We start from the raw sequence: 431,294 nt of genomic DNA on the forward strand, positions 1-431,294 counted from the left end.
GCCCATCGAGTGAGCCAAGATGGCGCCCGCATCCTGCCTCCGCGTATGACGTACGCGCCCGCCAACCCTGTCTACCAATCACCCTTGTATACGTGGCGTTAGCCCATTGGGTTTGGATTTTGTATATAAAGGCGTTACCCGGACGGGGAGAGGAGACAACCCGCAGAGAGCCGTGCCTGACGGCCGCAAGGAGGTTGTCCCCCACGGGGTTTCCCCCTGTGTGGAAACCGTATTCGTGTGATGAAAGCTTAACCCCAGTAAAGATTGGTACTCGATCCAGCTGTGAGTATCGTGTCCGTGTCTGTTTCTCGTTTCCATTCCCTCCAAGGGCGGTGGGGAAAAATCAGAAGCCTGACGAGACAGCGCCGGACAAGTGGTGGCCCGTACGGGGAACTCTCTCTCAGCCCCGCGCACAGACTCCAGCTGCCCTTCGCGCCTGATCACCGTGAAGGGGTGAGTACTTCTTTATTACATGAGGGTTAGGGCCCGTGGGTTCTCAGGCCGCCCCGGGGAAAGGGCTCGATAGACGTCATCGAGCACGCTTGAAGCTAGCGCCGACTGCAAGAATGGGGCAGTCTGAAAGTTCACCCCTATTATCTCCCTTGAAGACACTGTTGAAGCAGAGAGGCATTTTAGTGCGAAAAAGCTCCCTCCTGCGATTTCTTGAGGATGTAGCCACCTTTGCTCCCTGGTTTAAGCACACCGGAGGTCTTACCTTGTCTTGTTGGATAAAGCTCGGTCACGATATCGATCGGGCGCGTAGGACGGGCTTATGCATGGACCCAATCTTAGTCCCCATATGGGAAACCGTCCGCGCGTGTCTTGAGGCAGAGGCCGCGACGGGCCTCGGTCCGACCCTTGTCTTAGAACAAGCCCGAGAAGCATTACGAGAGTCCCGGTCAGCATCCTCCACGAGCGGCTCGTGTAAGGGCAAGCCACTGGAGCCGGATGCTAGCTCAGATACTTCTGACTCAGAGTCAGAGCATTGTGAGAGCGAAGGACCAGATGAGCCCCCACTGATTGATCTAGAGAAGCCCTCACAGCCCTCTGCCCCACCAGCGCCCACAACCGCGCGAAAGCTTCCGGGGAGGAGTTTTAATGCCTCCGCCTTTGATCCCCGCAGCGGACTCCCCCTAGTGGCCGGCTCGGGTAACCTCCATGACCCTCGGTTACAAAACCCGGAAGGGAACCCGGAATTCCCCGAGTGCTGGTCGGAGGAGGGGCCGCTCTGCCTACCTCCGCCGCCCGCGTACGCAGGCCCCCAAGATCATCCACCGTTGGTTAGCAGAAGGAGGCATTTCTGGAAATGGAATCCCTTTAGCGCACTGAGCGCTAGTCAGCCAGCCGCCATGTACCCAGTCATTATCAATCCCTCCGGTAATAATCAATATGAGGGTTATGATTATAAGGTTCTGAAAGAATTAAGACAGGCTGTTCACCAATACGGCCCAAATGCCCCTTTTACCCTAAACATGGTCGAGAACCTCTCTGCCCTACACCATACGCTTGCAGACATATATCAGCTTGCTCGCGCCTGCTTGCCCCCAGGTCGATATATCGACTGGAAGGCGTGGTTTGAGGAATTAGCAGAAGAGCAGGCAGCAAGAAACGCGGCAGTAAGGCGTGGTGGATGGAATGCCGACATGTTACTGGGCAAGGGCGCCCACGCCCAGAATCAGACAGGGTTCCCCCATGTCCCCCCGATTCTATACACGCACCTATACGCCCGGTCTTACTCATATGGGTTTTAGTCGAAACGTGTCAATTTTCACCTTTAATGAGACCTTTCCGCTTACCGATGATACACTCATTTTCTCTTTTGCCAACCTCTCCATTGCTAACTGTTCCACTCGGTCTAACCAGACTTGTCCTACAGGTTGTGGTCGTGTGCCTTCAGGTGTGCTGCTTGAGTTCCTCAATGCGACCGATCTTTCCCTTTCTTGTCAAGGCTTACTGGAAAAAAACGAGACAAAGCAATGCCTCAATCTTACAGGGTTCCGACCCGTCGTGTGTTCGTGTGCTGAAGACTGGGACGCTCCCGACCCCCTCTTCCCCCCATGTGAGCATGACCTTTTTCAGGTAACCACGATGCAGGAGTTTCAGTGGCACCGGTGCATGTCCTCGCCTCGCCCGCGCCGCCTAGGTGATGACTGGTGGATTTGGTCCACCGACCCTCACGCCTACTCCATCAAGCCCTTGCTGAACTACTCAGAGGGAACTCAGTGAGCTGACCTCGTCCAATGTCGTCACGCCTTTACTAACCCCTTCACCTCCAAGGTCCAGATTTATGTTAGCTATGTCATCCCATTCGAATACCTGTGTGCATCCCTCCCAGATGGATGGCTCATCTGAATCACCTGGGGCAAAGCTCTTGTCGGCAAGGTTTGTTGCGGACTCCCTGGCCACTACCCGTATATAGCAGACGCCAGAGGCTGTTAATTTTGCGCGCCTAGCCGCCTCGACGGTGGAGCCGCGGTCACAGTCCTGGCCAGACTGGACTTGGCTCTAGCCATTGCACCGAGGCCTCCGCAGCGCTTTCGTTGCCCTGGCTGTCGCTCTCAGGATCCCCGCTTGACCCAGTTGCAAGGCAGAGCACTGCAGGGAGGAGTCACGTGGTATCCAGTTCCCGGACTCTCCGGTCTCTATATGAGGTGAGCATTCTGGTCAGTGCCAGAGGCTCCGTCGTGTGATGACGTGAGCCTAGTCCAGACTCCCCAAAGCACCAAACTATGTTGTGAGCCACTCAGGCCCACGGGAGCACCATCATCAATAGAGACACTGGGTACAAGAATACGGTCTACGGACCATGCCTCTTATAAAACAAAAAGGGGGAGATGTAGAGAGCCGCTTTCCAGGTTTGGCCTAGTGGACACGCCGCAGCCTGCCCTAGAGTTCCCCCCGCCCATCGAGTGAGCCAAGATGGCGCCCGCATCCTGCCTCCGCGTATGACGTACGCGCCCGCCAACCCTGTCTACCAATCACCCTTGTATACGTGGCGTTAGCCCATTGGGTTTGGATTTTGTATATAAAGGCGTTACCCGGACGGGGAGAGGAGACAACCCGCAGAGAGCCGTGCCTGACGGCCGCAAGGAGGTTGTCCCCCACGGGGTTTCCCCCTGTGTGGAAACCGTATTCGTGTGATGAAAGCTTAACCCCAGTAAAGATTGGTACTCGATCCAGCTGTGAGTATCGTGTCCGTGTCTGTTTCTCGTTTCCATTCCCTCCAAGGGCGGTGGGGAAAAATCAGAAGCCTGACGAGACAGCGCCGGACACCTTACATTTAAGTTCAACCTAATTAGCTAATTGTTCGCCTATCTCTAGCTTCTGTTTATCTCTAGGTCCCTTATATTCTACATTATAAGTTTCTGAGTTTACCTTTACCAAGGTCATAATAGTGAAATCATACAGGATCAATCCTTTTGTGTCTGGCTTATTTCACTCAGCATTATGTCCTCAAGTTTCATCCATGTTGTCATATGCTTCAGGACCTCATTTTGTCTTACTGGTGCATAGTATTCCACTGTCTGTATATACCACATTTTATTTATCCAGTCTTCTGTTCATGGGCACTTGGATTGTTTCTATCTTTTGGCAATTGTGAATAATGCTGCTGTGAATATCGGTATACAAATGTCTGTTTATGTCGCTGCTTTCTGCTCTTCTGGGTATATATGAGTAGTTCTATTGCTGGCTCATGGGGCATCTCAATTTTTAGTTTTCTAAGGAAACACCAAAGTGTCTCCCACAGCATCTGCACCATTATACATTCCCACCAGCAATGAACAAGTGTTCCAATTTCTCCATGTCCTCTCCAACATTTGTAGTTTCCTGTTTGTTTAACAGCAGCCATTCTTATAGGTGTGAGGTAATATCTCATTGTAGTTTTAATTTACATTTCCCTTGTAGCTAATGAAGATGAGCATCTTTTCACGTGCTTTTAGCCATCTGTATTTGCTCTTCGGAAAAATGTCTATTCATACCTTTAGCCCATTTTGTAATTGGGTTATTTGTTCTTCTGTTGAGCTGTATGATTACTTTATGTATACAGGATGTCAAACTTTTATCCGATATGTGGTTTCCAAATATTTTCTCCCATAGTGTTGGTTGCCTCTTCATCTTTTTCACAAAGTCCATTGAGGCAAAGAAGCATTTGATTTTGAGGAGTTCCCATCTATCTATTTATCCTTTCGTTGCTTGTGCTTTGGGTGTAACGGTTAAGCAGCCACCTCTATTCTTGAAGACATTTCCCTATATTTTCTTCTAGAAATGTTATGGTATCGGCTCTTATGTTCAGGTCTTTCCATCCACTTGGAGTTAATTTTTGACTAAGATGTAAGGTAAGGTCCCTCTTTCATTTTTTTGGCTATAGCTATCCAGTTCTCCCATGCCCATTTATTGAAAAGACGAATTTGTCCCAGTTCATTGGTTTTGGGGGCCTCATCAAAGATCAGTTTACCAATTTGGTGGTCTGTCTCCATACTCTCGATTCAGTTTCATTGGTCTGTACTTCTGTCTTTATGCCAGTACCATGCTGTTCTGACCACTGTGACTTTATAATAAGCTTTAAAATCAGGAAGTGTTAGTCCTCCCATTTCATTCTTCTTTTTTTGAAAGCTATTTTTAGCTATTTGAGGTCTCTTTCCCTTCCAAATAAGTTTGATAACTAGATTTTCCAAGTATTCAAGCTAGATTGTTGGAATTTTTATTGGTATTACATTGAATCTGTGGATCCGTTTGGGTAGAATTGATATCTTAACTACATTTAACCTTCATATCCATAAGCATGGAATGTCTTTCCACTTGTTTAGATCTTTGATTTCTTTTAACAATGTTTTATAATTTTCAGGTACAGGTCCTTTACATCCTTGATTAAGTTTATTTCTAGATGCCTGATTCTTTTAGCTGATATTTTGAATGGAATTTTTTCCTTAATTATCTTCTCAGGTCACTTCTTGTGTATAGAAACATTATTGATTTTTGCACAGCAATCTTGTATCCCGCCACTTTGCAAATTTATTAGCTCAAGAAGCTTTGTCATAGATTTCTCAGCATTTTCCAAGTACAGTATCATGTCATCTGCAAACAATGAAAGTTTTACTTCTTCCTTTCTGTTTAGAATGCCTTTCATTTCTTTTTCCTGTTTGATTTCTGTAGCTAGAACTTCTAGTATACTGTTGAATAATATTGGTGACAGAGGCCATCCTTGTCTTATTCCTGATCACAGGGGAAAGCCTTTCCATTTCTCACCATTGAGTATGATGCCAGCTATGGGTTTTTCACATAGGCCCTTTATCATATTGAGGAAGCTTCCTTTGATTCTACCTTTTGCAGTGTTTCTATCAGAAAAGGATGCTGAATTTTGTCAGATGCTTTTTCAGCATCAAGAGAGATGATTGTGTGTTTTTTCCCTTTCAACTTGTTAATGTGCTGTATTACTTTGATTGATTTTCTTGAGTTGATCCACCCTTGCATTCCTCATTAAACCCCACTTGGTCAGGGTGAATAATTCTTTTAATGTGTCATTGGATTCTATTTGCTAGTATTTTGTTAAGAATTTTTGTGTCTGTATTTATTAGGGGGATTGGCTTCTGCTTTTCCCTTTCTTGTAGCATCTTTATCTGGTTTCTGTATTAGAATGTTAGCTTCATAAAATGCAGCATTCTTTTTCCCTCAATTATGTGAAAGAGCTTGAGCAGGATTGGTGTCAGCTGTTTTTGAGATGTTTGATAAAACTCTCCTGTGAAGCCAGCTGGCCCTGGGCTTCTATTTGTAGGAAGATTTTTGATGACTGATTGAATTTCTTTAATTGTGATTGGTTTATTGAAATCTTCTATTTCTTCTTGAATCAGTGTAGGTTGTTTGTGTGTTTCTAGGAATTTGACCATTTCATCTAAGTTGTCTAATTTGTTGGGATATAGTTGTTCATAGTATCCTCTTACGATGTTTTGTATTTCTTCATGGTCCATGGTAACGACCCCCCCTCTCATTTCAGATTTTATTTGAGTCCTCTCTGTTTTTTCACTTTGTCAGCCCAGGCGGGGGTCCATCAATTTTAGTGATTTTCTCAAAGAACCAACTTTTGGTTATATTCATTCTATTTTTGTTGTTGTTGTTCTCCAGTTCATTTATTTCTGCTTTAATCTTTGTTATTTCTCTTCTTCTGTTTGCTTTGGGGTTAGTTTGCTGTGCTTTCTCTGGTTCCTCCAGGTAAGCTGTTAAGTCCTCGATTTTTTTCTTTCTTCTTTTTTAATATAGGCATTTAGGTCAATAAATTTCCCTCTCAGCATTACATTTGCTGCATCCCATAAGTTCTGATATGTTGTATTCTCATTTTCATTCTTCTCCAGATATTTACCAATTTCTCTAGCAATTTCTTCTTTGATCCATTGATTGTTTAAGAGTGTGTTATTTAATCTCCATATATTTGTGAAAGTTCTGGTTCTTTGGTGGTTATTGATTTTTAGCTTCATTTTGTTGTGATCAGGGAAAGTTCTTTGAATAATTTCAATCTTCTAAAATTTATAAAGACCTGTTTTATGCCCCAGCAAATGATCTATACTGGAGAACATTCCATGAGCACTAGAGAAGAATGCATATCCTGGTGTTTTGGGATGTGATGATCTATACATGTCTGTTAGGTCTAATTCATTTATCAAAATTTTTAAGTTCTCTGTTTCCTTGTTGATCATCCTTCTGATTGTTCTATCTATAGAGGAGAGTGGTGCATTGAAGTCTCCTACTATTATTGTTGAAATGTCTGTTACTCCTGTCAGTTTTGCCAGTGTTTGCCTCATGTTCTTCGGAGCTCCTCAATTGGGAGCATAAACATTTATGATTGCTATTTCTTCTTGGTGAATTGTCCTTTTAATTAATATGTAGTGTTCTTCCTTGTCTCTTATGATGTCTTTACATATTTCTCTTTTTGTCTTTACATTTTAAGTCTATTTTGTCTAATATTAGTATAGCTACTCTTTGCTTTCTTTTGGTTACAACTTGCATGGAACATCTTCTCCCATCCTTTCACTTTCAATCTATTTGTATCCTTGTCTTTTGTAAGCAGTATATAGATGGTTCATATTTCTTAATCCATTCTGCAGATCTGTATCTTTTAATTGGTAAGTTAAGTCCATTAACATTCAAAATTATTATTGTAAAAGCATTTCTTGAATCAACCACTTTATCCTTTCTGCTATTGTTCAGTTGAGTGTTATATAAATGTCAATTAAGACAAGTTGTTTGATAGTATTGCTCAAGTCTACTATATAGTTGTGACTTACTCTATACTTACTCAATTAATTATTGAGAAATGATTATTCAAATTTCCAACTATAATTGTGGATTTGTTGATTTCTCCTTGTAGTTTCAACAAGTCTTGCTTCATGTATTTTTGAAGTTCTGTTGTTAGGTATGAAAACATTTAGAATTGTCACATCATTGTTGTTTTTTTTCTCATGGGCAAGCTCCAGGAATCGAATCCGGGTCTTAGCGTGGCAGGCAAGAATTCTGTCACTGAGCCTTTAATTGACCTTTTTATAAATATGAAATGACCTTCCTTTTCCTGGTAGTATTTTTTACTCTGGTTAGATACTTTTATGATAATAATATACTTTTTATATTTATAATAATAGACTACATTTATGATAATAATATAGCTACTCTACTTTCTTTTGACTAGTGTTAGCATGCTATATCTTTTTCTATACTTTTACTTTTAGCCTGTTGGTGTCATTTAAATATGTTTCTTAGAGATGGCATAATGTTGGGCCTTGCTTTTTAATCCAGTCTGACAATCTGTCTTAATTTGTTCCATCTGCTATTGTTCCCGATTTCCTTTCTTTTTGCTTTATTTTGGATTAGTTTAGTATTTATTATGATTCTGTGTTATCTCCTTTGTAGACTCATTAGCTTTAATCCTTTGTTTCATTATTTTAATGGATACTTTAAGATATATAATATATTCATCTTTAACTTATCACAATACACTTTCAAGTGATACTATACCACTTTACATATGGTGTAAGAATCTTACGTGAGTATACTTCCATTTCTATTCCCTGTAGACTTCATACTATTTTTCTCATGCTTTTTACTTATACATATGTGAAAAAACCCACAATCCATTATTATTTATACTTAAACAGTCAATTATCTTTTTAAAAGATTTAAATATTAAGAGAGATTTTTATATTTACCCATGGAGTTGTCATTTTCTTTGTGGAGATCCATATTTTCATCTGGTATCAATTTCTTCTATCTGAAGGACTTCTTCACATTTCTTGCAGTGCAGGTCTGCAGGTGATTAATTCTTTCAGCTTTTGTACGTCTGTAAACATCTTTATTTAACCTTTGTTTTTTAAAATGTTTTTATTGATAAAACAACATACAGACATTCTTAACATACAAACATTCCATACATGGTGTACAGTCACTGGTTAACAATATCATCACATAGTTGTGTATTCATCACCGTGATCATGTTTTTGAACATTTGCATCATGCCAGATAAAGAAATAAAAAAGAAAAAACGCATACGTACCATAACCCTTACCCCTCGCTCTCACTGACCACTAGTATTTCCATCTACCCAGTTTATTTTAGCCTTTGTTCCACCTATTATTTGTTTATTTTTATCCATATTTTTTACTCATCTATCCATACCCTAGATAAAAGGAACAGCAGACATAAGGTTTTCACAATCACACAGTCACATTGTAAAAGCTGTATCATTATACAATCATCTTCAAGAAACAATGCTACTGGAACACAGCTCTACAGTTTCAGGTACTTCCCTCTAGCTATTCCAATATACCATAAACTAAAAAGGGGATATCTATATAATGCATACAAATAACCTCCAGGATAACCTTTAAACTCTGTTTGAAATCTCTCAGCTCCTGGCACTTTATTTTTTCTCATTTCCATCTTCCCCCTTTTGGTCAAGAAGGTTTTCTAAATCCCTTGATGCTGGGTTTTATCTCATCCTGGGATGTCTGTCACATGTTGCCAGGGAGATTTACACCCCAGGAATCATGTCCCACGTAGAGGGGAAGGCAGTGAGTTCACTTGCTGTGTCAGCTTAGAGAGGCCACATCTGAACAACAAAAGAGGTTCTCTGAGGGTGACTCTTAGGTCTAATTTTAAGTAGGCTTAGCATATCCTTTGCAGAAATAAGTTTCATAGGGGCAAACCCCAAGATTGAGGGCTCAGCCTATTGATTTCGTTGTCCCTACTGCTTGCTACAATATCAGAAATTCTCCAAATGAGTAAGTTGAATATTTCCTCCTTTCTTCACAGTCGCCTAAGGGGACTTGGCAAATTCTTCTTTATCCACTGTCTAAATCACTTTGGGATTTATCAGGGCATCACACTAACCAGGACAAACCAACAAAACCTCATGTCTTATTCAAGATTCCATGTACTTATGATGTTTACTAAACTGACCATACAAGTTAAATTTAGAAATGCACTACTCAAAATATAAATTTTGCTAACCTTTGGTTCTGAAAGATACTTTCACTGGGTATAAATTTCATTATTTTAAAGATACTGCTCTATTGTCTTCTTGCTTGTATTATTTCCAATTAGAAGTCTGCTATCATTTTTCCTCTATATATAATGTCTTTTCTTCTTGGTCTGCTTTTTTTTTCTTTATTTCTATTTTATTTTTTTATTTTTAGGGAAGGAAGGGGGGAAGAAAGAGAGAAAGACAGACAGATAAAGGAAAAGAGAGGAGAGAGGAAGGGAGAAAGAAGGGAGAGAAGAAAGCAGAAGGAGGGGGTAATGTGGGCAGGAGAGCACCACATTGCCCATCTGTCCCCATATTCTTCATCCAGATCATACTAGAGAAAAAATATCAGAGGAAGCTGCATTGACTTTCCATCTGCTTGGGGGAAAAAAAAGTAGACTTGGTCTCCTTTTAAAATTTTTCTCTTTATCACTATTTTTAAGCCATTTGATTGTGATGTGCCATGATGTAGTGTTCTTCATGCTTCCTGTGCTTGAGGTCCTTTGGACACTTTGAATATGCTGTCTCAGTGATTTCTGACCTCTATTGTTTCTGCTGAAAAGTCCGCTGTTTATCTTATTGTGGTTCATTTGTAAGTGATGAATTATTTTTCTCTTGCCACTTTAAAGACTTCTCTTTGTTTCTGCCTTTCAACATTTTTAATATAATGAGTTTGTTTACCTTACTTTGAATTTGCTGAGATTCCTGTATGTATAGGTCATTGTTTTTCAATAAATTCAGGAAGTTTCCTGCCACTATTTCCTCAAATATTTTTCTGCTACTTTCTCCCTCTCTCTCTCTTCTTGGTACTCCCATTACATGCATATTGGTGTACTTGATAGTGTCTCACATTTCTCTGAAGCTCTGTTAATGTTTCCTTATTCTATTTTTCTCATTCATGTCACTCTAATGAAGTTATTACACTTTTTAATTCTGGAATTTCCATTTGTTTCTTTTATATCATTTTTATCTCTTCTATTTGATGTGAGTTTGTCATTATACCTTCCTTTACTTCTTTAATCATGCTTAAAAAGGAGGGAGAACGTATTTTTTCAGTTAAATATTATGCATGTTTTTCAGTTAAATATGATATCTGCTCACTCTCATAGGCAATTTGCTGTTTGCTTCCCTCCCCTGCCCCTAATGTATAGGTCATACTGTTGTTTCTTTGCATGCCTTGTAAATTTTTTTGGAAACCTGGGCATTTTAGATAATATATTGTAGGAACCCTGTGTAATGTTTCCACCCCATACCCCGGGGCTTGTTTATATTTTGTGATTGGATGGATTATTTTAGTGAAGTGTTATTTCCCTGATTTTGCTCCTCAGGGAAGTGCGGCTTTGAGTATTTGAAGGACGCACTTTTTCTCTTTTCATGACCACACTTAGCTTCTAAACTACACTAATTTCTGGCTGGTTGCTCTATTGTTTTCAAAAATGCCCAGTTACATAAAGTACTTTGCAAACAAATCCAATCAAATTGTGGCTCCTTTGAAAGAAATTTCTGGAATCCATGTTGGATATTTATTGTGACCCCAGAAGGACTCCTTCCAGCTGTCTTATTCCACAGTTCTCTACCATAAACTAGCCAGCCTACAGTATAAGCTATATCATCATTAAATCTACAAATCGCCCCTCAATTACCTTTCACCACAATCTCTACTGATTTTGTGAGTACCATTAGGTTTGAACTTCTCCACCCTCAGTTGCAAATGAAGCTAGTTCCTTTGGGAAGAGATTTTCTGAACCAGGGCTCTATAGCTGGGGTTGGGGTGTAATGACATGCTTTTCTCTGAGACATGCTCACTCTAGGAACTAAGTGCTCAGGGGCAGGGGAAACAGCAGCCTGAGGTCCTCTCAGCTTGCCTCTACTGGCATCGAACCACCACCACATGAACCAGGTCAAGGGCTATGGGGCCCTGTATTCTCAGCATGCCATGTCCCAGGTAAAGCCTCAATTCCACAAGTCAGGGCTGGGCAGAAGAAAGGAGCCCCCATCTCTTGGTAGCACTTGCCTGGAACTTAGCCTCAGCAATAGATAGCTAGGGGCAGAATGAAAAATGCTGAAGTGCTATTCTTTCCAGGAAGAACGCCCTCCAGCAGGGAGCTGAGGGCAATGGGTGATGGGGAAGGAGCTTTGTTCTTGAGAAGAAAGCTGTCTCACGGCTGGGAGCTGGGGGGAGAGGGAGCCCTTTGTTCCTGGCTGCAGCTGTCTGGAGGGTAGTCTTGACCTTACTGAAGTAGGCCGGGGGAAGGCAGGAAGCAGTCTTGATTCAGATACCTGTATCTGTTCAGACAGATGATCACCTTTCTTACTGAATTTTTATAGATTATCTTGAGTAGATGTATCTTCATTTGCTCTTTGTCCTTAGACTATTTCATGAGGTTTTAAATGTTTTTTTCTTTATATTTTTTCACCAGTTTCACTGGGGGAGCAGGTCAGCAGAGGTTGACCTGTGACAGTTGATGTGTGACAGTGTTTGTTTCTCTATTTAATTTTTTGGACATACAGAATATAGTTATAATAACTATTTTAATGTCCTCATCTGTTAATTCTAATATCTGTGTTAGTTCTGAATTGGTTTCAATTCATTTATTACTCTCCTCATTATGGGTCATATTTTCTTGCCTCCTTGTATGCCTGGAAATCTTTGATCAGGCACCAGACATTGTACATGGATAACGGTTACTTTTTTATTCCTATACCTATTCTTGAGTTTTATTCTGGGATGCAATTAAGTTACTTAGAAACAGTTTGATCTTTTAGGGTCATGCTTTTTCAAGTTTTTACGCCTATGTGGAGTAGTGTACAGTCCAGAGTTCATTATTCTCCAACTACCAAGGCAAGGCCTTCTGAATATTCTATCCAAAACCCTATGAGTGTGAACTTTTCCACCTGGCTGGTGGGAACAGGCACTCTTCCTAGCCTTGGCCACCATTCTTTAACCCCTTTCAGACAGGATCTTTCTCCAAGTAGTTTCCTCAAATGCATATACTGATCAATACTCTACTGAAAACTTGAGTGGGTCCCTTTACAGATCTTTGGAGTTCTCTCTCTGGCTTTGCTGGTACTCTGTCTTGAGAACTTTAGCTGCCTTGATCTTCCCAGACTCAAATCCATCTCTTTAACTCAGGGAGTTCTCTGTGCTCCACCTCTGTTCCCCTCCTTGTGCTACCGTCTGAAAAGTCTTTCAAGGAAATAAACTGGGACATTTGTAGGCTTGCCTTATTCACTAGCCATTTCATGGAATCACTGTCCTTCACTGCCTGATATCTAGGCTCTTGAAAACCACTGTTCTCTTTTTTTTTTTGGCATGGGCAGGTTTCAGGAATTGAACCTGGGTCTCCAGCATGGCAGGTAAGGATTCTGCCAATGAGCCACCATTGCACCGCCCTATTTTTTGTTTTTATTTTCACTGTTTCAAGTAGGAGGGTAAGTAAAGTTGCTGTTCCTATGTCTTGAGTGGAAGTAGAAGATCACCCTTTCTTTTCTCAAAGGAAAAAGGTGCTTGTTTCAGCATATATAACAACAGGCCACATATAGTTATAGTTGGTTGCACAGGTCGTGCACTGTAGAAGTCTAGAGGGGCATTTCTATATGTGGAGTCAAATGTAGATTTCTTCATTTATTATGGCGGTTTCCCACCAGGTACCAGTAAAGTGTCCTGAGGAAATGTGGCTTTTTCACACAAAGGTGCTATTTGGGAAACTGGACTCTAAATAAGGGACCCAGCTTCTAGCAACTCTAATTTAAAAAGTCTGGGGTAGGACCCTAGAATCTGCATTAATTTTTTTTTAATTTTTGAAACAATTACAAACTTACAGATAATGTGGAAGTACAGTACACTTTTATTTTTCTGGTCCATTTAAGAATAAATTGTTGAACTGATGCCACATCATCCCCAAATACTTTTGTATGCATTCCTACAAACAAGGAATTCTCCTATGGAGTCCAATACAGTCATTATACTCAGGGAATTAATACCGACTCAATCCCACAGTCTAATCCTCAGATCTCATTCAAATTTCTCCAGTTGTTCCAATAATGTTCTTTATAGCAGAAGTATCCAGTTCAAAATCACACATTTCATTTAGTTGTCACGTCTTTTTCATCTTCAATCTGGATGACTTTCTCAGTCTTTCCTCGAATTCCATGATTTTGACACTTTGGAAGATTACAAGCCAATTATTCTATAAAATGTCATTTTTGTAAAATGATTTAGATTTGTCTGGTATTTCCTTCTGATTAGATTCAAGTTGTGTATCTTTGTCAGAAATGCCGCCGAACTGATGCTGGTTCTTCTGGGTGCATCCTATCAGGTGGCTCAGGAAGATGTTAACTTCCTGAGCTTTGTTTCACTACTGAAGATGTTAACTTAAACCACTTGATAAAGGGGTGTCTGCCAGGTTTCTCCACTGAAAAGTACTCCTCTTTGTAATTAATAAGTATTTTGTGGGGCTTGTCTCTGAAGCAATGTAAATATCTCTTCCAAATGAAACTTTCAATTTATTCATTCATTTACTTTTATCTATAAGGAGCCAAATTTTCACCTTTTATTCAATGGGTTATAATACATTACCATAATTATTTAAGTTCTCCCAATCTCCTGTCTATGTCACCATCCTCTCCCTTGCACAGACATCCTCCTTACACACTTTGGCTCTGACATCCTGTGCCAGGATGCCACCCTGTGGGGATGCCTTCATCACTCTGCTTGGGCCCGGACTTCACACTCTGGGCTGCATCCCTCGTCATGGGGCCCTCCTCACCCCACTTGGACTTTAAACCTCGTTCCATGCTGCTTCTCCTTCTTTACCTCTTAATTCTGCTTAGGCCCTGATATCCTGCTGCAGACCCAACCGCCACTCATGGGCATCCTCTCTTCCTGCTCAGGGCCTGACTCCCCACTGGGCTGGCTCCCTTTCAGGCCTCCTGCCTCCCCCTGCTCGGGTTTTGACATCCTGTACCAGGCAGCCCTCCCATGTGGACGCCCTCCTTGCCCGTGGGCTCTAACACCCTGCTCTGGGCTGCTGTGCCACCTTGATTCCCTACTCCCTGCCCCCCCCCCCCAACCTCCCCAGCTGCTGGTGTGGATCCTGCTTTGCTCTGTCCCAGCTAGTGGTTCTAGTGAAATGTTGGGCAAAGGAACAGAAGAAGATGAAACTATATTTACTTTTCAGCAAGTTCCCCAAGTGATTTTTCTGTTTTTGCTACAGTTGACCAGCAGGATTTACCTTAAATAACTCTGAATAAGAGGAATGGGACCAAAATCCTTAAATATGAATTGTTTAGGAATTGGAATTTAATGTGATTTAGAATGTGCATTGACACTTGGCAGGAAATTATCATTTTCAGGATTTTTAATTGATTTTTCCTTCAAACAGTTTACAGGAATAGAATAATAGATAACAGGGATTTTAATAAATTGAGGGCTTTAGATATCAGTAAAGCAAATGGTTGTACAAAACAGGTATAGAAACTGTCAGTTTTCCTGAAAACTCCAAAGATCAGTTAACTTCAAGGAGTGTATAGGTTCCTGAATTCATAAAGTATTTCTGAATTGGAATGTAACAGGGCTACCTCCTGTCCAGTGTCTACATGGTGATACCATCAAAAAAACAGTAGTTCACAATTCAAAAAAGGATTTAAAAGTAATTCAAGTCTCTATTGAAGTCTTATAAAGGGAGGGACCATTTGAGAAATTACACTGCATGGCACACAGTAAAAGCTCTGTATCAGTCAGCTATTGCTGTGTAACAAACCTGCCCACAACTCAATGGGGGTAAAACAATCATTTATTATTGTTCACATGTCTATGAGTCAGCTGGGTTTTGACTTACCTTGGCAGGTCTTGGTTGGAGTGGATCTGTTACATACATCTCTCATTCTCCTTCTGGGGCCTGTGGGCTGGCCAGGGTGTATTCTCATGATGATGACCAAGTTAAAAATCTGTAAGGCTATCTCATTCTGTTGGCCAAAACAAGTCAAATGGTCAACCCCCAAATCCAGGGGTGATGAAATATGTTCGACTCTTTTATTAAGTGTATGAAAGCCACATGGCAAAAGTGATCGATATACGAAGAGTTAAATTATACATTCTAGCATAAATCCTAAAGAAATTCATCACCCATCTCCTTCCTTAAAGGAAGGCAATTGCTGTCCTCTAAATCTTTCTCTTTCCAAACACTATTAAATTGTCCACTCACACTAGTAGCACTCCTTTCTCCTCTATTTTCTCTTCCCAGTATCCCAACCTGTTCTCTCAGATTTTTCATTTTTATTTGCATATCCATCCTTCACCTCATTACTCCAGCAGCTCACAAAGGAGCTGGACTAGGCAGGTAAAACTAAGAAAGCGGGTAGGTAGACAGCTTGGGGATGCTCACACATTGCTGATCTCCCTCCCAAAGTCCGTTACTAAGTACTGACATGCTTTAGTTTTGCATTTGTGGAACCAAATCGAGTTGTGGTGGAAATACTGTAAATGTTTCCATGGCTCCGTAATCGTACCATAGCTCACCTTGATACAGCTTAAATGTCACTTCAGCAGTAGGTAAATTCTGCCTGAGGTTTGCTGTCTTTTGTGTCATCAGTACCCAGTATAACTAAATACTTATTTGTGCAATTCCTTGCTTTTTGTCTGTTTTATTTCTTCTACTAGACTGTAAGCTCCTCAAGGAAAGGGAGTAAGTCCGCACTCTTCACCAGCTTTATCTTCATCTTCCCCCCACAGCCAATGCATTAACAAATGCTGTTAGCCCTGCCCCCAAAACATAGCCCAGCACCATGCACGCCTTGCCACTCTACCGCTAGCCTGCCCTGAGCCCACTCCATCTTGTGCCTGGGTGACCATGTGGCCTTCTGGGCTGGTCCCCCCCGCTGCGCCCCTGCAGGGTCACAGTCTGTTCTCCACGTGGTGGATGAGTGACTTTCGGAAAGTGGATAGCAAATTGTGTCTCTCCTCTGCTCAGAGTCTTTCAATGGCTCCTCATCCTTGGGCTGTCTACCCCTTCACCGCAGTGGTGTGATAGTAAGTGTTTAACAGCCTACCGCTGCAGGGATGGGGTGAAGGGGAGGAGGGGGGGACAGGCCTTATTCATAGACTCAGCCAGTTTTCATGGCGTAAATACCCTCATCGTGGTCAATTTCAAGCTGCTTTTTATTTTTTTCCTTTTTTTGTCCTTCTTCATTTCCATTCCTCCTTCCTGTTAGGTCGGGGGAATGGGAAAGGGCACTGCGACTGAAGCTGCAGAGGCTGTATCGCCCCTCCCAACATGGCTCCTGGAACCGCCCCTTCCGGACGTCACCTGACCCTCTTGCTTAAAAACTGCCCACGCCATCACCCAGGCGCAGACTCATCTCCCTCTGTCTTCGCTTCAGTGAGCTAATCCCGGGTACACAGAAATAAACCCGTCCGCTTTAAATTTCCCTGTCTACTGTCCTTCTTTCTCATCCTTTCGCCTCCTAAACCTTTCACTTCCTTCTTGCCTTCCTAATTTCCTACTTTTTCTCATTTTCTGCCTCTTACTCTAGGATTAACATTCCCTGACAGGAAGATCCATGTTTGTCTTAATCATTGTTTAGAAGTTCTTGGTACGTAATAGATGCTTGACAAATATATTTGTTTACTGAATGACTAACTAAATGCATGAATATTTCATTCTTAATGTTGCACTTCTATCATTAAAAAATTGTTCAAATCAAATGGCACAGTTTGAAAACAACCAAGTAATGTCCAGAATTTTCAAATTCACAAAGCACTGCCTCACACATCATCTCCTATATTCTGGGCATCATGGAGGGCTGAGCTACCTCCCCCAGACAGCACAATCTCCAGCTTTTTGCACCCCACCTTCGGTGGAGACCCACAGCTAAGTTCAGTCCCCACTTATGATTTATTTAGCTCCTATATTATTAAACAAATGACTGAGCCAAAATCTACAAAGAAGGAGATCCCACGTGGATAGTTGATTTGTTTTGGCAAACAGGAATATCTGGCCACATTGGCCTATGGGCTGGGCTGGACCATTATGGGCTAGGCTAACAATGGATCCCCGTTGAGAGCAGACAAGTGTCCAGTTCATCACAGCCCCGCATGCCCCACCATTTCTCTTACTTTGAGGATAATTGTCAGCTGCCATTTATTTTTATGTTTGCGCTATTAAATTTCTTATTGTTGAGAAGCACGTCTCTGAATCCAACTCTCTTCCAAAAGGAAACAAACCAATCAAAATAAATAATGTCTTGTGATTTTACTACATCCACCTGACTTCCCTCGTTTGCTTTACCTGCCTGGACTGGTAGTTATCTGAGTTTGAGATCCTTAATTTATATCCTGTTTTTGAATACAGCCCCTCAGTCCTCTCAACAATCATACAAAAAAGGCATCAAGGGCCTCTAAATAGGTGAGAACCCTGAAGTTCAGAGAGATTGAGGAACTTACTCAAGGTTACGTAACTAATCAGAAGTAGGCCCAGAGCTCAAAGATAACATCTCACAAGGCACAGGAATCCGCCTTCATTGCACTTCCGGCCACACGCTGCCTCTGCATCCCGAGTAATGAGCGTCTGCAACTTGATGTCACAGCCCTTGTGTAATCTGCCACATCCCCGTTAGGTGGCGCCTTAAACCAACAAAGCTTCCCAGGACAATGCCTCAGCGGAAATTGGTTTCCTTCCATTATTACAGCATTGTAAGTTAGAATGGGCTTTCCCTTCTTTCTTTTTTAAAAATTGTCTTTCATCACACAACATGGCACGGCTTTCATGCCGGGCGTAAAATGAAATTTGCCTTAATCCATCGCCTAGGGAGAAAGTGTTTATGTGTCACAATCGACATCTGTTAAATTTTAAATGAAGTAAGCAAGCAATAAGAAGGTCTAAAATACATTCTTTGTTCAAGAAATCGGGCAGACACTGATCAGCTGCTCTGTACAATTAAGAATGAAACAGGCACCTTTTTTTCCCACTAAGCACCGCTGAAAGCCCCAGAGAGAGGATGGATGGGGCTTGCGCTCCATGAGGTTAACACTTGTGTTTCAAGTTGGGCAAATTGGCGGGGCACAGCAGGGATGACTGTGCTGACAGCTCCATTGTACCTGCTTCTGCCGGAGGGAAAGGAGTCCAGGCTCCCCCCTCCTTACCTGCTCTCCCTTTTGTAAAGTGTAAGAAAGCATGAGGGGCTTCATACAGAAGGGCCAGATCCGTTTAGCCTTTGGCATATCATTATGGCAAATCTTTTCTTAAATCAAAATACTTCTGTCTTTTCATATCTCATACTAGCAAAGAATTTTGAACCAATCACTCCAAATTAGCCCTTCCTATCTATTATTCAAGCCTCATTATTAAATAAAAAATGAGAACAGATCATTCCAATATGCAGCTTGAATAGCAGTTAACAACTTGCTCCTTATAAAGACATACTAAGTTTTTCAAATGAGAAAGCGATGCGTCGCCCATGAGGCGAAATATTGCAATTGTGGAATGGAATATTGTAGACACTGACATTTTTCAACAAATGTCAGGACAGGCAGAAAGTCCTTTGTTTCGTCCTTCTCCTGCTCCACATCATTAGGGTAGTGCCTATGCCAGTAACAATTAGTGCTTCCCAAACAGCCATGTGCATTTCCTGGCCTCTCTTGAAATTGCATTGGACCCCCCTGATGGATGAGTTCTGGCAAATGGGAATGTGAGCAGAGCTGATGGGTCACAGTGAGAGGTACTTATGAACCATCAGGTCTCTTCCATCCATCTCTTCCCTGCTTTGCAGATCCTGGAGGCTTGGTGCTCCCGAAGGTGCTCCTCCAAGATGATGGAATACCTGTGTGCAGCAAAGCCGCCTCCCACAACCTGCATTGGACTTACAACAAGAGTGAGAAATAACATTTTGTTGCATTTAGTCGCTGAGATTTGGGCTTAGTTTGTTACTGCAGACTCGCTTAGCTGATCCTTGAAGCCGGAACATACATACAGGCACTGTTATCTGGCCCCTGCTAAGGACGCAATTAAATATTTTTTGAACGGTTAGCTCATTTGGACAATCTTTCCTCTGATTTTTTGAGCTAGGCCAATGAGCCCCCCTCCTGGTCATGCTGGGTTGAGTTGGGGCCTATTATTTTCAATTAAGGCTTCGGCTCACATGGAGCAGTCAGGAAATGTTTCTCTCTCTCACCTTCTTTCTCTCTTATTCGGAATACTCCTTCTTTTTCTCATAGATTACCCTTCTTTTCAATTTCCTCTTCACTTCTTTTGTCTTCTGACATACTAACTGACCAGAGGGACAAATGAGGTGCATATAAATATTTCTTTTTTGTTTCTTTGATTCAGGAAAAAAGTTTCCTATTTTTAATAAAATAAGAAAATAAGAACTTAAAATAAGAAAATAAGCAACTTTCTTATTTTAAAGGCATGACATATTTATTAAGGAATAATCAGAAAATACATATGGGCCAAAGGGGAAAAAGAACGTACCCTCAAACCCCTACACCCAGAAAATAACATGATTCATACCTTGCTGTGTGACTTTAAGGATGGCATGATTTTTAAAAAATCGTACCATACTATACATATAATTTTACAACCAGTTTTCTCACTGAATATATCAGGAACATCTTTCCATGTCCACAAACATATTTCCATAACACTATTTCAAAGACTACCTAATAGTCCATTCTTGTGGCTATGTGATCATTTTTTAAAAAAATATTTGATTTGTTCAACATCGTAAACAGCTTCCAGATCTCTGCACCTATCTGTTGTTGTTTTTTCAAGATAAATGACCAAATATAAGATTTCTGAGTCTTAAAGACTTTTGATACATAATGCCAAATTGTCTTCCAGAAAAGTTCTACCAAATTAGAGAATGTCAGTGCCCATTTCCCTGAATTCTTGCTGAGTATTGTCATGTTTTAAATATTTTGAAACTAATAAAGCTGATGTTGTTATCATTTATATGTTTTAATTATTGATAAAGTTATTAGTAAAGTTTTCACATGTTTATTCTAAGATTTTCCAGTTCTTATGCTTGGTCTATTTTTCTGTTGAGATGTTGCTGTTTTGTTATTGATTTATAAGGGGTCTTAATGTGCTCTGCAAATTAATTGTTTATCATTTGTCTTTTAATTTCATATATACAGATGTTTCTTTTTATTTTTATATAACCAAATATATCTGTGAATCTTTTCCTTTGTGATTTCTGCCCTTGGAATCTTGCTTAGCCAGGCCTTTCACACCTTAATATGACAAAAATGTTTACTCATACTTTCTTCTAGTTCTATTGTGATTTCAATTTTCCATTTAAATATTTAATCCACCTGGCATTTTGATATGCTGGTTTTTAGCCAGTTGTTCCCAGACTAATGAGACCTTCTATCTTTGCCCCACCTATTGCAAATGTCAGTCTTAGTACATGATAAATTCTGATTTCTGGATTTCTGTTCAAATGATTTGTTCATTCCTAGGCTGATAACAAACTTCTTAAATTACAGTAGTTTCGAAGTATGTTTTTACTACAAGTTGGGTCTGCTTAATTTTTAAAGATTATCGGAGGTGACCTCACAAGTGGAATTTAAAAATCAATTTATAAAGTTAATAAATTGGAGTTCCATTAAATTCACTGGTTAAGTTGGAAATACTGTTATCCTCGTAGCTCTGAGTCCCCTCAATCAGGTGCAGGATGCTTCTCTGCAGGATTTAAATCTTCTGTCATGTCCTTAGGTCAATTTTGTATTTCTTTGTACTGTAGGTTTTTGTTGTTTTTACGAATGGGATATTTTGTGCATTACATTTTCTGACTTTCCAATGAGGGGGGAAAATGTTAGCTGAAAATTGCAGTTTTAGGTAAGATGCTTTCAAAAAGCCAAAGGGCAGTGCATGGGTGGCTCAGAGGCAGAATTTTCACCTGCTGTGCTAGAGACCTGGGTTCAATTCCCAGAACCTGCACATGCCAAAAATAAATAAATAAATAACACCAAAAAACTAGAAGACTCAATACCATATGACTTAAATGATAAAATTTTGTGTTTAATGTTTGAGTTAAAATGGCAGGCATTATTCTAGCAATTTCTATATATTAATTCACTTAATTCTAACAATTCTACAGGGAAGATGCTAGCAGTATCTCCATTTCACAAATTAGGAATCTAAAGCACAGTGAGTTCCAAATTCACATGGCTGGTAAATGGTATAACTGGAATTTGAACCTGGCAAGTCTGATTCTAGAGCCTCATCTCTGAATGATGTAATAAATAAGAAAAATTAATTTCCTCACATAATTGTAAGTGCATAGGTAACAGTGCCAGCACTGGTTTGATAAAGCAGCTCAAAATAATACAGGACTCAGAATTTTTCCATCTTTTTAGTGTGCCACTCTAAGCATGTTGCCTTTGCCTCACACTTGTCCTGTCACGGGCACAAGATGACAGCAACAGCTTCCAGCTTCACATTCAAGGGCCAGATGCATCTGAAGACCAGGAACAAGAACTCGCTCGGGTCTGTTTGGTTTCTTCCTTTTTAAGAGTGAGGAAAACCTTCCCAGAAGCCCTTGGCCAGAATCGAGTCACATGCCGCATCTTAAACCAATCACCAGGGAAACAGATGTACTATTTTGGATGGAGACTAATCAAGATTTACACCCTAAAACTGCAGTGGAGCCCACCCTCCCCGAACTATTTGCTGCCTACTTCCTGAACAAAATTAGTTTTCTTTTAACAAAGAAGGAGATAATAACTGTTGGGTTGGTGGCCAATAGCATCTGCCACAATTGCCATTCACCTCTGCAAAGTTCAAGGTTGATGACATCCATCCTCTCTGTGGGCCAGTTATTCCCCACCCTCAATTTCTCTGAAGCCCTCTGATTCCTTTTAGGCCACTGGTGTAATAACAAATTTAACTTCTGCTGCAGAACTGTTTGCAAAACCCTGTTTGTCAACTTTTGTCTCCTTCTTACATTTCCCTCTGCACATCCCTGGGGCATGCATCTCCTTAGGCTGACCTTTGCATGTTCATAATAATTTCAGCGATAAACCATGAGCCCTAACACTCATAACACCCCACCTACCTCTGTAAAATCCCCCCAAAGTAGCACTTTGCTTGCCAAATCTTAAATCCAAAAGCAATAGCTGATTTGCCTTCCGGTGAAGCTAAAGCTAGACAAAGTTCTTGGCTTTGGGGCACGGATCATTGCCCTTAGAAGCACCTCATAGTAGAGAGTCAAATTAGGTCTCCCTGGTATTTTAAAATGTCATTTAACTATTCTCACCAAAAAGAAATGGTGGAAACTTTCTTCCCCATTTATGCAAGTCACAGGAGACTTCTCTGAATGGCCAAAGTGAAGTCATCCTGGAACAAACCATTTTACCTTGTCTTGATCTTCTGCAAATTTATTTTCTGAACACTGCCCCTAAGTCCATTTTAATGCGTTTCTGATAGCAAAAAACAAAAACAAGCACACTTAACCTTCAAAAAGAAGAAGAAAACGGCAGTCACTTCCGAATTTCAAATAAATATCTATAACATCTGGCCAACCCACATCTGCATGATGATCCTTCTGCAATTACTGGATAAGTAAAGCTTACCTTCCCTATTTGCTCTGGAGCTTATATGAGGTGTCTGGGATTTAACCAGAGCAAGTTTAAGTCATAAAGCTTTGCAGTAGGGAGGTTCTCTTCTAAGAAAGATGACCTTTGGTTCAGATTTCCTTCAGTAGAGGTTAGAGACATTTCAGATCTCTTCCAAAATGTTCCAAAGGAAAGAATACTTACATCCATATGGTGCTTTATAGTTTATAAAAACAATAGACATATTTTTTTAAATCTCATTTACAACTTCAGAACAGCCCTGTGAGGTAGGTGGGCTTATTATTCTCATTGTGTAGATGAAGAAATTGAGATTTAGGCAGAGGTTAAGTGATTTCTGTTGGGTCATACATTTAGGAAGTGGATGACCTCTGGCCCTGAATATTTCACACCTGGGTCAAGGTGTGGGTGTGAGGCAGGGCCCAGACTCTGGTATGTGACTAAGGCTTTGTCAGACTGGCGGCCACGCCACCGGCTCAGGCTCCCTTAGGCCTTTCCCTCTCTCCTGCGTTATCCAAGTCTGGTCCTCAGCAGAGCTGTCTGGCTTCAGGCCTCCTGTGTGCTCTTTCTCAGTTGCTGTTCCCTCTCTAATTTCCTAAGCGATCACAGTTGTCTTCTCTCCTCGAAGGTGAAGTGTGTGAAGCCTCTGGTTTATGTTTGCTTGTAAATATTTCCTCTTGAAAATCACAGGTAGACACATCCCAGAGAAGGACGGTAAGGTGGGCTCTTGGCATCGATGGGAGAAGGGGAATGTTTCTCCCCAGTCACACCAGGCAGGCTCCCTCTGCCTGGTCCGGATTGTGTGAGAGCACAAAGGACAATGCCACCGCTTGGTGGGGAAGGAATGCTGTGTGGGGGGGGGGGGGGGGGGGGGGCGGACAGGATGTCCCGTTTCAACTCCCCCACAGCCCCTGGCCTCTGGAGTAATCCAGGAGGACAAATCCCCTTGTGTCAGCGCCTGGGAACGGAGTTTTCTTCCACCCGGTCCTTCCTATCAGATTCTGCCCTATTCTGGTAATTCAATGGGAAATGAGTCCACCCCGGAGTCTGGGCTGGTCCCCGAAAGGAAGGTAATTATAACAAAGAGAAAGTCATTGCCAGTTTTAGAGGCCACGTGTTCACAGGAATAAATAGGAATACAGCCGAGTGGGAAAACGGGCATAGAACCACACGTCATATCTCAACAGCCAAAGTCAAGGTGCAAATGTGCTTTTTATCTGTTTTCATTTGGATTGGACCATGGGGACATGTGAGGTGGAAGGAAGTGCACACATATAACTTCAAATATTATTTCTATAGGTTTTTCTTTTTAAAATATTAGGTCCCGCTACTGCCAATACATTCGGTGGTAGAAACATTTTCACTGATCTTGAAGATTTTTTTTCTCTCTGCCTGAATACATTTGGCCACATAGTATGAGCTTTGGGCCTACTGGCAACAAATTTTTGGACTCTCAGGGTCTGGGGTAATTGATGTCCAAAGAGAGGTTAAATGACTTGTCCGGAATTGCACGGCTTGGAAACGGTAAAATCCGGGCTCCCCCTCAGTCTTCCGCCCCTCTGCCCAGCACTCCTTCCACACGTCTGGATCAGACCCAGGCAGGAGTAGGGTCCAGGCGCCCCACCAAACGGGAGGATAGTATTTTGATGCTGATGTGTTTTCCAGTAATTATTTTTACCCCAAGGGCTTTCTCCCATTCAAGTGATACCGTGAGGCATTTTCGGCCTCAGAGGAGGGATGCCAAGGCATAAAAGTAGGAACGAAGGTTTTCTGTTTCCCACACCAAAGCCTTTGAGATGCAGAAGCTTAAAAACTTGAGCCTAAAGGAATTAAGGCAGTAAGGTTATGCCCAAAGGAAAGCATCAATTTAGAATGAGTGAGGATCTAAGAGCTGGTGCGTCTCACTCCGGAGAAGGGGGATGAGAAAAGAGACTTAGGGGACTCGAGAGTTTAGATGTTAAGAATTCTCACTGACAAGGGGACGGTGCCTTGCTCCCAGCACATACACTTCACACCATCCAAGAGGGATGCATAGAGCATAGAGCATCCCTCTCTGCTAAGAGGGATGGAGAGAGGCCTTGGAGATGGAACAGGGACAGAAGGGGATGTTCACGATCGGTGATGGAAAGCAGAGGGCAGCAAGGACCTCAGGGACGTGGCAGAGTGGGCAGTGGGCAGGCCCAGGTGCTCTGCATGCTCCATCACCACGTGAGCCCCACAAAACTTAGACAGAGCCCCTCCCACCCTTGTGGGTGGGAGCTGAATTATAGTTTGAACTATTATGATAGCCATTTGTGTAGCGTAGAAATAACTGTCAGAAATTGCATATGATTCAGTGTAATATTATAGGAAACACTGAACTGCCTATGATTTCATTTACAAACCCCAGCAGAATAGGGTTTACAAAAGAATTGAAACTCAGTCATGGTCAAACAAAGACGGTTAGACTTCTGCTCCACCTGCTTGGAGGCTGAATGTTGTGCTTCCTACCCTGAATTGCCTCGAACATCAAGCAATTCTTAAGATGCCAAATGGCTCAGATGTCTTTTACCAGGGGAAGCCTGGGACAGCTCCAGAACTTTGGCTTTAATTACTATGGGTTCTCCTCCACACCCTGCCATTTAAGGCATCCAGTTTCCATTATTAGGTTGGAACATGCATGGAAGCAAGGAAAAACTTGTTCTTTTTTGCAGTTCAATCCAGTTTAATGTCTTATCTATGTCACATACATGTGAAAACAGGATTAGAAGAATGAGGGTAATCTCAAGGTACAAGTAGGAACCTACAAATCATCTCTTTCCTTTTTAAATGGGTTGCATTTTGTTTCAGGTTTAGGATAGCTCGCTTTGGTGAGGCAAGCAGAGGTGGGGAGCCTTGGTCCCCACTGGCTGAGAAATGGTGACCAAGAAATTGCTGTTAAAATGATTAGCATGCACTCCTGCTGGCATGACAAGAGTCTGGAAAGAGCTGAGGAAGTGATTGGTAGAGAGGTTGGAAGGCATTGTCCTGCATAGGGGCCATATCTGGGCCAAGTATGCGACTTGTACAGCCATAGGGATAAGGGCAAGCTTCTAGGACCATGATTCCCAAACTGTGTGCCAGGGTTCCCTGAGTTGCCTGGGTGAATGCATAGGAGTTCTGCAGGCTGGCTTAAAATGTTGAGGGGAACACATCAACATTTGTCAGATACTGCACAAACTATTAGCTCAACATTAGATCATTAGATCATAACATCTTGTCTTAGGGAAGCTAGGTTTTAGATGGTTGCTGTATATAAAAAGCATGCACTGTGTAAAAATGAATGTGGAATAGGAAATGACAACAGTAGGGTTCAATCTGATTCCAAGGTCTGAAAGTTGTACAGTGCCCAAAAGGCACACACATATTGTTAAGGAGTTGTGGTTCTTTAAAAATAAAATAAAAATTATGGTTCTTATTTCAATCTATTTGTATGACATTTTTTCAAGTAGTGACTAAGTTGTTAAGACACAGGTGATTGTTAAATTATTTGGACCAAACTAATTAATAAAAATAACTGTTAGGTATTTATTTTGGCCCATAGGGACCATGGGAAAAATTACCAAGATACCAAGGGTGCCATGAACTGAGAAAATTTGGGAATCTCTGCCCTAAAAGATGGTATAAAAACAAGCTAACAGGAACCCGGGTCTCTGGATCAACCATCCTGAGGTGCCCACTACTTCTGGACTATTACGTGAGAGAGAAAACAATACATTTCTATTTCGTTTGAGCTACTGTACTTGAAATCTCTTTGTTACAGCAGCTTAGCCTTCTTCCTAACCAATATAATAGGGCTCAGTAAACATTTATTGATAAATAGGCTTTGCGTTATTTCCTCCATTATGATAGACTTTGGATTTGCTTTTGGAGCAGTAATGAAATAACAGGTGGGTTATATAAAAAACACAGCAACAACAACATAGCAACAAGGGACCAGGGGAAGTGTAAGGAATGAAACAGGACACTTACTGGTTGTTTGGCTGTTGGTAAATTCCTTGAGCATCAGATATCATCTGTAAACTGGGAACAATATATTCACTTTGTATGGTGGTGGCAATTGGGAAAAGTGATAATAACCATGAAAATATTTTAAAACATGCTGTAAAAATATAAGGTGTCTTCATTGTGGCAACACTTATGAAAATATTAGCTAATGACTTTAAAAATTTATCTTAAAGTGCACTTGTTGGTGGGAAAGGAAGCCTGGATTAGTGCAGACTAGGAATAATCAAGTTTCTCCTTTTTTTAAAAAATCAAACTTTAAAGGCAATCTTGAATTCAAAAGCAATTTAAAAGTGATCCCAGAAACATTTAAAGCCTACTTGTAGAGGCTAAGTTTTAACAGATATGAAATGGTTTCTGCCTTGAAGGTAAAATTCCACTCCCAGCAGCTTGACTGCTAATGTGATTTGATTGCCAAAAAATTTATCAGGGCCCCAAAATAATTAATTCCCTTACGTAGTTAAACATTCTTCCATTTTGTTGATACATTTCATTTATTAAAAGCCTTTTTGTCTTTGACAGTGCCACTGTTAAGTTCCATTTCAAACCCTAGATAAGTTCTTTTTCCTTTTTTTAACCAGTGTGTGAAGGAGAAATTCATACATTTGAAGAATTGCTTAAATTCTGATATCTAGACTTAAGCATGTGATCAAACATATGATGGCTTTTAAACATATAATTAAAACAATTCATCATAATTTTCTATACTACAATATTAAATTACAGTTACTTTGGAGCATAAGTTAAATGGTTTGAAGTAAACCTGTAACATACCTAAGGAACACTTTCCTGTATCATACATGCAAATTACTTCTCCTCTATGCAAGTCTCTTCACTTTGGCTTTTCTGTCTTACTCAGGGCTTATCATTATCCAAGGAAAAGAAAGCAATTGCCCATCTATCCATCTCTCTCTCTCTCTCTCTCTCTCTCTCTCTCTCTCTCTCTCTATCTATCTATCTATCTATCTATCTATCTATCTATCTACCTATCTATCTATCTATCTATCTATCTATCTATCTATCTATCTATCTATCTATCTATCCATCCATCCATCCATCTATCCATATGTTGCTACAATAGAAGGGAATGCAATTCTAGAAAGGCAAGCCCTCAAGAAGCAGTATAAAAAGGTGTCACTAACAGGTGGTTCAGTGGTAGAATGCTCACCTTGCATGTGGGAGACCCGGGTTCGATTCCCGGACCATGCACCTAAAAATAAAGGTGTCACTGATACCACAGGCGAAATGATATATTGTGCCATGTTCAAATAATGGTTGCAGCAATAGAATAAAGTGAGTTCTTGTAATTATATCAAAGTAGTGAGGTCTGAAATAATAATTGTTTGGAATAAATCAATCAAATTCAGAGAACACAGTAAAAAGCAGGTTAAGGGATTGTCCTGAAGTGGAAAGAATTGGCTGTTGTGGACGTTGGTCACTTGGAGGCTGTCTGGCTTCTACTCTTTTCTGTGACTATCCCCTTTGAGGACATTTTCATCATCTGGGAACTTAAGAGATGGGAAGAAAGCCAGAGAACAGACCTGTGGCTGAGGCTCCGCCATTTAGGCTCAACTCCCCTCAAGACTGTGAATGCTGAAAAGTAGGGAGCAAATGGTGCTGCTGGTGCCTCTTGGTAGTGGAGGCGAGTGAACCACATACTTCCTGTGACATGGTCCTTTTCAGAACCCTCTGGGCTTCTGACTTATTTTCCAAATTGGCCCCCATTTCCATCAATTTAGTGAGCTCAGACATCCTTCCAGCCACTCCCCTTTGTGTTCAAGAGAACCAGAATCAGTTTTTGTCGTTTGTAAGCAAACAATTAGTAGGTTTTCCAAGAGGTTTTCATCCACAATCATTTCTTGTGCTAATCTGTAGTGTTGCTGGTGCTAAGTGTTGAACAAGAAAGGAAATTAAAGTGATTTTACAAACACGACCACTCAATTCCTTTCTCCATCGGGAATTCATGAGTTGAAGATTTAAGATGTATCTTGATAAATTGTGTTCTCTTAAAATGTTGCCACGTTTTAATAATTCATATAGTATGTCTTTTTCATATTCTTCATCTGTGTGACAGCAAAAATTATAAAGAAAAGTTTCTGTTCCCAAAGCGTACTCTTTTATGAAAAAATAGTTATTGGTTTTTATTTTAAACCACAATCATGCTTCTGAGAATGTTTATCTCACTTTACTAAAACATCATACAATCCAACCTCATGGGCATCTTTTATTCTGACACTTATAACTCCAAGTAAGAACACCAAGCATCTTGGGAGAAAAGGACAAAGAGATTGTTTCTTTCATAAATATGCTCAATGTCCAATTTAAAGTATGTCTGAGGTGGAGAGAGGGGAGAAAGGATTTTTTTCTTGAAATCTCTGAGAGGCTAGTTATTCTACACTATTTTAAATAAACTTCATTTATCATCTAAAAACATTCAGAGTTTTGGTCTTTGGATACAGACTGTGTTGACCTTAGAGCTAAATCCAAAGGAAATGGATGCAGCATCAATGCCTACATTTTGTATCATTCACTTTGAATAAGAGACCATAATTATGAATGCAATTCTAACCTTTCTGCATGGAATTATTTAGCTTATAATTTTAATTTTCAGTTTAACTTTACTCATGGAACTTCACTCAAAACTCTCCAATTCTAATATTATCATCTCTGTCCAGGCTCATCTCCTTATTCATATTACTACAACAACCTTTTATCTGTTTTCATTGCCTCCATTCTCTTCTTGAATCTCCGTTCTCCCATCTGCTATCAAAAGCCAGAGAAATTTATGAAGATTTCATTGGGTCATGTTATCCTCTGCAAAATCACTCAATGTCTTCCCATTGTACTTAGGATAAAAACCAAAATCCATATCAGGCTGAGAAGGTACAGTATTATTGCTTTATTTTTACCCTTTAGAAAATAAAAAACAACCCCAAACTCTGAAAAGTGAAATAGCCTTTCATAGTTCATTATTTCAAACAAGTTCACCAGATTTTCAAACTTATAACTTGAAATAGCCTCATCTTTCAATAACTCTTTATCAGTAAATAATCTGTTAAATTTCATTCTTTTGACAGGGAAAAAAAACTAAAATGGTGAAGCAACAGAAATGTCAGGCTTGATGGAAAGAAGATGTGAAACCAAGCAAAAATGTTTAAGTTGGCAAAAATCAGAACCAAGAAAGAATAGAGAAATGGCCAAACCCATTCATCAGTCCATCAGGCAGGGCCTGGTAAACTGCCCACATCCAGATGGAATACATGATTCCAAAAATTGAAAAACATGTAGACAAAATGTCATTTTGACCAAAAGTCACTTTTTTTAAGGGAAAAGAATGTATGTGTGTATCAGTGGGAAATAAAATAAAATTATATGGTTTTAGAATAAAGTTGTTCAGGCTGCAATAGCTTCCTCAGTGGGCAGTTGGCCATGTATCATAAAGAACACTGGATGCCTGAAGGAGATCTTTAATATCTAATAGATCTAAAATAACAGCTCTATTAGCCTCTGACTTCAGAGGCTACTGGCCATTGCATTGACTTCCTCTGGAGTCCCTGCCTGCTTAAAGGAGAGGACCCATGCAAAACACAGTTTATTTTTTATAACCCTGGCAGGAAATGATGTTATCAGTCTTACAGAGATCCATTGCTTGTTCTAGATTGAGGATTAGGAGATCTGTAAAATGGTGTGGTTAGACTTGAAATTTCTTCAATCCAGGGGTACATACTTTGCAAAGAGAAGGACAGAATATTTGGTGTTTGGAAAAAAGTTTAGAAGATGATCCCATGTTAGGCAACTCCTTTGGGCCACACCCTGCTCTGTGCTATCTCATGAAACCTTCACATTAGCCACCGTTATTCCCATTTCACAGATGAGACAAGTCCTAGGGAAATAGTACATACATCTGCTGTTTTTCAATGCTCAGCATCCTTCCTTCTTTTCCTGATGCAAGGGCCCTGGTTTTCTTTGAGGGACATGACTAGTCTTGGTTGGCAGTGGACAGATGGGTATCATTCAAAGTATCCTGCTCTCTTCTGGCCAATAGTATTCTTTTCCTAAAGAATCCAAGTTTGATAAAGTGACACATGGATAGAAAATGGCTGGAGCTGATTCATCTCTCCCTAAAGTACCTGCTGCCATAATTCCTCAAGCCACCCTGGCTTCCATCCTATCTGAGGTCTGGTTCTTCAGCTTTTCTTCTAAAACTTCCTTTGTGCCCTAAATTGGCCAGAGATGATTTTTGCTACTTGCAAAGATAAAGCCCTGACTGAAACAAGTTGGTCTAAAGCTTGCCCAATCACTTGTGCACATTTCCACTTCTACTGCCCCACTCTCTCTACTCCATGTTGCTGCTGATGTGGTTATGATTGCTGGGCACTGGAGCTCAGGGCATGTGAGAACTGACCCTCCTTTCCAGCAAGAAGAGTGGAGGGGGTGGTATATACCATGCTTCCTCAGCACAAGTGGCCCCAACCCAAGGCTCTGGGCTTGTGCTTTTCAACACGGCTGGACTTCACGCAGGCTAATTTACCATCTCAGTGTGATTTGAATGTGGCCAAATGATCTGGTGGCCTCCAAATATCCATTTGCTGAATTGTTTCTGATTCTGAAATTCCACCATAAGCACCACTAGCCATGGGACTATTTGTAGAAAGTCCTTGTTTAGTAGCACTAAACGAAGAGTTTGTATGTGATAGTAGGTGCAATTTTAGTATTAATTGATTGAGTATCTAATGCTAATATAACGCTTTTGAATGAAGTATTTTATTCATCACACCAGCACATAAATACATTTGAAAACCAGTAGTAAATTCTGTGGGAGTCCATGGACAATGCAGATACTTTGAAGATCTCTCCCAAAGCTGTATTGCCTGTAGATGTTGCCGTTTCCCTTAGCACGTCAGAATGGACTTATTTGTCAGAGAGCAGGGCCCTGGGCATATAGTACCCTCAGAAAATTTGTGTTGGGTTCTCCCTTGCTAAAGCAGGCCCATAGATGATGCTCTCAAGAGGACCTGGATGTGGATTCTGCAGGCATTTTTGAGGTACCTTTGACAGAAAGTTCAACTCTAAGGATGGCTTTAAAGGTAAATTTTGTACCTCATACTTTGTTTGGGTTTTTTGAATCAACTCTTCTTTTCAGAATGAATAATGGGGATGCAGACATTACAAGTTTCGATTTTAGGAACCACAAATTTCTTACTAAAATTGTCTTGTGCTTCAAAAACTTGGGCCTATGGCTGTGGCTTGGCAACTGCACACTACGTGTTTTGTTTTCTAAGTAAGTCTAGAAATTGTTGATTGTATGGAGTGAGAGTCTGTATATGAGAGATTTGACACATGAGGGTAAAGACTGTAGATAAGGGAAGATTGTTTAATCTTATTTGGCCAAGTAGGCTAGAGGGGATAGGTCCAAAAATGAAAGAAAGGAAGATATGGAAAAAGGAATATTTAGGAGGTGTGACCAGCCCCAGGAACTAATAACCAGCACTACCATTTATGATCCTTTCCTCAGTACCAGGACCTGTGCATCATTTTACTCTGGACTCCCAGTAACTCTTTGTCACATGTATTATTTCCAACTTGGTCATTTTTTAGAAAAGAAACTGAGGTTAGGGGTGCTAAGAAATTTTATCAGAGACATATATCCACATCTTATGCTCTTCAAAACCTGTTCTCTCTCCCACCGTGATTTGAAGCCTCTGTGGAGCTAACATATAAGGGAGGTACAATGCTCTTCTCATATTAATGAGCATATGGCTCCAAAGAGTGAAAACTGAAGGGGGCATTTTTGACAATTTATCAGCTTTGGAAGTTGAGGAATCAACCTGCCCTAAGGGCTGGGCATTATTCTCCTCAAGGAACCAGATTGTACGCCAGCTGTGTAACTTGAGGCTTAGCCTCTTCATCTGTAAATTGGGAATGACAATTCCTCCTACATCAGAATTAGATTCAACCAGAATGGCAGAAGACACAAACTAAACAGTAGCTTAGATAAGAAAGAGGCTTATTTCTCCTTCACATAAAAGAAGAGGAAAGAAAAAAAAACCCTCTGGAGATGTAAAGTCCGAAACTTATAGGTGTTCCATGGCTATCAAGTACCCAGGCCCTTTCTCTATTTCTTGTTATGCCATTTTCATCACATTTCTTCCACCTCATAGTCTGAAGTAACTGCTCTAGCTCCAACTATCGCATTTGTTTCCATTCATCAAGAAGGAGGAGGGAATGAAGAAAGACACACCCTCTCTTTGACCCCTCCCTTCCTGGAAATTGCATATGGCATTTCTGCTTACATTCCATTGGGCAGAACTCAGTCACACGCCAGAATTCAGTCATATGCACTCCGTCACCCAGCTGCAAAGGAAAGTGAGCTGTGTCTTTATTCTATGAGGCCACATGTCTAGCTAAAAAAATCAGGAGTTTCATTATTAAGGAAGAAGGGGAGAATAGATATTGAGCTTGCTGGGAAAATGAAATGAGTTTAAGGTGTATAAGTATCCAGCAAAGGGTCTTCCTGGCATTTGGTGTACACCAGATAAACACTAGTTGTAAATCTTTCCTTCCTTCTTTCCTCTACAAGTTTTTGGAAGAACTTTCCAATTTGGTCATGTCCGTTTTCATATATGGATGAAAAGCTGATTAAGCACTTGTCTTTGTAGTTCTTATTCTTTTCTAGCACTTTGCAACAGGAAAGGTTTGCTTATTATTATGTTTTTTAAAATGTATCATTAATTCTTATGTTTCTTACTGTCCCTAAAGTTTTCTTTATAGAATGGTTTGTATTTCTATTGCTGTAGTCCTTTGCTCCCCACTTTCCCTTATTGTAATTAAGACGCATCAGAGAAGGCAGATAAAATGACATCAGTATCACAACAAAGTATGATAATCAAAAAACAAGAATGCCATGCTCCTCTTGGCCTTAGGATCTCTATTGATACTCAAGGCACTTTCCAAAAGGCAATATAAAGTCTGCCACATACAAGCTATTAGCAAGCTATCATGCTTTATATACAAAATACAAAATAATTCAAGCCTGTTATATTTAAAAGTTTGTCAAGAATCATGTAATTTCTTAGCTGGAGGCTGAGTGAGAGTAAAAGGATGATTATGTTACTAGCTCATGGAGGAGCAGCTCAACCATGAAACAGAAATACTCATCATGCTCTGGAAGAATTGCTCTTGAATTATGTAAGTCTTGGTATATTTGCGGTCTTCAGGAATGCAAGACTCCTATAACAAGAAATCCAGAAAATGGGACATAGCAGTTGCGGTAAATGAACACCAAGAGAAAAGAAGAGAGATCCTCAGGTTGGCAGAAAGTGAGAGAGAATATACAAGGGTGCAAGGGATGAGAAGATGCAGGGGGTGAGAGGGTGCAGGGGGTGAGAGGGTGCAGGGGGTGAGAGGGTGCATGTAGTCTTAACCATAGGTTACCAGGTCAGTTCTTTTTTTTTAAAAATTGTAGTAATATATATACAACTTAAAATTTCCCATATTCACCATTCTTAATTGTACAATTCAATGGTATTAATCTCATTAATACATTGATGCTACCATCACCACCATCCATTACCAAAACTTTTCCATCATCCCAAATAGAAATTTTTGACACATTAAGCAGTAACTTCCCATTCCTCCTATCCCTACACCTGGCAACTTGTATGCTACTTTCTGTCTTTGTGAATTTGCATGTGCTAGCTAGTTCATATAAGTGAAGTCATGCAATATTTGTCCTTTTCTGTCTGGCTTATTTTTCTCAATATGATGTCTTTAAGGTTCATTCTGTTGTAGCATGCCTCAGAACTTCATTCTTTTTTACAGCTGAATAACATTCCATTGTAGGTATATATCATATTTTGTTTATATACTCATCCGTTCATAGACTTGAGTTCCTTCCATCTTTTGGCTCTTGTAAATAATGCTGCTATGAATATTGGTGTAAAAGTATCTGTTCCTGTCCCTACTTTCAGTGCTTTTGGTATATACCTAGAAGTAAGATTGTCAGAGTACCTCTCTCCCTCTGTGCCCTTTACTTGGTTTCATCTGTCCACTCTCTGAATCAGCTCTGTGCTCTATGCTTTCTATCTTTTATTCTTCATACAGGACTCCAGTAAAAGGATTGAGACCCACCTTGAATTGGGTGGGTCACATCTCCACGGAAACAATTTCATCAAAAGGTCCTATCCACGATAGATCTGCACCCACAAGAATGGATTAGAAGAACGTGGCTTTTTTGGGATATATAACAGTTTCAAACCAACACAAACCCCTATCAGATACGTGGTTTCCAAATATTTTCTCCTATTCTGGAGGTTGTGTCTTCATCTACTTGATAATGTCCTTTGCTGTCCAAAAGTTTTAAATTTTGATGGAGTCCAACTTAACCTATTTTTATATTGTTGTTCATGCTTTAAAGTCAAAGAATCCATTGCCTAATACAAGCTGTTGAAGATATTTCCCTATGTTTTCTTCTAAAGTTTTATAGTTTCAGCTCTTACATTTAGGTAGATTTATCCATATTGAGTTCATTTTTGTGTATGGTGTGAGGTAGGCATTCACTTTCTTTCCTTTGTGTTTGGATATTCTGTTTTTCCAGCACCATTTGTTGAAGGAACTTTTCTTTCCTGGTTGAGTAGACCTGGCACCATGAAAAAATCAATTGGTCATAGAAGCATGGGATTATTTCTAAACTCCCTATTCAATTACTTTGGTCAATTGCTTCTGTGTTTCAGAGCTTATCTGGAATAAGAACAATCTGGAGACCTTACGTTTCTGAAAAAAATAAACTACTAGTAAAACTTTCTTATAGAATTTTAGATTGAGCCCATGGTATTCTTTAAGGTTTTCAGTAATACTGTTGGTTGGGGTTTGGCATACTGTGGAAATTTGCAATACCTGGCTGAGACTTGCATAAGAGTAACCTCCAGAATCACCTCTAAACTCTATTTGAAATCTCTTAGCCACTGAAACTTTATTTTGTTTCATTTCTCTTACCCTTTTGGTCAAGAAGGCATTCTCAATCTTGCCAGGCTCATCCCTAGCAGTCATGTCCCACACTGACAGGGAGACTTATACCTCTGGGAATCCTGTCTCCCAAAAGGGGAAAGGTAGTGCATTGTTTTTTGTTTGTTTGTTTGTTTGTTTTGGTAGAGTTGGTTTAGAGAAAGAGGCCACGTCTGAGCAACAAAAGGGGTTCTCTGGGGATGACTCTTAAGCATAATTATAAGTAGGTTTAGCTTCACTAATGCATAAATAAGTTTCATAAGGGCAAGCTTCAAGATCAAGGGCTTGGCTTATTAAATTGGGAGTCCCTAATGCTTGTGAGAATATCAGGAATTCCACAGGTGGGGAAATTTATTAGGTCCTCAGTTTTCCTCCAGTCTCTCAAGAAGACTTTGCAAATACTTTTTAAATATTTTCTGCCCAAAATACCCTGGGATGTATCAGGGTATTACATTAAGCCATACAGAACAACAGGATCTCAATCTCTATTCTTGGTTCCATGTAATTAGGTTGTTTAAATAAACTGACCAGACAGGTTAAATTAGTTAGTTGCTATAGAAAATTTAAATTTTGGCCAAAATAAACATCTCTTCCTTTGGTCTCACACTGAAGTCGGAGTTTTAAAATACAGACAACACTATCCTTTACCCTGTATTCTGATTTACCTTAGTCTTAACCAGATCTGCTTCATTCATATCTAATTGAAGTCCGATCTGTTTTTCAGCTTCCTTAACAGTTGCTGTATGGAGTAATGCTGGCTTTCAGAGCTGCAGAACTCTAACTTTGAGTATCAGGAATGCACATTGTTTTGATTACTATAGCCTTGTAATAAATTTTGAAATTGGGAAATACAAATTCTCCAACTCTATTCTTCTTTTTCAAGATGGTTTTTGTTATTCAGGGCCCTTAGCCCTTCCATATGAATGTGATATGTGGATGGTTCATTTCTGTAAAGAAGGCTGATGACATTTTTATTTTGATGTGTTGAATCTGTAAATTGCTTTGTGTAGTAGTGATATCTTAAGTGGTAAGTCTTATAGCCCATGAATTTTATGAAAGATAGGATCATGTCATCTGCCAGTAGGGATAATTTCACTTCTTCCTGTCCAAATTGGATGCCTTTTATTTGTCATCCAGTCCTTAAAAAGCTTGGAAGCATTGGGCTGCTGAGAGCTGGAGAAATGGGAGTCATTCTTGACACTAAGTCATCCTTGACACCCCCCACCCCAACCCATATTCAAGTTCTACCCGTGAAGTTTACCAACCTTCCTTCCCTCTTTCCTTCACTTGGACCAGACTTGCATAGCTGACTCTCCCAGCCATTGCTAGCCTCTTCCCCATATTCTCTCACATTGACATTTCCCCTAATAAAATCTTTGCTAGTTTGATCCCATCTTAGCAACTGCTTCTTAGAGTTTCTAGACTGACACAGAAGGGGTGAATGAGTGTGCAGTTGTCACCAGGACTGCCTCGGCCTGCAGTTACACCCTGACTGCCTACCAATAACTTCCAGGTTACTGACTTATGCAGCTCCTGAGTTCCTATGCTGCAATCCATATTTTCATTATTTCAGAGTCTTTCCTCATTATTTCAGATTCTTTCCTGTACTCCTAGCCCTCTGTAGTGTGAAAGAATGTTCAGTGTGCCTTGTGTAGTTTTTTCTTATTTTCCCCTGGACAGGCAAACAGCATCCACAAGACTATATCCACAGAGGAAGCAAAGTCTGGGCACTCAACAAATAGCCATGAAAGGCATGAGAAGTAGTATTTTCTACACAGTAGGCTGGGGTCTATTACTGGGTTCATTTGGTAGATCTCAACTACTACTTTTCAAAAAAAAATTGAAACAGAATCAATCAGGATAGAACAGAAAAGGATGTAAACATCAGGACACATTAAGCCTATAGAGGTGAGTTTTGCATCCTGAATGCTTTGTTTCAGTTTTTTATACATACAGATGTGAGTGTACCAGGTCATAGTGTGAAATGTATTTCTCACTGTGGATCATGGTCAAAATGATCTAGTAGGATCATCTAATTTAGCATTTCTCCAGGATTAATTTGTCAATGACAGCAGTCCATTCAAAATTGGCAGAACGACATTGGCAAATGACTGACTCTTCTGGAAGGAAAAATGTCACTAGATCTCAACCTGATTGGAGATACACAGAGTTAAGGATATTAATGTCTATTCTGGCAGCATCAAAGATATTTAATGAAGAATTTTTCAAACATATTTGAGGATTAAATGCCTGTCCCCACCCCCCATCTTTTATTTTTAATCACCAAAGAGCACCAGTGACTCTTTCCCCAGACATGACTTGGGGAGACACTGACCAGGCTCATTCTCCCACTTCATTGGATTCCTCACTACACTGAGCTTGTTGGTGTGACTATGGGGTTAAGGAAGTGTGGGTCAACCCTTGGTATCTGATCTCCCTCCAGGAAAAGTGATCCTGTATGTACCTTCTTGACACACTCATAGACCCACTACCCTGGGACACGGGGACAGATGGCTTTTTTCCCATTATGCCCCAATAGGCCTTTGTACTCTATTGACTCTTCTGTGCCAAGGACATGCATTTGCAAGACTGTCACTGGAGTAACTCCTGGGCCGCAAAGACAAGGAAGTTAAGTGACCCACATGGGGACTAAACCTGTGACCTTGACCTCATTCTTTATCTTTGGCAAAAAAAGTTAAATGGTTAGAACACTCTGTTACAAAAGAAATTAAGTCCTTAACAATCTATTAGAACTCTTGTGCTTCTCCTGAAATTGTCAAACAAGTCATTTTAATTTAGAGGACAGTCTGGCAGTCAGAAGTTTTCAGATCTAGAGCGTGGTCTGGCTTAGGATCTGGCAAGACCCTGGGCTTTGTGGGTAAAATGAGGCTATTGTTCTAAGGGATCATACTGACAACAAGCAGTAGAGCCAAAAGGGACCTTAGAGGTCTATTAGTTCATGTCTTTGATTGAACAGATGAAGAAACCAAAGCTCAGAAAGTCCCAGCAACTTGTGCGGCTGCAGTAGCGCAGCACTGCTGGGAACTCAGATGTTTGGCTCCTATTCCAAACCACTTGACCAGACTGCCTTCCTCAGGCCTTTTTTACTACGGTATTTTCTAGCACATAAAATAATCACAGCAGAAGTTCGGCAAGCATGTGTGGGTTATCTTAGATGCTGAAACAACCTCTAAGAAGAAGAAACAGAACAATTAAAGAAGTTGTAATTGTTTAGTAGCTGCATTTGCATACTATGATATTTCTAAGGGCTTAAAAAAATCTTGTTAGCTTAATACACGTACATGAAACCTTCCCCCCTTAGCAAACTTTTTCCTTAATACCAAATAAATGACATTTACATTGTTGGATGTTTGTCTAACCTCTTAATTAATCAAGACTCTTGAATGTAATGGATAGAAATCAAATCAAACCATTTTGAGTATAAAGGAGAATTTATGACTCACATAAGTGGAAATCCATGCACAACTGGAGCCAGAGACTTAAACCAGATTGCTGAGACGATAGTTCTCCCTCGTGCTCTCTCACACATGCTCTCAGCTCCAAACATCCCTGTGTGGATCTGGCCTTACTTCTGCCTCCTAAAGATGTGCTTTCTCCATAGGTTGAAGACGTTTGCCAGCAGCCCCGTTTTCAAGCTCTACCACCAAATATAATAAAATCCTTTTCTTTTGCTGTGAGTAAAGAATCTTAGGGAAGAAGTCTGATTGCCCCTGCTAGGGCCCCAATGACCACCTGTGAACTAATCCTTGTAACCAGGTGACTTGATTACTATGAGTGGTTGGGCACAGTTCATGTGCCCACACTTATGACAGAACACCCATATTCCGGGATCAACAGCAGATTGATTATGAGACCAATCAGATTCTCATGATTAAGTTTGAGGAGTAGCCCAGGAGCCAAGTTAGGAACCAAGAAATGTGAATAGATAACCAGGAAAGCTGAGACTGAATACAAAAGACTAGTGGTCTTCAAGAAATCCTGTTCACAATTATGCTTTTGTAAAACTATGACAACACTGGCTGATCCATCCCCCATTCTTAACTGATTCTCCATAGCTACCTTTCAGATGAGGGGCCCAAGTGACATAATTCTTACCAATAAGACATAAGTGTATGTTTGCTCATTGAGAAAGCATATACTTCCCTGATACGGCTGCTGCCTCTTCCCCTTTCCTTCTTTTTTTTGATAAAAGAAGGATTTGGTACCTGGAGTTATAGCAACCATCTTACGACCATGAGTGAAAGGCCAAAAGCATTGAGACGTGCAAATGAGGCCAGCTACTGTTATAGTCAGACTTCTTGCTATGAAAGAAAAATAACTTCCCATCTTAGTTTAACTAGGCTTTTATTACAAATACCAACAAACTGGTTTTGACTTAAACAATAGGAATTCATCAGCTCAGAGTTGCAGAGGCTAGAAGGCTTGCTTCCTCCTGAGGTCGGTTGCTTTCTGGCTGGCCAGCAGTTAAGTTCCTTGGTTTTCCTGTCACATGACAAAGTTTTCTCCTTTCTCTTCCCAGTTCCATTGACTTACAGCTTCTTGCTCCTCCTGTAGCTTTTTCTCTCTGTGTCTGAATTTCTTCTGCTTATAAAATAATCTAGATTAAGATCCAAACTTATTCAGTTGGGCCATACCTTAACTAAAATAACATTTTCAAGAGATCCTATATACTGTGGTTCCACAGGAATGTGGATTAAGAACATCTATTTTGTAGGGTAGATAATTCAACCTACCACGATATTAAGTAATGTGTTTAAACCACTGAAATCATGTTGTCTGGTAACTGACTACAAAATATTCCTGATGCAGTCAATAAATAAGAATCATTTGTTGCCGGAAATAAAATCTTAAGTTTTAGAAGCTCGTAGAGTTCTCTGTCTCTCTCTAAGTGTTTACTCTTAAAGAGTTTTTAGCGACTTATCCTTTCAAACTCTGGGAAAGATTTAGAAGACAGCTTTTTTTTTCCTTTTACCCAGACGAATCTTACAATTAAATAGAGCTTAAAATTTAGGCCAATATTGAACAAGGAATTTCTTCTCATGTTTAATTCCCCAGTGCTGCAATTAAACCCATTTGCTTTTTATTTCATCGTCAGTAGAGCTCAAGAATGGCTAGTTACCATCTCTTTTAATAGAGGAGGTAACTTAATGAAGGTACTGTCCCATCTTAATGTGCGTGTGTTTCAGTGCATTTTTCCTGGTCAATTAATACCAACTTCTCTGATGTTTCCCTACAGATACTATTTTTCAAACCTCTCATTTTTATGTGAGATTCAAGCAAACAAAATTTACAGTTAAGTTTTAAAAAATGTTTGTGGTCACTAACAACCTCTAGTCTAGCAGGAGAATAAAATTGTAATGACTTGGTTTCTTGCTCTCAAATCCCTCCAGCTTCAAGGCTGGAGCCACACAGCTTCTCTGAGATCATCCAGTCTTTGCAAGCATGCCTTCTGCTCCAAATTCTGAAATCAGAATTATTCTGGGCAGGGGAATCATATGAAATCAAGGCTCAGGTATGCCTAGCTTTGAACAGAGTCGGTGTACTCACTGTGATTTTTACCCTGCTGTTTCAGTACACCAGTGACTGGGTTTCTCAGCCTTTAAATCCTTCTGTCAAGGGTACTTTACTCTGGTCTGATCCCTCTTCCTCTTAATTTTCTTGTGGCCTCACCCCTCCTTTACTCCCAACCCTTGGAGTTCTAGTCAAATTGACTCCGTCTTCAGCTCCAAGAGTGGGCATGAGACTCAGGCAGAGCCAATCAGAGCCTTGCATTACATGGCCGCAGTGATTAGGTTGAAGATGAGCACGTGACCAGGTCAGGCTCATCAAAGCCACGGACACTCAGTGATGGGATTTTTCTAAGAACAATTGGGAAAAAAAAACCCTTTGCCCAGAGGGGTTGCTGAGAGGATAGGATGTCAGCCTGGCACTCCTGGTAGCTACCTTGCCACCAAAAAGAGGCACGCTTCCTAAGAATAGAGCCAGCAAAAAGGAGGAAGGGTTAATAGAGAGAAAGAAAGCTAGATCTTGAAGAAACTATTTGAATCCTGGATACAGCCTAGATAAGAACCTTCTACTAACATTCTAGTTTCATGAACCAATACGTTTCCTTCTTTGTTTGAGTCAGTTTAAGTGGGTTTCCTGCCCTGAACCCCAGGTGTCTTTTGACTGAGTGCCCAAATCCAACCTGCCATGTTGACACCTCTTGCTCAGCCCTTCAACACCTCCCATCCTGAGGACTGATCTCCTTATGACTCAGGTCCTTACCTGCTGGTCGCTATAAACTTTTACATACCCTCACACCCCTTTTTAGAACTGTTAGAGCCCCACTCAGATCCCTAGTGAGCCCTTTACTGGCTGCTGCTAAAGGCTCACACCCACAATCCTTGCCTAACAAATGCCCTTGGGTGACTGGAGTTACCCCTTGAAGAGATACCTACGAATCTCATCTGGGTTTTTCTTGAACTAATGGTTGACAGTTGTGGGTGCACAAAAGCCTCAGTCCTTTGCCTCAAGGAGGAACAGGGGCAGCAGCACAATTTATACTCCAGAGCTTCCCACAGGATCAGGCTGAGGCTAAACCTCACTTGAAACCACACCTTTGCTTCACTTCTCCTCCTTTTCCATTCCTTAGAAAATGAGCTGAACAAGAATCCTTATTCAAACTCCTTCTGGGGAACCTGACCTGTGACGAATTGTGATTTACACAGTATCTTCTACCCCACATGCTTTTCTTACAATGTGATTCCTCCCATTGAGAGGTGTGGCCTGGATCTCCTGCCCTTGAATCTGGGTGGACCATGTAATGCTATGTGATTATGAGTCTACGTCATAAAAGTGATGAAGCTTCTGCCTTGCTCACAGGAATTCTCACTCTGGAAACCTTCGATCTACCATGTGAATTACTCTATTTAGCCCATGGAGAGAGACTACCTGGAGAGACCCTAAAACCAGAGAGAGAGAGAGAGAGAGAGAGAGATAGAGAGAGAGATGTGCTTGGTTAGCCCCCAGCTACTCTAGTTTTTAGGCCCCAACTCCAGCCGCCATCTGATTATTACAAAATGAGAGCCCCTGCACCAGAATGACCAGCCGGCCCTTTCCAAATTCCTGATGCACAGAAACCATGAAAGATTAATTTAAAAACCAAAAGGTTGTCGATGTTTTAAGCCAAGAAATCTTGAGGTGATTTTGCTGTTCAGTTATAGAATTGGGAACACCACCTAAGCCACACTATCCAGATAGGTATTTCGGCCTTATCTTCCCTGGTCTTGTTTGGCAACCCAACCAAGTTCTGCCAAGTTCTGTTGAGAACGCTGCTAGCAAAGGCATTTGGAAAATCAGCGGCTTTCCAGGTTTTCCACCTGGAACACCGACATTTGTGGAGTATCATTCCACCAGTATCCAAAAAGGCTTATGTTTCAGGAACAGATGATGCTGTACTCGCTGTGGCCAGGAAGATGAGTCAGGGGCTGCGCGTTCCCCCCACCAACACATTTTGCTTGTAATATTAACAATGCTTTCTGGGGAGATTCCCAGATGTCAGGATTTGAAAATCCTGAAACCGCTGCTTATTGTGCCTTGGTTTTGTTTAAGCAAAAATGCTGATGGAAGTGTCATAATGAGAACTCAAAATAGGAACTTAAAACTGGGTAACCTAGTGGTTCTTAAAAAGCAGCAGGAATACTTTTTGTTACTGTTGCCTTGTGAGCCAAAGGGCTCTTTCTCCAAATGATTGGAGACTGAGAAGCCAAACACAAAAGTCCCCAAAATTGTGTGTGTGCATGAAATTGTGTGTGTGTCTGTGTGTGTCTGTGGGGGTGGGGGGCAGGGGGCTGGGAGGTCAAGAAGAACTGGTGGTTAGGGATAGGGATATTTTAAAAGGTCTCATAGATATTTTTCTTCCATATTTTAACCAACCTATTAAAAAAATATTTTTATTGAGAAATATCCACACATACTGTCCAGCCATATTATACAATCAGTGGCTCACAATATTATCACATAGTTGTGTATTCATTACCATGATCATTTTTAGAACGTTTGCATCACTCCAGAAAAAGAAATAAAAAGAACTCATACATCCCATACCCCTTACCCCTCCCTCTCATTGACCCACAGTATTTCAATCTACCCAGTTTTTGCCCTTTATCCCCGCTATTATTTATTTAGTTTTTATCCTTATTCTTTTTCTCATCTGTCCATACCTTGGATAAAAGGAGCATCAGACACAAAGTTTGCACAATCACACAGTCACATTGTAAAAAACATATTCAACGATCAAGGCTACTGGAACACAATTCAACAGTTTCAGATACTTCCCTCTAGCCACTCCAATATACCATAAACCAAAAGGGGATATCTATATAATTTGTAAGAATAACCTCCAGGATAATCTCTTGACTATCTTTGAAATCTCTCAGCCATTGAGGCTTGATTTTGTCTCATTTCTCTCTTGCCCTCTGTGGTCAAGAAGGCTTTCTCAGTCCCATCTCATCCCTGAGAGTCAGTTCTCATGTTGCCAGGGAGATTTACACTCCTGGATGTCATGTCCCAAGTAGGTAGGAGGGTAGACAGTTCATCTGCCAAATTGGCTTAGTGAGAGAGGCCACAACTGAACAACAAAAGAGGTTCTCTGGAGGTGATTCTTAGGCATAATTATAAATAGCCTTAGCTTCTCCTTTGCAGGTATAAGCTTCACAGGGGCGAGCTCCAAGATTGAGAGCTCACCCTATTGAGTTGGTTGTCTCCACTGCTTGTGAGAATATCAGGAATTCCCCAGCTGGTGAAGTTGATATTTCCTCCTTTCTCCCCAGTCGCCCAAGGGGGACTTTGCAAATATTTTTTTAATTCTGTGCCCACATTACTCTGGGATATATCAAGGCATCACACTAGCCTGTACAAACCAACAAGATTCCAAGTAATCATTTAACAAACATTTTTAAAATGCAAAAATGAGCATCTAAAAAACATATCCCCATTTTTTAAAAGAAGATGTGATCACAAAATAGCTGCCCCCCCACCCCAGTCAAAACACCACCTGATGTCTTTGGCTTAGTTTTGTTTTGCAGCAGCGACAAATAGGAATGGAGGGTGGGCGTTGTGAAGTGACCCTTCCTGGGAATTATTGCTTCAGATTATTAACTTCACACTTGAGAAAACTGTGTGCCATGTGGGATAGAGAAAAGACAAGAGCAGGGTGCTTTTGGAATCAGTTTCCCTCCTTAAAATAGGAAATATAATGATCTTGAGAAGAGAGGCAAAATGAGAGTAGGACTTACCTTGTTATAGCTTTGCCATTAAGGCCCTGTCCTGAGTGACTTAACTAAATGTCTTCTAAGGAGATGACGGCACTTGTAAACTATTGACAATTCCTTAATAAAGACACTTGCAAAGATGCTTGATACTAATGCCTGGAGAAGAAGGAGGTATTTGGCCCTGGCCTAGTGCCAGGATTTCAGGCCCATTAAAAATCCTCTCATGCCCTTTTTCCCTCTTGATCCTCAGAGCTATGAACTCTAGGGCGGAGAGGCACGGCCTCTGTGGCAGTTGACGAGCGCTCCATCCCAAAGTCCCCATTTCAGCTGGGTAGAGAGGTGACTCGCAGTGGGAGGGAGGTATAGTGGGTCTGCATTTAACATTTAAACCTCTAAATGTGTTTCAGGAAGGGATGGGCAGAACAGAAGGAGTCAGGATGAGGGAAAGAGGGGGTTTTGCTAAGAAACATATTAATATAGTATGTATGCATTAGTTCTTCGTATGAATGGTATTCATTTGTTTATTCATTCATTCCTTTGTTCATCCATTTGTTCATTATATTATTTTATAATCCAGGGAACTTTAGGAAAAGGAGAATTGACTAGATTAGAACCCTTGTATGGCTGAGAAAATAGGAGAGGAATAAATGGCTACCATATCAGGTAATGTAGTTAAACCTCAGTCAACAAAACCTCTCAGAAGGAAGCCCTTTTATACAAAATCACATTTGGAAAAAAGAAAGAAAAAGCACAAATCTCAAGAATCTGTGCTCACAGCTTAGATCCCATACCACATGATAACAGTGAAGAGGGAAATAACCCAAATAGAGTTTCCATCTATGCACACAGGAATGGGTGGGAAGAGGTTCTGATTTGTCTGCTAATCTTCAATACCAACCTTTCACTGTCTAATCTTCTTCCTAACAAATGAACACCACACTTATCTCATATTAGCATAGAAGGGTATCAGATGTTCTAGAAATAAAACGTACCTAATGATTCCATAACTCGACCCATTTCAAAGGGTGATAGAGGTGGCAGAAACTTCGTCCCAGTCAATTTCAGGATTGGTGCTGGTTCCTCTAGAGTTCTACATAAGTTCTGGGGGGCTCACAGAGTGCCAAGGCATCAGTGGGTGTGGTAGCTTGGAGCTCTGTACCCCAGAAAACGTGTTCTTGATCTTAATCCATTCCTGTGGGTATGAACCCATTTTAAATAGGATCTTTCGATGAGGCTTCTTCAGCTAAGGTGTAATGGGTATGAGTCTTACTCTCATTACTGGAGTCTTTTATCAGCACAATGAAACTCAGACAGACAGACAGACACACATACACACACACAGAGAGAGAGAGAGAGAGAGAGAGAGAGAGAGACAGAGAGAGAGAGAGAGAGACAGAGAGGGAAAGCCAAAGGAAGAAGCCAGAGCTGGAAATCAAGAGAACCCAGAAAAGAAAAGAGAAGCCAGGATGGGTTGCCATGTGCATTGCCACATGACAGAAGAGCCAAGGCCCAAGGATGGGTGGCAGCCAGTCTCAGAATGCCATGGTCTTCTGGGACAAGCATTGCTTTGACAACATCTTGATTTTGGACTATGCCTAGCCTCAAAACTGTGAGCCAATAAATTCCCATTGTTTAAGCCAAGCTGTTGCATGGTATTAGTTTTGGCAGCTGGGTAACTAGAGCAGTGGGGTTTAATGCCCCTGCTCTGTGCCAACTTCCAGGATGGCACCTTTGCACTGTCTGGTTGCCTATTGTTGTTTTATGCAGTTCTCTGCTGGGCAATCTCAAGTCTGTCACAAGGCTCCTGTTGGTCTCAGCTAACTCTCCTATTCCTTACAAGAACTGGGAGCATCGTGCTGCACCTGTGCTTTCACTGGCTACAGGAATTCTTGTAAGGCTATTTATAGCCATTTACCATTTCTGTACTTCCCTCAGGTGCTCAGGAGTCATCCTACTTTTTTCCCACACTATTATAGGGTTCAGGAAACCTGGAGGCTTCCTCAGGTCTATCTTCCCAGACATACTATGTTAGGTAACTTCTTGGGCTGTAGTTGGGAAAGGATTGGTGAGTCCCTTGGGCCCTTGGGTTCTCCCAAACCTACCTCAAGGTTTCATTTATTCCACCACTCATTAATTTAAAGAAAAAAAATCATTTATTCAGTTGTAGAATTTCCATTTTGCTTCTTTAAAAATAGTTTCTAGATTTCCTATCTGTTTCTTTATTATGAACATGTATTTCTTTATATTTTTAAGCGTACTTTAATATCTCCTTAATATATACCTTAACAACACCTCCTTAACAATACCTCCTTTAACATCTTCATCTCCTTATTCCAATATCAGTGTTATCTTAAGGTTGGTCTCCATTGATTAATTTTTCTCTTGAATATGGTTGACATTTTTCTGTTTCTTTTTACACGTAGTAATTTTGGATTATATTGTGGTCCTCTGTGAACAGACCCTGGGTTTTGTTATGTTATTCTCAAGAATATTGATTAAAAAAAAATTTAGCAGAAAGTTAACTTTGTGAAATGAAAGTTCCAAACTTTGTCTCCCCTTCAGTGGACAGTGGTTGAAATCTCATAGCTGAATTGCTTGGCATCTAGTTCAGGGGACAACCAGAAGTTAGGATAGAGTTTATATACTGTTTGGTGCTCCCCATCTGTCATGGTCAGGTTCATGTGTCAACTTGGCCAAGTGGTGATACCTGTTTGTCTGGTTGGGCAAGTGCTGGCCTGTCTGTTGCAATGAGGACGTTTCAAAGAATTAAATCATGATCATGTTAGCTGCATCCACAGCTGATTCCACTTGTAATCAGCCAAAGGGGAATGTCTTCTGCAATGAATGAAGCTTAATCTAATCACGGGAAGCCTTTTAAGGAGGATTCAGAAGAGACAGATTCTATTCCTGCTTTGGCTGGTGAACCTCTCCTGTGGAGTTCATCCAGACCCTCCATTGGAGTTGTCAGCTTCACAGCCTGCCCTGCGGATTTTGGACTCTGCATTCCCGCAGTCATGTGAGACACTTTTATAAATCTTATATTTGCGAGTGTTCCCTGTTGATTCTGTTTCTCTAGAGAACCCTAACTAATACATCTTGGTACCAAGAGTGGTTCTTAAGAAATAGAATCTTAAAAATGGGTTTTTATGAAGGGTTTTCTACTCTGACTGGACTCAAAGACACTAAGGACTCTGATTCCCATAGTCAGAATGACACTGCATGGATTGGAGTTGGCAAAGAAGATAGTCAAAACACCACCATTCAATTCTCCTAATGCTTCGCTTACACGAAGCCAGGCTCTGGGGGATAATGTTTTTGACACCTTTACAGAGTTTTGTAGAAATAAGAGGTATAGAGATATTGGTTGGTTGTTGTTAGATACACTGGCTATGTTCAGGAGTGAAAGGGATGGGCTTAAGGCTTCAAATGAGAAGCTTAAGTGCTGTCTGACAGATGTAGACGTTTCTATGATTGTCCTGAAGGAAAATTTTATTTCCTGTAGCCATAGACTTGAGATCTCTGAAAATCAGGCTCAGAATCTTATTGTTAGAGTAGCAACTTTACAACGTAAACTGAAATCTCAATCTTGCATGGTTAAAGTGAGGGCATTGATTGGAAAGGAGTGGGACCCTGAAAAATGGAATGGTGACATATGGATTGATAATGATGTCGGGGGTGAGGTTGAAACCCTAGATCATGCTGAATCTTCTCTAGATAACCCTGTAAGTTTGCCCTGAGGACATAACTGCCCCACCTCCAGCCTGCCTTGAGAAGTTGGCCACCCAACCTCCTCCTGAAGGGATTAGCCCTAGAGTGATTAATCCTATTTCACCAGATGAAACTGCAAATGAAGGCCCTGAAGCAAATGGCTTGGAAGATATTTCTAATTCTTTTCATGACCCACCCCCACTACCCCTTATTTCTTCCAGACCTATAACTAGATTAAAGTCCCAACAGGCCCCTAAAGGTGAGGTACAAAGTATGACACATGATGAGGTATGTTATGCTCCAAAAGAATTGTGTGATTTTTCCAATTCATATAGACAGAAATCAGGGGGATATGTGTGGCAATGAATTTTAAGGGTGTGGGATAATGGTGGGAGGAATATAAGGCTGGATCAGGCTGAATTTATTGATATGGACCCACTAAGCAGAGATTCTGCATTCAATGTTATAGCTCGAGGGGTTAGAAAAGGTATTAACAGTTTGTCTGGATGGTTGGTTGAAACATGGATCAAAAGGTGGCCGATATTACCTGAGAAATGCCAGAACTGCCCTGGTATAATGTAGATGAGGGGATCCAGAGGCTTAGAGAGATTGGAATGTTAGAGTGGATTTATCATGCAAAGCCTGCTCTTACACCCCAGGAATGTCCAGAGGATGCACCTTTTACCAGAATGGTGAAAAATATATTTGTGAGACTAGCACCATCATCCCTAAAGAGCTCTGTGGTTGCACTTCTCTGTAGGTCAGATATTACTGTAGGAACTGCTGTCACTGAGCTGGAATCCTTAAACACAATGGGGATGACAGGATCCCGAGTTGGCAGAAGTCAGGTGGAAGCAGTTAATCACCAAAGACAGGGTAGACGTGGCTATTATAATAGACAGCAAACTCAAAAGAGGCGTCAAAATTATATGACTCGCAGAGATTTGTGGCATTGGCTAGTAAATCATGGGGTACCTAGAAATACAATAAAAGGGCAGTCTACTAAATTCTTGTTTGAGCTGTATAAGCAAAAGAGTCAAGTGAACAGAAGTCTAACCTGAATTACAAAAACACAGAGCCACGGCCCCTTGATCAATTTCCAGACTTGAAACAGTTTACAGACCCAGAGCCCTGTGAATGAAGGGAGGGCAAGTCCCTTTGGGGGAAGAACCCTGTTATACTGCCGCAAATTTATACTGTTAATCTTCCTCCAAGCCTTCCCCAAGGAGACCGAAGGGCTTTTACCAGGGTAACTATGCACTGGGGAAAAGGAAATGATCAGATATTTCTGGGATTATTAGATACTGGTTCAGAAGTGACATTAATTCCAGGGGACCTAAAACATCACTCTGGTCCACCAGTCAGAGTGGGGGCTTATGGAGGCCAGGCGATCAATGGAGTTTTAGCTCAAGTCCATCCCACAGTGGGTCCAGTGGGCCCCCAGACCCATTCTGTAGTTATTTCCCCAGTTCCAGAATGTATAATTGGTATAGACATACTGAGCAACTGGCAGAATCCCCACATTGGCTCTCTAACTTGTGCAGTGAGGGCTATTATGGTGGGAAAGGCCAAGTGGAAGCCACTAGAACTGCCCCTACTGATCAAAATAGTAAATCAGAAGCAATACCGGATTCCTGGAGGGACTGCAGAGATTACTGCTACTCTTAAGGACTTGAAGGATGCAGGGGTGGTAATTCCCACCATATCCCCATTCAACTCTCCTATTTGGCCTGTGCAGAAAACAGATGGGTCTTGGAGAATGACGGTGGATTATTGTAAACTCAACCAGGTGGTAACTCCAATTGCAGCTGCTGTTCCAGATGTGGTATCCTTGCTTGAGCAAATCAGTACATCCCCTGGTACCTGGTATGCAGCTATTGATCTGGCAAATGCTTTTTTCTCAATAGCTATTAGTAAGGACCACCAGAAACAGTTTACTTTCAGCTGGCAAAGTCAGCAATATACTTTCACTGTCCTACCTCAGGGGTATATCAACTCTCCAGCCCTATGTCATAATCTTGTCCGCAGAGATCTTGATTGTTTCTCCCTCCCACAAGACATCACACTGGTCCATTATATTGATGATATCATGTTGATTGGACCTAGTGAGCAAGTAGCAACTACTCTAGATTTACTGGTAAGGCATTTGCATGTCAGAGGATGGGAGATAAATCCAACAAAAATACAGGGGCCTTCCACCTCAGTGAAATTTCTAGGTGTCCAGTGGTGTGGGGGCATGTCGAGATATCCCTTCTAAGGTGAAGGATGAGTTGCTGCATCTGGCCCCTTCTACGACCAAAAAAGAGGCACAATGCCTAGTTGGTCTTTCTGGATTTTGACGACAACATATTTCTCATTTGGGTGTGCTACTCCAGCCCATTTATTGAGTAACCAGAAAAGCTGCTAATTTTGAGTGGGGACCTGAACAAGAGGAGGCTCTGCAACAGGTCCAGGCTGCTGTACAAGCTGCTCTGCCACTTGGGCCATAAGATCCAGCAGATTCAATGGTGCTGAAAGTGTCAGTGGCAAATAGAGATGCTGTCTGGAGCCTTTGGCAGGCCCCTATAGGAGAACCACAATGCAGACCCTTAGGATTTTGGAACAAAACCTTACCATCTGCTGCAGATAACTACTCCTTTGGAGAAACAGCTTTTGGCCTGCTCCTGGGCCTTAGTAGAGACTGAACGCTTAACCATGGGCCACCAAATTACCATGAGATCTGAGTTGCCTATCATGAGTTGGGTGTTGTCTAACCCACCAAGCCATAGAGTTTGGTGTGCACAGCAGCACTCTATTGTAAAATGGAAATGGTATATTTGAGACAGAGCAAGAGCAGGTCCTGAAGGCACAAGTAAGTTACATGAAGAAGTGGCCCAAAGGTCCATGGTCTCCACTCCTACCACATTACCTTCCCTTTCCCTGACCAGAGCTATGGCCTCTTGGGGAGTTCCATACAGTGAATTGACTGAGGAAGAGAAAGCTCGGGCCTGGCTTACAGATGGTTCAGCACTATATGCAGGTACCACACGAAAGTGGACAGCTTCAGCATTACAACCCCTTTCTGGGGTGTCCTTGAAGGAGTGGTGAGGGGAAATCCTCCCAGTTGGCAGAACTTCGAGCAGTGCACCTGGTTGTTCATTTTGCTTGGAAGGCAAACTGGCCAGAGGTGCATTTGTATACTGACTCATGGGCTGTTGCTAATGGTTTGGCTGGATGGTCAGGGACTTGGAAAGACCATAATTGGAAAATTGATGACAAAGAGGTCTGGGGCAGAAGTATGTGGATAGACTTTTCTGACTGGGCAAAAACATGAACATATTTGTGTGAATGCACACCAGAGGGTGACTTTTGCAGAGGAAGGCTTTAATAATCAAATGGATAAGATGACCCATTCTGTGGATACCAGTCAGCCTCTTTCCCCAGCAACTCCTGTCATTGCCCAGTGGGCTCATGAACAAAGTGGTCATGGTGGTAGGAATGGAGATTATGCATGGGCTCAGCAACATGGACTTCCACTCACCAAGGCTGACTTGGCTACAGCCACTGCTGACTATCCAGTCTGCCAGCAGCAGAGACCCACACTCAGCCCCCAACATGGCACCATTCCCTGAGGTGACCAACCAGCTACAGGGTGGCAGGTTGATTACATTGGACCACTCTCTTCATGGAAGGGGCAGCGATTTGTTCTAACTGGAATAGACACATACTCTGGATATGGATTTGCTTTCCCTGCATGCAATGCTTCTGCCAAAACTACCATCCGTGGGCTTACAGAATGCTTTATCCATCATCATGGTATTCCACACAGCATTGCTTCTGATCAAGGAACACACTTCACAGCAAATGAAGTGCAGGAATGGGCACATGCTCATGGAATTCTCTGGTCTTACCATGTTCCCCATCATCCAGAAGCAGCTGAATTGATATAATGGTGGAATGGCCTTTTGAAAACTCAATTACAGTGCTAACTAGGTGGCAAAAACTTGAAAGGCTGGGGTAATGTTCTCCAGGAAGCTGTGTATGCTCTAAATCAGCATCCATTGTATGGTGCTGTTTCTCCCATAGCCAGGATCCATGGGTCCAGGAACCAAGGGGTGGAAATGGGAGTGGTACCACTCACTGTTACCTCTAGTGATCCACTAGGAAAATTTTTGCTTCCTGTCCCTGCGACCCTGAGCTCTGCTGGTCTACAGGTTTTAGTTCCAAAATGGGGAGTGCTTCCTCCAGGGGAAACAACAATGATTCCACTGAACTGGAAGTTAAGACTGCCACCTGGTCACTTTGGGCTACTTATGCCACTAGACCAACAAGCCAAGAAGGGGATTACATTGTTGTCTGGAGTGATTGACCCTGACTATCAGGAGGAAGTAGGCCTGTAACTACATAATGGAGGAAAAGAGGAGTTTTCTTGGAATAGAGGAGATCCCTTAGGGCGTCTTTTAGTACTACCATGCCCTTGATTCAAATCAATGGAAAACTGCAACAACCCAATCCAGGCAGGACTATCAATGGTTCTGAAACTCCAGAAATAAAGGTTTGAGTCACCCCACCAGGCAAAGAACCACAGCCAGCTGAAGTGCTTGCTGAAGGTAAAGGGAATTTTGGAATGGGTAATGGAAGAAGGTAGTGATAAATATGAACTTTGACCACATGATCAGTTATAGAAATGAGGACTGTAATGCTGTTTTGTTCATGTTATACTATTTAAGTTGTAAGATATCAAATTTAAGAATGAATGTTGCCCAAGGATTTGTGCCCTATTCTGGAGAGATTTAATGTGTTTCCAGTTATATGCAGGACAGTTGAGTATTGTTAGGTAAAAGAAAAAAAGTGTTTTATTGTTTTTATGTGGAAATTGGGTATGGCTTAAGGTGATATATATAGCTGCCAAGTTGACAAGGGGTGGACTGTCATGGTCAGGTTCATGTGTCAACTGGGCCAAGTTGTGGTACCTGTTTGTCTGGTTGGGCAAGTGCTGGCCTGTCTGCTGCAATGAGGACATTTCATAGAATTAGATCATGATCATGTCAGCTGCATCCACAGCTGATTCCATTTGTAATCAGCCAAAGGGGAATGTCTTCTGCAATGAGTGACGCTTAATCTAATCACGAGAAGCCTTTTAAGGAGGATTCAGAAGAGACAGATTCTATTCCTGCTTTGGCAGGTGAGCCTCTCCTGTGGAGTTCATCCAGACCCTCCATCGGAGTTGTCAGCTTCACAGCCTGCCCTGCGGATTTTGGACTCTGCATTCCCGCGGTCACGTGAGACACTTTTATAAATCTTATATTTGCGAGTGTTCCCTGTTGATTCTGTTTCTCTAGAGAATCCTAACACACCATCTAAGGTTCTGTCATTTCTAGGATCTCCACTCAATTATTTCCAGCCACTATGGTCACTCTGAACTCAGCCCTCTGATACTTCTGTCCTGTGGATCTCTGTTCAAGTTTTTGGCTGCTCTGTGGAGCACCAACTGAGGCCTGCCCTCGAGCGGAAAGTCATAAAAAATGAGAACAGTCTAGTGATATTTCTCGTTTCCTAAGTGTCAATTCCCCACCTACTTCTGTCTAGTCTTAGTTGCTCTCTACTGCCTTCAGAGAGTTGATTTTTAGATTTTGTCCAGAATTTATCTGCAGAAAAGATGGTTCAACAAGAGCCACTGTACTTTGCCAGGAAGGAAACTTGTTCCCTTCCTTTTGAATAAACTATAGAGACAGGATACTGGGCCTCCCTTTCTCAGGGACTTACAATGTCCACTCACTCCTGCTTCCTCTCACACTCTTTTTTTCCCTCTCTGCAGGCTCTACTGTGAGAGATTGGAAAGGCTTTTTTATGCCTCTTTAAGTCTTCTCTAAATTCAAACTCCCCTTTGCAATCTCAAAAGTCCAAAATTTAGAAACCTCAATGGCTTTTTCTTTTGCTTCTCTTGAAACAACCCTTCCCTGAGATAGGGATGCAACATAGTTTAGCTGGTTGTCAAGTAAAAGGAAAGGGAAGAGATAACAGGAAATATTGAGAGAAAAAGAACATTAACATTTCAAAAGATTATCTCTCCCCAAAAGATATAAACAGTGACGTTAAGAAATTATCTGGTTATGTTTTAGAAAGAAATTGAATGCATTTGATATTTCAATCAACGTTTGTAAGTCTTCTCATTTTATTTCTTCATTCAAGCATGTTTTACCCCTTCAACAAACATTTAGAGAGTACCTGTTATTTGCTATGCCCTGTGCTAGGTGCTAATTATCAAATGACAGGTTTTGCTTATTAGAGGAATTTCAGTATCAGCAAATATTAAAGAAGGAGGAATAAGACTGCCTGGAATTAAATTTTGCTTGCTTTTTAGAGAAGATGTGAAGCTGTACTAACTTTGTTATTTTAAGGTGGCTTGGAATAATGTAAAAACATACTGAATTTAGAGTCAGAAACGGTCAGAAAGCTTGAGTTCCAGTTCACCATTAACTGCATCACCTTGGGCAAATCTCTCAATTTCTTTAGGCCATAGTTTTGTTTTCTGTCTATCCACCACGTGTTACTATTCTGAAAGCTTTCTGAGGATAAGAAGAGCATCTATTTGTTCCTTGCTGTGTCCCCAGTTCCTAGCATAGTTCTGGCACATAGTAGGTACTCAATAAATACTTCTTAAATGAGTGTGTAAATGATGGCTCTTAATGATTTTTTGATGATGAACTTCTCTAACTGGACACTTTGGAAATCTTGAGAATTACTAGGATCAGGTTAATGTGTAATTTCTGCTCTAAGAGGACCCCTGCCTTTGGCCTGCCAGCTCCCAGATCTGTTAATGATGCCTTCTAAGAACATTTGATAGATTACAGTAGGTATAACGTTGGGAAAGTCTAGCTTATACTGCATAAACAAACAGCCCCTTGTCTTAGTGGCTTACAAACAGGTAATTTATTGTTCATGTTGTATAATCATTATTGTTCATTTGGAAGGAGCGTGCACCTTCTCATTATCACTCAGGGAGTAGGCTGATGAGCAGCCACCGTATGGAACATGGCCAGTGGCCTTGCTGGAGGAAGGAGAGAGACCTGGAGGTTCTCATCCTAACAATTTGTCCTGGAAATGATCATCATCATTTCTGCTTATAATGCATTGGCCAGAACTATGTGGCCTCGCCCAACCACAAAGAGCTGAGAACAGCAATTCTACCATGGGGCCAGAAGAGGGAAGATTAGAAATATCTGGGGAGCAGCAATGATAATAGTCACAGCCCTGCCTAGTTGGGGAGACCCTAAGCCTGTCCATTAAGGCCCATTTAAGTATAGTTCCAACAAGGAATATGTGGGAACATTTTTTTTCATAGTCTGGGTCTTTTCACTACCCCCCAGTTTCCAGGGCTCTAATCCCCATCTCAGGGGTTCTCTGCATCCTAGACTGGTAAATGAAGGTTGATGTCATGGAACAGATAACAGACAGGTTAGGCTCTGGCTGCTGTGGATGGGAGGTCATTGCCAATTGCCAGTGAGAAGGATGATCAACATTTTTCTTTCCTCAGTACTGAAGACCTATAGTGCTTCTCTTTGACAAATCCCAAGAGCTGACTATCCACAGGGTTCCCAAGTGCTAAGGAGAAATGGTTTTCACTTGAGTGGAAGTTGGTCCACTTTGGTCAGTCCCTATATCCTACCAACTGCTCCCTGTTGACATCTCCTTGCTCCCTTTTCCCCAGTCTGTCAACCTTATGTCTTCTTGAAAGTTATGTGTTCCTGGGATGTACAGGGTAAGAGTTGGAAGAGAGATATGATGAGAAAAATGCTTCTACTTGATTTCATATTTTCCATGTCTTTTTATATTTCCATGTCATTTTATATTTGGATTTTGACTTTTGAAACTTTACACTTGAAACTTGACTTTTTTTTTTTTTGATATTGTGATTACTCACCCTTGTGGCAAACTATGTCTCCTCTAGCCATCTAAATTGATGGGACGAGTACACCGTAACGAGGAAAACAGTGGTGGTGGCAGTGGAAGGGAAATTATATCAATTAATATATCAAAATATTATCTTACCATTTATTTGATCATGGTTTCTTTCCACAATCTCTGTGTTTTTAACATCTGTGAGACATATAGGCTTCATATATATATTATATATTTTATATAAATACAATTTCTATATGGGATAATACAGTTTGTTCATAAATGCAAGTCAGCAGATGTGCCCCACAAATGGAAAAGCCAGTGCAAGGGGGTGGGAATGGATGGCTTTTGTTAGAGCCAGAGGATTCCTCAGAATGTGCGAGGGAAACAAGGCTGCAGGTAGGGAGGGCCTCCTTCACAGACTATTCCTGAAACGCATTCTCTGATGGCTCTTTGCTCCCGGGAGCAAATTCCATCTCAGCCACAGGGGGGCCCCTGCTCCCCGAACTGCCCACCTGATCAGACTTACTCAATTCAGAGGAGAGGATTTGGAAATATAATAATAAGCATAATTTTTTTTTGTATGAGGGTGAATGGGGTATTTGGCAATCACCCATCACTTCCTTCGATTGTTGTTATCTGTGGGTGGCATTTGCAAAGTATTATACTTTGGACAAAAGTCCCTGGCCTTGACTGATAAATGTTAGGTATTAAAATATCCTGAAATGCTCCTTCTCCCACCCTTTTTACATTGCCACTGACAGACGCACAGGGCATGTTTTGACACTGGCACGAGTGTTCCCTGCCGCACTGTCTGCCAGGCAGCGCCTGAGGGCTGTGGCTGTTGACGATGAATCCGGGGTAAGGGGCTCCCCGGAACCACCAGCTCTGGGGCACAGAAGCCAGGCCTTTGTCAGGACGTCACCTTCTGAGAACACTTCTCACCCTGTGTGGGACCAGCTTCCTGCAGACATTTAGCATGGAGCAGTTGGCCAAACTGTGATCTCACTGTGTCTGCAAACCCACTTAAAATATTAACCGAGATGATGAAGATGTATAATTCTTGCACCTCCAGAGCTGATGTGAATTTTCTTATCTCTCTCACCAGTCCTGAAGCATTGCTGTCACCTGGCATATAGAAGATCTGGGTTTCAGGGTCCCGCAAATCAACAATTAGGACAATAGCTCTTCTAGTTTTGATGCTCTTGTTGGGTCCATTTTCTGCCATAAGGTAGTTATTTTTCTCTAAAAAATAATGGGGATTGAGTTATTTTGAGTGAAGATGTGGGGTGGTGGTGGGGGGAAGGTCACTGAGAGAGGCAAAATTGAGGGGGGAGAGGGGGGAAGGTGTAGGCAGCAGAGAGAGTCAGCTAGGATTCTCCCTCCCTCCAAGCCTCAGCAAAGCTGGGAGGCAGCAAAATTGCTCCAGCTGCTGGTACCCCAGCCTTAATCATCTCCAGAGTGGGGCGATGCTGCTAAGGCTCGGAGAAAATTGCTCCAGTGGGGGGGCTCCTTGAACCGAGCTTTTACAGGAGTTGTGCAGTCTGGCCACGGCTGCTGCTTCTATGCTTGCCTGGACTGGTTTAACTCCTCTTCCTTCCACCGGGGGGTGCGAGGACAGCCAGCTTCCCCATTAATTTGGGCCCTGTGTTTTATCGACTGCGAACACTCAGGACCCCAGTTCTGGGGCCATCTGTGACCTGTCGTGCGGTAATAGCATGGTTTCCCCCGTGTTCAGCTTCCTCCCCGAGTACTTAGTGTTAAATCATAGGGGGAGGAAGTGTGAGCAGAGGCAAAACAGCACTATTACATGACCCCCGATGAGACCGCTGTGATAGAATTAAAAGCTGCCGCCCTAGGACATTCTAACAGATGACATTGTGAGGTTGCCAAGGTAACCCACCAGGATACAGTTCCAGCATCTTTGGGGTTGACACTGGGTAGGCGAGGTCAGTTAGAGGTGAGGCCTAGCTGCCCAGGGTCCACACCCTGGCTGGCCAGGCCATGACAGCCAGCTGAGAGATCCCGGCAGCCTGGTCTATACAATGCAAGTGAAACCAACATTTGACTCCACTTTGGATATTTCAGATAAAAGAGGATTAGGATATCTAGGAAAAATGTTCAATGTAGGTTACACGGGTCCTTAAAAGATCTGGATATTAATGACTCCCCTGTTCATTCCTAACGTTTATTGAACACCTACTATGTACCAGGTAGTAAGTGTCGGAATATCTAGGGGCAAAGGTCAAGAGGTCTAGAAAACCCTTTAAAATGCAGATCCAGTCAGGGACAAAAAGACATTTACACACTGTCAGTACTCAGGAAAATGTTAAATGGAGGGAAACAGAAACCATCAGAATAATTTATTAACACCAAGGACCTTGTCTTTAAACAAACAAACAAAAGACCCCACCAAACTGTGTGCAAATGTTTTATAGGGTGGAAATATTTTGCTTAAAGGAAATTAAACCCCTCTCCCGACCACAACCAGGTTAGGCTGCATTTTCCCCCTTTTCTCCTTATTTTCTTTGAAATATTCCATGTTTTATTTTGAACTTCGGTTAATATCTGTAAGTCCTTATTTTCTTTCTCCAATTTATGGCTTTTAAAGGATCACGAAGATTTCAGATGGGCCCGCCTGACAGCAACTGGAGGCTTCAGGCTGAGAAACACCATAAAGGTCCCTGCCTTTGGGGTCATGGCTGGGCATTTAAGACGATTGGTGTGCATTGGACACTTGTCCCCATACACTACTGCTTGACCCTGGAGTTGGGCCATCACCTGGCCTTGTTATTCTCTTCCATATGACATGTCCAAAGGGATGATAGGGATAAGTGATTTCAGAAGGCCGTAGGGGTGGAAAGGGAAAAGGGCAACAAATAAATAGAAAAAAATGGGGATGGGGAGGCACTGGAGGGTGGGGGTAGGGGGTGCGTGGACAAAACACGGATGACCAGAGGAAAAAGAAAGCAAGGATGAAAATCTCTGAGAAGCTGTGGTAGCAAGAAGATTTCCTGAAAACAGAATAGTGCTTCCTTGTCCCCTGGAGAGTGTTATTAGAACCAGAAGGAGCTCATTAAAATACGGCTGAGGCCTAAACCAGCCCTTCACCCAGTGGGCTCCAAGGCCCAAAGACCCCTTTTCCTAACCAGAAAATGTAGAGAATTAACTAGATTTTTTTTTCTAACCTCTTTATAAAGTTTGATGATGACAATGGTGATAATAATAATAATAGCTGTTATAGCGTTCTTACATATAATAATCTAAGAGGTAGTGCTACTTGACAAATGAGGAAACAGGCTCAGAGAAGTTAAGTCACTTGCTCAAAGTTGCACAGGAAAGCCCAGGAGTCCAGTCCAGGCCGTTTGGCTTCAGAGCCACCGCTTTTAACTACCACGCTGTAATTCTGCTTTGTTGAAATAGTTCCCAAGAAGAAAAATCTTTTATAATAACACATCTTCACTTTACTGATGCAGTCGTGGTCCGGCATTTTATTACTAAAATTTTCTCCTTGGGCTCAAGTTGCAGGCAAAAATGACTCTCCCTATCTTCTGAAACCTTCCGGACACCTGAAGTAGATGGAATAGATTGCGGCAAGGAGGAGAGGAACAGTGGCATTACCCCTCTCCTTAAGCCCTAACCCCCAAGAAATAACTTGGACAACACCCGAGGCGCCTAGGGACACCGCCCACCTGTGGAATGGGGGTCAGGAAAGGTCCTTTCTGAAGTCCCACCCCCAGCCATCAGCATCTTGGTGGGAGACCCCCTTCCAGCATCCCGGCTCAAATTTTGGGGAATCCTAGTCTCCCACGCGCGCTCCTGACCGCACACAACCTTGGTGAGGCGGGGTCGACTGGGCGGATCCGTGAACCTCGGAGCCCTAGGCCGAGGGGCGGCTGAGGTCGCTCGCACGCTGGCCACGTGTGCGGTGCGCGGGTTGCCGACCGCTCGGAGGTCGCAGCGCGGAGCGCAGAGGGGCTCGGGACAACGAGAGGGTGCGGGGCGGGCCCGCTGCTCCCGCGGCGGTTGTCAGGGGCCGCGAGGCTTCCCCCGAAGATGCGGCGCAGCATATTTTGCACATGAGTTCAGAGGAAGAGGAAGTGTAGCCGGCGGACGCGCGGCGGCGGCGGCGGGGGCGCGTCGGGGCTGGAGCCGGAGCGCGCCGGGCGCAGGGCGCAGTAAGCGGGAGCGCGGCGGCCGCGGGCTCAGCCGAGGGACCGACGCACCGACCGCTGGTGGGACAGACTTAAGATCTGGCCGCGTCGCCGCCCCCGCCTCCACCCCCTAGTGCCCACGCCCTCCCCGCGCCGGCTCCTCTGCATGGCACAAACTTTCCTCCCGGGACGGAACACGCTGTCTTTGGTAGTCAGCGCCCGCGCCTTCAACTCGGCTTGTCCCGAAAGGTAGGGGGGGGCCGGGCAAGGCTTGGGGTGTCGGTGGGCGTCGGCCCCTTCATGTGACCCACCGGCGGCGTCTCCGGCGGGCAGGGCAAGCCCCGCGTGGCACCTCCCTGCACGTTGCTGGGGCTGGGGCGTGTTCCCCGGGTGTCGGGGCTGGGGAGCTGCCGGCAGAGCCCCTGGCCCAGGTCGGGTGAGGTGGGACCGATCCAGTAGGCGCAGACGTCTTGGGCCAACTTTTTTGGAAAAAAATTATCCTTGGCGCGCTTTGGAGAGCGGGACCTTGAGGCAGCCTGTTGGGGGGTCGTGGACTCTGTAAGCTCGGGGCGGGGGGGGGCATCTGGAAAGGAAGAGAAGGGTGCTTCGAGGCTACAGGTGGGTCCAGAGCCCTGCTGTAGACGCGTCTTCAGCAGAGAGCGGACGAGAGCTGGCCTCGGAGTCCAGGTTTCAGGTGGACGCGAGAGGTGTGGGGGTGGGGGTGACGTCTGGGTGCGCCCTGGGGGAGGGGGCGGGCTTGCTCCCGGCCCAGGAGTGTGCTAGATAGGTTGGAGCAGAAGACGTGCTGTGTGCTCATAGGGAGCCCCAAAGCCTTGGGGAGGTACAGAGACTGGCGCTGAAACCCTTTCTGCAAGGATTTTTCTTCTCTTGTCCTGATTCAGTTCCCAAGACTTAAGGGTCGCCAGGGTGGACGTGGGTCTGGGCGGGGCGGTGGCGAGTGTATTTCAGGAAGCCCCGTTGTTAGACAAGCACAGCCTCCTTCCCGGGCTAGGGTTGGTGCCTTTCACCTCGGGTGTCACCGCCGTTGGCAGGCGAGGCGCTGGACCCTGCCTGGCGCGCTCCCAGACCTCTCTCCCCGTGGCCCACGCTCGCCTGGCCTGCGTGGCTGTGGGGGTGGTGGTGCCCGCAGACGCTGGGTGGTGTTGGTGAGTTTGTTTGGGGGCTTAAAAACAAACAAACAAAACCTATTTTTTAAAAAGAAGGCTGGCACAAATCCCTGTATTTGAGTTGCTGCCCTGGTTTCCAGCAACAGCCCCTTCGTGTAATCGGTTCAGCTGTTTGCAGATGCTGGGTGCGTCTTCCAGCCCCTGCCATCGCGTGTCATCTCAGGATAAGTGAGGTCCTGCCAGGAAGGAAGCAGGGTGTAATGCCAGCGACCTCTGGGCCTGTGGGTAGAACGCCCTAGGCTTCCCACGTGCCCCTGGCCTCTGGGATTCCTAATTTGTACCTCTGAACAGCTGAATTCCCAACGAAGTGCGAGTGACCCCAGATGCCACCAAACTCTGCAGAGGAGTTAAGCAACAAGCTGTTTGGGGCTCTTTGGTGCATATTGTGTGCTAATCTCAGTGAAATCAGTTTAACCTCAGACTGAGCTCTGCATCCTCTTTTGCCTTCAGTGGGGTTTCTGAGGCCTGCCTGAGCATTTCAAGTCCCAGAGCTGAGATGTCATCCCCTGGCTGCATTTGAGTCCCTGGGTTGGTTTTTCTCTGTTTTTTTTGACTGCATGGACATGGGGTAGTGGAGCATTGTGCAAGTAGCAGATAGATTTGGTGCAAGAATTCAAACAGAATAAATTGGGAATACAAGTCAGTGAGTTCTTTTTCTCCCTCTTGAGCAGGAATTTTTGGCTTACGTTCAAATAATTGCTTTGTCTGTAAGGAAAGAGGCAGAAAATCTTTGGCATGAGTGATGTGAGTTCCTGTAAAGCTACTTGTGTTCTTCCAGTCTTCAGTTTTCAGCAAAATTGAAACTGTGTGAGCCTGTGGCTTGGTGGGCATGGCGCTGTGCCAGATTTCTTGCTTGGTGGGCTAAGGAGGGTGCACTGTGACCCATTTTCCCCCAATATCACATTTTCCCCCAATATCACATTTTAATTTGAAACAATTTTAAACCTATAGAAAAGTTTCCATTACAGTGACCACCCCAAATAATCTACCACGCAGAGTATGAGATTCTTCTATATTGCCTTTATCATATGTCTGCCCACCTATCCATCCCTCTGTCCGTCTATCAGTCCATCTTATTGTTTTGTACATTTTGAAGTCCATTACAAACATTGGTACATGTAGCTCCTAACGTTTCAGCATTCATTTTATTATTTAGAGTTCAATATATGATTTTGGCTTTTTAAAGGTAAAATTTACATCCATCTAGTGAAATGCACAGATCCTGAGAGTAACATTTGCATAATGTTTTGACAGATGCAAACACCTGTGTAACCCCAGTCCCTATCAAGCTAGGGAACATTATCGTCACCACGGAACATTCCCTCACGCTGATTCCCAGCCAGCCCCTTCCCCCAGCCTCCTAGCAGCAATTCCTCTTCTGATTGTTTCTCACCCTAGGTTAGTTTTGCCTGTTCTTCTACTCCTATAAATGGAACTCTAGAATTTGTGTAAGATTCCATTCTTGAGGTCCACCCGTGTTGTACGTATCAGGAATCCAGTCTTCTTTATTGCTGAGTTGTCGACCTGGGTATGACTGTCCCACAGTTTATTTGTGTATTCCCCTGTTGATGGACACCTGGGTTAGTCCCAGGGTTTTTTTGTTTGTTTGTTTTTTTGGCTATTGTGAACAAAGCGGCTATGGACATTCATGTACAAATCTTTTTGTGGACATGTGTTCTCATTTCTCGTGGGTGAATGCTTGGGAATGGAATTGCTGGGTCGTGGAGGAGGTGTATGTTAACTTTATAGGAAACTCCCAAGACCTTTCTTCAGTATAGAAGTAGCAGTTTACACTTCTTTCAGCAAAAAATGCCAGCATGAAATTTCATATAGTACTACCCTGTTTTTCCTATCCCCAAATCAGGAGCATGGTTTGATAAGTTGTCTGGGGTCCGAGGGATCCAGAAATTGGGTCCAGCTGAGACAGTCTGGAACATAATGTTTTCAGAGATGGAGGGGCTAAGAGAAATGTCAGACTCTGCCAGTAAAAGGGTTTACACTTAAATTATTGCTGGCCGATGAGGCTGAATATTTTATTTCTAGTGATCTTTAGAGAAGGGAATTCCATAAGGGAATATTCTCCTCTTCATTGTGAAAGAAGATCGAGTACTTTCTATAAAGAGTAAAATAGCTCCCAGACCCTACAGAGTTCCACTAAATAGCTTAGGAACTCCCAGGGGATTTTTGATCTGAGCTTGGTGGAGATTCCCTTTGGATTTCACCGGCTTGGGCAGCTGGCTGTAGAAAGGAGATGTCTGTCCTTGGCGAGGTGAGTCAGATTTCAGTTTTCTGAAGACTCAGAGAGCAGTTTTCCGGTTCAAGCAAGAAACACAGTCTGTCAACACTCCATCTGAATATCCTGGCTGAGAAAATGGGCCCCCGGTCCCCGTTCACCTTAGTTCTTCTGGGGGGGCAGCAGGAGAACCTGATCCTGGCTGGTCCAAGAAATAATTGAGCCTCCCTGAGCCTTCACCTGGTGACTTGGATGAGTGGGAGCCCATGATGAGATTGTTATATCTTGCCCAGTGATACAACTGCGGACCCAGCTTTGAAGGGGTCATAGTTTTGGGACCCTGCACTTGTTTGGGGGCTGCTCCCCTCACTAAAGACCTAGTACAGTGCCAAATAGGGCACGACAAACACTGGCTGAATGGTTTTTCTGACTTGAGGCACCCATTTGGTTGCTTGTCTCCCTGCATGTGAATAACAGGTGCCAAGTTGTCAGGGCCCCAAAACATGTTGTATGAGAAGTCACTTTACCAGAGCCTGGGAAGCAGGTTCCAATGATGTAGGAAAATGTTGACCATAAACTTCCATTTTATTAGCACCTTTCTTATTTTATTACAGATTTTGCTATTGTTATTGCCAAAATTAGAATTAGAGTGACATTTGCTGGGTGCTTACTTTTTGCCAGGAAATGTTAGGCTCTTTGCAGGCATTATCTGAATGTAATCCTCATGAGAGTTGAGCACTATTATTATCTGCGCTTTGGCCTAGAGGAAACTGAATCTTAAGAGAGGTTAAGTAACTTGCCCTAAGTTCATATGCTCTTGTTTCTTAGACCTTAAGGGACGAGACCATGAGGTTCTGGTTTAGCAGATGCAGGTTCTGTGTGCAGGCACAGATTTCTGAACACACAGAATCAAAGGATAGTGGACATGTGAACTGGAGAAGCAGAGCAGAATTGTAAGAAATGATGCACTGAATTCACTTTCCTTCGTCTTTTTTCCTTTTGTTTAACGCTTGCTGAGTTTAGCACGGCTGGGGCCTCCATAGAGATCCTAATTGGCATGGCAATTTAAGATATTGTTGGCTGATTAGAATTATAATTTTATTGTAGAAAGAAAAGATGTCAGCTATGTCGTCTGAGGGTCTTGTTCATAACTGAGCTGTCCAATGTGAAAGCCACTTCCATAGCACAGACATCACATACATGACTACTTGTATTTCTGCTTGTTAGTTAAAATTAAGTGAAAAGTTAAAAATGCAATTCTTCGGTCTCACTTGCCACATTTCAAGTGCTCCAGAGGCGCATGTGGCCAGCGGCCACCATTTCCATCATGGCCAAAATTTTAGTGCTGCTCTATGGTATGCCTTTCCTTTATTCCCTGCAGTTTAAGAATTAGGCAATGAGCTTGGCTAAGGCTTAGGCTATTTTTCACTGACAAAGAGATAAATTTAGCCAGACATCTCTTTTATGTTTACCTTTTAAAGTTTTTCTTTTGTGTGTGTGTGTGTGTGTGTGTGTATGATTTTTCATTCCACTCTTATTCAGTTTTTGACATTAATTTGAGTTTTACTTTTCTCCTGGGTCCCCAAAGGGGCTTTCATTATTATCATTGCATCTTTTTACTGAGGTCCTTTCTCATAAAAGACCAGTTCAGCAGGCAAGCGGTGGCCACCGCTTGAACCCTACTAATCCCTTGCTCTCCAAATAGGAATTCAGTTCAGCTTTTAAATATGCATGTGCGTGACTTACTCCCTACCTGGGCTGAATTCAGGAAGAAAAATCCCTCTCAGCGGGCCAGAACCAAAGAGCTTGGAAATCAGGTCACATCCTGTGGCTGATGGCTACTTGCCAAGGCTGAGATGGAGGAGACACCATTGGGGTACTTGAGGGCTTCATATTGGGATTTTTCTGCGACTGTCCTGCCGTGGTGTAGGGCGTGATGGAGTGAGTTGGCGGCTTCCATGCCCAGCCGTACGGAACAGTGGAGCTGATGTATTGTGGGCCTCCCTGTCTCTGCACACTTCTCTAGAATCAGGTTCCAAGGAGAGGGGAAGCCAGCCCTCAGGTGTCAACGAGCACCGAGGCCAACCAGAGATAGGAAATCAACAGAAGTACGTTTTGCTCACTTTGTTTGATACTGACCAACTCTTAAGCTGCTTTATGATCCTGCATTGGAGGTTTCCAGGCAGCCCTTTAGAAGCCAGCTGCACTTCACTGACAACTTTCTGTGGCTTTTTGGCCCCTAAAATGTTCCTTTTTTGTTGTTGCATAGGCAGAACTCCTTGACTAGCAGAATTCATTCTTTGCAGAAGATTTTCCAGTCTTTTGCATGTGTGTTTTGAAACTTCCTGCTTTGTATTTTTCCCACCATCCTGAGGAATCCTTCAAATTTTATGGAGTGACTCCCAAATCCCTTTGATTTGGGGAAACTCTTGTTATAGGCCTTCTCCATAAAATTGGACAAGAGGGGATTTGGTTAATCATAGACTTTGATTAATGGAACGTGAGCATATCATGTGTTACCGAATTTTCAGAATATGAAATAAAATACAAGAAATTATGCTTATTTAAACACTTTAATTTAGAGAGGTCTTTAGGATCTGGCAGTGTCTTGGGACATCATATAAACATCCTTCTCAGTGTGGGATATTTAGTGCTATAGGCCAGGGCAGGTTAAAAGGAACCTTCATGTTGGGTAACAAGTAGTACTAATAATAGTATTAATCATGGCTAACATTTATGCTGCTCTTTCTGTCTCTGAGCTCTTCTGAGTCCTGTATGTCTATTAACTTCTTTAATCCTCACCCTACAAGTCGATGCTGCGGTTATACCCATTTTACAGTTGAGAAAACTGAGGTCACACTGCTAGGAAGTGAACTTGAGAGCAATAGGCAAATATTCCAAGTGTCTTACTTCACCTTTCGCCAGATAATAAGTGTCTTTCTTATTCCTGAAAGATGTTGAGTAAATCGATATCTGTCTTGCATCTATTAGGGGCAGGTCATCAGGGTGGCTGCAGTTGGGGATGCAGACAATGTGATTACTGTCCTGGAGACGTTTGCAGTCTTTTGGGGAAAGGAGGCATTACTGAAAACTCCAGACCTCTCCCTTCAGCCTCTGGTACATCCAGGTGCCACAGCTCCGCTTGGATGTCTGACTCAATATGTTTAAAGACAAACTCCCGGCCTTCCTTTGACTGCTACCTACCTGGCCCCCAGCCCCCAGCCTTCCCATCTTAGAAGATGGTGGCTCCGTCCTTCCAGTTGCTCAGGAGCCCTCTTTTTCTCATCCCCTGTTTTCAAACCATCAATAAATCCTGATTCGTACCTTCAATACATAACTGGAATTTGCTGCTCACACCTCCGCTTGTGTGGTCAGTCATCGGCCTGAGGGATTCATGCCACCTCTGTGCTCGGGAACCTCCAGTGGCTCCTCTGGCATGCAGGGCGTGCAGGTTTGAAAGTATCATGTACCCCAGAAAAGCCGTGTTTAATCCTGATCCATTCTTGTGGGGGCAGCCGTTTCTTTCAATCCTGATTCAATATTGTAGGATAGAAACTTCTGATTAATTTATCCCCACAGAGATGTGGCAAGCCCAGTTGTGGGTGTGGCCTTGTGATCAGATGGAGATGTGACCCCACCCATTCAGGATGGGTCTTGATTAGTTTATTGGAGTCCTTTAAAAGAGGAAACATTTTGGAGAGAGATCAGAGCGGACGGAGAGGAAGCTGACAGAAACTTCACAGCAGAGGTGACAGGCAGAGAATAGAGACACAGATGTTTGGAGATGCTTGGAGCCCAGCAATTGTCTCCATGAGATGTTAAGCAAACCAGAACCTGGAGAGAGCCAAGGGAAGCCAAGAGATGAAAGCCAGCCCCAGAGAAGCAAAGTGAGGAACCCCCACAGGAAGAGAGGCTGAAAGTAGTGGAGCCCAGGAGCAAGGGACCAGCAGATGCCAGCCATGTGACAGAGTGGTTCCTGACCCATCTGCCTGCCTTGAACTAAGGTATCTTTCCCTGGATGCCTTAGTTTGGACATTTTATGGGCTTAGAACTATAAACTTGCAACTTATTAAATTCCCTTCTGAAAAGTCATTCCATTTCTGATATATTGCATTCCAGTAGCTTAAAACATAGGGTAAAGCTGAGGGCTCCCCACAGCCTGCCTCCCCCTGCCTCTCTGCCTTTATGGATCAGGCCCCCGTCCCAGTAGCAGCATGCCACCCTCCTAGCGGCCCTCCCAGCACTGGCTTGCTTGCATTGGCACTTGCACATCCCCGTGACTCCCTCCCATCACCTTCTTCAACATTTTGCTTAAATATGACCTTCTGGGTGGACCCTTCAGTCTCAGTTTCCTGGGGTTGCCACAGCAAAGGATTAGACTTGGCTTAAAATAGCAGAAATTCATTGTCTCCCAGTTCTGGGGGCTAGACTTCCGAATCCAGGTGTTGGCAGGGCCACACCCCTCTAGAGTCTGAAGGGAAGGTCTGTGCCAGGGCTTCTTCCTGGCTTCTCTTGGCAGGGACTCCTTGGCTCGGAGATGCATCTGCTTCTGTCCTCCACGGCCACCTTCTCGTCTCTTCTCTCCATCTTACAAGGACATCCGTCCTGTTGGACTCAGGGCCCCCCTACTCCAGTATGACTCCATTTGAACTCACTTGAAGACGTTTTTCCAGATCAAGTCACATTCTGAGTCACTGGGGGTTAGGACTCCAATTTACCATTTTGGGGAGCACAGTTCAATCCGTAATACCTTCCCTGGTCGCCTGTTTTTTTAAAAAAAATTGTTCTCCTTCTCTGACATTTCCAATCTCTCCTCCCTGCCTTATTTTTTATCTATTTGACTTTATTATTTTCTTGTTTACTTATTGTCTGTTTCTCTGTTCCTGAATGTAAGAATATAAGGTCCGTGAGGGAAAGATATTATTATTATTATTATTTTTTGCATGGGCAGGCACCAGGAATCGAACCCAGGCCTCCAGCATGGCAGGTGAGAACTCTGCCACTGAGCCACTGTGGCCCACTCCTTATTTTGTTTTTGTCTCTTGTGTTTCACTTGGGCAACCTCAGCACTTATATACCAGCGCCTTGCATTTACTAGATGCTCAACAAATACTTGCTGAGTGAATGCAGGGCTTAGGGAGGCAGGACCGCTGGGGCGCAGCCTTGAGGGAGAGTCACGGTGGAAGGGGAGGGGTGTCAGGTGGAGGTTCCAGTGGAGATAAGGGAATGGTGTCGGGAGTGTTGGGGTGCGTACGAGAAGGAGCAGTGGCTTGGTCCGCCCTGATTCTAGGGTACATGAAGGGGAAGCGCTGGGAGACGCAACTGAAAAAGGAGGGCGGCTGGTGTGATTTGGAGACTAAGGTTTTCCCAGTGTTTTGAATCATGGGTGCGGTGCAGAATGGCTCATCTGCTACGTGTGGGTGACGGGAATCAGGTGGATGACGGGCTGGGGAAAGCCAGGCGTGGGGAAGGGGGGCCGGCCCAGAGAATGAAGTTGGGGGATTGAAAACAGCCGCCCGAACTTGGCAGTGGGTCAGTAAGTGGAGTGAGGACAGTGGCAAGAGCAGGCTAAGGTCCTTGGCATGTTGAGCCTGGATGTTCTGAGGGTGATTAAACAATCCCAGAAACGAGAAATAGGAGGAAGAATAGGCTTTTCAGGTAAGGGGTTGAGTGCTCTTTGCAGTGTGTTTTTCTAGCAGTGCCGAGTGAAGTTGCCGGTGAAGATGTTGAGTCAGGTCCTTGGAGACGGCCGCCCAGAGCTGGAGAAGTCAGGGTGGGGAGGGAAACTGGGCAGGTTCTGCTTAGAGCAGGTTGGGCTAGGTCAGTGAGAAGGGACGTGATTGCTGAAGGGGAGGCAGAACCATTTATGCAACTTCATTAGCACTCCCGGCAGTACCTATGGTGGTGGTTCCCAGACTGTGCCTAAGCACTGTAGGGCGCTGCCATGGGCTCAGGGGGGCACCAAGGGAACGTTTGCATTTTGGGGGCAAATACAATGGTGTTTGATATCTCATAGGAACTGCATGAACTACTAGTTTGGGGTAGTTCCCAAAATCAACATTAGACTGCACCGCATTTTTATCCTGTTTATACCTTCCTATCTTTGTGAAACTGGGTATTGGATGGTTGCTATGAAAATATGGAATGGAAAATTAGGGTAGTGGGGTTCATTCTGATTCCAGAGTTTGAGCAAGTGTGTAGGGCTCAACATGTGCACACATCCCAGTAGTAAGTAATTGTGATTATTTAAGGATAAAAGAAAAATAATTTCCCTTTCAACTTGTGTGTAGTGTTTTTTCAAAAGGCTGCTAAATAGTAGGTCATAATTAGTCATCTGGATCAAATCAGACTGATTGGATTATCTCATTGGCAGAAGAAACGCTCTTAATTGATCACAGATGTGATCACCCACAGCTGCAGTCAGCTGACTGGTGATTTAATCACCCAGCCTTCCGGTTTATCCACCAGCCATGAAATATCCTTGCAGCAGCTGTGAGGCCAGTGCTTGCCACTGGACACCGTCACCTGACCAAGTTGACACCAGAACCCAACAGTCACAATTCTGATGTGCCATCAAGAATGAGAACCACCATCCGAGCCCAGCTTTTTCAAACTTGGCTGTGCACAGGGAGTCACCAAGGGTCTCACTGAAAATGTCAGCTCTGATACAGCAGGTCTGGGGGAGGTGCCTGGGATTCTGAATTTCTAGTAAGCTCCCCGGTGTGGTTGCTGCTACTGGTCCTCTACCACACCTTGAGTAGCAAGTTCTGAGAGGGGCTGTTTGGAGTTCAAGGTGGTTGTGATGGAAACTCACGGGGGAGCAGAAGTGTCCTGTGGATCAGACGTCCACTGAGAGGTGGGGAGGCCATACATGGTGGGGCGGGGGTGGCAGGCAAGTTTTTTTCTTTATGTAATAGGAATACTCCTTGTATTTGTTATCTATTGCTGTATTACAGATTGCTCCAAAACTTGGCAGCTGAAAAAGAACAATAAACATTTGTTATCTCCCACTATTTCTGTGGCTCAGAAATCCAGAAGTGGCTTAGATGGGTGGATCTGGCTTTGGGGTTTCTTATGAGGTTGCAGTTAAGATGTCAGCTGGGTTGAAGGTTGTTTTGGGGCAGAAAAATCAACTCTCCTATGGGTGGCGACTTAATAATGGCTGTTAGCAGGGCACCTCTGTTGCTTGCTGTGGGGACACTTTCATAGGATGTCCTGGTGTAATGGCAGCTGGCTGCCTGGTATAATGGTGATGGGAGAGAAAGCAAAGTCGAGCCCACAGTGTCACTTATAACCTTGCCTCTAAAGTCACGCTCTTGTCATTTGCATAGTATGCTGTGGGTTACACAGTTCAACCCTATTCAGAGTGGCAGGGGACTGTGAATTCCGAGAGGATCGTTGGGAATCAGCTTGGAGGCCAGCTATTTACCCCTTATTATTTCAACTACAAAATCAATGCATGCTTCTAGACGCTCAAGAAAACTGACATGTATATAGAAAACCATAAAGAGAATGCCACTCATAACCTCACAACCCAGAGAAAAGTTCTGTTAGCATTGTGATCTGTGTCCTGACAGTTTAACAAATGATGTGGGTCTGATATGTAAATACACACGTAGACACTCACAAAAAGTGGTACTATGCGATAATACCGTTTTATGTAGATAGTTCTTTACTCTTGGCATTGAATCAGGAACACATTCAATGGATAAATTTCAGTTTTCTGTCATAGGGTTTCTGTCTTAGTCTATGTTTGCAAGATGTCAAAATTTGTCACTATCTGAATAGTTGACTGAATTTTCAAGTTTTCATTTCCATTTCTGGATTGGGAGAGATGTCATTATCATGTAAAGACTTCTTAATTTGGACCATCAGTTCTTACTTTGGGTGACTGAGTGATGTAATAGACACACTTAAGTCTTCAATATGGAATTTGTGTATAGAAATAAAAATGAGTTTACTAGCTGATTCAGCATCATTGCATGTAATTGCCCCACGTCTGGTTGCTTGTCATGGGCTGTTGGCATTTGTTAAAATTAGCTTTGCAGTCTGCTTCAGATCACTGGCAGGTGTGGTAAATGAGGGCTCACTCTTAATGAAACTAATTTGTATTTGAAAATATAACTACATGTATTGCCCCCATTATTTAAATGTATGCCTGCTAGTTGGTAGTAAAAACGAACTTGTAAACTAGGATTTTTGTAAACTCTAGCTGAAAACTAAGCTTTTAAGGGAATGATTCTTTTTGAAATGGTTTTCCATTGTTTTATGGGCATCTTAGGAAGCATTTCAGAAACAAATAGATACCATACCAATGCAAGGTGTTAATAATAGGCTGGTATATGGGTGTCATGGTCAGGTTCATGTGTCAACTTGGCCAAGTGGTGGCTGGGCAAGTGCTGGCCTGTCTGTTGCAATGAGGACATTTCATAGAATTAAATCATGACCATGTCAGCTGCATCCACAGCTGATTCCATTTGTAATCAGCCAAAGGGGCATGTCTTCTGCAATGAGTGATGCTTAATCTATTCACTGAAAACCTTGTAAGGAGGATTCAGAAGGGGCAGGCTCTCTTCCTGTTTCAGCTGGTGAGCCTCTCCTGTGGAGTTCATCCAGACCCTCCATCAGAATCGTCGGCTTCACAGCCTACTCTGCGGATTTTGAACTCTGTGTTGCCGTGGTCATGTGAGACATTTTTATAAATTTTATATTTGCGAGTGTTCCCTGTTGATTCTGTTTCTCTAGAGAACCCCAACTAATACAACGGGTATCCTGTATTTTATGCATCACTTTCTGTAAATCCACAACTTCTCTAATAAAAAATTTAGAAAGAAAAAATGAGAAATCCCTTTAAAATAAAAATTTTAAGAAGCCAACATTTAAAATTACACAGAACTTTGTGCCCCATTGCTGATTGGTTTCTTCTGGAAGCAAGTCTATAGCAATGTGCTTTGTGTTTTCTACAATAGTGATTTTCTCTGACTGCCCCAGCCCTCGGTCCAGACTTCTAGAGCAGTCAGCCCCTCTGCACTGTGCATCGCTGTTCATGGACTTTCTCCCTGTCCCATCCCCCACTCCCACATTTGCCTGTGATCTCCTTGATGACAGGGCCACATCTTCTCAGTTTTTGGATCTCCTGTGCCTGCTTGAGGGTGTGACTCAAAGCAAACCTTAATAGATGTGTGTTGAATGAAGTTGGAATATAAGTTCCTGCTCTTGTGAAGCTGACAGTTGGAGACTCTTGCATGAAACTGGTCTACCATGTACCAAAGATGCATCCCATTCTAGGTTTGATCAGAAAGAACTGGTTTCCCAGAACTTGGCCAATTGAGGGATCTTTGTTTCCTGGTCATTTCCTCTCCTTGCAGTTAGAGTTTCAGAACCTCCCTCTGGTGATCTAATTTTCCTCTCTAGTAAACATCCAGTTCCTAATTACTTTTAACTGATTTCTGCTTGAGAAGTGTTTATATATTTTGGCTCCTTACCTAGTGTCTCACTATAGGAATGAAGAAAGATCTCCTCTCTTTCCTCTACCTTTGAAGAACTCTTGGAAGATGTTTCTTGGACGTTGGGGCTAGGGAGACCCATCACAAGGTCACAGGGATGTTTGCAGCTTAGTAGCTGCAGATTAAGATATAAAAAGAAAAATAGACATCTGTTCATAACTGTCATATAACCAAAGCCGATCCAACAATCAAATCAGTCATGTGACTTATATTGGGCTTCAGTGTGAGGTGTCTGCAGGGATTTGGAGGGGTAGAGCCAACATCTTACTTGGACCATAAAGTACTGGGAGATGAGAGGCAGTCTTATCACCCACGGGTGATTTTAAGCAGCTCCATCTTTCACAGAAATGGACAACAACCAAAACGAGAAATAGCCATTGACTCACATCACTGCTCATGACTCCACCTGTGAGCTGATGTCCAGAGTGAGCAAGAGGGTCTCACCTGGCTGCTCGTGGTGTTATCACCTGGTTGCCCTGCACAGGTAAAGAGAAACACTATTCATCAAGCAGGGCCCCCCATGCTTACCAAATGACCCAGCCGCCCCACTTTTTGCTGTTTACCCTAGAGAAATGAAGACTTATGTTCAGACAGAAACCTCTCTGTGCACATTTACAGCTGTTCTATTCGTAATTGAACCAAACCGGAAACAACGCCGATGTCCCTCAGAGGTAGAGTGGCTAAAACAGGGGCCTCAGGTGCGAGCCAGCCTTCAGCCATGCTCAGCCAAGGAGGCAGCAGGCTATGGCCTATTGCCATCAAACCTGCTGCATAAGTTAGCTATCATTGTATGATGAGGCATCCCAAAATTTAGAGGCTGAGAGTAGCAGCCTTAGTTTAGTTTGCTCAGGAATCTGCCCTTTTGGCAGAGATTGCCCTTGGTGCAAACAGCTTGTCTCTGCTGCCCACTCACATGGCTGGCAGGTTGGTGCTGTCTGTGGGTTCTTCTCCATACAGCCTTCCTCAGGGGCCGCTTGGGCTTTCTCTTGCGTGGGTGACTGCAAGCATCCCAGGAGGCAGGAAGTGGATGCTCCCGTTTCTTAAGGCCTGTGCCCAGAAACTGGCGAGGTATCATTCTGCCATATTCTGTGACCTAGACCCCTACCTCTCCATGCAGGAGTATAAAGAATTTGGGGGCCACATTTAAAAACCATCACTCTCGCCTTCTACCTTTTGTCCTAATAGGGACCTTGACCTCTGAGGGAGATGTGCCGCTGCTGAGACTTCCTGAATGTCTGTTTGAGGGCAGGTGGCTTCCACTGCAGTTGCCACCTGCCTGCATCTGGAAGGCTCTTCCCTCCACTCTTTCCCTGCCTCCCACCCCTCGCTCCCCTTATAGCCCATCCCTGCCCCTTGCCTCCAGCCCTTTATGGGATTCTAATATGAGCCAGTTTGGGCATCGTGCACGGTAACCAGTCAAGTTCACAAAACTCTACATTAATGTAAGAGCATTGATATATTTTATTATTCCTTTTTTTTTTTTTTGTAAGCTAGGGTTTTTTTTCTGAGAAAAGCAGGGACCGTAATAGATATTTTTGAAATGATGTAAAAGTCTTTCCTATTTTGACAGGGAGAAGGGCCGATGGAAGTCTGTAGTGAGCGGTTGTAAGCAACACAGAGGTGCCAGCCGAGGCCAGGCAACATAGAGAAAGGGGAACAAATGTACCCTGAGGTTTTGGTGGCCAGCACCTGCTTCCTGTGTCTCCCTTCTCAGAGAGAGCTGTGCTTTAAACGCATTTGCTTAACAAGGGGATTCCAAAGCAACGAATCTCTAAAGTTTAATTTTCCAAAGATTTATTGATATTATGGTTTTGCTACTTGCTGGTCCTGTTTGTCTTTTCTATGTGTGGTCATATAGATGATTTTCCCAGAGCCCCTTTGTGTACCATGAAATCAAGCAGAGTGCCCTTTCAGGCAAACTCTAGCAGAGACCTTGAGTTCGAGACAGTCTGATTAGAACCTTAACTTCAAAGTTGTGAATTGAGGGAGATTACCTGGCACCTATTTCCCTCTCCCTCTTTACTAAATATTTCATACCCCTATTATTAGCATCTCTTCCTTTCTGCCGCCAGGGTCCCTGTCCTTTATAGAAGAAATTAAATCTTACTAAAGTGTTAGTGGCTGCCCACAGTCTAATTTATTGCCCTTGCTGTGGGGTTACTTGTGGTTTAAAAGGAGGGAAATCCCTTGGGGAGGGAAATTCTGATTTCAAAAGAATTTCAGTAATAAGGTAGCAAAAATGGAAGATTTTTGAGGAAGAGGTTTCTTTTTTGAGGTCCTCAAATAGTTTGTCCCCCACATTGAGTCACGTTTGCCTGAGTATTTGGCAGGGCAAGGCATGGCTGCCTTCCCGTGATTGCCAACTTGTCTCCCTGTTAGTGTTGGACCCAGTAAAATCCCAGGTAGGGCACAGAATGGAGAACATATCTCCAGCTTGAAACAGTTCTTTCTCCTTTTCAGAACTTTCTAGTGGGCACAAAAATTGCTTTTTTTGAAAAGCTGATATCAAATGAACATGCCTACTATTAATGTAGTGTTCAGTTTTTGTTCACAAGAATTGATACCTGGGTGTGTAGATGATTTTGTATTTTGCCTTCTTTTCTAACCTAACACTATTGTTCTAGATGTTTATGTACATTGCCAGGGCCATAGATCTATTTATGCTTTTGAACTTTTTAATATAATGTGTATTTTAGTTTCCTAGGCCACTTATAGCAAATGAAATGAAACGGGTTAGCTTAAACAGTGGAAATTTATTAGCATACAGTTTGAGGCTGTGAAAATGTCCAAATCAAGACATCATCAAGGCGATGCTTTCTTCCTGAAGACTGGCTGCAGGTGATCCTTGGCTCCTCTGCCACATGGCAAGGCGTATGGCAGCATCTGCTGGTCCTTCTCTTCTCTCCCAGCTTTCGTTGCATTTGCTTCTTGCTTCCATGGCTTTCTACTTCTCTCTCTGAATTCATCCCATTTATAAAGGACTCCAGTAATAGGATTAAAACCCATCCTGAATGAGGTGGGTCACACCCTAATTGAAGTAACCGCATCAAAAGACCCTACTCACAATGGGTCCGATCACAACCACGGGAATGGATTAAATTTAAGAACATACTTTTTTGGGGGTACATACAGCTTCAAACTACCATGACGTGCATATGGGGGACTATATAAGTTATAGCTTAGTGGCTCAGTTAATTTCCATGAACTGAACACACCTGGGTAACCCACACCCAGATCACAAAATAACTTGGCCGGTACCCCAGAACCCCCTGACTCCCACGCAGTCGGTTTCCTCAGGGGTGACCAGTACAGTGGCTTCTAGGGCTATAAACCAGTTTGCCTGTTTCGGAATTTATATAGATGGAGTAATAAAATAGGTACTCTATTGTTTCTCCCATTGTTTTGCTTCCCATTTTGTTGTATGTAAATGTAGCTTCTGGGTTGTCATAGCTTTATACTCTTTCATTATGCAAATACACCACACTCTTACCTACTTGTTCTATTGTAAGGCATCTCGGTAATTCCACTTTGCACATTCTTTACCTGTCTTTTGGTGTCCACATGTGTGCATTTCCACTGATATATCCTTAGGGGTGGAGTTGCTCGGTCTTGGGTTGGCATCCATTCAGCTTCTCTACACATCACCAGTTTTCCAAAGTGGTTATACCAATTTACACTCCCACCATGAGTATAGGGGAATTCCACATGCTTCACATCCTCACAAACAGTTGCTATATCATTTAAAAAACATTTTTTTAGCTATTCTGATAAACATGCATTGTACTGCATTGTAGCCTTCTTTGCATTTCCCTGATGAGGTTGTGCTTCCTTTCATGTGTGTCTTGGCCATTTGTATATCCTCTTTTGGAAGTGCTTCTATACGCATTTTGCCTTTTTGTTCTTGATGGTCTCTTTTCCTTTGGTTGATAGTGGGTCTGAATTCTTTGCTTAGTGATGGCAGTGGTGTGCCAGAGCTGGCTTCCGCCAGCTCGTGACAGCTGATTGTGCATATCTCTTTCCAGCTCTGCCTTCAGAGACATCATGATGGTTGCTTAGAATCTGCCTCGGTGGGAGAGTTTACTCCATGGAAATCAGCAAACACTGCAAATCAGGGTTCTCTCCCTTCTCAGACAGCTGGTTTACCAGCGCACAGCTAGATTAATGTATTGCAAATAGCTTTGTCCCATCTGTGTATTACCTCTTTCTCTCCTTTAAGAAGTTGTATTTTGAGGAACAAAACAAAAAATTAATCTTAATACAGTTCCTTCTATCAAAGTTTTCCTTTGTGGCTAGAACTTTTTGTGTCCTGTTTATGAAACCTTTGCCCAAGCCTCCATGTTTATTTATATGGCTAGCAAATCATTATCAGTTTTGAAACATTCTACATGCTTAGCATTTTCCCTACTGATGCAGGACCACCCTGCGTGTTTCCAGGTTGTTTCCGCTCAAGAGAGTAAGGAGGGGCTGAACCCAGCCCTGGCTCCACTCCAGAAGCCAGGCTGGGGCAGGGCCGCGTCCCCCGGGTCTCCACCCTGGCTCTCACGGGGACACCGTGCTGACTAGCCATGGCCCAGACACCCTCACCCCACGCTGCCTTTTCGTCCTGTCAAATAAAACTGCCTGCTCTTTCCCTTCTTATCCGTTCCTGCCTCTGTGCCTTTGCTACTGCTCTACTCTCCTTCCCTCTCTGCATACTCTCATTTCAAATGCGTCCATCAAAGCCTCTTTCAACTGCTCCCTGTAGGCCCCTTGCCAGTTTTCCGTCTTGTGTTATAGTCTGAATGTCTTGTCTCCCCACTGGGTTGAACTCCTCAGGGGAGGTGAGTGGTACCCAGGCACGAATGGGTGATTGCTGGGCCTTGGGGATGTTTTTTATTCTGTCCTGGTGGCAGCAGTGCTTATCTTACCAGGGTCACCTGTTCCCAGCGCCGAGGGGCCTCCCTGTTCACTGCTTTCCCACTTTGCCCCAGGGGATGCCAGGCTACCTGCTTTTTAGCAGTTAAATATATAGCATCTGTCCATATCGGCTGTTTTATCTGCAGAACTACAGAGTATTTTGCAAGTAATCAGTTCATGCAGATTACACATAAATCATGCCTGCTCTGGCCCTCTGGACACTAATGTTCCCTTATTAAGGCATAAGTGAGCTTCCTGTTCTCATCCATTCCCCTAGACTTTTTTATTTTTTTTTTTTAATTACTGAAAAGTATAGCCTGGTTGTTGCTATATCACCCGCTTCCCCTCCAGCCCCCCACTGCGTTTTCGAGGTTCAGTTTGTTTTTCGGGAGCTTGCCAAATTGCCTTAGGAATTTGGCCGCCTCGTGAATGGGTTGAGCAGAGGGAAATTCTTATCTCCAAAAGGAAGCGGTCACCATGTTTCTGTTTGTGGTATTCTTCGCCAGTTAATATTTCTGTGAAATATGTTCTAATGGTAGCGCCAGCACCCCAGAGAGGAGGGAAATATTGGTCTTGCTCAATGCACAAAAGGAAAATATCTCCCGCTGAAGTCTGGGGAGTGGATGAAAAGGCATTTTGTGAATGTCATTCTGCCTAAATAAACAGAGACCCTTCATTGTTTCCATCCGCTGATGGCCCGGGAGCTCGGTGCACCTAGCATGCGTATTATTTTAACATTTCTCCTCCTTTTTTATCCCCCCAACTGTAGCTACAGATCTTTAGTCTAACGCACGTTGATTTCTGTTCCAGATTCTCGGCCCCTGCTATTAGTGTTCAGCCAGTTTTCATTTTGGTCTAAAATGGCTCTCTGAGAGTGGGGAAGCATACCATTATTTCCTGCGGTTTGGTCTCGAAAAAAGTAAGAGGGGGTACTTTCTGACAAGGCCCCATAAAAGCACCACCATCTGCTTGTAGAGTTGTTTTATGAATATAAAGTCCTGTCTAAACAATTACTGTTGAAGGTGGAAAGGACTTTGGAGTTTGGAGAGTGTAACAATAACTTATTATTCTCTCTTAGCAACCACGATTAAGGTGACATATCTCTTGTTTTTTTTTTTTTTTGATGGGCTGACACCATAATGTACCGTATTGCTTTTTAGATCCCATTTTTTTAATCACGTGTACAGGTTACAGTGGAACTGAGGTGCCTGAGGCATTATTTCCCTCATATGGGGGAGAGAGATATAAGGCAAGTGTGCTTTTGGTGCCATTTAAAAATCACAGGATGGCTGGTACTGGTGGGAGAAGCCAGCCTGGGGAACAAGCCTCCCCTCTCTGGTTTGGTGTCATATATTCAGTTGTACTCCAGATTTCATCAAGGCTGGGGATCTTTATGTGTTCCCCAGGAAAAGCATGGGGTCTTTTTGTCTATGATGTTTATAAATAAAATCCATTATTCTCCCTTCCCTGGCAGCTGCTGAAATGGGCTGCGGATTGAACAAGTTTGAGAAGCATGATGAAAAGCGGCCTGGGAATATCTATTCCACTCTGAAGAGGCCTCAGGTAGAAACCAAGATCGACGTGGCCTATGAGTACCGCTTCCTGGAGTTCACCACCCTGAGTGCCGGTGAGTCCCCACAGGGGCTTCTGCAGAGCATGGGGGGGGGGGCGCTTGCACGGGGCCTCACTGCAGCCCCCTCATGGGCAGACCGTTCAGCTGGGGTTCCCCTGCTCAGAGGCCGACAGGGACGTAACTGGGGAGGTGGCCAGGGTGGGGGAGGAACTGTGAGGAGCTGGGGAGGACACGCCTCTCTCTAGAGGAGCTGGCTGACGGGAATCCAGAACTTTCAAGTGAAACTTCTCACTTTTTACAAGATGGTAGCTAATGAAAAGTAGAACGGATGACAACCGTGGGTGGGTTGAATTGGGCCCATGGGCCACCCAGTTGGGAGGTTCTGGGTGATAGCAAGCTACCTGGCCACGGGAAGCTTGCCTTTTCTCTCCATACTGACCTGCCCCATCTAGCCAGATTCACCTGGCACCATTGTACAGTGCTCCTCCACCTGCACAGGCCCTGCCTTACCTGAACCCGAAGGTGTCTGGGCATCTGCTGCTGTATTCCAAGGTAGCTCTGGGGCGACTGGCCAGCGAAAGTCAGCGTTATCCTCCCAGAGCATCTGCTGTGTGCCTGCTGTGTGCAAGGCGCTGGGCTTGAGTGATGGGGAAAATGTGAAGTGTGTCCTGGTTTTCTGGAGTGTCTTGCCTAGGGACGGAGAGGGAGAGACACATGCATATGAAAAAAAGAAAACAAATTTAGGTCATAATTGTAAGTTGGAAAACATGTAAGTGTTTTAGAAGAGGAAGAGCGCACTCTTCCTTTGGTGAGGGTGGGGCACTCCCAGGAAGTGGATAGCAAAAATTCAACACCACCTGACATCTTTACACACTTTCTCCCTGGGCTTATGGGTATATTTTATGCTTCTGTTGACAGAAAAGAGAATTAGTGGGAAAAGCCCTCAAACTCCTGCATTTGAGTCATGACTCTGCTTGCAGAGAGACTGGGCAAATCACTGTACCTCTTAGACCATCAGTATCTTCATCTATAAAATGAGCCCACAAATATCCACCTCATAGGGCAGCTGTGAAGATCAGAGGCGGGAACGAGTGTGAAATTTGTGGCACAATGTCTGGCATGTACTAGGGGTTGCTCTCTTCGGCTACTCTTCCTGCTGCTACAGCCTCTGTGCTGTGTCTCCAGCTTCCTCATCAGCCCTAGGACAGATGGGCAGCTGGGCATCCCTGCAGGGACTTCCTGGGGACTCCTTCTATGGTGGTTTGAAGCTGTACGTTCCCCAGAAAAACAAGTTCTTAAATCTAGTCAGTTCCTGTGGGTATCAATCCATTGTAAGTAGGACCTTGAGATGAGGTTACGTCAGCCTCGTGAAGGAGGGGTCTTAATCCTGTTCCTGGATTCCTTCATGAGAAAATGAAATTCAGGCAGACAGAAAGCCGTGAAAGCAAGAGGCTAGAAACAATGACGCGTAGTAGAGAAGGGCCCTTGCCACGTGGCAGCCAGCCCTCGGGAAGGAAGATCACCTTCGTGATGCCTTGATTGGACGTTTTCTCAGCTTCAAACTGTAAACTAACAAGCTCCCATTGTTTAAGCCAGTCCATTTCATGCTGTCTGCTTTCAGCAGCCTAGGAAACTAAGATACCTTCCAAGCCACCCAGCCTGAACCCAGCATCTTCCTTATCAAGTCGATTCCTTCTGATGCCCTTGATGGATGGCGCTGCCATTTCTTAAACAGCCAGACCTACACTTTAGTCGTCTGTGATCATTTCTGCCCCTCACCCAGCTTCCATCCTGCCACCTAGGCCTACTTCTGAAGATGCTTCTAGCATAGCTGCTGTAAAGTGAACAAGTCCAAATGCAAAATTATTTGAAGCATTTGGTCATCCATTTAATTGTTAATGCATATATGAACACCTGCGGCATGCTGGGCATTGTAGCATGATGAAGGAAAATGTAAAAGCCAAGTATTGATTGTTGGGATGATGAGATTATGAGGGGATTATTTTTCTTTTTGATGTTTTTTGCATTGTGGTTACAGGTCTTTTATTATTAAAAAAAAGTAATTTTGTTCATAAAACTTCCATGAATATGCCCCCTTCCTTTTCTTTGCACAGCTTCTGCACTCCTCATTGAAATTATTTCAGTTACCTCCTTACTTCTTATTGCTTCCTTGTGCTCTGGTCATAGCATCCATGCTGCTTTCCATCGTGCTTTCTTTGAGGAAATTTTCTTTTGTTTTCTGATTATAAAATCTATACCTGTTATAGGAAATTTGGTCAATACTGGGAAAAGTCTCACCTGGTCTCCGTGCTGCTGCCCTTGTCCCCCTGCAGATGACGTCACTTCTGCTCTTCTGTGGCTCCCTCTTCCCTCTTCCTGCATTCTCCCACATCGCGCTGTGTCTGGTGTATCAGCCTTGTTGTTCCTGTGACCCCCAGGTCCCCTTGGGGTGTGCAGGGCCTGTTCCCCAGCCTGGACGTCCTCCCCCATATACTCCTGGCTCACCCTCTTCACTCCTTCTCTGTGTAGCCTTCTCCACCCACCATATTTAACATTTCTGCCTGCCCCCCCCAACTTCCATCCCTTTCCCTGTTTGAATTTCTTTATACCCCTTCTTAACCATCCAATGTGCTAAATATTTAGCTTATTGTTATTAATTTGCTTGTTTGCTGTGTGTCTTCTTTCATTAGAAGGTGGAATACCTCTCCATAAGGGCAGGGACTTAGTCTATTTTACTTTCTGCTGAACCCAGCATTCTTAGAATAATGCCCAGCACATAGTGGATAATCAATAAAGGTGTGTTGAATGAATACTCAACGTGTATTTTTTGCATCCTGCTTTTTCCCCCACTTAACATTATTCGTGAGGCATTATATAGTCTCTGAAAATATGATTTCATCACTCAGCATGCAATAATTTTAGGGTTGCCCATTTTAGGACATTAAAGTTATTTTGTGCTTTGGGCTGTTATAAATAATGCCATGAATGAGCAATACTGTACATAAATCTTTCTGCATGTTTTTGAGAATTTCCTCAGGAGTTGGCAGGTTGAAGGATACAGATGTCAGCACTCCTGATACATTGCCAGATGGCCCTCTTGTAGGGCCTTTTTGTGAAAGACGTAAATTTGGTCACGTTCACCCCTTAGGCCTGCTCCCTTGGATGAATGAAGCTGAGGTTCGAACAGGTGCTCAGGGCTTCGCCTGGCTCAACTTTGCCCTTGGTGGACTCTCCCGTCGTCCAGTATAGACCTGTGTGCCACTGTCACCCCTACTGCCCGCTCCTCACCCAGGATCTCTCTCCCAGCTTTCCTGCTTTAGCTCAGGCCAGTCCTCCAGTGCACAGGGCCTCCTGTACCACTGCTGTTTGCCCGAGTCCTATGGCCTCTTCAGGACCCAACTGAATTATTCTTTCTTGACATCCGTCCCATCAGAAATACTCTCTTCTTCATGCCCATTGGTTTATCGATACTCTTCTATGATACTTTTATTATATGATATGCTAAAAATATTTGTGTTTCCCTGGGGGTCAAAACCAAGCCTTGTTCATCTTTCTATTTCCCAGCTGAAAAGAATGTGCTTTAACAGTCGGGTTCTAGTAAACCTACAAAGTAACTATTTGCTATAATGTGCCAGCTCGTTTCCTATGCCATCTCCCAAGGGTTTTTCCCTGGAGGTTCTAGTGGGATCATCCCTTATTACTCTAGAAAGGGGCTTGCATTTGTTGATGCCTGTTTTGTGCCAAATCCTGTGTTGGGGCATTATATTCCTGATACATTTTTTCTTAATTTTTGCAAATTTATGGAAGAATAATTGACATATACAAAAGTGAAGTACAATCGAGGTATATTTAAAATGTCCAAGCCCAAGAACCCATCACCATAATGAAGGTGAAGAACATTTCCAGCACTCTGCTTTGCTCATCTCCTCTTCCCTTACCCTCCTCCCACCCCTGTCCCCACATAACCACTCATCCATTTTTATTTTCTAGTATTTTATATAAACGGAACCATAGAGTATGCACTCTTCTTATGTCTGGTTTCCTTCACTTAGCATCGTTATTTTCAGATCCATTTAGGTTGTTGGGTGTGTTAATATTTTATTTTTTTAACTGCTGGGTAGTATTCCATTGCACCACGTTTTATTGATATATTTACTTGTTGAGGGATATTGGGTCATTTCCAGTTTTCAGCTATTATAAATTTAGTTGCTATGAACATTCATCTTTGTGTGGCTCCTTATCTCATTTCATCCTTGCAGTAACCCAGCAAGGTATATGAGTACACTCATTTCTTTTTGCAGATGAGGAAGCAGATGCCCAAAGAGGTTAAGTAACTTGTCCGAGATGCAGTGGTATGAGGTGACAAGGTGAATGCAGTCTAGATCTCTCAGGCCTTAAAAACTACAGGGTATTAGACAAATAACACCAAATAATGTACGCTTGTTAGAAAACTAGTGTTATCATGTGGAAGGGCATATAAATATTTCTCACCCATAAGCTTTGGGCCACAGTCAAATTAAAAATGGCATTTGATATGTTTATTTTTCATGAGAAGATGCTGTTTTGACTCTTACGCAAATTACTAGAAAGGGAAGGTGAGTTGGCCTGCTTCCACGTGCTGGCTTAGGTGAGACCACCGGGACTTTAGAATAATCAAGATCAGAGTTAACCACTTTGTTTGTCCTGTGCTTAAAGCTCAGTGCTGTTGTGGATGATACTGGAAAATGCAACCCCATTTTGTAGGCTTGGCAGAGGCAAAAAGCAGCAGGGATCTCACATAAAGCATGTAAGCTGCCAAAAATCTCAATTCTCTGTGATTTTATTGGGTCTTAAATTTTCAGTTAATTCTGGTCATTAGGGATGAACCTGCCCTTTGATGGGTTTCATCACAGGCGGAGGCCCATAAAGCATCACAGTTTCTGCAAAATGGTGCCTTACTATCCCTTTTATGCATGCTTTTTGCCAGCTTTTCTGTGCCAGGCCACTCTAACGCCACTTGAAAGCTACCTGTGTGAGCTCCATGAGACGCGCCTGGGTTTTATCCATGTTTGGTGCTGGGCACAGTGGCACAGTGAGCTATCTGTATAATGAGGTCAGGGCCCGGGGTTTGATCCTTATTTGAACTGCCTGGTCCTGCACCATCTAACAGAGGAGCCTCCAGCTGCATGGCTGTTTAAACTCAAATTGAAATTAAAGTTAAATAAAATTCAAATTTCGGTTCCTCCATCACACTCGCCACATTCCAAGTCCCCTAGTGCCCATGTACATGGCTACTGTGTTGAACAGGACATTTCCATTGTCACAGAAAGCTTCATCGGACAGTGCTAGGGTAGTCTGTTTACAGGGTAGAAAGACTCAGTTCCAGGTCAGAATCTGCATCTCTAACTCAGAATAACGGACCATCATATTCCATGAATGTTTGCCATTGGGTTTGCTAGGGACCGTGCAATAATGATTCACTGATTCTGCAGATATTTACTGGATGTTAACCTTGGGCCAGATGTTGAACCCCTGGGTTCACTAGGGACTGTGCGATAATGATTCTTTGATTCCACAAATATTTGCTGGATGTTGACCTTGGGCCAGATGTTGTCACCCCATATATGTGTGTGAATCAGTTGTCAGGTGTCCCCAGTCTAATCTCCTAGTCTAGAACGTTCAAAATCTCTTGCAGGCCATTGTGGTTGATGCTAGAAGGGTGGTGATGGAGGGATGCGGTGGTAGCACCCAGTCTTGATGTGGGGTGGGGGGGATGTCAAGGAGGACTCAAGATTGCAGGTTGACGAGGAGTTAGCCAGGCAGAGGATGGGTAGGAATCTTTCCAGACAGGAGGAGCAACTTGGGGGAAGGGCCAGAACCAAGAGACCACGTTGCTTATATGGGGAGTTGGAGGTGGTGTGTGGTGGTGTGAGCGTGACTGTTGGGAGGCGTAAGTGAGGGTCAGATGCTGTCCTGGGCAGCGGACTCTGGGCCCTCTTAGAAGAGCACTGGAGGTTTTAAGGGTGGGTGGGAGGTGTCATGGTCAAGTTTGCATTCTGGAAATACCTCTGTGGGCTTCGAATGAAGAAAGGGTAGAAGGGCAAAACTGGGAGAGGGAAAACCATTCAAAAACCATTTGAGCGAAGGTGGCTTGAGCTAGGTAGGGACGGTGGGGGCAAGAGAAGTGGTTGGGGTTGAGCGATTAGGGGGTGATACCCAGGGACGCCCTGTGGGTGAGGGAGAGGCAAGAGACGGGGCTCAGGGTTCTGGTCTGGCACCTGGATGGGTGACAGGTGGGCACCATGCAGCTGTTTTCTGCTTCAAATCACACTCTGATTCTGCTTCAAAGCATTCTCAAATAACACCCACATTTGATCACCCACGTAACCCCAAGGACTGTAAGGGAGTCTTAATTTTTTTTTTTCAGATGAGGAAATTGCTTTGACAGGCCTCGTGAGTAGTTACCTGTGACCACAATACAACATTTTAACTCCTGACGCGGAGCTTTTCTACCACATGTGAAAGGGACCTCAGGGCCAACTCTCTGGTCAACTGAATTTGTTCACGTCTCTCAGCAGTATTCGTTCACATCGCTTTATTGAGGTTTCATTTATACACAAAAAATACACCCATTTTAAGTGTACGGTGTGATGAGTTTTGATACATGTAAACATCTGTGTAACAAGCATATTCAAGATACAGAGCTTTTCCTCCACCCCAGAAAGTTCCCTCATGCCTTCCCTAATCCCTAGACCCAGACAATTGCTTGTTCTGCTTTTGTCACTGTAAATTGGATTTGCTTCTTTTAGAATATCATATAAATGGAATCATGCAGTGTGTAGTCTTTTGTGTCTGGCTTCTTTAACTCAGTGTAATGCTTTTGTGATTCATCCATGCTATTGTATGTTTCAAATGCTTGTTACTTTTTATTGTTGAGTAATATTCCATTGTTTGGCTGCACCATAGTTTGTTTATTCATCCTCCTGGTGAACACTTGGACTGTTTCCATTTTGGAAAAAAAAAAGAAGCTATTATGAGTATTTGTGAACCAGTCTTGGGTGGACATGTGTTTTCAATTCTAGCAGGTAAATTCGTAGGCGTGAAGTTATTGGATAGTATGCTAAATGTATGTTTACCTTTATAACAAACCGCCCAACCATTTTCCAAAGGGATTGCGCATTTTCGAAATTGTGCATTTGATTGTGCATTTTACATTTTCAACAACAGTGTATGAGAGTAGCTATATTTTTTACATATAATATTTGCAGCTAGTATTTATTCAGCACTGAGCATTATATTACTCTTTGTTAAACCTCACAACAATCCTATGAGGTGGATGGAGTTACCTCCAGAATAAATTGAGATAGTGGGTATACAGAACTTGATAAAAATAACTTGTCTTAGGCCACCAAGCTGTTCTGGATATTTGCATCACCGTTCCGTTGTCTTGTTGAGTAGCAAAGCCTTCACTTTCAGTTCTCTTGGTTCCTACACGCTTTGATAAGTTTAAATTAAGTTGAAGGGATCAACCTGAAAAAGTTGGAACGTGACTTATGTTATGTTGCATGTCTTCTTCAAGCTCATTCTCTATTTCTCCTCTTAAATTCATACTCATAAAGCCTTCCCATGACACACATTACGGTTTCTGGGATCGGTCCACATTGCCACATTTTAAAAATTCCCGTCTCAGTGGTTTTCCTAAGAGGTCTTTAAGAGCTGACCTTTGGGATTTTTTTTTTTTCAGTGTTGTACTGATCAGCCTCATACTTAGATTTACGCTGCCAGCGTTTTAACCTTAAACTCTGTGTATAAATTTTAGATGGTCATGATGGTAACACAGAATGACATCCATTATTGAAAACATACATGTTGTGCAATGAGTCACTTAAGAATTCAGTTTTTGTTTAACTTCCTGTCTGGGTAATGTTAGTCCTAAAGCTCAACTGCAAATGCAGTTGATAATTGTTATCTATATAAGTTGTTCACTCACTCTCCAGTCAAAACCGGAAAATGACTAATCTAAAAAGATGGATCACAATTTACATTAAGCTTTGAAGATTAACAAATTAAAGTTTGGGGGGAGGGCCGAAGAGCGCGCGTGCCTAATGGTTGCCTATAAATCCTGGCACTATTATGCTGTCTGATTTCAGGAATTGTGAAGCAAGGGAATAGGCGAGCTCCAAGGCATCAACCAAACATAATTTTAATCTCCAGAGAAGTACTGCAGACCTTGAGAACCTGAAAACAGTAACTCTCAAACTAGAGCATCTGAGCAAGAATCACTCGAGGGTGTGTTAAAACACAGTTCACTGAAAGGGGGAAAATTCAACTTCCCCAAGTGGAGAATTCTTGATATTCTCACAAGCAGTGGGGACAACCAAAGCAGTAGGCTGAGCTCCCAATCTTGGGATTTGTTCATATGAAACTTAACCCACCATATAGGCTAAGCCTATTTAAAATTAGGCCTAAGAGTCACCCCCAAGAGAATCTCTTCTGTTGCTCAGATGTGGCCTCTCTTTCTCAGCCAACTCACTGCCCTACAAGCAAACTCACTGCCCTCCCCCTCTGTACATGGTACATGACTCCCAAGGGTGTAAAGTCCCAGGGTGACTTCCTGGCAGCATGGGACCGAAATCCTAGAATGAGCTGGGACTCAGCATCAAGGGATTGAGAAAAACTGTAGAATGATCTGAGACCCAGCATCAAGGGATTGAGAAAAACTTCTCAACCAAAAGGGGGAAGAGTGAAATGAGACAAAATAAAGTGTCAATGGCTGAGAGATTCCAAACAGAGTCAAGAGGTTATCCTGGAGGTTATTCCTACGCATTAAACAGATATCCCCCTTTTAGTTAAGATGTAATGAAGAGGCTGGAGGGAGCTGCCTGAAAATATAGAGCTGTGTTCCAGTAGCCATGTTTCTTGAAAATGATTGTATAATGATGCAGCTTTCACAATGTGCCTGTGTGATTGTGAAAACCTTGTGTCTGATGCTCCTTTAGCTACCTTATCGACAAGCAAAACATATGGATTAAAAATAAATAAATAATAGAGGGAACAAATATTAAATTTAGTAGATTGAAATGCTAGTGATCAATGAAAGGAAGGGGTAAGGGGCATGGTATGTATGAATTGTTTTCTGTTTTCTTTAATTTCTGTTTCTGAATTGATGCAAATGCTCTAAGAAATGAGCATGATGATGAATATACAACTATGTGATATTGTGAATTATTGATTATATAACAAGAATGGAATGATCATATGATAAGAATGTTTGTGTTTGTATGTGGATATGTTTCATAAATTAAAGAAAAAAAGAGTTAATAGGGAAAAAAAAAACACAGTTCACTCATCCCTGTCACTCCCCCTCCCAATCCCCCACCCAAAGTTTGTAACTCATAGGACTGGGGCTGTGCGAGGCTGGGTGGATGGCTTGGGTGTTGTGGGGCTGAGCTGAAGGACGCGGAGTGGGGGATGGGCTTGGGGACTGGTTTCCGAGCTGATGGTGATGGATCTGTAGACAGCCCCTCTTGGCTCAGGGGCCTGGGCTAGTGAGTGGCTGAGCCCTTTACCCTCAGCCAGGGCAGGAGAAACTCAGGGATAGTCAGAACCACAGCCCTGCCCAGCGCATGGCATAGTGGGAGCCCCGTTACATCCCTAACAGATAGACTTTGCTTTTCAGTTCCGTGGTTCATCCCTTTGAGAGCAGGCCTGAAGACTGTGGTTGGGTCCCAGCATCACGTGGGCCCAGCTTCCTCCTTGGCACTTTTCTGGGAGCCTTTTGCCTTACTTAGGTCTCCTACCGCCTGTCTTTCCCCCACCCTGCACTCCCCTCTTCTGTCTCTGCCTTGATCCTTGCCGGTCTTACCAGGCCATGTTGAAATGACCCAGAGCTGATGGTATAGAAGGAGTGTTACTGGACTCAGAGTGGGTCTGTGATGTGTGGGAGAGCTGGCTAGGGTCTACACCTGGCTACAGGTGCCGGCAGAGGTGGGCCCCCCCTTACAGGGAAGCCCCCACAGGAAGCTATGGAAAAGAAGGGAAAGCACTGGAGGGTGGGGTGGTTATTTGCATCACGGGAGGATTCTTGGCTTAAAGTGGGTTTCACCATGGGGTTCCTTTAGATAGAGCCTCAAGTGCCCTGAAGTGTTTGTTTTGCCATCCCTTAATGAGGTGTTTATTACCTCTCTCCAAATATGATGCCTGCAGTTTTAGATCATATCAATTAGTCTATAACATTTGCAGCTCTTCTGGCAGATCTGAGCATAGAGTCATTGACATTGATGGCATTTCTTTAGTTGAAACAAACAAACAAACCTTGAAGCAAAATGTCAGAAGCCATGAATGAGGGAAAGTGAATGGATAAGAAGGAAAGCCCGAAGGATCCCTAGATAGTAAAGTATAAGGAAGGAGGCCTCACAGCCTGGGGTGGGGGTGGGGTGATTTTTATATCCCCAAACCTTAAGCTTACCCAGAGGGAGGGTCCTTCTGCTCAGACCTTATGGCAGAGGGGCTGTGTGCTCCCACATGCTCCTTCGCCCTCCTGGGGACACCTTCAGATGGACCAGATGTGATGGGAGCAACAGACTTGGATGATGATGATGATGTATTATTATTATTATTATTAATAATATGGCACAACATTAATAGCAGCTAATATGCAAGCACCATGCTTAGTATGAGCTAGTTCTCCCAAGCACCCTCCATTTAGCAGTGAGGAGACCTAGGCTCAAGGAGCTACCCTACATGCCCGTGGTCTCGCAAGGTAGAGCAGAACTAGTACTGAGACTTGCCTACTTCAGACCCTTTGCTCTTAAGCAGCGTGGACTGTACCAAAGGTTTGGCGATTTGATATAACATTTAAAAACCCCAGCCTGTGACATCCCTCCCTTCGATTGAGCCCTGCTCCTGGGAGCACTTGCCCACAGGTTTTGGTGACTCTAGGTGGTAGGAATGAAAATAACAACTAAGTGATATCTTATCCTGGATGGTCTGCACTGCAGCTTCGTATACTTTACTTTAGTTCAGCTGACCTTCACAGCTCTGTAGGTGATGCTTGTAGTCCTGTCTTACAGGTGGGGTGATTAAATCTCAGGGTGCTCCTGACTTGCCCAGCCACAGCTTAAACTCAGGTCTTCTGACTCCAAATCTCCTGTGTCCTTTGCTGCTGCCCGAACCTTCATCCCCTGTTGGGGCCCAGTTTTCTTACTTGCCCAACATCATGGACTTTGGTTATTAAGCCACTGGAGGATGGTGTTGCTTCCATTTTCTTGCTGGTTTTAAAACAAGGCTTAGTTTGACCTCTAGCTCAGATTTAGAAGGCAAAGTCGGAACTTGGGTACGTGTGGATGGCTGCCATTTACTCCCAGATCTGTAAATGTGCCAAGCTCAGAACTTATCCAGTGCTGAATATAGACTCCTGCTTTGCTGAAAATAGTATTGCAGGAGGGTAGACAAACATTTTTCTTTCCTAGAAAATCGCTCCTTGCTCCTCTGGGTAGCACTGACTTCTGTGAAACCATCTGTTCCTTCCAATATAATTTCCAGACTATTAGATTAAACGATTTTTTTTTTTTTTTTTTTACTGACCCACTTTTGGCTTCTGTTTCCTTTTGCTGTTCATTAATAAATTGTGTAGCAGAGTTTTCATGGAGAGGGTGCATGTATATTTATTGCATTTCAGCTTGGGGTAAAAGCAATTGTTGGGCACTGTGAAGTTATTTAATTTCCTACCCGTGTTTCATTTTTGTTTTCAGTTTCTATAATTGTTCAGCGTTGCTTGCACTTTTTGTTTTTAAGACGGATGAGAGGAAGTCAGTGGTATGAATTACGAGCTGAGGTTTTTGTTGGGAAGACAGGCTCTGGTTTTAAACAGAAGATGCAAAGAGCGGTAAGGAAACTGGTTCCCATAAAACATGTCTCATAGCAGATAAATACCCCATCACAAAATTTGTGGGGATTTTTAAAGATAAATGAGATAATATGTGAGACATGGCTTTAAGCTTTCCTGAGCAAAGCAACCATATACATCTTCTGTATTGCTGCGTTCGATATTGCAGCTAAGGCTGCTATTTGTACTAATGCTTTTGTTAAATATTCAATAATGAGGGGATAAGATGAGATTTAAGAGGAAGGAAAGCATTCTTTGCATTCCTTTCTTAATATAAAAACTCTTCATACTTTTCCCCCCGGCTATTCTAAATCCAGACCAAGAAGCAGCACTCAGTCTGGTGTGTAAATGGGCTCAGGTGCATCTGTGCAGGTGTGTGTGTGTGTGGGCGGGGGCTGGTGTGTGTGTGCATAACCCAAGAAGTAGATTTCAGGAACTGAAGGTGCCTTCAGTAAAATGAAATTCCTTGGTGATGACTATTATCTGTCAAAGCAAAACCAAATTATTTTTCCGTGGGGATTCATAAAAGCATCCTTGTGGCAGTGGTAATGATTTTTATCTAATTTGATTAAAATGGCGCAGAAAACAAATTAAGGTTTTATGGGCCTACTAATTATTATTATTAGTGATACTGCTTCAAAGGGTTTCATAAAGAGGTTTTATCCAGTTTCGTTGGGATTCAGTTTCATTTCATACTTTGCCCGATTTCACCAATGCTTCCGAAGAGAGGAGCCCTGTTGAATTTATCTGTGATTTGTTTTCACAAGCAATTCTGGTGAAAAGATAGTTCATGCTTGTAGGTGATTTCTGGCTTCAACTTGTATGCTCCTGTCATTAAGTCTAGAAAATAATTTCCTCAGTTCGGTGTTTCAGACATGCCTTAAATTGTTCTTTGTTTACAGGTCAGAGCTCCTGGTAAATAAAAATTACATAGGCAATGGATACCTGCTGCACTGATCAGCATTTGTGATTTTCTTTCCATGCCACTGCATAAACATGCTGTTCAGCTGCACGCATCTGATTCATCAGAAGGAGTGTGCATTAGTTTGGCAGCCTTATTGGGGGCTTTTAAAACAGGGGAAGTGAATTGTTTCAGCAGGGTGTCTTGTGTGTAAAATTAGAGTTGGTTTGTCAGCATGACCAAACGTGGCTCCATGAGGCATGAATACTGCTTTAAAAAAAAAATGTGTAGTAACATATATACAACACAGAAGTTTCCATTTTAAGTACTTTCATTTGTATCATTCAGTGACAGTAATTGCATTCACTACCATCCATTACCACCCATTATCCATTCTTGAATTTTTTTTATCACCCCAAATAGAAACTCTGCACTCATCAAGCAATAACTCCCCACGCCCCTCCCCCACTTCAGTCCCTAGTAACCTCTAATCTACTTTCTTTCTTGCTCATTTTGTGCAAGTGGAATCATTCAATATTTGTCCTTTAGTGTCTGGCTTATTTCACTCAACATGATGTTTTCAGGCTCATCCATGTTGTGTCATTTATCAAACTTCATTCTTTACAACTGAGTAATATTTCCTTGATGTGTATCCCACCTCTGGTTTATCCGTCCTGTTGATGGACCCTCGGGTTGCTTCTACCTTTTGGCTACTGTGAATGATGCAGCTCTGAACATCGGTGTAAAAATATCTGAGTGTCTGTGTTCAGTTCTTTTGGAGTGGAATTCCATGTTCATATGATAATTCTATGTTTAATTTTTGCGGAATTGCTCAACTGTTTTCCGCAGCGGTTGTACCCTTTTGCATTCCCACCAACAACGGACCTGTGTTCCAATTTCTCCATGTCTTCACCACCACTTATTTTCTGTTGTGTGTGTATGTGTGGTTTTTTTTAAAATAGCTACCCTAGTGGTAAATGCTGCTTTTGACACAAGATTGGCAATACGTTCCTTGTATGCTTGGGGAAGGTAGAATTTCCTTAATAGAGACAGCAGTCTTTTCTGATAAGGTTGTTCAACAAAGTTAATTCATTGAATATTTATTGATTGTCCCTCCTTTCCCAGGCTCTGGGCTGGGCATGCAATGGAAGTGAGATGGTGCAGTCTCTCAGGGTAGGTAATGAAGTTTTCCCTTATCTGGAGGCCAGTCCAGTTTGGACCCAGCTCTGAATGAGGGTCTGTGGTCATCCTGGAGAAGGATCTGCCTCCACTGACCATGATTTACTTTGACATGGTGGACCTGCATAACTGCTGATTTGTCTAATACTCGGCGGGTATGGGAAGGCCCTGGAAATCCTAGATAAGTCGAATCCCTGGCCCTACCAGATTGCAGCCTAGAGAGCTCCTGAGTCAGTGCCTCAATCAGACTAGGTTCCTGGGGGATAGGAGGCTCCTCTGGGCCACTCCTGCCCTCATGCTGAGCTTTTGGGCCTGAATAGAGGATGCCAAGATGCCTTGGGCATGTGCTCCAGGCCTTGAGTCCATATGACTTTCTTGGTGAGAAATGGTCTCTTCTGCCCAAACTGAGATAAAGCTTATAAGGGAAAAATTCTTTTGCTCTTCCTAACAGTCTGAATTCTCAGCCAGCCCCATCCTGAGCAGGTTTTGTGGATAATTCCAGAAAGATGGACAAGGAAAGGGGAGAAGAGCATTGGAGTTCTTCTGGGATCATCTTGCTCTACCCCCAAAACTGGTAGCCCAGCTACTCCTTTTCATGCCATTGATTATTGCCAATCTGGAAACCTTAAATAAAATCAAGACCTGACTTCCACTTCTACTCAGTGGCTTCTGACCCTGGACTCCATATAAATGGATTAGATCCAAATAACTAAAATCCAAGAAAAGCCATCTTCTCTCCACATTCCCTTTCCTTTCATTGCTAGTGAGTGTGAAGTCAGAGGTGGTTTCGGGCAGGGGATTGGAGCCACTGTCCTGGAGAGGGGGCCCCTTAAGGTCTTGATCTCATCATTGAGGGGACAGTTGGAGCTCTGGGGAGAGCTTGGTGAGGTAGCTAAGGGAAAAACCCACCCATTCTGCTCGTGCCTATGTAATAGTGTGCTATTCAGCAGCACGGTCAGTAGCCTCCAGGGTGGCCTCCAGTGACCCTTGCCTCCTGGGAGTCACGTGTTTGTGTGGTGCCCTCCCCCCGAGCGTGGACCTGACCTACAGCCTAGAGTCTTGATAAGGATGAATAGGATATAGCAGAAGTGATGGGATGTCACTTCAGAGATGAGGCTAGCCACAGACCGTGGCTTCTGTCTTGGGCGCCCACTTTCTTGCTCACTCGCCCTGAGGGAAGCCACCTGCCTGCTGTGCGCTGCCTGGTGGAGAGGCCCACGTGGCAGGGAGCTGAGGGTGGCCTCCTGCTAACAGCCAGTGAAGCAGGGAGACCCCTCAGTCCAGCAGCCCTTGAATCCACAGCCACATACCTGAGCCTGGAAGCGGGTCCTCCCCTAGGGGGATGAGAGGCCGGCAGCCCTGGCTGATAGCCTGACCCAGCTGCGGGAGTGGCCTGGAGGCAAAGGCGTCCAGCTGCGCTGCACTTGTATTCCCAGCTACAGTAACTATGAGATGATAAATGTTTGTTGTTTTATGTCAGTAAGTTTTGGGGTAATTTGTCACACATCGATTGATAAGTCAGGCAGCTTGTGTTAAAAGTTTCACTCCTATTCGAGAGTGTCGGGGAGTGGTTAAGAGCCAGACTCTGTAGCTCCTAATTCTGGCTCTGCTTCTTATTAGCTGTGTGACCTAGGGGAAGTCACTTTAACCTCTCTGTGCCTCAGTGTCATCATTCGTAAATGGGGAGATTGGGAAAAAATTTTTTTTTTTTGGCTTCTGGTTGTTATATTACAGGAAGACTAGCTGAAAAGTGGTTGAAATGAATCTTATTTGACACAGTCTATGGTTTCTGACACAGTGAGTATGAAGAATGGACACGTTAGTAGCTTTTTGTGACTGTCTCAAGTCGGGTGTCCTGAAGCAGGGCCTTGAGACTTGAATTTGAATGTGCATGATTAATTGAGGGAGTAAGCAGAGTGAGAGAAGCAGGATGGGGCATAAGTACGAACTAAGTTGCAGTCTACTTCAGCCTGATCCCATGGGGAGCTCTGGAGCGTGAATTGCATCACAGAGTTAGTTCCATCTTGAAGAAAGAAAACTGGCCTCTTATGCCCTTGTACTGGTCAGTTTTTGGCTACGGGCTGCCTCTTAACCCCCCAGACCAGGTGGCTCCCCATTGGCTGAGGACAGTTTTCCAGAGGAGAGGGCAGCTGTGAGTCCCTACCAGCCATCACACAGCATCTAGGGGATGGCTGCAATGGGCCCCTTAAAGGCAATCGGGGTGGGGAACAAGAGTGATCCCCTGCAATGATCTCCTCGGGTTTAGAGGCAAATGATCTCTATGCTCATTTTCCAGCCACGGTCATCACTTTGATGCCACGGAGACTCATCCATAGCCTCTCTTTCCCATTCTATGCAGTGGGCTTTGTTGATTAAGAGTGCATCTCTTCTCAGAACTAAATTATATGGTTAAGAAAATCCTCTGGCTTTGCCTGCAGTTATTCATCTGCCTGGTTGTAAATTGTTAAGCCTGGCTTCCATCTGTGAAAATCAACATTTGTGACGTTTAAATATTCTGATGAAATGCAAATGTCCTGTGGTTGGCCCAAACCTGGGCACGGCATAAAGGACTTGGAGAGGATTGGTGGCAGTGCCCTCCCCTGAATTTGAAAATTGCTCTTCACTGGTTGCCTGGATCTGGTCACCACTGGCAGGAATAATAACATTCAGCTCTTCCCAGATGTCTCCTGTTAATTGTGGACTATTTACTGGTAGGTGCAACTAGATTTTATTTTTTTTCCTCTCTCTTTTGTTAAACTAGAATCTTCTCATTCAGCCCCTGACTCTGAAAATAGTCATCACATTTTTGTCTAGGGAAATATATAGATGTGTAAATATATATATACATATGTGTATGTGTATATATAAATATGTCTGTATATATATATATACATGTTTGTATATATTTATTGAATGTATGTATATATATTATGGATACTAGCTCGCCTTAATTTTTTAGCATTTCTTGTGTTTTCTTTTTATCTGCTCTCCAGCAAGAAAATAAAATTGCACTCAATTGACATCTCTCCTGCTGGGAAACCAAGGCATATTACCCTCTCTCTGTGCGTTCCTCGTCACAATGAAATGGTGGGAAATCTCCCACAGCCTTGAGCGAGGCGCTGGCGATTTATCCAGTAACAGGAAGGAATCGAATAATTTACTCATTTTTTCCCATTAAAGATACACCGTATGAGTTTCAGCAGCTGATGCCATGTGAACACGAGCGTCCTTTAATGGAGGTGCCATTAATAATTTGCCTTAATAGTGTAATAGTTGCCATTTTTGAGACCCCCAAATTTGTTTCAACCCCAGCTTTATGGATGAAAAGTAGGATCAATTAATATTGAGTGATGACAGCCTCCCTGTGGAGAGAAAATGGGAAATCTTGGTGTCGTCATCTGCCTTGTGACTAAGAAATAGCTTTTCTTAATTGTACAGAACAGAAAAACCCAGGGGGATGCAATTCATTTCTCTCCAGCTTGTGATGTAAATTGAGAGTAAGGAAAAATAACCGCCCGCCAGAGTGGGAATGTGCACTCCACCGCTGAGCTATGTCTGACTTGTGGGATCCACTCGATACAGGCTGACAGTTTCCCCTACTATGGAGTGTCTCCTTCTACTGTGGAATTGCTCCAAGTACCTCCTGTATCACAGGACCCAGACGGTTTCTCTCTGGTGAAGTTTTGGTCGCCCCTCAGCCTGGATTGCTTTGCTCCCAGAACTTCTCAACAGCTCATTCCTTCTCACCATTCATGACTCTGCTTAAATGTCATCTGCTCAAATAGGCTTTCTCTTATCAGCCTAAAACAGTCCTTTTTCTACTCACTTTCAACCTCCACTCTTTGCTTTGGTCTCTTCATGGAAATTACCGTCACTTGAAATCATGTTGTTTTCTTGTTTAGTTGCTTTTTATGGTGTCCCCCTCTCCCCCCGCCGACTCTAATGTAAGCTCCACAAGGGCATGACTTTGCCTGGTTCATGGCTAAGTCCTCAGTGCCTCGGTTCTCAGGGCACTTTGTAGGCCTTAGTGCATATTTGTTGAATGACTGAATGAGTGAATGATTATTTAAAAAATTCTTGAAGGTGGAATAATTTAAAATTCTTGCATGTGCACACCGGCCTTCTTTAAAAGTGTACACAGACTGAGTTGATCCTCTGAATATGGTTTTGTGCCATTATCTTTATAGATTTGTGCCAATAACTGGAAATCCTGGACTGTCCCATCTCATTGACAGCCTTCCCAGGCAGTTAGCACTGGACTACGCCTTCTGCAACTTGCTTTCAGAAGAATCTGTCCATCTTCATAGCAGTGATCACAATTCCTTATTTGTTCAGTCTTCTCCTTTGCCAGATTTTAAGCGCCTTGAGGTTAAAAGCCATTTCTGTCTCATTATCTGCTCTGCTCTCAGCATCTACACTGAGCTAGATGAACCCGGTTCTAGGAGTATCAGAAGATGCTCAAGGTTGGTATCAGCTGCTGTTGCCAGATGACAGTGCTACAGACAGAAGAATGAGATTCCTTCTCCCCTCTGCTGTCATCTCATTTGCCCTTAGAGCCCCTGCTGGCAGAACCTAAGGTGAAGTCAGCTGGCAAAGGAGGGATGCAGTTTGCAGAGTCTTAGCCCTGCAACATCTCTTCTAGAATGGAATCTCGAAGGCTCGGTGTGGAGCCGAGAGGCAGTCCGATCTACCCCTTTAGTTTCTCAGCGTCCGCACATTCTTCTGCATGTTTTCCACTTTATATGACAATAAAATAGCTTTGCTTCTGCCTAACAAGGTCCGACTATCCTTCATACTGTGTTTTCACTTTTTCCCCAAAAAAGACACAAAGCCCCAGCTGGCATGGCTTCCATCTCTTTGTAAAATGAACTTTCTTCCTATAGGATGCAGAATATTCGGATGAAACAAAGAATTTAACATTGCTCAGATATGGAACCCAGGGCTGTTGGGACTTGATTCAGCCAGTGCCTCCCCAGCCTGACAGTCATTGCCTAGTAGAATAGCCTTATAAGGTCCTAAATCCTCCATGGATTGTTCTCTCTCTTATTCTCTCTTGGTTGCTCTGGTTTTTCCCTCCTGTTTCCTCTTGGACGTGTAAGTATCAAGAGGCACTCCAGAGACTCTGCTGGGGTCCAGCATACTCGCCCCCTCTTCCCTCTCCTCACTGCGTGGTGGTCATCCGGTTTCCCTTGGAAGTTGGGGTCACTCACCCTAACCCGTACAGGCCCTTCTTTGCCTTTTCGTAGTCCACAGCAGCCGAGTGGCAATCTCCACTTCCTGTTCTGTGAACCATTGTTGTGTCCCTTGTGGAAACTCTCATCTCTTGGAAACGAAGACTTCCAGGTCAGCAGCGTACAAAGTTGTGGAGAGGAGAAGCACAAATTCGAGGCATAGAGGGTTTAGGAGTGGGAGAGACCACTCCTACGTGTACCCCTTGATTCCTAGACCTATATTCTGGCTGTGGAAGAAATAGAACTGATTCAATTTATATTTCTCATCCTGAAAGAGAGAAATCCAACTTCTTGGGATGTTGTCTCCCAACTGGCTCCATGGGGAATGGAAGGCTAATATATACATATATATGTATATATATTTATATGTATAAATATTTAGCAAGTGTTTTTCAAACATAGGTATGGCTAAATCTCTTTTGATTTTCACACTGCACCTTGTAGTGAATCAGGGTTTTAAAAATTGCATTGGGGGCAGGCCACAGTGGCTCAGCAGGCAGGAATGCTTGCCTGCGATGCCAGAGGACCTGGGTTCGATTCCTGCTGCCTGCCCATGTTAAAAAAAAAAAAATTTTGCATTGGATGGAAGCATATTTTTTTCTTCACCTCTTGTTGAGTGCTCTAAAGTGACCATCCGATGCCCACCGATGCCCAGTCCATTGTCCCCAGCACCAGTTGGTTGACTCGCTCCCTGGGCATGTGCTGGCATCGTTCCCATGGCCCCAGGATCAACCTGTGCTTATCTTGGAGTGGGGAGGGCAGCTAGCAGCAGCATTAACTAATTAATCGACGGCTGTCTGTCAGTCCATCACCTTGCAGGTCCGGAAAGAGCGCTGGGTAACGAGGAGCTGTTTTTATGATCCCAGTCCGTGAGGGTCTGGGAGGATTTACCCGCCCAGGGCAGGACTGATTTTGATGACCCCTTGGACCGTCACGTCTTCTTTCACAGAATGGAGGTGTTTGTTCGGACTCATTCCTCTCCAAGGTCCCGCCAGCTCGAGGATGCTGTCAGGTGGCATGTTGTTAATTATGCAGGGACGGCAGGTGTGTGATGGAACAGTGCGGAGGGTGGTACAACGGAGGCCACCAGGCCCTCAGGCATTGGTCAGAGGAGAGGCCCTGCGGCTGTGAGGGAGAGGGAAGCCCAGAGACCCTGAGACTCTGCTGGGGTCCAGGCATACTCGCCCCCTCTTCCCGAGACCTAGGGCTTGCTGCCCTGTGGGGGATGGGGCAGGCCGGAGAAAAGCGGGGGGACTCTGGGGAAAGGCTTCCCTCTTTGAGGTAGAAGCAGCCTAGATGGGGGGAAATAGTAATGCTTTCTATTAAATCGTGCTTTTGTGGACTTAATTTAATTATTCCGTAGTAGAGCTTTGAGTCTTACTGGGTTTTGTCGATAGCTGTAACGAGAAGATAATCAGCCTGTGGAAATCCGACTCCTGCAGCCCCCGCAGTGACCTGGTCTCGTGGCATCGTGCCCGGTTGTAGACAGAAGGACTTGACCCTGGTCAACAGTTCGGCTAACTGTGCTGAAGGAATAGACGGGGTCGTTGCAGACTGAGATTATTTTGTGTGTGTGTGTGTGTGTGTGTGTACGTGGAGGTTGCTCAAAGCCACAGCCTGGGAAGCCAAGCTGGCGTGGGTTTTTGCATGAGGGCATGGAGGATGAACATTCACATGAGAGGGGAGGGAAGTCTGAGGGGGCCCACTGAGTGTGGCCCTGTGCAAATGAGAAACTGAGGCCTCCGATGCTGAGAAGACCCGCCCAGGGCCTACCTGGTGGCACCACCCCTCTGGAAGGTTCCAGATTTCCTGGCGATTCCTTGTCTCATTGTAGCTTCTCATTGGCCATGCTCGTCAGTTTCTGATTCTTTAACAGTGTACGAAAGTTCGGTCACGCCTGCGTCATTAGGGAACCGGACTTCAGGCCTGTGAAGATCACCGTGGGACAGAGTGGGCCTCGGTTGCAGACAGGAAATCCCTTCGCCTGGGGTGGGAAACATAACTGAGAATTCTCGCCTCCTTGCTGAGGTGCCACCTCCTTCACCATGCTGGTGGCTTCTCATCATTCTGGAGTGTTCTGGCTGGGTGCTTGCCAGCCCTCCCACCAGGTGCCTGTCGGAAGTTTCTGGCTTTCTTCAGGTTTTCCCTCTTCTTTCTCACCTCAGCTGTTTGATCGGAGTCTTGTTCTGAGCTCTCTCTTAGGGTTCCCACTTCTCTTACACGTCCAAGATTGGGACGGTGGTTTCTGACGTGGGTTTTGTATCTACTGACTTAGATGTTTTCTGTGCTTCTGTATATTCAGTATTTGGTTAATCCCCATATGTCATTTCTCAAGCCCTTTGCTTGGCCGCAGGGAGGAAGAGGCTGTGTGGAGAAGGGCTCCTCTGTCTCACTGGCTTCTCCGTCACAGCACGTCCAGTCCTGGGTTTCATAAGCAGTTACAACACTCCTCACATCACTGAGCCAAAGGAATGTGACTTTTTCTCCCAAACTCCTCAGTTTTTTTTTAATAGCCTAAATTTCTTAGTGCTGTGTCAGCTGTTAGGGAAATGGGAAGAAGAGAAAAGAAAATGAGCAAATGTGAGAACTGTATTTGGGAGGTACTTGGTTTCCCCTGACTAAAGCCTGGAATGAGATTCTTGTATATGAAGATGCTTCTGTGTGAAGTTAACGTGGAGTCTGTGTGGGTGCCGGTGAAATCGGGTGGGGGAAAAAAGCCACCAATGTAAATTTCCCAAGATCACCTTTTGCAAACTACCTCTTAATTATTTTTCATTATTCAAAGGAATAATTAAAAAAAGTTTAGAAGATAAAATATTCTAGCTTTAAGCATAATTCTTTTTTGTCAGATTTGTGACATGGCAGAGTAGTAGTCTTTACATATTTTGCATGTTTTGTAATACTTAAGGAACTTTGAATAATCAATTTACAATGCACTTGGCCCATTTAAAGACCTTTCCTGAAGTGAGTTAAGATGGAAGAGTGGATCCAGGTACGACCCCCAGTTCTGCAGCTGGCTGGCCGGCTGGTGCTAGTCAAGCCACCTCTCCTTTCTGAGCTCCTTTTCAGTTCTTCTGTTTATTCAGCATTTGACCATGTGCCACATACCTCATGGGCCCTGTCCGTGAGTCATCACAACAATCCTGAGAGACAAGTACTGTTATCGCTGCTATTCCCCAATAGGAAACCAAAGTGCAAAGAGGTTAAGTGGCTCACTTAGGGAGACAGAGCTTTTCTGCCATGTGGTGGGGGTTGAGCCCAGGCTGTCTGACTCTGAAGTCTACAGTGGTGGCCACCAGGCATACTGAGCCCTGTCACTGCACATAATAAGCTATTGCAGGTGGCAGCATTTTGCTTTATAAAAAAAATGACTTACCATGTTCTCTAAGCATAATAACCTTGCTTTCTAGTAGCACATTATTGTTTATCTTTGTGATTCATTTTAAGAAAGGACTTTGAACAGAAATCCAGTCCTTAAGTATAACTTCTTCCAAGAAGCATCTTAACATACCACTCATTTTACAGTGTAATTTCTGGACTGAGGTATAAAAAAATGTGGGGACTACCTGTATTTTTAGTTTACAGGTATAGGCCACATGAATCTTTTCCAAGCACTGTTTGCTCACCTGACCATGTTTTAGTTTTTAATATCTCGGTGATGTAGGTTGGACAGATAGCAAATGTAGTTACAAGAGTTGCTATAAAATACTTGTCTGTTAATTCCATCATCTGAATCATCTTGAGTCCTCATTGATTGTCTTTTTTTTCTTGGGTCAAATTTTCATTCACATTTTGGAGGAATTTTGGATTGTATTGTGGATGTCATGAATATTATATTGAGGCAAGTCTGGAGTCTGTTATATTCCTCTGACAAATTTTGATTTTTCTATTTGTTTTAGATGACAGTTAACTTGAGTGGTCTCAGACTGCAAGCTCTGTTTCTTGCTTGGCAACTCAAGTTTCCGTTTATTTTTTTCTCCTTAGCTGAGCTAGTTTAAAGGCTGCCCCATGTGTACTTGGTTAGGTATCAGCCAGAGATTTGGACAGAGTTCATACACAGAATTTGGGGCTCCCCTTCTCTGACTTTCTCTTTTCAGGCATTACTAACTCATCCTCCAGCAGCTGAAGTAGCCCTATATCCTATCTTCTGGCTCTTTGAGCCAGTGAGGCTGTGGGGTTTTGTATAACATAATACCCATTTCTGGGTCTGTAGCCTGGTTCTCAGTTCTATTCTATCACTGCCCATTTACTTCTCTACTTTTGTGAATTGACTTAGCAGTTTTCCAAGTGAAATTTCTTTTCTGTTTCAGTGCACCTGAGTCCCTCCTGCCAATTCTGATAAGCCCTTAAAAAAAGGTTCATTATTGCAGGGCAGGCACTGTGGCATGCCATGTAGAGAACAGGTTTTAGAGTCCCTGACAGATCCAGGTTCATATTTCAGTCCTGCGTCTTGCTACACGGTGATCTTGAGCAAGTCATGTAATCTTTCTGAGCCCTCAGCTTCAAGGGGTCATGGTCAGGTGAAGCGAGATAATGTATCTGGAGTGCCTGATAGAGAGAAGACCTGCAGGAAGTGTCTCTGTGTCAACAGAGGGAGTCCTTGGGGGTGTGTTTTCTGTGATTATTTGTTGGTCTTCCTGTGGGGCCGGTCTTGGCTTCGTGTCCAGTCCCATGTTGATGTGCAAGGAGGGAGAGCTTCAGGTTCAAGGTGAGCAAGTGTCTGCTTTGGCCAGAGCCATTCTCCCTGGAAGTCTTGGGGGGACCTTGGTATCCACACCAAGCTCCTGGACTTCTTTTCCCCTCCCTCCGCTCCACAGAGCCTGCTCTCCAATCTCCTTGGAGTTGCGCTACATGTCTCCAGCTCCCTTACCTCCTGCACTGGGCTGATTTTTTGAAGGCTGTGGCTCTGCCCTTTGCAGTGTCTCTAGGCATTGGCTTGCTTTGCCCATTCCTGCCACCAGTGCCCAGTGGCACTGGGACAGAGCTGTCCTGCCTGGATAAGTCTCACAGCCTCGCAGTTGGCTGCTGATGGCAACCATTGCTCTTGTGATGTACTTAACAGTCGTAAAGATAGTGTCACACAGGACTCGGTAATGATAATAATAATAACAACAACGACAACAGCAACCGCTAACCCACTATATGCCAGGCATTGTTGGAGGCCCTTCCCATAACTGAACTCGTGTAATCCTCATACATTCAATGAGGGATGTGCTATGATTCTATCCATTTTATAGATGAGAAAACTGCTTGAGAGTAGCACAGCTCAGATTTGAATCCTGGGTGCCTGCTTCCAGAGACTTTGTCCTTGATTGCTTTGCTAAACATCTAGAAGTTTTTCACATGGAATAGGCAGTAGGAATACTGTTTTGTCTTGTACTTTTCTGGGCCTGGGGTAGGTAGGAAAACTCAAGGATTGTTAGAGGCCTGTTGCCAAAGGCCTGGTGATGGATGTGGCACAGGCAGGCTGAGTGATGTGGGGTGGGCTGGCCTTTCGCCAGGGTTGAAATGGCTGCACACCTTCCCTTATGGAGAGACACAGGAAAGGGAAGCCTGTGTACCCTTTTCTGGATGAGTCTAATTACGTGGCCTTTTCTGTCTCAGTTATAAAGATTTAATTGCTCCATTGTACTGGGGCATTGGTGCCTCTTATAAGTCATCCTTTATGACTGGTGATAATTGGCTCAGCTTGAGTTAGCTTCAGCTAGTAGTAATTTCCGTACCGTTTTTGATCTGAGATCCGATTTGAGCCTTATCTTTTTTTGAGATTTTTTTTTTCTAATCTCCAAATTTTGGGTTGTATGTGAGGACATGCTTCAGCATTTTTCTGTTTGCCAACATTGTATCTCCACCGCTGACTTATGCATTAATCTAAAGATAGAAAAGATACAAAACTTATGCATCTAATCTAAAGATAGAAAAGATATGAAAAAATGTCTTAAAGTGTTTCAGTGGAAGAGGAAACACCTTCAAAGAGGGTAATGTGACCTTCTCATTCTGTCATTGTGCTTGGCATCTGATACCTGATCACAGGGTGGAGATGTGTTTGACAGTCACGGGGTGTAGACAGACATGGGGTGTAGACAGACAGCGTCTGAAGGAACCCTCCTTATCTATGAGAAACTCTAGACAGAAGGCGGGCACATCAAAAATTAATGATGGCGAGGATTTGGAAAACCCTAAAGATAAGTTTCCAAATGAAAAAGATAAAAAGCTCATTGTCTGAAAGGGAATGAGGTATGAGCCACATAAATTAAGCTGACAGAACTTCTAGAAAGTGAATGGTGTGCTGAGGCGTCGCCAACTGTGGAATATAAACATATCTCACCCTGTTATGGTTCTGGGGTCTGGAGTCCCCATATTGATGTTTCTGTTTTGAATAAGCATTTCCTGAATATTATAGTCCTTGGGTTTGGCAGCCTTGATGTATGAAGAGAAGATTGCGATAGTGAATGGGAAAGGTTTGCTGAGGAATTAATTTGGGGTTGGTGAGAGGGAGCCTGCTTCTTCTAGCCTCTTTCCCCAACTGTGTTGCTGAAATGAGGGCACGGTGAGGAAGTGAGAGGCAACGCGCAGCTTCCTTCTTCTGCGGGTCCGCTCCCTGCTGTGTCACCAAAGCTGCTTGCTGTGAACAGCTTTTGTCCGTTTCTTCCTGCCTTCCTTCCTTTCTTCCTTCAACTGAGCATTGTTTCCGTTTGCTGCGACCTACCTGAAGCGTTTGATACTCATGAACTGTGGTTGCTTTTTGAATCTCTAGCTTCCCCTTATGCTACTGTATCATTTGTTTCTTTTGGCAGCACCTCTGAGTCCTTTCTCTGCCTCACCCTTAGCTCTGGTCATTCCCTTGGTTCAGACCTCGCCCCTCTAGAAGGCTCATCCTGGGGCAGAAATGGGCCTGGCATGTTTGAGGAGCAGCAAGGAGTCCATGTGTCTGGATCCAAGTGAGAAGGGCAGGAGTGGCGAGGCAGTGAGATCTGAGGTCTCAGGGGCTTGTACCTGTAGGACCTGTAAGAAATGAGGCTTTTACTCAGTGACATGGTATAGCAGATGGGTCAGGTACTCCATTCCTGTAGTGATAGAACCTTTTGAAGATATTATTTCCAGGTAAGGTGTAGCCAACCGAATCAGGTTGGGCCCTAACCTGTTCCTGGAGGCTTTGTGAAAAGAAAGCCCTGTGGAGCCAGAAACTGAAAGTCAGTGGGACCCAGGAGAGAAAGGAGAGGATATCCCCAGTTGATGAGAAAGCCAAGGAACTCAAGGATTGCTGGTGAGCCAGGGTGCTGCCTACTCTGGGAGAAAGCAAGCCTTCTAGCCTTTGACACCATGAGCCAATAAATTCCTGTTGTCAATCCAATCCATTGTGTGGTATTTGTCATAGCAGCCAGGAAACTAAGGCACATGGTCAGCCACTGGAGGGGTCTGGGCCAGGGAATGACCGTGTTCTGAATGGCTGAGGTATTACTGACCTATTGGTCTTTGTCCCCCAAGATTGAACCATCAAGATGCTGTAACTTATTCTTCTCTCTTCTTGCCATTTCCAGTGCATCACATCCTTGGTTCTTCTTTCGGGCATCTTTCTATTCATCCCTCTGTATCATTCCTCCCACCAACTCCCTGACTCAGCTCTTTGGTGCAGGAGTAGACTGCAGTGGTGGCCTCCTACCACCTGACCTTCTGAGCCCTTTGTTTTGTGCCTCTTGTACACAACACTTGACTAAAAGCTGCCTCGGTACAGTGCTCCTCCACACTGACATGGCAAGAGTTCATCTCTCAGACCTGTCTCTTTGTTTTGTCCCCTCTGGGCCTTGTGTCCATCCTCCCTCATATTCCCCCTTCCAGCACATTGACCTTTCTCCTTACCCTCCTTTTCTCTATTGCATCATTACTGTTCTTCGATCTATCAGGCACTGTGTGTACCTTTCTTTTACTCTAGAAGGAACTAGATACATTTGTTTTAGCTATAAGTGCTATGTTAAAAAAAAAAAAACACCCCCAGAGCTGGTGGTTTAGAACAATGCCTTATTTTTCATGATTGCCTGGGTTGGCTGGGCTCAGCATGGCAGTTCTTCTGCTCCACGTGGTGCCAGCTGAGGTCCCTCATGTGGCTGCATCAGCTGGGAGTTTGACTGGAGGGGCAAGATGGCGCCATCTATACGTCTGGTAGTAGATGCCGGCTGTCAGCTGGGGCATCTCGGTGCTCCTCCACGTTGTCTTTCTTTCTCCATGGGTCACATCACTCAATAATCTAGCCCAAGTTGGATTCCAAGAGGATGAAAGTAAAAGCTGCCATGCCCTCTAGGCCTCAGCCTGCAACTGGCACAGTGTCACTTCAACCGTATACTCTTGATCAGAGCATAACATGGGGCCAGTCCAGAGTCAATGGGAGGGTAAATAGACTCTGTATCTTGATGGGAAAAGGGGCATGCAAGTATAGGGGTGGGAGGAGTTGGTGGTAGCCAGTTTTGCAGGAAAAGACCTATGTCACTAAGTAAGCTCCCAATGATTATAGCAATAACACAGGCATGCTTTCATTCATTCACTCTAGGTTTGCCGAATACTTACTATATGTCAGGAGGACTTATTATGCAAAGGAAAATAAGGTGTTTTTCTGAGAGAATTCCAGAAAAGTTAAACATGGTAGAGACAAAATCTACCTCCAGGAGGGCACAAAAACCCCTGTTCCCTGAACCCTTTCCTCCCCCGGGTTGCATCTCTTTCCTGACTAGCACAGTTGAACTTTAAAAAAAAAATCTGGTTACTTATCTTTGTGCCTTTGAAACCAAGTGAATTTTTTTTTTCTCTAGCTTCTTTTCTCTTGTTATGTATGCTTTTTGCTTACTTATTTTTAAAGATTTTTATGTGTTGAGCATTTTATCTTCTTTTCCTCATACTCTTGTTTAATATTTAAGATGCACTTTAAAAGATTGTATATTATAATGTTTAAATTTCATGTATTTTTGTCTTAATTTCTTGAAAGCATCGTAAGTACCTTAGACTCAGAGACCCATTTTTATGTTTCATAGTATTGTGTCTTATAGGTGCTCAAATTAAGCCCAGAACTGCATTCCATGTTTTCATGTATGCGAAGTGTGTGTGTGTGTATGCCTACCTCAGTCCAGGCCTCCTTTGTGGAGATGGCAGTCTTGTTTGGTAGACAAGGTCTGTGTGTCTCAAATCCTCAGATAACGGTTTGAAAGAAACTGCTGCCCATCAAGAGGGGTGGCTCCTGAGGGTAGCTGGTATTTTCTTTGAAAGTAAGGAGTGGGCTTGAGCTTAGGCTGAGGACGAAAGAGGGGAATGGCTGGTTCCCTGAGAAACTGCCTTCTTTGTGGTGTTTATCAAAAACCGGAAGGAATCTGCTACATTATTTTATGGGCTTCATCAACCACTGATTGGGAAATTTGAAGTAGAGAAGTCAGAGGTCTCTTTCAGCTTCATAATTCAGTAGTTGTTGCAGTATTTTTACTATCAAATAAACGACTTTAGAGATTTCATAGATAACACATCTAGCACAGTTGAACTTAAAAAAAATCTGGTTACTTATCATTTGTACCATTTAAAAGTGTTAAAGATTTTATTTGATGCTACATTCTGAAGTAGGAATGCAGACCTCCAGCAGAGCTTCATTCCTTTGGAAGAGGGGATCAGAGGATTGTCCATTTGAAGGGGTTCTTTGTTGCAAGAGCAGAACATAAAAGGCAAAGAGTGGCTGAAAACTGAGTTGGAGGAGAAACACAGGGTTGCAGCATACTGTGTATGCTCCAGGCAGGGGCTTGGACTCCAAAATTGGGCTTTGGGGAGCCATCGAAGAATTTAGAGTGTGGGAGTGACGTGGAGTGATGGGCATTTGAATGGCTTGCTTATGGAAACAGGAAACAGTTCTGCTTTTGCCTTTTTTTAGCTCCAAAGAAATCTAAGTGCAGGGAGAAACAGCTTTGGCATCTTGTTAGGGAGATTTTGAGAGCCCTTACCTTCAACCCTGAATTTCTTCTCCTTACCTCTTAAAGAAGTTCGTGTTTCTTTTTTAAGGACATGATCCCCTTACTTTTTTTTTTTTTTTTTAGCTTTTTTTATTGTATAGTATAACATATATACAAAGCAAAGAAATAAAAAAGCAGTACTTTTCAAAGCTCTTCAACAAGAAGTTACAGAATAGATCCCAGAATTTGTCCATGGGCTACATACGATCCTCTCAGGTTTTTTTCTTTCTAGCTGCTCCAGAATATAGGAGGCTAGAAGGCTTAAATATTCTTTTCCTTGTCACAATCTTCTTTTCCTTTTTTTTGTAACAATAACATATACACAAAAAAGCAGTAACTTTCAAAGCACGGCACCACAATTAGTTGTAGAACATATTTCAGAGTTTGACATGGGTTACAGTTCCACAATTTTAGGTTTTCATTTCTAGCTGCTCTAAGATATTAGAGACTAAAAAAGATATCAATTTAATGATTTAGCATTTAACAAATAGGATTTGTTAAATCCTATCTTCACTATGTAACTTCACCATCACCTTTGATCTTTCCATCCCTCTCTTAGGGGTGTTTGGGCTATGGCCATTCTAACTTATTCATGTTGGAAGGGTCTGTCACTAATATGAGGTAGGAAGATGGAACTATCTGATGTTCTGGATTGGCTGGAGGTCCTAGCTTTCTGGACTTATCTGGACCAGGGACCCATCTATACGTTGTAGGTTTCTGGAAAGTTACTCTAGTGCATGGATCCCTTATGGAATCTTATATATTGCCCTAGGTTGTTCTTTAGGATTGGCTGGAATGGTCCTGTTTGGGGGTTGGCAGGTTATGATAGGTAGCAAGGTCTAACTGAAGCTTGTGTAAGAGCAACCTCCAGAGTAGCCTCTCAACTCTATTTGAACTCTCTCTGCCACTGATACTTGATTAGTTACACTTCTTTACCCCCTTTTTATCAGCATGAAATTGTTGATCTCATGGTGCCAGGTCTGGATTCATCCCTGGGAGTCCTCACCCATGTCACCAGGGAGACATGCACCCCTGGATGTCATGACCCACGTAGAGGGGTGGGCAATGATTTCACTTACAAAGTTGGATCCCCTTACTTTTATAAATTAGTCTTTCTATTACACCTTGCTTTGCCCCAAAATTGGGCTCCGCAGTTGGCAAGATGCACACATGCCCTGCTCGGCCTTCTGTTTAAGATGTAGGGAAAAGAAACAGACGAGATGCTCCCAACAAGTCTTTATTTCATAACTTGGGTGGATCCGTGATTCTGAGACTCTTAGCATCCATAATTGACATGGGGTACTGACTTGTACCCTTCGGACTATGCAATTTTATTAAAAAGAGACAAATGACCATATACTTGTATTAAGAGAAGAGTGGGAGGAAGATGGAACAAGTGGACTTTCTTTTAAGTCATTGCTAAGTTTGGAATTGTCAGATCGTTTTGTTTATTTAACCAGGGAAAGAAGAACTCAGATACAGTGTGTGCATGCATATTGCATGTACGGTGTGTATGGTGTATTTATGTTTCCCTCTGAGCTGCCATCTTCTGTTGAGAGTGGTTTTCTTTTTCTCCTATAGATTATATTAATTTTTAATTTTTAAATATTTCATTCGGGAAATTTTGTTTTACAGAAAAATCATGCATAAAATACAGAGTTCCCATATACCTCCCTATTATTAACACTCTGCAGTAGTGGGGTACATTTTTTATAATTCATGAAAGAACATTTTTATAATTGTACTATTAACTATAGTCCATCATTTACAATAGGGTTCACTGGTTGTGTTGTACAGTCCTATGTTTTTCTTTTAATTTTTATTCGAATAACATATATACATCCTAAAATTTCCCCTTCTAATCGCATTCACATATATAATTCAGTGCTGTTAATTGCATCTACAATGATGTGCTCCCATCACCACCATTCATTACCAGAACTTTACAATTAACCCAAATAGAAACTCTGTGCAATTTAAGCATGAACTCCTCATTCCCTACCCCAACCTTTTATCCTCTGGTAACTTTTTTCTAAATACTGACGCTAAGAATTTGTTTATTTTTATTATTTCATGTCATATGAAAAGTTATATAATAACACTCCTTTTGTGTCTGACTTATTGCATGCAACATGATGTTTTCCAGGTTCATGCATGTTGTTTCATTTATCAGGACTTCATTCCTTCTTATAGCAGGATGCTATTGCATAATATATATGCACCATGCTTTATCCGTTCATCAGTTGATGAGCATTTGAATTGTTTCCATCTTTGAGAATTGTGAATAATTCTGCTATGTGCAAATGTCTGTTTGAGTCCCTGGTTTCAATTCCTTTGGGTATATCTCTAGAAGTGGGACTGCTGGGTCGTATGGTAATTCTATGCTAAACTTGCTGAGGAATCACCAAACTGTCTTCCACAGCAGCTGCACTATTTTACATTCCCACCAACAGTGAATAAGTATTTCTGTTTCTCCAGATCCTCTCCAACACTTGTTATTTTCTGTTTCTTTTTTTTTTTTTTTTAAATAGTAGCCATTTTAGTGGGTGTGAAATGGTATCTTGTTTTTACTTGCATTTTCCTGATGGTCAGTGCAGTGTTGAATATGTTTTCATGTGCTTTTTGGTCATTTCTTTATCTTTTTGGGGGGAAATATCTCTTCAAGTCTTTTGCCCATTTTAGTAATGGGTTGTTTGTCTTTTTGTTGTTAAATTTTAGGAGTTCTTTATTCCTGATATTAAACCCTGATAGGTGATTTCTAAATATTTTTTCCTTTTGTGTATGTTGCTTTCTTATTTTCATGATCAAGTCCTTTGATGCACAACAATTTAAAATTTTCGTGAGATCCCATTTATCTATTTCTTTCTTTTGTTACTTATGCTTTAGGGTGTAAATTTTAAAAACCATTGCCTAACACAAGGTCCTAGAGATGCTTCCTCATGTTTTCTTTTATGAGTTTTTTTATTTTTTATTTTATTTATTTTTATTTTTTTGCATGAGCAGACACTGGAAATTGAATCAGGTTTGACGTGGCAGGCGAGAACCCTGCCACTGAGCCACTGCCACGCCGCCCCATCTATGAGTTTTATAGTTCTGTTTTTTATATTCAGGTCTAGATCCATTTCAAGTTGATTTTGCTTAAGGTATGAGTCAGGGGGTCCATCTTCATTCTCTTATGCATGGACATCCAGCATCACTTGTTGAAGTGCCTATTCTTTTCCCACTGAGTGGCCTGGGCAACTTTGTCAAAAATCATTTGACCATGAACGTGAGGGTTGATCTCCAAGCTCTCAAGTCTATTTCATTGGTCATATGTTTGCCCTTGTGCTAGTCCCAGGCTGCTTTAATTACTGTGGCTTTGTGATATGTCTTAAGATCAGGATTTGTGAATCCTCCAATTTTATTGTTCTTTTTCAAGATAACTTTAGCTATTTGGAGCCCCTTACCCATCTATATAAATCTGATTATTAGCTTTTCCTTTTCTACCTAGAAGACTGTTGGACTTTTCATTAGGATTGTGTTGAATTTGTAAATCACTTTGGGTAGATTTACAAATGTCTTAACATTTGTAAGACATTTACAAATGGATGTAAATGGATGTCTTAATATTAGTCTTCCAATCCATGAACATGGAATGTCTTTCCATTTATTTAGGTCTTCTTTGATTTCTTTTAGCTGTACCTTTAATTGTCTTTGTACAAGTCAACTTGTTAGATTTATGTAGATTCATTCCTTTAGTTGCAATTGTAAATGGAATTCTTTTAGTTGCAATTGTAAATGGATTTTGTTTCATTTTTTCTTCTGATTGCTCATTACTAGTATATAAAAACACTAGTGATTTTGGGGTGTTGATCTTGTACCCTGCCACTTTGCTGAATTATTTATTAGTTCCAGTAGCTTTGTTTTGGATATTTTAGGATTTTCTCTATATAGAATCATATCATTTCCAAATATGCAAAGTTTTACTTCTTCCTTTACAATTTGGATGGCTTTTATTTCTTTTTCTTGCATAATTGCTCTGGCTAGGACTTCCAGTACAATGCAGAATAACAATGATGACAGTAGGCATCTTTGTCTTGTTCCTGTTCTTAGAGGGAAACCATCAATCATTCACCATTGAGTATGATTTTAGCTGTGGGTTTTGTGGTGGGGCTGTTTCTACCCCCAGCCTGGAGAACTGCCTAATGAAGGCGTTGAGCAATCAAATGAGTAAAACTTGAACATACTCTTTAGGATTCTTTTCATTGTTCTTATTTACATTTCTGAACAACAGCAACAAAAGAGACCTTGGAAATATTGAGACTTTCCTACCTCAAAGTGTTTTCTGTTTTTTATTTTAGCAGATTTCTGAGATGACTGCTGAAAATCCCTAAATCTTCCAAAGATAGAAGCCTCTGCAATTGTATTCATTGCAGTTCTTCTCTTTTTCCTTACCAGATACCTCTGGTTCAGATGCATCCCTCTCTCCTTGATGTGTTAATTTTTTTTAAAAAAGATAATAATAAATCTTTGGGATGAAGAGCACATTAGAATAGTGAGGAAATGGCTGGGATATGAATCAGGGGACGTTAGATTGAATCTTCCCTCTCAAGTTAGCTCGCATGTCACTGAATATTTCTGAGTCTCAGTTTCTTCCATCTAAAACCAAGGTTGGCTTGTGTCTGATGCTTCTTTTATCCAGGGTATGGACAGATGAGTACAAAAAATAAGGACAAAAATAAATAAATAATGGAGGGGAGAAGGGCTAAAAAAATGGGTAGATTGAAATCCTAGTGGTCAATGAGAGAGATGGGTAAGAGGTATGGGATGTATGTGTGTTTTCTTTGTATTTCTTTTTCTGGAGTGATGCATATGTTCTGAAAATGATTATGCTGGTCACAACTATGTGATGGCACTGTGGGTCATTGATTGTATATGCTGGATGGACTGTATGTGTATGAAAATATCTCAATAAAAATATTTTAAAGAAATAAAATAAAAGCAAGGTTAGCCAATTTTTTTCTGTAAAAGACCAGATAGTAAATATTTTAGGCTTTGTGATAGAGAAGGTCTCTCTCACAATTACTCATCTCTGCTCAAGTACTTCAGAGCAACTTTAGACAATATGTAGACGAATAGGCTGTGGCTGTGTTCCAGTAGAATTTTGTTTATACAGATGGGCAGTGGGCTGGACTTGCCTGGGGGCCATGGCTTGCTCACCCCTGGTCTAAAAGGTGAGAGTAATAAGTACTGCTCTATCTTTTTCTACACATTTATAAGGGACAGATTTAACATTACAGTAAAAACACTTTGCAAAAATTAAAGGAGGGATTTCTGCTTTTGGGTAGGCTTAAGAGTTGTTTGAGCCAAACTAATGATCTCAAGAAGTCCAGCACAAAAAGATGAATAAAATGCACCCCACTTCCACCTCCAGTTATGCTTCTGAAAGGCATTTGAGAGCTTACAGCTAAGATACCTGGGAGGGGAGAAGTATGAAAGGTGAGCTGATGATCCAACTAGTGTATCCCTGGGGACATTTGAGATTCTTAGTTCTGACAAGACACTGAGCATTCGGGCTTTGCCTGGACTGAGAGTTGCTGCTCTGGAAAAGAGAAACCAGCAGAGCTTTTGGTAGTCTCATGGGTCTGAACTGGAGAGACAGTTGTAGATTAGGGAGCCCTCAAACACAGAGATGATTTTCCCCTCAAGTGAGTTGCTAAAATGTGAAGCTGCATGGGACAGGAGGCTCAAAAGCTAAGCAGAAAAGTCTGTGAAAAGCAGGGGGAGTTTTCAGCAGTCTTATGGTGCTGACAGGGTGAAGATTAGCGTTTAGGACTTGCTTAGAGTGAAAGGGTGGGGTGATGTAGCAGACACACCAAGTTCTCTGTTGAAAGCCCCAGAGGCCCATGTCTGAAGAGCAGGGGCCAACCAGTAGCTGTCCGAGTCCCACCACAACTTACAGCCACTGTCAAGTCATAACAGTCCCTGTTCGGTTTAGGTGATCAGCTTCCCAGCTCTGTCTGCCTAGGAGAGGAAAAGGAAAGCCATCTGTGAGGAAGATAACTGGTATTCAATCATAAATTATTAGGCATGTTAGAAAAACATATAATAGGGTGCACAGGTGGTTCAGTGGTAGAATGCTCACCTTCCATGTGGGAGACCCGGCCTTGATTCTGAGACCATGCACCACCCCCCCAAAAAAACACAAAACACAATAAATAATAAAGGCAGACTTGTAGGTGATACAGAATTAGCAGAACTGGATCTAGCAGAAAAAGATTAAAAAATAACTATGGTGGTGCATCTGTGGCTCATTGGCAGAATTCTCACCTGCCATGCTGGAGACCCGGGTTCAATTCCTGCAGCGTGCCCATGCAAAACAAACAAACAGACAAACAAAAAACTATGATTAATATGTTCAAAAAATAAAGAAGAATATGGAGAAAATAGATGGAAAGCTGGAAATTTTCAAAAGAGAATTGGAATTTATAAAGAAGAATCAATTGAACATTCTATTACTGGAAAAAGTATCTGAAATTAAGAACTCAATATTGGGGACTTAACAGCAGATTACATACAGCAGAAGATAAGAATAGTGAATTGGAAGGAAGGTCAATGGAAATTATTCAAATTGAAGTGCAGAAGGGAAAAAAACAGAAAATACAGAAAAGAGCATAAGGTATGAGTGGAACATGAAAAGTCTATGGTACCTGTATTTGGATTTTCAGAAGGAGAGAGGGATGGAATTGGAGAGAAGCAGTATTTGAGATAATGGCTAAGAATATTCTCAAGCTGATGAGAAGCATCAGCCCTTAGATCCAAGAAGCTGTGCAAACTCCAAGCTTGGTAAATACGAAGAAAAAGCAGAGAGTGGTGAAATCAGTAAAAGGTGTCATTTAAAAACAAACAATACACTGGCATTTTGGGCTTCTGCAACTGGCATGTAAGACCCCTTACAGGGTGAGCCCCTCATTCCAGGGCCCTTTCCTCCAGTTGGACCTGTTTGCTCCTGGCCTCTTACATTTTCCTGCTTCTCTATTTTTGTCGGGCTCAGCCCCTAACACCAGGCTTTGCCTTTTCCCATTCATTTCCCGGCATCCTAATCTTTGTCCTGACCGTTGCCATTGTTAACTTCATCGAGATATAGTTAAAGGTTAAACATGAGCTGTAGCCATTAGGATTGTGTATTTGTTTCCTGGGACTCCTGAAACCAGTGATCACGAACTTGGCACTTTCAAGCAACAGAAATTTATTTTTTTCCCAGTCCTTGAGGTCAGAAGCCTGGAATCAAGGTGTCAGCAGGACCTTTTGGAGGCGCTAGGGGGAGAACCCCTTCCTTTTCTCGGCCAGCTTTTGTTGCATTTCTTGGCTTGTGGCTGAATCTGCTCCATCCTCATATTGCCTTCCTCTGTGTGTCTTCTCCTCTCTGTCTGTCCCCAAACTCTCTCTTTTTCTCTGTATAAAAATACTTGTGATTGCATTTAGAACCCAACTGGATAATGCAGGATAATGTCCTCCTCTTAAGATCCTTAATTTACTTAGATCTTTTGCCGTATAAAGTAATATTCACGAGTGAGGATTAGGTGGTAGTATGGTAATAATAGTAGTAGTCAGTGCTTAACATGGTAGCTGTATGCCACGAACGGTGCTCTGTGCATTATGTACATTACCTCATTTAATCCTCATACCCACTCTGTAAATATTATCAGGCATTATTAGCGCCATTGTACAGACAAGGACTCAGGATCAGCGAGGTAAGGGATTTGCCAAGGTTGCACACTGTCTAAGTGATGGAGGCAGGATTTGAACTCAGGCCTTAGGGCTGCAGAGCTGGTGCCCTTCGTGCTGTGAGTCAGACGGCCAGACTTCTGGTGGAATTGCGGCCAGCAGCTGGCTTTTAGACCTCAAGTTCTCGCTGGTACTTTCTAGCTCTAAATTCTATTGTCTTTTGAGGTTTTGTCTAAAAAAAGAAAGTCTTCAAAGCTGAATTATTAAGAATGTATTTTAATCTGCCAGATAGTGGAGAGAATTTGCTTACACTGCTTGTAGACGAAGCTGATGGGCGCTGGCTATTGTGCATTTTGATACTTGCTGATGATGGTGGAGGCGTTCTGGAAGGAAAAATTACTTCTGGACTCACAGGCCAAATCTATACTGTCTGAATGAATAGAGGTAATTACTCAGATTATTTAGACCCTGCATGCCAGATAATTGAGGTAAATGGGGTTATTAATTTGAAGTAGCTAGATAATTGGGTCTGTCTCCCTTTGATAATGTAAACATGGTCATATTGTATAATTGTATAATTGGCTGAAAGGGCTCTATTCTTTCTCTCAGAGCATCTGCTATTGTCTGTGGCCTGGACACTGGGTTATATTGTGTTAGATTATTACAAACAAACTCCAGGTACTTAACTTGGCTTTCCTAGTAAAAACATAAAATGTATATATATGTGTGTGTGTGTGTGTATGAATTTATGTGTGTGTATATGTATATACATATTTATATATATTAAAATATTTCTATTTATATATTATATATAAATAAATTAAAAGGGGGAAGATGGGGGCATTTTAAGATCTGATTATTGCTAATAATTGACGTGAAGACTTTAAAGAATGACGTGCTTTCAACTTCAGTCCCCTTAGTCTGTATGAGGAGATCGGCTCCCCTTTGTAAGAGCTTTTTTTAGTAAGAGGTGATTTCCTTTTCTTCGAGCCCCTACCATAATGTTGGTATTGGAATTGCCTTGGAAACTCATGGTGACAAAGCTTATTCCTTGTCAAAGATGGCCCAAGGAAAGTTAGACTCGGTTCCTCAGGCTCTACCTAACTAAGCCTAATGGAGTTGGTGCAGCAGCTTTGCTGTTGGGTCACAGCTATTTATTCGCCTTCCTGGGACTGGCCCGTGCTGTCAGGGCAGCTGAGCTGCTCTGAGACCTCACAGGCCCGCTTGCTCCCTTTTCAGAGTGGCTGAATCTTGTGTTCTCCAGTTTACACCAGGGCCAAACCTGCTTTTCTGCCATTTTGCTTAAGAAGTCTGACCATTCTAGACTGGTGGCTCCCTTGGAAAGGGTAAGAAATTCTAGTGTGGGTGGGTGGGAGGGAGTGGGCCGAGCCTCAGCTGTGGAGGCCACATAGCTCATATTTTCTGGAACCATCTGGCTCTAAAATATTGTTCCTTGAATTTTTAGCTTAGAAAATGAGGCTCAAGTGATGTCAGCTATCATGTCTCTCACAGTCGCTACTTGTGTAACAGGTCTCTTACGTCATATTTCTACCCTGGCCAATAAAGGGAGAAAACTGGGAAGAAAATTTAAGTTAAAGGAGTTATACTCCCTAACTGAGCCTCTGATGGAAACATGAGGATCTGGTCTTGGACTGTTCGTCTTGGCTGTTGACATTATTTTTTTTTTGAAGTATATGAGGGCTGTTCACGTGAAACTGAGCTCTGCAAATTCGGATGCAATGTCCACCAGCTCTTAATCTTCCCTTTGGGCTGTGTGTTTATTTATAAGACGAGTAGGCCTGGGGGGAAGAAAAAAGGAGAGGGGGAATTTGTTCTGAAAATGAAAACCAAATTCGGTTCATATAAAAACTTACCATGTACAACTCCTCTTGGCCAGCCCTCCAAAAAATGTACAAATATCAAAGTAACATAATAGATGAAAATCACATTGGAACCAAAGAAATTGAGACAGTTCTGGTATTCTGGAGGGCCAGAATTAGTCACACAATTGACTTCTTCCACCATGTATATTTTGCATACTGAGTTATCTGATTTTACTAAGTGTTCACATATACCAACTCTGAACTCCCAAAAAATTCAGACCAAAGCACACGGTGTTGAAATAGGCCAATCTTTTGGAACATTCATGCTTTCAAAAACATCTTGTCTACATTTATCTGAGAAGAAAAAAAGTCACATTTACTTTTCTTAGTTTTCCTTTTAGTCTGCAAATGTCAAATAGCTAAAAGTTGTTGAATTAAAAAGAAATCTCCTTCAAAACCTGTTGTGTATAAATCTTAAGTTTACTTTCTTATAACATTTAAACAAATGCTGTTGACTAACATTTCTATAATATGTCTTATTTTCATCTTTTTTTTACACATCATAATGATATTAGTTAGTCGTGGACTAGAATTTTATAAACAGATTTTAAGAAGACATTCTGACTGGGCCTATTTGAGTTTGGTTTTCAATTTTCAGGCTTTTATGGTGTGAGAACATGAAAAACAGTCTTTATTGGGTCAAAGGACTGAGGGTTTAAATGTTTGCAATACTTTGTGATCATTATTTAGTCCCCTCTCGTTCTGTTATGACTAATTTCGGTCAGAAAACCAAGTAATACTGGTTTATAACTTTAAGAGAACTCATGAAGCTGATCATCATATTCTCCAATTTCTCTTCTGAGTTTTGTACTCCAATTTGCTAGAAAAACAGGTGAGCGAGCTAGTTATATATGTGTATAAACTTAGAGCAGCTATGGCTTGGGAAACTTCCCAAAGTTGACAGAGTTTGTGGAAAGTAGCCATGGTTTTGAGAATTCTTTGGCTTCTCGGTGGTTTTTGTTTATTTTATGTGTATCTGAGTTTTTAGTTGCTGGAATCTGACATCTAAATAAAAGACTGTTACTATGATATGTAAATAGAGTACATGAGTTGAAATGCTTGTCATTATGTGAAAGGGCAATTTATGATTTACGGAGACAGAAATGCTCAGTAGAAGATCCGTTATTGAAGAGCTGATGCGAAAGGAAAGCTATAGATAGTTGGGCTTCTTGCAGATGAACAGAATTAATGACAGATCGAAGGGAAAAAAATGCACTTCACTGGCATAGGAAATGTTTTCCAAATATCAATGAAGACAGTACTTTTTCCCTTCCCCTCTGCCCTAGATGAAGCTAAGAACTCTTCAGCTCTTTGAGCAGAACTGGATTTAATAATTCAGTGGGACACATGCAAGAGCAAACTATTTCCATGCCTGCACCAGTGGGACTTTGTAAGTGAGACACCTCATCTGGTGTCTTTTATCTCCCCAGCACCTAGTACAAGCATGGCACATAGTAGGCACTCAGTGTTTATTGACTTAAGCTCTTAATGGTAAAAAAAGTTCTTCTTTGTGTAAGAATTATTGGTGTGCTCATCTTATTATCCACTCCACCATGAGATTTGTAATTTGATTTTTGTTTCAGGCACTGAGAAAGTAACTTATTTAAATAATTATAAATTTTATTATTTAAAATTCATAAAACTAAATAAGATTGTCCCCTTTTTTTTTTTGTAAGTTTGTTGGACTTACAGTTTTCAAGTTAGAGCTTAAAACCACACGAAGACTTTTGGGATACCCTGTATAAGACAAAGGATAATAGGGGGTGCAAGCATAGTTCAGTGGTAGAATTCTCACCTGCCATGTGGGAGACCCAGGTTCGATTCCAATGCCATGCACGTCCCAAAACAAACAAACAAAAATTCAACAAATGGTGCTGCAAGAATGGGATTCTTACATGGAAAAAGAACAAAATGTGACCCCACTATATAGCATACAAAAAAAAAAAAAGAGAGATAGAAAAGGTAATAATAACCAGCATTTATTGAGTGCTTAGTATGTCCTAGGTGTGCAACCTTTTTGATTTCTATAGAAATCCCATCAGATGCATACTGTTGTCCCTTTCATCGTAAGGGAAGTGAAGGCCTGAGCGTGAGTGCCTAAGTATCTCATCCAAGGTTATCTACCATGTGGCACAGCCAGGATTTGAGCCTCAGTCTCAGTCCAGAAAAGCATTCCCTGCCTTTTGGGAGCAACCTGCCTGCGTGCAGTGTATGTGGAAGGGAACAGATTTATCCAGACAGGCCCTTCCACAGGTGGAAATGTTGCACAACCCTCGGAGAAGCAGTCATCTCTACTTGTGCAGGCCGTAAAATAAATGCGGTGAACTGTAAAAGATTAAGAGCCAGCTTTCCTGTCAGCTACCAGAAAGTTTCCATATCCTTGTTGAAGTTCTTGTAGAACTGGGCATCTGTCATTCTCATAACCTTTTTATTGCCATATAATGCACATGGAATGTTTTGATTTTACAACGATGGAAGTGATTCTTGAAACCTTGGGCTCCATGGTAAGATGTCTCCATGTCATCTGTCATGACTCCAGGCCCGCTGTTCTGAGTGTGGTCTGGGCGCGATTTTCAAAATAACACTAAGATTTTTATTTTTATTATTATTTTTTTACCCTTTTCACTCTTACTGTCTCATTAGTGCACGGTGGAGTTTTTCAGAGGCTATGTGATATGTGATGGCATCGTGGCTAATAGGATGCACGCCTAGTTTAAAACTGTCTTAGTTTTAAATTTTCTGATATGATACATGTCAATAGATGTAATCCATATAAGCCAAAGCTTGTAGGGGGCCCTCAATCATTTTTGAGAGTGAGAAGTACTACGGAGATCCCTTTACTGACAACCTCTGTTCTCAGAGTTTGGTCAGTGGACGGTGTGTTATTTTGAAAAGAACAGCCCTGGTAGCTATAATTGCTAATAAGGGAGCCTGCTGAGTGCCAGAATCTATTTTTCTGTGCAAGCAGAGCCAAACTGACATTTCATCCACTCCTCTTTGAGGTTTTAAGAATTAGCTGCTCATAGATTAAGTGCCCTTAATCAGTTTGCCTTACATTACAATGCACAGTTTCCTCTCGTGTTCTGCAGAGAACTTGATTTCCATTTGATATCTGCGATCACAAGAGTAGTAAGTGGGTTCCCAGGAAATGTAGTGAAGAGGGATGATGATTCGGGGCTGGGGTGGAGATGGCAGGTGGATATTGTGCTAATTGATTAGTTTAGAATCCTCTCATTTCCACGAGGAGCCCAATTTATATTTCTCCTCTTTGGCATCATCATATTCTCCTAGATTATCTGATGTCTCACCATTCTCTTGACAGAACGGCCCATGTAGAATTTTGTGGAACAGGATATCTGTTGAGGTTTTGCCATGTGCATTTACTACTTTATGATTAAGTTTTTTGACTCTATTAGTTGATGGCCTGAGGGCTTGAGGAGAGTGGTCAGGGGACATGTACCTCTCTGGGTCCTCCATTTTCAGAGGCCCTGTCCTTTGACCCCAACGGATATCTCCTCCCCCTGGGCCAACCCATGGGCCTTTGGCAACTTTAAGCAGAATGCCCACTTGTTCAGATTCTTCCTAATCCTTATATATAGCAGGCTTCATTGTTTCCTATCTGCCAGCGCTGGGTCTTTGCCTGGTTCCAGCAATAATTTGCACACTTATCATAATGGGTTTTGTTTTCCTGCCCCCAACCTTTGTTTATAGAGTCTTTTCCCAGTGGATTTGAAAACCTGCCCCCAGCTACTGGTGTGATGATTTTCACATCCACATGCAAAGCTGAGGCGAGCAAATTGTGTTTATTTGCCAAGTAAGCTTCTTTGGTTTCTCCCAGCCCCCTAGAAAATAACATCATTCCTCCAAGTGATAGTTAAGGAAAAACACCACAGCGCAAGCGTTTCTCACAAACACACACACACCACCTAAACAAACTGGGCCGGCTACCCACGGCTGTTCCTGCAGCTGTTTGCTCATCCCAGCTGGGTCCAACTCAACTCTAGGAGGTGTTTATGGCCTGCGGGCTCCCCTTCCGGACCGAGGGGTGGGGGTGGGGGTTTCCTGGCTGCCAGCTTCCTCTATCAGCCCCACCATCTCTTGTCTTCGGAGGCCCCAGTTAGGATCTTTGTGGTACAGAGGTGGTTTTGCAGTCATATTCTTTTCACCGACTGGCAACGTGCTTTGGTTATCATTTGTTCATTTGCTAAATATGTATTGAATTCTGGTTAGGTGGCAGACAAAAAGCTGGTTGTTAGGGGAACAGAATGAATGAAACTAAGTCCCCGGCCTCTCTCGGTGGCGAAGGTGGGGTGTCCACACGCCAGAAAGCTGTTAACACATGGGAGTGCTAGATGGCATCTGGAGATGAGCCGCGGAAGGCTTAGGTGGGTTGGGGAAATCTTTTCCAGAAAGAGCTGTGAAGGATGGGGAGGGATTTTCTAAGCAGACAGAAAAAGAGGAGGAGAGGAGAAAGGTGAGGTTAGGATCTGACTTATCTTCATCTATTCCCCCATCCCCGCCATGGTGGAAGGCATTATTAGCTGCCTGGGAAGCTGTTTCCTGGGGAGCCAACCCTTGATCTTTTTCAAGAACAATACTCCAGACAGCATCTTGCACAATTGTTCTCAAATCTGAGCAGGCAAAAGTTGTTAAACTTGTAGCTCTGATTCAATAGATCTGAGATGCAGCCTAGAAATATGGTCTAGGAATCTGCGATTTTTAGCACGCACTATCCTCCCCCTGCAAGTCCTGTCCCCACCTGTCACGCCCCTAAAGGACCCTAATGCAGATGTGCATAGCAGCTGCCCCTTGAGAAATACTATTCTGGCAGTTATCTTCCCTTGATTTACACAGGAGTACCTTCCTGGAAGATGCAGGGTCTATTAAAACTGTGCAGAATTATTTTGCTTCTAGGTTTAAGGCAGAGTGAGGTTCTAGGTTCAGAAAATTATAGGCTTTTCATCTGCAGAGAAAATTCTAGTGGGATTTTCGAGAGCTATGTAGGAATAGGGATGATTTTTATGGGGCTGCTCTATGCAGGAATCTCATCTTACCTGGCCTTTGCCAACTAATTGCCAATAGTGACCCCCAGTCATTGGGTTACCCCCAGATTTCCAGATTGTTCCCTAGGAGAGACTTCCATTCCCAGTGACCCACTGAGCCAGGTGGCCAGGCCCTGGGTTTCAGGCAGGGGCGCAGCGTGCAGCTGACCGTGCTGCTGGTGTTGACCGAGGACAGAGGTGAGCCCGGAGGTGAGCGTGGAGGTGAGGGTGGCAGTGAGAGGAAAGGGACTCAGGAAGGAGGGTTTGAGAGAGAGACTTGACAGGACGATTGGCTGTACGGAGGAGGAGGAGGGGGAAGGCTGTGTGGTCCTCCAGGTTTCTAGTTTGTGTGGTCGTGTTGCTGGAATCCATGAGGAAGTGCGGGAGGCAGAGCGACCCTGGGAAGAGGGGACATTTTTGTTTTGAATATATTGAGTTTCAGTTGCCCACGGGATTTGCAGGTGGAGATTTTTCTCAGCCAACTGCAGAGGTGGGTCTGGAGTTTAGGAGAGGGTTCTGGGCAGAATAGGGAGAGTTAGGAGTGTGGGGCCATAGGGTGTCAGCAGGAAATAGGGGCTGGAGCCCTGGAATGGCCGAGCTGCGCTTCAGGTTTGTGATTCCTCCTAGGCCAGTTAGGAGAGGGAGTCACAGGAGCGTGCAGATGTTGGAGACCACAACTCCGTATTGTGACTGCAGTGTCCAAAACGTAGGGGTCTGGGAGAGAAGAAGCTTCAGTTTCCCCTTAAGTCAAATTGAGGGTGGGGAAGGAGGTGAATTCTTTCCAACAGCGTGTTTGTTGAATTGCCAAGAAAAAATATAACACCAGGCGTGAACACGAGGGATTTGGGATCTACATTTTAAAAGGGTGGGAAAGATGTAGGATGTCTCAGTAGTTTCAGAGGGTATCTAGTGTTATGGGGCTTTGTTGCCCAGGCCAGCTCGTCAAGACTTGTTCTGGAAGCCAAGCACAGTCAGAAACCCAGTTCAGAGCACATATTATCTCAGAGGGTTGGGGCAGCATCTGTAATTATATGGGCCAAGTCCTTTCCAAATATGCCCTGTAATCCAGAAGCTTGAAAGTTTTGGCACTTTCAATCACATACAATTTTAAAACTTTTATTTAGTGAAACAGGCAAACAAAATTGCAATATTTGTAACAGAAGAGGGACTAACACTCATAGAAAAACCTACTAGAGGAACTCTTTCTTACTTCAGTTAGGAAAAGGTAAGTGGCATAATAGAAAAACGGGCAGCAGGAATCTTAACTGAAGAGGACGGAGGCCTAAGAAATATCCTCAACTTCATTACCAGTTACAGAAATTCACATTAAAGCTATGAGATCCTTTTCACCTATTGGGTCAGTGCTGCTGGGGAGAGCCGGTGCAGGGTCTTCCTGTAGATGACACCGTGAGTTGGGAGATTGGCAATTCCTGTCCAATTCCTGTCCGATCGTGAGCCTGTAAAGATGCATGAGCCTGAGTTCCTGGAAAAGCGTCATTGCAATAGACAGCATTCAAAACTCCTGAAATGATTATCATTAGGCAAGCAGAGAAGTGAGTGAAGGACTGTCCCAGTGGCACTTCTTCTTACACCAGGGAAGCACAGACCTACTGTTCGTCCCTCTGTAGAAGTCTGTCAGGACACCCTGTTCCTGGATCTTGACTTTTGTCCTCTGCCTCCTATTTTTGCACTGTGGGCAGGAAGTTCAGGGACACGGAGAAGGTCAATGACATGTAATTCATACTTATTTGCCTGAGTCACTGTCTGCCCCCTCTTAGAAATGTCTTTGACTAGCACTATTAAAAGTTATATTTGAAAACTGGATTTGCTTTTAAACATTTGCTTTGTTTACTTTCTTGTGTCATCCCCTGAAATTAAGCATGTCTGGGTCTTATGGCGGTTATTTATAATCACTGCTTAACTATTCTTATTTTTTTAGTTCTCCCATTGTAGCCTTCCATGGAAGTAAACATGTTGCATGCATTCATGCTTTACTTTTTTCCAATCACGATTATACTACCAAATTCACTGAGGAAATAAACATTGCATTTTTAGAATAGGTTTTGTTTACTGAGCTGTGATCAACCCTTCAAGGAAGATACGGAGCCCAAGCAGCTGACTTTTGATGGAAACTAAACAAAACGCAAGGCCTTGGAAGGAATGCCTAGAAGTACAAAATTGTGCAGAAGCAAGAAGACAGTGTACATTGGTTTTTAGGGGTAATTTTGTTCTGATTCTGCTGCAGTTATTACAGTTCTGTGGTATAGTGAAAGAGCACTGAATTGGGAGTCAGGGATCCTTTCATAGTCCTGATTCTACTGCTAACCATCTGTCCATAGCCAGTTATTTAAACCTTCTGGATATTACTTTACTGATCTGCAAAATGAGAGGAATGGCTTAGGTAATTGAGGCGACTTTATAATGTAAAGATTAGGGACCTAGGTTCTGAATGTCTGGGTTTGAATCTCAGATTCATCACTTACTGGCTGTGTAACCTTGAGAAAATTACTCAACCTCTCTGGTCCAGAGTTGCCTCATCTTTAAAATGAAGATAATAATAGTATATAACTCAGAGATTGAGAATTAAGTAAGGAAGGATGTTGTTTTGGTTTCCTAAAGCTGCCAAAATGCAATATACCAGGGCTGGACTGGCTTTTATAAAGGGATGTACTAAGTTATTAATTACAGTTCAAAGGGTGTGAAAATGCCCCAATTAAGGCACTAACAAGAGGATACCTTCTCAGAGGAAAGGCAGCATCGGGTTTCTCTGTCACACGGTAAGGCACATGGCGATGTCTGTTGTCCTTCTCTTCCGCATCTGGTTTCAAGCAGCTCTCTCAGCTCCTGTTTCCAGTAGCTTTCACTCTCAGCATCTATGGACCTCATTAGCTTCTCCAGGGCAGACTCTTGGTGTCATCTCTTAGCATCTCCAAGCATCTGTGTCTTGGTTTCATTTCTCTGCTGTTTCATTTCTGTGCTTTCTCTCTCTGTGAGCTATTTTAAGGGCTCCGGTGAACTAATAAAGACCCGCATGACATGGGCAGGATCACAACTTCATGGAAATAATCTAATCCAATGGTCCCACCTGAAATTGGGTGGGTCGTATCTCCATAGCAACAAACTAATCAAAAGATCCCACCGAACAATAAATCTGCCCGACAAGATTGGATTAGGATGAAAAGAACATGGCTTTTCTGGGGTATATAACAATTTCAAACCAGCACATATGAACAGCACATGTCTGGTATATAAGAAATATCTAAAGAAAGCCCTAATCGTATTGCCATTATCACCGTTGTTATTAATATAATTTCTGTGATACTCTGTCATCCTTTTCATCGTCATATTGCCATCATCATCTTAAAGGACCGTCTCAGCTATAAAATCCTCTGAAACCATGATTCTGGAGAAAACACATTAAAAGCAAGATTAAATCCTGAAACACTAATTGAAGAGAAATATGGAGGGGAGGAACAGGCAGTGAAGTTGTCGGTAACAATTGCCTTGCCTTTAGTCTGACTTTAATAACATTTCTCCACTGAAACAGCTGTCTCTAAAGTCAGGGGATATTTTCCAGTCCTCATCTTCCTGGACCTCTTAAGACACATATAATCTTAACCGTTTTAATCAGCGCACATTCATTCACTCATTTTTAGATACAGGACTGAGGTTTTGAGAATACGTCTGCTGATTAAAGATAGGCATCATTTTCTTGCATAAATCCACAATACATTATCTAAACATTCCCATTAAATTTTTTTTTTTAATTTGAAGGGAAACTTGGGTATTCACAGAGCGATCTGAGTACAAAATTGTACATTTTAAAAGTATTTTTCCTTGTACCTTTTATAATTTCCTCACCCCCATCTACCTTGGCAGCTCCCTCTTACGAAATTTGGTTTCTTAGGAATTATTCAATTCTTCTGCTTCCCTCGCTTGTGTAATATTTGATTAAACTTCTTCGTTAGAACCTGTAAACAGGTTCGGGACTGTACCCCGCTAGCTGTGACGGGAGCAGACAGGCACGGGTGTACTAGAGAGTAGCCCAGCTCCCCCTGCGCGTCCAGTGTGCAGGGAAAGTCCATCCTGTGTCCTCGAAGGGAGGGAGGAGGGCACGGCTCATCTGGTGCGCTGGTTAAGAGATTTTCTCCTGTTCTCTCCCCCCATGGCTTCTATCACAACCAGGAGAAACTCTCCTGGTTTTCTTCCCCCTGTCTGTGTCTGCTCCTTCGTGTCCTGTGCAGAGCCGTCCGTCTCTGTTCAGCCACCAGACATGAGGGGTAGGGTAAGACTCAGCCCTGGGTCTGGTTTTCTCTCTGTGCATTCTCTCACTACCAGAGCTTATCCAAGCACTGACGGCTCAGGTGCCTGATCCTTAGGGTTTGTCTCTCTAACCCCCTGTTCTCCATCTGAGCTGCAGACCTACACCCAACTGCCTGCCAGCATTTCCTCCCGAATGCTGCAGAGGCCATTTGCTGTGCAGATGACCAGAGCCAGGCCATGGGTCATCACTGTCCATCCAGGTCTGTGCAAATAGAGCACTCGGAGCTACCATCTCTCCCCACCCCCAGCCTTTTCTTGGCTTTGTTTTCTCATGGGGAAAAAAAAAGGAAAGAAGACTTGAAAATGGGGTCTCCTGAGTAGGCAAATAACACCTTTAATTGGTTTGAAACAGAAATGAGTTGCTTTTTAGTAAGTGTTGAACTCATTACTCTAGTCCTGGCTTAAGAGAGACGGTTAAAACTCAGGAGCAGTTAGAGACAGGCCAGCACCCACCTGACGTTATTTGATAAAACTGTTTGTTCCCGAAGGTCGCCTGAGACAGCACAGATATGGAGACAGGTTCACCAGTACAGGATGTGACCGACTGCAGGTCACGGAGCACGGTGGTGCCCGGGAGGGCATGCTGACCCCTGGGGGAGTCGGGGCCTCAGGTCCCAGCCTGTCTGCCTTTCCTTTCCTGCCACCGCCGCATGCCCAGGCCCTGCCAGGAGCACCCGAGCACTTCAGCCTCCCCTTTCTTTGCAGCAGCTAAGGATAGACATTGAGCGCTTTACGTTTTCATTTTAAATGTTTTTTTTTTTTCCTGAAATGCTCCCAGGTAGAGTTGCAGGCAGGACAGGCCTGGGGTGAGGAAGGGAAGCCTCGGAGATGAGCTCTTCCTCCTTCATGGTAGTTAGGAGAGGAATTTAGGAAATCTGGGCTCAGAAGAGAAGTGGGGAGGTTGACATTTTCCCTAGGATGAGGTCTCCTTCATTGAAATATTTCCTCTGCACGTTTCATTTTAGAAAGTCGGATGGATTCCGTTCAGGCCTGGGAGTGTGGTCAGGGTGGGGGTGACGGCTGCACGTGCTCCTGTCCCCCCCTGCCCCCAGCCTGCAGCATCCGCCTGGTGCCTCCCGCCTTACCCGCCTCTCTCCCTGGGCCTCTCCTGGTGCGTTGTGTGCTAAAGGCCCCAGGTGTCTCCCCACAGACACCCCCCACCTCTGCTCTCTGTCGTTTCTCATCCCTTTCAGAATGTGGTTGACATACGTCATTGGGTTTTCCCCTGTCCTCCTTCTGCTGGTTCCTCTTTGCTCTTAAAGATCTTGCCATTTCTATAATTGCCCTCCAGGCCTTTCATTTCTGTTGCAGACTCGCCCTTACCCATTCCTCCCCAGCCCCCATTCCACAAATATTCTAGAAGTTGGTAGTAGGGTTTGGAGCAAATCACGGTGGTAATGACCCCTCAAGATGCTTTTTGCCTCATTTGGGTTTCCGAGTGCTGATATTCTACATTCATTTTTATTCACATTTGGAAATGCATAGAGGTTACACGTGCATTTAAAAGAGAGTTGTGCAAAATATGTATATGCAGGCTGAGAATTTTAAGCCGCATATGAAAATCAAAACACATAGATATAGAGCTTGAGTGGTCTTCAGACATAAGGGTCAATTTATGGGACCTGAGGACCTGTCATGAGGACCTGTAATGATTCGGGAGGTGGTTAGGATTATTAAAGATTATTAACACCGACAATGACACACTGAGCTTAGCAGCTGCCATATATTGAGCAGCTACGGATTCCAGCCTTGTCCTGGTGCTTTATATGCATTCTGTTATTTACTCCTCATGCCGACCCAATGACATAGGCATTCTGCACAGCCAAACTTTAGATCCATAAGGGCTCACGACTCGCTCAGGGTCATGCATCTGATAAGGTGTGGGGCGTTGACATTTGAACCCAGGTAATCCAGCCTTGGAGCTGGTTTCTTGGTTGTGCACTGCCTCACGCCTCTGCCTTCACCACATTTGAGTAACCACAGATTTCTGTCCTACAGTTCCAGATTTCTGTTCTCTGTTTGCCCAATAGACTCTGCATCTTTTAAAATTAAAGTAAACTTCACTGCAGTTATCAAAGAGTAGTAATAGTCCTCACTTCTTACCTGTAGGTGGGAATTCAGAAAACCATGAAGACACCCACCCACTCTCAGAGACACCAAGCAAGGAAGCCCAGGAAGGGAGAAATCTGTATTAAACTGAAATATTGAAACTGCACAGATGCAGTTAATAAGTGTATGAGAGAGATTTTCTGGAATGTAACATAGATCATCTGAAAAATCCAGTACAGAGTACTCCCAGGAACTCAAAAAACAGACCGGAGGGTCCAATATCTATTGACATTTCTGATATGAATGATCTCAGCTGAAACAGCTCAGTTGCCTCGTTTTGCAAGAGCAGTAATTTTGCTGCCGGAGATTCTCAACCTGAGATTCCCTATGTTGGAGGAGAGGTGTGACTCAGATGGCTGTTTTTAACCTGCAGACATTGTAGGGATAGAGGAAGGCTGAGAGCCCAGTGGTTCCAGAGAGTTAAACACTTTAGAAGCTGGTGTGATTGTGTTACTAGAAATTCCTGAAGAGCAAGATCTCAGAGACCAAAGCATCAAATGTGAAGGTACTGAAAAGTTTTGTTTTTTCCCCCTCCAATTTGGAAGAGTGACACCTAGTAAAAAACAAAGATTTAAATGCTTGAAGGAAGGTTATTCATTTGATCCCACACTGTAAATATTTTGGCAGCTCATTCCCATTCCTCAGTGTTACAGATGTATTTTGGGAAAAGAAGTAACCTTGCTCATAGCTGCAGCTAAAGGAAACTTAATAAAGAATTAAATTGGCACCTTAATAAAAGCGGAGAAGAGATCATGTGTTTTGGATTGTAGTAAAATGCATCTGTTCAAAGCAAAAGATTCTGGAACATCACTGTCCAAAAGAAATAGAAAGTGAGCCGTGTATGTAATTTTTAATTTTCTAGTTGCTCCTTTAAAAAAAATTTTATTTAAAAAATAAAAATAGCTAAGTCAATTGTGAAGATATATTTCATTTAACCCATTATATTCATAATATTATCAGTTCAACATGTAAACAATATAAAATCATCATTGAGATCATTTACATTCTTTTTTTCATACTGAATCTCAGAAATTGGGTGCATTTTCCATGTGTACTCCATTTCGATTTGGACGAGGCACATTTCAAATGCCCAATAGCCACGTGTGGCTTGTGGTTACCAAGTTGGACATCATACTTCTAGAAGAACTTATATTTTCTGCTGTTAAAAAAAATTTCTCCAGCATTTATTTTTGAAAAATGTCAAAGCTGTAGAAAAGTTGGAAAAAAAATAATTCAATGAACCCCCGTATACCCTTTGCTTCAGTTCACTAATTATTAATTTTTTACTACATTTGCTTTTTCTCCCTGTTTTATTTTTTTGCTGAAAACTTTGAAAGTTGCAGATGAAATGACACTTCACCCCTAAACCCTTATTCATGTCTTTAAGAAAAAGATATTCTGTATAACCATAGTAACATGTTATCTGAGAAATTTAACATTGACTTGATACCCTATTTAATTCCAATTTAAATGAGACAGCACATATTCAAATTGCCCCATTTGTCCCCAAAATGTCTCTTGTAGGTGATTTTTAAAAAAAAAACACTTTAGGGTCTGATCAGGGTTCACACTCAGCATTTGGTTGATGCGTCTCTTCAGTCTTCTTTAAGTAGAGCAGTCCATCCTCCCCCACCTACCTTTTTTTTTTTTGTCTTTTTCATGATATTGCCATTTAAGAGTCAAGGCCACATTTTCTGGTAGAATGTTCCACATTCTGAATCAGTCCAGTTGTTCCCTCTTCTTGAAATTCAGAATAAACATTCCTGGAAGGAATCCTCCTTCGATGATGCTGTGTCTGTCCTTTATCTGTATTAGAAGACTCTTTTTTTTTTTTCTTTCCCATCTGGCATTCCTTTTGAATTAATTGTTTAGGGTTCCAGTAAACTGTTATTGATGACTTGCAGCCTTATTATGTCTTAGAATTCCATTTTCCCGTTGCCCCTCGTTTTCCTGCGTTTCCTCTAACCTCCTGGCTGCTCTTCCTTGGTCCTTGCCCACCTGTTCATTGACAGCCTCTCTAGTGCCCTGTGCATGGGGCCGTCTTCTCCTTTCCTGCCACTCCTTGGGAGAACATAAGCTCATATCCATATATGGATAATTCCCAGACCGGTCAGTCAAGCCATTGGTCTGATGGGCGTCCCCCCTGGTCTCCCACAGGCCTCTCAAAGGCAGCATGTCCAGAGCGGCTTGGAGAAACCTTCTTCGCTCCCCGTGCTGTCTCCTCCACTATTCTCAATCCTGGTTTCGTTACCGTCATCCATTCAGGCACCCACGTCTGAAAGGGCTGTGTAATCATGCCATGCCTGCCCCCTTGCATCTTCTAGGGGCTCACGGTAGGGTGACGGGATTGATGGCGAGGGGGAGGGGGGACAAGCAGGACTGCACCCTTTTGCCATAGATAAATAAGAACTTCTCTGCACACAGATTAGGGGGGCCCACTGAGTGTTCTCAGACTACACTTGGGGATGTGATGCACGCTTCCTAGGCTTTCGGGTCCCCAGTAGGCACCTGCTGCTAGTGGTAGTACACGATTAGGTGGCAGTCCTTGGGGATAGGACTCATCTTACCGTCCCTCATCTCTGTCAAACATTTGGAAACTTTGGCCAAGGGTGAGTTAACTGTGAACAGACTCACCATATTCCTAAGATTTGACCAAGAGACTGGGAATATCATGTAGCCATGGGTTGTATTAAAAAAATGCACAAAGGGCAGGCCGGGCCACGATGGCTCAGCAGGCAGAGTTCTCGCCTGCCATGCCGGAGACCTGGGTTCGGTTCCCGTGCTTGCCCATGCAAAGAAAAAACCACAAAAACACTCCAAAGCTACAACCATTTATTTTTTGCTAATGAGTCCGTGGCTTGGTTCTGTCCATCTTGGCTTGGTGTACAGTGGCCTCTGTGGTCGGTGGGTGGAATGGGGGGAAGGGGTAGCCTACTGGTCTAGCAAGGCCTCCCCTGGGATGAATTGATTCTCCTTCATGTGCTCTCCCATCCTCTGACTAGTCCGTGGTTTGATCTGTCTTTGCAATGGTCCAGAATAGAAGGTGGACATATACAAGGGTTTTCCAAACCTCTTGCATCAGGATGTCTCATTGGCCAAAAGCGTGTTGCACGGCTGAGCGCAGTGTGGGGGTGCTACCAGAGGGCACAGATAGGGCCAGGGTGAAAAGTTGGGGCCATCAGGGCCATCACTGTGCTGCGCTATAGGTGTACCACCCTCCCGGGCTCTGAGCCTGCCTGCCCGTCCTATTGAGGATTAAAGTCAAGCTTCTCACGGGCAGCCATATGCTGATCCATCCAGCTTGTACCTCACTACTCTCCATCATGCAGTTGGACTCCTTGTGTCTCTCAACATGTCTCTTTTGCTTCTCTGTACTTCCTGTTCTGTCTTGCTTCTGACAACCCTGCCTTCTTTGCCTGCATGACGCCTGCTCAGCCTCCGAGGTTCAGCTCAGGTCGCTACCTCTGGGGGGACCTCCCAGACTGCCCAGTCCCTGGCACCCAGGCCTCCTCCTGTCAAAGTGCCACAGCACAACTTATGTTGCATTCACTTATATTTGCTGCTTTCCTTTCTGCCTCCCACTGTGGACGCTGGGCTCCTTGGAATCACAGACTGGACCTTTAATTGCTAGTCGAGGTGCTCAGAGCTCAGCAAAGAAGAAAGAAGTATTAGGAAAGAGAGAAAGTGTAAAGAAAAGAAAATGTTGCACAAAAGATTATTTATAAGCATGTACAACTCTCTAAGACCAAACTTCCTGGTGGCCCATTTCAATAGATTATCACTGGCAAGTCAGAAAAGTTCTTTCTCCTGCTTCACTAAAATCCATCGCTCCCTCTTTGTGCCAGCTGTCATTAATAGTTGATGTTTTTCTGGGTGTAAATGCAAGTGATTTTTACCTCAATTTCTTCTCTGTTTTATTCTTTGGAAGAACATCCCATTGGCCATTTGCTCTCGCCTAATTGTTCTACTTGATTTCACTCTCAGACTTTTCTCCTCTTCCACAAGAATAAATGTGAAGGCAGCTGGAGGGGTTGTACATATGTGCAGACCCCAAGCACCTCTAAGGACCCCATTTTTATGGTGGGAAATAAAATGCTTCTTAAAATCAGCCTCTTGAAGCATCATAAATGCCGTCACTTGCATGGAGAATGCTGATGGCAATTTTGCATGCAAATTGGCTAGCGAAGCCCAGAGCTGCTCAACTCGTGGGTACAATTTTCTGTTTCCACGCACCAGTTAGGGAGTTTGTGCATAAGCACGGGAATCGCCCATGCAAAGCTGAAAATGCAGGTGTGGAGGCCTTTTTTAGAGGCTGGAAACTGTCTGGTCTTGTTCTCAGTTGACTGGGTTTTTCTTTTTTTTTAATCATTTGTGATGTCATACACAAAAGAGTATTATTTATTATTAAAATGTATTTACAGTGCATGGATCACTTTTGTAAGTCTTTTGATGGTTTATGTGATTGTGCCACTCAATATTCTGTTTATCTCCCTTACAGCAAGGAAAAGGAGAACCCACTGATGTGAATTTGCTGGTGTGTCTGGGGATTGTGCCTTTCAAACTGCAAGAGAGCTTCCCTTGTGGGTAGAAGTTGTGCTAAGCCCCACGAGAGAAGAATTTCTTCTGGCATAAGCTTTTTGAAACTAACCTTGCACATGGTGAATTTTTATGTTGTCCAATAGTTTCCATAGTCTATTATTTTATGCTGTTGTATTCAGATTTTTAAAAAATCCCCAAAGACTTTATTGATATAACAATGTGAAATTCTGTTATAGAGTTGACACTCTGATGATAATAACTCAGAATAAAAATAACTAGTAATATTAGCTTGTGTCCAATATGGACACGAAACTTAAGTGTGTGCATGGCTTAGTGGCACTGTATTTCTTGGGAAATTTATTTTTTTTCCATTTTATACTATTCGGGGTCAAGTTTCCAGGCTACTTCTTGTATACAGCCGTGGTCTTTGTCTGGTCATTATTTGGCTCTCTCTGCATGGTGACATATTTGCATTCTTCCTTTGCTTTCATTGTCACATCAGCCTTTGAGTTTTCCAGTGGCAGATTTTCACATTTGTGAGTTATTTTGACTTTTAACTGCTTTTCTTTCCTTCTTGCTGCTCTTGTATCTGCAGCTCACACAAGTGGAGCTGGGGGAAGGAAAGACAGTGGAATGGGGGTGAGTTTTCCTCTCTCCTTGTTGGAGGCTGAGATGAAAGGTGAGAACTGATGCTGTCGGTTCAAAGAGGGTTTCCAGATTTCCTCCGAGTTGGACACTGGCTGGCATTTTTTTCGGGACTTATTTTAGTTCTTTCATTTTGGTTTCATGACTGATTTACTTTAGGGCCTGGGGTATGTGGGGACCTAGAGTTAGCCACCCCAGAGTGGCCGCAGGTGTTAGTTTGCATTTGACTTTCCTTTGATGGGAAAAGTGCTGGTGTCTTTGTGACTAGTCCATGGCTGTATGGGTGGAGAATGTCTATAATTAATGCTGGTTAATGAGCCTTCTCCAGTCACTCTGGGTTGGCCAGTTTGTTGATGAATAAAGCCAGCATGGGCTCTGGCCTGGTGTAACTTATTTACTGGAGGAAGCAGGAAAAAAAATAAATGAATAATTTGTATAATTAAAAGTTGTGATAGATGCTGTGAAGCAAATGAATGGTGAGTAATGGGATAGAACAGTGCTGTCCACCAGAAATGCGCTGCTGATCACACGGGTCACTTAAAATTTTCCAGTGGCCATATTTAAAAAGGCAAAAAGAAAGAAATAGGTGATGTTAATTTTAAGAAGGTATTGCATTTAGCCCAAATATATCCAGAATATTATCATTTAAATGTGTTTTCAATGTAAGAAACTTCCTATTAAGAGAGAGAGACACACACACAGAGGGAGAGTTGCTAGAGCCGGGGGCGTGAGCTTGTAATCAGGTGGTTTGGCTAAGGATGGCCTCCCTTCCTCTCCTTTTTTCCCGATTTTCTACCTTGGTTTTTTTAGGCCATGGAATTTAGGGGATGATCCTGTCCCTGCCTTTGGCTGTTGAAAAACTCAACAGTGTTAACCCACTGTAATTGTATTCTCGTACAGTTGTTTCTCTCTGGCATCATTTATTTTTGTCATTTTGGAATGAAGGAATGGAAGCAAGAAATTTTAAAAATAGTTGATAATCTCTCCCTGCCTCCACCTCCATTCCCACCCTCCAGCTCCCCTGATTTAATGATATTAGCCACCTAGTGGGTCTCTGCCCGCACCTCTCCCCACACCCCTTGGCAAGTTTTATTGGGTTTTTATTTAAAAATGGGCACGCACAACACATGTGTCGCTCAGTTTATCAGAGCTGCCCTCCCTGGTCAGAGCTGTGGATCCAACTCATTTTTAAACCTGCGGCTTCATGAGCTGTGATCTGCGTGAGCTGCAGCTGAGTTGCATGTGGGGAATAAGCAGGTGCATGGTTGTTTCAGGCTGGAGAGGTAGACCGTGTCCCTTCTTCTTCCGAGGAGCCGGGGGGGGGGGGGTGGGGTGCTGCCGGCCTCCCGAAGGGGCTTTTCCTTGTGGTGGGCTGAGGGTGGGGGAGGGGGTGGGTGCAGCTGTGTGGGCTCCAGGTATGTGTGTATTTGCAGGCTCCATACCTGTCACCTGTTTGAGGCCCTCCGTTCGCTGGAGTCTCTGCTTCTAACCCAGCTGTCGGTAAAATATCAGAGAAATCCCACTATCAGATGAAACCGAGATTCCCCAAATGCTCCTTGTAAAAATGCGTTATTTTCCCCATGCAACTCTTCTAAGAGCTTGGCCAAAATGGTGTTATATTTTCAGTACTGAAATCTTGAGACTTTGTCATAGAAACCCACACAGAGCCTTATTTACATTCTAACTAGTTTAATTTCCGTGTTGTTTGTACATATTCATTAGGGACTTGTCTTTGATGTAATCAGTTTACGGTCCTCTCAGTATCAAAAGAGAACTACGAAGCGTGTCGGCTTCCACGCTATCGCACTTAATTAGGAAAATGGTATAAAATCTTGAAAACTAGCTTCCTTTTGGACTGTTGCTAAGCCCTTCTTGGATTAGGGGGTGGATGAGTTTGGTTAGAAATTCTGAAGACTTGGTGATCCTCTGTGTCTTCCCTTTTCTTTAAAAAGTATTTTACGTATACAAAATCTTTTATTAATGCCTCGGGGTTCAGCTGGTTGGTCTTGAGATCTGAGTACCCCACTGCTGCGTCTCAGCAGCGTGGGGCTTAGTGCTTCTTGCAAAGTCTTCTTGATGAATCTTAGCCTGTGCCTTCTCTGCAAAAAGAAAAAAAAAAAACATGGACTGGCAAGATGATCGATGGAGCTCTTTTGGGTTTGATCAATGGGTACAAATAATGGGAATAATCCAGACACTCTCTTCACAACACTCAGACACTCAATTTTTTTTACATTGCAGTGTTGTGCATGTGGGTGTGTAATTCAGTGACTGTTGTGACCCTTGGAAATGACGAGCAATCCAGTAACAACTTTCGACTCCCCGTTGTCACGGCAGCTCAGTGCTTAATAACCGTCTGTGGCCTGGTTGTCTGCTTCCTCGGCATTCACTTGATGAGCGTCTTTTGCTTTGCCCATTACTCCCTGATTGACCTGCAGAATCCCAGGTTTATACAAGCTTAAGGAAATGCTTGTAGTCTTACTGAGAGTTCCCCATGTGGTTATCCATGATTTAGTTAAAGGTATTAAGAAAAGTGCTTTATGAAAGCAGATTACTGGTTGCCAGAGGGCTGGAGAGGAGGGAACAGGGAGCCCCTGCCTAATGCATATGGGGTTTCCTTTCCTTTCGAGGTAATGAAGCTATTTTTTGAATTTTTGTTTCATTTATTAGCAAAGTTGCGGGTTTACAGAAAAATCATGCATAAAATACAGACCTCACTTGTACCACCCTATTATTAATACCTTACATTAGTGCTGCGCATTTCATTACAATCGATAAAAGAACATTTTAATAATTGTACTATTTAGGTTGTATATGTGCTACTAAATAAATTTTTTTTTTAAATACATGGGCAAGCACCGGGAATTGAACCTGGGTCCTTTGGCACGGCAGGCAAGTATTCTTGCCTGCTGAGCCACCGTGGCCCACCCAATAAATTTTTTTTAATCCCTGGGGTTGTACTATGCAAACACTGAACCCTTAAGGCAAGGCATGGGCTGTAGGTAGTAGATGACAATATTCTGGAATCGTAAGACGTGGTGGTTGCACCACATTGCAAATGCACTAAGTGCCACTGAATTGTCTGCTTTAATATTATGTTGTGTAAATTTCTTCTCAGTTAGGAATATAAAAAGTTTTAATTTGTCCCATAGATTTGGAAATGATACATACAGAAGACAAGGGTTGCAAGCATTATCTAGAAAATTGAATTTCTGTTCCTTATCTATATGGTGAAAAACCTCACACTGGAAAATGATTTTAGTGTTTTGCTAAATTGAATCGACTGCAAAACCCAGGCAGAGTGATATTCTAGAAATAGTGGTCTTCAAGGAATTAAATGAAAAAAAAACACTGTATTTTTTTTTAATATAAAATAAAGGTTTGACCAAATCTGATGATGACATCAGCTTCACCTGTGAAGGAAATTACCCAAGGCAGATGGTAGGTCTCCCTCTCTCTCTGTCAACCTCTGTCTCTCTCTCTCATGTTGCGCTCCCTGGTATTGACGGATCCATTAGTGGATGCAATTAGAAAAGCAAAGTTGGACTTTGAATAATTAGGTTGCAGCCATAAATGATTGCTGGACAAAATGATGGACCCTGTTGTGGTTCAGCCTGCCGTTGCTTGCTTAAGTTGAATAAAATGTGCTTTTGCTGTCTGCAGTGGCTGCTTACTTGTGTTTGGAGCTGGTACTTTCCCAGTAATAAAGTTTGAAATAGTCAAGACATAGCTTTGGCTCTTCCCCAGATGTCTGAAGGGTTTCATTTCCAGGGAATAAATAAGGCTGCAGAATGTTTTTACTAAACAAAACATAGTCATAGCAAAAAGAAAACCTACATTATCCCAGGAGTGTTAAGAAATGTGCGGTTTTGTGGATTATGTGTGTTCCCTTGTTTTCATTCTTTCTTTATTTTTCTTCTTCTCTTTTTTGACTCTTGAAATAATGGTTTGTTTATTTACATGGAGTTATTTTTCTGAAAGAATAATGAAACACTTATTTCAGAAGACCTTTGGGCTCTCATGCCACCCAAAATACCTTTGCAGCAGTCGTCTCTATATTTTGATTTTTTAAAAAAGCCAGTTATTAATAACTGAGTCAGGAAAAAAAAAGGGATTTCAAGGTATTTGGAGGCTAATTCTCTCCATGTGGTTCTGAACTCTTTGTTCATTTCTACATCAATATAGAAAAGAGAGGAATTGAGAAATAGAGACTAGTGTCAAATACCTACAGACGTGACCTCAAGCACTTTGTTATAAATTGTCATGATGTGGGAATGCATCAAATCACACGGTCTTCAGTATGTAATTACTGCTGCCTCCACAGTGCCTCGGCAGTGCTAAGACCAGGGATAAGACGGAGCTAAGGCATCCATCCCTCTGCATTTATTCAGTACTCCATTCAGACCAGCAACCGGCCAGTCGCTTTCGCAATATGACATTAAAATTTAAATTACTTGGCAGATTTAAAGATTAGGAGATTTTGTATGAGTATCAATGTTTCTGACTTGTTGAGAATGAGAATTAGAAGTGCTGGCTCCACTGACGGGGCAAGATGCCGTCCCCTTGGGCAGAGGGGGCGGGGCCTTGGCATTGCCCATTTTTCCCCTGGCCTGTGTCTCTTGATTATTTCACCTGTCCAGCCCCTCATTTCCAGGCCCTCTCCCAAGACTGGCCCCTGTGCCAGGCCCTCTCCCGAGGCTGGGTATGAGGTGGAACCCAGGCCCAGCCCAGGCTGGTGGGAGAAGCCACCTAAAGAACTGGCCTTTGCGTGCGAGTGGGACGAAGTCTCCATACGTGACGAAGACACAGGGCATCCAGCCTGCACAGAGCTTGGAGCTTGCAGTGTGACAGCTGTAGACAAAAACTATGCAACATGACAGGTTAGAAAGCGTAGAGAAAAAGTTACAATGGCTAAAACGGCCTCATCGATGTCCTTTATCTTTATGATATAAATTATAATTGTAAGTTCTGATGACTGTTCTGATGTCCTTTATGATATGAATTATAATTGTAAGTTATGATGGCTTGGTGTTTGGTCCTAGAGCAGGCTCCTGGTAGAAGTCCAGAAAGCCAAAATAATTTCAGAATAACTCACCCCAATCTCCTTGTAGTGCTCCTCTGGGATGAAGCTGTACCCATCTTCTCCAGAAAGACTTCTGAACACGTCACTTGTACTCCTCCCAGCTGCGCCGGCATCTCTTCCCTAGAACTTCCCTGGAAAACTCCCCTGGGGGGTGCTTAGAGCAGCCCGAGCCAGCACCCCCACTGCAGGGGCAGGTGGAAGGCCGGGGCCCTTGGACAGTGTGATTTTTATCCTGCATGCTGGCAGCGGATGATTTTCCTGCCTCCTTCCATCTCTCCACCCATCTGTCTGCCTATTCACCCACCCACACGTGTGGGTGTTCCTTTCTGACTCTGGTTTGAGGGAATTCTTTTAGTGCATATTGAAAGCATATTTATAGATAACACAGTGTCACCTGCTGAATCAGTACCTGGTACCTTAGCCTCCAAACTGAAATAATAAAATTGTTGCGTTTTAAAGTAGGACACTCCTTTCGTAATTGCCCATCCGTATTTTCATTTTGTAAAGCGAGGGGCCCAAGAGATCGGGAGGGAGTTATTGGACTTGCCCAGAAATATGTAATTTGTAAATGAAATCAGGCAAATATTACAAAACAAAAATAGGAGAGAAGATACTCTGATGGGTGCGGTGAGAAACAGGCTAAGAGGCCACAGCTGGTATGTCCATCCAAACAGATAAATCATTCTTTTGTTTATTTTTCTGGCAAGAACATTGGGAATTAGTCACTTTACAAGTACATTTTTTTTTTTAAGGCTAAGGTTCACAAAGAAATATGAACTTAAGGCCGCAAATCAATCATAGACGCCTGGGTTTTTTTTTTTTTTAATTGCAGTAAGATTATTGAGATTCATTTTTGGTTTTTTCTACCATGAAGCTAAACTTATTTTGATAGCATGCATACCAAAAATTAAATCCATAAAATGCCGAGTTTCGACAGAAGATACATCTTTGGATTTTTAAGATGAAAATTTAAAAGGTATTATGTTTTATTTAGGGAGCATTTAACTGTAACGTGGTTGACAGGCTATAATTTTTAGTATGCTCATTTGGGATCGGTTTTCAGCATGGACCTTGAAAGACGTGGGTAGGAATGGGGGGTGATTTTTGGCCCCCTGCACCATATCATCATTGCCACCCCAGCTGACTGGTCCCCCCGACCAGGCACCGCATCCACCACTTGGGCTCCCACTGTCCAGAGTTGTGCTGAGAGTTTTCCTTTACACACGTAGCCTCCCCTTTGATTCTCACGGCCACTGTCCTGTAGGACAGGCTGATGTTATCTCCCGTTTATACAGGGAACTGAGTGTTCACAAGCCCAGGGTTAACAACTAGTCAGGAGTATAACTAGTGTTAAAATCCCAAGTCTTCTAAATTCATAGACCGCGTTAACTTTTTATTATAGCCTGATGCATAAGAGGAAACAAATATCCCTTATATTTCTAAAAATTATCAAAACCTTAAGTAAAGGTTTATTTTACTATAGCGATGAGACTTTGGAAAAAGCACATTGAAGTTTTTAAAAGATTGAGTTGTACAGACTGGCTGAAATTTGACGGCTGGTGTTTGATGACTCACAGCTGTTCCTCCCCCCCCCCCCTTTATTAAAGAAGTTGTGGGTTTACAGAATGATCGTGCGTGCACTACGAGATGCTTATGTACCACCCCACCACCAGTACTTTGTTTTGGTGTGGAACGTTTGTTACAATTGATGATAGCACATTTTTATAATTGGACCATTATGTAAAGTCCATAGTTGGACTTTGGGGTCACTGTTTGTGGTGTAGGTACCTGAATTTTTTAGAACATTTTTACCATATAGACAGTCTAATATGTCCCCTTTTAATCATATTCAGATATGTATTTCACTGCTGCTAATTGTGTTCACAGCATTGTGCTGCAGTCACCACCATCCATTACCAAAGTATTTCCATAATTCCAAATAGGTACATGCACATTTTAAGCCTTAACTTCCCATCCCCTCTGTTAACCTATATTCTGTATTCTTACTCTGTGAGTTCACTTATTTTAATTGTTTCAAATCAGTGAGATCAAACAATATTTTTCCTTTTGTAACTGGCTTATTTCGATCAACATGATGTATTCAGGTTCATTCCATGTAATCCCATGTATTAGGACTTCATTTTCCAAGTCAGTAATATTCCATTGTATGTATATTCCATATTTTGTTTATCCATTCATCGCTTGATGTGCCTTCCATCTTTTGGTAATTGTGAATGATGCCACTATAAACGTTGGTGTGCAAATATCTGTTCAAGTCCCTGCTTTCAGTTCTTTTGGGTCCAAACTCCGTAGCAACATTGCCAGTTCATGTGGTAATTCAATACTTAGCTTTCTGAGGAACTGCCAAACTGTCTTCCACGAAAGTTGCACCGTTTTACATTGCCACCAGCAATGAATGAGTGTTTCTGTTTCTCCACATCCTCTCCAACACTTGTTACTTTCCTTTTTTTAAAAAAAAAAAAAGCAGCCATTCTACCTAGTGTGAAATAGTATCTCACTGAAGTTTTTTTAAAGTGCTATTTTATTGAGATACATTCGCATACTGTATAATCATCCAAAGTATACAATCAGTGACTCACAGTATCATCATATAGTTGTACACTCATCACCATAATCAATTTTAGAACAATTTCATTACTCCTAAAAAAATTAAAATAGAAAAGAACACCTGTAACCTCCCATACCCTTTATTTTCCCCATTATTTATTTATTTATTGTCATTATTTTCTTAATAATCTACCTATATACTGGATAAAGAGAGTGCTGGTCACAAGGTTTTCACAATCACATGGTCACACCATAAACGCTATGTAGTTATACAATCATCATAAAGAAACAAAGCTACTGTAGTACAAGTTCAGCAGTGTCAGGTAGTTCCTTATAGCTATTCTAATAAACTAGAAACTGAAAAGGAATATCTATATAATGCATAAGAATAAACCTCCAGAATGATCCCTTGACTCCATTTGAAATCTCTTAGCCACTGAATATTTATTATTATTATTTTCTAACATTCTTTATTGTGAAATATAACATATATACAAAAAAGTAGTAAATTTAAAAGTACGTTTTAACATGTAGTTATAGAACAAATTTCAGTGTATGGTATGGGTTATAGTTCCAGAATTTCAGATATTTTTTCCTAGCTGCCCTAAGATACTGGAGACTAAAAAGAAATATCAATTAATGATTCAGTAGTCATACTCATTTGTTAAATCTCATCTTCTCTATTACAGCTCCTCCTTCTCCTTTGATCCTTTTCCCACTCTTTAGGGATATTTAGGCAATGACCATTCTAACTTCTTCATGTTAAAAGCGGGTGTCAGCATTATGGGGTAGGGGGATGCGCATGGTTGATGCTGTTGGAGAGACTGGTACCTCTGGGATTCAGGGCTTAACTAGCCTAGGAACCATCTGCAGGTTTTAGGTTTCTGAAAAACAAACTTAGTGAGTGAAACTTTTATTGAGGCTCAGGTAGAGACCTGGGTATACTTTAGGGTTTACAGGAATACAGTTAGTTGGGACTTGGCATACGATGGCAATTAGCGGTGTCTAGCTGAAGCTTGCATAAGAGTAACCTCCAGAATAGCCTCTCGACTCTATTTGAAATCTCTTAGCCACAGATACCTCATTTTTTAAATGCATTTATTGTGAATTATAACACATACACATGCAAAAAAAGTAATAATTTTCAAAGTATATTTAAACAAGTAGTTACAGGACAGATTTCAAAGTTTGGTATCAGTTACCATTCCATAGTTTCAGGTTTTTCCTTCTAGCTGCTCCAAAACACTGGAGACTAAAAGAAATACTGATACAGTGGTTCAGCAGTCATACTCATTTATTAAATCCTATCTTCTCTGTTATAGCGCCTTCTTCTCCTTTGAACCTTCTCTCAGTCTATAGGGATCTTTGATCTATGCCTATTCTATCTTTTTCAAGTTGAAAAGAGGTGTCAACAATATAACATAGAAGGATGAAATTATTTTATGTTCTTGGGAAGACTGTCCCCTCTGGATTCCAGGACTTTATCTGGCCTAGGAACACTGTGGAGGATATGTTTTTTCTGGAAAGTAAACTTAGTGCATGAAAATTTTGGCTTAGTTAGAGACCTAAGTGTTCTTTACGGTTAACAGGAGTGATGTTGGTTAGGGGTTGACAAACATGGCAATTAGCAACATCTAGCTGAAGCTTGCATAAGAGTAGCCTCTAGAATAGCCTCTCAACTTATTTGATCTTTCTCAGCCACTGATGCCTTATAAGTTACCTTTCTTTTCCCTCTTTTGGTCTGGAAAGCTTTGTGGATCCCACAGTACCAGGACCGGGCTCATCCCTGAGAGTCATCTCCCATGCTGCCAGGGACGTCATGTCCATGTAGGGTGGAGGGTGATGAATTCACTTGCAGGGTTGGGCTTAGAAAGAGGGAGAGGCCACATCTGAGCAGCAAAAGAGGTCCTCTAGGAGTAACTCTTAGGCATACTATAGGTAGGCTTAGCTTCTCTGTTACAGAAATAAGTTTAATAAGAGCAAGCCTCGAGGTCAAGGGCTTGGCCTATTTTCGTGGGAGTCCTAATGTTTGAGAGAGTGTCAGGGATTTGTCTGGTAGGAAAATCTAATAGTTCCATATTTTTTCTCTAGTCCCTTAAGAAGGTACTTTGCCAATGCATTTTAATTATCTGCCCAAAATAATTCTGGAAATTATCCTGGTATTAAATTAAGCTATACAGAATTGCAAGACCTTTCACCCAATCCTAGGCTCCATGTGTTTAGATTGTTTAACTAAAATGGCTAGACAGGTTAAGTTAGATTGTGTGCTACATAAAATTTAGGTTTTGGACAGAGTAAACCTCTTTTCCTTTGGTCTCGTCCAGTATGTGAACTTGTAAAATATAGACAATATTATCCTTCCTGTATTCTGATTTACCTTAGTCCCTACCAGATCAGCTTCATTCTTATCTCAAATTGAAGGCTGACCTTGTTTTCCACTTAACAGTTGCTGTATGGAGTAATGCTGACCATCAGAGGGGCAAAACTCCAACTCTGAGTCTTAGGTGTCCCACAGGGTACCCAAAATTTCAGGAAAATACCAGGTTATACACATATAGCACAGCATCTCAGAATTTAGAAATAACATTTAAAGTTCAGGAATAAGTGTGACCGCTGTAAGAGCTTACAGCCCAGGCCCCAATTTTCTTACAAGTATTTTCTAAAAGAGACCATACAATACTTGAACTTTTGTTTCCGGCTGTTTTTTGCTCAACATAATGTCCTCACGGTTCATTCACCATGTTGCATACTCTTGACTCAGTTCCCTTCTGCAGCTGCACAGCATTCCATCTTATGTATGCACCGTAGTTCGCCCTTCTGCTTCTCAGTCAGGGTCCCCTTCGGCCACCTCCATCCACTGGGCATCATGAATAATGTCGCCGTAAACGTCACTGTGCAAATGTCTGTTCGATTCTCTGCTTCAGTTCTTTTGAATGTATTTCAGGTAACAGGAATTGCCTAATTATATGGTGACCCTGCATTTGGCCTCCTGGGGATCCACTACATTACCCACCAGAGGGGCTGGCCCATTCTCCTGTCCTAGCGACATCAAATTGGTGTACTTTTCTCTCCATATTTTCTCTAGCACTTGAATCTTTCTGTTTATTTATTTTGAATCTGAAGGTTTTATTGAGATACATTTGTATAGCATATTTTCTATCCAAAATAAGCAATGTTTCACAGTATCCTCACTTACTTGTACAATCATTAGCACTCTCAAATTCAGAAAATTTGCATTGCTCTAAAGAAAAAAATGAGACGCAGCCACACCCAAGAGGAAATCCAAAACTCCCTTTGGTTTTTGCCCCACCTCTTTATTTACCCCTAGTACTGTTTAGCACTAGTTGTGCTGGTTTGAATCTATGGTGGACCCCAGAAAAGCCATGTCCTTTAATCCTCATTCAGTGTTGCTGGGTGGGAGCATTTTGATTGTTCCCATGGAGATGTGACCCACCCAATTGTGGGTGGTAACTTTTGATTAGATGATTTCCATGGAGGTGTGTCTCCATCCATGGAGCTGCTTACTGGAATCCGTTAAAAGGGGAAGCATTTTGGAGAGAGTCCTTTTTTGTAGAGCCATGAGAAAGCCAGCAGACACCGCCATGTTTGCCATGTGCCCTTCTAGCTGAGAGAGAAACGTTGAATGCCATCAGCTTTCTTGAACCAAGGTATAGGAGTTTGCATTGTTTCTCAGGAGAGAAAGTAGCAGATGATGCCGTGCTCACCATGTGCCCTTCCAGCTGAGAGAGAAGCTCTGACTATGTTCACCATGTGCCTTTCCAGATGAGAGAGAAACCCTGAACTTCATCGGCCTGCTTGAACCAAGGTATCTTTCCCTGGATACCCTTGATTGGAAATTTCTATAGACTTGTTTTAATTGGACATTTTCTCGGCCTTAGAACTGTAAACTAGCAACTTATTAAATTCCCCCTTTTAAAAGCCATTCAATTTCTTGTATGTAGCATTCCAGCAGCTAGCAAACTAGAACACTAATGATGAATTCCTGTTGAATATAGACCTTAGCATGCAATAAGTAGTTTTTCCCATATACCCCTGTATTAGTATCTCTTTGTACAAGTGTCACATCTTTGAAGTAGTTTATGTAAGAACTTATTTATATTTGCCAGTGCTAATCAGTGAGGTATATGGCTCTAAACCCCTTCCAGTCATATTCATCTTCAGTATGGCACTATTACTTATAAACCCACTAATGAACTACTATCACCTCTATCCATTCCCATACATTTAAGTTTAACTTCGATAACTAGTCTGTGCAGATTAGGTAACCATTCTTCCCTTTTCAACTTCTGTTCACTATATTCTACATTTTAAGACTCTGGGTTTAATTTTAAGACTCTGAGTTTAATGCTCTGAGCTCAGCATTATGTTCTCAAGATTCATCCACGTTGTCCTGTGTTTCAGGACCTCATTTCTTCTTACTGCTGCATAATATTCCATCAGTGTCTACAACACATTTTATTTATCCATTCATCTGTTGATTGACACTTGGGTTGTTTCTGTCTTTTGGCAGTTGTGAATAGTGCTGCGGTGAAAATTGATACGCAAATGTTTGTTCATGTCACTGCTTTCAGCTCTTCTGGCTATATCCTGAGTAGCAGTATTGCCAGGTCATAGGGTAACTGGATATTTAGTTTTCTGAGGAAATGCCAGACTGTCTTCCACAATGGCTATACCATTATACATTCCCATCAGCAGTGAATAGTATTCTGATTTCTCCACATCCTCTTCAACATTTGTAGTTTTCTGTTTGTTTAATAACAGCTATTCTTGTAGGTGTGACGTGATAGCTCATTGTTGCCTTGGTTTTCATTTCCCTTGTAGCTAATGAAAATGAACTTCTTTTCATGTGCTTTTTTTTTTTGAAATTTTAAAATGTTGTGCTGTAATGAGGGTCATAGTAATAGCTTAATACAGCAGTACTAACTTATCCTAGACAAGAGAAAAAATATAGGTCCCCAGATTATGTTTTTTTTCCTAGTGGAAAAGCAAAATTCTTTATTTGACAATGCACGTCTGTACTACCTTAGCTCATTTTATTTTTGTGTGTGTGAAAAACAACATACATAAAAAAAAGCAATAAATTTCATAGTACATCACACCAATTAAGTATAATGTATTTCAGACTTTGGTATGGTTACAATTCTACAATTTTAGGTTTTTACTTCTAGCTGCTCTAAGATACTAGAAACTAAAAGAAATATCAATGTATGATTCAGCAATCATTCTCGTTTGTTAAACTTTACCTTCTCTATATAATTCCACCATCACCTTTGATCTTTCTCCCACTCTTTAGGGGTATTTGGGCTATGCCCATTCTGACGTCTTTGTGCTGGAAGGGGCTGTCAGTAATATAGGGTCAGGGGATGGAACTAGTTGATATTCAGGAGAGGCTCAACCCTCTGCATTTTAGGACTTACTTGGTCCAGGACCCATATGGAATTTGTAGGTTTCTAGAAAGTACTCTAGTGCAGGGAACTTTTGTAGAATCTTATATAACACCCTAGGTATTCTTTAGGATTGGCAGGAATGGTTTTGGTTGGAATTTGACTAGTTACGGTAGGTAACAATGTCTAACTGAAGCTTATCTAAGACTGACCTCCACAGTAGCCTCTTGACTCTATTTGAACTCTCTCAGCCACTGACACCTTGTTTGTTACACTCTTTCACCCCTTTTGGTCAGGGTGGCTTTGCTGATCCCACGGTTCCAGGGCCAGACTCATCTTTGGGAGTCATCTCCCATACCCCTAGGGAGACTTCCACCCTTGGATATTATATCCAACGAAGTGGGGAGGGCAATGATTTCACTTGCAGAGTTGGGCTTAGAGAGAGAGAGAGCTACAGCTACATCTGAGCAACAAAGAGGTCGTCTGGAAGTAATCTTAGGCATACCTGTAGATAGGCTAAGTTTCTCCGCTATGTACACAAGCTTCACAAGAGCAAGCCTCAAGATCAAGGGCTTGGACTATTGATTTGGGTGTCCCTAATATACAGGAGTTTCCCCAGTGGTAAAGTTTAATAGTTCCATATATTTTTCTCCCATCCCTAAAGGGACTTCGTGCTGGTTTGAAAGGATGTGTGTCCCCTAGAAAAGCCATGTTTTAATCTAAATCTCATTTCATAAAGGCAGTATAATCCCTACTCAATACTGTATATTTGAAACTGTAATCAGATCATCTCCCTGGAAATATGATTTAATTGAGAGTGGTTGCTAAGTCGGATTAGATGACATGTCTCCACCCCTTTGGGTGGGTCTTCATAAGTTTCTCGAGTCCTATAAAAGAGGAAACATTTTGGAGAATGAAATAGATTCAGAGAGTAGAGCAGAACGACACAGGCACGAGAAGCAGAGTCCACCAGCCAGCAGCTTTTGGAGATGAAGAAGGAAAATGCCTCCTGGGGAGCTTCATGAAACAGGAACCAGGAGAAGAAGCTAGCAGATGATGCTGTGTTCACCATGTGCCCTTCTAGCTGAGACAGAGAAGCCCTGACTGTGTTCACCATGTGCCTTCTCACTTGGGAGAGAAACCCTGAACTTCATCGGCCTTCCTGAACCTAGGTGTTTTTCCCTGGATGCCTTAGATTGGATATGTCTATAGACTTGTTTTAACTGGGACATTTTCTCAGCCTTGGAACTGTAAACTAGCAACTTATTAAATTCCCCTTTTTAAAAACCATTCTGTTTCTGGTATATTATATTCCGGCAGCTAGCAAACTAGAACAGACTTTGTCAATGCTTTTTGATTATCTGCTTAATATACTTAGGGATGTATCCAGGCATTACATTAAGCATACAGGATCAAAGGCTTTCATTCTTATTATGGGCTCCCTGTGTTTGGATTGTTTAAATGATCTATCTAGACAGATTGAGTTAGATTATACACTACAGAAAATTTAGTTTCTGGACAAAATAAATCTTTCTACCTTTGGTCTCAGAGAGTAGATGAGGTTCTAAAATATAGACAGTGTCTTCCTTACCCCTGTGTTCTGAATTGTCTTAATTCCGACCTGATCAGCTTTGTTCTTATGTCTATATACCAGGTTATATATATATATATATATATAAAAGTCTCGCAGAATCCAGAAATAGCAATTACCATCCAGACTAAATGTGTCTGCTATAAGAACTTACAATCTAGGCCCCTGTTTTCTGGTAAGTATTTTCTAAATGAGACTATACAAGAAGTGCTCTTTTGTTTCTGGTTTATTTTGCCTCACCGAATGTCCCACAGGTTCATTCACAATGTTGCATGCCTCACAGCTTCATTCCTTTTTTAGCAGCACAATAGTCCGTCATAAGGATACACCATCATTCGCCAGTCTGCTTCCTTTAGCCACCTCCAGTCACTGGGCATCATGTATAATGTCCAAAGTTAACAGCCATCAACACTCTCAATTTTAGATGATTTCATTGTTCTAAAGAGAAAAATCACTGATAAACACACCCTCACCAAATAGAAAATCCAAACCACCCCTTAACTCTTGTCCCTCCTCCCCATTATTTACCCCTGATGTTGCTGTGGTAGTGCTGATGGTTTCCTGTTAAACATAGCCCAGAGCATGCAATAGCATTCCCCCCCATACCCTGGAATTATATACTCTTTGTACAAGATTCATACCTTTGCAGTAGTTCATGCAAGAACTTATTTATATTTTTAGTGTTGATCAGTGGGACAGATGGGTCTGTGTAACCCCTTTTAATCATGTTCACCTTCAATATGGTAATATTACTCAAGACTCACTAGTGAACCGCCTTCACTTCTATTTGCTCCCTTACATTTACATTTGAATTCAACCTCAGTAGCTAACTGTTCACCCACCTCTAGCATCTATGTATTTCTTTGTCCCCTATATTCTGTATTATAAGCCTCTGATTTTCCCTTTACCGTGGTCATAAAAGTGGAGTCATATAGTACCTATCCTTTTGTATCTGGCTTATTTCACTCAGCATTATGTCCTCAAAACTCTTCCATCTTGTCATGTGCTTCAGGACGTCATTTCTTCTTAACAGCTGCATAATATTCCATTATATGTATATACCACATTTTGTTAATCCACTCATCTGTTGAGGGGCATTTCGATTGTTTCCATCTTTTGGCAATTCTGAATAATGCTGCTATGAGCATTAGTGTGAAAATATCTGTTTGTGTCACTGCTTTCAGCTCCTCTGGGTATATACCAAGTAGTACTATTTATTACTGGGTCATAGAGCAAGTTAGTTTAGATATTTAATTTAGTTTAGATATTTAGTTTCCTAAGGAACTGACCAACAGTCTTCCATAGTGGCTGCACCATTGTACATTCCCACCAGCAGCGCATAAGTGTCCCAGTTTCTCCACATCCTCTCCAACATCTATAGCTTCCTGTTTGTTTAATAGCAACCATTCTTATAGGTGTGAGGTGGTATCTCATTGTAGTCTTGATTTGCATTTCCTGTATAGCTATTGAATATGATCATCTCTTCATGTGCTTTTGAGCCCTCTGTATTTGCTCTTCAGAAAAATGTTTTCATATCCTTAGCCCATTTTATCACTAGGTTGTTTGTTCTTTTGTTGTTGAGATGGATGGTTTCTTTATGTATACAGGAACTCAAACCTTTGTCTAATATGTGATTTTCAAATATTTTCTCCCATCGAGTTGGCTGCCTCTTCACCTTTCTGACAAAGTCTTTTGAGGCACAAAAGTATTGTCTATTTTTTCTTTTGTTGCTTGTGATTTGGGTTAAAGTTTAGGAAAGTATCTCCTATTACTAGGTCTTGAAGGTGTTTCCCTACATTTTCTTCTAGGAGCTTTATGGTGTGGGTTCTTATATTTAAGTATTTGATCCATTTGAGTTAATTTTTGTACAGGGTATAAGGTAAGAGTCCTCTTCACATTATTTTGTCTATTGATATCCAGTTCTCCCATGCCCATTTATTGAAAAGACTGTTTTTCCTAGTTCAATGGATTTGGGAGCCTTTTCAGAGATCAGTTGACCATAGATTTGGTGGTCTATTTCTGTGCTCTTGATTCGATTCTAGTGGTTTGTACGTCTATCTCTGTGCCAGTACCATACTGTTTTGACCACTGTAGCTTCATAATAAACTTTAAAACAAGAAAGTATAAGCCTTCCCATTTCATCTGTATCCACCAGGATGTAGGGGTGGGGGTTGTGGGTCTTGGGTCAGAGGTAGGTGATGTTGGGTGGTTGGGGTTCTGGTATGGGTGTGCAGGTGTGAGGGAGTGGGGTGGGGTACACATCTGTGCAGGGCAGGGGCTGTGCAGCACAGATGCACACGTGAGCACCTGCCAGATGTGAGAGCTGAGCTGGGTGCTTATGCTGGGGGTGGGTCAAGAGTGTGCATGTGTGGGGGGCAGGGGGCTGAGGTGCAGGGTTTGATAGGTTGGTGCATAGCTGTGTGGGCGCCAGGCGGGGGGGGATGTGACTGTGCACGTGCATGGGTCTGGAGGGCCTATCGTATTCCACCATCTTCCCGGAACTCCTTCATGTGCTTTTGAGCCATTTGTGTTTTGTCTCAGAAAATTTCTATTCATATCTTTTGCCCATTTTATAATTGCATTGTTTGTTCTTTTATTGTTGAGTTGTATGATTTCTTTATATATACTGGATATCAACCCCCTATTCCATGTGGTTTTCAGATATTTCTCCTATTAAGTTGCCTGCCTCTTCACCTTTGAGACACAGAAACATTTGATTTTGAGGAGTTCCTGTTTATTTAATTTTTCTTGTGCTTGTGCTTTGGGTGCAAGGTCTAAGAAGCTATCTTCTAATACTAAGTCTTGAAGATGTTTCCCTGTATTTTCCTTATATTTTCTTCTAGGAGTTTTATGGTATTGGCTCTTATACTTATGTCTTTGATCCACTTTGAATTAATTATGCATAGAGTGTGAAGTAAGGGTCCTCTTTCGTTCCCTTGGTTGTTGATGTCCAGTTCTCCCAGGCCCATTTATTGAAAAGACTTTTCTTCCCAGTTCAGTGAATTTGGGGGCCTTATTGAAGATCTGTTTCCACTCAATGATCATGTGATTTTTCCTTTTCAACTTGTTAATGTGGTCTATTACACTGATTGATTTTCTTATGCTGAACCAGCCTTGCATGCTTGGAAAAAAAACCTACTTGGTCGAGATATCTAATTCTTTTAATGTGCTGTTGGATTCAGTTTGCAAATATTTTGTTGGGGATTTTTGCATTTATATTCCTTAGGGAGTTTGGCCTGTAGTTTCCTTTCTTATAGTGTCTTTATTGTGTCTTATAGTGAACACTGATGTTAGCTTCATAAAATGAGTTAGGTAGTGTTCCTTTTTCCTCATTTTTTTTTTAAGAGTTTGAGTGAGAATGGTGTGAGTTTTTTTTGGAATGTTTTGTAAAATTCCCCTGTGAAGCCATCTGGCCCTGGGCTTCTCTTTGTAGAAAGATTTTTGATGACTGATTAAATCTTTACTTGATTGGTTGTTTGAGATCTTCTATTTCTTCTTGAGTCAGTGTAGGTTAGTTGCATCTTCCTAGGAATTTGTCCATTTCATCTAATTTGTCTAGTTTGTTGACATATGTTTTTCATGGTATCCTCTCGTGTATTTTTTTTTTTTAATTTCCTCAGAAAGTCTGGTATTGACCCCCCTTTCATTTCTGATTTTGTTTATTTTGTGTCTTCTCTCTTTTTTTGTTAGTCTAACTAGTGAGTCCATCAGTTTTATCAACTTTTCTCAAAGAACCAACTTTTGGTTTTATTGATTCTATAGTGGGTTTTTTGGTTGCTGTTGTTGCTCACCAGTTCATTTATTTCTGCTTTAATCTTTGTTGTTATTCTTTTATTTGCTTCGGGGTTAGTCTGCTGTACTTTCTCTAATTTCTTCAAGTGAGCGATTGAGTCCTTGATTTTTGCTCATTCTTGTTTTTTAATATAGACATTTTTAGGGCAATAGATTTCCCTCTCAGTACTGTCTTTGCCACGTCCTAAAAGTTCTGATATGTCATATTCTCCTTTTCATTTGTCTCCAGATATTTTCTGATTTCTTTTGCAATGTCTTCTTTGACCCACTGATTTTAAGAATGTGTTATTCAATCTCCATATATTTGTGAAAGACCTGGTTCTTTCGTGGTTATTGATTTCCAGCTTCATTCTGTTGTTGTCAGAGAAACTGATTTGAATAATTTCATTCTTTTAAAGTTTATTAAGATCTGTTTTTTATGTCCTAGCGTATGATCTATCATGGAGAATGTTCTATGAGCACTAGAGAAGAATGTAGATCCTGGTGTTTTGGGGTGTAACAATCTATATATGTCTGCTAGGTCTAATATATTTATCAAATTGTTTAAATTCTCTATTTCCTTGTTGATCCTCTGGTTGTTCTATCTGTAGAAGAGAATGGTGTATTGAAGTGAAGTCTCCCACTATAATTCTTGAAACTTCTTTTGTTCCTTTCAGTTTTGCCAATATCTGCATCATGTACTTTGGAGTCCTTGACTGGGTATATAAACATTTATGATTATTTCTTCTTGATGAATTGTCCATTTTATTAATATGTAGTGTCCTTCCTTGTGTCTTATGACGTCTTTGCATTTTAAGTCTATTTTGTCTCATATTGATACACTACCCCTGCTTTATTTTGGTTACTGCTTGCATGCAATATTTTTTCACCCTGTCACTTTCAATCTGTTTGTGTTTTGGGGTCTAAGATGAGTCTCTTGTAAACAGCATATAGATGGATCATATTTTTTAATCCATTGTGCCAATCTGTTTTTTTTTAATTGATGAGTTCTTTAACATTTAAAGTTCTTACTGTAAATGCAGTTCTTGAATCTAACATCTTATCCTTTGGTTTTTATTTGTCAGATCTCTTTATATTTCACCCCTCTCTCTTTTTATACCTTGAGTTACCCATATTAATACTCTTCAGTTCTGTACCCTCTTCCAGCTCTCTCTCTCCTTTTTTTCCCCCAGTGGACCGAATTCCCTCTAGTGTTTCTTATAAGGCAAAGCTCCTGTTAATAAATTCCCTTGGCATTTGTTTGTGAAAATTTTAATCTTCCATACATGCCATGAGTGCCTTGGGCCTCTGTGGAGAGAGGTTGGAAGTAGTAGGACTGAGGGAATCTCTTTCGCTGACCCGTTGTCAGATAGCTCTGCTTTGTGTCCCCCCTCCTGAAGGGAATGCCTACCAGTCTCCGCCCAAACCAGACACCCACAGCAGCCTGCCTCAGGGGTAGGCACTCTGCATTGGCAGTGAGTTCTCTGTGTAGGTAAACCTTGTCTGCCAGCTTCTGGGTTCCCCTTGGGAGTTCCTGGCTGTGGAGCTGAGAGGGGAGATCTCCCAAGGAGTAGGTAGGGGTGTGAGTGCTCCCCACTGCTTTGGCCACCCACTCCTCCCTGTACATTGCAACCTGTCCCAAGTGCAGTCATGACTGAGTAAACTCACTCCATCCTCTCAATCACAACTTCTCCATTTTTTCATTCAAGTCCTCCCTATATATTACAGAAGTCCCCATCTGGTAGCTTGTACCCTAGAACCATTGTCGTGGCCATTTTTCCGTCACTTCTCTAGTTGTTGCATGGAGCATGGTGAATTCAGCCTGTCCTATTCTGCCATCTTCCCGAAAGTCAATCTAAAACTTTATTTTGTTTCATTTCTTCTCCCACTTTTGATCAAGAAGACTTTCTCAACCCCCCCGCCCCGCCCTATGTCAAGACCAGGCCCATCCTTGGGAGTCATGTCCCACATTGCCGGGGAGACTCACCCCTGGGAGACGTGCCATGTAGTAGGGAGGGCAGTGAGTTCACCTGCAGATTTGGCTTAGAGAGAGAGACCACATCTGAGCAGCAGAAGGGGTTCTCTGGGGGTGACTGTTAGGTGTAATTATGACTAGGCTTAGCTTCTCTTTTGTAGGAACAGTTTCATGAGGGCAGGCTCCAAGACTGAGAGCTTGGCTTATAACATTGGGAATCCCCATGCTTGGGAGAATATCAGGAATTCCCCCAATGGGGAAGTTTAATATTTCCACATTTTTCTCCAGTCTCTCAAGGGGACTATGTAAATACTTTGTATTTTTTGCCCAAATTTTTCTGGGTTACATTTGGGTATTTCATTAACCTGTACAAAATAACAAGATCTCATTCCCTATTCAAGGCTCAATATAATCATACTTTTTTGAATAAATTTATTTTTTGAATAAATTAGATAGTGTGCTACAAAAAATATGAATTTTATATTAAATGAACATCTCTTCTTTTGGTCTCAGACAAAAGTTGAAGTTTTAAGATACAGTCATTATCATCTTTTACCATGTATTCTGATTTACCTTAGTCCTAACCAGATCAGCTTCATTCATACCTCTAATTGAAGTCTTGTCTCTTTTTCAGCTTCTTTAGCAGTCGCTATAAGGAGTAATGCTGACTTTCAGAGCTGCAGAACTGTGACTTTGAGTCTTTGGTGTCACACAGATACCCAGATTTCCAGGGAACAGCCAGGTTTTATACAAAGAGATCAGCCATTAACAGTTGAAAGTCAGAAATTGATGTGACTGCTGTAAGTGAATTCATGTGAATTCTGTAAAATTACAATGTAGGAACCTTTACAATAAGCCTTATTGAACATTCTATACTTGTTAATCATTGATTGCCCAATCTCTGCCCACGTTGCATCCCCTGATAACCTATGCTCTCTAATTCAATTCTCAGAGTTTGCACATTGTAGTTTATATTAGTGAGGACTTACAATATTTGTCTTTTTATTTTGGGCTTATTTCACTCAATATAATGTTCTTAGGGTTCATTCACCTAGTTGCATGCCTCACAACTTCATTCCTTCTTGCCGCTGCTCAATATTCCATTGTATGTTTACACCACAGTTTGTCCTTTTGTTCATCAGTTGATGTACCCTGAGGCCAGCTTCATCCATGGCAAATTGTGAATACTGCTGCTGTGAACACCAGTGTACAAATGTCATTTCATGTCCCTGCTTTCAGTTCTTCCAAGTATATACCTAATAACAAGGTTGCAGGATCATATGACAACTCTATACTTAACCTCCTGTAAAACCACCATACTGCAATCCAGAGGGACTGCACCATTTTACTGCACTATAAACATTGGTGTACTAATGTCTGTTTATGCCCTGCCTTCAGTTCCTCTTTGTGTATAACCAATAATAGGATTGCTGGATCATAAGGCAATTCATACTTAGGTTCCTATGGAACCACCAAACTGCCTTCCAGTGTGGTTGCACCATTCTACATTCCCACCAACAGTGGATAAGTGTGCCTCTTTCTCCACATCCTCTCCAGCACTTGTAGTTTTCTGTTTTATATATATATATATCAGAATATATATGTATATAACAGAATATATATATATATATATATAATGGCTATTCTAGTATGCTTGAGATTATATATCATTGTGATTTTGATTTGCATTTCCCTTATAGCTAGTGAAGTTAAGCATCTTTTCATGTTTCTGAGCCATTTGTATTTTCTCTTCAGAAAAGTATCTACCCATGTCTTTTGCCCATTTTTTAATTGGGTTGTTTGTCTTTTTGTTGTTGAGTTTTAGGATCTCTTTATATGTTCTGGATATTAAAACTTTATCGGATTTGTAGTTTCCAAATATTGTCTCCCATTACATATGCTGCATTTTTTCCTTCCTGACAGAGCCCTATGATATGCAAAAGTATTCAACTTTGAGGAGATCTCATTTTTCTATTTCTTCTTTCGTTGTTTGCTTTTTGGATGTAATGTATAGTAAACCACCTTCTATCACAAGATCTTTAAAATATTTCTCTACATCTTCTTCTAAAAGTTTTATGTTCTTGGCTCTAATGTTTAGGTCTTTGATCTATTTTGGGGCTAATTTTTGTAAAAGATGTGAGATGGGTGTTCTTTTTCATTCTTTTGAGTATGCATATCCAGCTCACCAGACATCATTGTTCTGTCCCAGTTGATCTGACTTGACCACCTTATCAAAGATCAATTGTCCTTATATGGAGGGTCTTTTCTGTACAGTCAGTTCGATTCCATTTGTCAGTATACCTATCTTTATGCCAATACTATGCTTTCATGTGCTTTCTGGCTATTTGTATAGCTCCTTTGGAGAGATGTCTATTCAGCTATTTCACCCATTTGCTAGTTGGGTTGTTTGTATTTTTATTGTTGAGTGGTAGGATTTCTTTACGTATTCTGGATATTAAGCCCGTATCAGATGTGTGGTTTCCAAACATTTTTTCCCATTGAGTAAGTTGTCTTTTCAGTTTGGTGAGAAAAGTCTTTAGAGGCACAAAGTTTTTTAATTTTGAGACGGTCCCATGTGTTTTCTTCTTTCATTGCTTGTGTTTTGAGTGTAAAGTATAAAAAAACTATTGCCTAACACAAGATCTGGAAGATGCTTCCCTACATTTTCTCCTAGGAGTCCCATAGTCCTGGCCCTCACATTTAGGCCTTTGATCCATTTTGGGTTGATTTTTAAACATGGTGAGTTAGGGCTCCTTCTTTTTCTTGCAAATGGAGATACAGTTTTTCACCATTAGTTGAAGAGACGGTTCTTTCCCGCTTACGTGGACCTGGCAGCCTTGTCAAACTCAATTCACCAAAGATGTGAGGGTCTGTTCCTGAATTCACAATTCAGCTCCATTGGTCAATATGTCTGTCTTTGTTTCTATACCATGTTTTGTTTTGTTTCATTTTTTTAACCACTTTAGGTTTGCTAATATGTTTTAACATCAGGATATGTGAGTCCTCTAACTTCATTCGTCTTTATTAAGATGTTTTTGGTTTTGGGGGGTGTTTACCTTTCTAAATATGTTTGATAATTGGCTTTTTCCATTTCTGCAAGATAGGTTGTTGGAGTTTTGATTGTTTCATGTTGAATCTGTAAATTACTTTGGGTAGAATTAGCATAGTAATGATATTTAGTCTTCCAATCCATGAACATCGAATGGCCTTCCGTTTATTTCGGTCTTTTTTTTTTTTAATTTCTTTTGGCAATCTATATCCTTAATTAAATTTACTCCTAGATATTTGTTTCTTTTAGTTGCTATTGTAAATGGATTTTTTTTCTTAATTTCCTGCAAAGATTGCTCATTGCTAGTTTATAAAAAACACTACTGATTTTCACATGTTGATCTTGAATCCCGCTTCTTTGCTGAATTTGTTTATTAGCTCTAGCAGCTTTATTGTAGATTTTCAGGGCCTTCTATATATAGGAGCATGTCCTGTGCAAATAGTGAAAGTCTTACTTCTTCCTTTCCAATTTGGATGACTTTTATTTCTTTTTCTTGACTACCTGCTTTGGTTAGAACTTCCAGTACAATGTCCAACAGCTGTGGTGATGGTGGGCATCTTTGTCTTATTTCACATATTAGAGGGAAGACTTTCAGTCTTTCACCATTGAATATGATGTTATCTGCAGATTTTCATATATGCCCTTTATCATGTTGAGGAGGTATCCTTCTATTCCTTTTTTTTAAAGGTGTTTTTATTAAGAAAGGATATTGAATTTTCTCAAATGTCTTTTCTGCATCAATGGAGATGACCATGTGGTTTCTTCCTCTTCATTTTTATTTATGCAGTGTATTACGTTAGTTTTCTTACATTGAACTACGCTTGCCTACCTGCGATAAAACTCACTTGATCGTGTTGTATAATTCTTTTGATATGCTGTTGGATTCAATTTGCAAGTATTTTGTTGAGGAATTTTGCATCTGTATTCATAAGAGAAATTAGTGTGCAATTTTCTTTTCTCCTACTATCTTTATCTGTCTTTTCTTTGAGGGTGATGTTGGCCTCATATAATAAATTAGGTAGTGTTTCCTTCTTTTCAATTTTTTGAAGGTTTGAGAAGAATTGGTAGTATTAATTATTCTTGAAATGACTGGTATAATTCACTTGCGAAGGCGTTTGGTCCTGGGCTTACTTTCTTGGGAGCTGTTTGATGACTGATTGAAGCTCTTTGTTTATAATTGGTCTATGGAGGTCTTCTATTTCTTCTAGAGTCAGTGTAGATTGTTCATGTGTTTCTAGGAATTTGTGTATTTCATCTAGATTGTCTGTTTTATTGGCATACAGTTATTTGTATTATCCGTTTACGATCCTATTTGTTTCTGTGGGGTCAGTGGGAATACCCTCCTCTCATTTCTGATTTTATTTATTTACATCTTCTCTCTTTTTTCCTTTGTCAGATTAGCTAAGGGTTTGTCAATTTTATTGATCTTTTCAAAGAACCAACTTTTGGTTTTCTTAATTCTTTTATTTTTTTATTATCAGTTTCATTTATTTCTGCTCTATTATTTGTTATTTCTCTCATTTTTCTTGCTCTGTGGTTAGTTTGCTATTCTTTACCTAGTTCTTCCAGATATGCAGCTAGCTGTTTGATTTTAGCTCTTTCTTCTTTTTTAGTGTAAGCACTTAGGGCAATACATTCCCTTCTCTGCACTGCCTTTGCTGGGTCTCCGAGTTTTGATATTTTGTTTCCTTGTTTTATTCATCTCAAGATACATGGACTTTTCTAAAGATCTAGAATAAATTCAGCCAGGCCTCAAAGAAGAGCCTTAACACAAAGCCAATCAACAATAAAACTCTGGTCAAAAGGAAGAAACATATCTTCAGAATTAACTCATGAAGATAATCAGATGTCTAGACATCGGCAAAAAAATCCCAAGTCATACTAAGAAGGGGAAAGGTATGGCTCAGCCAAGAGAACAAATTAAAACTGCAGAGGAGATTCAGAAGTTGGAACAGCTAATCAAAGTTATTTTTAAAATCTCCTTTATCAATTCAAGGAGATGAGGGAAAACATCCATAAAGAGATAAAGGATATTAAGAAAACTATGTGTGAACATGAAGATGAATTTGAAAGTATAAAAGAAACATCACAGAAGTTTTGAGGATGAAAGACACAATATAGAGTTTAAAAATACACTAGAGGCATTCAACAGAAGATATGAATAGGCAGAAGAAAGAAACAGTGAACTTGAAGACAGGGAAATTGAAATAAAGTTAGAGAAACAATACAGAGAAAGCAGTAGTAAAAGCTGAGCTCTTTCCCAGGGCTTTGAGTGATAGCCTGAAGGATATTAACATAGGGGTGTCCCAGAAAGAGAAGAGAAAGGAAAAGAGGCAGAAAAGTGTTTGTGGAAATAATGGCTGAAAATTTCCCAACTCTTTTGAAAGACATAGGATACATGTCCAAGAAGCACAGTGTACTACAAAGAGAATAAATCTTTGGGCTTCTTAGATGTGCATTTTCAAGTCTTTTGCTAAGCTTGGGAAGTTCTTTGTTATTATTGCTTTGAATATTCCTTCTGTCCCTTTCTCTCTCTGTTCTCCTTCTGGGACTCCCATAATGTGTGCATTGGTGCACTTAATGGTGTCCCAGAGGTGGTGTTTTAGTTTGCTAGTTGCCGGAATGCAGTATACCAGAATGGAACAGCTTTTAAAGAGGGAATTTATTAAGTTGCAAGTTTATAGTTCCAAGGCCATGAAAACATGCAAAGTAAGGCACCAAAAAGAGGTTACCTTCAGTTAAGAAAGGGTGATGACAGAACACCTCTGTCAGCTGGGAAGGCACATGGCGATATTTGCTTCTTCCTCTCCTGGCTTCTTGTTTCATAAGGATTCCTATGGTATGTTTTCCCTCCACATCTCCAGAGGTCTCTGGCTGTGTGGGATCTAAAGCTTTTTCCAAAATGGTTTCCTCTTAAAGGGCCCCAGTAAGCAACCCCACCTTAAATGAGTGGAGACACATCTCCATGGAAACCATCTAATCAAAAGTTACCACCCACAATTGGATGGGTCACTTCTCCATGGAAACAATCAGAAAGCTCTCACCCAGCAATATTAAATGAGGATTAAAGAACATGGTTTCTCTGGGGTGCACAGCAGTTTCAAACCAGCACAGATATCTTAGCTTATTTTTGCTTTGTTTTTGTTTTTACTTGGGCAGGCACCAGGAATTGAACCCTGATCTCTGGCATGGCAGGCGAGAACTCTACCAGTGTGCCACCTGCCAATCCTGTTTGTGCTTTTAGTATTTCTGTTTTCTCTCTGCTCCTCAGCCTTACTAATTTCAAGTGCCTTGGTGTTCAAGGTCACTGATTCTTTCTTCTGCCAGCTCCGGTCTGCTCTTGAAACCCTCCTGGGCATTTTTCATTTTAGTTATTGCAGTCTTCAACTCCAGTAGTTCTGTTTGGTTCCTCGTTAAAATTTCTATATTTCTACTAAGACTCCCATATTGCTCATTCATTGTTTTCCTCATATTGTTTAGTTCATCTCCATGAACATTTTCCAGATCATATATATTTTTTTATTACCTCCTTTATTTCTGTGAGGTCAGTAGTTATGTCTCCTCTTCCATTTCTGATCTTATTTATTTGCATCCTCTCTCTTCTTCTTTTTGTCAATCTTGATAAGGGCCCATCAATCTTATTGATTTTCTCATAGAACCAACTTCTGGTCTTATTGATTTTCTCTATTGTTTTCATGTTTTCAATTTCATTTATTTCTGCTCTGATCTTTGTTATTTCTTTCCTTTTGCTTGCTTTGGGATTAGTTTGCTGTTCTTTCTCCAGTTCTTCCAAGTGGACAGTTAATTCCTGCATTTTTGCCTTTTCTTCTTTTCTGATATAGGTATTTAGGGCAATAAATTTCCCACTTAGCACTGCCTTTGCTGCGTCCCAAAAGTTTTGATATGTTGTGTTTTCATTTTCATTCACCTCGAGGTATTTACTAATTTCTCTTGCAATTTCTTCTTTGACCCACTCGTTGTTTAAGAGTGTGTTGTTGAGCCTCCATGTATTTGTGGATTTTCTGGCACTCCGCCTATTATTGATTTCCAATTTCATTCCTTTATGATCCGAGAAAGTGTTGTGTATGATTTCAATCTTTTTAAATTTGTTAAGACTTGCTTTGTGACCCAGCATATGGTCTATCTTTGAGAATGATCCATGAGCACTTGAGAAAAAGGTGTATCCTGCTGTTGTGGGATGTAATGTCCTATAAATGTCTGTTAAGTCTAGCTCATTTATAGTAATATTCAGATTCTCTATTTCTTTATTGATCCTCTGTCTAGATGTTCTGTCCATTGATGAGAGTGGGGAATTGAAGTCTCCAACTATTATGGTATATGTGTCTATTTCCCTTTTCAGTGTTTGCAGTGTATTCCTTATGTATTTTGGGGCATTCTGGTTCGGTGCGTAAATATTTATGATTGTTATGTCTTCTTGTTGAATTGTTCCTTTTATTAGTATATAGTGTCCTTCTTTGTCTCTTTTAAGTGTTTTACATTTGAAGTCTAATTTGTTGGATATTAGTATAGCCACTCCTGCTCTTTTCTGGTTGTTATTTGCATGAAATATCTTTTCCCAACCTTTCACTTTCAACCTATGTTTATCTTTGGGTCTAAGATGTGTTTCCTGTAGACAGCATATAGAAGGATCTTGTTTTTTTAATCCATTCTGCCAGTCTGTGTCTTTTGATTGAGGAATTTAGTCCATTAACATTTAGTGTTATTACTGTTTGGATAATATTTTCCTCTACCATTTTGCCTTTTGTATTATATATATCATATCTGACTTTCCTTCTTTCTACACTCTTCTCCATACCTCTCTCTTCTGTCTTTTCGTATCTGCCTCTAGTGCTCCCTTTAGAATTTCTTGCAGAGCTGGTCTCTTGGTCACAAATTCTGTCAGTGACTTTTTGTCTGAGAATGTTTTAATTTCTCCCTCATTTTTGAAGGACAGTTTTGCTGGATATAGGAGTCTTGGTTGGCAGTTTTTCTCTTTTAGTAAATTAAATGTATCATCCCACTGTCTTCTAGCCTCCATGGTTTCTGCTGAGAAATCTACACATAGTCTTATTGGGTTTCCCTTGTATGTGATGGATTGTTTTTCTCTTGCTGCTTTCAAGATCCTCTCTTTCTCTTTGACCTCTGACATTCTAACTAGTAATTGTCTTGGAGAACGCCTATTTAGGTCTAATCTCTTTGGGGTGCGCTGCACTTCTTGGATCTGTAATTTTAGGTCTTTCATGAGAGTTGGGAAATTTTAAGTGATAATTTCTTCCATTAGTTTTTCTCCTCCTTTTCCCTTCTCTTCTCCTTCTGGGACACCCACAACACGTATATTTGTGCGGTTCATATTGTCCTTGAGTTCCCTGATACCCTGTTCAAATTTTTCCATTCTTTTCCCAATAGTTTCTGTTTCTTTTTGGAATTCAGATGTTCCATCCTCCAAATCACTAATTCTATCTTCTGTCTCTTTAAATCTATCATTGTAGGTATCCATTGTTTTTTCCATCTTTTCTACTTTATCCTTCACTTCCATAAGTTCTGTGATTTGTTTTTTCAGTTTTTCTATTTCTTCTTTTTGTTCAGCCCATGTCTTCTTCATGTCCTCCCTCAATTTATCGATTTCATTTTTGAAGAGGTTTTCCATTTCTGTTCGTATATTTAGCATTAGTTGTCTCAGCTCCTGTATCTCATTTGAACTATTGGTTTGTTCCTTTGACTGGGCCATATTTTCAATTTTTTGAGTGTGATCCATTATCTTCTGCTGGCGTCTGGGCATTTAGTTAGATTTCCCTGGGTGCTGGACCCAACAATTTGAAAGATTTTTCTGTGAAATCTCTGGGTTCTGTTTTTCTTATCCTGCCCAGTAGGTGGCGCTCGTGGCACACGTTTGTCTGCAGGTCCCACTAGTAAAAGGTGCTGTGGGTCCTTTAACTTTGGAAAACTCGCGCCGTCGGGGAGGTTCGCCAGCCAAAGCGGCTTGGAAGAGTGCCAGCCGGCCCGGGGTCCGAACGCGGGGTGGGTCGCCAGCCGCCGCAGCCCAGAAGAGCGCCCGTCCAAATTTCCTAGTCGGCCTGGGGTGCCAAGCGTGGCGGGAGGGCACCAGCCGCCGCGGCCCACCCGGGAGAGTGCACCGTTCCCGGGGAGTCACGTGTTTGGAAGGACCCCCCCCCCGTCACCGTTTTCCGCGGCCTGGGGATTTCCGATCCAATTCTCTCAGTTGGTCCGGGGGGCCGCGCGTGGTGTGGGCGCCAGCCGCAGCGGCTTGAGGGGACTGCCTGTCCAATTCTCCCAGCCAGCCCGGGACGGGGAAAGGGAGGGACTCCGGCCGCTTGCCGCCCTGCCCGGTGAAGCCCGCACCCCTCTGTGAATTCACCGGAGTGGGTTCTCTCAGCCAGTCAGCCATTCCAGGATGGGGTACGCTGTCTTTTTGATCTCTGTCGTGGCTCTGGGAGCTATTCTGTATCGTTTCTACTCCCCTAGTAGCTGTTCTGGAGGAGGAACTAAGATCCGTGCGTCTTACTAAGCCGCCATCTCCAGATCATATTTTTAAAGCATTGTCCTCTGTGTCGACATTATCTTCTTCTTTGTTGGTATTTCCTCGATTTTACCCTCTTCCATTGGATGGGCCATCATTTCCTGTTTCTTTGTCTGCCTTGTATTCTAGTTGCACCCTGTATGTTTAATGTTTTTAAATGTGTTCTCTGGGACTTTTTCCTGAGATGGCTGTTTCTTTGTCTTATAATCAGCTAGTGATAAGACTGAGACTTTCTTGTACTTCACTGCCCTATCTAAAGGACTGCCCAAGGGAATGCAGGGTGCAGGGTTTTCTCCGTCTTTCTGTGCCTCTGTCTTGTCCTGGGCTCTTGCTTGTTAGTTGTTTTGGAGCTCTTCTGTTTTCAGGAGTTTGGTTCTCTCTTCTGTTTCCCAGGAGACAGCCCCTCTCTCCCAGGTATTTAAAACCAGCAGGCCTTTTTCCACATTCTGTAGTTATTTTACACTTCTTTAGTTGTCTCTGGTTGCTTTTGCCTCGAGGGCAAATTCTGGGTAGAGGGTCACCCTAGAGGGGACTTCCCTGAATCTGACCTTCCCCAGCCAACACAGGGCCAGAGACCCACAGAAGGGGTGCAGAGCGGCTCAGAAGTGCCCCAGGCAGGGCATCAGGAAGGGCATCAAGAGTTTCTCCGATGGCTCCCCACATCTGAGCTTCTCTCGCCTGTCCTGCAAGCAGACCCTTCAGCCACTGTTCCTGGTGGCCCTGAGGACGCACAGCGTCCCTCAGTCTCCATTGCTCTGACCCCTGTCTGGGGAGGGTAGAAACAATGACTGCCCTCAGAGCTGGGCCCCTAGGGATCCAAATTCACTAATCAAAAGCCATGATCAGCGATTGGCCATGCCTGCCCTGTTCTTGGGGAAGATGATTTTTATGTCCGTTTCTGTCACCTGCGAGCTAGCCCAGGGCTGGACCCCAGGGCGACCTGCTGTGAGGTGGGGGATGGGCACTGGACAGTACCATGCAGAGAGAGCAATTTCCTGTTCTTTTCTGGGATTTAGCAGCCTCTCCTTGCACTTCCCTGGATGCTGTTCTTCTGGCCCCTGGGGTTTGAAAATAACTGGTTCATGCAGTTCCTGACTGATGAATAGTTGTTCTGATGAAGAGCTTGGTCCTGGAGCTGTCTCCTCTGACGTCTTCCCTGGGGGAAATTCTTCCCCAGCTGCTCTTTATGTACAGTTTTTCTCAAAGAAGAGGGGATCTTTGTGTTACGTAGCTTTCTTAGATCTGATCTATATTAATTTGAAACTGCCTTCTAGAAAGGTTTGCAGTCCTATCAGAAGTCTGTTCAGGCTTTTCAAATTAAAAAAAAAACAGTGTCTATGCCACATGTGGCCTTTTGGTTCTGTAGGTCCGGCATCTCTTGAAAGCAGAGGACGTTTGCCTCTGGTTCCCTTGATATAGCCTATATACAGATGTGCTGCTGACGTTTGCAAGGGGACCAGGCTGAGGTGAGTGAGGCAAGGGTTTAAGTAAAAACAGGGTTGGTAACAGTGCCATACCGTGTCATATTAGAGCTTGCGGCAAAAGGAAAAACTCCATGAATCCTGATGCTATCTTTAGTTAAAATTTTGATATTTTGTTCATTGTGGATATTTTTGCATTAATTTGTCAATTGCATTAAAATATTTAGCTGAGTATGTGGCACACCCTTAGATTTCACACCTCAGGTGAATGCTTCACTTGCAGGGCTCCAGTCTTGGGCGTGGGGGTGGACACCTAAGGGACACTGATCAGCCTTGGGAAGAAGCCTGCCCACGCCTCCAGAGTGGGCCTGGGGCTATTTGAATGGGAAATTCCAGGACTCTGGCTGTGTAGAATGAGTTCTGGAGGTTGGGGTCTGGGTCGCAGATTGTTATCCTGAGAACCACAGTTTCCTGCTGGTGGAGAGGAGAGCGGTTGAAGGAACCGCCCGAGCAGTGGTTCTCAGGATCTGAATCTCCTTGGGGGCTTTTGATAACAGAGCACTGGGCCCCACCCTCAAATTCTGATTCAGCGGTCTGGGGTGGTGATTGAGAGTCTGCATTTCTAATGAGTTCCCAGGTGATGCTGCAGCTCCGGGACTGGGACCACATTTTGGAAATCATTGCTCTGAAGTGCGGGGTCCAGGGCAGGGGACCCTCTTAACTGGATCTGAGATGTTGCTGTGGAGACCCTTGGCAAGTTTGACAGGTTTCTGTGCATGCGGAATGCAGAGGGGCTCAGTATTACTTACTAGCTTAAGTTGTAGAATTTTGTCCAGCAGTATATCCAGAATGTACCCATTCAAGGCAAAAGTTGCATTCTTTTCTACTTTCTTTTTCTGCATTCCAGTTTGCTAAAGCTGCTGTAATGCAATACACCAGATTAGGTTGGCTTTTACAATGGCTATTTATTAGCTTACAAGTTTACAGTTCTTAGACTGTGAAAATGTCCAAATTAAGTTATCAGTAGAGCGATACCTTCTCTGAAGAAAGGCTGCCGGCATCTGGGGCACCTCTGTCACATGGAAAGGCACATGGTCAGCATCTGCTGGTCCTTCACTCCCAAATTTCTTTGCTTTCAGTTTCTGTTTCGAGTGGCTTCCTCTCTGAGCTTCTGTGGGTCCTTTCTTAGCTTCTCTGGGGCTTTTCTTTCTGAGCTCTCTGGACTTTTTCTGTATCCTTATAAAGAACTCTGGTAAGATGATTATGCCCCACCTCAAATGGGCCAAATAACCTAACCAGAAGGTCCTGCCCATAATAGGTCTGCCCCCGCAGGGATGGATAAAGAGAACATGCCTTTTCTGAGGTTCCTGACAGCTTCCCAACAGCACACCGGGTCACTCTTGTTTGTGGCTCTTATTAAGGGAGATTTCTCCAGGAGCAGAATGCTTGCTTTCAGTGAATCATCACTATGGATTTTTTTTTCCTGTAAATTCTTGCATGATGTATGGAAACGAGAGCTATAGTTCTCTGATGTTATAAGAGATTCCTGAGTGCCCCAAGATTTTGTTCTTAAATTTGTTTTTAAAATAACACATTAAAAAATATGTAATATAAATTTAAATAACATTTTTTTACATATAAAGAAGAAAATTAAAAATGTCCTATAAACCCTCCACGTAAATGACTATGGATGATAATAGAGTACTGAATATACAAAATAAAATAAAAACTACTTTCCCACCCTCCCCTCCCTGCTCTGGCCCCTCTTTCAATGGTGACATTTTTGCAATAACTTGCAGAAAAAAGAATTTATTTGTTAGTAACTATTATCCTTCTAATTTTTTTTTATACAAGAGTGATCATACGATAAACTGTTAGACAACATGCCTTTTAATTTAGTAATGTATCTTGGACTTGTTTCCATATCAAATTCCCTGAAAGGGAATGTCCAAATGTTTAGTCCTTGATGATGAACTCTTTGGATCCAGGTTTTGACTATTGCAAACAACTCTTTAGTGACTACATTTGTCCATATCTCGAAAAACATTTATGAGTCCAGCCATAGGAATAAACACCAGGCAGGTGGGTTGCTGGACAAAGGGTGTGCCATTTTTAGGTTTAAAGCAAACACCACACTCCTTCCAGAAAGGTTTGCTCCAACCAGCTGCAATGTACTTGCCTGGCTCTCTAACATCCTTGCCATGACATATTTCATTATAGTAAAACCAGCAAGCAAATACTGTTATTCTAGTAGCAATAAATATAAAAGTCACTGGTAATGAGCTTGATGACTGTGTAATATCTATGTGAAGAAAACAGTAATATGCTCCTGAAGGACCCAAAAGGAGACTTGAGTACATGGAGTTATGCAGTGTTCTTGCATGGCAACGTGATGAGAATATCCAGTCTCCCTCAGGTAAGCTAGAACTTGAACACAAGTCAGTAGGAATAGCAACCTGATTTTCTGGAGGAGAGGAGAGACACAAAAAGCTGGTTTTAAAGATATTTCGAAAAAACAAACAAAAATGGGCAGGAAGATTCAGAAAATGAATGGGAAGATAGGAAGATTTAGGAGTTAGCCTGACCAGATAGTGAAAGTCAGTAAAGTTAAAATAGTGTTCTACTGGTGCACAGAAAGATAGATTAATGGGTCAGTTATAAGCTCTTAAATATAGTTTAGGAATATATATATATATCAGTTTTATCTCTAAAACTGATATCTCAAATCAGTGACGAGAAATGGATACATCTGGTGGGAGAAATGTTGAATATTCACATGGTCTGCTTTAGACAGATAAATTCAAAATAGATCAAAGACTTGTATGCAAAAATGAAATATATGTATTATAAAAATCCAGGGATAATTGTTTTATAATCCCAGCTCTTTCTACTATGACTCAAAATTCAGAAACCACAGAAGAAAAGATTGATAAATTCAACTTCATAAAAAATTCTACATGGCATAACCACCTTATGCAAAGTCAGAAGACACAAAAAATTGGGGAAGGATATTTTTAGCTGAAATTACAAATAAGAGCTAAATTTCCTCGTATGTAAAGAGTTCCTATGAACCAATAGGAAAAAAAGACCATTAACTTAGTAGAAAAGTAGCCTAATAAAAGAAATACAAATGATCTCACAGAGAATTTTCTTTTTACCTATGAAATTATCAAAGATAAAAAAATTTGGTAATGCTCTTTTCACTAGAAGGTGGGAAAAGAAACATTTTTGTTATAGTACTGATAGAAGGTAAATCACTACTTCTATGGAGAAAATCTGGCAATATCTGAAAAAATTACAAGGCATATATCTTTTAACCCAACGATTCCACATCTGGGAATTTATTTTAAGATATGCTATACGTGCCAACATATGTGAAATCATGTAGGAACTGTATTTCTCATTAAAACATTACTTATAAAAGTAAAAGTTTGAGTAATCTGTGGTACCTCATCACAATAATATTCTGTTTTTCTGTGAAAAGAGAATGAGGAAGAGCTCATTGTATGTTCTCTAAGAAAAGTATACTGTTAATTGATAAAAAGCCAAATACATATTATGCTACCATTTATATAAAAGGTGCGGGGATAGTCCTGGTATGTATTATATAGACCTATTTGTTATGTTTGTTTTCAGAGCTTGTCAACATGTATACAAAATCTGGATAATATTGATAACTCTAGGGAAGTAAACTGGGAGGCAGAGGTATAGAGATGGGATGGAGAATTTCTGCTATATTTACTTTTGTACCTTTTGACTTTTGAAACCTTGTCTGCCCATCTCAAAAATTAAATAAATTTAAAATCCAAATTTTAAAATATTTTGATAGATGAGGAACATTGGTTATTTTAATATATATGGTTCTAATGTTGAGTAAATTTAAATGTCTTTTCAAATATGCATTAGCCTTTTATTTGTTTTAGTCAGTTAACCTACTCATATACTTTGCCATTTTTCTATTTTTGTTTTTGTATGGGAGATAGTTTGTTTTCAGATTAAGGAAAATATTCCCTTGTTTTAAGTGTCATAGAAATTTTGTTCTGGTTTGTCTCTTGACTTGGTTTATGCTGTTTTTTGCTAATTTTATATTTGTATATAGTCTTTTCTCCTCCTTTCTGGTTTCTTCCTTTTCATCCTGTCCCCTCTTCTCCACCCTCCCCTCTTCCCCTTTTCCCTTTCCCTTCTTCATTCTCCCTTCCTCTTTCTGTTTCCCCTTCTGTTCACTAGTGGGTGGAAATAACTTTCCGTTATGGTCTTTGAGAAGACTGACTCTAAACTGAAGATACCTGTTTTAGTTTCCTAGGCTGCTTCAGCAGATACCATGAAGTGGGTTGGTTTAAATAATGGGAATTTATTAGCTTACCATTTGAAGCCCAGAAAATGTCCAAATCGAGGCATCATTGAGGTGATACTTTCTTCTGGAAGACGGGCTGCCTGTGACCCTGGGCTGCTCTGCCACGTGGCAAGACACGTGACCTCTGCTGCTCTTGCCCTTCTCTTCCGGGTTTTATTGCTTTCAGCTTCCATGGCCTTCTTTTTCTCTGTGTGTTTATTTTGTTCATAAAGGATCCAGTAAGAGGGTTAACACCCATCCTGAATGAGGTGGGCACACCTTAAATGAAATCGTCTCCTATCAAGGTCCTACTTAAAATGAATTTATACCCACAGGAATGTTTTAGGTTTAAAAACATGTTGTTTTAAAGGTTTCCTATGGCTTGAAACTAGCACAACATCCAGTTATAAATGCCTTTGTATAAGCTGCACAATGACCAGCCCACTAATTTGAAGTCAGTCGTTAAGCTAGGAACATACTTGACGTTAACAAAGTGACTTAGAGGTTCCTCTCCTAGGACAAGGAGAGAAAGACTGGGATGGGTTCGGGCAGGCGGGTCTGATGGGACTCTGACAAGCCTTCCCTCTGTTCACTCCAGCGGAGCTCCCGAGGTCTTCGGCGGTGAGGCTGACCTCCCTGCTGGACCTGCCTGCCCAGCTTCTGGAGCTCTACCAGCAGGGCTTCTCGTTGGCAGCCCTGCACCCCTTCGTGCAGTTGACCCAGGAGCAGGAGCAGACGCCCCTTGAGCACATCTTCAGGGCCATCCTGATCAAGAAAACTGAAAGGTAAGCCCTGTGCACGTGGATCTTAGCGTCATAGGGTGGCTAGCGTGTGTTGAAGTGGGGTGGAGGGCAGCTACTGAAATTGGTATGCTGTTCCCAGGGCCTCTGTTCTGTTACACGTAAGGCAAAAAGATACTCCGAGAAGAGTTTCATAGCGTCCTGTGAGGAAATGTCATTCCATACTATATAAGTAGGGAGTTTCCTTTTGCATCCTCTCCCCCTTGTTTGAGTTACTGGATTAAACTCAACTAGAAGAATGTCTCTTCTGAAGAGGTGTATTCCCAGAACAGTGCGGCCAATGACCATATAATGTTAGTAATCTGAGAAGCGTGGCCCGAAGACACATTCATTTTTTTAAAGGCTATATACAATGTTAATGTCTTCCCCCAAATCTACAAGTTCTTTAAAATTTTGAACCCACCATCAGTTCTATCAATCACTTGGGAAGAGCAAAACCCATCTGAATCAAGTTGCTGTATTGGTTGGTCTTGATTTTGACTCTTAAGGCTTCTGGGATGTTTTGTCAGTTTGGCTTACCCAATCGAATACTGTTCTTTCATTTTTAAGGGGCCTTACTGGGAAAAGAAAGTTGGGGGTTGGTCTCTCAAAAAGACCAACATTAATTCATTGAAGTGATTAAAAAAAAAAGTTTTTTATTTTGAAATATGTTCAAACTAATCGGACAGTCGCAATAATACAAACCCCATACAGAGAACTCCAGTGTACCTCTACTTCCCCCTCCTCAGATACCCAGACCACAATTTGCCGCATTTGTTTTCTATCATTGTCTATCTGTCTGTCTGTCTGTCTGTCTGTCTATCTCCCTCCCTCTATATCTACCTATCCCTTCATCCATTTTCTGAGCACTTGAGTGTAGGTTATATACGTCATTCTACTTGAACATTTAATGTTGCCATGTACATTACCTAAGAACAAGGATATTCACTTATGTATCTACCTCAAGTTCAAGAAATTTAACACTGATATAAAACTTAGTCTGTGTATACCAGTTTTTTCATATGTCCCAGTAATGTCATTTTGAGCCTTTTCTCCTCCCTGGCTCCCTTTTCTTCTCTCTTACAGGATCATGTATTGCATTTAATTGTCATTGTCTCCTTAGTTGTTCTTTCTTTTTTTTTACTTAGTTGTGAGAATGTATGTGTAATGTAGAGTTTCCTGTCTCAGCCACTTCCAAGCCAACTATGCAGTGGGATTAGTCATATTCACAGTACGGTGGTACCTTCACCACTTTTCATTGCTAAAACTTTCCCATTTCCCCAAATAGAAATCCTATACCCATTGTGGCATTGGCTTCCAATTCCTCTTACCTCCGAACGTGGCAACCAGTACTCTAATTTCCTCACTATGAACTTGGATATACACTCATATTTTCTTTGCAGTTGCCAAAGGCCTTAAATTGGACATTCTAAGTCTATAACAATCTTGTTTGCTTTGAACCCAACTTAACTTCAGTAGCATACACAAACTATGTTCCTGAACCCCTTCATCCCTCCACCTCTGTGTAGTTCTTGTCACAAATTACACATTTACACATCATCCAAAGTCACTGCTTTATCAATCCATTGTATTCATTTGCCTTTTAGATCCTATAGGAAGTGAAAAGTTGATTTAGAAAACAAAAATACAATGGCACTGGCATTTATATTTACCCATGTCACTATCCTCACCAAGGATCTTTTTTCTTCTTGCAGCTTTGATATTTCATCTGTTTTTATTTCCTTCCAGTATGCAGAATTCCTTTTAGCATCTCTCATAGGGCCAGTTCTAGTGATGACCACCCCCCTTTGCTTTTGTTTATCTGGGGATGTCTTAATCTTGCCCTCATTTTTTTTAAAAACATTTTTTTATTATGAGATATAACATATATACAAAAAAGCAATAGATTTTAAAGTACAATTTTAACAAGTAGTTACAGAACAGATTTCAAAATTTGGTATGGGTTACAGTTCCACAGTTTCAGGTTTTTCCTTCTAGCTGTAGACTAAAAAGAAATATCAATATAATGATTCAGTAGTTGCACTCATTTGTTAAATCCTAATTTCTCTGTTATAATTCCTCCTTCTCATTTTCTTCTTCTCCCAGTCTATAGAGATATTGGGACTAAGCCCATCCTAAATTTTTCATGTTGAAAAGAGGTGTCGACAGTATGGGAGAGGGGGATAGAACTGGCTGATATTCTTGGAGAGACTGGCTTCTCTGGGTTTCTGGACTTATCTGGCTTTAGGATCCATCTGAAGGTTTTAGGTTTCTGAAACTTAGTGGGTTTACTTTTGTAGGATCTCATATAGAGCCCTGCATGATCTTTAGACTTAGCAGGAGTGATATTGGTTGAAGTTTGGCAAACCGTGGCAATTAGCAGTATCTAGCTGAAGCTTGCATAAGCGTAGCTTCCAGAATAGCCTCTTTATTCTATTTGAACTCTTCTTAGCCACTGATACCTTATATTTCTTTCCCCCCTTTTGGTCTGGAAAGCATTGTTGATCCCATGATGCCAGGGCCAGGCTCGTCCCTGGGAGTCATGTCCCGCGTTGTCAGGAAGACTTTCACCCCTGGATGCCATGCCCCACGTAGCGGGAATGGTAATGATTTACCTTGTAGAGTTGGACTTAGAAAGTCTCTCTCTCATTTTTGAAAGACTGTTTTGCCAAATATAGAATTTTTAGCTGGAAGTTTTTTATTTTCAACACTTTAAATATGTCATGCCATTGCCTTCCAGGGTTTCTAATGAGAAATTGGCACTTAATGAGATATCCTTGTACATGACAGAATGTACTGTACATGTATTGTACATGACAATACTTCTCCCTTATGGCTTTCAGAAGTCTCTCTTTAATTTTGGCATTCAACAGGTTGATTATAATATGCCATGTTGTGAGCTTGTTTGGTTTTATCCTATAAGAAGCTCAGAGAACATCTTAGATGTGTACATTCCTGTCTTTTATTAAATTTGGGAAGTTCTCAGCCATTATTTCCTTGAATATTCTCTGCCCTTTCTCTTGTTCTCCTTTTGGGCCTCCCACAGTGCATATATTGATACACTTGATGGTGTCTCACAGACTCCTTAGGCTCTCTGTTCTTTTTCTTATTCTCTCTTCTTTCTGCTCCTCAGACTGAAGTATTTCAATTGTCTTACCTTCAAGTTCTCTGATTGTTTCTTCTGCCAAATCCAACCTACTGTTGAACCCCTCTGTAGAATTTTGAATTTCTGTTCTTATGGTTTTCAGCTCTGTTTGGTTCCTTTTCATAATTTCCATCTCTGTTGATGTTTGTTTGTGTTCATATTGTTTTCCTGGTTTCCTTTAGGTCTTTGTCCATGTTTTCCGTTAACTGTTTGAGCATATTTAGGATCATTTTTTAAAAGTTTTTCTGGTCTTCCTTATTAATGATTTCTTATGCTTGTAATCTTCCACTTTGCCAGGGCCATCGCTTCCTGTTTCTTTGTATGTTTCATTATGTTTTACTGAAACCTGGATATGTTGATATTTTAATGTGTTATTGATGGAATTTAGACTCTGTGCTGTTTGTTCTTTAAGCTTGTATCTGGCTGGTGTTATGACTGATTTTTCTTTAAATGCCAAAACTTAAAAAAAAAGAAAAAGGAAAAAAACCCCAGCTTTTTCAGTCTTTGCAGGTTGGCCTGTGCCAGTGCTCTCCTTCAGGGCTTAACCATAAAATGGGTTGTATGAGAATATCTCCAAGCCGAAACTCAGGGGCCTCCCTGATCCTTCCTGTGCATGTGTCTTGTCTGGGTGTGCATGGGTGGCCCTAGGAATTCCCTCATTTACAAGGCTGAAAATGTCCCCTCTTCCTAGGAAACAGCTTCCTCATAGTCCTGGGCACTGTGCTGTCCTACAGACAAAATCCCTGGCCCTAGGCAGCAAGACTTGATGGCTCACCCAGTGTTGTGCAGGAGGACTCTGTAAATGGCCTTCTAAGTACAGGGCAAAGTCCTGGGCTAGATTGGGCCAGGCATACATGCCCCTAGCATGGGCCTCACGGCCACTGAGCTCCCTCAGGAACCGGGACCAGGGATCCACACCGGGAACTGGCCAGCTCTGCACCTGCTGAGGGGCAGGGAGGAGCCAACCAGGGTGGCTTGAGATCCTACCACCGTGTGTGTGTGTGTGTGTGTGTGTGTGTGCACGCGCTGGAAATCAAACCTGAGTCTCCCACATGGCAAGCAAGTATTCTACCACTGAACCACGGGCTATAACTTTTAAGTAGTCTTTTTCTTGACGAGGTGCTTGCCCTATGACTAAATTCATTTACTTTTTTCTGGAACCCTGAGAAAACTGTTTCTGCCAGTTCTTGCTCATTGTGCAAAGCTTATATAGGGGATTGGAGCCTGTGAAGCATCTTAATCCACCATCTTGATCATAGCAGGTTCTCGAAATGACTTTTTTTTAAAAAAACAATGAATGTGGGATGGAAAGCCTAATATGCTTTTGCTGCTATTGTGAAAATTATTTGAACAAAGCCTGGAGAGAAAAATCAGATTTGTCCTTTGGTTAACCACTACAGAAGAAAGGACAACACATACCTTATTTCAAAAGATTGAGAGAATGCAGAGCAACTGATCCTTTTACTCTCTTTTTAAAAGATGTTTCGCCGATGGACAAAATGTTGGGTTAGTGCATTCACAGGGGACAACTGTAAGGCTTGAGGTTGCGTGACTCTCACGGGCTTTTCTTTATGGCAGAAGAGTTCTTTATTTTCTCCATGGCTGATCAGGCACCAGGGCTCTTAATGTCGACATGCATTAGAATTTGAGCTGAAAAGTGGCAAATGTCTTTGCTAAAGCCCAGAATTACCCATGTGTTTATAGGGTGAAAATTTTCTTAATGCCTCCCTTTTATACAGGTAATTTCTTTGTGTCCTTTGGCTGTGGGTCAATATGTGGCTCAATCACAAGAGGGAATTGTTTTAGGGGCCACAGTGGTTTTCATATATGTGAACACATAGGACTTGCAAAATGAGTACAGATTACGTTTATTGAGTGCTTACTGTGTACCTAGCTTAGTAAATATCATTTCATCTTCATAATCAGCCCATGGAATAGCAACTGTATTACCCCCACTTTAAACCTAAGGAAACTGAGGCACAGGCATTCTTTGTCAAGGTCACATAGATAGTGAAAGCAGAGCTCTGACTTGCCCCCAGGCAGGGTGACTCTGGATCCTGTATTCTTTTTATTGTGGTCACATATATAGAACGTTAGAGTCCCCATTTAAACCATTTTCAATTATACAGTGCAGTGAGTTAGTTACACTCACAGTGTTACACTTCTGTCATCACCATCCAATACCAGAATATTACCAAAATGACCTCAAACATAATGAATAGAGAAGTATTTGCGGTGTACTCTTGGGGGACTTGGGAGAAAGAAGGAAATATTAAACTTTCCCATTTGGAGAATTTCTGATATGTCTGCAAGCAGTGGGGGCAACTAAATCAATAGACCAAGCCCTCAGTCTTGGGGTTTGCCCCTATGAAACTTATTCCTGAAAAGGACAGGCTGAACCTACTTAAAAGTATGCCCAAGAGTCACCCCCAGAGAACGTGTTTTGTTGCTCAGATGTGGCCTCTCTCTCTAAGCCAGTTTTCACTGTTATAACTTCTCCTTCTCCTTTGATCCTTTTCCCAATCTATAGGGATCTTTAAGCAATGCCCGTTCTGATTTTCTCATGCTGAGAAGCGGTGTCAACAGTAAAGGATAGAGAAATATAATTAGTTGATAATCTTGGAGAGGCTGGTTGCTCTGGGTTTTAGGATTTTTCTGGTCTAGGAACACTTTGGAAATTATAGGTCCCAGGAAAGCAAATTTAGCGCATGAAACTTTTATAGAGTCAGTTCAAGCCGTCGGTGTTCTTTGGAGTCAACAGGAGCGATGTCAGTTGGGGTTTAGCAAACCATGACAATTAGCACTTTCTAACTGAAGCTTGTCTAAGAGTAGCCTCCAAAATAGCCTCTTGGCTTTATTAGATCTCTCTTAGCCACTGATGCATTATTTTATTACACTTCATTTCCTCCTGTTGTAGAAGGGCATTGTCAATCCCATGGTGTCAGTGCCAGACTCACCCCTGGAAGTCCTGCCATATGTTATCAGGGAAACTTTCACTCCTGAATGTCATGTCCCACATAGGAGGGAGGGTAATGACTTTCCTTGCAGAGCTGGGCTTAGAGAGAGGCTACATGTGAGCAGAAGAAGAGGTTTCCTGAAAGCGGCTCTTAGGCCTCGTAATAGGTAGTCTTAGCTTCTCCACTAAAGACAAAAGTTCCTTAAGGGCAAGGCTTTTGGAATCTTGGTTTTTGGAAGCAACCAAGGGCTTGGTCAATTTTCTTGGTAGTCCCTAGTGATTGAGAGGGTACCTGGGTTTTTCCAGATGGGGAAATTTAATAGTTCCATTTTTTTTCCTTTCACCCCTCAAGAGACTCTCCCAATACTTTTAAATTATCACCCACTGTTCTAGTTTGCTAGCTACTGGAATGCAATATACCAGAAATGGCATAGTTTTTAAAAGGGGGAATTTAATGAGTTGCTAGTTTACAGTTCTAAGGCCGAGAAAATGTCCCAGTTAAAACAAGTCTATAAAAATGTCCAATTTAAGGCATCCAGGGAAAGATACCTTGGTTCAAGAAGGCCAACGACGTTCAACATTTCTCTCTCAGCTGGAAGGGCACATGGCGAACATGGCAGTGTCTGCTGGCTTTCACGTGGCTCTACCAAAAAAGAGACTCTCTTCAAAACGTTTCCTCTTTTAAAGGATTCCAGCAAGCAACTCCACCTTCAGTGGGTGGAGACATACCTCCATGGAAATCATCTAATCAAAAGTTATCAGCCACAATTGGGTGGGTCACATCTTCATGGAAACAATCAAAATGCTCCGACCCAGCAATATTGAATGAGGATCAAAGGGCATGGCTTTTCTGGGGTCCACCACAGATTCAGACCAGCACACCCACCATAGTCTGAGATGTACCCTGGTAGGACATTAAGCTATGCAGAATTACAAGGCCTCATTCCCATTTTGGACCCCAGGAATTTGGGTTGTTTAAATGAGCTACCCAGACAGATTGATTTATATTGTGTATACAGAAAATTTGGGTTCTAGATGTAATAAATCTCTCTTTTGTTGGTCTCATACAGTAGGTGAAGGTCCAGAGTATGGACACTATCATCTTTTTTTAAAAAATTTATTTATTAATTAAAAAAAATGTAACAAACCAAATAAAACACCAACATATATAATCAGTAATTCACAATATCATTACTTAGTTGCATATTCATCATTTCTTAGAAAATTTGCATCAATTCAGAAAAAGAAATAAAAAGACAATAGAAAAAGAAATAAAATGAAAACAGAAAAGAAAAAAAAAAGATTATACCTACCATACCCCTTACCCCTCGCTTTCATTGATCACTAGCATTTCAAAACTAAATTGATTTTAACCTTTGTTCCCCCTATTATTTATTTTTATTCCATATGTTCTACTCATTTGTTGGCAAGGTAGATAAAAACAGCATCAGACACAAGGTTTTCACAATCACACAGTCACATTGTGAAAGCTATATCATCATTCAATCATCCTCAAGGAACATGACTCCTGGAACACAGCTCTACATTTTCAGGTAGTTCCCTCCAGCCTCTCCATTACATCTTGAATAACAAGGTGATATCTACTTAATGCGTGAGAATAACCTCCAGGATAACCTTTCGACTCTGTTTGGAATCTCTCAGCCATTGCCACTTTGTCTCATTTCAGTCTTCCCCCTTTTGTTTGAGAAGGTTTTCTCAATCCCTTGATGCTGGGTCTCAGCTCATTCTAGAGTTTTTCTCAATCCCTTGATGCTGAATCTCAGCTCATTCTGGGATTTCTGTCCCACGCTGCTAGGAAGATCCACACCCCTGGTAGTCATGTCCCACATAGACAGGGGGAGGGTGGTGAGTCTGCTTGCTTTGTTGACTGGATAGAGAGGCCACATCTGAGCAACAAAAGAGGCTCTCTTGGGGGTGACTCTTAGGCTTAATTTTAAGTAGGCTTGACCTATCCCCTGTGGGGTTAAGTTTCATATGAACAAACCCCAAGACTGGGGGCTCAGCCTATAGCTTTGGTTGTCCACACTGCTTGTGAGAATATCAAGAATTCAACTTGGGAAAGTTGAATTTCTCTCCGTTCTCACCATTCCCCGAAGGGGGCTTTGCACTCACTGATCGAATCACTGGGATTAATCGGGGCATCACTCTGGACAAACCAACAAAATCTCATGTCCTACCTGAGATTCCAAGTACTTATGGTGTTCAATCAAACTATCTACATAAGTTATATTAGGAAATGCACTAGTCAAAATATAAATTTTGTACCACATAAACATTTTTTGCTTTAGTCTCACACATAAGGTGACATTTTAAAATATTAAACCATCTATTTTCAGCACCCTGTAGTAATGACATTCCTTTGTTCTTCCTCATGCAAAAGCGTTTTTAAAATTTGTACATTTAGTCACTATTATTGTACACTCTAGGCATTCCTAGATTATACCATCTTTAACATCTATCTTTCTTTCTGATTTCATTTATGCCCCCAGCCCTCCTCCCTCTATCATTCTCACATGCAGCTTCATTCAGTATTTTAACATAATTGTATTACAGTTAGGTAATATTGTGCTGTCCATTTCTGAGTTTTTGTATTCAGTCCTGTTGCACAATCTGTATCCTTTCAGCTCCAATTACCCAATATCTTATCCTATTTCTATCTCCTGATGGTCTCTGTTACCAACAAAATATTCCAAATTTATTCACTACTGTCAGTTCATATCAGTGAGACCATACAATATTTGTCCTTTTGTTTTTGGCTAGTCTCACTCAGTATAATGTTCTCAAGGTCCATCCATGTTGTTGCATATTTCATAACTTTATTCTTTCTTAAAGCTGCATAATATTCCATCATGTGTATATACCACAGTTTTTTTGTTGATGGACATTTTGACTGTTTCCATCTCTTTGTGATTGTAAATAATGCTGCTATAAACATTGGTGTGCAAATGTCTGTTTGTGTCTTTGCCCTTATGTCCTTTGAGTAGATACCTAGCAATGGTATTGCCAGGTCATATGGCAATTCTGTATTCAGCTTTTTGAGGAACTGCCAAACTGCCTTCCACAGCGGTTGCACCATTTGACATTCCCACCAAGAGTGAATAAGTGTGCCTCTTTCTCCACATTCTCTCTAGCACTTGAAATTTTCTGTTTTGTTGATAATGGCCATTCTGGTGGGTATGAGATGATATCTCATTGTGGTTTTGATTTGCATTTCTCTAATGGCCAGGGATGTTGAGCATCTCTTCATGTGCCTTTTGGCCATTTGTATTTCTTCTTCTGAGAAGTGTCTGTTCAAGTCTTTTTCCCATTTTGTAATTGGATTGGCTGTCTTTTTGTTGTTGAGTTGAACAATCTCTTTATGAATTCTGGATACTAGACCTTTATCTGATATGTCATTTCCATATATTGTCTCCTATTGTGTAGGCTATCTTTTTACTTTCTTGATGAAGTTCTTTGATGCACAAAAGTGTTTAATTTTGAGGAGTTCCCATTTATTTATTTCTTTCTTCAGTGCTCTTGCTTTAGGTGTAAGGTCTATGAAACGACCTCCAATTATAAGATTTATAAAATATTTCCCTACATTTTCCTCTAACTATTTTATGGTCTTAGACCTAATGTTTAGATCTATTTCCCCATTGAGGATGATATTAGCTGTGGGTTTTTCATATATTCCCTTTATCATTTTAAGGAGTTCCCTTGTATTCCTATCTTTTGAAGTGTTTTCAACAGGAAAGGATGTTGAATTTTGTCAAATGCCTTCTCTGCATCAATCGAGATGATCATGTGATTTTTTCTGCTTTGATTTGTTGATATGGTGTGTTACATTAATTGATTTTCTTATACATTAATTGATTTTCTTATGTTGAACCATCCTTGCATACCTGGGATGAATCCTACTTGGTCATGATGTATAATTCTTTTAATGTGTTGCTGGATTCGATTTGCTAGAATTTTGTTGAGGATTTTTGCATCTATATTCATTAGAGAGATTGATCTGTAGTTTTCTTTTTTTTGTAATATCTTTGCCTGGCTTTGGTATGAGGGTGATGTTGGCTTCATAGAATGAATTAGGTGGCTTTCCCTGCTCTTCAATTTTTTTGAAGAGTTTGAGCAGGATTGGTACTAATTCTCTCTGGAATGTTTGGTAGAATTCACATGTGAAGCCGTCTGGTCCTGGACTTTTCTTTTTGGAAAGCTTTTTAATGACTGATTCGATTTCTTTATTTGTGATTGCTTTGTTGAGGTTGTCTATTTCTTCTCGAGTCAAAGTTGGTTGTTCATGCCTTTCTAGGAAATTGTCCATTTCATCTACATTGTTGTATTTATTAGCATAAAGTTGTTCATAGTATCCTGTTATTACCTCCTTTATTTCTGTGGGGTCAGTGGTTATGTCTCCTCTTCCATTTCTGATCTTATTTATTTACATCCTCTCTCTTCTTCTTTTTGTCAGTCTTGCTAAGGGCCCATCAATCTTATTGATTTTCGCATAGAACCAGCTTCTGGTTTTATTGATTTTCTCAATTCTTTTCATGTTCTCAATTTCATTTATTTCTGCTCTAATCTTTGTTATTTCTTTCCTTTTGCTTGCTTTGGGGTTAGTTTGCTATTCTTTCTCCAGTTCTTCCAAGTGGACAGTTAATTCCTGAATTTTTGCCCTTTCTTCTTTTTTTGATATAGGCATTTAGGGAAATAAATTTTCCTCTTAGCACTGCCTTTGCTGTGTCCCATAAGTTTTGATATGTTGTGGTTTCATTTTAGTCTTCCAATCCATGAACACGGTATGCCCTTTCATCTATTTAGGTCCTTCTGTGATTTCTTTTAACAATTTCTTGTAGTTTTCTTCGTATAGGTCTTTTGTCTCTTTAGTTAAATTTATTCCTAAATATTTTATTCTTTTGGTTGCAATTGTAAATGGAATTCATTTCTTGATTTCCCCCTCACATTGTTCATTACTAGTATATAGAAACACTACAGATTTTTGAATGTTGATCTTGTAACCTGCCACTTTGCTGTACTCGTTTATTAGCTCTAGTAGTTTTGCTGTGGATTTTTCAGGGGTTTCGACATATAGTATCATATCATCTGCAAACAGTGATAGTTTTACTACCTCCTTTCCAATTTCGATGCCTTGTATTTCTTTTTCTTGTCTAATTGCTCTGGCTAGAACTTCTAACACAATGTTGAATAACAGTGGTGATAGTGGACATCTTTGTTTTGTTCCTGATCTTAGGGGGAAAGTGTTTAATTTTGAGGAGTTCCCATTTATTTATTTATTTCTTCAGTGCTCTTATGATTGTTATGTCTTCATGTTGAATTGTTCTTTTATTAGTATATAATATCCTTCTTTGTCTCTTTTAACTGTTTTACATTTGAAATCTAATTTGTTGGATATTAGTATAGCTATTCCTGCTCTTTTCTGATTGTTATTTGCATGAAATATCTTTTCCCAACCTTTCACTTTCAACCTATGTTTATCTTTGGGTCTAAGATGTGTTTCCTGTAGACAGCATATAGAAGGATCCTGTTTTTTAATCCATTCTGCCAGTCTGTGTCATTTGATTGTGGAATTCAATCCATTAACATTTAGTGTTATTACTGCATGGGTAGTACTTTATTCTACCATTTTGCCTTTTGGATTTTATCTGTCGTATCTAATTTTCCTTCTTTCTACACTCTTCTCCATACCTCTTTCTTTTGTGTTTTCATATCTGTCTCCAGTGCTCCCTTTAGTATTTCTTGCAGAGCTGGTCTCTTGGTCATAAATTCTCTTGGTGATTTTTTTGTCTGAGAATGTTTTAATTTCTCCCTCATTTTTGAAGGACAGTTTTGCTGGGTATAGAATTCTTGGTTGGCAGTTTTTCTCTTTTAGTAATTTAAATATATCATCCCACTGTCTTTTTGCCTCCATGGTTTCTGCTGAGAAATCTACGCATAGTCTTATTGGGTTTCCCTTGTATGTGATGGATTACTTTTCTCTTGCTGCTTTCAAGATCCTGTCTTTGTCTTTGACCTCTGACATTTTGATTAGTAAGTGTCTTGGAATACGTCTATTTGGATCTATTCTCTTTGGGGTATGCTGCACTTCTTGGATCTGTAATTTTGAGTCTTTCATAAGAGTTGGGAAATTTTCAGTGATAATTTCTTCATTAGTTTTTCTCCTCCTTTTCCCTTTCCTTCTCCTTCTGAGACACCCACAATACGTATATTCGTGCACTTCATATTATCACTCAATTCCTTGAGTCCCTGCTCATATTTTTCCATTTTTTTCCCTATAGTTTCTGTTTCCTTTTGGATTTCAGATGTTCTGTCCTCCAGTTCACTAATCCTATCCTCTGTCTCTCGAAATCTACCATTGTAGGTTTCCATTGGTTTTTCATCTCTTCTACTGTGCCTTTCATTCCCATGAGTTCTGTGATTTGTTTTTTCCGACGTTCAATTTCTTCTTTTTGTTCATTCCTTGCCTTCTTCATATACTCCCTCAATTCATTGATTTGGTTTTTGATGAGGTTTTCCAAGTCTGTTTGTATATTCTGAATTAATTGTTTCAGCTCTTGTATCTCATTTGAACTGTTGGTTTGTTCCTTTGACTGGGCCATATCTTCAATTTTCCTGGTGTGATTTGTTATTTTTTGCTGGCGTCTAGACATTTAATTATCTTAATTAGTTTATTCTGAAGATTGCTTTACCTTCTCTTACCTAGGGTTTTCTTGCTGGATGAATTTGTTGTCTATCTGTTCTTTGACATTCAGTTCAGCTTTTTCTGGACCTCTAGCTTAGGTTTTGTTTAACAGAGGAGAATTTTTTGGTTCTTGTTTCCTTGTTTCTTGCCTTGCTTGTATGGTGCCTTTCCCCCCCACCCTTAGGAGGGTCTGCGTAGGTATTATAGACTCCAGCCGGGTTTTGCCAGACTAAACTGACCTCCTGTTAGGGGGAAGGAGTCATCTGTGTCAGTTTTCCCTGAGGGTGGGACCCAGCAGGTTAAAAGACTTTCCTGTGAAGTCTCTGGGCTCTGTTTTTCTTATCCTGCCCAGTATGTGGTGCTTGTCTGCCTGCGGGTCCCACCAGCATAAGATGATGTGGCACCTTTAACTTTGAAAGACTCTCCCTGCTTTGGGTGTGGTGGAGACAGAGGAGAGGTTGTAGGTTGGTTTTAATGGCTTCAAATTACCAAACCCTGGTGTCTCAATTCCTTGAGGGAGGGATTCCACCTGAGTTGGGCTTCACCCCTCCCCTGGGGAAGGCACAGGCTCAAAACAAGTCCTGCCTGAAAGGAGCTTATTAACTGCCTATGCCTGGGGCAGTTGCAGCCTGAGAAGTCCTGCCGCTGAATCCAGAGGCAGTCAGGCCTTTGTAGAAACACAGCCACAAAAACCTCTGTTTCTTTCCTTTTTTTCTTTTTCCGTTAGCCCAGTGAGCAACCTCTGCTTTGACTAGGTTCACCTGAGCTGGGGACCTATTTTTAGTAGTCAGAATTTGTTAATTAATGCCGCAATTGGTGTTTGGTTGGACTCAGCCCCTGCTGCTGTTAAAGTCTCTTTCCTTTCCCTCTGGGAAGCATGTGGGGGAGGGGCGCCAGCCACGGTGACTTGGGAACTCATGGTTTTGGGGGGACTTGCAGCCGGTCCAGCTGGTCCAGACTGGGGTACACTGTGTGTCCGGTCACTGATGTGGCTCCAGGAGCTGTTCTGTACTGTTTCTAGTTATTTAGTAGTAGTTCTGGAGGATGAACTAAAATGTACACATTGCTAAGCTGCCATCTCGGCCCCTCCTCTGTCCACTATCACCTTTTACCCTGTATTCTGCTTTACCCTAGTCCCAGCAGATTGGCTTCGTTTTTAATCTCTAATTAAGGCCTGCTTTCTTTTTTGGTTACTTAAACTGTTGTTGTACATAGCTGTGTTAACGTTCAGGGCTGCAGCTCTCCATTTCTGGGTCTTAGGTATCAAATAGTCACTCAAAGTTACAGGGAAATACCAGCTGATACACATTATAACTCAGTGTGAAATACATTTACAACTTCACACCAAGTGTGGCTGCTATAAGAGCTTACAATCTAGGCTCCAATTTTCTTATATGTATTTTCTGGAAGAGACCTTAGCATATTTGTTCTTTTGTTTCTGGCTTAGTTTTCACAACACGATGTCCCCAATGTTTATGATGTTCATTGTGTGCAACTCGATGTCTCTCCTTTTTGTAGTCACACCATATTCCATCATATAAAGTTATCACAGTTTGCTGTTCCGCTTCTCAGTCATTGTACCTTCGGCTCCCTCCATCTATTGGGCATCACTGGATAATGTCCAAAGTGAACAAACCCTGTCTTACAGAATCCTCATTGGGTTGTACAATCAGCAGCACTCTCAAGTTTAGACAATTTTCATTGGTCCATAGAGACAAAGAACTGACAAACAGCCTCACCAAATAGCAAATCAAAACTATCCCTTATTAGGCGGGCCATGGTGGCTCAGCAGGTAAGAGTGCTTGCCTGCCATGCCCGAGGACCCGGGTTCAATTCCCGGTGCCTGCCCATGTAAATAAATAAATAAATAAATAAATAATAAAAATTAAAAAAAAATAAAATAAAAACCTATCCCTTATCACTTGTCCCTCCCCAACAATTAGTTGCCCCTGGTTGTGCTGTGGTACTGTTGGCGTCTTCCTGTTAACCATTGGCCATGGCATGCAATTTTAGTTTCCCCCCTCTACCCCTCTACTATTGACTTTGTCCAGTATCAAACCTTTGAAGTATTTCATGTGAGAACGTGTTTATAATTATAGAGTTAATCACTGGAATATATGGCTCTATACATCCCCTTTCAATCATATTCACCTTCAGTGTGGCAGTGTTACTTATAACCCCACTAATTAGTTACCATCACTTTTATCTACTCCCTCACATTTAAGTTCAACCTCATCAGCTAGCCTTTCTCCCATCTCTAGCTTTTGTGAACTTCTAGGTCTGCTGTTTTCTGCAGTGTATGTAACCTCTGAAATTACCTTTACCGCAGGTATAATAGTGAAATCATACAGTACCTGTCCTTTTGTGTCAGACTTATTTCACTTAGTATTATATGCCCAGGGTTCATCCACATTGTCATATGTTTTGGAACCTCATTTTGTCTTACTGCTGCATAATATTCCATCGTATGTTTATGCCACATTTTGTTTATCCACTCGTCTATTAATTGGTACTTGGATTGTTTCCACCTTTTGGCAGTTGGGAATAGCGCTGCTGTGAACATCGGTGTGCAAATGTCTGTGTCACTGCTTTCAGCTCTTCTGGGTATATACTGAGCAGTTGTATTGCTGGGTCATAGGGCAACTCAGTATCTAATTTTCTGAGGAATCACCACATTGACTTCCACAGTGGCTGAACCATTTTACATTCCCACCAGCAGTGAATAAGTGTGACAGTTTCTCCACGTTCTCCATGTTCTCTCCCAACATTTGTAGTTTTCTGTTTCTTTAATAGCAGCCATTCTTGCAGGTGTGAGGTGACATCTCAATGTAGTCTTGATTTGCATTTCCTTTATAGCTAATGAAGATGAGCATCTATCTCTTCATGAGTTCTTTAGCCATCTCTATTTGCTCTTTGGACATGTCTCTATTCACATCCTCTGCCTATTTTATAATTGTACTGTTTGTTATCTTGTTATTGAGCTGTATGCTTTCTTTATGTACACAGGATATCAAGCCTTTATCTGATATGTGGTTTTCAAATATTTTCTCCCCTTAAGTTGGCTGCCTCTTCACTGTTTTGACAAAGTCGTTTGAGACGCAGAAGCTGTTGATCTTAGGAATTCCCATTTACCTGTTTTTTTTTTTCTTTTGCTGCCTGTGCTTTAGTATAAACTTTAAGAAACGAACTCTTATTACTAGATCTTGAAGATGTTTCCCTACCTTTTCTTCTAGAAGCCTTATGGTACTGGCGCTTACGTTTAGGTCTTTAATTCATTTTGAATTAATTTTTGTATAGAGTGTAAGGTAGGGGTCCTCTTTCATTCCTTTGGCTGTTGATATCCAGTTCTCCATGCCCATTCATTGAAAAGACAATTCTGTACCAGTTCAGTGGATTTGGGGGCCTTATCGAAGATCAGTTGTCCATAGATTTGGTGGTCTAACTCTGCATTCTCGATTCAATTTCATTGGTCGGTACTTCTGTCATTGTGCCAGTACCGTGCTGTTTTGACAACTGTGGCTTTATAGTAAGCTTTAAAGCCAGGAAGTGTTAGTCCTCCCTCCCACTTTTTACTTCTTTTTTAGGATGTCTTTAGCTTTTCAGGGTCTCTTTCCCTTCCAAATAAATTTGATAACTCGCTTTTTCAAGTTTTCAAAGTAGGTTGCTGGGATTTTGATTGGTATTGCATTGAATATGTAGATCAGTTTGGGTAAAATTGACATCTTAATGATATTCAACCTTCCTATCCATGAACATGAAATGTCTTTCCATCTGTTTAGGTTGTTTTTCATTTCTTTTAGTGTTTTGTTGTTTTCTGTGTACAGGTCATTTACATCCCGGGTTAGGCTTATTCCTAGATACCTGATTATTTTGGTGGCTATTTCGAATGGATTTTTTTCCTAAATTGTCTCTTCAGTTAGGTCATTACTTGTGTTTAGAAATATTACTATTTTTTACATTAATCTTGTATACTGCCACTTTGCTGGATTTGTTTATTAGCTCAAGTAGCTTTATCATAGATTTCTTAGCATTTTCTAAGTATAGGATCCTATCGTCCGCAAATAATGAAAGTTTTATTCTTTCCTTTTCTATCTGTATACCTTTCATTTCTTTGTCCCATCTAATCACTACCGCTAGGACTTCTAGTCCAATGTTGAATAATAGTGGTAATAGTGGGCATCCTTGTCTCTTTACTGACCTCAGGGGAAAAGCTTTCAGTCTCTCACCATTGAGTGTGATGCTCGCTATGTGTTTTTCATATATGCCCTTTATGATATTGAGGAAGTTTCCTTCAATTCTTACCTTCTGAGGTGTTTTTATCAGGAAAAGATGCTGGGTTTTGTTGAATGATTTTTAAGCATTAATTGATATGTCATGTGATTTTTCTCTTTTGATTTGTTAATGTGTTATATTATGTTGATTGATTTTCTTGTGTTGAATCACCCTTGAATTCCTGGTATAAACCCCACTAGGTCATAATGTGTAATTTTTTAATGTGTTGTTGAATTCGAAATGCTAATATTTTGTTGAGAATTTTTACATCTATGTTCATTGGGGAGATTGGTCTGTAGTTTTCCTTTCTTGTCCGGTTTCCTTTGTCTGGTTTTGATACTAGAGTGATATTAGCTTCATAAAATGAGTTTGATAGCATTCCTTTTTCCCTCAATTTTTGGAAGCATTTGAGCAGTGTTGGTGTTATTTCTTTTTGGAATGTTTGGTAAAATTCCCTTGTGAAGGCATCTGGTCCTGTGCTTTACTTTGTAGGAAGATTTTTGATGACTGATGGAATCTCTTTATTTGTAATTGATTTGTTGAAACAGTGTAAGATAGTTTGTGTTTCTAAGAGTTTGTCAGTTTCATCTGAGTTGTCTGGTTTGTTGGCATGTAGTTATTTACAGTATTATCTTATGATTTTTTTAAATTTCTTCAGAATCCATGGTAGCGACCCCCTTTCATTTCTGATTTTGTTTATGTCCTTTCCTTTTTTTTCTTTGTCAGTCTACCTAGGAGTCCATCAATTTTATTGATTTTCTCAAAGAACCAACTTTTGGTTTTGTTGTTTCTTTTTTTTTTTGTATTTTTAGTTTACCAGTTCGTTTGTTTATGCTTTAATATTTGATATTCCTCTTTTTTAATTTGCTTTGGTGTTGGTTTGCTGTTCTTTCTCTGGCTTCTCCAAATGTTTGCCTCATGTACTTTGGAGCTCCTTGATTGGGAACATAAATATTTATAATTGTTATTTCTTCTTGGTGAATTGTCTCTTATCTCTTAAGGAATTACTTCCTTATCTCTTATGACATCTTTATCTTTAATGTCTATTTTGTCTGATATTAGTATAGCTACCCCTCCTTTCTTTTGGTTACAGCTTGAATGTAACATCTTTTTCCATCCTTTCACTTTCATTATATTTGTTTCCTTGGGTCTAAGACGAGTTTCTTGTAAGCAGCATATAGATTTTTAAATCCATTCTGCCAATCTGTATCTTTTAATTGGTGATTTTAGTCTGTTAAAATTCAAAGTTATTACTGTAAAGGCAGTTCTTGAATCTACCATCTTATCCTTTGGTTTTTATCCGTCAGATCTAAATAATCTTTTCCCTCCCTCTCTTTTTATCCTTTAAATTACCCATACTGATGTTCTTCAATTCTTTGCCTTCCTCTAGACTTCCCTCTTCTTTTGTTCATCAGCTGACAGGACTCCCTTTAGTCCTTCTTGTAGGACAGGTCTCTTGTTGATAGTTCTCTCAGTCTTTGTTTGTCTTTGAAGATTTTCATTTCTCCCTCAATTTTCAAGGACTTCTTGGCTGGATAAAGAATTCTTGGCTGGAAGCCTTTATCTTTCAGAACTGAAATATTACTTAGCACTGCCTTCTCAGCTCCATGGTCTCTGTTGAGTAGTCCAAACTCAGTCTTATGTGGTTACCCTTGTATGTAGTAGATTGCTTTTCTCTTGCTACTTTCAGGATTTTCTGCTTCGACATTTGACAGTTTGATTAGTATGTGTCTTGGAGTAGGCCTATTTTGATTTATTCTATTTGGGGTTTGTTTGTCCTCTTCGATTTGCATATTTATGTCTTTTATAAGGGTTGGGAAGTTTTCCCTGATTATATTTTCAACTAATCTTCTCAGCCCTTTATTTCTGTCTTCTCCTTCTGCTACACCAATTATTCCTATATTTGTGCACCTTTTGTTTCCATCATTTCCCTAAGATCCAGTTCCATTTTATCCAGCTTTCTTGCCACTTGCTGTTTTGTAAGCTGTAGTTCATTTGTTCTATCTTCTAGCTCACTTATTCATTAAATTTGCTGTCGTGTGTCTCTAATATATTTCTAATTTGGCCTACTGTATCTTTCATCTGTGTGAGATCTGCCATTTTTCTATTTAATCTTTTGAATTCTTCTTTATGCTCTTCTAGTGTCTTCCTGATATCCTTCTTTTCTTTATAAATATCTTTGAGTAGTTGTTTCATATTCTTTGTCTCCTCCATTTTGAGTTGGTCATTTGTCAGGAACATTTCTGCTTGGATCATCATGTGCTTTGGGATTTTCTGTTGTGTTCAGGGCATGTGATTATCTTAATAATGTTATTTTGCAAAGTTGGTTTCCTTTACTTATCTAAAGTTTTCTAAGTATTTGGTTTTGCATTGAAGGCTCGCCTTTGTACTTGGTTTGTCAGTAATTCCCTGCCAAACCAAGGTCTGGATCCCATGTAAGGATCTGTTAAAATTCTACTGGATGGCCTATTAAAAGCTAGGCAGAGGTGCACAGGTATTTCAGTGGAAAAATGCCCACCTGCCACATGGAAAACCCAGGCTTGATTTCTGGCCCATGCACCTAAAAAAACACAGATAATAGTAATAAAATAAAATAAAAACACACTCAACAGTAGTAGTCCTCAGAGTCAGAAGGAGATGCCCCAATATACATTGGGAATGAACTCAGACTGGTGCCCACAGAAGGGAGAGAAATTTTAAAAAGTAATAAAAATTTAAAAATAAATATAAAATTTGCAATATATAAATTTTAAATAATAATAAATCATTAAATAATAGAATATATGTATATATGTATTTAAAATCTAGGCAGGTAGGGTTTTTGCCAGACTGCACTTACTACTTTGTACCAGCAGGTGGCGCTGCTGAGCGCCTCCTCCCCACCTCCGTGCCCCTCCCCGACTGCAGGGGTAGATGGCCTGTACCGTGGGGGGCAGCTCCAGGTGGACGGTGTGGTAGGGCTGGTTCCAGCACATGTGTCCGCGGAGCCGATTGTGGCGTAGGGGGAGGCAGCTGATCTGCAGCACCCAGCAGTTCCGCTGTTCACTGTGCCCGATGGGATGGCTGTTTGTGGCATCCAGGCGGGAGAGTGCCCCGGTGCCCGAGGGTGTGACTTTTCATGGTAGATTTCTGCACCCAGGTGGGTGAGTGCCCTGGTGCCCAAGGGCGTGGCTTTTCATGGTAGAGGTCTAGGCACGTGGCCGGGCTCCTAGCGGTGGGGCCACTTGGGGAGGTCTCCTCAGCCAGCAGCTAGGGCTGCCTATAATGGAGGGACGGTCAGTTCCTTTGGAGCCACACATGCTCATGCACTGCCACCCACCTCCGAGGAGGGTCACCGTCTATCCAATCCACCCTGCTCTCCCCGTCCCCAGTGCCCCACCTCTCTCCTCCCTATGAAATGTTGGAGCCCTTTTTCAATTACTCAGCCCTGGGACTGCAGTCCTGGCCGTTGGTTTCCCTGTCCCCTCTCTTGCCATACAAGGAGCAGGGGTGAATCCAGCCTGCCCTACTCTGTCATCCTGGAAGTCATGCAAAGGTTTTTAATTGTGATGAAGTCTTATCTATATATTTTTTCTTTTGTTGCTTGTGCTTTGGATGTAAAGTCCAAGAATCCATTGCCCAATATAAAGTCTTAGATATTTTCCCTCTATGTTTTCTCCTAAGAGTTTATAGTTTTGTTTTGTTTTTTTTTTTTTGCATGGGCAGGCACCAGGAATCGAACCCAGGTCTCCAGCATGGTAGGCAAGAACTCTACCTGCTGAGCCACCATGGCCTGCCCAAGAGTTTATAATTTTAATGCTTATAATTAGGTTGCTGGTGCATTTTGAGTTCATTTTTGTATATGGAGTGAGCAGAACCCACATTTTTTACCTTTGATGTAAAGCTCCTGCCATGTTCCTGTACCCATGATTCTTGTGGAAAACCCCTTTATGAAAAAAAAGTGGGGGTGGACATCTTTCATCTTAGATGAGGTAATGTTTTCCTTAGTCACCTTTCCTCTGTTTTACCACTCAACAGTCTCAGATTAACCAGAACTTCAGAAAGGAAACAGAGTAACTTGCAAGTATACTTGGTCATATCGCAGGAGTATCCTTCAGAGTAATTCTGCTGTAGGAGGTTAGCAAGGACTTGGCGTGACATCAACATGCTGTACTCCAAACGTGACCATGTGTTTTACTTTCCTGAAATAAAAAAATACTTCTCAAACCTTAATGCATTGTGATCCTCCTGGGGTTATTTTAAAGTGCAGAGTCTGATGCAGCAGGTCTGGGATGGGATTGAAACTCCGCATTTCTAACCCATTCCCGGATGGTGCCTGTTCTAGTTTGCTAGCTGCTGGAACGCAATATACCAGAAACGGAATGGCTTTTAAAAAGGGGAATTTAATAAGTTGATAGTTTATAGTTCTAAGGCCAAGAAAATGTCCCAGTTACAGAAAGTCTATAGAAATGTCCAATCAAAGGCATCCATCCAGGGAAAGAAACCTTGGTTCAAGAAGGCTGATGAAGTTTAGATTTTCTCTCTCAAGTGGAAGGGCATATGGCGAACACAGTCACACTCTCATCTGGAAGGGCACATGGTGAACACGGCGTCATCTGCTAGCTTCTTCTCCTGGCTTCCTGTTTCATGAAGCTCCCCGGGAGACGTTTTCCTTCTTCATCTCCAAAGGTTGCTGGCTGGTGGACTCTACTTCTTGTGGCTATGTCGTTCTGCTCTGCTCTCTCTGAATCTCTTTTATAGGACTCTAATAAACCAATCAAGACCCACCAAAATGGGTGGAGACATGTCATCACCTAATCCAGCTTAACAACGACTAAATCACTTCATCCAGGGAGATGATCTGATTACAGTTTCAAATATACAGTATTGAATAGGGGTTATTCTGTCTTTATAAGATGAGATTTTGATTAAAACATAACTTTTCTAGGGGCATACTTCCTTTCAAACCAGCACGGTGCCCATGCCCCTGGTCCCTGGCCCAACTTTCAGTAGGAAGACTGACTCTTGTCCACCTCCATACCTGGCACTCAGCAACACTACCAGGTGTTACTGCTTTACTCCCAGGGAGCATTTTTATTACTGGAGAAGGTGAGACAACACAGTCCTGAAAGCATGTAGGGCACCAAGTTGTGCTCCAGGCTGCACTTGGCTGCTAGTAAGTGCTATTGTATGGGGAACACATTAGTGAATTTTTCTTGGCCTCTGTTTTCTAGTTGGTACTAGTGCGTCTGGGACTAAATGATTTCCAAGGCTTGTTTCAACTCTAAAATTATCTGATGGGGTGAGGGGCAAGGAAGCCCTTCTTCAGGAATAAGAACCCCGCTTTTGGGTATAGTCCACCATAAACCACGGAAGGAGCTTGGGTGTTAAATATGAAATGCAGAGTTTCAGTCCCATCCCAGACATGCTGAAGACTGAGGATGAGCAAATGGACTTACTTTCTGTAAGAGGAAAATGAGTAAAACTATTGTCATGGTCAGGTTTTCTCTGTTCTTACCATGTTCCCCATCATCCAGAAGCAGCTGAATTGATAGAACGGTGGAATGGCCTTTTGAAAACCCAATTATGGTGCCAACTAGGTGGCAATACCTTGAAAGGCTGGGGTAATGTTCTCCACGAAGCTGTGTATGCTCTGAATCAGCATCCGCTGTATGGTGCTGTTTCTCCCATAGCCAGGATCCATGGGTCCAGGAACCAAGGGGTGGAAATGGGAGTGGTACCACTCACTATTACCCCTAGTGATCCACTAGGAAAATTTTTCCTTCCTGTCCCTGTGACCCTAAGCTCTGTTGGTCTACAGGTTTTAATTCCAAAACAGGGAGTGCTTCTACCAGAAGAAACAACAATGATTCCATTGAACTGGAATCTAAGACTGCCATCTGGTCACTTGGGGCTACTCATGCCCCTGGACCAACAAAGCCAAGAAGGGGATTACATTACTGGCTGGGGTGATTGACCCTGACTATCGGGGGAAGTAGAACTGCAACTACATAATGGGGGTAAAGAAGAGTTTTCTTGGAATATAGGCATCTTTTAGGACTACCATGCCCTGTGATTAAAATCAATGGAAAACTGTAACAAAGCAATCCAGACAGGACTACTAATGGTTCTGAAACTTCAGGAAAGAAGGTTTGGGTCACCCCACAAGGCAAAGAACCACGGCCAGCTGAAGTGCTTGTTGAGGGTAAGTTGAGGGTAAAGGGAACATGGAATGGGTAGTGGAAGAAGGTAGTGATAAATATGAACTTTGATCATATGATCTGTTACAAAACCGAGGACTGTAATGCTGTTTTGCTCATGTTATAGTATTTAAGCTGTAAGATATCAAATTTTTTTTTATTAACGGAAAAAAAAAAGAAATTAACCCAACATTTAGAAATCATACCATTCTACATATGCAATCAGTAATTCTTAACATCATCACATAGATGCATGATCATCATTTCTTAGTACATTTGCATCGGTTTAGAAGAACTAGCAACACACCAGAAAAAGATATAAAATGTTAGTGTAGAGAAAAGAAATAAAAGTAATAATAATAGTAAAAAAAACAAACAGACAAACGAACAAACAAAAAAATCTATAGCTCAGATGCAGCTTCATTCAGTGTTTTAACATGATTACTTTACAATTAGGTATTATTGTGCTGTCCATTTTTGAGTTTTTGTATCTAGTCCTATTGCACAGTCTGTATCCCTTCAGCTCCAATTACCCATTATCTTACCCTGTTTCTACCTCCTGCTGGACTCTGTTACCAATGACATATTCCAAGTTTATTCTTGAATGTCCGTTCACATCAGTGGGACCATACAGTATTTGTCCTTTAGTTTTTGGCTGGACTCACTCAGCATAATGTTCTCTAGGTCCATCCATGTTATTACATGCTTCATAAGTTTATCCTGCCTTAAAGCTGCATAATATTCCATCGTTTGTATATACCACAGTTTGTTTAGCCACTCATCTGTTGATGGACATTTTGGCTGTTTCCATCTCTTTGCAATTGTAAATAACGCTGCTATAAACATTGGTATGCAAATGTCCGTTTGTGTCTTTGCCCTTAATTCCTTTGAGTAGATACCCAGCAATGGTATTGCTGGGTGGTATGGCAATTCTATATTCAGCTTTTTGAGGAACCGCCAAACTGCCTTCCACAGTGGTTGCACCATTTGACATTCCCACCAACAGTGGCTAAGTGTGCCTCTTTCTCCGCATCCTCTCCAGCACTTGTCATTTTCTGTTTTGTTGATAATGGCCATTCTGGTGGGTGTGAGATGATATCTCATTGTGGTTTTGATTTGCATTTCTCTAATGGCCAGGGACATTGAGCATCTCTTCATGTGCCTTTTGGCCATTTGTATTTCTTCTTCTGAGAGGTGTCTGTTCAAGTCTTTTTCCCATTTTGTAATTGGGTTGGCTGTCTTTTTGTTGTTGAGTTGAACAATCTCTATAAATTCTGGATACTAGACCTTTATCTGATATGTCGTTTCCAAATATTGTCTCCCATTGTGTAGGCTGTCTTTCTACTTTCTTGATGAAGTTCTTTGATGCACAAAAGTGTTTAATTTTGAGGAGCTCCCATTTATTTATTTCTTTCTTCAGTGCTCTTGCTTTAGGTTTACGGTCCATAAAACTGCCTTCAATTGTAAGTTTCATAAGATATCTCCCTACATTTTCCTCTAACTGTTTTATGGTCTTAGACCTAATGTTTAGATCTTTGATCCATTTTGAGTTAACTTTTGTATAAGGTGTGAGATATGGGTCTTCTTTCATTCTTTTGCATATGGATATCCAGTTCTCTAGGCACCATTTATTGAAGAGACTGTTCTGTCCCAGGTGAGTTGGCTTGACTGCCTTATCAAAGATGAAATGTCCATAGATGAGAGGATCTATATCTGAGCACTCTATTTGATTCCATTGATCGATATAGCTATCTTTATGACAATACCATGCTGTTTTGACCACTGTGGCTTCATAATATGCCTTAAAGTCCGGCAGCGTGAGACCTCCAGCTTCGTTTTTTTTCCTCAAGATGTTTTTAGCAATTCGGGGCACCCTGCCCTTCCAGATAAATTTGCTTATTGGTTTTTCTAATTCTGAAAAATAAGTTGTTGGGATTTTGATTGGTATTGCATTGAATCTGTAAATCAATTTAGGTAGGATTGACATCTTAACTATATTTAGTCTTCCAATCCATGAACACGGTATGCCCTTCCATCTATTTAGGTCTTCTGTGATTACTTTTAACAGTTTTTTGTAGTTTTCTTTATATAGGTTTTTTATCTCTTTAGTTAAATTTATTCCTAGGTATTTTATTCTTTTAGTTGCAATTGTAAATGGAATTCGTTTCTTGATTTCCCCCTCAGCTTGTTCATTACTAGTGTATAGAAATGCTACAGATTTTCGAATGTTGATCTTGTAACCTGCTACTTTGCTGTACTCATTTATTAGCTCTAGTAGTTTTGTTGTGGATTTTTCCGGGTTTTCAACGTATAGTATCATATCGTCTGCAAACAGTGATAGTTTTACTTCTTCCTTTCCAATTTTGATGCCTTGTATTTCTTTTTCTTGCCTAATTGCTCTGGCTAGAACCTCCAACACAATGTTGAATAATAGTGGTGATAGTGGACATCCTTGTCTTGTTCCTGAACTTAGGGGAAAGTTTTCAATTTTTCCCCATTGAGGATGATATTAGCTGTGGGTTTTTCATATATTCCCTCTATCATTTTAAGGAAGTTCCCTTTTATTCCTATCTTTTGAAGTGTTTTCAACAGGAAAGGATGTTGAATCTTGTCAAATGCCTTCTCTGCATCAATTGAGATGATCATGTGATTTTTCTGCTTTGATTTGTTGATATGGTGTATTACATTAATTGATTTTCTTATGTTGAACCATCCTTGCATACCTGGGATGAATCCTACTTGGTCATGATGTATAATTCTTTTAATGTGTTGTTGGATACGATTTGCTAGAATTTTATTGAGGATTTTTGCATCTATATTCATTAGAGAGATTGGTCTGTAGTTTTCTTTTTTTGTAATATCTTTGCCTGGTTTTGATATGAGGGTGATGTTGGCTTCATAGAATGAATTAGGTAGTTTTCCCTCTACTTCGATTTTTTTAAAGAGTTTGAGGAGAGTTGGTACTAATTCTTTCTGGAATGTATGATAGAATTCACATGTGAAGCCGTCTGGTCCTGGACTTTTCTTTTTAGGAAGCTTTTGAATGACTAATTCAATTTCTTTACTTGTGATTGGTTTGCTGAGGTCATCTATTTCTTCTTGAGTCAAAGTTGGTTGTTCATGTCTTTCCAGGAACCCATCCATTTCATCTAAATTGTTGTATTTATTAGCGTAAAGTTGTTCATAGCATCCTGTTATTACCTCCTTTATTTCTGTGAAGTCAGTGGTTATGTCTCCTCTTCCATTTCTGATCTTATTTATTTGCATCGTCTCTTTCTTCTTTTTGTCAGTCTTGCTAAGGGCCCATCAATCTTATTGATTTTCTCATAGAACCAACTTCTGGTCTTATTGATTTTCTCTATTGTTTTCATGTTTTCAATTTCATTTATTTCTGCTCTGATCTTTGTTATTTCTTTCCTTTTGCTTGCTTTGGGATTAGTTTGCTGTTCTTTCTCCAGTTCTTCCAAGTGGACAGTTAATTCCTGCATTTTTGCCTTTTCTTCTTTTCTGATATAGGCATTTAGGGCAATAAATTTCCCTCTTAGCACTGCCTTTGCTGCGTCCCATAAGTTTTGATATGTTGTGTTTTCATTTTCATTCGCCTCGAGGTATTTACTAATTTCTCTTGCAATTTCTTCTTTGACCCACTTGTTGTTTAAGAGTGTGTTGTTGAGCCTCCATGTGTTTGTGAATTTTTTGGCACTCTGCCTATTATTGATTTCCAACTTCATTCCTTTATGATCTGAGAAAGTGTTGTGTATGATTTCAGTCTTTTTAAATTTGTTAAGACTTGCTTTGTGACCCAGCATATGGTCTATCTTTGAGAATGATCCATGAGCACTTGAGAAAAAGGTGTATCCTGCTGTTGTGGAATGTAATGTCCTATAAATGTCAGTTAAGTCTAGCTCATTTATAGTAATATTCAGATTCTCTATTTCTTTATTGATCCTCTGTCTAGATGTTCTGTCCATTGATGAGAGTGGTGAATTGAAGTCTCCAACTATTATGGTATATGTGTCTATTTCCCTTTTCAGTGTTTGCAGTGTATTCCTCACATATTTTGGGGCATTCTGGTTCGGTGCGTAAATATTTATGATTGTTATGTCTTCTTGTTGAATTGTTCCTTTTATTAGTATATAGTATCCTTCTTTGTCTCTTTTAAGTGTTTTACATTTGAAGTCTATATTGTTGGATATTAGTATAGCCACTCCTGCTCTTTTCTGATTGTTATTTGTATGAAATATCTTTTCCCAACCTTTCACTTTCAACCTATGTTTATCTTTGGGTCTGAGATGTGATTCCTGTAGACAGCATATAGAAGGATCCTGTTTTTTAATCCATTCTGCCAGTCTATGTCTTTTGATTGGGGAATTCAGTCCATTAACATTTAGTGTTATTACTGTTTGGATAATATTTTCCTCTACCATTTTGCCTTTTGTATTATATATATCGTATCTGACTTTCCTTCTTTCTACACTCTTCTCCATACCTCTCTCTTCTGTCTTTTCGTATCTGACTCTAGTGCTCCCTTTAGTATTTCTTGCAGAGCTGGTCTCTTGGTCACAAATTCTTTCAGTGACTTTTTGTCTGAGAATGTTTTAATTTCTCCCTCATTTTTGAAGGACAATTTTGCTGGATATAGGAGTCTTGGTTGGCAGTTTTTCTCTTTTAGTAATTTAAACATATCATCCCACTGTCTTCTAGCCTCCATGGTTTCTGCTGAGAAATCTACACACAGTCTTACTGGGTTTCCCTTGTATGTGTTGGATTGTTTTTCTCTTGCTGCTTTCAAGATCCTCTCTTTCTCTTTGACCTCTGGCATTCTAACTAGTAAGTGTCTTGGAGAACGCCTATTTGGGTCTAATCTCTTTGGGGTGCGCTGCACTTCTTGGATCTGTAATTTTAGGTCTTTCATAAGAGTTGGGAAATTTTCAGTGATAATTTCTTCCATTAGTTTTTCTCCTCCTTCTCCCTTCTCTTCTCCTTCTGGGACACCCACAACACGTATATTTGTGCGGTTCCTATTGTTCTTGAGTTCCCTGATACCCTGTTCAAATTTTTCCATTCTTTTCCGGATAGTTTCTGTTTCTTTTTGGAATTCAGATGTTCCGTCCTCCAAATCACTAATTCTATCTTCTGTCTCTTTAAATCTATCATTGTAGGTATCCATTGTTTTTTCCATCTTTTCTACTTTGTCCTTCACTTCCATAAGCTCTGTGATTAGTTTTTTCAGTTTTTCTATTTCTTCTTTTTGTTCAGCCCATATCTTCTTCATGTCCTCCCTCAATTTATCGATTTCATTTTTGAAGAGGTTTTCCATTTCTGTTCGTATATTCAGCATTAGTTGTTTCAGCTCCTGTATCTCATTTGAACTATTGGTTTGTTCCTTTGACTGGGCCATATTTTCAGTTTTCTGAGCGTGATCCGTTATCTTCTCCTGGTGTCTGGGCATTTAGTCAGATTTCCCTGGGTGATGGACCCAACAGGTTGAAAGATTTTCCTGTGAAATCTCTGGGTTCTGTTTTTCTTATCCTGCCCAGTAGGTGGTGCTCGTGGCACTCGTTTGTCTGCGGGTTCCACCAGTAAAAGGTGCTGTGGGTCCTTTAACTTTGGAAAACTCTCGCCGTGGGGGAGGTTCGCCAGCCGAATCGTCTTGGAAGAGTGCCAGCCGGCCCGGGGGTCCGAACGCGGGGAGTGTCGCCGGCCGTCGCAGCCCGGGAGAGCGCCCGACCAAATTTCCTAGTCGTCCCGGGGTGCCAAGCGTGGCAGGAGGGCGCCAGCCACCGCAGCCCGGTAGAGTGCACCGGTCCCATCCGGACCAGGGAGTCACGTGTTTGGAGGGGACCCCCCCGGTCACCGTTCTCTGTGGTCTTCGGATTTCTGACCCAACTCTCTCAGTTGGTCCGGGGGGCCTCGCGTGGTGGGGGTGCCAGCCGCCTCGGCCCAAGGGGACTGCCTGCCCAATTCTGCCAGCTGGCCTGGGAAGGAGGAAGGGAGGGACTCTGGCCGCTTGCCATCCTGCCCGGGAAAGCCCGCGCCCCTCGGCGATCTCACCAGAGCTGGTTCTCCCAGACAGTCAGCCATTCCAGAATGGGGTACACCGTCCCTTTGATCTCCGTCGTGGCTCCGGGAACTGCTCTGTATCTTCTCTACTCCCCTAGTAGCTGTTCTGGAGGAGGAAAGGTGAGGGTGGCAAGGCTATCGAGGCCGGTGGCGGACGAGCCGGTGAAGGCGGAAGAGGGCACAGTGGCGGTTGGAGAGCCGCCAGAGCAGGAGGAGAAAGGGAAGGATAAGATGGTGGATGGAGCGCTGCCGGAGCAGAAGGAAAAAGAGGAGGGCAAGATGGCGGCGGGAGCGCCGCCGGCAGAGAAGGGGGAAGAGGAGGACTGGCTGTCTGGCCGCGGGAGCGCTGCCGGCGGAGAAAGAGGGAGAGGAGGGCTGGCTGGCTGGCGGCGGGAGCACCGCCAGCGGAGAAAGAGGGAGAGGAGGGCTGGCTGGCTGGCGGCGGGAGAGCCACCGGCCGAGGAAGAGAAGATATCAAATTTAAGAATGAATATTACCGAAGGATTTACACCCTATTCTGGAGAGATTTAATGTGTTTCCAGTTATATGCAGGACAGTTGAGTATTGTTAGGTGAAAGAAAAAATGTGTGTTTTATTGTTTTTTATTTAGAAATTTGGTATGTTTTAAGAATTGTATGTATAGCTGCCAAGTTGACAAGGGGTGGACTGTCATGGTCAAGTTCATGTGTCAACTTGGCCAAGTGGCGGTACCTGTTTGTCTGGTTGGGCAAGTGCTGGCTTGTGGATTGCGATGAGGACATTTCATAGAATTAAATCATGTTCATGTCAGCTGCATCCACAGCTCATTCCATTTGTAATTAGCCAAAGGGGAGTGTCTTCTGCAATGAATGATGCTTAATCTAATCACTGGAAGCCTTTTAAGGAGGATTCAGAAGAGACAGGCTCTCTTCCTGCTTTGGTAGGGTGAGCCTCTCCTGTGGAGTTCGTCCAGACCCCTCCATTGGAATCGTCGGCTTCACAGCCTGCCCTGCGGATTTTGGACTCTGCGTTCCCGCGGTCACATGAGATACTTTCATAAATTTTATATTTGCGAGTGTTCCCTGTTGATTCTATTTCTCTAGAGAACGCTAAATGATACAGCTATTAAGAAGAATTAGACATGGTGTGCAGGTTATGAAGTGTCTCCTAGGAGGGTTTCTAAGAAAAGCGAGATGCCTGTCTGCTTGGGTTTAAATGCACCCTAATCCAGAGGCAAGGAGCTGCTGGGATGAGTTTATTGAACATTCCAGGTACTGGATAAGCAGCTATAGAGAAGGAGACTCCGTGGATAACTTTGCACTGGATCTTTAGAAACACTGCCCGCCTCCCCCCGCCCCCGCCATTTTTTGTAAGGAAAGCAGCAAAAGCTTGCGTAATGTACGTGTGGAATAAGGCAGACGTGACCAAGAGAATTTCCTCCACTTCCGTTCCCAGTTGTACTAGGATGGGAGGAGTGGGGACAGGTGGGGAGCCAGGCGTATTAGAAAATATTATTTTAAAGTACAGGTTTATTCTCTCCCAGTAAGGGCAATAATCATATTTTGTATTATCAGGAAAATTCCCCCACTCTGTTAAAACAAACAAACAGATACAACAAAGGACACTACAGAATTTTTTATATATCAATATGTAAAATAGTAAAAACAAAACAAAGGAAACCTTACGTGATTAATTTTAAATGAGGACAGTTAAAATGATATTTTTCCCAAGCCTGCCGAAATTCTGACAGTTATAGATACCGTTAAATGAAATTACTTAGCTCTCAAAAATAAGTAAATGCCTGGTTAATATTTTCCGTAGACCACCTTGAAAGAAAGAAATGTTCTAGAACACTCTGTCCAAATCAAGTTCATTAGTAAGAATCACCACGGGATGTCTACTTGAACCTTGGATAACAACCTTAATGCATTTGGAGGGTGGACATAAAGTTTTTTAGCTCATAACTGGCTTTTGGAATCTGCAGTGAAATGAGGAAAAAGAGATAAAAGAACTATGCAAGACTGAATTCATTCAGTCACAAGCACCTATTGGGCTCGTGTGCCTCGTAAGGTATTGTGCTCTAGAGCCCCTGCTTGGTGAGACGGTAAGATGTGCAGACGCAGTGCTCAGCTGGCTGCCTTCCAGTGTCTGCAGTCTAATTGAGAAAATAAGACACATTCCTCCTGCCCTGGGAATTTTAAAAGAGGAAAGATCACTTGCCACTGGAAAGGAAACCAAGGAAATGTTTCTGGAGGAAGAAATGTTTCTGTTTTAACTTGGACCTGATTCCTTTGGGGTAAACTTGAGAGTTATGTAGATGTGATGGGAAGAGTTTATTTAAATCTTATAATGCAATGTTTTCTAAGGGAGTTTGGATAACTTGAGAACATCTTTTATAATCTAACTGAAATATTAACGAATTGCTCCAAAAACACAGCACAGTAACATGCCTCTAAGCCTTCTACCATTTTGACAAATTTCACTTAAATCCATGAAAAATTGCCTGATCTTTTCTTTTGAAAATTCTAACTGCCATTTCACTTTAAAATGGCAGGCCAAACCGCAAATCTTACTCAAAATTGTTCTTGATTCCAAGTATGTTGAATGTAGTCCAAGTCAGTTACTTTGAAAACTCCTCTAGAATGAAATCGAATGTGAAATACTTAGTGAATAAGTAGAAAGAAGACTTTGAACTTCCTTCTCTCAACTCGTTCTTTGAAACATTTAGTGATTTTTAACAGACAATCTAGCCATATCCACTCTGAATTCTAAGAATATTAAATTGTCCTTCACTTTTTTGGGCACTTTTCCTTAGAGTGAGTTGCCAGAGACCTCAAAACTTGATGGTTAAGAGAAATCAGTTATTAAAATGTCACTTCTGATGTTTCATGAGTGTGGGTTTAATTCTAGTCATTTTGTAGTTGTAGCTATAAGTACCAAAATGCATCACCCTGTTCCGTTTTGCAGCTGTTGAATTGGTGTCATTCACACTAGACCTAGTTCAGGGTGTCACTGATGTGTTTTTCATCACTAATAAGTTGAAGCCACTTGAGTCCTGGTCCCCTGGAGTGATACCTCATGGATGCAGGGGAGTGGACATTTGTGAGCTCTGCACAGCTTTATCCTGCATCCTGCCAGACCTCGGGTTGGGATGGGAGAACACAGAGGAGCTGCAGCTTCCACGGGAATGAGATTCTGAAACTTTTATGGAAGGTTGAAAATGCATATAATCAAAATTGCCCTTGAAAATCTCTTTTTAATTGCCAGTGAAATGTAATAGTAGATCAAGTTGCAGAGTCTGGATGCTGGAAAGGCAGAGCTGGGATGATGAGGAGTGACTGGAGCACGTGGTCCTGAGGGAAGTGGAGAAAAGGGAGGAGAAGCTTGTGACTTGGGAGACAAGCCAGAGCTGGAGATAAGGTCCTTGGAGGCTGTGCAGGACCCCACAGTAAGCCCCTGAGGACAGAGCCCACTTCTGTGTCTGCTCGCTTAACTCAGCTGCTTGAGATTGTTGTTTTCCGTACTGGATTCCTTAGTGATTCTTAGAAGAGATGCCATGGATGGCTGAGAGCTATGCAACGTGAGTTGCTTCCTTCCAAATTGAACACATGCTTGGAGCCTGAGAGATTTTCTCTCACAGACTGTATCAACAAGCTGTACTCCCCAAAGTATTTATGGGCAGCACGGATTGCTGAACAAGTCAGCTGTGGCAGCCCAGTGTCAAGTGATGAAGAGAGACAATTCTTTTTTGGCTTTCTGCTGATTTCTTTCCAGGAAAGCGAATCTCAGAGAGTGCCCGGCCTCGTTTGCCCTCTTGGCGCTCGGAATCTGAAATCGTGAAGGGTTCTGCCTTTCTTCTGAGACAGGCTTCTTGAGTGGAGGTCTTTGGAAATTAGAGAGCCAGTGCCTTAGATCACTGCCGTTGTTGCCAGATCCTTTTCTTTTCTTCCCCAAACAGAGCCAGATATCTGACTTTTTTCTTGAACTGTTTATTTTTAAATAATTTCAAACTTACACAACAGTTGCAAAAATAACACAGAACACATACAGAGAACTGCAACATATCCCTACTCCCCAGGTACTCAGATCCACCAATTTTAACATGTTGCCACATTTGTCATATCATTCTATCTGTCCATTTGTCCCCCAAGTATCTACTTATCATCTGTTTGTCTATTTGTCCTGACTTCCTTTCACAGTAATATTGGGTAGCCCTGATCTACCCCATTGATTGCCATCTTGCAGCCTCTGAGATTTCTATCTGGTGCTTGTTTTAGTGGGCTTAATTATGCACTGTTACAGTGGCTTGTCCTCCCTTTTACGCCCAGCCGTCATTAGGCTTCTCAGACTCTCTTGTTATCATTCTTTATATACGTCTGCCCGCCTCCCCTCCCCCTTGGTAAATCTTCTTTTATCTTTGAATTCCATTTATTTACTTACAGTGCCAGGTACTATGTAGGTGTTGCTCGGTAGAATTTTCCAGAATTAAGTAGAATAAAAACATGCCCTGGAATCTTGCTATGACCATTTCCTAGAGATACAGAACTGAGACAAGAGATCTGTAAATATTATGAGATTTATTATAGGAACTGGTTCACATTACTGTGGGGGTGGCAAATCTGAATTCCATAGGGCAGGCCACAAGCTGGGAACTCAGATGAAGGCTTTTAGTGAATTCCGCAGGAGAAACTGCCTGGCTGGAGTAGAGGGGAGCAATCTTCCTTCTGATGGCTGAGATCATCAGTTCTTTAAGGCCTTCAATGAGTGGATGAGACTTCTTTCATTGTTGAAGGCGCTCTCCTTGTTGATTGTAGATGTAATCAGCCGTAGATGCAGTCAGCTTACTGGTGATTTAATTCCACCAGATTGTCTCACAAGCAGTCAGGCCAGTGCTTGCTTGACTAAATAACTGAGCATCATAAACTGGCCAAGTTGACATATGAACTTAACTATCACAGTCCACCCCTTGTCAACTTGGCAGCCATGCATATCTTCTTAAACCGTGCTTAATCTCCAATAAAAATAAGACATATTTTCACCTAACAATATTCAACTGTATACAATCAGAAATGTACTATCTTTTCCCAGAATAGGATGCAAGTCTTTGGGTAATATTTACTCTTAAATTTGATAACCTTTAACTTAAATACTACATGAAGCTAATACAGCTTATATGATAAGGGGATAATACAAAGAAAACAAAGATATTTGTTTGTGTTCATATGCCAACATTCTCCTAACAAAACAAGGAGGAATATTCATAGCTATTACAGTCCCATTTCTGAAACTAAAGTTTCTGGGCCATTGGTGGTCCTACCTGGATTGGGATGTTCCTGGTTTTCATTGTCTTTAATCACAGGACATGGTAGTACTCAGAGACACCCTAAGGGATTTCCTGTATTCCAGGCAAACTCTTGTTTACCTCCATTGTGTAGTCCTAGTTCCCTTTTTGCCTATTAGTAAACATTTTGCCTCTAGTAAACATTCACACAGAATACAAATATCTTTGTGAATTTTGCCCACTCAGAAAGGTCTATCCACATACCTCTTCCCCAGACCTCTTTGTCACCAATTTTCCAATCATGTTCTTTCCAGGTTCCTGACTATCCAGCCAAACCATTAGCAACAGCCCATGAATCAGTATACAAATGCACCTCTGACCAGTTCTCTTTCCAAGTAAAATGAAAAACCAGGTGCACTGCTCGAAGTTCTGCCCACTGGGAGGATTTCCCCTCACCACTGTCCTTCAGAGACATCCGAGAGAGGGGCTACAGTGCTGCAGCCATGTATTTTCAGGTGGTCCTTGTATGTCATGCAGAACCATCTGTAAACCAGGCCTGAGTTTTCTCTTCCTCAGTCAGCTGGCTGTAAGAAATGCTCCAAGAAGCCATCGCTGGGGGCTGTGAAAGAGAAGGTTATGTGGCAGGAGTGGGGGCCATGGGCATTTGGGCCACTTTGTCATGTAACTTACTTGTGCCTGCAGGACCTGCTCGAACCCTATCTCTCTTTGTTTTTGTATGCTGTTTTGAGTATATGGCATGGTTACATTTCATTCATTTTCCATATGAGTATACTGTTATTGCAGCACCATTTGATAAATTTTTTTGTTTGGTTGGTTTTTTTTGTTTGTTTGCTTGGAAAGTGCATTGGCTGGGAATTGAATCCAGATCACCTGCATGGCAGGTGAGAATTCTACCACTGAACTACCCTTGCACCCCCCTTGAGCCCTATCTCTAATATACCATTTACATTTTATGATGGAGTGCTGCTGTGCATGCCCAACTTTATGGGTCAGATAATACCTAGCTCATGATAGGCAGCTCAAGTCACATGAGTTGGTGGCCCACGGTTAAGTGTTCAGTTTCTACTAAGGCCCAGTAGCAGGCTAGAAGCTGTTTTGCAGAGAGAAAGTAGTTATTTGCAGAGGATGGCAAGGCTTTGCTCCAAAATCCAAAAGGTCTGCATTGTGATTCTCCTATAGGGGCCTGCCAAGGTTCCAGACAGAATCTCTATTTGCCACTGACACTTCCAGCACCATTGGATCTGCTGGATCACACGGCCCAAGTGGCAGAGCAGCTTGTACAGCAGCCTGGACCTGTCACCGAGCCTCCTCTTGTTCTGGTCCCCACTCAAAACCAGCAGCTTTTTGGTAAATCGACTGGAGTAGCACACCCAAATGTGGAATATGTTGTCTCCAAATCTAAAGAGGCCACCTAGATACTGTGCCTCTTTTTTGGTTATAGGAGGGGCCAGATGCAACAACTTATCTTTCAGCTTGGAAGGAATATCTCCACATGTCCCACACCACTTAATACCTAGAAATTTTGCTGAGGTGGTTTGAAGCTGTATGTACCCTAGAAAACCAGGTCCTTAAAATTTAATCCAATCCTGGAGTTGTGAACTCATTGCAATAGGACCTTTTGACGAGGCTGCTTTAGTTAATGTGTGACCAACTCCTTCAGGATGGGTCTTAATCCTTTTACTGGAGTGCTTAATAAACAGAATAAATACAGAGAGAGAGACAGAGACATAGAGAAAGCCACGGAAGCGTGAAAGCATTGAAACTCCGTAGAGAAGGGAGAGACCAGCAGACACCACCATGTTCCTTGCCATGTGGCAGAGAAGCCAAGGATCGCCAGCAGCCAGTCTTCAGGAAGGGAGCTTCGCCTCGATGATGGCTGGGTGTGGACGTTTTCATGGACTCAAAACTGTAAGCTCGTAAGCTAATAAATTCCCATTGTTTAAGTCTAGCCATTTCATGGTATCTGCTTTGAGGAGCCTAGGAAGCTGAAACAAGGTGAATCTGTCTTTCATTTGCATATTTACTTATACCAAAAGTGCGTCTTTATAATGTAGCCACTTAGCATGGACCTCGGATCATGAAAAACACACAGACACATGTCCAGACGGTGCTTCCATTGCCAAAATAGTAGCAATTTGCCCCAAGGGTATATGTATGTTATTTTCTCTCTTCTCTTTCTTAAAAAAAAATATATAGGAAGGATGGCCTTTCAAAGGAAAGGAAATCTTCGTGGAATTTTAGTAGAGTACAAATGCATTACATCGCCTTTTTTTTTTTTTGTAGCCCACGAGATAATATGGACATTTTCTTTGGCATTTGAAAAGGGCAGAACTGGGAAAGGACAAAATTATATTGGAACTAAAAAGAAAATCTTTTAAAAATTATAGTAAAAAATGTCTTCTTTAAGTGGTCTTTTGTCTCCTCGTGTCTAATTTTTACCAATTACTTTGACTCTTGGGAGAATTATAGAGCTCTAGAAAGAGCTTCCGTAATTAAATGAAATATACAGGGGGTGTGACGCCTCCCGGGGTGTACCCTAGAAAATGCTCTCGCACGAGGCTGGGGTTCAGCCCTGGAGCGTGCTGATTGTTGGAATCACACGTGGCGAAGAAAAGGAACGCTGGGCTTAGCGGTGATTGACACGTGTTAGTGTGATGGAGAAACTGCAGCAGCGGTTTCACTCCCAGAGAGCTGAAATTGAGGGAGATGCATGCAAAGCTCTCTTTTTCTGAAATCGGTGCTGGGAATAAGGAGGCATTTGTTGCGCATGCTGAACGTTATTTGGGATTCAGATAATAGAAAGGGCCCCCATGCTTTCCTCACAGCTGCCCCTTGTTCCCGGCTGGCAGCAACCTTCATTAGTTTTCTCCAGCCTCCCGAGGTGTCTGATGAACTTGATTAGTTCCCCGGGGCTGCCACCAGCCCCCTACTGAGCTGTCCAGCACCACCGAAGACTCCCTTAATGGATTCTTCCTATTTCTCATCTCACACTGGAGTGACACCCTTTTCTGGTGTGTGCAGGTTTCAGGAGTCACTGTTAATTATTGTGTTTGCACCTTCTAGTCTGATATGCCCGGCATAAAGCCACATTCTCTTGGGGAAAGAGATTTTTTTCTATTCCACACCCTAAATGGCTTGCCGAGTTACTCTTATTCTCTCCCTCCAAAGTTGTGTTTATCCCAGTGGAGAGAACAAGAGAGATGTGCCTTGTTTCTGTGACAGCTTTCTTTTCCTTTCTGTTTTTATAGCTGTCCTTGATTGCCTGTGTCTTTCTCCCACGTTGTATTTATTTATTTTTGTCTCCTTTGAGAGAGAGAATTAGCATACTAGAGATTTCCACTTTTTCCCCCAGAAGTATTTTGGTATGGCAGAGAACGGCCAGCCAAAACATGGAAAGCCCAAGCACTACAATTCTTTGAAATGACCTGTCGATCTTAAAACTTACGCAAATACCATAGCTCCGTGAAATGTCTGTTTGTTTGTTGTATGGCGGGGTCGCATTTCATTATTTTTCCATGTGAGTATCCCGTTATTGCAGCACCATTTATTGAATTTTTATTTTGTTTGTTTGTTTTGCTTGCTTGTTTGCTTTTGGGGAAGTGCATGGACCATGGCAGGTGAGAATCCTACCACTGAACTACCCTTGCACCCTCTGTATTTGCTTTAAATACTCTCCTCCCCCCACCCCCAAAAAAACTCTTTAAATAAAAAATCGACTCGCTAGAAGATTGATTCTGTGGCATTGCAGGTGAACTGTTGGACCACCCACGCTATTTGGGAGACCAAATGCACACAGGGTCGTTACTTTAGTTGCCAATAATTTTAGATTTTTGGAATTTGTATAGCTATCCTATATTAAATTCAGAAATTCAGATGAACTAACTTTAAATCTCTCTTGCATAGTCTTTTTTTGTCTTTTCTCTCATTCGTCAATCATAAGTAACTTACATTGGTGAGGGAGAGGTGTTTTTCAAGCTGAAGAGATATAATGGGCAGTACCTGGGATGGTCCTGGGAAAGACTGGTGCTAGTTGGATTTTATATTTTTAGCTGTGAAAGCAGCAGCCGGTGAGAAATAACTTTCAGATCCATATAAATATATTACTAGTGACTTAAATTTTCTTGAGGTTTTAATATAATGATAATCTTCACGATCTATTTAGATTTTAAATTATAGAAAATAATTTTTTCTATAATTATTGAAGTGACTGCAAGATGGAACCATTTTACAAACCATAAATATGATTTAGTGAAGCACATTGCTTCATTTTCTTCCTGTTCATCCCTCATGAGTTGAAATGTAAAATGGCTAAATAGACTTAAAAATATTATTTTAGCAACTTACATTCATACAACCCTCTAAATGCCGGGGACATCCCCCAGTTGTGACATCCAAAAATGTCTCCAGGCATTGCTAAATCTCCTCTGGGGAGCAAAACTGCTCCCAGTTTTAGGGTTAGGGTCTGAAGCAGGGTTCCCACTTTATCATCTTCTAGATAGCCAACTCTGCTAACAATACTTATTATATTAACCTAACTTTGCTACTGAATGAAAAGCCTCCTTAACTGTATGTTGGATTTCCATGTATAGTCTAATCTATTCCAGATTCTTTACTATTCCTTTGATCTATTTATCAATTTTTAGGTTGTTTTTATTTTTATTACTTTGCTTACAATAAATTTGTAGTGTATAATTAATAAATTAGTAGGGCACTGCTCTTTTTTCTCAGGATCATCTTGGTAAGTTTTTCACTTTTATTTTTCCATATAAAGCCTAAAGCGATGCTCTCCAGTTCCCAAAAACCCTGCCAGAAGTACAATTACGTTTATATACTAATTTGAGAAAAATTTCCACTGCATGTTTTGAATAACATGAAGTTCGGTATGATTGTCAAATAAAACTTTATTTTAGAGCTCTGTAATCATTCTGCAGTTTCTAGATTCCATCACGACCCATGCTTCCCAAAGTCGGGTAGGCATACCTCGTGTTGAGAGAGAACTGAAGCTTCTATTTGTGTTTATTTTTCTCAAAAGAATGGGAGAGAAATGAAGCGTTAGGAGTAGTTAGTGCTCAGACTGAAGTGGGGGCCTGGCCGGGGGGAATGTGTCGCTGGGCACCTGTCCCACGTGGAGCAGGAGGGTCCTGGGGCGGGGTGGGGCTGGCGGGGACCCCTTCCATCGGGTGGGAGCAATGTCTGCACGTTGAGAACCCACTTAAGTGGATTGTGGCTTATTTTATGTCATTTTAACTAAACGTTAACCCTCATGAAATATACATAGAGTGCTTAAAAAATTGCTGTAAAGTGATTGGAAATTGTTTGAAACACCTGTAATGTAAAAAATGTAAGATCGATCTCTCTCTTTCTCCACGCGCACACGCACAGACGCACACACACACGGACGTGCCACACTGACCCATCTCACCGTTTGTAAGAGCTTTGTTAGCCACAGTGTGAATAAAAAATCAATACCCACCTATTCAGAGCTGTCAGAAGATGGCCAAAGACATTTAGAATCATCAAGAAGACTTTTTGAAAAGTGGCTTTACTTCCATGACTGTTAACGGTGAATCTCACTTCAGGAGTATACTATGTTTTGAGATATTAGCCATTAATTACATGAACTTGTGATTATTATTTGAAAATATTGCCCATTTCATGGTTCTCATCCTCTAAAAAATTCTTTTTTTTTTTTGTAGGTTTTATGGACTATGTAGGACATTAGTACAGTAGTACTCAGGAGTTTTTTACCGATGGGGTGTGCGATAAAAAAATTTGGAGACCATTGACCTGTTCTGAGTCACCCTGGTGGTTCCTGAAGCACTGGGAGCCTCATTTGGGAGCTTGCTGGAAATAGACCCTCAGGCTCCACCCACACCTTCTGAATCAGAATCTGCATTTTTGCAAGATTCCCAGATGATTTAGCTGTACATTAATGTTTGAGAACATGGAGCTAAGCTGTACCATCCTAAACGGTAGCCACAGTCCACATGCAGCAATTTAAATTTTTATTTTAATTTATTAAAATGGAATAAAATAAAAGATTCAGTTCCTTGGTTGCACCAGCCCCATTTCAAGTGCCCAGTAGCCGCACGTAACTGGTGGCTCCTGCATTGCACGGGCCGACAGAATATTTCCTTCATCATGGAAAGTTGCATTCAACAGCACTGGGTTAGAGAGTTTTTGTAGGAAGGTCTGGAAAAGCAGCAAACTTTGATTTTGAACAGGAGTGTTAAATGCAGACAAAGCTTTTCTGTTATTCACCTGGACATAGCCCATGAGAGTGTTTTATAAAGACTGTTCATTTGTGTAACTACTATTGTTATTTTTGTTTGCAGATAATGTGGCTTTTCTGAACCGATACATGTCAGGCAGACCTGCTTTTAGTCAGTGTTATTTTTGTGATGAAGCATTATTAATTATGCATTATTGCTATGAGCTCTTTCCGCACCTTTCATTGTATACGGGGAGTCTTATAGGATTCCAGAGAAAGCAAGACTGCCCCAAATCCCATTCCGTGTGGTTGTTTTCCTCTTGTCTATAGCCCAGCTTGAGAGAGACTGAAATTCCTTAGCTGCCACATTATATAGGGAACACGGCTGTCATTTGTTTGTTTACTTTCCTTTTGGCTTTTTACAGATAAAGCTGAGCTCCTTAGAGTACGTAGTTTCCGATGGTGTAGCTACCAGGGAGCCAGCTCTAACTGCAAACAGCATAACAGAAAGTGGCAAGATTTTTCTAGAATACATAGCAAGTCCAGCTTAGCGCAATGCTCGCGGTGACAGGCCAACCCACTTGCAGGGCACAGCTCCCTAAGAGAATGTGTGGTTAGGGCATCATTTGCATGTCTTCCCCACTCATTATTTTCAGAATGTTCCTGGTGATACTAAACCCTTGTCAACCCAATGGGTGCTGGTGAAAGAGCAGTGGGATATCAGAAGAAAAGGCAGTGACCTGTCTATGGGTCATTCTTTTTCTTCTTTGGAAAGTAGCAGAGTATCCCTCGACCCCCAACCCCAGTCACCACCACCACCCACTGCAGGGCAGGAAATACCTAGAAGCTCTCTCTCCCAGCCATCCATTAGTTCTACAAAAATCTTAACTGTCCTCTCATTTCTACTCTCCTAAAATATCCTTCCTCTCTTCCTACAACGTACAATGCTGCCTGCTTAATAATCGCTAAGCCTGTATCTTAACAGCTTCTTTTATCTGAGACTGTCTGTGACTCACCCTTACCCTCGAGTGACGTTCCGTCCCATCCTGGTAGTGATATGTGTCCATCCTTTCTCCCCTGCCTCAATGCCTGCTGTCGTGCTCTAGTGCATCAATCCCTTGTTCATAGATGCATCCTAACACCGAACTCATCCACCCCTCCTTAGGCTCACGTTTGCTGATCCGGCACCCAAGTTACCCCAGCTCTCACCTCCATGCACCTCCTTCCAGGGAGTTCTTTCATTACTTAGAACTCATGCTTGACTCCGTCCAGATGTGTATAATCGCTGTTCTTGGTGCCTGGAATGTCATTTTACCCACTGTCCCATGACTAATTACCCCAGACTTGGCTCGGATGGTTCTGGTTTTTAAAATTTTACCCTGATCCCTGGCATTGAAGTACTTGGACTCTCATAGCAGCTCTGCTTATATATGATTTATCTTCTCTTAGATGTGATGAGTTTTGTGAGGACAAGATCAAGCTCAGTGTCTTATGTGCAGTTGGCAGTCAGAAAGGTGACATAGGGACAAATGAATGGATGATGTTTTGTTTTCATTAGTTTTACATAGCTAATGAAGCTAGAAATAGCCTTCTTTTTCTTACACTGACAAATCTTTTTCAGATTTGTAGCTCATTTCTCTCCCTTCTTTCCTGCCTTCCTTTTCTTTCTTTCTCAAAAAACGAAAACCCAAACCATTTTGCTCATTCTACTTGAACCGGTTCTTGCCTTGTTGGGTAAAAACATTAAAATTCCTTCCTGTTTCCCAGAGAAGTTGTATCTGTCAACTGACATTTAGTAAAACTTTTTTCTAGGTGGAGAAAGGACTAATAATCTAAGTCTGTGTTTGTTATCCTTTCTTTCTGTTTATTCTTAAATGAAGCAAAAATACCCCTATTTATCAACTATGTATTGTGCTTAGAGTCCTGGGAAAAAAGAAAGCATCTGAATTCATGGCCTTTGAAGCTAAGGGACTTATGCGTTGAAGTGAGATCTGTTACATGTTTATTATTTGAAAGTCAAGTGTATGTTTGTTTTCTGTTCACGTGTCTATTATTTAAAAGTGTAGTTTATCACAGTTTTTCAGCAGCCATTTGTTGCTGAGTAGCCTCATTTGAGGTCTGCCCATGAGACCAAAGCAAGTGTTCAACTTGCTCCTTGGCATTTCATCAGGATAATTTGAGGATGATCTGTGCCTCCTGATAAGTTTGAATATTTAAAGTGCTTATAATAAAAACAAAGTCTTTTTCAGGAATTTTATTGGAAAATGGTCTTTTAATGGCTTGAAAATGGTGCGTGTCCCCGGCCACTATGCGATCCTGGACAGGGGCTGGAATGTGTGGTCGCGGTGGGGAGGGCGGCGTGCCAAATGGAAGACTCTACTCAGCTGTTGCAATGAATGAAATATCTATGTGGGGTTCGGGGGCCAGTTATTTGGATGATGATAAAACTATATCATCTGCTTGCTTGTGTCTGTTCCCTGGCAGCCAGCCTTATCATGCTTTGTGTTGGAGCTTTGTGTCTGTCACCCAGGGGCCACCCATCAGAGGCTGAGAGGGCATCTCCCCAACCCAGCGCCACAGTGGCAGATGCCTGCCATTATCACATTTATCATCACTCTTGTGCTGTCGCTTTTCTCCTGGTGGAAACAGGTTTCTCTGTAACCATATCATTCCTGGAAATGGGAAGTCTAACAGAACCCTGTGTTTCAGGAGAAACAGGAGAGAGGGTATTTCTTGGTGGACCCGAAGACCATTCTGTTATCTTTTATGAGAACAAAGTGACTAGATTGTGGTTTTGGGTCAAATGAAAAAAACCAGCCCTCTTTCACTCATTTGCTGTGGGCCTTTTGAGTGCGTGGCTCTTGGTTTGACCTCTGAGTCTCCAGCCGTCTGGGGATGACTGCGCAGCACTTGGCAGGCTGGATGGTTGAGATGTGAGGATCTCCTGGTACGGCTCTGTGACTTGTCCCAACGTTTTTATTACAGGTGATGTTTGTATATGAGGAATGAGGTCAACGTGACAGAGTAGGTGACCTTCTTTTATGTTTTTAAACATTGACATTTGTGACCAGTCGTGCTAACAGTGGAGGTGCCTTAGCACGTGGGCACAAGGCTCTTTGCTGTCCATCCCAGCAGTTAGAAAAGGTCTGTGCCCACGCTCAGTGTCTAGGTACGGTTTCATGCATTTCTCTGACAAGCATTTATTTAAACAAATTAGTACTTGTTCACATTCAGTTTTGACTCAAGTCTCAGCTGTAACACATCAAAGAAGTGAGGAAAGCAGTAAGTTGGAAGTACTTTTCAATGTTTCTGACCCTAAGAAGCATAGATAGAGAATGTCCCTATCCTCGAATATTTTTGAAATCTCTGGTCCTTTTTCTTGAAAGTATTTCTTCTTCTGAGGCTCTAGCAGTCTACAAAACAAAAAAGTAATTTATGTTTTCTAGTTTTCCTTTTTGATGGACTGCTCTGTTACTTCCCAAGGCGAATCTCCAGGGAGAATAACAGATACAACATGCCCTGCCTACTCAGTGATTTTCCACCCGGGTTGCACATTAGAATTAATTACTTGGAAAGTTTTTTAAAGTCCCTTTGTCCAGGCCACACCCGTTGCCAATTACTTCACTGTTTGTGAGGATGGGGCTCAGGCATCCGTACATTTTGAGAGGTCCCAAGTGATTCAAAGGTTAAAAGCAACCAGGGCTGAGATTACCTGCCCTGTGGGAAACCCTACCTGATTCATCGAGCTCAAGGTTTGCATTTTGGGTTGCTCCTATGCCTTCAGTTGGGACAGATCAAAGGAGGTCCTGATTTTCTCCCCCAGACCTTTTCTTTCAGGTGTTTTCCTCAATGACGGAAGGGTCTCTTATTGGAGGTGTGGTCAGGCTGTGATTAGGTGTAGCTTGGGACTAGAACCACTGAATCTGAGAATTGATATTACAGAATCAAAACAAATAATCACGCAAAACCCCAAGAATATATCATATTTTTAATTTTAAAATTTATTTTAAAATTTTGGAGTAATTTTAGATTTAACAGAAAAGTTATGAAGATAGTACAGCCATGCCCTCCACCAGTCTCTCTCATTATTATCTTACATTATCATTGTATATGTAAGATACCATTATCATGGTATATGTGTTTAAACTAAGAAGTTGATGATACATTACTATTAACTAAACTTCAGACTTTATTCGGATTTCACCAGTTTTTCTATCAGTGCCTTCTTTCTGTTCCAGGATCCAATCCAGGGTACCAAACTGCATTTAGTTGTCATGACTATAAAGGCTTTTTAAAACGTTGTAGGAGGGGCGTGCGAGGGTAGCTCAGTGGTAGAATTCTTGTCTGCCATGTGGGAGACCCGGGTTCAATTCCCCATCCATGCATTTCCTCTGAAAAAACAAGCAAAACAAAACATAGTACAAACAAAACAAAATTCAAAAAATGGTGCTGTGGTAACTGGATACTCACATGGAAAAATAATGAAATGTGACCCTGCATACAGCATGCAAAACAAAAAACTTCACAGGACCATGATATCTTAACCTCTTTTTCATTATCTTAAGCAACCAGAACCATTATGTTTATGTACCTTGCTGGAATTATGTTGCTACATTCTAAGAATTTGTATTAGTCTGCCTTTATTCATTTGTGGTTTTCAGGATTTTGTATCTCTGCTCATTAATACCTTTTTATCCCTGCTTCCTTATAGAAAGTCCCTTCGGAATGGGTGGACTTCCCTAATGCTGTGTACAGGTGGTTACCCAAGATATAAATGGGCCAGAATTCTTTTTAGTTAATTGTCCGCCAATCTGTTCAGAGTTATGATTCTGCAGAACAATGATTTTTTTTAAAGAAATCAAGCTCTTTTGATTTTAAGTTAACAATATGCCCTTTGAACAAGATAGTCATCTATTAAATATAGACATTTCTTCACACCTGTTTCCGTAGGGTGAATTGAATTTAGTTTCCCACTTGAAATTTTAAGAGAACAATCGTATTGAAGAGAAGATTCTAAATTTGTTGATTGAAGCAACTGACCGTATTGCTTACCCTTTCCTCCCTGCCAAGCTTTCTTCCCTCATGGATCACTTCTTTTATTAGAGCAGTTGTAGGTTTACAGAAAATTCATGCAGAAAATACAGAGTTTAGAACTCTATACACACAACCCTATTATTAACATTTTAGCATTAGTGTGATACCTTTGTAACAATTGACAAGAGAGTATTATTATAATTATACTATTATCTATAGCCCATAGTTTACATTAGGGTTCACTCTTTATATTGTATAGTTGTTTTTAAAGATAATTTTCATTCTAGTAACATATATACCATTTAAATTTTCCTCCGCTAGCCACATCCAGATATATAGCTCAGTGGTGTTATAATTAGAATCACACTGTTGTGCTAACATCACCTTCATCAAAATTTTTCCTACCCCCCGCAAACCGAAATTCTGTACCAATTAAGTATTAACTCCCTATTTTTTTTATGTTCATCCTGGCCCGTGGTACCTGTATTCTAGTTTCCATCTCTGTGAAAATTTTTTAATTTTAATTATTTCATACTAGTGGAATCATTTAAGATTTGTCCTTTGTGTCTGGTTTATTTCACTCGGTATGATGCCTTCACGTTTCATCCAGGTAGTAACATATATCAGAACTTCTTTGCTTTTTATGGCTGAATGATATTCCAGTGTATGTATAAACCACATTTTGCTATCCATTTTTCTGCTGTTGGACACTTGGGTTGCTTCCATCTTTTAGCTACTGCGAATAATGCTGTGATGAGCATTGATGTACAAATCTCTGTTCAGGTCTCTGCTTTCATTTCTTGTAGGTCTATACTTAGAAAAGGGATTGCTGCTTCAAATACTAACTCTATGTTTAACTTTCTGAGATGCCACCAAATTATTTTCCATAGTGGCTGCGCTATTTTACACACTTGCCAACAATGAACAAGTGTTCCTGTTTCTCCACATCCTCTCCAACACTTATTTTTTGTCTTTTTAATAGTAGCCATCCTAGTGAGTGTGAAATGAGAATTCACAACATAACAACTGAAAGAATCAAATATCTAGGAAAAAATTTAACCAAGGACATAAAGGTCTTATACACAGAAAACTACAAAACATTGCTGAAAGAAATCAAAGAAGACCTAATAAATGGAACACTATTTCATGCCCATGGATTGGAAGACAAATTTGTCAAGATGTCAGTTTGCCCTAAAGCAATTTACAGATTCAATGCAATTCCAATAAAAATTTCAACAGCCTTATTTGCAGAAATGGAAAAGCCAAAGTCGAATATGTACGTATAGTAAGAGTCTCCTAATAGACAAAATCATCTTTAAAAAGAAAAACAAAGTTGGAGGGCTCGTACTCCCTTGTTTAAAAACGTATTACAATACTATAGTGCTCAAACAGCATGATAATTGCACAGGAACGGACATATAGATCAATGGAATTGCATTGAGAGTTCAGAAATAGACCCTCACATTTATGGCCAATTGATTTTTGACAATAGTGCCAAGTTCACTCAGTGGGGAAAAACTGAATTGGACAAAATCCAGTTGACCAACTGGATATCCATATGCAAAAGAATGAAGGAGGACCCCTATCTCACAGCAGATCAACCTCTTAACTCAAAATGGATCAGAAACCTAAATATAAGAACCAGAATTATAAAACTCCTAGAAGAAATTGTAGGGAAGCATCTTCATGACCTTGTTTTATACGATGGTTTCTTAGACCTTACACCAAAAGTGCTAGCAACAAAAGAAAAAATAAGTAAATGGGACTGCATTATAATGCAAAAGTGTTGCATTTCAAAGGATTTCATCATGAAAGTAAAAAAGACAGCCTACAGAATGAGAGAATTATTTGGAAACCATGTATCTGGTACGAATTCAATATGCCAAATGTTCTGGATTTGGCTTTCAGGACACCACATTCATTTGGTTTTCCTCCTTCCTCTCTGAATGCTCCTTTTTTGTCATCTTTGCTGATTTGTCCTCTCCTTTCCCCAACGTCTTCATGATGGAGGGTCCCAAAGCTCAGACATTGATTCTTCTCACTTTACATTAATCTCTAGATCTCATCGAGTCTCATGCTTTAAATACCACCTATAAGCTGTGGCTCCCAAATTCACATCTCCAGCACCCTCTCCTGAAGTCTCGACTGTATATCAACTGTCTACCTGACATCTCCCCTTGGATGGTTACCAGCTATCTCAAATGCAACATATCTGAAACTGAATTATTGATCTTCCCTCAAAGCTTCCTCCCCTCCCCCGCCAGCCTTCCCCTTATCCGTTTGGGCAGCAGTCCTTGGTGTTGTCCTCACCTTACATGTCCCGCACCCTGTCCATAAGGAAAATTTAAAGGTTCTGCCTTCAAAATATATCCAGAATCCAGAAATTCTCACCACCTACACTGCTACCACCCCATTTTAAGACACCGCCATCATCTCTTGCCTGGGTCACTGAGGTATTCTCTGAGCTGTTCCATTCAGCCAGTGGGACCCTTTTAAAATAAAGCAGACCATGTCACTCCTTCGCTCAGTGTCCTCTAGAGCTTTCCTTCTCATTCTGCGCAAAAGCTGCGGTCTTCACCGTGACTCTACATAGTCCAGGTCCCCTTTAGCTTTCTTACCTTATCTCTCCTTATTCTCCCCTCTATGCACTGAGCTCCAGCCACAGGGCCTCGTTGCATGGCCCCATCTTAGGGCCTTTGCCCTCACTGCTCCCCCAGCCTAGAAACCTCTCATCCCAGATATCAGTTTTGCTGACTCCCTCCCTCCTACAGGTCTGACTAAGAACGTCTCCTCTTCATTGAGGCTACCTTGACAACCATCATTAAAACTAATATTGTACGCCTACATGCATATACACACAAAAAATTAGTACTGGATGCTTGTGTGCACACACACAAAGCTAATATTGCATGCCTATGTGTGTGTGCACACAAAACTAATATTGCACACGTACACATACAAATATTGCACGCATACATGCACACACACACACAAAACTAATACTGTATGCATGCACACACACACACAGTCCTGATTCTTCTTACTCTGCTCTGCTTCTTTTTTCCTTAACAATGTAACCTTTGAACATACAATATTGTGTGCTTCTTTATTATGCATATTGTTTATTGTCTGTCTCCTTCCACAATATTCTAAGTTACAAGGACAGAGCTTTTGTCTCTTCTGTGTATTGATGTATATTATTGCGTCTGACATATGGTAGTATGGTCAATATCTATTGAATGACTAAATAATTCTGAACAGAGAAAAATGCTAGAAAGGAAAAGTGAAGAATGCAATTATAGATGATAGTAACAGATCAGCAGTGGCTAATATTTATTGAACCTAAATCTTATCGTAGGCTTGGTGCTAAGGGCTTTACATGCTTTTGTCTTATTTAATCCTTAAAACGATGCTAAGAGCTAATTACTAGTAATTTTCCTGTGTAACTGTGGAAGAAACTGAGGCACAGTAACTTTAAGTAAATTGTCCAAAGGCACACAGCTGGTAAGTCACCCACTTGGAGATAATGTTAGAACCTGTAGCCTCTGACTAATAAATCTAGAGGAATTTATGGAGTGGAGGTTGTGGTTGATAGGGAAACATTTCCTCATTAGCAATGCTTATGTAAGGGTGCCTTTATTTAAATGGAGAGTGTTTAGTGTTGATTTCCAAATCATTGTAGCCTGATGCTTTTGCGGGTAGTTAGTCCTGCATCACCAAAAGTGCATTTTGTGTCTCCTTTTTTCTTTATTGCTTAAATTCAGATTTTTCCGGCCCTACCAGATGTGGAAGCCACCTGGGCTTCAGGCCAGGGCAGTTTGGTGGTTTCCCAAATCCTTTTCCAGGATGACACAGGAATGTGGCCTTTTGGGAAGTGTGATTGGCATTCCCCCTCTCTCACAGGGGCATGCAAATGCCTGCTCAGGTGGGAGTCTCAGGTTAATGCTTAGAAACTTGACCGACTGTAAAGGGACACATTTCAGAATACCCATTCCCTCACGCTGTGGTCCCACAGAGGGCTGAGCCGAGGCCCCTGGGGCCACGTTCCCTCAGGGCGGTGGGACGCTCATGGCTGACAGCGGCCTGCCCTCAGGGCTGACTGAATCTTGTGAGCCTGCCTCTAGGCCCGGCCAGGTCTGAGAGGCCCTTGTGAGCATGAGGCTGCCTCCTCAGTGACTGCGTTAGGTTGCTATGCTGTGTAGCAAATTGCTACAAACCTAGCTTGAAAGAGCACACATTTATTAGCTCACAGTTTCTGTAGCTCATCTGGGTTCTCTGTTTCAGGGTCTCATCAAGCTTCAGTAGAGGTGTTGGTTTGGGCTACACTCTCATCCGAGGCTCAAGTGGGGAAAGTTGCTCCCTTAGTTTGCTGGCAGGATTCATCTCCTGGCGTCTGTGTGACTGAAGCCCCTGTTTGCCTGCCTGCAGCCCTTCCCATAGACCTTTTCACAACGCGGCGGCTTACTTCCTCCAGTCTGCTAACATGGAGTCTTGTAATGAAACGCCCTCGTGGCATTGACATCCCGTCCCCTTTGCCAGATGCTGTTGGTTAGAAGAAAGTCACGGGTCCTGCCCACACACAAACGGGGGCGTTACACAAAGCTGTGAACTCCAGGAGGTGAAGGTCACCTTTGGGTGTGTTTGCCACAGCAGCCGTGCTTAGCAGCAGCCCACTGCTGAGGAGTCCAGAAATGCCCTCTTACTGCCCTATAGGGAAGATTTCCTAGTGGATTTCATAGGGTCGGTGGCAGGGAGGGGGTTTCTGCGTGAAGTGCCCTCGCCCCAGTTCCGTCCTCTCCCAGACCCACAGCTGCTCCCTCGCAGAGTGCTGACCCCAAGGCTTGGGCAGCCGACACCTGCATGCGACCTCGGAGGCTCTGTCACCTCCCCTCCCCTTCAGCCACCCTCCGGTGCTATAACCCTTTCATTTCAAATTGTGTAGTCAATTCATAAAGGCAAGGGGAGGCCTGCTAGTTATTCATATATGCCCCGATAGTCATTTGCTTTTCCAAGCATATGAGATGTGATTTTTTTTTCAGGGTTCTAGAAAATTTGCAGTCAATTGCCTACTTTTGTTGGTTCTTTGTGCTCTTTCAGTTCAGATATAACTGAGTTAATTCTTTGATTCTGGAAAACAGCCAGAGTTGCCTTTCTTCTTACAGAACTTGTTCCAGAACCAAAAGTGATAGCTGTCAGGTCCTCGTCTAACGATATTTTTTTATGGGTCTGGGCTGTGAGTTGTTGAAAGACAGACCCATCTTCCCTCCTGTCATCGTGGGGTGCACCGTTTGCTTGTTACTAATGTTCAACCGTTGTTAATCTCAAAGGCATTTGTAAATGAACTTGTGCAGTCTGATCTTAGTCTCCATGGGACAGAGGAGCTGGGATTTTAAATCTTAGAACCTTCTCATCCACCTTTGTTGTTTGAGACCTCATATGATACATGGCAGCATGTCTTGACTAAGTCTTTTCTTTCAGAAGTCTGGAATCTTCTTCATTCCTTTTATTACGTGCTTTGTATGGGGTGGGGTAGAAATGAGAACTTGGCAGGGAAATGAGAACATGAGTCTAGTTTCTGACTGATTTTTAAGGCAAAGAGGCCAGGACTGACACTTGGTTTATTCTTTTACATTTCAAAAATATGTACATCAGTATCCTAAGGAAACAACTGTTAGAATGCAACAAATATGTGTAATTATAGTAATGTTTTGAATAGCAAAAAAGTGGAAAAATGTGTTATCTAACAATAACGATAGAGGATTGTTTAAACATAGCATGGCATGTGTACAACAGATTATTATGCAATTATTAAATATGTAGAAGTTTATTGCCATGGGAAAAAAGGACTCATAGTATATTTACACTTAAGAAACAGGCTATAAAATGACATGCATTTTACCCACTTTAACAGTCTTTTCTGTATCTAGATCAGTATCTACATCTATATGTAAACTCTAAAGGAATAGGCATCAGGTGACTTTTAGTGTTTCTTGGCATTTTCCATTTTTTCATCGCAAACCTGCATTACTTGCTTAGTTAAAAACAATCAAATATCTAGTGATCCAATTTTTTTTAAAAAGTGTGAGCTTCAGTGCCCTACTCCTGAAAGGATACACATTAGAGGGAAAAATAAGCTGTTGAGGTTTGCTTACCCAATTACAGTTGCACACCTGGGGAAATCCACTCTTCAGTTTTTTCACTTTCGAATTTCATGTAAATCATACCCAGTGGTTAATGAGAGCAGGAATGCTTTGAATGATAGCTAAGAACCTTAGAAATCCATTTAAAAATATTTTCGCCAATATGCATGCAGACCTTTTGCTTGGTGGTGTACGTGTGTCTCAGGAGTTCAGTTTGCGTCACGCAGAAATGTCCACTTGCAGAGTTTTCTGACCAGACCCGCTCGCCGGGAAGGTCTGGCAGGGAGGACTCAGCTCCTGTGTGTGAAGGACAGAGCCCCCAGATCCGCCGCCCGGGGAGAGAGAGTGTGTGCCGCTGGCCCCTTCCCTGCAGTCCCACCTCCAGTTGCTCCTGTTGCCTCCTGTCCGCTCAGCCAAGGACTCACCTTCAATATCTTGAGGATCACATGGCCCCCTGGGCCTCGGCGGACCCATGTGGCTGTCGCAGGGGAGCTGCTCCGAGCAACTGTGAAGTGGTGGACTCTCCTTCTGGGGGCCACTTGCTGCTGCTTCTGGAATGTACACGGTTGTGTGCTGTGTGGGGGGGATGGGAAGGTGGGACGCTGACCCCCAGCATGTGTGCAGAGAGATGGCAGGTGCTGGCTGCGGTGCTTTACGTCCCCGTGTAGACCACGGGCATCTACACGGGACAACCCTTCATACCCATTTCGTTTCTCCATAATTCTCCTTTTAGCTGCCTGATGTACTTTCTTTAATGTGTCTTTAATTTTGATAGTTTTTGCCAGATTGCCCTCTGTCGGGTCTGAGCCCTTTTCAAGTCTCTAAGTGATTAATTTTTTATTTTCTAGGTGACATATGAATATATTCTCTTCATTTAAAAAAAATGAAAACAAATTAAAGATACTTTCGGTCCCTCCTAGCAGTCCCAGTTCCCATACCCGCTCTCCGGAGGGACTAGACATCACTCGTTTAATGTGTGTCTTCGCTACTTCTTTCTCTGTGCCCTGAAGATAGGAACTGATGGGAAGTCCACCTGCTGCCGTATGTGTGTTGTTCAACATTAACATCTAATGCTACTAAATCCATCAACCTATAGCGATGGGTTTTACTCAGTGGTTTATCTAGGAGGTGTTTCCATGATGTAGAGCTTTACATATGATTTGAGTTTGTTTACCAGAATTTCATTTTTTAGCAGTGTCTTTTTAGCGTTTACCTTTCAGGGAAGAATTTGGAGCTTCATGAAAACACCCAACGATTCCTTTTTTTTATATTGTGCAGAAATCTTAGTCCTCACGTGCATGTGTTTTCTCTCTCTGCAGATCCCAGAAAACTGATCTTCACAGTGATGGCTACATCTTGGAATTAGATTGCTGTTCCTCCTTAGACCACCTGACGGACCAAAAAATCATCCCGGAGTTCATTAAGAAGGTGAGCGCTGCCCTCAGGGTACGCTGGAAGGGTCTGCAGAGCCCCCTCCTGTGTGGGGGATGGGGGGCGGGCTCAGGGCAGCTCAGCCCCTCCAGGAGCCTTGGTGGGGACCAGCACCTCCTCTGACTTGGAGCTTTGTGTAGACCCTGGGGGGGGACCAGGCCCCCCCCCACACACACACATCTCTTAGGTTGGGGTTGACTCTGGAAGAAGGGGGCTTCCCACCACCTCCCTCCCAGGCTGGCAGGGACCCTGTCTTTTAGGGCCAGAAAGGGCTCTGGAGCCACGAGGCCCCCGGGCCCACTGCTGGGACCTCTCCAACTCTCAACACGGCGCAAGCCCCCAGGTGCCAACTTCCACTTGTCTTAGGAGTCTTCATTGCCCCATGTGCCCTTGCTCTCCACGTGTGGGGTCACGCCAGCGTCCCGTGGCCACGGGCTTGCAATTGTGCGGTAGAAAATGGCCTCGCATGCAGGGAATTCGTTTTCTGCCTAGAAATGTTTCTGGTTTTGAACTTTTCTTCATGCCACATGGGGTTCGGTGCCTAATTGCAGGGTCCACTTGCGTTTCAATATGATGACATTCACCGTGGAAGGAGTGGCCTGCCCCAAACTGGGGCTAAGTTCATTGCTTAATGTTCATCTTGTTCTCTCTTACCCAGGCATCCAAAATCTTTGACAATCTCCCATCCTGTAGAGGTGACTGTGGTTTGTTTGAGGTCCAAACAGCCCATCAGTGGATTCACTAATAGATGTTAGGTGTCTGTCACAAATGGGCAACTAATAGGACTAAGGTACAGGGATACTGAGAACTAAATAGCTTGGTCCCTGCCCGTGTGTCCTCAGGACAAGGCAGATCCTGACCAGCGTGATGGGCATTTCCAGAAGGTAGCACCGGGACTGAGGGGTTGGCGGGCGCAGTGTGGCCTGGGGATCCCGGGAGGTGCCTGGCACAGAGACTGGGGGATGAGGAGGAGGTGTTTGGGGATGGGGCTCTGTTTGAGTCTCCCAGAGGGAACAGCATGTGTGAACTCCTGAGGCAGGGGAAAGCAGGTGGAATCAAACGAAGGTCAGCGGGATGCAGTGAAGTGAGGGGGAAGGAGGGCACAGAGGAAGACAGGTCTCGGCTGTAAAAGCCATGGAAAGCCAGTGCGAGGGTTTTTGCAGATGTGTGAAATAATCAGATCATCTCTTTAAAGGACATTTGCTTCCTATTGGCTCCGTCCCTTTAACACTTATTGAATGCTACAGCTCTGCCAGGCCCAGGGAATAATCACCATGTGGGGGGGGGGGTGGAGGGGGGTGGAGGGGAGGTGGAGGGGAGGTGGAGGGGGTGGTAGGTCTCATGGATTCAAAATCAGATGCTCTCATAGGTCAAAATTCCTAGAATTTTACTAGGATGATTGAGGCTCTTTCTACTCTAGTAGAATTCAGATCAATATTTAAGAAATGGGGAAACTTTTATTTTGTTCATACATGCACCACTTGGCTATAAACTGGAGAGCCCCAGTGTTTTTATAACTCATGGGGATAGATGTCTGTGTAAAGGGCCATCTTCTCTGGATTGTTGCAAATAAAATGCTGTAATAAGCTTGGGTAGGGGCATTCTAGAAGTGGAATTTAACCCATGATGTGAGTTGTGAGGAAAAATAGCTTTAAAAGTCAGTTTGTGATTAAGACTCAGATGCTTGTAATTAAGACTCAGATGCTTATAATTAAGACTCAGAATATTTGAGCAGAAAGTGGGAAAGATGAGAACGTGAGGCTCTGTCTACGTTATCAAATATGCTCTTTTAAAAATATGTGTTTTGATATTTTGTCTTAACCAAATCAGTCATTGCACAGCTGACCCACTGCATTTTGAAGACACCAGGTTTTAAGCAAATAACTGCCCATGGGAGGACATGAGGCAGTTTTGTATTTAACATGTACTCTCTCTGATGTTTGTTCAATATCTAGTTAGGTAAACTATCAACACTTACTCCTTCTATATTTGTGTAAGAATTATGTTCAACATTTTGTGAATTGTACACCTTGATTGTACACCAAATTGTACACTCTTCCTATCGCTACCTTGCTCCTGGTAACATCATCTGTGGTTTTCATGTACCAAAGTCTTGCGTTCAGACAGAGTTGACAGCTTGCCCAAATCCAGACTTTTGTCTCTACATGTGCATTCCAGATTCCCGTCACCTCTGTTCCTCTAAATAAGAGAGACGATTTAGGGTCCACAGGGTGGAAATCATATCTCCTGCCTTGAAAAATCTAGGTGTGGTGAGGTTGTCCCACCATTTGTCCGTGCACCGTCAGTGGCCGTGGACTGGACTTGGAAGCATCTAACATTGCTGACGTTGGAGCTGGCCATGGCTTTGGTTTCTAGGCCAGTGACCATGAGAACAGGAGCAAAGGGTCGAAAGAATGGTACTGGCTGGGCCCTTTCCTTCTGCTCCTCTTTTCTGTTGCTGGACATGATTCCTGGAGAAAACTCCACCTCTGTGTGCAGAGGGGAGTCCAGTGCCGCTGCTCCAGCCGATGGCAGAATTTTACACGCGTGCATGTTTCTGTCATCATGCAGGTAGGAGACCTCGGGAGCATTCTGTGAAGAATATACTCTAATTCATTTCTGCTTTTTTCATTTATGTATTTAATGAATAGCTTGGTCCTTATTTATACATAGAATAGTGACACTTGTTAATTGCCATTCACTTAGGCCAAGATGAAGCTGTCGTCGCTGGCTGCTGCTACGGCTTATAGTCATTACTTTTTATCTGGGTCATTATTTGTGTGAAATAACGGCTCCTGTTTCTATGACAAGTAGATCCATCTTACGATGAGATGGTAATTAACTCATTTTGCCATTGTACCATCAGGCAGGATAAGCTCATATTCTCTTCGTATTAGAATTATCCTCAAATTGTTCAGAATCTTTCCCCATAAAGAATGACGCACCCATATTTTCCCACCAAATGTTTTAAATTAGCAGAACCTTTGGTTTGAGGGCTTGAATAGAAAAAGGAAGAGGAAATTTCATTATTTCCCACAATTAGGAAAGATAAAGACATTTGTGTATGTGTCATGTAAAATCAGCTGAAGATGCCATAATTTACAGCCCCTCTCCCATCACAGTTTTGTGCAGAGGGAGAAGGCAGTTGTGTAGAGTGGATTCTATTCCTTTCAACGTGGTCTGGTGATTTCGCTTTGCATTTTTGCTGGTCAAATTAAATCTGGGTGGCTGCGTTTTGTTTTTCCCTCTTTGTATCCTGTTATGTGTCATCCAACTGGCTCTTTATGTGCATGATTTATTACAGACTGCAACATTCAAAATGGGCAGACTTAGAGAATATGTTTTCCAAGTTCTAGAGACAAATGCTCAAGGGGCAAAGTGTTGCATGGCCAGGGCAGAGGCTGCCTCCTTAATTCCCGTGGAGCAGAGACTCAGGTATGGCTGGAGTCCGCCTGGTGTGGCTGGCAGGACCGTGTGGACCCTGTGCATTTCCTGTTCTCCACAGTTCCCAGAGAGCCGTAAAAAAGAGTGACAAAAAATGAAGACTACCCATGCCCGTCTCCCAATTCCTTTATGTTCTTTGGAGTTTCTTGGGAAAGTACTTATATCTTTGGGAAGCACTTTGAAGTTTTCGGAGTAATTGCTCACATTTTCTAATTTATGCTTCACAATAATTCCGCTCAGGAGGCCAAACTGGTGGTGGCGTCTCCCTGCCCGGCACGAAGAAAGCTCAGAGGTGACTGCTAAAGAATTGAGCCGGGGTCAGTCTGTCCATATGGGTGACCAGTGGAGGGCAGAGGGACTTTGGAGGAGTGAGAAGTTGTTTTGGGCCAGGTGGCCTGGGGAAGGTTTGGAGAGGGGGCGTGGTGTAGAAGTAGGGCTCTGAAATGTAAGCGATTGACCCCTGAGACCGTGGAAGGATGGAGATTGTAATGAAATCTCAAGAATGAGAAAGAGCCAAGGCCTGTTTGAATGGAGTGCAGGATGGACAAAGGGAAAGGAGGCCCCTCTGAAAACTTTTTTTTTTTTTTAGTTCCATGGCACAAGGCGTCTCAGACTGGTTCAGGTCCATCAGGTGGCCTTTATTGCGTGACGCAGGGAATGGCATGACGCCCTGGGCAGGAATTCAGAAGAGAGAGAAAAAAAAAAAGATCAGTCTCTCTTTCTGGCTGCATGATCTGCTGCTTGCCCATATTTATGCATATATAGGTTTATTTAAATTTCAAATAGGATTTTACTCCACCGAGGGAATCCCTCTTTTGTGCCAGGCAGAACCTGTGCTAAAGAGCTTTACATGCATTATATCGTGAATCCTCCTCACACCTCTCTGAAGGCTTATCCCCTTTCCCAGGTGAAGGAACTGGAGCACAGAGAAACCCTGCATTTGCCCACCGTTACGACTGGTGAGCTGCAGACCTGGGATCTGAGCCAGCCTGTCTGATCCCATGGCTGCCTTCAGGACCGTTACCCATGCAGCCTCTTGCACACAGCCTGTCCCTCCCACGGGGCAGAGTGTGGGACTGTGTGAGCCGGAAGGCAAGCCGGGCAGGGAGGCAGATTGGGAATTGGGGCCAGATTTGGGAACTCCTGGGATGTCTCCCTCGGTGGAGGCCCCGGGCGCCAGGCGTCGTGCCGGGGTTCTCCTGATGGAAGTTGCTGCATCCTGCACACCGAGAAAATCCTGCTCCATTGTCAGGGCGGGGCCTTGGGGCTTTGCCCTCCGGGCCCCCGCTGGTCTCTGGTCCTCAGCTCTGCCTCTCCCTCGAGGAGGAGGCGTGCGCTGACCTGTAGGGTCTCCTGATGAGCTGGCTGTCAGCACAGGACCCCGGAGTCTCCAGAATGACAAGTCCAGGCAGGTGGGGCAGAGGCCTAGAATGGTCAGAGGTTTGCTGGCCTGGAATAAACTAGGTGCATTGCCCTTCAGAAAACCAAATGCTGCTGCTTACGTCTTGACCTAAAGAAAGGAGCTCGACAGATTTTTTTTTTTTATATAAAGGTCTACATGGGCTGCTTTTAATGAAACAGACTAACCGAATCTTCAGGATTATGGCACTTTGCATGCAGTATATAAATGACTCATCATTTACTTCCCGGCTGATTGTTGAATATTCAGAGCCTCATTTCTACAAGTACAGAGCAGAGTCTTAATTTTAATTAGTTTAAGACGCCGATTCAGAGTGAAAGGAAAATCATGTTAAAAAGCCTTTCCTTCCTTGGTGCGTGCCCACCTACCTTCAAGGGAATTAGGACATTTTTACGAAGGTGAATCTGGGGGGAACGTGGTGAAGGCCAGACATGGCGTGTGAGTCCAGCGATGAGCGTGCCCTCGCCATAGGAGAAAGTGAGCTGGAGGCTGGGAGGGGGTCCTTGCGATGTTAGGGAAGAGGCTGCGGGTAAGAAGTGAGGCATTACTTGGGGGGGAGGGGCTGTTCAGAGTTCTTCTCAGAGCTTAATAAATACTTGTCGAGTGAATGAATGAAGTAAAAAGAAGAATCGTTAAAGCTTTGTGTTGTAGAGGGCTAAAGAAAGAGCCTAAGGTGACACTTGGGTGACTGAGGGGTGAGATGAGGTCGTCTGAGGGTGGGAACACACAGCAGGCGGTGCCTTTGGGGGCAGAGGTAATGGGATGGGTGATGGGCACATTGAGACTGAGGGGCCAGAGAACGTTCTAGAAAGCCATTGTGTATGTGGGTCTTGAACTCACTAAGAAGGTAGGAATGGCAATGTGGTTGTCTGACATGCAAACCCAGAGGTCCCCAGGGGCCGGGTGGGAACTGACAGTCAGGAAGTGGCTGAGGTGGCCACCTGGGTGGCACATGCCCCGTACCCAGTGGGCAGCCCCTACGTCACCAGCTCACGGTTGCCTGTTGAATATAGGCCTGGCATTGCAAGAGCTTCTTTTGTTGGGTCAGCTTGGGCTGGTTTAGAGAAGTTGATCATTTTACTTCATTGTAGTGAAGTCTGTTCGTTTTTAAATGTGAACAGATAAATGTAAAACCTGCAAGACCTAGAGTAGTGTTTCTCAAACGCTCTGTGGTGAAGAAATGGTTTTTTGTTTGTCTGTTTCCAATCCTGTAGATTGATGCTTTTGTAAAATATAATGAAGGTATGGTGGCAATGTTGAATTGCTGTAGAAGTATCTAAATGCTTATGCTAACTTTTGAACCTGTATTGTCCCTGACTGGCACGTAGTTTAAGGATGATCACTGGACCAGCGGTCACACTCAGAGCAGCGGCTGGTGGAGGTGGCAGAGCTGTGGGACAGGGTGGACTCGCCATGTGAGAACTCACAATTGCAGCCGGGAGAGATGAGCGGCGGTGGCCAAACTCTGGGGAGGACCCAGGAAGGAGAAGAAGAAAGGACTGTTTATAAAACGAAGAGGACGATGTTGCAGAATCTGAGGCAGTATCCAAAGCAGGAAAGCGGTCAAGCAGGAATTGCATTGAAAAGGGTTGGCTGGTTTGGCCACTGATAAATCTCGCAGGGCAGAGAGGCCTCAGTGCCCTGAGGTGAAGGTACATAAAGTTTGCAAGAACAGAGAGTGGGAGCTGAGACAGGATACAAGCGGAAGAAAGTTTGGTCGATTGTTCGTTTTGTCTTTTAAAGTACGAGCTCTGAGCATTTCTGAAACTGAAAGCTAAGAGGAGAGAGAGAACGTCTGAGGAGCAGGCCTGGGCGTGGTACGGGGGTCCTGTCTTCCATGCTCAAGAGGGTGGGCACCTGTGTTTTGAGGCTGGGCAGGGAGCTGGGAGCTGCTGCTGGGAGGCTTTTGTTTGCTTAGGAAGTTCCTCTGGCCCCAGCTTCCCTTGATCCTCTGTTCCCTGCTGTTTTCTTTGACCTGTGATCTTCCTGCTCTGTCCAGAGAGGTTACTTGAGGTTAATTGGGGCCTGAGGGCGGGGTAATATGCCTGCCTTTGCTGCCTTTGGATCAACTCCCCCAAAAAGATGAATTCCTGGATTTTGTTTGGCGTGACTCCGTCCCCGGCCTGTTCACGTTTCCTTGAACAGCGCTTTGAGGGTCTCCTCTGTGGTCATGCCTGGGGTACCTGGTGAGCCAGTACAGGTCCCTGGTTGCAGGACCCTGTAGCTGGAGGGGGCACGTTTGGTTTGAGGACCAGGAAGAAGTACCTCAGGCTTGGCTGCCCGGAAGGGATTGAGCGGATGAGGTGGGCTGAGGCTGGCCAGTCAGGGTGGGTCGGGCAGGGCTTGGGCTGAGGAACTGAGCCTTCATCCTAAATGCAATGGAAAGCCATTGGAAGGTTTGAAAGAGAAGCTAAGGAATGATGCCGGATTTCCATTTTGCAAAGATCAAAACGGCAGCCAGGGTAGTGTGTGGACTGGGCCGCAGGAGTGGGTGCAGTCCGGCTGCTGCTGGATGGCTCTTTGAGAAGAGAGCCTGCCTTAGCTCAGGTAGGGGCTGGGACACGGTAGAGAGGTGAATAGATTTAAGAAATATTGAGGCAGGCAAATCACCAGGGTTGTTTATGGGTTGCATAACGGAGCCTGGGGGAGAGGAAGAAGAGGGGGGCTGGCTTGGCTTGTGCAGCTGCCTGGAAGGGAGGCTTGGTTGAGAAAAGGGAGACTGGGGAATAGGCTGTTTCTGTGTCTCAGTTGCTGGGGGCAAGGCCTGGGCTGGTAAATAGTAATCGAAGCTGTGGTTGTGCATGAAATTGCCTCGGAAGAGGCAGGGTGTGGAGGAGGCGGGTCTAGGGCTGAGCTTGAGGAACTCCAGCGTCTCAGTGAGGGAACTGGCAGAGTGTGTGTGATGGAAACCAAGGGAAGGGTTTGTTTCAGCCAGGGTGGAGCTTTCAACTTTGTCAGTGTCCCCCAAGGCTAAAAATTAAAACAACCCCTTGCTAGAGAAGACTTAAGAGTCTTGGTGTCCTCTGTGGAAGCTGTTTGGGTGGCCTCTGCCTTCCCAGGGCATACTCTTGCAAGTCCTGAACCCCAGAATGTCTGGGTTGTAATGAAAAACACTGCCCTTTACCCCATGGAGCCCATAAATGTTCCTGTGTTATTTCTAGGATGGTTCTGAGGTTTTTGTTTGTCTTTTCACTTTAAAATTTCAGATATTCTTTCTTTCCACAGGTTTGCAGAATTATCTTCATCATTCTTAATGTGATTTTTTATTAAGCGACTGAATTTTAATATCTGACCAGGGTATTAGAAGTTGCCTATGTACGGCGTTGCAGTTTTATATAACTTTTATCATTTGGAGCCCATACTGTATGAAATTATAATAATAAAAATACTTTTAGTTAAATCAGAAAAAAAAATTAACTTGAGATTCTTAAAAATGGTATTTAGATGTCCAGAGAACAGAGTAACAGCCTGTTGTTGATTCTGTGGGCAGCGTTTGGTTGTCAGGCCTGCATTCCTTGGTAGTCTCTGCAGAGAAATTGTTCCAGATCTAAGGAAGCAGAAACTTTTATAGAAGTCAGTTGGGCAGCGAAAGACTGGAGGGGGAGTCAGGAAGTAAACCTTGGGGGAGGTGGCAGGTATGTGCCTGTGAATGCCTTGTTCTAGGGGGAAATCAGGCCTGGGCTTAAGACTGTCTCTCAGGATCCCTGGCCACTCTTCCTGGTTTGCTTTCGGCATCTCCAGAGGGTTCGTTTCTCCTCCTTCCCCATTTGCTGGTGGAAGGTTGAAGGTATGGAGCGTCATGTATCATTCCCCAAGGGGTCAAGCGTGCAGGTTGACGCAGGCCAGCCAGGCTCTTGGAGGCGGGAGACGCATAGCTGCTTCTCCAGGACCCAGCTGTAGGCACGGGGATGCATCTTGCTTCAGCAGCCATTGAAGTGGGTCCCAGAGTCTGATGATGACAGGCTGGTGGATCCGCCAGGCTCTGGCTCAGGAACGGTCCTTTCTGGCTGCAGATAGAGCCAGAGGGGGACAAGAGTGGGATTTTCTTACTGCTATGCTAATGCCTCTCAATGCACACGCTTTCTAGGATGTGTCCCCGAAAAATAGGTTTTTACGTGTGGGAAACACAAATGTCATATCCTGGAGGGTCACGGTGCTCCAAGTTCTGCAGTCAGAAACCTGCTTACTTAGTTTAACTCAACACTTCTCAAACATAATTGGAGAACTTTTCCTCTGCTTCTCCCCTCCCTCCAAACCCTATATTTATATCATAGAGCTGAGTTCCCCACTAAGTCAATGGGGAATCCATTGACCACCTACCAGCCCTGGACAATCACAGGTAGTTGGGGGGCAGTTTCTCTTTTTTTCAAATGGGATTCATAATAGCGGCTGTCTCCATCCGTACAGAACTGCCATAGGTTCAGATGAGTCAAATACTTTTTCTGGCCTACAGAGTTGGTGTAACCCTGTGTGTTTTCCAGTCCTCACTCGAACCTCTAACAAAAGGACGATTTGGAGCAGGGCAATTTTAAACTCCCTCCTCTGTCACCCTAAAAGCACGTGATCTTAGCACCTCTGTCATTCTTCTTGTCTCTTTAATAACAGACATAGCTGTCTTCTGACACACAATCAGCAGAAACTAGGTCGGTGCATTTGTTGACAGCTGTAGAATCAAGGATCACATTTGCTCAGCTCTCTTTATCCGTCCTGGTTTATCTGACTACGGTCTGTCAAAAGAAGTCTTAGCTTCTTCGATTTTTTTCCCCTCCTCTTTTCTACTTTCTCATAATCTCTTCTCTCTCCTGGAGTTCTTCTGTCATCATTGTTAATCAGATCTTCAAATATATTGGGTTTTCCAGCTTTGATTTCTCATTCTTTTATCTCTCCCTATAGCGTCTAATTAAAAATCCCATCTTGTTCTATAGCAGCACTGCCCTATAGAAGTAAAATCTGAGCCACATAGGTAATTTTCTATTTGCCACATGAAAAAAAAAGTAAAAACAATGGTGAAATTAAATTCAGTAATATATTTTATTTAACCCAATATACCCCAAATACTACCTTTTCAACAAGCAATGAGATATTTTGCATTCTTTTTTTCAAACTAGGTGTTTGGGACTAGCCCATCTCAATGTGGATGCTACATTTTGAATGGTTAAAGTGAGAGTCCTACAAAACAAAGTTGTGTTTAACCGAGAACTACTTTATACTGCTTCAGTTTTTAAACTTAAATTTTAATTCATTAGAATTAAATAAAAGTAAAAGTTCGGCTCCCCAGCTGCACTAGGCACATTTCAAGGGCTCAATGGCCATGTGTGGCTATGGGTGTTCCGGTTTGCTGAAGCTGATGAAATGCAAGATACCGGGAATGGGTTGGCTTTTACAATGGGGATTTATTCATTTACAAGCTTACAGTTCTTAGACCATGAGAAATGCCCAAATTAAGGCACCCATAGGACAGTACCTTCTCTGAAGACTGGCTGCTGTGAGCTTGGGCTTCTCTCACAGATAACGAGGCACATTGCGACACCTGCCTGTTCTTTTCTCTCAGGTTTCGTTGCTTCCAGCTTCTGGCTTCCGTGGCTTCCTCTCAGCTTCTTTGGGGCTTTTTCTGTGAGCTCCTCTTAACTTCATCTTTTAGCTTCTTTGTGTTTTATCCTCTTATAAAGGACTCTGTAAGAAGATAAAGACCCACCTTGAATGGGGTGGGTCACAACTCATTTGAAGTAACCTAATCGAAAGGCCCCACCTACAGTACATCTACACCCGCAGGAATGGATTAATAGAGGAACATACTTTTCTGGGGTCCATAAAAGCCTCCAGCCATCACTCTGAGCTACCTTATTGGACAGCTCACTTGTACAGCGTTATTTAAGCAGTTTTCATGGTTTCTAAGTTGATGCAAAATATTTGGGAATATGGGTCTTATCAGCCTCAATAGGAGGCAGGATAAGAAGCAATATGTGGCATATATGCCCAAATACTAGAAAACTAAAGCCAATCTCACATTTTCCGTATGAAAAGATCCAAAAACCGTATGGGGCCAATTTAACATGTAACCTCTTAGGAGGTTATAATTAAATAATTAGATTTCTGTTTATAACATTAATTATTAACTTAGTTATGCATACATATTTTAAGTTATATAAAATAGATGTATTTGGAAAGAGTGCCTTTTTCCATGCTCTCATTTCTTAAAGCAATTTAATTCCAACACTTTTCTTGCATCTTTGCCTTCAGTGTCTTTATCAGCACCATAATGGTTTTTGGGGGCAGGTAACACAGATTTCAAGCTCATCATGTTTACTTTCAGTCAAATCGTTTGGGATTCAGCACTTTAAAAATGCATGAATGATTCTATCATTGGAAACTTTCTCCTAAGTCATAACCGCTCATTCTTCTACCATTAGGACAGTTTTCTCTCATTCAGCTCATACATGAATGAAAAATCTCCATAATGCATCCACTTACTCTGCACTGCTGTTAAAAAAAGAAAAATCTCTTTTTACTGCACATAGCATAAATATAGGACAGTGTCGCCGCTCAGTGAATTCACACTAAATGAAAGCGCCTGGGTAAACGGCATACAGCCAGGTCAGAAATCAATGGTACCAGGACCCAAAGGTCCCCACCCCTCCCCGGCCTCTCCCATCCCCCTCCCACGCCATCTTCCCCTGTGGGAGCCTCTGTCTGATTTCTAACATCAGAGGTTGGCTTTGCCTCTTTTTGGACTTTATGTAAATAGAATCTCTTATAGATTTACCCTCAGTGCTACATCTGTGAGAGTCACCATGTTATTGCATGTTGTTCATTTTCATTCGTTGTAGCATTCCTGCATTGTTTTTTTTTTGGCGGGGGGAGGGGGCATGCATGGTCCGGAAATCAAACCTAGGTCTCCTGCACGGAAGACAGGCACTCTAACCACTGAACTACTCTTGCACTCTTGCATTGCTTTTTTGAAGTCATCTTTAAGAAGATTCCTTATGACAGCACCCAACATTTTTTTTTTCATGCTGCAGGAATTACTTTAAATCTTTAAATAAGCACCCCAAACTAGCTTCAATTAGTGTGTTCTCCCCAATCAGCATTTTGTTGTTCAAGATAAGGTGATTGAGAGAGTCCTTGTGAGAAACTCTGTAAGAGTTGCTAAATGTGTAAAGCAACTCCCCCTTTTCTGAGCAGTAACATTTTGGGGGGGGGGTCCTCAGGTTATATCCAAGATACATTGTGTACGAGTCTTTGTAGACTATGTATTTCCCTTCTAGCTTACTATGAATTGGCTCATCATGGTGTGGCTACTGAATATTGGTTTCTATGAACCTTTTTCCCCTGGATATCTGCTTAACTAAGTCCTTCCTTTCCTTCAAATCTTTGCTTGGTCTCACATTTCCAGTGGGTCTGCCCTACCCACCCATTTTTAAAAGAGAAACTTAACCCCTGCCTCTCCCACCCGAATATTTCTGATTCCCTTTAATCTTTATTTTCCTTTGATCCATAGCTCCTTTCACCTTCAAAATACTTGACTATTTTTAATTATCATGTTTATTGTTTATTGTCTGTCTTTTCCATGCCAAATACAGTGTAGGGCATGGAGTAGGTGCTCAGTGAATAATTATAGAATGAAAGAACAAAAGACTTTGAAAGGCATCAGATTTGTATAGGAACAGGTTCTTTCCAAGGTGATGTGATGAAGGCCAAGTATACAGAGTTGAGACATTTTCTTTTCCTGTAACTAGCAGTAGCTCTTTCAGTGTTTGGGTTGGTTGAAACTTGTTGAGTAAACCCTCTCTGGAAGTGACTTGTGAGGGTTAGATGTCACCAGTTTCAACTTCACACCCCCTTAGAAGACACGTTTGTAAGTTTGGAATTTGCTATTATCACATGAAAGTTTCCAGTGTGCCATTTATACATCTATATGTGTAATTTTTCAAAACTTTTTATAAGACGGAACATGTTTTGAGTGCTAATTATGCACTGTCAGTGAACACATGTGGCAGCTCTGGGTGACAGCGCAGGTTGAGCTTTCCCATCTGCATTGTTGGAAGGCGCTGAGCGGCGCCTCTCGGGGACGCCTCCTGTCTGCCGGATTTGTCTGCGCTCCAGCACAGATAATGAGTGTGGGAATGTGGGCTGACCTTACGGCATGTGGAGGGCGGGGTGGCTCCTCTGAGAAATGGAGTGTATCCTAGCAGGCTAGCCAGGCTGCCCCGTGTACCTTCCCCCGCAAACTGGAAGGTTTCACTTGTATTGCTTGAGATGATGTGGAATCTTTTCTGAGGATTTTCAGAGCCAGGGCGCTAGGATTACAACCCATCCAAGGTTTTCCTCCTTTCTGCCTTAGGGATAATTCCCACTCTAAGAGCCAGATCCTATTAGAATGGGAGTCTGCAGTGGAAGAGGGCTGGGGGTGGGGGGATGCCCTTGGACTCGAGATGCCCAATTACTGAAGCCTCCTCAAGGAGAAATCTGGAACTTTAAAATGCCCAATTCTTAATTTTCCTTGATTCTGTGAAACGAAACCTGCCCCTTGATAAGTTGGGCAGTCGTTTAGGTGGGGGACTCCGCTTTCTTGAATTCCTAACTTGCTTCTCTCTGTAAAGTGAAGCTTTTACACAAGAATGATAATCCGTAAAATCGCCTATGGCTTGAATATTCTGTGCTTCTCTGGTGAATCCAATTTTTAAATTATTTCCCCCTCATTATCAAAGAGATTTGTTTGATTAATTCGGATTTATGATAGCAGGATGCTGAGTTTTTTTGCCATAAGCCCACATTTTGTGCATTTTGCAGCTCTTCATCCAGTAAATCAGTATTTGTTGATTAATTGCTAACTATTTTTGTCATACTCTTTAACTGATACGTAGTTGGAGCTCTCAATATGAAGGCTATTCTTTTTACAAAGGTGGTTTTTTTTTTTTTAAGGTTGAAAATAATCTTTGCCTTCTGGTCCTCCAGTGGGAGAAAAACAATCTGTTGTGAGGAAAATCTCAATGTTAGCTGTTTCATTTGTTGGCTCACTTTTGACTTGTTCTGTGCTAAAGAATGAAAAACAGGATAACAGGATAGATCACCATTTATGGCAATGGTGCTGCGATCTGTAGAGGTAACCCAAGATATATGTGTTTGGGCAAAAGTTCCAAGTATTCTAAGATTATATTATCATAACTAGCCTAAACATAAGAGAATAGTGAATTGAACCAAGATTTCCCATCTAATCAATCAGTTACTTCCCAGTTTACATCCTCATTCTGTTAGCCGACAAATGGCAGCTTTCCTCAGGATTGAATAGCCAGAGAAAGGGGGTAAGAAGGATTGTCATCATTGTGGGCAATAGGATTTTTATTGGGTAGAAGCTTTCACAGTGGTGGAGAAGGGGAAATTAGGATATGGAGGATACAGGGAATAGAAGTCAGAAGAAAAATATCCGAAGGGATGGAGAAGCTTTAAAAGAAAATGTTTAAATGTATTCCTCTTGAAAATATGGCTAGTTTTGATGGAACCAGTTCAGTTGTAGAAACTTTCTTTTCAGTGCCTTCTCATACTGAAGGAACCAGGCAATTGCTACCTCGACTTCTGAGACACTCTGCAGAGGGGAACGGAAGCTTCCCTTTAGGATGCCCGATGGATAAGGCAGATGGAATTTTTCCTAAGCCTGGAGCACAGGGGTCTCTGTGATGCTTTCCCAGCCTGATGTGCCCCGGAATGGAGGCATCATTCCGTGTTGCTCTTGACTGGTACAATCTCATCATTAATTCATGCTCTGCACATTTGTAACTTGTGATAAACAAGAACTGAGCCTAAGTTTGCCTACAGGTTTGCTAAGCAGATTAAGAATGTAAGGCACGCTGCAGGGGCCGTGTTTTCCTTGAGGGTCCCTGCTTGCTCGCGCGGTTTGGATGCACCATCACAAGCTGAGAGGCTAATGACAAACTGCTCTTACCTCTTCATTAAAGCAGGATCCTATAGGCCTTCTCCTCCGAAACATTTGTGTTATCCTTGTCTATTTACATTCCTGCATATTCGGGAGTGCTGCTGCCCACATTCTTCATGAAGAATTGCGAATTTGATGCTTTAAGAAATCACTTCCCTCTGGTTTCCGCCCCCATGCGTACATATTAGTGAGGATGACTGCATTTTAAGAGGTTGGCTATTGATGTGTAACAAGCCACCCCAGGACATAGTGGCTTAAAACAACATTTATTTTGCTCCCAAATCTGCAACTTGGGCAGGATGTGGCAGAGACAGCTAAGCTCTGCTCCACTTGGAATCTCAGGGGTGGCCCAGCAGTGCCTGGGGAATCCGTTTCCAGATGGTCTCTCACCTGGTTCTCAAGTGGGTGTTGACTAGTGTCCTTTCCACAGACCATTTGGGCATCCCCCTGGCATGGTGGCTGGGTTCTCAGAGCAAGCAACCCAAGAAAACAAGGTAGAAAAGTTCATGGAATTTTTATGACCAAGCCTAAAACCCGCATAGCTTCCTTTTCACCAGATTCGTTGGTAGAGGCTGTCACAAAGACCAGCCAGGTTCAAGTAGAGGGGACATAGACCCCTCTTTTTGATGGGGCAGAGACAGGGTTCTAGAAGAGCATGTGGGATGAGAGATACTGTCGTGGCCCTCTTTGGAAAAGACTGTCTTTAACATGCATTGAATTCAGACTTGCTACATTCATTTTCATTTCATTCTTCTAGGAGAGAACTACATTCCGGGTTAATATGGTATACATAAAAAAATGAAACTGAAAGTCAGAAATGGGAATTAGAAATTGAGTATTGAATATAAGGGTTATTGGGCATTGGAAATAATCTTTAAATGTGATACCCAGCATTTATAAAGGTTTAAAGCCCCCACCCTCCCCAAACCCTATTTACTACTCAAAGTGATCTCCTATCTTCGTGAGATCTGAAACTCTCTCAGTTTGTTTCCATCATCTAGGAGAGTCAATGCAGGGTTCTGGAGGGCATTTACAAAAAAAACAAGCAAGCATTCATTTCCTTAGCGTGTTGTAATGAAAACCATTCCCAAGTACTTGTGTAATTGCTTGTTGACCATGGGAATTTCAAATGCCAGTACAACCAGATTATATTTTTGTTGTTCTGGAGACATGGAAGTAGTTTTAAAACTGAGGGTTAAAACTAAGATAACAATGGCCCAGCCACACCATCTGAGCATTCTGTTAAAGTGCCTTTCATTAATGCTTTGGAAGCCTGTGTAAATCAGGCATGGTGGGGGAAAAAAGTCATGAACGCTAGATGTTAAAGCAGTGTGGTGTGAAGGCAAACATCTGCTGCTGGTGAAAGTTCTTTAAACTTACATTCTTTTGCCTCAGACGTTTAACTGTGGTGCTGAGCCTGGAGGTCCATGAAGATGCTAAAGCTAATTTTCCAGAACATTCCCAGGAGTCTTAATAAGCCCTTGAGGTCCCAAGTTTGTAATTTCACATTCACTGGTTTTACCAAAGTATAAAATTGGGTTTGTCAACCACAGGAGCTCCAGGATTCTAGCTGCTTTTATGAGAAAATGCATTGCTTCAGCTTAGGTAGCACCTTTATGAAAGAAGGAATACTGAAATGCCCTGTAATGAGGGTTTTTTTTTTTTAGCTTGTTACCAAGTACTGATATTAACAAATTGTTTATTGCTGCCTCTTTTCTTTTTCCTGAGGGGCAGATTGACCTGGTTTGTTAAAAAATGGACTGGAAACCCAAGGGCTGCATATGATTTTAACGGTGCTGCTTTATTGAGATTATTCCTGGACCTGCAACCTGTTAATTTTCTCTAGACCTCAGTGTTCTTTGCTGTTAAGATGATACCAGTAGGGAACAATGTGCAGGTTTTCAAAACTCACATGAGTGTATTTGTAAAACATTGTTGGTCCCAGATGTATATTTCTTGAAATTGTTGACTCATAAACTTTTCCTCTCGAGGGTAACCTGAGACATCACAAATTTAAACTCATACATACTCGTTCCTTTAAGAAACATTTTCTGAGTACTTAGCGTATGTCCAAGGAAGTATTCCAGATACTGGGGACACAGCAAGAAACAGATAGGCCGTGTCCCTGCCCTGGTGGAGCACCCATTCGTCTAGCAAAGGCAAGCAAATGAGTGAGAAAATAGGTGGAAATAAATGATATGATGAAAGTTAAACAAAGGGATGAGCTGGTGACCTTCTCAGACTGGGGGTTCAGGGAAGACCATGAATGGGGAGAGGGACCATTTTAACTGAGACCCTGTGACAAGAAGAAACCATCATGTGCAGATCCAGGGAACAGCATCCCACACAGAGGGAACAGCATCCCACACACCCAGGGAACAGCATCCTACACAGAGGGATCTGCGAGGCCGGGGCCCTCCAGTGGGACAGTCTTTGAGTGTTCAAGATGCCAAGGCTGGTGAGGCTGGAGGGGAGTGAATAGGTAGGGGACATGGCCTGAGAGGTGGGCAGGGCCCTGTTCCTGAGGTGGGGTGGGGTGGGCTCGCAGGCTGGGTTCAGGAGTTGGGATTTTATTCTCAGTGTGATGGAGCACCAATGGAGAGTTTTACACAGGTGGCCTTGGCTGGTTTATAACTTTAAAAGGCAGTCTAGCTGCTGTGGGAGAGTGAACGGTGAGCCGGCAGGTGCAGAGGGGGACCCTCAGAGGGGGGATGGCAGACGGACCAGGGAGGATCATGTCCAGGAGGAGGGAGCACTCCGCCGTATGGTGCTCCAGAGAGAGGCTGGTGGTAGGACGCCACCCCGAGGAGGTCACCAGGAGGGCAGGGGCGATGTTTCGGTGAGAGGTGGGTGCACGAGCCAGAGAGTGGTGGGATGCACAGCCATGGGAGTGGAGTCAGCGAGGCAGGGGTACACGGTGGAGGGGAGGCTCATATTTTATTGTGATTGGGTCCTTTCCCTACCCTACCTTACCCTACCCTACAGCTCGAATCAAATTGTATGCTAAGTGGAAAGAGCCAGTAGAGAGGGAGAGATTGAGGGTGTAGGGGAAGGTGGAGCTCGGTCCTCCAGGAGACTGGAGGGCACCTGCTCCATGGCCCAGGGGAGCATTGGCCTCGTCCCACTGATGTGGGGGACAGAGAGGGGAGAGATAAGTTAGAGGTGGCCAGAAGAGGACATGGGGGTGGGGTGGGGTGGGAGATTCTCTGCTACCGGCCTTGATTTTCTCTCTGGAGAGGGATGGGGAGGTGTGCGGGGTATAGGGTGCTCAGGAGAGGGCAGAAAGCCCCTCAGGGACCAGAACGTGGCGAGGGGCGGGCTGAGAGGTGCAGGCAGTGGTGCACCTTCCTTGCTGTGGCCCTGGGGTGGATTGGATATAGTCAGCATTTATGGGAGTGGCCAGGTGGGGAAAGCCAAGGGTGAGACCACAGGAGAGCGATGGAAGAAGTGGGTGAGATGCTGGGCAGGGAAGGGTGAGAAGCAGCATCCTCTGCACACCTTTTAGAGCGGCTTTCTGGACTTCACTGCAGCTCATGTTTAATCAGGTGACCACAGGTCTCGGTTTGCTTGGACAGCCCCAACCTAATTATTAGTTGTTTTACCTTCTGGTTCAACGATGCCTTCTTTGGACCAGAGATTGTACAGCCACCCGTTGTTTAACTCATCAGAGCCCCACAGTGTACCAACTTTTTGCTAACAGACTGCTGTTTCTACTTTAGAATTCTCTCTCCCTTGTACTTTTCACATCCTTTCCCATGACTAGTGTAGGCTCTTATGACCTCTCCCACAAGCTCAACGTGACTTCCAGTCCCCCAACCCGTCGTCTTGCCTCCTGCCTGTTCACGTCTATTCCCACGGCCTTGCCTTCCCTCTGATCCATACCACATCCTGTGGGCAGATGGATTTCTCCTTGGAGAGGCCTGACTATATCAGTGCCTCTCAGAAACCGTGCTGCATCTCATTGCCTAAAGAACAATAAGTCTAAGCTCTTAAGTTTCAAGACCCTTCAAGATCTATCCTGATATTTCAGAGGAGCATTAATCATAGAGTATATAGGCTAAGAATCAGGGCTCTGGAGCCAGGCTGCCTGGGTGTGACTCCTACCTGTCACTGTGTGACCTTGGGCAAGTTGCCTAACTTCTCTCTGCCTCAGTTTTCTAATCTCTATCATGGGTGATGAAAAAGAATACCTGTTGTTATTATAAGGATTAAATAAACTAATCCATGTAAAGCCCTTGCAGCAGTGTTTGGCACTTAGAAAGCTCTCAGTAAATGTTTTCTCAGTGTATGATTTTCGCAACTGACACCCTGGATGTTTGCTCTTTCCTGCCAAACTTCTGATACTCTCTTAGCCCTTTGCCTTGGCTAACCTTGTTCCTTATGGGAATCCTTCCCCAGAACCATTTCTGCATGTGCAGATCCCACCTTTAGGTGAGGCTATTTTGCAAACCATGGCTTTAGCCACCTACAGAAATAACAAGCTATGAAGTCCAGTGCTTATTTTTTTACTTCCCTTTGGTACTATGAGATGAAATTCTTTCAAAATGCTTTGCCAGCATTATGTTCTGAGATTTGATTTATCTGTTTCTTTTCTGGGTATACACTGGTGTTTAATGGAATGGTGGGTATCTTGCAGCCTTGGAGGGGAGGTAGCTGTCCCCAACTAGTTCTTTTCTCTTGGTGTTCCTGGAAGGGTGACAGTAACTCCCTTGTTTCTAGGTCTTTGCATTTTGCTGTGGATTTCAGGCCTTCATACATGCTAAGTTCTGATGATGGACATATACCGAAGGACATTAGGGACTTGCTGAGCCAATGAAAATCTGCTGGGAATCGAACCTCTTCTGTTCCAGCATGTAGCTCTGCATTGTACCATGTCTGATCTGCGTGTTCATCTATTAAGGCAAATCACTCTGTGTTGTGGAGTGGTTGGGAGTGGCTCCAGAAAGTGTTCTTAATAAATAACTTTGATGAGACCTGAAAGAGATATACTGGGATGTTGTGTGCAAAGTAGAAAAATGCTGTGTCTAAACAGACAACCTAACCTATGGCCCTGCCACAGAAATCACTTTGACCAAAAACATACCAACATTGTGGTGGTAGATGTGGATTTATTTGCTTATTCTGGCTTGACTTAACTGTCAGTTGCCTTAAATAACACTTGTTTTACATTCTTTTCTTAATTTTAGTGCTTGCGGGTACTGAGCAGATTTCACATTTTATTCCACATCTGATGATGTGTATACACAATAGACATTTAAACGTTTCTTTAGTCTGCCCTGAAATCCCTTTTCTTCTGCGAGCTGCTTCATGAGTAGAGTACAGCCGTACGATTTCCATGGAAGCCATCTACCCCCTGGCCAGAGATGAGTGGCTTGGGAGTGGACATGGCCTATGTGGGACCAGTGAGGGCCCTCCCCTGGCATCTTTGGCTGTGGATAACCAGGAAGTTTAGACACAGTCTCTCCAGTGGCTAAACCACAGAGTTGTAGCTGGGCAAATTTTCTGTCATCTGGAGAAATTTGGCTTTAATGAAGAAAGAAGGATGGTGCCATCATATAAAGAGAACTGGGGTCAAAACGGGCAGGTGGCTTCCTGCTCAGTGTCAGAGGCTCTGGTTCCAGGTCCACCTAAAGCCCAGCTCTGGCTCTACCCTGCTGGCTGCTCTTTGAGCCCCTCGCAAACAGGATTTCCCTGTTCACCTTCCTTTGCATCTTTGATGTCGACTTTTGACATCTGGGATGGAGATCTTCTGGCAGGTTGGTTTTCTGGGGGCGTTGGAAGCTCATGGAAGATCTTAGAAGGAATGGAGTTTGGCAGCACTCCCTCTTTCCAACTGATGTTTAACTCTCATGCACTCCATTTTTAATGAATTGTGAAATTATAGGCACAATCTGAATGACAAGGACTGAGGCAATTAATGCAGATAATTTGGGCAAATTAGGTTTCTTTCATCAGAAATGCCTGCCTTGAGCAGAACCACCAAAAGATGGATCTCTTCCCTGCTCCCACCCAAACTCTGGGCCCCACCTCTTCCTTTTGTCTCCTTTAGGAGTTTACTTGGCATTTCTCATGTTTCCCACCAAATCACCCCTCATAGCAGAGGAGAATAAAGGTGTGCCTCCTTCTTCCCACTTCAATCTTGCCAGGGTTTTGAGGGCAAGCATTGGTCCCTTAAACTTAGGATATAAGTTAACTCTCCAGATTCTCTCAAATACTCTTTGAGTTAAGCCAACCCTTATTAAATCCAAGATGGCAGGATGGTTGCTGTAAGTCTCACACTGCTTCCCCAGTACCCGGTGCTCAGCATACAGTAGACACTCAGTGAACGGTTAGGAATAGAATGAATGTATATTATTATCCCTATTTTATAGATTAGGAAACTAAAGCACAGATAAATTAAATGATCTGACCAGTAACATAGCTAGCAAGTGGCAGAGCTGGGTCCAAAGCTTTCCGTCTTCAGATTCCTTGTCCAGGGCTCATTCTAAGGCCTCCCAGTCATTAAGGAGAACACAGAGACCTCAGAAGGTCTCCAGGGCAGAAGCAGAACCATAAATGCTGATCTTTCCTCATGGCCCCACAATGGACCTAAATGCCCAGCAGTGCTTGCCAGAGTTGTCAGCTCCTAAAGCTAAGTGTTAACGCGTCAGAACTAAAGGCAGTTTCAGTCGTGAGCTAAAACGCATGTTATTTTTGAACCTGCCTTTTTGGAAAGCTGTACAAGAGTTTAGGTGACAAAAGATGGAAAGGGCTATGTGTGTTTGATAAAATATTCACTGTAAAGACTCATGTGCAACCGTGCAACCCAGAACAGCACTTTTGTATCTGTTCTTGGCACACAGTGCATGCTTCTGTTTGTGTGCTCCCTGTGTGTGGTCACGGATTCCCCAAAGACTTGAAAAGGTCTTATGTGGCTCATTGGTTCTGAGAAAGGGTCAAATTGGGCAGTGGGCTGGTCTCTGGGGTATATTTGGGACGTATAGTGTCTAAGAGAATCTTGGTCTTTATGCATATTTACATACCTCTGAAACCATTGCTGAAACAAAGCTCTGTTTCTATTATTCAATATTTTGTATGATTTGTTATCTTCCAGAGCAGCACCGTCTTATAGAACTTTCTGTGATGATGGAAATGTTCTCTCTCTGTACTGTCCAGTGTGGTAGCGGCTAGCTCCATGTGGCTACTGAGCATTTGAAATGTGACTTGTGCGATTGAGGAACTGGTGTTCTATTTCTTTTGAATTTGAATTAATTTAAATTTAAATAGTTACATGTGGCTAGTAGCTAACATATTGGGCAGTGCAGCTATATATTTTTTAAAAATCAGTCACTTTCTGATTCCTGGCAAGAATTGGCTCATTAGTTTTAGGCGTTTTACTAAATTCATCATAAACTTAGAAAATACCTGTAACCTGTGAGAAATAAATCTACCAGGCGTAAATAGACCCAGTGTGTAGCAGCTCTCCTCAAAGAAGTGGTGGGGAAATCTCCTTTACCTGGGCCACAGTAACCTCTGTCAGCCTTCCTCCCTCACTCCAGCCTCTCCCCCAGGACCTTGAATTAATTAAAACCAAATTAAGTCCTTGTGGCCTTGCCCTCGGTTTGGGCAAGGCCACAAGTGCTTTCTCACTGTCTTTTGGAAGTCCTTGAATGTCTCTTCATTTCACACTGAGTCAGATTTAGAGTCAGATTTCACACTGAGTCAGATTTAGAGACCTCTGTCACCCTGCCCTGGACCACCTTACTCTCTTCATCCCCCTTAACTTGCTGCCTTGCTTAATTAGATTCAGACAAAATAACCTCTGACCCACCCTTCTCCCGTGCATCCAGCGTGGCGGGGAGCACTGCAGTTCCTACTGACCTGCCAGGGAGAGCCTGCCCTGCCCCCTCTCCCGTGTCACACAGCTTCACTCTTAGGAAATCCAACCCATACCCATCTCCCCTAACGGGTCTCATCCTAATACATGTACTATAAAAAGCAAATATGTGCTCCAGCATGTACATAGATTGTTATATTTGTACCATCACCGGCAGCATGGTGATAACTTTAATTTTGAAGGTAGCGTCACAGAAATGCGTCCTAGATTTTGAGTGATTAGCTCAATGTCATGTTATTTTTAATCAAAGTAATTCATTAAATATAAACCACAGATGATATAGTTTACAGTGACTTGAGACTTTTTTTTTTGAGTTGAGACTTTTTATACAACTAAATTAAAAAAAAACAGATAAAAGGAATCTTTGTCACTTCATGATCCCTGATTTTTGATTAGGAAAATCTAGTTACCATGGAATTAATTCTCACTTATTATAGAGCGATTGAATGAAGTCTTGCATTGATTGAACATGCCATCTTTAATTTCAGGTACCTAACCCAGCAATGATTATTCCTTTAAGTTATTGAAATTCTTAAGAGCAGGGGAGATGAGAAGAAGGTGGGTGAGCGTGTATTTTAATTTAAACTGATATCCGACACTGGCCATCTTGGTAAAAATTGTATTATATAAAGCAAGAAGAGTGATATCGTTGAAGGAGCATCAGAGTCACATCTGGACTTTGCCTTTGAGGAGCTCCGTGAAGTTTGGCCAGTCCAGAACCCTCGTTGAGCCTGTTTCCTCTTCTGCAAGGTGTTCTTTTGACTAAGACAAAGCATGTGAAAGTTCTCAGTGGGAGAGCTGTATGATGTTGGCCGTTGTTATTTTAACTAATCCAGTTATTAGAGACGGTCTGTGGGCAGGCACGTGACTGCCTGTGGGGAACTCCGTAACTACGGCAACCTGGCTGTTCATGATTTTGTTTTTCCATATTGGCTTGACCCCATGATTATGAAGAAGACTTTAGTGTGGCTTGAAGTAATCAAGCCACAGATGATGAGGCCCTGAAGCAAAGCAATCTTAAAGGTGTGGAGAGTGGGAAGGGATTCCAGACACACTGAGAGCTGAATCTGGCAAGATGTGGCAAGTGGATGTTGAGGGTTAGAAAAAGGGAAGAGCTGAGGAAGACTCCGTGACTCCAGTTTGAGAGATGAGGATACTGCTGGCCATGTGGATCTAGACCTCAGGAAAGTCAGGGGTGGTCCAAACTTGGGAATCATTTATATGAGTATAGTTAAGACCATGCATAGAGGAAGTCACCAAGGGATGAGTAGAGTGAGGAGATCTGATGAAGACCAACCAGTGCTCTCAGTTTTGATGGTGCATGGGAGGTCCTCAGTGGAGACTTGTGAATAAGCAAATGAATAGATGAATGAATGGGAAACAAACAAAGTTCAGCTGCCTATGCAGTCAAATGACTGTAAGAAAAGAGAAGATGAAGTGCCTGTATTAGGATATGGGAGAGAACCAGAATCATCAGCGCCCCTAGGGTCTAGCCAGATATCCATCTTTATACTACCTAAGTGCTGTTCTTCTGGTTAAAAAGAACTACTCACCCTTTCTGGTAAACAATTTGGCACCCTGTCCCAAGCCTTTTGAAAAGTTGATATCCTTTGACCCAGTAATTCCACTTCCAGGAATCCACCCGAAGGAAATAATCAGGAGCTGCAGACAAAGATTTATCTACAAAGATGTTTCATCTTCCTGGGACATGAATTTCCCTGGAAAGCTTGAGATGGGGAGCATTTAGCTTTTGCATCTTTTTAAGGGTTTTGATACTATACAGTTCTATTGTGCAGGATAAAAATTTGCATTGATGGTTAAGTTAAAAGATGAGCATTCAAAGAAAGTCTGTGCTTTGCCATGAGACTTCTGTTCTCCACTGCTCTTAGAGTTCTTTGGTGGCAAGATTGGGGATGTGCTCAGTCTACAGGGTGAAGTTGGAATCTATGTTGGCCAGGTATCCGAGGATGTCCATGAACTGGCCCTTTGTGCTTTCCACCCCAGCCTCATTTCTAAGCACTCCTGGCTTCTTGTGTCATGTTCCAGAAATATTTCTGGATGATTCTTTAACATACCAGGTCATTGTACCCCATCAAGCCTTTGCACAAGATAATCCTTCCTTCCCTTCTGTGGATTGCCCTTCTCTGCTTCCTTCATCTGCTTGGTGAGCTCCTATTCATCCTGCAAACCTTCTTCAGATTTGGTCCCCAAATAGGCTTTTTGTCTAGCACACTATTTTTGGAAAAAAATGAATTTGAATGCTTTAAGGTGGGGCTTGTACACTCCAGTTCTGCTACATTCCTTGCTTCTTCCTATTATATTTCACTATTTCATTTGTTACTGCCCTGACCTTCCTGAGCCACAATTTCTAGGTAGAAGTAATCACTTTCTTCACTGTCATTTCTTGTACTGCATTTAGCACCCTTATGAGAATTTTTAAGACATTCATTTTTTTCTATTCTAAAAGAAATGTGCATGCTTATTAGACAAACTTTGAACAATTACACACAAATAGGGAAAAAAATCACTCATAGCCCCACTCACCTCAGTGCTGTTTTCACTTTGGTGAATGTTTCCATGCATAGTTCTATAGTTTAATTTTGTGTGTATATCACATAGTTGTCATAATATTGAGTCTAGAAAGTTTAGAACCTTGATTTTTAATATAACATCACAGTGTAAGCATTATTTCATATTATTCTAATTATTTCAAAAATGTCTTTCTAATATTTGACTGAATCTTCTTGAGGATCAGGACTCCTACTTTGCATCCCTACAACCCTAAGTACAATGCTTGTCTAGGCTGATATAGGGACTTCATAAATGTTTGTAGGATTCTAGAGCTGAGAAATTAGTCTCCAGTCCTCCCTTCAAGGAGTGCATTCTGGGAGCGAAGATGTACATATACATCATTCTTTCATTTCATTATTCATTCATTCAACAGATATTTCTTGAGCAGACATCGTTTCAACACCAGGAACACAGCAGTGAAAAAACGTCCCTGCCCTCATGAAATTTATGTTCTAGAGCAATGAGCCCCAAACTTTAGGATACACTGGAATCACCTAGAGTCTTGTTAAAGCACAGGGTGCTGGGCCCCACCCCCAGAATTTGAAATTCTGCAGGTCTGGGGTAGGGCCTGACCAGGCGATACTGCTGCTGCTGACCCTACTTTGAGAACTGCTGGCTTAGGGGACAGGTTTACAGTACAGGAAAGAGTGTGGTGGTCCAGTTTGTTATGGGAGAAGGGCACAAGTCTGAGTCATGATAAGCTTCTCTTGTTCTTCAAACTCCCAGTGAAGAAGCAGAGAGCTGGGATAATGTCCAGAGTCCCCACTTTCTCACTCTGGCTGACACCTGGCAGTCTCTACAGGGCCACTGAAGCCCGGGACTGCTAAGGAGGGGAGATGAGAGCAAAAATGATGGTCCCCAGGTGCCTTCTCTGTGCCTAGTCCTCTGGTGCGCTTTCCATATGGAATGTCTGATCCTTGGAATACCTGCAAGGAAAGTATGATTTCCCCCATTTTATAGATGAGAAAACGAAGGCACAGAAAGCTTACGGAACCCACTCTTGTCCACCCAGCCAGTGAGTGGCAGATGTGCGGCTCCAGGTGTGATTTTCTGCCTTCAAACCCCATAGTCGAGACTGGCCTAGACCTGAGCCCTCGGTGGAACCAGTTTCTAAAAATGATTTAACAGTCATAGCTGTTTCCTCTGCGGTGAGACAGATGGTAGCAGGGGCTGGTGCAAGCCCAGAGCTTAAGTGTGCCTATTCCTCAAGCACACCAGCAAATTGAGAGACCTGGACTTGTGGTTTAGTAAGGAGAAAGCCACAGTGGAGTTTAATGGGCTCAGTAGCTGAAACAGAAATCAGCAGTTTTAGGGGAAATCATTCTTTGTCCTTCCTGTGGCACTATATTTGGAAATTATTATTATTTTCTCAAATGTAGACATTTGTGGAAGTTAAGTTTTTCTAGTGTGTTGAGAATTTGCATAATGTATTTAAAACTAAGCATCTGAAGCATGGTTGACAGGCAGCATGCTTTCACAGTTAAGACCAGAGAAAAGCCATCTCACTCCACTGCAGTGGGAACTGGAGAAGTTGGTACTAAAGGTGGCCTACTTCCCAGACTCTGACACGTCTTAGAATGCTGTCATCTTTTGCAGTAGGTCATATCTGCCCTATTACTTGGATTATTTCATGTTGGCTCCATCCACAAGAGCCTTTGCAAAGCCTAAACTACTCTAGTATAATGCCTTCACCTTCTGTCAAGGGTTAGCACTATGACTGGCATAAGAAAAAGCTCTCCTCATTTTCTGTAAAGCTGACGAAGACACGGTTTGCTCCATATCTTTTTAAGATTTATACAACAAATCCCTCCGTTCATTTCTAGCAAATACGCTTCTCCTGTTGACCTGCCATGTTTCCACTTTTCATTTGAAGATGGTAAACTCCATTGTACTTCTCTTTTTGCCTTTGTTGCCAGGAAGCTCAGACCTATGCTTTGTATGTAATAATTTCCCTTAACTTTGATATGATTCTCTCCCCACCCTTGTTATTGATTCTTTTTTTTTTTTTTTACCATTTCTTTCACAACTTTTGTTACCTGTACCTCCTTTTAGAAATTTTCCAAAATAATTTCTAAAAATAGGTGGCTATCACAGATTCATGAGTAAAAAGTATAATTAACACTTTTAACTTGTGAAGAGTGAATTGAGCCAACCGTGAGCATATGTGGGGACACGTACACATCCATGGATATGTGTGTACTTGATGCCTTGAGCTGTGTCCACTTGGTCTTATGGCTAAGAAAATGACCTTTGGCCTGAGCCTGACCTGGCTTTGAACCTTGGCCCCTTGCTGCTTTATGACCTGAATGTCTCGGCCCCAGTGTCCTGAACTGAAATGGAGAAAATGATACTGTGCAGGGTCATTGAAGGATTAAACAAAACTACTTTTGTAAAGTGTTGTCTGGTACAAATAGATCTGTGTATAGGTGGCAATTACTATTAAATTTGAACATGTGTTTTGTCTTTCACTAATGAGATTTATAGAAAACCAGACTGCACATTTGTGACTGCTCTAGATCCTAGTTCCTAGGATGTGCAGTGTGGAACTCAACCTTCTGCTTCAAGTTAGGGTGGTTCATTCAAGAAGGCTTCCAAAGCTCACTTCTCCTTTAGGGAGAATAGCTCCACGGTGTGAACGCTTACTAATTCTCAAATGGCAGTAGATGGTCCCTGCACATGCCTCAAGTTTTTCTGAGGTCATCCACTCAGGGGGTTGTGACGAAGACTTAGCTCTGAGGTCTCCATCCCTCTTATTTATTTGTAAAGTGACTTGAGCATCCTTGCTTGGAAAGTCCCCTAAAATTCATCTTCCAGTTTTGCCTGGCTTTTGCTCAATTTTATTAGGCTATTACTTTCGATCTGCCTTCCAACTTATTACTCTATTACATCATTTGCCTGGGGGCTACTGTTTTAGAGAGGGGAAGAGTTCAAGTGCCTCAGTGCATCGCAGAGAGACAAGCCCTCCGTCTTCGTATGTAGGGCAGTGAGAAGGAACCTAAATTTGAACATATGTTGCATGACTTGGAGTTTCGGGAGTTTGCCAGAGTAAAAGCTGCGTGCTGGGCTTGGTGTTTGGGCTCCTTTAGGGTAATTTAGGATTGAGAGCACCATGTGGTGGGTGGAAGGTCCTTCAGACAGATCCCCCCCCTTGCAGGAGCGTGCACAGAAGCTCACCTACGTGGTGGTTTTCCCCACCTCTGCCCTCCTTTACCAAAGCAGGGTTTAAAAGAGGAAGTTCTCCGGGTCATAAAATGCCATCTGGTTGTTAGTATGCGGTTATATAGATGTACAGTGTTTATACAGTAGCTCGATTGGCAGGAAGTAGGTGATTCATCAGAAAAAGGGGGGAAAAGCTCCTATCAAAATGAACTTCCCCTTTCAAACTCTCTTTGTTCCAGCTCATCTTTTTAGAACCTATTTCTAGCCTCTTAAAAAAAGGTATCGAATAGGGACTAACAGTGTTTCAAAGAGAGGTGAACCCAACCCCTCACAGCCAAATTTGCGTTATTTTTCTATCAGACACTGTGGTTCAAACTACACGACACAGGCGCTCTCACCCCAGGCACGCGGGGGTGCGGCGCGGACGCTGCCCCATAGACGTGGGCCCTGCCCTTGTAGACGCGGAGCCCCTGCCCCCTGGATACTTTTCCTGTACAAACTGAACTATCCTCAGCGGCCTCACCTGAGGGGCCCTGGCGGGTGTACATGTCCACCCTTTGCTGGAACATCCCCTTGACTCTCCCTTCTGTCTGCCGCCCAGGTGCAGGAGGCGGCGCTCCGGGGCCTGCAGTTCGTGGGTGTCGTCCCGCAGTACCACCCCCCAGGGAAGCCCGGCGCCGGGGCGCGCGGCCAGGCGGCCCCCACCACGCAGAGCCCGGGGGTGCCGGCGGGGCCCGACGAGAGCCCGAGCGGGGAGATGCCCGTGGCCAAGCCACCCAGTCCACAGTCGAGAGAGGGGGACGGAGGAGTCTCAGCCCAGAGCTGGAGGACGACCCTGGGCAGCCCGGACGGGAAGCCGTCGGAAGCGCAGCCGGAGGCCCTCGTCGGAAGTGAGTCTGCCTGCCAGCGCGGGAACTTGGTTTTTAGGTTTTAGTTCTTTAATGCAATGTTATTCATAAATATAATATGTTCGCATACCATATCATCATCCTAAGTGCACAGTCAGTGGTTCGCAGTATCATATAGCTGTGCATTCATCATCACAAACGATTTTTGAGCATTTTCATTACCCCCAAAATTAAAATAAGAATAAAAATTTAAAAAGTAAGTAGAACACCCAAAAAATCCCATACCCGTCAGCCCCTCTATTATTTGTTTATTTATTTTACTCATCTGTCCATACACCGGCTAAGGGGAGTGTCATTCGCAAGGTTTCCGCAACCACACGGTCACACCTGAAGCACTTTATTTCTACAATCATCTTCAAGAATCAAGGCTGTTGGATTACAGTTCACCAGCTTCAGGTATTTCCCTCCTGTCACTCCAATACACTAAAAACTGAAGAGGATGTCTAAATAGTGCATAAGAATAACCTCCAGAATGACCTCTGGACTCTGTTTAAAATCTCTCAGCCACTGAAACTTGATTTTGTTTCATTTTTGTTTCATTTCCCAGGCACTGGAACTTTTGACCCATATTAAAGATAGGCTAACCATTTTTCCATACTTCCCGTGGCTTCTTAGCAAAAAAGAAATGGAATTAAAGTGTCGAGACAGCAGTCGGTCTAACAGGAGAAACTTTCTTACACAGACACCCAACCGTTTGCTTTCTGAGGTTGTGCCTATTTGAAGTAGATTCTAGAACAGGGGTTAGGTTATCCCCCTCGCTGCTGCATTGCCCTTGAATTGCCCTGCTCTAACAGGAAGTGTAAAAGCGCTAGGCACCAGTGCAGAAGCCCCTTTCAGCCAGCTCATTTTGAATGAGCTTGGCCATGCCCCCTTGCACCTGTCTCCCTCACCTGTGCTGTGTAACACGCTCCTAGCCTAACCGTAGCTGCTGAGACCCTCTGTGTATCGGGAACGAAGTTTCTATGCCTTTCCCCATATTTCCGTTTCACTTGTTTCTTCTGGAATGCTAGAGTCCGTCCATTTCCTGAGAGCCAGGAAATTGTTTAATACTGTGTGGCCTTTTCTAGCTCTGGAAGGAGAGCCAGGTTCGAGACTGACCCTAGGAGACCCCCAGGCCTCAGGAGACCTTTCTGTTCAGGCCATTCCAGATGCCTCCCTGTTAATGTCATTATTATTATTTATTTACTAATGAAATTAGCCTCATACAAATGATGAGGAACAGTTTATTCTTTGAGTATAGGAAAGAAGGTGAAATACTTTCTTTTGTTACTATCAGTGCTCACTGAGAAGAAAATTGCGGGGTGGTTAATTGTGGGGCTTTCTGCAAAGTTGATTTCAAGGGAGAGGTTGGAGCTGCCTCCCTTCTGGGATATATTAGAACGATTGTTTAATCAAGGCCTTGATCCTTAAATAGTACTGAAATAGAGCTCTTCAGTTTTCTGATTTTCCACACTGAGGTGGACTTCTGCCCCCCTCACAGAATAGCTAAGAGCTCATTCAGACCCTGAGTGTACCTCCCATCAGATGGCCAACTCTTATTCCAGAAACTTCCATCTTCTCCTTGCTGTTTGGCTGGATGTGTGCTCTTTGGATCCTGAGAAGGAGGACAGGCCTCCTTGGAGCTCTCCTCCACAATCCAGGGCTTTGAGGGGTGAGAGCTCAGGCCAGGCAGAGGCCCCAGGAGAGAAAGGGGTAGGACTGTGGGGAGGCAAGGTAGTCCAGCGGTTAAGAAGCCAGACTCAGTTTACCTTGCATTCTGGGAGGCATAGGTGCCCCACCCCCACTCCCCCAATCTCACCAGATGGGCAGCTGTCTACTTACTGTCCACCATGAGGACAATCCCTTACCTCTCTGCTCAGGAGGTCACAGTCTTGGAAATTTAGGCAGCGCCCTGTTATCCTTTATGGAGCTGTGAGCCTTTGAACTTTTACGTCAGCTAATAAACACAAATGGTTACTACAGGGCAAGGCCCTGGCGGGCGATGGGCAGACAGAAGTCAGGGTGGTAACATCTGCCAGCAGGGTTCTGAGTCCTAACGTGTGTCATCTTAATTTCTCACAGCGGCTCTGTAAAGGAAGGTGCTGTTGTTACACCCATTTCACAGATAGGGAAAGTCGCTTCCCCTGTCCCCATACGGTTACATTTTCATCTCATAGCTGGAGCGTCCATCCTTCCTGAAGGCTTGATATCCAGGGACCCTGTCTCCCCCGGTCATGCCCTTTCCTGACCCCAGCTTCTCTCCTAATCTGTGTCCTGGGAAGCCCTTCCCTGGGGAGTTCTCTCACACGCACCGCCCCCCTACCCACCCCCCAATGTCCCCTCCCCGCTGCTTGCTCAGCTTTCAGCTTGCCTTTCTCTCAGGGCCCCCTAAGGAGGTTGAAGTGTTTTTACTCCTCTTTCTGCCAGGTGGGTTTAAATAGGCAATCACAGCAAGACAATTAAAAAAAAAATCCAGAGGGAAATTTCCTCCTTCCCCCTCCTTCTCCTCATTTAATTTATTTCCTTTATAGGAGGCCTAGGGGAGCAGGAGTCTACTCCGTGACTGCTCAGACAGGGTTTCCAGCAAATTCTCCCCACCCAGAAACAGGGCAGCGTGTTGCCCCCTCCCCAGCCCTGTGGGTTTGGGAAGAGTTGCCCTGCCCAGCAGCTCTGCCCTCCGTGCCCCTGCGGGTGCCAGGGAAGGCTCACTTCGTGTTTCTCTTCCTGTTCATTGACTTTTATTTCCTCATCCCCGGGGAGTTTCCTGTTTGTTTGAGGGCCGTGCTATGCAGGGGGGGTCACCTGAGCTCCTGCAGGGCCAGCCCCTGCCTCTCCCCAGGATGCCCCTCTCCTCTTTCAGTTGCCCCTGTCTTATCGCTGCCGACATGCTCTTGTCCTTGCCCCGACCCCAGCACCTCAGTCCGCAGGAATGTGAACCGGCCCTTGTGTTGCATTTCCCGGTGCATTTCTGTCCCCAGGAAACCTGTTTTGTTCCTTTGGAGCAGATGGGCCGGTGCACGTCGGGAAGGCGTGTCCCGTGCCAGCCACCCATCGCTCCTCCCTTGGCCATCAGGCTTTTCTGTCGTGTCCTTCCCTCAGCATCTCTGTTGCTACAACTTCCATCAGAGAAACAAGGAGTTCAGACAGGTTCACGCGAATTCTAGTTGTTCATATTGTCACCAAAATTGCAGTGAAAAGCCTTCTGAGACCGCCCTTCCCACTCGCTCACAGTACTTGGCAATGCCAGCCGGAGACCTTAGCCGGTGCTCTCAGTTGTAGTTCTCAGTGAGGGGATTTTATTTGGTACACAACCTCGGCAGCCAGCTCACTGTGAAAACCTAAAACTCAGGGGGGATGGAAGAGAGAAAAGATGCCCCACTGCACCCCTCCCAAATCTGGCTTTTCAGTTTCTGGCGTTTCTGATGTGTGGCCTCCTTCCCTAGCTCTGCTGCTCCCTTCCCCACGCCCCCCTGCTCCCAGGATCCTCCTACCCCAGGGTTTGAGCCCTTCTCACATCTGCCACCTGCCACTGTCTCTCCGGCTTTTCACTCAGCCCATTAACACACGGCTTTTGAACTCCCCACCTGTGGTCACCAGCTCCCGCTTTCTGTGTCCCGATGAGATTAGCCTCTTGTTAGAGTTGGGAAGCTGCCCAGGTTTGGGGTTTGAAAGACTCTTGGCTCTGCCACTTACCAGCCTGTGATTTCTGGGGGGTCTACTTAAGGCTTCTGGGCATGGAACCGATGCAGCCCCCTCCCAGGGAGGTTGCGAGAGTTGCATGAAATGATGAAGGTGAAAGGCCCTTGTGCATATGGGTGGCTGCTGTCAGCCTTGCAACTGGATCCCTGCAGCACTGGCAGTGTTTCCTACACCTCTGCCTCACCCTGGCCCTGAGTTTCCCTGCTCTTACTACCCAGGCCTGACTGAGGCCTGAAGCAGCCTTCCTCTAGATTCTAGAACCCCACCCCAGTGCCCACAGCCCTGCCCTCTCAATGCAAACCTTTCGTTTTATCTCCCCCTGCCACATGACCTCAGTGGACCTTATTCCACACCCAGCCCAGCTGCCCTGCCAAGTCTCACTCCTACTTGTTCCTTCCAAGCTACCTCACTCGCTTCTTCCTTCTCCCAGATCCAACCGTGGAGCCCCACGCTTTAAGCCTGACTCTGAACCTTCTCCTCCCTCTAGATCTTCTTGGACACCAGGACCCACCCAACCCTTCTTTCAAAGAAAAGGCACACCTACTAGTCATGGCTCTGAGGCCAGCCTGCACCCACTGTGGGTTTCCATTGCCTGCGTAAGTCCCTACTCCTGGCATGGACCTCAGAGCTGGACATCTGCCCCCTTCCTCCACATACCAAGTAGCTTAGCAAGACCAGCGTGAGCAGACGTGACTCTTGCTCTCCCTCTCTCTCTTTGCCTGGGTTAGCACACCCAGTCCACCCAAAACCTCAGAGCTCTCTTTCTCCTCTGTCATCCTCCACTTGTCTGGCTTAGGCCAATTTGGCAGACATATATGTAGTACCTGCCATAATAAGGGGGCTTGACAGGAGACTAGGGTTCCACATGAAATGAGGCAAGGCCCCCAGTCGGGGGAAATTGAAACACAATGAGACAGATCTAGAAATAAATGCAAGACGACAAGACAGTCTTGAGGCTCCTTGGGTGCTCTAACAGTCCAGTTCTCTAGCCCTCCTCAGAATATTCTCAGAAACATTGCCTGCCCCCCTCCTTTGGGACTTTCTGTCCTGAATCTGAAAACATTTTTCCAACTGGGGTCACAGTAGGGTCACAGAGCAGCTGAGCAAATTTTACAAACTTGGGGCTTCTTTTTGGAGTCTCCGGTGCCTGCTCATGTGAGGATGTGTGTTGGAGAATCAGAATATCCAAACATCAAAGGGCATCGTTTTGGACAGTTTCTCTTGGCTGGTTTCCATGTGAGTAGAGAGAAGATTATGGCCAAGGAGGCAGAGAAAGTTTACTAAAGGGTTATGAGACCAGATTTCTCTCAATATTTCATGGCTACAAATATTTTTGAGATTCTTAATTCCAACAGCATTTCCTTTTCCTTCCTGAAAAATTTATTTCTGTCTCTGGCTTCAGGCTTTCACCCTGGGGAGGATCTAGATGGGAAAACTGGCTGTGCTGTCCTCACTGTCTCCAGTATCTGACAGTCTCCCCTCCATCCCACCCCAAGCAGTCTCATTTCTCCTTTTGGCCTTCCCCTTTTTTTGTTTCATTACGTATTTGGGAAAGTTGTGCTTTTGTCTTGCCATGTGAGCAGGGGTTCCTTCTGTGTGATGAAGTATCATGTGCTTTTTAACTTTTGTCATTTCCAAATTCCCCACTCACTTCTCCCATGCAAATGCTGTGATTTTTTTTAATTTTTTTGCATTTGTGCTTGACCGTAGCAGACTGTGGTGGTTGGTGCTCTGCCCACCTCAGGGTCCCTGGCGGGCAGCTCTGGCCATGCCAGCAGCTTCCTCAGCTTCTCTGCTTACAGGTATTCTCTGGAATGGGCTCACATAGGCCAGATGTCCCAGGGAATTAATGTCCCAGGAGTCAGCCCATGAGAGGTGGAGCTGTTGAGGAAATGCCCCAGCTTCCTTGCCCCTTGGTGGGACAATTTGATGCATGTTCTCCACTGTCTCTCAGAGCCCCAGTTGCCCAGAACAGCAGCCTGTTCCTTAATGCACCTTTCATTGGCTTTCGTCTCTTCCCTGTTTTATTTCCTGATTCCCTCGCTCTGTTTCCTGGGATCCCTTCTTAAATAAACAACTTGCACCCAAATCTGCTTTTGAAAAATGAAGTCATTGCCTCACTAAAGCAGTGTTTACTCTTTTGCCCTTAGTAGCCGCAGCTTTTAGAACCCCAGCACCCGAGACTGCAACATACCTAGTCTTCTAGTTTGTGTCCTGTTTCCCCCGCCCCTCAGTCCATGGTTCGACTCCTATCTATTACAAACCTTTCTCTGCATCGCTCCGTTCCTAAATTTTGTGTTTCAAAACCACCAGGTGGTCTAGTGAATGCCTTCTGCACACACCGAGACCTCTTTGCTTCTCGTGAAAGCATTTACTGGCTGGAGAAGTCTTCCTAAGTCAGGCAGGTGTACTGAGAAAGGCAGGTTGGAGTGAGGAAGGGTAGGGTTGGAATTTAAAATCCAGGTGGCCACTTGCCAAGATGAGTTCCTTCCTTTCCCAGTTGATTCCATTAGATGGATAGCTTGATTGCGCCCCTCTTAAATTCTTCCTGGTGACAAAAAGTTCATGATCTGGCATTGATCCCCAGAGCCTATTCAGCTGGTGTTTGCTCAGCTGGGGCTGTGAAAAGACTTCCTTTATCCCAGGTACCTGTGTGAGATAATTTCAGATGGAATGTGGATGGACATACTTGGTGTCAAGGTGTCTCACTATTACCTCCTATTTATAACAAGGGATAGCAGTTTCCCTCTATGGTCTTGATGTAGTTTCCTTTTTAAATGCATTTATTTAAATAAAAGAAATAGAGTCCATTTTTAAAAATAATAGTCACTCAGTAGTACCTGCATACTAGAAAAATAGTGAGATACTGAAATTTGGGACCCCAGAACACGGCCATAGGTTTGAGGTCTTGTGCAGCGAGCACGTATGTGCTCTGTCCTTTTTGCTAATGTCATCCGTTGTTTACAACCTTTAAGTTTTTTTCTTGGAAAGAAGGGTGGGGACTTTCTTATTATTCAAACAGGTATTTTTGGAAACCAAAGCATATTCTTCACTAGCCTATGTAAGCAAAGCTTTTCAAGTTAGGTCAACTCTGATTGCTTGACTAAATGAGTAACACAAAAATAGACCTACAGACTTAGATTGAAATTCCAGGTATTTGCTCCCGGAGGCTGATCCTGCTAGCTCATGCCCGGCGGCACGTACATCAAGCGTGCAACAGCGGCCGGGTGGTGGGAATTATTGATTTCTAAATAACTATAAATGATTTCTAAAGGACTAGAATGGAAAGCTTGGCGCTTCAGTCCTAGTGCCCACGTGGCTGTTCAAGCTGACCTGCCACTCCAGCCAGGCAGGAGCCCTTGTTTACGGGAACATATTTATTTTTATGTATCGATGATGTATTTTTTATGTACTCAAGTTTTATGGGTCCGGCCCCAAGAAACACCACTGCAGTCTCTAAATAGCGAATCTGGGGGTGTACCAAGTTACTGGAGTTAGAGCAGTATTTTTGCTTTTCTGTGCCTCTGTACATTTACTTTTTTGTGTTTTTTTTTAATATCAGCTGTTGCCCAGATATGTCTGCTTTTACTTCCAGAACACATCTATGGATGAATTTCTAGAAAATATCTACTATGCCCTGCTTTCAAACACGCAAATAAGCGCTGTTAGATTCCTGATTCAAAACCTAAGGCCCACCTGTGGCTCAACCTTTGAGATCCATGTCCCTTTTAAGACAGTCTCTCAATTTACTTCCTTGGGATCGAGTTTTGCAATTTGAAAATAACATGACCCATCAGAGATCCTTACATTTTGATATCATCTCTTCGGGCTCCCAAGAAATCCCACTAAGACCCAATGGGCACATTTTGATCAGCGCTTGACCTCTTCTCTCCCATCCCCCCTTTACAAATGCCAACAGAAATGGAGATCGTCGCCCTCTTCAACAAACCGAAGAGCCATCAGAAGTGCCGCCAGTACTATCCCGTCACCATCCCTCTCCGGGTGTCCAGGGACGGTCAGACGGTCAGCGGCTTGGATGCCAACTGGTTGGAACACATGAGCGACCACTTCCGGAAAGGAGGCGTGCTGGTGAATGCGGTCTTCTACCTTGGGATGGTAAACGGTATGCAATGCATGGTTTTGGGGTGACCCCTATGAACCTCTTCTTCTGGCTCTTATAATCATAGCCCATCATCCAGACCAGGCTCCACTCGGAAAACTTTGTAGCTAATAAACATGCTGCATTTGATTTCTCATGAACACATCTCAAGGAACTTTCCGTAAAGCCCAGGACGTGTGTGCTCTGTAAAACTCCCTCGGAGTCACCTAGGTGTCTTCCAGAATGACAGAGAAGGGAGAGTGATTCTGTTCATCGATGGTAGCCTCATTCTATGCTTTTAAAGGCTTTTGAAAAGATTATTCCCTGGGTTTGTTAATTACCCCCTAGATCTTGCTGTTCCGAAAGTGCAAATTGTTTGTAGACACCATTACAGTTTGAAGTAGCAGTAGCAGCACCTTGGAATTAACAGCAGGGAAATAAATTGAACAACCTAGATCTGAAGCTCTGTTGGGAGGCACCCTGTCCCTGGGTCTCAGGACACCGCCCCATCCCCCACTCCCTAATGGGTTATCCCTGGGGGATTGCTGCATGGAATAGCACTATTGGTGTCAGCTTTTCAATGGTACAAGGAAAAGGTGGGGAAATGTGTTCAAGCAGAGAGGGGGTTTCGGATTAACACAAAGGCAAGTTGAGCCCCCGGGGGTGCATCAAAGCTGGGAGGCAATTGAGGGAGTGGGGCCAACTTGCCAGCACGCACCCATCCTGAAGGTTGCCAGTCAGCAGGATTCCTAAATGAGTGAAATGTAACACCAAATTTGTTGATCCCAGCAAGACCTGGCAGGGGGGCATCAACAATGCCATGCCTTTGGTTGTGGAATAGTTTTCTTTTTCAAGAATTAGACAGGAGCAGAGTTTGGATGCTACATTATTTGCAATCCTGGAAATGCTAACAAATATCCTCAGTTTAGAAACATCAGGCTTAAATGCTGAGTACACATACTTTAAATCATCTGAAGCCTTGGAACATGATACAGCATGGACAGGTCTTAATTTGGGGTGCGAGTCCCTTGTTACTATCTAAATATCAATATCTGATACTAACATATTCATATAGTAGCAGCAGGCATTCTATAGAGTATTGGAAAAAGTCATGAGCTTGTTGTCCAGCAGAACTGGCTGCGGTGATGGATATATTCTGTGTCTGTGCTGACCAGTATAGTAGTTGCAGGCCACGTATAGCTACTGAGTGCTTGAAATGGAGCTAGTGCAACTGAGGAGCTGAATTTTTATATTTAGATAGTTGCATGTGACCAATGGCTGCCATTCTGGACAGTGCAGTTCTCAAATATATGTTTCTAAGAGTGTTAATACAACGAATGAAAAATAGTCAACCAGTCCCTTGGTAGCATCGACAGGCCCTCCCTGTACGTCTGCAAAGTTCACTGAAGCTGGAGATCATTGTGGTCTTATTTTGGGATGGCATCACATGCTTGGGCACAGGCTGACAGCTCTGACTGGTGGGCATCAGGGGAGGCCAGGAAAGAAGGCATCACTTCTCTGCTCCCTGTAGGGATGCCCCATCACCCGTCTTGAGTGGTAGCACAGCAACTCCTGTTCAGGCTCTCAGGCTCTCCACAGAGGCTCTCTGTGGCTCTGTATAGGTTTACTTTTCTCCCTGGGAAACCAGTGGTTAGTTATACTAAAATCTTAAAGATGTGCAGGGAAGCCACTGTGAGAGCCTTCCACGCGGCCCCTGGTCATTTTTCCTGCCTTAGCAGAATTGAGGCGTCGAGAGGAAAGTTTGCTCTTTGCCCCCACTGCCCAAACACGTCGGGAGCAAGCTGAGCCCCGTGAGGGAACTTTTTGAAAGTTCACAAAGCCATTTAAGGCCACTCTAACCCTTATGGTTCGAGTAGTTCAGGCTGAGTTGTTCTCCCCGTTTCTGGCCCCCTTCCCTCCTGCCTCGTGTCCAGATACACAGATAATTTATACATTTTTTTCCTTCTGCTATGCTTTGAGTGTTTGGAATGCTGCTAGATCCTCTCTTGGTTTTAGCTGCATTAAATCCAGCCTTCCTGTCTTGAAGATAGAACCTGAAATTTCCCCTGACAAGTGCCATGGTGAAGTCTCCCACCCGAGCCATGAGGTCTCCTGCAGGGCTGCCCGTGCCGCGAGTGCCACCGTCGCTGCATGGCTCCATCTCACAAACTGCAAGAGCCTCAGGACAAAATGAACCTGAACTCCCTGTGATATTAACACACTTTCACTTCAAATGTTTCTGCTGGTAGGGAGAGTGTTACTTGGGAGCAATGCTTAGTGGGCTAGGGCATTTCTGCCCTGGAAAGGCCCAAGGTTTCCATTGGCCAAGGATCAAATATGCCTGTTCTTTTCTGAGAAATAAAAAAAAAAAAAGGCAAGCTAATCATAATCATAAAAGGAACCTATTTCTAATGAGATAATTAGTGTCCTTACAAAATAAACCTGGCAGAGCTAGATGGAGGTGCATCTGAAAGCTGTTTGCCATCTGGAAGAGTACCAGTAATGACTCTGAAATGGATATTTGTGCTTCAAAATATTTTCCACCGAGTCATAAAACTCACGAGAACCTTGTCCCACAAACAAGATGATGTTTTAGCCTGAATCACCCAGATAAGGCTGCAGCTTCTCTGTGGCCCAGGCTTTACAGCCCAGGCCATGGAAAGATATTCGGACACATGCTCAAGTTTGGGCTCCTGTGGGTGGTCCCGGGGCTCCCCTCCCCAGGCTGGTTCCCGGAGCCTTAGAATGACCTAGTGTGTTGGGTCAAGGGAGACTTTGTCCTTGGGTCCTGGGAGGTTGAGGTCGCAGGCAAAGGAGCAGCATCCTGATGGTAATGGGCTCAGAGCACTTACTATGCCTTGTGCTGCTCTAAGCACTTCACAGTAGCCCTGTGCAGGAGGAGCTGCTGTTATCCCTGTGTTACAGCTGAGGAAACTGAGGCACAGGGAGATTAGGTCACTGCCAAGGTTACCAGCTCATCACTGGCAGGAATGTGGTAGACAGAAAGGAGGCTGCGGGCAGGGAAAAGGAATGTGAGGAGGGCGGGAAAGAGGCCTCTGTGTTGGTGAGAGGTTGAGATCCCCGGCAGGAAGACTGGGAAGGGACGGGCCTCCTGGGTCCAGCCAGGACTGTGGGTAAGTCCGGGGGTCACACAGCAGAGTGGATGGGTACTCTGAGATGCTCTAGCCAGTGACACAAAGGCTGGAGTGGATTTTTCTAGAGGGTGGGAAAGGCCAAGAGGGGTGGCCCTCCATTGGGCTGACTGTGGGGAGGCCTGGGGCAGGTGCCTGGTGTCAGAGGTGGGGGTGAGGTGGGCCAGCTGTGAGCCTGGCTTCTCAGCAAGGGGCTTCCTGGCCTGCAGAGTCCCTACTGCCCACTCGGGCTGCTTTTGCTACCATAGGCCCTCCAAGCCCTGCTCCCTCTCTCCCCCTGTCCTGCCCTCGCCCTGCTCCTCACCCTCTGCTCCCCCCTCTGACACCCACCCCACAACCGCAGTCCTCTGATCAAGCCCCCTCCTCAGTCTCCCCCAGCTATCCTGACCAGAGACCCCCTTTGCCTGAACTCACGCCTGGCTTTTCTCCTTCATATGTGTAGGTCCTGCTGTTATAACCTTATTATACTTAACAAAATGTAATCACCTCTCAGTATCTTTATCCAGCCTATATTCAGATATCTTCAGTTGTTTCAAAGATGACCTTCTCAGCTGCCTGTCCCAACCAGATCCCTGTCCAGCACCGCGCACTGCTGCAGGTTGCTGTACCCAGACTTCTCTTAGTGCCTATGAAGAGCCCATTTTTATGGCACTGCTTGAATCAGACCTGGCCTGAGATCCTACAGACCGTCCTGCATCCTGGATCTGTCTGCTCGCTTCTTCGTGCTATCATTTTCCTCATTTCTCTGTGCAGTTCCTATAAGCTGGAAGGAAGTTCTAGAACTCTGCTAAATTAAGCATGGATGCCTAAAATCCGTTACAGGTGGTGTGTTCTGTAAGCTGCATCGCATCAGGAGGCACCTACCTATACGACCCTCCTTCCTTACCTTTCACAAAAACCAGGTCTTCACTGAGACCCTCCTTGATGCCCCAGCCTAGCATGTCCTGTGTTACCTCACACTTAGAAACCATGGACATATTTCACAAGAATGCCTGTGGGGACATATTTTAAGGATACTTGCAGCATCTCTGGGCAGGCCCAGCATCCTGTATACAGCAGGTATATCCCATTGCCTGTACACCATGCCCTGTATACAGCAGGTGGCCAGTAAAGGTGTGTGGATGATGGTCAGTGATGTCAGCAGGGATAAGGGGAGAAGCTGGTATTGTGGTACATGTCAGCGATTGCCTAGGGATTTGGGGGAGTGAGGAGCTGGGGGAGGGGGAGGGGGAGGCCTGCGAAGGGTGGCAGAATGAAGTTGTTCCAGGTGGGTCCCCACAGCAGCTCCTTTGGGAATTGTCTATGTCCAGAAATGTTTAACCCCTTGGTAACAAGCATGGCTTCCATGTTAGTCAGCATTCTCTAGAAAAACAGAACCAACAGGAAAGACCTGTGAATATGAGATTTATAAAGGTGGCTCACAACCGTGGGAATGGAAGAGTCCAAAATCCATTAGGGCAGGCTGTGATGCTGGCAACTCCAATGAAGGGTCTGGACAGACTCCACAGGAGCAGCTCACTGGCTGAAGCAGCAGGGAAAGAGTCTCTCTTCTTTCTTAAAAGCCTTCAACTGATTGGATTAATGCATTGTGGAAGGCACGCCTGAGTTGATCACAGATATAATCAGCCTTAGATGCAATCAGCTGACTGATGACTTCATACACCAGCCTTGTTTGTTATCAACCAGCCATGAAATATCCTTGCAGCAAGGATATTCCCTGACCAGACAGCTGGGCATAATCACTTGGCCAAGTTGACACCAGAACCTAACCATCACAGCTTCTATTTCAGAGAAGTCACTTAAAGTTGGGGGAAGATTTCACTTATGCCATTAAATGCCGTTGCTCTTGTATCCATAGCTTATTTTTGAGTAAACGCTTCATTGCAATATAGCACCCGCTCAGAAGATTGTACAGATTGCAAGGGCACAGCTCAGTGGGTATTTATGATGTGGACATGCATGTATCCAGCTTCCAGATCAAGGAATAGAACACACCAGCTCCCTAAAAGCGCCTCAGACTGCAGGGTGACCACAGTCCCAACTCTGAACTCTATAATATAAAGTCTTGAACTTCATATGTATTTTTTGTCTCTGGCTCTTCATGTTGTGAGATTCATCCATATTTTCACACGTAATTGCAGATCATTTCTTTTCATTGCTGTATACTATTCCATTGCACCCATGTATCATGGTTTATCCACATATAAGCATACTTCTGTTCTTTACCTCCCATAGAGAAAGGTATGGCATCTGCACAGATTTGTCTCCAAACAGAAGCCCTGAGGCTCTCTCCCTGTGAGAGAGCTCTCTCACTGAGATCCCAGCAAAACTCCAAGGAGAGAGAGTATGGGCAGTGTTCTGAGAGCATTGGCTTCCTGAGTGTAGAGACCTTGTCTGTTGATCTGTTGCCCGTGCCCAGGTCCTGGAAGAGTCTGGCTCATCCGTAGCAGCGGTTTAATAAATATTTGTTAGTTGAAAGAGCTTAAACTTTAGAGTTAGACAAACCAGGTTTCAGATCTAGTTTGGTTCTTGCATTCTGTCTGAATATGGACATATTATTGAACTTCTATAACCTCCTTTTTCTCATCCCCTAAGAAGGAATGCTAACCTTTGCAGAATTTTTGGGAGGATAATTGTGAAACCATCACTGGTGCCTGGCAGAGTGCCTCGCATCCTGCAAACACTCTCAGTCTGAGTTTTCCTTCCCACCTCATCAGCTAAATGCGACTGAAACTTGCAGGCTAGCACTGACCATCCCTAAAGTGGAGTCCTGTCATCTCTAGATTTTTCACAGCTTCAAATAGAGAATGCAGGAAGGAAGGCCAAGAGAGCAGTGAGGGCTGGAGAAGTAAGAGAAGGCAGTAGCCTTTCTTTCTTTTTTTTTGGTAGGGGTGGGGGTGGGGGTGCATGGTCTGGGAACTGACCCCGGGTCTCCTGCCTGGCCAGTGAGCATTCTACCACTGACCCATCCATGCACTCTTGATGATGTCAGTGAATTAGCTGCAGCTAACTATGATTGTGGGGTAACCCAGCACCATTATCGAGAACCAGTTGAGCAGTGATTGCATTTGCAGTGGAATCACACATCAACAGGACAACATGTGCAATTACGGTCACATAGTGCATGCCCTTCCTGGAACCAGGTGGTACCGTGAGGGCCACATAGCCTCCGATGGAGAGAGGGTTGCCCCAAGCACCCAGGTGACCTGTTAAGCCAGTGACCCCCATGTAGACAATTCAGTCCAGTCTAATTTGTTAAAATAGAGGAACAGGAATGTTTCTTTTCTAATCCCACAAAAATAGGCCAAATGCACTGACCGCTGGTCGTGGCATGCCTATTTCGGGCTAGACTTTGGAGAAGAGCCACCGCCACGGGGGAACCTGAGGTTTAGCACAATGTCTCAGAGGCTGCGGGTGAGGAGCGTTTACCGCATAGAATTGACCTCTGGGGATAATATGGTGAATCTCCTTTTCCCACATCCTTCTTGTAAGTCATAAGCTCGGAATGTTAACGTGGCCTTTTGCCAGAAGATCGACATCAAATATTTATACAATACCAGGGCAAATAGCTTTTTGTGCACAGTAGGGAGGCACCTTTACTTTAATAAAAAATGCAGTGATAATGGAATGTTTTCCTTAGATGGAGGCGATTTAACTTTTTTACAGTGGGGCCTCCACTCTGAGATAGACCTATTTATACCCAACTCGGCGCACATTACAGTGAGGCTGAGCCATGGAGGTAATGAGGAGTTGGGAGATGGACGTGGCCGTCAAAACAAGGGGCTCTTTAAAAGCCCAGCTGTCTGCTCTCTGTGGTTCATTGACTTTTCTGCTGTTACAGATGACCAAGTTTTGACAGCCGTTCTGAACTTGCTTCATAGTTAAGGAGGTGAATCCGCACTCTGGATTCAGAGTGGCAGAGCAATGTAGCTGAGAACCCTCTTGCCTCGTGGAGAAAGGAAGACCACATTTGAAGTGGGGATACATTTTTAGAACCCTCTTGTAATATTTTAACCCCAAAACCCATTATCTTAGCTGTATGAGGATAATTTGTTATCCCATCTTTGCCCACCTTTATCATCTGTTCTCATTTTTACTTCTTGTCAAATTAGGCTGTCTAATGCTTGGAGCTGTACTGATACATGGTAGGCACATTTAAAGGGCTTTGAGATTTTCCATCGATGAGACCTGTAGGAAGTGGCTTTGGATAGCAGATAAATTTTTTTTTCCTGTGGGAGCTTGGAGAAAATTTATGCTCTGTGGATATAATCCTGAAGAAATCATTGAGTGTCTTCTGGTCCCAAGCATCGCCAGGTCAGGACTTGGGGAAACTTTATTCAAAGAGGTTCCTTTGAGAATCCCTGTTGTGTCAGGGGCTCTAGCTGGACTCATGTTAATAAGAACTTTAAACGTGAACTTGGACTATCATCCATTCTTGTCTTGGATCTCTGGACCCCATTCTTGTAATGTGGTTCAGCAAAAGCTCTTGTTTTCTCTGGTCACCATGTAAAATGTCTCTTAGGAGGAACACTTGGGGGAGATGTTTTGTTTTACTTTGGAGTCAAGTAAATGAGACACAGCTTAGCATTTGCTGAGGATGTTTGAAAAGACTGTTAGAGTAGGAAACAAATAAGAAACTGAACATGGGATTGATTTACCATGGAGACCTTACTTGAAATGGGTTTTCATCATAGGTTCAGAAGGATAAGGCTACTGTGATCCAGACTTACTCTTGTAACTGTGGTTTGCTGCTCTGGTCAGACCTCTCTCTATCATTTTGGAATAATCAGGAATATCCCCGGGCTAAGTGAAATACAGTGGTTCCATGTTTCTTGAGTCTACATTGGGTATTGTGTCAATCAGCTTTTACCACAATAATTCCATGTAACATCTCCGCCATTATCACCCCCACTCTACCCCACCCTCCACCTCCCAGAACTCACTGCTTTAAATAGAAATCATTTATTTTAGCAGATTTGTGGGTTAGCCAGGGCAGTTTTGCTGCTCTGTGGGTCAGCAAGGTTCCATTGGTATAGCTCTTCTGTGCATGTCTTTAATCTTTCTGGAACCAGCCAGCTAGCTGGGACATATCCTTCTCAAAGTGGTGGCAAAGCTGTAAGAGATCAAGCTAAACCACACAAATGCATTTCAATTCTGTTTGCATCATACCCACTGTATTGGTTTGCCAAAGCAGCTGGAATGCAATATACCAGAAATAGAGCAGCTTTTAAAAGGGGAATTTATGAAGTTGCAAGTTTTACAGTTCTAAGGCCATTAAAATGTCCAAACTAAGGCACCAATAAGAGGTTACCTTCACTCAAGAAAGGCTAATACCATCCGGAATACATCTGTCAGCTGGAAAAGCACATGGTGACATCTGCTAGCTTTCTCTCCCAGCTGCTCATTTCATAAGGCTTCCCTGGGGACGTTTTCCTTCTGCATCTCCAGAGGTCTCTGGCTATGTGGGCTCTGAAGCTTTTCCCAAATGGTTCCCTCTTAAAGGAGTCCAGTAAGTGACCCCACACCCATGAATGGGTGGAGACACATCTCCATGGAAAACACCTAATCAACAGATCCCACTCACAACTGGGTGGGTCGCATCTCTATGGAAACAACATAATCAAAAAGATTCCTCCCACAATACTGAAACAGGATTATATAACATGGCTTTCTGGGATACACAACAGTTTCAAACCAGAACACCTCTTAACATACCATTGGCCAAAGCCAGTCACACAGACAAGCTCCTAATTGTCTGGTCTCCCAACTGCTCGTCTTATTCTTGATTTTCTTCTCTGATGACTCTCTCGCTTGTCTGATCCCTGACTTCCCCTCATTCACTCTACATTTCTACGCAGGCTGTCCTGTCTGCCTGAAACTCTGAAACCCTACAGATCTGTGTGGCTTGCTTGCTTTTATTCATGTCTCTTCTCAGTGTGAGGAGACCTACCCTGCCCCCCCCTTTCAAAAATAGCCATTCACCTTCGCCTCCTCCTCCATCTTTGCTCTTTCCCCTACCCCTAAGCCTGCTTTGTGTCTTCTGTAGCAATTATTACTTCTGACGTCATGTTACTGACTCTCCCCCACTGCAAAGTAAGCTCCATGGGGTCTTGGATTTTGTCTCGCTTGCCTGCTACATTTCCAGTGACCACAGAGAGCTTGGCACAAAATAAGTGCTGAATAGGTATTGGAATGAAAGAATGAATGAGCGGTTGAACAGTTATCCAGTGTGAGCTTGAATGCTTCCAGTAACACGGTGCTCACCCTTCAGAGCCCTAACTTCCACCTTTTGACTACTCCAAGAAAGGTTCTTTTTAACTTTCTATGGGAGAAAATTTTATCCCCATAGTTTCTAAAACTCTTTGATTCTAATTCTGCCTTCAAGGACCATGTAGAGGAGAGAAAAAAGACATTCTTTTTTATCTGTGCTGTCTCTTTATTTGCATTACACCTGTTTTAACTCATATATTAACCTCATAGAAAAGGATGATGAAGAAAATTCAAATTATGCTTAATCCCACTATTCATAACTATTGTTGACATTTTGTGTATTTACTTAGAGCTTGTTTGTCTAACCTATTTTAACATGAAAGTTCACATATAGTTCATACTACAGTTCTGTATTCTGTTTTTACATTTTTAATATTGCATGCAGAATATTTTTCTATATCATTAATTTCCCATGCTGTTTTAGGAACTGCATAGTATTTAATTGAATGGAAATCTCCAAAGTATTTTTCTGTGGCTGAATATTTGGATTGTGGAATATTTGGATTGCTTATTGTAAAAAATTGTTATGCTATTTTATAAACAATGTTGGTGGATAAATATTTTATGACATTGGTGGTTACAACTTTGAAATAGACTAAAAGAAGTTGGAGTTCCAGGTCAAAGAGAATGGACTTCTTTGTTGCAGGCACTTGAGACATTGTCAGATTGCTTTTTAGAAAGATTATGCAGTTAAAATTCCCTCGAGCACTGTAAACTTTTCCATATCACCACACCCTTACTAGGAGTATGCATTTTCTTCTAAAAACTTGCCCATTTTCTAAACAAAACGGAGGTTTACTGACCATCTTAAGTGTGTTTAGGGTACGTGTGAGCATGCATGCGAGAGAATTAATTGCCAGTTCATGCCAGTTGCCCATTTCTGTTTTAGTATTTTTAACTATTGATATATAAAAGGTTTTTTATGTATAAAGATATTAAGCTCTGTCTTTTTTGTTGCAAATAGTAGCCTCATTGTATTGATTGCCTTTAGTTTTGTTTAAGGGATCTGTTGGAAGGAAAAGCTAAATGTCACACATTCACACCTGTCCATCTTTTCCTGTGTGGTTCTGGGAAATCCAAGGACTTTCTGACTTTCTCTCTCCCTCCTCCTTGTGAACAAAACAGTCACATTACTATGTGAGTTACCCTTTTATAATATAAACTTTACACTTACGCTTGCTTTGCATGCCTGAGCAGTGATTCCTATAACAGAATCTAAGGAGTCTCTGCCTACAGCCCCATCTCACAGCCCCATATCAAGGCACTCTGGGGTCCCATCCCTTCCATAATTGAGCATGGATCCAAATTGCTGTGCAGAAGTCCAGTCCTCTTTCCTGCAATCTCTTATCTAAATGATTTAGGGCACTTAGGAGCCATTAACAAAAGAGGGGCACAGAGGGCTTCCCTAAGGTCCTCTTGCAGGGGTGGGACCTGTTCTGAATTTCTTTACACTCTCATTACCTGAGACAGTTCCTCAGTCCTTCTAGATGTTTAATATGCAGTAACTGAGTCAGGTAGAACTCAGAACCTGGTAAATTGACTAGAGCAATGCCCAAAGAAACATTTTCAGTGGTGAATCAATTGGGAAAAATTCTCCCTGCCCCCATTTCCACCCCTGGACAAGTGCCACCTAAAGAGCTGTCTGTACAGCCGCCACATCATGCAAACTCCCAAGAATGAATGCATCTGAGTGTGTGTCTGACAAGCTCAGATCTAGTATGTTGTATTTATCCTCCCCTACAAAAAAAAAAAAACCTCTTTTACCTAAATATAGTTTTCTTCTAAACACTGTCTCTAAATGGCTGTGCTTTACCCTGGATAAGTTCTCCCCAGTGCATTCTGACGTTGGAGCGTGAAAAGGAAGGTAAACGCGTGAAATCAAATGGTGATTGCTAACAATGAAATTTGGGCTCATAAAATCAAGGATATTATTCAAAACTGCGAGGTAAATTAGTCTCATTCATTCTGATGGGGCCAGACTCTATGGCTGTGTGTGCCTTCTTTAATTAACATGCTGAAAAGATGTTCTGATTGGGATTATTAATGAATGCAGTGAAAATTTTTGCTGCTCGTAAGGCTTCTGCCACAGACGGTTTACAGAAGTCCCCCCAACCCCCGCCTTTTTTCTTCCCCCCACAGATTCCTTACATGGCTTGACAGATGGAGTATTCATCTTTGAGGCTGTTTCCACAGAAGATAGCAAAACCATACAGGGCTATGATGCTATTGTTGTCGAACAATGGACGGTGCTGGAAGTAAGTGTGGAGCTGGCAGTCGTGCTTATTTTGTGTGGGCGGTCATTGTTTTATCCGCTTGCTGAATCTCATGCAGGGGCTGGGGCCCAGCTGAGTATGGGGCTTTCTCGGGAAAGGGAGTTTGACCCAAGTGCGCCCTAAAACTCCCCCTTTAGTTCTTTTGTACCCCATCCTTTGCCAGGTACGGGGGTGGGGTGGCTCTCACTTTTTCCTTTTGGCAGGAAAAAACAGGTACCACTGTGTGAAAAGACATTGTTCTTGAATTTTCTGTATACCAAAAACTCTAAGTGGCATAAACGAGGCAGACACATACTTGTGATCTCCTTAATACGAGCCACTCTGGCTCTGTCTGCCATGCACACTTAGAAGAAATTGGCACACAGGAGTTTGTTTTGCCTTCACAATAAGCTATAGGGTAAGTACTGCTGTTGCCCCTATTTTACAGATGGGGAAACTGAGGCACAGAGAGGTTAGGTGTCTGGCACAAGGGACATTAAATGTTGAAGGATGTATTTGAGAAATGTTGATTCATGAGGCTCCCAGATTGCTCTGAGCACAGAAATTCCTCAAGCCACATTCCACGGGGACTTCTGAAGGGCGTATTCATTTTTAAGAGGCACTGGTGTGTCCTTTTGAGGCATTGCTCTAGCTGTGGACGTCCGGAGTTTTTAGACCAGCTTCTTGTACACATAGCATCTGGCACGTAAAGGGAGAAGCTGTTCGAGCACAGAGAACTGATTTCTGAACGCTGTCCCCTAGGCCCTGGGAGAACACAGGATTGGCACCGCTCTGAGGAGGCTGCTGCCAAACCGGGTTCTCAGTGCCAAAGTAAGACAGACATGGGCGCAGCCCTTGGTGATGGGGGTGAGGCACTGGGACTCCCCAGGTGGCAACTGCTTGCCACCCCATTGTACTTTTCAGAACTGAAGCCTGGAGGTGGGTCCCTTGCCTGGGGTGCTGGGTAGGCCACCAGGGTTTACATCCCCAGTGGGTGTGAGCCTGGAGCGAGGACAGAGCAGGGCTGTTGGGGATGTGCCTGCGTCTGAACAGTGATGGGAGATAACTGCTCACCAGTGTGACAGCAACAAAGTGCACAGACAGTCTGTAATAATCAGAAACAGGGATTCCAAAAAAACTACATCAACCAGGACCAATAGTTTGGGGGGCACAAGTCCTGAGGACATATGTAGTAAGGAAAGCAAAGATGAAGATGAACTAAGTTTGAGATCAGCTCCACCAGTTACTCTTTGTCCTTGCTGCCAGTGGGCCTTTGTAGCCTCCCTGGCCCTGGCTGGATGGAGATGCAAAGGAAGTGAGGCCCAGGCTGAAAGCCACAGTCCAACGTGGCAGGTCATGTCCCCAAGTTTCCTCCAGTGTCAGATGGGAGCAGAGCTGTTCATCCAGCCCCCTGCACGAGGTGGAGTGAGCACAGGCTCTTGACAGTGGTGTTAGGAAATAACCGGGGGACAGGTCTTCAGGATCCCGTTAAAACAGGCCATGCATGTCGCTGAGCAGCCCGCAGGCTTCATTCAGCAGCATTTTGCATTAACAGTGTTGCAGGGCTGCTCCCAGAACCACGTGCAATTGTGGACGGGGTTGTCACGCCAGGGAGGTGGCTGTAAGGACCCCTGCTGTCTGCATGTTAAAATGGCAAGAAAGGACTTGATGGCAGCGGTCCAATATGGTTTTAAAAAGTGGATCCCAAAGTGTGGTCCCGGGACTAGCAGCATCACCATCACCTGAGAACTTACTGGAAATGCAGATTCTGGGCCCCATCCCAGAAATACTGAATCCTTGGGGGTGGGGCCCAGAGATCTGTATTTTAACAAGCCTTCCAGGTACTTCTGTGCACACGCAATTTGAAGAGACAATTTCCAAAAGAATGCTGCAGTGCCTTTTGGCACTGCATGTCTGTGGTTGTGCATTATTTGATGAATGGAGTGATAGAAAAAAGTATCTCAGTGTCAGCGTTTCTCAGCCTTTGAAACTGACCTTGACCTGTGGAGAGAATGTGTACTAAATTAATATGTACTAAATAAAATGTTTGTAGGAAGAAAAGGTTAACAACTAAAACAAGGATATGGTTGTCTTATTTTTTTTTAATTTTTGAAATTTTAATGTTTATTAATCTATATACCACACAAAATTTCCCATTTTATGTACTTGTATGCGTACAATTCAGTGGTAATAATTACACTCACAATCGCCATCACCACCATCACCAGCACATTTGTCTTTTTAATACAAAAGGAGGCCAATTCTATACATTGAGAAATTGGGGCAGAAAATATTAACATTTATTCAGAAACTTCGCCTGGATATTCAGATTGATTTCCACCAGAGTTTGTCTTTTTCTTTTTCAGATGGTTGTACATTTTTCCTCTTGCCCTCTTATTTTTATGCATTCATCTGTTTGGTGATATTAGTTTTAGGGTCCCCCATTCCTCCAGAACTGCTGCTCTGGCTTTTTCCCAGGCGTCCTTGAAAGTCAACGTGGCTTTGAGAGACCTGTGACGGGCCCAGTGAGTGTTAGAGCTGGCTCACCCCGGCTCACATGAGCCAATTCTGTGCATCTCTTCCCAGCTCCACATTCCCTGTTGTCAGGTTGGTAAACTTGAAATTAGCCCCGGTGGAAGACAAGGAAATCGGCAAGCTTCTTCCCCTGGAGATCTGGTCGAAAGCACAGATGGGTCTTAATCATGACATATTTCCACATTGCAATATACGGGCGTGGCTGATATTCCGTTGGGCAGAAACAGATTTTCTGAATTTCCATGATAATGATGACAAGTGGATTGATGATTTTGTGGTTGTCCCTCACCAGTTGTCCCTGCACAAGTCTTTGTTCCTTGCTCTGGAACGTCCCCAAGCGTCACCTGGCAAGGACAAGAGGAGGGGAGATTCCTTTGGGGCAGGCTGGTCCCCTTGGGTTATGTTTTTCCTCTTTGCAGCTGATGTGGGCAGCCTTCAAGAGTCAACACTCCAGGAAACTGTTCTGACTCCCTGAGGATGAAAGACCCTCATTCTGTGTTCCCCTCAATCCTCCGGGAGTAACCCCGTTGCTCTCTTTCACCTTTATTTATTTGTCCACTTTCCTCCCTCTGCTGGGTTTCTTGGTCTGGAAAGATACATCTTTGTTTTCCAAGGCACCCCAATAAATGCTTCCTGAATTGGGTTGAAGATCTTTGGGTTCAGCTTGAGGGTAGTGCAGTATTTCTCAAAGCTGAGCCTGTGTCAGAGTCACCTGGGGAGCTTTTAAAAACCCAGATATCCGGGCCCCAGCCTAGATTCCCTATTCGGTGGGTCTGGGGTGGGGCCCAAGAGTTTGCATTTCTAACACGTTTTCTAGTGATGCGGATCCCTGGGTCTTGGAGGAACCAAGCGTTGACTATGTGTCTGCAGAACAGCCCGATAATGGCTGGTTCGGGCCAAGCCTGCCCACAGCTCAGCTTCCTGAAGAGGTTGCCTGCCCAGTGCCCCATTCCAGCCCCCACAGAGCCCTTCTGCACACCCCTCTCCGGAGTGTGTAGTGTTTGTCCAGTTCCCTCACCTTCCACCCTGTAGACCCGGCTACTTCCTTTCTCCCCCACCCTTTTGGCTGCTGGGAAAGGTCTTTCCTCTTTAGGCCTGGGCAGGTCCCTTTTGGCTCCTGGTTGACCCTGCTTTTCTGGCAACCACTGTCTCCCAGCCCAGCCCATGACCTCTTGGGCTCTGACCACAAAACATCTCTGTCCTGCTTTTCCTCCTTTCACACAGTTGGGACTGGTCTGTCCTGCCTTTGCCTCATTATTCCTGTATATTCCTCAATTCCATTGGCAAATGTGCCATTCTTGTTCATCCACCTTTTCCCGGCTTTGCTTTGCGCACGCGTGCACACGCACACACACACACACGGTTTCACCAGACCGAGGTCTTCACAGCTTTGCAAACAGTGCAGCTTTTGGGGAAGAGAGTGCAGATGCCAGAGTCTGCCCCGGGAGTGCGATCCTGGCCTGTAATTCCCAGATGAGTACTGAGTGTAGGAAAAGTAAACCACCCCCTCATCCTGCCTCCATTTTTCAGTTTTATAAATGGGGATACTGGTAGCAACCTCTCAGAATTGAAGAGGATTAAAAGAGATTGTACACTTTTAAAATCGTAAATGAGGCACATATGAGCATCCAATAAATATTTCTTTCTTTTATCACTCACCTGATATCATGAGACAGATCCTCTTCCTATTTCCTCCTTCATATTCTAAAAGCAAAAAGGAGGTTGAGCTAGGAACAGTGTGGAGTTGGATGCAAATAATTGCATTTTTCTCAGTGGGAAACCCACAGCCTAAAATTAAAGATAGTTGTCCATCCATAGGGCATTTATAATGGGCATTTTGTTTACTTTGAGTTTGCAATCTAGAGCGTGAGCAGAGAGTAATTCTCTGAAAGGAAGGGAAGACATATGGAGGACAGGTAAAGAACAAGCTAGAGAGAGGGACAGAGAGCCTCTTCTTGCTGTCTGTGTGTCCTCCAGCCTGACAGCCCGTCCGAGTTCGTGGACGCCATCCTTTCTGCAGTTAATTTAAGTTCATCGACATGGGCTAGAGCCTCGTCCATTTTGCTCCCTCTCCCTACGATATGTTTTAGTTCCTTGGTGCTTCTTGTGAAATTTCGCCAGAACTAAACATAAGATGATAGTAAAAGCACTTTTATCTGATGCAATTGGTGTGGTGGCTGGTGGGTTAATTGCAAAAGCCAATTAAAAAGGAGAGGCAAAGATTATCACAGTTATATCTTACACATTTTATTTTAATGTTAAATATGTCATTGCACTTCCATTTGCCAGTCTTCCTGAGTATGGAGTGTGGCGATTGGAATTCCGCTTCATCTTTCTTGTATAAACTGCACCCAAAGTGGACCAGCTACAGTTTCCATTGTCTCTTTCTATAAAGTAAAGCAAAGGGATCTGCCTTGCAGAATCCTTCTATGTCTTTTGGTCTTTTTTCCCTAGTTCCAGTTTCTTCCCCCCCTATCTAATTCAGCCACAGTCATTTTTAAATGAATCTCTTTTGTTCAGTCTCTTCAAAGCATTCAACTTAGTTTTCCTGGAAGTAACTTTTTTTCCATTTACAGTTGATTAGTTTAAATAGTTCACACTAAGACATAATTATTATCACACATCTAACTGAGCTCAACAGGTCTGGGAACATATGAGACTCACCCTTGAAGTGCTCAATTTGTGGGAACAGAAAGGCAGCGATCATTCTAGGGAGCAGTCTGCCACCTGCAAGGATTTGACCTCCCCAAAGCTAGTCTTGGACTTCTGTTGATGTACTGAAGATTGCATTAGCTTTGGTGACAGCCATCACAGCCTCTAAAACCCCATAGGTTTCGTTACATGCGATGCTGTGTAATCATTTCTCCCTTCTCTTCCTGTGTGTTCAATCTGTTGTTGAATTGGCTCTCACTGCAACCACCTCTATTAATTTCTGCCCGTTTTTCCAGCCTTTTGAGACATCTGGATCATGATAATATCGTCCCACATTTGGGGGCTCATCCCATCTTTGGCGTCTCTGAAGGTCTCGTATGTAGGGTGCCTTCTGTCCAGATCCGAAGGTCGGCCAGACTGGATTGAGAACGCAGTCCTTAGGCGTGCTGCAAGAGCCCAGACCCCTCTTTGGTGGTTTCACATGGCCCTTGTGTCTATCGTCCACTTTCTATTTTACCATCTTATCCATAGGGAACCGCAAGAGACTTGGTAAGGTGCATTTCTGTAACTAAAATCGTCTCTGGGGCACACCACTGGCCTACTGTCCTTCCACCCTGTCTGAAACATTAGGTCCCACTTGTTCTTAGTGAACTTCTGCAGGCTTCTGTGGGATCAGTCTTTTGTTTCCAAGGGCTCTCAGCCATCTTTGTAACAGTTCACTCTGGGGCCTCGCCAGGAGGTAACATAAATTTCTACGATGTCTAGAATTCACCACCTTCTGCTCTGACAAGGGAGCCAATATTTGTTCTTTTTAAACCATCTGGCATTTTTCTCATTGCCACAGTTTCTCCAAGATGATTACTTTAGTTCTGAGATTATAGCCTTCAGGGCCAAAGAAAGCAGCTCTCTGCCTTTTCATATGATGCAGATGATGGTCCCTCAAATGGCCACTCCTACAAAAGGACCAGAAATTAGTACAGAACCCCTCCCGGTTGTAGCTCTCCCCCTGTCCCACCACGGAGCAAATAGCAGAGGTGAGTCCTTTAGGGAAGTGAAGATGACTTTGGGTCTCTGCTAGCACCTCTTTCACTTTTATTGGTTCAGATTCCTTGTGTCCCATCTCACCTTTGATGGTGATGGGCCAGCGTGCTGAATGGGATGGCTGCGTGCCTTTTCCCTGCAACATAATTCATCGAGGCTTGAACTCATTTAAAATTTTGAGGTGTTCTTTGAAGAGCAGCTTGCCAACATCTGTGATTTTTCAATGCCCATTCCTACCCATGACTCAGCACTTCCATACCTCGTCTAGAGAATCAAGTGCATTTGTTCACAAGAAGGCGTGCATGGATATTATTTCAGCATTAATAAGTAATAGCAAAAACAAGGAAATAACCAGCATATCTATCAGTAAGGGAATAGCTACATGGAGAATGGCACAATTTCATGTGGATGATGTCGTTCTGCGTGAACTGACCCAGAAGGTGCCCAGGAAATGTTGCTAAAGAAAAATAAAGTTGCAGAATGATACAGATAGACCATTACTGAAGGGAAACCTCATGCAACAGTATGTGTTTTTACGAGTATACATACATGCAGGAAAAAGGCTTGCAGTAGTCCCATCAGCTTGATAATAGTGGTGGCATGTGACTTAGAAGGGTGGGAGGTAGCTTTATCTGTCACATTTTAATTTTCATATGGGGAAATATTACTTGGGTAATTTAAAAATAACAGTAAAAGGTAATGTGCTGGTTTGAAAGGAAGTATGCCCCCTAAGAAAAGCCATGTTTTGATATAAATCCCATTTCTAAAAGGTAGAATAATCCTTATTCAATACTGTATATTTGAAACTGTAATGAGATCATCTCCCTGGTTGATGAGATTTAGTTAAGAACGGTTGTTAAACTGGATTAGGGGATGACATGTCTCCACCCATCTGAGTGGGTCTTGATTAGTTTCTGAAGTCCTATAAAAGAGGAAACATTTTGGAGAATGAGAGACTCAGAGAGAGCAGAGAATGCTGCTGTACCATGAAGCAGAGTCCACCAGCCAGCAACCTTTGGAGATGAAGAAGGGGAATGCCTCCCGGGGAGCTTCATGAAACCAGAAGCCAGGAGAGTAAGCTAGCAGATGATACCATATTCGCCATGTGCCTGTCCAGCCGAGAGAGGAGCCCTGACTGCGTTCGCCATGTGCCTTTCCAGATGAGAGAGAAACCCTGAACTTCATCGGCCTTCTTGAACCAAGGTATCTTTCCCCGGATGCCTTTGATTGGACATTTCTATAGACTTGTTTTAATTGGGACATTTTCTCGGCCTTAGATCTGTAAACTAGCAACTCATTAAATTCCCCTTGTTAAAAGCCATTCCGTTTCTGGTATATTGCATTCCAGCAGCTAGCAAACTAGAACAGATTTTGGTACCGGAGAGTGGGGTGCTGCTGCTGTGGTTTGCAAATACCAAACATGTTGGAGTGGCTTTTTAAATGGATATGGGGAAGATTCTGGAAGAGTTGTGAAAAGCTTGATAGAGAAGGCCTAGAATGCTTTGGAGAGACTGTTGGTAGAAATGTGGACTCTAAAGATACCTCTGATGAGGTTTTAGAAAGAAATGAGGCACGTGTTATTGAAAACTGGAAGGAAGGTGATCCTTGTTTTAAAATGGCAGATAATCTGGCAAAGTTGACTAATGGTATTGGCTGGAAGGCAGATTTTAAAAGCCATGAACTTGGATATTTAGCAGAAGAGATCTCCAAATTAAATGTGGAAAGTGCAGCCTGGTTTCTCCTTGCAGCTTATAGTGAAATGCGACAGGAAAGAGATAAGCTGAAAAGTGAACTCTTGGGTACAAAGAAACCAGAAATTGATGTCCTAGAAAATTCTGGGCTTCCAGGAGAGGAGATCCCAGAGAATAGAACCCTGTGTGAGGATTTAACCGATTTAACCAAATGTGAAACCAGTCAGACATTTCAGAGAAAGCCAGGATCGGACATGAAGTTATCCAGGAAAGATTTGTGGAAACTCCTTAAGTCTGATGGGCATGATCCAAGGCTACTGCATAGAAAGCCAACGAGAGTGCTGTGGGACCTGTATAAACAGAGCCGCTGCCAGTCTGGACTGAGGGGTTCAGAGAAGGGACACATTGGAGGAAAAATAACTGCAGAGGCAAAACCGTGGAGGCTGAGGTCTGAAGTCAGGAAGCCTCGGGCCAGGAGAGTGGACCCACCCAAGCCCGTGGAGAGGGTGAGTTTGCCCCAAAGGCAGAGAATGGGCCTTCCACCTCATTGCAGTGGAAGAGTCATGCCGCCTCAGGCCTTGGAGAGGGCGAAGCACGTTTCTTGGGGTTGGGGGAGAGCCTGGCTGCCACCACATGGAGGGGCTGAGCGTGTGCCCCGGAGATGGCAGAGAGCCCGGGTGCGGCTCCAATGCTTGGAGAGGGTGGAGCCGAGAGAAAGGTGGTCTCCCCAATATCCCCCAAGGTTGCATTCAGAGAGAGGCAGGCGTAGACATTTGGAAAGGGTGGGACTGCCACTTTCTAAAGCCCTGAGGATAAATGAGTCTCAGACTTTGAAATCTAATGGACTTTGCCCTGCGGGTTTTCGAAACTGTATGGGTCCAGTGACCCCTGTGTTCCTTCCTCCCTATGGAAATGTGTCTGTGTATCCTGTGAATGTTCCTTCTTTGTATGTTGGCAGCAAATAACTTGTTATGAGTTTTCAAAGGTCCAGAGTAAATGGAGAGAATTTTGCCTTAGGACAGACCATGCCTGTAACTGATTTGATGAGATTTTATACTGTCTCTAATTTGATACTTTGTTTGTATTGCTACTGAAAGGTTTAAGGATATCTGATATTGTTATGAAATTAATGTATTTTGTATATGGGAAAAACATGTCTTTTTTAGGGGCCAGAGGGTGGAATGTGCTGGTTTGAAAGGAAGTATGCCCCCTAAGAAAAGCCATGTTTTGATATAAATCCCATTTCTAAAAGGTAGAATAATCCTTATTCAATACTGTATATTTGAAACTGTAATGAGATCATCTCCCTGGTTGATGAGATTTAGTTAAGAACGGTTGTTAAACTGAATTAGGGGATGACATGTCTCCACCCATCTGAGTGGGTCTTGATTAGTTTCTGAAGTCCTATAAAAGAGGAAACATTTTGGAGAATGAGAGACTCAGAGAGAGCAGAGAATGCTGCTGTACCATGAAGCAGAGTCCACCAGCCAGCAACCTTTGGAGATGAAGAAGGGGAATGCCTCCCGGGGAGCTTCATGAAACCAGAAGCCAGGAGAGTAAGCTAGCAGATGATACCATATTCGCCATGTGCCTGTCCAGCCGAGAGAGGAGCCCTGACTGCGTTCGCCATGTGCCTTTCCAGATGAGAGAGAAACCCTGAACTTCATCGGCCTTCTTGAACCAAGGTATCTTTCCCCGGATGCCTTTGATTGGACATTTCTATAGACTTGTTTTAATTGGGACATTTTCTCGGCCTTAGATCTGTAAACTAGCAACTCATTAAATTCCCCTTGTTAAAAGCCATTCCGTTTCTGGTATATTGCATTCCAGCAGCTAGCAAACTAGAACAGGTAACAAAGAATTTCTCACCACATCCTTAGCTCAACTTCTGATCTGAATTGGTCTGCTCAGACCGTGTGCTGTGGGAGTGGAGCCCTGACTGGCTGGCCGGCCCTCTTTTTTTCTTTTCAAACTAAGCTTCCCTCTGCCTGCTCCTCGGCTGCAGCCCCCTGACGTGGGGTCGTGGGATGTTGTGTGGCTCATGGCAGTGGCAGGACCGAGCTGATGGGCTGTTGGGTCCAGATCAGCCCTCTGATTTCCCAGTGGGGGTGGTTGGCACTCCAGGGAAGATTACATCGGAGTGAAAATACTTTGAGGTGAAGGAGATTGTTGGGTACAAAATGGAGGACTCGCAGGGAATTGGAAAACTCCAGAGAGAATGGCCTGTTCTTTGATGCCCTGGGGGAGAATGCAGTGGGGCTTCCAGTGGGAAGAAGACTGGCATCAGCCATTGCCAGCTGGTGGCCTGCTGGACAGAAGGGCCCTGCGAGACATTAGAGACTGGCCGAGTCTCCTGGGTCAGGTAGGGGCTCCAGCTGGGTTTTCAGATGAACCGAGGAGTGGGGCAGGGGGTTTCCTGCTGGTAGGAAGTGGCAGGAGCAGAGGTAGAGTGGAAGGGAAAGGGAAGATATTAAATGTTATAGCTTCTTCTAGACCCATTCTCCATGGCTGTGACCCGCCAACTTCTGTGCCTTTTTTTTTTTTTTTTTTTTTTTTTTTTTTTAAAGAGAGGGAGGAAGGGAAGGAAAGACAGAGAAGGAAGGAAGGATGGGAGGAAGAAAGGGAAACATTTTTAAACATTTTCTTGTTTTATCATATTTTGTTTGTTTGTTTGTTTTTTACATGGGCTGGGGCCGGGAATCGAACCGGGGTCCTCCGGCACGGCAGGCAAGCACTCTTGCCCGCTGAGCCACCGCGGCCCGCCCTTCTGTGCCCTTTTGCTTCCAGCAGGGCCACCTGAGCCACTTGGCCGAGGCCTGCCCGTGGGCCAGGGCGGCCTGAGTGCCCGGATGTTGATAAGCCCCTGGGGTGGTCCTTGTCTGCAGCTGAGGCGTGAGGGCATGTGAAAGCCTAACCTTCTGAGCATAACTCACCCTCCAGCGCTCCCCGCAGACTCAGGCCAAGCTGCTGTTCGTGGAGTGGTGTTTAAAATTGTCTCTTTGCGTGTCTCAGTGTACCTTGTTGTTCAGCTTCCCTGACTCCCCCCTGGAAGCACTTCCTTAATAAATGACCGAACACGGAAATCCTCATCTCAGAGCCTGCTTCTGGGACATCTGGCCAGACGAGGAAAGATGGAGGATGCCTTTTTTCTTTGTTTTAAAGTTGTACAGCGCACAAGTGTATTGAGTGAATAGTCAGCCTTCCCCCACCCTCGCTCGCCCCTCACTGCCCCAGCTCCCCTTCCCAAGAGCCAGCTGCTTGCAGAGCTGGGGTGGGCATGCGCACTTGCACCGTGCTTGAGCATATTCCCAAGGGACTCTTTAGAGGCGCTGGATGGCAGCGTGCTTGGATGTGGGAGGTTGGGGGAGGACTTGGCATGGAGGCCAGGAGCCCGGATTCGCTGCGCTGGGTTGGAGGGGCCGTGGTGGGGAGCCCTGTATTCAGGCACTGGGCCCCGAGGCGATCAGTGTTTGAAGACACAGACCCAAATGGGGAAAAGGCAAACAGAAACCTGGGGCATGATTCCAAGGTGAGAACATAAGGATGGTGGTTGTGGGTCTCACTTAGGATGTTTCCGGTCTAAATAGAATATCTGACTAAAAGTGGTGTAGGTAGGAAGGGTTTTTCACCTCTATTCGCCGAGCAGGAAGTCTGGAGGAAGGTGGGGCTGTTGCCAAGTCGCTGTTTCAGTGGCTTAAGGATGTCGTCAGGGCGTCAGGCACTGTCACCTTTCTGTCCCCTGCCCCTCGGCCTGTCTCTCTGGTCTCATCCTCATGACTCCAGGCTGTGTCTGGGGCCGTTCCAGGCATCTCGTGTGAACATGATGACGTCTGCAAAGAACAGGGGCATTTCTTGCCGTGTGGTCCCTTTTTCAGCAAGTAGTTCATCCTTTCCCAGAACCCCCCAAGCAGAGCTTCCCTTGGGTCCCGTTGGCCAGGATTGGGCTCCAGGCCCACGTCACTGCCGAGGTCAGCTGGGGCTGGGGGTGAAGCCGTAGAAAGAGGAGCTGACACCGAGTGGCTCTTGGCTTTGGTAGCCAGCAGCTTTTGCCACTGAGTGGGACTGCGAAGGCAGGGAGGGGCCACTCCCGGGGATATTTTAAAGAAGACTAGACTTCATGACAGCTCAGAGAGTGGGATGATGCAAGGAAGAACTTGACTTTAACTCCCTACCCACACTTTTTTCTTCCATAAACTCAACCATCCTTTTCTCTCAGGCACCCGTATTTCACTTCCTGGACAAAATTTAGTTGTACCAGTACGTTGCACAGTTTAAAAAATGTATTCGACAAATAAATACTGAGTTCCTACTGTGTGTCAGCCACTGTGAGAAGGTGATGAATGGAAAAAATTCCGGCAGGAAGGATTGATTCCCTTTAACTCGAAGCAAGGAGTGCAGTCATTAAAAATGGATGCCCACTCCCTGGTCTTTCCACGCTCATAAATGATTTCTCTTGGTTGTCAAGCTTCCCGAGGGGTGGTGAAAGGCCCTAAATCACGAGGAACCTTCCAACTTATGAGAGGGGAAAGACAGGTAAGCCAGTCTCATAAAGACCATGGATGGGGTGAGTTTAGAGCCAGGCACTGAGGGATGGAAGGTGGAAATTGCCTTTACTGTAAGCAGTTGTCACGTCTTTAGAATCTCGCGACAAATGCAAATTATAAAAAAAAAGCATGCTTTAATACAAATGCATTTTTTAAAAATAGCGGGCTTTTTAATTGCAATTCCTGGCCAGATGAATTTCAAAAGAACATATTCCAAGGAGTTCCAGTGAACATATTCCAATGCAGTATATGTCATAGTGTTGAGGAGGCAGGTCCCAAAATGATGAGGGCTTGATCTGTAGGTTTTCCCGATGTGCTAAGAGATGAGAAGGGTGGAAGAAGATTATATGAGAGCTGTCCACACGCACACGCACACACACACACACACACACACACACACACTTACCATCTCAACTTCTGTAGGCCAGAAGTCCTGATGGGCTCAACTGGGTCCTCTGCCCAAGGTCTCATGAGACCCAAGTCAAGGTGTCAGTGGAGCTGCCTTCCTTACTGAGGGCTTTGGGGGAGAAGCTGCTTCCAGACTGGTTCAGGTGATCGGACAAATTCAGTTCCTTGCAGTTATAGAAGCGAGGTCCTTGTTTGCTTGCCAGGGGCCAGATTTTGTTCCTAGAAGCTGCCAACATTCCTTTTCATGCTTTCCATGTGGTCCCCTATAAGAACTCTTTAAATACATAGACAGTCTGGGAGCCATGGGTGAGGAAAAGACAAAAGAGAGAAAAAAAATTGAAGTATGATAAATCATGGAGCATGGAGGCTCGGAGTCTTCTTGTAGTTAAGTACTCACTCATTGGAACACCTTGGGATATGTTCTTTTGAAATTCATCTGGCCAGGAATTGGAATTAAACTACTAAATAAAAAGGAAGGGCCTGGTTGAGGTGCTTCATCCAGCAAGGATGGGCTTTAGTTGGGAGAAATCATGGGCCCTGTAGCGACATCCTGTGCCTATACCTGTTTCACATCTTTTTCAGTGGCTTGTGTGGGGGTCTGTAAGGTGGTGGGCCTGCTGGAGGCCGTAAGCAGAGAGGCCAGGAGGATCTGAAGTACATGGATTCCTTTGGGTTCCATGGAAATATTCCAGTTGGGTATGAGGGGAAGAGGGGCAGAGGGATGTTTGGGAGTAGGGTGTGGGGAGGCTGGGCAACCCAGCCATGCCAATATCAACCACAGCTGCTTCCTCTGAAATGATCACTTGTTACATGTTGGGTTTCTAAATTAGATTTCAGCTGATGATTGTGGAAAGGGTCCCACTATTTAAAAAAAAAAAAAGTAGTGGTGGTGGGGGTAAGGGGTAGGGCAAAAGAAACCTTGAAAGTGACTGATCTACTCCAGTCCCTTTTTTGAGTAGGTCTCCCTGACTTCTTAAACGCCTTCCGATCTCATTATTAGTTTATGAATGTTGGACCAAAACCAGCCCAATAAAATATAATAAGGATACATTTAAGTATATAAAAAAAATCAATTGCATTTAAGTTCAGAAAAATCAATAATACAGAATGGGCAATGCCTGATTTGACAGCAATTCTAATGAAAAAGGGTTTAATACGAGCCAAGAGTATGCCTACTCCTCTGCTTCAAACACTCTGGGCTGTGAGAAGATGGAATTTTCCAGATTGAACCCTGCACTTCCTGGTCTCTCTTGCCCTCTGAGGAGACCCCCCTCCACCTCCCATCTTCACCTTTGAGACCTGTAGTTGCCCCTCCAGTCCAACCCAAGCTCCCCAGCTTTGTGGGTCCATCTTTGAGACCCTAGGCTGGATTTGCTCTCCCTTCCTTTTTTGCATTTACCAGGTTCCACCTTACCTTCTAGTCATTTAAATTTTATAATTACTATGCAAACCCCTTGAGTCAGGGACCAGCTGTTTCTGATACTCATGTTCCCTGGATCCAAATCAGTTCTTTTCATGCAGCAGGTTTCCAGCAGTCATCAGTTGAATGAGTAATTGAGCAACATGAGGTTACTACTACTGATAAAAGAGATATTGGGGTGCTTTTATGAAAATGCACAAGGAGGTGTTTATCTCCTCTGTTCCTCGGTCTGGCTGACTTGGAGGCTTCTGTCCCATCACAGCTGCCACCTTTGATGAGAAACATTGACACACTGTGGCAGGTACATAGGAGAGTGACTGTGGTGGAGGATAAACCTGGAAATAGGTGAAAACAATCAGGTGGATTTATCTTGGAGGCAATTAAAAGACAAGGGGCAATCAGGAAGCTAGCTCCATATCTTTGAATGGCTGAACTGTGGTAAAGAGGTAAACATTCTTTTTGTTGGTTTTGAGGGAAAAACGATGTCCAGTGGTGAATGTATATGGCACCATTTAGCAGAAGTGGCCACGGCCTGAGGTGCGAACTGCCAGGAGCTGGTGTGATTCAGATGTTTCATGGCCTCGTCTCAGGGTGTTGTAAGGTGATTCACCTCCTCTGGGAAAGAAGGGCGGAAATTCCCAAACCCTGTAGCTCCTCAGAGTCATCTGGGGACTTGTAAATACAGATTCGTAGGCACCGCCCCTGGAGATTCAGAGTCAGTAAATCTGGGGTAGAGATTAGGGCTCAGCCTAGAAAACCAGCCAGGCTGAAGCACCACTGGACATAAGGGCCGGTCTAGTCTCTTCCAGCTCTAATAAGCTGAGATTGAGTGTTTGACCCATTGGTTTTTAATCTGAGGAATCTTTGCGTAGGTAATTTGGCACATTAGATTTATGACTCAGAAACTAGTGTAATGAGGCCAAGAGGCCTGATCTTTAATTTTTGTATCATTTTTGCTTTTCACAAAAGTGATTACATAAGCAATTCTTCAAAATTATTAAACTCAATCACCATATGATCCAACAATTTCACTCCTAGGTGAAATACGTCTAAAAAAAATGAAAACATCTGTCCACACAAAAACCAGTACAAAAATGTTCACAGCATCATTATTCATAGTATCCCTAAAGTGAAAACAACCCAAATGTCCGGCAAATGATGTATAAACAAAATATGATGTATCTATATCTATACAATGGGATATTATTTGATAATTAAAAGGAATGAAGTGCTAGTATATGCTACAACACAGTTGACCCTTGAAAACATAATGGTAAGTGAAAGAAGCCAGACACAAAAGACCACATGTTATATGATTCCATATATATGTAATAGCCAAAATAGACAAATGTAGAGACAGCAAGTAGATTAGTGGTTGCGTAGGATTCGGCTGGGGAAAGAGAAGGGGGGGCTGCCAGTGGGAATGGGGTTTCCCGAGAAAGGGGGAGAAGGAAAATGTTCTAAGATTGATTGTGGTCATGTTACACAACTCTTTGAATATACTAAAAACCAGTGAATTGTATACTTTGAATGAGAACATTTAATATATTTCAATTATATCTCAGTAAAGAAGTTTTAAGAAGTGATATATAGTCATTGAAGACAATTTAGAAATTACGAATAAGGAAAAGAAGAAAGCAGGAATCACTCTACTGTCATAACCACCGAGAAGATAACCTCAGAACAACTTGGTGGTTTCCTTCCAGTCTTTATTTTGTCTACGTTCACATAGGGATCATAATATTCACACTGCTGTAACTGTTTTGTACATAACAGTATATTCTGAATATTTTTCCATGTCGTTAGCTAGACTTTTACTTCCTCAATTTTAATGACTGTGAAGTATCCAGTAGTTGAACAGGGTACTTCAATTTTTAAACTTATTTCTCCTTGGTGAATTTTGGGTGTTTTCCATTTTTTTTTTTTGCTCCTGGGAACCATGGATATACTTTAGCTTTATCATTGTAGTTCATATTAGTTTTTGATGGAAAGTTCCTTACTTTTTTAACTAACTAATTTATCCCATGGAACACAATTTCCTTTTGATTTTACCTTCATAAGTCTTACTTTGTTCAGAAGGGGGAATAGGGCAGGGGGATTAGGATCAGCACAAAAAACATTATCACTCTAGTTAAAACCTAGTTGATGCACAGGATTGTGCAGGGTCACCTTCCTGTATGAGGACAAAGTCTTTTTGAAAAAAGCAGGTAGACTTGTCTTCACACTTCTGTTCTCCATTTAATGGTAATGGGATTTTTTTCCTAGTCTGTATCAGCTAGTTTTTGCTGTGTAACAAGCTATCCTAAATGTAATGGCTTCAAACCACAACCGTTTATTTAGCTCATGATTCTTACAGTCAGCTGAGCAATTTTTCTGGTCTGGGGTGACTCAGCTCTTCTCTGCTGGGCCCTCTAATACATAAACTGACAACTGGATGACCTCACTCATGTGTCTGGAGATTGACTGACCATTGACTGGGGCAGCAGGACCTTGTGTACCACAACAGCCAGCAGGCTAGTTGGGGCTTCTTCACAGAGTGGTGGTCCCAGTGTTCCCCAATAGTGGCAAGAGGGTACACCCCAACATGCCAGCTTATTTCAAACCTTGGTTCGCATCCCTTTTGCTGATGTCCAGTTGGTCAAAGAAAGTCACCTGACCAAGATCCACATCAAGAGGTGGAGAAATAGAAACCGCCTCCTGATAGGAGGTATTTGCAACACACACAACAGTGGTTCAGGTGCTGGAAGGGGAAGAGTTTGTGTGTGGACAGTTTAATAATTTACCAGACAGTCTTTGTTAAAATGCCCAGTGGTCACACTGGCTACTAACATATAACTCTGTGAATTTAATTTTCGTATAGAAATCTATTTACTTTCCCATACAGAATACCCAGGAGAATAGTATAATAGCATCCGGGGACATTAACTCACATGTTTAGTGGCAAGTGCTTGTCTCATTAATGTTAGAAGTGATTTTCACTGATCTTATGTCTTAAGAATATAAGACAGCAGTGGCAGAATCTACCTTGTACTTGGTAGGGTAGGTGCATTTGATTACTCAACTATTTATTGAGCACCTACTATGTGCTAGACATTTCCTTGGGTGCTTGGGTTTCATCAGGAACAAGATAAACTCCCTGCCTTTGTGGAGATTGCATCCTAGTGAAGGAGATGGTCATCATCAGAAAAATAAACGCCAAGTTAGTGATAATATGATGACGAAAAATAAAGCACGGCAAGGGGACAGAAGGTGATTGGGGACAGTGGTGCTTTTCAAAGGGAACAGAGGTAGGCAGTCTTCTCTCTGAGACCATTTTTACTTTTTTATCCTGGGTTTTCTCTTCCTCAGCTCATCCTTTGGTGGGCACAGTCCAGATGCTGATGGAAACCCACAAACACACTTGTTACATGATCTGGTGGATTCACACCACGGCAGTGCAGGAGGCCAGAGAGGTTGGGAGGTAGATGACTGCAAATCACATCGAGCAGCCAAGGGATCGGAAGAGCTCTGAAGGCTGCCTATTCTGGCCGGAGGTTTCCAGCGCCTCAGAAGCCCCATTAGAAGTTTGCTCATCAGGAGCATGGCTCTCAAGAGGGCTTGCTGTGGCATTTGTGCAGCAGCATTTGGCTTGGGGGAGAGCGGTGCACAAGGGCGATGGGTTGAGTCAGAATCACGGGAACCATAGCAATAAGTCATTGACAATAAGGCAATAAGGCATTGTCACCACAAAGAGAATATTGACCAAATGTGATTGCCCCTCTGCTTAAGTGGCACCTTGAATTGACCAGATGGAGAAAGTCGGAGAGAGCAGATCTCTGTGCGGCTTTCCGCAACTCCACAAGTCTTGTCCACTTTCCTTTCTAAGTGAACTGCCCCAGGGCACAGGTGCTTTGTGGAGCTCTGCCTTGTTAGTTTGTCCTGCCACATGGAATGACCCTTTAAACTTCCATTTCCTCCTGCTAAGATTTCCATCCTAGCTTTGTTGAGATATCTTCTTCTGGGTCAGCACTTTACAGTTATTGGTAAGCTGTCAGGAATAACCTGCCGGTAGATGAAGGTGATACTTTTGACATAGTTTTATGTTCTAGAATTTTTTGCTGGCAGACTCGGCCTGCTTCCCACGCCCTCCACTCTGAAGCAAACAGCTCTTAATTTTATACTGTGGCGAAGCTTTTCTTAAGTCCTCTTTCTTTTTTCTAGGTAAACAGTAAGAAAGAAAGGTTACAAATATATATAACTTTATCCACCTTAAATTTCTTAAAGAGAGTAATAAAGTGGCAAAATCCCATTTAGCCCAACCAAGTTTAATTTCCTCTCACTCATCAAGACAAGTGGGAGGGATTTAACGAGTCCCTCGATGGAGAAAATGTTTCTTGTTTAATTGTTTTCAAACAAAGCTGTTTCCAAGTCTGCTAGAGAGGACACGCTCACGCCCCTGATGCATTCAGTATGTGTGTAAAATGTCAGCTTCTAGAGGCTGTAAACCTCAGGCTGTCATAGCCTGCAGTCCCGCTGAGCCGCCCGACAGGATGTCACAGCTTTGAGTCGCTTAACCGTTTGTGCTCAGAACTGCAGCGTGCTTGTGGTCAGAGAACACCCCAGCCCTTGCCCCATAAACCCTTCAAATGTCAGCCCTCCTTATGTTCCCCAGAATCTGGGGCCGTGCGTTGCCCACACCTTCTGCGGTTCTCCTTTTGCCTGTTCAGGCTCGCCTGAGCAGAGAGCTGAGCGTGGGTGCAGTGTGCTGGCCTGCCCCTCCACCCCGCAGCCCTTTCCTCTGTTCTGCCTTCCATGTATATGACTTCAGAGAATCCACACGTCCCCGGACCAAATCACCCGGTGTGTCCTAGAATGCAGGAGAGTGTTATCTTGCGTGCGCAGGTATGGTTTTCCAGCCAGCTTGGCATGGCACCTCAGGAGAAGCTAGGGCGACGTCTGGAGCTAGGATGTTCTTTCCCAGTGTGTGCTCTTTTATCTCCAGCTCCCAGGGGGATGGTGGTGGCAGTGCTGGTCCTCACAGTAGGTTATCATAAATTAGACTTCAGGGCTCCAGATGTAACGTGGGGCACAATGTGTCTGGCATGGGGGAAATGAGAGCTCAGTGTGCCAGCCTTGTGTGTGGTGAAAAATTAGTAACATTGAATCTTATTCAGTAATAGCTATTACATTATTTTATTTCTCTCAAATGAGACAAGGTGACTTTCACTCCCCTTTTCCTCCTAGAGATTTGCCGGGATATTTGGATCTTCTTAAAATAATGGTAATGTATCAGTTAGCTGCTGCTGTGTAATAAAGCGCTCCAGAACTTACTGAATTAAAATGATAACGCTTTATTATTGCTCACAAGTCCACAGGTCACCTGGGAGATTGTGTTGCTCTGGGCTCAGCTTGACTCATCTCAGCTGGTCTCGCTCACCCATCTGCCGTTGCTGATGGGCCGGCTGGGGACTGGTTCATCCCAGATAGCATCTCTCAGATGTCTGCCAGTTGGCAGGGCCACACATCTCTCATCCTCCAGCAGTGTAGCCTGGACTTGTCCTCACGGCAGAGGCAGGCTTCCAAGAGAGCAAGCAGAAGCAGCCAGACCCCTGAAGCCTAGGTTAGCACTCCTGTCACTTCTGTATATTTTATTGGGCAAAACAACACCAGCCTGGGTCTGGGAACTAAAGATTAGACTCTCTTTATGGGAGCAGCTGCAAAGTCACTTTGTAAAGGGGCCTGGATACAAGGAGGTAATACTTGGAGCCATTTTTTTTTGCAAACCACCTACCTCAAATAATAATAGCAATTATCACTACTATTTTGTTGTGCTCACAAAGGGCTATAGAGTTTGTTGGCTTCTTGCATGGTGGAGAAAATCAGGCAAAGATGTGGATTAATAGGCAGGGGTGGGTAAGGAGGCTTGGAACTGCAGCCTTCTACCCACCACATGCATTATCATCTGCACCCTTTTCAACATCTAAAAACTAAGCTTTTTTTTTTTTTTTTAACTTATTCTCTTTGAACACTATGAAAGCCAAAGTTGTCTAAAATGAGACTGACTGCTTTCTTAGACTCTATTATGCTAGCCTAATTACATATCAGCAAAATGTTTTTCTGGGGCATTGTGTGTAAAACAAAGAAGAAAACAACATCTCCAGCCAGCCGGGCTTTGCCGGCTCCTCCCTCTGGGGCTGGCAGAAGGCGGGGGTCTACGGGAGGCCGGGCAGGACCCGGATGAGGAAGGCAGGGCTGCTGCCAGCCTCAGAGAAATTTGCCCTTTCTCCAGGGTGAACTGGGCAAGGCATTCTTTTTTAAAAAAATTTTTTGTGAATATATATGCAAAAAAGTGATAAATTTCAAAGTACATTGTTAACTAGTAGATTTAGAACAAATTTCAAAGTATGGTATGGGTTATGGTTCCACCATTTCAGGTATTTCCTTCTAGCTGCTCTTAGACACTGGAGACTAAAAAGAAATATCAGTATAATGATTCAGTAGTCATATGCATTTGTTAAATCCTGTCTTCTCTGATACAACTCCTTCTTCTCCTCTGATCTTTCTCCCACTCTTTAGGGATATTTGGGCAATGGCCATTCTAACTTCCTTGTGTTGAAAAGGGGTGTCAACATTATGGAGTAGGGGGATGCCACTGGTCGATACTCTTGGAGAGACTGGGATTCAGGGTCTAAATGGCTGAGGAACCATTTGGAGGTTGTAGGTTTCTGAAAAGTAAACTTACTGAGTGAAACTTTTGTGGAGTCTCAGGTAGACTCCTGGGTATTGCTTAGGGTTTACAGAAATACTGTTGGTTGGGGCTTGGCATACCATGGCATTTAGCAATATCTGGCTGAAGCTTGCATAAGAGTAACCTCCAGAATAGCCTCTCAACTGTTTGATATCTTGTAGCCACTAATACTTTATTTTGTTACATTTCTTTTCCCCTTTTTGGTCAGGTAAGCATTGTCAATCCCAGATTACCAGGGCCAGGCTCATCCCTGGGAGTCATGTCCCATGTTGCCAGGGAGACTGTCTCCCCTGGATGTCATGTCCCACATAAGGAGGTGGGTATTGATTTTACTTGCAGAGTTGGGCTTAGAGAAAGAGAGGCCACATCTGAGCAACAAAAGAGGTTTTCTGGAAGTAATTCTCAGGGATAATTATAAGTAGGCTTAGCTTCCTCCATTACAGAAATAAGAGCAAGCCTCAAGGTCGAAAGTGTGACCTTTGTTTAAAAGAACATCAGGGATTTCCCAGATGGGAAAGTTTAATAGTTCCATATGTTTTTTACAGTCCCTCAAGGGACTTTGCCAATACTTTTAAATTATCTGCCCAACATACTCTTTGATGCATCCAGGTATTACATCAAGCTATACAGAATTGCAAGACCTCATTCCCAATTCTAGGCTCCATATGTTAGGTTGTTTAACTGAACTGGCCAGACAGATTAAGTTAGATTGTGTGCTACAGAAAATTTAGGTTTTGGACAAAATAAACGTCTCTTCCTTTGGTCTCATACAATAGGTGAATTTCTAAAATACAGACACTGTCATCCTTTACCTTGTGTTGCGATTTACCTTCATCCCAATCAGATTGGCTTCATTGTTATCTCTATTTGAAGCCCGATCTCTCTTTTCATTTCTTTAACAGTCGTTACATGGAGCAATGCTGACTTTCAGAACCACTAAACTCCGACTCTGAGTCTTAGGTGTCACACAGGTTCCCAAAGTTCCAGGGAAATACCAGGTTCTACATATAGAGCACAGAATCTCAGAATTTAAAAATAACACTTAAAGCTCAGAAATAAATGTGACTGCTCTAAGAGCTTATAAACTGGGCCCCGATTTTCTTATAAGTATTTTCTAAACGTGACCATACCATATTTGATCTTTTGTTTCTGGCTTATTTTGCTTAACGTAATATTTTCCTGGTTCATTTTCACCTCCCTGCAGCAATGCATTCCTTCCTCCCTCCTTCCTTCTACCATACCTCTACGGTGGCTTCCATCTGTGGGGGCAGGGGATGTGGAGGGGCGACCGTGTGCTCACTTTCCCCACTCCCAAAACCGTCATGTAATAGGCAGGAGTGTGACTCACACATGTGTACGTCCCAAGTGCCCAGCACAGAGCCAAGTTAACTGATCACAGAGATGCATGAATGAATAGTGGTTCCAAGTATATCTTTGCTCTTTAAGATGCTGCAGGACTTGCTGAGTTTTCTGCAAGGCTATCCCTATGTTCTCACATCCATTTTCCACTGGATAAATGGAGGTGCAGTGTTCCTTGTTCTAGCTTGGTATCGCTGCCCACCCCTTCCCCCCACTCCCTCCTGCCTTTGGATGCCTACTTTCCATCCTTGGGTGAGGGGCATGCCCCTCCTCTGCACCATGTGCCATCATGGCCTGGGCAGAGAATGTGTTGCCCTGCCCCGTTCTTCCTTACCACCCAGCCCCCCACCCCTCCTCAACTGTCTTCTGACTACCACTTCCCTCCGGAAAATGCTGCCCTCCCTGCTCCTGGTCTCCCGAGACCTCACTGTCAACTCCAAAGCTGGTTTTATTTTCAACTCTCCTGTGGCTTGATCCAGAGATGGTGCTGATAATTCCCTTCTTTAACCTTTTCTCACTCTGGGCTGCTCAAGGGCTAATTTCTCCCAGTTTGGCCAGTGCATTTCATTCACTTTCTGCTCACGCCCCTCACCAGCAAATCCTGCCCTTACCCAACCTCATCCTTTCCTGAGTTTTCATTGGCCGACGTCTCCAAGGCCTTCTCCCACTCCGTCCTTTCTCTGGTGCTGGGCTGGGTGTTAGTTTCCTACAAATTACCACAGACTCATTGGCTTAAACCAACACACATTTATTACTTTATAATCCTAGAGGTCAGAAGACTGAAGTGGGGTTCATGGGCTAAAATTAAAGTGTCAACAGAGCTGCATTTACTCTGGAAACTCTATGGGAGTATCTAATCCTCGCCCTTTTTTTCCCTCAGCTTCTAGAGGCTCCTGGCATTCCTTGGCTCATGCCATATGGCTCTGATGTCTGCTTCTGTTGTCACATCTTCTCTGACTCCTTCCTATCTCTTATAGAACCATTGTGATCACATGGGGTCCACCCACATGATATAATTTCCCCATGTCAAGATCCTTAATGTAATCACATGTGCAAAGTTCCTTTCCCCATGTAAGATATCATATGCACAGGGTGCAGGGATTGGGACATGATCTTTGGGGGACAAGGAGGTATTCTGTCTACCACAGGGTCTTTCCTCTAGCTGCCTACCAGACATTTCCACAAGTTTCTTAAACTCACCATGTCTAATGGAATTCTTTCCCTCTCATTGCCCCTCCTTGTCTGCTATGCCCTGGCTCAACACATGAGCAGCTGTTACCCAGTTCCCCAAGCCATCGTATGAATGAGGCATAATTTATTTAACAAGTCCATATGATGGACATTTGGGTGGTTTCCAGTGTTTTGTTGTTACAGACAATTCTTCAGTGAATAACTTTCTACGTGTGCCATTTTTTTATATGTAGGGTAAATTCTCAGAAGTGATCTTGGGTCAAAGGGTTAAAGTATTTGTAGTTTTGAGAGACATTGTCAGATTGTTGCCTTTTAAGATTAAACCAGTTTGTTTTCCCACTAACGATGAGTGGGAGTGTTTGCTAACCCACAGCCTTGTCAAACTTTTGGATTTTTCAAAATCTGATAAGTGAAAAAAAAGATATCTCAGAGTAGTTTTAATTTTCATTTCCCTTATTGTAAGTAGATTTGGCTTTTTTTTCATTACCATTTGAATTTCCTTTTCTGTGACCACTCTGTATCCTTGTCTGTTTTTAAATTTGGATTACTGAGGTTTTTTCCCTCATCAATTTCCAGGCGATCTTGTCCTGTAATATGAATGTGGCAAATATTTCCTCGTTTTGTCATTCATCTTTCGACTTTGCATATGTTGTTTTTGTTAGGTAGAAGAACTTTTTAATTTTATTTTATACCTTCTGAATGCTAAGTTGTTAGATAGGGCTTCCAGTGGGTCCTTTAAAAATTAAAATGATAAAATGGTATTAAGCATGGGGCATTGGAAACGGCCATCTGTTTCTTGTCTCTCCTGAAAAACCTAGTGCAAAAATAGTAATTAAAAAAATAGGATACATAGAGATAGATTTTGAGATAGATACCCTCAAAAACAGAAAGGTTGGGAGAAGAGAAAGTAGAAGACGATTGATTTCAGCAAGTTTTTAGAAGCTGGAAAGTATATGGAGGAATGATGTGCTTTAGTGAAGTGGAAGAACCTGCAGCCTGGTTGCAGGAAGGCGGCATGGATGAGAAGGGGCCATTCTCTCCTGAAGAACCCGAGGGAAACTCTGGTCTTGAAGCATGAACCACCATGGGGTGAGGGAAGGTGGACTGCAGAGCTGAAACCCAGGCGGTTGGTTTCCAGCCCTTATGTGGGAAGGTGAGGGCCCTGGTCCTCCCCCTCCCACCTTGTGCAACCTGGTGACTATAGAGATATTGCAGGAATCAGAAGAAACCACGTAAAATGAAGAAATAAAACGTGTGTTCCACTAAACAAAAACAGGATGGAAAAAAAAAGAAACGATCAAAAGATAAAAAAGAGCTTTGGGGTTTTAAAAACTGGGTAGGAGATTTTAACACACACTAAAAAGGCTGGAAGATAGTTAAGGAACCCTATCAGAAGATGAAATAAAAGACAAAAAGTAAGGAAATAGGAGAAAAGATAATAAAACATCAGTCCTACATTTTAACTAATAGGAGCTCCAAGAAGAAAGAAGACAGAAAATGGAGAGAAAAAATTATCAAAGAAAAATATAACAGCGCTCCTCACAACTGAAGGACAAGAATCTTCAGATTGCAAGGCCATCACGTGTCCAGCTCTCTGAGTGAGAAAGACCCACACAAAGTACACTGTTGTGAAATTCTGGAACTTCAGGGGGAAAACACCCTAAAAACTTCTAAAGCAACATGACAGGTTATGCACAAAGGATCGGTAATCATTATGGCAGGTATCTCAATAGCGAGGCTGACATCGTAAAGCTAGTGGAGCGATACCTTCAAAGTTTGGATAGAAAAATAAATTTCAGTCCAGACTTCTGTAACCAGACTTTTAGTCAAGGGTGAAGAGAAAGCCTTTTCTAGGACTGTCGGCCTTCAGGTGACTTCCAAGTCCTTGTTTACTAGGTTGTACTCCAGCAAAATGAGGAGGAAACCAGGACAGAAAACATCAGCTATTGAGTAGCAGTGGAGGGAGCTCCAGGCATGCAGAGCAGCCAGACCAGATTGTAGCTAGAGGACAGAGGGGTCTAGAAATGATGTCTTCAGGAGAAAAAAAAACAAACAAAGCTAATGTATTTAGCCACCTGGAACATTTATTAATGGGCATTTAATAGAGGTATTGGAAGAAGTGGAATAAATCAGTGATGGGTTTGTGCACACCAGGCAGATGAAAAACAAAAAATAAAGGGTTGTATAACGAAGATGTGGTAACAGCACATTACTTGATCCAGCATTGAGCAATATTTGCCACATTATAACAATGCAAAAATTGACTATTAATTGTACTCAAATTATAATATAATTGTTTGGGGCATAAAGAAAGAGGAAGTAAAAAATGTGTATGGAAGGGTGTATGGGAGTGCTAAGCTTTTGTTTCCCATGGTGAGAAGTCAATAAATGATATCTCAGATTGGTAACTAAAGTAAGGGTGGCATGAACGGACCCTGCCAAGAAGTGATTTGGTAACAGTTTTACAAGAGATGCAGTTTGTTTGCAGGGCTCTTCCTTACTTGCGTTCTTGGTGAAAGGGCTAAGATTGAGCCGTGTGACTGTTGGAAGCAGAGGCAAACAGTCCCCAGTTACTATTTCCAGGTACAGAGACTTATCCAGGGCGGGTCCTGCACACTTTCAGACTTGAGAAATTGAGTTCGTTTCATTTACAGTCATATATAAGGAACAGCATACAACTACTTTTCTCCCAGGTTATTTCCACAGATTGAAACAGGGGGAAAAGGGAAGAGCAAACTGATATTGAGGATGCAAACCTCCTCGGTGGACTGATGTATTTATATTACCTTCTAATTATTTACTTGTACAGAGGATCTCTAAAAATGATCGAAAAATGAATGCATTTCTTAGCAAACTCTACATTTCTGTGGTCATGAGTTTTGGAGGGTAAGGGAAGGTTGTGTTGGACGTTCAGTTGATTTGCAACCCCTGGAGAAATTATAGGAAACAAAGGGGGAAAAAAAAGTCATAAATACAAATGAATTCCTTTTATACCAGTTGAAAAACCACAGGATGCGCTCCATTTTTTTAACACTCCAGGTGTGATCGGAGATTACCTATCCGCCACAGGAGAGTGGAGAGTTAATTAAAATTTTTGCTCCTACTCACAGAAAGAAATGTCTTTTCGTTTGATAAGCAGGCGGGCTTTTGAGTGCTGTTTGTGCTTTCTTCTCTCCTCACTGGAGTATCACAGAAAAAGCAGATCAAAGAGAGCCTCCCACCCGGATATGTTTCCTACGCTCTTTCTAAGCTAATGGACTTAACAGCAGCTTCCACCGACAGTGTGGAGCTCATCTCATATTTAGGAAATGCCATCTTCTTAACTATATTTACTATATGCAAACTGGCTCTGACAGATGCATATGGAAAACCACAGTTAACCTTAATTAAATCAAGACCAGCCCAGATAGGTGGAGCTGGAGAGACTGGCAAAGTGCAACCTCTCGCCCCCTACCATTTATATTTGACTCTTCAGCTCGCCAGAAATTAACACTTGGGATCGAGCCTTCAGCTCCCTCAAGCAGGGCTGTGTTTTGCTGTGATTTTCCTTTTCCTTTCAGTCTTTGTGTTTCTGCCCCCTCTAGCTGAAATACCCTACCCTGAGGGTAAAACAAGTTTGAGAAAAATCCTGCTGTCTTGTTCCCTTTAAGTAGCGGCAACACAAAATAAAATCCAGCCAAATGGAAGCAGCCGGGCCGAGACATGTGTGAGCAGGCAGGTATGGGGTTTGCAGGGGGTGTCCCTTGCTTGCCGCGCTGGGTGCCCACAGAGAAAACCCGGCCGAGACACTGTCACCGATAAAAGGACTCCATCCTGCCACCCAGGGCTTTGTGAGACGCCAAAGCTTGTTCTGGTTGCCATGGCTACTGTCTGATTGTGGCTGGTTTGTCACATCGCTTGATAAAGTGGGAAGGTTATTCTTGATAGGCTCAAGTAATCATAACTTCACATTATAGAGTGTGGGTTCATTTTTTCCCCCTCTTCTCTTTAAACCAGGCATGCAGGGATGGGGACAAAGCCTCTCCTCCTCCAGCAGGTGGGCAGGGCGAGGTCCTGCGGAGGGGATGCTGGCCACATGCCGGCCTGAGAGGGAGGGTCCCCAAGTGCCCAGAGGGCCCAGGCAGAAAGGAGCGGGTCACGCGCTGTCCACATCTGGGCCGTGTGGGGCTTCAGGAAGGACAGGAATGAAGTCTCGTTCGACCTTTGCAAGTTGATTGAACTTGAACCTCTCCCTTTCCTCCTTCCCCTCCCTGCTCCTTTACCTGCTTCCCTTCCCTTCCCTTCCCCCTTCCTCCCTTCCCTTCCACTGCTGCAGTTTTTCTAACAGGCAGTGCTGATCCTTTAAAGGTCCATCTGGTTTTTTTTTTTTTTCTCTTAACATGGAAAATGATAGGGAAGATTAGATTTGAGGTAACAGCTGATGGATTCTGGCTGCAGAATTGTTGATTCTTTTCTTTTGCCAGAAATGGCCTAAGAGATTGCAGGGGCTCTCACATTTAGCTGCGGGCAAAGTACTTGGGGGGCTTGTTCCAACACCGATCCCCAGCCCCTCCCCCTGGAACTTGTGACTCAGCAGGTCTTGGGGGGGGGGGGCGGTCCATGAATTTGCATTTCTAACAAGATGCTGATGCTGCTGGTTCTGGAACCAGAACCACCGATATGAGCAAATACTTTTTGCTTTGTTTTGTTTTTTTGAGGTGTAATCCACGTAACGTAAAGTTAATCATTTTAAGTGTTTAATCCAGTGGCATTTAGTACATTTGCAGTATTGTGCAGCTGCCACCTCCATCTACTTGTAACACCTCCTTATCACCCCAAAAGAGAGCCCTGTCCCCAGTGAACACTTACCCTCCCCTACCGCTGCAACCACCAGGCTGCTTTCTGTCTCTACGATTTACCTATTCTGGATAGTTTATATTGCTGGAACAATCCTATTTTTTATAGAGTTAAGGAAACGGAGGCTCCCAAAGAAGAAATTAATTGGCAGGGTTCAGGTGACTTGGTAGCACACAGGGGCGGGTGCTCAGTTATAGAAGCTTCCAAAAGGCATTTAGAGGCAGGACCGGTTGTTCCCTCGTGTATGTCTCTTCTTGTCCCCCCCCCCCCCCACAGGTGGGTCTGTTTCCAAAAGGCCTCAGGAAAGAACCCCACCCGCAGGACAGCCACGCCCCCCGGATGCCCCCATCCTGCCCAGAGCACTCCAGGACTCACACGCCCCTCGCCCCTCCTTCCCAGCTCTGCCTTCTAATTTGTGCATGCTGCATTTCTTACCCCAGAAGGTCCCTGCCCCGATTCTGCCTGTCAGATTTCTGCTCACCCTTTGAGCCCTACTGAGCCTGCCTCGGCCTGGCTGCAGCGCTTCTCTTCTCTGCTGACGTCCACACCCCGAGGCTTGTCTTTCAGTTACCTGCATGTTTGGGCCGTCGTCTCTGCAGGGCTGGGAACTCCAGCGGCGGGGACTGCACCTTAGTACCCACCTGCTCAGAAATACGAGACGACTGAATCCACGTGGCCTCAGACGTAGGAAAGAACCTGGACTCATGTTTGAGGTCTTCTGAAGCCCACGACAAGAAGCCACGCTCCCGGAGATGGGGCTCCGGCCGATGCCCAGACCCAGGGCGGGGCTGCACTTTTAACGTTAGTGAGAAGCCAAGAGTACGAAACGAGGTCCCACGAGGCTGTGGGCGTGGGACCGCGTTCTTCAATTGGAAGAACGTTTAGTCCTACCCACCTAGTTCCCAACATGAACTAAAACACGGGCAGGATTCATTTATCCCTGGGTTAGCAGCATGCAGAGCAGAGGTGACACTCCCTGTGCGTGCACATGCCCTGTGAGTGTGTGTGTGAGTGTGTGTGTGTGTGCACGCTGCTGTGGCTGGGTGCACATGGCCTGATCATTTATCAAATGTAATTGAACTCCGTACAACATGCTCTGAAATCGTCCAGAGCAGCATGTGTTGTCATATGCCCGGAATATGTCTTTGAGTTGAGGTAATTGTGCTGCTTCAGTGAGACTCACAGGAGGCTATTTGTCCAGACAAGAATCAAACAAAATTAATGGATTAGTCCTTTGGCTCTAATTCCTTGCCAACTGCACAGACTGACTCCGGGCCCGGAAAGAAATCCCATGTTGGCAGTTTGGCTCCCGAGTTTCCTTCTCATTCCAGGGGCAGATTGACCGGCCCCTGTCGGTGGCTCCGGGCAGCTTAAGGCGGCAGCAGCCCTCACGTGGTCTCTCTCCCCCAGGGCTTCGAGGTGCAGACTGACTATGTGCCCCTGCTGAACTCGCTGGCTGCGTACGGCTGGCAGCTCACCTGTGTGCTGCCCACACCTGTCGTCAAGACCACCAGGTAACAGCAGGAATAAGTATCGCTGAGCGCTTCCCATCTGCCAGACCCTGCTCTTCATTAGTGCTTTTCTTATCCTTGGGGGTTGAATTGCGTCCCCCAAAAGACATGTGAGGTCCCAGCCCCCGACCCTGTGAAGGGCCTTATTTGGGAATACGGTCATTACGGATGGAATTAGGCAAGTTGAAATCGGGTCCCACTGAAGTCGGGTGGGCCCCAGTCCGACGTGGCTGCCGTCCGTATGAGAGGGGGGGCTGGGCGTGCTTAGACACCGAGAGGCAGAGACAGGAGCCCGAGGACGGCCAGGCTTCTCCCGACAGGTGTCAGAGGGAACCCGGCCCCGCTGACACCTGCGTTTCAGATTTCCCGCCTCCAGACAATCCATTTCTGTCATTTTAAGCCACCCAGCTTATGGTACCCCGTTAAGGCAGTCCGAGGAAACTAAGATGTGCATCTGACAAATTTAGTCCTTGTGAGACTGGGACAGTGAAATAAACTCTCCAGCTGGGAAGGGACAGAGCCCAGGTTTTCGGTTCTTCACCACCGCCAGCCAGAGCACTGCCCTGCGCTCCTGTTCCCAGGTGGGGAGCCTTGGCCAGTGAGTCATTACTGCCCAGCATGCCAGAGCTTAGCCACCTGGGCTAAGGTGGCCCACAGCCCTCAGGTGACAAATGCAGCACCCCCCAGGTGCCCTGTGCTAGGCTAGGTAGATGCTTTCTATAGAAAATGTCCTTTAGTCCAAAGAAAGTTCTGTGAGGCAGGATTTTTTTTTATTAAGCCCATTTTAATTGGTCCTAAATAATTGGTCATCCAGATTATTATTTGGATGGCCCAATTATTTAATTGGTCTTAAATTAAATTTAAAAATTGGTCTTAAATAATTGGTCATCCAGTCAGGAGGTTGAGGGACTTGCCCAAGATCATGGCACATAGACCCACAAAGGGGACGTGAAAACCTGGCGTCCCACCCTTGCTTGTGGCTTTCCTTACATTGCCACGGGTCGACCCTCAGCACTGCCCACTGCCTCTTGAGCCCTGGGCTTGCCCCAGTCATACCAGCCCTAAGGCCTTCTATCTATACCTGGGTTTACTATCTAAACTAGTCCTCCCAACCAGTCTGTGCAGTAACACTAGATAGGATTCCCATTTCACAGAGGAGAAAGCTGAGACTGAGAGAGTCCCAGTCACACACCTGAGGTCACACAGCCAATGAGAGGCAGAGAACCTTGGTCCCCAGAGCCAGGTGCTCCTCTACAGCGGGCTGTCCCTTGGCTGCCCTGTAGGGATGCCCCCCTCCTGTGGCCCTCAGCCATCCACCTTCCACGCGTCCCACTGAACAGTCTCCATTGCAGGCGATGGATGGCATGAGACAAGGCTGATGGCCTGGGCAGTGGAGTCCCAGAGCCCAAACTCATGGTGACAGTCACTGCCTTTCCTTGGTCCTTCCACTGCCCCCTCTGGGGTTGAGCCTTCACCACATCTCCCTCCTGGCCCTGGGCGTGTGAGTTTCCACGCACTGCAGGCCCCATCGGCAGCCACCTTTGGGCCCCGTGGGCATCGTAAGCTGCCATACTGTTTCACAACCAAGATCTCGGCAGGCACAACAGGGAGGCGGAATAGAAAGACCTGGGTTTGTGGCCCGAAGGCTTGAGCCCAGGTCCTGAGTCTGCGGCTTGCTAATGCAGTCTTCTTCAAGTTATGTGGCCTAGGCAGTTTCCTAGTCCATAAGATGGCTTTAATACCTGCCCCACCGTCCTGTCCAGAGGACAAGATTCAAGATGAGAATGTATGTGACAGTGAAGCCTGAGCTGGACTCTGGGGTCTCTTAAACCCAGAGAGTGACAGAGTCTCTGTTTCTCTGTCTGGGACATTCATACCTACTAAATACTCCTCTTTAATCCTTCGCGTCCCTGCTCCTTAAATGAACCCTCAGGGTCGAATGGAGTGGGCACGGAACCACGTAGCTGGGTGTTGGAATCCTAGCCATGTGCTCTCCAGCCTGCTACCTACCTGAGCCTTAGAAGGTCCTGCAGTGAAAGTGGTAGTCCCATTCCCTGGGGCGGTTTGGTGAGAGTTCAGTGAGCCATTAGATGCGAAGTCGCCCAGTGCCGTGCCTGGCACAGAATAAATAGGTGCTGAGTAAAGGTTAGCTCTGCCCCTTCCTTTCCCTCTGTGACTCCTCGGTGAATACCAGAGCACATTGCTTTAGCAGAGAAAACATTTGCAAAACAGATTTAAAGGAAGTCATCAGAAGGGCAGGAGAAGAGGAAACAGTGATCTCCGTTGCAATATTTCTCTCATCTTTAAAGACAGCCCCATGGGGTCCCGTCGTCTTAAGAGGAAAGAACACTCACCTTATTATGAAAAATGAGTGCCATTCCTGTGGGCCCCTCACCCGTTTTGACAGGGCGAGTCCGAGCTGGTTCACAGTTGCGCTGGAGGGTCGCATGGCCACCCCTGGGTGCACCTGGTGCCCGCGGGCATCGGTGCCCCCGCAGGAGCTGCAGCGCCTTTTGTCTCGGGGGGAGGCCAGGCCCAGATCACCACCCCGGCCCCAGGCCCCGGGCCCTGGTCCACGCAGCCGCCCTGAGCCGACCAGGCCCCTCCGCAGCCTCATCACCAGAGACTGACTTGGAGAAGGCCTCCCCCAGCCCCTTTGAGAGTCACTGAAGAAGTCGGTTTGTCGTCATCTGGCCAAGACGCTAGGCTCTTATTTTGTACCAAGTAAGTGGGAGCTTCCAACTACGAAACTGACTCTGCAGGGACATCCAAAAACAAGCTTATGTTCAGGATAATTGTTTAGTGCCCCCAGCCCCTGCCCCACCCATGACTTTCTTTACATCTCTATTTTGTAAATGCCTTCTCTGCTATGGTGAAGTGTTGCTGCATTCATCTAGGATTCATCAAAGAGTTTGGAAAGGATGCAGAGAACTGACATTTACTTACCCCTGGAGTCAAGGATGGTCGAGAGTGGTTGATTTCTAACCTCATACGATTTGGCAGCACCTTTCCTTTCAGCGGGTGGTCTGCCTTAAGAAAGATATAGTTGCAGCATCGGTCAGGGATTGGGGTTCCTCCAGGTGTAACATAACTCACTCTCAGCTCCATGTGTATTACAGGGAGGGTAATGTATCCACCAAACAGATTGTCTTTCTTCAGAGACCCTGTCTACCTCAGAAAATGAAGAAGAAAGAATCAAAGGTAAGTGACCTTCATTATCTTCCTCGGTTTTCCAGACCAGGGCTTTACCTACCAGTGAATTTTCTCCAGCGGTTGGGGAGGCACTTGCTCCAACTTCCAAGGGCCCTCTGAGCCCAAGGAACTCTTAAGCCCCTTTGCCACCTGAATCACGCCTGTGACTGCTGAAACGGGGACAGATGGAGAGACTTGAGGGCCTTGCCTACCGGTTCCCCAGCTGATCAGCCAGAAGAGCAGGAGAGAGTTCCTCCTAATGCCCAGACATGCCAGATATTCCCAGTAGGCTAAAAATAGGGCAACTGCAGCCTGTCCTGCTGGTGGGGATGGCTTGAATTCATGCTCAGCTTCTCTGCATCTTAATCTCATTAAGAGAGTTGCGGCCCGCCCTATTAGATCCCTCAGGACATCAGAAGCTTGGAGGCTACGAGATGATCTTGGCAGAGAGATCCTGCCAGAGAGTCTCTTCTTGACAATGACTGACTTAGAAGTGTATTCTTGGCCTGTGGTGTTGACTCCTCAGGCCAGGCTGGCCTTGGGGATTCCGGCATCCGTTTTCCCCTCATTGAGCATTATCTGAATCATTGTGGAAACACAGTTGTACTGAGATGCTGTGCTCATTCTCAGAGAATCTTCCTCATGCTTTCTCAAGTCAAGTGCACATCCTCCTAGATAAATCTGATGTTTCAAATGCCCATGCTTTGCTGTGGTGCTTTTCCTTTGGGCGTTTCACCAGTTGCTCAGGAAGAAGCCAGAGTTTACCCAAGCCCAAGTCAGGGGTCACCTGGGTCCAGCTTCTCCATCTTTGGTGGCCAAGACCACACTCAGCGGGAGCGTGCTGGACCTGCTTCTTCTTCTCACCCTTGACACCATCCCATCTCCATGTCCCCCTCTCAGTTCCTCACGTTCTTTGGACACAGAGCCTCAGACAGAGCATCAAGCCAGTGAACAGATTGGAGCAGCCCCTTCCCAGCCAGCAAATCCAAGGGGAGCCCACTTATGGAAGGGATGCCAAGAGAATGGGGACTTGAAGCCAGATGCGCTGAGTGCAGAGAAAGGTCCCCAAGCTCTGAGATGTTAGTGTGACAGGTGACAGCAGTGGTGGGCCAGAAGGCAGCTGCTGAGACCACCAGGAGCAGGCAGCCACCAGCCCGAAGATGGATGGGCTATGAGCTTCATTACATACAGCTGAGCTGCAGGCTCATGGGCACTGCATGTGTTCATGGAAAGAACCACACTCAACAAGCTGTGCAGAAGAGGTCTCCCATGAAAAGAAATCAGGCTGTGGCCCTTAAGGGAGGGAAGTGGCATTCCTGATTGTGATGCAAGTGGATTCCATAGGATAGACATGTTGTTTGATTTGGGGGAAGGACATGGCATCCACAGAGGGAGACAAGCCAATGAAAGCTTGATTGGACAGATAGATTTTAGAGGTAGATTTTTTTAAGCTAATTTAAGAAGGTAGAAGGACTTTCTGTAGGGAAAATCCAGAGAGGATGGGAGTTTTGTTTCTCTGGTCAGTAGAAAGAAAGAATCAGCTAAACAAATGAGTTGACTGCTTTATCTTTTAATGATGCATTTATCTCCTGCTTCATTCCAGAAGAAGGAGGTGGCTAATGTCAGTACTTATTCAATGCAAGACCCTCTGGGTCAGCTCACTTCTGGAGTCCCAGAGAGAGGGGTCTTGGCAGCCAGGCTTCTTGAAAGAATTATCTGCACTCAGTGTCTTTGCCACTCACCCCTCAGCTGACTCCCACAGTGTTTTTGTGCCTCGTGACAATAATTCCATTCAGTCCTTTTCTTGTATCCCCGCACCCCGAGCACTTGTTTTCTTGATTCCACCTACCACATTCTCCAGGTTTTCCTCTGAGTGGTAGAGCTCCTAAGGGTTCTCCTGTCACTTTCTTCCTTCTTCCCTGGAAAAACTCATTCGTTCCCAGGGCTTTACTTGCCACCTGTGCTGATGATACATCTGTATTTTCAGCCCAGATCCACCTGTCCTGTGGCTTACTCAGCATCTCCACTTGGAGGTCTCGAAAGCACCCCACAGTCCATCTGAGACCAAACTCATGATTTTCCCCACCCCCTCCTAACCTGCTCCACTGCTCCACCCCCCCACCCCACCCCCCCCATCTAGAGGAATGGTCAACGATTGACTCAGATGTCTCCATCCACCTAGGGGTTGTCCTTGACCCTCCACCCCTTTTCCCCATTCTGTCTGTCCTGAAGATATGCCTGTCTTAGGTCCTAAAAACTCTGGAATTCCTCCACTTCTATTCACCATCACTTGCCTCAGCTACTGCAGCCCCTTAATAGCAGGTCTCCTCCCATCAATTGTGTCCCCCTTCAGATTCTTTCAAGAAAGCACATTGAATCACTGCTCAAAACCGTTCTAAAGCTCTGTATTACTCTATGATAAACATGGAAACCTGCAGTGTGGGCCACAAGGCCCCATGTGAACTGGTCCCTCTCCTCTTCTAGCAGTTCCTCATTCTCTGCATTCAGGCCACCCTGGCCTTTGTGCTCTTCTCCGGCCCCTCCTGCCACAGGGCCTTTGCTTTGACCATCCCCTCTGCCTAGAGTTTTCCCCTTTGTATTTCCACCTAAGCATCATTTTCTCAGGACAGAGTTCCTCTCCTTTTAGCCCCAGTCTGGCTCCCTTGCAATACATTTGCAAAGAGCCACATTTCCTTCCCTTCAGCACTCCCCCACCTCAGTTTCTATTTTTGCATGATTATTACTTTATCCTCTTCTGGAAGAGTCAGACATTAATTCCATGAGAGCAAAGACTTTTCTTTCTCTTACTGTCATATACCTAGTACCTGGCTTTTATTTGATACTTGATAAATATTTGTTGCATCACTAAATTTTCAAACTTCTAGGCCTGGGACATAGGTAATATGCCTGGCTCAAGAAAAGAAATTGCAAGATCGGCATACCAGAGATGCAGCATATTTAGTCCTCTTTTTATCACCAAAGCAGGCACAATTCCCCAGTTGAGATTTTTCAACATTGAAGAGTATGTGAGTGTGGTTTTCAAAGCAAATGTAAAACTCCTTCAAAGGTAACAGGTGATTCCACAACACCAGAGAAGTCTTCCTTCCAGCTAATGGTGGAAACAGATTTCTGGACATTTTTAAAAATGTGCAAATTAAATCCATTAACCTCTGCTGACATGAGATTCTGGACATGCACTGCTGAAAAGTGAATGTTGTTTTTTTTTTAATTCAGTTATTTCTGAACTGGACAGCTAGTTGGATTCTTTCTCAGTTTATATACTGGTGAGGACACTCAAACACCACAGACACTCTGGCTTGGGGAGACCCCTGCCATGGGTGCAGTCTGTTTCACCCATGGCTTGTTTATTAAATTCAGAGACTTTCCTTGGTGCTGCCCCAAATATGAAAAGTGCTCTCCAGGCTGGGGTGTCTGCCTTTGAATTGTGTGGATGTTAAAAGACCTCACCTCAAAGCCTCCACCAGGAAAGCTGTCAAAGTCCTGGGGATGCCACATCCCTTGCCTCTTGTTTTCTGAGCCTTGGGATCTAGAATGATATTTGTCATTTGCTGTAGACCGTGATTACCCCCAGCCTAAAGGAGAAAAAAAGACATGGTGGTGAAGGGAAACTGGTGTTGATGATATCACAAAGCTGGGCTGTGATGTGATACTTTTTTCCCCAGCTCTTTTCTTGCACTGCTAAACCCTGCCCAGATGGTTTCCTTAATTCAGTGGTTCTCAAAATGTGGTCTGTGGACCAGCAGGATTGCCTGGGAACATGTTAGAAAGGCGAAGCCTCTCTCACCTCCCCTGACCCACTGAGACAGAAACTCAGGCAATCTTTGTTTTATCGAGAACTTCAGGTAACTCTGATGCCCATTCAAGTCTGAGAACCAGTGTCTTTGTTGAACACTTGAGTGCTTTTTCCAGGCTTACCTGTGGACAGACAACCATTCAAATTTTATCATTATTGACTTTTTTAAAATGGGCACGTCGAGGAGCCTTTAGTGTAGCTACTTGTATTAAGAAACTGAACCAAAGCATCTTTAATGGCGTTAGATCTGGACTTCCATTAGCTGACCACTCGACCTAATGATTCACACACCTGACGGAGCAGAAGTGTCTTGCTGTTGTAAAGTGTGTAAGCTGAGGCACCTGCACGTTGTCCCAAGCCATTCAAAGGCGTGTGGCTCCTTTCTCTTCCTCTCTTCCTCTCTCTCTAGGTTAGGACCCCATAGCCTTTCCCCAAGAATGAAGTCTGGGAGGGCAGTGTAGAGCCAAAGAAACCCATGTTTGGATTCTACCTCTCCTATTTCCTAACTGTTTGACTTTAGGCAAGTAACTTAGCCTCTCTGAACTCTACATACTCATCTATAAAATGGTGCTTTGGGGATTCTGGGAAATGTGAAAGCCTGTCACACATAGTAGATGCCTCAGTCTGCATTTGTTCCATCCTTGGCAAATGTTCTGCAGAAAATCTGCCTCCCCAACTCTGAACATTCAATTTTTAGATTATGCAGACCTGAGTTTTGGCCACTGCTGCTCCCGTGCAAAGGAGAAAAGGGGGAAACTCGAATCAGCGTCTCCCCGGGTACCTGGCTGCAGCACCTGTGACAGCTGTGGTGGGATGGGGGGTGCCCAGGCAGGCCCCGGGAATTGGTGACGTCACCCACAGATCCATCTGAGGCCAAAAAACAGCACAGTCCTCAGAAGGTATTTTGCTTTGCAGATTTTTGTCATCGTGACTCTAAAGAACAGAAAACTGAAATAGTTCCACCCAGCTCGGCACCGATAGTTCCAAATCCTTCTGTACTCTGCAGCCTGGCAGGTTCCTTGAGAAAGTGGCTGGTGTGCCACCTTCCACAGACTCTGTGTTCGCCTGTCATATTAGATCAACAAAGTGTCCATATCTAAGCAGAAAAAAAAAACCCAAAACCTTGAGGATGGAAGGCCTAGCAGATGGGATTGTCTGTAGTTGTAGACTGCACAGCTGCAGAGGGTGTGCGAGTCATGTCAACGACGATGTGAATTCGGACCCTGGAGTGGTGGCGCCCAGCCCTGGAGGCAGAGGCAACTAACTTACACATGAAGAATTGGGGCTCAGATTAACACCTTGCCTGAGGTCAGATAACATTGCGCGAGAGCCAGAACTGGCATTGGAGCTAGGGTCGTAGCCACCGTACTACAATGCGTTGACATTTTAGCATGATGTCTGAAACAGCCTTCACTGAAACAATCTCACCATGTTTTTGGCAAAAGCTAAACTTCCTCTGACTTCCCTGATAGCTGAGTGTCAGTGGAATACTGCAGGCTTAGCCAGCCTGTTTTTTGAAAACATGCAGAATGCAAAGAAGCTCTGACTATTTGGGGGCATCCGTTTAAAAAAAAAATGGCTCTTCCGTTTGGGCTGGATTAAAGTGCCACGGCAGCGGCATATCACGAGGCAGCAGTATGTGAAGTGTGATAGCACCGTGCCAGAGGGCGGAGGCTTTTTGAGGCAACAGAAATGTAGTTGAGGTCTGGAATCGGCAGCCCCACTGGTGGGTCCTGGGAGCCCCGAGGTGCCTCCCTTGGCAGATGTGGCTGAAGTAGGCAGCCCTGGGGAGTCTGAGGAAACACTTCACCTGTAGAGTGATTCCCTTACTGGAAAAGCATAGCTTGGGTAGTAAAAGCTCACACCATCCCTAGAAGAAAACCCATCAACTGTAGTAGGAGAGAATCCCCCCAAAAGTGAGAATACTATCCAACATTGTAGATGAAACCATCGATTTGGGAGTGGGAAGGAAGGGGTGCAGGGGAAGGGAGGACAAGATAAATGTGAAATCTTACCTTCAACTGTATTTCACCCCTTGGAACATTCTGATGGAATATGCAGATTTATCAGTCTTGTCCAAAAGGCGTTAAACCCAAGAATCCCATGTTGTGTTAAATCTCAGAACCCTGTGAGTGTTTAGAAGAATGTTTTATTTTAGGAAATAGATCTCCACCCCTGAAAAATCTGCGAAGATTTGACGGATTTTTACATGGCACATTTTGGGGTTTTCCTAGCAAAACACTGAGAACTGTTTACAGCATGGTAAACTTAGGAAATTGTCCCCCACTGATGGTGCAGCTTCATTCCCGGGCTCCGCAAGAAGGCGTCGGACCTGAAGTCTCCGTTTGTTCTTCTTTCAGTCACCGAATGTCTAAGATTTAAGCACATACTTTGGCGAGACCATTGTGGGGCAGCTGAAGCGGGAAGGAAGTGACAGGGGTGGAAACTTCACCTTCAGCCCCTGACAGCGCTGCCATCGGGTCTCTGCTGCCCGGTCCTCCCCTCCCGGTGACAGCGCTTCCTCCGGTTGGGGAGCGTGACTCTGCCCCTCACTTTGACCACATTCGCTTCCTAGGGCTGAGTAATAAACTGCCATCAACTGGGTGACTTAAACAACAGAAATGTATTTAAGCTCTCGCAGTTCTGGAGAGCAGAAATCAGAAATCGAGACGTAGCTCTATTAATCGACTTCCAGTGCGGGTCGTGCACCCTCGGGGGCAGCCTCAGAGATGGTGATTTTGGGTGGAGGGAGTTTTTTAGGGTGAGTGCCCTCTGGAGCACCACCTGGCAGGGTGGGCAGTGGGGGTTAGAGAGAGGAGGAGAAGTTGGGCTGGATGGAGTCGCCACGGACACCTCAGCCAGCCCCCAGGTAGCTCTGGACTCAGATAGATGGTCTTTCAGAGCTGTCAAGCGTTGTCCCCTCCCCGCTCCTGCCACCCCCTGCCCCCACCCCCAGACCAGCCGTGGGTTGTGGGTTGCCCCAGGAAGGGAGAGTGAGTGACCTTAGGTGGCTGGAGGGGCTCTTGTGCAGAGAGGGGCTCAGCCTGGGGACTGGGCAGCCAGCAGCGGTCAGGCCACTTGTGGGGATGGTGGCTGTGGGTGGCACGGGGCAGCACCCTCCCCACACCCTGTGCCTGCTGACTCTCCGGGTGTGGGGAGCATCGGGTGAGAGAATGAACGCCTGCCCGGGGCTTGGTAGTCAACGGTCTGCCCAGAATGGAGCGCTGCCCCCTCCCCAGGCTCCAGACAGTGGGATTTCAGGACCTCCTTTCCCATGGGGGTCTTTGGTATGGGGCCAATTAAAACATACCCTCCTCTCCCCAGTGCCACCGAACCCTGCAGTCCACATCTGCAGCACGTGGCCTGGGGGCAGCCAGCAGGCTCTGGGGGTGTGGCGGGGACGTGTTTGGCGCTGTGAGTTAGGTTTGGTGGCTCTTGTGCTCCCCTCAAGGAGTATTGGGAATTGTGTCTCGCGCGCGCAGAGGTAAGGCGTGGGTGTGACCGCAGACAAGCTTTCAGGTGAAGCTCGAGATCATGTATTGTGCATTTATTTATTCCCAGCCTCTCTGATTTCTAGTTTCAGTGGCGATTCTCCCGAGAAGAAATGCACAACAGGCAGATGAGGAAATCCAAAGGGAAACTCAGCGCCCGGGAGAAACAACAGGCAGAAGAGAGTGAGAAGAACGTAGAAGACCAGTTTCCCAAAGCCGGCGACGTGGGAAACTGTGTGCCGGGCTGGCATCGGGACGGGGTCCCGGGGGACAAGGAGGACGCTGCCTCCGAGGGGATGAGCGTGTCTGTGCAGGAGGGCGGGGAGGAGAAGCTGGGCCTCGCGCACCAGCTCCATGGGGATGCGGAGGGGAGTGCAGTGCAGAATGGCCCTGCCAGCTACAGCCAGGCCTGGGCGGGGGGCTGCACCGGGCACCCTGCTCCTGGAGAGGATGCCGGGGAGGGGGGCTCCGAGGAGGTCACTGGAGAGTCCACTATGGCCAAAGAAAACTGAGTTTGTCTGGAGCCAGATGAGTCGAGACCCTGAGGCACCCTGCGGGGAGCCGGCTGAGGAGCTGGTCTGCCTTTGGCTCAGCCTGACCTCTCCTGGTGTTGGTTTCAGCACATCCGTTCACATGTTGTGATGCCCAGAGTTAGAATGCGGGAGGTCAGGTTGCTTCTTCTAGTCCTCAGGGCACGAGGCCCAGCCCTGTTTCCTCCCCTTCTCTGTTGGGAGGGGCTGCACCATCCAGTGCCTGCGTCCACTGCCAACCCCCTCCCCCTGCCCCGGGCCTCCAGGAGACATTTGGGTCAAATCCATGGGCTTCAGTGGCTGTCATGGACTCCCTCACCTGCTGGGGCGATGTCTGTCCCCCGCTGCTTTGTGTAGCTACTTGGTGAAATCTGACAGCACCTGGAGAGTGCTGCCAGCTGCCCTTCTCCACCTAAACCCCTCTGACCCTGCTGCTTTAGCAAAGAAAATGATGTTGGAGAGGGGTGGTGCCCCACCTCCTGGCTTTTCTCAAAGTAATTCCTATAGATACTGGTAATCTGGAAATGAAGAGAGAATTCTGTCTGCGCACCTGCTCTTGCAGAACGTCAAGAAAGCATTGTGTTAGTATTAATGCCAAAAACAATTTTTTTAAGTTTTATATTCAGCACATCATATGAACACATTAACTTCCTATTGTTTCAGGGCATCCAGGCTGGTAGGGTACCCTCGTTATGTGCTGTTTTAATCGGTGTATCGTTGGCCAAGTTGTTACCCATGTATGCTGTGTCTATCACGTGTTTATATTGTCCAGAAAGTATTGTTAAGGCTTTAAGTAGATGCAACTGGTGAACCTTGGAGAGATAATGTTGTCTTGACCAAAACAACAGCCTGTCTCTACTCTTTCTTGTTAGTTACTTAAAGCAATAAATCATCTATGAGTTTAGTGCATTGTCAGTATTGATTATTTATCACAACCCCACAATCTGAGCCCCTTCCCCCCTCGCTTTTTTAAAAGTTTTATTTTTTAGAAGTTTTAGATTTATAAAAAAATTAAAATGACAGTTCCCCTCTGAAGAGTACCCCACCCAGTTTTCCCTGTTATTAACATCTTATGTTAATGTGGTCCATTTGTAACATTTCATGAACCAATCTTGATACATTATTATTAACTACCATAGTTTATTCAGATTTCTTTGCTTTTACCTAATGTTCTTTTGCTGTTATGGGATCCCATCGAGGATATTGTATGCAGTACATCGAGTTGTATTGTTTCCTAGTACAGCTGTAGCAAATGACCACCGACTTAGAGGCTTAAAACAACACAAATCTGTCCTCTTACAGCCCTGGAAGTCAGAAGCCTAAAATGGGTCCAGAGAACTGTGCTCCTTGCCTTTTCCAGCTTCTGGAGGCCGCCCACTCCTCCACCTTTAAGAGCCAGCAGCGATGCATCTATCTTCTCTCTGACTTCTCCTTCCATCCCCACAGCTTCACGCTGTGAGCCTCCTGCCTCCCTCTTAGAAGGACCCCTGTGATTACATTAGGCTCACCCAGATAGGCCGAGATTCTTAGCTTCATCACACCTCCGAAGTCCCCTTTGTCAAGTTTGGGGGAGGGGGGGGCGTGTTATTTAGCTTCTACAGTTGTCATGTCTCAAGGCTCTTTTTTGGCAATGACAGTTTCTCAGACCTTCCCTTTGTATGACAACCTGGCAGTTTTGAGGGTACTGCTCAGCATTTTGTAGGCTGTCCCTCCACTGAGATTTGTCTGCTGTTTTTTGCATATTTAGACCAGGGCTATGGTTTTGGGGAGGGAGACCACAGAGGCAAACTGCTGTTTTCATTACATCATCTCAAAAGTACATACTATCAGCTGACTTACCACTACTGACCTTGACCACCTGGCTGAGTAGCATTTGTCAGGTTTTCCATTGCAGAGTTACTCTTCCCCGCTTTCTCAACTCTTTGGAAGCTCACTATGTGCAGGCTGCATACTAAAGGAGTGGGGAGTTGTGCTCTCCCTCCTCGAGGCAAAATTCTGCATAAATTATTTGGTGTTCTTCTACATGGGAGATTTCTCTTCTCCCCCATTTATTTATTTTATCTTTTGTTTATCTCAGTGTAGGCTCATGGGTATTTATTGGATTTATTGGTCCCTCAATGTGGGACCTTTTGTTTGTTTTTGAGCACTTCTTACTTTTTGGCACTACCACTTGCTCCAGGCTCATCTTGTATATTTCCTGCCCCTTTCCGAGAATCTGCCATTTCTGATTCTCCGTTTTATTGGAGAGTGGTATTAGAAACTCAGATCTGAGAGCTGGTTGTGCTTGTGACTACTGGAGCGTCATTGGTTCAGGCCCTTTCAGCTGACAGAACAAGGGAATGTGTATACGAACCCTTGTATGTGCACAGATCTATAAATGTTTCTCTATGTGACCATCGGTATCTGTAGTAAGGTAAACATGAATTCATGATGTTGTGGACTCTAATCCATTACCATGGCCAATCTGGCTTCCTCCCCTTTTTTTTCTAAAACTTGGTAAGTTTCTAATTCCTAGCAGCTTGATGACTTTGAATAAGCAAATGAAGCCTTCCTGGAAAACAGCAGAGCCAGCTGAGCTATTTGTAGAGATGATGGAAAGTAGAATTCAGATGTCACCAGGTAAGTGGCAGGACCACCTCCCATTGGCTGGGAAGGTGGTGGCAAAGACAAATAGCTTTTTAAAACAAATACGACATTGATTTCTAAGCATGCATCCCAGCTTCAAGTGAATTATTTAATGAGGAAAGTCTCTTCCCTGTTTGCAAGGTTATTAAAATAAAACACGTTTGCAAGATATTTTTATAGAGCAGAAGTGAAAACCCTGAACAGCCACATTGTACAGTCATTTCCTCTTGATTTCTGAGCAAACTCCCTAACTCTACCCCCAGAGCTTACCTGGAAATGGGCAGGTTTAAGGAGAACTATTTTTAAATGACATTTTCCAAAATTATACTCAGTTGTTAATATCTAGACAGCATTGTGACTTAATAAAAGTACTATCTCTTGGCACATAGCTTAGAGGATCACAACTTTTTAAAAATGAGCTGGGCAGCAGCAGGCTGGGACAAAAAAATGAGCTCACCTTTCACAACTCTGAAAAGCATGTAACAATCCAGGCTTTGGCCTTCAGGCGCAGAGCCTTAAATCACTCAGTTTGGGCGATGTTTTTCAGTAATGTAAAAACATTTGAGTGTGTTCATCGTTGAAAAATATTAAAGGTCACTTTAGCTAATTTGAATTCCTCAGGGAGTTTGGCTCTAGAGCCAGGCTAACAATTCCTGGAGGTTGTATTTTTTTCCACCTAGCCTCTCCCACTCCTGCTGATTCTGGCAAATAGCAGTCCACGGCAGGGGGTCTCAAATTGGCTGAATCTTAGAATCACCTGCGGAGCTTAAAAAAAAGTACTGATGCCCAGGTCCCATCAGACACCCCCCCACCACCTTCCCTCCCACCCCCAGAAACGGAAAGATTGTTCTGGGGAACAGCCTGGGCATCGGGGTTTATAAAAGCTCCCCAGGTGATTCTAACTTGCAGCTAAGGCTGAGAACCACTGGCCACAGGATCTCTATTAATTGAACCCACAATTGGTTCCTTTTGAAACAAAATACTTTTTACAAATGGTAAATAACCAAGCCCCTAAAATCCAATCCCAGCATCCTGTATGTGCATTTCCAGTGGTGGGATTCCCGGAGGAAATTGTTATTTTCCTCTAATTGCTGATAAGTAAAAGGCCATCATTTGAACTGACATTTGAAAGCTACCAAGATGTGTGGTGTTTGGCGTGAGGTGGGCTGTGCATGTGGTGGCGGTTAGTCTTTAGGGCTGCAGCTGTCACAGCAGGTCTGGAAAGAACGGCAGTTTCTGGTGGGGCAATCAGGTGAATGAAAGAGGGATCTAAGTGACAGCTATAGGTCCCCATGCCACCACCATGGGGCCTGATGGGGCATTCCAGGAAGAGTGATAAGGGGAGGACAAGTCCTGTCCCAAGAGAGAAGAGACCACCTTGGAGGATTCTGGTAGTTCTTTGGCTCAGTTGTCCGCCCTTGGAGGAGGGTTTTGGGGGGAAATATTCTCTCCTAGTAAAAAAGTAATGTTCTGTGAAGCTGTGGCTGATTACAAATGTATTTCTTCTTTCTGTCGTAAGGTGTTTCATAGCCCCACTCCTGCCCTTTGGAGATTTGAGTTTTTTAGGTGAGGTAGAGGATGGGGTTTAGCATCACTCACAAAAGCATTACAGGGAGAGGGTGTGCAGGTCTCAGGCTGAATTCCTCCCAAACCTGCTTAGAGAAATGCAGTGATACTGGTCTTAGATGCGCCTACCACAAGGTCAAAGTACTGACTTAAGAGGCCCTGAAGAGACCTATGTTAATGCAGTGGTAAAAATATTTTATACTGAACTCGTGTAGTGGGAAAGCCCAGCCAGAATCTGGAAAGAGACAGAGCTGGTTAGAATGCCAACTGCACATGCGCTACATGTGTAACCACAAGTCAATTTCCTCCTACCTCCAAGCATCAATCCATGTGTGAAATGGAAGCAATGAGACCCACCTCATTGGAGTTTTGTGAGGATTAGAAAGATGTGTGTAACATGCTTGGTCTGTGGCAAGCTCTCTGCAAGTAGCACTTATTCGGAATGCTGAGAGGTAATTGCGTAGCAAAGACTTTTAGTGCTCACCCCATATCCACCAGTTCCTCTACATTTCCCAGCCCCCTTGCAGTTTGGGCCATGTGAATGGATGCTAGCTAATGGGACATAAATAATGTGCCCTAAGCTAATTCTGGTCCTGACCTTTAGAAATACCCCACATGACCCCCAGCCCTCTCCTCATTTCCAGTGCCTTGGCTTAGTTCAAGATGGACCATGTCATTCAAGAAGGACCATGTCATAAGTGTTAAACTTTTGCAATGCTAAGCCACTGAGATACTGAGGTTTATGTGTTATTGAAGCAGAGAAAATCCCATCCTAATAGAAATGCCATAGTTGTATAGTTATAAAGTCTCTATTTATTAGTAGTTTCTAAGCAACAAAAAAGCAAATAATAATCCAATCCTTGTCTAAATTTTCTGACATCTACAAATTGATCATACTTCATGAGAGTAATTATTGCTTGACAGGGCCAGCTTCAAAACAACAAAGTGCAGCAGAAGGAGGCATTCTAATTCATTTCCTATGAAGCACATTTTATCAGTACTCTAACATTCATCACGGTCTGATTAAACCACAAAACATCTTTCAGGAATGGCTCTCAGAAACAGCGATGCTCTAATGCTTATTAGTAGGGATACATTGATAGGACATACGTATTTCAGACGCGTTCCTACCAGGTGTGGGATGCTGTGCTAGACCTCGGGGCCAACTTGGGTTGGCAAGTAGAAGGGTAGAAGGACTGGGGAGTGCACAGGCAGCCGGGAGGCAGCTCAGCAGTGCTCCCCTAGCTGTTTCACAGGTCCCATGTCCAGCAGCCCCACTCAGAGTACTGGAGGGTCCCTGGCGATTAGCACTCTGCCCCGTCAGTGAACAACTGAGGCAGCTTTCCAGTGGGCGTGTGTTCCCTGTGGAACATTAGATCTAAGGACAAGACCGGACAAGCCTTAGTTGCCTCATCTGTAAAATGGGAGTAATAGTTGTTTTGAGAATTAAATCAATATACATTTATATATTTATGTATATATACATTACTTACTGTGGGCTGGCTCACAGTAAGTGCTAAGTTAAGTATTGACGAGAAAGAGCAAGAACTGGGAAAAAGGAATTCTAGGGAATGCTCTGAAGAAAAGAAGCTTGTCAAGTTCAAATAATTCAAAGAAGTCTATTAAAGCAGGTTTTCAGGGGCGGAGGTGGTGGGGGACAAAGTGGAGATGATGAGGTTAGAGGAGGGGGAAGGGCCTCATGAACCCTGTAAGGATTTTGGTCGTTATGGTGAGAAAAATGGGAGGCTGTTGATCAGTTTTAAAAATGGGAGGCTGTTGATCAGTTTTAAACAGGGAAATCACATCAGATTTACATTTATAAAAGATCGCTCTTGCTGCTGAACGAGAGTGATGTGTAGAGGGTGCAGATAAGCGAGTTAAGAGGCCAGGACGTTAGTCGGGTGGGAAGGCTGGTGGCTTGCATCTCGGTGGAAAGGGAGAGAGGGGGACAGATTTGAGAGTTATTTAAGAGTAAAAATTGACATGCTTTTGCAATTGATTGGGGAATGAAGGAGGTATTGAAGTTACCGAGCATGTCAATGAGTACTGTATCTATCAAAGCCATTTCCGCAGAGTAATAAATACTCCAGGATACTGTGATTGTTTGGAACTTTTCTAGAACCTCTTTTACAGATTGCTTCTTAAGGCTTGAAGAAAGAAAACCATTGTAGATGATCAATTCAACTGTACTAACGAAGTCACTAAAATGCAAGTGCTGATACCTTCCTTAAAAAACCTGGTAAAATTTGTCTTTAATTTTTTTGGGGTAAGGGAGTTGTTGAGAAGCAGAAGCAGCTGGTATGGGAGGCCCTGTGGGTGTGGCACACAGTCTAGCACAAAAGGAAATATTTGTCTTGGATCTGATGGGCAGAACAAACAATTTTTAATGGTGATGTTGGCAATTATAGCAAAGCTCTCAGCTAAGCATCAGTGGTGAACCATTCTGGAGGTCAACTGTGAGTATGGTGTCTTAGAAATGGGGTAAAGGAATTAATTCATTCTGAATTAATTTAAAAATGTGGATGCCATGTGGGTTGACTGGTGGAAGAAGAAAGGTTTTTCACCCTATTACTAATGCAGTAAAACTCAGACTTCTGTACTTAAATTCGTTGCTCACTGGTCATTAAGATCGATATGCCTTTGGATTTTTCTGCTGCCTCCAAATATAAAGGTTTAATGCTGATAAGAAATTATTTCACTTATCATAGTGTGCATCAAAATGCTTCCTGTAACAGACCTGTGTTTGTGAACCTTTAGTCTTATCTTGATTCTTCAACCAATAAAACAAAAAAATCATCTCCAAAGACAAGACAACCACAAGCTTGCCGAAGTTTCTGGTCCCATAAAATGCCTAAGTACATAACTGTATAAAACTCTTCCTTTTTGTGAAGTCAGGGAACCATCAATTCAGCCCCTGTCTTGTCAGGTCCACCTTAAGTCCCAATAGGCAAATGTTGTCAGTTTTATTTCTTATTAATGGTGATTTCACCATTTCTCTTGGGCCTCAACTGCAAAATTAATCATCGGTATAGTCCAGAAGTCCTCTGTGTCAAACCAGACTTTCCCCTTGCTTCAGTCCAAGGCAATTTTTCTGATTCTGTCAACACTGGAGATGCAAACAGTCATTGCAACAATTGATCAAGTATTTGAAGACAGTTTAGATACTTCAGTCATCTCTCACCAGAATGATCAATCCCAACTCCTTTGGTCTCTCAGGCCCATTTTTCCATCATGAAATTCTCCAACGGTAAAGCTGAAAGGGACTTTAAAGTTACATATTCCTACCCACTTGGCGGATGAACAAAGCAGGTTACAGAGAGGTGGATGAGTCCTGAAGGAAGTAAATGGTAGAATGGAGACAATTCAGGTTTCTTGATGCCTGGTGCTATGTTTTTTCCACCATACCACATGGCCAACCAAGCTTTGTCTCATTTTTTGTTTTTTTCTCCTTAGGCTCCTAAAGTCTTCAAGAATAGGAAAGCCTGGTGGGATAAAGCAAAATAATCTAACCTAACTGGAATGCTCTGGGGATAATATATTCTGGTTTAATTTCTAGAAAGAAATGGAAAAGAACTCACTTCTTTAGTGATGGGGAAAACTTTGGAGTGAGCCCAAGGCTGAGAACTGGTGTGCAGAGAAGAAGGCCCTCTAAGTGGAGCGGGAGGAAACAAAGTTCTCTAGGCCTGGCTTTGCCACTGTTCGGCTGGGTGACCTTGGGTGAGCCATCTGACCACTGTCTCGTTCCCCTTATTGGTAAAATGAGTATGGCATTACTCAGTCTGCCTACCTCACTGAAATTTTGTAGGGAAATCTAGTGACATAAAGCAAAGTATTCTTTAAGTGCCAAGTACTGCTGCAGTGTTCAGTTGATAGCAGAGCTCCAACTAAAATCCAGATCACCATTGGATTCAGGTTAACTACAGAGTTACTGTTTCCCATCACTTTCCTTTTAGAATTTTATGTGAGAAAGTGAAGTGTTACTGTTATGCACAATACTTAAAAAACTTAGAGATGAAAGTAAAAGTGGTTAAGAAAATATGGAATATACTAAAAGCTAGAGTAATTAAAACAGTGTGTTATCGGAACAGTAACACTAAGTGGGCCCACAGAGCAGAGGAGAGAGCCCAGGACAAAAGCCATTTGTAGATGAAAATTCAGTGTGTGGTAAGGAGTCATTTCATATCACTGGAGAAAGTACGGACTATTTGATAAATTGTCTTGGGCAGCTGGAGAGCCATCTGGAAAAAGCCAGATCCCTATCCCTGCTTCCCCCATCAGGCATAAAAATAAATGTCTAAAGGATTAAAGAGCTGTAAAAGTATCAGAAAAAAATATGTCCATAAAAGAAGCCAAGGGAAAAGATGAATATATTTGATCATATAAAAATTTTAAACTTTGGTAAAAGTTAGAACAAACAAAATTCAGGGACAAGTAGTAGACTAGGAGAAAATCTTTGCAATATATATTTAATAAAGAATTCTCATTCATTCAATCTTATAAAGAGCTACATTTCAGTAAGGCCTCAAGATGGATTGAACACACCATTCTCAAAAGAAGAAACAGAAATGGCTAAAAAAAAAACTTAGGAAAAAAAGGGAACACTCAGGAAATTGTCAATATTTTAAAAAAAAATCAATATTCACTCAACTGACTAGGAAAAAAAGAGTTTAAGGACTGAGAATATCTAGAGTTGAGAAAAAGGTGGGGAAGTGGTTACTTTCACACCCTGTTAAGAATATAAATTGATTAGGCATTGTGCCAGTTTTAATCTGTTGTGTACCCTAGAAAAGCCATGTATGTCCTCTAATCCTTATTCAGTACTGCTGGGTGGGATCTTTTTTATTGTTTCCACGGAGATGTGACCCACCCAATTGTGGATTCAATGGAGATGCATCTCCACCCATTCAAGGTGGGGTTGCTTACTGGAGCCCTTTAAGAGGGAGCCATTTCTAGAGCCACCAGAATAGAAATGCCCTTGGGGAAGCCATTGGAGAAGTCTGGAGAAAAAAGCTAGCAGACATCGCCATGTGCCTTTCCAATTGAGAGGAAACCTTGAACATCATCGGCCTTCTTAAACCAAGGTAATTTTCCCTGGAGGCCTTCATTTGGAAACTCTTACAACCTTGCCTTAATTTGGACATTTTCATGGCCTTAGAACTGAAAATTTGCAACTTAATAAATTCCCCTTTTTAAAAGCCATTCCGTTTCTGGTATATTGCATTCCAGCAGCTTATAAACTAGAACAGGCATTTTATAGGGTAATTTGACAATATCAATAAACTTTTGAAGGGCATATTGTCTTTGATCTAGAAATGACACTTCTAATAATTTTATAGGAATATATATGTGCACAAAAATTATATGTAAAAGTTTGTTCATTGCAATATTGTTTGTAATAGTCAAAACCTGGGAACAACTTAAGTGTCCATCATAGGCTATGTTTAAATACATTATAGTATATATCCATAATTTAGTGTCCAAAAAATGAGCCACAGCACACATAGCTATATGAATATAAGTTTGATACACTGTAAAATATCTAAAAGGATACTCAGCAAACTTTTAATTCAGAGGAGTGCAAGAGGACTTCACATTTAAATGTACATTTTTTATATTATTTAACTTTTGTCAATCATTTTTATCAGGTAATTAAAAAACAACAAAGGAACAGACAAACTTTTGTTATGCTCAAATACAGCAAAACAGGACATGGACAAGGTAGATGAGACTAGGTTAGGGTTTTTAAGAATTCAGAATGTTTGGGTTCCTGAGACAGTTTGAAATGCATGCTGTGATGTGATGAAAGCTTAGAAGGTATCTTTAGATGTCATCGCCACACATATTGCTTAAGTACATATTAGGAAAGAGTAATATTAAAGACAAGACATCTCAACAACCATTTTTCCAAGATGAGAACAATATACTTCTTTGAGGGACTCTTTTTTTTGTTTGTTTCATTTAAAATAAAATGAAATGACAGCTGTCAGGTTAAATTATCAGTGTATGATCAAATGTAAAACCCAGGAATGAAGGAAATTGCTGTTTTTCATTCACAAGGGAAAAAAATATCATTCAGAGCACATGGCATAGGATACTATTTTGACAACCACTGTATGCCCGCATACACTTGTATTCACATACCCACTTGTATACAAGTATGTATACACATGCAAGTATGTAGCTATGTGTCCAGTAATAACAATTCTCCCTCCTACTGTTTCCGGAGTGGATTCAAATTCTCCCATGACCCCCATCAATCCCTCCACCCATAATGGCTCACCCATTCATCTGTCTTCTACAGCTTCTCTTTCATCCCGAGATAGTTACAAAAAGGTATTTTTCTTCCCCAAGCATTTCCACTTTCAATTTTGTTGAAATGTTCTCAGTAATGTACTTCTTTCTAGAAGATAGCTTTTATGATTCATTAACCTCATAAAAATATAGTTTCCCCCAGTACCAACTTGTTTCTCCAGATACCCTCTATCTGATACTTTCTATTCTTCACTTTCTCTAGCACAGTGACTGCACATAGCAAATGCTCAACAAATGACAGCTCACCAGTTCATTACCCTCTAGAAAAAGTTGTTACCTCCCCAACCTACAGTCCCACTGAATGACTTTTTTATAGTTTATAGTTAATAACATCAGGCTGTTATTTCTCTCATCTTAAAAAACTAACTGAAGTTTAGTTTATAGTATGGTACCAAAGATAATTTCTTAGGTGTGATAAATGTACCATGGTTACGTAAAATGTTAACATTCAGGGAAGCCAGTGAAGGGCACATGGGAACTCTGTACTATCTTTGCAACTCTTCTGTTAATGTAAGATTATTTCACAATAAAAAATTTTAAAACAAAAAAATCAACTAAGGGGAAAAAAAAGAAAAAAACGTATTCTCTTGACCTCACTTCCCTCTCCAGCTACCATCCATTTTTCTCCACCCCTTCATAGCAAAATTCTTTGAAACCATAATCTATACTCACTCATTATAATTTTTTTCCCCTCAATTGTTCTTAAACCCACTCCAATATTTTCACCCCTACCATTCCATTCTATCTGTTTGAGATTGCCTATGATCTTTCAGTTGCTAAATCAATAGTCACTTGTTAGAACTCAACTTCCCTGTCACATCAGCAGCATGACACAGCTGGTCAACCTGTCCTCCTTGAAACATCTTCTCCATGTGGCTTCCTGACATCACACTTGCCTCCTTTTCTGCCTGTTTAGTAGAGAACTTTCTGAGCATCTTGAGGGTCCCAAATCTCATCAAGCCCCAGGACTATTAGTGTGAGCCACTGCCATAGCAGGGACAACATGAGACAACTGAACATCAGAAGTGGACTGCAATGGGTGCAAACAATCAAATATGTTAAAAAGCCATGAGTTCATAATGGCTTTAAAAATCTCACTGGTCATCTTCAGAGGCTGCTAGCTGACAAAGGGAATCAAGCATTGATCCCACCTTTCCTGTACAGGGCAATCGAAGGCAAAGACGTGTTCTGTATAGGGGAGTCACAGGTAATAGATGTAAGAAAAATGACAGAAATGGAAAAGTAATCCTTAATGAAACAACAGATCTAGGCAATGATCAACAGCTGCTAAAGAAATTAGGTGAAAGGTTGATGGAGAAATTTATATTGGAGGGATCAGGCTGACAAAACCCAACCCCACTGATGGATCTTAACACTATAAGTTAGGCAATCTGTCTTCTATGGCCTCCTCATGTGATACAATAGGAAGAACAGAGCACCACCTTTTTTGCCTTAGCAAAAAAAAGAAAAAGAAAAAAAAATCTTCAATCTGAATACAAATAAGCTCTAGATCTAATTACTAGTTTACATGAAATAGAGAACAAAAAATCACACTAAATGACACCCTACAGATAGAGTCAGCAAAGTTCAAAATATGGGACAGTTTATAGGACAAATGATTCAGTTACTTAAAAAAAAATGAATGATGGGGGGAAAATGTCTACATATATGTGTGGAGGTGGGAGGAGGGCACCATATATTAAAAGAAATGTAAAGCTTAAAAAGACATCACCATCTCACACCCATCAGAATGGCTACTACTAAAAAAAAAATAACAGGTATTAGAAAAGATGTGGAGAAATAGAAATATTCATTCATTGCTGGTAGGAAACTACAATAGTGCAGCCCCTGTAGAAGACAGTTTGGCAGTTCCTCAGAAAGCTAAGTATAGAACTACCATATGACTCAGCAATCACACCATTAAGTACATACCCCAAACAACTGAAAGCAGGGACTCTAACAAAGATCTGCACACTGATGTTCATAGGGTCATTATTTACAATTGCCAAAAGATGGAGGCAACCCAAGTGTCCCTCAACCGATAAATGGATAAGCAAAATGTGGCACATACATACATAACATACCAACAAATATTATCCAGCCATAAAAAGGAATGAAGTCCCGACACACGGAACATGCATGAACCTTGAAGACACCATGTTGAGTGAAATAAGCCAGACACAAAACTATTTTATGATCTCACTGATTGAAATAATTAGACTAAGCAAACTCATGGAGTCAAAATCTAGAACACAGGTTACCAGGTATGCTGGTCTGAGGCTGTTACGTACCCCAGAAAAGCCATGCTCTTTATCCTAATCCAATCTTGTGAGGTCAGACCTATTGGGTGGGATCTTTTTGATTAAGTTGTTTCCATGGAGATGTGACCCACACAATTGTGGATGGGAATTTCTGATTAGGTGGTTTCCATAGGGCTGTGTCTCAGCCCATTCAAGAGGTATCTTAATTCGCTTACTGAAATCCTTTAAAAGGGGACAATTTTGGAAAAAGCTTCAGAGCTGACATAGACAGAGACTTTGGAGATGCAGAAGGAAAACAACCCTTGGGAAGGTGTTTGAAACCAGAAGCCCAAGGACCAGCTGACACCAGCCACATGCCTTCCCAGTGGACAGAGGTGTTCTGGACATCGGCCTTTTTTGAGTCAAGGTATCATTATCTGGATCTCTTACTTTGGGCATTTTTATGGCCTTAGAATATAAACTTGAAACTTAATAAATAAAGGGAACCCTTTATAAAAGCCAACCCATTCTGGTATACAGCATTCTGGAAGCATTAGCAAACTAAACCACCAGGGGACAGGATGGGAATAGGGAATATGAAGTTAAGGCTTTCAAACAACAGCGTTTCTACCTGGAAAGTTCATTTTGGCAATGAACAGTGGTGACAGTAGCACAACACTGTGAATGTAATTAACAGTACTGAAATAAATATCTGAATGTGACTAAAAGGGGAAATGTTAGATTGTATACATGCTAACAATAAAAATTTAAAAAACAAGCAAACATGGAGCTACACTCAACAAACAGTGAACCCTAAGTTAAACCATGGACTATGGTTAATAATACAATTATAAAAATGTGCCAACATCAACTGTAATAAAGGTACTACACCAAAGCAAGGTGTTAGTAATAGAGTGGTATATGGGAATCCTGTATTTTATGCGTGATTGTTCTAAAAACCCACAACTTCTCTAATAAAGAAAAGAAGAAGAAACAAACAAAACTCACTGTGGACGCCAGGTAGGTAAGATATTTCTAGCAAAATAATTCTTGGAACATACATTACAAAATAATTGCCACATGAAAAATAGTTATGATTTTGCACTAAATAATATAATGAAGTAAATTTTTAATTGCTCTTTAGAAAAAAGACATATCAACCAAATGAAATTTGTGGACTTTGAAGCAATGTGAGGGAAATAACATAGAAGGATTTTATGTGATATTAAAGAGTCACTGTTAATTGTGTTGATATGATGACAGTACTGTGGTCATATTATGGTGATGTATCTGTTAGAGATGTAGACTGAAGAACTTAAAGGAGACATGATATAATTTCCAGGATTTACTTTAAAATACATGAGCAGCAACAACAACAAAGAAATTGAGGGTAGGTGAAAATGACCATCAGAATGGTGATAATCAGTAAAGCTGGGTGATGCATATGCAGGGGTTCATCTTACTATCTTCTCTACTTTGGTCTGTTTGAAAACTGTCATAATAAAATGTTTCTTTTTTTTTCTTTTTTTTTTTTTTTAAGTAGACTAGAACCAGGGCCCCAAGGAACATCCTTATCTCAGCTGCAAACACCCAGTGGGTCTAGAAGTTCCTCTGTGCCTCACAGAAAGCCCCTTTGATGGTGAACTATTCGCTCTATTTTCTGGTGAGGACTGGTGCTCATACACCAATACTTAAAATTTGAGAAAAACTCATATTCTCTTCAGTAGAGTGCATGTCTGCTTGTGACATGCAACCCTACTCATGTCACAAACTTACACAGTTTTCACAAACTTACACAGAAGAAGTCCACTGATCCAGTTCTGTCCAGTTCTGGACAGGTCCTTTCAGCCACTAACAAATATTTATGAAGTCCTACCTATTATGTGTCAAACCCAGAGGATACAGCACTGGACAAGACAGGGACTACCCACATGAAGGTTACAATCAGCCAACCAGCCTCTTGAAATCCCTCCTGAATAGGACAAGGAATAGCAAATTATTAACACACTCATATAGTACTTCTATGTGCCCAATACTCTGCTAAGCATTTTATATGATCACATTTAATCTCCATAACTGTACTTTGAGGTAGATAACTATTATCTCCATTTTACATGTTGCTGCCAGTTTGTGTGCACATGTGTGTCTAATTACAAACAGGCATAACACAGTTCATTAATTCCTTCAAGGTCACTCAGCTAGTAAGTGGCATAGCTAGGATTTGAACCCAGAAAGTGTAACTCAAGGGTTCTCTTCAGTCTATACTCTCAGCTACTGTTCTGTAAATTACAAGCCACTCTGGCTGGAGCTAGCTAAATTTGAAGGCCAAAGAGATCTGGATTGGCCTGGCAGACAAGGGCATTGGGACATTTATTCTTAGCCAGCAGACTAGAAAAGGTTTAGTATTTAGCCCCAGGAACATCAAAGCTGGAAGGAACTATGCTTCAGGCAAAAGACATGACCGTTCATCTTAGCAGTTTACAAGTAGTGACAGTAAGGCAGGCAGAGCTTGGATCTCTGGGACAGGTGGTGTCTTGCTCTCTGACAAAAACAAGCACACAGGCTGTAGTGTCGCTTGGACAGAGAGCAGTGGGCCGCACTTCACTGCTGCTCCTATCCCATGCTACCCTGAGGATGTACACCCTGCACCTCCACTCACAGCACAGAAAGGCAGGGGGTGGGACTCCTCCCCCATCAGCTGCCTCTGCCAGTTTGCAGAAGAGCCCTTGCTGCGCCCACATTTCTGAATCTCACCGTGCTGTGCTCCTATACCTTTGGAATACTCAGCCCTAATGTCCATCCCTCAGCCTGGATCCTTTGGGACCAGCTGATGAGCCAGGGCTCCCTGCAGTGGCCCACAGGTCTCCCATTTCATCTCATCACCTCTGAAATGCTGATGCTGATAAGCATTTCCTTGAATGAACAGAAAAACTGCTTTCTCTTCCTCCCACTCAATTCAAATCTAGAAGTCAAATAGTTGACAAACGGCTGCTTAAAACTTGACAAAAGTCTAAAAAGCACAGACACGAGGATGGTGCTCCCAACCGTTTTCAGGTCCCATAAATTAGGTCCATGTTTAGACCTAGAAGTCACCAAGGGGTCTGCAGCAAGTGAGGTAAGAAACGCAACCTATTTTCTCTCATCAACTCAAGAACAGTCTCCTCAACTCAAGCTCCTGGGTCTCCACCAGGATCTGTCCTTCCCCTGGCTCCCCTACCCTTAAAGTGTTCTCCAAGGAGGCTGCCTGCTCAGCACTGAAAGGATGGCCTAGGTGCAGTTGGCCCACTGGATTTCTTTTGCATTTTTAAGGATCTAAACAAAGACAGACAAGAACTGCAGTCTACTTCTCAGCGTTTCACTGGAGCAGCCCTGGGGTGAAGCTCCACATTCTCTCCACAATCCCAGATTTAGCAAGGAGTTAAGTGTTAGTTCATTTCTTTCAGTCACTCTACAAGTATGTGTTAAGATGTTGGTGCCAGAAACAACTCTAGAAAAGCAATGAAATGAAAAGCAGAGAAGCCGGATTCGGAAAAAGTGCTATACTGCCTAATCAATCCTAAACACATTTCTTCAGCCAGCCAACCAGTCAGCCACTGAAGGCAGATTCAAGAGGGAACAACAACAGTCACCAACACCTTTGTCCCAAACAAGGGGCAGTCCCCTATAGTGTTAAGGCAGGCAGCCAAGGCACAGGGAGGGTTTCATTTAGAGGAAACTAACAATTAGTTGGTATACATACTGAGGACATTCACTAACAAGAAAAAATATATACTGGAAATTCAATTCCCTAAAGCAATTTTCCACAACATTTTTCTGTTTCCAAACCCAACTTTTGATGATCCAAAGATGTAAGGATGCAGGCCATGGTAAAGTAAACTAAGACATTACATTTTCAAAGTAAAATTAATATTGTGTTTAAAACATGTTTATTGAATATAAGACATATGAGCTGCTGTCAAATAATTTACAGATACCCTATAATTCACACAAAATCACATTTTCATGATTAAAATATTAAATCTATATTAAGCAATTAATGACACATTAAACAGTTATTGATAAAAAAGTCAATGAAGTTGTTAATCAATGAAGTCTTTGCAAAAAGTTTATCTTTTGAGCCTGTCAACTGGCTTTTTCTTTTAATCTCCAACTGGTCACTTAGTTCACAGCCTTAAAAAATAAGACAGTTCAGGCAGAGGGAAGTTGTTCTTGCCCAAAATCATATATGATTTAATCTAACATCTGTTATTGTCCTGTGCAGATCTCACATCTTTCTCTTTTCTGCCTTTGCCTGCTCCTTACCACCATTTCTCAAAGTAAATGTGTTGTTTGGGAACATGGCTGTTTTCCAGTTGCTTGGAGAAAAAGTCTGTCATCGGAGGTGGGCCACAAATATAGAATAAAGTCTCTTTTGAAATATGCTCTCTTATCTCCTTTTCTGTTATTCTGCCTTCTACCAAAAAAAAAGAAAAGAATAAATATCATATTAGGCCAGATATGTCTGCATTCTGAAATGAAGGACTAACTGTAACTCAGCAACAGTGCAAAGTAACTCAAGCTCAGTGAGTCCAGTCTTGAGCCATTTAGCAATGGACCTAAGGAGGCATCCACATTAACACATGGCCAAGACCCAAGCAGAGAGCGCATCTCCAGGTTTACCATACGGATGGCAAGCAAAATGGGAAGCTGATCATAATACAATCTTCAATGAGCCAGCTAGCTTAATTATCTTTGGTGGAAATTCAAAACTGCCCTCAGCAAAGTAAATGAACTATTTTGTAAAATCCTTTCAAGCAGGAGGAACCATGAAATAATTTAAATAGCAAATGGAATCAATTCCAATCCACTGTAGTTGTATGTATACTACAGTGATGACGCAAATGCCCCCTAAAAATGCAGAAAATATATTTTTTAATAAAAACCTGTATATAAAAGGAAATCGAACTAAACTTCTCCTTACTTTTCCATAATGAATCATCTCTCAGTTCCCCAGGTAGTGATATTCCCAGCTGGCAACTCCCAACAATAAAGCATCTAAACTCAACTAACTGGCATGTCTACCTAATAAATGCTTGAAAATAGTCAAAATATCTTTAGGGGACTCACCAGTGATGTATGGCTTGAGTTCTGCACTGATTTGTGTAGTCTGTTTTGTAACATGCAAACTGCATGCAATCTTCTCAGGAAACTCATTTACTAAATCAAGGATATTTTTCTGGAATGTCAAACATATTTGGTCACACTACAATTTAAAAAAAATCAAAACAGATGTGCACAACCACTGATGCTGAACCTCACTCCCATTTTATACACATCTGCTGCTCCTACTCTCTACTTAGAGATATATTGTTTGTAGCCTAGCAGGCCAGAGCATTCAGAGCACAGAGGGTTATTTGGCTTTAATTGAAATCTGAATATGCATATTACTAACTCTCTCGGAGTTTTTTTCTTTTTCCTTTTTCTCAAGCATTGGCAATTAAGCAGCAGTTTCACTGACCACAGTTGTGTCTTTTAACTGTTGGGGTTCTTTTGTTCTTGTTCTTGCAGCTGCAAAGCAATCCAGAGAGAACGCCTTCTCCATCAAATGTACTTAGTTTCAACAGATGTAACTGATGGGGGTTTCATTTTCCCAGTTGGATCCAAACTATGTATTTCTCACCTACTCCCATGACACATGAGCCCACTTGTAGGTCTCTCGACTATGGAATCTCAGGGCCATGGTGACTTCTTTGCTTATCCACTTCTAGATTTGAGGCCACCAAATCTACCTTATCCTGTCACTTAACTGGGAGCCTCCTTACCATAAGCAGTTTTAACTGTTCTGTGTAAAATGCGATGGTTATCTCTCACTTGAACATGATTAAGCTCTGTAAAACCCTTTGTAGAGAAAACAGAACTGAGATAAAGTTTTATGGACAAGAAAAACTTTTGCTTATAACAAGCTCTGACGTATATTTTCCCCCTTACCTTAAACAGGAGCTCACTGGTATTTTTTGCACTGTAGAATAGTTTTATTGTTCCTATCTCATATCCACTTCCTTTGTTGGCCCACTCTCTGTGGAGGTCTGCTGAGTGTCGCAGGATGGAAAGCAGGGGGTTAATTCCTACTCCCCCTGCAATCAACACAAGGTTTCTAGAGGCATCTTCGGGCTGAGGGTCAAAGAAGAACTCTCCACCCACTCTGAGGGCCACTTCAGAGTCAAGTGCACACTACAGCAGGAAAGAAAAGATCCTTTAGTCCTTTCTGTATAGCACAAGTCTTTAACCAAATGTTCTACTTTAATAAAACTATGTCTACCTCTTGCCTTTTTCTCAGTATTTAGGACTGTTTTTATAGCTTGCTCTCAGTTTTCCTGGGGCCCTGTGATTGATTCCATTTGTTCATTATATAGGCTATTTACTTCTGCACCTTCCTAATCCATACTGCATATCATCTCAGTATTGCGGAAAGGAGACTCACTTCAGTAATTTGCCATTTTGTTAACTTCTCAGGTGATGAACAGGGCTGAGGAAAGAGTCTGGGAGAAATGGACTCTGCAGGTCACAGCTCTGAAGTATGGTTTCCTTTATCTGAGTGATGCTTCTGTGTTCTGACAAAGCCATGGATGCCAAAGATGCTGAGAAAGGTAGGATGAGACAGTTTCACTACACCGTGGCAGCTCTTGGTTCATCAGGACTGAGTGTGAGCACCAGGGGCTTCTCCTGATGCCCAGTATTCTCACAGCTCAGTCTGCTAAGCACTGCCCTTTTGCCTGCCTCTCCCTGAAGCAGTAGTAACAGGTAGCTGGAGGCTTTACACTAGGTGCGAGTATCGTGTCATATATACCTACCTAGGTAAAGCACCTACTACTTGATGAGGTCACTTATATAAAAAATGCCATCATAGTTTAAAGCACTGGTTCTTAACAGGGGTAATACTGCCCCTGAGGGGTGTGTCTTGGAAACATGCAATGACACTTTTTGTCACCACAATGATTTGGGGAACTTGACTGGTATTTAGAGGACAGGGTCAGAAATGCTAGATGTCTTTCAAGATGAGTGGTATGCTAGAGTTGCCTCCTACTAAGCTGATGTGCAAGAATTTTGCAGAGTGGTTTCTGTTGTTAGTATGAAATCAGCCATTGTGGGAATATTTACAGAACAGAAATCAGCAAATGCTACTACAAAGCAGGGCTTTTTTATTCAGAGAGTGAGTTCACTAGCACACCATTGCCTGTCAATACACAGAACTATCCCATGTAACAACTTCATAATGGCCCGTGGGATGTTATGTTCATGTAAACTTGAAGCTAGACCCAACTTACTTTGCAAATAAACTAAAAGAATCGTTTGCATGGATCTAATATAGTCTGAATTTTCCAGAATGTAACCTTGAGTAGATTGTAGTTCGCTGTGTTCAGGACTTTACCCAGTGTTTCCTGTTCTGAAAAACTGCGTCCCTGTCGGTAACATATGTGGTCACCCATACAAAGCACCTGGTACCATCTGCATTTGTAGGCAGTGTGCTCATGGCTCTACAGTTAGGAACAGTTATCTACTTCATTCTACTTGTTCTGACATGCTCAACCTCCCTATACTGAAATACATGTTCTCTGACTATAAATCAATATCCTTATTTTCTTCTTTGTATTACAGTTAGAGAATTAGGTTAAATTTTAAGTTTTTCTATGTGCTTGTTAATTAACTTTGGCTTCACCTCAGGATAGCTCTAGAAAGGGAGCATGGGACCTCTCAGGGCTGAATACCTCTAATTTGGAGGAAAAGGAACTGATCTAGGAATCAGAAAACCAAATTTTAATCACCACCCCATCGTGAACTATCCCTATGCAATCCATTAAGTGCCCTAACTTTTCTGAGCCTTTGCCCTTTCATCTGTAAAATGGGTAAAAGCACCTGTCCTGCTCCCCTCATAGAACTACTGCAGGCATCAAATGACACACTGTGGGGGAAACTCTCTGCCAGCATAAAACTTGATAGAAGAAGGTATTTTTGGTCACCGAGATGGTCACAGGAGAAAAAGCACTGAAAGTGCCTAATTCATTTTCCTGTCACTAGAAAACAGAATCTAGGAAAAAAGAAATTTCTATTAAGAACAGAGGTTTGAATGCATTAAACTTCCTGATATAAATCAATCAAACTCCCTCTTAAAAACTAACAATGTGTTTGTTACATGCTTTTTGCAAGACAGATCCTTAGCATGCCTGGCAATATGCATCGCAGGCAAGCATTGAGTATTTTTTTCAATTCATGTAATTTGGGACTCCAACCTTAAGAGTTAAACTTAGAGAAAAACTAAGAAGTGAAAATTATCTGAATTCACAAAACAGGTTCTTGGTAAAGAACCATTAAGTGAATGGAAATTCATTCTCTTGAGGGGGATAAAAAAAAGTGTGAACTATTTTAAATATTTCAAATGAAGGGTGGTAAGTGGCTTTTTTATTTTGACAAAAGAAATTAGCAGCAAGGGAGCAGTCTGTTGGGAATAACTAATATCTAGGGATCACTACACTGGTTGCTTTCAAAAAGAGACCTGCCTAAGGACAACGATAGATTAATCTCCCTGCAGCCTCCCACTCACCCTTGCTTGCCTGTGCACTTCTCTCTGTAAGAATCTAAGATAGTAAAAGAGACTGAGAAACGAATAACTTTCTTCGATGGTCATCTTTGGCATGCTCAGTAATAACAACAAAGGAAGACTTTAGGTTATTGTTTTTAGAAACCAGAGTATTTCCAACTCTCAAATTGGCAAGAATATGTGCCTCGGGGAATGATAATACTCAAGAAGACTTTTGTCTCCTTAGCGACAAAATAATCTTCAGTAGATCTATCTTCTAATTTGTTAGCATCTGGAAAGAATCAAAAGCCACCTTGGTCTTTTGTTGAGCAATAAAAACTGCCAGGTTAGCATAAACACAAGACTCAAAGTACTACACGGTATAATCTATAAGTGACTAAAAGGACATTACCTTCAATTACACAGCAATGTATCTAATTTGGTATAGATTTTCATCTTGTGAAATAACCTTTTCACAGCAAGTGGAGCCCAGCACACCATAGCTGCCTAGAACCCTCTACCCTGGCAGGCGCTTGAGCCAAAGCAGATAAAGGAAGAAGTTTATGGTATTTTTTATCCCTTATCCCAACAGAGCAGCCTGCTGCCACCCAGATGCTCACGTCTCCATTGTCCACTCTTAATAGCTTAGTAAGACAAATCCTCAGGAGGAAAATGGCCACCTGAGAGTGGTTCCAAGAAAAATGTGACTTTAGAAAGGCTGTCTGCAACTCCCACTGGGCAGTGTAGTGCAGGCACTATAATTAGTATGTGCATTCAAGCAATGCCACTTGGAGATTTTCTACAGGCTTTTAGAATAAATTCCTTCATTGAAATGCCAATGAAGCATGAAACCAAGCAGGGAGCTGTGGACCAGGACCAGGTCAGGTCACATGGGAGGTTGGGAGGGGGCTCGTGGCAGCAGGAGCAGGAATGGTTGTGCTCATTTTGACACAGGCTCAAGACAGCATGGGGCATGTGGACAGCTTGGTGGTCCCACCCCTACAGCATGTTTTAGAGACTCGGGAAGCAGCCTAGAAACAATAATGGGTGGGAAATCCACAGAGACTCTAAGAAGGAAAGAGGCACCTGAGGCTATACCTAGGGCGAGGCTTCAGAGGGCTGGAAGGTAAAAATGGGGCAGGATAGATTTAGAATGGAAATGCCAAGGAAACACCGATAGGTTATGCTGAACTGACACAATTTGCCTATAAACCGTAAGAATATTTCTTCTTCACTCTGATATATTTCTAAATTTTTATTCTTTAAATTATCTGATGGTAAAATTGAATTTTTCTCCCTTAGGTGTACAGTTACTGAATTTTAAAACATATACTGACCAATGTAACTATGAGCAAAATCAAAACATAGAACAATCTATCATCCCAAAAAACGTTCTTGTGCTATCCCTTTATGCCCACACCCTGTCCCACTCCTAATCCCTGTCAATCACTTATCTGTTTTCCATCACTATATTCCTGCTTTCCAGAATGTGACAGAAGTGGGATTACACCGTATGTAACCTTTTGAGACTAGCTTCTTTAACTTAGTATATTGCCTTCGAGACTCACAGATCTCGAAGTTGTGTGCATCAACAGTTCACCCCTTTTTATTGCTGAGTAGCAAGTATAGGAGGTACCAGTGGTTATTCATTCACCTGTTGGACACGTGGGTGCCTAGTTTTGACAATTATAAATAGAACCATTATAAACATTTGTGTACAAGCTTTTGTGTGAACAGAAGCTTTCTATATCTAGGGTAATACTCAGGAATGGTACTACAGGCATACCTTGTTTTATTGTGTCTCACTTTATTGTACTTCATTGATAATGTGTTTTTTGGATTTTTGTTTTTGTTTTTTACAAAATTGAAGATTTGTGGCCACACTGTGTTGACCAAGCCTCTCAGCACCATTTTTCCAATAGCACGTGCTCACTTTGTGTCACTGTGTCCCATAATATTCCACACTTCTTCATTATATCTGTTACAATGAAGTGAGTGATCTTGATGTTCTTATTATTGTATTGTTTTGGGCCACAAATAGCACCCATAAAAGATGGCAAACTTGATAAATGTATGTGTTCTGATTGTTCTACCGACTAGCTGTTCCCCATTTCTCTCCCACTTCTCGGGCCTTCCTATTGCCTGAGACACAACAATATTAAAATTAGGCCAATTAATAACCCTACAATGGCCTCTATGTGTTCAAGAGAAAGGAAGAGTCACATCTCTAATTCAAAAGGTGGAAATTTAATGAGGAAGGCATAAAGAAGGCTAGGCCTCTTGTACCAAACAGCTAAGCTGTGAATGCAAAGGAAAAGTTCTTGAAGGAAATTAAAAGTGCTACTCCAGTGAACACACGAATGATGAGAGAGTGAAACAGCCTTATTGCTGATATGGACAAGGTTTCACTGGTCTGTACAGAGATCAAACCAGACACAACATTTCCTTAAACCAAAGCCTTATTAAGAGCAAAGTCGTAAGTCTCTTCAACTCTTGGAAGGCTGAGAGAGGTGGGGAGGCTGTAGAATGAAAGGCTGAAGCCAGCAGCTGTTGGTTCATAAGATTTAAAGAAAGAAGCCGTCTCCATAGCGTAACAGTGCAAGGTGAAATGTCAAGTGCTGATGTAGAAATCTAGCTAAGATAATTGATAAAGGTGGCTACACTAAACAAAGATTTTTAGTGTATATGAAACAGCCTTCTTCTGTTGGAAGACTATACTATATAGGACTTTCACAGCTAGACAGGAGAAGTCAATGCCTGGCTTCAAAGCTTCACAGGACAAGCTGGCTCTATTGGTAGGGGCTAATGAGGCTGGTGATTTTAGAATGCTCTATATCATTCTAAAAATCTTATGGCCTTTAAAAATTATGCTAAATCTACTCTGCCTCACTATACAAGAAGAACAGATTTTCAATGTAGATGAAACAGCCTTATATTGGAAGAAGATGCCATCAAGGATTTCCATAGCTAGAACTGGAAGTAGAGCCTGAAGATGTGGCTGAATTACTGCAATCTCATGATAAAATTGGAATGGATGAGGAGTTACTTCTTATGGGTAAGCAAACAAAGATGTTTCTTGAGATGGAATCTACTACTGGTGAAGATGCTGTGAACAATGCTGAAATGACAACAAAGGATGTAGGATACTATATAAATTTAGTTGAAAAAGCAGTTGAGAGGATTGATTCCAATTTTGAAAGAGGTTCTACTGTAAGTAAAATGTTACCAAACAGCATCTCATGCTACAGAGAAATTTTTAGTGAAAAGAAGAGTCAATTGATGCAGTAACATCATTGTTGTCTTATTTTAAGAAACTGCCTGTGCTGTTTGAAATTGTTGTGTACCCCAGAAAAGCCATATCCTTTAACCCTGATTCAATATTGTAGGGTGAGACCTCTTGATTAGGCTGTTTCCATGAGATGTGCCACCGAATTGTGTATGTGACCTTTTGATAAGATGGAGATGTGACTCCACCCATTCAAGGTGGGTCTTGATTAGTTTATTGGAGTCCTTAAAAGAGCCAACAAAGAGCTCAGGCACAAACATATGGAAATGAATGGAGAGCCAATATGGAGAAAGCTTAGACACAGACCTTTGGAAATACAGAAGCCCCAGGAGACACGAGGAGCTGAGAGAGCTGACAGAAGCTAGAGGGGAACAACAGCCCAGCAGACATCACCATGTGCCTTACCATAAAATGCTAAGATAAGAGATAAAACCGAGAGTTTTGACCCAGAGCAGTTAAGTCAGGACCCACAGATGCCTAAAGAAAAAGCCATTGGAATCGGAAGCTAAAGGCAACAGAATGGAGAATAAGGACCAGGCAGACACCAGTCACATGCCTTCTGATGTGATGTACATCAGTCTTTCTTTGGAGTCAAGGTTATCTTTCTCTGGATGCCTTAGTTTTGACATTTTTATGGCCTTAGAATGTAAACTTGTAACTTAATAAATCCCATTTATAAAAGCCAATTCATTTCTGGTACTTTGCATTCTGACAGCATTAGCGAATTAAAACACTGCCACAGCCACTCAACCTTCAACTACCAATACTGAGTCAAGAACACACTCCTGTTCTCCACAACAGCAAAAAGATTATGACTTGCTGAAGGCTCAGATGATGGTCAGCATTTTTTAGCAACAAAGTATTTTTAAATTAAGGTATGTAATTGTTTTTTAGATATAATGAAATTGTACCTTTGACTACAGTACAGTGTAAACATAACTTTTATATGCAAAATAAAAAAACAGAAAACCAAAAAATTTGTTTGATGTGATTTACTGTAATATTGGCTTTATTATGGTGATCCTGGAACCAAACCTGAAATATCTCTGAAGTATGCCTGTACTAGGTCGCATGGTTAAGTGTATATTTAACTTTTCCAGAATGACTCTACCACTTTTCATTCTCACTAGCAATGGATGAGTGTTCCAGCTGCTCCACATCCTTGCCAGCATGTGGTACATCAATATTTTTTATGTTAGTCATTGTAACAGGTTTGTAGTGGTATCCCACAACATATGGTTTTAATCTGCATTTTTCTATTGGTCAACAGTGTCGGTATCTTTTCATGCACTTATATGCTATCCTTATATCCTTTTCGGTGAAGTGTCTGTTCAAGAGTTCTTTGACTTTTTTAAAAAATTGGGTTGTCTGTTTTCTTATTGTTGAGAACTTCTGAGAGTTCTTTATATATTTTGGATACAGGTTCTTTGCTAGATATCTGATTTGCAAATATTTCTCCCAATTTGTATCTTGTTTTTAATTCTGTTACTAGTGCCTTTTGCACAGTAAAAGATTTTAATTTTGATGATGTACTATACATTAATTTTTTTCTTTTAGGGATCTTGCTTTTATTTTCATGTCTAAGAACTCTGCCTAACTCCAAGTCCCAAAGATTTTCTGTGTTTTCTTCTAAAAGTTTTATAGTTTCATGTTTTACATTTAGATTTGTAACCTGTTTTCAGTTATCCTTTGTATAAAGAGTGAGGTTTAGGTAGGTCATAGTTCTTTTTTTTTTTGCCTATGGAAATACAATTGTTCTCACCATATTTGTTGAAAAGGCTACCTTTCTCCAATGAATTTCCTCAGCACTTTTCTCAAAACTCAAATGGCCATATTTGTTTTGGTGAATTTCTAAACTCTTTATTCTGTTTCACTGTTCTATGTGTCACCCTTCACCAATATCAGACTGATTTGATTACTGTAGCTTTATTTTACAGTCTTAAAACTGAGTAATGAGATTCTACCTATTTTATTCTTCTGCAAAACTGTTTTAGCTATTCTAGTTCCTTTACCCTTCAATATAAATTTTAGAATCACCTTGTCTGTGTCAACAAAAAAGTCCTGCCAAGATTTTCATTTGTGTTATGTTTAACTTGTAATCAAATCTGAGAACTGGCTTCTTTACAATGTTGTCTTCCAATCCCTGAACACAGTACATCTCTTCATTTATTTGTGTCTTCTTTGATTTCTTTCACAGGAATGAGATGAGTTGGGATTTTTTTAGACCCAACTATCTGCAAGAAGGGTTTATAAAGCAGGACGCGCAAGAGTAGTATACTGTTTATATATTACTATTGTGAAGCTAGCTGGTTTTCACAATACAAAAGCTCTCTTCAGCCAATACAGTATGAACATACTGCTTCCTACAAATACGGTTTATCTCTGTTCTTTGGGTGCCCTGCCTCCTAGCTAACCCTAATAGCATCTAGGTGGAACTTCTATGGCAACTAATTCAACCCTTTTCCCACACCCTCTTTTGCAGATAAGGCCTGAAGTTTTGGCCCCCAACCCTAAGTGTGTATTTTTGTTGGTGTCCTGTAAGATCTATTACTGCTGGGCTCTCTCCTGTACTAAACCCCATATTGCTACTACACAAACATATCTATTCTCTGGAACACCAGTCTGTTTGTAAGTTCTGCAGAAATGAAAGCTGGAGTTTTTGTTTTCTGTTTTCCTTTGTTGACGCTGGATGATTTCCAGGAAAACAAGGGAAGAATGCTGAGTTCATGAAGCCATATTTTACTGGTCCATTCCTATTGGGTAAAGAGGATAAGAAATGCCTGGAATAGAATGGAGGTTATTGGTAATGATAGAAGGAATACTCTAAAAGTGAAGGGGATGGCAGTAAAAAAGGAGATAGGAGTAAAAAACCAAGAAAAGTAACTGATCTGTTCTGACCCCATTCTTTGTTATCAGAGTCTAGTGGATGACAAAGAGGCTGTCTACATAGAATTACATTGAGTCCTGCGGTGAAGCACGCGTTATTAAAAGCAGTCAAATATGGATTCCCTGTCAAAATCCCTTGTAGAGAGCGCTCCTGGGACTGAAATGGAGAGGCAATAGCAACTATAGATTAATAGTGCTCAGCTCTAAGCACCCACTATTCCATGTAATCAGAGACACCTGCCCGCATCCCCCTCTCTAAATAATGGCAGAATAATTTAATACCCTTTTATTTAGGATTGCTAGCATAAAATTATCTGACTTATAATCATTTATACAACATATAGAAGGTCAATTTTCAAAAATTTGCATATAATGTAAATGCTTTAATTCTAAAACAGTATTCAACAATTAATTTTTGGTGAGCCAAAAGACATTTTCAAATTCCAAAGTTCCTTTAGGTTATCCTTAATGCATCAAAAAGAGTCTGCTTCCCCCTGTCTGATTTCTGGATGTAAGGGAGTTCTTTATAAGTATGTACCTTTTCGCTGAAGCCTAAGTTGTATTAGGTGGATAAAGTAAACTAACAACAAGTTTTGTGGGAGACAGAGCTGCCTAAATTTCTAAGTTCAAACAGTGTGCTCACCTGATTATGAATCCAGAGAACAGGAGGGTGGTTCGTGTATTTCACTGCCAATTCTATTATTCTCTCTTGTTCTAGAAGCTTAGGGCTGGAACTAATTGAGAACCCACCAACCACAGAGACTCCTGGGATAAAGAAATCAACCCTAAAAGACAAAGCAAGCACATGATTATAGTTGAAGCAATTTTAAAAATGGGCAGCAAGATAAACAAAATTGGCAAACCTTTTAGCTGACCCACGAAAAAAGAGAAAAGACCAAACTACTAAAATCAAGAATGAAAGAGGAGATATCACCACCAACCTTAATAACAACAAAAGATTATAAGGAAATTCTGTGAAAACTTTAGGCCAATAAATTAACTAATTAGGTAAAAGGGGCACATTCCTAGAACTGCCTTGAGAAGAAACAGAAAACTCGAATAGACCTATAATAAGTAAAAAGATAGAATTAGTCACTTCCAAAACTTTCCATAGATTGAAATACTGGTGGTCAATGAGAGAGAGGAGTAAGGGATATGGGATGTATGTGTTTTTTCTTTTCATTTTTATTTCTTTTTCTGGAGTGATGCAAATATTCTAAAAATGATCATGGTGATGAATACACAACTACATGATGATTTTGTGAGCGCTGATTGTATGCTTTGGATGGACTGTATGTGTGTGAAGATATCTCAATAAAAATATTAAAAACATTACCACCAGGGAAACCCCCACTACCATCTCAAACACTAGGGACTACGAAGTCAATAGGCCAAGCCCTTGATCCTGAAGTTTGCTCTTGTGGAGCTTATTTATGCAGCACGGAAGCTAAGCCTACCTATAGTTATGCCTAAGAGTTACTTCCAGAGGACCTCTTTTGTTGCTCGGATGTGGCCTCTTTCTCTTTAAACCCAACTCTGCAAGTAAAATCATTGCCGTGCTAGTTTGAAAATATTATGCACCACAGAAAAGCCATGTTTTAATTCTGACCTAATCTTGTAGGAGCAGCCATTTCTTTTAATCCTGATTCAATACTACAATGTGGAAACTTTTTTTTTTTTTTTTTTTGCATGGGCAGACACCAGGAATTGAACCTGGGTCTCCAGCATGGCAGGTGAGAACTCTGCCTGCTGAGCCACCATGGCCCACCCCAATGTGGAAATTTTTTATTAGATTAGCTCCACAGAAACATGGCACATCCAATTGTGAGTGCGACCTTTTGATTAAGTGGAGATGTGATTCCACCCATTCCAGGTGGGTCCTGATTAGTTTACTGGAATCCTTTAAAAGAGGAAACATTTTGGAGAGACTGAGAAACAATAGTGCTGACAGAAACTTCATAGTAGAGCTGACACAGATGCTGACACTTGGAGAACAGAGACATGGTGTTTGGAAATTCTTGGAGCCCAGCAGATATTGCGATGAGATGTTAAGGAAGCCAAAACCTGGAGAGAGGCAAGGGAAGCCCAGAGATGACAGCCAGTCCTGGATAAGCAAAGTGAGGAACTCCCACAGGAACAGAGTCTGAAAGCAAAGGAGCCTAGGAACAAGGGACCAGCAGATGCCAGCCATGTGACTACCTAGCTGACAGAAGTGTTCCTGACCCATCAACTTTCCTTGAGTTCAAGTATCTTTCCCTGGATGCCTCAGTTTGGACATTTTTATAGGCTTAGAACTGTAAACTGTAAACTGTAAACTTGTAACTTATTAAATTCCCTTTTTAAAAGCCATTCCATTTCTGGTATATTGCATTCCGGCAGCTTACAAACTAGGAAAATTACCATCCCCCCTATGTGGGACATGACATCCAGGGGTGAAAGTCTCCCTGGCAACATGGGATATGACACCCAAGGATGAGCCTGGCCCTGGCACCATGGCATCAACAATGCCTTCCTGACCAAAAGGGGGAAAAGAATTGTAACAAAGTAAGGTATCAGTGGCCGAGAGAGTTGTAGTTGAGTCAAGAGGCTATTCTGGAGGTTACTCTTACACAAGCTTCAGCTAGATTGCTATTTACCATAGTATGCCAAAACCCAACCAAAACCATTCTTGCTAGCTCTAAAGAACACCTAGGGCTCTATCTGAGATTCTACAAAGGTTCCATGCACTATGATTACTTTCCAGAAACCTACAACTTCCAGATATGTTCCTAGGCCAGATAAGTCCTAAAACCCAGAGGGGCCAGCCTCTCCAGAACATCAACTAGTCTATCCCCCATCCAATATTATTGACAGCCCCTTCCAACATGAAAAAGTTAGACTGGGTGTAGCCCCAAAACCCCTAAAGGTTGGGAAAAAGATCAAAGGAGAAGGTGGCGTTACAACAGCAAAGGGAGGATTTAACAAATGAGTATGACTGTTGAATCATTATATTGATTATTTATTTTAGTCTCCAGTGTCTTGGAATAGCTAGAAGGAAAAACTTAAAATTCTGGAACTATAACCCATACCAAACTCTGAAATCTGTTCTATAACTAATTGCTGTGATATGCTTTGAAATTTATTGCCTTTTTGTATATATATTATTTTTCACACACACAAAAAATTTTTAAAATAGAACATTAAAAAAACCCCAAACTTCCCACAAAGGAAAGCACAGGGATAGATGGCTTCACTAGTAAATTTTACTAAACATTTAAAGAATTAATACTGATCCCAACATTTAAAGAATTAATATTGCTCCTTCACAAACTCCTCTGAAAAAGGAAAACAAACAAACAAAAGTATTAGAGGAGGTAACAGTTCCTGTGACGGTTAGGTTCAAATGTCAACTTGGTCAGGTGATGGTGCCCAGTTGTCTGCTCAGACAAGCACTGGCCTAAATGTTATTAACTAGCATCTCATAGCTAGTTAATAAAACAAAAGGCTAGTTTATTAATCCTCAGTAAGTTGACTGAATCTGTGTCTGATTACATCTACCATCAACTAAGAGTGTTTTCCATAAGGAGAAAATCTAATCACTTGGGTTTAATCTAATCACTTGAAAACTTTTAAGGGAGAAGATAGATTTTTCATTTCTTCTTCAGCCAGCTACCCTCTCCTGCAGAATTTGCTGAGGATCTTCATTGGAGTTGCCAGCCTCCTGGCCTGCCCTATAGATTTTAGACTCATGCGTCCTCACGGCTGTATAAGATACTTTTGTAAATCTCATATTCACAGATACCCCTGTTGGTTCTGTTTCTCTAGAGAAACCTCACTAATATACTTCCCAACTCATTCTATGAGGCCAGTATTACCCTGATTCAAAACTAAACAAAGACATCTCAAGGAAACTAGAGGATATTCTTTATGAATATGGATATAAAAATCCTAGGAATGCATCTGAAAACATTAATAGAATCAAGGACAAAGAAACACATGACTATCTCATTGGATGCAGAAAAAACACTTGTCAACATCAAACTCCCCTTCATGATAAAATCACTCAACAAACTAAAAATAGATGCCAACTCTCTCAATTTGATAAAGGCCATCTATGAAAAACTCACAGCTAATATCATAATTTTGGTGAAATGCTGAAATATTTCCTCCTAAGAACAGTACAAGATAGAGATGTCCACTCTCACCACTTATACTCAGCACTGTATTAAAGGAAGCTCTGGCTAGGACAATCTAAATGACACTCTTGGTGTGGCTCAACGCTTGCACCCCAAATCACACTGGTACTTTATGGTCAGCCCAATGCCCAGGCAAACAAAGACACTCTCAACAGGTAATATATTCTAAGGACTTAGAGATTCTTCCAGAAGCTGAGGGCAAAGGCTAATACTCTGAGCAAGGTTAAATTCTTTACTACACAATAGTAAATTCCCAAAACTGATCTACTATTCAACGCAGTATCTATTAAAACGTCAGCTGTCTTTTTTTGCAGAAATTGGCAAGTTGATCAAAAAATTCATATGGAAATCCAAGAAACCCAGAATCATCAAAATATCCTGAAAATGAACAAATTTTTGGAGAATGCACATTTCCTGACTATAATACTACAGCAATCAAGATAGTGTGGTACTGGCATAAGGACAGACATACAGATAATGGAATAGAACTCAGAGTCTAGAAATAACTCCTGAAATTAAGTCAGTGTATTTTCAACAAAGGTGCTAAGTCAATTCAATGTGGGAAAGAACAATAGTCTTTTCAAAAACTGGTGCTGCAATAACTAAATATCCACATGCTAATGGATGAAGCTGGGTATCTACCTCATATCCACATTCAACAACTAACTCAAAATTGATGATCAACTTAAATGTAAAAGCTAAAACTCTAAACCCTTGGAAGAAAACCCAGCATTTAGTCATTATTTTGGGTTAGCAATGGTTTCTTAAACATGACACCAACAGTACAAGTGATAAAAGGAAAAAGAGAAAAAACAGATTACAACAACATTTAAGACTTTGTTCTGTAAACAATACTGTCAAGAAACTGAAAGACCACTCACAGAATGGGAAAAATATTTGCAAATCATATATCTAGTAAGGGTTGTTTATCTAAATATGTAAAAATTCATTACATCTTAATAATAAAAAGAAAAACAACCCAATCAAATATGAGAGAGGGCGGGCCACAGTGGCTCAGCAGGGAAGAATGCTTGCCTGCCATGCCAGAGGACCCGGGTTCGATTCCCAGTGCCTGCCATGTTAAAAAAAAAAAAAAAATTAAATATGAGAGAAGAATCTGAAAGACATTTCTCCAAAGAAGATATAAAAATGGCCAATAAGCACAAGAAAAGAAGTTCAACCTTATAAGCTGCCATTTCACACCTACTGGGATGGCTATAATTAAAAAAACAAACACAGAGTGATTTGATCTATGACTGGAAAAGTATTTGCAAGCCCCCTTCGGGGAATGGTGAGAGCGGGGAGAAATTCAACTTCCCCAAGTTGAATTCTTGATATTCTCACAAGCAGTGTGGACAACCAAAGTGATAGGCTGAGCCCCCAGTCTTGGGGTTTGTTCAAATGAAACTTAACCCCACAAAGGATAAGTCAAGTCTACTTAAAATTTAGGCCTAAGAGTCATCCCCAAGAGAGCCTCTTTTGTTGCTCAGATGTGGCCTCTCTCTCCAGCCAACACGACGAGCAGTCTCACCACCCTACCCCTCTCTGCGTGGGACATGACTCCCAGGGGTGTGGACCTCCCTGGCAATGTGGGACAGAGATCCTGGAGTGAGCTGAGACTCAGCATCAAGGGACTGAGAAAAACCCTAGAATGAGCTGAGAATTAACATCAAGGGATTCAGAGAACCTTCTCGACCAAAGGGGGAAGAGTGAAATGAGACTAAGTGTCAATGGCTGAGAGATTCCAAACACAGTCGAGAGGTTATCCTGGAGGTTATTCTTATGCATTGAGTAGATATCACCTTGTTGTTCAAGATGTAGTGGAGAGACTGGAGGGAACTGCCTGAAAATGTAGAGCTGTGTTCCAGTAGCCATGTTTCTTGATGATGATTGAACAATGATATAGCTTTCACAATGAGACTCTGTGAATGTGAAAACCTTGTGTCTGATGCTCCTTTTAACTACTATATCAACAGAAGAGTAGAACATATGGAATAAAAATAAATAATGGGGGAACAAATGTTAAAATAAGTCTAGTTTGAAATGCTAGTGGTAAATGAAAGCGAGGGGTAAGGGGTATGGTATGTATAATCTTTCTTTTCTCTATTATCGTTTTATTTCTTTTTCTGTTGTCTTTTTCTTTTTCTAAATCGATGCAAATATTCTAAGAAATGATGAATATGCAACTATGTGATGATATTAAGAATTACTGATTGTATATGTAGAATGGAATGATAACTTAATGTTTTGTTTGTTAATTTTTTAATTAATAAAAAAAGTTAAAAGCAAAAAAAACAATCATAAGTGTTGACAAGGATGTGGAAAAAATGGAATACATACATTGCTGGTCAGTTTGGCAATTGTAGAAAATGTTAAATGCAAAGCTACCATATGACCCAGCAATCCATTCCTAGCTATGCACCCAAGAGAAAAAGAAAACATATGTCCACTCAAAAACATTTACACAGTTCCCGTCAGCCAAGACAGCAGCATTAAGATATTCCAGGATGCATTCTCCTACAGAGTCTTTGAACAACTGACAGAAACTGGCAGATTCATCTTCAAAATGGCAGAAAAAATTAAAGGGTTGGAGTAAACAGGTAAGAGTCAAATCAAGAAACACAAGTTTAAAAATGTAGAGCCCTTGCTGATATAGTATGGAGCCAGCCTATACTCCCATTAAGGGTACCCAGCCCTGTTCTGGAAGGAGTAGCATAACCCTATGTACATACTGATGGTCCTATATATCAGTGCCAATCTAGCAGGTAACCTCATGAAATACTGAACCAGGAAACTTGTCTTGGGCTCACTCTCCCAGGACTTACGCTGTAAGCAGAAGCAGCTTTTAGACAATAAAGCAGTGTAAGGAACAATCAAGTCTAAGCAGCCTAGGGCAAAAGATACCTGCTTTTGGTAGTTAGATTCAGTCGTCAACTTGATCAGGTAAAGATGCCTAGTTATACTGCTGTGTACATGAGCCAATGGCATGTGAACCTCATCTGTTCCTGATTACATATGCAGTCAGCTAAGAGGTATGCCTGCTGCAATGAATGATGTTTGATTTAATTGGTTGGTGCTTAAATGAGAGACTCAAGGTAGCACAGCCCTAGCAGCTCAGCATACCTCATCTCGGCACTCACAGCTCAATTCAGGCCTTCAGAGATGCAGAAAGGAATCACCTCGGGGAAAGATGTTGGAACCCAGAGGCCTGGAGAAAAGACCAGCAGAGATCGCTTTGTGCCTTTCCACTTAAGAAAGAACCTCAGTCAAAAGTTAGCTGCCTTTCCTCTGAAGAAACTATATGTTAACTAAATAAATCCCCTTTTATTGAAAGCCAATCCATCTCTGGTATGTTGCATTCCAACAGCTAGCAAACTAGAACACTGCTTTAGTTCATACAATCAAGTACCAGGGAGGGGAAGAAAATCTATTTCATAGGGACTAGAAGGAGCATTTAAATTCTTGTAAATGGGTATTCCTAAGGCTGCAAGCAAGCCAAGCACAAACAAAACTCTGGCTTGGAAGAAATGGACAGGACCCTGTACTTCGCTTTTACCTCAGGTTGATCTTCTTGATAAGAGAGCTAAACTCTGAAGGAGAACACCAACCCGTGTAGAGCCAATTTGCAAAGACTATGAAAGTGTCTTTGCCTAGATCTGTTTGCTTTTGTTAGTTCCTAACACTAAAGGAAATCTCTGTCATAGCGCTTGCTGGAGACAAACTTAAGGAATAGAGAGCCCAGGGGCGGAATCCCAGAGTTAAAATATTAAAATGTATAGTGTACCACAAAAATTTACAAGACAAAGAAACAAGAAATGACGGCACATCCAAAGGAACAAGATAAAAATCCAGAAACCATCAACAAAGAACACCAGACCAAGATGTTAAAGAAATGATCCTCAATATGCACAAGGAGATAAAAGAAAATCTAGAGAAAGAATGAAAGGCTATTATAAAAACAATGAACATACAATATGAGACTCTTGATAAAAAGATAGGATTAAAAAAAAAAAAACACAGAAATGCTGGAGCTGAAGAAAAGTTCCCTAGAGGGGTTCTCCAGTAGACTGAAGCTGGCAAAATAAAGAATCGGTGAACTCAAAGACAAAACAACTGAAATGATCCGGCTAGGAGCAGAAAGAGAAAAGAATGAAAAAAAGTGAACAGAGCCTGAGAGACTTCTGGGACACCATCAAACATACCAATATACATATTATAAGTCCCAGAAGGAGAAAAAAGAAAGGGGTAGAAGGAATATTCAAAGACAAAAGACATGAATATACTAATTCAAGAAGCTCCATGAACCCCAAATCAGATAAACTCAGGGAAGACACACTCAGACATATAGTAATCACACGGTCAAATACCAAGTACAAGGAGAGAGTTCTGAAAGCTGCAAGAGAAAAGTGACATATTATGTATAAATGGATCCCAATAAGATTAAATGCTGATTTCTCATCAGGAACCATGGGACAAATTATTTAAAGTGCTGAAAGAAAACAAATGCCAACCAAGAGTTTTATATCTGGCAAGACAGGATTGCTCTTCCAAATTGAGAATATTAGGCATTCCCAGATAAACAAAAGCTGAGGAAGTCACCACTATACGTGCCCTACAAACAATGCTAAAAGGAATTCTTCAGACCAAAAGGAAAGGAAAGAACATCAGATAGTGGATTGAAGCAGCAAAAAGAAATAAAGACCTCCACTAAAGGTAACTATAGAGGTAATTACAAATGCCAGTACTACTGTATTTTTTGGTATGTAAGTCCACTTTTTACTTCTTACAAGTTCTAAAATGCAAATGCCTAAAAAATAATGGTAAGTCTGTGATTTTCGACATACAATATATAAAGATATAATCTGTAACAAGTACAACAAAAAGGTGGGGAGATGGAGAGGCATAGGACACTGTTATGTATATGCTAATGAAATTAAACTGGTATCAATTCAAATGTGATTGTTATGGATTTAGGATATTAAATTTAAGTCCCATGATAACTACAAATAAATTAAATGAAAAATAAATACAGAGAGCAATGAGAAGGGAGACAAAATGTTACAACGCAAAAATCAAACAAACATGCAAGTAGGCATTAATAGAATAGGTATAAGACAAAATAGGTATGAAACTTATAAAAACCAAATAGCAAAATAGCAGAAAAAGTCCTGCATTATCAGTAGTTACTTTAAATGGAAACGGAATAAACTTTCCACTCAAAAGACAGAGGTTGTCAGAATAGATAAAAAGGCCTGACCCAACTAATATGCTGTTTAAAAGTGACATCTTAGCTCTACAGACATATAGTTGAAAGAGAAAAGATAAAGATAATTATTTCATGTTAATAGTTACTAAAAAAAAAGCAGGGATGGTTATATTGATATAAGGTAAAATAGACTTTGAGTCAAAAAACATTACAAAGGACAAAAGGGATACTATATATTGATAAAAGGATCACTCTACCAGAAGATGTAATATTTATAAATAAATATTAATCTAACAGTAGAACCCCAAATTATATAATCATCAACAGGATTAAAGGGAGAAATAGATGGTTCTATATTAATAGCAGAAGTCTTCAATTATGACTCTCTCATAATGAATAAACATCTAGACAGAAATCAGTCAGGAAACAGAAGACCTGAATAATACTATAAACTAAGTAAACCTAACCCATATATAGAACACTTCACCCAATAGAAGCAGAATACACATTGTTCTCTAGTACACATGGGCAATTCTTCAGGATGGACTACGTTAGGTCACTAAAGTCTCAAAAAAATTAAAATATTGAAATCATACAATATATCTTCTCTGACCACAATGAAATGAAGCTACAAATAAAAAAAGGAGAACTGGAAAATTCACAAAAATATGGAAATTAAACAAACATGCTCAAACAGCCAATGCATCAAAATCATAAAGGAAATTAGGAAATATCTAGAAGTAAATGAAAACAAAAACACAACATACTAAAACTTATGGACACAGCAAAGACAGTGATGAGAGGGAAATTAATAACTCTAAATGCTTACATTAAAAAAGAAGGATCTCAAATCAGAGATCTAACCTCACAACTGGAGGATTTAGAAAAAGAGCAAACTAAACCCAAAGCAAGCAGAAGGAAGGAAATGCAAAATTTACAATAGAAATCACTGAAATAGAAAAAAAAATAAAATACAGGAATCAATGAAAGCAAAAGTTGGTTCTTTGAAAAGATCAATAAAATTGACAAATCTTTAGCTATTATGAAAAAGAAAAAAGAAAACACAAATAACTAAAATCAGAAACAGAATGAGGAACACTGTTGCGAATTCCACAGGGAAAAAAGGATTATATGAAGATACAATGAACAGCTGTAAATCAACCAGTTAGATACAGTAGACGAAATTAACAAATTCTTAGAAACACACAAACTATTTACATTGACTAAAGAAGAAACAGAAGTTCTCACGGATCAATAACAAGTAAAGACACTGAATCAATAACCAAAAACCTCCCAACAAAGAAAGCCCAGGCCCAGATAGCTTTACTGGTGAATTTTATCAAACTTTACAAGAATTAATACCAATCCTGCTCTCAAACTGGAGAGGGCAGAATACTCCCTAACTCATTTTATCAGGCCAGCATCATCCCAATACCAAAGGCAGATAAAAATACCACCAAAAAAAAAAAAACAAAAACAAAAAACAAACTACAGACCAATATACCTAATGGATACAGATACAAAAATACTCAACAAAATACTAGCAAAGTGAACCAAGCAGCACATTAAAAGAATTATGCTCTATGATCAAGTGGGATTTATCCCAGTATGTAAGAAAATTAAAATAATATACCACAGTAACAGAATGAAGGGAAAAAACCCACAAGATCATCTCAATTAACAAGAGAAAAGGCATTTGACAAAATACAGCCTCCCTTCAGGATGAAAACGCTCAGAAAACTAGGAACAGAAGGAAACTTTCTCAACATGATAAAGGGCCTATGTGAAAAACTCACAGATGACATCACACTTAATAGTGAAAGTCTGAAAGATTTTCCTCTACGGTCAGGAACCAAACAAGAATGCCACATACTGTTATTCAACATTGTACTGGAAGTTCAAAGCAATTAGGTAAAAAAAATAAATAAAAGGCATGCAAATTAGAAAAGAGGAAATAAAACGTTTGCTATCTGCAAATTACATGATTCTATATATACAAAACCTTGAATAATCCATAACAAAACTATTGGAGATAATACCTGAATTCAGCAAAGTGGTGGGCTACAGGAACAACAGGCAAAAATCATAGTGTTTCCATATACTAGTAATGAACAATCTGAAGCGGAAACTAAGAAAAAAATCAATTTACAATAGCAATTAAAACAATCAAATATCTAGGAATAAATGTAATCAAGGATAAAAAAGACTTATAGAAAACTATAGCACACTGCTAAAAAAAATTCTGTATTCATGGATTAGATAAAAGACTAAATATTATTAAGATGCCAAAATATTACCCAAAGTGATTCACAGATTCAACACAATCCCAATCAAAATTTCAACTATCTTATTGGCAGAAATGGAAAATTCAATCATCAAAGTTCTATGGAAGTTACAGTAAGGGGCCCCAAACAGCTAAAACCATCTTAAAAAGAAGAACAAAGTTGGAAGACTCACAGTTCCCGACCTTAAAACTTATTATAAAGCTAAAGTAATCAAATCTGTATGGTCCTATTACAAGGACAGATATACAGATCAAATGGAATTGAATTGAGAATTTAAAAATAAACCCTTGCAGATATCCATGGTCAACTGGATATTTCACAAGGGTCCCAAGTCCAGTCAATAAGGTAAGAATAGCTTCTTTGACAAATGGTTCTGGGATATCCATATATCAAAGAATGAAGATGGACCCCTACCACATACCATAAACAAAAATTAACTCAAAATGAAACAAAATCCTATATATAAAAGGTAAAACAATAAAACTCCTAGAAGAAAACATAGGGAAACATCCTCAGAACCTTGCCTTAGGTAATGGTTTCTTAGACTTTACACCAAAAGCAAGAGCAAAAAAAAAGATAAATTGTGACCTCATCAAAATTAAACACTTTTGTGTATCAAAAGACTTCCTCTTGAAAGTAAAAAAAAAAAAAAATCTACAGAATAGGAGAAAATATTTGGAAACCACATTCTGATAAGGGTTTAAAAACAGAATATGTAAAGAAATTCTAGAACTCAAAAACAAAAAAGACAAACAACCCAATTAAAAAATGGGCAAAGACTTGAAAAGACATTTCTCCAAAGATATACAAATGGCCAAAAAGCAAATGAAATGATACTCAATATCATTAGCCATTAGGGAAATGTGATGCCATTTACCCACTAGAATAACTACTATTTTCAAAAAAAAAAAAAGGAAAATAAGTATTAGAGAGGATGTAGACAAATAGGAACATTCATTCATTGCTCGTGGGAATATAACATGGTGCAACCACTATGGGAAACAGTTTGGTGGTTCCTCAGAAAAAAAGTATAGAAATACCATATGTCCCAGAATCCCTCTTCTAGGTATATACTCATTGGAATTGAAAGCAGGAACTAGAACAAATATTTGCACACCCACATTCACAACAGTCTTATTTACAATTGTCAAAAGATGGAAACAACCCCAAGTATCCATTAACCAATGAACTGATAAACAAAAGGTCATATATACATACAAAGTAATCTTCAACTGTAAAAATGAATTAAACTCTGATACATGCAATAGTATGGATGAACCATGAAGATATCATGTTGAATGAAATAAGCCAGAAACAAAACGACAAATACTGTAGGATCTCAATGACATGAACTAATTAGAATAAGAAAATTCATAATATCAGATCTAGAGTACAGGCTAGCAGGGGCCAGGGTGAGGGTAGGGAATGGGGAGTTAATGCTTTTATTGATGTACAGAATTTCTGACAGAGGTGATGGAAAAGTTTTGGGTAATGGATGGTGGTGACAGCAGCACAATATTGGAAATGTAATTAATACCAATGAATTATATATTTGAATGTGGTTAAATGGAGAAATTTTAGGTTATATACATGTCACTAGAATGAAAATTTTAAAACAAAACAGGACTGTACAACACAGTATGGACTACAGGAAATAGTGCAATTAAAATAATCTTTCATCAGTTGTAACAAAGGCACCACACCAATGTGAAGTGTTAATAATAGGGAAAAGGGGGGAGGGTATGAGAACTCTGTATTTTCTGTTAAAAAAAAAAATGCACGCAAATGTTCACTGTAGCATTACTCATACTAGCCAAAGAGCAGAAGCAACCTATACGTCCATCAACTGATGACAAAAAAATGTGGCATTATCCATACAACGGAATAAAGTACTGATATATACTACAAGATAGATGAACCTTTTAAACATTGTTAAATTGAAGAAATCACAAAAGACCATTTTTTCTATGTTTCCACTTACATGAAATGTCCAGAATGGATAACTCTATATAGAGACCAAAAGCATTTTAGTGGTAGTCTAAAGATAGGGGTGGAGAAGGGGAGGAGGAAGGTAAGGAGGGGAGTAATTGATATTGGGTACAGGGTTTCTTTTGGGGATTATAAAAATGTTCTAACATTTTATAGTGTGGATGACTGTATATATCTACAAATATACTAAAACCACTGAACTGTACACTTTACAAAACATTAATTTTATAATATATAAACTATACTTCATAAAGCTGTTTAAAAAAATTAAGCACAAAAAAAGGGGCACCAAATACTCTTTTATTGGCATTCACCAAGCAAAACAGGCTGATACAGCCTTCTGAGTTTTTAATGTCTTATCTTATTTCCCTATTTTCTTCTAACCACAATTCTCATAGTCTAGAACTCTCAGAATTTCAAGCCTTCAGTAATCTTATGCCCAAAAGGACTTTTTTGGTGAGAAGTCTAGGAATTTCAATAAACCTAGTCATATATCTGGGGGAAAAAAAAATTAGAATTCAGGACCACAAAAAAATTCTCATCCTCTCTCTCTAGGAAATTTAAATATCTGATCTAGATATCTCTCGGTCATCCAAGAGCAAAAAAGCATCCTTTCTCCTCAGTTGTTTTCCTATCCCACAGGCTTACATGAAAAGCACAAATGTTCTTGACTGATTTATCTAAGACCTTAAAACACGTTCCTTCTGATCTATGGCTTTACATACCTGGTCATTTTTCATATCGTTAAAAAGCCAGTTCAGGATTGGAAGTGCTCTGAAAAAGATTGCCAGCCTACTTTGGATTATTTTTCACTTGACTCTTCCGTAACTTCCACTTAATTTTAGAAAAGCTATAAATTTAAAAATAGACTATAGTTAACATTTACACAGTTGCCACGTGCTATCAGAGAGGAGGTACATAGAGTTAATTCTGTTTCCTGATTTAAAATCAATCAATCAATGAACTACTATTTTGGCTTCATCTCCTTAACTACAGCACCCTCTGCTGATAAAAGGATGATAAAAACCATTCTCTCTGATGAGTGAAAGAGTCTGGAGATAATAACTCCTCTTCTCCAGTACCCCTGGAAGGTTACCTCTAGAAAAAAGCTCTCTTTAATGAAAAGATACAGCAGAATTAAAATTATATAAAAACCCCATCTGAATGGATTTAATAAAATATGTATAATACATATTTAATAAAACAGCTCTTCAAAAAAGTTAAAGCTTTATTAAGCCTACCTATAGTTAGTTATGCCTAAGAGTTACTTACAGAAAACCTCTTTTGTTGCTCAGATGCAGCCTCTCTCTATAAAGGTCACCTCTGTAAGGAAAATCATTACCCTTCCTACTACGTGGGACATGACAGCCAGGGGTGAAAGTCTCCCTGGCAACATGGGATATAACTACCAGGGAGAGTCTGGCCCTGGCACCATGGAATCAACAATGCCTTCCTGACCAAAAGGGAGAAAAGATACGTAACAAAATAAGGTTCAGTGGCTAAGAGAGTTCAAATAGAGTAGAGACAATGTTCTGGAGGCTACTCTCACACAACCTTCAGCTAGATATTGCTAATTACCATCGTTTGCCAAACCCCAACCAAAACTATTTCTGCTAACTCTAAAGAACACCTAGGGCTCTATCTGAGATTCCACAAAAGTTTCACACACTAAGATTAATTTCCAGATAACCTCCAGATGGTTCCTAGGCCAGATAAGCCCTAAAACCCAGAGGGCCCAGCCTCTCCAAGAAAACCAACTAGTTTCACACCCCTACTCCATATTATCGACACCCCTTTCCAATGCAAAAAGTTAGAATGGGCATAGTCGAGACAGCCCTAAAGACTGGGAAAACAGTCAAAGGAGGAGGAGTTATAACAGAGAAGATAGGATTTAACAAATGAGTATGACTGCTAAATCATTATATTTACATTTAGCTTAACCTCCAGTGTCTTAGAGCAGCTAGAAGGAAAAACCTGAAATTGTGGAACTATAACCCATACCAAACTCTGAAATCTGCTCTATTACCACTTGTTATAATGTACTTTGAAATTTATTGTTTCTAATTATATTTCATAATAAAAAATGTTTTTAAAAACAAAAGGAAGTTAAAGCTTTAAACACACACGTGCACGTGCGCGCGCGCGCACACACACACACACACACACACACACATATGCTTTAGAAACACCCTGTGCAGCATTAGCACTCTTCCTGGAGCAGTAAGTTAAGACACATACTCCACCCCAGATGAAGTGAGTATATGCAGAACTGAGAGGAGAAGCCTAGGTCTATAGTGAAGGAGACACATCCACATCTAACTTTAACACACAAGACAGCCCTGTCCTGTCCACAGACGCAGGCCCAATAATGCCCACCATATGGTGGACATGCAAAACACAGCCGAATGGTGATGCTATACTGGGAGATTCCAGAGAGCTTTAGTATTCTGCCACAGTACTCAGAGCCCGTCACTTATTCACTTGTGCAAATCTATACACACCACCTGCCTACAATGTACAGGCGACACTGTGGAAGCTAGAGGAGGTAAAGAGATGTAAGAATGTTTTGGTTCCAACCCTCCATAAGTTCAATGAGAGGGAAATTATAAACTAAATATGAATGAATGGGCTATGATAATCTGCTACAAGAAAAGGAGGGCAAAGGAAGAGTCAATTCTACCAGGGGTAGAGGAATGAGGAGAGAATTCATAGAAGAGATACAACTAAAACAGTATTAAGACAAAATTATCAACAGGTGAGTGGTGGAAGAGGATACAGCCTGAACACTGGCACCAAGGAATGCCGACACTTTCTACACGGAGTCATGTGGAATCCAGGGCTGCCCATGTAGTGGCTTATTTCTCTAAGCTGGCTCCTCTAATCTATTTCTTCCTGGTGTCCTTCTCTCAGAAATACAGACACAGTAGGCCCCAGAGTTGCTTTTGTTCTTTATCTGTGTTTATCTTATATCAAGTCAGAGGACCAAGAATTCCTTTATTCTCTGCAAAAATGCTTTGGCCTTGTTTCCCCTCAGAGCAGCATCCTGTGCACATACTCAGCGTGGGCTGAGTTCTGACTCCAGCATCAGCAGAGTTGTAATGGAGATATATACTCACATACTTCTGGGCATGTTCCTCTTGAAACAAACAGCTTGCACTGCTGAGGAAATGGCCAAGGAACTAAGAACAGGAATCTAGTCCCTGGCCCTCACCAGCACAGGTGATCTAAATGAGTCAAGATATGTACTAGCAATAATTAAAAAACAAACAAACAAAAAAACCCATAAATTGATAAAGTAACAAAAGCATTAACCTAAGCACTTAATGTATGCTAAGACATATACTATTTCTACTTAAAGGTATGAAAACTCACCAGGCTAGAATTCCTAGATAATAAGGAAATTACCAATATCACAGGCATAGTAGGCAGAAAAGCACTAACTCTCATGGCCTCCTACCAGGACATTCACAGCTATAGCTCCAGGCATCACAAGAGGGAGGCAGGTGACTCTCACAGCTGAACACTGAATCTAGAAATGCAAAATAGTTAAACATTGTACAAGGACCGCTGTGGATACTCTTTAGCCCCCAGCGAAGAGGAATTCAGATACATTCAAGAGCAAAAATCATCAAAGAGCCAGGGGACTAAATGGGAGATCCACAGGGGAAAGGAGCCCAGGAGGTTTAGCCCTGCTTATGTGAGAAATATTTTTGAGGGCATTTCCTCTTCTGGCCTTTCTCTCTCCATTCGGTTGTGAGTTCTTGGAACTTATCTCTCAGTACAGTACGCTCTGCTAGAGCCTAGTGAAGACACAGTGCAGCAGAGAAGACTCCTCCCCTGAGGCCTGTCTCTGGTCTACATCAAGGTCTCTACATGGGGGTCTGTGGTCGAAGCTTCAATGAGTTACAGAGCATTCACTTTCTTGGAGTCACGCCTACAGCTTCAACCTCGGAACACGGCAGGTGTCAAAGGAGGCCACCGGTCAAGAATTCAGAGATGTAGGCTTCTTACTCAATCTCTCACTCCAAGGATAAGCCCAACAGCAAGCCTCTCCTTTTCTAACAGCGCTTCACTCCGATAATCTTAACTATACAAAATGCATGGCAGCTACATCCTGACTTCACCTCTTCCCTAATCTTCGCCCTCTTTCCAAGTGTCACAGGAAAGTTAATATAAGCTGATGATCTAAGAGAGCCTAGAGCTCAAGTCTTAACTACCAAACAGCACTGAAGGATTCCTCCAACCTAAGCAAAATGGCCATTCTGTAATCATAAGGTCAAACATCAAAAGGAATTCACAACTTCTGGAGTTACACAATAAGCCACGGGTGAGGAAGCAACTTTTCAAGAGGGGCTAAGATGCCAGGAATGAGCCCTGACTGACACCTGGCAGGGAAAAGGGTCACTGCTAACCAGTCAGTGATGACCACCCCAAACCTGACCTCTGAAGTAGGCATGTTAGGCTCAAATAAAACCAGACCCAGCATCAGTAAAACGACCAAACCCACTGTTAGGGGCTACAGAACACCAACCCTGGATAATTTGATCTTGAGGATCACAATGGGACTCTATCTATAAATACCCCAGGGAAAATGATGATGCTTTTCTTATCAGGTAACTGAAGTCTGAATGTGTGTATTAATACAATTGCAGGCTGTGTTAGTCAGGGTTCTCTAGAAAAACAGAACCAATAGGAGAGATCTGTAAATATAAGATTTATAAAGGTGTCCCACACAACCATGGGAATAGAAGAGTACAAAATCCACAGGGCAGACTGTGTAGCTGATGGCCCTAATGAAGGGTCTGGACGAACTCCACCGGAGAGGCTCACTGGCTGAAAGCAATAAAAGTGACTCTCTTCTTCCTTAAAGGCCTTCAACTGATTGGATCACCTCATTGTGGGAGACATGCCTTAGTTGACGGCAGATATAATCAGCTGCAGATGCCATCAACTGATTGATGATTAATAATTTTTTTGAGGGGGCAGTGGTGCATGGTTCAGGAATCAAACCGGGTCTTCCACATGGAAGGCAAGCATTCTACCACTGAACTACCTGGGCACCTTGACTGATGATTCAGTATACCAGTCTTCTGGTTCATCAACCAGCCATGAAATGTCCTCACAGCAATGGTCAGGGCAGTGTTTGCCTGACCGGACAGCTGGACCTCATCACTTGGCTAAGCTGACATGAGAACTAACCATCACACAGGCACACCGTGGTACTAATACTATAATTAATGTACAGACTTTTTCTAATCAGGAATCTGGAGTCTGAAACTTGGCACAATTTAGAAGTAAAGGCACAGAAACAATGCTGTGCACAAGAGAAAAATACTTCCGAAGAAGGGAATATGGAAAAACAGATCACCACAATTAAAGTTTCCAATTTTCAATGCAATAACTGCTAAACCATTTTTGAAGAGTAAATATATTACCCACCCCCTAAAATATTCAACATGCATTTAATATGTATCAAGGGACATGTGCAAAGATTGTGGTAAATTGCTTCACAAACGCAAATTATTGCAATCAGCATCTTGTTTTCAAGTTCTAAATTCAAAGGCAAACTATTAACACAAGACTGCTAACTCTTGCTATTATCACACTTGCTATTATCACACATCCTCCTTCTAAAGAAACCACATTTCCAGATGGACTGCCAAAATTAGTCAAATGACTTCTAAGAAATACTATAAAGACTGACATGCCAGAAATTCATTTAGAAATGAATGCTTTATTTAAATAAAGGACACACCCACCCAAACACACCTTTCCTAAGGAAATACAAGTTGCTTTATTTACATTTCAACTTGAGTTGCAGCCCAGCGAGGCTGTTAGGAGGAAAAATGGGACAGCTGGGCTGTTATCCCATCAGCATACTGATTAGTCCTCAGAATGGGATGGGACACACTTATGATTTGTGTGTGTGTAGGCTGGGCCTGGTTGGGGAATCCTGGTAATAAATACATCAAGCAAAATATTTAAACTCAACGCAGACCAGGTATGAGTGATGCAAAGAAAAGAAAAACGTTTAGAGATTCTGAAGACTGACATGGGGATTTAGTCAAGAGGATGGTCAACTCTGTAATAACAGGGGATTCTTCCTTTCAGGCTGCTTTGTTTACCTCATTCGGCCTAAAGAAGACTAATTTAAAAATGTATGAATCTTCAGCAACACATAACTCTTAAGCAGATTAGATTACTGCAGTGCATTCTATTAGCAACCATTCCTGCAAAACGTAATTATTAAAGCTTCCAGCTCCATGGACCAGACTGCTTTGTTTGGATCAGAAAAACTCGAGGCAGCAATTTTCACATATGACTGAGACGGCATGCGCTCACAGCCAGCGTGGACTCTGAGACTAAGAAAGGCTCACCCTGACCCGAAGATTAGAATTTCTACACCTCAGGGAAAACTGCTGGCCACAAAAGTCCTTTCCAGAAGACAAAAAGAAAAGAATAATCCCTTTTATCTTTTGACATCATCTTGAACATACACACTTGGAAAACAGCAAAGCCACTTACCACTGACCAGCTTTAAAGGAAAAATCTTTATCGGCAACAAGCAAACGAAGCCTCTTCACTGATGGTGACTCGTCGGCAGCTCCACACACCTTAGCTGTTGACACAACCTAAAGCCAAAAATGAACTGCTGCTGAGGTTAGTGCATACATAAAACAAGGAACAAACTACAACTTGCTGGCAAATTCAAGGTGTTTCGAAATCCACCACAACTGTTCTTTTTTTATTTCATACATGGCAAATCAGTTTGCTTTAAAATTCTGCCTACCACCAGGTGAATACATTTTTAGTAATTGCTATCATACTAACGTGATCTTATTCTTCAGAAAAAAATTGTTTCTTAAAGGGACTATTTAAAAAGGATTTATTTGATGGGTGTCTATCATGTGTCACACACCAAGCTGGACACTCTGCCAAGAGTTTGAGGACCTTGGAGCCCTGCAAACCAATCCTCCCTAGCATCCAAATTATATATCAGTGCTGCTGCTCAAAGTGAGGTCCCCCCACTGTTCACTAAGAATATTACAAGTTTATGTGGAGTTAAGGAAAAAAGTTGAAAGTAAGCACTTAGAAACTTCTTAAGCAATTCCACAGCGTTAATTGTACATCTGTTGAATATAATAACAGAAAGCAAATTGGGTTTATATTTTTGTTTTTTAAATGTTTTTCTAGTATTTCATTTAATCATATCGTATAAAATTATAAGTCTACAACATTAAAACAACAAAAATGAAGAGTCCTTCCCTATTTGTATTTTGAGAAGCAGCGTTCAAAAGGACAGATCTGATATCTAGAGAGCTTTAAATAGGTCTGACTCATGCACTCTTCAATTAAGTGCCATCCATCCCTCAGCAACCCACAAATTCAAAATGCTTTATACTTCTTTCATTCCTTCTTTCTTCCATTTTTGGGTTTCTCCTCCTTCCCTAAACCTGGGACATCTTCATAAGAGAGAAAAAAAAAAGACAAAATGATTTTTCTCTTAGCCTCCTACTTGTGCTCAACTTCACTTCTGACAACACAGCAGCAGCAGGCGACCAAATCACAGTTGTTTTCCTTGGAGGATGTTACCTTCAGGACTCACCTTTGTGCCTTAGAAATCTTTTAAGGTCAATGAATCTCCCACCCTAATGTTAGTTCATTCAGGCCCTTTTCCCCAAGAGGACTTGGTCAAATAAAACTATCAGTAGGAGCCCTTTTCTAAAAATCCACTGGAAAACTTTCATCATGGATTCTCACCTCCAAGTATCTCCTAAAATTTTCTACCTAAAATTTTCTACCTTGCACCTTCCTACACCGCCGCCCCACTACTGCAAAATCTCCTGGTCTTTCCTATATATTCTGCCAATCCTCTCTTCCTCACTTCCATATAACAAGTGGGGTCATTTTCCATTACTGACCCTCCATCTGCACTCTTGATCCTATTCAGAAACACTACTTCATCAGCCCTTTCTTTCATGTTCAATTTTCCTCTCTCTGATACCTCTTGTTACATCAGGCATGACATCTAATGCCATTTGCTCCTCCTACAAAATGACAGGAAGCAGCATATCATGGCTGTTGACAGCATGGGCTCTGCAGAGACTGCCTGATGTTTAATCATGGCTCCACCACTTCTCAGCCATGTGACTCTGGGCAAGTTACTTAAACTCTCTTAATTGTAAAATGAGAAAAACAACAACTTATATCACTTTTAATACTGCGGCCCATAGTAAGTACTCATTAAGTGTTGTTACAATCTATTTTATTTCATTAGCTATAATTTATTAGTACTTATTTGCTATTACATTATATAGTACACTTTATTCATTATTATACATGCTATTGCACCAGGGCTCCCATGCAGCCCCTTGTAGGCTAAGCACTGCAAATCCCCGGAGAACCATTCACCCAGACTACATTGTGGAACTGGGCAATTTGGCAGTTTTGTACTACATGTACATCTAGTCAATTATTTTGCTATTACAGAATTAAAAACCATACGGTCTAGAAGGTGTATGAGAAATCTTGCCTTCAATCTTGTCCTCTACTGAGATGATTAGCTATTTCCTTATCCTACAGAAACTTCCCTTTATCCTTGCTGCTTTTCTTAACCACAGAACCATGTGCCCTCCTGCAGTTTCTCCTTCAAAGGTTGGTCAATGGCTTCTTGAACCAACTCAGGGTCCTATCTCAGCTTTCACCCTCCCCAAACTCTCTGAATTTTTACTTCCCTTCCATGCTGAAACATCTTCCTTTGCCTGGGGTAGATGATACTGAACTGTGGATGTGTTTAAGGCATATACCTGTCTAAATTTTTTTAATGAAATCTGACAGATGGTAGTTAAACTGTATGAAATAATCTAGCACTGAGCTGTATTTTCAGATTATGTAAAATCTGTAATTTTACAGATTATTTATTGAAAGAAAATAATGAATGGCTATAAAATAAGTTTTTTGTTTTGCAAACATAAACGCTGATGCTTCTTTTCCTTTACCATTTCCAACTTCCTCCTCCCACTTCTTCAAGGTAGCTTTTCTTTAACTGCCTTGCTCTGACTCCCTCTCCTACTCTCTCCCCTCTCTAGGCTGAGGCCCTCAAGCACTCCCAAGGGTGCTGACCACTCATCATTACTTTTCTCTAAACCACAGGCTCACATCTATACTCTTCTGGGAATAACAATAATAATAACAATGTCTGAAGAACATTTACCCCAAGCATATGGCAGGTGATGTGTTGAGTATTTTATGTGCATTATCAATCCATTCAGCTGAAGATAATGTTATTATCCTCCACTTTCAGATGAGGAAACTGAAAAGTTCAGTAACCTGCTTGAGTTAACCCAGCTGGAAATGGCCAAGTCAGGGTTCAAACCCACATCTGCTTAGCCTTTTATCACCAGATGCTCCTGTCCCAAAGGTAAACTTACTTATATGTACTATAATTTAAGTCACTTAAAAAATGGTTTTCTAAACAAAAGTTAGTAGAAGTTCAAGAACCTTTTGTTGTTCAAAAAGAAAGGGGGAAAAATAGATAAATGGGATTTTTTTTTCTCAGAATCAAAAGCTGCTGTGCCTCAAAGGATTTTGTCAAAAAGGTAAAGAGGCAGCCAACTCAATGGGAAAAAATATGTGGAAACCATACATCAGGTAAAGGCTTGATATCCCATGTACATAAAGAAATGATACAATTCAATAACAGAAGAATAACAATCTAACTATAAAATAGGCAAAAAACATGTATTGACATTTTTCTGAAGAACAAATACAAATGGATAAAAAAATGAAGAGTTGCTTTCTTCTTTAGCTGTAAGAGAAATGCAAATGAAAACTACAATGAGACATGATCATACATTTATAAGAATGGCTGTCATTAAACAAACAGAAACTACAAATTTTGGAGAAGATGTGGAGAAATTGGAACACTTATTCACTGCTGGTGGACTGTATAATAGTACCAATACTATAGAAGACAGTTTGGCGGTTCCTCAAAAAATTAAACATATAGTTGCCATATGACCCAGCAATATCACTACCTGGTATATACCCAGAAGACCTGAAAGAGATGACATGAACAGACATTTGCACACTAATGTTCACAGCAGCATTATTCACAACTGCTAAAAGATGGAGGCAATCCAAGTACCCATCAACAGATGAATGGATAAACAAAATGTGGTATATACACACAATGGAATATTATACAACAGTAAGACGAAGTGAGGTTCCGAAGCATATAACATGGATAAACCTTGAGGACATAATCCTCAGAGAAATAAACCAGCCACAAAAGGACAGATACTGTATAATCTCAATATTATGACTCTGATAAAGATGACAATGTCAAGGCTCAGGCAAGCCAAATAAGTTGGTCTGAATAACAGGCCAAGAAGTCACTGGCTCCCAGACTGAAAGTCAATGTAACTTTCTCTGATATTTTGCTCTAGTACGATATGGATGCACGTTTTTGGGACAGATGGGACATGTGGTAATCTCTTGCTCACATTACCTCCCTCCTTTCCCCTTTTCTCTCCTTTCTTTCTCCCTTCCTCTCTTTCTTGGTCTCTCTTTCTCCATTTTTTTTCTTCCCTCCTTCCTTCCCTAAAAATAAAAAAATTAAAAGTTTTTTTTAAAAAGGTACTTGCATGTAGTCCAGCAAGAAAAAAAAAAAGGAGGGCAAAAAACCAAAAACACTGCAGATAATCTAGATTCATGTCCAAAAATGCAGGAAAGGCAGAGATTTTTTTCAGTATAGAACAGGTATCGTCCTTTGTTTGCCACATATTCTATTTTAAATATCTAATTACAAAGACAAGTACTGAGACTCACCAAGGAGTCCCCATTACCTTATTACTACCATTTTTTATGTTTACAAAAAGAATCGCTTAGTTTATAGGCATTTTTAATTTTCTTTCAAAATAATAATCTGTAAAAACACAGACATGAGTGAAATTATTTCATCCATAACAGTTTAACTGGCATCTGTCAGATTCATTAACAAAACCATACAGGGTGGGCCAAGGTGGCTCAGTGGCAGAGTTCTCACCTGCCATGTCAGAGACCTGGGTTCGATATCTGGTGCCTGCCCATGTAAAAAAAAAAAAGGAAAAACAAAGAAACAAAAAAACCCATACAAGTACATGTCTTAAACACATTCAGAAAAGTTATCTGGTAGCAGGAAATCAACATTCATAATCACTGCTGGAAGAAGAGAATTTCAGCTCAGACATGTGAGAATATTTCACAATTAAATGTTAGACTATGCGAAATGAAATCACTAATCATTTGCCAATGTTTTTCCAAATATAAAATTCAATAAAGGGGGTTGGTGCGATGGTGGCTCAGTGGCAGAATTCTCGCCTGCCATGCCCGAGACCTGGGTTTGATTCCCGGCGCCAGACCATGCAAAAAAAAAAATTCAGTGAAAAGGGAGAACCTACACTTTCTATTAAAACAGCCATATTTTCATTTGGATAGTTTATGGCCAAAAATATTCCCAGCCTGCTTTATGTCTATTGGAATTAATACAAACAGTAAGCTAGCTATTGCTATTAATTCTAATAATCTGTGCAAAACTGTTACAACTTGCAATACACATACCTTGTACAATTCATAATTTTTAAAGATATGCTGCCCTTTAACTACTTAATATTGCTTAATTAATGCAAATACTATACATTCTATAAAATTTTCTAGCAATGTGGATTAAAAATATTTAATCCCATCTTTTTGAAGACCATATTTTTATTTCAATCTGAAACTAGTTTCATACAATTAGGATCTATAATAACAGCCCTTTTTATATGCCATTCTTTCTTTACTTTCATTGAAAAAGTAAAACATGAAGTTCTGAGAAACTATATGTTTTAACATTTGTTCTTGCTCTCAAACTTTAATGGATCAAAAGACTTTGCAACTGAAACCTCAACTAGCCATGTCCTAAGTTAAAACACATGGCAGGAAATGAAGTTCTCCATAAAATAACATTTAGACGCTTCTACTGTTCAATAAAATAACAATGTATTGGCCAACTTTTAGTAGTACCCATTTTTAATGCTTTGATAGAGTCAGCATCTAAAAGGAAATTCCATCACACTGATTAAAAAGTTGGTTTTATGTAGGGAAATTTTGATGTTATTGCTGATGCAAAAGTCTCCATACAGGAAACAGGTCTGTCTTTGGGAAATCTGGCTGGCTTCCCCTGCTCACTCCCATTCATTCATTTTCTGGCTTAAAAGTTTAGGCATAACTAGGATTAGAGGTACCTGAAACAATAATGTGGTTAGGGCACAGATGAATTTCAGAGTTGAAGGAAACTTTAGTGATCGTCAAGAACAATGTGCCATACAACATATAAGGACACCAAGGCCAAAAGAGATACAGCAGAACACCAATCTTGGTGAGTAGGGATTTATTGAAAGAAACTTGATTTTACTGAAGCAATTTACTGACAAGGAAAGACCACAAAATTCTCTGTCAGTCACAAAGTTTTACCTTTTAAGAGGTTTATGCTCATCAACCCCACGTCCTGGTGCAATGAATGAATTTCTCACCTTGCTCCTACCAAAGGCCAACCCTTCCACCTGGGATGGGTCTCCTCTGCCTTCTCAAGCCTTTACTACAGCAAATGTTCTCTCCCCCCAATCATTCCCTTATTCTCCTCCCCATCAGTACACACATCTCAAATAATATCATCAGCAGCAAACATCTATTCAGCACTTACCATGAGTCAGACACTTTATGCATATTAATTCATTTGATCTTCACAACAATCCTATAAGGCAGGTTATTATTATATATGCCCATTTTTACATATTAGAAAACTGAGGTCCCAGAGCTAGAGATTTGAATCTAGGCACATGACCACTGTGCTTTGCTGCCTTTCAAAATACAAAAACAAACAAAACAAGCCTCTCCCTTAATCCAGCTATTACCTCATTTCTCTGCTCCCATTCACATTAAAATCTTTCATTTATATATGGCCCTGGCTCCTCTTTCTTATCTCCCATTCTCCAATCAGGTTTTCACTCCAAGCAAGGTAATACAACCAATCCTTCTGGTCATCTGCTATCCATTTTACTAAATCCAATGATGACCTCTTATAAGAATTCATTCAATTGACCACTCCCTACTTTTTGAAACCCTTTTTCTCCTGGCTTCCATGCTGCCTTCCCTCTTGCCTTAATGGCCACTCTTTCTCCATCTCCTTTGCTGGCCCTTCCTCTTCTGCAATCTTTACATGCTGACATACCCCAAGGCTGAATTCTGGATCCTCTTCTCCTACTCTCTATATGGCTTAACCTTTTCATTTCTACCAGTGAATTGCACACTCACCTATACAACTGCCTATTTAAATTTCCATCTGAATATCAAATAAACATATCAAAATTAACACATCTAATGCCAAATTTTTTTCTTCAAATGGCCTTCACTATTTTTATTTTGGAAAATTTCAAACACATGCAAAAGCAGTAAAAAGAATATAATGAACTCCCCAATGCCATGAACCCATCACCCAGACTGGACAATTATCAAGTCATGGCTAATTGTGTTTCATATGTAACTCCCCCCACTCTCCCCATCCCACTTGCTGCCCTGATTATTCAAAAGTGAGGTCTATACTTCCCCTTCTCCAAACACGTTCTTTCCCTTCTCCAAAACTGCTAGCAAATACATAGGTCCATCATCTCCGGCCCAGACTGTGCAAATCCTAAGTTTCCTCTCTGTGTCACTAACCCCCCTCCGCCCACCATCCAAGCCACCTATGAATCCCATCTGTCCTACCTCAGTCCCAGACCCATCCACTGTTTTCCAGCCCCCCTGCTACCACCCTACTCTAAGCCACCATCATCTATCTCTCCTAAAACTATGAGTAGCTTCCAACTTGGTGTCAAAGAATAACAGAAGCCTGTTTTCTATCCTACAAATAAGTAACCCACTTACCATGTAAATCACATATAACTTCCTAGCTTAAAACCTTCCATCATCCTTAGAATAAAATCCCAACTCTTTATCCAAGTGCACAGTGATTTATACAATCTGACCTCTCATCCTACCACCTTGTTCTGAACATGCCATGCTTCTTCCTGCCTCAAAGCCTTTGCTCTTGGCAACCCCTCTGTCTGGAAGGCTTGGCACAGGGCTGGTCCTTTTCCTTATTCAAGTCTCAGCTCAAATATTGCATACCTGTTTAAAACAGCAACCCCTGCCCCCAGCCACTCCTACCTCCCATTACCTATTTTATGTCCTTCACAGTGTATATCACATCTGATGTTCTCATTTACTTGTACCAGAACAAACCATCACATGCAGATGGAGCCTTACCTGCCCAAACACTGCTGTATTCCTAGAGCCTAGAACAGGGCTGGGCACATAGCAGGCACTTAATACATGATTGTCGAATTTAAAATGAAATTCACTTCATTTCATTGGGTCTTGTAAGGTAAAAATGAAAAAGACCCCTACCTCTTAGATTACCTAATTTTTCAAACAAAAGTGTATTAGTGTGGAAAAAAAACCCTGGTACTTCACTTTAGCCACTAACAATTTAAATTCTGGGTTCAGTTAAGAAGTAGCAGTACAGGCAACTTTCTCATTTTTCATAGCTTCCATTTGTACGATCTAATTTATCACCAAAACAGGATTCTTTTGAGATTGAAAGGAGGTGTAAGACAAAGGACATAAACCAGGACTATCTCAAGCAAACCAGGAAGCAGATTCTGAGTCTAAATTTATGTGAAATGGGGATAAGGATCCCTACACCTCCTTCCCAGGTTGGCTGTAAAAATCAAGTAACAACCTATTATATAATCAAATGCTTTATAAACAAAAAGGCAATATATAAGGCATTGGGAGGTTAAGGAATGGCTTCTAAAGGAAGCAAACTAGTACAATTGAAACAGATTTATTGGTTTTTCCAAAATCAATAACATATATAAAATCAGTTTCTTCCCATCGGAGTCCCACCGGAATCTGAAGGAAGGGACTGGGTCTTTCATTTTCAATGCTATAAACCCTGGATCTAGCCCAGTCTGACATATTTCCAAATGAACAAGAATGAGTAATCAAAAAAACGATTTCATTACCAAATTTTCCCATCAAATTGATGAAGGAGTACATCTTGCTCAATGGCCCAAACCTCTACTGAAGCCAAAGTGTGGAGTGACTCCTCCAGTGAAATAATAATCTGGCTTGAACAATGCTTACTGCATAATAACATTTCTACCCTTATCTCCTTGACATTTCTAAGGTTACTCAGACTACTTTTTCTTTGATTCTTAAGAAAAAAATGTGAACTTGAACACGGTCAAATGTCACTATAATTCAGAGTTCCGTTTCTGGTATCAGCATGATTTCAGACTGGTTACATTTACAGCCCAAGCAAGATGCATTAACATCATAAAATGGCATTCAATAAATTCTTCTGAGGGAATACAACGTCCAATACTGAAAAGACAAGTGCTCCTCTGTCCCCACTCCAAGAGGGGCTGATGGGTCCTTTGGCCTAGGAATCAGATACCTGATCTGAAGCTACCCCTCTGGCCCACCCATGGGACTCCTCCCACTCTGATTGCTCCTTTGTAAAATGTAGATAACATCTTATTCTTAGGCTACCTCACGGACTTAAGTGAAAAACAAGTGAGATGAAGGGAGTTTTGTAAAGTATAGTTGCTACACAAATTAGGGGTGACAAGAGTGGTAGGCAACACTATCAAAAGCTGGTCCAATTCTTTTACGGCCCAGTCCGATGTGCTGTTCATTTGGACAGTTCCAAGGTCAAGCCCCTTTGGCTCAATGATCAGAGGCTGCCCTCTGGAGGAACTGGGGTGAGCCCCCCCGAGTGACCTTATACACATGAGGTGGTCCCAGGCATCACCTAGCTTTCCCCAGTTCCTTCTTTCACTTTTATTCCTTAGGAGAGCAGTAGAAATTAGAAACAGAAGAGAAGTAAAAGAATAGCAATTAGAAAATTCTTCCTCCAACCTTATAAATCATGACTGGAATTTTAACCCAGTAATTTTCTGACTTCTGGGCACTAAAATTCTCAACTTTTCAATCATACTATTAGAGTTTAAATTAACATTCTTAGTCGTTTGCTTAAATTTGGCTGTAAATGAACCCTAGAAGTCCCAATAGCTGACATGTAATATTCTGAATTGACTACTCTAATTCAGACATTAGCAATCTATAACCCAGAGGCCAAATCTGGGTGTTCTGATAAATAAAGTTGTACTGAAACATAGCCACATACTGATTTATGTATTGTTAATGGCTGCTTTCAGGCTACAAAGGCAAAGCTGAGTATAGTCTATCCTCATTATTTGTGGATTCTGTATTTGCGAATTTTCCTACACACTAAAATCTATTTTTAACCCCAAAATCAATACTAGCAGCGCTTCTGCAGATATTCAGAAGTGCATAGAGTGGCAACATACATGCTCCAGGCTGAGGATGAAAAAGGTCAGCTCATATACTATAAATAAATGTCCTTTTCACAGTATATTTAGTGTCATGCTTTTTAAATTTTTATGTCTTGTTAATGATTTCGCTATTTAAAATGGCCCACTGCTTAGTGTTCAAGGGCTGTCTAGTGTTCTCTAAACATGAAAAGGCTGAGAAGACTGGGATGTGCCTTAGCGAGAAAATAATGTGAGTTAGATAAGTTTCACTCTGGCATGAGTCATAGGGTTGTTGGCTGTAAGTTCAATGGTAATGAATTAATTATATATTAAATGTGATCTCTTTAAACAGAAACACACATACAACAATGTTATATATTGATAGTTGATAGATATGTGACCAGAGGCCTGCAGGAACCTAACCCTGTATTTCCCCAAGGAGCAATGGTCCGGTAGTCATTAATTTAGCATTTGTAGTGACTTTATAAAACATAAACTACAATGAATAACAAGGCTCAACTACAATTACAACTAAGACCTAAAATATTTACTATCTGGTCCTTCACAGAAAGTTTGCCAACCCCTGCTCAAGTCATCCAAGCATGTAAAATAAATTGCTTTTTCTTCACAACTGGCAAGGTTTTACTTTTAAAAGACAAATCCTAACAAGTCTCACATTTACAGAGTCAGCATTTTTGCATGTTGAACAAACCAAAAGGAAGTATTTTCAGATTTATCATCAATGAGTAAAGTATATTTTCCCCACATTTCCATAAATCTACAGTGAACTAATTTTACAAAGATTTTGCAAAAAAAACCCACTGACTTAAAGCTGAATCAACAAACATAACACCCTCAATCCCAAAGCAATTTTCTGAAAGTAGAATTAGTTTGAAAGATGGGAAGGGTGCTAAAACAATATGCCTTCACATTAGGTGTATCCTTTTATTAACACTGAAAATTAAACTATTGCCACAATACAATTTCTGACCATGTCTACAGAAGTGCAGAATCCTTCTTTATAAGAACAGTTTTTCCTATCAATTTAAATACATTTATAATGCTAAGTTAAATATACTCCAAAAAACAAAACAAATAATCAATTTATGATTTAAAGTGAAAATGGGGCTACTCACTGATAAAGGGTGAGGGTCCTTTGTTTTCCAGCCCTTGACACCATTTCAGGTGGTAGATTGGCTTTCTATAGTCTGAATATGGTAGAAAAAAATCTGTATTTGAGAAGGGGAACAAGAGAGCTTGTCCTTTCTCAGATGTTAGTGCTTTCTTCCTTGATGAAACAAGTTGTTTTAAAATATAGTGATGAGAACAAGAACTTTGAGACAGTGCCCAAAAAAAAAAGAAGAAGAAATGGTAAGCCATTCATAAAATACAGGCTCTAAAAGGAATTTTAGCCCTAAAATATAATCCTAAAGGATGGCTCTCTCAATTGCTGCTATATTCCCTTCATCAAAAATTAATCCATTCATTCCAAACTAAAGGGTAAAATTAAAGTATTTCTCTGTCATATTTTCAAATTAGTTATCATATATGCTATTCAGAAAACTTCTGAACAGAAAAATAACAAATCTCCTTTGACCGTCCTTCAAAGAGACCAAACTAACCTAACACTTCTTTGACTGTCCTTCAAAGAGATCAAACTAACTTAAAAATAGTCATAGCTATACGCATATTGTCCAGATTGGAAAATCCTCCTCCCGTGGCCCAAAGATACAGACCTCCCGTCGAATGACATTTGCAGTTCTCTCCAAATGATCAGTTTTCCTTTTGGATTTCATTATGCTTTAACAGAAAATAAAATTATGTTATTACGTATCAGCTTCATAAAAGTAAAAAAATTAGTGTTCCCTGTAATACTATAGCTATCCAAATTACAACATAACATTATGCATCCCAGAAAACAGCTAATGCAAAACTTTGCACATCCAACTAAATTTTCATGATATACTGACAGCATGTAAATCTAAGCCAGGTGTTACTACCTTCAGGAGCTTGATTTGTCTCCCACAACCATCAGCAGGTCAGGCCCCTTTGAAAATCAACCTCAAATGATACTGAAGACTGACGACTCACCTGGCTAGGGTAAGGTGGCGCAGAGTCCAGGGCGTCACTCTCAGTGAGGTGCCTGGACTGAGGAAGGCTTTAACGGAGCCTCGCAACAACCCAGCAATCACAACAGTAGCACAGGCCATGGCGCTTCCTAGCCAAACATAAAACCGAAAGTTAAAATTGTTTTAAGAAAAGGTGGGGAAATATTAGACTATTTTAGAAGCCAACAAAGAAGAATGTGAATTTCTGTTGCTGTTCTTATAGCTGAACCAACCACAAAGCAACAAGGGGCCTAACTTTGTCCTAACAAAACATACTCGACTGATCTCCACACTGCCTAAGTATGTAATTATTGGAACTGTCACATAGTCATGTTTTCTATTAGTTTCCAAATCTCTAAGTGTATGTGACTAATCTTACACTATTATAGAAGAGTAAGGTTTTATAGCTGCCTAATAATTGTATACCACCCAAAGAATAGCACGTAAATCTTTAATATTTCTTGTTAGATAAAGTGCAAGGGACAGACAAATTTCCTGAGGTTCTCAAACATAAAAGGCTTAAGGTTTCCAGCTATATAAAACCAACATGGATCACAGTCATACTATTTATAATAGCCAAAACAAAATTATCCAAATGATGATTAACAGAGTGGGTAAACTAATTGTGATATATTAAGACATTAACACAATCTATATACTATGCAGCAGTGAGAATGAACTACAATGACATACAATAACACAAACGAATTTCACAATTATCACACTGAATGAAAGAACTCAGACTCAAAAGAGCACTATTCTTAGATTTCATTCATATAAAGTTCAAAAACAAGCAAAATTAATTTAGGATGTTAGAAATCAAGTTAGTAGTTATCCTTGGGAGGTTGTAGCGACAATGTTGTTTCTTGATCTGGATGCTGATTATATAGGTTTATTCACTTTGTGAAAATTCATCAAGCTCTTCTTTCAAAATCTGTGTATTTTCTGTTTATATGTTATAGTTCAATAAAAAGTTTGAAAAAGAAAAGCACATGGGACGGTTCCCCAACATTCCAAATTCTAAAAACCACAGGACTATGAGGTTGAGAATCAGATGATTTATTTTTTGGTTCCTACAATTGCATTTTCCTATGCCAATTTTTAAATATTTCTTTGCCTGTAATGGCCATATTAACATGTTATATTACCTTACCTGTCCTTCTCTATCTTAGTAACCTTGAGAAGAAATGAAAATGTACTTGAATACTTACTCTTTCTGAGCTATTCGGATGAAGGTGCTATGTAAATTGTAAGAAATTTAATGTTAGAAATATTCAAGGTATGTGTGTTCATGTTCTTACTCCACATTCATCAATTTAGCCATTATGTGGTATGCACAGGCCTAGGCATGGAGATATCAACGTGAACAAAACAAAGTCCCTCTCAGCAAGCTTATGTTCTACTGGTGGAGACAAAATAAAAGTAAATAAACCAGGCAGTGATAAGTCACACGTAATTTATCCAGTTATAACCAAATCCTATCAAAGAGCCTACTGCTTTATAACTTTGTCTTTAGATAAATGAGCTATTTCTTCTTACCATAGTATGATACAGCATCATTTGCAATTTTCTTCTCTTGCAAATAAAAATGTATAAGGTCTCTTTCACCTCATGCAAGACTACTATATGGAATTTCTCTCCTTTAAATGTGCTAAACCAACAGAGGTGTGTTAATCACTGAAAGAAAGAAAGTAAAACTTACTTTAGAAGTCCATGAAGTTTTAGGAGTCATTAAATTTATGGCTGGCTGACTGACTGACATGCAAGATTTTGGTTCCAGTATTATACCGAGGCCTTTTTATATACCCCAGGTGGAACCTGCACAGTTTTTCCACATGTCGAGATTTTCACAAAGTTCCTGCAATGGCACAGACAATACAGAAGAATAATGTTTTGGGAAATTGGTAAAAAGAACCACTGCCTCTTAGCTGCAAAACAGAAAACTGATTATAATGAGCAGGCATCACCTCACAGCAAGCCCATTCTCAATTATCCCCTTTCCATCTATTCTTCCTCCTTAGATGTCTCCGTTTTTCTTTTTTGAACATTCCTCTTACTGCCTCTTCCTTGGCCTGTCCTTAATTCCTGCTACTTAGGATCTAGCCCATGAAACAAGAGCGATGGCAGGAATGATACATTTCCATGTCACTGAAGGCTGAGCTCCCTGGTAAAAATAGCATTGCCATACATATAGTTAAATATGGAAATACTGCTCTGCTCAATGTTTTAGACAACTACTTTTAAGATTAAATTATCCTCACAAAGGATATTTTGTTTAGTGGCTATGCTAAAATGGAAGACAAAGACTTAATTTTTTAAAGCTGTTTCCTTAAACTTCAAAAGCCTCGTTTTGTTACCAGTAGTAAGCATGACCAAGAGTGCCATCTACTGGTACAAAGAGGGTATTATCAAATTGTTTTCGTTTTCAGAAGCCTACCAAGAGTATGCTAGATCTTTGAATGAGGTTTAAAAAACAAACAATTTTTTAATGTGGAAAATATGTTCAACTGTTTGATAGGGTAAATTGTAAAGCAAATTACTGCAAAAGGCAGTTATCAGCTGAGACTCAAATGATGAAGCGGCAGCCAAGCAAATGGCAGTGGGAATAAGTAAATGCAAAGGCCCAAACATCAAAACAAGTCAGGCAGGTTAGAGGAACCAAGGGCAAAGTGAGTGGAAAGCAGCAAGCTAGGTGACAGCTGTATGAGATGGTCAGGGAGGTATATGTGGTAAAGGTATGAATTTTATTCTAAGGGCAGTGGAAAGTGACTGAGGGTTTGAATAAACCAGGAAAGGGACATGATCTAATTTTACATTTTAAATGATGGCTTAGGATGCTGTCTGAGAATGCATCACAGATGGGCAAGAATAGAAGAAGGCAGTTCAGTTAGGAAGCTCCAGTCTAAGATTAGACTAGTATAATAACTACAGAGATGGCAGAAGTAGATGAACAGGAATATACTTTAATTAGAGCCCTATGACTTCCTAATAGATTGGATAATGGGAGAGGGGCAGTAAGAGGAACAGAGGATCAAAGAATGCCTCCCAGAGCATTAATGCACTGAAATAAAGTTCACAGAATTATCATGGCACTTGTTAATTTGGAATCGCAGGTGTCACTGAGGAAGCAAAGGGGCTCAAAGGGGATCAAAAGCAAAGGGGCATTTGGTAAGAGACCTAGAGGTATACAGGATGCTATTGTTACATACAGAGCCAGGAATTGGTAGAACCAGGCTCAGGTCAACACCTTCCTGTGCTTTTGATCTTGGGCAAGTCACCTCTTACTATTATAAAATGAGAACACCAACACCACCTCATTGGATTGTTGAGAGGAATAAATGAAATAATGCCTATGGAAGTACATGGCAAACGAGTGTTATTAAAAATCAATCCAAATACAGTACCTTCTGCTCTCTGCCAAACAACCTAAAGAGGATGTGGTTTGATATTGTCAATAAAAACTCTCCTAACCCGATATACAAGAGCACTCATCAAACACAGTTTCTATTACACAATTATAACCTAGTCCTAAATTCAATCTTATGTTAAGAATTTTGGTCATGGCTATTTTCCAGATCAACAGTGTTAACAGTTTTGTTTTAGTGTTAACATTTTATGATAAAAAAATCATATAATCTGTTATCTCAAATGACCCCAAAGCAACTAATACATCTACTTTTTTTTACCCTCTCAGGATCCAAAAAATCTCATTACAAAATATTTCCATTTCCTATTAGAAAGAAATTTAAAGTTTAGTAGCCATAATGTTTTACTTAAAACAGTGCTAGGTGGGGTAAAACCAAAAAAAAAAAAAACTGTACTTCATATTTGACTATGGTTTTACTTTATTCAGCACAGGACACACTCAAATTTGGCAGTACCATAAACTGAACTACCCACAGCGAGACAGAAGGGATGGCCAACAGACTGCAAGGTGAAAGCAGTATGTACGGCCAAGATGGACCCTAAATCGAGGTCTCAAGGGAACCAGCCTTGCTCTAACAGAGCTGTTTAAATCTAGTTATGCTTGTAGCATCACATCACAAATGGCATCATAGTTAATTAACAGATCTGAAGCTTACTACCTCTTATTAGCTTTGCTCCCTAGGCAAGTTTCCATGCCTCTAAACCTCAAGTTTCCCAATGCTAAAGATCATCAACACCAAGGCAGGCTTTTTAAAAACAGCAATGATATAATGCATATAAAGCATTTAATACAGTACCTGGCACATAGTGTTATTAGTAAGTAATTCAATCAACTACTTCCATCCCCCATCCTATACTGTTAACACCCCTTATCAACAGGAAAGTTAGAATGGGCATAGCCCAAATGTCCCTAAAGATTGGGAGAAGGATCAAAGGAAGAGTTATAGCAGAGAAGAGAATTTAACAAATGAGTATGACTGCTGAATCATTATATTGATATTTCTTTTAGTCTCCAGTGTCTTGGAGAGCTAGAAGGAAAAACCTGGAATTGTAGACCCATAACCCACACCAAACTTCGAAATCTGTTCTATAACTACTTGTTACAATGTACTTGGAAAGTTATTGCTTTTTTGTATACATTTTATATTTCACGATGAAAAACACTAAAAAAATAAGTGGCTCACTGGTTTTCTTTTTTAATCAGAGAATAAATATCAGGTGTGTATATAGTTAAATAGCTGATGATACAAAACAAAATCCATCTCATTGTGTACCTTTGTTTCCCTGTGTTTACTTTTATTTTTTAATAGAATCTTTATTATGAATAATTAATGTCAAAAATGTGAAACACATGGAAACCATTGCTTGTGAAGTCATTTGCACCTCTAGCTTCAGAGATGCAGCATCCAGTTCAATACTATATATGAGTATAGATTTTCTTCCTGAGCTGTACGATCTGGAGTTGACCAGAGTCACAACAGTGAAATCACACTGCATTTATGCTTTTGTGTCTGGCTTATTTCACTCAGCATTTAATCCTCTAGATTCATCATGGACTTCATTTCCTTAAAGCTGCATAATACTCCATAGTGTGTATCTACCATATTTTGTTTATCCACTTGTCTGTTGATGAACGCTTAGACTGTGACTATCTTTTGGCAATTATGAATAGTGCCGCTATGAATATCAGCGTACAAATATATGTTCGTGTCACTACTCTCTGCTCTTCTGGATATACCTAATATTGGTATTGCTGGGTTTAGGGCAATCAATATTTAGTTTTCTAAGGAACCACTAAACTGTCTTTCACAGTAGTTATACCATTATACTATCCCATTAGTGGTGAATATTTCAATTTCTCCATATCCTCTCCAACATTTGCAGTGTCTTGTTTGTTTAATAGCAGTCATTCTTATAGGTGTGAGACGATATCTCATTTTAGTTTTGATTTGTATTTACTGTATAGCTAATGAAGATGAGTATCTCTTCATGTGCTTTTTAGCCATTTGTATTTGCTTTCTGAAAATTATCAGATCTTTTGCCTATTTTATAACTGGGTTGTTTGTTTTCTGTGGTTAACTTGTATAATTTCTTTATATACATAATCAAGTCTTTACCCAATATATGGTTACCAAATATTTTCTCCCTTTTTGACAAAATTCTTTGAGGCACAGAAGCTTTTGATTCTGAAGAACTCCCATTTACCTATTTTTTTCTTTCATAGCTTGCGCTTTGGGTATAAAGTTCAAGCTTTTTCTCTTTCCATTTTATATAATACATACTCAAAGAAAAGTTGGAAAATTACAAAGAAATTACAAAAAACTAATCCATAAATCCTGACAACTTTTAGGACCATCAACCTCAGATCTTAAGATTCCTCTGTAAATTGTTTTTGATAGTTCCAAACAGCTTTCTAAAAGGACCTTCAAGTTATAATTCCATGAGCCAAAAATGAGATTACCCACTTCTGTACATTCAAAAATGGTTCATCTTAATAATTTGTAGGTCCTTATGCTCAGAAGCACTGAAGAACTACAATTGGTTCCCTAACTCAAAATAATCATTGGGCCTGCAGAATAGACACTGGAGAATCTCTCTTGCCCTCCAGACCTCAAGATACTATCTGGGCAGTACTCATCTTTCTTAACACGGAGCAGCTCTGAAATGTGTTGGCTTTGCCAGGATCTCCCTTTTACCCAGACAGTCCAGAATCGTCCCAGTTAATCTCAACAAGTTTAACAAATGTCTCCTGGCTGCTGGGTAAGATCTCCAATTACGCAAAATGGAGTGTTTCGTTGGGCCTTTGAAATAATTTTCTATAAACCTTTCTTTCACATAACTTCTGGACGTTCTCCCAAAAATTCCTCTGCCTTTAAGTCTTCAAGGTTTAAACAGGCCTGTGGTGGTTAGAAGCTGTAGGTACTGCAGAAAAACATGAAATTGAATACATTCCCATGGGTGTTACACATTGTAAATAGGACCTTTCAATGAAGTTACTTCAGTTACAGTGTGGCCCAGCCCTATCAGGGATCCTGTTACTAGAGTCCTTTATGAACGAAATAAATTCAGGCAGAAAGAAGAAGCCAGGGAAGAAGCTGAAATTCCACAGAACCCAGAAGAGAACAGAGAGGCCAGGAGAGGCAGCCATGTGCACTGCCATGTGACAGATGAGCCAAGAACCAAGGCTCATTACTGGCAGCCAGACCCAGAATGCCAGTCTTCAGGAAGAAAGCATCACGTTGATGACACCTTGAGCTGAACTTTTTCCCAGCTTTAAAGTGTGAGTGAATAAACTACCATTATTTAACCCAACCCATTTCATGATATTTGTTTGAGCAGCCTAGGATTCTAAAACAGATCCAAACTGGGTAGAGCCTTGCATCAGAGTGCACAAAGCAGGTAACTTTATGCAAACATTTGAGTGTTGACATAAAGGGATGCGTATTATGTGTGTATTATGTCTATATTACAAAATATGAACTAAATATGGTATATGCAGTTGCATATAATTAAGTAAAATTTTTAATTTCCGTGTAATAGAATGTTAGATCTGAAAGGGATCTTATAAATCATTCCTAGTGCAATCCTTTCTTACTCAGAAGAGGAAATAAGGTCAAAGAATTTAAATGACCAGGCCTCAGAGCTCATTCACAGCACAGACAGTTCTGAATGCAGATCTGCTCCTCAATCCAATGATTTTAAACCACTTTCCTCCTCTAGAAAAAAATAAATACTCAGTAATGGACCAATGCCCTCTGAAACCAAAACAGGTACTAGACTAGCACTGCTTTAAAATAAAGCACCTTTATTTTCCGCATTTCTCTTCAGGGTATACAGAGGCCTCATGCTGATAATTCTGCCACTGACGTTATTGTTTTTACAAAGAAGACACTGTACTTTATATCATATAAGTAATTTGCCCCCGGGCCTTGGAAACAGACAGGCTCTTCATTTTCCAGGTGAAGTTGCCCAAATCTCTGAGCCTCAGTTTCAAGATTTATAAAATGGAGTAACAGTTAAGCAACTCAGAGTTGCTGGGAAAATTACACTTGGCACAATACCTGGCACACAGCAAACTCCCAATAGTATTGGATGATTTTGCTACAGTTATTGCAACAAATCACCGTAGTTAATAACGTTCTATATACCTGGACACTTTGGACCGGAACCCGATCTCTGCCTTCCAAGTCTTTGCTCCTTCGGCAACACAATTTAGGGTATTTGTGGATGTCTGGGGTGAGAGAAAAGGCGGGGGGTCTACCTGAACAGCCCAGTGCAGTCAGGAACAACTTAGGCGTCGGCCTGAGCTCAAATTCACTGAGTGAATCGAAATTCCAAGGGAGCTCTTCGACCGTCACCGAGGAGAGAAACTGATGAGGCAGAGCTACTCCCGCCGCCGCCTCGAACGAAGTAACAGGCGCTCCCTTTCCGGAGGGGCACCGAGGGCCAGGTCGATGCCACCTAGTACTTGCTGCAACCTTCAGCAGGGCCTGTTTAGGCCTCCCTTCGGTGGGCGGCCGTGAAGCAGGTAAACGAGCGCCGCTGCAGGGGAACGGCACGCCTCCTCCTACACCCGTACCTAGCGTGCAGACTCCGGCCAAACTACACCGGCGTCTCCTGACCCCTCCGACGACCCGGATATGACTTAGCCGCCGCGCAAGCGTTCCCGACAGCCTATTGGTCACTGCCGTCCAATCGGTGTGCGATGCCACTTTCCAGTGTCTCCGCCCCCTACCTCAGCCGTCTCCAAGGTGACCGCTACCCGGTCACCCATTTGGCTGCCAAGCTCGGAGTTGCGTATTTTATGTGCGCCGGAAGCAAAATTCCTGTACCGGTGCGTGGTGACAGCATCCTGCCCGGCCGGCGCCACCGAGGTTAGACCCACGGAGGTGGTGTCGGACGGCGGGGGCGATAGCCCTCTTGCTGACCTCAGTGGCAATGGCGGTGTTTCACGACGAGGTGGAGATCGAGGACTTCCAGTATGACGAAGACTTGGAGACGTATTTCTACCCCTGCCCATGTGGGGATAACTTCGCCATCACCAAGGTAACTCAGGGTCCCACCTGGCAACTCTCTGGAACGGCGGTTTTTCGCTCTGCGGTGTACCTTCCGTCGTCGCCCGTACTTCTCTGGGTCATTCACACCCTTTTTATCCTATTCCTGAATCCCCACCCACCCCACCCCCAGATAACACTCTGAGCTCTCAGTGGGCACATCGTATTGGCCTCAGTAAGACTGGGGAGGGAGTGGCGGGGGGCTCTTTTCTCCCCACCTTTTGGTTCATTCCTGGGATACTTCTTTGGAGAAGGCAGCGCTTTTTTGCCTTCTTTGAGGCGGCCGAACCTTATCTAACCTTCCTGGGTGTCTTCCTTAAGTAACTTTTCCAGGAGAAAATGAGGTTGACGTTTCTCGAGGAAGGCCTTTTTGGCCCTCACACACCTTAGAAGGACGCAAGCCACCCAAGGCTTGCTATAAAGAAGGGAAGGGTCTGGGGGAGGAGAAGACTATGCTGACCACAAGTCGTTTGATTTTGTTATAGGAAGATTTGGAGAATGGGGAAGACGTGGCAACGTGCCCTAGCTGCTCTCTCATTATAAAAGTGATTTACGACAAAGTAAGAGATCTAACTTTACAACGGTTGGGGTAGAGGTGGGGGAGGCGATTGTCAAGCGATGACATGGACCTAGAGTATCCTGCCTGAAATAAGTGCAGGAGAATGTTTCATACCGGTGTGTTAGGTAAAGTGCTATGTTTTTTAAGCACATGTTTTTAAACAATTGGTAAACAGCCATACTGTAAATTAAAACTAAAAGGGTTCAAAGTACTTAACTCATTTCAGCTTTGGAGAGGTTAATGTATTAAAGAAACCGGTCTTTAAAGGTAATTATTGATGCTTAAGAAATAGAAGAAAAATAATTATGAAAGTTAGATATTGACAGTCTTTGTTCTTCTATTAATAAGCAATTAAGATTGTTCGGAGCACCTAGACTTATTTTGAAGGCAGCAATTATATACTATTTCTTGTCTGACTTATACATAAAACTCTGAATTATCTTGTTTGAAATTAAATTCTTAATTGCAATTTTGCAATCTCATTTTAGTCAATAGTTGTCCTATTTTATTTCACCCAAGGTGGTTGTTGGTGAAAAAAAATAAATGTTGTCATTGTCCAACTCCAACCCCATTTTATGGTCCATACATAGAATGGGAAATTTTAAGTTCACACTGAAGGATGAATTCTAAAAGGAGGTGGGGAGGGGTTTGGTTGGGGAGTTGAGGCACAGAACCTCATGAGAGAAGCAGCTCAATCCAAATTATAGGCTAGCGTTTAGAAACTTAATGATAGGTTTTTTGTTTTTTTTTTTTTAATTCTTTCAGCTAACATTATTTATCAAGCCAGTACTACACACCAGGCAGTAATCAATGAATTTGGTGAACCAGAAAACAATCCTTGTCCTTGTGGGGTCTATAATTTGGGGGTGGGGGGAGGGAATAAACCAATGTAATAAGTAAAGCTTAGGGTATATGTAAAGAGAGGAAAATGTGCTCTGGAACATAAAGAAAAGGTAAGGGAGATCTGGCGTGCTGGGCTGGGATGAAGGTGGATAGTTATAGATTACAGTTTTAAATAAGGTTATCAGGGTAGGCCATCATGAGAAGAATGCATCTGAGCAGATTTAATGAAGTAGGAAAGTGAGCCATACATTATGCAGGGTTGGAAAAGGAGATGTGGGGGTCACAGTAGTTTGGCAAAGGAAACGTTCCATGAGAAGCCCTAAGGCCAGAGCATACCTCATTTTTTCGAGGCGGCCAGCACAACCAGAGCCGAGTAAGTAAACGTGAGATTACTCTAAGATGAAATTAGTGGAGTGGCGCAGATCACAAAGATGCTTATGAACCACCTTAAGGACTTTGGCTTTTCTGCGAAAAATATGGGGAATCATTGGAGGATTTTTTTAGCAGAAGAATGTCATCATCTAAGTTTAAGTTTAAAAGGATGGTTCTAGCTGCTGTGTTAGAGTAGATTGTGAGGAGGGATCAAGAATAGGAAGGGGAACAGTTTGTAGGCTGTTACACCAATCAAAACTGGAGATGAAGGAAGCTTAGATGAGGCCATAGCAATGGAGGTAGTGAAAAGTTGGATTCTAGAAACACTTTAAATGCTAAGGATTTTCCTGATTGGATATGAGGTATGAGAGGAGTCAAGGATGACTTTAGCATTTGTGGCCTTAGTAATTGTGGGGATGGAATTTCTCTCAAATAAGAGTGGAAGTGTGGAGTCAGGAGGCAACCCTTATTAAGCATTCCTGTTTGAGAGGTCTATTTGTTATGCAAGTGGGGTGGTTGATAGGCAATTGGATTTGCAAGTCTCAAGGCTGGAGATGTAATTTTGGATTTTATTAGGAGATAGATGGTGTTTAGAGCTAGGAAAGGGCTTGAAGATCACCATGAGTGTAGATTGAGATGGACAAAAGAAAGGACTTAGCATGGAGGCATTCCAACATTAAATGGGCAGGAAAGGGGCGGGCCGCGGTGGCTCAGCGGGCAAGAGTGCTTGCCTGCCATGCCGGAGGACCCCGGTTCGATTCCCGTCCCCAGCCCATGTAAAAAACAAACAAACAAACAAAATATAATAAAATAAGAAAATGTTTAAAGATGTTTCCCTTTCTTCCTCCCTTCCTTCCTTCTATCCTTCCTTCCTTCTCTGTCTTTCTTAAAAAAAAAAAAAAAAAAAAAAAAATGGGCAGGAAAGGAAGAGGAAGGACCAGCAAAGTCCATGAAAATGAGCAACCACTAATGCCAAATGAAAAATGGAGGAAGAAGTGATTAACCTTGTTAGGTGCCAGACAAGATGAGGACTGAAAATTAACCATTGGATTTAGCATTATGGAGGTCATTTGTGATGGTGATGAGAGCTATTTCAATGAAGTATTGGGGACAAAGACTTGATTGATGGAAACCTGGTTGGAGAGAATGGAGGGAGAAGAATAGAAGGCAGCAAATGCATGTATTTCTTTCAAGGAATTTTACAGCAAAGAGAAGCAGAAACATGGCCCATAATTAGTGGTAATACAGAATCGAGAGAAGGCTTAAGGTGGTAGACATTCGGCTACATAGGTATAGACACAGGAAGCTGAATATAAATAGGATTGTGGTTTTGCCAAGGTAAGTATGACAGAATGAGAAGAGTTGTTATTGACCACTGTACCATTTGTATTAGAGTAAATGGGAGGAGAGAGGGAGTGAGGGTCAGTGAAAAGTAGTAGAATAAATGTATTGGAGGTCCCAGAAAGATCAAAATGAGGGTGTACAATCCAGGGGCAACAGATGATATAACTGAGAAGTTAAAGTTTTAGGGATGATTATGATTACTGAATCATTATATAGAGATTCCTTTTTTCTTTCTGATTTATAAGACAGGGGGAAATACCTGAATTCTCTGAACGGTAATCCAGTTGCCTTGATATCTGATAATGATGTAGAGCCTTTGTGCCCTTGTGATTGTAAAAATCTTGTGACTGATCATCACTTATACCCATTATGTCTGGTTTTTTAACTTTAGAGTCTTGTGATCACCAAAAACATCCCTAATGTTTATTAATGAAGGGCGTGAGTCAGGCCAGAACTAACCTCCCTCAGTTGATAACCAAAACTGGATCTAACCAAAATGGGCCCACCTAACATGCACAGTAGCTTAGGCTTTAACCTATAAGTCACCTATACCTCATTATAATTCTAAAAATCATACCTATCATCATATTAAGGTTGCCACTATTTTACACACATTCTGTGACTAAGTATGTAGTCAGTCTGTGCATACTCAATAATGAGGTCACCTCTAATTACATCATCTGGAGTTATTGTGCTCATTATCCTAAACTCTGCCCGTCTTTTGATAATATACAACTATCAGAATTACTGCAGTTCAGGGAGACAGATTTTTTTGTCTGCTCTCCTGCCTCGTGCCTTTCAGTAAACTCTTTCTCTCTTTGAAACCCTGGTGTCCCAGGAATTGGTCATTGAGTACATCGGGCTGAGAACTCACTACCTTTGTCCCATAACAATGACAGGAACAGAAAATAGTAGCGAATGATGTAGTCTAATGACAAAAGATTAAAAATTTGGAAGGTTTTAAAGAGCCACCAACTTGACGGAGATGTAGGAGAAGCACCGTCCTTTGGGAACAGCCACATCTCAACCTCAACACTATTCATCATATTGGAGGCCCAGTAACTCTTTGTTGTGTGGGCTCTCCTATGCCTTTGTAAACACCTAAAACCATCTCTGGCCTGTACTTTCTAGATGCTAGTAGCACACCCTCCACACTTTCAATTGTGACAACCAAAATTATGTCCAGACATTGCCACATTTCCTCAGGCGGGGGCACAGAATCTCTGCTTGAGAACCACTGTGCTAGAAAAAGAAGTCGAAGGGAAGATATAAAGAGGTTGAAACTATAGAACATTTGGCTGACAATGGATCCTGAATTCAAAAGGGCACAGTGAAGGGTTCCTGATACTGGCCAGGAGTGAGAGAGAAATAGGAAAAGGACTAGAGGCTGATCCTTAGAGGGATCAGATTGTAGGAGATAAGGGGTAATGTGGAAGGCGTAGGTTTCTTGTGGTAGCTGACATAAACCCAGGGATAAATGATCAGAAATTGAACTTCAGTTATAAAAGTAACAGTTCAGATTATCTGTGTTGGGAAACACATAAGACATGTTCCTTTTAGTTAGAAGTAATTACTTTGAAGAGAGAAGGTATTTATTTTAGTTATCAAATATTGTAGTAGTGAAGCTTTGGTATTATACAGAAATTTAAAAAGATGTGATGTGATTTCTGAGAAGTGGATGCTTTGTAGTAAAGATGGGATAAGACGCCATATATTAAATATGAATTCAAGACAAAAAACTGATATACTTTTCTGGTGCTGACATTGACTCTTTAAAAGAAGATGTGACATAACAATAGAAAAATTAAATTAATAGAGATAGATTGAATAGATAACAAAAAACTTAGTATTAATGCATTGTAGCATAGAAACTCAATAGCTAATGTCATTTCTTATTCTGTCTTAGGATCAGTTTATGTGTGGAGAAACAATCCCGGCACCTTCTACCAACAAAGAATTAGTTAAGTGCTAAAGAAGGCTATAAGAATCCAAATCTCGAACTATTGAGAATGAACTAAGATGGAAAAATCAAATGCAGGGTTACAGACCTCTTCACAAGGACAACCTTTTTTTGTGGTTTATTGTTCTGTTAGATTGTGGATTCTTTAATCAACTGCTACGTTCACCTTCAATTAAAGAAGCAACCCACAGCATGACATACTTGGATTTCAGGTATAAAACTTTGAATTGCAAGTGTTCTTAAGTTTCCATCCAAATTTTTAAAAAGATAATTTCAAATCAGTATGTTTTTTCCTCTCAGTTTCGACTATTTTTGTATCTTAAACCTAATTACTTCAGTATCTGATAACAGAATCATCTACCTCAAAGTCATTCGTATTCCTTGACAAAAAAAAAGGATTATATTTTTTAGTTGGTTATTAAGATTAACGTTAGCCCGTTCCTCTGAAATTTGACATCAACCTTGCTATTCTAAACTTAAGAAAATTAGTCTCTCCTTAATTGTGTCAGTGTTAGAATGTTGATACTCTGCTAAGCATGGCTTTTCTGTTATGCTTGATACATACAGTGCTGGCTGTGGTATTAAAGAGAAAATATGGTGAGGTCATAATTTCTCCAGAGTAAAAGTTAATGAATAAAAAGGAAAAATTAAAAAGTGAAATGGGCAAAGAATATTGAGTTTCCTTTTCAATATTCTGTATGTTCCTTGAAAAATCAGGATAAGATAAAAAGACAAGCAGCCAAGGGAAGCAAAATTATTAACAGAGGAGCCAAACGTGAACTTAATAGACAAGATGCTTGAATGGTTTTGCCAGATCACAAAAATACAATTCTGTATCTAGGTTTTGTTTGTTTCTGTTTAGAGAAGACTAATGAAATTGTACTTCAGATGGGGGTCCAGTCTTTATCGCTGGAGATAATGCTTTCAGCATGATTACAGTATCATACCAATGTGGCTAAAAGGTGAGGCCTCTACAGTGGCTTCTGTTTGCTGAAGTTGAGTTTGAAAACTGGAGGTCTATTCTGAATAAATATGCCCATGGGGCACTTGCACTCTTACTAAGCTATTGCTTTGGAGAAAAATAGATATATGAAGATAGGCCATTCATCTTCCTTTGCTGCAGTGCGGAGAAATACCACAAAATTAAAATCATTTATGTGGAAATTCAAGATTTCCCTTTATATATGCTACTCTCTTGTGTAGATACAAAGTCAAAAAAATGAACTGATGTCTGGCAGGTTGTTTGGGAAATGGCTCCTGCAATTAAAGAGAAAACTGGCTTGCTAGAATTTGAACATTATTTTACTGATTGATAAATGTGCTACACACACTCACTGGGAGTTAAAATTAAAACAAGTGTGTAGCCTTTTACAGTTGCAGCATAATTATGTGCAGCATTAGGCTGAGACATAAATCCCCTGTACATCATATGAAGCATTCATTACATGGCATATTCTTGGTGTGCTGAGAAATCTCATTGCTATGTAGGATGCTGACACCCCTGAAGTAATCCACAGCTGCTTAGCAAAAACAGATCAGAATCAGTGGCTGTTCAAATGAACAGAGCATACGTGATAACTGACCTAAATGAGCTGCCTCAAACTCAAATGTTGATTGTTTTGTAGGTGTTGATACTATGTTAACTCCTGTTAATGTTGAATTTCAAACAAGAACAGATACCCTTGAAGTAGGTCTATTATGAGCTCAGAATAATGGGAAGAAAAGTTGCCAGAGTTGAAACATCCGAGGAAAAAAGGAGCATAAACGACACTGGCAATCAGTGATGGGTGGTGAACTGCAATAGTCGGAAAGATTTTGTTTCCAAAGCAACTGAATCACCAAATATATTTGTGAACTACAAAAGGACCATCAGAATTCAATCTAATGTTAAACAAAGTAAAACCAGGGTCATTTTACGTATGACTAGAGTTCCATGTGATATATGTGCCTTATTTAGCCCAACAGTTATTTTTGGAACCTTCCTAAGAAGCAATTTGTAGGCTAGGCTCTGCTTCTTACTACCTTTTGTAATCTTTGACAATACCAGTGGATTCCTATCTGTATAATTAGTTGATGGGATCAAATGATTACTGAATTGTCAGTTCTATAATGTCAGATTTGGTAGCCTGCAGGTACTGAAATGGCATCTGAAATCTTTATAAATTCAAACTATCTAAATCATGATTTACATCGAAAGAGACTACTTTTCAAAAATTTCATGCTACCGCACTTGGATTGGAAAATTATAAATGGCAGCTGTTTAAATGGTTCTGCAAAAGACTTTAGTATACATCTCCAGTGTACACCTCCTTGGAAAGCACCCAACATTTTTTGATAACTGTACATACTAATTTATTACCATGATAAACTGTTGGTATGCTAAATAAAGTCAGATAAATCAAATCCTTTTTATATGTAGTTTTTCTTCCACTAAGTATCAACATTTTGAATTAAAAAGTATGGGGGTTAGGATTTTACATCAGGAATCTGTCTTGATCTGCTTTGGGATGTCAGTAATAGCTTTAGACAGAGTTCTCAAGTCAGAAATAAATTGCCATTATTTCTACAGTTTGGCCATCTGGATTTGAATTCTGAGTGTTTATTATTTGGAAAAAAAAATAGCTTTGAGTCAAGTTGCACTAAAGCAAAGATCATTGACATTCATAAGTGAGTAATTCAATTTACTGCCAGAAGAGAAGTCCGATGCTTTATTTAAGACTGATGCTCAACCACCTTACAGTGGTTTTTAGAGCCTGGTGCTGATCAGGGCACAATCTGAATCTCAGTTCTTCTCCTATGATCTTGAACAAGTTAATCTTTTTGTATCTCTGTGTCCTGATCTGTGAAATGTAGACCATAATATTTCTTTGATAGGGTTGTTTTGTGGATTATTCATTCAGTGAAAGTTTGTTGAGTGCCTACCATGTGTTAAGCACTGGGAAAAAGTGGTGGAAATACACAAGGTTTCTGCCATCATGGAGCTTCTGTGCACTAGAAGAGAGAGAAAATAAACATGATTACAGACTGCGGTTATGGCCCAAAGGGAAATAAGCCAAGTCATGTGATAGTACCTGGGTCAGGTACCTTTATAAAAGGCAGAAAAGTAAGGCCTCTGAGGTCTGGCACTTTTTCTGAAACCTGAGTGATAAGAATGAAATAGCCTTGTAAAAATTATTAAATGAGCTAATGACTAAAATTTTTGGTACAGTGCCTGTCTTATTGTGTGCAAAAAAAGTTTATATATTTTAATTCTAAAAGTGATTCACCATCATTTTGAGCATTGTCAGTATTCTTGGAATTAGAAGTGCAAATTATTGGACACCCCCACACCTAGCTCTGTCACTCTGGAGTTAGGGTCTGACAATCTAGTTTAATAAGCCCTTCAGGTGATTTTGATGCAGTTAAATTTTGAGACCGACTAGACTATGACTGGTTCTCAAACTTGGCAACACATTGGGATCATTTGAGATTTACAAACCACTGATGCTTGGATCTTAACCCCAAAGAATCTGATTTAATTGGCTGGGTGCTTGTGCATCAGGATTTTTAAAATCCCCCTGCTGATTCTGATATACAGCAAAGACTGAGAACCACTGGGCTACAAAAGCAGAAGGGAATTCATAATCACAAAGCAAACTTTTAAAAATCGTCATACTTACTTTGCACTTGGAGCAGTGAACATGGGTTCAGTTAGCCACACTCACTCAGGTATGCAGTCAGCTTTTAACAAGTGGCCAGGGAAGCCCAGGCTGGGTTAATATATATGACAAGAAGCCAAATCAGGGTGGCCTCTGGGTTATGGCCCCTATTTAAACAATTACATTTTCCCAGCACAGACTTCGGCTGATAATTATACACCTGACAAAAGTGACAACTTCTTCAGGTATCAGTAATTAGGATGTATTTAACTCCATTTGGGAATGCCTGCCATTCCCCACTTTCTACAAAGCAAATTGTTCGTGATTACATTTTTAACTGCGAAACCATTTTACAATTATTTCTTTTTAAGAGTTTAAAACAAAAGACATAAATAAATCATAGTTAAAAATACTATTCACTGGCTCCATGAAATGCTTAAAATGGGAAAAATGCACTTGCAGAAGAGTCCAATACAGAACTCAGGAGAAAGCAATTCTTAGTAGCATTCCAACTAAATAGTGGCCAGATTCTAGGAAAGCAAGTTAGCATCCTTTGGTCTTCAGATTTCACCACAAAATTTGGGGAAGCCTTTAGACTTTCCCTGTCCTCCTCAACCACTGGTGCAGGTAGGCAAGTACAAGCTTGCAGGAAAATCTGAAAGTGAGGCACATCCTGCTCCTGCAGTGGGATCCAGGGAGGGGGCGGGTGAAGAAGCCCAGGAAAGGCCATTGCTTCTATATAGCTGTTACCTCTTGAGTTGGCAGTCAAGCACTTCATGGTGAGGTGAAGACTGCTGTTGGTCAGGAGAGCTGGCACTCAGGAAAAAGCTGAACATGCAGCAGGGAGGAGCAAGGACAAACCGAAACAGACCAGCATCTCTGCATCTGCCTCTCACCACCTCTAACCATAATGATCTTCAGAGTCAGCTGGGAGTTGGCCGATCCTGTCTGAGCTTGATTGAATGGTTCTGAGCTGCAGGTTGAGTCTGGGTTTGGAATCATGTCTCTCTTCCTGCTTGGACCAGTGGACTAGCTCTGGGACAGAGGTGCAAGAACTCAAACCCCTCTACACAAGCACATTTCAATCTTTGTTTGCATCATGCCTGTTAACATTCCATTGGCCAAAACAAGAGACATGGTCAAGCCACAAGTCAAGGGGTGGGAAAATATAATGAACCCATGGAGGTGGTGCAGGGAGGGAGTGAATATTTTTTGAAAAGTAATCTAATTACCACAGCCATTAAATAGTAGGCTTGGCATTTCACTCCAATAGTTTTGACTCCAAATCCCATTTTCTTTTTTTCTATGTCAGTTTTCAGATAATTGAAAAACTCACCATATGAGAAAATGGAAGCAATTGAAACATTAGGACAAATCCATCCATTCCCATCTTGCTGGCCAGTTGTTACCTTTGTGTCTTGAGATGAGTAAGACTTTGGCTGGATTTTTCACATTCAAATTCAAGCTTCACCTTTGGCAATATAACTCTGGTAATAACAGGTTAATGTTTCTGAAGTCCAAAGTCTGCTGTGAATATCCACTTGAAGATATTTATTAGTTCTAGTTATAGAGAGAAATGGAGCCATATGCTCATATGGTATCATTAAAAGAGATATACAATACCCATGAGAACTCTTCACCTTACTGATGTGTCTGTTTACTGGTTGCTGGAACTTTTGGATGATTCATTTTGAGTGTTTTTATTGCAACTAATTCCCTGAAATATTTCAGTGGTGTCCCTCACTCCCAATGTGTAGTGTCCCAACAGTTTGTAATCCAGACTGTTTCAAATTAGGATAGCCATTCTTAGTTCAAGTCTCTTGTGATTTGTTTGACCGTATCTGAACCTCGAACTTTGAACCTTGAACAGAGACTGCCATAAATTCCTTGTAGAATGTGACCTGCTAATGATTTGTCCATCTGCTTGTCTGAGCTGTTCCCAAACCATACTGAGTTAAAGGGGGAAAAGTAGTGAAATTAGACGTGAAGGAGAACTTCCTGCTTGGAAAAATGTTAAGGGTATTAGTAGTTATTCACCCAAGGAAGGGTAAATAGTATCAATCAATCAATATATTCCAAGTATTTTCTCTTTATGAGAATTGGGCCTCATCTCTGTGCAAGGGGGAATTAAAAAAAAAAAAAAAGAGTCATTTTCCAGAGAATCTTAAAGAATAGGATAGAAATGTTTTCACTAATAAGTGATCTAAATGTGCGTGTCAGTAGTTAAATGACTGGAAACTTTGTTCTCTTTGCCAAACACACCTGACTCACGATTGATTTTGAGGAATTACACGTGAGCACACAAGGCAGTAGGAATGCCTGCCCCGACCAGATGGTTCCTGTTTTTCCTTCTTACCCATGTGGTCCTTCCCCATCTGTGGGCTCAGTGGGTCAGTACCCTGGACTAACCCCCAAGTCTAGTCACTTCTCTAGTACTTAGTGTCTCAACTGAAAAACGGGGTGGAACGAAATGATTTCCAAGGTTCCTTTGAGCTCTGTTCTGATGCAGCTTTGAGTAGGCAAATGATTATTTCTATTCTGGGATGTGGCTGTCTTGGAAGGGCAACCTTGAGATAACAGCTCTGCTTCTGGACTATAAAAGGCAGGGAGGAAGAGGCGTGGAGTGGACAGAAATGCTCTCGAGGACAATTGTGAATCAACTGTGGGCAGGGCATTTTGGGGGATCAGAGCCCCACTGGACATGAGTGTTGGCAGACCAAGCCTGCACCAGCTTGCAGTAAGGACTGCACAGACCAAAACTCCCGCGGTCCATTTGTCCTCCTTCCCAAGGGGCAGCCTACTTCATGTGAATGTGGCAGCCAACATCTGCAGGGCCTTCACTCTGAGGTCTGAGACAAACACTGGTTACACGTCTCTGTGATCTCAAGATGCACTCAATAAGGCCTTTGTGTTCTAGAGCTGTACTATCTGTCAGAGCAGCTACTAACTAATGTGACTTTTAAAATCTAAATTTAAACTAATTAAAATTAAATAAAATTTAAAAGCTAGTTCCTTAGTCACACTACCACATTTCAAATACTCAATGCTACATGTAGCTTGTGGCCACCATATCGGACAGCACAGGTGAAAACCATTTCCATCATCACAGAAAACCCTACTGGACAGATATGTTATAGAAAGTGGCATGGTATTCCCATATGAAAGCCATGTAAAATGGCCTCTCCTGACTTTGTCTTCATCCAATATTCACCTTCTTTCTGTGCTTGCTTTGGAATATCCTAGCAAGACAATCTTAGAGGGCGAAAAGGACAAGACAGTAAATATCAGAACTGGATTCAAATTTCCACTTCTCCACATCAAGCTTAGGCAAGTTATTTAGCATTTGTTTCTACATCAATAAAATGAGATAATAAGACCCACTTCCTAGGGTTGTTGTGAAGGTCAAATGGGATAATAAATATGAAGTTATTGGTAAGCCCTATATGCAATACAAATTCTGCCAAATGATGCAGAAAGAGAAAAGGAAGAGGAGAGTTCCATTAAATTTCTGTCAGAAAAGAGGAGGTAGGCAATTTTCTGGAAGGGGCTAGAAGAAGAAAATACTGAAATTTTCTTTGAGGTAGGAGATGCCTACCTCCCAAATATGAAAACATACTTGGCCTAATAAGAGGCCTGACCTTTTCATTTTACAATGCAAGATTGAGGACCCGCTGACCCTTGGAACTATTAACACATAATTCTAAAAGTAACTCAGAAGTCTCTCATAAGGTATACAGGAGGCCATCATAGGGGCATCTGTTTGCCTCTCGAGGAGATGAGTTTTCAATATTCTTCTACTCTACTGTATAAATTAGTTTCACAGCTCTGTCCAGATGTCATAGTCACTTTTTGTGCCGTCTTAAAAAAGCTTGCAGATGTGTTAATGCTTACCCAATAATAAATCGTGTTCTCTTTATCTTCTGTAGTGGTATGAACAGATCTTTTATTTGGCAGAGTGTTTTATTTCCCCAACAGGACCCAAAGATACATGAATTTCCAATGTGGAATTGAAGGGCCAGGGAAAGAGAATCCCTCCAGAGGAGATGGGCTTAGAGGACAGAGAGGGGTTGGATTTCAGGTGATTTTCACTCTGGAAGGCCAGAGAAAGCAGCTGAGCCAGAGAGCCCCTCTCTGAAAAAGTACAGGAAGAGAGGTGAGTTATCAAGAGATTTGACTACTTCTGAAATTGCTGATAGTTACATGATTTTAAATCTCCAGCATGGCAGACTCCCCAACAGCCCTAAAAATGTTATACTTCTCCTTTAAAAGTCCATGAATTGAAATTCCTGTTGCAAATTGTTATAGTTTCCTAGGATTCTCAAGCAAAGACCATGAAATGGGTCATATTAAACAATGAGAAGTTATTTGTTCATGGTTTGAGGCTAGAAAAAAGTCCAAACCAAAGCATCATCAAGGCGATGCTTTCTTCCTGAAGACTGTGGCGTCTGGGGCTGGCTGCTGGCGGTCTTGGTTCCTGGGCTCTGTCACATGGCGACACACATGGCAGTCTTCTGGCCTCTCCAGTCTCTTCTAGGTTCGGTTGATCTTCAGCTTCTAGCTGCTCTTTCCATGGCTTTCTCTCTGTCTGTCTGAAATTCATTTTACTTACAAAGGACTCAAGTAATAGGATTAAGACCCATCCCCATTGGGCTGACCACACCTTTACTGAAGTAACCTCATCAAAAGGTCTTAACAATGGGTTGACACCCATGAGAATGGATTACATTTTAAGAACATGTTTTTCTGGGTACATACAGCTTCAAACCACCACACAAATGTTATAGGGCTTTGCCTCACATGAGGTTTCAAATCACTGAACTTTCAAAACAAAAATGTCCTCCCGCCTTCCTAGAAGAAGCTGTCAAACTGTGACAGAAGTAATTAGAAGATGAGAGCCTGGTTCCCTTTTTAAAAGGGTCATGGGAGCTGGACAAACAGACATGTACAGAGTTCAGGGGATTTCCGACAGGCTATGACAATGAAGGGTTAAGGGACAATGTGGGAGAGAGTCACCTCCTCCCACCAAACCCAGGGATTACTATTGGGTCCAAAACGAAAGTCAATTGACACTCCCAAATAAGAATTTGGCCAAAACCCATATCTCTCTATATTCCAGTCAATATTCTTCCAAGTATTATTTAAAAATTTTTAATATCATGGAGTATTTTACAACTGTTTTGCATAATTATGTACTTTTGGCCAACTTCCATAATTTTCCATTATTTTCTCTTTTTTTTAAATTCATTCCCAGTTGTGGTAGTTAGGTTCAGGTGTCAGCTTGGCTAGGTGAAGGTATCTAGTTCTATTGCTGTGGACATGAGCCAATGGCATGTGAACCTCATCTGTTGCTGATTACATATGCAGTCGGATAGAAGGTGTGCCTGCTGCAATGAATTAAATGTTTGAGTAATTGGCTGGTGCTCAGATGAGAGAGCTCAACGTAGCACAGCCAGAGCAGCTCAGCATACCTCATCTCAGCACTCGCAGCTCAGTCCAGGCCTTTGGAGATGCAGAAAGGAATCACCCTGGGGAAAGTTGTTGGAACCCAGTGGCTCAGAGAGAAGGCCGGCAGAGATCACCCTGTGCCTTCCCACGTAAGAAAGAAACTCAGTTGAAAGTTAGCTGCCTTTCCTCTGAAGAACTATATATTAACTAAATAAATCCCCTTTTATTGAAAGTTAGTCGTTCTCTGGTGTGTTGCATTCTGGCAGCTAGCAAACTAGAACACCTGCAATATTCCTGGATCCATGTTGTTTATAATTATAAACTGCAGAAAGGGCATAAATGTTAAATAACAGCGTATTGAGTGGTATACATTAAATATTCAATGATAGAATTTTATTATTTTATTGTTTTATCTTATATAAGTAACCCATCCTCAATGCAAAAGAAATCACAAAACACAGATAAACAATATAGGGAAATAAAGAATAAGAACTGCTATAGTCCTACCTTCTCTGAGAACTCAGCTAATATCTGGTAATATTTTGGTGTATACCTTTACAATTCCTTCTCTATCTTCCTGTGTATGCACACATGCATACATAAACACACGTGCAACATGCACAGGGATACACATACTTTTTTCTACAAAAATGAAATCATTCTGTACACCTTTTTCTTTTTTTCTCTTTTTCTTTTCAATGCAATTTTATTGAGATATATTCACACACCATACAATCATCCGAAGTATACAATTGTTGGCTTACAGTATCATTATATAGTTGTACATTCACCACCACAATCAATTTTAGAACATTTTCATTACTCCAAAAAAATAAAAAAGAACCACCCCAAATATCCCAACCCTCTTATAACCCTCTATTATTTTTGTTTTGTCTTTATTTTCTTGCTCATCTGCCCATTACTGGATATAGAAAGTGTCCAGTCCCAAGATTTTCAAAGTCACATGATCACACTGTAAAAGCTCTAGAGTTATGCACTCATGATCAAGAATCAAAGCTACTGGATTGAAGTTCAACAGTTTTCAGGTATTTCCTTCTAGCTATTCTAATACATTAGAGGCTAAAAAGGAATACCTATTTAATACATAAGAATAACCTCCAGAATGACCTCTCAACTCTATTTGAAATCTCTCAGCCGCTGATACTTTATTTTCTTTCATTTCTTTTCCCCCATTTGGTCAAAAGGTTTTCTCAATCCCACAATGCCAGGGCCAGGCTCATCCCTAGGGGTCATGTCCCAAGTTGCCAGGGAGAATTATATCGCTGGTAGTCATGTCCTATGTAGGGGTCAGGGTAGTGAGTTTACTTACAGAGTTGGCTTAGAGAGAGAGGCCACATCTGAACAACAAAAGAGGTTCTCAGGGGATGACTCTTAAGCGTAATTATAAGTAGGCTTTACTTTTCCTTTACTGGACTAAGTTATATAAGGGCAAGTTCCAAGATGGAGGGTTTGGCTTATTAAATTGGTAGACCCTAATGCTTGTGAGAATATCAGGAATTCCCCAGGAGGCAAAGTTTAATATTTCCACATTTTACCCCAGTCCGTCAAAAGGATTTGCAAATACTTTTTTATTTTATACCCAAATTACTGTTATATTAAGCTGTCAAAACAACAAGATCTCATTCCTTATTCAAAATTCCATGTAATTATGTTGTTTGAATAAACTGACCATACAGTTAAATAAGCTAGTGTACTACAGAAAATATAAATTTTGTACCAAATAAATATTTCTTCCTTTGGTCTCAAACAGAAGTTCAAGTTTTAAAATACAGTCAATGTCATCTTTACCCTGTATTCCCATTTACCTTAGTCCTAACCAGATTAGCTTCATTCCTATCTCTAATTAAAGTCTGATCTCTCTTTCAGCTTCTTTAACAGTCGCTATATGGGGTAATGCTGACTTTCAGAGCTGCAAAACTCTAAGTCTGAGACTCAAGTGTCACACAGATACCCACAGTTTCAGGGCACAACCTGGTTATGTACAAAGAACTCAGCATCTCAGAATTTAAACATAACAATTAAAAATCAGGAAGTTGAGTTTTGATTGCTGTAAGAGCCTGCAATCTAGGAACTTTTAAATAAGCCTTATTGAACATTCTGTACTCTGCAATCATTGATTAACCAATCTCTGCCCATGTTCTATCACCTGATAACCCATGCTCTTGAATTCAATTCTCAGAGTATGTACATTATAGTTAGTCCATATTTGTGAAGATTTACAGTATTTGTCTTTTCTTTTCTGGCATATTTCACCCAACATAATGACCTCAATTTTCATTCACCTAGTTGCATGCCTCAGAACTTCATTCCTTCATGTAGCCATTCAGTATTCCATTGTACATATATACCATGGTTCAACCTTCCATTCATCAGTCAAAGTACCCTTAAGCCACCTCCCCCATTGCAAATTGTGAATACTGCCACCATAAACACCAGTGTGCAAATGTCCATTTATGACTCTGCTTTTCTTTCCTCCAAGTATTTACCTAATAATGGGGTTGCAAGATCATATGGCAACCCTATACTTAGCCTCCTGTGGATCACCACACTTCCCTCCAGAGAAGCTGCACCATTTTACTTCCCCATCAACAGTGAATAGGTACATCTCTCAATCTGTCCACCTTATCTTTCTGATTATTTTTTTCTGTTTGTTTTTTAAACAGTTTTACTCACACACTATGCAACTCATTCTAAGTAAATGCTCAATGGCTCCCAGTATAATCACATAGTTATGCATCATTCACCACCACAGTCTATATGAGAACATTTCCATTTCTTCCACAAAGAAGAGGTAAAAAAAAAAGGATAAAAAATAAAAAGGAAAAACAACACCACCGCCAAGAATCCCATATCCTTCCCTTATATCCTCCTCTTATTGACATTTAGCTTTGGTATATTGCCTTTGTTAAAATTAATGGAAGCTTATTACAATATTACTGTAACTATAGACCCTAGTTTGCATTGATTGTATTATTTTCCATATACCATCCCATTTTCAACACCTTGCAATGTTGATATTCATGTATTCTTCCTCATGTAAAAACTTTCTTATGTGTGTACATTTAATCACTATCACTGTCCACTTTAGGTTTCGCTAAGTTACACAGTCCCAGTTTTATCCTCTATCTTTCCTTCTGGTGTCATACATGCCCCTAGTCTTTCTTATTCAACCATACTCACACTCAACTTTTTTCATTATACTTACAGTATTGTGCTCTCTTTTTACCCTTACTGATAGTCTTCATTTCTACACACTTCTCCAATCCTCTCCTATCTTTTCTTGTCTGCCTGTAATGCCTGTATTTCTTGTAGAGCAGGTCTCTTATTCACAAACTCTCTCAGCATCTGATTGTCTGGAAATATTTTAAACTCTCCCTCATTTTTGAAGGACAGTTTTTCCAGATACAGAATTCTTGGTTGGCAGTTTTTCCCCTTCAGTATCTTAAATGTATCATACCACTGCCTTCTTGCTTCCACGGTTTCTACTGAGGAATCCACACATAATTTTATGGAGCATCCCTTGTATGTGCTGGATTGCTTTTCTCTTGCTGCTTGCAGAATTCTCTCTTTGTCTTTGACATTTAACAATCTGATTAGTAAGTGTCTTGGAGTAGGCCTGTTTGGATCTATTCTGTTTAGGGTATGCTGCACTTCTTGGGTCTGTAATTTTATGTCTTTCATAAGCTATTGGAAATATCTTATGTTTTAAATTTTTCATCCACTGAAACTTTATTTTGTCTCATTATCCTTTCTGCCACTTTTCCTTCTGAGACACCCAAAGCACATATATTCATGTGCTTCATGACGTCATTCAATTCTCTGAGACTCCGTTCATATTTTTCCATTCTTTTCCCTATCTTGTGTGTAGGAATGTCCAGTCTTCTAGTTCACTAATCCTTTCTTCTGCCTCTTCAAATCTCCTGTTGTAGGTTTCCATTGTATGTTTCATCTCTTCTATTGTGACTTTCATTTCCATAAGTTCTGCCATTTTTTGAGCTTTCAAGTTCTTATGAATGCCAAATGTCTTCTTTATATCCTTCATCTCTTTTGTTTTAACTGCCCTCAACTTGTTGATTTGGTTTAGAAGATTTGTTTGAAAACCTTGAATTAGCTCTTTCAACTCCTGTGTCTCATTTGAGGTTTTAATTTTTTCCTCTGACTGGGCCATATCTTCATTTTTCCTAGTATGACGTGTAATTTTTTGCTCATGTCTAGGCATCTGATTTCTTTAATTAGTTTATTCGGGAGGTTGTTTTCACTCTTTTATTGGGGTTTTCTTGTTGGTTGGCTTTGTTCTCTGTTCTTTGGCATTCAGTTCTTCTTATTCTAAACTTCTAGCTTAGCTTCTGTTTAATCAGAATTTTTCAGCTCTTGTTTTCTTGGTTCTTGTCCTGCCAGATAGGATCAACCCCAGTCAGATTTTCCCAGATGAGACAGACCCAGGATTCAGGAGGAAAGTGTCATCAGTATAAGTTTCCCTGAGGATGAGAGCAGCGTGTGCCAGTCTGTCCTGTGAGGCTTCTGGATTCTGTGTTTTTCCTATCCTGCCCAGCAGATAGCACCTGTCAGACCACAGCTCCCCAGTGGAATAAAGTAGTCTGGTGCCTTTAATGCTCAGCAGACCCTGCCTCTGCCAGGGGCGTGGTTAAGACAGGCTGAGGTAGAAGGCTGGCTTAAGCTGTTTCTGTTTTCCAGCCCCTGGTGTCTGAATTCTCTGAATAAGAGCTGCTACTTGAGCTGGGCCATGCCCCACCTTTTCTTGGGGAAGATATGCCCTTTAGGAGATTATCTCCTTCACCTGACTAGTTACTTTGTCTCTCAGACATATCTTAACTCTGCCCTTGCCTGGGTCAGTATTGATGATTGAAAATGCCTGAAGCTTTCTCTATTGAACTACATAGAACAGTTTAAAAAAAAAAAGAAATCCCTTTTCAGAGTCAGTCCCCAGTCCCCACGTTTCACCAGCCAGCAGCTGGAGTTGGTACCCTGCACTATGTGCCTCTTTTCTTTCCTCTTCTTCCTCTCCTCCTCCTCCTCCTCCTCCTTCTTCTTTAGAAGTAGTTTTATTGAGAAATCTTCACACACATGTAGTCCATACATGGTGTACAATCAATGGCTCACAATATCATCACATAGTTATGTATTCAACCCCATGATCATTTTTAGAACATCTGCATCATTCCAGAAAAAGAAAGATAAAAGAAAAAACTCATATATCCATACTCCTTACCTCTCCCTCTCATTGACTACCAGTGTTTCAATCTACCCATTTTTTTTACATTTCATTTTCCCCCATTATTTATTTATTTTTATTCATCTGTCCATAACCTGGATGAAAAAGACACAAGATTTTCACCACCACACAGTGATGTTGTAAAAGCTATATCATCAAACAATTGTCTTCAAGAATCAAGGCTACTGGAACACAGCTCAACAGTTTCAGATATTTCCCTCTAGCCACTACAATACACCATAAACTAAAAAGGGATATCCATATAATGAATGAGATTAACCTCCAGGATAACATCTCAACTCTGTTTTAAATCTCTCTACCACTGAAACTTTATTTTGTCTCATTTCTCTCTTCCCTCCTCTGGTCAAGAAGACTTTCTCAATCCCATGATGCCAGGTCCTGATTTATGCCAGGAGTTTTGTCTATTGACATTGCCAGAGAGATTTACACCCCTGGGAATCATGCCTCACATGGAAGTCGGGACAGTGAATTCACCTGTCACTTTGGCTTAGAGAGAGAGGCCACATCTGAGCAACAAAAGAGATTCTCTGAGGTGACTCTCAGGCATAATTATAAGTAGGCTTAGCTTCACCTTTGCAGGAATAAGTTTCATAGGGGCAACCCCCAAGATTGAGGGCTCAGCCTGTTGCATTGGTTGTCCCCACTGCTTGTGAGAATATCTTGAATTCCCAAAATGGGGAAGTTGAATATTTCCTCCTTTCTCCCCAGTCCCCCAAGGGGACCTTGCAAATACTTGTTTTTATTCACTGCCCAAATTACTCTGTGATGTATTGGGGCATCACACTAACCTGTACAAACCAACACAATCACATGCCCTATCCAAGGTCCCATGTACTTACGGTGTTCAACTAAATTGATCATACAAGTTAAATTATGTAATGCACTACCCAAAAATAAATAAATTTTGCACCAAATAACATCTCTCGTGCAGAAATTGAAGTTTTAAATTATGAACCATATCATCCTTTACCATGATTTACCTTCATCCTATTTAGAGAAGCTTCATTCATATCTCTAGTCAAAGTCTGATCAATTTTTCAACTTTTTAAACAGTTCCTGTACGGTGTAATGCTGACTTTTATAGCTTCAGAGTTCCAACTCTGTGTCTCAGGTGTCACATAAATATACTAAATTTCTGGGCATAACCAGATTATATACAAACAGCTCAGAATCTCAGAATTCAGAAATAACAGTTACAATTCATGAATATATGTGACTGCTGTAAGAGTTTACAATCCAGGATCCTTTACAATAGGCCCCAAACTGGTAACCCATGCTCTCAACTTCAGGTCACCGAGTTTTTACGTTATGGTTAGTCCATATAAGTGAAGCATAATAATACTTGTCTTTTTGTTTTGCCATTTCATTCAACATACAGTCCTTAAGTTTCATTCACCTAGTTGCACACCTCACAACTTCATTCCTTTTGGCAGCTTCTCAGTAGTCCATTGTATGTATACACCACAGTACCCCCCTTCCCTCCCTCAGTCGTTGTACCCTTACACCACCTCCATCCATTGTGAATGATGGACACTGCCTCCATAAACACCAGTGTGCAAATGTCCATTCCTGTCCCCACACTCAGTTTCTCCTGCTAGGTATATACCTAGCAATGGGGTTGCAGGAACATATAGCAACCCCACCCCTAGCCTCCTGTGGAACCACCACACTGCCCTCCAGAGGAGTTTGTGCTCCTTTTCTTGTAGCATAGCCCTTTTCCAGTATTCTGAGCTTGGCTGACTGCAAAAGTCTGTTTTTTTTTTTCTTTCTTCTGTCAATTCCACCTCCTCTCTGCCAGGAGAGGCCTTAGGGTTCCTTTCCTGCTTGCTCTGAATTCATCTGTGTTCAGAGCTTATATTCAGCAGTCCAAATTTGATAATTAAACCCACAATTAGAGCTTGGTTGAGCTACCCTCCCTTGCTCCTGATAGAGAGCAATTCCTTTTCCCATGGGTAAGTATCTTTAATACTGTACCAGTGGAGGAGAGCTGCCAGCCTCCAAAGTTAGAGGACTTTACTTACAGTTCTGTTGCTGTGATCTCGGCCCTTCCACCCATTCCAGGCTGGAGTATGACATGGGTCTGGTCACAGATGTCCCCCAAACAGTTGTTCCAGACAATTCCTGGCTAATTACAAGCTGCTCTAGGAGACAAACTAAATTCCACATCTCCCTATGCTGCCATCTTCAAGAGAGCTCCTGTACAGGTTTAGTTTTAACTCACCACAGTTTATATAAATAATCCAATGTTTGGAGTTTTTCTAAGTATTCTCTTATTAATATTAAGTTTGATTGTTCCTGTGTTTTGTTATTGTTAACAGAAATAATTGACAGAAATGAATAAGAATAAAAAGAGAAAAGGGTGTTGAGAAATTCTGAAAGAATGGATCTTTGGGTGGCTAAGACGCATGTATGGCCTTTGTCTCCAGTGTCCTCCCTGCCCCACCCGATGTGCCCAGCAGATCCAATGCACGCAGGGTAACATGGTCTAGATCCCAGCCCCTCTTACCTTTCCCGCCCTCCCAGAGCATCCCGACTAGCCTCCTGCCTACAAGCCGGCGCTTCCTCTTTCTTTGGTTTCAGAATTGGAGAGACTCCATAGCAGTGTCCTCTGGAACCTGACCCCACTCAGAGGAAGAGAGTACTTCTATTTTTGTCAGTCTGAGGATACCCTAGCTGCCTGCCCTTGGGCTCCCAACCTATCCCAGGAAGCTGGTCCTCCAGCTGGACAATCTTGGACAACCTTGGACAACTTACTTGAGTGGGCAGAACAAGGGAGGCTGTACCCCAGGTCAATACCTGAAGTCAGACTGTCCTTGGTTCGAATTTAGGCCTTATTAGCCGTGTGGCTTTAGGAAATGTTTTAATGTCTCTGAGCTTTAGTTTCTTCACCTATAAAGTGAAGACGAGTCTCTTTCACAGGGTTGCTATGAGGATCAAATGAAATAGCACATGTGAGCACTTGCAGCCCCTGCTTCATAATCACATGTCTTGCTTTGCCCCTTCCTATTTTGATTTTTGAGCACTTTAACAAGTCTCTACCTCAGTTTCCCCATCTGTAGAATGGGGAATAATAACAACATCTGTCCCATAGGGTTATTAAGAGGATAAAATGAATTAATATAAGCAAAGCACTTAGAACAGTACCTGGTGTGTAGAAAGTGTTAAATAAGTATTTTCTACTACTATTCTTTCCATAAATCTTTGTTAAGCACTACCATGTACCAAGCACAAAGATAGGATCTGGGAGAACGGTACCTGTTTGCTGTGGATTGAATCATGTACTCCAAAACAGACATGTTCGAGTCTTGATCCGCATCCCAGTGGGTATGAACCCATTTGTAAATATGACCTTTGAAGATGTTATTATCCATTAAGAGGTGTCCAAAGGTGATTGAGGCTGAAGTTTTGTAAGCAAAGGAAAGTGGACAGGTCAGTAGAAGCCAGAAGTCAGAGAAAGTCACAGGAGGAGATCTTCATGTGATGGAGGTGGAGATGCATGCCACGGAAGACTCCAGGAGAAAGTGTGGCCTATCGAGAGCATGAGTTTGGATTTCTAGCCTCCCAAACTGTGAGACAATACGTTCTTATGATTTAAGCCAACGAGTTTATGGTATCCTAACAACCCTGGTAAACTAAGACCCCGTTATTAACCAATCGACCTTCCACATGCTCCAAAGTAGCCAGAAAGTTCTGCCATGCCCCGCCACTGCCCCCCACCTCCCCTCACCATTCAGGTAAGGAGACCCCAGTACCCCAGCCAAGCTTCTGTTAGGAGCCCAGCTGGGTCCTCCTTTGCCTCCACCACCTCATCCCCACGTGAAAGCAAACCTATTCCAAATGACAGTACTTGCCATCTGTGCTGGAACGGTGGCATCTCTGAGGAGATGTGTTCAGCTCTCGGGGGGCACTTGGGGATGCCTCCCCACAAGTATTCACAGCTAAGTGGCATCAAGGCATAGTAGAATTCATCACCAGCCTGAAGTAAGCGGGGAATTTAAAAACACATCCCTAATTCAAATAAAAGTGGACAATTGAAATAAAATCCAGAGTATAAAAATGCTACTTTCCCGGCCATTTTATGTCCCCTGCTTCCTGTCTCTAATGGAGCTGGAGGCAGTGTTGATTTAGGATTGTCTGCACTCTTCATTGTGCCTGATCCAGGTGCAGCTTAGAGAAGGGCTCATTGATGGACCCAGGAATCCTCTCCCTAGACCTACCAGCTTTTCTGTACTACTCATTCTCTGTAAACTTTTGTAATTTTCTATATGTTCTTCTATCAGGTACCTGTAGGTGTGCTTGTGTGTATGAAAGAGAGAGAAGGGGAGAGAGGACTAGAGACAGAAACAGTTAGAGAGGGTGGGAGGGAGGGGTGAAGGGAGAAACAAAGAGACAGAGATATGACCCACCATTTGCAGGGGACAGGGGAATGGTTGGAGGTTTTCTCTGTTCTCAGTATTAAAAATATCTGTATTTGGAGACGGGATCCAAGATGGGGTCTTAGTAAGGTACATGCGTCTTAGTTCCTCCGACTCCAAATCAACTAATAGGTGAACAGAAACAGTACAGAACAGCTCCCGGGGCTACAGCAGGGAATGGACACACAGCGTAACCCAGTCTGGGCTGGTTAGTCTGACTGCGAAACTCGGCTGCGGTGAGTGAGATCCCTGAGCGGCGGGCGATTTCCCGAGCAGCCGCAGCTGTGGCGGTCCGAGCTAATCCCTCCCTCCTTCCCGGGCTGGCTGAGAGACGCGGAGAGACAAGCTTCCCAGCCAAGGCGGCCGGCGCCACACTTTTGTGGGCGGCTTCGAGTCTCGGCTTCGAGTCCGCGGCTACGAGTCTCGGATCAGAGGGCTATCCAAAGTCTGGGCTGGCAAGTCTGACTGCGAGACTTGGCTGCGGCGAGACCCCCGAGCGGCCACAGCTGCGGCGGTCCGAGCTAATCCCTCCCTCCTTCCCGGGCTGGCTGAGAGACTCGGAGAGACAAGCTTCCCAGCCAAGGCGGCCGGCGCCACACTTTTGCGGGCGGCTTCGAGTCTCGGCTTCGAGTCCGCAGCTACGAGTCTCGGATCAGAGGGCTATCCAAAGTCTGGGCTGGCAAGTCTGACTGCGACTCTTGGCTGCGGCGAGACCCCCAAGCAGCGCGCGATTTGCCAAGCAGCCGCAGCTGCGGCGGTCCGAGCTAATCCCTCCCTCCTTCCCGGGCCAGCTGAGAGTATCGGAGAAGCAAGTTTCCCAAGCCGAGGCAGGCGGCGCCCTTCTTTTGCGGGCGGCTTCGAGTCTCGGCTTTGAGTCCGCGGCTACGAATCTCAGATCAGAGGGCTATCCAAAGTCTGGGCTGGCTAGACTGACTGCGAGACTCGGCTGCGGTGAGACCCCCGAGCGGCACGCGATTTCCCGATCAGCGGCAGCTGCGGTGGTCCGAGCTACTCCCTCCCTCCTTTCCGGGCCGGCTGAGAGTATTGGAGAAGCAAGTTTCCCAAGCCGAGGCAGGCGGCACCCCTCTTTTGCGGGCGGCTTCGAGTCTCTGCTTCGAGTCCGCGGATACGAGTCTCGGATAGGAGGGCTATCCAAGCCGCGGTAGCCCCCACCCCATGGGAGGCTTCCTGGTCCGGTGGGGAATTCCCCAGGCCCGCTGCGGCCCGCAACCAGCCACAGGGTCCCCTCAAGCCGCGGCAGCTGACGCCCCCACCACGCGCGACCCCTGAACCAACGGAGAGAATTGGATCCGTAATCCCCAGGCCACGGAGATCGGTGACTGGGGGAGACCCATTCCAAACACTTGAGACAAACGTGTGCCACGTGCGCCACGTACTGGGCAAGATAAGAAAAACGGATCCCAGAGATTTCACAGAAAAATCTTACAACCTTGCTGGGTCCAACACCAAGAGAAATCTGAATAAATGCCCAGACGCCAGCAGCAGAAGATAACTGTCCACGCTCAAAAGATTGAGAATATGGCTCAGTCAAAGGAACAAACCAATAGCTCAAATGAGACACAAGAGCTGAGACAACTAATGCTGAATATACGAACAGAAATGGAAAACCTCTTCAAAAATGAAATCGATAAATTGAGGGAGGACATGAAGAGGACATGGGCTGAACATAAAGAAGAAATAGAAAAACTGAAAAAACAAATCGCAGAACTTATGGAAGTGAAGGATAAAGTAGCAAACATAAAAAAAATAATGGATAGCTACAATGATAGATTTAAAGAGACAGAAGATAGAATTAGTGATTTGGAGGATGGAACATCTGAATTCCAAAAAGAAACAGAAACTATAGGGAAAAGAATGGAAAAATTTGAACAGGGTATCAGGGAACTCAAGGACAATATGAACCGCACAAATATACGTGTTGTGGGTGTCCCAGAAGGAGAAGAGAAGGGAAAAGGAGGAGAAAAACTAATGGAGAAATTATCACTGAAAATTTCCCAACTCTTATGAAAGACCTAAAATTACAGATCCAAGAAGTGCAGCACACCCCAAAGAGATTAGACCCAAATAGGCGTTCTCCAAGACACTTACTAGTTAGAATGTCAGAGGTCAAAGAGAAAGAGAAGATCTTGAAAGCAGCAAGAGAAAAACAATCCATCACATACAAGGGAAACCCAATAAGACTATGTGTAGATTTCTCAGCAGAAACCATGGAAGCTAGAAGACAGTGGGATGATATATTTAAAATACTAAAAGAGAAAAACTGCCAACCAAGAGTCCTATATCCAGCAAAATTATCCTTCAAAAATGAGGGAGAAATTAAAACATTCTCAGACAAAAAGTCACTGAAAGAATTTGTGACCAAGAGACCAGCTCTGCAAGAAATACTAAAGGGAGCACTAGAGTCAGATACAAAAAGACAGAAGAGAGAGATATGGAAAAGAGTGTAGAAAGAAGGAAAATCAGATATGATATATATAATACAAAAGGCAAAATGTTAGAGGAAAATATTATCCAAACAGTAATAACACTAAATGTCAATGGACTGAATTCCCCAATCAAAAGACATAGATTGGCAGAATGGATTAAAAAACAGGATCCTTCTATATGCTGTCTACAGGAAACACATCTTAGACCCAAAGATAAACATAGGTTGAAAGTGAAAGGTTGGGAAAAGATATTTCATGCAAATAACAACCAGAAAAGAGCAGGAATGGCTATACTAATATCCAACAAATTAGACTTCAAATGTAAAACAGTTAAAAGAGACAAAGAAGGACACTATATACTAATAAAAGGAACAATTAAACAAGAAGACATAACAATCATAAATATTTACGCACCGAATCAGAATGCCCCAAAATACGTGAGGAATACACTGCAATCACTGAAAAGGGAAATAGACTCATATACCATAATAGTTGGAGACTTCAACTCACCACTCTCATCAATGGACAGAACATCTAGACACAGGATCAACAAAGAAATAGAGAATCTGAATATTACTATAAATGAACTAGACTTAATAGACATTTATAGGACATTACATCCCACAACAGCAGGATACACCTTTTTCTCAAGTGCTCATGGATCATTCTCAAAGATAGACCATATGCTGGGTCACAAAGCAAGTCTTAACAAATTTAAAAAGATTGAAATCTTACACAACACTTTCTCGGACCATAAAGGAATGAGGTTGGAAATCAATAATAGGCAGAGTGCCAGAAAATTCACAAATACGTGGAGGCTCAACAACACACTCCTAAACAACGAGTGGGTCAAAGAAGAAATTGCTAGAGAAATTAGCAAATACCTCGAGGTGAATGAAAATGAAAACACAACATATCAAAACTTAAGGGACGCAGCAAAGGCAGTGCTAAGAGGGAAATTTATTACTCTAAATGCCTATATCAGAAAAGAAGAAAAGGCAAAAATTCAGGAATTAACTATCCATTTGGAAGAACTGGAGAAAGAACAGCAAGCTAACCCCAAAGCAAGCAAAAGGAAAGAAATAACAAAGATTAGAACACAAATAAATGAAATTGAAAACATGAAAACAATAGAGAAAATCAATAAGGCCAGAAGTTGGTTCTATGAGAAAATCAATAAGATTGATGGGCCCTTAGCAAGATTGACAAAAAGAAGAAGAGAGAGGATGCAAATAAATAAGATCAGAAATGGAAGAGGAGACATAACTACTGACCTCACAGAAATAAAGGAGGTAATAACAGGATACTATGAACAACTTTACGCTAATAAATACAACAATTTAGAGGAAATGGACGGGTTCCTGGAAAGACATGAACAACCAACTTTGACTCAAGAAGACATAGATGACCTCAACAAACCAATCACAAGTAAAGAAATTGAAGCAGTCATTCAAAAGCTTCCTAAAAAGAAAAGTCCAGGACCAGACGGCTTCACATGTGAATTCTATCAAACATTCCAGAAAGAATTAGTACCAACTCTCCTCAAACTCTTCAAAAAAATCGAAGTGGAGGGAAAACTACCTAATTCATTCTATGACACCAACATTACCCTCATACCAAAACCAGGCAAAGATATTACAAGAAAAGAAAACTACAGGCCGATCTCTCTAATGAATATAGATGCAAAAATCCTCAATAAAATTCTAGCAAATCGTATCCAACAACATATTAAAAGAATTATTCATCATGACCAAGTAGGATTCATCCCAGGTATGCAAGGATGGTTCAACATAAGAAAATCAATTAATGTAATACACCATATCAACAAATCAAAGCAGAAAAATCACATGATCATCTCAGTTGATGCAGAGAAGGCATTTGACAAGATTCAACATCCTTTCCTGTTGAAAACACTTCAAAGGATAGGAATACAAGGGAACTTCCTTAAAATGATAGAGGGAATATATGAAAAACCCACAGCTAATATCATCCTTAATGGGGAAAAATTGAAAACGTTCCCCCTAAGATCAGGAACAAGACAAGGATGTCCACTATCACCACTATTATTCAACATTGTGTTGGAGGTTCTAGCCAGAGCAATTAGACAAGAAAAAGAAATACAAGGCATCAAAATTGGAAAGGAAGAAGTAAAACTATCACTGTTTGCAGACGATATGATAATATACGTCGAAAACCCAGAAAAATCCACAACAAAACTACTAGAGCTAATAAATGAGTACAGCAAAGTAGCAGGTTACAAGATCAACATTCAAAAATCTGTAGCATTTCTATACACTAGCAATGAACAAGTGGAGGGGGAAATCAAGAAACGAATCCCATTTACAATTGCAACTAAAAGAATAAAATACCTAGGAATAAATTTAACTAAAGAGACAAAAAACCTATATAAAGAAAACTACAAAAAACTGCTAAAAGAAATCACAGAAGACCTAAACAGATGGAAGGGCATACCGTGTTCATGGATTGGAAGACTAAATATAGTTAAGATGTCAATCCTACCTAAATTGATTTACAGATTCAATGCAATACCAATCAAAATCCCAACAACTTATTTTTCAGAAATAGAAAAACCAATAAGCAAATTTATCTGGAAGGGCAGGGTGCCCCGAATTGCTAAAAACATCTTGAGGAAAAAAAATGAAGCTGGAGGTTTGCACTGCCTGACTTTAAGGCATATTATGAAGCCACAGTGGTCAAAACAGCATGGTATTGGCATAAAGATAGATATATCGACCAATGGAATTGAATAGAGTGCTCAGATATAGATCCTCTCATCTATGGACATTTGATCTTTGATAAGGCAGTCAAGCCAACTCACCTGGGACAGAACAGTCTCTTCAATAAATGGTGCCTAGAGAACTGGATATCCATATGCAAAAGAATGAAAGAAGACCCATATCTCACACCCTACACAAAAGTTAACTCAAAATGGATCAAAGATCTAAACATTAGGTCTAAGACCATAGAACAGTTAGAGGAAAATGTAGGGAGATATCTTATGAATCTTACAATTGGAGGCGGTTTTATGGACCTTACACCTAAAGCAAGAGCACTGAAGAAGGAAATAAATAAATGGGAACTCCTCAAAATTAAACACTTTTGTGCATCAAAGAACTTCATCAAGAAAGTAGAAAGACAGCCTACACAATGGGAATCAATATTTGGAAACGACATATCAGATAAAGGTCTAGTATCCAGAATTTATAATGAGATTGTTCAACTCAACAACAAAAAGATAGCCAACCCAATTACAAAATGGGAAAAAGACTTGAATAGACACCTCTCAGAGGAGGAAATACAAATGGCCAAAAGACACATGAAGAGATGCTCAATGTCCCTGGCCATTAGAGAAATGCAAATCAAAACCACAATGAGATATCATCTCACACCCACCAGAATGGCCATTATCAACAAAACAGAAAATGACAAGTGCTGGAGAGGATGCGGTGAAAGAGGCACACTTATCCACTGTTGGTGGGAATGCCAAATGGTGCAACCACTGTGGAAAGCAGTTTGGCGGTTCCTCAAAAAGCTGAATATAGAATTGCCATACGACCCAGCAATACCATTCCTGGGAATCTACTCAAAGGAATTAAGGGCAAAAACTCAAACAGACATTTGCACACCAATGTTTATAGCAGCGTTATTTACAATTGCAAAGAGATGGAAACAGCCAAAATGTCCATCAACAGACGAGTGGCTAAACAAACTGTGGTATATACATACGATGGAATATTATGCAGCTTTAAGGCAGGATAAACTTATGAAGCATGTAATAACATGGATGGACCTAGAGAACATTATGCTGAGTGAGTCTAGCCAAAAACTAAAAGACAAATACTGTATGGTCCCAATGATGTGAATCGACACTGGAGAATAAACTTGGAATATGTCATTGGTAACAGAGTTCAGCAGGAGTTAGAAACAGGGTAAGATAATGGGTAATTGGAGCTGATGGGATACAGACTGTGCAATAGGACTAGATACAAAAACTCAAAAATGGACAGCACAATAATACCTAATTGTAAAGTAATCATGTTAAAATACTGAACGAAGCTGCATCCGAGCGATAGGTTCTTGTTTTGTTTTGTTTTGTTTGTTTTGTTCTTATTATTATTACTTTTATTTTTTTCTCTATATTAACATTCTATATTTTTTTCCGTTATACTGCTAGTTCTTCTAAACCGATGCAAATGTACTAAGAAACGATGACCATGCATCTATGAGATGATGTTAAGAATTACTGATTGCATATGTAGAATGGTATGATGTCTAAAAAAAAAAAAAAAAATGGTCAGCACAATACTGCCTAATTGTAATGTAATTATGTTGGAACGCTGAATGAAGCTGCATCTGATCTATAGTTTTTTTTTTGTTTTTTTTTTCTTTCTCTTATATATTTTTGTACTTTTTATTTTTATTTGTGTTTTCTCTGTGTTATCACTTTATTTCTTTTTCTGTTGTCGTGCTATTTCTTTCTCTAAATCGATGCATATGTACTGAGAAATGATGACCATACACCTATGTGATGATATTAAGAATTACTGATTGCATATGTAGAATGGATTGATTTCTAATGTTGTGTTAGTTAATTTTTTTTAATTAATAAAAAAAAAAAAAGAAAAAAAAATATCTGTATTTCAATGGAAAACTATGCTTCATCTACAGGACATTTCTCCAGGTTATGTGACTCTAGTCTTTCATTGTCTTGGAGCTATTTTGCAACTCTGTAAATGGTAGGTAACTGATAGACAAGCGAGCTTATTCTGGTCTATATGCAAATTCTGCACTGTCCAGTCAAGTTTCAATTGTCTTCCTTCCCACACTGTGAAAGGACCAGGTTTGGTTCCATTTATATAGTCTTTTCAATATTCTCCATCTATAAATGTGTCTGCTCTCTGGAGTCTCTTTAGTGGTGGGAATAACACTGGCCTGCTTCTCTCGTGAGTGAAATGGAATCTTTAACTTGTGTTCATTTTTATATCTGCATGAGAGTCATGATTTTGCCATTTTTGGAAAAGTGTCTTTTAACAGTTTCCAAAGATTAAGGAGGGAAGGTGCTTGAGGAAGGACAGTGTGGTGAAGCCAGTGTGTGTGTGCTGGGGCAGGGGGTGCTGAATTAGGGTGCCCCTGGGGTGTAGGAGAAGTCGGTGGGATGGCACGCGCCAGGTGTGTCTGCAGGGGCAGAGGTGTAAGGGAGGGCGTAGTGGCCAGAGGAGATGTGCCTAGGTGTATGATGAGGAGCAGACTTGGGGAAGGGGTGTTCCTGGGGGCTCCCAGGGGGCTGGAGCTGGGTGTGGGGAAGCCCCCACTGGGACATGAGAGGAGGTGTGTACTGGAATCTCCCCAGCACGATTCTGTAATGATGACATTTCTCATGCTCAGAGTCTCCGTCTGCAAAATCAAGTGTCTTTGAAGAGGTGCCTTCCAAGATTCCCTGCAGCGCAAGAGTCCCAGGCTGTTCTGGAAATATCTCAGGGCTAGTCTGGCCAATGGTATCGCAAACAAAAAAAATTACCTAAAACCTGGAAATCAGGCAAATGTGGGCTACAGGTCCATTCGCTATCACACTGGAGCATTGTCTAACAGGGCCTGCCCAAAGATGATCTGACTATAAAAATGCTATTTATTATTGATTAGTACTCAGACTCTACAAAACTAGATGTTAATGTATAGAAGAATAATATGTTCCAAGTAATTTTAGCCTGATACAGATGCAAATAATTTCCATCTCAAGGAAAAAGATAACCCCCAAAGGTTGTGTAGTTTTACTGTCCTGTAGGCCATAATCAGTTTTGATCTAATTTTTTTTTATCTAATTTAACAATCTAATTTCAGCCTTCTTCTCTTCACTGACTGTAGATACGTGTTCTTCTTTGAACCAATTTTACTATCCTACTGATTCCTTCCTTAATGAGTTAAAGAAATCTTTGGCATATGCCCATTTATAATTTGTACAAGGGTCATGTTTTTTGAACTTCTTGAAAATTTTCCATTGATGACATAGTTGCCCACCATGGTTGAGTGTGCGGGGGTCCGCCCGATACACGGCCGTGTAATCAGTGTCAACTCCTGCTCACGAGCATCTCCTTGTTCCTGGCATCTGGAGAGGCACGGCCACTAAGGAGAAAGGGACGTGGACCCTGAGCTCAAGAAACTCACACTTATGGGCCAGACAGACTTTGTTTCTTGCTTCAACGATGACAATGTACTGTGGTAAGTCCCATATTAGAGGTTTCAAAGGCACACATTAGCAGCCATAGGATACCTTACTTTTCACAAAATGAGTATTTAAAATGAATGTTTAAAACGAGAACTGAAATCCCAACCAATATCACTCCTGTTAACTCTCAGAAACACCTAGGGCTCCAATTGAGACTATATAAGAGTTTCATGCACTAAGTTCATTTTCCTGGAACCTATAATTTCCAGAGGGCTCTGAGGCCAGATAAATCTTGAAGCCTAGACGACCAGCCTCTCCAAGATTATCAGCTAATTACCCCTCCCTATCCTTTAGTGTCAGCACCCTTTCTCAATATGAAAAAGTCAGAACGGGCACTGCTTAAAGACCCCTATAGATTGGGAGAAGGATAAAAGGAGAAGGAGACAGAGATAATAGGATAACAGAGAAAATAGGATTTAAACAAATGAGTATGACTGCTGCCTCACTGTATTGGCATTTCTTTTAGCCTCCGTGTTTTGGAGCAGCTGGAAGGAGAAATGGTAGCCCATAACAAACTCTGAAATCTGTTCTGTAACTAATTGTTGAAGAAATGTTGTATTTCACAGTAAAAAAAAAAAGTTTAAAAAAAAGACAAACAAAAAACGAAAGCTGGACTCCTCACTGGGTGAACCCAACTAGCCCAGCTTAGTGATGCTGAATTTACTTAAGAAATAAGAGTTTTCTCCCTCTTCACCCCATCCGGGCACACAGTGTGGTCAGCTGTCCAATGGTGACAACCTCAGGGTGGGGTCTCCAAGATTCCTGAGACATCCAAACACTATTTATTCTTCCTTAATATTTACAATGCCACTAGTATTTGTGGCCTTTTCCTGATCACGGGGGTGGGATGTGGCTGTTTGCTTCTTCAGGTTTCACAAATCCTGTAGGGGCATTTAGCATCCTTTGCGGTGTGCTGACCTGGTGCCTGTTCTAGTCCTGCCGCTAGATGGCGCACGTTTGCTTTTCAGGGAGGGAGAGCGACGCCGAGGAAAGCACGGGCGTTGAAGTCTGACGTTGCAGGATTTGAATCCTTTGTTAATTTTCTGACCTTGGGCAAGCCAAGGTTTCCCCTTCTGTAAACTGGGAATGATGAAACTACCTTGCAGGGTGGTTGTGAGGATTAAATAAGATGACCTGTGTTAAGTACCAGGCAAATTGATGCTCCATAATCACCCCTTTCTCTTTGCTCATTCATTCAGTCAACACAAATTTATTGATCCATGCTTTTGTGCTAAGGGCTGTGACTAAAAAGGACCTTGTCCTCAAGCAAATTACAATACAGTAGAGTGACATACACACGCTCACTCACTACTGTATTTGCTGGAGTATAAGATACATCCCCCTGCTCCCAATTCTAAATTCATCCAGAATTTCCTCTTGTTAAAATGGATTTACAGAAAGCCACATTCTGAAGAGGTAAAATAATGGCAGAGTATGTGACAACAACAACAGAAACATTGTGAAGATACTCATTTCACATTTCTTTCCAGCTGTCTCAGCAAGATGACAAAACATAGGCCATACAACTCATTAGATAAAATTTCAATTATTCCCTTTAATTTTTTATGTAAAATATTTTAGCCCATTTTCAATATTCATTGATACAAATACTTTTCATGTTTGCTATATAAATTATACTTTTCCCTCCAGCATTAGAAGAATACCACTGTATCTTCAGAATTTAGTAGTCTCCACTGGGTTCTGCTATAGAGTATTTATACGGACAAAATTATGTGTTTCTGCCGTGAAATCCACGTCAAATCCCTTTCAAAGCATGCATGATGTTTGCCTTGGAGGTGGGAGCAGCGATACAGTCTCAGGACAGCTCCCTCAGGTCACCAGGGCCGGTGGGCCAATGGGCCCCGAGCGAGCATGGAAGGCATGCGGGAGGGGAGGCTAGAGCCAGGCTGGGGGCGGAGAGCTGCATGCAGGGCTAAGGAGGACGGATCTCTGTCCACAGGGAGCCAAGGCAACCTTCTTAGCGATGGAACCACGTGACCATCAGTACCCCTAGGATGAACAGCTCAGTACAAAACTTGAGGCTAGGAAACTTCATCCTCAATTCCGGTCCAAACCTTCCTTCCTTACCTACCTTCTCCCTTTCCCCCCTTCTCCCTCTACCGTTCATTCTTTCACTCAAAAAATGTTTATTAATCATTTGTCATATTATAGATAACTGTTCTAGATGCTTGGCTTAATCAGTGAACCACAGAACCGCTTCTTCTTCCTGGAGATTACATGAACTAACTCTTTGTAATGCCAATATTTATGTGCAAATTTGTCTTCTTTTATATGGGCCTCCTGACCTATTTGTGGCCACATTCTCCTCCATGTGGAAGAAGCCAGTCTGAATGAAGAGAAGTCAATGAGAGAGAGAGAGAGAAGAAGGAGAAGGGGGTAGGAGGAGGAGGAAGCAAAATATGGGAGGAGGGCAGGGAGGGGGGAGGAGGAGGGAGATGGGAGAGGGAGTGGGTAAGGGTGGGGAAGAGCGGAAGAGAGATCAGACTTCCTGTCTGAAGCCCAGCTGCTCGCTGCCTTTCCTTTGGTTTGGCCATTCAACCCTTCCTTCCACTACATGAGACACTTCAATATTCTTCCAAAAATCTCCCCCTGTCCCTGCAGGACTAAATTCACTCAATTTTAGTTTTAGTTGCATGCCACCAAAAGATTCCTGCTGGAAAGGCTGATCCATCCAAGCAAACTGGAAGGAAGTTGATGATGGTAGAACACAGGATCAGGCCTATAGCTGAGATAAGGGCCCTGGGGCAGGATTCCCAGAGGGTCTGGATAGCTGGACTCTGCTCTAGTTCTGTAGCCCTAAGTTGTAGGATGAATGTACTTGGCACCAGCTGTGTTAGGCTGCAGAGCCTGAGTAAGAAAGGAAAGCTGTTCATGTGTGGTTTGGGTGGCAGAGTCCGAGACAAAGTGGTTTATGTGGGAAGTGGACTGTGGGAGTGGGGAAGTGAGACATGGATGAAGGAAAACCCAATATACAGGGGCTTTACCAAAGCTGCTGCTTGGTTTTGCGGGGCCCTCATGCTAAGTGTGCAGAATGCCTTGTAGAATTATCCACCTGTAGGATGGGTGGCTGGGGCGTGGCTCCACTGGTTCCTGTCCCCTCAGTGACTGAGGGATCTACTGGGGGTGTTAACTCTCCCAGCAAGCCAGTGTGCTTGCTCCTTGACTGTGTGAACAACTCTACCTTGGGAGAAACCCTGGAGCAGAATGCAGACACCTAGCACAGGCCAAGGGAACCTGAACCCGCCCAGAACTGTCCAGCAGCTGTAGTTGAAAACAAAGGTGAGCCAATGGATGTGATGCAGGCACTAGAGATGCTGAACTTGCACCAAAGACACTGAATTTGCTGAACTTACCTTACTGAACTTCTTAATCATATTACAAATTACATAACCCCAGTTTGACTGAGGCGCCCCTGGCCCACATGAGATGGTCTCTGGCTTATATCCAAAACACTAGCCTCCAGGCAGGACTCCATCCAGCCTTAAGGCTGAGCTAGAGAGAGAGCACTGAGCTTCCAGAAGTTTTGATGTGATCCTCATTTGACTTTGCATAGTATAAATGCCAACCGTTAGACCGATTTGGGGGCTGGGTGTCTCCTTCTAGCTTTCTGTGTTGACTTCCTTAAAAAAAACTTTGATTTGCCTGATGGTGTTGGGTTACCTGTCCTGTCCTTCAGCCTGGGCCAGTTACTGGCCTTGATCAACAAGGTGGTCACACATAAACCCTGCTTCAGAGACTGCTCCATGGGCTCTAAGCCCCACTTAAAGTTCTCCTGTGGCAGTTGCAGCCAGCAGCAGCGTCTGCAACACGTGGAAGTCCTATCACTCTCCTCCCTGACAGCCGGGCTCCATTGAGTTTAAGGCTTTTGTGGCTGGGAATGTTATCTGAGCTGTCACCATTACACCACCTCACGCTCAAACGAATGACAGGAAGTGGATCAATGAGTGCTGTCAGTTTCCTTGTTGCTGGCAGCTATCCGAGGTTCAACCACAAGCATCACAAACATGAGTCACTGAGGAGGTGGGAAGAAGCCACTTGAATGTCTCCAGTTAGATTTAGAGATTTTTCAGAAGACATCAGAGCCCAGTGGGTCTGTGCCTGCTCTTCTGCCCGTTGTGCTCCACGAGCTGGTTGTTGCCTGGAGGGTGCATCTGAGCTAAGGTGGGCACCTGCCACTCTTATGGGGGTACAGAGCCTGTGTTGAATGAAACCTGAGAAACAAAAAGGTGCCAACCACTTGGCCTGGCCTAATACACGAGGCTGCGGCGTTCCCTCCCTAGTAAACATAAACAGTTTTACAGAACACCCGTGTCAGGCAAGGCCACTCCATGACTGTGATGGAGTAAGTCAACAACAAGACTACCCTGTAATCACCTCTGAGCAACACAAACATTGGGCAAACCACAAAAGTGACCTCTCTCTTGGCAAATATTAATGGTTGTTTACTGATTACTGTTTTTGTCTCACTGTCCCTTCCATTTTCTAGATAACAATTATTAAGATGCCCCATCATAAATACCCAATTCAGAACAAACCATACTTCCTAGAATCCTTCCCCAAATCACCTACCCCAATCTCGCCTGTTTCCTGGGATCATCTCCCAAACAAATGATTGACATCCAAGGCCTTGTTTCAGGCTCTACTCTTAGGTTGATACAAACTAAGAACCCTCCCCAGAATCCATCACTTCCCAACTGCCTCTTACAGAATTTCTTAGCCAAGATGCTGGCTAGGATTGTTTCCACCCCCAGCGCCAATCAGTATTTCCCAAACTCTTGGTCACAGAGCCAGTCCAATCAGTGTAGGGTTCTCAGACATAGATTCACTATTTTTTTTTTTTTTTAGGATTTTGCCTTTTTTTTTAACAAATCTTCATGCACGTACAATCCATACATGGTGTACAATCAGTGGCTCACAGTATCATCACATGGTTGTGTATTCATCGCGTGCATTTATTCACTCTTTGCCTCTGGGCCTTCCAGACATTAATGCGGCGATTCAGACACCACCTGTATAGACCAAAGAGTAGCTGGGGTTGTGTGCATTTCAGTACAATGGAGGATCAGAAGCCCACCCAGACTCCAATGCTTCCCCACTGTGTAAGCCAGACACAATTGAAGGTGGTGAATTCACTGGTGTTGCCTTTCTGCCACCCTAGCCCCATGGAGCTCAGAATGGAAACTCAATTGGGTTTGGGGTTGAATTCATCCCCACCACACTCGATGTGGTTCTATCTGTTCAGCCACAGGGTGAAGACCACACAATGCACAGACAATCAATTCCTCCGATGTGTAAGCAATTGGTGATCCCTCCCCAACATTTAAGCCAATACCTCACCGTGTCCCTCCTTCCCTGGAATTGCTCTGAAACTCACACACTCAGGCAAATGCAAGCCTTCTGAGGAAAGGCGGGATTTTGTCCTTGCTTTCCTGACTTAATCTCCAGGTACCGGGAAGGTTTTCTCCTTACTCTGCACATTTAGAATCATGAATTGTACAGAGTGCATTTCTGGTCACTGCACTCTGGCTTAGCTGGTTTGCATCCATTTACACACCGTTCTATTTTAAAAACGTGATGATTATGCTTTTGCAATAAAATTTCCTTTCGATCCATTGAACTAGACCTGTACGTTCTTTAAACTATGAATTTATTTTAGCTTAATGCCCATCTCATATTCCAAAAGCTCTGAAAAACTGACAAGTGATCAAGACAGAAGTCTCATAAATTTGACCTCAAATAAGAACCCTCAGGCATCTAAATTTGAGGTCTGTAACTTTTCTTTCCTCACTTTCCCTTTACTTGACACCAGGCACAAAAGGTGTTATCAACACTTCAGTTCGACAAGCCTTATTATGTGCCTCCTAAAAGCCAGACACTGTGATAGAGACTCTGGGTAAAATGATGGACACCAAGTGTTAAAAAGCAGGGTGGAGGAAATTTGTGTGACAATTTTAATAGAAAGTAGTACCTGTTAAGACAGAGCTACATCTGCCATGCTCCAGAAGAGAGGTGCTTAGCTCAGCCTGGGGCATTGGGGAAGGCTCTCTGGGGATACCATGCATAAGCTGAGTCTTGCATGATGGATAAAAACAAGCTATTGAAAGGAGGAAAGGGCATCCTGGGCAGAGGGAACAGCATGGCAAAAGCAGAGGCAAGAGAAAGTGTATTGTATTAATAACTGCAGATAGTTTGGTGATAACCATCACAATGCGTGGCAGTAAGGAAGTTATTCCAGAGCATGGAAGCCACGTTAGAAAAGATCTAGTAGGCAGGCTGTGTCAGGACATGATTCTGAAGGTGATAGTGAATCACGGAAGGAATTTCACTAGAGAAGTGCTTTAGCTATCACTCAGTGTGTAGGATGGATTGAAGGTGACTAAATGTGAATCTGAAATTCAAGGAAGGAGGTGAGGCTGGAGAAAATACCTGGAAATTTTTGGAATATAGGTAGGATTATTATTTCACAAATATGTATTTTAGGGGTCATTGTACGCTGGCATGTTCCCCATGGCAATATTAGGAAAATAACTATTGTTTACAAATCTAGCTCTGTTTGTGTCCCACTTGGCAATGTATCAAAAGACACTTTTGCTTGTTTTCCTGGAATTGTTTTTGAAATATCTCTGCTTTCCGGGAAAGCAGAGTACACATTCAACCGTCTGAATCTGTGCTGACATAATGCAATGGAGCCGATATTTTGCAAAAATTTTCTGATTCATGGGTGATTCATCAAGGCCCTCCAGGCTAACATTTCCAAAAACATGGGACAAAGACCCAGAAGTGTGGTTGGCTCAAAATAGATATTCAGTAAATATTTATTGCTTTCGAAACTGGGTAAATTTAGTAGTTGAGAATTCTCTTTGTAAGGAGTTCCTATAATCCAGGGTGCTAGCAGAAAACATGTGAGCCTGAAACTGAGCTTGGTGCTTTGCAGACTGCCTCGGCTCAGCCACTGAAGTTTGTCACAGCCCACAAAAGTTTTTGCTTTTCCATCCCCAGCCCTCATGGGTCTCGGCCAGATGCAGTTACTTTGATAGCTGCTGAACTTACTAAGATGGGACAATTACAACCCAAGGGTTGAAGGATTTCATTTTAAGTACCTGCTTAAGGGAAAGCCTTGGGAAAGTCCTGAGGCCCCTAGATGACGGGCTTTTCTTGCTCATGTCAAGCAGATGTCCAACAGACTATAATTGTTGTTTTTATGTCCATTGTCTTTTTTTTTGGTATGGGCTGGCACCAGGAATCGAACCCAGGTCTCCAGCACTGCAGGCAAGAACTCTGCCTGCTCAGCCACCATGGCCTGTCCTATACGTGTTGTTTTAAGCAAGATTCTTAAGAAATTTCCCATATCATACACTCTATACTTCCCAGATGTATCACAAGGGAAGAAAATCATTATGCATCCCATGGATTTGTAACACCCTGCCCCCCAACATATCTCATTTGTATAAGCCTTGCTTACTTACTTTTTTATGCTTTTTATAGAAAACAAGTGGAAACTTGCCTCTTGGAGACAGGAGTGAAGTAACAGTTATGTTAGATATCATGTTTGGGCCACAGTATTTGCCAGAGGTGTATAATAAGAAGTGTCAGAACACCTTTGCTTCTTAGAATGTTTGACCAACTAGAGTGGCAGATGGCAGATGGCAGGTACCCTTCCGCCCTCCCCATCCCCCAAACTGAGTAAACTGAGCTGGTTCTGAGGGCCAAGCTATTTGGGCAATTGAAGATTCTTATGTTTGGGCAGAGGGCAGGAGCCAGGTGGATATCACCCAGGAGTCATGAGCACAAGATTTCATAAGTCTCTTTCTTGGTACCCTGCAATTTCCATCTCAAGGAGATAGAAAGGAAGCATTGAGGAAGGAGGCATTTCCAAATGGCAGACACTGTTACTCGCAATCCATTAGCCGACCTCCCACCTTCTTAGCTCACAACACCCTGGTTAGGTTGTGTGCCCAGCCCTTTCCCCCTTGACTAGGGTATCTCCCAGTCACTTGCCCAGCTTCCCTTGCCACCAGGGGTGACCATTTGACATGGTTCTGGCCAATGAGACAGAAGGGGAAGTCTGCTGGGAGGCTTCTGGGAAATATCTTGGTCTCTCATTAGAGAAATAGATATTGGAAGAGAGCTTTCTCCTGCTACCTCTCTTCCTTCCTATTTGGGATGTTGGGGCAAGGGAGTAATATTTGAAGTGATGGTGGTCTTCCTGTGAGTGTAAAGAGATCGATAAATAAGGATCATAAGCCAACAAGGATGGTGAGTAGAAAGTTATGAAGAGCCCAGGTCACAGAAGAGATCCATCAGATGTGGAATTACCTAGCTTCAGATTTCAGGCATGTACCATCTCTAAAGTTCTGTATTTCCTAAGCCCCCAGGAGTTGATTATTCTGTTACTTGCACTTGGACTTATCCTAACTGATGAATCGAATTTTCACAACTCCTAAAACAACCTGACCCTCATTTTCACCCATTCCCATTTGGACAGTCACTGTTTTACTTCATTTTCTTCACTTATAAATACTGGGAGGCAATTGAATGTGGAGGTTAAGGGAGAAGGAAGCCCTTGGCTTCAGATGAGCCTGGATTTATGATCCAACTCTATCACTTTCTAGTTGTATGGCCTTGGAAGTATTACTTTATCTCTGTAAGACTCACTTCCCTCAAGTAAAATGAGATAATATAAAATGAGGATAATAAGAGTAACTATTTCATTGGCCTGTTGTAAAGAAATAATATGAATAAAGGGCTTATCACAGGCTTAGCACTCATGGTTATCGTTATTACAATTATTTATGACCATGGGTACTAATGTGGTCACAGAGATTTTATTATTGATTGCCAATTGGTGTCTAAGGTATTTCTCACCTGCTTCCTCTCTCAGCCCTTGAAATGCCATTCTTCTGTATCCCAACTCCTGGCTTTTTCTCCCCCATGGGAGAATCCATGGAGTCAAGTGTCCAGCCCTGTGGTAAGTGTTAAGGAGAAAAATAAAGAATTATGGACCATGGCTTTTTGCAAAGAGAAGCCTCGTGCATAGTCTGGAGGAGAATTCTATCATGAGACATATTGAATAATGGTGTAGGACAAGAGCCATTTTAAGGCAACATGTCCCCTCTTTCTTATCCAGATCCCACATGCAAGGCTGGGGCCAGCTGAGCTGGGAGACTGCAAGTGAAGGGGGCAGGTAGATGGGAAGAGGGTGCTGGAGACCTGGCCAGCTGGAAGGGGCATTGCCCAAACCAGTTTGTGAGAGGACATCAATGTCAGGACCATAAGATGGAACCTCAGGGAGACAGCGGTGCTTCTACCAATGGACAAACAAACAATTACCTAGAGCTGTGTGCAAAAAGGTCTCTTGTACAGAGGGGCCAAGTATAATCTCAAAGAGTTGGCTGGAGAAGAAAATGGCCTTCCCAATGTCTGGTAAGAACAGGGATTCTCATTATTCCATTATATTAAGCATCTGACCAACATGGGAGAAAGAAGAAGACAGTATATCTCCAAGCTGGAAGTCAATAGACCTCAAATGTGTCTGGGTATACATGGCTAGAGAGCTGCTTCTCCTTGTGCCTGAGGAAGGCTCACTGGACAAAGACCACTGTGGTCTTCAGCATAGAGAGTAGAGCAAGAGCATGCAGAGTAGAGAGGGGGTCGGACAGGTTTGGAACTGTGCTTAAGTGTGGGGAGGGGAGGTGCCTCAGGCTGTTCATTTTATCGGGAACCGACTCTGGATATGTTGATATTAACATTTGAAGGGGTCTGGTAGCCTGGACAGCCCCAAACACAGAGTTTAACAGGCAGGAGATGCTTCTGGGCTTAATTTATAACCATGTTTAATGGGTCTGTGTTGGTTTAAGAACACAAGGAGTCAAGTTTGTTGGTTTAGCATGGCCCTGGCCTCAAGCCCTGCTGCTGGAAATCCCTTTACTTGGCTTTATTCCTACTGTTTGCGTTTTGAAGCCTGGCTGAATTGGATGCCAGGGAGCAGGGTTTATACAAATACACAGAGGTTATTGCTCTTGCCGTACTGGAGCTTGTATCTGAGCTTCCCCACATCCCAACTGCAAAAGAATTAAGTACGTGTGAGAGTGTGCTCACTGCCCTTTGTGAGTGCCTACGCAGCAATGAGATAAAAACTGGAGTGTTAAATTTTATCTGTTAGTACAGTTTAATCCCTTTGGCTTGGCTAAATGCTGAGAGTTCCTCTTTGCTTCTCAGGAGCCCTCCCTTCCCTGTTGATGTTCTTATTGCAGCTTGTGTCCTGTTAAGGAAGCTTGATCTGCCCAGTATCTGTTAACAGTAATAGCTTCTGAAATCTTTATAGGCCCAGAAAGAAAAAGACTATAGCTATGGTTTCAAGGTTTTATTATTTTGTTTTGTTTTGTTTTTCTTTTTAGTGACTTGCTTACTCCTATTTCTTTCTAAAAAGGATTGGAGTCTGCTCACAATGAAAACATGTGCTAAACATTGTTTTTTTTTCTTCGCTTTTTTGCTATAATACAGAAACACTTTTATGTTTTTTCAAGTTTATGCACAATTTCTTTCAGTAATATTTCTCCATTTGTTTATTTTTTTAAGAGTCTATAATTTAGCTCCTTCTGCAACTGGGTTAAAAACTCTAGTTCAGGGAGTGTCTAGTTCAAGGCTGCAGGGCAGATCTGGCCAGCCACCTGTTTCTGTAAATAAAGTTTTCTTGTACACAATTATGCTTGTTTGTTGACATATTGTCCATTTCTGCTTTCATACTCCAAGGGAGTGAATAGTGTGGCAGAAGCCGAAAGGTCTGCAAAGCTAAAACATTTACTGCCTGGCCCTTTATACAGAAAAAGTTAGTGGACCTCATATTCAAATATAATAATAAAATATTATACCGAAGTCAATTTATCCTCGTGGGCATTGTGTTGTGGTGCGTGGCATGAACTGATGTTAATGTCCCGTAGCAATGTCACTCTGGCCTTTGAACTCCTGCTTCCACCAAACACAATCTCACCAGTTTCTATCCAATCTGCAGAGCTAGGGAGCTCAGTCCTGTCCCTTGATTCCCATCTCCCAACGCACTCACGTGAATCAATACTTGGCTGAAAGTATGGGACAATGGAAATAAAGTAAATAACTCTACACTGAGGGCTAGGTACTTAACCCCGAAAATTCCTCTAGCAATCCCCCTCTCTGTCTCCAGCAGGAAACCCCCTTGCTCTTTAGGTCTTCACCACGTGGCTTGGCTTTGTCTTTTTCTCAATACTCACCTCATGTTTGAATACCCCTTAACATGGCAAGACATGTCTCTATACCTTACGAATGTGTTCTATTTGCACGTTCTCCAACTGGTATGCACACTATTGGAAAATAACTATAATGTTAGAGGGAAACATTTTTGTGATGCAGGAGCAAACTTGCATCCCCAGGCTTCATATTTCCTAGAGAAGGGACAGCAATTAGTGGAAGCTAGTGGCCTCTCTCTGCCCCTCACTAGATCATTCCCAGGAAAGAAGCATCTTTAATGTTATTGATAAGTTTAGCATAAGGAACTGAACGTAATGCCCATTCCCCTGTCTCTATCTCCTGGGACACTGAACAGAAGCCCACACTCTGGTCAGTGGAATAAATTTTGCTCAAGGGGAGTAGAGGAATCTGGTGTATGGGGTGAGAATGTGATTAAAAAAAAAAAGGGGAATTTGTTGAGCAAAATAACCCATGCAAATGGAAGCCTTTCGTGGGCCAGGCCGTGTGTTTCAATGTTTAGTGTCCTCATTAAGAAACACTGAAACAAGGATTTAAAAGAAAGTGGTTTAGCTGGGAGGCAAGCCCAGGAATCAGCAGAAAGGAGTAAGGAAAGGAATGCAGCCAATGAAAGAGGCATTATCAAGCCAGCCACGGCTGAGGGAAACTAAAGCTTAATTCTGCAGGGAAGCACTGGGAAAAGGTGTTGAAAATGCATCTAAGAGTTAACCCACAAGAAGGATAAGGGAGCTCCGGTGTTTATACACTGACTCAGTCACTGATGGAGGGCTACTTCTGTAGGGTGTTCCTTCTGATATTTCCTGCCTGCCCACTGGAAGTGTGTGTGTTTGTGGCGAAGCCCTCAGGCAAAGAAACTAGGGGGTGAATTTGATATCTTGCTCTTAGATATGTGTGCCTTTACTTTACTGAAGGTCTTAAAGGTTGAGAGAACAAAAGTCCGACCTTTGGCAGGGTCTTCTTATCTGATTTCACACCTGTCTATTAGACGTGGCTATTTTCAGAGCCCACAGGTCCTGCAGGTCTTCTATCTAGGGTGACCTGCCTGCTTACCACCAGCTGCCCCCGCCAGCCACGGGCAGGATTCCCACCATTTCCACCACCAGAATCTCCATCTCCCAGCTCCGTATGGAATGGTGTTTCTTTAGATTACGGATTCTACTAGGAGAGCACTGAGGCTGGGAAGAGCAAAAAATAGGAACTGTTAATTGATTGGCGCAGTGCTCCTAGATTTCTGGGGAGAAATTGAGGCTGTTTACTCCATCAAGATTTAACAGTTGGAATTGACGAGAGAAGGGTCTGGAGGCTCAGAGAGAGAAAAAGTGAGAGTGAGATACCCCCGGCCCCCACCAGAGTACAGGTGCCAGAAAGCAGCTTTGATCAGATGTGAGAGATGAAGGGAAGTTGAGGACAAGGTAAGGAAAGTGAATGTGGCACAACAGAACCACAGAACCTGTGGTAAAAGTAACAAAAAAGGGGGCGGGCCATGGTGGCTCAGTGGCAGAATTCATGCCTGCCATGCTGGAGACCCGGGTTTGATTCTCAGCGCCTGCCCATGCAAAAAAAAAAAAAAAAAAAAAAGGTAACATAAAGGAAGTTCCCACCAATCAAAATCCCAACAACTTATTTTTCAGAATTAGAAAAACCAATAAGCAAATTTATCTGGAAGGGCAGGGTCCCCCGAATTGCTAAAAACATCTTGAGGAAAAAAAAAGAAGCTGGAGGTCTCGCGATGCCGGACTTTAAGGCATATTATGAAGCCACAGTGGTCAAAACAGCATGGTATTGGCATAAAGATAGATACATCGACCAATGGAATCGAATAGAGTGCTCAGATATAGACCTTCTCATCTATGGACATTTGGTCTTTGGTAAGGCAGTCAAGCCAACTCACCTGGGACAGAACAGTCTCTTCAATAAATGGTGCCTAGAGAACTGGATATCCATATGCAAAAGAATGAAAGAAGACCCGCATCTCACACCTTATACAAAAGTTAACTCAAAATGGATCAAAGATCTAAACATTAGGTCTAAGACCATAAAACAGTTAGAGGAAAATGTAGGGAGATATCTTATGAATCTTACAACTGGAGGTGGTTTTATGGACCTTAAACCTAAAGCAAGAGCACTGAAGAAAGAAAGAAATAAATGGGAGCTCCTCAAAATTAAACACTTTTGTGCATCAAAGATCTTCATCAAGAAAGTAGGAAGACAGCCTACACAATGGGAGATAATATTTGGAAATGACATATCAGATAAAGGTCTAGTATCCAGAATATATAAAGAGATTGTTCAACTCAACAACAAAAAGACAGCCAACCCAATTACAAAATGGGAAGAAGACTTGAACAGACACCTACCAGAAGAGGAAATACGGATGGCCAAGAGGCACATGAAGAAATGCTCAATGTCCCTGGCCATTAGAGAAATGCAAATCAAAACCACAATGAGATATCATCTCACACCCACCAGAATGGCCATTATCAACAAAACAGAAAATGACAAGTGCTGGAGAGGATGCGGTGAAAGAGGCACACTTATCCACTGTTGGTGGGAATGTCAAATGGTGCAACCACTGTGGAAGGCAGTTTGGCGGTTCCTCAAAAAGCTGAATATAGAATTGCCATACGACCCAGCAATACCATTGCTAGGTATCTACTCAAAGGACTTAAGGGCAAAGACACAAACGGACATTTGCATACCAATGTTTATAGCAGCGTTATTTACAATTGCAAAGAGATGGAAACAGCCAAAATGTCCATCAACAGAGGAATGGCTAAATAAACTGTGGTATATACGTACGATGGAATATTATGCAGCTTTAAGACAAGATAAACTTATGAGGCATGTAATAACATGGATGGACCTAGAGAATATCATGCTGAGTGAGTCCAGCCAAAAACTAAAGGACAAATACTGTATGGTCCCACTGATGTGAACGGACATTCGAGAATAAACTTGAAATATGTCATTGGTAACAGAGACCAGCAGGAGTTAGAAACAGGGTAAGATAATGGGTAATTGGAGTGGAAGGGATGCAGACTGTGCAACGGGACTAGATACAAAAACTCAAAAATGGACAGCACAATAATACCTAATTGTAAAGTAATCATGTTAAAACACTGAATGAAGCTGCATCTGAGCTAAAAAAAAAAAAAAAAAAAAAAAAAAAAAGGAAGTTCCCAAGTCCGAGGGGAGAACTAATAGAATGAGAAAGAAAGAGTGCTGAGGGAAGGGAGAAAAAGAAATGAAATGCAGCTATATAATATTGACCAAGCTGTATTGTCCCATAAAATATAGGACCAAACTATCTTGTCATGTGGCTTCAAAAAGAGAGCTGTTCCAGAGAGGCCTCACTTAGTTCCAAGTAACAGAAATACAACTTGGAATAGTTTGAACATTTTGCTACTCAGAGAGTGGTCCGTGGCCCAGCAGCCTCCCCCTTCCCTGGGAGTGTGTTAGAAATGCAGAATCTCAGGCTACGGCATCAGAGTCCAGATTTTAACATGATCCCTGGGTATCTGTGAGCACAGTAAAGTTTGAGAAGCACTGTATTAAATACAAATATTATGGGGTGTCTCATTGACTGAGAACAGGGACAAACTGGAACTCGCAAACTTCAATACTATTAAGATGGTCTGTCTCTTGCCTCTGCTCCTATTTGTACATTTGCTTCATTTCTCCTTCCCTCCCTCCCTTCCTCCTACTTTCTTTCACTCTCCATTCCTCTCCCTTCTCCTTCCTCCCTCTCTCTCTCATTCTTTCTCTCCAGGCTAAATTTGTCTGCTTCATAGGGTCGTATGCAGAAGACAAAGTTGGTGAGAGCTCAAAT

The 431,294-nt window shown here is 42.2% G+C and overlaps 3 protein-coding genes and 3 long non-coding RNA genes across 10 annotated transcripts; 2 read left to right on the forward strand and 4 right to left on the reverse strand.

The window, feature by feature from the left end:
* Window positions 1-8,193: 8,193 nt before the first annotated feature.
* On the reverse strand, window positions 8,194-18,053 carry LOC143658050 (uncharacterized). 2 transcript variants are annotated; one of them, XR_013163103.1, is made up of 3 exons: window positions 17,949-18,053; window positions 15,346-15,472; window positions 8,194-8,289 (listed from the first exon to the last, which is right to left on the reverse strand). It is a non-coding gene; the product is annotated as an uncharacterized LOC143658050 (long non-coding RNA). The 2 variants fall into 2 exon arrangements; XR_013163102.1 differs by lacking the exon at window positions 17,949-18,053 and adding an exon at window positions 16,636-16,765.
* Window positions 18,054-61,142: 43,089 nt separating this feature from the next.
* On the forward strand, window positions 61,143-316,453 carry RFTN1 (raftlin, lipid raft linker 1). 2 transcript variants are annotated; one of them, XM_077130048.1, is made up of 10 exons: window positions 61,143-61,371; window positions 80,419-80,571; window positions 172,255-172,441; window positions 225,736-225,844; window positions 254,850-255,138; window positions 262,754-262,957; window positions 274,495-274,610; window positions 304,422-304,525; window positions 307,642-307,723; window positions 315,106-316,453. In XM_077130048.1, exons 2-10 carry the CDS (start codon window positions 80,427-80,429, stop codon window positions 315,529-315,531), a joined length of 1,662 nt encoding a protein of 553 aa, XP_076986163.1. In that variant the 5' UTR covers window positions 61,143-61,371; window positions 80,419-80,426; the 3' UTR covers window positions 315,532-316,453. The 2 variants fall into 2 exon arrangements, with proteins under 2 accessions (XP_076986163.1, XP_076986164.1); XM_077130049.1 differs by lacking the exon at window positions 61,143-61,371 and adding an exon at window positions 61,514-61,553.
* Window positions 305,209-308,641, reverse strand: LOC143657541 (uncharacterized). Of its 2 annotated transcripts, none has more exons than XR_013162891.1 (3): window positions 307,776-308,641; window positions 307,469-307,552; window positions 305,209-306,636 (listed from the first exon to the last, which is right to left on the reverse strand). It is a non-coding gene; the product is annotated as an uncharacterized LOC143657541 (long non-coding RNA). The 2 variants fall into 2 exon arrangements; XR_013162890.1 differs by lacking the exon at window positions 305,209-306,636 and adding an exon at window positions 306,901-307,278.
* Window positions 316,454-322,161: 5,708 nt separating the features above from the next.
* Window positions 322,162-327,444, reverse strand: LOC143657540 (uncharacterized). The gene is made up of 3 exons (XR_013162889.1): window positions 326,949-327,444; window positions 326,021-326,140; window positions 322,162-323,222 (listed from the first exon to the last, which is right to left on the reverse strand). It is a non-coding gene; the product is annotated as an uncharacterized LOC143657540 (long non-coding RNA).
* Window positions 327,445-332,195: 4,751 nt separating this feature from the next.
* On the reverse strand, window positions 332,196-383,253 carry OXNAD1 (oxidoreductase NAD binding domain containing 1). 2 transcript variants are annotated; one of them, XM_077130051.1, is made up of 9 exons: window positions 382,869-383,253; window positions 376,884-377,039; window positions 375,165-375,291; window positions 374,810-374,873; window positions 363,199-363,305; window positions 343,662-343,803; window positions 334,260-334,502; window positions 333,399-333,507; window positions 332,196-332,745 (listed from the first exon to the last, which is right to left on the reverse strand). In XM_077130051.1, the coding sequence occupies exons 3-9, from the start codon at window positions 375,281-375,283 to the stop codon at window positions 332,591-332,593; spliced, it is 939 nt and encodes a 312-aa protein (XP_076986166.1). In that variant the 5' UTR covers window positions 375,284-375,291; window positions 376,884-377,039; window positions 382,869-383,253; the 3' UTR covers window positions 332,196-332,590. The 2 variants fall into 2 exon arrangements, with proteins under 2 accessions (XP_076986166.1, XP_076986165.1); XM_077130050.1 differs by having other exon boundaries at window positions 382,756-383,253.
* A 137-nt stretch (window positions 383,254-383,390) lies between these two features.
* Window positions 383,391-389,399, forward strand: DPH3 (diphthamide biosynthesis 3). Its single transcript, XM_077130052.1, has 3 exons — window positions 383,391-383,653; window positions 384,147-384,221; window positions 388,686-389,399. The coding sequence occupies exons 1-3, from the start codon at window positions 383,546-383,548 to the stop codon at window positions 388,749-388,751; spliced, it is 249 nt and encodes an 82-aa protein (XP_076986167.1). The 5' UTR covers window positions 383,391-383,545; the 3' UTR covers window positions 388,752-389,399.
* The last annotated feature ends 41,895 nt before the right edge of the window (window positions 389,400-431,294 follow it).

Source organism: Tamandua tetradactyla, chromosome 15, assembly GCF_023851605.1.
Source record: "Tamandua tetradactyla isolate mTamTet1 chromosome 15, mTamTet1.pri, whole genome shotgun sequence".
NCBI classification, from domain to species: Eukaryota; Metazoa; Chordata; class Mammalia; order Pilosa; family Myrmecophagidae; genus Tamandua; species Tamandua tetradactyla.

What these genes read in the sequence shown, in the direction of transcription:
- RFTN1 (XM_077130048.1), top strand. Translation starts at nt 80,427, where the DNA reads ATGGGCTGCGGATTGAACAAGTTTGAGAAGCATGATGAAAAGCGGCCT. An exon ending in GCCGGAGGCCCTCGTCGGAA is followed by an intron (nt 255,139 to 262,753) that starts GTGAGTCTGCCT and finishes AAATGCCAACAG; the next exon opens with AAATGGAGATCGTCGCCCTC. An exon ending in CCTGTCGTCAAGACCACCAG is followed by an intron (nt 304,526 to 307,641) that starts GTAACAGCAGGA and finishes TGTGTATTACAG; the next exon opens with GGAGGGTAATGTATCCACCA.
- DPH3 (XM_077130052.1), top strand. Translation starts at nt 383,546, where the DNA reads ATGGCGGTGTTTCACGACGAGGTGGAGATCGAGGACTTCCAGTATGAC. An exon ending in ATAACTTCGCCATCACCAAG is followed by an intron (nt 383,654 to 384,146) that starts GTAACTCAGGGT and finishes ATTTTGTTATAG; the next exon opens with GAAGATTTGGAGAATGGGGA. An exon ending in TAAAAGTGATTTACGACAAA is followed by an intron (nt 384,222 to 388,685) that starts GTAAGAGATCTA and finishes ATTCTGTCTTAG; the next exon opens with GATCAGTTTATGTGTGGAGA.
- OXNAD1 (XM_077130051.1), bottom strand. Translation starts at nt 375,283, where the DNA reads ATGGCCTGTGCTACTGTTGTGATTGCTGGGTTGTTGCGAGGCTCCGTT. An exon ending in CGCCACCTTACCCTAGCCAG is followed by an intron (nt 374,874 to 375,164) that starts GTGAGTCGTCAG and finishes TTTCTGTTAAAG; the next exon opens with CATAATGAAATCCAAAAGGA. An exon ending in ACTCAAGCCATACATCACTG is followed by an intron (nt 332,746 to 333,398) that starts GTGAGTCCCCTA and finishes TTTTTTTGGTAG; the next exon opens with AAGGCAGAATAACAGAAAAG.